The sequence below is a fragment of the Ischnura elegans genome, chromosome 1 (assembly GCF_921293095.1).
Source record: "Ischnura elegans chromosome 1, ioIscEleg1.1, whole genome shotgun sequence".
NCBI lineage: Eukaryota > Metazoa > Arthropoda > Insecta > Odonata > Coenagrionidae > Ischnura > Ischnura elegans.
The window spans coordinates 24,539,564-25,083,380 of record NC_060246.1 but is presented as its reverse complement, the minus strand read 5'-3'; the positions used below and the strand labels follow the sequence as shown (position 1 = coordinate 25,083,380).

General features: G+C 38.5%; 15 protein-coding genes, 1 long non-coding RNA gene and 1 pseudogene across 33 annotated transcripts; 6 read left to right on the top strand and 11 right to left on the bottom strand.

Moving 5' to 3' along the window:
• Positions 1-33,872: 33,872 nt before the first annotated feature.
• On the bottom strand, positions 33,873-43,208 carry LOC124161008 (hornerin-like). Its single transcript, XM_046540740.1, has 4 exons — positions 42,918-43,208; positions 40,992-41,158; positions 35,661-36,217; positions 33,873-34,835 (listed from the first exon to the last, which is right to left on the bottom strand). The coding sequence occupies exons 1-4, from the start codon at positions 43,206-43,208 to the stop codon at positions 33,997-33,999; spliced, it is 1,854 nt and encodes a 617-aa protein (XP_046396696.1). The 3' UTR covers positions 33,873-33,996.
• Positions 43,209-54,223: 11,015 nt separating this feature from the next.
• On the bottom strand, positions 54,224-54,284 carry LOC124173802 (annotated as a pseudogene).
• Positions 54,285-54,951: 667 nt separating this feature from the next.
• On the top strand, positions 54,952-62,950 carry LOC124157506 (YLP motif-containing protein 1-like). The gene is made up of 3 exons (XM_046532257.1): positions 54,952-55,168; positions 59,910-59,977; positions 61,535-62,950. Exons 1-3 carry the CDS (start codon positions 55,034-55,036, stop codon positions 62,655-62,657), a joined length of 1,326 nt encoding a protein of 441 aa, XP_046388213.1. The 5' UTR covers positions 54,952-55,033; the 3' UTR covers positions 62,658-62,950.
• Positions 62,951-91,033: 28,083 nt separating this feature from the next.
• Positions 91,034-95,066, top strand: LOC124174036. Its single transcript, XR_006868845.1, has 2 exons — positions 91,034-94,503; positions 94,711-95,066. It is a non-coding gene; the product is annotated as an uncharacterized LOC124174036 (long non-coding RNA).
• Positions 95,067-195,692: 100,626 nt separating this feature from the next.
• LOC124157500 (ubiquitin-related modifier 1) lies at positions 195,693-201,340 on the bottom strand. Its single transcript, XM_046532242.1, has 5 exons — positions 201,119-201,340; positions 200,927-200,997; positions 200,765-200,846; positions 197,796-197,844; positions 195,693-196,120 (listed from the first exon to the last, which is right to left on the bottom strand). Exons 1-5 carry the CDS (start codon positions 201,166-201,168, stop codon positions 196,052-196,054), a joined length of 321 nt encoding a protein of 106 aa, XP_046388198.1. The 5' UTR covers positions 201,169-201,340; the 3' UTR covers positions 195,693-196,051.
• Positions 201,341-204,064: 2,724 nt separating this feature from the next.
• LOC124157485 (ribonuclease H1-like) lies at positions 204,065-214,493 on the bottom strand. Of its 2 annotated transcripts, XM_046532232.1 has the most exons (6): positions 214,302-214,493; positions 213,566-213,679; positions 213,331-213,479; positions 210,534-210,625; positions 206,321-206,493; positions 204,065-204,346 (listed from the first exon to the last, which is right to left on the bottom strand). In XM_046532232.1, exons 2-6 carry the CDS (start codon positions 213,677-213,679, stop codon positions 204,254-204,256), a joined length of 621 nt encoding a protein of 206 aa, XP_046388188.1. In that variant the 5' UTR covers positions 214,302-214,493; the 3' UTR covers positions 204,065-204,253. The 2 variants fall into 2 exon arrangements, with proteins under 2 accessions (XP_046388188.1, XP_046388180.1); XM_046532224.1 differs by lacking the exon at positions 214,302-214,493 and having other exon boundaries at positions 213,566-214,163.
• Positions 214,494-216,309: 1,816 nt separating this feature from the next.
• On the bottom strand, positions 216,310-232,804 carry LOC124157461 (phosphatidylserine lipase ABHD16A). The gene is made up of 13 exons (XM_046532194.1): positions 232,713-232,804; positions 232,486-232,542; positions 229,697-229,936; positions 229,534-229,604; positions 226,621-226,784; positions 226,094-226,211; positions 222,379-222,514; positions 221,886-222,050; positions 221,229-221,413; positions 218,603-218,736; positions 216,875-217,020; positions 216,693-216,797; positions 216,310-216,605 (listed from the first exon to the last, which is right to left on the bottom strand). The coding sequence occupies exons 1-13, from the start codon at positions 232,788-232,790 to the stop codon at positions 216,591-216,593; spliced, it is 1,614 nt and encodes a 537-aa protein (XP_046388150.1). The 5' UTR covers positions 232,791-232,804; the 3' UTR covers positions 216,310-216,590.
• On the top strand, positions 232,797-242,661 carry LOC124157467 (RNA polymerase II subunit B1 CTD phosphatase Rpap2). 2 transcript variants are annotated; one of them, XM_046532213.1, is made up of 8 exons: positions 232,797-232,883; positions 233,044-233,319; positions 233,675-233,789; positions 235,168-235,332; positions 235,438-235,565; positions 235,648-236,448; positions 236,697-236,846; positions 242,486-242,661. In XM_046532213.1, exons 2-8 carry the CDS (start codon positions 233,306-233,308, stop codon positions 242,646-242,648), a joined length of 1,536 nt encoding a protein of 511 aa, XP_046388169.1. In that variant the 5' UTR covers positions 232,797-232,883; positions 233,044-233,305; the 3' UTR covers positions 242,649-242,661. The 2 variants fall into 2 exon arrangements, with proteins under 2 accessions (XP_046388169.1, XP_046388162.1); XM_046532206.1 differs by having other exon boundaries at positions 232,866-232,957.
• Positions 242,662-247,044: 4,383 nt separating this feature from the next.
• On the bottom strand, positions 247,045-273,913 carry LOC124157453 (hamartin). 3 transcript variants are annotated; one of them, XM_046532159.1, is made up of 17 exons: positions 273,280-273,913; positions 273,085-273,202; positions 272,877-273,012; positions 272,344-272,456; positions 268,181-268,367; positions 266,481-266,554; positions 265,501-265,646; positions 264,674-264,891; positions 264,466-264,555; positions 262,834-263,628; positions 258,445-259,342; positions 256,952-257,112; positions 256,743-256,868; positions 254,641-254,742; positions 253,030-253,267; positions 251,405-251,562; positions 247,045-248,605 (listed from the first exon to the last, which is right to left on the bottom strand). In XM_046532159.1, exons 1-17 carry the CDS (start codon positions 273,371-273,373, stop codon positions 248,165-248,167), a joined length of 4,095 nt encoding a protein of 1,364 aa, XP_046388115.1. In that variant the 5' UTR covers positions 273,374-273,913; the 3' UTR covers positions 247,045-248,164. The 3 variants fall into 3 exon arrangements, with proteins under 3 accessions (XP_046388115.1, XP_046388125.1, XP_046388134.1); XM_046532169.1 differs by having other exon boundaries at positions 265,507-265,646; XM_046532178.1 differs by lacking the exon at positions 264,466-264,555.
• Positions 273,914-275,265: 1,352 nt separating this feature from the next.
• Positions 275,266-287,694, bottom strand: LOC124157425. 4 transcript variants are annotated; one of them, XM_046532139.1, is made up of 7 exons: positions 287,292-287,689; positions 286,875-287,204; positions 282,596-283,127; positions 279,481-279,592; positions 276,543-276,624; positions 276,308-276,465; positions 275,266-276,199 (listed from the first exon to the last, which is right to left on the bottom strand). In XM_046532139.1, the coding sequence occupies exons 1-6, from the start codon at positions 287,334-287,336 to the stop codon at positions 276,349-276,351; spliced, it is 1,218 nt and encodes a 405-aa protein (XP_046388095.1). In that variant the 5' UTR covers positions 287,337-287,689; the 3' UTR covers positions 275,266-276,199; positions 276,308-276,348. The 4 variants fall into 4 exon arrangements, with proteins under 4 accessions (XP_046388095.1, XP_046388082.1, XP_046388089.1 ...); XM_046532126.1 differs by having other exon boundaries at positions 286,875-287,508; positions 287,584-287,675; XM_046532133.1 differs by having other exon boundaries at positions 286,881-287,689.
• A 164-nt stretch (positions 287,695-287,858) lies between these two features.
• Positions 287,859-382,985, top strand: LOC124157368 (calpain-C). The gene is made up of 18 exons (XM_046532042.1): positions 287,859-288,198; positions 288,936-289,082; positions 303,550-303,619; positions 369,248-369,512; positions 371,004-371,193; positions 372,173-372,247; positions 372,540-372,709; positions 373,340-373,512; positions 374,567-374,661; positions 374,949-375,062; positions 375,149-375,267; positions 376,270-376,315; positions 376,401-376,527; positions 377,367-377,425; positions 379,550-379,697; positions 381,762-381,878; positions 381,972-382,030; positions 382,667-382,985. The coding sequence occupies exons 2-18, from the start codon at positions 288,945-288,947 to the stop codon at positions 382,691-382,693; spliced, it is 1,992 nt and encodes a 663-aa protein (XP_046387998.1). The 5' UTR covers positions 287,859-288,198; positions 288,936-288,944; the 3' UTR covers positions 382,694-382,985.
• A 92-nt stretch (positions 382,986-383,077) lies between these two features.
• LOC124157412 (RAB6-interacting golgin) lies at positions 383,078-399,388 on the bottom strand. Of its 3 annotated transcripts, XR_006864592.1 has the most exons (8): positions 399,198-399,388; positions 399,011-399,090; positions 395,415-395,704; positions 395,195-395,335; positions 394,912-395,116; positions 394,037-394,225; positions 384,148-384,482; positions 383,078-384,058 (listed from the first exon to the last, which is right to left on the bottom strand). XR_006864592.1 is itself a non-coding variant. In XM_046532109.1 (6 exons), the coding sequence occupies exons 1-5, from the start codon at positions 399,280-399,282 to the stop codon at positions 394,933-394,935; spliced, it is 780 nt and encodes a 259-aa protein (XP_046388065.1). In that variant the 5' UTR covers positions 399,283-399,388; the 3' UTR covers positions 393,838-394,225; positions 394,912-394,932. The 3 variants fall into 3 exon arrangements, 1 of the variants encoding a protein (XP_046388065.1); XR_006864590.1 differs by having other exon boundaries at positions 383,078-384,482; XM_046532109.1 differs by lacking the exons at positions 383,078-384,058; positions 384,148-384,482 and having other exon boundaries at positions 393,838-394,225.
• Positions 399,389-399,446: 58 nt separating this feature from the next.
• Positions 399,447-405,707, top strand: LOC124157400 (E3 ubiquitin-protein ligase CCNB1IP1-like). Of its 2 annotated transcripts, none has more exons than XM_046532096.1 (5): positions 399,447-399,965; positions 400,247-400,424; positions 400,529-400,620; positions 405,247-405,421; positions 405,503-405,707. In XM_046532096.1, the coding sequence occupies exons 1-5, from the start codon at positions 399,744-399,746 to the stop codon at positions 405,583-405,585; spliced, it is 750 nt and encodes a 249-aa protein (XP_046388052.1). In that variant the 5' UTR covers positions 399,447-399,743; the 3' UTR covers positions 405,586-405,707. The 2 variants fall into 2 exon arrangements, with proteins under 2 accessions (XP_046388052.1, XP_046388043.1); XM_046532087.1 differs by having other exon boundaries at positions 399,600-399,965; positions 400,247-400,457.
• Positions 405,148-426,858, bottom strand: LOC124157377 (ubiquinone biosynthesis protein COQ4 homolog, mitochondrial-like). 4 transcript variants are annotated; one of them, XM_046532068.1, is made up of 7 exons: positions 426,648-426,858; positions 426,298-426,519; positions 424,173-424,269; positions 422,538-422,640; positions 417,883-418,012; positions 414,606-414,699; positions 405,148-405,409 (listed from the first exon to the last, which is right to left on the bottom strand). In XM_046532068.1, the coding sequence occupies exons 1-7, from the start codon at positions 426,724-426,726 to the stop codon at positions 405,406-405,408; spliced, it is 729 nt and encodes a 242-aa protein (XP_046388024.1). In that variant the 5' UTR covers positions 426,727-426,858; the 3' UTR covers positions 405,148-405,405. The 4 variants fall into 4 exon arrangements, with proteins under 4 accessions (XP_046388024.1, XP_046388030.1, XP_046388009.1 ...); XM_046532074.1 differs by lacking the exon at positions 405,148-405,409 and adding an exon at positions 405,644-405,803 and having other exon boundaries at positions 426,298-426,545; XM_046532053.1 differs by lacking the exon at positions 405,148-405,409 and adding an exon at positions 405,644-405,803.
• Positions 426,859-428,723: 1,865 nt separating this feature from the next.
• On the bottom strand, positions 428,724-447,446 carry LOC124157354 (ubiquinone biosynthesis protein COQ4 homolog, mitochondrial-like). The gene is made up of 7 exons (XM_046532018.1): positions 447,347-447,446; positions 446,961-447,191; positions 445,621-445,717; positions 443,572-443,674; positions 442,281-442,410; positions 431,419-431,512; positions 428,724-428,921 (listed from the first exon to the last, which is right to left on the bottom strand). Exons 1-7 carry the CDS (start codon positions 447,375-447,377, stop codon positions 428,762-428,764), a joined length of 846 nt encoding a protein of 281 aa, XP_046387974.1. The 5' UTR covers positions 447,378-447,446; the 3' UTR covers positions 428,724-428,761.
• A 40-nt stretch (positions 447,447-447,486) lies between these two features.
• On the top strand, positions 447,487-476,922 carry LOC124157346 (G-protein-signaling modulator 2). 2 transcript variants are annotated; one of them, XM_046532004.1, is made up of 13 exons: positions 447,487-447,789; positions 447,972-448,201; positions 448,287-448,422; positions 448,506-448,648; positions 449,168-449,291; positions 449,400-449,515; positions 450,735-450,901; positions 451,009-451,106; positions 451,447-451,656; positions 458,109-458,207; positions 463,283-463,583; positions 465,442-465,734; positions 474,811-476,922. In XM_046532004.1, exons 1-13 carry the CDS (start codon positions 447,748-447,750, stop codon positions 475,147-475,149), a joined length of 2,298 nt encoding a protein of 765 aa, XP_046387960.1. In that variant the 5' UTR covers positions 447,487-447,747; the 3' UTR covers positions 475,150-476,922. The 2 variants fall into 2 exon arrangements, with proteins under 2 accessions (XP_046387960.1, XP_046387951.1); XM_046531995.1 differs by having other exon boundaries at positions 451,447-451,695.
• Positions 476,923-494,778: 17,856 nt separating this feature from the next.
• LOC124157323 (peptide transporter family 1-like) lies at positions 494,779-543,512 on the bottom strand. 4 transcript variants are annotated; one of them, XM_046531965.1, is made up of 17 exons: positions 543,453-543,512; positions 517,821-517,974; positions 516,577-516,638; positions 504,875-504,953; positions 503,532-503,673; positions 503,348-503,434; positions 502,935-503,209; positions 501,862-501,944; positions 501,593-501,760; positions 499,686-499,934; positions 498,894-499,151; positions 498,447-498,550; positions 498,219-498,347; positions 496,586-496,691; positions 496,380-496,508; positions 496,187-496,294; positions 494,779-495,601 (listed from the first exon to the last, which is right to left on the bottom strand). In XM_046531965.1, the coding sequence occupies exons 2-17, from the start codon at positions 517,909-517,911 to the stop codon at positions 495,395-495,397; spliced, it is 2,277 nt and encodes a 758-aa protein (XP_046387921.1). In that variant the 5' UTR covers positions 517,912-517,974; positions 543,453-543,512; the 3' UTR covers positions 494,779-495,394. The 4 variants fall into 4 exon arrangements, with proteins under 4 accessions (XP_046387921.1, XP_046387914.1, XP_046387938.1 ...); XM_046531958.1 differs by lacking the exon at positions 543,453-543,512 and adding an exon at positions 518,478-518,647; XM_046531982.1 differs by lacking the exons at positions 516,577-516,638; positions 543,453-543,512 and having other exon boundaries at positions 517,821-517,908.
• Positions 543,513-543,817: the final 305 nt, after the last annotated feature.

Genomic DNA, 543,817 nt, shown 5'->3' with positions numbered 1-543,817 from the left:
GCTCGAGGACAGGTGAAGGTCACAAATTTGATGATATAGCGCTGGTCCCGAAAACACCAAATGGAGGGGAGGTGGAACGACGCCCCTCCCGTAATTCCTGGCAAAATTTAAATAATAGTGACGGGGTCATTCACTCAAACCCTCAATCGCAATTACATTAGATTATTCGGCATTTAGGTAGAAGGATGTGCTGCAACAAAAATTTCTGAGATTAAGTGTTGAATAAAAGTAATAGATTTTACTCACGGTATATTTTTTGCAATTGATAAGAAAATGTTTAATTGAATGTCTCTCCTACATATCATGTGAAAGTTTACTCTTCCTTGTAGATTTAGTTTTCATAAAATATTTACTACTGTTTGTTTATTTTTTACTGTTTACTTCTTACTTTTGAAAAAAAAGTCTTCCTCATAAGCCATTCTTTTCAAACATGAATAAAACATTCAAAAGGTGCCACCCATCTTTGATGAGTTGTGACGTCGTTAAAGTTCTCGTTCATTAAGTCGTTCAAAGTGATTCAATCTTTGATGCAAAGAATCGCTCATTAGAATGCTTGTGACAACGAGCCTTGTGTGACGGATGCGCGAGGCCGAGAAGTAGCGGAGAAGCGGTGTACCGCTCGGCAAGAGCCAGTGACGCCATGAACTTTTCAGCCCGACAATGTTTCGCCGTGAATAGATCGTGAAGCAGGCGACGGATGAAACAACTGAAAACCGCTGGGCTCCTTGTCTTTCAAACTCTATCACATTCGACAGTAATATTTAAAAATTGTGAAGGAGCCCTTCCCTGAAAAAAATTTAAAGAGGAAATAATAGAAAAATCCTGGAAATCGTGCTGGAAACAACTGCAATTTATGAAATACTTTGAATAACAGTAATTTAGGATAAAATGTCGACTTTCTATCAAGCCGTTAGGTACTCCAACATGCAGGTTCGTCGCGCGCCTGACCACCTCATTTCCTTTCATTATTTAATTTTCCTTTTCCGATACAGAGGGTCACGTCACCGAAACCACATATAGATATGTATAAGATAATAATGGAACAGATACGCACCTGCTCATCAAATGACAGTAAAATAATTACATTTATTGAAAAATCTTTCATTTAAGACTATTGAAATTATTTTAGCAGATAATTAGTAGTGAGCCCGGCACGTTGGATTAGTGGATGTTCCGGATTACTGCAAGACTTGATTGCAGGGATTGCGCTGTATTAATATCGCTCGAAAATGCAAATTTTTACTTCACCCGATCAACAAACAATGCTTGCAGAAAATCGGAGAATATCTAAAAAGTCACTTGTCTAAGCGGACCCACTATCGCCGGGAGGAGTTACATACAACCAAGGGGCCGCTGAAAGCCTTGAACAAAAAAAATCATAATCTGATCCAGCGCCGAAAAGAGGCGGTGAGTATGCAATATCTCTCAGCGGAGCAAAGGTTTCGTAGCATCTGGAAGCCAAGGAAAGCAAGAAACACACGAAGCGGATACACGAATCGTTAGGGCGTTGAAAATTGATCTGGCGCGTTGACTAATTACATTAGAGAGCCATCCATTTTTACATCTTCCCAAGAATTACCTTAACTCAACGATGGACTAACAGACATTTTAATATAGTTTTTTTTTTCTTTTTTTATCAATTCATTCAACCCGGAAGAAAGAGAGTTATACACTGCTATATTTTCGAATGTATAACTCCCTTGTGTCGACAACGTGTAATAAAGACGTGAAATTCAATTATTACATTACATCCAATTATCCAATCCAACATTACAAACATTAAATCCAATTCCTATTTATTCCTTGTCTAAACCCAGAAGGATGAATCTGCCATTCACTAGTTCCCTCGCACCCCCTGACTCCCCACCCACTCCAAACGCTTCGCCCCACTTTAACGCCAAACCCTGAGAACACGCACCTATCTTCCACCTAGATTTGCTTCAGTAGTTCAATGTTTCTCAGCCACCAAATGCTTTACCTTCATCACTCACCAGGGTCGCCTTTTTTACGAGAGAAATCCTGAGAACTCGCCGTAAGCTGCTTGAAATGAAAGAAAAAGCTCCATCTCCGGGAATTCCTGACAACAGCGTCTGGATACGCGTTGACATGGGACCCTTTTTGCGAGACAAGGGGAGGCGAGACGATGGTCCGAGATAACCTCTAGCTAGCCCCGACGGCGGCGCGGGGCAACAGGGGGGGCGGCGGCCCCTTTGGACGTGAGTCCAGTGGAGGACCTTCATTCTGTTGGAGAGAGCCTGGGAGACACGAACGAGCGTCCCGTCCCGTGGGAAGAGAATCAAGCCGCGTCGATATCCTACAGAGCCAAGGTACGTGACCCAACTCTTAAGCGAGAGGTTCATTCATCCACCGCTTTCACAATAATCCACTCCAAGTACATATCCAGCGGGAGTCAGCGTATTTGATACCTCTTCCAAGTAAGGTTTATTGAAGGTTATTCAACGCGCAATGTCTAAAGGTAATGACAGAATATCTATAAGCCACTTATCAAAAGACCGAATCACTTGAGCATTTTTTCCGTTCCTCAGAGTGACAGCTCCAGCGATAGTTTTCAGGGACCGAAAGAGTAATCGCTCGAATCGTCATTTCCTAAATCACACGGCCATTCCCAACGTCCCTTTTTCCATCACTTATCCCGTCACTTTCCGTACTTAACGTACAACGTATAACGTAATACGTGATACGTATAATATAACGTATAACGTACAACGTCTTTCCATTAAAAACCTGGCGTCGCGTTGCAATCGCTGTTAGAGACCGTGAATTCTGATTAGCTGAAATACGAATACCATCGATAGTTTCAGCGACGGAAAAAGGGCCGTGCCGAGTGATGAAAAGAGGGATGGAATATTTCCGCCATCGGCGATAAAAATATCGTGCCATTCAGGCTTAAGCAGACGCATTGTTGTGGAGAGGTATTGCATACAGCCAAGGAGACGTCGAAAGTCGTGAAACCTCCCCCAAAAATCGTCCTTTATCCACCCCTGCGCCGAAAAGAGGTGATCTCCTAGGAATTACTGAAGGGCATGCAATACATTTCAACGAAATAGAGGGTCGGTAACATCTCGCAATTTTGAAGACCGCCCAAAATAATCCGAGGAATTTCACGCCTATCCTCACATCAACACTACGTAATGGGGTAAGGGATGCTCAAATCCATGTTAGAGGGAAGAATGTTAGTTTATCGAGGAGGAAGGGAATGATGTGATGTAATAAATTATGTGAAGTCATCTTGAGATCTCCACCGGTTTAAACTGTTGTATATCACCAACGTTTCAACGTACGACTCGTCCACCGTCAAAATGGTGAGTGAATATGTTTGACTGAAAAAATCGCTGAGATGTAACTACAAAAAGTCACAGTAATCAGGTTACTCCTGATCGGCCGGAAATATCTTGGTAATTGGGATGAAAAGGAAGAGTTCTATCATTTTTTATTTTGTTTAAAATGGGATTCCACACATTGATAAGTTTTTATCCTCGACTGTTGTTTGTTTCCCGTTTCTATGCGCTCGTTTTGTATTCCGATTTGGAGTATTGTTATTAAGCCTCAGTGGCGCAGCGAGGGGGGAGGTTTAGGGCGATAAAACTCCCCCCCCCCCAGAGCTCAGGGAAATTTTAAGTTTAATCCATTTTACTTAATTGGATTGATATTACTAATAGAATAGTGTAAGGATTAATAAAATATCCCTCAGAAAGACGTAAAATTCACCATTTTGAACCATTTATCTTGAAATTCCGATATTTATTATTATTAATCTCGCACCTACCGCGTATCCTTGTGGGTATTCCATACCCCCACACATTCCGGTATTAGTTGCACCTAAACCCCCCCCCTCCCATCCTTAATTCCCAGCTGCTCCCACCTGATCTCAATGGCTTCCTAAGCAAGCCTGTCCCCGAAGTTGTTGGAATTGCGGATTAATTTGGCGCTATCCCATTTTATCTTGTGGTCCTTAGTAATGCTATGTTTAGCCACAGCAGACTTGTAGGGCTCTCCAAGTCTGAAATTTCTTCGATGCTCCTTATGCCTAGTGGCTATCGTTCCACCAGTCTCCCCCACGTAAATTTGGCCACGTTCACCGGATATCCAATAGACGCCAGGGGTCATGACCATGAGGCCTCCGGAACCTTTTTACAAATGGGAGGAAAGGTAATCGTCCATGCAGTTTAGGAGGGGAGGCAATCCGCGGTGATTCTAACAATGCTCGCTGTAAATCTGCCTTAATCGGTAACAATTCTCCAGGTAAACCTATCTTAACTAGTAACAATGCTCCTGGTAAACCTGCTTTAACGGGTAACTATGTTATTTGTAAACCTAATGAATCATCATTATTATAATCTATTTTGGAAATGCAGTCTGAAACCGGACAGGCGGAACCAATGGCTTCGGACCATTACCAGAGGCTTTTTTGCTGCAGCAATTGAATTATATCCGGACCTTCCAATTCAATTCTCGCGGATTTTGTAAATGAAAAGCTTTTGAACGTCAAGCTAATTAAAAAAATCAACCTGTGAAAATTACAACTAGATTTAATCACATGACATTCTCTTCATTAAAATCCATAGCTACCCAACATTAACGTAATAAGTCTGCTATATCGAGTCGAAATTAAATTTGTGAAAAGATAGAGAGTTCGGCCCTTCAAATAATTATGGTGGCGATGGACATCTTTGAATGATAAGTTTTTACCATGACTGAATGAGGTGTGAATGAATGAATGAGTGATGATGTTTCCATTGTGGGGTCTCAATAAGGCGAATGAGGACTGATTGTGAGCGCCATGAAGTGTAACAGCTATTAATAGCCAGGGTTCGCAGCTTTTCTTGAGCCGATTTCTGCTCATTGTTTTTGCAGGTGTCCGTACTACTGTCCGTGATGGCTGGTTTCCCCGCCGCACCCCTGCTCCTCCTGGTCGGGTGCAGCACCCTCTTCGCGCCGTCGCCTGCGCTCCTGCCGCCCGCGCAGCCGCGCAACTGGTTCCTCCGGACGCCGGCGGCGGCGCCACCGGCGCCACCCCTTCCCAAGAGGTCCACCGTGTTCGTGACGGCCACGCGCGTGCTCACCGAAGTGCACCTCTCGTCGTGCATCGTGCCCTCGGACCCGCTGCCCGCGTGCCCCAACGACGACGAGCCGACAGACGGCGCCGCGACGCCGCCCTTCCGCCTCGAGTCCGTGGCCGCCTCGACGGCGGCGGGCAGACTGCACACAGACTATCAATATCGGTACCGAACCCAGTCACCATTTTTCTTTTTCACTGTTTGAAAATTAGAGAGCCACTTTTTCCGTTTTACTATCCATTGTGACGGCAAAATATCCAGGGGCGGATTCAGCAAATAATATGGGGGGAGCAGGGGTGCAGCTAGGAATTAAGGCTAGGGGGGATTTAGGTGCAACTAATACCGGGGTGTGTGGGGGTATGGAATACCCTCCAGGATAAGCGATAGTTGCGAGATTAATAAATTGTGGAATTTTAAGATAAATGGTTCAAAATGTTGAGTTTACGACTTTCTGCGGGATATGTTATTAATCCTTACACTATTCTGCACTATCTAATATCAATCCAATTAAGTAAAATGGATTAAACTTAAAAATTTCTCTGTGCTCCTGGGGGGGGGGGTTTATCCCCCAAAACCCCCCCTCGCTGCGCCACTGGGTGGGAGGGTCATGAGTTAGATTCGGAGAGTACGGGATACCCGCAGGGAGATACTGGGATTTTACAGTAGGGGGTGATACGCTCTACGCTAAATACAACTCAAACTTCTCTCACGTTTGGGACTTGCATTTGCATATACACTCCCTTTACTCCTTTACAAGGATACTACATCTATAAAACTAATAAAAATTAAAATGTTTGCTAACATTTGGGCTGGGGAGGGTCGAGAACCCTGTGGCCCCCCTATAAATCCGCCCCTTATCACATCATTGTGGGATCTTTAAATATCGATAATTACTTACACCGCTCATAAAACATGAAAAAGTTTACGAAAAATCTTAGTTGTCAATCAAAAACGTTAAGCGAGTCGTGGCTATCTGACGCCTGTCGCGCGTAGCCATGCCCCGGCTATCTGTTAAAAAAACTAACGTGACTTTCGTCGAATGCGTATTTTTAATTTTTCCTCGTTTGTTTATTCAAAACACTTCATTAAAACCCTGTATGAATATTTCGACGTAGATATTTTTGTGAACGCTAGTTTTTCTCCATTACAAGTAAAAAATCGCGTTAAATTAGCGTCAGGCATTTTGTAACGTATGGACACCCACAATCAGTTCGACATCTCTCAAACAAATTTAAAATAAAAAAATATCATATTACTATATTTTACCGTTTTTATTCCATGGAAATATTTCAATAGCTTCCGAAGGAACTTGATTTTTCTAAGATCCACTAGAAAAATGCAGTTCCTTAAAAAGGTTTGTCAAAGTTTGCAGGTCTATACTAACCTTATATGGTAACTGACATCCGTCTCATTGATTGTCAGCCAATTTGAAATATATTTGCAAATTTTAGGTTCCCATCTCGAAAAACGTTATTTTATACGTAATTTTGCCCACTTTTTCAGCCGTTCTCAGCATTTTTTTCAGCGTTGAAAAAATTTCTATTTACCATGATAGCTACGCTGATTGCCATGCAATCACTTTCTTTTTCATCCCTACCGGCAACCAATCAACACATTTCATACCTCTCGGTTCTAAGAATTTTCATAGCTTCGCTATATTTTCTTCTCGCAAGGTAAACATTGGGAATGAGTGTGTTGTATTTAAATAATTCGAGCTAGCTTCCAGGCAACGACGAATTTTGCATGGCAATTGGCATCATTTTTATCGATTGCCAACCATTTTTGATTATTTTTGCAAAGTTACAGGTTCCCACTTCGAATAACGTCATTTCATGATTTCATCCACTTTTGTTTTTCGATTCCAGTCCACTGTGAATCGCCCACCTCTCGAACCGTTGGCCTGAACTCTTGCTTCAACTCTTTTCTTCGTAGGGCTCCGAGCGCGGAGAGGCAGCAGCTAGACCCGAGGGAGGACGGATCGCGGATGAGGGCGGGGGGGCGCACCTTTTCCGGCCTCCAGAACATGTTCATGAAGATCCTGCAGCCCGCCTCCTCGGGGGCCACGCCCCCACTTCCCAGGAGTCCTCCCGCGGCGGCCGCAGAGGCCGGCCCGGTGACGCGCACCGTCTTCGTGACCCGGAGGACGGGCCCTAACGTGCCCACCACCACATCCACCGTCTCCTTCACCCTCTCCGGCTGCGTCCCCTCGCGAATGCCATTCCCCCTCGAACCATGCGACGCCCTGCAGAACGACCGACCGGAGCAGCTGCGACTGAGTCCCACGGCGACCACGGCGGAGGCTCCAGCCACGACAGCGGTCCCCGATCGCCCTGCCGACGAGGAGATGATGCTGAACGGGCCCGGAAGCGATTTCACGGGGCCCCTCCAGGGCAGTGAGGAGGAGTCCGGATCTGGTGCCCACGGAGAGTGACGCCCCACTCTTGTTTCTACGCTTAATAAGACTGGACAATTGAAGACATGAGTACAAGAACCTTCGAGTAAGGATTGGTAGAGGCGGGTTAGTGGCACCCTCTTCAGTAAACACGTGTACCTACCTTACGTACGAATCACGTGACATGGGGAAATTACAAATCAAAGAGCCCGAGAGGAAAAATTAAACGCAAATCAAAATGAAATTCAACAATTATTAAAATATTATTATAACTTTACTCTCCAATAAAAGGTCACTGAGCTTCCCATGAATGATTTTCTTAGCACCAAAAAACACGGCAATGGTGCATCATAACTCTAATAGTATGCAAGTCACGTGAGACAATACCACGTTACCAATGAGACGCTCGAGGTATGTTGGGACCAGAGTAGTGACGTCACCCGCCACTTATTAATCCTTACTCTTACAAAAGAACTATGAAATAACCAAAGGTGAAGTTTCCGTAAAAATGAGAAATAAATAATGATTTTTGCACTCAGAGAGTAGAACGTAAGTCTTTTCTCGAAGATTGGTCGTAATTTTTAAAAAAATAAATAATAATGAAATATTTCCAAGTAGGCTTCCGCGGAGATTATGATGATATCTAGTAATTTTTCCGGGTATTCTTCCGCGTTTATCCATTTGTAGGACAATATTTCGCCAACGCTCCAGTTGGCGAAATATTGTCCTACAAATGGATAAACGCGGAAGAATACCCGGAAAAATCACCAGGTATCACAATAATGAAATATACCTTTCTTTAGCCAATGTTTCGGTTTTCTTTGCAACCATCATAAGGGCATCATATTTATTTTCCTCCCCAGAATACCCTAAGAACTGGTCAGGCCACAGATAAAATATTTATAAATTTTACTCAAGCGTTGGAAGAGAAATAGTAGAAGACTTGAATTTGCAATTTGCAATCGAAAAAAATCGGCCGGGTTCGCTGATGAGCAGAATATCCACCAGAAGTTGTAGCTCAGCAGTGAAGCCGGTCGTATGGACTATATCACCACGCCGTTATCCACTTTTGGTCAATCTACTATCCCTGATATTTTAAGAGGTTTCACCCAGACAGGTTAGAAACTGTTCTATTCATGCGAGTTTGAACAAATCTGTTAAAAAAATTACAAACTCACCTAGGATTTGTGGCTCGGAAATATTCATGCAATTAATCCTAGATTGAATTTTCTGGCCTTAGAATTTATGCATATTAAAGGAGAAACAAAAAAACACTAGATTTATACTTTCACTAGCTGCATTGGTTAAAATTGTCACATTTTGAGAGTGAATAATATTGCGCAGAGGTGAAAAGCAATTTTCAAAGGAGTAAACTTTTTATAAATGCTCAAGTATTTCATATTATCCCATAGCTACCAAAAAATAGCATAGTTTTAGCTTTTACGCAATTTAAGATGGCTCCACAAATGCCATTTCCTTTCTGAAATCATTGCTATTAATGCGAAAGTTTCATTACAATAACTAAGACGCTTTGTTTAAGAGTCCACTTTGCATGCAAATTTTTCTTCGAATAGCAGTTCATCCAAAACTGTAAAGTATAACGTAGTAGCTTGAATGGAGATTCATTTGGGCATCGAAGAAGGGAAATTCACGTAAAAATTCTATTGGAGGCTGAACTTGTCCTTATCTTTTTCTATTCAAGGAATGAACATTATTGTGTTCGCGATATAAAGATCATGAGAGTATATTTTTAATGATGGGTCTGTTTTTGCACGTCAGTGAGTGCTGACGATTGCCAAAAAAGAGATGCCTCATCACTCCCTCCTCATAAAATCTCGACTGTCTCCAATTGAGCCTGTAAGCACCTTTTCCTCTCTGCAAGGGCCTTTTCTCGCTACTCTTTGTGTCTTAATGGTGTGCATATATTCATAGATAGAATGGATTTTAGGTAGAAACTTCCTGCCTAAGATCAAAATCAGCTCATGGTGCCCAGAAATGTAAGAAACTGAAAAAGTGTACCCGAAAACTGGCATGAGAAACCTTAGAGTAAGAAAAATAATTCCATAACTCATTATTAACTTTGTGGTATTCCATTATCACTTTTATTGGATTTTTCACTGTTACTGATACCACTACTTTTTTACATAACGCGACCCGGATTTCGATGAGATATCATCATCTTCAGGCGTACATTATAATGTATTTATCTTATTAATGTTACCTAGTTAGCGAACGGAGGAAGAAAAAATTAAATTAATTATTTTTATTTTTGAAAGCCAGAACAGCACTCTGATAAACGAATATCCCATCCAATAACCCATCCTTTTCCCCTATTCTGGCGTCCGTTTTAAACTTCATCTCTTCCTCCGTTAGGTAACTAGGAAACAAAAAAAGTAAATACCTACATCTAAATTTACGCCTGAAGATGATGATAACTCATAGAAACCCGGGTCGCGTTATGTAAAAAGTACTGTTATAAGTATTACTAAAATATAAAAAAAAACTTAAGAGTAAGGACTGGTAGAGGGCTGTTAGGCGGCATTCTCTTCGGTAAACACATCATATCTACGTACGGGTCATATGCATCACGTGACTTGGGAAATTTAAACATCAATGAGGGCGGGAGGAAACATTAGACACGTATCAAAATTAAATACAATAAATGATTTTTTAAATCTTTACTCACCGGTGGAAGGTCATTGAGCATCCATTGAATGAATTTTTCTTGGTACCCAAAATGTACAGCAATTGTGTATCATTCGCTAATCGTATGCAAGGCACGTGAATCAATACCACGTAACCATTTAGACGCTCGAGGTATGCTAGGATCAAAGTAACGACATCACCCGTCCTCTACTAATATTTAGTACAAGGGAGAAACTAACCGATCATTGATGGCAACGCGTTTGGAATAACGCTAGATTGGATATTTAGGCAGTGATTACCTAACAGAACTAATTTGTGTACTCAGCAACATTAAAAAGACCAGTGGCACCTATCTTATCTGCTTAAGTAGAACTTAGGCGTAAAATAAAAAAATAGATTAAGGATTGTCACCTACCACCTAGTACCATGAGCCTCGGTATAATTGCCATGAGAATTAAAGAACCTGGATAGCGTAGTGGTCTGCGCAGTGGCCCGGAAAGCCAAAGGTCCGTGGTTCGATTCCCGGTCCAGGGGAATTTTTTCTCATGGCAATTCTTATATATTTCACCGCCGTTCACGCGGCAGGTTTAGAAATATTTCACATACCGCTTTGCGCGGCTTTAGCGCAGGTTTGAGGCTCTCATCCGGTTGTGGCTTCTTGGAAGTCCTTTCTCCCTCGCGTTGCCATCCTTGATGGACCGCGAGGGCCTACCACCTAGTACCATGAGCCTCGGTATAATTGCCATGAGAATTAAAGAACCTGGATAGCGTAGTGGTCTGCGCAGTGGCCCGGAAAGCCCGTGGTTCGATTCCCGGTTCAGGGGAATTTTTTCTCATGGCAATTCTTATATAGATTAAGGATATTTAAGTGATAATAATTCATTTTATGAATCATAAAGATGCAGAATACTGTCCAAAGAAATATAGAATTAGGTAAGTAAAATATAAATTTACTTATTTTTGAGATAACGTCATTTTAAAAACATTTTAAAGGAATCATTTGACAGTGAATTGGTGTTTAGGATGTTTCGTGTTGGTAAAGAGCAACATAAATTTTCAAGTGAGAATTTTACGTCCTCTCATTTCTTGGGCCCTTAACTTTTTGTGCGTCGTAAGCGTGTATTTTTACCGCGCATAGGAAAGTCGTAATTATTAGAGTGCATGTAAATTACTTACTTTTTTAAATATTCACAAAGGAAATAATTAACGTTTAGAAAAAATTAAGATAGAAGAGCTAATTTTTTATGTATTTTTATTCGTTACTCAACGCTTCTATGGGTAAATTAAAGGCAATAATAAAGTTAAACAAATAATATCTTGCATAATGTGAGGTCCTTACCACCGGTTCATTACCGAAAATTTTATAGCAGAGAGAATGCTCTATGCGTAGGAAGAATGATTTTTTCAAATAAAAATTAAGCTATTAATAAAAAATTAAAAATTTTCAATCGGCTTAGATTATTTAAATTTCAATTAACGAAGCATTAACCTATCACGGATCAAGAGATTTCCAGCATACTGCGTTTAAAGCTATCAAGCGTTCGAAATTTACAATGCTTCACCATATGCATTTTATAGTTATTAATAATGAGATACTGGCACCAATTTGAGCAAATGAAGTAAATAAAAATTTTTTGATGAAGAAATAAATGGATCACTCAAATATTGAAAAGGTCATTGATTATATAGATACTACTACTAATTTGTAGGGCCTATGATATTACTAATAAACAGGTGAATACCTAAAAAAGAGAAATATTCTGATTATCTCAAGCCAAAATGAAGGTAGTTGAGCGAAAATAAATAATTATGAGACAAGATTTTTTGGATTGGAAAAATTCTTTCTATGGAGAACTTGTACCGATTTACGAATTAATTCAGATAAAGTTTTTATAAATCAAAATGCACCAAGAGAAGTAAATAGGTAATAAAAATAAAACAAAAATATACTTCGAAACTGGGTTCAGAAAAAAAGAATTGGCAAGCTAAAAGAAATGGTTGACAATAAAAGTAAATAAATGGACGTAACTCAGGTAAATAATGATAACAAAATTTATAATTCAAATAAATAAATAAAATACATTGATAAATAGACATAAAAACATACTGCACTAAACATGCGAACTTTCACGTTAGTTTATATTTATAAAAATTAAAAATCAGATAGTAGCATAGCAGGTAGTAGTAAATGAAGTAAATATGTCTTTGTCCCCTCTCAGTGAAGGTCCTAGTGAATAAGAGTTATCTTTTACAATAAGGGATGAATCATAACTATGACCTCTCATTTACTATCGTCTAAAGTATGAACATGTAAGTATTGAATAAAGTTCACCATATTCTGTTCATGTTCTTCTAACTTCACAAGTAAGTAAATAAATAGGCAGTAGATGGGCATCTAATGCGGTAGAACAACCAAAGACATAAAAAATCCGAGGAATCTTGTGACATTGAGTGGATTATGTACATATTGAAATAATGCTTAAAGGCAATTCTTGACAAAATAAAATTTACTGAAATCCGGGTTTCACTGGTAATACCTCATTGTAATAACCCGACGAAACCCTAGTTACCTGAAAATGATATAAAACCCGGGTATAGGTATATTGTACGGCGTGAAAAAATGCTCGTTAAGTTTTATTTTAATGAGCTAAAAATAATTTACTAGTCAGTTTGACCAGAAGAGAGAGATAGAGAGAGCAAATTACTCGATAAGTTGGGTGCACGTATGAAGGATTGGCATAGCCTAAATGAGCCTCAACCTTGACGTGAGCGACAGAAAACAAACTCTTCAACCGGTCCACTCCATCTCATGCTCTTCCTCCACTTCGTTGGCGTCTTCCTCTGCGCCCGCGTAATGCAGCGTCTTCCCGCCGCCCGTCGATAGCAGCTGCGCCACCCAGAGTAGCGGCGGCGTCCGACCGCTCAGACCGCCAGCCGGGGCTGGAGTCTCGGCCGAAGGCTCCACGTCCTCTGGGTCATCTCCATCCTTCTCCCGGTAGTGAGCCTCGTACGGCGGGTTCGGTATCGGGTAAGGTCCGGACCCGGGCTGCGCGGCGAGGTCTGGGTGGAGGCCGTAGAAGAGTCCCGCGTAAGGCGCTTCGTCCGCCAGCAACCCCGGATGGCTCGTCGGCGCGTACGGATGGGCGTCGCAGTGCTCCATCATCGACGCGTCCGGGAGGCAGTTCTGCGCCACCAGCGTCGCCCTCACGTTGTGGTTCACCCTGGTCACCACCTTGGTGAGCACTTTGGTCCTCGTCAGCAGCTCCGTCACCAGGTGGTGGTGGTGGTGCGGACCCAGGTAGGGTTCCCCATGGTGCTGGACGATGTGGCCTCCGCCCCAGGGGCCGTCCCAAGGGCGTCCGCCGCCCCACCAGCCCGCACCGCCGACGTTGCCGACGATGCCGTTGGCCAGGTTTCCGAGGCCGAGCAGGTTGGAGGGGTGCATGGGGTGGGAGGGATGGGCGGGGTGCAGCGGGTGCAGGGGCTTTTCTCCCGTGAGGCCCATGAGAGGGCTCTTCATCGGATCCTTCTTATTCTTGTGGATGTGGTGGTGCACGTGGTGGTGCTTCTGACCGAACAGGCTCCATCCCATGGGCTTCATCCTCATAGGCAGCATCCGATCCTCCTGCTCATCCGATGGCAGCTCCTCTTCTTTCTGGTCGTCCACTCCGCTTTTAGTTTCCTCCTTCATCGCCCTCGCTCCCTTTGAACGAGAATCCCTGGGGACAAAAAAGTCACTACGTTGTTTCACTTAGAAATATCAGCCAGTCGGATAAATGTTCACGTTGACTGTGGAATTAGGATTTCATGAATATCGGGAATTATATGCGGCACAATGTGGTGAAATTTATTAATACTAGTTAAATAAGACATTGCAATATTTCTACTGAATTTATTTCCGAACAACGTGCTTCGTTGTTATGGCACCATTGACATAACTAATTGAGAAATTGTTGTTGTGGCAACGAAACGCGTCTGGCGAAAATAAATCCAATGGAAATAATTAAACGTCTTATTTAACATATACAAGAATTATAACAATTTATTTTCGTCTTACTTTCTGCAATATCTTCTGTGAAAATTGTTGTAGCCTATTTAAATAAACTATATTAGTAATGCTTCATCAAGCTAATACCTGAAAGGGTAAACCAAAGACAGTTCACGTAAAATATCTCTGCTTAATTGATTAATGTTATTAACGAATATACGTCATGCATACACGTCATTTGTAAGTTATAAATGAACTGAAACAAAATATTTTCACTAGAAAATCAGTTGCGAATGCATAGAAGTAGGCAGAAAACGCATTAAAAACTGATGGAAAGTACTTGAATATGAGTGTAAACGATTTTTAACAAGTTGCAATACTTTTTATAAAATCAATTGGACGAGAGGTTAAATTTAAATCAGCTGTAGTTCTAGCATTTAAAAATAGAAAATCAGCAAGGTAGTTTGGGAAGAAAACTTATTGAATCTCAGTTCGAAATAAGTACGAAAATTATTATTCGGATGACATTTAGGGCGAAATTTATTTAATATAAGTTTATTGCATTCCTATCAATTTATAAGACCTTCAAAACAGTTAAACCTATGTTCAAGAGAGGATTTTTTCCCTCAATTATCGACCCCTATTTAACAATGAGTATTTATTGAAATCCTCGCGTTCCATGAAATTATAATTCAGATACAACCTCTTTGAAAAAAATGTATAAACCTGTATAAAATTTGTATGCATTCTTATACATTGTCATGACAATTGTATAAGAATGTATACAAATTTTATACAGGTTTAAACAATTTTTATAGGGGAATAAAATATTTTCTAAGAGTTTAATTCTTGTTTTCATATTTGTTTAGATGAGTCGAGCTCCAGGAAAAATATTTTTCGAGTTGAAACTAGATTGCAGGGGCTAGCACCCCACAGTCGGCATTCGAAACCCATAAAAATTTCATGCGGTGTGAACTTAGTCACTATAGAGGGTGGGAGTGCGTATTAAGGGTGTTATACTTACATCTATTATGTTAAACATATATTTATACAAATATCCTTTGAAAATATTGCGGTTAACATCGTCACGATGTCCTTGAACATGCTGACCGTTAGCATGAAAAGGCGGCCAACTCAGGACACTCGATAATAAATTAAATAGGATTTTAGTACAATAGCATCTTTGACTACCTTGTAGAAGGTGCATTCATTGTTATGGTTTGAGGTGGGCGAAAACAATTAACATGTACTCAGAGCCGTGCTTTACTTCTTTAAACATGTACCTATGTTTTAGAACCCACTAAAAAGTTGTTCGACGCAATTTTTAAAATGAAAATAACTTAACATTCATGATATGCTAATATTATTCTCACGCTCTATAACTCGCATACCAGCCTTTGAAACCTAGCCATAAGCGATAAACGAAAATTTCCCGCAAGCCAAATTTAGCCGACCCAAACACTGCTTCCTTGAGGGGTTGACGTTTAGACTTGTCCAAAGTACGAGTAACTAGACTTTTCTGAACGAGTAAAGTAGCCAAACACAACGGAAGAGACTGATTGGGACAAAAAATGAGGTTAAAAATAGTATTTAATCGACTACGTGAATGAAGCGACGAATGTAAACAAATTTTCTCGACCATAATTAGTCCTCCTGTGCTCAAATAGAATATCCCAGAAAGATGTTATAGCGGTCTTGGGCACTTTCACCTCTCACAATGCGGAACCCAAATTGGCCTACTACCGGAGAGAATGCCATCGGCTATGCACAACCCACTTGAATATGTTTGTTCCTTGTCAGTCTCTTCGGAACTGGTAATAACTGGATAGAGAGGAAGTCGAGCCGTGTTGCTAGGGGGAAGGAAACGAACCCAGTGAGAACATGCAAGGGATTCCGCAGCAAATACCTAGGCAGGAAAAGTTATGATATGCCTATGAGATCTCATGAAGAAAAAAATGAATCTCCAATGAAAGAAGCTCCTCATCAATTATGTTGGTCTGGGCATAGACAAGAGAAAATGCTGATAACAAGAGTAATATAGATATTACAAATGCATTGGTGCTACACGGTTACTTCCAGAATTCTTGCTCAAAGAAAAAAATACCTATATTTGCGGTAATTGGTAAGTGAAGAGCGTGGTAGCCTTGTGAGTAGAGCGCTTGGAGACTGGACGAGGGGCCCATATGTCCACTATGTTTATATTAAAATTAAGATTTTATTCAAAATTTAACTGTGCCTCAGGTAGGTATATACAGGTACATAAATGCCAGGAAGCAGAATAAGATTCCATCTGAACTATATCTTAGTGAAGCAGAGGTTTAACCAGACAGGACTAAAAATGCTACCGTAGAGGGGATGGGCGGAGATAATTATTGATCACAATCTAGTGATGAATAAATGCCATCCGGCGTTAAAGAAATCAATGAAATTTGTGAAGAACTTGAGGACATTTGAGAAATATATAAGGACCTAAAAATAATCAATGTGTCTTTCAGGAGTAGACATCAAGATAGGATTATTTTTAAATTGTATAGTTAATTACTTAAAGTCACTTTGAATACGATGACACGGTATATTTAAAAGTGGCAAGAGTTTCTGCTCTAATTGAATATGCTCCAGCAATTCCATGACAAATTCTTCTCCGGCGAACCGCTTTTTCCATTAAAGAATTCTTCATATCCGTCATTTAATTCCTGCGTCGCTTTAACTCTACCAGTAATTCCTAGAAGTTGAAATGCTTTTCCGTTCTTACTTAATATTAGCGCAATTGATGTGATATCAAAAATGTTTTTAGACTCCTGGATTATTTCATTTTTTCCATGTTCTGTGAGTTTGAGCGCTGGCGTTAATGAATTAAATGAAAGTGAGGAGCTTCTATTGTCGTATTGAATTAAATCAATCGATACCTTATTTTTCAGGAAATATAATGTTACTAGAATTTATTAAGTAATAATAATATTATTCCCTAGTCCTAGTAAGGGAGCGTGATAACCTAGTAGGTCGGTCATTTGGCTGCTGATTGAGGGGTCAAATACCTGGTGAAGCCGTCGAACACCCCCAAACAAAACCCTCGGAGTGTGAAGAGGCTCATGGAAAGGAATACCCCTTCGGGTAAATTAGGGAGAGATGCCGCACATTTTGTAAAATGGCTATATTTTTTCTTATTTTACTTTTTCGATTAAACTAAGTAGTAAATATGGTGACTAGTCTTGTTTCTGATATACACACAAAAACGTTAACCAGATCGTTCTTCTCTTAGCTGTAACAATTATTTTTGTAAAACATTACCTCACGGCGTCTATTCCGTAGGTTGCGGGTGACATTCCGCACCTATAAGGGTAATATGCCGCATGTTATTAAAACCGACTAAAACTGATTTATGTATTCTGCAGCTCCATTAAAAAAAGAAAATAATTGTAGCATTATTGAAGTTTTGAGGAAAATGAAATATGCAAAGACTTTTGATACATTTTTACTATTTTTCTAATTAATAGTGAATGTCTACGATTTTAATGCAACTGAAAGCAGGTTGTAAAACTAGAGTTATGTTTATATCATTATATTATAAACATACACATAAGAAATTCAACTAACATGGGCTATATTTATCCAATTTTTATTGAAAATTGCAAGTTCAACCGAAGAAGTTCAGAGACTTAATTTAGGAGTTGTTTTTAGAATTCGAAAATACCAATGGGAAAATAAATTAAGGCAATTAATTTAAATTAAATCTTGCTTAATACAATATTTGCTGTTGCCTACGAACTTAGCATAGTAATTTTCAAAATGTGCGTACAAATAATTAAACACTACACATCACAAAAACAATTTTTAGTTTTAGAGTATGTTTGAATCTAAAACAGTTACTTATAAAGTTGCTGAAAACGTGTCGTACTTCATTTTAAATCATGTATCGTATCTTGCGGCGTACATCCCGCATGAGAGAAATGTACCATGTGTACCTAAGTTCAGTGCGGCGTCTCTTCCTTTCTCTGCGGGTGAGACGCCGCACCTCGCGGCTCTAAGGCTTTGAGGCCAATATGGGGTAACGAGATTGAAAAAATTCCGAGCAGAATTTACTGTTGCGGCAAACCTCAAAACAATCGTAATATGGCAGTAGTTCAACGTCCGATACGAATTTAGTGCAAGGCGAGGAAAGATTTTGGAGGTAAAATACCAGACCCTCGGTATTTGTGCATTTAAAATCTGTAAAACCAATGAAAAACAAGCTGGACATCCTCACTTATTCTCTAGCATCTACTCCGTCTCTGCGTTGGGCATTTGCCCGCAATCTGTCACGAAACACCGAAACCAAGGGGGGGTGCGTAGTCTATTCCGAATGCGGCGTCTCCCCCCAATTTACCCTACCTAAACTGTGTAAAATACACACGTCTGTGGCTTGGTTCGAGGTGAGCTCGACCCTCACCTATCCAAACCAATGTTAGGGTAGAATCACCGAGTGAAATCCATTTTATTAGAGTCATTTAATTTCTTCACTTACGCCGCAACACTGAAATGTTCAAGTGTTCCATATTCATATAAGGGAATTCATGATGGTTGAGAAAGTCAACTTACCCGAGTTCCTCTCCTTCGCCTCGGAAGGCGTGGTGGGTGAAGACAGAGTGCTCAAGGTGCGGCCCGCCGTCGGCGGGTTCACCTCCCGTGGGGCAAGTGGGCAGGGACGGCACGGCCGCAGTGACGCACATCGGAATCGTGTGTTTGGTGCTCGTCACCTGCGATTGGCGACAAAAAAAAACAGAAGAGATTCGAGTGAATAAGCAGGCTGACTTATGGTGGTCGAAACAATAAACAACCACCTCAAGTCATCACGATTCCTAACAGACATACCGACATCACCTTAAAGGACCGTTTTTATCGCACGTCCAGGGGCGTTCCCAAAAGAAAAAGTAAATCTGTCATTATATATCAGGGTAACGGCTGGTGATCTGTGATTTAATTCAAAACACAAATTCATCGACAAGGACGAAAGCGGTGTATATAAGCTGTGTTGTAACACTTCTTATTGAATTTATGTATATATTGGTCGATCTGGACGAGCAACAAAATAAAAATTAGCTCGCAATATGTGTATGCTCACCTCTGAGAATGATATATAGTGTATAAACCTGAGTATGACCATTAAAAAAACTGTTGAGCATACAATATTAGTGAATTTGTGATTATACTTCCCGAGAGTCGTCTTTGACTATCCAAAAATAATTAGATGAATTGAATTACTACACAAACGTAATGCACATTATATGACCTTTTAAGGCCAAAATATGCTGAATATTAAGTTTCAATTCCCATTTCGGATTTACTGGGACCGTATGACGACGAAGGAGATTTTTCCCATGGAAAACGTTATAGTAAAGATCGTTATGGCACGTATTGGGGTAAATTAGCTTACCAAAACGACATAAAACTCGACAGATGCTTTAGAGAGAGTATTCATGTCCATTTACATGTAGGAAGGAGCTAGCAAGTTTATGACATGATTTAGATGTGGATAACTATAAAAAATGATCCTTAGTTAAATGTAATCCAAAAAGTTTTTTACAGTTCATTTATAATTAACTTAAGGCATATGCATGGTAAACGCTATTAACCACTTTAGTTATTTGGAAAATCAAAAATTAATCGGGGATTAGCCATAACTAATAAAACAATGTAAATCTAAGTACTCCCATGAAATCGAGTGTAATTGTAAGCATACATAGATGAAAAATGGAAATATTAAAATAAAAATGCATAAATTGCGACTATTATTTCTTTTTTTACTCAGAATTGCGCTTAGTTATTACCGATAGGTCGATTAAAATATATGAGATATGAGGAAATACTTCTCTTCCTTATTAGTGGGCATACGTTGGAGTTGAATGAGACATTTAAGAACAAAGTGCAATAGCAATTAAGGAATAAAGTCAGCATCTAAAATTAAGAGTTCAGGTACTCATTAGCAATAATAAAGAGTGAATGACACTTAGCGATATTGTCAGATATTCTTTGCACCCTGATGACAACGACCTCAGCTCAAACACCTATATTCCATCACCCAGTGTAAAGTCGAGAGCACTTCATATTAAATGTAAATGTGTAAACCTGAAAATATAATAATCAGGGTTGCTAGTGGAAAGTAAGAACCAGGTGCTCTAATGCAAAAACTACAATATTAAAAATGAAACCAAGGCCGGCGCTTGGAAGGGTAATAGGCAATCCTTCCCGTTTCGATTAAATTACGAGAAATCTAGAAATAATTAACGTGCAGCATACAATTAGGCTTCAAGCAAATTTGTTTTCATTGATGGGGATCAGAGGGAAGTAAGAGTTGTTAATGACCATTAATACTGCCTTCTGAAACGCGAGATAGAGAATATAATAGAGGCACTCAGGAGTACAGAGAACAATATAAATACGTAGAATGGCAATGCCTACGTTCCAGCGTCAGTCAGCCGGCAACATTCAAAATAATCAAAATCAGCAATGACATCATTTATTAATTTAATTTAGATTAGTGAATTTAGAGAACGTAAAAATGCTTCGTGCCGGGTGTCCTGCAGGTGTAAAACTGAGGATCAAATATTGAAAGATTCGGTAGAATACTATAATCCATTCTATCATTCAATGTTCAAATAATGAATTTTGGATTGAACCAGTCACAACATGAAACCATCAAAATAAATAAAAAATAGATACTTTATGTTGAGATGAGACCGGAAATATAAAAAAATTTGCCAAGTTTTGAGTTATTTGTAACTCATTACCAATTTTTTAGTCTTCCTTCCATTGATAAAAATGCAATTTATTATTGAAATAAAATACAAGTGCATCTTTCCACAGTTATTTTAACGCATCGTACGCATTAAAATAATTATGGAGATGTGATATTGTATTTCATTTTACTATGTCGCCCTTCCACTACACCTTGCCTGATCAGTCGAATTTATATGCAATTAATTTTAACATCCGTTCTCCGGGAAAAGTAGGATATAAAACCTCGGCTTTCATTTGTAAAAATTACATATTCTTCTGAGCAAAGGTATGCTGATTTTTTTGTGATCTCAAGTAAGATATGGCAAGAAGCCGAATGTCAACAAACTCGAATACAATGATAACATTGTAGAACGAAGGAACACAGGTGTCCCGAAGTTGAGGCAGAGAACAGATTTATTTATTTATTTATTTCACACACCACCGAAAACAGCACTGCTCGGCCTTTAAATCGGGGTTGATAACATTTTAACAATCACAGATGGGAATTGGAGGGCGAAAATAGAGGACCAAAAGCAGATAATAATGGAGCAAATATTTTTCAGACTGATATCAAGAATATATTTCAAGAAGACAATGGTAACCCTTATTGGCCTATTTATCTCGCGCGATTCACTATTCAACCTAGCTAGTATCAAAGACCTTCACGTATTTCTCTGCACTTCGAGCGCCGTATGTAGGAAGAAACTCGCGTTATAAAGGCATACTAAACTTTCGCTATCTCTTAAAGTTTTCCCTAACTCTACGTTGATACTTAACGAATTTTAAAGTAGCACCGAGCAGAACAATACCGCGTGAATCTTTGGTAATTTTAGTTTATGTAATTAATTGCTTATGGACGTGCGGAAGCCCATACCATTCTGCCTGTTATGTTTATGATGGAATCTCTATTGAATATAATTCGCACCAATAGCAATTCATGATTTTGCCAAAATGAGCATTGCAATATTTAATAATTAATGAAAAATTTCGCAAGTAAACAAATATTCACTGTCCCTAATTTATAATTGCTATGCTTACACGTAGAATAATATTTTCACCTTAAACTTTTTAATAATTGACGGATTGGGTTTAAGATTTTCAAGGATTTCTTCGATGAATAACCAATACTTATACCACTTATATTTTTAAATAAAGAGACCCGGGTTTAGATGTATAATCATTATTATCAGGTGCAAATTATTATCTAGTTATCTTATTATTGTAAACTTAGTTACGTAACGGAATAAGGGATGAAATTTGAAACGGATGCCAGAATAGGGGAAAAAGATGGGTGAATGTATTATATGGGTATACATTTGTGACAGTGTTGCCCTGATTATTAAAAATAGTGGATAAGGAATAGTTATTCGTACAAGAAACCATTAATCGGAATAGTACCAACCTGAATGTAATGGGTCATGGTGGCGTAAATGGTGATGACGGGATGGTGATGATGCCCTGGGTGGTGGTGATGGTGCATGGGGTTTAAAAGGGGGTGGTGCTCGGCGGGTGCGGCAACCTCTGCTCCCCCCTCCTCCACCTTCCCCTCCTCCACATCCGCCCCCTCCCGGCCCTCCTCCTCATCACCCTCCTCCACCTCTTCATCCCTTCTCCAGGGTAATTCCTCCGTCTCCGCAGACTCGCCTTCGTCGACTTCCGCTTCCGACAGGATCTCCGCCTTCGCGGCGTCGGAGGAGCGCCAGGGGCCAAGGGCCGCCCGGAACAGGTCTCGGAGGCTGACCGCGTCCGCAGGGGTGGCCAACGCGCACACCATGGCCAGCAGGGTCAGCGGTAGGAGCAAGGGAGGGCCGTGGTTGGAGCCCCGGGATCGGATGGCCAATAGTCGCATGATCGACGGTGGGAAGGCTGAACTGGTTGGAGGAAGCGGAGGACAATGAGTGCATTACGAGGAGAGAGCTTGAAATTGGGGGCACACCACAAATGGAAACGAAGAGGGATGATCATAGCCAGTCATGGGAAAAGTATTTTAAATGAGTAATCTGGCTCCATTATAATTATACCCTAAAATTTGTAATTAATAACAATTTTTTGTTCAAAGATTTTCGCGGCGTTGTTCAGATAATCTCTTCATTTTCTTCGGGTCGTCACCGCGTTCGTTAGGTTTTGTTGACAATAGTTTCGCTGACGTTGCAGTCAGCTTCTACAGGTCGATGGTGACAAGCAGCGAAATTTTGTTCAAGAACAAGCCAACAGACGCAGTGAGAACGCGAAAAAAATGCAGACATCATTAATTACAATCATAAATTACTCTTTGAAAAAGTAATCAGTAGGATCATAATTACGATTAGAATTACAATTAATTTCGCTCCTGCCCATGATGCGTTTGCTGCCAATATTTTCGCAAACAGCAAACATGCCAACCAGCATTTAAATTATTACTTCATGCCATTTCATATAATAATGACTAAAAATTTTTGATTTAGTTACTTTTGACGTAGATCAATATATTCTGCAAAAAATTTACTCCTGTGGATGAGGTTGATGTTGCTAGAAATGGCCTTCGATCAGCGCGTGCGAAATTCAATTTTTCACTTTTAATTACTAAAAAGTGACGATTATTCAAATAAAGCGATTACTGGCAGGAGTAGATCAGAAGTAAAAACTACTTTTTTTAAAGTATCGATAACATGTGAAAATTACCAAAGATATATTGATCAACAGTAATTCTATTACTTTTACTTCGTAACGTCATATCACCTATCACAAGTTGCCGAAGGAACTGGGTAGGGGGATAGAGGGACTTCTTGATGAGGAAAATTTTAATCTTAGGATTACAATACTATGAGTGGATGAATCAGATGATTGCAGCCGGGATATTTCAAGATCGCAAGAAAAGAATATGAAGAAAAGAGGGGTATAGCTGGGACTAATCTTCTTCATAAAAATAAAATTTCGACATAACATTCTATTTCCAGACTAAGTAGAGAATTTTTTATATATAATAACAATTGATTAACTTCAAAAGTTTATATGAGTAATAGTTGCTACAATTAACGCAAGAACAAGTTGAATCTACATTTTTCACATGGCACGTCTGACGTGGTGACAATTATCTGCAAGTCCGATAATACTCAAAATTATTTATAATAGTCGCAGCAAGAAATTTTGGCAAACTTAAAATGACTGGAATACAGTAAAGGTTACCCAAATGGAGCATAGAAAATGCAAAAAGGGGACGTAATTAGTTACACAATACTGCCCGGAAAAAATTATTAGTCGACAAAATATATGGTCAATTAATTTATCTTAATAGCGTATGAATTAGGCCCACGATCTTTTTCTCGGAAAAAATAGAATATACTTATAATCAAAATGGAATAATAATTTAACATTAGAATAATTTATTATCCTAATTTTTACATTTATGAATTATCGTGAAAAATCGTTTGAAATCATCCATTTCCATTCATTCTTGATAAAAATTCAGCACTCTACGGATCTCCGTACAGTTTTACATGTTTGGATACTAGGAATGTCAGATGCGGGGACGGGATGGCCAGCGGTCGCCCGCCGGGCCTCTTACCTTTTCCGTCTTGAGAACGAGCCCGCCTTAGTCCAATTGCTCCGCCTGCTCTCTCCGCCAAGACTAACGAACGAGAAAGCGACACTGCTCGTATATATGAAGGGGACAATAAGGATGGACACATTAACGGTCAGAATGCGTGGGACTAATTGGCTTTTTCTGTATAAACAAACAATAAACAATTCCTCCCGCGTTACTGTCTCGTTTTGATCTGAATTTCCCTCGCTTCCCACGGACCGATGAAATGTGACCCATTTCGAAACTATGTCAGCGATGCAAGATGGACCAATTGGAAGAAAAAGAAATTCTCAAACAATAAAAATAACTTGAAATGCAGAACCTAAAGTTGATGCCGGAAGTTGTCGCAAATGAGCGATAAATCATAATAGAATCTATTTTATGAAGAGATCGTCGAGAATACATACGTAGAACGAATATCTTACATATCGTATTGATAAAATCTTAATGCACTTTGCAGAGAAAAACTGCCACTCAAACTCGATAGAGTTTATCAATATATCAGGAAACCTAACGACAATGCATCACTTCAGGACATATCCATGTAAAAACACGACCTTAAGAGAATACACTTGGTCCGTAAGAGCGACCCACAGATGAAATATATTAAACAACGTACTACATATAAGACAATTGTAAGCAAGGGTATGAAAATACATTTAAAATAGCTAATAATTCCTGTTTTTTTTCTTTTTTATCTACAAGGTTTTTGCTTTTAAAAATCCTTAGGAGTAATCTCTGGTAACCTTTTCCACAAGAAGTTTCCCTCGGTAGTCTATACGTTCAACGAGAGAGCACGTAAATCAGATTGAGTCAATGGGCCCTCAGTTCCTAAATCAGGTTCTTGCGTTCTGAACACTATTGAACACTTCTGAACACTATTTTCTTCCTCTTCATCAAAGCAATCATCCACCATCTCTATCCTTCACCAAAACAGTAGTCGATGGAAAAGTTTCGGAGATATCTATCGCAAAGAATCCTCATCAACCAATCCTTTTGAACTTGAATACTCTTTGTCATCCGATATGCAAATCGCATTAACATCAAGGATCAGCAATGCAAAAAGTTATGAGGTGAATTGGGAAGGTGATTTTTCCATACATACCTCTTTTAAGTGTACGATGAAGACACGCTGCAGATAAAGACACGTGTGAATGCTCGAAAAAGATCGGAGGAAATGAATCAAGACGGAATTGATTCCTCTTAAAAGAGGTAAAATTGTCGGCGGATAACAGTAAATTCCGCGCGTGCTGGGAAAGCCCACACCATCAGAGAATGCGAAAGGGTAAGTGGCTAATTCAGGGTGTGCGAATAGAGCTGTAGTATTCGGTGTGGGGGAATGGGCGGGCCAGGAATATTAAGATTCGCCAATGAGGTGGATGGAAGGCCACGGGCGAGGGAAGAATCGAGTTATATAACAGGTTGTGTAAGCGACGCCCGAGGAGGTATCTGGGAAAGTGCTGGAATAAATTCACCAGGGCACGTGCCTTGGGAGCAAAAGGATGGTGCTTTCACCCAGGGAGGGCAGAAGCAAAATTTGAGCACTTTCACAGTGCACTCCAAGCGCGGATTTGAAGGAAGGCTTGCTAGAAATTCACATGGCGCTCCCACCGCTAAGAGACAATTAGCCATGAAAAATCCCTCCTTAAAATTCTTGTAATTTTTAGGCAATTATAAGCAACCGCGTGAAAATACATTTTTTAAATGTAAGACTTATTCATTTTTCTTATATCCGGAGTTTATCCGATGGCGATACTTTCCGGACGATGCATATTCCACACCTCTGTTTTTCGAACGATATGAGGGTTCCGACCTTTCTTTCGACATATATTCTGTATAATGATGCAGATGGGTACAACATATAACCAATACCTACATATATTGGGCACTCGCAATAACTAATATCATGGATTAGGGTAGTTTCCTTCATCAAAGAAAACGAAATGCATTGATTGCTATTCGTTACCCACCATTAGGGTTTTCATAATATACATATTATTTGGTTTTAAAAATCCCAGTTTGAACGAATGGCAATGATCAATTTTAACGTCATTTGAAAAAGGCCAGATTGACGCCCATGCGATTCCACTCCACGTGACGTCACAGGGACCTAGTTTCTACACGAGAGGATAGGAATTTTACATCGTCTGAGATTACCAATGCATGCATGAGCTACAGAGCTCAGGGAAATATCTCTTTATAATCACCTATTAAAATTGTCTAAAGTCGGAAAGTTTCTTTCGTTTGATAAGGTAGTAATAATCCATATTTAAGCCAAGCGCTACCTGCTAGCAGGGTACTCAGCAACCTGCTAGCTGCCTGCGTCGTAACAGCGCTCAAGCCTCGCCTCAAGGTCACCTCACAGGGCGGCAGCGGGAACCAGAAATACGTGGTACGGACTTTTCCCATCATTCCTACTTAGCCGTCGCGTTTTCGCGCGCTTGAAAAATTCACCTTTCGTTTAATCGCGAAAAATAGATATCGTAATTCGAAAATCTAAGAGCGTGAAATGCGTACTCCAGGAATAATAATCTTTCGATTTAGGCAAAAAAAAAGAATAGGAAACCACCCTATTGGGCACGTGAATTCCAGAGCCGCAGCCAGAAAAAAAAATTCGGAAGGAATTTATTTATTTATTTTCATCGCCCCGAAAACAGCTCATTTAAGGCCTTCTGCATCGGGGGAAATGACATGAAACAACCACTATCACACACAACCATGCCCTGGGTAGGGGTAACCTAACCAGGCGGGACTCGTATCCGCAACCTTCGGTTTGGGAAGCGAAGGCTTTACCCCGCCGCCACCGCGGCAGACAAAGTACACTTAAGACCGTATCTCCAAAGCATTTCGATGGGAAGTTGGATTTCCCAGATTCCTCCTCTGGCTATAGCCTCGATAAATTCTCTTTCACACTCCAACAATCTTAATAAGAATTCCATATTTCGACACTACACGGCTGGATGATGATGGTAGCGTATCATTTGGTCTGAATTGGGTCAATATAAAAATAAGGACGTAGCTATTTGTAATGACGGAAATTGGTGGGGTTGCTGATCTGGGACAGTAGTTATACTTGGGACACCAGCTTCAAACCGTTACAAAATTGAATCAACAACTGAGGGAAATTCCGGAATCTAATTATTGCTTGTTAAAAAAAAAAAAACCCCTACACCCAGTTCACAAATACAACACATAAAAAAACATTTCTTGGTCCACCGTTAACACACACATCTGCCATCTTCGAGGGTCGCTGGCGTCAGGATATCTGGTGGCTCACATGTCTTCAAAGTAGCCACTGGTACCTGCCACATAGTATTGAATATTTAATTTTTTTTCTTAGTTAGCCACAGAGCACACAGTTTATAAAAGGTTACAAACAATTTACCAGTAAAATAGCATGGATTTCACTCATAACTATAATGATAATAACAAACTAACTGGCATGGCCTATAGCTTGCAATAGGTAAGCTTTATTTACAAGTTAAGCCTCCTTGGGGATTACTTTGATTAATATTTTATGATTATAATAATGCTCGAAATAAACTAAATAAGGATAAAATTCTCTGGATTTTAATTTGATTAATTCCATTGTGAAATGGTTGAGTTTCTTAAAAAATTGTTAATATTCTATTGATATTTCTACTAATCTTTTTATGAAAATTGATAAAGGTGGTGTGCATGGAAGACACAAAATAGGAATACCTATAATAATAAGTGAAAAAGAGAATCAGAAATATTTTCAGAATAATGAAAGGTATTAACTTTATACTGATTATTCAGTATTTCTTTTCTTAAGTCTTCAATGCATGCTACCTTCATCAATGTGAATATATGGAATAGTACAAAGCTAATCATTTCTTCTGTTTCTGTTTACAGTGAGTGTCATGCTGCGTATAAAAACTTGTTTGCTCGTCAAAATCTTTTCAAACTCTGCTAAATCCTCAAATTAATAATTAAAATAAATTTAAGTAATCACTTTCAGTAAATATTCACTTTAGTTATGATATTTATCTCTTCTAACATGTATTTTGTACACTTTTTTCTCGTATTATAATAGCTGTTATTATGTGTCTCTTAGGTTGTCTACCTCCACACTTCGTTTCTTAACATAGTATGCCATGTTGTAAGTTTATGTCCTTAAAAATATGATGACTTCCAAGATAAAAAGGGAGCAGAGAAACTGAAAATATTACTCATTTTAATGTCAAATGGAATCGAGCAAAACTTCATAAATTGCAAGAATAACGAGTCATGCCTTAATAAAATCATCTGTATGGGCATGATAGCTTAGTGGGTTGCTCGCTGCTAACTTGGTTGCTCTGCTGATCCAGGGTTCAAATCCTGGGTAAAACCTTCGGGCACTCGAAAACTCCTCGATGTGCAATATGGTCCAGAGAAAGGAACTGGTCCCCCTACCACGAAAGCGATGAAGTCACACGCCTGCGACCTAGTCCGGAGTGAACTCTACCCTCATCTAACTAATCAAATCTTCGGGTTGACTCACTGAGTGACTGAGAAGCATTTAATATCTTATAAACTAAAAATTAATTTCCCGATTTCGGCGGCGATTGGGAAAAATACTCGCCCGCCAAAAAGAAGATCGCAGATTCGAGTCCCGTCTGGGTAATTGGTAACCATCCAGGGCATCAGTATTTGTGTTGTGCATTGTTAGTGCTGGGACCTCCCACTTAAAGGCCGCTATATGATGATTACGGATGACAGGAATATTACAAAAGAGAATCCTCAAGTCGGCCTCTAAATGCATTGTCACACATCGAACATTTAAATGGGTTTGTCAAAGTCGACACTCGTATCGCTGACGGACAAATTGATCCGTTTTTCATGGGGAAATAAGGTATATTTAGAGGTATTAACCGAAATTTATAATCAAGATTATATAATCTATCAAATTCATCACTAATCTCTATAGCAAAATGTAGGAAAAAATTGGATCGCATTGCACTCATCACCGCGCCGCGGACATTTTAGAAAACCGATTAAAGTGCAACCGAAGCGGCAACAGAAACAGCCTTCAAGGGGATGGAATTGGGCCTCCTCTATGCAATCCATATGACGGAGAAATCGGACATTTTAAAAAAAATACAATAGTTCTTTGAAAGAGTATATTTGCCAGAATTTTGCGGTGGAGTACTCCGAGCGTGCGGTTGTGTTCAATTCCGCCGCTGGAAGAGAGAGAGAGGATGCTATAGAAGTGATACGGCAGACGTGAGGCGCGGAATGAACACGCTCTTCCAGCCCTTCTCCCTAGCGTCGGAACCAACGTTGGAGCGCGGGAAATCCGTGTCCGGGAGGTTAAAGCCATCTTATTAGGGGGCGCAAAAGAGAGAGGGAATAAAATGTTACCTCTGGATTTTCAACACGAAACGCGTGTGTAGCATAAAATAATTTTGTTAATTTCACGTATTTAATCTCACGCGACCGATTTCGTCGTGATGTAGATACCGGAAATACCAACCCTTAATAAATTTAACCGATTAAGAGGTGATGTACTGGAAATTTGAAATATTAAAGTAAAATATCATTGCAATTTCACAAAATTATTTTAATGCGTACGACGCGTTTTCGGGTCACAGATCCATCATCTGGTGTACCGCATCGGCTACGAAATTGATGGTAGTTGAGGGAACAAAATTTAGGGAATAGAAATGAGGGCAGTGTAATTAATAACGTTATTCCTACCCCGTCCATATAAAAAATAATAAATTCAAAGTTTCAAAAGGCAAAAAGGAATTCCAATTTTCTCCGCTCTTATATTAATACTGATTTTTTATATTACGTATCTTCCATTATTAGCCAATTAGTAGCCAAGTCGGCCAATAGTACATTGAGCAGTCACCTTATTCCAAAGTAATAAGTATTTTCTATGGCCGTTTACGGCTCATGTAGTATGTGTATATGCTACAATTGTAGCAAATACACTTACGCACGTGATCCTTTATTACTTTTTAAAAATAATTCTGCGTAGGGTCAATATTTGTTAAGTTGAGTGACCTAAGTAAATGAAACCAATAGTTGATATTTCCATGTGCATGTTGAATTTTTTCCTCTAAACAAAGTATTTTTAATCAATAGTATTTGGGTATTTATAGTGTTATGGAAAAGTTTCTGCCTGTTTCTTACCTGCAGCTACCTTCGAAGAAGTTGATTGGCAATTAAATATCTTATTTTCTGTCTAAGGCCCTACCGACTGCACTAATGCCTGCACTGCAAAAATTTACTCTTTTCAAATATACTGCAGCATAAAATATTAGGAAAACTAATTTTACATTATTTTCTTACCTTTTAATGCACTTCAAACAAACTATTCAGCATTATAAACTAAATAATGGCATTATTTTTAATAATGAAGAATTTATTTACTACTTAATTCATGAAAGAACTATTCTCTGCTCACTTTCCTTAAAATATTTTTCCTATGGTGTCATCGTATTTAGTGACTCAATTATAAAGTTATCACAGTGAAATTTACAATTTCGATATTTTTCTATTGACCACAAAGATGAAAACAGTCAATAATTAGATTTAAAATGGATCAGAAATATTACTTCCAAAATTTTCACACTAAAATAATGCTTTAAAGGCATTACTCATAATTGCAAGCTAATGCAGTTCTTCAATACCTTTTCCGTTCCGCGGTACTTCTTTATCGCAAATTTAGGAATTTCTATGCATCTATTTGCATATTTTTGGAATTTTGTCTGACACTCAAAAGGATTAACGGCGGAAAATTTTTGCCAGTGTTTTTGCCTGACGCAAAATTTTCGATTTCCTTTTTCCGCAGGTTATTTTAAAAAAATATTCGTAGCGTATTTGATCAGATCCATCTCTTTCCCCTGTACAACCTTCTCTCAGTACTAGCGCTCCATCAACCCTTGCACAGTAAATTTCAGGGTAACCTGTGGGTGAATTTTTCTTTTTTAAAGAAAAACGAAATCTAGCAGATTGCCTTTTCGACTCTACGATATTATGACGATGATGATATTATGATAATGGTGAGTTAATAGGGGTGTTATTAAGTCCTCCCATAACTTGAATTTAGAGCAAAAATTCGCACTTTCAAAAAATGGAATTCGCTTTGGGTTAGCCATATTTATGCCCTAATGAACTAAAAAATTGTTAAAAAAGTTTTCCACTTTTTTCTTTATTATTAAGAACTGGCGTGGGTACGCGTTGATATGTAGCATGTTCTAATAAACGAACAAATCCCTTATCAGTGGTTAATAAATCCATATGGAGGCATGTGAATGACCTCAGAATTCCCTTCATTAATTTGTTTATCGGTTGTCAAATGCACAAAAACATATTCCGCTTCTGTGATTACTATTCAAAGACTCTAGCGCTAAAAAGATAGAAATCTAGAGATTTTGGCCTAATGAAAGTAATTATTCAGAAAATTATAGTCCGATGTATAATATATATGGTATGTTACATAACCTACATTTGAACTGGAAAAACCGAGGATCCTCCTTCCCAACTTCGTTTCATTCGTTTTAGCGATTTTTGAGTGATTTAATAACAGAATTACAAACATACAGACAAACGCCACTCAATTTTTACAAAATAGCATAGATTCCAGCTGGGTGCTTCGATTTACTGAATAATTCAATGCCATTTTAATAAAATATTTCTGCCATGTTACATTTGCATTTCCAAAAAGTTTAAATATTTAAATTTTTGGTACCAGGAGTTGCAATTATAAGTAGCAAACCAGGACTAAAGCTGTGCTCAATTTATGTTTTCATTGCTATTTGGTTCATAACAACCATTAGCTTGAAGGGTGGCGTTGGTTTTTACAACTTACAGGCATTGGGCAACGGGGCCTTGAGCGAGCAAGGGGATCAAGAGGGTCAAACCTCCCTGGAATTTTGTCTCAGGTAGAGCCGCTCATCAAGTGCCCCCACAAATACATCCCCCCTAAAATTAAGCCCTGCACACATCTTACCCCTAAAATATTTCCTCTCCACGGCCTCGGTTGCCAAGCACAGGCTCAAATGCACGACAATGTATTCCACATTAATGGTTACTATTCAAAGATTATACATTGATAAAATAGAAGAATCAGAAGTGATATTGACCATATAAATCAGAAAATTTTAGTCATAGAAGCAAACTGAATGAAAGAATAAGAAATTTCGGTTGATAACTTCAGCGCTATCAATTTTATGTTTGACTAATACTTTTTATGTATAAAAAAATAATACATGATGTCATGTTTAAAAAAGGACGTTTTCATAGCAAGAGACAATATAAGAATTAAAATTAGACAAGTATTTATAAGGAAAGCTGAGGACTTAAATGCCTAGAGGAAACGGTGCAATTCGGATGGGTTAGCTGAAAGATAAGCTTGGGTAATACTCGAAGACTAAGCGAAATTGCAAGTCTGCCTCTCGTTGGAGAAAGAGTGGAGACGAACAATGGTGAAGCTATGCAAGAGTCATGAGGAGGAAGATGAAAATTAGTCGAATAGAATTCATAGTAGCCGTAGAAGATCAGAAAAGTTATGGTTGAGCAACACTCAGGCAAGAACCTCAGAAACAGAACAAACTGAGGAAACGGAAGAAGACAATTTACGTTGACATAGGTATAATAATATGAGCATAGTTCACGAATGGAGTCGCTGATTTGATGGTGTTACAATATATGAAACAAAGTGGAATAATTGAAAAAGATAAAGGAAAGGAAATTTACCTATTAGAATAACCTGCCAATTGCAACAGTGCCATAATCGACGGCAAATAGACCAAAAGATTACAGATTTATCTCCAGAGGCTATTACAGGGTGGATGAAAGTCACATACGATTTAAATAGCTATTCGAAGTTGCGAGGCAAATGTGAGGAAAATCTACTCAGAGTATCTATTTATCTCACGATTGTGTTCCTGCATTCTTAGAAACGAACATTATGATGTAATATCAGTTAATATCTGAACTCTTCAGAGTAAAATATCAAGATTATAAAAAGCTGGAGAAAAGAGAAACATCGGAACAAGGAATGTAGTTAACTTAGGATATCTTATCGAGTTCTTTGCATCCTTATTAAATTGTGCAGCGTTTTTTCATATTGTGTTTGACTAACACTTTTTACTTAGGCAAAAATTAGTATCTAATGCCATGTATTAAAAAGCAAGGACGTATTTACAACAAGAAAATACATAAGAATTAAAATTAGACAGGTATTTACGAAGACATCTGAGGAATTAAATTAAAAATTGATTTCACTCTTTTTTTAAAATTAATTGAGTTTTTCGAGATTAGAGCAAACTTCGTACGCGCACAACATATAATATTAATCATTCAACACCAAGGTATAAATTGAAGATAACTAAGTTAAAGAGATTTGCGTGAAATATAAACTTAGAACAAAATTAATTCAATAGAACTTCAAGAAACTTGAAATCTTTAAGGAGAGGAAAAAATGAAAACCCTTACTACTTTACAGTAGAAAATTATTTTATTATTAAATAAAAGACTCAGAGCTTCGATAAATAAAAATGAATATGTAAGGCATTGTACAATAAATTAGCGAATAAATATTTTATGACGCCCAATAAACTCGCTACTCGGAGGCCTCAGCATCTTCCTCCGCTTTCTGCTCCTCTGGTGCGGCTTCGCCGTCCCTGAGATGGTGCTGTGGGTGGCCGGGTGGGAAGAGCGGGTGCACAGGCGCGTGGTCTCCGGCGCCGTCCTGGTCGCTGATGATCTGTACTTCCGTGCCGACGGGCGTAACTTCCCCAGACACGGGGTGCTTCACGTACGATGGCTTCACCACGACCACCTGCACGTGGGATCCGCTACCGTCATGGCCTCCGTGGCCTCCACCCACTCCTCCATGGGAACCCACGATGCCACCGCTGCCGTGGTGACCCACGACAAGGCCGCTTCCATGGGAACCTACGATGCCGCCGCTGCCATGGTGACCCACGACAACGCCGCTTCCATGAGAACCTACGATGCCGCCGCTGCCATGGTGACCCACAACAACGCCGCTTCCATGGGAACCCGCGATGCCGCCGCTTCCATGGTGACCCACAACGCCGCTTCCGTGGGGTCCGCCGCCAACAAGATAGCCGTAGGCGCCGTGAGCCGCTCCAGCGTGAGGGCCGGCTCCTCCGTAGCCGACGTAGGGCCATGCGTATGGGGCTCCGATGCCGCCGTGGTAGCCACCGCCGACAAGGTATCCGTAAGAACCGCCGCCAATGCCATGAGCGCCGCCGCCTACTCCTCCGTGAACACCAGCGCCGTGAGTACCATGGCCATTGTTACCATGGGCACCGCCGCCATTGTTACCATGGCCAACTCCGCCATTGCTACCATGGGCAACCCCGCCATTGTTACCATGAGCACCGCTGTGAACTCCTCCATGGGCACCGCTACCGACAACTCCATGGGCACCACCTAGGAAGAGAGATGGGTATGTTAACATAATTTTCAATTGGAGTAAATTATCATGGTCATTGATATGCGACAATTGTGGAATTTTCAATTACTTTTGTTTTTAAGTTAGTGGTAGGAAAGGCACGGCTATACACTAATAAGAGGAAATTAATTATTTTAAAATTACATCTAACACTGTAATGACTGAGAGGAAAAGGGAAAATATGCACGGAACGTGAATATTGCCTTTTGTAACGTGCTCAACATGCTCGTGATGTGACAGTTGAACTATTTTGAAATGAGAAAAATATTCTCATTCATGATAATGTGAATTACTAGATGAAATGACATCCATTAATGAGCCAAATAGCCTTAATTTTATAATTATCCATGTAAATAATATATTTGAGGCTATATTTAATCTTGAATAGGTATATCATTCCTGAATAATACACTTCACTGCAAATTTTGAAAACTATCACGTCAATTTACATATGTATATTTCCTTCTTTCGGTGTAAGTACCGAGGTATTTTTCATTGAGTGGACATTCATCACTCCTCGTTCCTCTTCTCCGTAATTCTTCCCTCTCTGAAATAATAACTGCCCTTTCATCATTATTATTGTTTAAGCTAACGATTGCAAGTTTTATATTCAATGCAAAGGCCAAATCGGCTGAGGTAATGTCTGTTTTTTCCCCGGCGAATAATGGCATTATTTGTATATCTGAATTCCTGAGGAAGACGGTGGAATTGGTCATTGAAACGTCGGAAGGAGATGAGGAGGGCCTTAAGACCCGAGAACTCAGCTGTTTGTGGATAATTAATTAAACAAATAAATGTCCTACCTGGGGCGCTTCCTCCGTGGGGTCCACCGGGGGCGCCGCCGTGAGCACCGTAGGCATCAGCGCCGTGGTGTGAAGCAGCAGCCGAGACCCACCAGGGAACGGGGGAGCCGTGTGGAGAGGCGGCACCCAGAGGGTTATGCACGGATACGTAGTGCGCTGCGGGGGCGTGCGGGACGTAGGGCGGGGGCGGGGGCGGCAAGGGAGCGTGGGGGGCGGGGCAGAAGGGGATGTTGGTGTCGGTGGGCACGCAGTTGTGGGCGACGAGCACTGCCGTGACGCGGTGGTCGACAACCTCGGACACTTTGGTGACGTATAGAGTTTTGGTGATGGTCTCGGTGGTGTGGCCGAAGGGGTGGGCGGGTAGGGGTGGGAGGGTGGGGAGAGGGGGGAGGGTTGGGAGGGGTGGGAGCGTGGGCAAGAAGGGTGGGTGGCGGGCGAAGAGGTTCTCGATGTGACGAGGGTCCGCGCTCTCTTCCGAAGACTCGATGAGCAGCATATCGCCGTCCCTGGTGGCGGACGCCTCCTCCTCCGCACTCTCCTCCTCACCCTTGGCCTCACTGCGTAATGGAATAAAGAATAGGATACTGAAGAATGGTCGCGAAAAAGAGCGCCTTTCAATAGCACGAGTATAGCCTGTCATAAACCGTAAACCGTAAACCTTAATTAGTATAATAAGGTCGTCATTATTACAAGTGAGTTTGGGACTACCTAGTCCTTTCTTACAATTTACATGTTTTTCAATCACATACATTAATGTCCTGAATTGTGGGAAAATGAAGGAGGATTCGAACCCGCGACCTCTAGGTTGACAGTCGGGGGACGTTACTCTGGCGCCACTGAGGCCGGCCGGTATCGTAGAGGCAAAACAAGGGACAGTATTCATACCGAAATCAGCGAAGTCTATAGAAAAAGCAAATAAGAGTACTTCTGACGAGACGTGAGCCAGGCTCCTCCATTAATTAAGGTCGATATTAAATACACTCAGAAATCATTTAAGTAAAATTAATATTGATATATAATGTTGCAATTCAATCTTAATTCCTATGCGAAGTAATAAAATCCCAACATACTTAAGGAAACTAAGTCTGGAAAAAGCAAATAAATGACGCCAAGTGATGGTAATTCTTGCAAGACGTGAGCCAGGTCCCTCCATTAATTAAGGTCAATATTGAACGCACTTGGAAACCTTCAAAGGTAAATAAAATTTTAAATTATGTAAGTTGTAGCGTATGATTCGAATTCCTATGTGAAATAATAAACTCCTAGCAAGAGAAAATCAAGAAAGCATTATCTTAAGAATCTGAGAACAACACTACTGCTGAGAGAACACTTAAGTTCCTATTTTTGTGTTTCGAGAAATATGTCCTTATCATAAAGTTATAAGAGAAAGATGGTTCGTCCTTCCCCAACTCTACTTAGTGCCAAGATAAGATAGAGATAGTTTAGAGGCGAGAATAATCATAATTTGTGCCTCAATAAGCGCGAGTCAATGCTATGATTGGCCGTTTAGGGAAAAGATTATGGACAACTTTAATACTAAAATTACAGAATTCGAGCAAAAGCAAATTAATAAAGCCGACTGATGGAACTTCTGACAAGATGCGAGCCTGACAGCGTCCCTAAAATAATAAAGTTTGATTTTAAATACATCGACATCATCTAACAGATCTAGAGAGAATTTGAAACAATACCTTTACAACTATAGGTATTCTCACAATTCAAGGAACTTGAGATAAAAGCCTGTGATGGGGAGAACGATTTAGCAGCTATAGGAATATAAGGATAAAAGGCGGAGACAATTCCTCTCCCTGGGACTCCCTTACTACTCCCTCACTACAAAGGAGAGAAAGCGATACCAATGAATGTTTGCGCTTAACGAGGGCCGTTTAATAGCTCAAGCTGAGTATGAGTTTTAAACTCTCCATAGTAGCAGAATACTGATAATAACTATACAAAAGGCATCGAAGTAAGAGTAGAATAAAAAATAAAGTCGATTATAGACACTTATAGCAAGACGTGAGCTTGGCGTCCCGTCAATTCAGTGACTAATCAGTCCGCATAAAGTGCAGGGGAAAATATTACTAAAATAAAAATGAAAAAATATGGTAAATTGGTGGATTAAAACAACGTTTTTTCTTGTGAGAAGTAATCGATTTTCAACGTCTAACAATCAAGAAAGCATTAACAAAAGGTTTTAAGAGATAAAACTGAATTCGGGAGATAATATCAGCAGCAAGTAAAGTATATCGACAAAAATATGCAGGCTATAAAGGATATTTGAGGATAACATTTACCACCGTATTAGGCGCTCACTAGTGGGATAAATAAAAAATAAATTATCTTCATCTAAGGTGTTGAAATATAAATCGTACTCCGATAATAAGCTTATACTAATCGGTACAGAACAATATATATCATAAAAAGGAAAGAAGAAAAGAAGTTAGATATTGGCAAGGGATGACGTACTATAAATTAGGAAAGAGGGTAATCTGTTGAGGCACAGAACTGAAGGAAAGACATGTCCCGAGACATTGTGGGATGTCCTGGAGGATGTTAAAATGAAATTAAAGACGCTCACGGAAAATAGCGAGAATAATCCTTATAGTAACAAACATCCAGCAAGGCGACCGGTCAAACTTCTGACTCGGATCACAATCACAAAGACTGAGAATAACACTGAGTCTCGAATGAGTGTGAAACCTCCAACATCCAGAGAGTTAATTTAGGATAAACTACACTGCTAAATACTGGGCGGAACTTCGTCATAGCGTTTCCTTTTTTGTTTGCGGCTGCTGTCCCAACACTCCCTGCCGCGCCTATTGAGGCGGCTCGCGGGGAAGTATGTAAATGTAGAGGATGAGTTAATATTTTGAAAATGCAACATAGCATGAGGGAAATAATAATTAAGCGCACAGTGGAGGAACAAAGAAAGTGGAAAAGTATTGGAATTGGGAATTTACTGTTGAAATTGTGAGACAAGTGTTGATAGTAATTGATTAGCGGAAACCAAAACCCATATGCAATGGAAAGGAGAGAAAATACGTGATCAATTCAGAAGAATTGCACCCCTCAGCTATTCATATCCATTCCTCTAAAAATAATGCTAAATCATATTGATAATTATTCAAATAACTCAATGGAGAACATCACACTGGATTTACAAAGGGCAGCAATAAATCACACATTCTCAAAAAGAGAAAAAGGTCACAAATAATAGAGGCATTAAAAAGAGGTTTCACGTGATTTTGATTGATTTCGACAAAGCTTAAAGCGGACTAAATAGAGATTATGGACAAATACGGGGACAAGGTATGGAGTCAGTTTTTTTTCCCAATTTGACTTTATATACTCCAGCTAAAAACGTTAGGAAAAGTGGCAGAGATGGATCCTTATAATTAAACTGAAAAAGTGGCAGAGATGAGCCATAGAATTGAACTATGAAACAAAACTGATATTTTACCTTTCGAAAACTGAGCAGTGAAATTTGCAGTAAGTTTAGAAGGCGCAATAACTTTGAGGAAAGTGCATATGAATCAAAACAAAATCGATTGGTACTAATAAAAGCAACAAATTTATGCTTGTCTCTAGGCAGAAAAATGTAAATGCATGTCCTCACATTAGATGGTTTTAAATAATTAATAGTGATTTTATCAAATGACCCAACAGAAATGCCAGGAATGTGAAAATCCGTTATCTAACTCCTAACTCCTAGAAATTATGGGAGGTAAATGATATTGCGACAAAACATTTTTACAAACTTAATGGAAAATATGCCCTGATCGAGAAAAGTATTATGCGCTGGCAAAATGTAATCAATCGTTATCCTGAATTGATTGAAAATAATGCAGTGTAACGACATAGTCGTCATTCAAATGTTTTATAGATGTTGGAAATTGCAAATCATTTTGTAAAGCATAACGGAACAGTTTAGCCACATCAACCTTGGTACCTTAAATTGGAACACACTATGGTTTTTTACACTATTAAACCCTTAATAAAAGATGAAGTAATTTAACTTGCTGACACGAGGGAGAGCAGTTATTGTTAGCATTCAAGCGTTATGTAGGGGAATTTCCACATTCTACTTTTGAAGAATTATGAGCAGTTTTACAAGCTTAAAGACGTTGCTCTGGAGTAGGTTTCACTTTTAATTCACAATTACTGTTTTTTAAGGCCTTGAAATTAGTTGCAAAGGTTTGAAACTAGTCGAAGGGAAGTACTTTAAAATTACAGTCTCATTATTTGCATCTCTTTGACCTCGTAAGGATGTTAGAACTTGAAATAATTTCATCTGCCCGTTACATTTGACACAAAAAGTAGATACATAAGGTTTTTATATGAGTCTGCAGACAGGAATATTCAGCGTGTAAAGCAGATTGCGTTCCTTCATTTTCCCTTGTTAGAGCGTATTCTCTGGAGTTCTATTCTAGTTCTATGAACCGGTGCGGAGATTGGAAAACTTGGTCGCGATATTCAGGAGAATTTAGGAAATTTTTAAATATATGTTTTATACCGCTCCCCATTTTAAACGCACCACACGCATATAGCATCGAAAATATATGAATGAAACTTTAAAATTTTCATAAGCATGTTTAACTAATCAACTATATTTTACGTAGGCATTCAAATTGGATGACAAAAAATGAATTCTATAAATTTTTTCTCCATTCTGAATATTAAGCTTTAGCCGACGTAAAGACTTCGCTAAATGAAATAGATACCTCATTAAAGTCATAAATGGACTTCACATCCTAAAATCTCCCTTTACTTTACTATGGAACCAAAGTATGGATAAAAATAAAGAGGGCTGAGAAAAACTAATGGAAACATGGAACTAGATATTACGTAGAGTGTAATGGGACAATTGAGAAGAAGAACAATTGGGAAAAATCTCTACTGAGACATTAAAAATCTATCTTGGTATACAGAAGGAAATGAAGTCCAATTGAAGTAAGACCAAAGAAATAGTCGACCAATAACGGATGAGTAACAAGATGGAACCACATAGAACGGATAGTCCATATCAAATACTACCGGCCTTTTATGATTGTGTTAATGCAACTAAACCTAGGATCCTGATGGCACTAAGAGTAATTACAGCGCAAAAATCACTGAGCGATACGGGCGACCTGGTAATTGAGACAGGAAAGCAATATGATAAAACTTTCCGAAATTAAAACGAAGCGAATTTTCCGAAATGGAGTTCCTGACCTTTACGAAGGACCTTAACGGCTTCCACAATTATAACAAAATTTGAGTATCATCAGAGAAAAATCCTCCGGCTGAGAGAGAATCAAACAAATGTAATTCTAGTCGCAGTGCGGGACTCACCCAGTTTCCTTCAGGTTGTCCTTGTCCGACTTGACGTGGTGGTGAACGGGTTGGGGGTGGCCGTAATGGTGGCCGTAGCCGTGGCCAGAGGCCTGAGGCGGCAGGCAAGGCGGCTTCACTCCGTACACGGTCATGCACACTGGGTGCTTCGTCTTGGTGGCCGTGATCTGACAAGAAGAATCACAATCATATCAGGCAAATTCATGCATGCCCGCGCTTGAAAAGAGTCGATCCAGCACAAATACACAGCTAGTAGCAAAGACACCCTCGATACCTTGAACTAATTTTGCCCCGGAAGGAATAGTGACGATCTCACCCAAGACGAAGGTTTAAGAAGGCCCAGATTTCTGAGTGGACCACAAAGACTAGTAAATGGGTACATTTGGGAGAAAAAATATTAAATTCTAAGTTCCTATGAAAATTTAAAAAAATCAAGCTTCACTTATGGGCAGCAATCGCAGCAGGAGCATTGGTACAACTTTTTTTGGCAAAATATTGTTAACTTCGTACTAAATGAATATTTTTGACTTGGATTTGAAACAGACCACAGAGAAAGATCACCTAGTCTTTATTTTATTAAAACAAATATGTATTTCCTCCCGAAATATTAGTACAATAAATGCGGAAACTAACGATTTTAAATAATTTTGTGGTCGAATATGATGTATTTGCTAAAAAAAATTATGCAGTCCCTTTAGAGTGCAAAACACGTACTATTCATCACGTTCCTTCCTTGTTTTTAAAATAGATTATTCACGCATTACTACAAAACACTAAATATTGTAACAATCCGAATGTTCAAAAGTACTTGAAAAATGCAAAAAATGAGTCTAGTTAATTTATCCAATATATCTATCACCTAAGCATATCATCAAACGGAAGATTGAAAACTTACAGTAAAAGAAATCGATAATCGCATTAGCGTTGAAAGAAGAGAAATTACCTCCACAGGATACAACCCCTTTCAATTATACATAATTAGTTGAAAGGGTACAATTTTTCATTCCGGCCGCTGGAACGGCGATGAAATTAACGTGCATTCCCATGAGAAAAAATTCCCCCAGAAAAGGTATCGAAAGACGAACCATTGACTTTCCGGGTCGCTGCGAGAACCACTACGCTAGCTGCTTTCTGATTTCCCACGCCGATTGTACCGAGGCTCATGGTACAAGATGTGAATTATATGATGGTACTAGAGAGATTTCTCCCTCGCGTAGCCTAGTCAAGGATGGACCATGAGCCTCAGTACAACTGCCTAGGTCAATCAGGAAGTTAGTTAGCGTAGTAGTCCATAGAGGGGCCTAGAAAGTCAAAGCCTGGTTTGATTCCCAGTCTAGGGGAGTTCTTCTCTCATGGCAATTTATTGTGAATTTTACCGCCGTTCACGCGGCACTTAAATAGAAGTAGAGAGATCATGCCCCTTCTCTCCATAAATGATGGATAATAGAGTAATTCATTGACAAAAAAACATTTTTACCCATACCACCGTCTAGGAGTGAATAAAACGGTTTAAGTGAGATTAAAAAACTTATTGTATACCTGAACTTGAAATGATATAGGAAAAAGGGAGGACAAATGCTCCATTCTGCTCTTCTAGAAGCAGGAAAATCTATGTCTATTGATAACTAGAGATTCCTACTTTAATTAATACGGATTAAAATTGAATCAGTACACGAGTAAAATGAAGCACCTGGATTTCAAATCCGCATTTGCCAATGAATGAAATATTGCAACTAGTGAATCAATTTCATGAACCAATCGCCGAACATTTATCGCCCAACTTCCGGGAAAATAAAGCACAGTTCGGGCCCTTTCAACGAATTATGCAGTTGACTAGGCTGCACCCTGATGTTCGTTGGCGATTGTATTCTGAAGTATTTTGCCACAAGTTCGAAAAATTCTCCACAGGTAAATAATTGGGCTCACCTCGACGAATACTGTCTTTGTCTTGTGCACGACGTGGTTGCCATGGTGGTGCTGTCTGTTCTCCGCATCGCTGTCCTCAGCGACCTCCTTGACAGTCTCCTGTATTTCGTTGGGCTCTGCGGGTCCCTCGACGTCGTAAGCCCGCTCAGCGGCGGTGGGCGAAGGGCCCTCCGTCTCCCGGGAGAGCCCGCTGAAGCCCAAGAGGCCCTTGAGGCTGATGGAGGCGGCTGACGTGGCCAGCAGCGATAGGAGCAGCAGAGCGCTGACGGGCGCAGCCGGACGCAGCCACATGGTTCGTCTGACTATGTTCTGCAGACGTCAAATTACAATTTCCTGCAATTACATTTCGTTCAACCATGTCAAAATTGTTGTGCATTGTAAGTGCAAGTGCAAGTACGAGAATATCTCTTTACACTCACAAATCCAACGCTTCAAGCGATATGGATAAGGTAGGGTGGATCTTACCCCTGACTTTACCTTAAATATAGGTTTAAAATTAGTAAAAGTATACAATTTAATAGCAAAAAAGTAAAAAATAAACAAAATACTTGCATTTTCGATATTATTTAAGTTTTAGCATGAAAAAAGGAATTAAAAATAATTGTCAAGCATAAAGTATAGAAAATGAAAATTATCATTATGCTACTGAACTTCGGTCACAGATACTATTGAAAGGGGGCCCAAATCTCGGATAAATTTTTGCGTATTGAGCTTAAAGATAAAAATAAAATGGGAAAATGAAGAGCTCAATCATGAGCCAAATAATCATAGTTCAAGCCAAAAACAAGTGAGCGGAGATGATGATTTGATTGAATAAGATTAAACGTAACCGGATCCACAAAAACATGAAAAATTTTAAATCCTGGTATTTAGTAGCGAGCTTTTTTACTTCAACCAACCATCAACGAAGGAACAGTAGAAGAGCAAATGAATAAATGAGTAAAACTGTACCCCACCACTTTTGACTCCCAAGAAGAGAAAAGGATCACAAATTCACTGAAGCACTGAGTTACACTGCGAGGGCTACTACACGCAAAATCCGGCACGATGTTCCTTCACTGGCCTATCTAGGTGGCTCACATCGCCGGTACTAAGTAGCTGAGAGAGAGAGAGAGCACCCAATTGCTGATGGATATTCCGTCTGCACAACAAGAAATGCACTCACCTCTTCTTATCGTGTGCCTGCAGTACCTTCCCTCGTCCTCTCTCGTTCGAAACTGTGGTTCTCGAAGGGCCCGCTCACTTATTTAAAATATACCAGTCACCCCAAACTGGACAGTTTACTATATTTAACTCATTCGCGTGCACATTGTGACGTTTTGGGGAGGGGGGGGGTTAAGGGGTGGGTGAATGAATGCATTCTGGGACCATCTCGTGGGATATTGAAGGGGTTGGTCGGTGCGTGGAATGCGAGGTTGTTTCAGAAGGTGAGAGGCGTCCATTAGATTGACCCGTTAGAGTAGCGGGGCGGGGGATGAGTGGCGCCATGGTTCTCTTTTCTTTTCGGCATCCCATTCGCCGAAGAGAGTTGAGGAGGGCGAAAATCAACAAACCCATACCCGAAAGGAAGGATGCCGTTACAAATCTATATCCGACTGGGGATCAAACCGTGTTGGACTTCTGAGGAAAGGTTGTTCACAGAAGTTTACAGTAAATCCGTCGCACGGCAACCAATATTTCAATTATATCGGGGATAAAAGCATGTGGACACCGTCTCAAGCATTCCCAAAGCAGCCTAAAAGGCGGTTACATTTTTGAAAAATCAATTGCGAGCAACTCTGTAGGCAGAATGAAATGATTCAGTCATGATGCAGTTCATTAGAATACACAATAATTTAGAAGTATCAAAATAGCAATTGAAAGTAATCAGATTTGAGTGTAGGCCAAAAGATGATTTTCCTCCGGATTAATTTTCATCGTTACCATGCGAATTCGACGAAAAAAGATTAAATTAGAATTATTCCTTCAATCACGACACTTTCCCTGTCTTAGAACTCTAACTTTTGGAAAACATGCTGAATCATCAAAAGATATCTACTAAAAAGAAATTTTATGATAAATTTTTTCATAAAGGTAAAGTATTTACAAACAGTTTCATGTGGTCGTTGGGTGAAATAAATATTACTGCACTTATTTTCAACTAAAGTGATGTAATTCCACAGATGGAATGAAAATTAAGTTGCTATCAGCTTACCAACATCAGCATTCCATTATAACGCTAATTTCGATTGTCGAAATATTAGCAAATCTTCGAAGGAAGTCGATAAGGAAGGCCCACTGAAACTTTCCAGCTAATAAGGACACTAATTTTTAAATAAGAACGAAAGCGTGGCAGGAGAATATTTTCAGTTATCAAAAGAATAATAATTGATGCATCCGAGAACACATCGATGAGGAGAGCTATGCAAATCGGATACGAAAAGAACCTATCTCGATGGATGGGTGGAATGCCTGATAACTTTCCCAACAGCTTGGAGTAAGGCAATGCACACTTCTATCACCAGACTTTACAGCGCCATTTAACCATGGTTTTTACCATCAATAGCTTATTTTTTTGATTTGGTATATTATTTAACTACGACAGAACGGTTCTCCGTTGTTCTAAACTCAATCTATATCAACTTCCTCCATGGTTTAAATAAAATACTAGCAAATTTTGAATTCATTATTTTATATCGCATGGGTAATAGAAAAAATAAATAATCAAACATATTTTTTGGAAGGGTAACTTGACATCATCCTAATTGTAACGCTTGATATTTAATTATTGATATTGATGTTGTTAGGCAGTTGTTTATGGAAGGAGAGAGGGGATTGTAGAGGAGAAAGAATTAAAGAGAATTGACACCAAAAGAAACTGTATCTTTAAGGTAATTAAGAGGATTTGGAACAGAACAAACATTTGGCGTCACAATATCTTCTATTTTTTTGGCATGTGATGGATCAGGGAATAATTGAATCATGGAGGATGATCAAACAAGCGTTGATATCTTTTGATATTTCATTGATTCTATAAGCATCGTTCTACCACTTTCTCAACACTGCATGCTGGACGCGCGATGGTTAACGTGTACTGCCATTCCCTTCGACGGACACTCCTCAACGTCACACCTGGCGCCAGAGACAGCCTCTAATTGCAAGTTCCACTGCCACCGGGCGAGGTCTTCCTCTGTCCTAGCGAAGGGTCGACCAATGTATGAAAGACATCGAAAAAACCACGTAGCATGTTCCCCGCTACGTGAATTGCTCGATGTCATTCACTTTGCATTGAATAAATCTAATTTCGCGGCGTTATTATGAATGTAAAAAAATACAAGGGAGTTGGCGATCGCCTGAAAATGGTGGTTTTTAATCAATGAATAAATAAAACATTAAATAATAGTAATAAAATAAAAAATTACAAAACACGTCACTTCACGAATAGTCAACGTCAAAATTGACATTGTACAGCATATTATCCGCGAAGACGGCATATGATTTAAAATATTATGGATTCCTTAATAGGGAAAAGTAAGTAAAGAAACCAATCAATTGCAAATTGCGTTGATTCAATTAAGATCCAATTCGATCGACAAAATTGTAAAAATCGCCAAGAGGAATATAGTTACATACAAAAACTGACCACACTATAGTGACTTTTTTGTTTGCCATTTTTAGTTTTCATTAGAATATGTTTAAATATAACCGAATATCTTAGTTAGCTACAGTGTTTGCGAAATGAATATCTGAATATTTTTTATCAATATGAAAAAATCATCGAAAGATATTATATGGTTGGCCATCACTGGCAATGCTCTTTAAATAAACTGAAAAGAGTAGCTCTTCGCGATTCATTCCCTAATAACCGCTGAAAAGATGGCGACTACCAAAGAATAGTTTGAGTATGATCATGCAGCAGGTAAGTGCATAAAATCTTAGAGATTACCCAGACACTCGTTCACGCACTGCCACTCCTCATTATCTACCGATTTGATCGATAGATTTTTCTTCCTCATAGGAAAATCTACTAAAATTGGTAGCATATTAATTGCGTATTGCTTGGTTTCGCTGATGGTAGGACCTGCCCGCCTTTGTGACGGTGCAGGATTCCTCGTCCCCTCCCCTTCTTCCCCGTCCTACCCCTGGAGGCGTCGTCGGGCTCTCATCGCGGCGGCGCCTCCTTTCCTTGTTCCTTCCCGTCCTTCCCCTTCTGGTGGCAGAGGAGAAAAGCTGATCGCTTATAGTCCCTGCTCCAGGAGTGTATCCTGCGAACCCGACCCAAGGGTTTCGTTCCTATTGCCACTCCTCATTTTCATCGCTGAACCTCCGCACACCTCTTGTTCGAAGCGCAACGAAGAAAATTATTTTTTCTCCAAAAAACACAAATATTTAAAAATATTTCAACCATCACGTTTGCATGTGAATTTGACTCATTGACAATATTTTTCTCATACGACTAATTTTTTATGGCCCAACAATGGCACGGGAACAAAGATAATGGGTTGGCTAATTTGACGATTAAAAAACAATCAATTACAATGAAACAAGGACGAGTTGAAATAAAAACTATTGGCCTTCTGCGTCGGACAAAAAGTAAGGCATTGGTCAGATTCTAGATGAGATGAAGAGGAGAAAGAGAGTTTGGATGGAGCGGAGACGGGATGTTGAAAACAGTGTTGCAGGGTATAATGCGGGGTAAACGAGGGAGAAGAACATACCCAAGAAGGGTTCTTGAATATATGAATATATTTTTATCAATATGAAAGCATCATCGAAAGATATTAGATGGTTGGCCATCACTGGCAATACTCTTCAAATAAACTTATGAGAATAGGATTTTTGTAGATGGAATTAATGATAGGAGGTTTCACTCTGAATTGAAGAGGGAAGTCCATGAAGGGAATGGACACTGTCAGAGTGCTTCTCAAGTACTCTAAGCAAACATACCTTAATCGATGGAATGCATTCAGTTATTCGACCCGAAGGTTGGTTTGGGTATTCTAGGGTAGAGATCGACCCTAACTAAGCCACAGACGCGTGAATATCACTGATTCAGGGTAGACAGGCCAGTTCCTTTCCATAGGGTAGGTACCTTGAATTGGGGTGTCCGAAGGATTCACCCAGGATTTGAACTCGGGACCTTGCACTCAGTGGCCATGCGCTGCTCTACCCACTACTGTCTGTAAAAAAAGACACCCGAATTTGAGGAGCTCTTTCGTTTAAACAAAGCAATCAATTTCATCAATCAATTTTTAAACAAAAATCATACGGATGAGAGGTTATTTCTACGTTGGATCATTTAATTTAAAAAATCTTCGGCTTTATAATATTGCCTTACTTCATTTTTTCTACTAAAAAAAAGTACGCGTTTTGCGGAAATTTGGGCGTTTGGTATTCCCGTAGTTTTCGTTCCAATAACTTGAAATTTTGATACAAGGAGGCCAGTTTGCACAAAAATATGTTCGTACCTCTAAAATTGCTGTATTTATTGTAAACAACGCAAACCTCTGCTGACTTTGAAACCAATCCATCAATTGAAAATTGATTGGTACTATTGTATGCTGTACGATGAATGCAATGCTGGTACTTATAATATATACATTAAATATCACTAATAAGGTCAATATTTCTTATTATTTATCTAATTGTTTCTTTATAGTATCCGTTTTGAAAAAATGGGTACTTCAAAGACTTTTTAAAGTCAATGATCCAACGAAGAAATTAAATCTCCTTTGTCTGCTTCTTGGTGCTTTGTAATTGATTGCTTCATTTAGACCAGTGTTTCCCAAACTTTTTCGAGCAACCGTCCCCATAGATCCATAAACCTATACTCAGCGCCTCCTAATCGGTAACTTTGAAATAATAATTAGAATCATAGACTAAATAACCAAATGAGAATATTTTAATAGTTAAATTAAAAGCAATGAATAATCGAATAGGGGGATCGGGTTGTGTGGTTGCTAGAGTGTTGGCTTCCCACCCGGTGGGCCCGGGTTCAAATCCCGGCTGCGGCAGAGAATTTTCAGAGACTGCCCGATCTCTGCTTGAGTGTTGTGTGGAGGACATTTCAAGCGCAACACTCCGTCCGTCGGATGGGACGTTAAGCCGTGGTCCCCTTGGCGCCTTTCGTTAAGAGCAGGCTAATTCCGACGCCAGGTTTCTCTCCACCCTTCCTTACCTACCCATCCCTCATGGCGCAAATGACCTCAGCTGTCGGTCGCCTCCTCCAAATACCATACCGATAATCGAATATTTGTTTAGAATGCAATATGTGTATAGTTTTCATAGCACATTTATGCAAAAATGCTTAGTACACAATAATATGAACTTAAGTAGTAATATACTTTTAAGATAGAAATAAATTGCCCCCCTGCCGCCTCCTTGGCTCTTTCCGCCACTACAGAATAGAACACCGCCCCTCAGGGGGCAGTGGCGCACACTTTGGGAACCACTGATTTAGACGATAGAGCTTCTCAAACTCCGGTGTCTTACTTTTTTATCAGACATTTGGCTACCACGTTCCCCAATCCGCAGAAAACTTAGAAAAAAATCGCGTAGTCCCCGTTCGTACCCTCCCTTTTATAATTTACAGTCGCAGCCGTCTCAAAGACACGACGTCTAAGTTTCATTCATAGTAACGGGTAAATAGTCCAATGTAGTGACAGTCGCAGGTTGGCGAATTCGCGGAGCACGTCACGAGCAGACGCTTTCGCCCACGCGTGCACCTACCGCCGCCGCTCGCCCCCTCTTGAGGGTGGGGGGGAGGGAATTCAGCGGGGAAGATGCACTTGAGATTAGCGGCGACCCGCTAAACGGCCTCGGGCGTGACCGCCGCTTTTCGGCCGACAGACCGCGGAGGGATGATTGCGAACGGTCATCACGGGCGATGGAAATCGACACGATCTGACACCAATGGCTTATTGCATTCCAACGTCAAAGCAAATGTGTGGAACCATTGTGGCGCTATCTTTGTGCTCAGGGCCAGCTATGCCGGCCTCAGAAGTGAAGTCCTCTTGTGTCAATTCGAAAGTTGCTGGTTCTAGTTCCACCTGGATAGGTCTACCTTGCCCAGTGCGTGGCTTTACATTGTTAATAGATTAATCATCTGATGCAAAAGACCGTAATGTGCTGTTCTCGGGTCTGTTTAAATAAAATTTATTAAGTGCGAAAACTCCTCAGGAATACACACAAAGAATGAACTCGTATTAGATAATTAATGTAATTGGCTATCACACCTGACCGGCAATCGGGAGATCCGGGTTCGAATCCCGGCTAAGCCAAATATTTTTTATGGCTAACTTCAACCTTGGTGTATATAAATTGGAACCAGCGCGCGTGACTGCGTACAAAGTAAGTCGTTTCATGCGGTGTTTCCTTTAGAATACTTTCATAAATGAAAACGAGACGAGCCAGGAAAAAAAACACAGAAAGAACTTTGGAAAGCCACTAGAACTCCAGCACCTCCCACTTCCAACGCGTAGCCAACAGAACGAAATCGGAACCCAACGTCAGCTATGACGTCACGCACCCGTTTCCTAAAATGACGCAGTAAATATGCGTTTGAAACTAAGGCGTGCCTTTGATTCGACTCAGATCAATAAATACATATCGCTCGTCTGAAGGAGAAGGATATTTATGGAACAATTTTGGTTATACATGCGATGCGTGGGTTAAAATTTCTGCAGATAAACCTTACCATTTCTCCACTCCGCGGACTTTTTGCAAGATTTTCCTTGAAAACTTGCAAGACTTTCCTCGAAAAACCATTTTTCTTGACCGGAAAGTGAACCCGGATCCCCCGCATTCGCGCAAGGATCACTTGACCTACAAAGACAACATCCCCCTTGCGGGCGATTCCGTAAAGACACACACCGCTGGCTTCCCCGCGGCTATTTCCTTGAATAATGAATAAATGAACTCTACCGAGAAAGTATCACATGCCTATTGTTCATTTTTATTATCCGCACATCTAACCCAGGCTAGGAGGGTGCAAATATTTGGAGGCGCTGTTTCCGAGTTTTTAGCGCAGTCAAAGTTCCGCCATCTTGATTTGACAATTTTTGGACTTCTCCGATTGATATTTTGTGGTGGCTAAGTTTTATGCTGAAAATTAACTACATTAAGTGAAAAATGCTACCGTAGTCATTAGTATTTCGCTGGTGATTGTCATCGGACTTTCTTCGGCATTCGCGATACTCATATTAATGTATAAACTCTGTGTCTGTTAGCCACTTCACTAGTGGGGATATCATTGAAAATATACTTTATTCCTCTTACTGTTAGATTTCCGTTAGCTATAATAAATCCCATACGAGTATAAGTGCAGGTAAATGACTAGTTTACTCTAGTAAAATTTTATTTTCAGCTGAGCTGGTTGTAGAACGTAACCGTGGTGATAGTAATTTTTCCCTGGGAAAAGATATTTGAGTCATAACTTCGCGAAGACTACCAATAAAGTAAGAAAAAAAGTTAACAATGTGCGTTTCATAGTTTATTTTAACGTATTAACGAGATATGACCAAATATTTCACCAATTAGTACGCATTGACCCTTATATATGGGATTGCCAATGTTTTGGTCACAGTGAGCGTGGCTTGTCCTACCCAAGCACCCCCATTCTCGCTCCACGCTCGGAACCAGGGGTGATCCCTCCATATATTTACAACCTCCTTGAACCAAGCACATGCCTTAGTGGTCGAATTTTTCTCCAGATAGTTTTCAGCCCTTTAGCCGTTAAAAAATCATAACCTTGACACTACCTGACCTAAATATAACGGATAACTTCAGGCTTTACTTTGTGAAACCTCTCCATATTGGACATAAAGAAATAAAACTTTGTGAGGTTCACTATTATTTAATTATGGGTACGACCCGGGTTTCGTAACTTGTAACGGACGATGGAACCAAGTAACGAAACCCGGGTCGTACCCATAATTAAATAATAGCAAACATTACGATGTTTTATTTCTTTATTTCCAGTACCTGACCTAAAATGCCTATGCGTCTTAAGTAATATAATCCCGCTCATGGCATTGTAAAATACTCTATTCTATTTTCCTCTGAATCTAGAAATTTCATTTCGCTCTGCAAACGATCAAATGAATCAAGCTGTCAAGGCTTTCGAATCACACAAACAAATGCCCGAAGACATTCCGTAATGGAACTACTTTCGACTCAGTAACGGTGATATTTCCATCCAGAGGGAATTGTAAAGCGAAGTATCAATTTTTCATAGAATAAATTCAGAGAATTTAAACTATATCTGGAGTCTAAATAGCTGGCAAAGCTACCCCGTTCTTTGCCTTGATAATCTCTTAATCTCATTTCGCAAAATAAAAGCTCTTTAACTTTCGAGAGAATTAGAATGAAGAATTAGTTGCAAGGATATTTGCGATGCAAATTGCGCTTGTTAAAGCTCGCGTGGAACGCCGGCGAATCGGCGGATGGGGGGGGGGGGGGAAATTAATAGTATTTTACATTCAGGGCTCGTCGTCGGCTCGGGAGAAGAAAGACACGCGGACGGAATTCGCGCGGAACTTTTATCTCGCGACTGAAATCGCTTCCTCGCTTAAGGATGCTCGCTTTGTTCTCCCGTCGACTCCGTTTCCATCCCCCACAATCCTCGCTGGTCCCACAAATTCTCTCACACAATGCAGGAAGGATCAACGCATTGAGCACCCCGCATCACCGCCTTGGATGGGATGCTGTGATCTTTTCTTCCCCGGTGAACTCTCTCGTCTTGGAGCGAATTTCACACCGTGGAACTTTTGCCTTAGACACTGCAATCCGATTTAGGATTTCAAACCCCTTCTTTCTTAAGATCAATATCTCTTAACAATATATCAAACGTGCGTACAAAATTTGGATAAAATAAAATTCACCACCTCAGTGGCGTAACTAGACATAAACTTTGGGGGGATGGGGGAGTCTGGGGGGGCGACCCTCCCCCCCCCCTGGCAACAAGGTGTCCGGAAATTTTTTTTTTAAATTACATACCTGGAAATACATTATATATCATTTTTTCGCTTAAAATCTAAATTGAAGCAGATGCAGTTATTACATGTCAAAACTAGACAATAGTTTTAAATATTTTTTATATTTCTCTGAGTCTTTAGGGGGGGGGGGATCTATTCCCCTCATCCCCCCATAGTTACGCCATTGCACCAACTCATTCTTAACTGTGTGGTATTCCATTATAAGATTTCTTGGATAGTTAAATTTTGCTTAAGTAGTGGCATAGGTAAAAGTTAACTATTCAAGAATAAAATATTAATTTTTAATGTGTTTTATATTCTACAATTTGTGGTTTTGATTAACCACAACGAATTTTACCATTACTGGCATCATCAGGTGCACTATATTTTGTTGACATTAATCAGTTAGTGTTGTCACTGTTACCTAAATTCAGTAAAATACTGATTTTTAAATCTATAATCTTCAATTTTAAATCCATGACATTTAATATATAAAAATATTGGTAAATGAATATCAAGAAGCATATTAAAATTATATAATCAAAATAAATACATGATTTATATGATTATAAACTTATGATTGAAAAAGTTACATATAACGAATATAAGTCAATGAGTGGTGGTGTATGACAGGCCAACGTTAATTTATTCATAACATTTCTGAGAGTAGTGGGAAATCCTTATCCTTTCTTTCCCTAATCCATTTAGGATCAAGGATTTTTCTTGGAACTATTTTGTGTCAATAAAGACAAAAAGACTTGCTCTACCAATCAAAGACCTTACGTGAATTTTAATATATAATATCGTGACCTCACGTGAATATCAATAGGTAATCCTCAAAAATTAAGTTCATCGAAAAGATACGCAGTGGACGAGTCAAAAATATCATGTTTACAGTCCAATTTCTACCTGAAAGAAACCATCACTACCGATTTTTCATCATTTCAAGCAAAATTTCTGATTATTTCTAGACTTTTTCTCCACACATTTCACAACTTCACATAATAACCAAGTCTAACGGGCGCGATTGTACAGATGTGGTATAGATTAATTGCCGCATATAGAGTGGTGAAATGCCTTCTTTAAGCCCATTAATGCACAAAACAAAAGTTTGACGGTTTAAAATGACTTAACTGATATTGATGTGAGCTGAGGCTGATGATGCGGTGTGCAACCCGGAAACTTTGGCGAGTTAACTGATTTCATTCCACGTTATTACTCATTCGGAGATTAGGGCATTACCCACCGATCCGCGATTAGTTAACTGATATTGATGGAGGCATCCGCGGAATGGTGCTGTAGGAGCAGCTTGGTCTCCGGGTGGTCCTCCGCGTCGATTCATCTTCGTGGGAAAAAAATGCAGAACGCTTCACGATTTTGCGTGTCATCCTTACACAGGGGCCATGCCAATCTAATGAATATACAAATTCGAGAAGCGTTCCACATTTGTGTCACAAAGGTTTTTAAAAATTTATATATTTTACCATCGTGAAGCGTTCCACACTTGTGTCACGAGGATTTATTTATTTTATTTATTTATTTATTTCACCTCAAAAGATGGCACAAAGGCAATTACACCGGGTGTTCTCAATAAATTAGTAAAAGCTTAAAGATAACGCAATAAGTAAAAAACAAACAGAAAACAAAATGTTTGAAAATAAGAAGGGGGTTGTTGGCTGGACAGTGGTGAATTGTTCAGGTGGCATTCAAGGGAGGATTTTAATACAGTGGTGGAGGAGAAGAGGTACTGGGAAGGAATTTTTGTAGCCAGGGAGTTAAACAAGGAGGGGATTCGGTAGAAAAGAGAGCGTTGAGAGATGGAAAGACGGAAGTGTGTAGCAGAGAGTTATTACGTAAAAGATGAATCGACGCGAAGGACAACCCGGAAACCCAGATGAGTTAACTGATTTCACTCCACATCATCAGTCATTCGGAGGTTAGGGTATTACCCACCGATCTGGAACTCCCCAAATGAACAAGCAAGCCAAACCAATTATCAAGCAACCTCACCCCCTCGGCCCTCGGAGCAGCCGGCAGCTCCCACTCCTCCCTCCTCCCCACTTCTGCACCCAGCGCCCGCGGCGTCGGCGGAGGAGGCAGGGCAGAGCGTGGACAGCCTCAGGCCGCGGAGGATCTTAGCGAGGGGCGCGAACACCCTCTCCGATGGGCAGCGGAATGTGCAAGGAACTGTGGCCCCGGGCGGGCAAGGGCAGCGTGGGGCCGCCCCGGCCCACGACCTTCCCCGCGACTAAGACCACGCTGCAGGGCATAGCAGTCGCCAGGAATAACAACAAGCAGGTCAGAGAGACGAACTGAGAAGCGGATGATGCTTTCGCGAAATGAAATCGCTGCGTGCAATTGTCCAGGCACGTCCTAGGGAGGAGAGGGGGGGGGGGTTGTGGTTGTATTCTATATTTCCGAATTCGGGCCGAACTCCGGATGACGTCACGGACTTAGCCAAATAAGGGCATTGCTTGAAAGTTCGATGAGTGACCATCTACGTTGCTATGGCTGAAATGGCTCACTTTCGTGGGAACGTTTCTTTCTTTCGGGTCATCGTTGTTGCCTAAATCATTCTCCTTGAGCAATGAATGACTTATTGAACCATTCATTCGAAGATCTAGTAGCTCTCCGAAAGTTTTCGTTCGGAAATACTGAATGACCCCTTTATAGGCATTGGGTCCACCTTGGCATACATTTCATTTACATTTAAATGGAGGGTAAGTGATGGGATATTCGATTAGTGTCATCCGCTCGAGCAGGAAAATATACTGACCTTCCTTCCAGTAATGGATTAAGGCGATGAAGTGATTGAAGTAGACGCGCTTCAAGCGATGCAAAGAACCCGAGAAAAACTTAATTTACATCTTAAAATGTTGCGAAATATTTCACCGATAAACAGTTCCGAGTGAACATAGCAAATGATCCAATCCTCAGTAAGTTAATATTTTCTTACACAAAATATCACTTTTACCCACCAACAAATGTGTGAATTCCCGCCATCATCACCAGCTCACCCGATTACTGCTGTCGTAACCATATTGGATTATACTACTAAATTTGTCTTCCGTAGGACTTTACATACATATTTTTACGCCAACTATACGAATGAAATTCTCTTTTTTCGACTCTTCTCGTCCAGTTGATCGACGTCATCCAGCGATAAAACCACATTCCCACGTATCTCCATAGTTTTATCCACCTCGTAATTCATCTAAATGGTCCATCATGGCTGCCATATAAAAGCAAGCTCAACAAAATTATATTCAAATGAATTTTCACTTTCGTCCAAGTTTTTTTCCAGCAACACACAATGGTTTTTACTTTTAATCCTTCCGATACTTATCACACAAACTCATTACACTCCTAGATTCATTTTTAACGTCAATACTAATTCTCAATGTAGATTCTTTCTTTCTCGCGGACATCACGATTTTGACATTTCTTTTTTTAGATGCATCTCGACCGATTTCGCGTAAAAAATTATGGCGATTAAAATAAAAATCGACACTAAGTGAGTAAAATTTCGAAGGACGAACAATTTTCAAAGGAAATTCACTTCATCAACGAGAAAAATGTTTGCAAATCTACAATAATCATTTATAGGGACCATTTTTATACTTCAATGCCTTCCATCATACATTTTCTTTGACACAGCTTCTTTCTCTTAAGTTCTGATTGAAACCAAGGATTACATCCTGAATAATTAGAAAGTTCTCTCACTTCTTACTTCCCGCTACTTGAGCTTCTATGCTTTCAGTCACGGGTGACATAACTGATGAAAAACTAGGGTGTAACCTCTCTCAATTTTTGAATTCAAAAGGAAAATAAATGTAGTATTTGATCTTATTCCGTCGTTGTCTGGCATTCATCCTCATTGAAGCGCACTATTCCGGAAGAAAGTATCAGATTTCAAAATATTTCATCTTTGGACAGCCGATTTACTAACGTGGAATTGTTCTCTTGCATCCCCAACGACCATATCGATACCCTAGCCCCACCACTCTTCATTGTAACTCATCATAGAGTTTTAATTTGAGCACCACATTGCCGAATGTGGGTCCATATGAATATGAAGCTAACTTAGCGTCAATGATATTCAAAATAATGTATTCGGATGTCTACGGCGATACTGCATGGCAATAAAACATGGCAGAGTGAAAAGGGACAATAATCAATATACAATCATTTAAAAAATCAGCTTTAATTCTGACCCGAGTTCCATTTATTTGTTCATTATCGCTTATGATAGGTTCGTTACGTAAGAGTTTAAAGAAAAGGATGGTGAGGATTTATCTGGAGTGTAGGGCTCTACGGTGCGGAAACATAGACACTTAGGATTGCGGGCAAGAAAAGTCTGGAGGCGTTCGGATGTGGGTATGGAGAAGGAGAAGTGGACGGAGAGGACGAGGAACGACGAAGTGCTGGACGTGGTGGGTGAGGAGAGGCAGCTTATAAGTGAAATAAGAGTCAGAAGGTTTGAATGGAGGGGGAGAGTGGGGAAAGGATGTTGAAAACAATCTTAGAGGGTAGAATGTTAGGTAAACGGGGGAGAGGAAGGAAGATAATAGGATTTTTGGATGGAATGAAAGGGAGTAGACATTATTGTGATTTTAAGTCCATGAAGGGAGGGAAGACTCCCAGAATGCTTTATACACACTCCTTATCAGTGGAACGCTTTAATAATGAATTAAAATCACTGCGATACAAAAAATATTCTCTAAACTATGAAATGAAATATACTTCTTGAAAAATATTTGAAGAATCACCGCGATGTTTCATAAATGACAAGAACACTACTTCTATGCAGGCAGAAATCATGTATAAGTCAGGTAATTCGAATTATTATGAGATACTGTGATGTCGTTAGAGAGTCTCGGGAAGAAAATAATTCCTCGAATGTAAGGGAAGACGAAATTTTCAAGGATCAAAATGCAGTAACTCTCATCCTCATCTCTGCGTACTTTTTTAATGTAAATATAGACAATTCATTTTTCTAGTAGCACCTCTAGCCCCATTTGTGGCATTGCTACTGAAGCACATCTCCATGATATTTAGCGTATCAGAGTATTCGATGTATATGAATGTAATGGAATTATACATATGGATAGAAGAGGACCACTCAGGATCAAATAGAAAGTTTTTTTGGCTATTCACTCCCATTTACCAATGGCTGTTTCTCTGCCCAGTTTTATTCCCACAAAAATACATTAAAAGTTTATAATATAGGTTTAAACGAAAAAATACATCTTGGCTTCTTAAATAACAGGGATTTTCATGTATGTCAACTGACAGCAGTATAAGAAACGTTGGTTCAAATATATCGCTGACTCAGTGCCTCAACCCGAAGGCTGGTTTGGATAGGTGAGCGTAGATTTCACCCCTAACTAGGCCAAAAAGGTGAAATTTTCTCAAATTTAAGATAGAGTAGGTAGGTTTCCCCACATCAATTCTCACATTGATAGTTTTTGTTAGGGGTTTTAATTTGTTCGAAGGCTTCACTAGAGACCCCTTAGTCAGCAGCCAAGCGCTCTACCCACTAAGCTACCACGCTCCCCCGATGCAATGAAAAAAATGAGAAAATATCACTTCAAAGCAAATTTCGTGTATTTTGAAAATTTTAACTGGACAAAATTTTAATAACGGTATTTAATCAATTTATCTGAACTCAAAAAAGGCGGATATTATCTACAACCCAAAACTGAAGTAAGGTATCAATTTCCCGCCAACTTTGCCACCACCCATTGAACTTGTTCCCATCAGAAAGGTGTGTATCACGACCATCCAGGAATAACCGCGAGGAAAAAGTAAGCACGAGAAGAACGTATGATTAACACCCGTGGGACGTGTCATTGATGGCGAATCGAGGACGCTTACTGCGCTGAAGTAATCGTATTCCACAAGGTACGACACAACCATTGGCGAGCGAGTCTATGACTAAGTTAAGCGGCACCGTACTTTAAACTGGTACTGCAATCATGCTTTGTGTGTTTATATTCTGACTGAAAAATCTAACACGCAGAAGGTTTTGACAGGGAATGGGTAGTGGCCATGTGATAGAACAATGCTTAATATGGGAAGGCTTATACTACAAGGGTTGACAATATAACCTCAGAAAACTAAATAATAGGAAAATGAGAAATGAGTTGATCACCATTAGTATTGATAGTAAAGTATTACATTTCATAGAGCCCTCTATTCCGTTCAGTAAGCATAATATTTGCACATGCTACCTCACTTCTCTCAATTACTTTGGACTCACGATCGAGCGAATTTTCCTTTTTAGGTCGGTGAGGTGAATTTTCATGCCTTTCTGCAAATAATTACCAGGCATAATTCCTATAGCCTACATGGAGAGCTTTTAAGATGCCATTAAAAAACTGTATGCTTCAACTATGGGAACGAATTGAAGGTTAAAATCTCCAATTATCATGTGGTATATTTTCGTGAGGTGAATGGGATATCTATGAAGTATGAAGAGAACCACTGTACAACGGAGGGTTTTCGTGTACCTCGATGAGTTAATGTAAGAAGCGCGGGTTTATACAAGTAAGTAAAGGGGAATGATAATGCTGGATTATTTTTAACGGTAATGTATTGATTATGTCCATGAATGAACTGGTTTTTCGCAAATCTCTCGTCGAACGATGCAATAATTGTCAAACACTAAAAAGATTTTTTGAACACGGCTGAATGGTGCAAGACACTGAGGCGCACATAGTTTGAGCATCTCATTGGAGGCATGCGCAAATTTTTATAAAGAATAACAAAGTAATAGCTAAGTATATAAAAACAATTCATTCAGTAGTTAAGACTTAGAGCCATTCACGTTCTTGAATGCCAGCCGCTTATTTTCTCACTTTTATATTTACCAAGGCATTAGCATTTTCGTAAATTAAATTCTAGGTATAAATTCATCATTGAATCTCCGACGTAAATCAATCAAAATTTGAAAAAAACTTACCAATTGCACAATTTTTATGAGAATATTGCATTGTACAACAAATAAATGGACTTACGCTAATTCTTTTCCTTCAAGGCTATTCATAATTTCCCGCAAATTGCACCGGAGCCAACCGTTTTGAAAATCAACAATCACACCGCAAGGTAAGCCACAGTAAATTAATCAATTGGGGAAATACTGTGTTTACGTTAGATACTACGCAGACGAATTCATTGACTTTAAGATTAATGTAAACTATGAAAAAAAAGCCAAAAAAATTGGATTATTCACGATATCAGGCGGAATTTTTTTCAGAAAGCTCTTTATGTTGCGTTTTAAATTCCATTGAAAGGGCATAGCCGGATAAAGAGGGTGAAAAGTCCCCCCTCCGGGATTTTTCCCGTACTTAGGGTATGCGATTTGGGATCAAATAGGACAAACCTCCCCACATTTCCAGCCCACTAGAGGAACACCAGGGCCGGCTAGATCGAAAATACGATTTTCACTCTTTTTATAATATCTCGGTCAAGAAGGCATATTTTTTAATGCGGTTTGCGGCATTTGAAACCTTATTTAAAGGAGCAGATTTCCAATTGTTTTCAAGAACTTTGAGCGAGACAAGAAGATATGGCGTTGATTTGAAATTTCTAACGCATGTTTTTATAAAATATGTTTGAGAGGACCAAAAAGAAAAAACGTTTTCTGGAGGTGTTTTTTAATACCTTTCGGCTGGCATATTGAAAAAATAATTTTTAGGTGGTGGAACATCGCGAAAAATGCGATTAAAAATTTGCGATTTTGGCCATTTGGCTCTATGCTCTGGCCCTCCATAACACCCCTTTTCATTTATTATATTATTCCACCGATGAAGATGCCCACACAGGGACAGAATTGAATGAATACTGGTGCCAAAAATGGCTTCAGGGCCTCCAAAAACTGCTGGAATTTAAAAATATAGATTAAGAAAATGAGCTCGATTTGAGTTTTCCCCGAGTTGTATCTACGCACAAGTGCTACTTCATGTGTGGATATACCGCCACAAATTATCTCCATCCTGTTCCCGTAGAAGCTAGATTGCAGGTGAGAGGAGGTTGATCATTCCTTTCAAAAATGTGGTCAGTAAAGATTATCTATATGATAAGGTGTTTTCACCTATAAAATTACCAATTCCGCATCTATTGCATAAGTATTTCCTTGCATTTTTCTAAAATTCGTCTTTTTTTGGACAAATTCGCAGATTTATCTAACCGTAGTTTGACGGCGAAACGTAGTGACTTTCATTTTTCAGAGAACTGATTGTCCGCAAACTTTTACTGGTTTTCATGGGACCAAGTAACTGAGTAACGTCGACGAGAAATTCGGATGTTTGGTGTGCCTAGCTAAAATTTAAAAAGGAGTTGTGTAAAATAAGTGCGGTATCGTCCCAATATATGAACATTTAATTTTTTTCTTTAAAACTTTCTTTCATAACTCTGAAAATTTACTTTATAAGGGTATGCAACTGGAAAGAACACTTTCTGGCTTCCCTCGGGCGAATAAAAAGAGACGTTGTCTTTTTATTTAAATTTTTATTTATGTCTTCAGGGTAGTTGTTAATAAAATTATGCTTCCTTAAAATGCACTTGTTTGGGGTTGGTGAGAGGAATTAGGTTCACTCCTCTCCAACCCACACAAATCCTCTTTATCTCCATGAAACCCTCCTCATCCTACGCGTGGCACAGCGCGGCGACCCCTCCGGAGGCCTCGCCGCCGCCTTCTCCGACGCCGCCCCAGAGGCCCCCGAGGCGCCGCCGCCCACAGCGGAAGGCGGCGCCCCCCGCTCTGCCCCCGCCGCCCAGGGTGCACTCGGCCCTCTCGCTGCCCCTCGCCGGCATCCCCCTGCCGCTCCCCGAGGGCTCCCCGCAGCGGAAGCACGAGATCCACAGGTACCTCCGCCGCTGCCACTCTTACGGCGCCGTGCCCGCGCTCATCGAGGAGATGGTGGCTCGCCTTCCCTCGCCCTCCTCCACCTCCACCTCGGCCGCCTCCTCGCCGGCCCTGCCCCCAAAGCGCCTTCCCCCGGCCTCCTCCGCCACGCCTCCGCCATCGCCATCCTCCACGCCCCCGCACTCCCCGCGCCGCGCCCCACGCTTCTTCATCGGCGCCCGCTCCGCCTCCTCCTCCTCCAACGCGCAGGACACTCCAGAGTCTCCAGGAGGCCTCTACCTCCGGAGCCTCTCCCCCACCGGCCCCGACGCCCCCTGGGGGCAGGTCCTCGGGCGGAGGGAAGCCGAGCACCACTACCGAGTCGGCCTCAGGAGGGCCAAATCCCAGGGGGCGGTGGGCGGCGGGAAGGCGCGGAACCGTGGTCAGACCGTAGCGCCCCTCACGGAGCACGTGATCGAGATGATGCCGACGGCGCCGTCTGGGCCTCCGGTGCTGGCCAGGGCGCTCTCCTCGCCGGCCATCAGGGAGGGGGAGCCGGGAACTGGGGAGGCCAAAGAGCGGGCGAGGAGCTTGGTGGACGGCCTGCCGGTGTCGGGCGGTGAGGAGGAGCTGAAGGCGGCCCTGGAGAGGGGCCTGAGGGTCAATCGGGCAGTGTCGGTGGACGACGGGAGTCGGCCGAGGGAGGAGGAAGACAGCGATTGGCTGGAGGACACGCCGTCGCTGGGGGAGCTGGAGGATGCGCTGGCGCATATGCTGGAGGAGGAGGAGTGGGTGCTGGAGCTGGAGCGGAAGGCGGTGGAGATGAGGGGGGGAGAAGGGGATGGAGCTAGCCCCGTGAGGGGAGAGGATGAGCAGGAAACCATGAAGAGAGTGAACACGTTCATGGCGCTGAGCGCACTCTCCAGGGGAGACGAATGAAGGGCAATGTGGAGGAGGCATCGAGCGGTGTGCCAGATCAGAGGGGGGCCACACCGAAGAGTGCGGCCTCAGTCGCTTTGACGGGCCATGGGGACTCTGAAGAGCCAATTTCTAAGGGAGCCACCTTGTGCCTGGCAAAAAGCAAGAGATGAAAAGGTAATGAATGGATCAAGACATTGGAAATTCTGTATATTTTCTCACTTAAAACGCTGGGATGCTTGGAATTATGTAAAGTCTTGATTAATTTTGTGTTAATTAAAATTATTATATTTTCAGAAGATTATATTTAAAAACGAGTGCATTATTTATTGCCTTTAAAATAAATTAAATTATTGTGGCTATGAATTATATTTAGAACATGTATAGGAGCGAATACGACACTGTGCTACCTCTGAAAAAACTGAACGAAATGGATTTCAATAATATATTGAATGAATTCATACGCTAAAAATAAGTATATTTTGGAATAAGAAAATCTACATTAATATTCAAAACTGCTCTATTCGTGAATAATTCAATCAGTTTAGAAGTACAAATGGCAGAAGATATTTTGTCCAATATCATAGCAATATTACAGAAATTATTAAGAATAAAGTATTATAACTGGGAAAATATAGCTCCATACTAACTCAGCTTCCGTATTTTGCTGGATACAACTATATAAGTTTTAAATAATAGATCCTTGGGAGTGAGTACGATAAGGCGATAAAAAAGAATATAATTCTGAAGTCAGAGACACAAAGAGATTAAGTTTCATACTAAAATTTCTTTCTCTCTGTTAACTATAATATGGATTAATGATTGTTTATCAATGCTATAGGGTGACCTTTAAGATCAAAGAAAAGAAATTTCATATTGTATAATGTATACTGCTCTGAAACAATTAAATATTACTTAAACTAAACATTCAATTTCAGAGATACAAACATTTTAATCTTTTGGGTTTTGAAGAAATACTAACGAGCACTCACAAGAATAAAATGTTTTGACAGCAGCACAACAAAATATTTAGTATCAGTAATACAAAAAATATAAGTTTTAGCGTTTAAAGAAATCATAACGAACGAAAATGGTAACAAATTTAAAATCTGGTCTTCAAATATCATTATAATCTTTCTTTAAAGGATAGAAAGAATTGTGATGATTTGATGTTTATCCGTAGGGAATTCCAGAATCTAGAAGCGGTAAGTCGGAAAGAGTTGAAATGTATATTGGTGCGTGCTGGATGACTTTGGTGGAGAGCAGAAAGAGATCAGGCGGATATTGCGTTAACTCTCTAGCGGGGGATGGAAATTTCGCACAGGTATGCAGGAGTCTGGTTTTGCAACATGGAGACAAGAAATGATCCCGGGAGGCAGTGGCGTAACTAGGAATATGCTTTGGGAATATCCTTTGAGAGGAGTCAGTGGGGGCTACCCCCAGGAAATATTTGGAAAATAGCATGCCTGAAAATGCATTTTAAATCATTTTGGTTCTTAAAAATTAGCTTTAAGAAGATGCTGTTATTATACATCAAATCCAGGCAAGATTTTCAAATATTTTTTTTTATTTCTTTAATCTTTGGGGGGAGGATACATCCCCTCATCCTCCCCATTGTTATGCCACTGCCAGGAAGTAATTACTGCGGCATTGTAGAGATGATCGATTCCAATCAATGTAAAACTTAGACAAATGTCCATCTTTACGATAGCCAAAAATGAATCTTACGCAGGGCTAATTACAAACTCTTTCCATGTAGACGAAGTAAATTACTATAAACTAATATACAGCAATCAATAACAATGCTGGGTACCGTTTGGATAAATACGAGGCCTCACTGGGGTGTAATGGGAATTTCATATCCTCCTTTAATAATTATACTTGTGTATGGAAAATTACAAAGTTCATTTGGAAACCAGGGAAGAGTTAACTTCACTGAGACCTTGATCAATGGAACAGAGTCGACCGAACTCAATCAAAATGGTGGACCTACGGCCACACGAATCTCCATTGTAAAGACTGTCACGCGATTATTTTTTTTTTTTTTTTTTTTTTTTTTTTTTCGACCCTGAAAGTGATAGCTCGAGGGATAGCTTTTCAGGGACCAAAATAATGATCGCTCGAACCATGATTTTCTGAATCACACATCCATTCCCATCGTCCTCTTTTTTCATCGCCTATTCCCTCACTTTCCGAATTTACAACAAAATTCAATTAAAGCCAAGCGAGGAGTTACAATCGCTGTTAGCGGCGCGGCCGTGCGTTCTGATTGGCTGAATGACAAGTACCAGCGATGGTTTAAAGGACGAAAGGAAAAAAGGACGTGCCCAATGATGGAAAAAGGGGTGTGATTCTATTCCTGGAGCTATCGCGGAAAGTGATTGTGCGAAACGGTCATTTTTCGCCATCATTAGAACGATCGCTGGAACTATCCCTCCAACGATCGTGCGATTCAGGGTCAAGGAGGCCATTTAGATCCGGCCAAACAAAAATAAATTTTTATCGAGATATAAGTTATAGATATGGTTTTAAATTTGTCGGCTTGAGCTACAATTGGTATCGTACAATTGAATGGAGGCCGAAACCTTCCTCAGAGTCGCGCAACTCACTTCAATTACACATTATAACCTTTATACTTACTCTAACTTATCAATTCGAGGAATCCAAATGAAAAAAAAACGTTAGAACACCTCCTTTTCATCCAAATTTCCAAGATTTTCCGGCCAATGAAGACTAATGCCCTGTACATACGACCTCGGTTAGTATCTTGGTAATAAGTAACGTGCACTCACACGACCGTGGTGACCCAATGCGACGCTCGTGTGTCGAAGTGTCCTAGTTTCCCAGAACACTTCGACACTTCTAATCATATCGCTCGTTCGGTCCGCAAAAAATGACCGTGTGATTCAGGCTCAACTTGAAATTCCAGAATAACGATTTTAAACATATGTTTTGCATTTAATATTAGAGGGCATTACATTGAAGGCATTGAAATTATTCTGCAAGCCACGACTGTATACTTATTGGCAAAGGGGAAGCAAGACATTCTCCACCCTCGTCGGTCGGTCGGATGCTGTTCCTGCCCTCAGGGATGGCGCGTGGAACACCTCAACTTCCCGAGGATATGCTACGAGGCGACGGACGGGGGATGGGTACGGGGGGCCGCAGGGGGTTTCGGGAGTGAGTGGGAAGATGGAGGGGTGGGCCAAGTATAGGGTTTCGGGGAGGGTCGGGGTTCGGGCGGGGGGCTGCCATCTGCGGAGATTGGCCGTCTGAGTTTTACGACCCTTGAAAATCGGAAAACGTGATCGACCAAGACAGCGGACCGAAGCCCGGAGATTTAAAACGAGGTCGGACGATTCAAACGCGAAGTCTTCCTCTTTCATCTGCCACGCCTCACGTCAAGCGAGACAATTTACTGAGACTTCATGGGGGTGTTTCAGAGTCTCCCTTTCCGAGCGGATCGGGAGACTTGACGCGGATTCTGCGTCACTTACTATCGGCCAGGCAATCCGTGCGTTTCAGACTGGCTTCCTATCGACTCAAGGCCGGCTTTCCTATCGGATAGAAGTCGAGTGGGCTAGAGGTGCCGGAAACTCATTCCCGTGGCGAGTGGAGATATGTTATATTGCTGTTTTTTATTAAGTATTTGGCTATAATAAAATCATACCACTTTATTTCATGAGTGCTGATATATGCGGATATTCTGATAGAGTAATATAAGTGCAAGTGACTTTAATTCTCGTGCAAATTAGGCGATAAATAGGCAGACTGTATCATTGACGGTACAAGTTCGTTTGCGTTGTTATTTGGACGAGTAATTTGGCAAAAAGAACGTGAAACAAGTTGGAATGCATGGCGTAACGACTTACAAATATGCAGGTAGCATAATGCATTGAATACGTGTCCGTGGGTTAGGAAGTATAACAATTTGTATAGTTTGAAATGATTGTGTGTGTGACTTGACATCGTAGTCACATCGAAATTAGACGTGGTTATGTACCTAATTCAGCTGATTACGTGGTACATGGTTTCAGTACATTCCATGTACATTCTAAATATTCATTTTAATATGAAATACTAGTTCAAGCATAACGGGAATAGCCACGATAACAACTATACCGAAGCTCCCTCATACCATCCTTCTATTTATAAGTTACAAATTTCAGCCTTTTTGAAACAATTGACGGTGGCGCAGCGGGTTAAGGCAGTATGCAGCGAGGTAAATAGGTTCGATTCCCTTTTGCAGCGAATATTTTTTTCTTTGTGGAATTATCGCTCACTGAAATATAATTTAGAAGATGTATTTCAAGTTGCATCAGTAGCAACAATTTGTCATTTTCGTACCAAATAAAATGGTGTTATAGAAATAACCGAGACCGTGCAAAACAGATAACAAACTAACAAAATTATTTTGCGTTATTTTAACGTACATAACTCGAGCCATTACTATTAATGTACACTATTCAACCTAATGTAATCGCTATATTTTCTTCCAGCGTACCTCCACTTTCACGGAAAATTTTAAGACGTTTACGGCATATCATGAAGGCCATAACATTATTTATGATGGTCAATATTCATATTTAATTGAGATACTGAATGAAAATATGACAATTTGGTTAAACAATTGAGTAAGTAAACCATATGTTGTTGGAAAAAATTATGGATTTCGTGACTGCCTGTAATTTAGTTCTTAAGAACAATCAACTATGCTCTCACGAGAATGACAGAACAAACTCGTTCAAATTTTCCTTCATTCCCGTAATTTGCTCAAAACGACAGGGTATTACGTTAAAAAAACTACATACGAACAATTCTAAAATAATTTTACCCGGCAACAACGTCAATTATGTGACAATGTATCAATTAGCACTTATTTATGCCCGTACCACGGTCTTAGAATATGCCCGTACATACCTTTCGCCTCCCTTGTCAAGTATCAAATCTTGCGGGAGGTTATTTTCGCTGCTCACTTGTCACTTGAAAATTGTGACGTTTTCTCGTTTCCCGGAGGAGGATGACTGTTGACGTCATACCAAAAGCGGAACGCTTTCCGATAGTATGTGTGAAACGCACGGAAGACGAGCGTAGGATAGGTTCCCGATCGACTCGGAATGAATCCGTTTCCGACGCCGCCAATCCTACGAGACTCTGAAACACCCCCCCCATATCCACCACAATTCATCGAAGAATATGGGAATTTAAAATAAGGAGCATCAATCCTTCATTTCTGCACAATTTCAGTTCAAAATGACGATTTCAACTTCCATGAAAATTCAAAGCTTTCTTAAAGGTATTTTTATACAAGAATTGCCATGAGAAAAAAATCCCCCTGGACCGGGAATCGAACCACAAACCTTTGACTTTCCGGGCCACTGCGCAGACCACTACGTTATCCAGATTCCTTAATTTTCATGGCAATTATACCTAGCCTCATGGTACTAGGTGTTAGGTCCTCGCGGTCCATCAAGGATGGCAACGCGAGGGAGAAAGGACTTCCAAGAAGCCACAACCGGTTGAGAGCCTCAAACCTGCGCTAAAGCCGCGCAAAGCGGTATGTGTAATACTTCTAAACCTGCCGCGTGTACGGCGGTGAAATATACAGATACAAACGCGGCAGGTTTAGAAATATTAAACGTATTTTTTATTTTTATTCAAGCAATTTTTAAACGAAGTGACATCCATTACATTACAATTATCTTCGAAAACAAAATTATTGTTTATAATAATACCTGATTTATTCTGCATTGGCTGTAATTCGTGGCTCTAGTAACAATTTATGACCCTAATAACATTCTACTCAAGCGATAACCTATTCAACAGCAATTATTATGTTTATAAATCCCAACCATTTAATCGCACAGCTCAAAATATTCACTTATGCTTTTCAAACCTAATTCTTAATCTAGCAAGCCCCAGTGAGAAAAAGTGTCTTTGGCGTTTTTGGCCTAAATCAACAGCGTAAAATCGTCGGAAAATAGATAACTTAAGCATTGATCTACTCAGACAGAAAGGTTTTCCTTTAATTCTTTATCGGCCAATGTATCTCGTACTGTACACCATTCAACCTGGGTAGCATAAGAGATCTCCACGTACTTTTTTGCACTTCGGCGAAGTACCTCGGAATAAACACGTATTATAAAGGCGTGTTAAACTACCGAAATTTCTTTAAGTTTTCCCGAACTACGTTGATGCTTTATGAATTTCAACATCGCAGCCAGCAGATCATTGCATCAGAAATCATTGGTAAGTGATGTAATAATTTATATTGTTTTACAATTGGTAAGTATGGACATACGGAAGATCATACCATGAAAATAAAATAAAAGATGTACTATCCTTTACGTTATTTTTACTATGTTTAGATATAAAAGAATATTTTCACCTTAAAATTTGAATCGCTTAACGATTATGGGTTAAAAAACAAAACAAATATCCCTAGGACGACTGATGGAATACAATTTTAAAGCTAAAGCAAAGAATTGAGATTGAAAATAGTCAGAAAATAATTGAAGGTGCTCTCTCATCCATCAATCTGCTTTCGGATGGTGCTGGCGCTGAGGTAGAGTAAGTTTCGTGAGCTACAACTTAGTGAAAAGGCAGCGCCGGGATGATTAGCACTTGATCTCAGAAATTATCGCTGAAAGTTGCTAACGAAAGAAATCGGGGACTGTATAACGAGATGTACAAATTCGCAATACCCCAGAAAGAGGAGAAACTGCGATGTTTATAAGAGGCGTCGACTCTCACTATAAGAAGCAAACTTTTATTCCAGGCATATAATTCACTTCAAATTGGTGGGGAACAGCGTGCCAAGATTGTGCCATCAGTGAGGGACCATAAATGTTATGAATATCAATGCTGCTGCAATGGTGCTGGATATAAAGACAGCTCCATTCATTTTTGATTCAGACTAATTTCTCACGTTCAATGCAAATCGTACATTGTATGCAATGATCCGCATTGTAACGTTTTAATTTCTCGTAAACTTCAAAAATATGGTTAATACACTTTATAAACATTTTCTATCTATTCTCTCAGCGAAAAACTCGGGAGCAAAGACACACACTCGCACGCCACAACTCTCATTACAATACTCCCCATTCTCTCTTCCACGCCGTCAACAACAATTACCGTCCATTATCACTTGACTCATTGTTTTCCTCCAATTAATTGTTACATTAACATTTAACTCAGCATTAATTGTTACAGCATCAGTAATCAATAACCAATTCTGAGCCAAAATCGAATCCGTAAATAAAGCAAGGCTAAAAACCTAATAGGAATTGAGTATAGTACGCAATATCTATGAGATTTGATATTATGATTTACAGTTGCCCAGTGTCCAGAGCAAAGGGTGATTAAAAATTACCACATTATTCATCTCACTTGCTTATTTATGCCTATCTCGCTCGTTTTGACGTCTCAGAGTATTGTATTACTGACAAATTGATGGTGTCATGATAAAATTTTTAAACGGAAAAATAAAAATAAATTGGGAGCTATGCATAGTACCCTACGAGCCACCTCTAGAGTGTTTGGCGGGGTGTGACAAATCACCTATATGCAGAAGATACATCACATGGTTATCAAAAATATGTATACGATAACAGAAAAGCAGGCAATCGTGAAGGACATGTGAGTTCCCACCAAATATGCATTGTTGCATGCAACACCAGACTGTGATGCGAATACAATCGCATATAGAGCTAAAATCAGCCTACTGTTAGTTTTAAAATAAATTCATCAATACTTAATAGATTCAAGCAAGGGGTATCAGGGTCTATTTTCGCTATTCTACGAAGATTAAAATATTTATTACTGGCGTATTGAGTATCGGGTATTTTTTATATCCCCCGAGTAAATTTAAGGAATCAATAGTCTTCGACAAACGAATGTCGGCTTCTTATGATACCAAGTTCATTAGTATAATTTAAGTACGAGTCAATATTGTAGTGCAAATATACTAACATACAAAGCTAAAATCAGCTAGCTGTTTTCAATCAATATCCGTGCATAGTTAGAATCAAGCAATGACTATCGCAGTTTGTTGTTGCTATTCTAGGTAGATTTAAAATATTTACCGTTGGGTATTTTTTACATCCCTGGAGTAAATTCAAGCAATCTATAGTATTTGGCACACGAATATCGGCTTATTATGATACTGAGTGCACAGGTATATTTTAAGTATTGTCGTCTTGAGGACGAATTAATCTGCTGCCATAATTATTCAACCATACCAACAATTTTTCTTTTGCAATTAGAACTGGAAAATGTCTTTATCTACAGGAACTTTATAAGTTACGGAATGCATCGCCAACCACGGATTGCTTGATATTTACTTCAGTTATAAAAACCGAGGTTGGTTATAGAACTCGGCGGTCTCATGAAATCAAATTTATTCCCGTTGAGTTTTATTTATCAAGGAAAACATGAATTACGAGGATGCAATGAAAGAATTCCACGCAAATACTATGATTATGAGTATTTATCTCCGCATTGACTTTACATGGTGATGTGAAGGAGATGATTTCATTCGGAGCAATAAAATATAGACCTTCGCTAGAGAAATTTAATGAGAATAATTGCGGGCAATTTCTGAGTTGGATTGTTCTTAATTCTTCAGTAAAACTTAAAATAAAAAGGCACTATGAACACAATATTTCTAATATTTTCATTTATTAAACGCGAGCGTATTCTCCTAGAGTTGCTTCTTGTATGAGTATGTGTAGATTGATTAGATTAGATTAGATAGATTAGATAATTAGTAATGGACCACTTCGCTTAGCAGCATAATCTAAGCAATTATTCCCACATATGGTAGAAAATAAGTCTAGTATAGTATAGGAAAAGTAAGGCACTTTTTAAGTTAGTAAGTAGGTACTAAAGTAATATTTTCAATGGCCTAACTTAAATAAATAATGATAATAGAAGTTGCGAATATCACAATGATGGATTCTGTGATGAAGCCATTTTTTAACCCATATGTGACACTACATATGTGAAATCCTCGAAATCTAGATCCATGAAACCTAGGTATGAAGAACATCTAGGTGCAACTGGAAGAAAACTTTTCGCCTTTCCGCAGTGCACATATTGTCAGACCCTAGCCACGCAATTAATTTTTAACGATTGTAAGATCATCGCCAGAGTGAAGAAGTATTTCCCTCGGCTTTTAAGGGAAACTATCGAAATAGCGAAAAGTTCAGGAAACTTTGAAAGAGAAGACGGGTGCAGCTAATTTAAAAAATTTCAACGAGTCTTCCTAAAATCGAGTTCGATTTCCCGACCGACCATTTGAGCGCGCACCTAACTAATACCACGGAAAGAAATTGTCTCCATTTCATTCAGGTCCTGACCACGCCAGCTGGAAAGGCAGACCAAACTGTTGCCTCTCCAAAAATGAATCAACGCTACCAAAATCCGAAGAGAACGCGGTCATGCATTAATATTATTTATAGAAACGGCGCGATGTGTGAGGTTATCCCCTTCAAAATCAAACTGTCGCAAATTAGATCTTCCGGACTTTCTCCCGCTTTCCCTCGCCATTTACGAATGTGTTGCACACGTTCTCGAGCGTTTCTTCGGGTCGATTTGAAGATGTGCAAATTTGGCCTCCGTATATGGGTCACGTCAGGTCAGGGACCGGGGATCTATTTTGGCCCGCTTAGAGCTAGGCTCATTCCGTGGAGAATCATCTTGTCTTTCTTGTTCCTTGTGTTTTTTTTACTATCACTCAGATGGGAGAAAAACGAAATACATGAAAATGTCGACCACGGAAGACAGAAGATGGACTCAAAACGTTACATTTGGGCAGTACAACTTTGAAAATGTAAAGTATTTCAGCTACCTCGGTACTAATTAAAACTGTAAGAACTCAATGACAAAAGAGATCAACAAGAGGATAATGGCTGAAAATAAGGCTTACTTTGCTAATATTAAGCTCCTGAAGTCAACTCTTCTATCTAAGGAGATGATATTCAAGATCTATAAGACACTTATCAGACCGGACGTGACATATGGAGCAGAAACGTGGAGCATCTCTGCTGGAAACGAGCAAGCTCTGCGGATATTTGAACGGAAGGTTTGAAGAAAATATTATCCGAGGCGAGGACATAGTGAGATTTGTGAAGACCCAACGGCTAGCTTGGCTAGGTCATGTAAAAAGAATGAGTGAAGAAAGGATGCCTAAGAAGATTCTACATGGAAATATGGATGGAAAGGCTTATTTTATGAAAAGATGAGAGGCATGATAAGTACAACAGCTGGCTAAGTATTAAAAATTAATATCACAGTGCAAAAAAGTCCAACGAAACAGTTAAATTAATAGATTTTAAGTTTTAAAATATATTAATAATATACATGTGATATACTACTTGAAATTAAATTTTAATTTTATTAAATGGTATTTTTTAAATTTCACTTGATAGTCTTTACGTGTATTTCCATGGAAACTCAAAAATTTGAGATTATTTAAGCGTGGTGAAATCTTAGGAAAATGAGAATAAATAACTTAAAGAAGGATAGGTATTCAGGGTTTCTCTTTCTTCGATTTATACATTCCTTTTGCTAACGTGTGCCTTTTTGAAAAGCTGGCAGCTACTACACGACTATCGATCACCGTGTACGACACAACAACCAGGGAATGGAACAGTTGGAATACCCTCACAGAGAGACGAGGTCCTTCCCCTCGCCTCAAAGGTTACAGAAAGCGTGCACTAATTTTAATGTTTAACTATAGACCTGAGATCAGCGATTCATGGGATATTGGTCCTTCCCCTCTCGTAATGGGTTACGGTATGGTCTATGGAGGAAGTGACCGACAGCTGAGGTCATTTGTGCCATGAGAGAGGGAAGGGTGGAGAGAAACCTGGCGTCGGCATTAGCCTGATCTTAACGAATAGCGCCTAGTGGACCACGGCTTAACGTCCCATCCGACGGACGGAGTGTTGCGCTTGAAATGTCCTCCGCACACCATTCAAGTACGGATAGGGTAGTATCTGAAAATTCTCTACCACTGCCGAGTTTTAAACCCGTGTCCACGGGGTGGGAAGCTCTCTAGCCACTATACTCACCTTATCCCTTGGTTTCAGTATGCGCGCACAAATTTCATAGAAGGAAGCCCCAAGATCAGCGATTCGGCGATCTTTTCCTAAGGCTACGATGTCGTCTGCAAAATCCTTCTCATCATTTACTAATTCTGAATGCCTCGAAGTACGATTAAAAACCATAAGGACCATTCGAATTTCCACCGAAGAAAACCATTAAAGTGAGACTCGGGGAGATTCACCGTATCAGGAATTCGAAGTAAAAGTACATACTCAATACAAACGCGGAGGGGGTTCACACACTTTCAAAGTTAGTGACCCGAGAAAAAGATAGGCTTCAGTGCACAATCTTCTTAGGATGCATACAGTTCGTCAAGTCAAGAATTCATAGTGCATAAATGATAACTAAGCTAATTCCCTCTAGAAGGAACTACATATTCTCCGTCAAAATATATAGTTCCTTCAATTAAGCTGGTTCTGCGGTGTAAATCCATTAATTCTCCACGAATAAAACTCATATACTGTAAATGATTCTCGAATTTCAAATACAAATTCCCGGTGCCTGAAAAACTGCACCCGCCAGAGCGGAAATGCACCCCATTAAACATTACAGACGTCATCCAAGAGGAGCAGATGCCGTTGTAAATATGCCGTATGCACTCAATTAAGGTAGTGAAAATTACAATTGTACATGGTACTCTCCCGAATGAGATGGATGGTAAGATTCTCCCTCAGCTGAAAGTCGACACGAATGAAATGAATAAAGAATTCGATTTCTTATTAAGTATTTTTTAACTCCCTAACATGAAGATTTGGAGTATTCTGATACCATAGAAATCGTCAGGTATTAGGAGAAAGTGGAATAAAATGCAATTTAAAGAAAAATTTTGCCCTCATAAATTTCAAATATTTTAATTAATGCCGTTAAAAGAGGGAACTTATAGGTAGCCAAAATAAAATAATAGAAAAAATACTCGTTACTTTCGTAAAAAAAATGTATACACTATGATCCATGTGGATCGCACAATTGCGATGGATTTATTGCAATGAGACATAACTTCATTCCTTGGTGCAAAAATCGATGAGATTTTCAGAACTCATCGCAAGTCGAAAAAAATCATGAATTTCAACATCAAAATGTCCCCTTAACACTAAAGCCATTAATAGCCTAAAGAATGAATTTATCCACATAAAATGAAGCCGTATCGCCGAAAGCAACTGCAGAGCCGCAAAAAGACAATTAAATAGGAGCCATGCTCGGCGATGACCTCAATATTCCGAATTTCATCCCCTGGTCGTTATTTCCGCTTTATCTCGACGAAAAAAAAGAGAGGCGAAGGAAATAAAACCACAATAATATGAATGTCCCCGAATAGTGGAACGAGTTATTCAAATTCAGGCGGATTCATCCGCGCCACAGCATTTTTCCAGGGGACCGGGGGCATCATGGTAGGACGTTGCGTGTGGCTGATTTATTTCCGTCATTCTAGGCTTGTAATGCGAGTTTTCACGTCCGGATGCATTATATATGTAATAATTATACTTGCGAATTCGTGTAAATAATAGCACCCGTATTGCAAATAACTTCATTGTGAGAAATTCGTGATCACTGGCCAGAAAGATAGTTGAAATTTACAGTAACGTTGCGCTATTACGCACGTGATCTCTTTCAATAAAGGAAGCGGAATTACGCCTTTGCTTGCCAGGTACGCGGGATCGCATCCCGCCTGGATAAGTTACAACTACCCAAGGCATGGATGGATATGGGTGATTATCCAGCTTTTTCAACTTAATAAAGGAGTATATAATTCTAATTTTGCTATTTAAATGAAGAGGAAATAAAAATTTACTGATATAATATTTGTCAAGCAGAAGGATCACAGTCTCTTAAAGAAATATTGAACAAGACGAGAGTATTGAATAAATACTTATACATATTGAAATACAGATTAAACGTACACAAATATATTTTACACATATAAAATATTAAAATATCAATTTACTATATAAAATCCATTTATGTTCACCTTGGATACTTGTTTAGAGTTGCTAAGGGCCGTTTCTAAGTGCTCTTATAAAAGCGTTTCATATAAATAGCCAGGGCAAAGCTGTAGAAGCACATTAAAAGAATATACAGTGAACTGTAAGTTTTTCAATTTATATAATAACCTTAGCTAAGATAAATGGCAATATTTTAACCAAAAATACAAAATATTCCCATTATTCATACTCAATTACGGTTAACCATAATGTCCAATGGTGAAGAGTGTATAAAACTACCACCAGAATATATCGATTCATTCAACTGCCTCCACATCTAATCCGATAAAATTTATGGCTAACGCAGTTTTTACAGTAACGAGTCTGGTGCGCTGTGGGGGGTTGTTGAGAAATTTACGACGAAAAAGTCATTCCCCCGACGCGGTGGTATCATTGCGCCATTTATGTTTTCTTCCAATGTGGACTTTGCGGTGGCTTAAATTCCGGGATTAGGTTCCGATTCCCAGGGAAGGAGTTTGATTTTAATCGCGAGTTTTTTTCTGGGCATATTGGCTACCAACGATTAAAAGTGATAATTGCTCTGACTTCAATTAGTGTAAAAACGCAGCGTGCCTTTAATGGCTTTTTGTATTTGATACCCTCTCCACCAGTACAGAGAATTCATGGCAGAACCAAATTATTGGTAACTAGGTGAACATCTTGTCCCTTAAATATTCGAGAAAATTCGGGTTTCTCGATTAAAAGCCGTTCGGCCGAGATCAAAGTGACTGGTTTCGAGGCTAAAGTCGGACGAATAAATTCTTTCACAGCGACCGGTGCAGAATTTCCTTGAAGCAAAGCGAGCGTAATATCCGACTAGCATATTGATCAGCATATTTACTGAAGATAATTTATTTTCAAGGGATGTATATGAGCGTTCTTCCTCGTTAAAATTTCGTCTGCATATTCAACATACTAATCGACTTTACGGTCTTTCAATCATGATATCCTTTCTGCATGCTTTTTGAAATCATATTCTCAAGGCTCAAAAATGTACCTACATAATACTCCACGAGCCATGTCTAGGGTGTTTGGGAGGGGATGGCCATTGGCCAATCATTAGTACGCAGCATGCAAGAGGATCCCCACATGCACACCACACGGTTATAAATATATTACGCATAAAAACAAAAAAAAATACGAGCACATCCATGCTAAGGAATAACTTGCCAACGGTTAGTAAATAGTAAATCCATGCAAGGTTAGAATAAAGAAATGGATAACCGCGAAGAGTGCATAAAATATGTTGATATGGTTCTTATGAACTTAAAGACTAAATGACCAAAGACAATAACTCAAGAGTGGAGTTTATTAACAACAGTATTCGAGAAATAGTTTACCTATGACCTGCAATAAATTTTAAATTGTTTTAAATTTTACTTCTAGGACTCTCCAGCGATTTTATCTTTGATAAAGAATAACAGGTGTAACACAAGAGACACGTAAGTACATCAATTGAAAGACGATTTAAGCTAAATAGCCTCATGAAAATACATACACGGACTTCCTTCTAAATAAATATTCCTGAATCCAAAACTGGGCTTGGGCTGTTTAAGATTGTGCGTGAAAATGTTTGTGTCCGAATAAAAATACCAAATCGTTGCTCTTAAAAGTAATTAAAATCCGGTGAAGTATTGAATCTACTGGGGCGTTCCAATTGTTAAAGTGCTTCGTATGCAAGAATAGAATTAGATAATGAAATTTAGCATTATTGGGTTGGTAGGTAAAGGTCTATCGATATTTTCAAACAAGAATTTTGGCAATAACATTTGAATTCGTGCAGAAAATACGTGGAAAAAGCAATAAAATGAGAGACAAGAATAGGGTGATATTCATCACGCGGAGAAAATAGGGAGGATAAAACCACAAATATGACAACTGATGCACCTACTTGGGAAGATAAAAGGAAATTCTTGGATTCAATGCTACCGGAGATAAGAAGTATACGACCAAAGATACCCTGTAGCAGAAAAGCTGGCTGAACCTCATAAATCAATGTCACCACGATGCAGCTTTCTCGAAACTATACTGAAAAAGGGTATTTAGTATCTAAGCCAAAAACAGATATTTAGGGTTGTGAACCAGTACGATAATCCCTAATAATAAGTAGTAAAATACTTAGAATAAATCTTTCAACAAGCAACTATTTCCACTCACCGCAAAATTTTGACCATGGTGTTGCACATGCTGCCACAATTTTATCACAATTAATGATTAAAATCGATTTACCAAGCTCATTCTTCAATTCGAAACGAAATATTGTTTTTTTTACTGAATACGCAATTTGATTTCTTCTGCCCCATAAAAACGGTATCTACGCAATGTCCTTTGTTGGACAAAGATACCAACATAAGGAAAGTACAGTAAAAATTTAAATATGGTAACTACGCAACCGTCATAAAAATGGTAACAACGCAATGTCCTTTGTTGGACAAAGATACCAACATAAGGAAAGTACAGTAAGCATTTAAATACTCAAGCAATTCACGCGAATTATGGTATCTGTGTAGGTGTTATCACTACGGGTAATTTTTTGTTGATTCATTTGAAACAGTGACTCCGGAATCCACACATTCTTACAAATAGGTTAATAAATCATTACTAACACTGTCATAGCTTTAAATTAGGAGGTTAATAGGTCATGACCGATTTCATTCCAAACGCGTTGAATGAATTAATAACTTGAGTCGTGTTTGCCGCAATAAATTGATAAGAAAAGGTTAAAAATTATCTAATGAGGGGGCAGGTTGGTATTTATTGTACTCCCACTACTACAATTGGTATTTAGAGTACTCCATTCTTACCGCTAAACTCAATTTTAAAATTCAATTCAGTGTCAGGCCTAACATGATGGAACTTCTTCATGATAGTTTAGATAGATAGTTCAGAAAGGAAAGGTATATATATACACTACGAGCATATATTACTACGCAAGCCGTCTTAGGCTTGCGTAGTAATATATAGGTAGGATCCACAATTATTTATTGACGCGACCGATTTCTATACAAAGTATCAGGCTTGATTGTGATAATTTGTATCGGAATCGGTCGCACCAATAAGTAATTTTGAAACCTGTGACTGCCTTACCTTTCTGAAGTATCAGTTTTAAAATTCAGAAGTATCTACGAAAATTTCATCTTCATCGTCAAAAGTCAATAATCCTAAGATAGAGTTGACGCAGCTGCCCGTTCCGCTCTCCTATCCGCTAGCCTTTTCATTACGACGTTACTTCTTCTCTTTTACTCCCTTAATAAAATGTCCTGTGTAGCTCATTCGAGGCAGTCTCTTGCCCTTCTTCCCTTCCACCTGTCCTACGATTTTTTTCATCGGACCACCATGCCTCTTCATTTGGACAACTAAGGTTTCCCATCTTCTCTTTAAGGTTTTTAGATGATAGGAAAATCTTGGTCCCCGATTCAGTACTTTTCTCGCCGTGCTGGAGGTTAAATCGAATTTGGAGTTGCTCGCACCGTCGCACGTCAATAGTATGCAAATGCCCGCGCCCCGCCGGTAGACTCTCTAACCTTGCTGCGCTCCCAAAAATCCCATCCTCTAACCACCAATTCACATACGCTTAATTCCAATAACTTTATAAGTCTATTCCTGTTTTTTAAATGCTTTCACTATCATTAAGTAAAAGATATAATGAAAACTTCGATTCTGATTTTTTTTCGTCCAAATGTGAAATATATATATTTACAACTTATTATTTGGACAGAATTACATCTTTAACTTAAAAGATCCTCATAGGATTCGATTTCGCTAACACAGTGCGCTAACGATTACACATTTTCAATCCTCTCCCCATCTCTCTCTCGCTCGCAAGATCCTTCTCGTTAATCCTTGTAAATTGTCAATCGTTATTTTAATCCTATAGCTTCTTCCCAACTCTTTTCATGTAAGAAACTGCGTTTACCACTTGGCATTTCAATACCTATCCTTTGTCCATTGGAAAGTGGACTCCTTATTCTCTGCGTGAGAAAGTTTTTCGTGAATTGCAATGAAAAAAAAAATTCCTCTGGACCGGGAATTGAATAGGTTACACTTTCCTGGCCAATGCGCATGTCACTACCCTATCCAGGTTTCTGATTTCCCAAATAAATTGTACTGGAAGTACTGAATGTTAGTACTGAAACTGAAAGTACTAGATGTTAGGCCCTGGCGGACCATCCATGATGGCAATACGATGGAGAAAGGACTTCCATGAAGCCGCAACCTTTAGAGAGTCTCAAACTTGCAGTAAAGCTGTGCATCGCACCAGGGGCGCAGGTAGGAATCAAGGCTAGGGGGGGTTTAGGGTAACTAATACTTACGGGTGTGGGGGTATTGCATACCCACCAGGGTAAGTAGGAGTTGCGGGGGCTCTTCTTCAGAAAAATTTTAAGAATAATGGCTCAAAATGGCGAGTTTTACGGCTTTCCGAGGGATATTTGATTAATCATAAGACTTTTATATAAGTAATACTGATCCGAATAAGTAAAATGGATTAAAATTAAAACTTTCTTTGAGCTCTGGGGGGGGGCGGTTATCCTCGAAACACCCCCCCCCCCCTCGCTGCGCCACTCCATCGCACTAATGTATAATATTTGAATCCGGCCGCGAGAGAACGGTGGTGAATTGCCACGAGAAAAAATTCCCATGGACAAGGGATCGAATCACGGACCAGGGAAGATGGTAAATATTACAGGAATTAGAGAAATTTACAGACATCGAGTAAAATACTCACTCAACCAGTGATTCCACCCAAATATGACTTACAGGAATTTGAATAACAAATATCAGCGTAGATGGTTCCAGTTCCTTTCCCTGGAAAAACCTCCAACTGAAAGGATTAATTTTTTGGTGTCCCCAAAGGATTTAAACCCGAGAAACGTTGGTCGAAACCCAATCACTACCGTTTACCCCCTAATGGAATGTTAATAAATACGAATGCCAAACGCCATTTTACTTTTCACTTCAGTGTTTGATTAGTCTTTCTATAAGCTAGCTCCAATACCTGAGAACGCGATTGACAAGTCATTTCCTACCCAGGGCTCAGTTTTTAGATGCAAAATATTTCAGAAAAATGTAGATACCTGATTAAATACCTATAAAAATAATAATAAATACGCAGAACTTGCTGTTGAAATTTAAGATATGATGAGAATGCTGAGGTTATATCCACAACAGGAATCATACCGAATGAGACATTTTAACAACTGAAAAAACTCTACCTAGATGGTAATCTGCCAAATTTACAAAACTCCATTCTCCTGGACACCTGCCATATTGTGCGACACTTCCTCTCCATAGAATAATGACAAAAGAACACAAGTGAACCAGACTTGGTCCGTTTTCTTTTGAAAAACTTCGCGAAACACAAGACGTAAAATAATTATAACTACAATACTACTACTACTAATAATAATTCACCATATTACAAATACCTACTACCACCTCCACCGCTAGAAACAAGTACACATTCTCTACTGGATACCCACAGACAAAACCATATATTACAATAGATATGATAAATAGTTTATCCACAAATCAGAACATAGAGCAAATATAATTGATGTAGCACTGCCACTGACTCACAAAGTTGAGTCCACGGAAAGAGAGAAAATCCAAAAATATTTTGATTTGGCCGATGAAATAAAAAAATATTTGGAAATGGAATTAATATTATTCATTCGATTTCCAAAGTACTCACCCATTAACAATCTCGGCGGAGGGAGCGTTATGAAAAAAGTTCATAAAAGAAATTGAAAACCAGGGAATTCAATAACACCTAACTAACCTTGGGTTAAAAACTGTTTTACTACAGACTTGCCAGATTGTGAGATTCCTGGGCCATTTAAGATCGGAAAATGTAGGATAAGGTGAATTCACTTCCTTAACATCCGACTCTAATCCTAATTTACGTGTAGGACAAGGAGATATTTCCAGTTGGTATAAACTAGCTGAGAGAGTGCACTCATGCAAAAATGCATGCAAAAATTAGAAGTTAACAATAATTTATTCACAACTATTAATAACCGATTTCAAAATTTACATAACATTAAAAAGATGATTAATATAAGTAACACTCAAAAGTAATGTTGAAGAAGAACCACATAAAAAAATCGTAAATAAATAATTTATTACCAAATGAGTGTACAGATTAAGGAAGAGTCTTGGTGGTAAAATCGGACACTGACTTGCCCCTACCATTGCACGTCGATAGTATGCAAATAGGAGGTAGCATTCATAGGCGTGGCCAGGGCTGTCAGGGGGGGCAAGCACCATGCATATTTTGTCCCTTTCCAGCTGGTTATGAATGAAATGCTACCACTGAGTTCGATTTTTGAGGCGATTTAGGACTACCATTAACCCACGGCTCCTCCCTACCGTCGCGGTACCCCGTTACGATCAAGTGATAATGACAAGTTTTGTGGGCATACACAATGTTTTTTTTACAGAATATGAGGTCTTTTAAACCGTTAATGCGTGGTCTGTTATAATGTTTAGAATAGGATAAAGGACAATATTTTTCGTGCGGAACTAAAAAAAGTTGGACTTTTCATAACTTCTAATTGAAGCATGAATCAATAACTGAAGGTAAGAAATATATGGATTGTAGATTATTTTTTCGTAAATGCTAATACAAGAACCAATTTTATACACCCCTCGTAATTTTAAACATTAGCGTTCAATAACATTTATTGAAATTGAGATCATGATCTGAAAGAAACAACTTCCTCTAAAATTCTGGTGCTTCTGATGAATTTATAACGTAACCAAGCCAAAACAAAAAATGACCGAACTACCGGAAAGAATAAGCCGGATTAAAATTTCCATCTGAAATATGAAACCCCCTGAATTAATCAATGAGGATACGTGAAATTACAGTAAAATGAAAGACGGCTAGTTTTCCAGCATTATAAATTTATTACGTAATCAAATGCTTGTATTAGTTTCGTCATTGAGATTTATTTCATGGTAAACTAATCTTTGCCAGTTACCAATTTTTTCCTCGTATAAAATAAACGGACTACTCAGAGATTTACTTGGTAATCTTCTCAATCGGTTTGTAAAATAAATGAACGAGGTAAAATGCAGAGGTGAGCTTCGTAGCGGATTTTCAATTTGCCGATTACATTACTCCGTCTACGCGCGGGAAAACTCACAATAAACTTTAAATATTTATATCCTGTTACGCCGAAACTGATTCATTTTTACTCTTTCGAAACCGTTTTGCGGACAAATTTCGCCGAGTTATCACGCAAGAGAGTAAAATCCATTCATTCGTGGAAATAGAAGTCAAATCGAGTTACGACTGTTCACAGCGCCTCGTATGTTGCAATGAGTAACGCGGAAACATTCTACGGCATGACCCGCTTGCATTAAAATGGATTCCACGAACCACCATTTATAATTCTCTCCTGCTACTTTCTCTCGCTGCAGTCCGAAACAAAGAAACGTTCAAATCAAATGTGCGGTAGCTTTTCATGAATTTCCACGTGCCTACTCAATGGAGGAAAAATAATATTCCGACACGGCTTATGAAAATTGGTTCATTAAGCTTAGCACCGAAGATATGGGCCCCTGAAGAGCGTATCAAAGTAAGCAAAAGCATATTACTGGGCTTATATCAAGCACGTACAATCCACGAAGCGAGAACGGCAGATTTGAAATGGTTTCCATGGAAAAAAATAAACGAAAGGGTAAAACTGACAAAAGGAAACATGGAGGGTAAAAACGGAACAGTTGTCGGTCCTATGAAAGAAGACGCTGAGTTAACAAAATGGTTTAAAACAAGGTGAGCGGAGCAATGGAAGCAGAACTAATTCCCAGGGGGGTGTTGGAGGGCGAGAGTAAGGATGGCTGGCGGGGATATGAAAGGGTGCAGTGGACGTTTGAGGGGGATGGGGAGGGGGTGGGATTCTCAGCTTCGGAATATTTAGCCGTGGGAGTGAGGAGACGTGTGGAGGGGGGGGGGGGAGGGCAGGGAGGGGATTTGAAGAGGGGAGGGGGATTCCTGCGGGAAAGGGGAGGGCGTGTCACGCCCTAGGTAGGAAGACTGCGGCCCTCGACGAACTTGTTACGGCGGCACTCGAAACTACTGCCTGCCTCGTCGATTCACTCGCCTGCAATGATGGAATTACGCAACGCTATGTGAAATACCAAAGGCTACTATTCTCGCTAAGAGAACCTCCAACGGAAAAAAACGTTTCAATTCACTAATTCGCACGGTTTGCTTTTAAATTTTTTAATAACTTCGCTTTGGTGATATTGACTTTTTAAACCTCTCCAATACAATAAGATGGCTGTTCACGGATGCCTCAATCTTGTTGCTAAGGCTACGCTAGACAACAGTTACCAATTTGGCTATTACTTCCTGATTTTAAGGATTTGTGAAATACCAAAGGCACTATTCTCGCTAAGAGAACCTTAAACAAGCAAACTTTTTGAACTCATCAACGTTCACATGGTTTGCTTTCTAAAATATTAACGACTTCGTTAAGGTGATAGTGAATTTTCAAGCCTTTCCAATACGATAAGACGGTAGTTCACAGATGACTCAACCTTGTTGCTAAGGCTACGCAAGACAACAGTTATCAATTTTGCTATTGTTTCCTGAAGTAATCATCGAGACTCGAGACGAAGCACGAGAATTAGCAAGAAAAGGTGTGAATTGAGGTATGAGTTAGAGGCTAAAATTTCCTAAATACCCTAATTACTCTATTTTTCTAATTTCTTGTGTATAACAATAGTTCGTTGTAAGGGGAAAAATGATGCTATTCATTTTTGCGATCTTGCAAAAAATATATCCTTCTGCGTCAGGTTCGAAATGCCCGAGAGCAGATATTTGGTCCTAATTTGGCAGTGAAATTATTAAATTGCCTTCCTTACTAAGGTCAACGGTTGTCCCAACTATATTAGGATTCCATATTTTTCACTACGCCAGACTAGGCAGAGAGACGTGAATACGGTAGATAAGTATATGGTTTAAAATGCTCTTCAACCTCTACCCAGGTCAGCGCCTCAGAAACATCGCTTATAGTTCAGTTTAAACCACTATCTATCTCATTTAATCGAAACAGCTTCGAATCGTATCCATCTTCGAAACCGGTATCAATCTCATTTAATCGATAGTCCATCTAGTTATCTTGCTTGTAATACTACTCAGTTAGACATATTCCATTCGAATGCTTTCATTAAATTTAGTTTTGATGAAATTTTTCATTATAATTTTTATTTTGAATTTTGAATTATGTCGACAAATATTCTCTATGAATGAAAACCATGGAAAATGTGTTTGACATTTTAAAAATCAGGTAATTCAACTTATTCTCAAGTATTATGAACACTGAGAATCTTTGGCTAACATAGAGTTAAGAAAGCGATTGCGTCTCAAATGTAAACGCTAACCACACATTATTTAGTCCATGAACGGTTTAATGAGTACCATGATGTTGTATATGGGCATTTTAAGCCTGGACAGTGTTCAAAGGCAAACCGTAATGTATAACATTTTGTAAAGAAATAGATAGAAAAGTGAACAAATTTAAATCGTAAAAAAGAGTCTTGGAGAAGCCTTTAGGATTCTGCTTCTAAGTTATAAATATATTTTCCACTCATTACGTGTCCACAAATATTCATTCACTGTAAGTATAGCAATCCTAAGATCAGTATCCAGTGGGCCGCCATGTCTTCATATTTAAAGCCATTTTATACGTACGTATTACTAACATTGAATAAAAGTAGTAAGACTTTCCATGCACTATTTAAGAGGTATTCTAGCAGTCGCCCTTCGTCCTTCATGGAATCCCCACTTAAATTCACAATAGTAGCTACTCCGTTTCATTCCATCCAAAAATCCTTTTATCTTCCTTCCTCTCCCTCTTTTACCCAATATTCTTTCCTCCAATAGAGTTTTCAAGATCCTCTCCCCGCTGTGTACTCGCTCCATCCAAACCTTTTGTCTCCACCGTATCTCAACTAGAAGCTGCCTCTCCTCACCCACCATGTCCAGCACTTCGTCGCTCCTCCTCATCTTCGTCCACTTCACCTTCTCCCATCGTCTACATGCCTACGTATCGAACGCCTCCAGTATTTTCTGGTTCTCCCCGCTAAATGTTACTGCACCGTAATGCGCTAACCTCCCAATCCGACTCTTCACTTGCCTATTCTTTAAACTCTTACATAAGGATTCTCTCATAAGATCCTTCCTGTTCAGTACATTTATTTGTTTCATTAAATTTATGGATGATTTTCATCACGTTTTGATGATCATAGCACAACGAATAATTTTATAATCCTGTATGTGATGCATGGTTGGCACACGCATGATGAATTAGTAAACGTGCATTGCAACAAAAAATCAACGATCGCTCAAAATTGCGTATATTTGATTAATTTTTAAATGTAACTAGAAAAATAACCGCAGAGAAAACAACGACATGCCAATTCTGAAAAACATTACTGATATTATTTAAAAAAATTTCGGCGGTGAATAAATGTGATATTACTTCCATAAGTTTTCTCAAAACAAAAATTACATCAAGAAATTCAACTTTAGCGTGAATATTGCGAACACTATAAAAACTATGGCTCACAAAATTCGATTCGGAAGCTCTTGTATGCTCTGGGCCATGATGAACTATTAGTCTAGTGTAGGTACTTTTTCTGCAACGATGCAGGGACCAGGAGATATCTCTACTAGGCATGATGCATTAAATAAGCTAAAAAACTAAATGTTGTACAATAACAAGCTCTTGACTGGTAATAGCTTAGTTTTCCACTGAATGTTCATAATACAATCATGCGTATATTTTCGAGTGCAGATTCCGAAAAAAATGAGGAATCCAAAGTAGTGCATAATGATTCATCATTAACGCGAACAATAAAAAATTATCAATTTATTTAAGACTTATTTTTATTTTTTTGGTCTTAAATAAATTGAGTGAAAAAGTACCATAGCTTTTTATTGTTTACAGTGGATTTTCACAAAATTAAGCCTGAAACAATCGAGTTTATTAATGCTGAATCTCCTCCTGACAAAGACATAAAGCAGGTTAAGGGGTGCGCGTGAATAATGGAATTGATTATTTCCCCCTAATATCACCGAAGGTGATTACCGTTAAATCCCTTTGGAAAAATAAGAAAACAAAAAATCAAGATAGTCAGAACTAATGATAAAGAAAGAACAGAGAACTTCCACAGTGGACGAGATCAGTTAGATTTACAAAAGAGGGCAACTGCTAACCATGGTGAAGTAACTCGGTAAAATACCAAAAAACACGCAAGACAATATGCCACTCAACAACAGGATACATATGGAAGAATAAAAAATGGCATTCACATTAAAACGCCGTCACTTCTAGAGGAGAAGAACGGTCAAAGTTTATCACAGTCCGAAATGATGATGAAAGGGAAAGGCATTCACGACTCGTCCCTAAAGAGATGGTCGCCGCGGAGATTGGGACCGAGCCCACCGCCCAAGACGACGTCCCGCCCCCTCCCCCCTCCCCGTAGAATTACTCTCGCATGCACCTCCAGCCACCGCCGACGGCAATATTGTTAAGATCGTAACAGTTTGTGACGAGAGGACGGGATGGAAAGGGACATTGGCGGCACTTCCGGTAGTAAATCAGCGGGGGGAGGATTTGGAAGGGTGGGATTGTCTCGTGGGAGAGGGAAGGGGTGGAGGAGGACGGGGAGAGGAGGCGTCTGGAAAAAAGAGAGAGAGGAGGAGGAGGGTCGTAAAACGGGGAGTGGGGGAGGCGCCGTTCGAGGGAGAAGGGGGCGCCACCGCCTCCCCTCTCCTTTACGGCGCGAAGGGAGGAGGGTGGGTGGTCGAGATTGAGGAGGCGCCGTGGAGGGGTGGGTTCCTCTCCTCACAGGAGATGAGGTGATTGAGGGGAGGTAGGCGAGAAATTTTGGGGGTGGTGGTGTAGTGCGGGTGGAGGCGCGAGGTGGGAGGAGGACAATGCGATGCTCGGGGTCGTTTGGGGCGAGATGCACGCAGAGCTCCACCGCTTCCACCCCCCCCCCACTATCTCGCTTAAACCCGCCGCACTTCCACCCCACCACGCCCCCCGGCAAACCAAATCGGGTCTCCTAACCCCCCACCCCCACGAGAGGAGAGTATGTGTGTGAGGAAGGGATTGAGGCTGGCGATGCGAAGGAACAGAGATCACGTTGCTGTGGACCCCGTCGGTTGAAATCACTGGAAATGCAAATTTGGAGACGGAAGGATATAGAGTTACTGTGGTGGCTTCCCGCTCAATGGGCCCGCGTTCAAACTCCGGCCGAATAGGAAATTTTTCTTAGAGGATACCATGATATCATAAGTACCAGCACGGGGGCTAAATGAAGGAGATTCCAAAGTACAGACTTCCCCCGTCGGATGGGACACCATGCAGTGGTCACCTTGGTGTCTTTCGTAATGATTTGGCTAACTCTGACGCCGGGTTTCCCTTCGCATTTCCCCTTATTAATTTCCCTTACGGCGCAAGTGACCTCAGCTATCAGTCGCCTCCTAAAAAGAACAATAGCAATAAAAAAATAAAGGCTGTTAAGTACACGAAAAAAAAGAAACAGGAAACAAGGAACTGGATGAATTAAAGGGGATTCCCTGAGAAAAGACGGTCCCACAACGCAAATGCCGCGCGCCACCCTTCCGTGCGATCCGATTGCTTCGGTGGCCACTTCCGAGTACACGGGACTCACACAATCTCCCACGCAACCCTCCGTGACCCCCAAATCGGCGCCCGAAATATCGCGGAGGGCGCCAATCGCGAATGTCATCTGATATGGACCCAGCATCCGCCAAAGCGCTCAAAGGAAGAGAGCGCTCGCTGCCTATCTGAAATTAGGGTCAGCATCCGATACGCGGTAGGGAAAAAGGAAGCGGTGTGTCGATTGACGGAATTAGGAACCTCCGACACAAACGGACGAAATTGAGGTTGCAGTGGAGGGTGGAGGGGAGGAGGAGGAGGAGCATCATCCTTCCACCATACCCCCCTTCGGGCCATTTGGTGGAGGGAGGAGGTAATAGAAGAGGGGGATGCTGGGAAGGAAGATATGCGCGTGCCCCGTGTCGCCGCGAGGGCGCGCCAAGGAGAAGAAGGCAGTGGCCGTGCAAAGGAAGACGGGAGAGGTACGGAGAGCAGAGAGAGAGAGAGAGAGAGACGAGCAACGGAAGAAAGGGAGAGTGGAGAGGAGACAAAAGACGGTCGGCGAGCGACTCTCTCTCTCTCTCTGTGTCCCGTCCCACACTCCACACATGGACTTGCGCGCGCTCTCTCGCGGCGAGAGAGAGGCGCGGAAACAGAAGAGTGCCGCGAGGCGATAGGGCGCGAGCGGCAGTCTCGCGTGCACCACGGAGGACGGAACGCACGCCTCTCTCCCCGTGCGCGATATCGCGTGCGACGTCGCGTGTTCCCTTCGGAGTGAAGAGCAGGAGTCGCGACCGCGAGGGAGCGGCGGGAGCCGTTGGCAGTGCGCGGGAGTGCAACGCTGAGAGTGTAAACAGTGACGGGCGAAGACAGTGTTGGTTCGCGCGCCAAGGTGACTCCTGAATTGTGTGCAAGGGAGTGTCTGGGATGAGGGCGGAAGAGAATCTTGAGGTGTTGAGAGCAGGGCGACGGACGGTGAGGGGATCTCTCTCTCTCTCTCGGTGGAGGGCGCGTGCACTGAAGAAGGCGTGGCGCTCCTCTGTGCAGCCACGCGTGACGCTGCGAGAGGGGGGGTGGGGTGATACATTTCATTAGCCTGCTGCCGTCGCGGCGACACGCGTGACACTGGTCCGTCAAGTCACGCGTGTGCGGGACGGAGGGAGCGGGCGCCGCCGCTCCTCGTGCGCGGCACGGAGTCCAAGAGAGGACCGCGCCCCTTTTTCCGCCCCCCCTCTCCCCTTCCCCTCTTCTCACGCTCCCTCCCCTCCACGATGCAAACAAATCGATATTAACACGGCGGTGGCGGAGGGGAAGTAGTGGGGGGGAGTAGTGGGAGGGGTACCCGGAAGGAGGAGGGGGGGCACATTGGCACACGCGGCCAGTTATAAAGGGTGGAGCGGGGGTCTCCCACTCTCATGGTGAATTTTTCTTTTCCATATGTTGCATACGGCTGTGAAATTTACAGTAACTGGTATCGTCGGTCGATATTTATTTTTTATATATATGTATCCTAGACATGTATCCTCCATTGCTCACTATTTTTCTTGACAGCGGAAAGAAAAAAATTCTACACATTGCAAAATCATCCATACCAAACGATATAAATCCAATAGCAAAGCTTCCAGCTTAACTTTTTTTGCGTTTTTGAGGACACGGATTAAGTCTGAGGGAATGTGTTCTTAACATAACCTCGAGAGAGAACTCAATTATTTTTTTTACAAATTAACTTCAAAAAGAAGACTATACTTATAAGGGTAAATTTATAAATCATACGTAAAGCCGTGCGTTTTCACCCCACCCCTCCTACATCTGTGAGGGGCGCCGTATTGCAACACACTCAGTCACAGTCACGGTGGAAGGGGGATTCACGTGGCGCGCGTGAAAATGTTCCGCCCTCGTGGGAGGGGGGAGTAGTTGGGATGCTGCTCAGGCGGTGGTGGAGAGATGTAGGGGTGGGGGGGCGGTGGTTCCCCCTGGCGATGGAGGGGGTCGAAAGCGAAAGTGTGGGTGGGTGGGCGAGAAAGGGGTGTGGCGAGGAACGAGGGGTGGGTGGGAGGGCAGGGAGTGGAAGGGTAGTTGGGAATTGGGCAAGACGGGCATGGATTCGCAAAAAAAAGAAAGAAAGAAGGGGCAAAAGGACGGCGGATCCCCCACGCATTGAGTAGACATACGTATCGTGGAATTCCATCCGCCTGATTATCTGGACGTGTTCAGTTAACGCCGAAATCGCGCGCTATGTGTGTTTAAACCAGGGGGATATGTGCCCACACTAATGTGAGGCCTCCTTTTCAACCTCCCCTTTGCTCGGAATAATGCCGAATCTTATTAAACGGTCCCTGCGTCAAAAGTTAGTGGATATTAGCTATGCAGTAGACGCTTCATTTAGATTCTGGCGACGGATATGATTTCAAAATTTACTCTAAATGATAATTTTAATATATTTAACAGCGTCAGTCTTCGTTTCGTGGAATTTATTCATATTCACAAATATACATTCGTTCTTTTCCACTGAGCTAATGATGCCCCTTTAAACTATCTGATGATAGATATATCTGATAATGCTACTACTTAGCTGCGAAGCATGTAAAACTATTTAAGTTCAGAGAAAAAGTATTAGTATGTTTGTAAGAATATAATATGGAGTATTTTTTAGGTATTTAATTTTAAAATACTCTCTCGAGTTTGATTTATGATTAAATTTCCATTAACGCGTCCGCTATAGGAAATATGTATCCACTATACGGTCCAAAATGCGGATTTAAGGTGGTAGCTTTGCTATAGGATTTCTAACGCGATGTCGATTTTTTGGCGATGAATACAAATTTGTATCTTTCCCTGCAAATGAATACCGTAAGCAATGGATGTCTTATTTATAGGATATTTTTAGACTTATTTTCAACCAGCAAATAACTAACAAATTCACAGCCATATGAAACATGTGGCTGAAAAATTCACCTATCAAAAAAAAGAGAGAATATTTGCTTTAATGTAAACGCCGAATAAAAAATAAGCCACCGAGTAATAATCAATTAAACAATATTTCAAGTAAATCAATCCGTGATTCAATTTGCGTGAGAGTTCACAAGACTTTCGAGTGAGATCAAATGAAATATTTTCAAATGATTACAAATGATATATATAATGAAGTGTAGGAAATAAGTCGCGAGCGAAATTTTCGCAATTAGGCGCAAAACGAAAACAAAGTATGGAAATTAGCTTCCCGTCATCGGAATGTTAGGTTCATCCATCAATAGGTATTTATAGCCAGAATAATGATTGGCCAAAATGTATTAAAATCGCATGTAATATTGGATACACAAAAAAATATACGCAGAATCATGTGACAGCGACAGACGAAAAAAATATTAAAGAGGGGCAACACATTGAAATATTTCCTATCCACAAATCTTCTATTTTATAAAAACAGGCCGCTCATAGTTGAAGTTAACTATTAAATATTAGTAAGAGTAAGCTATTAAAAAAGGAGCACAGAAAAGACAGCCGTTAATTGAGTCGCAGAAATGAAGAAAAGCAAGAGTTCTCAGGTTCAATTGCAGAAAATACGAGTACGCACGTACATACGTACAGTTATCTGACAAAGCGGAATGAGGTTTCAGATCAGACTAGCACAAGCACAAAGGTGGTGGCGGATGAAATACAGTGACTTTGAGAATAGACTCGGGCACTTGCAGGCACAGGGCACTTTGAGAATAGACTCGGAGAGTGTTATCTCGACTAATGAACTAGTCGGTGAAGACGTGGAAAGTGACTCTACTGAGACTACTATTTCAAGGAGTTGCCTAATATCGCATACCACACGAGTATAATAAATCACTTACAGAGAGCCTTTACAGGATGAGCATCTGATATCGAGGTTTGAGAGTGAAAATTATTAATGTAGTTACGATCAATAATGTTTTTACTGATGTATAGGATGCCTATAATAATTATTAATGTATTTCATAAAGGCATTTTTGCTTTATTTTTTTTTTAATTCATCAGTAAAGAAATTATCAGATGGAAGGTACATATTTCTTTAATTCAAAGATACCATATGGCATATGAAAATCCTGCAGTAAGGCTTATACGTTTGACAGAATGGCCAGATTATGCAATTTGACTAGTGCATTAGTCTAAATTAGGAAAGAAAAAAATTTATTTCCACGAGGTCATAATCAAATTAAATTACAAAAGACAAGCGCATTTTTCTCAATTTTGCATTCAGCTTACTTCATTCAGTTCTTGCTGCTTATACAATCGATACCCGGACGTATTTTTTTCTCTGATGAATTTTCACTCTCTCGAGTGAGTTTTTTGAACAAACAATGATTGGTAAAATTAGGTAAACTAATTATAATCCTGTCTTGAATAAGAAATTAATTAAAATAAAGAAATTATCTGAGAGTAAATCTTGGGTTGTATTCGGAAATCTCAATGATTTTACATGGTTCTTATGGAAAAATATCGTTATTAATGCATGGATTTGAAGAATAATTGAACTTTAATACTGTATTGATGTTCTTTTTAATTTCGCGCCAGCAATAAGATATCAAGCAAATTGAATGATCACATTCATCAAAGTCAAAAAATAAATATTGTGATTTTTATACTATTTACGAGATATAAATTTTTTCTATAACTTTACAACTTGGCAGGATTTATATCTTGATTGGCTTTTATTTCCAATAATTTTACTTTTTTGGGCTAGAATAGCATAAACCCTGAATTGAAATCTGCTTAAGGAAAATGGAAACTTTCACTCCTTTTTACAGTAGATACTTTTGATATTTAGTTTTCATGATGATAACCTTGAACAAAGCTTTCAATAAAACTTTTTTAGTTCTGATAAGTTATGCTTCTCGCCCGAAAGATGTTTCTTCTGTCGATCTATCTGATGCCAAATATTCTCAACGATTAATTACGGCATTTAAATATGGTTTTACTATTTAGTTAGTTATGAACACTTTTTTGAGTAAAAAAGTCGAAGTACATCAACATCGCCTAGATTAATTGTTGAACCGATCTTATCAAGGAAGCAGAATTTGAATCGGAAAGGTCCCGTTTCGAGATGTACCTACTGCTCACTTTATTATTAAAGTTGGTGGGATATTATAAAATCAGTACTTGAATCCATTTATAAGTAATATTTGCATGTGCTGGCTTCAACTACGCCAGTCGATTCGAGTGGAAAATACCGAAAGAGTAGAGTAGAGGAAAATAGAGAATGTAACAACGGTTTCTACTGGCGGCAACTCAGTCAAGAGATTAAACTTTTTGAGGGAATATTTTTACTTTTATTTAATTTTTACTTTTTGATCTACCGAGGGAATATTTTTAGTGGCCACAGAGGAGAGAAAGAACCCGGGTATTCCGCGTGGTAGCCCCGCCTACATGCCTCCTACAACTTCCGCCCCCAAAACGGTACGGGTGCTAATCGCGACAACACTGACCCCCCCCCTCCCACACCACTGCACCCACAAAGGGGGTGGCTCGCCCCCACCCCTTCTCTCTTCCCTCGCTTACACGACCGGGATGAGGCTTTCGATTTTCCGCGGTCAATTAATCGCGGCGACCCCGCATCGCGAGCGCCCCCGCCTTCCGCCCAATGTGTGAGTGTGGGAGGCCCCCCCCCCCCTTACGGCGTGCATCAGACGCGAGTGTGGTGGGTAGGAGGACAAAAGGGATCGATGCGAGAGGCTCGCAGCCACACAGAGACAGAGAGAGAGAGAGGGAGAGAAGCCACGTGGACTGCTGCTTAAGACGACCGCCGCGACGGAAGACGATCTGCTGATCAGGTTGGAGGAAGCCAAATCAATCTCTCCATTTACACCACCACCACCACCACCCTCTCCAGTAGACACTTGCATGCGGGATCGGTAGACAAGAAGCATCGGACTGAAATCCAAGGGGGTTGGGGGAGGTGGGGGGCACGCCCCCGTGGATCCGGAAACGTGTGCGGTTTGGTGGGGTCGAAGAGAACACGGCCCACGTCTCCCGTGTTCCCGAGGGGTAGAGAGAGAGAGAGAGGGAGGAGGAGCAGTCGGCCGCCGCTTGAGTTTGCCGCCGACCGCCGAATCACGGCCGCCCGGCGTTTCCGGATCCGCGCGGTAGCGTCCCCCATAACTCCCGCCGGTAAATTTTGGATTTCGGGACACTCTTGGTATAGGAGTTTATATTTTTACAATCATATATATTAATGCATAAATATACATACTATTCATAGTTCCATCGCACTGTGAATGAACTTGGCTAATGTGAATAATTTTGTGATTTTTTGCATCCACTGATTCCTTTTTCCATTTCAACAAATGATTTTTTTCTTTCGTTCTCTTTTGATAGCCTGGATTTTACTCATTTTGCACTGAGGTTGGGAGTAGAATTTTTTCTTCGGTTTTAATCTTCACACGTTTCTGAGCAAAGGTGCAACGGCAAGTTTTGATGCTAAAGAAAACTGCAGAAGGCACGTCCTGATCTTCTGAATCTGCTTTGCTGAAATATTTTGGGCACTATGAGGTGGCCAGCAAGTAAGGCGAATGGATTTAAATGGTCACTAGGCACAGAATGCAAAGGCAATTTGGACTTGGACCATTGAAGTCGCATGGCTTCGATATTAGAGGCACATTTTATTTTGTTTTGGAGTGGCATGTAAAACCGCATGTAAGCATTTTCTTAGTTTAATTAAATAATTTTATAAATGTTGCATTTGATTTCATTACTGTCAATATTTTCTTCCCACCCTTAAAGTTGGTATGGATCAAGAAAATTATTACGGTTTACTGTTTCCTTATGGGCTGATTATTTAAAACATTACGGTATATTTTTTATTACAGATTTCAACTATTTTTACTGTGTGCTACCAATCTCAAAGGTGATTAGATAAGGTGATACTATGCTCTTTTTTACTTTTAAGATACATTTAGGCAACTCTAAAAATCTGGAGCTAAACTGCGATTTTTAGACCTAAAACAGAAATGATGACTTACAGTAAAACTATTCACCCTTTAAATTCTATTCTGTAATAGTTTCAGAGGAATTCTAATGTCATTTGAGATATATTATCAGATAGGGTCAGGAGAAAAATACGTGAATCTGTCACTCATGTTTCCCTTGACGATCACTCTTAAGCTTGGCATATATTTTTGACAGTTGCCAAATACCCAATCGTGGTAGAATACTCTGCATGTAGTAGCATAGTACTGGCCAGATTGTGTAGTTCACTCTCAAATTGAATTAGAAAGGGTCATGATAATTTAACCAAAATGTTCCTAACATTCAGGTCTAAACTAAATGTACTCAAAAGTCAAAAATCTAAGGTAGGATTAGATGGATTAAATTTTGCACACATCCAATTTTATATCATTTTGAAGATACTGTAACGCTGATATATTCCTTGAGCAAAGCACTAGTATTCCTCTTCATTTTTATCACAATATAAAGAGAGCGTTTATTGTTCACCAACATTAGTTATCCAAGGAAATGGACTCAAAAATTAAATATATTAGGGTTTAATGACCGCAAAAAAGTTCCTTGCTGGAAAATAACATGCCATAACAATAATCGTTTTCTAATAAGTAAAATAATGAATGTAATGGAAATGTTATATGGCCTTTGTATTCCGTTTTTTACCAGTGGTGCGTGTAACAACCGTACTCTTCATAATTGAAAGTTATTAGAAAAATCAAAAATGAGGGACAACTCTAACATTTTAGAAATAGTCAAGCAGCAAAAGGCGGTGACCACAAAATTTATCGGACATCATCATCGATTGGCACCGCGTCAGCTTTCGATAAGGTTTTTTCACGATGGACTCAGGGTTATTTTCCCTAATCAATGATCTTTCACAGTCCGTACAAAACCTAGGGTGATAGTTTTCACAACAGAAAAACTTAGGTTAAAAAAACAGGAGGGAACTAATTTTACGAGTCCGTCCAATTATGTTTTGGTCAGTTTGAATTCGAGGCAAAGTCTTTGACTTTCTATCCTCGGATAGATGAAATTCACATCTAACCACTATTTATAACCTAAATTAATAGCCGAAAAATATGTGAACGCGTACTTTTTATAGAAATGAGATGTAATAAAAATTTTAAAAGGTTTTAGAAATATATACTATAGACTTACAATAAATAAAATTGCAAAGGTAAAGAAATTTCTTATAATTATAGGCTTGATTAATATCTAATTTGAAAGTTTCATTCTACATCAAAGATAAACTAGGTGGAAGAAGAAGAAAAAAATGCACTAACTCATTATTAACTTTGTGGGATTCCATTATAATATTTCTAGGATATTACACTGTTACCTATACCACTGCATTTTTACATAAGGTGACCCGGGTTTCTATAATTTATCTCATCGAAACCCGGGTCGCCTCGTGTAAAAAAGCAATGGTATAAATAATAGTGTAACATCAAAAAAAAAAAAAAACCAGAAGAAAAAGAAGTGAAACTATAGGGTTGGTTAATTTACTTGCCTAGAATTATCTTCCTATATTACAAGAATAGTGTCTTTAAACTGAGGTAAGTAGCGTGCGGTAATTGTAAAGGGTGAGTATTTGATGACAGCACGTACCCTATTTATAAAAAAAGCAAAGCACGTGAATTCCAGGAGCCGCGTAAGAATCTTAACATCAGAGTTGATATCCGCTGGTTAAAATTATTTTTTCAAAAATGAAGTATGCACACCTCGAAGAAGAAAGTGTAAAACAGAACATGGTTATTGACAACAAGGCAGTAGTTCTAGGGAATACATTTTGGAGGTTCACTTGGAAGGGATAAAATTGAGACCGCATCTCCAAAATATTCGGGTTGGGATTTGCGCCCCCGAGACTCCAACGGCTGATTCGGTCTTCGTTGAATTTCGACCCATAATTTCACAAACGGAAATCCAGTATGCCCAATAATTTATATACATGTACTTATTTTCTCAAACCCAATTACTTTAACCTCTACCGTTTCCAGGCATGGAACCCACGTAATATTTGGATATTGCTATTTAAGGAAAACTGCGGAAGAAATATAGACCACAGTAAAATATATAGAAAATGTGGATTGGAGCCTTCCGTTTGTTTACATCAATTATTATTTAAAAATTAGTTGTTTCCGGTGCGTCGTAGTCGAGATATCCTTTCAAAATTGGGGTGTTTAACATAGTGACGTCTGTAACTTCCTACGCCTCTTTCCGTGATATGGCTAAGAACTATAGCGATTCATAACTGATCAGTTAAAAGTAAGAAATTGGGTAAGAAAATGGATTATAAACATTGCTGCGAAGTATCTTTTTCACATGGCTATAGCAGGCATAGAGCATTCATCTTTTATCCAAATCTCCAAACTTCAACTTTTTGAAGGTTTACCAGCCTCTGAATAAACGGCAATTTTCATTGTATAAACTGTTAACTTAAATTTTCATCCAAGATGTATTGCTTGTTAATTTGTTAACAGTAAAACTTAGGCTGAGGTACTCAGGTATATGATTCCAATACGTTAAGATAACTATCGGCTTTATTTTATTGTTCCCAACCAATCCATAAAAATCTCTTAATTTTTCTTATCGAAAATTCAGAGGGGAAGGTAATAATGATCCGCTCTTACCCTAGTCATTAATACGTACTTGATATTGGAGAATGAATTTGAACATGAGCTTCAAGGAAAAATATTCGGCATTCAGCCAATAACTCATAATTTAAAAATATGAAGTATCATGGTCACAATCCTCTAGGATAGCTTGTGACGGCAAAAAAATCCCTCGAAGGAAATACAGGGCAAAGGAAGACTCCGTTGATCCTTTCAAAATTGGGGTGTTTAACATAGTGACGTCTGTAACTTCCTACGCCTCTTTCCGTGATATGGCTAAGAACTATAGCGATTCATAACTGATCAGTTAAAAGTAAGAAATTAGTTAAGAAAATGGATTATAAAACGGAAAAATTTATGTTTTATTTTTTTTAACTCTATAAAGTTCGGCTTTGCACGATATGTGGAGAACGAAATAGCTACTATTTCACTATGTTTCGGGTGCAGCATAACTACCAAAACTTCGTGAAATTAATTGAAATATGAGAGAATAAATCAGTCATAACCTAATTAATGTCAATTTTTCAACCTGTCCCATGATTTAGACCAATGAATTTCCATCACGTTCGCAATTCACTACCGAAGTTTTCGTAGAGAGAAGTTTGTCAGAATTCACATGAAAGTAGCCAAGCTCCTCCGTGCATGGAGCCGACCCTAACTCGTCCACTCCTATTCTGTGCAGACATCCTACTACATACTACAGCGGACCGACGCGAGTCGAGGAGTTGGAGAATTCCTACGTCCGCCCAGGTGGTGAATGGGAGAAAATCAGGTCAAGCCAATTAGTTGGGGGCATCTCATCTTTTAAGCAGAACACGCTGCGGCGCAAACGCACGCAGAGCTTTTCGCAGCACGGAAGCCGTGATACGGGGAAAAGAATAGCACGTCTCACTCGTGCAACGTGGCAATTAGATGTATCCTGAAAGTGCCGCAACACCAACTAACCGTATGTCCTGCGTGGAGGTCTACCACACGGCGTGTCAGGAATTTTTGAGGTCTCGCGGCCACCCGCCATGCAGTCCAGGATAAGAGCACGCTTCCAGCATCACGAAGGATATCGATCCCGAGAAAATTGGATTACAGCCAGTTGCTGGAAAGAAATCTCTTGGTAAATTCCTTGTACAGATGGTGCATAGCCGACGACATGTCCACAAAATCCTGGTAATAAACAACACTGCATTCGGATGCATGGCATATCTTCTTCGCATTGGATAGGGTGTAATGTTAAATAAAATTAATTTTTAGACCACAACTACAGGTCATGCTAAAAAAATATATGTATATATAGCGTACCATAGACATAAAAAGTATAAAATAATTTTAAAATTAGCCAATGCTTGTTGCCAATGTTGATATTAGTAGTCGGGATTTCTGAGTCTGCAACGAACAAAAGGTGCGTTAATAATTTTATGCCAGACTGGACCTAAACTGTTCACGTATTCCGATTTTGAGAAATAATTTAAAATTTTGTTGGAATAGATGAAATTTAGCAGCTCATTAAATGCGGTCAACTGAAGGTTACACATCAGTGCTCGAATCTAAAGGCCAATATAATCCAAATATCATGGAAATGTAACTCTGACTTTCTCCACCGAACCGTATAGTAATGCAATTGGCTTCCTGGTACAGTTGTTGTCAAAACAGCAAACACAGAGTTAATGTTAAATAACTTTTCCCTACATGAATTAAACAGATCGCCTTCATACACTGTGACACAAACTTATTACTTGAAAAAAACTCACTTAAATATCTCTCACATAGTTCAAATTTATTTTATAAAGAATATTTAATACGACCTTTCCATTCACAGTATTACTTACTTTCTCGAGCAAGGCATATTTATTTCATTCTCAACTTCATAGTTATCGTATAATTAGTAACCAAGCAAAACGTCTTCACTACATGAGTATCCATTTCATATTCTTCAATGATCCATTCTTCCAAGTTACACTCTGATACTGTCTGAACTGACTCATAACATTTTTTGTGACTATGATCCACAGGAAGTCAGAGAAAAATATTACATTACATTTTATTGGCTTATTTCAATCAGCTCGAAACTGGAACCTGAACCACATTTCCACGATAGCGAAATTTAATAAATTCTTACGTAATATGGGTGGCAATTATAGCTGATAGGTGGAAAGAAGGAAATCCTGTGCGAATATTTGGCGCATACCTGATATTATTAAATTTCCTTCTATAATTTCATAAAATTGATTTCAATTTTTAGTAAATTTGTATTTCATTTCCTAAATTTCACCAGCGATTTAATTACCATCATTTGAAATCCAAAATAACTCCCCATATGCTTCACTAAAAGCAGCCAGTGGTGTAAGTTATAATAGAATTATTTTCGTTTACCTATCATTATTATTGCATAATTTCTGCTTCTGTGTAACATTAATAAAAACCGGTCATATAATTCCTGAAGTGTTCATATAATTCCTAAGAAATATGTAATAAGTATTCACTAAATGCTGACGTCTCGATAATTTTCAAGTTCTTTTTATCACTGGATGTCACTGTTCAGTGCATACGTCTCTAACAGAGCACATTTATCATCTCATACGTAATAAAGATACATGCATTATTGCAATAATTGATATGCAATGTAAGACGCAAATCAGCTGTAATTTTCCCACTTCATACCTCAGTACGGTCAAAATTCAGTAGGTCTAAATTTCTAAAGTCACCAAATTTCCACGGTTGTTATTTTGAAAATTGTTACCATGTCGATTGAGAAATAGAGCCAGTAAATTTATGGACTGACATGATATAGGAAAACATTTTTCTTGAATAATCTCTCTTTATTTTCTACGATTACCCTCATTTGACATTTCATCGAAGCTTGCCTGTTTTCCACGGAAAGATAATTCATACTATTCCTTGACTCTAATACACCAATTCAAAAATTTTACGATTTATTACGATGATTTGATTTCATTTCGCCATCTTCGCGTCCTTCGGAAAGCTTGGGAATCTCCCAAATGCTATTGTAAAAGTTCATTCGTATACGATCGGATTTATTAAGACAACATGAAAGTCCGGCTTGTAATGAAATGGAACAAGCATTGAATAACGATGTAAACTTAACCAAATGTTTGTGCACCGATAATTTTTTAATCCAATACACTTCCGTGAAAAAATACCCTAGATAAATTATCCATAACTCTCCGATCTATGTAGTATGGTCTTACTTCCGGATACAACAAAAGTATTTTGCTTGTATGCTATCACAATTAAAATCTTAATGGGTATTCAATTACCGATAGTTATATTTTATTTTACAGAGACTCTTGGTAAAAGAAGCCAATACCTGTTACAAAATTCGCTTCTTTTGTCACCGTCGTATGTATGCATTCTATTTCAACGAAAGCAGCCAGCTTCTTGCTCATCTACCTTTGTCGCTTGCGCGGTAAGAAGTTTTTAACGTGACAGAGAAGGAACCACAATCGCCTTTTATGATGTGGCATAACAAGGCACCCTTTGCTGTTCAATGGATAAGGCTCCTTTTCACACATAAAAATAAATATTTTACACCGACGTGGCAGATCCCAGAAAAAATGGCCCAATTTTCCTCCAGCACGTTGATTAATTGCTTCCTGTTTTCGTGTTACACCAGAGTGTTTTCCTGCTCTTTTTTAAAATTGATGTTCTCCGTCGTTTATCTCAGTGCGCTCCCTTGTTTTTCTCGCCCGTATTGAAAACATGACAGTGATTTTTACGGAGACGGGAATATCGATATTTTCTGTGAAAGTAATTACGAAGAGCATGGAGCATAGAGTTTCTCAGTCGAAAGTTGTTGGATATAAAATAACGTATTCAAAAATTAATACCAGCTAAATTTTGGCCGTGTTGAGATACTAAGTAAGAAAATAATTGCTATTTTTTTCTCTTTCATCCGTGGTAGATGTTTCATTTTATTTAAACCATTTAAAATTAATAATAATATTTATATATATAGGTTATAACCTAATTTACAAAATTAAATTGAATGAAATTACAAGAAAATCACAACCTCAAAAAGTTACAAGATTGCATAACAAATAAAATTGACATACTTTGGAAGATTATTATTTTTTATAATAATAAAATAATGTTTTTATATACCTGTCAGAAAGCTCATGAATTAGTAAGGTATCGTTTTCATAGTATATTAACAGCAAATTTGTAAGCTTAAATGTATCAAAAGAATGAGAAAAAATACTGGTATACATTTTTAACGCGAATGTCTATTGAATACGTTCAATGACATGAATGTGTGGAATAACGTGTGTGGTATGCTTTAACAAAATTACCGCATGTATCTTTATTACGCATGATATAGTAAATGTGCTCATGCCGGAGGCGGGTGCGTTGAACAGTGACATGGACGAATAAAAAGAGCTTGAAAATTATCGGGACGTCAGAATTTGGTGAATACAGGTTACAAATTTTAATGGGACTTATATGAAACCTTTATTAATTATACGAACGGTTTCTCGAATGATTCAGTGAAGCAGATGGAACAAAATGATGATAGGTTAATGAAAATAATTCTATTATTACGAACACCAATGACTACAGCTGCCAAAGCACAGGAGCATATTAAGGGTTATTTTGGCTTACAACCGATGTTAATAAAATAATAAATACAATCTGGGGTATAAAATACACATTAACTACGAGGTGAAATGAATTACACAGTCACAACTAGTAAAGACAATGATAACATGTTAGATAATCATAATTAGAGAAAAATCTGGTGCAATCAACATGACCGTGCAAACAAGAGTGCGACTGTAGTATTCAGGCCTAAAGAAAATTTTCCGTAGAATAGGGTAGTCAGACAATTTCGTAGGGAAAGGCATCTGGAAATGTACGCCAGTCAGGGAAAAATTAATTTCCAGTCCATTCAGGCGAATCCGCGATATTATTGGCATTTATCCTAACTGATGAGTCGGCTAAAGTCCATTTTTTACACCCACGACATTGGTCGAGTCGAATGTTTACCAAAAGAAAAATATCAAATTGAATTTATTCGCCTTTTAAATTACGGAAATTTTTTTAAATATAAAACTTTGAATTCAATCTCCTTTTCTGGCACATGTGAATATATAGCGTAGAATGAAATTAGCGAAGATACTCCCTTAACGAATGATTTGAAAAATATTGAAAATGATTAGAAATATTCCTAGTTCTACTCCCAACTCATAAGATTCAGTAAAAAGCGTTCCTTAAATCACCAACAAATATCGTTGATCCATGATTTATGGCTTATTTTGAAGCTTATACTTTGCGTAGGACATAACATGTGTTTAAGTTTCACTAAATTCCATTTCCTGTTATTGTTTAATTGAAATGTTTAAAACAGTGTTGGCTACTTTATCAAATACGCTATAGTATTACTGGGCCACAATTTAATTTAATAATCATATATCAATTACAATCACGTATCAATTTACAGATTCCATTATAAACTATCAACGCTGCCAATGGATGCTATATATACATTATTAACAATATGCTTTTGACGAACCTTATGCTTTATTTAAGATTAAGATCAGGCAAGCAGCTACTGTGACTTAATTATCAAGTAAAATCATGCCATAATGGTTAATTAAGATATTATGCTTTGTTTTTCAACTACGATATGTTATTTAAACAAATTGTTGAAAAATCGTGAAAAGTAATACCTGAATAAAAAACTTCCATGTTTGATAGGGGATTTGAGTTTTTCCGTTACATTAATCAAGGAAAATTGGCTTTATCACCACATTTTCTGATTCAATCTTCATAGTAATAAAATATTTCCTACGTTTTTAAGGTATAGTAAGCATATAAATGCGTCGTGTAGTTTATTTTTCCCTATTTACTATTTATTATTTAGTATTCAGTATAGAATAACGCTAGAATAACCAACAGACTAACTTTCTTTGTTGGTAAACATTGGATCTTGTTTACTTCCGAGAGGAATCCATCGTTCCGAATATGGTCCAAGAAAGTGACAGGGAAAGTTTTCGCATTTTTTTAGAGATTTATAACCAGAAATTCAAGAGTTTTCCGGCGCATAACTGCATCTGCCGCACAACTTGAGCGGTCAGAAGGTAAAGAACCATGTCTCGACGACTTCAGAATCTGGCTCCCCTACAAAGAGGCAACGACGCGAGAGGAAAAAGAAACAGCGTCGTTCAGAGAAAAAAGAAGGTAAAACACCCAGGAGATTCTTAAACTATCATATATTTTTCAAAATTGGGGGTATTAGCGAGCGGGCCTTATGAAATATAAAAAAAAGTCATTTAAATAGTTATCTTCTCTACAGATTGTGAGGGAAAGACATGGTTTTCTTATTCACGGGATAGTGAAACCATGAAACTGAATCGTAAAACACATTTTTTATAGTAGCCATAAAAACGTTTTTCTTTTATACATGATTACTGTTTATGTTGAAAAGTAAAGTAAGGATACGTACCATGTGGAAAATTCGGTGATTGCACATTTAATTAATAATTTTCCCGGCATTTTGAGCCGAAATGAGCTGCATGTTCTCGGAACAAACGAGATTCAACTCCAACCACAGCCCTCACTTGCTAATGACAAAAAAGTAAGCACGCAGAGAAGTCCACGTTTTTCATTAACCATGACTCTTAAAGTATGACAAACTTTACACCAGTTATTATCATAACCAGAAGAAAAACTTTTGGAATTTTCATGAAAATGTTGTTGAGTTGGCTTCCCGGTGGATACTCCTTTTACACATAAGACCAAATACAATACTTATAACACTGCACATCACCGGATATTTTTCACTAGCCCTGAGGGTATGTACAGATATGGAGCCCTGGAACAATCATTCGATGAAGTAGCCACGGTCTGGTTCAGCCTGGCCGCCAGGCCGGAGTCGGTGCGCCGCGAGGCAGACGCTGCACCGGTGGAGCCATCCATCGTGCAATGCGGCGCAAATGGGACGGCGACCAGTCGGGAAGGGGGTTGTGGGGAGTAAAAAAGGGGGAGGGGTGGAGGCCCTAATCCGCCTCCGCCCACTAGCGCCGGTCCTTCCGTGCGTCGTAATTCCCTCACATAATATGCCCCAGTCACATTACACGCACGATCCCTCGACACGTCGATTGTCCCGGAAAGCAGCGATGGGGTGCCGGGCATCGGGAGATTAGGATGGATGGGCCAAGTGCCTTCAGAGGAGTCGAAACGGAGAAAGCCCACCGCCCGCATTCGCACTCACACACAAAAGCATTTCGAAATGGATACGTAGGTCGCTTTCTTTGAAATACGGCAAAGCCTGGAACACAAGATCATTATTTCCGTCCCTTTTGTGGGATTCCTACGACTTTAACGATTGCGTGAAAATGGTCGTTTGAAAAAATAATTTTTAGTAATGCACCCGGTGGTATAAAACACAAAGGAAAGGTGGGAGATTCGTCAAAAACGGCAACGGGCTACAAAAAGCGTTACACAGATGTTAAACGAATTAGTCTGGGAGCCGCCAGAGGTTTGGAGGCTGCGTGCTAGTCTTATTGTTAGATAGCTTGAGTGATTAAGAATAAATATCTTTCAGAGCGCCATGGAGAACACCATGCAAGAACCTCACTTTATTTCCTCGTCCGACAGAAAAGATAAATTAAGAGAGATATTTTGTCGAACGGAGAGGAATGGGAAGTCGTATTTCCGGCGGACAAAAAAGAACTTTAATAAATGGTTGGCGGAACTTCGTACGCGCATTTCTTTTAGTTAACGGCTGATGTTCTAAAATCGACATTACACGCCTATTGAGGCGGTCTGCGGGGTAGCGTGTAGATGAAGGCTTTTCTAAGATTTGAACTTGAAATTATTCGATCAGCCAAGCTAACTACACCATTCGACCAAGACCAAGCATGCCGACATCAAATGCCAAACGAGAGCCACCTGTCGTCGGAAGAGCCAATTGATGAAAAGCTTAGAGAATGGAAATGAGCCACAAATTTGGCACCCTTACCCAAATAAATTTAAAAAAGACACGAGATCGCTCTGCCTTTTCATGCTCCACAACCCTTCCTCAAATAAATATGATAAATTAGGGAAGTGACACAATCGAGATGCCACAAGTTGAACGTATCTCCTGGAGTGAGGGAAAACTTTCTACGACCCCCCAATTCAAAAAGTAAAAAGAATGCAGGAAAGCGTCAATAGAACAACCGAAGTCAATTTCATAAAGTCATGAGAGTTTCTGGGAAAAGTTTAGGCGGCCGGTGCCATCCGCTTGATCATTCTGTCCCCCATATGAAGAACAACCGGATCCACGCACGAGCACTACCATTTTGTTACTGACTCCATTATATCTCTTACATGATAGGCTGTGACCATTAGTTAAAGAGGTTGTAAGAGCACCACGCGCAATTTATTTCTCCAAACGATACACATTCATCTCAGTTAATAAAAATCTTCACGGCTAAAATTTTTAGTACGAAGTAGTACGAAGGAACTCCTATCATCACAAACAACGTATCATTTCTCATTTGATACTTACTTTTTGGGACTTACATTACGTTTCTGATTGTGATTATTTTACAAAAATGGCATGCATAATCAATTAATATTCTTTTCGATGAAACTATATTTTACATTATTCTTATGATTTTCAAATAAAATTCCAAATTCTACGACTAGTACTCGAACAAAATCAATTCGCTGGATTACAAATTTCATTTTGCATTGCTGATTTTATTTTGACTGATTTTTCATCGAATTTTATTTACTTCAAAGAGCCCGACTTATCATTTATGGCAAGAATTCCGCATTTCCTTAATTGAAAACTTGATATGTTTAAGTAGTTCAAACTAGGTTGACCTACGCCAACCCTTTGATTAGGTACTTAAGCATTGTGACACAGTACTTAAAAATGACAAGAAGAAAGACTATGGAACAGCTTAGTTAAATTTGTCTGCGCATACAGATCTAGATAACATTCTTACCGAACGCTGCATAAGATTTTTCATATTAAAAAGCCAATTGCAATTACATATCTCACTTTTATTCACTAAATTCTGTTGAATAATGAAGGAATGGTATAGAGTGTATATTCCCACAGTTATAAGATTGTTAGGGAATCGTCCACAATACCACTGCAGTACCACTGAAGAATGTTCGCCTTTCGTTATTTGAATAATATGCATCAATTGATGATTTTTTTATGCCCTCTGGATCATAGAAAATTTAAATGATTTCATTTACAATGCCATAGGGAAAATAATTTCAATTTCATTCGTTCTCTCACACAAGGAACAAGTCTGCCCAACTGAGCATTCAAACATTTACACTATCTTAACTCAACATATCGAATTTCTAATTAGATTTAATTATGGCGGATTAATTTCATGTGCAGGCATAGAAAACAAAAGGTCAATTATTACTTAAGGTACCATCTCAATAAAACGTAGGGCGAAAATGTCATCAAAATCAGAAACTTAAATCGGGGGCACGATATCTTTTAAGCCAATTTTCATGATTATCTTAGAGTAAACACAAAGCGCTCTCGCCGAGGTGTTTCCATGGCAACTTCTCGATGCTTTGCTTAAATATTTGAGCAAGTCTCCACACGAACGGAGCGAGCTACCCCGGGAACAATCAAAGGTCGACTTACATTCAAAGTTTTCATCTCGGCATCATTATCTCTAAAGGCTTCAACCTCGCGCATCATATTTTCTCTTAGTAATATGAACGCAAACAGCTGCACAAGAATATGAAACACTATCCTTAAGGGAGCGATAAGTATTCACTTTGCTTTTTTCAATATCCGTAGGAGAGAAAAACGGGAACATCCCGGCAAAGCTGGAACTGCTATTAAACCCGAGAGGATAGCATTTCTGGAGATGAGGAAATATTCTCAGCGGAGAGAACTTTCTTGATACCTCAGCATTAACAGTGAGAATTTCATTTTGAATTTACATTAATATAAGGAGTATGAAACCTTCAGTAAGTGAAAGAAATTTCATGCCTGCCCCTTTTAAAGCGTTAGGCTTAAAACTTTTGTACGAAAGAAAAGATAAATTATCAGAAAAAATGATTTAAGGATTTTACTGCACATAGCGATGCTTATAAAACGAAACAAAGCAGGCTTAAACTTAAAACACTAATAATTTCCGTTCTACGGTCAAATGCATTTCTGAGAAAAGAAAGTAAGATCGTGTAAAGATGTTATAAATGTTTGAATATTCAGTTGAACGGACTAGTGATTGTCTTTCATCTTGTTTTTTTTTAAGGGAAGTGTCACACTTCTTAAGTACCCGTTAAATGAGTTGGCGTAGGAAGATCTAGTTGGAACTTCTTCGACGTTTTAAGTTTCTTATTACAAAAAGGCGAAATTCTTGTTACGAGTGTAAATTCGGGATGTTTGAAGTAAATGAATGATGAGGAAAAATGGGTCGAAATGCAATCAGCGATTCGGCATACAATTTGAAATCCAGCGAATTAATTTCGCCCTAATACCAGCAGTAGGAAGATAAAATTGGATGGACCCTGTGAGTAATAAGAGAGTGCTAGAAAGAGTGGGAGAAAAGTGAAGGCTTCTAAAAAACTTAAGAAGAAGACGGGACAACTTAGTTGGACACATTATGAGACATGATGGCCTGATGAAGACAATCGTAGAGGGACCGGTGGAAGGGAAGAAGGATAAGGGATAGTCCCGAATTAGTTACATGGGACAGGTTATAAAGGATGTAAAAGAGAAGTAATACGTCGCTATGAAAAGGCTAGCGGATAGGAGGGAAGAATGGAGAGCTGCGACAAACCAATGTTTGGATTGTTGACTTATGATGATGACTCCTAGTATAATTTGGTATTAATGTAACTTTTCTTTGAAATGCATGAGAATAGAACAATGCAAAATATAGTTTTTTTTGGAGAAAATTCATTTATAGAAGAAAAGACTTAAGTATTTTACTACACTACCAACAAGGTACAGCAGGCCAAACTTGCTTGCCAAATAGTGAAAATTCTAATAATTTTCCATTACACTTGCACAGTGAAGAGCATTTACGAAGTATTTTATGCTGATAAACGAAATTTTATCATTGATTTTTCAATATATTTTACGAATTCAGCGATGTTAATTGCATAAAATTTAATTATGCAATAACAAAGCTTAATTTCGATGGTTGAATGACCAAGTTTTAATTAAAAAATTTCTATTATAATTATCAAAATACTGCAATTAATAATTCTTGAAGCTGTGGAGCTATAGAATCCGTAAAAATATTGCCCAAGCAGAATTTTAATTCGTAATAAATTTTAACAAATTTTGGCCTTTGAAACGGAATTGGACGTATTGAAAATATGTTTCTCGATGAAAATGAAGCTTAAGCTTTGTACTTTTCAGCTATTACTGAAGTTGATAATATTTCAACGAAATAAAAATCCATTAATTCCACATTTAGTATTCATATTTATTCCATTTTTAATCGCAGAATTCATTTTAAAATTTGCGCGAAAAAATCAAGATGAAAATGTTATGAGAACTTTTTTATTCACATTGTTTGGGTAGCTTACCGAGTGTATTGCATTAATCATACGAGAAAACCCTAAGCTTCAAGCGAACATCTATCTAATTATGCAATATTTTCTAAAATTTCATCTTTGATAAAATAATACTTTGCTGAATCATCCGGAATTATTACCCACGGCTTTTGCTACCCTACTCTAAGCCCAAATAGGGTTATCCAATTATCCTACATTTCCGCCCGGAGCTTAATTATACACTTTTTTAATTACTTACATTTAAAATAAACCAATCCATTCCAAAAGTTGTGGAGCATGCCATTCCCAATGTCTATTGACTTACGTTAAGTTTTCTGACACGAACGAGTATATATTTGAAGTAATATATTTTATTTTATGCAGTTTTTGATAAAGGATACATTATTGCCAACTTAAAAAAGATAGTATAATTAAGTAACAAAGAAAGACGCTCGAGTTTCTTTCTGCGCTCTGCTTTCGGTGTAACTAATTTTTTAGGAAAAAAATCAGTTAACAACTTCAACAGGATATAAATAGATCATAGTGTAAGCCTGATGATGATAATAACTCGTTGAAACCCGGGTCGCGCTACGTAAAAAAGAAGTGGTATTAGTAATAGTGTAATATTCAAGAAATCTTATAATGGAATACCACAAAGTTAATAATGAGTTGGTGAATTTTTTTCATCCATAATTATATTTTAATACCCTACACTAAGCCCAAAGAGGATGATCCACTTATCTACATTTTCGCCCGGAGATTAATTATACAATATTGTTTCCAATGACGTCAACGCCTTTTTCGGCATGACCCAGTCTGACATTTTACTAAGAGGAAGATGGATTGGTAGTGTAATTAGTGGCATACTTTACCGCCTATCGGGAGATATTGGCTCGTATTCCGGCAAAGCCAAATTGTTTTTAGAACGTTTTTATAAACGTGGCTTCGCCGATATTGATGATTTTGTTTTTTTATTGATGATTGAAATCATTTTTGTCATGGCTAACTTCACCCTTGTTGCATATAACTTTGCACCCGTGCACACGACTGCGCACAAAGCTACTTGTTTCATGGAGTGCTATGGAAAACTTCCAGTCTGACATTTTACTCAGAAGAAGATGGCTTGGTAGCGTAATTAGTGGCATACTTTGGCTCTTTTCTCGACTTATATCTTCGACATAATTCTTCTTCTATCATGAATTCTATTATTTTCCCTCCCCAGCTCACTCCTGTAATATAAATCAACCATATTAACCACCCTATTGCAGTAAAGCTAACGCATAAATAAATTTTTAGCTTTTTCAAATATAATACTGACGATTCAGTCGCATATCAGTGATCAAAAAGCAAACTTTTTTATTCGAACGAAGTTGACACATCAAAATCTATCAGTAAATAAAGCAAATTCGCCTTTTCAAGTTATATTTAAATTCATATAAATCTAAATACAAAACAAAAAAAACCTGGTCAGAGTTTAATGCCGTAATTTTACAGCAAAGTGCTCCGCCTGAATGCATCACTCTGATATTCGTTGCCCGTCACCACTAAATGAGATGCACGTGTTTATTGGGCCTCCGGCACCAGTTCCAGTTGAGTGATACCACATATTTAGCGACATACATTACCTACCGTTGACTATTACCATTGATACCATTCCCACATCCATCACTAGGGAAATTACTGCAATTCATTGTACATGCGAATATCATAAAGTACCTCGATTTTCTCAGTAAATTTAAATACGTAATCATGCATTTTCTATAATACATCGCTATAAGTTATTACCAATGTGATATCTAGTTTGTCATTTAAAGAAAAACATCAATCATACCGAATTAATGACTAAAACTTATTGTTACGATAAAAAATTATATTTATTTCTCATATCCCTTTTCAGGGTTGAAAATAGTAAAAAGAAAAATTATATTATATTAAAAATTACATGCATTCACATAAGGAACTCAGAGACGCAAAGTATACGGATGGTGTACCTTTCCCCGAGAGTAACTCACTTTTTTGAAGTAGATGAAAGTTGTATTCCTTAATGGATTTAAACCTCTCAATTCATGTGGCTGGTATTTGTAAATAGTGCGAAATTTGAATTTAAGCCGTTTATTTCAGCTGTTTAGGGAGCCAAATATTAAAATTTTACAGCGCTTGAGATAATGTTTGGAAGAAAATAGTGAATAACAGCTTTTGAAAAATGAAATGATAGAGGCCTCCCGTAAAGATCTTATTCAAAAAAGTTCAAAAACATATCTGATGACAATTTTAAGGCATTCACATCACCATTAGACAAATTTCCGACAGAGAGACTATGCCTTAGGAGCATAGTAGGCATATAGTACGGAATAACTCTAAGGAATTTATTTTCACAGCACTACTGAATGTGGAGAAGAAAAAAAAAGAACAGCGAAAGATATTAACGTATGGACATAATTTTCATTTTAATACGTTAAGTCATTCGAAAAACTAGCCCAAATATCAAACACCTAACACAAACATTTCATTTTGGACTTAATTTGTAAATTGGCGCCAACCACAAACTTCTGATCTATCCAAATAGGAAAAATAGAACACGAGGTGCCAGGGTGATCGTCTTTAAGGCAACTCCTAAAAAATCAATAAAATGAAAAAATTCTCGAACGGAATTACGAGCTGTTGAGGATCTTTCCGGTGTCTTGGTTTGCTAACACATAGGGGTCGCCCCCGAACGTTTTTAAGTGATCTGAAAACAGCGGATGTAGTCGTGAAATAAACCTGGTCCGCCAAATCGGGGAAAAGGAAAGAAGAGAAGAAACTCGAACACTCCAATTCGAATCTCATACCAATGTTAGCAGCAATTTTAATTAGGTATACACCGCTCTCTCGTTGAGAGTACCGTCAAATTACCTTGAGCACGCTTACAAACGCTCATAAAAAAACTGCAATGAAAATACCTCCTTTGATACAGTTTTTTCATCTTCCTTCCCCATGGTGGCCATGATTTTTTCATGTCAAATCCATGAATTGATCTGAGATATTAAAAAAAACTAATCAATTTTCATTAAATCAAGCTCCACCAATAAAGGTTGAAATGAAATAATTAAATCATAGAAATTTTTTTTTCGAAGTTCAAATTATGACAAGTAACACTTTGAGTGACACAACACCCCTTTATTTCTCAAGTACAATCTCGGAATAATGCATTTAAGATAACTGATGAGTCATTATGTCAAACATTCCCAACTAAAGTTAGATCACACGATCATTGACACCACAGAAATAAAATTAGTTGGCCCTCTTTCCCGTACATACAGAATATGAAATTAGAGGTCTCTCTTTCCCGGACACACAAGAAAATTAATGCTTATAAAGGAGCAATGGAAACTTGGGGGTTAGCTATAAAAAAATAAGGATTAAAATGGTAATAGAAGAACCACTACGGGATCGCGGTGAATTTAAATCCCATACAAAAACGGAAAGCCTGAAAATATTTTAGAGATTATACTTCATTGCAACAGTGATTAGGAAATAATGAATTGCGTTAAATGAACCTTGATCCTTTAGAAGACTGAAAATGGAGGGTACTAATTGCCCTTTAGCTTCTCAGATCTCTTGTAGCTCCCTTTGATAAAAACTACAAACGTCACAGAGGGCGGACAAAGAGGAGGGAGAAATAAAATCAAATGAGAAGTCAAGAGGCCGAAAAATGAAATCACACATGCGAAGAGCTTCACAATGAATTTAAATTGCGAGGTAGCATTTCACAAACGCTTCTGAAAGTACACAGGAATTTAATTTACCTCTGGTTTCATAAGACGAATCGAGTTAACTCGCAAAAATACAGGAAGATTTTTCAGAGACTACTTTCATATTTTTTCGCGCAGGAAAAAATTGATTTTACCAAATTCCAAAATATTCTCTTTACTAATTTAAAAATTTTCTTTTATTGTAGCATTAATATGAAATCTACCATATTACTACTTCTAATAATACATTTTTTGTCCCAAGTTAGGTATAATAGTCAAATGCTTACTTGCATTCTTCATATTTTACGCTAAAAAATATCGGAGATGCTAAAAATAAATATTTTATTCTTTATCGGTGACGACTATGAAAGCTTTTTAAAGTTACCTACAGGAAATGTTACCCTTTTCCCCAAATACAGCTGAGACAGTAAGCTGCAGGCGTGGAATTATTACTCACTTATATTACCAAGAAAGCGTGTAACTTGAAATAATTATTTGAAAATTTTGGCACTCTTACATTTTTACCACTAATACACACTCCTACAAAGATTACCATGGAAACTCGCCAATTTCTCCATTGATAGTATTCGAGTGCCCAATTTTGTTGTACGATTTCGAGTGATAATTATGGTAACTATATAATTTAAATGTCTACATAATGAATCAGCCCTGCCAACCATCTTTTGAAGGCTCATTAACACGGAATTAATAAGCAAAAGAGCATTAGATCATGACAAACTGCAGAGAAAAATGCGCTCCAGTGCCAAAACTATATACGCAAGAGGTTTTAAGGTGCGCTAACATGAAACATTTTCCACTCACTATCCCAGTGTCGAGAATCAGTAATTCACCCCATCCATGGGGTCATAACTACAATACTCACTATAATCAGACCGGACATTTATCAACAGGAGAAGCAGACACAATCTATGGGATAAAACTGCGCTCCCATAACCTGGCCTCACTAAATCCATCAGAAGATTTGCTGCATTGACAAAATACTAATTCCAGTCGTCCTCCATCCACGCATTGCGTGCGAAAACATAGGTGTTTGAATGGTGCCCGTAAATTCACGCTGGATACTTAAAATTTGAAACACATTCTACAACATCATTTTTTTCAATATCTAACCTCGGTCCGGTCCGAATAAACGGGTACAGTGCAGGCTAAAATCGAAAATGGATGGCTAGCACCTCAAAAATGGTTTCCTGATTACATCAGTTAAAACTTTCAGCAGTCGTGTTGCATTTTATGGGTAATTTTTCATTAAATATACATGACTTAAAAGTTGAACAAGCTTCTCAAAAATCGTTCGAATTGAATTTTATAACTGAATTAACCATATTCAAGGTAATTCTACGTTTTTTCGAAGTCATTCCGTGCAGTTGAATCATATAGATTGTTATTGAACGGTTCTTTTTCTCACCAAAACTTCTCCACCCGATACCATAAAATCCCCGGCAAAGCACTGCTGTATGTGTGCCTAGCGGGCTGAAGTACGAAGTCGACAGCGAAGAGTTTCTCCCTCAGCATCCTCAGCGGCATATCGGGAGCGAAGAATGAAACTCCACCCACTGGGACCCAGGCGCGATCAGGGGTGAATGCAACGAAAGCACAGAAAACGTAAACGTAAACCAGCCCGTGAGCCAATGCGACGGCTCGCCGAGGGGCGAAATACGATTCTGGGAGGACGAGATTGTCTTTGATGACTTTTACTTGATGAATTTGACGTTGAGTAGGTATTATTATCGTATAGCACCTAAAATATATCATAATTTATTGTTTGGAGAAAATGTGGTTGTTGTCAAGAAGATGGAAGGCAGCACCATTTTCAAACTTCTGAATAGGTATTTTTAACGAGATAATACGGTGAGCTACGATTTAGAGAGAGAAACAGAGAACAAATCGATTTGACCGAAGTTTTAGGCCTTCATGATTGATATAATAGATACCTAAATGATGATAAATTGCAAATAAAATATATTTATATAATTTTTCGTCCCTTAAAAAATATAATCGGAAGCAGAAAATTATTCTGATTTGTGAATGAAAAACTTTGCTGTTTCTACAATTTGGAACTTTATTTTCCTTTCGATACACTGTATCATTGTTGTATCAAATTGTTGTATCATCAAATTGTAGAAACAGCAAAGTTTTTCATTCACAAATCAGTAAGATGGATTTCTACAACGTGAAGGCCTCTACTATTCAGTGCATCAGAAAATTATTAACATTAGTTGAGTTACGAAACTGTCTCCAATTCTCCCTAGTCTCCCACAAAAATTTTCAAGTTCTATGGACCCTTGCCTCGCTCTTAATTTAAAAAAAAGCTGCGCTTAGGGTCGCCTCAATGATTTCGGCCGCGCAATGTATACTAATAGTAAGTTCCCCACTCGGTGTCACGGACGACCGGGTGTTTATTACGGGGAAGATATGCTCTGGCAACGAGATTCCAGATAAGTCCATTTTTGCTACATTTCTAGGCAGTGGTGGAGTGTTTTAAGTGTGGCCGGCAGACACAGTAATCCGTGTGAAAGAGTTCATCCGTGGAATTACAGTGGAGTCCATTTAATCCGAATTAAGCGAACCCTGAACCGAAACCTGTTTGCATTAATTACTTGATTTTTTGGATTACCCGATATAGTAGTAAATACCTGGTTTGAAACGGGAGAATGAATCATATGCAGTGCGGAGTGCCAGGGGCGCAGCTAAGAACGAAGACTAGGGGGGGTTTAGGCGCAACTAAAACCTGGGGGTACGGTGGGTATTGCATACCCTCCAGGGTAAGCAGGAGTTGCAGGGGGCCCCCCTCCAGAAATTTTTTTAAGGATAATGGTTCAAAATGGCGAGTTTTACGGCTTTCTTAGGGATATTTAATTAATCCTAACACTATGCTATAAGTAATACTGATACAATTGATTAAAATGGATTAAACGTAAAAATTTCTCTGAGATCTGGGGGGGGTTTTATCCCCCAAAACCCCCCCTAGCTGCGCCACTGCGGAGTGTAACGTAACAGAAGAAGACTGTAATTGCCCTGCCCTTCTCTCGACGAACCACACTTCTGACTCATCGGTGCGCCTGACTCGTTCGGCAGTGGTCACCAGTGGCGAATCCAGACAGGGGCATAGCCTCCCCCTGGGGTATCTAATTTACTCTACATAAATCGGTAATTTTTTTCGGGCTCCCACTACTTCCTCTCCACACATTTGATTAGAAGGAATGGCATTGTGAAGGTAGCACTGGAGGGAACGATGGAAGGGATCAGGAGAAGGGGAGGAGAAGGCTGATGTTTATTGACAACTTAAAAATAGGAAATATAGAGACTTCAAAGAAATGGCCAGAGACAGGAAAGAATGGAATCTGTTGGCGCTAGGGACCTGTCGACGGATAGAACACCACAAGATGATGATGACTCTCCACACCTCCCACCTAAACTCCTCCCTCACCCCTTGTCAGACCCCTTGTGGCCCTATTCAGGATCCGCCACAGGTCGTCACTCCCATTTAGTTTGTATTTCTGTTGTTACAGTGCGCAAAAATTTTCGTCTTGGAGCTGTCTGAATTAAACGTGTTTGGATTATCGGCATTCCACTGTATTTTGAAAGTTAGCCCCGAAAAAATCATTAATCACCTTGGAAATAAAGAAATCAATCAAATAAAGTCACCTGACAATGTAACCAAGTTACGAAACCCGGGTCGTGCCCATAATTAAATCATAGTGAACCTTACAAAGTTTTATTTCTTTATTTCCAATATGGAGAGGTTTCACGAAGTAAAGCCTGAAGTTATCAGCAATATTAATCACGTATTAAAAATCCATCCCATTTCAGAATTTACAAGCGTCATTATAATTTACATGCATCGGTAGCCTTCTTGTATCACCCACGTCCCCTTCTGCAATCATTAATTCAATCATTCTGCGTCAATGTCGCCGCAAGGGGGGGAATATGCTTAAACAGATGGGAGGAATGTCGCCCCGCACTCTTGCTAACCTCGTTGGTATGCGCGTCCCGTTAACTTCCCCCGGGCGACGCAAGACGTTAGCCTCTCCCTCTTTCCCCTTGGGATTCCCCGCTCTCTTTCCAAGACGAGCCCAAGGGCCGCTAATAGACCGCTACGGTCTTTCACCACACTCGATTCGCTTCCAGTAAATTCCCGCCGTAAACTGGGGCGGACGCCGCCACCGCCGCGGCGCGCCGCCCCTGGCTCGATATACCCACCCGGAGGGCGACGGCGATGGAGGCTCGCGATGAAAAGTCGGAAACGCCCGCTCAGCTGGAGGGCAACAAAAGACAGTCGCAGGCGAGATGTACACGATCTCAGCCACCGTCGCGAATATTTAAAAAAAAAGGGATATCTTCAAGTCGGTGGGTGTTGTCGCCCACCTCGTATTTAAATCGGTTTACAAAAGTCGCCGCTAGCGTCGCTGACGGGCAAACCGACTCGAATTTTGCGGAGAAATAAGCAATAATCACGGCTACTCACCTGAATAAATATTTTCTTGATTATGGATTTCTATCAAATTCGTAGCTTTTCAACGTTATTCCTCGCAATTGCAAATTACAAATTGCAAATTATTCGGAAAAAGTTGATCGTAATGCAATAATCGCCGCGCTGCGGCAATTTTTGGGAACCTATTAAAAAGCGACCAAAGAGGCAACAGAACTCAACCTTCAATAGATAAGAATGGTGCCTCCTTTGTGTAGTCCGCTTGGCCATCGTAATTAAAGTAAGATCGTATCCTCAGTTAGCACTAGCAAAGTACGATCGTCGAATGGCCATACGATATGTAAAGTCGCTAAATTGAGTCACCATTGTCTTTTGATAACGTTGACCACAAAAAGGTGACACAGTTCTGATACGTTTCTCGAAAAATTTATACAAATAGTAAAAACCGTCAAAGTGTACCAACGTCCTAAGCAAAACATAACCAATGGCGTAGCCACAGCAACCTGTGTAAAAGCCAACTTGGATTTTTTGCTCCGTAACAAAATTTTCTCACGATTAGGAGGTTTTTTGCCTTTTGCTACGAGAAATGTTCCGAATCCAGATGAAATAAAAATCACTGTAATATTTTGAGATGGACATTTTCAAAGACAACCACCCACACGATATATCAATGAAGTTACAAGCGTCATTAACCCTGCATAAACGAAGAAGAGAAAATGGAGTATAAATAAAGATCAGAGAATTTGTGCGTAAAAATCAATTTTCCTGGAAAAATGTTAAACAGTCGCATAAAAGCTTCAATTTTTCTCGAAATTTTCTCAAAAGACCACACTAAATTAGCCAACCTAACTCATGAAATTTCCATCCAAAGCATCGCCGACCTTTCCTTGTCTTCAAACTAAGAGCCTAACCAAACTTATCCTTGGTCAGATATTTATCAATGGATTTATCTAGGCCATCCAACTCAGCACTGGCCATAAATGGCGGATAAAACCCGAAATAATCACAGCTATATATAGTCTAGTTATCGAGTTGCCTGTTTTCAGAAAGTTGGCGAAGAAATATTTTTCTGTGCCCAAATTAAATTAACAAAAACAACAAAGTATGCATAATGAAATTGTCTTAACATATTATCCTAAAAAATTCTGCAAAGCCTATTCCAATCAATAATATGAGCAAGAAATAATCACGATTTAAGTCCTTTTGCATTCGCATTTGTCTAATTTAGAAGGCTAGTATTAACATGACATATTCTAGCAGTCGCGAAGAATTATTCAAAGAAACTAAAGAAATGAGACTCTTACGTGCACTTAGATTCCATTTATACAGCTAAAAATTGCCTTGGTTTGTATCAACACCCTAATTTTTTCCATCAAGTCCGGTTTTAAAAGATAAGCTTTGACCGTGTAAAACGCCTCGACATTGTTCCCTTATCTGAAGAATAAACGCTGCCGTTATCGTTTTCGGCCTATATTTCGAAATAAATAAATGTTAGTAATGGTAGCAATGCAACAGTTTGCCGACTCTTTTTAGTGTCACGAAACCTTAAAATTAGTCGGCCGATTCACAAAATACGGTTGAAAAGTGCGTTTCACTATCATTGCAAAATGAGCTAACCCTAAGCATTCTTCACCATCAGTTTTGTTGAGGTTATTTCCAATCCTAGCGAAGCATGTCAATCAGATGGGATAATAGCATGCATTACAAGATTGAATACAGAGACACCCAGCCACCAAAAATTAACATATCATAAATATGTTTAGAATTATTTAAATTTTCAATAGTAATTAGCAGTTTTAATTTTCCAATCGATTTTGCCAAATAATATTCATAAGATCAATTTTCCTGAAGATAATAATAATAATTTTTTACTTCATTTCATTATTTTACGTAATAATGCATAGACTAGAACAAGCAACAGCTATAGAACAAGCAACAGCTATAGAACAAGCAACAGCTAATAGAAAGAAATGAGGCACCCCAGAAGAGAACTCTTTTGGTGGAATTGCCATCCGATGCATACGGCAGAACAGGAAAATAAAAATATCTAAGCATCCAGGCAAGTTTATGCAAAGATATTTTAGTGCATGCAAATGTGTTCATAATTATAAAAACATCAAAATCAGTTCACAATAACAACAAAGTGGAAATCATTATAACAAAAAATTGTATGGGTACTTACATTACTTATTAAATCAGCCCCTAGCTATGAAATATGATGAATTTTCTTTACCTTTTCCGAATTCTTTGAATTAATTGAAATTTCGGGTCTAACATAATTGTTAACAGTAATTCTATTACTTTTACTTCGCTGCATAACATCACTGCTTGAACTGAGCAAATAGGGGCCTTAATAGCGAGATAAATTCGACTCTTCAACCTCCTTTTTCGCCTATTACACAACCTTTTTCATTACCAATAGGAGAAAATATCTAATGGTCATAATAAAGATATATTATTTAGATTAATGGATAAATTTTTTCAACAAAATTGACCGCATCTACTTCATTTCGTACGATATTTTGAATGATTAGTGTCTTCGAGGCAGTTTGTATTCACCGTATTGAGAAGCTATTAAGGAAAATCAGTGACCTCAATGAGCTATTTCAAAATATTTCCCGTGAAATACTCAGCTATGCGATTCCGAGACACGGGGCCTAATGGCTTCTATCCTAACGGGCCGATAGCGACCCTTCCCTCACTCCCCTTCTGTCTCCGTGGTATACGGGAGTATCGGGAGGGGTTCGAAAGGTTTGGCCTACATTCGCGGCCACATTTGAGCATCGCGATAGAAATATTTTATGCATCGCGACACCAATCCACCCTCTAGCTGGTGGCTGTTCAATGTTGCACGCCGCGGCCGAAAAAAAAGATATCCCGTGAAAGAACGGTGCGTCGACTTTTGAAAAATTGAGAGCTAGATTCGATGCTGGGGAAAAATGTTGATAAAAATATCCTACGATGAGGAGTTCTGAATCATGAGCGGCTTTGCCGGATTCTCACTGGATATTTCTTTCAATTTTATACAGAAAATCTCGTCAAGTATTTTTTTAAATCTATGTGGTTAATGCAAACCATAAGTTTTGCGTCTGAAAATGCATATTTGGCCGTCACGCAGAGCCTCTTGGGACTACACGAAGCTGCCTCAATCTCGGTGCCTGCCAGTCATCTATTTTATTAGAACATACGAGGATGGTTTTTTTCAACGTCTAATAGCTCATCAAGAACACCATACATGCGACAGGCGGGCACTGAGCAGGTAGGGCAATTGCGCGTCCTCCGCACCACACGCTCAAGTCATTTCTGACCGTAAGTTGTTAGTTTAAGGTTAGAGGCAATCTTATTAACTACACTGCCTCAATTGATTCTCCAGCCAAGAGTGCACTGCGGAGAGACAGCTAGAAAACTCGCCGAATGGCTTCAGCATAGATATGCCTTGACCTTAATGCCGATAAAAGAGAATTTTTCTTTAATGCAAAGTAACTAGAGTGTGAGACAGTGTGAAACATTACGCCCATTCCCATTCAAAACAAAAGAAGAGGAAAGCTGACTTCTAGAAGTGTTCTGATCCATGTCAACGCCCGTCATCTCCGTGCTGATGCAGCCCAACTGCTCCTTGAGCAATTTCAATAGGACATTTTCCATCACCCGCCGTGCAATGCCAACCTAGTGCCGGGGGACTTCCATCTTTAAGCTGAAATGAAGATGTGGCTAGATGGCAAGCAGTTTCAAACGGGCGATGAGCCTAATGAAAAAAACATAATTCATTGGAAGTCATTGGCGGCAACATTCCATGAAGAAGCTATAGCAAAGCTTGACCACAGGCACGACCAAATCCTCAATCGCCGATGCGATTATTTCGGAAGGGCACCACAAGTGTATTCAACATTTAGCAATGAAATAATTTTAATCAATCCCTTCGTCTTCTGATCATGACCCATCGGAGGTTGAAAAATCGGCCCTCGTATTTATTTACACCTGAAGTGTCTGAAACAAACAAAAATATTCATTATTACATGATTTATTGTCATAAAATAATAATTAAAATATTCTTTTGAATTTTGGTATCTACTCCCTGTTTGAAAAAATATTGACAGCAATTGCATCATGTACACGAGAAAATTTACAGTAGGTAATTGTTATCGTAACTGTACTCTTACTGATATATAATAATCCGAATGATTAATTTTTTAAAGACTAATTTGAAAATATACATATATGCATGCATAGAAGAAATTCGAAATTCTAGTATTATGCTGAGAATTTTAGGTAAATTCTTACAATATAACTACTAAGTATGATTGAAACCTTAAATAATTTCCGCAGGACTAGTTCTTTATTAGTAGGTAGCTTTACTTACGGGAGCATATCTTGGGACGTCACGCAATATAACGTACATTGCTAAATAAAGTTGTCTTGCATGGAATTCGTAAAATATATAAAAATTAAACCTATCGTTTTTGTCATAAAAGCACAGTTGAAAGTAAAATTAATAAAAATCTGTGGTGTACTGGGTACATGTCAAATAAAAAAAACGTTGTTACTACGAAGTTAACCTTGTTTCAGTTAACATTTTAAACTTACCGCGTAAACGGTCATTTTGTCGAAAACTAGGCGCCTCACGTCGCACCGAGGAGATTTAGCAACCATTGCCCCTCGAGAGCGAAGCTTGAGGTGGGCGAATGTGCATGCAGCGTCAAAGGCGAAAACGTGATATAAAGGCCTGGCGGACACCCGGCTGGAGGCAGCATCACGCCTCTCCCAAGAGGTTGCCCGCGACGCGACGGCCAGATATGCGGTATCGGTCGCTATATGCTTGCGGCTTCAACCCCGTGGGACAGGCAACGCGTCGACATGCCTGATTCTCATAATGGACGTGACGCACGGTGCGTCGGACACCAAACCGCATGGCGCCTGCTCATGGCATAAGGCCAGCCTCTTGCGGCTTTGCGTACAGCGACGTTCAGCCCAGCATCCATCCTTCGAGAAACATCATCGTTGAACATTACACCTAGATTTTGCTCTAAAGACAAATCCAAAGGAGCTAGGAGTCGTCCAGTGTATGTATTGTGGGATTTCGGATTTTTGTGTGGATCCTAATTCGCACTCGTCCGGCCACACCTTGAATATGCAGCGAGCATATGAGATCTGGTAAAGAAAGAACAATGCTAAGGAAATTGTGAAATTCGTCAATCACTACTACGAGTGAACTGAAAGACATTGAGAAACTAACATTGAGAAACGCTTAATTTCTCCTCATCGTCGTTTTCCTCAGTGAGACCATCGCACAGTGGTCTGAAATCGAAAAAAGCTGGACAAAAGTCCAAAATGACGTTTTTTGAGATAGAGACTTCAAACTTGGCTTAAATACGTATAAATGATTACCAACTATAGATGTATGTGCCATTTTACATCAATACGATCCGTTACTGAGATACAGTGGCCCAAACATGACCAACTTTTTAAAAACACGCGCGGTCTCGTTTTTCTTCAGAAACCTTTAAATTTAAGCAGGTGGTGTTGCATTGGCATGATTTTTATGGAATAAAAAACGCAATATTCCAATGAATTGATGTTTTTCCTATACTTTCCATGAATTTTGAAGATTTTGGTTCTCATGTGACTGGTTTTACAACGCAAAATGGCGGACCCGTTTTTCACGTGAAATTTGACATAAAGTAGACATTATCTTTCGTTTACGAAATATATAACTCAGGAAATTCACATCACGGTGTAAAGTAGAGATTTCTTAACAATACTAAGCAGAAATCTTGGAAAAAAATCTGCGACGAAGGTAATGAGAGCGATTTTTCGATCGCGAGTCAAGGCTGAGCTACACGCCGCGGGACCCTGAGGCTCGGTAACCGAGGTCGATGTTTCAAGTTTTTTGAAACTTTATTCTTGAAAATCGTCATTTTAAGCACATAACCTAGTCATTAATGACCTAAAACACTATATTGATGACATTAGCAAGGATTTTGGATCGACCGAATTGACCATTTAACGCGTTACTCGAGTGGAAATGCTTGGGATTGGATATTTGTCGGAACCATTCCACGTATAAGAAACATGCTTCGGGTATTGAAGTTGGGTTAAAAGATTGAGTTGGCATGCTAAAGAGAGAGAAAAACAAAATGTTTTCCCGAAATGCAACTACCGTTACCCTTTTCCATTTCCAACCTCGCCGTGGTGGGTCGCGCGTTTTATGACGACGCAGGTATTTAACAGATTCTTCCTCAAGGGTTTTTCCCTTTTCTCTACAAAAATACGTTTCAACGGATGGTGTAAAGAAGTGAATCAGACGTTAATAACAGTCGTTTGAAAAGGTCTTCATTCGTGGCCTCTCTGGAGTGCTTTCTGTTGAATCTCGGGCAGAATTTACGCATGTCCTTATTATGGGCTTCTAATGCCTCTTCAGATAATTGTCCCGTAGGAAGAGTCAACTCTTTTGTAAAATTACTTATATGCGGAAGCACCTTATGTACCATGGATGTTATGTAATACCATAGAGTAAGTATATATAGGTACTTCTTCGTAAGTATATATAATACCAGGGATACATCTTAGTGAATAACTCCGCAGTTCTCTGGCAGTAGTCCGAGAAAGCTGTATAATTTAGAGTTATACCACTTGATATTGCCCTCAGAATGATGGAAAAATGTTTGATTAGGTCAACATTGATACCTGTAATTATGAAGAATTAATTTTCTTCTGATGGTACATTACACTTTCCTATGAAAACATATAATTTAGATGAAGTATTTAACCATTTCATATGCAAACATGCGTGAATGTTATATTTGCTTTACAGTGCATGGTGTACATATCCTATTGCAGTCTACATTTACTCAATATCCCTTCAAATCAGCGGCCAAATCTGGGGAATCGAAGAAACGCCTTGCGGTGTTGCCGTCATTCGTGTTCTCTGATACAGACAGTGGAATATCAACAATAAACCCTCATCCTTCCTCTAAAAGCATTCTGAAATCTAACTTTTCTCTCTATAAGGAGTGTTTTCAGATATCCTCGGGCATGTAAAGAATGTTGGCCGTAATTAGAAGGCATTTTCATCATTGAACTGGATTCCAGCTTTGTTGTATTCTTTCTTACCAACAATTTTTTTAATTATCCTGTACTATATGTGTAGCACACATTACAAAAATCGGATGTAGCAATTTGAGGTTGATAATCCAAAAGAATATTTTGTCACACCTACAAGTCGGTTCTATATTGCCTTCAAATCATTCATCTCCATAGCTGTTGATCCGAATATGTAGCAATAAAATCTTTTACTGTTCCAGCAATATTGTCTCCACATTTTTTCGTAATAACACCAGAATCTCAACTTAAGTAATTCACGGACACCTTCAAGAGCAGACTCGTAGCTCTCAACATTTAATCTCCGCTACAAAAAATCCAACAAGTGTATTTTTTATCCTGATGTCATTCCCTTCGTTTCTAATAATTCTTTATGAAACTCAAAACGAGTAACATAGTTAGAATCCATTAGTACGTCAAAAAGCACTCGAAACCCTGCGAGGTGAATTGAAAATTAGAAATATATGTTTGAGAACACGCATCATAATTGTCATGGTTACTGAGAGGCAAACATAGTAAGAATTCATAAGTAATTAAAAGATTCATTGAAAATGTACTAAAACAAAACTCATCTTTGAAATGGAAGGAATAAAAAACTCACCTTACAAAATTCAGGCTGGAAAATCACTGCGCCGTCAAACTCCGTGAAAAGATAGATAATCAGCAAATCCCGAAACATATCAATAGGCAAAACGAACTTGACTATCGAACTACTGAACGACACGACATTAGGAGAACTAACACGGCACTTCTTCGCACTGATACTGAAGGTTGAAACGTATTTTTGTAGAGAAAAGGGAAAAACCCTTGAGGAAGAATCTGTTAAATACCTGCGTCGTCATAAAACGCGCGACCCACCACGGCGAGGTTGGAAATGGAAAAGGGTAACGGTAGTTGCATTTCGGGAAAACATTTTGTTTTTCTCTCTCTTTAGCATGCCAACTCAATCTTTTAACCCAACTTCAATACCCGAAGCATGTTTCTTATACGTGGAATGGTTCCGACAAATATCCAATCCCAAGCATTTCCACTCGAGTAACGCGTTAAATGGTCAATTCGGTCGATCCAAAATCCTTGCTAATGTCATCAATATAGTGTTTTAGGTCATTAATGACTAGGTTATGTGCTTAAAATGACGATTTTCAAGAATAAAGTTTCAAAAAACTTGAAACATCGACCTCGGTTACCGAGCCTCAGGGTCCCGCGGCGTGTAGCTCAGCCTTGACTCGCGATCGAAAAATCGCTCTCATTACCTTCGTCGCAGATTTTTTTCCAAGATTTCTGCTTAGTATTGTTAAGAAATCTCTACTTTACACCGTGATGTGAATTTCCTGAGTTATATATTTCGTAAACGAAAGATAATGTCTACTTTATGTCAAATTTCACGTGAAAAACGGGTCCGCCATTTTGCGTTGTAAAACCAGTCACATGAGAACCAAAATCTTCAAAATTCATGGAAAGTATAGGAAAAACATCAATTCATTGGAATATTGCGTTTTTTATTCCATAAAAATCATGCCAATGCAACACCACCTGCTTAAATTTAAAGGTTTCTGAAGAAAAACGAGACCGCGCGTGTTTTTAAAAAGTTGGTCATGTTTGGGCCACTGTATCTCAGTAACGGATCGTATTGATGTAAAATGGCACATACATCTATAGTTGGTAATCATTTATACGTATTTAAGCCAAGTTTGAAGTCTCTATCTCAAAAAACGTCATTTTGGACTTTTGTCCAGCTTTTTTCGATTTCAGACCACTGTGCATCGCCTCGTTAGTGTTTTCCATGACGCTTTACAAGTTGAAACATTACGATGGAGTTCTAAAATGAAGTTAACAATGAACCAACGGAATAGATAAATGTGCACCAATGCAATGGAGAGTGCACTAGAGTGGTTCAAAAAACGATATATATTGAATGAAAAAGTGCACTACATACGGAAAATTCTTTGTACTGTGACGTGCAAATACGATACTTATGAACTCGATAGACATTAAGGAAAAACATAACAGATGATGGAGAAAAATATATAAGGCTCGTTGCAATCTAATCTAGTAACAAACTTTATCACTAATGAGTCAACCATTTTTAAAAATTAATTCACCGACGCTAGTGCCGCTAGTGGTGATTTGATAGACGCTAGTCGCCAATTGCATTGCATTTTACACGTATATAAGACACGGACACATTAGAGTCTCGGAGGGTACGCGCTAGACTTTGATTGCCAGATCTATAGAGAGACATAGATGACATCAAATTAGAACCTCCCTATATTTCCAGATGAAACAGAAACCATGAATTAAGAGAGATATTTTACCGGACGGATACGTAAAGTAATTAGTTTTCCTCCGAGAAATTGAAGGACTTAAGTAAATGCTAGGCGGTTTCTGTATGCCCATTTCCTATTTATTAGTGAACGGCTGTTCTCCTAACTCCACCCGCCACATACCTATTATGGCGGCTTGCGAGGTAGTTTGCAGAAGTTTCTAACTATACTTTTTGCAGTGTTTACTCACTTTATGTAATACTTTATCAATTCAAATGTAGTTAACTGTAGCTCATTTTATTTCGTAAAGTCGTTAAGTTATAATATCAAGTATGAATGGAGTGTTACAGTGGATCGTGCTCTCAACGTTTTTTCTATTTGAATTGAATAATTTAGAGACAGTCAGACTCGTAGAAATTTATTTTATATTTTTAGTCCCTCAGAAAAACTTTGCTCTTATATAAAAATTTATTTACATAATGTAACCTACGTACCATGCGCTCGTTTAACTTGAAAGTGGAAATATTGCTTATATCTAATCTAGCCAACTGAAAAGTAAACGATCGTTGAGTAAAAAATGGCAGACAAAAATTGTAAGACCCGCCATAGTGATATGAGTGCTAAAACCAGATAATATCCAAAAGTGAAGTTTCGACCAAAATCAGAAAAAAATAATGTTTCTTGATATAGAGAATGGAACGTAGGTTTTCAACAATTTCCGCTGAACTTATTTGGAACTTATTGTTGAAAATAACATTGCATTCTGATGAAAGGGAGTAGGGGCTTCATATGTTTGTGAAAATCTCATCTTTTTTAAATAGGTCATTAATAGGGTCTTTCACACAGGTTTATTTATTTGTTAAAGTGGCTATGAATGAATAAATAATTCAATGAGATCATTAAAATTTTGCAAAAAAAAACAATGCATAGCTAGTTCCTGCGTATATCCGCTTTCAGTCCTTTCAAATACATAATGCCATTTACAATGGAGAGAAATATATATATTACAATTGGAAAAGCGCTATAGTGATAAGAGAAATAACGCAGGAAAGGAATCGTGCCACGGAGCTCATGTCGAAATCTAGTGCACCCTAACTAAACTTTCACGATGAACAGCGATAATGAAGCATCACCTTTAGGCATAGGGTGGCGAGATTGCGCTTAAATTTAACACATATCCTTGCAGATATCAAACGCTGAAAATGAACACCATTAAAACACAGGAATGAGGCTAATTACAGCACACCGAAAAGAGATCGCCAGTACGACTTGTGAAGTATCCATCCGGACAACATTACACCATCAGCTGAAGTTGATAGAAAATCAAAGTGCCATGCAGAGGTTCTTCAGATACAGTACAGCCGGAACAGAATCCCTAAAAGGCTGCTAAAATCGAAAAAAAGAAGCTACTCTGTTTGTAAAGCCTGCATCACACGACCATTTCTACCGTCCCTTCCAAAGGGATAGCTCCAGCAATCACTCCAATGATGGCGGAAAAATAGCTTTCGGGTAATGATTCCCCGTGATGTTCGGGGATGGTAATTATATCCCTTTTTCCGTCACTCGGCACGTCCCTTTTCCCACCCCTGAAACCATCGCTGAAATCGTCTTTCGGCCAATCATAACGCACGGTTGCAAACAGAGATTGTAACGCTCCTTGCATATTATACGTTTTCGCCCGTGCGGGAATAAACCGCACGGATTTAAATCGTGGCCAGTTGATTTTCATACTGTACGATTTTGACCGAGCAAAAAGATTTACTGGAGACAAAGCCCGCATGACTGAAACCGTCTGGTGTGAAGTAGTGCATTTGGTATCGTACATCACTGGACAGAAAGATGATGATGCGGTAGCCATGTGGCCTAAGTGGCACTGGACGGTTGCAATGCGTGCGTAAAAATCGATCCCGTGTTTTAATCGTACAATATAAAAGGTCTCCTTAACTTCTTTCGTGCACTAATAGGAAAAGGCCAGTGCAGTTTTTTTTCCTGCTCGGACGAAAACGTGTAATGTGCAAGGAGCGTAACGCCACTCTTCGCTTTTAATGGAACGACAGTTGTAAAGAGGGAAGGTGAAGGAATATGCGATGGAAAAAGGAACGGTGGACATGACCGTGTGATTCAGAGAATGATGGGTCGAGCGATCACACTTATGGTCCCTGAATACCTATCGCCGGAGGAACGGAGACAAAAAAAAACAATAGGATAGTTTCTTTCATCAAAGAAAACGAAAGGCATTGATTGTGAGTCGTTACCCACCATTAGTGTATTCATAATATACAAATTATTTGGTTTTAGAAATCCCAGTTTAGACGAATGGCAATAGTCAATTTTAACCGCATTTGAAAATCCAGATTGGCGCCCATGCGATTCCACTCCACGTGACGTCACAGGGACCTAGTTTCTATACGAGTAGATAGGAGTTTTATATCATCTGAGATTACCAATGCATGCATGAGGCACAGAGCTCAGGGAAGCATGTCTTCATAATCACCTATGAAAACTGCCTAAGGTTGGAAAGTTTTCTTCGTTTGATAGGGTAATAATAATCCTTATTTAAGCCAAGCCCTACCTGCTAGCAGCCTGCATCGTAACACCGCTTAAAGCCTCGCCTTAAGGTCTACTCAAACGGCGAAATCGGGAACCAGAATGACGTCACACGGGGTTCTCCCAGCATTCATACTTAGCCGTCGCGTTTTTTCGCGCTTGAAAATTTTCACTTTTCATTTAATCGCGAAAAATAGATGTCGTCATTTTAAAATCTAAAATCGTGAAATGCGTGCTCTAGGAATAAGAATATTTCGATTTAGGCAATAAAAAAATAATAGGAAACCATCCTATTCTGCATTAAAATCAACTGATTTGGGCGTTACTTGGTGGAACGATGAAATGTTCATGGTGAAACAAAACCCAGTACTGCTCCACAAACTTTTTATTATTAACTGTCAACTAGTTTCCACGTTTATACCTGTGCTTATACTAGTTCTTAAATGTTAGTTTGGACAATGACGGTATAAACGTCGAAACTAGTTGACAGCTAATAATAAAAAGTTTGTGGAACAGTACTTGGTTTTGTTTCACCGTGAAAACAATTCTACGTTTGAAGGCGGGAATTTGCTGATATTTATATTTTAAAAAATGCGGAAAACTTTACGAGAATAAGAGATGTATAAAATAATCTTTTCCAATATTAATCATGGCAATCCCTCATAAATTTTGATAAAATCCCACGCTTGAGCCGACGTACCACACCATTCCCTTACCCATCGCTAGCGGTTGGTGCGTAAGAAGAATATTTATTGGCTTCGACGTCTAATGACAAAATTCCACGCAAAACTCAATATGATATTAATTAATTGGATGACAATAACCGTTACTAACACCAGATAGTTCATAACGGAAGTTAATTTTGGTATTGAAAAAACATTAATTTTTTCCATTAAATTCTTGCCTTAAATATCCATGACTTCATCAGGTTTCTCATTTTTGTTGAATTAAATTCAGTTAATTAAAATTAACTCTTGTTACAAAATCATTTTACAAAATCAAATCGACCCACAAAATGCTATGTTAAAAATCAATAATATCACCAAGCCAGCCCAATGTACAAACGGAAACATGTTGCAGCATCGTCTGGAGGGACCCAGGGACAAAGAAACCTTTCCAGAATAGCCATAAAACACTTTCCGACCGGTCGCAACCCTTCAATTTTAAATAGATAAGTCTGTTTTTTTTTACCGATAAATCTTCCCCAAACGTGGCCAGAATATCGCAATTGAAGAAAACGACGCCGATTCCTAAACGCAGTTCGATCATTACTCAGGCGCACAGGGCATCCGCAGATTGCAATGGTTTTTTGGGAGCTCTCCAAGCGGATAAATGCCAAGGTAAACTAGTGAACGCAAAACATCAACGTGCCAAACATTCGCAGAGTACCAAAACCAAAGTGATTAAGCGTAGTAAGAGCATCGTTTGGCGAAATTTTAAATAACGCATATGAGGCAAACCTCGTATTCGTTAAGCCTGAATTGCATGATCATTCCATCTCTCTGCGTGATAGCTCTAGCTTTAGGTTTTCAGGAGCCAAAATGATGATCCAATAATGTTCTTAATCACACGGTCATTCCCACCGTCCATTTTTCCATCGCCTACTCCGTCACTTTCTGTGCTTACTGTACACCCGCACGTAATTTCATACACCTAAAAGCCAAGCATGGAAGCATGGTGTTACGATCGTTGTCAGCGTTTGTGCTGGAAGACGGTACCAGCGATGGTTTCAGCGACGGACGTACCTAATGGTGGAAAAAGGGATAGGTTTTCCATCCCTGGAGCCAATGCGGTAAATGATTGCGCGAAACTGTCATTTTTCCATTATTGATCCATGTAGCGATCGCTGGAGCTAGAGGAAGAAAGGAAAATATGATCAAGTGATTAATGCTTTGGCAAACAAAATGCGATATCTTGCCAACCGTAATAAATATAAGCTCGGGAGCATAATTTGTAGGGATTCTTTACGCATTATAAGATTTAAAATTCTATGAAAACAATAAATATATATATATGTATTGAAGCCTCGGAAACTAACTTAATGAAGGTGCATGAGGAAAATTCATGCCAGTAATGTATCTACCGTGTTTGTAATCTTTGAAGTCTTTGAATCCAAGAAATTCTCCTTAAAATGCCATCTGAACAATTCAATTCTGTCTAGTCTATAATGCCTTCTTCTTATGTTAAAAAATTTTGTTTTCTGTTAGTTTTATTTAGTTATTGCGTTACCTTTTAGCTATTTTTCATTTGCGTAAACAGCCAATGCAAAAGCCGTTGTGCCTTTTTTGGCGGTGAAATAAATAATTACAAGTAAAAAACATAATATCAAGAATATTTGTCGGGTTTGAAGTCTACTCCCTTGTTTTGTAACACTCTAGGATATTAGTTTGCCGAAAAAACTGTTGTATCTAGGAATGTGTCGCTTGAAAAAAGAGGATCAAAATATCTCCTTGCGTGCAAAATATTGATGCGGAGAAGAATTGAGAATTGGTAATGTGCGGAAGGTAGAACAAATGCGAAATATTTGACGTGGCGTGCGAGCCGAAGAAATTGTCGGATTAAGCTAGAGGAGAGAGAATGAGGTTCCAAGGAATACGAAGTCGCATAAATCTGCAAAATAAGGAGTAACTGAGTACATATAACTCAGTTGGCAGTAACGATTAATTTTCAGGTATTATTATTAATTTGTAATCGTAACATATGAAAAAATGTAACTATTCTACTCAAATTTCTTAAATTAATCGTTTCTTTCCCATTAAGACTGCTCTGACAGGGATATGGCAAGAACTCTGAGTCAACTGACGTATTCATAAGCATATAAGTCTGGCAGAGAACCAACCAAAAGCAATGTGCTAAACTTGTATTTATAGGATACATTAAACTAATTCTCTTGCATGAATCTCGTGTGAATATTAAATGTGGTCGAAGTTAACGCATTAAAGTCATTCTGTAAAATTTTCACCTCTTATCGTAAGTTCGAATCGAAAGTTACCTTCTCCTAACCGAACCAACCATCGCATCGGTTTGAAGCATTGATAGAGTGGTAGTTTTCACAGCTGCCGCTTACTTGGTCGGTAAATGTGCTTAAAGACAACCCAAATGTCAATGGTATTGGCGGAGTACCTTTGAAATGAAATGCTAATAATTAGGTCCATGAATTGGGTCAAAAGTCTCGTTTGCAATGAGAATGAATGATTGTAAATGATAGATAGATTTAATAAAAGATGTTTTTGCAGTTGGAGTACCTGGCATCCTGGCAATTTGAATTTCTTTCCTAACGGAAGCTCTTTCTTTACAGAGTGGCAATTGGAATGTCATCACAAACGAAAATTATTAAGCAATCTCATAATACTTGTCGTAAGTAAGAATTACATTCAATGATGATAATGAATCTTTCGCAGCAATTTCGAAGGAAAAAGTGCCAGACGCTGTACCATGCCTTAAAATCCCGAAAAATCTCATTATATGACTTCACTGATCAAATTTATGGTTCTTCTCTTCCTGTGTATTTTTGTCACAAAAATATTTTTGGTATTTGATGTTCATTTTCTTCTGTTCACAGCGGCTGAATGCATGCGGTAATAATAGGTTAATATATTAATCGTCGAATGGTTAATTTTAATAGCACCAGAACGAATATGGTTATCCTTTTTAGTCAAATTCCATTATTCGTAAATACGGTTATCTAGTTACGAATTCCCTTAAACATCCATGTGGCCACAAATATGCGCGATAATTCCATATTTGGAAGTAATTCGTTCAGTGTCCTAATTTTGATATCATTGTCGTGATTGCTTTAACCTAATTTTAAAATGTTATTTATCTAGATAATGAATGCTATGAATGGTATGGATAGGAAAGTTGTTTTTCGATCTCAGGGCGTGTTTATGTTTTTCGGCTGGCTCATTTGACCCATTTTTCGCAGAGTAAAATTTATTATTATGGTTTCAAAGAGGACTTCAGATGACGATATTTACTGGACTGGAGAGGTGACTTTAGCGATGGCACTGCATCCTATGGGCCTCGATTTACATCTCCGATAGCCTGAGACTTGAAGTTGGTATTCCTGTCTTCATTCATTCTTCGGTGATATATGAGGGCAATCACAAATGATGGGATGTTGAGTGGCTATTTTAGATGGTACAGTTAAGGATTCTGGAGGAAATTCTCACAGAGAGTTACTCTAATTTCTCCGTTGTTACAAGAAAGCAAATGATTCAAGCTATTGGTTGCTTCCTCCAACTAACCAGCCGAAACCAAATTATTTAAACAAACAATAAAAAAATCTCAATTTTTCCTCCTTTTCTTTATAGGTCTTTTATAGGAAATTTTGCAATGTCTACTTTAACTAATAAATAAGAATCTTTAAAAATGAAAAACAAAGAAACATACGGCTTTTACGTCGACGATAATCCCCGTGCTCAAAAATAAAAAATCTGAAAAGCATTCAGCATTTCGGAATTCTTTTTTCCTTCAGACAAATTTCATTATAGAAAGCTTCTTTTGAAGCAGAAATATTTATGAGATTGTAAATTTATGAGTATGGGAAATATCGTTTCCCGCGAAATACTGATTCAAAGAGATGAAAATCTGAATGTAAAGTTAACACTTATTTACTATGTTTTGGTACTCCATCCATCCTTAATGCTAACTACGCAGGTAATGACAAGGAAGAGAATAAAAAGTCGAGTAATAAACTGTCAGTATGTTAGATAAAAAAATCAAGGAAAAGGAAATTCCCATGAGACTTATTGGCAGAAAGCTATAACTGAAGAGAGAATTGGCAAATAAATGGATAAAGGAGAAATCGGAGACATGAAATATGTAGTTGAATCATTAGAGATCACGGTGAATATATAACAAATGAGGCTGAAAAAACCATACAGCATTGTAATCACAACCATGTAGGTGGACCAAGCATGAATATTATGTTCCCAAAGGATACGACAATCGATAAATCATGAATGTTCATATGAATATGGTTTGTAAAGGAAAATTAATAATGGAACTAGCGATTTTTATTTACTGACTGTTTTATCTGTTAGCTGTTCAGCCATTCCAAGAAAAATTAGTCTAGGTGCCTAAAAAATATGTTGAAATAATAGTGCTCGTTTTATCTTGTATTACTTGAAAAGACGTTAATATTTTAACATTCAAGCAAAATGAATATATTTATATTCTTTGATTGATTTTTTATGCCTTGGAAGATGATGCCTCCATCAAGTCTAAGACATAAATGTATCGTCAAATTTGATAATTATTAAATAAGTAAACTACTGTTTATCAGCACTGCTGATAAAGTTTTTACCACGTTTTGTACTTATTCATTTTGGTACAATTTTGCTACCATTGGATAATAAAAGCTCTGACTTAACTGTCCTACTACGAAGATACTCTCGCGATAAAGATTCATCATTGAAAAAGTGGCATTCAGCGGTTTTTCCACGATAAAATTAACAATAGCTTCTCCTCGTAGTTGAAGCTACGATACCCGCACGGAATCTGGCATGAATGTGATATCCATCTGCCACACTGTTTCGGTGGGCAGCATTGGTGGGGCTATATGTCTGAATGAGGAGTTGAGGAAGTTATTAATCTCAGACTTGACGACGGCAGACAAGGGATTCAATTCACGAAAAATTGTAATTATTTGATATAACATACATGTATGACCATGGCATCATTGTTCTCCCTAAATTGAAAAGTATTCTTAAAGGTCTTCCTCTCTCCACTCAATAGGGTGGTTTCCTATTTTTCAATTTCCTAAATCGAAAGATTATTACTCCTAGAGTACGCATTTCACGATTTTAGATTTTTAAATGAGGACATCTATTTTTCGCGATTAAATGAAAAGTGAAAATTTTCAAGCGCGCGAAAACGCGACAGCTAACTAAGTATGAATGCTCGAAAAAGCCCGTGTGACGTCATTCTGGTTCCGGCTTCCGCCGTGTGAGGCCTCATTGGTGCGAGACTATGAGCGCCGCTACGATGCAGGCTGCTAGCAGGTAGCGCTTGGCTTAAACAGAGAATAATAATACCCTATCAATACCCTTGACCTTGGCGAATGATTTTTTCTCTGTGGAATTTTCGCACAATTGTTCATTGCGGGTGACTCCCGTAAAGTTATCACCGTGGCTAGTCCCGGTATACTTAAAATTCAATTTTAATAGGTTATTATTAAGAGATGTTTCCATGAGCTCTGTTCCTCATGCATGCATTGGTAATATCAGACGATGTAAAACTCCTATCTGCTCGTATAGCATCGAGGTCCCTGTGACGTAACGTGGAGTGACGTCGCATGGCCGCCAATGTGTACTGGGATTACTAAAACAAATGATTTGTATATTATGAATACACTAATGGTGGGTAATGAATCGCAATCAATGCTTTTCCTTTTCTTTGATGAAGGAAACTACCCTATTCTACTGTCATATTAATTTAATACGCCTACGTATTTCTTCTCTTCCACATCCCACTTTAACTGTTCCATATATTGTATTCGCGATCCTCCTTTTCCGTTCTTGCTATCTACATGCTCCTCGACGATTGTCGTCATCAGGCCGTCATGTCTCTAGATATGGCCAATAAGATTGTTTCGTCTTCTCATCAAGGTTTCACGAGGCTTTTCTTCTCTAATACTCTTCTTAGGACTTCCTTACTCGGTCGATTCATTTGATCCTCATCATATTCTTCTGCATCATTCTGAAAGCCTCTACCCTTCATTTTTCCATTGCTTTCATTGTCAATGCCTCACTTCCGTAGAGAAGCATACTCCAGATGCAAGCTCTGATACATCGTTTCCTTCTTTGATGTCTCAATTCAATTTCCCGCTGAGCATAGAATTTCTTTCATAATTAATCGTAGTGGGCGTAACTTGGTGGAAATCCATAATCGCAGGAAAAGAAGGATCAACAACTTTGCTGTTTCCACGTAGTAATTTATTGACACCGACCATGGTTTTGTTACAGAGTAACATTATCAAGGTGCTTATCAAGGTCAATAAATTACTATGTGGAAACGGCAAAGTTGTTGATCCTTCTATTCCTGAGAATTTCTTTTGGTGGAATGCTTTCTTCACCTGGGCTATTCTGCTGATATTGTCTTTCTTGCTTCTCCCACAGTTAGTAATCCTGCCTCCCAAATAACAGAATTCACCTCTTACTTCCATCACACATCACGTCATCCAATTTTATGTTTCCTTCCTTTAATGTTAGTCTTGATTTCTTCTCTTCTACTGCATACGACTCTATAAGTTTTCTTTCTTAAAGGTTTCATTTTGTAAATGTGCACAGTGTGTCTACTTCTAACCAACTAGCTGTATATTAAGTGTCGATATTACTTCTACCCCTATAAAAATTCCTATTTCCAGCGCAATTACCAAAATTTCTCTACGTCGCACAGTGGGCTGAAATCGAAAAAAGCTGGAAAAAACCTCAAAAACGATTTTTTTGTGTGCGGAATTTGAAACTTTGCGCAGTCGATCTCAATACATTAGTGCATTTTTTTATGCAAACCGTTTTTCATAGGTTACTTTTTTGAACAAATTCCTTGGCCTCAAAGTTGAACAAATTTCGCTAAAATTGCCAGCATTGAATTTTTTTTCGAAATTCAGCATGCTTTAACTAATAAAAGTAACCTATGAAAAACTGTTTGCGTCAAAAAATGCACTAATTTATTGAGAAAAATTGTGCAAAGTTTCAAATTCAAAAAAATCCTTTTTGAGGTATTGTCCAGCTTTTTTCGATTTCAGCCCACTTTGCGTCGTGTCGTCCTGAAAGCCTTTTTCCTAAAACCAAGGCATCCACACATTTTTAAGTAAGGACGCTAAGGGTCATTGATGGATGGAAGCAGGATAAGGGTTCTTGGATAGATTGGAGAGAAGCCACGTAAGGGTTGTGATAGGAGAATGGAATTGAAGACTGCAAGTGACAAGAGCAATTTGGGAGGGCTATTTTCATATGAACTACTTCTAATAGGCATATAAATAGATCCATAATAAGACGCAATCTATTAAAAAATGAGGATCAGTTTTTTTATCAACGATTAGAATCCTAAGAATGTACAAATCGACGAACAAATGAATGATTGTACATATAAAATATAGAAGCAGATTAGCTGATTACATTGTAAATTAGAGAGATAACGGGCAAAAGAATTTACTATGAGGATCCGCTAGTGCTAGATTTCTTTCGACTTGTAAGCGGCAATACGCCGAGGATTTTGAATTGGTGTTTGTATGTTGAAAAATTAGTATCAAAACCGGTCACATCAATAAACAATTGTTGAACCGACCATTGCCTCTCCTTTCTGAAGTGTGATGAAGGTGTTTCAACATGCTCCGACAGACACACAGTGCCATCTGCTATCAATAGCTATAATACTTCCATTGCTGAATGATTTTTAAATATTTTTTTTCAGCCACTGCAGGGGATATAGCAAACTCATTTAATTAAAATTAGAGTAACTAGGCCAAAATCTCACATCAATTGAGATTGCACATGATTCCTCAATTCTGTGAAGTTCAGATATCCCAATGAAAAAGACAGATTTTTATACTCCGAACACACAATAGATTTAAAACCAGGAGGAAGGTACAACTGATGATTGAAATGAGCTTTGATGAGAAATAAGCTCACAACTGATGATTGAAAAGTCTTCACAGCTCGGCGTGGCGTTGACGTCCCTGTTCGCGAGCAAATCGACCGATCCCGTCTTCGAGAATTGATGACGTCTGGTCGCCAGCGCTCTGCGTCGTCGTAGAAAAATTCGCTCGTGTCGGATTTTTTCTGCGTGGAGCCGGCAATACGCAATATCAAATTTCGTATACTACTTCAAGTTTGGGCCCACATTTTAAACACCTTTATGTTTAACCTCCTTGGTTTTTGTTACATTTCTATCCTTTGTGGTCGGCCGTTTACCAATAAAATCAATAGTTTTCTGTATGACTAAGTAAAAATGCTCCATATTGACATTTTTGTTTTTGTTTCACATGTATAATTTTAAATAACAGGTTTCATAGCGGTGCGACAATCTCTGGTACAGATACAGGAAATACACTATATTAAGATAAATCCGTCTAGTGGTACTTAGAATTTTTTAAATATTAAATACAATTGGTGAATGGGGAAGAAGGTTAGAGACCAAAAGTGATGAAAGGTTAAATAAAAGAAAAGGAATTTGTTGGGATATATCAATTTTAATAAGATAACCATATTTTTACCGGCAGATAGTATACCAGCATATCACAGGAACTCATTAAAACATTCAGTCAGCCATGCTAAGGATAGGGTTGAACCCTCACCCTCCTCCTCCACCTGGACAATGGTATGACTCAGGGACGCATCATATCAATCTTGCTTTCCTTTTCTCGGGGAATTTACCTTCTCCCTGGACATCAAAATCGGTGACATTCGAATTTGATCGAATGGCCAATTTTTGTCGGATCCTAATGAAAATAAATTATCATTGTTATATCATCCTCATTCCTTTCAACAAGAAAGAAATAAAATGAAAAGAAATGATTCCTTAAGGAAAACAAATCATCGTTTTCGTATCAACCTCATCTCATTCAGCAAGAAAGAAATTAGAAGAAAAATGAGTAGTCGAAGTAAGCAGTGAAATAGCATCGAAGAGAAACGTAGCCTTTAGATTATCAGGAATCGAAAATCAGCATAATGATCCAAGGCCTACCATAAATATCAAAGTTCAGATGAAGGCTTAAAATTAAACGGAAGCGTTTTCAAAAATTGCATTCAATTTTTTAAAGGCCTACTCTCCAAGATTCAATATTAACTAAAAGCGTTAAAAAGAGAAGAAAAAACGTTTTAATTAAATTGATGGTTCACTTATACTTACATTTATAAGGGAATCGTACACCGTTTACAACGGCTACCGTAACAGGCCACAACAGACAATAAAATTAACAAGCGGTTCAGCGACATGACGGAAAGTTAGATTAAATATTCACTTTCGGGTACCTTCAGAGGAAAATAAATTATCTCGAGCTGAGAAAATATATAATTTTTTAGCAATCACTTTGGAACGACGAGGAAATAGTGTCCTTTACACAGCAAGCACCGGCCCAACCCAAAGCCAACCCACCCCGGCGTAATCCGACCCGTCCGCATTAAAATGCCGACATCCATTCGCTCGGATTTTATATAATTTAGAAGGACGAATTATTTTCAAATAAAAAATGTCTTATCACTTAGCTACTAATTTATTCGACCGTCTGTTTTCATAAGGCATGTACACCGACATAAACTGTAGAATGCATGGACTCCAGGATAAAAAATAACTTCCAATGCGTTTCAGGTTCCTTGGATTCCATTATGTCATAACTCCTTCAGATTGAACCTGCAATAATTGAATTGTCTGAGTACTGTCTGTTTCTCTGGTGAAGGTAACATTGAGCTTTCCGATTTATTCAGTCAAGTAAGAAAGAAGCATAAAAACAACAATGAACATGTTATTTATAGAAACAGCTGAAGCATCAAATTGAACTATTAACATTTTATATAATTTAGAAGGACGAATTATTATCAAATGAAAAATGTCATATCACTTCGTTAATAATTGATTTGACCGTCTGTTTTCATAAGTCATGTACACCGAAGAAAACGATGCACTACCATTCCCTCACTAAGATAAATTTGTACCATTTACAGGGTGTTCCAGAAAACGTCTGAAATACTTCATGAAGCGGTAGGGGAAGACAATTTTTTGTCCATATACATGGAGTAGCAACTCCTTAGTTACTGAGCCATGGCAACGCAAACATTTTCAGGATGCACTTCGCAGTTATCGTGAAAACGGTTTTTCTTGGGTATCCAGTCGTTTCGACATTTTACTTAAAACTCTTGATTTTTAAGGACATTAACTAATTATGATTGGACTAAAATGTGCTATTATAATTGCTAGAAACAATTAATCTCGAAATGGTCGAGACTGCGCAATCGTATTGTCGATAATCGCCAAAAGCTCTAGTTTATTAAAGCTCAAAGATTAATTGTTTTACACAATTAAAATCGCACCGTTTTCATGGTAACTGCAAAGTGTATAAAAAAAATGTTTACGTTGCCATGGCTCAGTAACTAAGGAGTTGCGACCCCATGTTTATAGGGGAAAAAATGCGCAAAACTTTCTCCCTACCACCTCCTCAAGTATTGGAGATTCTTCCTGAAACACCCTATATTGTGTATTTTCTTCAAGTCGCACAAAATGTCGTGAAAAAGGTCGTCAAGTGAAAAAAAATTATTTGTGGAAAATTGCCAGTAGATTTTATTTGTCAATATGTTATAATTCCTTCAGATGAAAACTTCCAATAACTGAATTGTCTGAGTACTGTCTCTCTGGTGAAGGTAACAACGCTGGGACTTTCGCAATTTGTCTGAAAATTACCTACCATCCAATTTAAACTATAAATTCGTACTTCACCACGCCATTGGCTTAAACTTCACAAATGTGTCACTAGAATGATTTTCTGTTGTTCGAAATTTATGCATGAGGAAACTCTCGAAAGATTTCAAGATAGGCTCCTGATGATGTTCTTTCCCGATATTAAAACAGTTAGAGCATCATAGCAACCGCTGAAAAAAACGTAAAAATACAATCACATTCTAAATTAAAGCAAAATGATTGTTTAACAGTGATTACTCAAACAAATTTTAAGAGTTAAAATTCTTACCCAAGTGCAGATCAAATTCCTATCGGGAAATGTAGTTTCTACACTGCAATTTTAACGCATTCCTCCGAATTAGTTATGACTAAGGGAACTCCATGATACATTATTCGTGGCTATAACATGAACCTCAAATCCCTAGTTGTGTCAGATACTTTACACAGCCTGAACGCCAATTTAGCCATTTCCTCGACGACAAACCTCAAATTTGGAGACTATTCAACTCGGTTGCACGTCACGGACGCAGTTTCCAGGGCAGCAGCTTGGAAAACACCCGGAGGTGACGTCGCAAATGACTCTCCCATCTCCCCCTCTTCCGTTTCAAACGCCTCCGTGCTTGGAGCCCGCTCACTTCCCAGCCCAGTCCTCGCGGAGAGCGAATGAGCACTTGCGCACCAGGCCCCCACACTGCACTCAATTGAGTGTAACCACAACTACAGTCGTAACTTCGTTTAGTAGTTGCTTATTAAAATAACCAGAAAGTTATGTACAGAAGGATAATCCGAAATATCCACTCGAGAGAGATTTTGGGCACAAACTTTCTCTTCTTCTAAACATAAATTCTCTTGTCACACTAATTTGTTCATATAGATGGTAAAGAGTTAGAAATACAAACAGAGAAAGAGAAAATTTTCAAACCATTTTATGCACTAAAAAGTCCTTTGGTTCTTAGATAACTTCCTATTATTGAAGCATAAATTATTTCTCTCCTCGCATAATGAGTCTCGCTAAGTCATTATGTATGCTACCGTCATTGATTCCACCAAATAAAGTCGATTCATTTTTGCAATTAGGATTCAGCCGTTTAAACTAAATTGCCAGCGATGACCGAGAAGCGATGATGATATGTTAAAACATGGTGGCCATCGTTGGTAATCTAGTTATATTTCACATGCCGAAAAATTATTTTATGAGGTTTTCCGATTACAAAGTAAGCCACAAGTTATTCCGCACATGAACTGGCAACTTGCTGCTTACAGGATTATAGTGTCGATTCCAATGTATATACATGCTGAGAAGAAATGAAACTTTCATCGTTTATGGAGGTAAATTTCTGGGGGGGGTGTTAATATTCTAATTCGTTGTATGTGAAGCCATTTACTTAGAGACTCTGTCAGGGTCATGGAAATTTTATTTTATTCTTTTTATTTCGAGAGAAAAAAAGTTGTTTTTGTAAAAATTTATTTATGCGCCATAATGTTAGTATTAATTTTTTTGTTCAATAAATTTTAATGCAAACAGATTTGTTGAAATTTTTTTAGAATTCTTCTTCCTTTCAATGTTCACAGCGTCGCCACCCGATTTTGATGGCCATTTTTGTTTAACTAAACCCCATACATAACTTTTGATATCTGAATAAAAATCTAGATACAGCTCAAATAATGAAGAAAGTGCTATAATATTGCGTTGACATCTAGGTGTTAATTATCCCGAAAATTTCAGTCTGATGCAGAATCAGAAAGTTAGTTAGAATTGAGTTTCAAGATTTGACAGGGAAAACAAGACAAACAAACAAAAAAGGGAGCTAAGAAAAACGTTGTAAAAAACCTCCCATAATTTTTATCGGGAGCGCGGTTCTACGCGAACGAATACGATGCATCAAAGCGTGCACTTCAGCTCCTCCGGCGTTGTAAAAAAAAACCGCCGTCATTGTAACTTGTGGAAGTAATGGCCGAGAGTTTGCGACGGAAACCAAACGCTGGGTCGTCCCATCATTCCTTCGCCACATCCGCACACTTGGCCCCCATCTACGTCGACCAGCTGACTGCGCTCGCTCAAACAGCGCCATGAATCCGTGTGCAGCGTTTCGAGTCAACCCCGTGCTCTTTCCTTCCTCCCCGGCCTCGTCAGATGGCGACACATTCGCGAGTGGAAAATTGTCGAGCTGGTTCTCACATCTGCTCATCTAGTAATAGGGTAGTATCCTTCAACAAAGAAAACGAAAGGCATTGATTGCGATTCGTTACCCAACATTAGTCTATTCATAATATACAAATCATTTTGCTTTAGAAATCCCAGTTTAGACGAATGCTAATGGCCAATTTTGACCTCATTTGAAAAAGGCCAGATTGACGGCCATGCGAAGCCACTCGACGGGACGTCACAGGGACAGATACTATACGAGTAGTCAGGAGTTTTATTACCAATGCATGCATGTGGCACAGAGCTCAGGGAAACATCTCTTAATAAACACCTATTAAAATTGCCTATGGTCGGAAAGTTTCCTTCGTTTGATAAGGTATTAATAATCCTTATTTTAGCCAAGCGCTACCTGCTAACAGGGTACTCTGCTACCTGCTTGCAGCTTGCATCGTAGCGGCGCTCATAGCCTCGCACCAAAGTGGCCTCACATGGCGGCAGCCGGATCCAGAATGACGTCACATGGGCTTTTCCGAGCATTCATACCACAGAGCAGGGGTTCCCAAACTGGGGGGCGTGGAGAAAGTCCAGGGGGGGCGTGACACCCAAATGAAATAAATAAAAAAATTACAAAAATAATTTCCTCAGATCTTTGAAATAAATTCTTTCTAAGTTTTCATAATTGTAATCTTTCCATTCTGCGTTTCCCGCATTCAACAGTGAACAAAATAATCTACCTACTCACTGCATCAAGTAGGCACATACTTGTACGAGTACAAGTACTTGTGCAAGTAGGAGTTGGTATGTACGGCACCGTGGAAAGAGGGTATTGCAAAATGGAAAGCTGATATGTGTAGCGGGGGGGCGTGGTACAAAAAAGTTTGGGAACCCCTGCCATAGAGGTTCATACTTAGCCGCCGCGTTTTCGTGCGCTTGAAAATGTTCACTTTTCATTTAATCGCGAAAAATAGATATCGTCATTTAAAAATCTAAAAGCGTGAAATACGTACGCCAGGAGTAATAATCTTTCAATTTAGGCAATTTAAAAAATAGGAAACCACCCTATTATATGCATTGTCATAGTAACCGATTCTTTCCATCGTCCTGATAACTTTCACAGGATATTTCCCATTTCCATATTTTTTGCAAATACAATAACAAAAATAATTAACCACTTAAACGATGATTCCCCTAGGACAGGGGTCAGCAACCTTTTGAGACGAAAGAGCTAAACAATTATGCAACCAGCATAGCAAAAAGTTGCGCATAAACATTTTGACAATGCTTTAATTTTACTACAGTGCAAATTAATTAGTATAGGGAAGCAAAATCCTCTCTCCTTCCTACACTGATGGTTTTTAGTGTGTGCAATATTTTTTTGAGTTTTGAAAATAAAATACTATAATTATTACTTTTGCGCAAGGATCTGGAAGGCTGCAACTTGACTTCTAAAGAGCCGCAATAGACTCACGAGTCGTAGGTTGACGACTCCTACTCTAGGTGAATCGGAGAGAAATTGTTGGGAAACGGATAGCCTAGGATAGCAAGAAAAAGTTTCCAATAGTAGTTTGAAAACTGAAACAAATTATCTCCAGCTAACTTTATAGTCTTTATCCTGAAAATCAATTTAAGCAGCAATAGTTGCTTTTGAGGATATCCGGTGAATATCAGGTAATTAATACGACTGGCACAGCCATGCAAGCTACTTCTGCGAACCAAATGTTCGTGGACAAATATATGGCCACATGATCTCCGGCCATCAATAATAATAATAATATTTATTTGACTTATAAAAAAATACACTGTAATGGTCATCGTCAGGAAGAATAAATAACACAACAAGTAATTAAAATTTGATTACAGAGGTGTCACCAAGAACAAATTCCTCCAATGAGTAAAATGCTCTTGACAAAAGCCAGTGGTAAATAATCATTTTAAATCTTTGTAGGCTAACAAGCCTGGCCTCATTAGGTAACATATTAAAATACTTTAGCTTTAATACGTTGAAAGATTTCATACTCTTTGATAGTCTACAGTGGGGGACTACTAAATTGTCCTTTCTCCGAGTCCAGTGATGGTGAACATTGACCCCTGTTACCAGAGAGCTCAGGTTTTCCTTGACCTCACATACACACTTATAAATATAGTGACCATAAAGGGTCATATATCCAGTTTAATAAAAAGTGGTTTACAATGCTCCAATCAGTTTGCACCTGAAATAATCCTAATAGCCCTTTTTTGCATAATGAAAACATCTTTTGATTTTGATGCATGACCCCATAATTCAATGCCATAGGTAAGATGACAATGGAAAAAGCAAAATAAAATTGGCGCTGGCGGTCAATGGGTAAATGGGTCAGAAAGGTTATTAAAAAGTTAAAGAAGTCAAATTGTAAAGATATTTACGGCTTTTTTCTATCAATGCTATGAATCCGCGAATAACAATCATAGAGTGACATTGATTAAAATGCCAACCAATTTGATGGCGAATAAAAGAGAGGGTAGAAGCGAATTGAACTGGAAGTATTTTCTATCGCGGTCAAAATCCCGATGAGTAGGGCGAGAAAGCCAACCGTAAACTGGGATTTGCAAAAATTATTCTCGGTAAATGTCATAAAAAGGTGAAAGATATATGCTTCCTGAGTTCAGTGAGGCCTAAATATCTAACTGGCCTCAATTCAACGCCGTTTCTGCCAGCGAATGGGACGCTTATGAAGTAGGACTGATTGCTGAAATCAATGGAGTAGAGCTCAGGGCGAGCAGATTCAATACGATAAAAAGCACATCGTGACCACTATATTAGGCGAGTTATGATGTTAATCATGGTGGCGGTGGGGTAAAGTCCTCGCCTGCCAAACCGTAGGTTGTGGGTTCGAATCCCGCCTGGGTAGGTGATCCCTATCCAGGGCATGGATGTTTGTGTTGTACTTTGATAATATTGGAAACCCACGTTGTAAAAGGCCGTTATGTGCTGTTTACGGGGGAAGTGATAAATAAATAAATTACCGAATAGAGGAGAAAAACATAGGAGAAATTTATTCAGTAAATTCGGAAAATATTTTATTTCTCAGACGACGTTAAACATATCTTTCGTTTACCTTCGTACTCAGGTAGACGTGATCAAGAGAAGAATATAAAGGAAATGGACTGCAAAGCAGAGAGATTTAAAATGTCATTCTTTACACGCACTATTAAATATAGCAACGGTGTATCGATGTCACCTCCAAGTGGTAGCATTACTCGCTATGGCAACTCATTGTTTTATTATGTGTCCTTAATGTCTTCCTCCAAGGGAACTAGTGAGAAGGGAACTAGGAAGACAATTAGTGTATTTGTCATACTCCTCTCTAACTCCATCCTCAGTTTTCCCAAGCTCCGTGACTGTACACCCTCCCTCCTTCCCCCGCCTTCCCGCCACCCACCCCCTCCTACCTTTCCTATTTAAGCGTAGCGCACTTGATGTACTTGATGCACGCACTTATTTTTGTACCTGATGATGCTGAAAAGCGAAACCGGTAGTATTAATAAATGTAAAATTGTGGAAATTGCTCCTGCTTTTTCATTTTCATTATGCCACGTTTCCACTCCATCTCGCCTGAAACCTCAGACTATAAAATTAGCACGGTTAAAATGTGAAATTTAGAAGTAAATTCCGGAAAAGACGCTAAGGAATAACTAATAAGGAACTAATAATAAAAGACGCTAAAATATAGGAAGCCACTCAACTCAATTTCAATTTAGTGCGTGCGGCACTTAACTGTTAGTTCTTCAGAATAATGATAGATGGCGTCCAAGCTAATTATTTTTCTATAAACGCCCCAAAACTTGAAGCTAATTTTTAGTGAAATTCTTATTTTAAAATATTGCTCTTTATTTCCTACGGCCCGGCCTTAAGACTAATTTCCACGCACAATTATTGCCATTGTTTTTAGCAGCGACCCGTATAACCACCAGGATACATGCGTTAGTACAAGATATTGCATGCGACCTAATTTGTTAGAAACTCACCGCTACACTTAACATTACAATCACAGCAAAAGGATAACATTTTATTCCCAAAATATTTCAACATTCACCAGGATAATCCCAGTATGAGGAAGGTAAATAAAGAGTATTCGAAATACTCGTATAATCCACGTGATATCAAAATGTATGAATTGTGAATACATCAAAGGCTCCAAATCAAACGTAAAACTACATTATTTCTCTAAAAGAAATCATAGCCACCATTCGGCAATGCGAATTACTCAGTAATAATAGTGATATTTTTGGCTGTAGAAATGGTAATAAATTTTTTGGCTTCTGCTATATTGGAATATTGGAATCAAAAAAATTGATGAGGTCCGAATCTTTCTCCAAAGTCGCACAACCCACTTCAAGCGCACAGTATTCCTCTTTTAGCCCTTTTTGAAACCAATCCACTGTTTTCACGCCTCGCTTTGATTCCGCCGAAAATCAATGTTACTAGACATCTGAAACATCTCACTCCCTGACATAAACGGAAATAGAAAATGTGTCCGTAAGTGAGAGGTGTCCGTAATTTGGAGGTGACACATATAAAACTTCATTTTTGCGGTTAATTTTACCACGCAAATATTATACTCTACGAATTTTAGGCTACGTCTACATATTCAACAGATTTTTCAAGGGAAAGTGATCCTGAGACAGACAAATAATAATTGAATCATTAGTAGCCTGTCTCAGGTTTGCTGGGTTGAATGCTATCCTCCACTAGCGTAATAGCTAATAATGTTATTTTCTCTGGCGTTCGTTAAGAACAGCACCCAATTTGCTTCTTCTGCTCCTCTACAGCTGCGTACCAATAATAAGCAATCCGTAGTTCGAAGGGGAATTGAATACTGTCCTTAAGTCAGAGGTGTCTGTGAACAGATGTTTCACTGTACTTAAGCCTGAATCACATGAACATTTTTTGTCTCTCGGAACGATAGCTCCATCGATTGGTTTTCAAGGACCAAAAGAGTGATCACTGCTTGTAGTAATCTTCTATCTATCTCTTCCTATCTTTTTCTGAATAACACGTTCATTCCCACCGTCCATTTTTCCATCGCCTTTTTCCGATACCTTCCGTATTCCAGTTGCCATGCATCTTGACATGATTACTAATTAATCATGTCAAGTTGCATGGTTCTATTACCATTAATAAAGTCCTAATATAGCTGCCCCTATCCTATTAGTGAAATTAACTTGTTAAACAATAGCCTTGTTAGTTCAATTAGAGTTTCAACATTTGGTCTTGTATTTTTAATTTCTTTAGAGATTCATATTCGCTGTTTTTATATCCGTTCTCTCCACATGATAGAATCTTCTCTACTTTATACACAATGGATACTGGTTATTAACTTCAACATTACTTCTGTTTTTTACATCGAGTGCCTCTTTTTCTATTGACTTTGAATGTAAATTATTTTTATGATTTAATGTAAATTATCTTGAGTATTGTAAATGCATTAACAATTTCTGCGGTGCCAAAGAAGCATTTTTAATAACTTGGATAATTAATTAGCATTCTAATGTTTGCTCTTTTTTATTCTCATATTTTTAGATTACCATTTTTCATGGGGAATTATTTTAGTGTTTTTTAACCTTTGTCATAAAACTTTCATTGAATGGGAAGTTTTATTGGTAAATTCATTCAACAAGTTGTCAACAAATACTTATTATAGGAATTGTATTACCTATTTCCTCTATGCTTCCCTTCTGCCCTTCAGCATATGTGATGTGAAATTTTTGGGAAATCGTTCAAAAAGAAAACCACGCCATTCACACCTGGAGAAAATCTTCCATCGTCCAGCACTGAATCGCTGGCCAATCGAGTTGAGTCGAAGGCGTCTCCCCTCACCCGGTGGGAGGCCCACACAAGGGAAAGACTATCTGAGGGCGCATTTGTTTGCCATGACAGATGAAGGTGGGAGTGCGACCACCAGTGACGAGAGAGAGCGTCTCCCCTGGGTGCGGGCCCAAATCCCAGCGGGTCCATCACACCCTCAATCACCTTCATCTCCTCGGCCCCTCACTCCCCTCCCATCCCCTTCCGCCGCTCCAACTGCTTCCTTTCAAATGCCTCTCATGAAGAGGGAGCATTGATTCCCATCGAACGTCTTCGGGAGCATGAGAAAGCAGCTGAGTCCGGAAAAAAACCATAGGAGCTCACGAACGCAGAGTTTCTCCACAAATTTCAAATCACAGAAATCATCCCGGTGAAGTTTTCTCGGGATTTCCACAGGGTTAAGGAACTCAAGGGACAGACTTGCCAAACCAGATGAAGTCATAAATATTTCAAGTATTTCATTGAAAATTCAATTTTTTTCGATTTCTACGTTAACTTCCATTATTCAGGTTTAGGTTACGGTTAATGTCACCCCATAAATTCGGTAGAAAGTAGCTGCCATTACGATTTATCTGTAGAATTTTGCTTTAAGGTGTTGCAGTCAATAAGCAATCTTAAGACGCACAAACCGTCTGCGATGGGTCGGGGAATGATATGGTATATCATCTTACAGCGTAGGCTTTTATCAAAACATAATTGAGAGTTTAGAATCATAAATATTAGAAAAGGTTCTTGGCATTATTTTAGATCTTTGTTATTCTCATAAAGTTTTTTCCTCCGATTTTTTTAGAAAGATAAATACCGTAAAAGCGTTCTATACTATAAGTATTGCTTTTAATGCTATTCTTTACAAAAACGTGTACTCAGATTGAGCCTGAATCACACGATCATATATTGCTGCGCTAATATCATTTCACACCACCAACGAATATATTACCGGTGCAAGGTGCCCTTGGGAAAGAAGGGATTGAGTCTCATATCCAATATGTTTGAAACACACACGTCTGCGGCATTCACCGGGTTGAAATAATAAAAAAAAACATTAAGTAATTTCCTTTCTGGCTAATCGAAAACCATTGTTCTTCCTACTGCACCATTAATTAAACCATGGCCTCAGTCGTACAAAATATGTAGAACTTTAGCTAATGCGAAGTACTGCATGAAACAAGTTACTTTGTACGCCTTCACGCGCACATGCGAAACCTAATTTACATCAAGAATAAAAATCGTCATGAAATAATCGCATAGCTTAGCCGGTATTCGAACCCGGATCTCCCATTTACTGATCAGGTACGCTACCAGTTACCCCACCGAGCCATCTTTATTTCTCCGACAGTAGCTTACTAAGCAAGAACTCCGTCTCCTAAGTCTCAGTGTGGACTTGGGACGACAACACCTTGTTCGGTGAACCCAGTCTGAGATTCACCTTGAAGATGGCTTGGTAGTGTAACTGGTAGCATACCTGACTAGGGTTCGAATCCCGGCTAAGTCAGATGATTTGAATTAAGTTCGAACGTCATCTTTGGTGTGTATTTACTAAACAAATTAATGTCATATCAACAACTCAGAAATCATGTTAAGGTTGACAGACCTTGCATCTACACCTTACGAGAACTATGCATCTAAAGCCGGAATCTCACGATCATTTTTTTCGTCGCGAAAGTGATCACTATCGAGATCACTTTTCCCGTCGCGAAAAGCAATCGCTCTAGTGATCATTTTTCTGAATCACACGGTCACTCCCGCCGTCGCTTTTCGCATCATTTCCAATATCACAGCTCGTTGTCATAGGACCCACTTCACGATAAATAGCGTGTTTGTTTATCTATGCCATTCCCACAATTTATTGTCAAACGTTGCGCTGCAATCGCTCCATAGGGGAATGCGTTCCGATTGGCTGATATGGGGTTTTAGTGACGGTTTTAGCGATGGAAAAAGCGATGGGACGAGTGATGAAAAATAGCGATGGGAATCCTCATCGCGATCGCGGAAAACAATTGCCGCCGACGATCATTTTGCGCAGTGATCGCCATAGTGATCACTTTCGTGACGAAAAAAAATGATCGTGTGATTCAGGCTTAACATTTATTCCATCAACTCCTCATCCAATTGAATCATTCACTGGTAAAACATGAAAATTATACGAAACAAAACTTGGGAAAATAATCTTCATGGTCAATTCCGATCAACTCCCTTCGACTCATTTTGAGGTCACTTTAACCTTCAGTTATTTGTTGGACTTCGATTTGACTTTGCTGGACATTGATGTGATGGACTTATAAAAGGCTTTTTTTTTACGCGGATTGGAATGCAATGCTCGCAGTTCTGAAAGAATCTAATGACCGCAGAATTATCCACAATTTATATAAAACACCAAGTACCTGTGATTAAATCTATGACCAGCTGCGACGTAGCAAAAATAAGGAAAGGGAAGAGACTAGGGTGTGCTTTGTCCCCGGTAATATTCAATGAGTTCATTGATAAAGCTATCTACGAAATTAAATTGAAAGCGCCGGGAGTGCAGATCCAAGGTATTACATTAGTACCTATACTGCTATTTGTTGATGAGAGAGCAGTCATGGTTGAGTCAGTGACCTGGAGAAAATTATATTAACTATGGGTGACATAATGACAAGATGTAAGCAGAGAATCAATGCTATGAAAACTGAAGTATTGTTCTGCAATAGAAGAGAAGAGGCAAGGATCAAGTTGAAACAAGGAAACTATAAACATGAGGAGGTGAAGGAGTTCTGCCATTTGGGTAGCCGAATGACCAACGATAAACGAAACAAGATGGAAACAGTCAGTAGAATAACCCAAGCGACGATAACATTCTATAAAAAAAGGAAGACCTACATAAATACAAGTGCTGAAGTGAGGAAGCAAATAATTAGGACTTACATTTGGAGCATGCTTCTAAATGGTAGTGAGACATGCACGGTGACAGTAGCATAGAAATTCGCTTGGTTGTCGCTTTCAAAATTTGGTATTATACAAGAATCCTCGGGTAGAAAACGGAAGTTCATTCTTCTACACCATGAGGCACGATAATCTAATGTAAATTATCGTTTAACGATAGGTGTTAGGGGCGGACGGAAGAGGTAGGTTACGAAGGAGATACAAAGAGCAGGTGATGAAAGCTGCGTCAAACCAACCGTAGGTTTGTTGATGACTGAGTCTAGTAAACCATATCTGAAAGTTAGAATGTTATCAATCAAATTATCTAGAGCATAATTAGGGACATGTTTGCATGATACATGAGTCAAGTTGGGTGTATGAGCGAGTTAAAAAATGTATCGCGTCATCAAATGTATTTTCCGAAATACAGGAACGCACAGTCATGCAGAAGCACTCAAGCAACGATCATATACCCTCACTCAAGTATAAATATTGACCACGGTCATGGCAACAGCATTGTTGAATGTCTAATATGGTAATTCTTTTATTACGGAGGTAATTCTTTTGTTGTCTATATTACTTGAATAGTTCATTACTCGGCAGTTATTTATTTGTGCTCTTATGTTGTTCGAAGTGTGTTAAAAGACAAAGAAGATTTCTTGAAAAGCATCATTCATTGATGACGAGGAAAATATCGGACCTCGAAACGTTGGACACTTGCACCCAGCGGGAAACTTGAGAAAACCTTTTTCGGTCTTTTCACCGGGAAAGCACCAGATCTTTCTTAGTATCGTGAGTACTATTATATCGGTTGGAGTGATTTCCAATTTACTAGAATTATGACCATTAATTTTGACGCTCATTTCTAATAATTTATTCCCAGTATTATTCCCATGCGTATCTCTTGCGTTTACTGTTGAAAGTGTTTCATTGATTCATGAATGATAATATTTCCACAATACCTATAAAAGCGATCAAAGGGTTGAAGATATTTCACGCTAATGAGGAATCATTTCTTTTGCTCCAAGTACTCTAACTTAATTGATTCTCATGGTTTAGTATGCGATTGACTCTCGTTAGCCATACGGAGGGGGATCGGGTTGGTATGGTGGTTTGAATGCTGATTTTACACCTAGTGGGTCCGGGTTCAGATCCGCAGGTGGTGGAGATATTTTAGAGATTTCCCATTCCCTGCATGAGTGCTTTGTGAAGGTCACTTCAAATACATCACTCCGACCATCGAATGAAACGTCAGGCTGTGCCCTTTTGAGAAGACCAATGCCGACTCCTAGAATTCACCCATACATTCTTCTCCTTTTTCCTCATGGCGTAAATGACCTCAGCCACGACCACCGAGAGACAAGGCCTGAGCGCTGATGCCTTCTAATTGTCTGACGTCACGAGCCGTAGGTTATCAACCACGCCTTCCGACAATGCTTGCAGTTGTTTATATTTATAAGCCATTGCGGTGAAAATGGTGATTGGGTTGTTGAACGCTGAGTTATTTGGAGTTTTAAAGCTTTTGCGATGGTTTTGTGGGCTACAGTATTGAATATAAGTGTTCAAGAAATGGTGTATATACTAGTGTTGTCTGCCTCTGTGCAGAGGAAAATATACGGAGGAAACGAAGTGTGCGTTATCAAATTTCCTAGGGACGAAGATACGAAGAGGAAATGGATATTTACCATTCCAAGAAAAGACTTCCGGCCGATGAAATATTCCAAGGTGAGTTACTATCTTTTTCTTTCTATTTGGACGGCGTGATTATTCAGGGAAATGTTAGTATAATGTAAATGTTGATCGTCATTAAAAGTGAATTAAAAAGATATTTGATAAAAGCATTGACCGGTAGACGAATTGTTATTGGTTTCTTGAAACAATTCTACTCTCGAGTGTATTTGCAGGTTGATTTCAATATTATTTGCGTTATCGCTTGAATAATTAATGGTTTTAATTATTTCATATACTATATAGTACTTAAATATCTTTGAAATTCTCGTATATCAACGCTAAATAGAATACGGCGCTTATCCTCGTGTTCTAAGGTGTTGTTATTAAGAATAACTTGATTTTTTGAGGGTGATATGAATAGTTTTTGTAATTAGTAAATTGTGGAAACATGTGTAACACTCGGGATGAAGAAATGGGATACCTACTTGTGTAATAAATATCACCCATGCCTACGGTGGCATTTTACATTGTATGTTTACGTATGCATAAGGTGGTATTACTGTTTTAGAAAAGAAGATTTTTTGCATTAAGTAGTTCTTACATAGGTAATATGTAGGTACTAACTAATCGTATTAATCTGAGAACGATTGTGCAGAGAGCGAAATCTTAAAGTCTTCGAGAGTATTAAATGAATGATTCTTCAGTAGTTAATAAATCATGGAAACATGTGAAACGCTCGGGATGAATAAATAGGCTACCTACAAGCGAGATAAATATGGTCCATGTCTAAGTTGGCATTTTAGATCAAATATAGTTAATCTAACTGCCATTGTGTGCACAGCAAATTATTTAAGTCTTGTTTACTACACCCTTATCAGACGAAGGTATTCTTCACTTGAAATACAGTTGATTTTCCGTCTACCAAATAAAATTATCTCTATTTTTAAGGTGTGTATCCGGCATTTTCTGTTTGAAGATGTGCTTCATTAAAGCTCCTACTTCGATGAGAAGTCAGGAAAACTGCTGGCTGTACCATTTAACAGCCCAAAACTGAGGGATGGTGCCATGCCAAGGATCTTCCCTGATTGCCCTGGGTACCTTACCACTTCAGAGCAGACCAGGGATGCGCCATCAATGAGGGAACAGCGTCTTGAAAGTGCTACTGTGGAAGCTGCTTTAGCTGAGAGTTTGAAAACTCAGGAAGCATATAAGGCTTAGAAAAAGCTAGACTCTTTCGGCAACGTAAATTCTCTGGTGAAGATGAATAAGCATTCAGCATTTTGGGATGTGGTCGTGAAGCCGTGTGCTATAATATTAAAGCATTTGGAAGAGTGTGCACCACCTCTTATTACTTACTCCTTAATAGTATACATTCATAATAATATCAAAGTATACCACTGAAAAAGGGAAATTAAAAGCAAAAGACAAATTCACTCCACTTTTTCAAGCCTCTTTCATGTATGAAAAGTACCTATGATGTGTTGGATAGAATTTAAAAACTCCACAAATAATATAAATATTTATAGCGATATTGTAGCTCTACTGGAAGAATGCAAAATTAAAGACTCCGCAAATTAATCTTTGAATAACTTTATCAAATCACAAATGTCTCTTGTTGCAGAAAAAAAGGTAAGTTGGTTCAAGAAAAGAAGGTAAGTAAGGTACATCTGTGACATATTTGTATTTGCTGCAATGTTTTGTTAATATCTCCTGAAGTTCATAAATTTGCTCGCAATTCTGGTAATTTGGTTTTCCCACATCCAGTTACTATCAAACGGCTCTCTGCTCTTCTTTTAAAGTTGGTCCAATTAATGAGCAAAATGAGCATGGGTTTCTATCTTACGTGAAGCACCGAGTATTTCATTACAGAGCCACGAGCGTTATATCACCCTTATGATGGATGAAGTTCATTTGAAACCCTTTCTTGACTACAAGGGCAGATGTATATTAGAACCTGCATATAACTCCAGCAGTTTAGCTTCTAGTGCTCATGTGTTCGCGGTTAAGGCCTCACTATATTCATTTTAAGATGTTGTCCATATTTTGCCAGTGAGTACTCATTCAGCCTGTGTTCTAAAAGATATTCTGAAGAAAGTCATCATTGGTCTCGAAAAAGTTGGTCTGGATGTGGTTTGTGTTATAAGTGAAAACAAATCCATCAACAGGAAGGCAGTATCTCTCTTCACCAATCCATCAAGGCTGAGTATAGTTTATCCACATCCTTCTCATCATTCTTGACCATTATTCTAAAGCCTTGACTCTGTCCATATGTTTAAATGTATTCGCAACAACTGGATCAATAAGAAAAACTATTATTTTCCCAACTGAATGCATTATATGCTACATTTCTGTGTTATCAGGTAGGACATGGTATATTTCCATTCAAAACAATTTCCCCAGGTACTTTAAAGCAGTAAATCCTAGTTCACCGTTTCTTAAAAGGTTAAAATTCGCCCCATTAAGTGCATAAATTGCCATGAAATTATAGTTTGCAGATAGGTCTAATCAAAACAATCCCTATGTAATTTAACAGAAGCACAATCTAGTGTTATCCTAATCTTGCGTATGTCTAAGAACAGAACTTTTTTATTTCATCATCGTTTAATGCAGCGATGCTGAAAAAATAGAAGCCCCGTGAAGGATGTAAAAATCCTATGACTTCTATGTTATAAGTACCACTGATGAGTAAATTTTTTTTCCTGAATATAAGACTTTTAATGATATTCTAGAGGTTTCGAATGCATTTGGAAGCAAGCTGTTTCTCTTCAAAGAAGATTTTTCGGCGAAGGCGTTGGTCCATTCGAAACAATTATGTTTCCCGAGGTAGGGATTTACTGTTAACATCATTTAAATGTAAGTACATATGATATTATATAAGGAAAATTGTAGCCGAAGAAATGTCTGTTCACATATCGTTTGGTTTTCTTACGCATTCCCCACCAATCGGCGCTATCAATGGCAGTCTTCGCTAATCCCTCCGTCCGCCTACGACTCGTGACGTCACGATGGAGCACTCAGGCCTTGTCTCTCGGTGGTCGTGCCTCAGCCGTCAACCGTCTCCTCCAAATACCAAATCATGAATCGTACTGAGATCATCAAACTTTTTTACTTCTTTCATTACCCTGAACCTAACTGCTCTCCCTTTCTTGGATGATTTTAATGAAAATCAATTTCGAAGTTTCCATTTCCCATCTGTGCTATAGTTCTAACCAGTCAAGAGCAATTTTCAAGGTAGTAGCGACTGAAGATAATGCACCTCTTCTTACTCTCCTTCCAATTAACGTTGGGAAACGGCCGGGAATAAAGATTGCTTTGGGATGTGTCTCTATTTCCCGATGAATGAATGCCAATAATTAAATTTTTTCTACATTATCTTTCCCAAGGAACTTAATTTGTCCAACTTGAATAATTAATCGCTCAAAGTTATCCGTAGAAGTATTCGTTTAAAATCTAATTACATAAGATTCTACAAGCTAGATTGAAAGGATAGTAATTTCATGGAATGCCGCCTTCGTAAATGAAAATATCTGTGATATGCCACACAATATTTTCCTTTGACCGGCGTACATGCTATGTGCACATTAGCATAAGAGCCATACTTTTCAATTCACCTCAGGGGATTATGATCACAAAGTATTGAATAAGGTCACATGGGGAAATGACTTGAAAAATCATAAAGTTAATTCATTCATCATTGAGATTTCATTCCATAGAGATGCCTACTTTCCATTAGCTTCATAATGATTTTCCGAAGTGTTTAACAGTAACATACAATACCCTATAAGCCACTTTGGACTTTCTATATAAACATAACTATATTTTCTGTAGGCTCTTCTTCTATTAATACTCCATTAGCCAATGCTTTCCAATCATCATTTCCTCGATTCTCCGATGGCTAACGATATCCAGAAAGTAGAAACACATGCAATGGGAAGAATATCATATTGCAATCAAAATTTTCAGTCATTTATAACAATGCATACTGTGGAAATACAAACAAAATATGAACTCATAAAATGCATGCTGGTCGATTACGAAAGAAAGTTAGAATTTATAACGAATGCTATTTGAGCAATACTTAGGGAGGGATGTTTATTTTTAATTTCAGGCGAAGAATTCCGGCTCGAGCGATTCCAAGCTGTGATTGTCCAAACGCAATTCTTGTGCGCTTGCTATTCAAGAATTGTGTGTGGACATCAACGCTTGTAACGCTGAAGCGACCGCCATTTCCGCGGACGGAGAATCGAGAGGAGCACATAAGGATGTGACGGCAGGCCAGAGGGACGGCACGGCACCCGCCGAGGGCAGGATGCTGGGCAGGAGGAGTGGAGCGGCACCCCATAGGGCGACATCCTCACTGACAGCACTTACCTTGGAGGCCGTCCACAACCTTGGTGAATATGCGTCGAGATGGAAGAGCTGAATTCGGTATGATTTTTTTATTTAGCCCATAATTTTAATGGATTTAGAGCGCAGGGCTTTACGGTGCGGAAATATGGGCACTTAATAAGGAAAACGAGAAAAGGCAGTAGGCCTCCGAGATGTGGATATGTGGAGAAAAAATAAAGAAGGTGAAGTGGATGAGGAACGACGAAGTGCTGGATATGGTGGGTAAGGCTTTTAGATGAGATACGGAAGGTTTGGGTGGAGCAAATACTGAACGAGGAGGGGGTTTTGAAAACAGTCTCATAGGGTAGAATGCTTGGTAAACGTTGGAGAGGAAGAAAGAGAATAGGATTTTTAGATTGAATGCAATCTATCCCTCATAATGCACAGTAATGATGTTCAGTAATAAATGTGCTATAAATATTCTACACCGCAAGGGGTACTTCGCAAGTAAGTGTGTTATGGACTATACTCTTTATAACATACGTGAACGACATTAATAGATACGTAACCAGCTCTATTCGCATGTTTACTGATTATTGCGTAATTTATTCCGAAATCGGGAATGTAGAGGATAGTGAAAGTTTACAAAGTAACCTAAAAAATTTGGAGAGATGGGCAATCGATAATAGAATGGTCATTCATGCGGATATAGCAAACTTGATTAGATTTAAGAAAAGTAGAAATAGCATATTAAACGATTACTGTATTACTGGGAAAATAACCTACCTATTTGGGATCTAACGGAAGCAAATATTTGCAAATATGAGAGCCCCTTGAAAAAGCTACACCAGTACTAAATATTTCGTTTATAAAACCTTTGTTTGGCCTATTTTAGAATATGGAGGATCATTTTGGGATCCTGCGTGGGACAGGACATAATTTAACTATGAAAAGTTCAAAGTTTAGCAGTCAAATTCGTGACTGGGATTTTCAAAAGGAAGGCCAGTATAACAAGATGAAGAACATACTGCGATGGGAATCTCTTGAATAAAGGAGAAAAAAGCGCGGTTGAAGACATTTTCAAATCTTATTATGGTGATCCGGCATGGATAGATATCACAAATAGACTTAAATAGCCGTACTATAAGCCAAGAAATAATCACAAGCACGAAATAGGCCCTCCGAAACAGCTTTCATATTCTGTGAAATGTTCTTTACTGCATCGGAGGATTGGGAATTGGAACGGTTTACCCACGGGGACCTTCGTGGGCTGACTAATGGTAGATTTTGAACCCTTCCCGCGTAACCTAGAGACCTTCACGAGAATGTTAAATTATATTGAATTTTGACGGTCTTTCTCATTTTTGTATGTTGACTATGTTTAGGGTAGAGTTTATATTGTATCACTGCTTATGTGTTTCTCCGTGTATTTGTTTATTTTTCATTGCGAAGTCAATTTTTAACTTGGGGTAAAACCAATCTATGTTACCGCTCGACCAAATGATCGACTTGTAACTTTATTTTTAATAATAATATGTACATCTATAATTCTAACTCTCTGTATTACTGCATGATCTGTACACTTACACATGTTTATAGTAGGGTTGGGTGGCATTTTGGTTGTTCATATTCTCAATGGCTTATACATTTATTTATATATAAAGCATTCAAATACCATAGTCAAAAATATCTGTTCGATATTTTTGACCCGAAATAGTCAAGGAAATAGGTATCAATATATTAAAAACCGATATATACGGCCCGATATTCGATATCGATATTTTTACTCGCCGAAAGATATACATGCAACATTAGCATTGCGCGGTGTGCGCTCTTCCACGCTCTCCTGTAGCGCCATTGGTAATACACACATGTGTGCCTTCTATGACTGCGTATCGTGAGCAAAAGAGCGAGCGAGAGATTCTGGATCCGTTTTACCCCCGCAGAGTTTGTGCGCGGTGTGCCTGTGCAAGTTTAGACTTCACAACCACATCCCACCCCTCTGATTAAGGGACGGGAGAGCAAACCTCATATATTCATGTTTGCCGGCACGGCGAAAGGAAATTCCACTACCCCTCATCAAGTTTCATTTCCAAGTTCAAAGCAATACTCTTGCGAGGCACTCTTCGTCAGAACCTTGATTTCATCCCATGGGTCCAGAGTGTGTCTTTCTACGGGGTTGGAGAGGAGGATTCTCACCTTCGAGGATGCGCAAGAATATCTTTCATACTCAAACTTCTAGAATTTAAAGTGAATGCTGACCGCTTATGGATCTTGAATAAATCTGAATACAATTATCACAAACTGGGGTCAATACATAATACAGGGTTTTCAGTTAATTCTACTTTATTTAAATACTGATTATTTGTTGATGATTCCTTGTCTGTAGAGTAGTGAAGTCGAGACAGGTATTCCACACATGTTTTATCGGCACCCCTAGGGAGATTATATGTATTTTTTCATTTCCGAATCCAGATGTAGCGACAGATTCGCACAAAGATGATTTTTTGCACAATTTTTGGGTGATTCAATCACTATCTGTTCACGTTTTACCCAGTCTTTCTTCATTACATGGGCAACGAACAGCAACTATTTCAAATGTTTCCACTGGTTCGTACAATTTCCAATCAAGCCAAAAACACTTGCACTTCAAGAGGTGGACGATATTACTACAGCGAAGGATTTCTAGCAATGGCAGAAGGCAGCTGAGGAATTTTCTTTTTCGATCGCAGCGCAGCAGCACGGCCAAATTGGCTCCTCAGACTCAGACAACAAGCTGCTTTTCATTATTGCGGCTAATTTACCGTCTATCGATCCGTAATGCGACTATTTGTAGACGAACGCAATGTCCGTCGAAGTGCGGGTCTGCGGACCGGAATAGATGTTGTCGCAAGGAACGTTAGACCTCCACACGTAAATCGCCGGCGATAAGTTGGAAAAGCTCAAGAAATTCCAATATCCACGGACAGTGTTACGCTCTCACCCCACTAAACGCGGAAAGGGCCAATGGTAAACGGTGCGCGGATCGTTCGGCACCCGGAATCATATAGACTGCGGGGTGAAAATGTGTCGAGAAATGGATGTGCACTCCGGGACTCAAACTCCCGCCGCTGTTCTCACTCACTTTTACAAAAAGCAAGACCAAAATGAAACTATCTACTACTTGTCGCATTCAGAAGTGGCGAAAAATTTTAATATCCTTAACTTCATTGTTATTTATTACATTACAAATTTTTAACTCCATTATTCAGCTTGTGCATATTGAATTAGTACATAAATACTACGAACACATATTTTTCAACATATATTCCATCCAAGGCAGTGTCATTTACGGTTAAAACTTTCTTCATTTACTTCGTCTTACGATCGATCCTTAATTCTTTTTCATAAATACACCATTTTGGCGCGATGCTATGAGCTTGGTTGCATATGCTTGCCGGATTGATGCCGGCGGAGCGGAAGTTTGGCATCACTGTTCTCCATAAGTCACGCACTGTCAACTAAATGTGGAACATATTATATGAAAACCATTAACTTGAATAGGTGAAGGAGTTCTGCTACTTGGGTGTCAAAGAGACAAACGATGGACTAATTGTAAGCAAGGAGTAATAGGGTAGTTTCCTTCATCAAAGATAACGAAAGGCATTGTTTGCGATTCGTTACCCACTTATTCGTGTATTCATAATATACAAATTATTTGGTTTTAGAAATCCCAGTTAAGCCGAATGTTAATGGTCAATTTTAACATCATTTGAAAAAGGCCAGATTGACGGCCATGCGAAGCCACTCAACATGACGTCACAGGGACTTAGATGCTATACGAGTAGTCAGGAGTTTTACATCGCCTGAGATTACCAATCTATGCATGAGGCACAGATCTCAGGGAAAAATATCTTATTAATCACCTATTAAAATTGTCTATGGTCGGAAAGTTTCCTTCGTTTGATAGAGTATTAATAATCCTTTTTTAAGCCAAGCGCTACCGGCTAGCAGGGTACTCTACGCTGCCGCCATGCTCGACAGCAAGCAGCCTGCATCGTAGCGGTGTTCATAGTCTCGCATCCAGGTTAAACAGCAGCTGCCAGACGTCACACGGGCTTTTCCCAGCATTCATACTTAGCCGTCGCGTTTTCGCCCACTTGAAAATTTTCATTCTTCATTTAATCGCGAAAAATAGATATTGTCATTTACAAATCTGAAAGCGTGAAATACGTACTTCCGGAGTAATACTCTTTCGATTTAGGCAATAACAAAATATTAGGAAACCACCCTACTGGAAGTAGAGCAGCCCAAACGGAGAGTGTTCCTCTACTTTCTATTCTACTTTCTAAAGGGCATTTCTCAAAGAGGGCATTTAATTTCTTCTTGCTGCTGAAAATATAAGCGTTGAAGTTGATTTGAAATCAATTTATGATTAATTACATTTTGATGACGCTCCTTTTATAGCACTGAGGTATGGACGATTACAGCAGCGGAGAAATAAAGGTTGGGAATCGAAATGTGGTTTTAAATCAGAACGAAGGAGATCTAACGGATAGATTGTGTTAGTAATGCGGATGTTCTAAGAAGGATAGGAGAGAAGTCATTGAAACTCTTGAGTAGACGACGGGATAATAAAGGCGGCCAAATTATGAGTCACAAGGGTCTAATGAGAATCTTCGTTAAAGTACATGCAGAAGGGAGGATGGGCAGAGGTATCGTCACGGACGAGATACATAGAACAGGCGATGAAGGACGTATGCATGGGCGTACCCAGCGGGGGGAGGGAGGTGGCAGCTGCCCCCCCCCCCCAAAATCAACATTAAATTTATTTCAAAACTAAATTTTTGAACAAATTTTCTTTAGATCCAAGAAATGTGATATAAGTATTAAACATGCAATCAAAATAAAAATATTTTCCGAGCAAATAATTTCAAAAACCAATAAAGCGCTGTTATAATTTTCTCGAAATTTTAGTTTCATAACCTTTCCTGTGGTACGAAATGAAAGACCATGGCTTGTCCCCTTCCTGTTTTGATCCTGGGTACGCCCTTGGACGTATGGCAGACGAATAAAGCAGAAGTTAAAAGGTAAAAAGATAAAGTTGCTCAGAAAAGTTATAATACTATGTATATGGAGAATTACACAGGTCAACAGTGGTTTTGGTGCCGGAGATTTTAAAGCTGATTTAAAGTATAATTGGGATGCTGAATCCAAATATGATATTAGTTTTTTCCTATCAGCTCTACTTTTCAAGATAAAGATATGTTGTTACTTACGTAACAAAATGTTCAATATGATAATATGGGATAATTACATAAATGATAAAACCCACATAATATAAAGACTTGATTAATTTATAGGAATGTTATAACCCCTACAATAACAATAGTTTTACAATACGATTGAATACAAATAGTAACATTTTTTTCTGAAATAAAACACTTTAAAGAAAAAAAGACGTAAAAACGTCACTCAACACTTCGGAAGCTTCTTTCGCGCAATTTTCTTGCGTGCACTTTGTTAAAACAGACTCGTTTTAAGCACCAGCAGTAATCTGCCATCATATCGTTATCCCATCTTCCTTGGTAGCGATCTTCCATTGTTTTGATTTCCTGGTGAAGTCTTTCACCTTGTTTTTCACTTGTGTCGCCTAAATTTTCAGGAAAACAGTCTTAGTGACTGTGTAGGTAGTGAACTTTTATGCTCATATTACATCCAAGTGATAAAAAGTTAGTGAGCATATTGTTTACCTACTCGAGATAATTCTTTCCTTTGTGATTTCCCAGAAATTTTTTTATTACAAATGAAAGCCAACTGTTTTTTTTTTTCAATGCCATTCATTGACTTGATAAAAGCAGGATCCTTTGTAAGTTGTCTGATTTGTGGCCCATCAAGAATACCAGCTTTAAGTTTTTCTATACTTATCTGCGGCAATTTTATTCTTATGTAGCCGAAGCATGGTCCATCCTTGTCAAGAGCCTTTACAAATTGCTTCATTAGGCCTAGTTTAACATGAAGGGGTGGTAAGGTGATTTTCCTACGTTCAACTAAAGACTCAGCAATTATGTTTTTACCCAACAATTAAGTTTTCTCTCTTTGACCACTCCTTCTTAATCCAGTGGTTTGTCTGTCCCTGCTAGCACAGAGGCACAAGAAACAAGGATATTTTGTGTTGCTAAATTGCTGCCCAAGAAGAAAGTTCACCATTTTTAAATCTACACGAATCACCTAGCGATGTCCCTGGCATTTTATCTTCCAACACTATTGTATCATATTCTTCTTTAATTTCTGTTGAATGGGCGATTGGTATTGAGCCAAACTTGTTAATATTGTGAAGAACACATTTTAAACTACGCTTAGGGCTATCAATGACCTAACGCGAATCACTAGCTTCATATTTCGGTATTCCCATTCCTTTCAGAAGACCTCTAACGTCTAAACAAAATGTAAGATTGTCTTCTTGAGCAAAGAAGGGTAGCAGATCCTTTTCCCTTGTGCGATAAAAATTAATTTTTGTACCTTGTTCCATTAAATTCTTTTCATGCATCCTAGAAGCTAGTAGTTCAGATGCTTCCTTCGATAAGTTCAATTCTCTAACAAGGTCACTTAGTTCATCTTGATCAAATAGTGGAGGATTTGCTGATACTACCTCGTAGTCATTGTCACTGTCGTCAATAGAACCAGGAATATGTTCACATAGCTCATATCCTCACATACAACAGGTAATGTCTGAAATATTAGGATCGGGATTTCTTCTGAATTGGGTGCCGGACGTCTAGCTGAAGGCAAGTCTGGACATTTCCACTTGTGGCGATTGTTTTGATTAATTCCCGAAACATTTACCATGCAAAAATAACAGTCATCAATATGGTTTGTAGGTTCTCTCCAAACCATTGTCACACCAAACTTTAAACATTTCCTTTTTCCTGTAGTCCACTACCGCTGATGTTCTGTACATGTTTTACACATAACATGTGGTTCCCACTTTTTACCTTGGTCACCAAGCTGAACACCAAAATATCCCAGGTATGCACGTTTCACAAAGTCTGTAATGTTTTCCTATTTTATTTTAAAGTATATTCCCCACAAATGTAACAAAACTCATCACAATGGTTTACACAGCTTCTTCGAATTGAGCTCATTTTTAGAGGTTGCTTTACAAAAACTTTGAGAATTTGAACATTTGTTTTCGGAAATCCCCTTACTCATTACTTACTGCCGCCTCTTCATTTTCAAAGACACGCTCTCTTTTTACCCTATCCCCCCTTTTTTACTCTTCTCCACTTTTCTGTGATTCTTTCCACGTGTCGTTATTCTACAGCTATGACTAGGGTCCTTTTCCACCGTGGGTTTCCCACTTCCCTTAGTTGTATCTTTTCCCTCTGTCTCCACTCTGTACGCCTGTCTCTCCCTTCTTCAAACACGCCAAATCCTCCCCAACCCCTTTCTCTAAGGTATAAAGGTGATTTTCCAAGTAAATACTGCAGAGTGGTTATGAATTAGTTTATTTATAGATTGATTTAAATTTGAAAAATATTTTCTGAAATATAAAAAAATATTTAAAAGAATCTAATCATAAAATGCACCGTATCTAAAAAAGTAGAGCTGTTACATAAAAACGGATATCATATTTGGATTCAGCACCACACATATTGTTAATATCAGTTCAAAAATTCCCGGCACCAAAAAAAATAATTTTTTTTGTTAGCCTGTGTTAAAATCGTATGATTATCAGTTTTTTAATCACCAAACGCGTTCCATTGCATAGTTTTGGTTGGTGTAGGTTTCGAAGCATCACGACCACCGAGCCAACCTTCAGCTGTACGGGTCTACATGGTCCGGGTCTAAATCATAGCCCGGGTCAAAATCATAGTCCGAGTCTACGTTTTTCAGTCTTAGTCAGGGTCTAAATCATAGTCCGAGCTGAAAACTTAGTCCGGGTCTAAATCTTAGTTCAGGTCTAATTCTTAGTCTGGGTCTAAATTCTATTCCGATTTTAAATCTATTTCCACATGTAAATTTTTGTCTGGTTCTAAAATCTTGGACAATGTCTAAAATCTTAGTTCGATTCTCAATTTTGGTCTGAGTATTTATCTCATACCGAGTCTAATTGTTACACCTATTGTATGTATAAATCTTATTCCATGATTATACCTTAGTTAAATTTTAAGTCTTATTCTACATTTACTTCATATTCAGATGTCATTTTCAGAACTAGTCCTAGTATTAGTCCTTGTTTATTTTTTATAAGTAGACTTATGTTTTATTTTCAACTGATCTAAATTTTAAAATAACATTAGGTATTTATTTAGTATAGATCTAAGTTTACTGCTAACCCGTGTCAAAATTTCAGGGCAGGTGGTCCTAGTTCAAACCCGAGCTGAGACGTCATCCAGAGCCGTCCTGTACGACTTACAAGGAGACGTCGCGTCGCGAGAACGATGTTCCAGATATGAATGTCGTTGCTATTTTCTGAAACTATACAGGTAATGAAGAAAAAATCTTTCTTCTCCCCTCGGGTCCGGTTTTGAATGATTTTCGCGAGTAAATATCTGTTGCATTATGATTTCCCTTGAATTCACTCACACTTGTCTTCATCTAGTTCCGTAGTCGAGTAGCTTAGGGCGCACACCATGTGGCTTTCACCACGGTTTCGGATTCAGGTGGCGTGAAATATTTTTCTTTCCTATAACTTTAAAAGTCACTGTTACAACCCATCCCATTCATTTACGTCAGTTGTATGAGTATTTTCAGCGGTAGAAAAATGTAACTATTAATTGTTAAGCAGTGTACAAAATATTTTACCCCAAAAAATCTTGCAATTTTTTTAGTTGGGTTGAGTTGGATAGGGTCGGGTTGGGTTTGGTCAATGCTGGCATTTTTTGCTACATTTGCTGCCATGTAGTTTGCTTGGAAAAGTAATCTATGAAAAACAATTTGGATCAAAACATGAACTAATATATTGACAACCACTGTCCTGCTTCATTTTCCATAATCAAGCAAAAGTTTTTTTGAGGTTTATTCCAGCTTTTTCCGATTTCAGCCCACTGAATTAGGAAGTCATAGTCGTTAACAATTAATGTTGTGACGAAACTTGCTATTATTATAGCATATCAATTTTATTATCTCACTCGAAATATATGAAAAATAACACATTACTCAGCGAACAGAAGTGGAAAAATTTATCGGGAAAATTAATCAATGACCACGGTTGGTCTTGGTGTTAACAACAACTTGGTGTAGCTATGCAATATAAACATTATCAACTAAGCAGATCATGGAGGTACAATCATATTTACCAATTACAATTAGATTTTCAAATGCAAAATCTCCCTTATCTAACCTTAATTTATTGCTTATTGAACAGCATAGAAGGCAAACTATTTTGTTCTGTCAAACCTTTTCTCAAGCAAGAGTAAAACGATATGAGGCAAGAGAACGTATAATACGTCGTCATTTTGGTGAGAAAAAAGTGAGCAGAATCCTCTCCGAGTAGTGCAAAAAATATCAATGCACAGAGCAACATCGTAATGAGAGTATGCTCCCATCAGGCTCTTCAATGAATGAGATTTTTAAAAAATACAGTCAAACCTCCTTCAAAGTGCACCTCCAAATGGCGGACACCTCCCATTAACGAAGAGTCTGAAAGAATTTTCCGGTCCCCGCAGCAGAACATTGAACCTTATGGAACTAACACCTCAAGATAGCGGACAAACCTAATGACGGAAGCGGACACCAGAAGATGCACATTTTTGCTCCGATAACCTCAATAACGGAAACACTACGTGTTACCCCTAGAAATTTTTTCCTTATTTTATCCTCCAAACGAGAAATATCATTTTATGAAAGCTAACATCTTGGAAAGAACTACCTAGGCAAAAAAGACCGATCAAATTGGACGTACCTCCTTGTTGGTCTACTGGTTATTGGCCGCCACGCCACGCCGAAATTTCCTTTTTTTGATGTTTCACTGTTCCCAGACAACTGGCTGTCTACAGTGCGATTCGATAATTTTCATTTCTGGTTGAAATTAGTCAGATAAAGTCATAGTGTGGCAGATATGTATTTTCAGGGGAGGGGATATGGTGGGGGACTAGGGCATATTTTGGAGTTTTGTGCTTTTCATTTTTATCGGGGGAGTAGTTCCAAAGATGTTTCAATCAAAATGTTTACCGTCACCGCCAGAGATTTTTCCAGCTTGGGAAGTTGTGATTTTAAGTCGGTAAGTATCGGAATGATTTTTAGATCTTTCCTTATGTCTTTATTATTACGGATAACTTATTAGGTGCTCCCACTATTCTTCTCATTATCTTGTTCTCCGTGGTTTGTTGGCCCTTTGTTGTTTTCGCCACGCATACCTTAATGTGGGTGTTGTGAAATAGAGTTCTGCTCTGAATGTCGAGGGGAGACGGTTAAATAGGATTAAAAGGGAATTTTTATGAACATATGGTTTTGATAATGGGGATACCAATATTCACTAAATGGACAACGATTATTCATATTTTCATCCGGTATATTGGAGCTAAAAGTGTATCGCTCCTATATCAGAAATTCTTCACTTACTGTCTTCGTCAAAATGATTTGCCGCTGTACTTTACAAATTTATATGGGCTTCAGTGAATGCAAAAATAATGAATAATGCGTCATTCTAAAGATAATTTTGTTCTAAATTCTGATTTACTTTTTGTTTTATGATAAATTCTAAAATGTATACACACCAGAGCAATAAATGACTCCGCGCACCATAAAATTAGCCGTTTCGTCAACTTCATGAAATTTGTAACTCATCCTAGGGAAAACTACTACGTCTACAACATTCATCCTCGACAATAAGTTGCGAACATTAATGACGATTGATAAAATGCTTTTTGCGTATTTTTAGAAAGCATATTTTGTTGTAAAATAATGAAAATATTGAAACATTATCTAGTCCTACAGTTAACCCCGAAATAAAAAATAAAATTGATAGAAAATCTTCTTAATTTATTTTCAATTTTATATGATCCATAATTTCGGGGTAAACTGTAAGACTAGATAATGTTTAAACATTTTTGTTATTGTATGACAAAACATTAGTTCTAAAAATACGCAAAAACCATTTTATTAATCTTCATTAATGTTTGCAACTTATTGTAGAGGATGAATGATGTAGACGTAGTAGTTTTCCTCAGGTTGAGTTACAAGGTTCATGAAGTTGACAAAATGGCTAATTTTATGTTGCGCAGAGTAATTTATTGCACTCGCGTGTCTACATTTTTTAATTTTTCATAAAACAAAAAAATTATGAATTAAGAATAAAATTTCCTTTAAAATGACGTATGATTTATTATTATGGCATTCACTGAACTCCAGATATAAATTTGCAAAATACAGCGGCACATCATTTTAAAGCCGACAGTAGTCCGGGTCTAAATCATAGCCCGGGTCAAAATCATAGTCCGAGTCTACGTTTTAGCTTGAGTTTAAGTCTTAGTCAGGGTCTAAATCTTAGTCTGAGCTGAAAACTTAGTCCGGGTCTAAATCTTAGTTCAGGTCTAATTCTCAGTCTGGGTCTAAATTCTATTCCGGTTTTAAATCTATGTCCACATGTAAATTTTTGTCTGGTTCTAAAATCTTGGACAATGTCTAAAATCTTAGTTCGATTCTCAATTTTGGTTTAGGTATTTATCTCATACCGAGTCTAATTGTTACACTAATTGTAAGTATAAATATTAGTCCATGATTATACCTTAGTTAAATATTTGTCCATGATTATACCTTAGTTAAAGTTTAAGTCTTATTCTACATTTACTTCATATTCAGATGTCATTTTCAGAACTAGTCCAAGTATTAGTCCTTGTTTATTTTTTATAAGTAGACTTATGTTTTTTTTTTCAACTGATCTAAATTTTAAAATAACATTAGGTATTTATTTAGTATAGATCTAAGTTTACTGCTAACCCGTGTCAAAATTTCAGTGCAGGCGGTCCTAGTTCAAACCCGAACTGAGACGTCATCCAGAACCGTCCAGTACGATTTACAAGGAGACGTCGCGAGAACGATGTTCCAGATCTGAATGTCGTTGCTGTTTTCTGAAACTATACAGGTAATGAAGAAAAAATCTTTCTTCTCCCCTCGGGTCCGGTTTTGAATGATTTTCGCGAGTAAATATCTGTTGCATTATGATTTCCCTTGAATTCACTCACACTTGTCTTCATCTAGTTCCGTAGTCGAGTAGCTTAGGGCGCACACCTTAGGGCTTTCACCACGGTTTCGGGTCCGGGTGGCGCCAAAAAATTTTTCTTTCCTATAACTTTAGAAGTCACTGTTACAGCCCTTCCCCATTCATTTAAGTCAGTTGCATGAGTATTTTCAACGGTAGAAAAATGTAACTATTAATTGTAAAGCAGTGTACAAAATATTTTACCCCAAAAAATGTTGCAATTTTTTTAAAGTTGGGTTGAGTTGGATCGGGTCGGGTTGGGTTTGGTCAATGCTGGCATTTTTTGCGAAATTTGAGGAGGCCATGTAGTTTGCTTGGAAAAGTAATCTATGAAAAACAATTTGAATCAAAACATGCACTAATATATTGACAACCACTTTCCTGCTTCATTTTCCATAATCAAACAAAAGTTTTTTTGAGGTTTATTCCAGCTTTTTCCGATTTCAGCCCACTGATTTAGTGATGATATAGTCGTTAATAATTAATGTTGAGACGAAACTTGCCATTATTATAGCCGATCAATTTTATTATCTCACTCGAAATATATGAAAAATAATACATTACTCAACGAACAGAAGTGGGAAAATTTATCGGGAAAATTAATCAATGACCACGGTTGTTGAAACAACTTGGTGTAGCTATGCAATATAAATATCATCAACTAAGTATATAATGGAGGTACAATCATATTTAAATTTCAATAGTCACCTAAAATTTGTCTTATTTTTACGATTAAGTCGAAATATGGTTGCTATTAACTTAAGCATAACAATTACTAATGAAATGAATAGCATTCCCTAATCCAACTTGAGCTACTTCAACAGCTTTGTAAGCCTGAACTATTTCGTATTAGTATAATAATGGCGTAATTATCACATTTATGTACAAGTCATAGCGATGCTTGCTAAAAGAACGAAGAAGTTAGCGACAAACTGCACCCTTCATACGTTCTCCTACGGTCACACGGTCTATGAAAAATAGTACATTACGCAGCGAACAGAAGTGGAAAAATTTATCGGGAACATTAATTAATAACCACGGTTATTGAAACAACTTGGTGTAGCTATGCAATATAAATATCATCAACTAAGTAGATCATGGAGGTACAATCATATTTACCAATTACCAATTACAATTAGATTTTCAAATGCAAAATTTCCCTTATCTAACATTAATTTGATGCTTATTGAACAGCATAGAAGGCAAACTATTTTGTTCTCTCAAACGTTTTCTCAAGCAAGAGTAAAACGATGTGAGGCAAGAGAACATATAATACGTCGTCATTTTGGGGAGACAAAAGTGAGCAGAATCCTTTCCGAGTAGTGCAAAAAATACCAATGCACAGAGCAACAGCGTAATGAGAGTATGCTCCCATCAGGCTCTTTGATGAATGAAATTTTTTTAAATACAGTCAAACCTCCCTCAAAGTGCACCTCCAAATAGCGGACATCTCCCTTTAACGGAGAGTCTGAAAGAATTTTCCAGTCCCCGAAGCAAAATATTGAACATTATGGAACTAACACCTATAAATAGCGGACACACCTAATGACGGAAGCGGACACCAGAAGATGCACATTTTTGCTCCGATAACCTCAATAACGGACACACTACGTGTTACCCCTTGAAATTTTTTCCTTATTTTATCCTCCGAACGATAAATATCATTTTATGAAAGCCAACTGCTTGGAAAGAACTACCTAGGCAAAAAAGACCGATCAAATTGGAGGTACCTCCTTGTTGGTCTACTGCTTATTGGCCGCCACGCCACGCCGAAATTTCCTTTTTTTGATGTTTCACTATTCCCAGCCAACTGGCTGTCTACTGTGCGATTCGATAATTTTCATTTTTGGTTGAAATTATTCAGATAAAGTCACAGTGTGGCAGATAGGTATTTAAGGGGAGGGGATGTGGTGGGGGACTAGGGCATATTTTGGAGTTTTGTGCTTTTCATTTTTATCGGGGGAGTAGTTCCAAAGATGTTTCAATCAAAATGTTTACCGTCACCGCCAGAGATTTTTCCAGCTTGGGAAGTTGTGATTTTAAGTCGGTAAGTATCGGAATGATTTTTAGATCTTTCCTTATGTCTTTATTATTACGGATAACTTATTAGGTGCTCCCACTATTCTTCTCATTATCTTGTTCTCCGTGGTTTGTTGGCCCTTTGTTGTTTTCGCCACGTAAACCTTAATGTGGGTGTTGTGAAATAGAGTTCTGCTCTGAATGTCGAGGGGAGACGGTTAAATAGGATTAAAAGGGAATTTTTATGAACATATGGTTTTGATAATGGGGATACCAATATTCACTAAATGGACAACAATTATTCATATTTTCATCCGGTATATTGGAGCTAAAAGTGTATCGCTCCTATATCAGAAATTCTTCACTTACTGTCGGCGTCAAAATGTTTTGCCGCTGTACTTTACAAATTTATATCTGGGCTTCAGTGAATGCAAAAATAATGAATAATGCGTCACTCTAAAGATAATTTTATTCTAAATTCTGATTTACTTTTTGTTTTATGATAAATTCTAAAATGTATACACACCAGTCAGTGACGTCACAGAAAAATTAGCAGAGCTGGAATGCACTTTCCTTAACTTTTTTTAGAAGTGAAATATTACCCTGTGTTTCTTTATCACAAGTTATTATTTTCATTTTATTACAACATTATTTGTTTTGGCTAAGGATATAAATATAATATTAGAAATTTTGAGTCAACAAAATTGATCAAAGTGTTTTTTAACTATTATGTCTTTTGTCAACCAGTGCCGGAAGGGCGTTTCGGCACCATGACACCACTGAAAACAATAAAAGAGCAATAAATGACTCCGCGCACCTTAAAATTAGTCGTTTCGTCAACTTCATGAAATTTGTAACTCAACCTATGGGAAACTACTTTGTCTATAGCGTTCATCTTCCGAAATAAGTTGTCAACATCAATGCAGATTAATAAAATGTCTTTTTCGTATTTTTAGAGCGCATATTTTGTTGTTAATTAACGAAAATGTTTAAACATTACCCAGTCTCACAGTTTACCCGAGAAGAAAAAAATAAAACTTTTAGGAACAATTTTTAATTCATTTTTGATTTTTCTATGATCCATTACTTATAAAAATATGGATATTTGTGAATGTTAATAAAACACATCGACGCATGTTGCCAAATGGGGCCGCGCCGGGCCAATGCCACTTCCCGGGAAGTAAGGCTGTCATACCGGGGAGGCGTGCAAGTCCGATGAGACTGCTCCGACCGCAGGTCAGGGAAATAAATTGTACTCCACCTATTTATTTAGAATTTAGAGTATGACCTTCTGAATTAAATTTATAATAAAACCGTGCTTCGAGCAGTAAAAATGATCAATCTCTTATTGACGAATTCATGAAACTTTATCACTCTACCTTACAATGATAATTCACCAAACGTTATCTATTAGTCTTCAATTGAAACAAGCAAGTATTTTTCACAGCGTAATAAATCACTGCTACTTCCTAACACCGCGGAGATTGAAACGTGACATGGGAACACAGCCATTAAAAATGCATGAATATGAAACTAATGAACAATTTAGATCTTGACTTGACCTGATAACCAATGAAAATAAATTAAGTAAATTTTTTACGTTGCAATAATTTAAACCCCCTATCAATCATCATCGCTGCGTCTGCATCTGCTGCTGCTTTCGTCTCCCAAGGCACCAAACGGATAATTGATTCCACTAATTGCTTCGCCAAACGGTCCTTAATCAAACAATAGTCTTCTATATGGTTAGCGCCGCACCAAGTTTCATCGCAATGATACACCATCCAGGATGACGCTCGCAATTTTTTATTGGTTCGTAGGAAATACATTCATTGATCTACCACTCGCGGATTTTCCAATTGCACAGGCTTATTTTTTAATTTTCGGAATGAGAACCCCAGCCTTTTTTTTTAGCCATCTCAGGATTTTACTGGGGCTTACATCAGGAAAATCCTCTCTATCCGCCTTCAACCCATCCAGTGCTTTGGAGTAAAGAGGGCAGCTATACTGGAAGAAGAAGGACAAATTAAGTGATAAGCACGTAAAACCATTTATGATTGATTTGCTAAATTATTGATTTATTGAACGTCGCTATGCTACCTGAAGCTCGAAGGATAATGTTTCAGTCGCAGTTCACTCGAATGTTCTCCTTGAGTTTCGCGCGAAACGCATCATTCGTTCACTTCGGCGAATTTTCATAATGTCCGTATATAATTTATGCTACATATAAATCACGCATTTTCGATAGAAGAATTACAAATAAATTAAAAATTGTTTCTATAAGTTTTGTTTTTTCTTTCGGGGTAAACTGTAGGGCTAGATAATGCTTAAGCATTTTCGTTAATTAACAACAAAATATGCGTTCTAAAAATACGCAAAAGACATTTTATTAATTTACAATGATGTTGACAACTTATTGTAGAAGATAAACGCTGTTGCTGTAGTAGTTTCCCCTATGTTGAGTTACGTAGTTCATGAAGTTGACAAAACGGCTAATTTTAAGGTGCTCGGAGTCATCTATTACACTGGCGTGTAGGGGAGACCGGGGCATGTTTTCGCATGGAGCACGTTTTCGAATTGACTTTACCTCCTAAACTATCCGCTATAGCGCATCACCAATCATACTCGAATGATGCGCCTATGCATCGACGGCTGTTTTGTAAGTTTCAAGGACAGGGACGCAAGTGTTGTGGAGGAGTGTCACCTTTTTTACTCATGTAACTTTTTCTGCCCTACTTTAAACTAAAAACAAACATATACCGTTTCAGTTGTGCCTTGTTTTAATAATATATTTCGATTGAGCATTAACTGCTGTGTCTAAGGATATAGGTATTGGACAAAGAATTATTTATTATCACCATTTTAAGTTGGTTTAAAGTAAAATAATGGCGACGGGGCAGGTTTTCGAATACGATGCGGGGCAAGTTTTCGCCATCGAAAACGCGCCCTTTGAATCATTTGGTGTTTACTGACAGCGACCTCATGCCAAGTTATTTCACGGATAGGCTTGACCCAACTGGGATCAATGTTGAAAACTGTTCCACTGAATCTAATTTGGATCAGTTAGCTGAAAACATCCCTACAACTACTGCTGCTTCTTGTACATCGCCAGAGGATGTCAGGCCGTTCGAAAAAGATCGACCCAGAAAGAAAACCAGGTAATGGTGAAAAAAAAGGAATTCGGCTATTTAAGAATCAGTTAACAATGGAACAGGAACAAGCTGAACAGAAAAGGCAAAAGCTACAGCAAGGAAAAAAGAAACAGAAAAAGGTGAACAAAGAGACAATGAAGAACGATGGAAAAATGGCAAAATCAGTAAATAAAAATCTATTTCAAAACCATTCCAGTGATGAAGATGAGACCGACTGTACGTGCATTTACTGCTTGGAAAAATGTAGCAATTCCAAATCTAGCGAGCGGTGGGTCAAATGCACTCGCTGCAAAAGATGGGCACACGATTCTTGCATCAAAGGGAATCATTATTTTTTGTTTGCCTTAACTGTGAGAGCGACAATGATTATGAGTTTTGCTGAACTTTCTTAATGCATTTGTGTTAAATATACAGCTAACTCCTGATATATGTGTTCTTATTTTCTATTTAGTTATATTTTAGTCTATGCGAAAACTTGCCCCAGTATAACTTATTGCTATGCGAAAACATGCCCCGGCCACAGGGCACGTTTTCGTACGTGACTTACATTTACTTCTTTATATTTTTACTAACAAGTACATATATTTCATATGTTACAATAAATTCTAATTGTAGGTGATATACTAGTAATTGTTATGGCACGCCTTTGGTAATTGTAAATATGCAGGGGAACAAAATAAAAAATAAATTTAAAAAATGCGAAAACCTGCCCCGGTCTCCCCTATACATTATCGAATTTTTCACAAAAAAGTAAATAAGAATTAAGAATAAAATATCTTTAGAATGACGTAAGTACTATTGATTATTTTATCATAAGCCTCGATATAAATTTGCAAAGTACAGCGGCACATCATTTTTACGCCAAAAGTAATACTAGCATGCCCACTTCTCTACGCACAAGGCCATACTAGCAGTGCGTCAAACATTGTCCCTTACACTCTGCAGGAATCAATGCCGAATACGCAGTGCAAGTAATTCTTCACAGGCGTCTCTCGCCTAAAATTTGGAGTTTACGCCGAGTATGAAAATTAGGTGCAAACCTTGAGCGCAAATTTTCGTTAAGCAAGAAATACGGATCCCCACCGCAAAATACCTCTTTCTCCAAGCTTTTGCCATGGAGAGGTCGAGCATGTATCTTAAGAGCGTTTACGGCCGTGACAGTTATTGCATCGACTCGACTCGACTAAGGGGGGGGCGGGGGTACGGCGGCACCGTCCGTTTAGGGGATGAAGAAGGGTTAGGGGAGAGAGAGGGTGGACCAGAGAGCAGCAGCCGCAGCCTGCGCGCCGCCATACCCCCTCTAAAAAAATAGGGTGGTTGGAGGGGTGAGTTGGGCGGCGAGCCATGCGACGGGGTGTAGCCCGCCTCCCCTCCCCCATTTCCTCCCCGTGGAATCGACGAGGGAACCACGGCAAAGCGCGACCCCCCCCCCCCTTGTAACCTCCCCAACTACCACCCCTTGGGGCTTGGACTTGGCGAGTCGCAACGGCAGTAAAACCAAAGGTACTACGCTTCCGAAAGCATGGGCTCCGTTTTCATGATCTTTTCTCATCGTCTACGCCTTCTTTTTTTATCCAAAAATAATTTCGGAGTGTGCAAAAAAAACCATGGAGTACTCTAGCGATGGATTTAGAAATAAAAATTTTCACCTGAGGTTTATTTTGCGACGGAAAAGTACGGGCGTCTACGTGAGCAAACTGCCCTAATACATTATTTAGAGAATATAATTCGATCGGTTCTCCAGAGAGCATTCAACTTTCAATACTTTTATCTTTCGATTCAGATGTTAGGTACCATATTTAGAAATTCTATTCCCACATCTGATCATGCGATAAGCCTTCCATACAAATTCATATTCAACATTTTTGGAATTACGGGATTCAATTTGAGAATATTTAATAGCACATGTGCTGTCTTTACCTAGCATTACATGTATGTTCCTTCATGGGGGGACTCTACCAATTCTATTGAAGATTGATTATTTTTGACACCCATACATACAATAGACCTCAAATTTGACCTCGCACCAACTACCATCAATTTTCCGCTGCTTTGACAAGGAAAATAGCAAAAAATTGGATATACATTAGCAAAACATTGGGCCATCAAGGGCCTGGAAAAAATTAATAACTTCAATACAGCCCCCCTCCATTAATGGACTTCCCTCTTCAATTCACAATACGGCCTTCCAGGGGCGTAACTATGGGGGGATGGGGGGTATAGATCCCCCCCCCAAAGCCTCAGAGAAATGAAAATAATATTCGAAACTATTGTCTAGTTTTGACTTATAGTAAATTTTAACGTAATCTTTTAATGAAACCTAAATTTTAAGTGCTACAATTATGTGAAATGTATTTGCAGGCATGTCATTTTTCCTAAATTTTCCTAAAAGGGTGGTGGGTGGGTGGGAGGTCGCCTTTCCCATCCCCTCTCATCCCCCCCAAAGCAATTTCCTAGTTAAGCCACTGCGGCCTTCTATCTAAAAATCCTATTCTCTTCCTTCCTCTCCCTCGTTTACCCACCATTCTCACCCCAAACACTGCATCTTACAGTAAAATATTCTCAATAAATAAGAAATCAAAGTATCACTACCGCGTCGCATCCAGGGGTGCGCTGCTCCTCCTGGAGTTTCTTCTTTCCAACCTAGATAGAGTAGTTTTTTTTCAAGAGTTTTACGTCTCACTCCAGAGTTCTGCTTTGCAGAGGCGAGCTTCAAAAATGGAAAAATAACCTGCATCGTCCCTCGTAAAATTCGTGCTCGGTAAGTGCCATCTTTATGCATTCGCGAACCGAAGGCTCCCGCGGCATGTTTTGATGGCTAATGCTCCTATCGCAGTGGGTCGTTGAAATTTTTCAAGTGCAAGGAGAAACCATTTTATCGCACTCCCTTCAACCTGGTGTCTGAAATTCCCCTACTACAACAAGGGAGCACTGATAGTTTCAGCAGTCGTATTAATTACTGTTAATACGATTTATCTACTCTGTTAGCCTTTCATTCCGCGTTAATGCTCCCTGCACCTTATTTACTCTATTTATTTTAAAGTTTGAACCCTTCCGACTTCCGCTCCCAATACTCGTGCGATCGCGTACTTTCCTTTAGCCAGGATCACACAATCGTTTTTTCTGCCACTTCAAAGTGATAGCTCCAATGATGCAGAAAAATGACCGTTTCCCGCAATCATTTTCAGCGATGGCTTCAGGGATGGAAATCCCATCCCTTTTTCCATAACTCGGCACGTCCCTTTTTCCGTCGATGTAACCACCCCTGGTACCGTCTTTCAGCCGAACCGAACGAATGGCCGTTAACAGCGTTTGCAACGCCACTCTCGGCTTTTAATTGTATGGCAATTGTAAATACGAAAAGTAACGAAATAATGACTTGTACCGCAGGTGTTAAGTCCTTGCTGATCTGTGTAATTAACAATGTTTTCAACATTTTTTTCGATTTCTTGCGATGTGACAAGGATCCTCAAAATTTGTACACGCAATAAGTTTCTGAAGGTACGTAAGTTATCTTTTAAAAATCGACTTTTGCAATTTTCCTAAATGAAAGAATAGATGCACATACATACAAAGTAGTATTTGCTAAAAAATTTGCCTTTCCTAAAGTTTATTTCCTTTTTCGCGATTTTGTTATTTTTGTCGATTGCGATAGAATTCGACAAATGATGAGGCCCATATGTTTCCCTTTTTTCGATCCGTCGCGAAGCGTCGTCTACTTTTCGCAGCGAAATGTCGTCGGGTCTTTCGCTGACAAGTTCATGACGTCACTGACTCTTGCCTTCTCGAGCTCACCGCTTCTCCGCTTCTTCACGGCCTAGCCCATCCATCTCACGTGGTTCTTTGTCACTAGCACTCTAATGAGCGATTTTTACCGTCGATGATAGGGTCTCTCAGAACGACTTAATTAATCAGAACTAATGAAGTCACTAACACATGAAAAGCTCACGGCAACTTTAGTTTTTTTCCGTATGATCTTAGGTCTGTATTATCTATCCCGGCGTATCAGTTACAGAAAAGTTTCTCGGGTTTTCCACCGGTTGATGTCGTCCATGTCTCCCGACGTTTCGATCCGCGACTTGCTGATCATCCTCAGGGGATCTTCCGATCGAGTCGCGGATCGAAACGTCGGGAGACATGGACAACATCAACCGGTGGAAAACCCGAGAAACTTATCTTAGTTTTTTCATTCTCGAGTTGTGACGAAATTGCTGAATGAAGAAGACTTTTTTCGACTTTTCCTTGCCTTTCCCGTCTTTCCCTTCCTTCTACCGAAATCTCTTTTTAAATTGCGATTTCGGGTCAGAATGAACGACCCCATTGGCAGTCTTTCTGAGATATATGACCTGTCTAAGGCCCTCTACTTTAATCACCATTACGAGGTTTCGTAGTTCATTGGAATGAATGTCATTAATGCAGTATCTTGTTTTGAAACCGACAGATGATTTACGGGGGAAAAAGCTTTAAGAATGCAAGAGATGGATCCGAAGTTAAGGGTAAGGGGCAATGCCACCGCGAGCGGGGGAGTCTAGGGGTTCAAATCCCCGAAATGCTTGGGACAGCGTTCAATGTCTTAAACACACCCCCTCCATCTGTGCACCCTAAAATGTAACCCCTCCCCAGATGGACAATACTTGAAAAATATTTCGGCCTATGGCCTTGGTAAGGCAGGTCCAGAGGACAGAGCGGATTCTATATTCCTTGTCAGAAAGGTATTCGCAAGGCAGACAAAACTGTCTTTACTGCTGGACTGGAGAGAAGAAGGACAAATGGCTGAAGAATTACTCAGCAAAAGTCAAGGCTAGGCGGTTTAAAAATAGACGATTCTGCCATTTTATCGAACAGTGAATTAATTCAAATAGCTTCCATTATTTTTCATTAATTTTGAGAAACTTTGTCAATAACGTCCAAACATTAAACTTATTACAAAATTAATAATTTCGAGATAATTTTACTTATTAATAGGGTGGTTTCCTACTATTTTTTATAGCCTAAATCGAAAGATTATTATTCCTGGAGAACGTATTTCACGCATTTAGATTTTTAAATGACGATATCTATTTTTCGCGATTAAATTAAAAGGTGAAAATGTTCAAGCGCGCGAAAACGCGACGGCCAAATATGAATGCCGGGAAAACTCCGTGTGACGTCGTTCTGGTTCGCGCTGCCGCAAGTGAGGTGACCTTGGGGCGAGGCTTTGAGCGCTGATACGACGCAGGATGCTAGCAGGTATCATATTACCCTGCTAGCTGGTAGCGCTTGGCTTAAATAAGGGTTATTAATACCTTATCAAACGAAGAAAACTTTCCGACCTTAGACAGTTTTAATAGGTGATTATTAAGGTATGTTTCCCTGAACTCTGTGCCTCATGCATGCATTGGTAATCTCAGACGATGTATAACTCCTATCTATTCGTATAGAAACTAGGTCCCTGTGACGTCACGTGGAGTGGCATCGCATGGGCGCCAATCTGGCCTTTTTCAAATGATGATAAAATTGACCCTTGCCATTCGTCTAAACCGGTATTTCTAAAACCAAATAATTTGTATATTATGAATACCTTAATGGTGGGTAACGAATCGCAATCAATGCCTTTCGTTTTCTTTGATGAAGGAAACTACCCTATTCTCATTCCCACACCATTCCCACGTAAAAATAATCATATAAATTATTTCTACCTCAGGAAAAGACATTTACATACTCAATTCAGCTTCAATGCTAGTTTTAAAACTAAACGCTTTCTTTTTACGATAAATACGTCAACTTCGGGCGAATATTCGAGATGCATAAATAAGATGCATGAGACATAACCAAATATAAATAGGCAATATATCCACACCTATCCCAACCAGCCTTCGCATTGAGTCTTTGAGAGGGCGATTCGTCCTTGATCTTGGAATCTCCCGTGTACCAATTCAATGCATTCAGTATCTTGGACATAAGGTTTTGCCACGGGAGCCTTGAGAAAATCTGCTCTTATATGAAAGCACCTAAAGCAGTTTCTACTGCAGCAAAATTCTTCCCGAAGTATCATTCAGATAAGTTCTTACGCACAATCCACAAAAATCACACGATTAAATCTTATAACAAAAACGATAATATGTGATGAGGTTAACCCGGAGATTAAATTTGAAGCTGAATAAACTTGTCCCTAGTTTACTTATTAACTAGGCCGGGCAAACGAATTTGTAAATCTGATTTTATCACGTTGCCTTCCAAGGCATTAAATCAGTGTACTTTGATAGAAGAGATTAAGTAATATCTCGACCGAGGATGAGGCTAATCCGAACGAAACTAAGGGTGGGTAATTTATTTCGTTTAAATTATCACACACGACGAAATTATGGCACTGGGAATTTTAAAAAGTTGCCCCGTGCCTGCAAAATACAGAAGTCAGTACATTTGCGCGAGGTAACCTCTTATATAAATCATAGCGATAAGAGCTCGGATTGGAAAATGCCCAGTCCTACTGAAAATGAGGTAAACCCGATGATTTGCATACTCGATTGCATGGAGACCAAATGCCGCTGGCCGAAAGACGCATTCGTTTTGCAAGCAGCTCCGCCCAACGGCGAAAGACAAAGAATCCAGGACAAACCTCGTATCCATTATCGCTTAATCAAACTGCTCCAACCTTCCTTCCCTTTCAGTGTTGTAGTTTCCTCCGGGAAACTACAACACTGGATAAATAACGTCCTTGAAAATATTATACTTGCCATACTTATTATGATCATAAAGCTCGATAACCCTACTCAAAAATCAAACCTTTCCCAATATTTTAAAATGGCAAATTTTAGAACCAATGTAAATTTTCCGATTGATAATGACCATTTTTTATACCAGTCCATCATATATTTTCATTTATGGGTATTCAGTAAGAGTTATTTTCATGAGGAATTAAAATTTTCCATAATGAAACGATGAAATGGAAGTTAAATCGTAGATGGCATTGATATGACTCCTATAAATAAATCATAACCAGAAATATGTAGTGTATTAATATTTAGTCGGCATAATTGAAAATAAGACGGTTTTTATTTTAAAAAGACAAATTCTTACGATAGAAAGAGAGAAAAGGCACAGCTACAGCTATCAAGTAAGGACCGAATCCACCATATTCACAGTATTCAAGCATAAAAAATACGGGGTCAACTAAGGCAGTGGCGCAGCGAGGGGAGGGTTTTGGAGGATAAAACTCCCCCTGAGCTCAGAGAAATTTTTAAGTTTAACCCATTTTACTTAATTGGATTGATATTACTAATAGAATAGTGCAAGTATGAATAAAATATCCCTCAGAAAGCCGTAAAACTCACCATTTTGAACCATTTATCTCTAAAATTCCGCAATTTATTAATTTCGCACCTACCGATTATCCTGGCGGGTATACCATACCCCCACACAACCCGGTGTCAAGTGCACCTAAACCACCCATAGATCTTTCATATAGGTAGATGGCGCATGACGTCACGCAAGCGTGGTCAACATAAGCGTGGTCGTGTATCACGTGACTCGGGTCAGCGTTATGGTGAATACGCGTAGTGCCTTCGGTTGCGATGAGAGATTCCTGAAAGGAATTTGTGTTTCTTTTCACTGCAAAGTTTGTCCCTGTTAAAATTAAAGCCGTGTTAGCCATGGATATATTTATTACTGAGTAAAGATACGTGTAATGCAATGCATGCGCTATTTAATAAGAAAATAAAAGCATTTACTGTCTGTAAAAAAAAGCAAGATACTCGAGTTTGAGGAGCTCTAGCGTCTAAACGAAGCAATCGATTTCAATGCAATAAAAAGCATACGAAAGCAAATTTAGTTCTACGTTATATTATGTACTTTAAAAATTCTTCGGCTAAGTAGTATTTCCTGTACTTAATTTTTTCTCAAAAAAGTACCCGTTTTTTGCGCGTAAAATCAAGTTGCCCAACTTTGAGCGCTTGGCATTCCCGTAGTTTTCGTTCCTATAACTTGCAATTTTGATATAAAGAAGCAACATCTATTACTAGCAGTTTGCCGAAAACAAATTGTTTATACCACAAAAATTAACGGAGTTGTTGTAAACAACGCAAACCTCTGCTAACTTCGAAACCAGTGAGTCAATTGAAAATTGATTGGTACTGTTGTCTTCCGTAGAATGTTAGTAATGTATATACGTAGATAATACACGTTAAATGTCAGCAGTATATTCAATATCTTTTTATTTTTGTTTTTAGCTCTTGTCGTCTTCTCCCTGCCTGACGAGGATGCCCTAAACAAAGCACCAGAAAAGAGAAAGTCTATCGAAGTCATACGCGCGTACGCGCATAGAAACGTCTAGATAAATAATAAGTGATATTGAAGTTATTATTGATATTTAATATACATTTCATATGTGCTTGCATTACTAACATTCTACGAAAGACAACAGTACCAATCAATTTTCAATTGACTCACTGGTTTCGAAGTTAGCAGAGGTTTGCGTTGTTTACAACAACTCCGTTAATTTTTGTGGTATGAACAATTTGTTTTCGGCAAACTGCTAGCAATAGATGTGGCTTCTTTATATCAAAATATCAAGTTGTAGGAACGAAAACTACGGGAATGCCAAGCGCTCAAAGTTGGGCAACTTGATTTTACGCGCAAAAAACGGGTACTTTTTTGAGAAAAAATTAAGTACAGGAAATACTACTTAGCCGAAGAATTTTTAAAGTACATAATATAACGTAGAACTAAATTCTCTTTCGTATGCTTTTTATTGTATTGAAATCGATTGCTTCGTTTAGACGCTAGAGCTCTTCAAACTCGAGTATTTTGCTTTTTTTTACAGACAGTAGGGTAGCTCAGGCATCCGGCAAGTTACGGAACAAGTATATTTTCCTTGTATTGACGATGGAAGTATTCACAGCTACTACTTCCCTATTTCTACATTTAAGGGACCATATTCTGGAGCAAGATTTTGAATAAAATCAAACAAATAACTTAGCTCGTGAAATAATATTCGAACAACTAATTAATCAATCAAGATTGAGAGCAAGTAAGATTTATTTTCAATCTATTTCCAACTCACTCGGCTACCTGAACAAAATGTATTTTACGGAATCAGTATGGCTTCCAATTCCATGCGTGTAACTGTAAAGACTATTTTTAGGCTACATTATTATACCTATTATTACATTATGCCTATTTGAGTGTGAGCTGAGGCTGGGCCCTCAATCTGTTCTTCAGGTTTCTCTTGTTTTCTATTGCCTTATGCCAACTGGATCTCGTTTAGACTGTATGGTTTATAATTAATATTATGTTATTTCTAAACCCTTTTTTTCTTGTAGATTCTGTTTGATGGATGCTCTCTATCCTCATTTTGGAATTCTATGAAATTGATACATGGGGGAACACGGGGCGGAACGAGGTAAGCGGTTTTTTTTAACGCGAAAAAAGGTGCTGCGCAAGCGGGAATAACTATATCTAGCCCAGATTGGTGTTGCTTATATTTTAAAAACAACAATTTTGACTAGTTATATTTACTCCTGCTTTATTTCGCAATTAAAAATCGCTTACCCCGTTCCGCCCCGCCACCCTGTTGCGCACCGGGTTCCCCTATGTTCTACCAAATATGTGGACATACACACTGTGGTCATTTAAAATGTAAAATTTATAGTCTTCTTTGATGGAGTGAAAATTGAGCTTCACTTTTGTATTCAAACCTTGTTTTCCATTGTCGGCAAAACATCTTTATTATCTGCGATGTTTTCATCACACCTCCAGCGGACGTATATTGTTAAAGGTTTCTTTAATAAACAAGGTTTTATTACTAGTACATGTTGAAGGATATTTAATCATTTTATGCGAACTGAATTACGTACGAGAGATGTTCACGTATAAAATTTCTTAAAATCAATGCTGGCTGCAACACTGCGACTATTGTGGGTACTTTTGTTAATTAACATTCTGAGGAATCTTAAATTATATTTTCATCAATTTGCCCCGAGCAACGAGAGATAATTACCAGATAGGAGGAATAATCAGCTGGTTAAAGCTCTAATGTTCTTCTCTGGCTTTGAAAGTCATGCAACATTGGAAGTGTCTTTCCTTTAACGATGACGTTCTATTAATGGCGTATTATTGAAAAAAAGATAGTACCTATCATTTGTGAAAGATTACTTATTAATGTACTGGATTGGTGGTTGAAATTCATAGCCTATGGTTGTGTATACATTTTTCTCAAACCATGTAATCTACCTTTGTGTTATTGCTAACTTTATTTACGAAAAAAACGGAGCCTTTGGATGCAGGTGTTCCTCTGTAAAGGACACAAACGAAACCAAACATGTGTTCCTGAAGGCTGCTTCAGTTGCGCATAATTGGGGAAACTAATTCAGTTTTACTATAGTTCTTCCTAAAACTGAATTAAAATGAACTCTATTTTGCTATAAGGTTCACATATAATACAGCAAAACGTAAATAAAAATAAATATCAAAATAGACACGTACTTCTTTAGTGCTGTAAGTAAAAGTAACATGTTTTTTACCCGAGCGGGAACGATATTCACAACAGAGAATTCAAACGCCGCCATTAATTTTGACCCGAACCACGTGACTCCGAGAACGAAAGGGGGGCGGTATGTTGGCTACGCGCTCCGGCCGTAAGGGGCTAAGGGAAAGCGCCATCTACTGTATAAAAGATCTATGAAACCACCCTAGCTTTAATTCCTAGCTGCGCCCCTGAACTAAGGTAATCGTGAATTCTAACAAACTAAACATCTATCCGACGTTACACCACTAAAAAATGTACTCATGCTACGGAATGAATTTAAAGCGTGCATAACCACACTTGGACCCATTAGTGATTAGTTGGAGGAATAGAAACCCCTGAGTAAAGGCCATTTTACACGGCACACGGAATTGCGCAATCTAACGTACGTGCGAAGACGCAATCAAAATTGCGTCGTGTAAAGCGGTGAATTGCTAGAACACATGCGAGAATGCGTGGATGCGAGACGTCAAAATAGCCCGTTCTAATTTCGTTCATGCATTCGCGCAATTCCATGCCATTTTAGAAATTAATGCAGCCCTAAACTGCGCAATTCCGTGCCCCGTGTAAAACGGCCTTAAGAAATTAATGGATTCGAAGTTACACCAACAAAGATATTTTCATAGGCTACGAAATCAACCTTGAGAGTACGAAACCATGCGTGGTACCATTAGTGATTAGTTGAACGGTAAGAAATTAAGGACCGCCAGCAAGATTGAGGCCGATGAGTGAAAGGCAGGCTATTTGAGGTACGAATTGAAAATAGAACGGTCAAGGGCCCTGTTCGCTCAAATGTGTTAATCGCGAGAGAATGTGAATACGGGACACTCGAAAGAGAAAATTTTGGCCAGCTGGGGCCAATTATGACGAGTTGTACCGAGGGAAGCCAATGAATACAATATTTAGGAGCATAAACCACCAAGGGCGGTTCCAGGATTTTTCTGGGATTTACAAGGGTCTGAAAGGCAAATAGTCTTTTCATATTTGAGATTAAAAACAACATACAACAACTACTGTACGAAATTTTCTCTATATTTTAATATGAAAGTTATTAATTTGAAATTAAATTACTGGTGTTTTGTAATAAAAAAATCGAATGTGATGATAACCGAATTAAAAATCTTTTCTATTTTTTAAGCGCCTGGGGGGCACGTGCTCCGTGCCAAGTGTACAATTACATACATTCTTTATAAAGAATGATTTGACCACATTTTGTCACGGCATTAATCTATTAAATTTTGATTCACACACCCTGGCAGTTGATTAATCCAATGTTAACCATAAAAAATAATATTTAATATAGCAGGGGCATTCATAAGTCACAACCAATATAAACAGTTCGCAAACTAATACAAACAAGTCGCAAGCTAATAGCTTGTTTTGAAAACAATTTTCATTGGCGATCAAGAGATGGGTTTTTTCACAAAGCTATAATTTCACAAATATTACTTTAAAAGATGTAACTTGGCACTACGCAGAGCCCAAAATTACAATTCACGATAATTTTTTTAATTGAATATTTCTTTTTGATCAAATCAAGATCTTTTAAATATCGATCTAACTCAAAAGCAAACTTTCAGCAAAGTTTACCACGCCATGAACCACTAACGTTCGAATACACACTATATTAGCAAATTAGTCGTAAAAATACCGCTCGATTCCACAAACTCCAAGTAAATAGTAAGTTTAATGCCGACCGTTCTTCGTTTCCAGCAAAGATACGACAAACCTTTAGACAGCCCATTACAGTTTTTAAAAACGGAATTACTCTATCCCTACGGCAACAACCTTATCTCTACATTAACGCTGGTACTACCCGAAGAATATAGAAATTGAATTGTCATTATCAATAACAATCGCTCGTCCAAGAGTCTCCAGTCTACACCACATAGATCGGTCTAGATGAAAGGTATGCCACACACGGTTATAACGTTTAATACATTGGTGAGTAAGACCTAAGAAACCTTTCCAAGAGTTTCACATCGAAAACTAATAGGACGATGAATTGAATTTTTTATTTTATTCCACCTGGCCCAGATGAAGCTACAATCAGCCCTCTTCTTCTTTTGTGAGAGCGCCTTGGAAATTTTTGGCCGCGAGAATACTACGATGAAAATTTTCTTCATCACATCACTGGTCAACAATCCTAGGATTGGTTTGACGCAGCTCTCCACTCAGTTCTCCTATCAGCTAATCTTTTCACTCCTACGTATTTCTTCTCTTTCACATCTCTCTTTACTTGTTCCATATATTTTGTTCGAGGTCTTCCTTTTCCATTCTTGCCTTCCACCTGTCCTTCGACGATTGTCTTCATCAGGCCATCATGTCTCAAGATGTGGCCTATAAGGTTGTTCCGTCTTCTTATTAAGGTTTTCATGAGGCTTCTCTTCTCTCCTACCCTTCTCAGGACTTCCTCGTTACTAACTCGGTCGATCCATTTGATTTTCATCATTCTTCTGTAGCACCACATTTCAAAGGCCTCTATCCTTGCTTTCTCCGCTGCGGTCATTGTCCATGCCTCACTTCCGTATAGGAGCATACTCCAGATGTAGGTTCTTATAAATTGTTTCTTTACTTCTATATTTAAGTTTCCCGCTGTAAGCAGGTGTCTCTTTTTGTGGAATGCTCTCTTCGCCTGGGCTATTCTGCTGATAATTTCTTTCTTGCTTCTCCCGTCACTAGTTATCTTGCTTCCCAAATAACAGAATTCATCCACCTCTATCAGTTTTTGCCTCCCTATTTTAATGTTGGTCTTGACTTCTTCTCTTCTGCTGCATACTAAGATCTTGGATTTCTTCGTGCTTATTTTCAGTTGATATCTACTCATTACCCTACCCATATTAACCAGAATATTTTTCAAATCCTTCTCTGTTTCTGCTATAACGGCTATGTCATCGGCAAATCTTAGCATGCTATTTTTTTCTCCATGGATATTCACTCCCAATTCCTTTTCTTTGATTTCATTAATGGCTTTTTCAATGTAAACGTGTAAGAGACCTCAGGACCTGCAAAAATTTTCTTATGAAACGTTATATTTGAGCTACTCATAATTTAATAGAACCGTACGCTTATATATAATTATTATACAAGTTATCAAGTAATCGCTACCGATGGCCAGTGCGTTTTATACCACTCTATTCAATATCCTAGCCCATCGTTCAAAGAAACACTTGGATCGGAATGCTTTTTACTCACCTTTTGTCTGGTTATTTATTCACCAGAATACAATAATGCATTGATGTTTTAAATAGAAGATGATTTTCCCATAAAATAAGCCGTGCGGATACATATAATCGTTTACGTTTCTCGAACTCTACCATAGGAATACTGAAGGAAGCCATGAACTTATTTGTAGTTCCCTTGTAATAATTGCAAACAATTCCTCCTTAAATACTACCTCCCAATACCTTTAAAATGAATATTTGAAATAAATTTGAACTGTCACATAAAATGAGGCATGCGACAAGACGCAGAAGTAAAACTTTTATTTGACTCACCCAAAGGCTAGAGTTCTGAATTGAGCAATTACACGCGGGACGTGCTATTGCACAATTATGAACTGCATTATTTTCTCATCTGGCGCACAATTGCGAGATTGCATGAGCTATATTAGAACAGGCTATTTTGCCATCTCGCCCTCATGCATTCTCGCACACGCTGTAGCAATTCGCCGCTTTAAAACGACACATGATTTGAAATGCGCTATCGCACGTACGTCAGCCCCCTTATGCCCCTTGGAAGCTCATTTACCGCGATTCGCGTAGGCCTTGTAGAAACGGGGCAGGAAGTGGTCCGGCCAACACATCTCATGTAGATGCAGTGGCGGATACAGATGGGGGGCGCAGGGGGCGCGCGTCCCCCCCCTTGCGGGTCCGCCCGTATTGCCGAACATTGCAAAACCACAATTGTAAATTTTTTATATCATAAGATGGCATTGTATTTTACATGTTTATAATCACTTTAAATAAAATTTTCATATACTTTGCCTTTGACTTGATCATCTTTTATTACGATAAAAGTAAAGACAACTCAAGATATGTTGCGCCCCCCCCTTGAGTTTTTTCTGTATCCGCCACTGTGTAGATGGCGCGTGTATCAAAAAGGGGCATGCACTATTATTTTTTATACCAGTACGCCGAAGAATTGGAGGATAGAAATGCTTTGAGTTCAAGGTCATACTCTGGATTAGGCACTCGAAATTTGCGTAAGCCTGGCAGTGGTCTATTCATTTAACGAAAGGTTTTCAGTTATCAAAGGTTCTCGATTGCACAAATTAGGGGGGGGGGAGGTGTGGAGGCATTTTTCCACGGGCCCTCAGATGGGTCACTAATTGGTTAATTATTAATTGAAATAATTAAACACTCTTTAAAAGTGCTTTATTCTTTTATGTTGTTGTGTCATTTGTATTTTAATAGTCAAAGCAGTGGTGGAGAAAATACTATTACACTGGACCCAAAATGCTTCAGATGGCCCTGATAGATCAAGGAAACACCCGGGAGTGGATAAACCTCAATATATTTTAAATGGAACGGTAAATTTCACATGTAATTACAGGTGAAAGGCAGGGGCGCGCCTGGGCGGTCTGGGTTGATTGGGGGCCATCGGCTAGGACGCATAATGGGGGAGAACCCTTACAGGGGCATATGGGGTTCTCCCCCGGAAAATTTTATGAAATAGGGTAGTTTCCTTCATCAAAGAAAACGAAAGGCATTGATTGAGATTCTTTACCCACCATTAGTGTGTTCATAATTTAGTAATTATTTGGTTTTAGAAATACCGGTCTAGACGAATGGCAATGGTCAATTTTTATCCTCATTTGAAAAAGGCCAGATTGGCGCCCATGCGATGCCACTCCACGTGACGTCACAGGGAGCTAGTTTCTATACGAGTAGATAGGAGTTATACATCGTCTGAGATTACCAATTCATGCATGAGGCACAGAGTTCAGGGAAACATATCTTAATAATCACCTATTAAAACTGTCTAAGGTCGGAAAGTTTTCTTCGTTTGATAAGGTATTAATACCCCTTCTTTAAGCCAAGCGCTACCAGCTAGCAGGGTACTATGTTACCTGCTAGCATCCTGCGTCGTATCAGCGCTCAAAGCCTCGCCCCAAGGTCACCTCACTTGCGGCAGCGGGAACCAGAACGACGTCACACGGAGTTTTCCCGGCATTCATACTTGGCCGTCGCGTTTTCGCGCGCATGAAAATTTTCACTTTTCATTTAATCGCGAAAAATGGATATCGTCATTTAAAAATCTAAATGCGTGAAACACATACTCAAGGAGTAATACTCTTTCGATTTAGGCAATAAAAAAATAGTAGGAAACCATCCTATTGGAGGCCAGGAAATAGATTTTGACGCTGTTTGGCTCTTAAAAAAACTAAATATAAGTTAATAAAAAAGCAGTTTCATAAGAAAAAAAAACTATGAAAAGTGAGAATTTCACAGCTGATAAAATATAATAATGTATTATGATTCTATTATCTATTATTTAGTAAATTTGCTCCTTGAAACCTCGCTAAAATCTAAAAAAAAAAACCTCTAAAAGTACCTTTCCGAATAAGCCTTAAAAAAAAAACTTTGAGAAAAAACCTTGGGTTCTCTTTTATCTTCTAACACTTTTATATCATTTATTTTTATATATTCTTATTATAATGAGTTTGCATACAGTGTAAAACAACTGATGAAAATGTAGAATTTCATAACAGCAAAGAAAATTTGATGAAAGCAATCCGAGTCTTTTTTATTAATTCTTTCATACACCTACGCTTCACGGTAGATGCGAGCGCTGTCGGGGCCCCCTAAGCTCGGGGCCCTCAGGGATCGCAGACCAGCCGACCTGGCCATACCGAGCCTGGTGACAGGTGATAATAATTTAATGATTATGACCACACGCTCCCGAAATAATTTCAGAATTCGCCCCGATGATTGGTTGATGCTTTCGAAATGAGATATTTGGACTGAAGACAAGCCACAAACATATTTTGTGAGATTTGTGAGAAATGCCATAAGTCAAAGAAGACATGACGGACACGTAACGGGCAAATTTTACAATACATGAATGCGAGGTTAAACGCAGAATGATACAGCCGCAACTTTGACTTGAAAAGCGAAGCAAATTAGTCAGAATAGCAGTCCAGAGGCCTCAATTGAAACATTGCGATAAATTCAATTTCAATTAAAACCGGCTCTTTGCAGGTGCATAAAAAATTAAGAAGGTAGATGCACATGTATATCCAATTTAAAGATGCATGCATTGTGATTTTTGTAATTCGAACTGATATTGTGCAATATCCTGCCAAATTCAATGCCAACGGAACCATCGTGCTTTAATAAATATTTAAGGTCGATTTATGAGTGGTTAATGACTTTTGATACTGATGAAACTTTATTGTAAACGGTCTATTGAAAACACGGAAAATAATCGGTCAAAAAATCTTTGCTTTGTGCCCTGCTCTAGTTTCAAGGTTCAGGGGAACCCTACCACAAATTCTAGATGAGTACCCTTAAGAGTGAATCCGGAGTTATGCCTCCGGAAACCCTGATTCAAAGATCCTCGAAGTGCAAGGTGACCCAGCCAAAGTAACAGCCCTCCCCATTCCCTGAATTTGTGATGTTCTCACATCCGTGGCTTAGTCAGGTATGAGCTCTACCATCACCTTATTAAACCAACCTTCGGGTTAGATCACTGAGTGATTGTGCACCCCTTAATCAGTGACGTAGCCATGGGGAGGGTTACAAACCCCCCTTGAGTTGAGGGGCACCAAAGACAAGTAAGATGGCCTAAATACAAAAGTACTTCGTTTTAATAAATATTCGTATAAAATTGCTATTTTTTTAGTACTAAAAATCACGTTTCCAACATCAAAAATCCACTCTGGAGATTTTGTTCTGACAACAGTTGTCATCTGTGGTAGGGAACTGTGCGAGAATGATGCTAATTTAACATGAAAAATAACTACATATATGCTGCAATAACTACACCTGTTGAAGCAGATTTTGGGAGCGCCCTGTGGTGACACAAAGCTGTTATCCTGATTCTAAATTGCCTACCTGCACAAGAATCAAAACGTGTTTTGTAAGATTATTTTCGCTGAGTGAGAGCTAGAGGTGGGTTAACAGTGTATTTTCATCCCGTTCGGTAAAAACAACAGTTATAAACATCTTTCTTGACAAAATGTCAGGGTATATTATGTATACGACATATTTTTCATATTATTTCCTCTCCTGTTTAGCCCCTGGTGCATGAACGAACAATGGAGGTTGAACTATTTTAATATATATAACTATGGCACCATGTATATTAATTTCCCTTTTAAGTTTTCCAGTACTCAGTGCCCGCAGTGCGAAAGAAAGATATTCCTGTTGCTCTAAATAGATTATGTGATTCAAATTCATGGTTTGTACATGTACCATAGAAGGTACTGTTTTTCTACGATTCTCCAAAAAGATAATTTTTCAAAGTAAATAATTATTCATTACTTCCTGACATGCAATATTCAAGCTTAAACCCTTAAAACTGTGTTGCGAATGCTGGTTGAAACGCTAAATATTAGTCAAGAGGTGTCTTTAAAAATATCTTGATATTATATAATAGTGCTGAGGTCATATTAGACCATTATTTAATCGAAACATAATTTTGGCTTAATTTTATTCTCTCCAAGAAGTAAAACAAGCTTTTCCATCAATCAATCAATCAAAGCCTGTTTAACCAATAGGGTGGTTTCCTATTATTTTTTTATTGCCTAAATCGAAAGATTATTACTCCTGGAGTATGTATTTCACGCTTTTAGATTTTTAGCGCTTGGCTTAAATAAGGATTACTATAATACCTTATCAAACGAAGAAAACTTTCCGACCTTAGCCAGTTTTAATAGGTGATTATTAAGACATGTTTCCCTGAGCTCTGTGCCTCATGCATGCATTGATAATCTTAGACGATGTAAAACTCCTATCTACTCGTATAGAAACTAGGTCCCTATGACGTCACGTGGAGTGGCATCGCATGGGCGCCAATCTGGCCTTTTTCAAATGAGGATAAAATTGACCATTGCCATTCGTCTAAACCAGTATTTCTAAAACCAAATAATTTGTTTATTATGAATACACTAATGGTAGGTAACGAATCGCAACCAATGCCTTTCGTTTTCTTTGATGAAGGAAACTATCCTATTCCTGTAAGCTCGGGTGCAGATTATCCATTCCTCTGTGGATTTATACGTGGATATCAGCACATCATAAGCACAACTCCATTTAATACAATGAACTTCACAGCAAGAATTTAATTCAGAGTTCACAACAGCGAGTGTCATCGTCAGTTCTTAACAATGTTTCAATTAATTTTTTACCTCATCAAACACATTAATTTAAGTTACACTTTTAATTCCTTTTTCATGCGGGTCCACCAGAAACTTCAACAAGTTCATCTTCATCACAAAACCCTTCCACTAGCACCTCTGGTTATTGAGATGTGACTTTCCTAGGGAGGAGTCTTTAGAGAATGCTGTTATCCTTTATGCATGGGACAAACTGCATGCAAGGTATAATTTTTTTTGGCTGAGTTTCAAGGTTATTTGCCATTCATGAGTAGTAAATGGACTCTTCGAAGGCGGGTTTGAGTGTCCTCACCAGAGATGGGTCAAAAAGAACCAAACTACCTAAAAAAAATGTTCAATGGAATGAACCAGTTCAAACATGAACAGTTCTCCAAAACTTTCCGTTCACTTTTAGTATCTCTAGTACCTCTCTCGTGACGTGTAACCCGGTATGTTAATGTGCCCACCAAGAGGTATTTTGGACTGCAGCTCTTAATAACTACGATTCTGAATTAATAAATACATGTAAGTAATTAGTTAAACATATGAAAACCTCCTCAACATTCCTTCATAACATGTGATTGTCAAGTTAATTGTAAGAGAGGACAATGTTGTCCTAAATTCGCTTGGGAAATAAAGACGAAATTATTATTATTATTATTATTATAACCATATCTCAGATGAATGAGTAAATGAATTTAAAATGAACCATAAGACACTTTAACTTTCAAATACCAATTTTCAGAGGTAGATCAGTGATCAACTGAAAGAGCGAGTGATTTGGTTCACAGTTACTTATGCGCTTGGCCATTGTGAAAATAAATTGATTTTACTTGTAGCAAAAACTATTTCAACCATGTTTAAGAGAACACAGAATAGATCATTCACACAAGGAACATTGACTCCACCGGGGGTGGAGAGCTAGTATCTAGCAGCAAAAGTATGTGGTGTGGGTCTTACTTTGGCAGCACTCCATTGCGGGGTGGAACAGATTGCATGGGATTATATCTCTTAAATGCTAACTCAGATGTCAAAAAATCTTTTTTTAATTAGGTTGAGATCCAAAAAATCTTTCTTAACACATTTGTTTTTGAAGAATGCTCACAGGCTTTCCCGGCATATAGAATTGTGGAAAGTTACTTGGGATTTCCACCGGGTAAGGTCCTCCAACTCAATCTCGGCCGACGTTTCGATGAACGAGTTGTCCATCGTCATTGTGGCATCTATTGCCCTGATGACGATGAACAACTCGTTCATCGAAATGTTGGCCGAGATTGAGTTGGAGAACCTGACCCGGTGGAAATCCCGAGTAACTTTCCACATTTGTTTGTTTTGAATGAGTTCTAATTGAGTTCCAAAAAATCCAATTTTGGGTCGTTAGTACTTGTACTTTGGTGTACACTCAGCCAAAATAGGCTGGAAATCTAGGAAGCACCCAATGTTCATTTGAAAAACATTGTAATCCCCACCAAAAAGATTAAAATCAGCATTAGTAACAGTAGCTTAACAACTCTATGACATCTTCAGGTTCAATGCACTGTCATGGGATTATCACAATATAGAGCTACATTTTTACCATTTTTGAAAATATGAAAATACCTCAAGGTTTAGGAAAAGGTACCTTAAGTCCACTTTTAAAAGACACATTTGTTATCAGCCCAAATCACAAAAACCGTAAATTAATACAAAGTCCAAAAGTGATGCATATCCGAAGCATACAGTCCTTTATTCAATCACTTCTTCAAATTGAAGAGGCAAGTATCACAAAATTATGAACCAATCACAATTTGTGACCCAGACAAAATTAACAAACAACATCTAGCCAAATCTGAATGCTCAAAACAAAAAATATTGTCCTTGTATAATCGACAGTCACACTTCAATAACAATAGTAAAACGCAGGTATGTTCAAAACTCACACAAATAAACTGGTAAGTATGCAGTTTCTTCTTTCAAATGACTATTTTCATTCCTAAACCTTAAAAGGAAGGATATTGTCCAGGCGAGCATCAAATGAAAATTATGAGCAGGCAGTAAAACCCTCCTTTTGATAATGGCATGAATCACTATCCTCCATGCAAGGTTGAAATGAACAGAACGTTGTCACCATCCTGCAGTTCATAGTCCAATTGACCCTTAAAAAATAAGACATTATTATTTCAGAGCAGTACGTACTTTAAATAATGCATTTCAGAAGGAATTCAAACACATTTGCACACACATATAAAGTATAAGCAAAAGAATGAAGAGTTTGACCTGGAGAAGAACTGAAACGCATCAGCAGTACACATAAACTATGAATGAGAACAGAAAACATATTAATTTATGACCTAATGGAAAGGATAGTATGTATTACAGAAGAGGACTCTGTTAATGGTTCATACACACACAAGTATACCATGCTTATCACATATTGAACACATGTATTCAGAGAGCATTACATCCACTGCAATGGTCCTTGCAGCAAATTTCACTTCTACTGCACGGAACATCACAAAAGCCTTCAAGCCATATGATGAAAAACTAAGGCCATAAATTGAGGTTTACTCTCTACATTCACATACTTTGTAAGTGTCTTTACTGAAAGTGGATTCAAAACTGATACCCAGCTTCAAAATCAATGATATGATCCTTCACTTTCATATGCTGTACAAGACAGTAAATATGCAAAATGGGGCAGAAAAAGAGTGAAAAAAATCTCTTAATACATCCCCAAATTCAGATTATTGCAGTTTGACATAATAAAATAAGATTGTCCGATGAAAAGCCAAAGCTATCCAAAACTTCTCACAACAAGTATATACATACATATTTTACTAAGATCTTGCTGATATTTCTGATGAAAATAAAATTCCCTCGGATAAACCAATTTTTCAGAGAGCTGGACAGCCTGAATTTTTGGCTTAGTTAACTTCCAGCACTAGATGTACTGCAGATAAATAACACAGTCGAAACCTACCAGAGAAACGATTAAGTTTACTTTGACTTCTTGAAATGAGAGTTCAATGGAATCCAAAAAATAAGATGGTACGTGGGTGTAAACATAAAGTTGAGCTTTGCTGCAGAGTAAATTTCTTTCCATGGTTACACAAAACATTAACCCTTTTAGCGCCAACCTACTTTGCCTGGTATGCGGAAGAATGCCAGGGCTTTTTTGGAAAATTTGCAGGTTTGCACTTAAAAATTTATATAAAGCCTAATAATACATATGATTTTTTTTTCATTTGCTCTCAATACTTATGGGTATGTTAAAGCATGGCAGATACACAAAAATACATATTAACAACACCTACATGAAGCACAAAAAATGAAAGGCATGAGAGTAAAAAAACACCTGCGATAGATCAGCCCTTGGCGCTCTTTGAATATGTATATATACTCCCGGGACTATAAGCTGTGCGAGAGCATGTGCGTGAATAAATGAAAAAGAATGGAATTTGTAAAAATGCTAGATCCATATTACATTATGTTCCATTTTCTGTTAATGCATTCGGTCAAGTTGGGCAGTTAGATTGTGAATTTCCATAGTCATTAAAGCAAACATGCATTCACTAATTGACTAGCACACGTTAATGTATCTGCTGGCTTTCACATGCTTATGAATAAATAAATATGATGCATGACCATGGAGTAGAAAATATTTTTTTACACAGCTTAGTTTAGAACATTTTGGATTACTTTAACACAGAAAAACTACTTTATTAAAAAGCACAATGAAACAAATTACATTTTCCTCTCAAATAAGATCAAATACAACAGATACAAATATATTAGGTTCACACTCTGTGAACCTTGATAAAAACTACTTACAAGGAGTTCCCAGTCCGTGTCATTCACGAGAACAAGTATTCCAGGTCTCCTACATTTGAAAATAAATACACGTTTGAGAAACTTATACACATACACAACTCAGAGAGAGGCAGAGAGAATGGACTGCAAAATTAAAATGGTGAATGAATCTACACTGTTGACCAGATTACTGTCAAAAATGCATTGAAATAGGAGTCTTCATGCATTAAATGTAAAAGATCGTAATGTGTCCAAAACCCTTTCCACGATTATACAGGAAATATACGGTGTGCTGCACAAGAAACTACATCACAGGTTTTTAAACTCATTACTGAAAGCAAAACACAACCAGTCACAACTGCACTATTTGTGTTGCTCTTAGTTTCATTGTTGTTTAATTTGAGGTGTGCTGTCCGGGCTATATTGGCACCTTGGAAAACGTTAATAAGGGGAGAGTGGGAGTGGAGAAAATGAGCCCTATGTCTGTCATTGAGAGTCATATCTGGCCAAAATGTCAAGGTCTGAGGTACCCATACTGCGATCCTCGAGAAAATATTCAATTTTTTTTACGAGGATGGGATGAAACCATGACAAGTAATGGTAATCTGGAAAAAAATTCTCAAGGAAAAGGTTTGTTACCAATTAAGACAGTAAAGCGAGAGTGAAGCTCAGCGGAAGTGAGCACCCAAAGGAAAGAGGTCTGCACGAGGTCTCTCTTCTGAGAGGATCTTATTTAGACATCCTGTGTCCCAAGTGGAGTCATTTTGTCCATTTGTTTATTTGCAGAAATCTATAGGCAATAATGTGCAAGGTATTTGTACAAGCAGTTTAGATCTGAGTAAGTCTGATGAATTTGATTAGAAGCTAAAATATCCACAATGTTTTCAGAAGACAAGAGTAAGGCCATCACAAGGTTTAAAGCAAGGTTAGTCCTGAAGAATGATGCAGTCTTAGTATTAGGCAAGAGTGATAGTATTCCTCCAACGTTGAAAACATAATGAGGGAGTAGGGGGAAGCTAAGAAGCTGACCCCAGTCTCCAATTGGGCACCACCTATTTGGTTTGTACTGAAAACATGAAAACGTCAGGAATGTAGTTGACTTTATAAGAACAGTCAATCCAAATCTGAGGATTGATCTATATTCCCATCCCAGGGTAAAAGACATTTTCAGTATGCCCTAACAATGTAGATTTTTCACAATTTTGGACTTTTCAGAAGCATACTTGCAGTTGAAAGTTGCAGAGGAATCTATGGAGTTGTTGATTATCATAACTTCATGGGGTCTTTTACGCCTCAATAGATAAATTTTTGGGATTGCAAGTACTGTCCCTCAATTTCAACAAGTCATGGATGTAATTTTATCAGACATCCCCAAGGTAGGAAAGTATATTTTATGCTCCAAAAACCAATTTATGCATCGGAAGAGTTTTTTTTGCTTTGCAAGGAGGGTCCTCTGTAAGGCAAGGTCTGCATAATACAACTGTACTATTTTATGTTTATATAATGTGATATGAAGGTATTGTATGATAAGGGCAGAGGCCCTTTATTGTAAAAAAAAAAAATTTTTTTCTTTTCTTCTTTTTGATATGCTGTAATTCTGTAAATTTAATTTGATTCAATTTGACGAAACTATGCAAATGTTCTTGCCTAAAGTGAATAAAAATTATTATTATTATTATTATATTGATGATATTGCAATCGGAGGAGAAGAATTGGAAAACTGTCACAAGCACACTAATGAAGTATTGAGCAGGCTTGAAAAGCAGAGTGTACAAGTTAACTATGAAAAATTTTAGTTTTACAAGACATCAGTCCCCAATTTAGGGCATGCCATTGATGATCAAGGAGTCTAACCTATGCCTGAAAAAGTACAGGCCATCGCAAAGGCCAGATCCCCCACAAATGCCATAGAACTGGCTGCTTATTTGGGTTAGCTAAGTTTTCATGGAGATTTTATCCCAAATGTGAGTCAGAAATTGAAGTATCTTAATAAGCAACCCAACATTGCCATGGGAGATGAAGCTGCTTTTGCAGAGACGATAAAAAAATGGGAGGCTTGTTTTCAAAGGAGTACATACTGGTAATTGGACCAGAACTTGTTGATTCATTATGATAAGACTAAGCCAATAATTTTGTACATGGATGCATCTCCATATGGCGTACGAAGAGTTTTTTGTCATCTGGAAAACATGTACTAGAGAAAAGCCAGTCCTGTATCATTCCATGTCTTTGTCCCCAGTCAGCAAAAATACTCTCAGTCGATGAGAGAGAAATTTGCAGAAAAAGTGCATATTTACTTGTATGGAAAAAATTCAAAGTAGTGACAAATATTAACCATGGAAAAACCGTATCTCTCCCCATAAACGTTTGCCTGTTTTCGCAGTTGGACTTGTAGTTTTCACATTTAAGTGGTATGTTTTTCCACATGATTTTTGATATTTTAATTTAGCTTTAATCTGAAAATTTTAACAACTTGGTATTCTTTTTTATAGGGGAGCATATGCACCACTTTTGTAGCATTTAGTTTCATAGTCGCTTTGTCTTGCATGCGCTTTCCCGGCCAGTCCTATCCGCCTATTCTTGGAAAACAGTGATAAAGAGAGCATGACCATGGAGAAATGGAGTCCTGTGTACAGGCGAGAAATACAGTGTGGGGCAGAATTGACTCCCTGCGGACTCATGGCTAAAGAAATATTCTTGTGCAAGCATACGAAAGATCGATACTCGACTACACAAACGCACAACAATCGCCCACCGAATCAACCCGCTCATTTATAATCCCTAATACTACTAGATAAGCGGATTCAAAATTGCTCTCCATTCTCAAATCAAGGAGCCCATTCTTCCCCACCTATTACGGGTAAGATAGTGTTTCAAAATTTAACATAATTGTATATCCAAGTCAATATGAGGAATTAATATGATAAAACTGCACTCATACGCTTAAATCACCATATAATTATGACAAATAAGCAAAAAAAAAAACTTACACTGTATCTTTCTGCATAAATAACTCTAGCCTCTCTTTCAGCAGGTTATCTTTAATCCACTGCAACAGTTTACGAATTGTCCCTATTAGGAGAAAAAGTTAACTTGTTATCATAATGAACTGCAGAGAACAACACAAAACATTTTGGTAAAAAATTACTGACATTTTTCCGCCGAAATAGGCAAGACGACATCATGCGTCTTTTTCTTGTCGAACAAGAGCTCAGCACCCCCACTGAAGACAAAATTGAAATAACTTTAACTTCGGACGAACACTCATTTAAAAAATACCAGGCAGATAAATTCATTAGACAATATAAGGTACAGAAAGACCTTATTAGTGACATCCAACCAACCTAAATTCGACGAGCAACTTTAAAGTCTGGGATTCACCAGATGATCCCATATTTAGCACCGATATTAACTTGAGAAGGCACTGAAGTAACAAAGCTGAATGCGTCACAAAATTATACAACTGCGACACAGCATTACACAGAGTCTTCAAAAGAATGAACAAATTAATAACACCACCATGAGCTGTTATGAACACAGACGATTTCCCACCATCACTCGCTCAATCCAAAGAATCGATTATAACGTATATCGATTACTCGCCCGATTGATTCGATTCCATTCGATTACAAATAGCGCTAAATTTGACTTCAGTCTGACTGGGTTCCCACGATTCATTTGAGACCTATTCTAGGAAAGAATGTTAATTCTAGTTTTTCATCCAAAACCTTTCCGTAATGACTACTTATTGCATTAGTTAAGGGTGTGAATTTTATAAAACCTATAACGTATAAGACCAAATAACCTGGTGAGTGCTGTTGATAACAGCTAGTGAGACTGCATAAGGGAATGATGAAAGCGTTAAAAGCATTTTTTCATCAAATGGATGAAGGGAAATCGGAGAGGAAAAAGTACTTCAGAGTTGCTTATCTAGAAGTGAGAGCAATGGTGAATTAGGTATTAAAGAGTCCCACTATTTCAGGGGAGTTTTACTTTATTTTCGTTCTTCATTTCAATTCTTTTACCATGAATTTTGCATACACGGTGATGCTATTGAACAATTCCATGAACGGGTAGCATTTTTCAGCTAAGTTTACACTGAAATATTAAGATATCCTAAGCAATCGACATGTACCCAAACAACAAACAAACTCAAAAACCATAATAAGATTTCACTATCATCAGTAGATTGAATTTATTATTAATTTAGGGAGCACATCAGCCAATTATGCTTGAAAATAATGCTCTTTCAGCGGTCTCCATGACATCTACGCCAATTATATTGCCTTTCATTGAGTCATAGCACTACTAACAACAGGAAAGACAAGCATAGATGGAAACAATTACAATTACAACACATTACAATCACAGATGCAACTCGTTGTACTAGTTTCCTTGTAATGAATCTGAACTGACCAATATTGTTAACAAATTGCCCATTAAAAATAGCCATGGATTAGATGGTTTCCATGGGAGAGTTGTAAAAAGATCTGTCTTTGTTATCAAGGATCAAGTTCTATTCCTCATTAATGAATCTTTAAGGCTGGGAGTTTTCCCGGACTCTCTTAAGACTGCCAAAGTTGTTCCTCTCTACAAAGGCAAAGGAAGCAAACAGGACATGAATTCATACCGTTCCATTTCCCTGTTAAACCAGCTCGCCATCAGTAAAATTTTTGAAAAGGTCCTTTACAACCGTCTGGTATCATACCTTGAGTCATTCAGTCTCTTGTCCCCTTCTCAGAATGGGTTCAGGAAATCTAAATCCACATCCATAGCCACCTATATGAAGTAGTGACCCATATACTCTCAAATCTGGACAAAAGAACGGAGACTGGGTCTTTTCTTTGACTTTTCTAAAGCCTTTGATCTTGTCAATCACCAACTACTCCTGCTGAAACTGGGTTATTATGGTATATGAGGTACTCCTTATAAGTGGATTGAATCGTATCTGAGTGGACGCCACCAACATGTTGTATTATACAAAAATGGCACTCAGTTTATCTCTCCTGGTAAAGAAGTCCTACTTGGTGTGCCACAGGGCTCTGTCTTGGGCCCTGTTCTATTTTTGCTGTATGTAAATGATCTACCAGTAGGTACTCTTAAATCTGTCACAGGTGTCAAACCTATACTCTACGCTGACGATACTAATGTTATGACGATTTGAATGAGAGGAGAGCTGCATCATACCATTCAGGGTTGCTGACCAGTGATGATGATGATGTGTCTAATTGCTGTGCTGAGGCAGAAACCATGATATTTTGGACACAATACCACACAAGTCATATTGCACAAAATTGCCAGTGAGGGACAAATAGCAGGTCATGATTGTGTAAGCATGTGGCACAACAATGCCTGATTGCCATTTGCGATGATTAGAAACCAGAAACATTAAGTTCTTGTAAAGGAAACTAGGGTGTAATCATGATATTGTCAATAAAGCAGCCACAGGTAAATGGTCCTTAGAAAAAAAGAGCTTAAATTTACAAATATATTTTGTTGCTAATTTGCCCTGGCCAAGTCAGTGCTATTCAATCTCTCTTTCCTCCACAGTGAAATCTCGACTGCTCCAATGCAGTGCCAAGGAGTTCAGTGAGACCTCTCACCCAACCCCAGACTGTCTGCAACTTACTTCTCCCAGGAAATAGAGAAAATAGATCCCTGGAAAACTTTACACCATGGAAGTAATAAAATAAAAAATTGTTACTTGCAGTGCAATTGTTATGGAATTCTTTTGACATACACAATCCATTCCCCATACGTTTACGACACAGGAATATGAAGTTTCCATCCCTCATTAAGTGTAATAAGGCAATACATCTTTAACATGGAATATTTGAAAAAAATGCACAGTGGTGGCAGCTGAAGATATGAACAGCAATGGATCAGGTATAATGAAAGCACTATTCAAGAGTTAAACCGTGGTCTATTTGAGTAAGCTTTTAAGACAGTCAGTAACCAGTGCCCATAGTGCAATGATGTGAACATTTTCGTTAGTTGAAACTGGCTCATCACTTTGGATTCAATACTTTTCATACCAATTGTATATTACAGGTCAATATCGAGGATGCCGTATCTCAACTACTCGCCAGGAGCTTGTCTTATCTCCACCAAGTTACAGACTTATCTCAGAAAAAATGCAAGGGAGAAAACAATACATTCATATAAAGGCCTTTCAGCTTACAGGCTAGGGCCCATATGATCACAGGACTGTACAGAAACTTGAAGCATACATGATTATAAGTACACACATGGGTAAAATGACATCAAAATCTTAATTAAAACAAACGAAATTAAAGAGAAAAATTTATTTCCCTTTTCAAATCTTAACATCTTGGGATGAACAGCACTTCAAAAGGGAAGAGTAACAATATAACAGTAAGTTCAACAAAAAAAGTCTCAAAATTCTGTTTTTCACATAAATAAAGATTATCTGCAAGAAAAATGTATCAAACAAAGTTCATCCTTGAGTAAATAAATGCTTAAAAAATCCTACGAGGAGGGCATTTGGAAGCGCCAGTGCGAGCAAGAGCACCTGCTTGGTCATGTCCATAATTACCGGGCTGTACAAGAGCCTGGAACAAAGGCAAGTGATCATTAGAAAAATCATTTTTCACTCAGAATATTCACTCTTTTTCATAAAAAATAGTCCAACAAATTGCTGGAAATTTTGAATCCACCTTGACAAGGAAAAAGCGGGTGCTCAGTGATTAAACAATGCAAACCAAAGGGTACAGAAGGTGAACTGATCCTAATCATGGATAAGTCCACCATACCATACTTGTAAGGCCCTAAATATTACAAAAGTTGCATTTGCAAGCTTGCCTAGGCAGCTTGCACTCGAGAGCTGTGCACTCCAATAAATTTCACCACACGACCATAAAGTTACTAGGCTTGTGCATAAAGACTAGGCTTGTGCATTTTACTAACTGCCATGAAATCACCCATACAGGCTTTGCAAAGTATGTTTACAGTATAACTAAAAATGAGACATTCTGGATGATTAACAGATGTGCAAAGGCTAAAATACTGTCGTAAAAAACTTTAAGAGTACATCACTACTGTCACAAAGGATTTCATCAGGAAAAGATTTTTCAGAAGCAATATTTGGTGTCGCCATTTCCCCGATAATGTTTTTTTAATGCCCAACAAAAAAACAATACTATAATCTGAAGGCCAACCAACGCCATAAGTTGTACCTGGTCACAATGGACTGATTGTGAGTGATGGAAGGGAGCCAAAGTACTATCCCACAATGGACGTAAGCTATAATACGTAAGCTGTAGGAAAAATGGTTAAGTTCCATGATCCCATTAGCTTATAAATACCCCATCAGAGCGCATCCAAAGAACAACTGGTATCAGTGCAGTGTTTCACCAAACCAAAAGAGGGTGGTAGGTGGTGTCATTTACCAGAGCCACATACCGTATTTCTCCGAATATAGTCCCCCCCTTTACTTTTACCACAGGCATTTTTGGAAAAAAAAAGGGGGGACTATATTCAGACATATACGGTATACATATAAGGGAAAATAACTAGACACAAGGTAAGGCATAGATAAAGAAAATAATCAGATATTGAAGTGAAAATTACGTAAAAGTTTATGTGGGTAAATATTGCATTTAATATTATTGAGAACAGGACCTTCATCTTGAATAATACCCATGAATAATAAAAAATTCAAGTTCTTGAGTAGGTAACAATGGCAATTCTTACACTCAAGTCTCCTGATCGGGTTAAAAATATTTAAAATCAGGTGAACAGGAATAGAGAGAGAGAGCATAACAGGATGGAAATGAGAGACCAGGAAAAATAAATTTGGAAAGAAGCAGCATACGAAAAAGCAAGATGACAACACAAGTCTCGCTTGACAGGTATGATATTAGAACTCAACCATCTCCATCTAGTATTTGATAATGATTTTCCATCCAACATCTTACATCTTCCATTAGAGATAAACTTGAAATATATCACAATAACTCAGGAAATCATTCCACACCAATACACGAAAATGCAACCAAAAGTAGATTTTGCCTGCACTTCAGATTGAAGTATTGGGGGCACTATCGCCTGGGGATTTCATTATTAAGTCAGCTCACCTATTTCTATTAATGAAACAGAGAAAATACTTCCAGCAACAGTTTATGAAGAACATCAGTATTGTATTAATGTCCAACAATTCTGTAATGATAACTGCCTCAATCACGGGATTATCTATACTACTGTTAGCTAAACAAACATTTAGGGGGACTGATTGCTACTCAATTACTCAAAAACTACTGAAGTAGCGATTTTTAGGGAATTTTGAGCACTAATAACTGAATTGCACTGTATAATGAAAAAAAAATTTACACCAACAGGTACCAAAGACATGGTTAGACCATAGTCATGGTTATCAACAAGACAGAATGCTGGTAAAACTCAATTGATTTATTTCAGAAAAAAAGTGAAAAATGAACAAGCAACACCAAGCAGCATAATGCACAGTGAATAAATTAATACGAAGCAAACATTGATTAACACTATAAGAGAATAACTTGTGTACTCACAAACTGAACATGCAAGAGCTTTCTCGCTTTGTCAAGAAGAATAAACTCCTTTTTATTCTTGACTGGCTCATCAAAAAGTGTCTTCCAGCCATTTGTTTGCCATTTCTGAATCCATTTGGTGATAGCCGACACAAGGAAATCTGAGTCTGAGCATAAGGTTAGTTGTTTGATACCTAAAAGTAGAATATGATAAAATGTGCCTTAGTAATGTGAATAAAATATCAAAATCAATTGTAAAATTAATAAGAACCTAAAAATGAACACAAAATGCAAGAAAAAATTCCCCATCCATTCACTTTCCTTAAAACTAATATGATAAAAAAATAATCATTTTCTTGCAGTGTAGTGAAATTAGTACATATTTTATTGGGAATTATTATATGATTTTTTTTCTCAATTTTTACAGATCAAATAATATGAAAGAAATTTTGTACTACGTAGGTATTTCCTTCTTTTGTGATTACTGAAGGTAATAGGGATCAGGCTCTGGGTTCTGTTTTAGTGTCCCTCGATCTTCCTTTCCAACAATTGGTTGACACTAATACTTAAGGAAAGATTTTTATTCTAATTTATTTTCAAATATTGTGACTAGGAAATAGCATGAGTTCCCACAGAAGTAACAGTCAAACATGGTCGGGGGGATGAGTTTTGCACTTTGAGAATGGGGCACAACAACAGACCCATTTCACCTATTTCCCGATGATAAAAGGACTTCAGGAACTAAGTGCTGGGGACATAAAAGGGGGCAGAGCAAGTTGGCGCAGAGTCCATGGAAAAACAGATTGGGTAGCCGCAGAGAGAGTATTGGAGGAGGGAGAAAGGAGACAGGAGTACCGGAGGAGAGAGAAAGGATACAGGAGTAGCCCGATCAAAAGGCTATCAACTTTTACTCTTATGCTGAGTGCATTAAATATTTTAAAACAACAACTATCCTTGATGCAAATGTGAGAATTATTAATTTCATTCTACTGATCTATGTACTGTAATGGTTCAGACACCATTACGAGGTGCCATTCAATTCGGCGCATTCATTTCCCTACCCGCTCCATTCCACTAAGCTTTCCCCCCTCCCCCCCCCCCCCCCCCCCCCAGACCACGGCCCATGGAGGAAAGTGTGTATGCGAAAGTGGGGATGAATGTCGGTTATGTAAGATTATGAGTGCTGTGTGAGTGTGTTTGGGAGGACAGGAACTCGGGTTTTTCCCGTGAATAACGTGTTCCTACTCCCTTTCTTGTGCGTTACCCCACCCCAAGATGGGGATTATAAAAAGGTTGTGCGCGTGGAAGAAAAGAACAATTTTGAAGTGAGTGTCGGGCGAAGCCCATGCCCGAATTTGGGTGCGACACGGCAGAGAAGACGAGGGGCCTACCAAACCACGCAACTGATTGGTTCCAATGGAACACGGTCTGAAATAAGAGACCCCCCCTGTCCGAAGGATCAAGGACCAGCTTAAGAGGACGCATTTCCTCTGTTCCGGATGCAGCTTCCTCCAACAAGGGAGAAAGAGGAGTGTGCAGTAAAGGGAACGAGAGTTTGCTGGATCCAACCTGGTCTAACCACAGACAACGGTCAAGTAAGATCGCAACTATCCCCCCCGAAAGCCCCCTCTTCTCTTCTGCCCAGTTTCAAGACAGACAGTCATGAGACGCATCAGTCACTAAGTGAAAGTGAAATTAATCACCTAAGTAAAAAAACACTCATTGGGATGGACTTTCATTTACCACCCCTATCAAGAAATAATTAAAAAAGTGTATCATTATTTACGTGCTCACAACCGAACTATATTTTGTTGTTATCATTTGCTATTTCAATAATTTCATCTTGAAAATCAAGCTATAAAGTTGTGTTTTTTATCATTGATGTGTCATAAATTGTTTTCACCAACTCATACATCACTAGTTTATAAGAGGGTTTCTTTTTTGTTTTGTTACATGCAGTTTTATTGTTTGAATTATATTTTGTTCCGCTGAAAGTGTTAAGTGTTTTTGTTTTAACTCCTTCACGGGTCATCTTAAGAAAAAATATCCCTCACCATTCCTTTCGCCCCGGTCATTTTTCTTTCCATGAATGCGTTGTGGAAGAGTGCATAAGTGTCCGAACGTTACCCATCAGGTCGAATAGGGAACCCTTTAAGAAGAGGAAGAAGGAAACATTAAGACGTAGGATGGATTTCAGCTTAATAATTTCTGAAGATAGATTCTTCGGGTCACTCAGCCGGATCGAACGTTCAATTAACCCTGCTCAATTAAACGCTGTGATGACCCCTCTAATTGGACGTTCGATCCGGATGAGTGACCCGAAGAATCTATCTTCAGAAATTATTAAGCTGAAATCCATCCTACGTCTTAATGGCTACGACAACGGAGCTATATCCTGCAATTTTAAAAAGATTATCAACAAGGACAACAGGAACAATTCCCAAGACGCAGAAGACATCATTAACCAAAAGAAAGCCTTCCTCCCCTACGTGAAAGGAACAATGGATAAGATCGGTAACATCCTCCGGAAATTTGACATTAAAGCCATTTTTAAACCACACGCCCAAGTACGACACCTCCCAGGAAATGCCAGGGATAGGACGCCACTTCAAATGGAAGGAGTATACGAAATCCCCTGCCGATCGTGCGAGAAGAAATAACATCGGAGAAACGGGACGAACAGTCAAAACTCGGATAGAAGAACACAAGCGAGCCATTCGACTGGATTACCCTTCAAAGTCAGCCGTAGCGGAGCACAAAGCCATCGGACATGCGATCGACTTCGAAAAATCAAGAGTCATCGCGAGGATAATACATTTTAAAACCAGACTCATCCACGAGGCCATAGAAATAAAGAAAAACAAGAACAACTACAATAGAGATACCGGATTAAGAATCAGCAATACTTGGAACCCAGTCATCCGCAGCATTTCGTTACCTTCCCCCTCCAGTCCTTACTCCTCACACCCTCCGCCCACCCCTCCCACCTGAAATATGTATATAAAAAAAGGCAGCAAAAACCAATCCCAACATTATTCCCTTGAAAAAGTGACCAGCAGTCGGTCGCGAAACGTCGGGGCAATCTCCACTACGACACGCGGCGTACACTCGAATGTGAGTTATTTTTAATTATTATTAAACATTATATGCATATGGTACACGAATGAATTTACAGAGTTCATGGTTCCAAGACACCAGAGCATGACAACCGCATAAATGACTGATGCAGTGTGGGATGAGCAAAACTTCTGTCCCAATCCACATAAGTCATTATCACTGAAAGTTATAAACTCATAATTTTTACGTCAACAGACTTCTATAAATCCACTCGAAGGATCCAAATATAAAAGTTAAAGCAAAAAGAAAAACACTTTGGATGGGTGAATAAGTTTAAAGGCCTCTACACATGAGGCAGGTACTTGCACAATCTGATGTGTGTACAAAGGCTCAGTCAAAATTGCATCATGTAAAGCGGTGAATTACTATAACACATGCGAGGGTGCGTGGACGTGAGATGGCAAAATAGCCCGTTCTATTGTCTGTTCACTTTATGTCTGCGGGTGAGCTTTCGCGAGAGCCCGGACAATCTCGGATGGCTTCGCTGATAGGGGAGGGGTAGTACCGAGAGAGAGGACGAGCGAACGTAACGTTGCCAAATGTACATAGCCGCCATACTTTGTCACTGAAAACGTGCGAGTCATAGGTGGCCACAGATATATTGGCCGAGACAATATACCTACTCATTTGGAAGGCATTGGGGATAATCCTATCACAGAAGCCCATGAAATTGTAAGCTACCGGGCTAAATGAGGCCCCATTGGTGAAAGGCACACTTAGTAAAATACAAGAAGAACGCGTGAGGTTTGGCAACACTGCTCCACGAGCAGGTTAACGATGTTCACTCGGCGGAGGTCTGAGAGCGACTCACTAAGGCCACACCTACTGTTTGCTGAGTGGCGAAGGCAAAGTCACGCGTCGAGAAACTTTCCCTCCCCTCGTCTCCACTTGCTTTGGCCACACCAGCTCACCCGCAGAGATAAAATGAACAGAGTATAATTTTGTTCATGCATTCGTGCAATGCCCCATCATTTTAGAAATTAATGCAGTTCTAAGCTACGCAATTCCGTGCCCCCTGTAAAATGGCCTTAAAAATCAGTGACAGGGAATGTGTCAAGTGGAAACTTTAATAACTTTATCACAATTTGAAGCAAAAAAAATGGCATAGTCACCTTACCTGCACTATGTGCTGTTTCAATGGCTGCTGTTGCTGCTTCTATCTCTGCCGAGTTAATAGTGATTCTTCCTTTAGCAGGTGCAGAAATATTTCTGCAGAGTAATCACAATATGCCATTCATGTCATCTTACATTTAATGGATACAGAGTTGGCAAAACATTTTATTGGCAATAATTGAAATTTCTACCATTAATTGATGAAATTTACGAACAATTCTTATATTCTATTCCTAAATATTAATGAAGAATATAAGGGAAAGGTTTGCCAAAAAAACCACTAATAATTAACCATTTAATGAGTTTCATCACCTCAATCATCCCAAAAGAAATTCCTTTTTTAAAAAGTTGAGTTAGTCCTATTTAAAGTATTCAAAATAATGTGAATAATTTTAAGCCATTTCTCTATCGAACAAGTTATTGATAAAACCATTGGAAACTGGCCTAACCAGCACAAGAACTCCGTACAAACAGTAATAACTGCACTTGTTACAACTAAATAAACATTAAAACTACAAAGTTTTTCAATGAGAGGTTAATTCTTCTTTGGAATTTTCCAGTCAACTGAGCATCGTTTCAAGCATTTATTGTTGCCTCAGAGCATTGCTTCCTTAGGCCCACCATACATGTTCAGTTTGGCCTCAAGGCCTGGACTGTTCAGTCCTGGACTGAAGGCAGAACTGACAGTGTGTGGCAATTCCATGAGGCGGATCGTTGGCCGGACAGCCCGATGGGAATCCAATGAGGTCTGGCCTCAAGGCCAAGCGACCTTGAGGCCGGACCTCATTGTTTTCCCATCCGGCCACCGTCCAGCCGACAATCCACCTCAAGGTATCGCCACACACTGTCAGTTCTGCCTTCAGTCCAGGACTGAACAGTCCTGAGCTTGAGGCCAAACTGAACGTGTATGGTGGGCCTGAGGCTCCGGCCAAACTGTGCAGTTCTGGCCTCAAGGCCCGGCCTGGACGGAACGTGTATGTTAGGCCTTAGTACTTGCCAGGGAAGTCACGAGGGAGACCCAGGGCAATGATATGTCACAGCATTTAGGGAGGGGCACATGGCCGCATTGGATGCTAAAATATTTTAACTTCTCAAGAACGGTTCCTTGGATGTAAAAATGAGGTGAAATTTGGGCCTAAACCTATGTAACTTTTAGCCTTAGAAATGGTGCCTCTCGGTCCATTTGAGAAAATGAATGGTTATTACATTTTGTGCTCTTGAGTGACCTCTACATGTTAAAGAATGAACCTGATTATTTTTAGTACATTCATTACACTCCTTACTGCACATTTAAGAGATTGAATCAATGATCCCAGAAAAAAAATTAAAAAATAAGCCACACCTTAGAGAACACTATAATAGCTAGGTACTGCATGAAAAAACTCTTATAGCAATGCATTCACTGAGCAAGAGTAAAAGATGATGATGCTCATTATTTTCTCGCAGTTTCTATTGCCCTATTGGAAATATTCCAGTGAAAATTATTCAATGGAAACGTTCAATTGAAAAGTGACAAAATTTGTTGTTCGATTGTTGTTGTTTCGATTGAATTTTTGTTGAAAAATTCAATCGAAATTTGTCACTTTTCAATTGAACGGTTCAATATAGGATATACTCAAAATCTAAATTTCACAATATTCATGGTTAAATAAAAAACACAGTACTGTTCCACAACCTTATAATTTAGCATGGTATAATATATAATTATAAGGTTGTGGAACAGTACTGTGTTTTTTATTTAACCATGAATATCTCATCGTTCCACCAAGTAACGCCTAAATCTGTTGATTATATTTTAAATTTCACAAATCCCGAATTCTGAATGAATAATATATGTCAATAGAAATTAAAGTTGAAATATTTTTAGAAGCAGTGTAATAATAAAAACTTTAATTGGGCTTTTCCACATCTTCCATTGCAATTGAATATTTGAGAATTCTATTGAATATTTGAAAATTTAATTGAATCTCATCTTCGAATTCAATTGAATTTCCTAATATTCAATAGAATATTTGTATTTTCAATTTAAAATTTGAAAATCCAATTGAATTTTTGGATATTCAATTGAATACAAGGAAATTCAATAGAAAATTGGCATATTCAATTGAATTCAATTGGAATTTTCAATTTAATCAGCTGATTTATTTCCAATAGGGTGACAATGAACTTTTCCTCTCATTGTTTTTGGAGGACGGTACAATGTGGTAGAATGGTAGGATTTTGGAGGAAGATTCACTCCTCAGCTCCTCCCGGTAACGAACATGCGAAAAGTGGCCCATAAATATTGTTAGTAAAGCATTACAGCACGTAGGTGCAATGTACCAAACAGATAAAATGGGATAGCACAACAATCTGCTGTTCCAGCAACTTCTGAAACAGGTTTGCTGAGGAGTTTAGATCCAGCTTCACATAATGAAAGATGCCAAGGGGACCATAACTTAACGTCCCAACAGATGGACAGAGTGCTGCAAAGTGATTTGCTACTAGTAAAACCAAATGGTGCCACGTCCTGTAAATTTTGTGCATAGAGAAAGGGGCTAAATGAAGATTGCATAAGATGATCATTTGTGGTAAAAGACACTTTTTGCAGGTTAAGTAACAGAAAAAAACTCTCTACAATGTAAGCAAGCCATAAAAATTGTAGGGAGATACATTCTAGTGAAGTTGATTGCCACAGTGCTGTACGGTAACCATGGGCAATGACAAGTTAAACATCCTCCGAGCTTAAGGGGTTTAATTGTGAATGCCAAAACCCAATACAAGTCTACTACAATAATACCTGAGAAGCTCTATACACTCACAAATTATTGCCAGTTCCAAACCATACACCAATGCCAGCTTGAGATCCCCTTCGACCGTTAATCCGAGCCCCATGAATGTATACTAATATGGATCCATCTGGCTCCACAGTGAATTTGTTTGGTGTACTTTCCCAGCTTTCCAATCTAGCCTAAAGAAATTATTAATAGGAAAGATAGCAATCCAAGCATAGCTCTGACAAGTACAATACTCATGAAATATGCACATGCTACTAACCTTCTTAAGAGGGATAGCATCAGATTTCACATCCAAGACTCTCTTTTGCGATTCCGGAGGTGGTACAGGGGCATTTACCAAATCTGAAAACGGCACTTTCGTCCCCTCAAGCATCTTGGATGATGTTTGAGGGGACGAAATGCATTCCTCTTTTATCAAATTAAGTTCAAGCATAATTTTACTATGTGACTCCTTTATATGGTTCTCTAATTTTTGCAACCGATCTAATAGACTAACTTTAGAACTAGCACTAGTGTTGGGTTTCACATGGGAAATTCTTATCTTCTTTGGGTTATAACTATCGGATGAATTCATACTGCGGCAGATCTGTTCCTTGTCCGAAAATCAAGAGTGATCACGAGAATGCCACGCAACGGTGGTATATAATGGAAGAACAAATACGCATTTGGCCCCATTTGATTCCTTTACGTGGCAACTGCTAACGGTGTCAACCCATGAAAATGAACACCTCTAAGCTTAAGCTTGAATAGCAACTATATGCCCGCATTTAAGACTAGGTTAATTAGATTTTGCAATATTAGTATCGTACCTAAAACAAAACGTGGCACCTGTAATCATTACGCGCATTCACTACGACGACAGTACAAATAGACATTCGAAATACCACAATACAACATACCTATATATTGCTATCAGTTTTATAATTTGAAATTTTTAAGACTGAAAGCAGAGGAAAAACCAACATCCATCAAACATGTAATTCATAGAACCTTACCTGCCGATTCTCAGTAGGACAAGAATCACTCCTTCAAACTTGATTGATAACCATTAAGAGCACTTGTGTTACATGCTTTTGTGTCCCAATTTAACCTGTTAACACATTTTGAATTCGTGCGTAACGCCAAGCGCGAGTCCAAGACCTTTCAAAAACTTAGAAGTCATGTAATATTAATAAATATGCGAACGATGATAACTGTATCAAAATAAATAGAGCGTCGTACCGTTGTCATTTGTTTCTTGCATGACAGAAAAGGAGGGTTGTTGTAAATATTTATATTTACATCCTCCTTGATGATAGAACTTCACGTTGGCTCACGTCAAATTATTGTCACCATAAAATATTTTGTGGAATTATATCAGCCGATAAAATGAACCACAATTGCTTTACATTTCAAATTAATGGATCGAGCAAGTTACTCGACTAACACAGAATCGCTTTCACGACTACATAACGCTAAATAATTAAAATGCTTATATGTTAGCAAAATATTCCATGCTGTTGTTCTTGATACGTTGTCATTCTATGCTGTTATTTACGTTGATAATTAAATTATCGGTTATGAAGACAGTCTCGACTTGTCAGTAAAAAATTAAGGAAAAAAAACTTATATTTTTAAATGTGCAAAATCATGAGAATCAAATTCTTATGCATAGGATATGCGATACAGAGAGCCCTCATTGAGTGTTCCCTATTTTTTGCTATGATCGCAGAATTACATCGTTCAGGCACTCTATGCTGGTATTGAATCCTCAGAAGAAAATTTCAACATTTCTTTTCATCGAAGTCTTATTATCTTAATTGATTAATTACTTTTGGAATATTATGAAAAAATGTAGCATATTTTTTGGTCCGTAGGCTGCAGCTTGGCAGAACTATTCTTCAATGTTTTGGGAGGTTTTCCGGGTTATAACCCCTCGACCACGGAAGCGGAAACAGAAAAAACCTCAAGAGGGGGAGGCGCAAAAGATATCTCGAGCAATCTTTACTTTTGTAGTAATGACAAATAAATAAGTCGAACGCAAAGTCAATGAAAGTTTTATTTAAAATGATAATACGCGTACACTAGACATAATGCCAATTGACGATATAAAAAAATTCCATTTGTGGTTCTGCAATGGTAGGCAATGCTGGCAGCCCCACAATGGGGGGGGGGGGGGTGCGTGCCCCATATGTATCCGCCACTGCTCCTCCCCCCTTGAGCCTTAAAAAGAGGCGCCAAAAACGAGTAAGACGGCCTCAAAAAATAACTTATAATTATTACTCGCACAAAATAACTGTTTTTGAGTCCTAAAAATCATGTTCACAACATTAAAATTCCCAAAATTTTCTAGGGGAGGACCCCCATTTACCCCAGTGTTTTCTTTGCACCCCTTGTATCCAAGTGCGAGACAATCGTTCAAGCATATTTCTGTCGTCTCGTCACCACATTCGCCGAATGCAAGGTTCCCAACCCATAAGTTTGGGTTATCAGTCATCGAGGACATATGGGGCCAGCATCTCCTCGACCAGACTGAAACATCTAAATATTATGGACAGATGGTCCTTGTCTCACTGCCGATAATGAGTTTCTCACATTCTAGGCTCAGATCGGATCAAGCCACCCCCTCCTCTTCCTCCCCTGGTCACTAGGCCCAGATGAACGAGGAATATGGGCAGTCTACAGGTAGACACGAGAGTGGGGTGTTTCTGCCTGCCTCAGTTTCATTTAAAAACCATCACCAACCTCTGTCAATTCAACTTCTTTGAGATCTGATTCGCGTGAATTGCAATTCTTTGGTGTCCTAATCCCAATCTGAGAGACGCTGCCACTTGAGTCTCCCTTCTGTATTGCGGCGATCAAAACAAATGGACCAGTCACTAACTAAGGAGGGGATGCTGAAAACTGTGTTAGAGGGAAGGATTTTGGTTAACTGGGGAAGGGGAATGAAGAGGATAAGTCATTCATCATGAACTATGAAAGCCTTAATACACAATTGGGGAAATCTAAAATAAAACATGGGTATTTCCATGGAAAATTTTCCATTTATTAAATAATAATAAAATTCAGCACATAAATTTGAGTACAAAGCACATAATACCAAAAGTGTCAACAGCAACCACACAACAAAAAGAAAACAATCAGTTCAGATCAATTTGCTTCATCCACATCCCACAGTCTTTCAGTGTTGACTTAGCCATTGATGTGGTATGCAAATGAAGGTACACTTTGAAATCATTCAGCGCCTTCATTACATAAATTTCATGCATTACATCCACAAATATATGCCTATAACAATACTATGCCTATGACATGTCAACCTGAAAAGTGAAATTGATTCTTAAGCAGAGGAAAAGCAAACAGTCACTTGTAGTTAACACAAAAAAAAAAACAATCTAAACACATACCTTCAAATACTCTATGTCAGGTAATACTTCCCACGGGAGTCTGAATAAATTAGCTGGTAAGGGAGTGCAGTGAGAGGATTTGAAATTTGACATATACTTGTTAGCCTAAAATAAAAAAAAGATGGGGTAATGACAGGAATCCAAAGAAATTGAGCATCTTACTATAAATTTTCATGACTCACCAGAAAAAGACTCAGTGAAATTTTCATTTCTGAGTTGTAGTTTTCACCAATGAGCATTGGATAAGAGTTGGAATGGTCATTCACATATGAGATCAGTGAAGCAGTGCATAAATCTTCACTCACGTTGTACTTGTTCCATAAGGATGCTAAAAATATGGATGGGAAAAAAACACACCTAAGAAACAAAGAACATGGAATGCATAGATCATAAGCAATAACCTATACTGAATCCTAGCACCCAATAGCACAAGTCGACCAAGCACTACAAAGCATTCTCTAACAGGAGTTGATCACATGACTTTGCTGCTGTGGAATTAAGGGAATGCTTAACAAAAATAAAAAGTGGAAAAATAACCATAATCTACTAACTTGTCTCTTGAGAGTTTTTACTGCCCATATCAATAAAAATGAGCAAAAACTCATAAATAGATTTGCAAACTTTAGATGGGCCATGAGAAAAACAAACTTGTACTGGAGATGGAAGGGAAGAGAGGCTATTGATGGATCGGAAAGGATGCTGAAAACTGTTTAAGAGGGAAGGATGTTGGTTAAGCAGGGAATTTTTGGTGTTCCCCCACAGCTGAAATCTCATAATCATATTATTAATAATAAATAGTTTTATTCTGATAACTCGGTTCACTAATGATAGTGACCCGAGGAGTTTGTAAGTCTCACATAAACAAAGACAACTTACAAGGAAATGATGGAAAATTAAGGCGGGATCTTAGGTGTAAAACCAACTAAGTATGATTGAAATGCAATGATGTAAACATTCATAATTTTAATGTTCAGCACAATTTCTATTAAAAGAAAATCATATCATATTACTCAGGAATAGATTCAATCTACAATCTATCAAAATTCAAGACACCCATTTACAAGCAAATAACATTAGTTCTTAGGTTTCAGTAAAGCAGACGATGTCTCGGCAAGTTTTAGAAACAAATGTTATAAGAATTTCCACTAGATAAGTACAAACATGATTGAAATCAGAGATGGGTAAAGTAAAAAAAAAAATGGAATTAGGATCAATTATAGTTACTTTTAAAAATTTGTAGTCAGTTACAAGTATCGTTTGCAATTTCAAATACGAACTAGTTACAGTTACAAGTATCGTTACAGCTATTGATCAGATTTTTTTCACGAGGCCTGTATTTACTCCACAATCAGGAGGGTTTTCTTTAACCACGAAGATACTTTTGCAGAAAGGAGGAGAACTGACAAACTTGCTACCATACAAGCTTTTAGCAATTTGAGCGCCATTGTAGAAACTCATGTGTACTTAGTGAGCCACTATGTGAAAATAGATGACATGCTACCAGGTGTAGTATTCGTGCATTATTATTAATAAAAAATAGAGCGATACCTCCAGAGTTCATGCCTCGGAAATATTCTTAGTACACTCATTCATACAGCACAAGCTTTTGGAACTATGTATGTGCCCCAGTAGAGTATATGCCATAAAGTAACAATAACTTTCAGAAAGCGATGAGTTGACAGTTACAAGTAAAAAGAAAATGAAAGGTAACCATTCCAGTTACTCTGCTACAGTTACTGAGTCCCCAACTCTCATTGAAATGTTGGGTGGTAATTCAAGAATATAAAAAAATCAGGCAAATATATCCATCAGGCAAACTTCTGAGAAAGCTATTAGTACTTTATAAAACATGTAAAATATACAAGTAAATAAGGTAATACCTGAAATACACAAATACTTAAATAACTTACAGTAACGTTCTGAGTCCATCCTAAGCCATTCATGAATAACAGGCAAGGATTCATCATCAACAATCAATGGATACCGGTACTTCAACAATTTCAAAAGCAAATTGTTCCCTCGGTTGGACGATGAATCTGATTTACTAATGAATAAATAAAAGGAAACATATAATGATTACTCATGATTATATTTTCCCACAATTTCTGAAAACAACCGTCACACACAATCACATCAATTTTTTTCACAAATCATGAAAACATTATGATTAACATTGAAAATAATTGTTTGAATGTTACTCATTATCAGAAAAAATTATAGTGAAAATTTTCTAATGAAAATAAATGAATGCTAGAGGGTTGAGAAAGGGCTGAGACAAAGGCAATCTTATTCCTCCGTGAAATAGCACATGTATGAAAGATGAACATAAATTAAAGGAGAATGAGGGAATTGAAGAGCTTCATCGTTCACAATCAGATATTACCACCAAATTAAGCGAGCGATTTTCCAGGGATTATGAGCACTAGTTAATTGGACCTTTCATTGTACTATGTTTGATATACCAAAGAATCTATGCAGTGCATTGTAAAATATTAGCATATAGTATAACTACAGTAGACTCTCGTTATTACGAAGTTCACGGGACCGAAAAATCGGAGGTTCGTAATGACGAAGTTCGTAAGAACGTTTCTTTTAGGAATCGTCGAAAGCAATAGTGTATTATAATACGCGGAAAGAAATATAAACAGGAAAATGCGTTTCAGTTTTTCAACAGAAGACTGCGCCATGACGCATTCGAGGGTTGATATCTTCCCGAATACATGAACTCCGATATTCAAACTCGATGCGTCCCAAGACCTTGTTCCTTGGTTGATAAAATTACAGTCCGGCCACCGAGAGTTGTCCAATTACAGACCAAATGGTCTAGGTCTGGGGAGGGGGCAAGGCTGCCATGTAAGAAAGGGAAACGCTTACAAAGTGTTCCGTGAAGAAAAGATCCGGAAGGGACGACGAGCGTCAAGGACCTAGAGGAATAATCACTTGTTCTGTGATTCGAAGAATGGGCTTATTTTGGTGGATCAGGCTTATTTCGGTGTTCGTTTATGCATTTGACAACGTTGTATGACTAGGCGAGGGTGTGAGGTGCGTTTGGGGGACAGCGGTTGGCTTTAAACCCTGCTGGCGCAGGATTATCCGCCCATCCTATTGTGCCGTAATCGGACAACCCTCGCCAGCCGGACTATGTAATTTATCGCAGAGTAAGGTTATCCTGCGGGATGCAACACTGCATTACACGTATGCGCTTACTCAAGCTTGTGGCGAACTGATCTAGCGGGGCCTGCGATGCATTCGGAGCCGAAAAAATAGCTCCCCGCAGTGACGAAGAACGGGCGAAACGTTGAACAGTTCCTAAATTCACTCCATTTTCATTGATACCTTATTCAGATCATGATCACAGTGAGTTTCCCAGCGCCACACCGTGTAGTATCGGCCAAATCGAAAGGCGCCAAATTTGAAATTTGAAAATTTTGAATGCTCGTATCTCTGAAAATTCGTAAATCGAATGTGCATAGGAAGAGGTCTGACTGTACATCCTATATACGAACGGTTATGAGTAGGGCACCCTGACTACACAGGAATGAAGCTAGTTATATGATTTTGCGTGTAAACTGAATAAAGAACCATAATTGACGCTCTTAGGCACAGTAAACGAGAATAACTTAAACGTGGCGCAATTATTGAAACTTAAGTGTAGTGAATATCCACCTAAATACCGTGACTTGTGCGTGCAACTTCGTAATAAAGTTCGTATTGTAACTGCCGGGACCGGGACATAGGTTCGTAATTTCGTAAAAACGAAAATTTCGTAATAACGTTTCTTTTACTATTGCTTGGATAGGCCCTTTCGACGGGACCAACGATTTGCCTTGTAATAACGAGAACTTCGTAACAACGTTGTTCGTATTAACGAGAGTCTACTGTAATAACTTCAGGCTTTACTTTGTGAAACCTCTCCATACTGGAAGTAAGGAAATAAAACTTTGTAAGGTTCACTGTTATTTAATTATGGGCACGACCCGGGTTTCGTAACTTGGTTACATCGCCAGGTGCTCTAGGTCACTTGTGTACTTAGTGTATAAATTTGTGATGCATGCAAGATCAGTCACCTGATGATGTAACCAAGTTACGAAACCCGGGTCGTGCCCATAATTAAATAACAGTGAACCTTACAAAGTTTTATTTCCTTATTAGCATATAGGTTCACATTTTTCCCTGTTCATTTAATCCATGATTCATTGCTTATTGGTGCAATAATAGATTATTTTTATCAGATAGATTGGATTCCTCATATAAAATTATTCTCACATGAGGACATTTTGTACATAACCGAATAGCAAAATGATTAAATAATAATTTTTATTTTTTCACTCTTCCATGATCTATGATAAAAATCTGTTATGACATGGAATTAAAAATGCGTTATTTCCAAACTCAGCACAAAAAATCCTTTAACTATTTACATTCATTCATTTTAAAACAAAAACAGGAATAGAGCAACTCTCAGCCAGGAGTTATCAGCTTAACAACTAATACTAAGAGAGATACAGGAAAATTAGCCAATAGACATAAACTTACTCTGTGCATATAATTTCATCTTCAGTTCTCCTGATTAAATGAATCGGCCCAGGATATTTTGACAGTTGTTCATAAATATTCAAGTTTATGTAGTTCCTTATAGTCATTCTTACCAATGGCCCCCATGATTTAGGCATTATCGGCAATGCCAGAGGCAATATATCATCAAACGTTGCATCAAGTATCTGTAAAATAAATCAAAGGTTACAAGCACTTCTCAATTGCAATTATGTACATATCAAAGAATTATGACAAAGCTCTGAAAAAATATTTTTCTTAGCAGAATATTGAAACAATTTCAACAACTGCCAGAGCTGAATTTAATTATGGTAATCAGTTTCTTGTTAATAGCTAAACATTATTAAAATATAGCAAAGTCTTTCGTTTTATATCAGCTACATTTCATTAAGTAATATACAATAAGTAAGTTAGTACTATACAGATTGATTACTTAAAAAATGACTGAAAAACTGACAACACATTAATATAATAACCTTATTATTTCAAAATTGATTCCTTTTCCACTTCCTTTTTTGTCTATTGCCTTTTCAAAAAAACTATGATAGTGTAAAATAATTATATTGGGAAAAGAAACAAAAAAATAGTTTGTTTGAAGCTTTACATGCCTCACTGACAAGTACCAATCATTAAACTCACCACTCCTTTGATCTCTGGATAATTCATAGCTGCCCAACTTGCAGAATACCCTCCAATGCTCCATCCAAAAAGCACAATATTTTCTGCACGAAATTTGAGGTTGTTGATAGCAAATTGAATTACAGCATCAATTCCCTTCGTTTCTTGATCTGGGAAAGGAACACCCTGAAACAAGGATGGCATTTTAGTAGATACCTTGAATATAATTAACATTGCCAAATCTTCCATAAACAGCCAAACGTCATCATTGATAGAGTTTTTCTCAGCTACGCTTCCTTTGAGTATCATGCCATTACGTGTAAGTATTCACATTCCTACGACATTTGTGAAAAATCCATAACATTTGCAGTAATGACATTCTTGGCACAAAGTTTTTCATAAAGATCATGGTATATGTATCCCCAGAGATTTGAAAATCACACATGGATGGAGTGTTTATGAATTATAGGGAGTTCAAAGTGTGATAACAATAATTTTAAGTATTAACTCTCACCGTGCTTCCACCAAATCCAGGATGATTCCAACCAAAAACAGAATATCCAGCTTCAATAGGGGTGACCATGATACCAATTTCATAAAATCCAGCATTTCCCTCACAGCATATAACCAAGGTATTGCCATGAAGATGCCTAAAAGTAAGGATGAAAAATAATGCCAACTTAGAATGGTACACAATTGAGTGTTTTCAATGTCATCTTCAGTTAACTTCTTATTAATAACGGTGTTCACCGTCACAAAAACCCGAGAAACCTTAGAAGGTTTGTTGGGTTTTTACATCTGGTTAGGTTTTCCATCTCTCCTTCCAACATTTCGACAAGCTACATGCTCATTGTCTCCAGGGATTCAAGAGTCCAAGTGAGTCCGTACACAATTTCTGGTTTATATACATATTACTGGGTTTGGGCAATACATATCTTCTCTCTGAGTCTCCTGCTTGGTTGGGTGTCGCCTCTGACTTTCAGGAGATGTTCTACTGATGTTGTATCTAGTGCCTCTGTTCATAGTACATATTGCCACGTAGCTGAATCTGGATGCTTCTTTTACTATTTGATCCCAGTACCTGTGAGATCTACAAAGAAGTTTCGTGTCCTCAAGTGGATCGCATGATTCTCATAGTACTGTGGGAACATCCCCTGAAAGTCAGAGGTGACAGACGACCAATCGGGAGACACTGAGAGAAGATGTTCACTCAAACCTGCATGTAAAAAAAGTATATAAACCAGCAATTGTGAAAGGAATACCACTTGTATTCCTGAAGATGACGAGCACGCCACTCAAACGAATGTAAGAAGAGATGGAAAACCAATGTGAAACATGAGAGATCTTCACTAGCATTGTTCGCTGGGAAAGCATTACATATTATGTACCCTAATTAATAATGTTTAAGAGACCTAAAATTATTTACTTTGTAAATCAGCGTGCCCTTAGAAATAGCATAACATGCATTAGTCATCAGGCACGCATAAGAATATGCACTATCACCTAACGTGGGTATGATTTTCAAATCTAGTCCTGAGCAATGAGGCCTGAAGAGGTATCTCTACTTATAAATTGCTAATTAGTGTTATCAAATAATGAAACCATTGTATCCACTACATAAGATTGTAAATTGAAAAATCAAATACAACCATTATATCCATCACTCATCATCCATATAAGTACCCATCATAATTACTGTCACAAATCAAAACTTTGTAAAATTCAATCTTATTATTTCAAAATTGATTCCTGTTCCACTTCCTTTTTTGTCTACTGCCTTTTCAATAAAAACTATGATAGTGTAAAATAATTATATTGAGAAAAGAAACAAAAAGAATATTTTGTTTGAAACCTTCAAGTTCCTTTTGTTTCACAAATCAATACCCAACTATGTATGCATGGACATTAAAAATTCTTGAAAGAGCGACTTGAGATATCATGTTGAATAAGAGTTCATATTTGAGCAAATCATCTTGACTAGAACATTAACAATTAGTCATTTATAACCAGAAATCAACCTTAAAGCCACTATTATGACCTTGTCAAATCAACTGCAGGAAATATGCATATAGTTCAATCACTTTGAGAGTTCGAATTGAACAAAAAAAACTCAAAAAATTACATTAAATAGAAGTTGGACATTTACAGCAATTATTACCGTATAAGCGTATGTAAGAGGTGCACCTTTTTTCCCAGAAATTGCAGCCGAAAATGGGGGTGCACCTTTTACACAAACTTCGTATTTCCCCACCTCCCCTTCACCAGTCGCAAGTCCAAGGGGAACTGAGTGGCCTTGGTTTTCAGCGTGAGTCAGTCATCTGTAACCTTAGATCAAAAACATGTGGCAGGCAGGGGAGTTTCTCCCTTAGACGTATTTTAAAACTGCTCCGGTATGCTTTTCTTGCTCATTAGCATCGTGCCGTCACGTTGGTACCTCAGAGGTGAACATGGAAAAGATCGCGCAGGGTTTTTCGCTCCTGAGGACACGCTAAATTCACTACCATGAGTGGGCATCCCGCACCATTTATATTGCAAATAGTAATCGCAAATCAAACGTAGAGAAACACGTAGCTTTGAAGGACAATACCTGGTTAATAGTCAACATCTGTCTTGCCGAGTAATTTCCATTACTTTAAGGACCTGATTTTTCAAAAATCATCTTCATGCGCTATTATGAGGATTATTGCAACTGAAAATTATATTTGCGTCAAAACCTGCGGTTTAAAAAATTCGTAATGTAAGAAATTGGAAATGCTTATAAGTGAAGAGCACTGAAGGAAAGGTCGAGGGGAAGGAGCGCACTCCCTCCGTCTTTCAAGCTACGAGCGGAGGAGCAAGGGAAAATCAGGTCCAATCTTGCATGTGACATAGTTGCCTTCAAAGTGAAGGGGCGAAGGCGCAGCAATGTGATATACGCAGTTTGCATTGCTTGAAGTTTCCAGTCCGTCTTGTCTTATTTGAATGCACTCATGCTATGCTTAAAAAACTTAAATACTGTCAGATATGCGTCGCGTTAAGTCTCATTCTTGTTTGAACCTCGTGCGTGTCATAGAATCACACCATTGCCGAAAGCTATCGAGATATCTTCAAGCTCGGTAGGTGACTCATCCTAGCATTTGGCCTCCAGAAACTGGGAGAATTGAAGCTGGTAGACTGAAAAAGGTCAGTTAGTGAGACGGGGTAGGGATGAAACACATTTCCATTGTTTCCGTGAAATTTGATATTTTTCTTTGAGGCAAGTGATTTATGGTCTCAAGTATATAGGCAAGTGATGTGGGGTCTCGGAAAGGAAAAAATGGCCGAGGCATTGGCTGATGGAGGGCCGAGTGTGGTTCTGTGAAATCTATGACGTGATTATTATCCTACGGCACTGAGACTCCCCCGATTGTTGTCCAATCTCTTGGGAAGATTCACACTATGTGCCGGTCGTGTTTTGCCTTAAAATTTTCCACGGCTGCAATTTTGTTGCAATACTCCTATGAGAGCGTTTAAACAAAATTTTTCGTGAGTTGGACAAGCATCGTAGAGCAACGGCTTATGCAAAGAGAGGATCGGGACTCTTTCTACTCATTCTAATGGGATGTTGCAGTCACAAAAGCATTGATTTAAAATTTTGGATTCAGATTCTATTTCTTCCACGAATTTGGATCCGAAGTATAATGTGAAGGGCATTAACCGTGGATATTTGGATCCGAGGTTTCCGATCCAACTATACCTAGTAAGCATCATAAGTTAAGGCTACAAATGAATACCTTCTTATCTCCGAGCAGCATACGTATCGTGTAAATTTAGCTGAAAAAATGCTGCGTAAATTTTTAGTGTTGAAAGAGGAAAATTTGATAACTGTCAAAAGGTCAGGCATACGTCTGCAACACCGCACAATAGGTTAAAAAAATGCCGCAAAATTTTTTTTCTTTAGCTATGATGCTCAAAATAAGGGTGCATCTCTTACATGTGCTTATACGGTACTTCACAGGGAGGCATATAATTTAAAAAAATAAAATCTGTTGCATATCTCCTCTACCACTACATAGCCTTGTTAGGAAAATAGGTGAAATGTAGCTGAGATTCAAGAATATCTGGACTTTTTTAGAACACTCATGTTGTTAGGCAAAACCTAGTCAACAAGTTCAGATGGAAAAATGTAAGAAAGAGAAATATAAGAGACAAGGTCTGGGGACTGAGAATAAGGAAATATGCAAGGATAACCGAAACCATGGAATACATACTTCCCCCTCTGATCCACAAACATAGTATCTATGTTATTGCCATCTCTGGTCTGCAGCTTATACCTCACAGCATCGTTTTCTTCCACCAACTTCGACCTCCCTTGTAACAATGGCTCAACTGGAAATATGAAATTAAAACAGTGATTAAATATAAATAAATCTCTTTATAGAAAATACTCTTTAGACTCTTAACTAATAACTTAAATAGACTCTTATGAGTAATCCTAAGTTAACTCATCAGGTCATAATAAGAGAATAGATAAGTAACAAAGAATGATGAAATTGAAATTATGAATGAAAATACATCCATTGGCTAATAAATACAACAAAACCTATGGCAATAGATCAAAAAACTTAACTTGGTTTCCAAGTAGTAGTTATGATGAACTTTCCTTCCTAACACAACGAAATGACTTTTGAACTAAGTCCTTCTTTCTTTAGAGGGAAATAAGGACAAAAACCTTCAATTCAATGCAATGGATGTACATATTATTGTATAGAAGAAAAGAGAGCAACTCAGATCTTACATAAAAACATTTGCAGAATTGATGAAGAACCAGGATAGGCAAGCTTAATGCCAAACGTGTGAGCCACAACATAACATATCAACTGCAAGGGCAGTGATACAATCCTGTCAAATGTAGATCTTGTCTGCTGCTGCTCCACACATAAGCGATGCAAGGTTTCTTCACTGAGATAGGGAAAAAATAGAAGGGAAACTTTTAGCAATATATTCATGAGTAATAAAGTTATCAAAACTACTTCAAGTGCATTAACTCAACCCATTTAAAGATGATTACACTGTAATTTTATCCATTTCAGATCAGATTCATAAATCAAACAAAGGGAATAAATGTAGGCACAAGAGAAGATCATAGTTTGCTATAGTTGAGCTGCTTTAATCGGCTGAACTCTCCACTCTGATCAGGTTTCTATCATGTTCATTTTTTGCTGAGATAACAGCTTCACATAATTTCAAATTAGCAAGAGCATGTAATAAATACATCCTCTTGAAAGCACTTGATAGAGGTCTCTAAGAAAGAACAATTTTTTGCAGTTTCTCGCCCAGATTTTCTATAATTGTCCCACAAAATCATGCTTCTTATCTCATCAAAATTCGTTTTTTTTTACAATCATACATTTATTGGTGATTCTTACTAAATCTGAACACAGCCTTAGAACTCTCCAATATTTTGTATAGAATGAAATTTGTCACCAGCAATTTTTTTGATGCAAAGGTGCAGTTGCTTTTTACCAGTGTTGTTGAGTAAAGCCTATTATCTCGGATATTTTTATCAAAACATAATCCTTACATGGAAAACCGGACAGTCACGAATTATAGGAACCAATTTGCCCTCAGCCTGCTTTCAAAGACCCATTCAAAGAGATAAAGTCATGAGATACTTTATAGGATTAGGATTTCAAGCAAAGTCAAGCAACTCATAACATGAAATTTGATTATCAATGATGAGTGTTTTGTGCATTGAAATTATTCACAACTTAAGGATACAATAATATTTTTTTCAGAAGAAATCCCTAAGATTAATGCTACTTGCTGGCATAACTTTTTACGAAAAACTCTTTGCTGTCACCTTCCTACACGGATTCGAGTCCTGAGGCTTAAGACTATGAAACAACCCCGGGAACCATCCTGGCACTTTGAGAGAAGGGTTATATTTTCATGGAGTAATAATGGTCAAGGATATGAATAAAAACATGATAAATACGTTCATAGTTACCCATCATCTATATGATACCATTATCTGCTAAGAGCTTTCAACATTCGATTCAATTACTATATCATAAAGCCAGGAGTAGAAATGAAACAAAACGCTTTAGAACTGGGAGGGTACCCTGGCACATATATTTAAAAAATGGTGCGATTTTAGAATTCGTGGACTAAAAACGTGTGACTTGGTGAGAAAATAATTACAAAAAATCCCCAAGTTCGTGCGACAATGGATGCCTGTGTCCCTTGCTTGTCATGATTACTCACTCTAGGTCCACTCTGTCAGCATGTAAGGGGACAGAGTGAAGATCCACAGGACTGAGGAGTGCCGCCAAAATCAAGCAAGGTGGCATGGAGGTGGGGACATGTAGCTGGTGCCTTTAAGGCAGCCTTCCGTCACAAAGGAATCAAGGTATGACAAAATGGTTGAAAATTTTGTCCAAAGGGATTTTAAAATATCATTTTTACCTTCGAAAACATTTTATCCGGGTCAAAACCTCAACATTCAAAATAACTGTGCCTTTAGCCACCTCAGGCATAGCTATTCGTCATTGCATGAACCTGGGGATTTTTCATAATTTTTTTCTCACCAATTCGCACATTTAGAGAGCACAAATTCTTAAATCGGACTATTTCTTAAATATAAGCACCAGCCTACCTTGAGGGTGGCTATTTTGAAGAAATAAAGCTTTCAATACTATTGGATTATGAGGAAACAGGCTTACTTAATGCTCCCTGGAATGCACAGTTTCTAGGTCAGAAGATAGCAAACCTTAAAACATTTTCCAAAGTATTTTGCCAACGTAAATGTGTAGATCCTAAAGTGCTGGTCACTTGCTTGGATCTACTGTTGGTAAAAAAAAGTGATTGCTGTCCATTAAAGGAGGTGGCCATAGAAAAGAGGTGGAATTTATAATATGTACTAAAAAGGGAATACGTTCAGTTCCAGGGAAAAGTCGCCATCAAGGGTGATAGAAGTTGGGGCAGTCTAAGCTGTAATGACCAATGTGCAGGGACACTCATTAGCAAGAGATGCACAATCAGGGGCGCAGCTAGGAATTAAGGCTGGGGGGGAGGGGTTTAGGTGCAACTAATACCTGGGTGTGTGGGGGTATACTATACCCACCAGGATAATCGGTAGGTGCGAGATTAATGAATTGCGTACTTTTAAAGATAAATGGCTCAAAATGGTGAGTTTTACGGCTTTCTGAGGGATATTTTATTCATCCTTACACTATTTCTTTTAGCAATATCAATCCAATTAAGTAAAATGGATTAAAATTAAAAATTTCTCTGAGCTCTGGGGGGGGGGGGGGGGTCCTCCAAACCTCCCCCCTCGCTGCGCCATGGTGCACAATTATACTGAGCCTTCTGAACGTGGAATAGTTTACTTTTTACTGCAGTTGCTAAAGGAAATCCATTTTTAAAGGTCAGCTTCCTGGAGACCTTTAAATATTCACATCCCATGAAGAAATAAAAAGGCAAGCACCCAGTTCTACGAATGATAATCAGGTAGACTAATTTGGGGCTAAAATTAACAAAAGAACCTCAATTACCTGGAATTTTCAGGGGAAGAATGACACCAAACCCATTAATTTAAATGATTCAATAATAGTAATCTTAATAAAATATCAAAATCAGCTCATAACATGTATCTTCATTACTAAGAAAATTGACTAGAGTACAAAAAATTACTAATTTCCTTATTTACCTCTGAATGTCACTCCATTTGAATTCTACCGGCCATGCAGAGAAATCAAAGTCATACTTAGCAAGTGCTTTCTGAAATGCGAATCGCAATTGATCATGTTAAAAAAATCTTAATTCCAAAATGGAGAAATATCAACAAAATAGCCAAGGAAATAACATATCACCTTAGTGTCTTTGTTCAAGTCTCTCCTGGCTGCTTGCAGTGCAGTCAGGAATGTAATATACATAGGGTTTTGGGATCTTGCTAATCCCCTCATACAATAGGAGGCAGCAATTATAACTCCAACACCAGTCAATACTTTTACCATACTAATTACTCCATCAATGAGTAAGTACCCTCTTCTATACAAAAATGTAGCAATAAACGGTGACGTATACAGACTGATTCCCCACATCAATGATATCTGGAAAAAAAAAATAAAAAAAGAGAACTTGATAGTTACACCAATATGAATAATGAAAGGACTGATTGCTGTAATTTAAATCAGTCTATATTTTCCCAAAATATCAGGTCTATGCAACACTTCTCAATAAGTACAAAAAATGAGCACATGTAATACTGAAATTATGATTCATTAGCACACGCTATGACACTAAAAAATTTTCTGGGAGAGAAAATATTGCAACCGAGCAATGAAAATGAAATGTTATGCTTACATGAAAAATGAATCTCAACATCTTTATGATAGCAAATGATTATCGGCCTAACACATAGCACACATGTATTAAAAGGTTAAATAGCTGACTAAACTAGCTTAAGCTGATGATTCAGGTATACCAACCTAAATATGAATAATGTGTCTTATGAAAATGAAATTTTATTTATTTCCTTTTTCAGTGATTCTTTGTAAATACATTGATCAAAAAGATACACCATACCCACACTGGGGTAGGATTTCACAATTTTATATCTCAATAGCTCACTGACTATAATTTAATTTGCTTTTACGAATCATGATTTTTTTAAAACTTGAGCTTTCTGCTGAGTATTAGACAATAAGTTAATAGCTTGCTTGCCTTTCTTTACATTAGGTCGAAAATATATGTACTTAGATACTTATTATGAATATTTCTTACAATTTTCAGAACCAAAAGAATATATATAAGTAAATGTTAATGTAAATATGCGCTACAACATACTGTGAAATAAAAATGGTGGTGTTTTTACTGCCACTATGAGTATTTCAGGTTTTACTTTTTCCTGTCTCTGTGAGGTGGATTTTTGATGTATACTGTAAGATCAGGCAACTCTTCAGGATGACTTAAACAAACTAATGAATTGGGTATCGAGAAACGGGATGGAAATAAATGCAAATATGTTAACTTCAGTAACAGAAGAAAATGCGGAAACATAAATTATGAATTTTCGGGTAATTTAACTCCAAAATCAAACAGCTTTAATTATTTAGGAGTCCATTTATCTAAGAATTTAGGATGGGGTTTAAACCTCGAACACACGATCAAAAAATCGTTTACAATATTGCACTGCGTGATAAGAAACTTCAGAGGAAGCACCAAGGCCACCAAAGAAATGGCCTATACAACCCTAGTACAACCAACATTAGAGTATGCAACTCTTGTTTGGGACCCAAATTTAAAAGGAGAGGTGAAGAAATTGGAGAAGGTGCAGAGAAAAGCTGATAGGTATGTATTAGGAAAGCACGAGAAAACGGAAAGAGTTTCAGATATGCTCAGAGTTCTGAGATGGGAAAGTTTACAAGAGAGGAGGAAAAGAAGCAGGCTATGTGGCATGTTTAGAATAATAAGTGGGGAAAAAGCATGGAAAGAGTTTGGAAAGGACATTACAAAACCTTGCTTTGTTGGAAAAAATTATCACCAGTTCAAGATAAAGTGTCGATCACAAAGGACAAATGCAAAGCAGTTCTTCTTCTTGAATAGGACCACAAGGGATTGGAACGACCCACCAGCAAAACTATATGAGCCCTTTCTGAAAATTTTACATACTATTTTTAAAAAGCGGTTGAAGAGGTAGGGGCCAAGGGTTTCTTAAAATGCTTTCTATTGTCTCTGCATCATATGTTCATGTTACCACCAGGCCAATGGCCTACTTGTAACAATTTAATAATAATAAGTGTATCCATACATCCACGATTTCTCGCCAGAAGAACTCAAGAATACTTATAAAGAAAGTGCAGCGCACATAATCAAGACATTTATTTTCACAAAGGACATACTGAGTTACAACAATTAAATAACATAAGTATGTACAAGATACACAGACACTGTAGGAGATCATACTATTTTTCACATTAATTTATTCATTATTATAAATCACAACAAGCAAGGAAATCACCTAAAAACAAGGCACCACAAATACTGCAATTGACTTAATCTCGAAAAAAAACGCTTAAACAATTCAAAGGTAATCCCGAACTTGTCAACCTAATACCACAGACGTCCATCTATATAACACCCTAACAGATGTACATAGGGTGCTAGCATCACTTTCTTGACGAGAGAATTGCAGAAATAGTGAGACATATTCTTGCTGGGCTCTTTATAAGTTCACAAATCAATGTGTTCAAAGACTGGAGACGTTCTTACCAAAGTCACCCATTTCAGCTGTTAACTGATTCAACTACAGAAAAAGTCGCAATTTATGGAGAACAAACACAAAAAATTTCACGATATACCACCAGATGAAAACGAAATAGGATCCTAGATGTATAACCAAGGGAAAAGTTGAGTGTGAAGTTGACACCATTTTAAATAGTATCTACGCAGTGTTGCAAATTTAGTATTGTTAGGTTTATATGACCTGCGATGGTCAAAAAAGTTTCATAATAGTTTTTAGATAAGTAAAAGTAATGATAAAATAACAAATAGGTTTTAATGGGCTACAAAAGGCTTATTATAAAGACATACTATCGTAAGACTTTCTAAAAACAGGAAGGGGTTCACACCACTACAACAGAAATAACTTAATACTCACAGACTCAATTACTCGATCACCCCATTTTTCAAGATGACTAGGCTCATACGACATACCCTAAGACCAAGAAAGATTCATAAAACATATTAGTAAAATCGATAAAAGAGCAAACGAGGGGAGAGGGAAGCGAAATATCAAAATGACAGTCCGAAATAGGATATTTGCTTCTGGACAAATTAGCACACATGAAACAGTGTAAACTATTGCGTTTATATTAAAGTACAAACCTGTAACCTTCCATCGCCATACATTCTATACAGTTTAGGACTAAACATACACTGCCAGATCAACCTGAGGGAAGCCATCTTTCCCTGATATGAACAATTGAGTTATGAAATTCCCAGACCACAACAAAAAAAGAAAGAAATATGGAATGCGCATTAAGGACGTAAACACAGGTGACTACCAATATTTGTTATTTCCTACTTCATGGTGAATGAGTGTGGTGGAAACTGACGTAAAGCTTCTTCATGTGTGTTATCTAGTCAGGGGAAATTTCGGAAGGTAGTTTGAAAAAATTGCAAGCATGTATTCATTAATAATTTTGACCTAATTTAGGTGGCAGATCTGTGTGCTGCATTCCGAAAACATTGGGAAGGCAATGAGTTTCTTAGTTAGGCACTGGGATTCAATTCAAAGCTAGAAAATTATAGGACAAGTTTTTGTTGCCTTATAAATTGTATATAATAGAATATACTGTGACTTTAAGACGGGAAGTAACTACTTGTGTCCAGAAGTAATGAATTCCCAATGAACACTTCCGAATTCAACTATACTGACTGATTCAAACTCAGTGGCATTCGCTCACAATAGAAGAAACATGAGCTATACTAGGTAAGTCACTGGTGGCTTTAATTGTTTTAAGTGTGGTGAAGATAAATGTTTAACTTTTGAATTGGTGTGTACCACTTCCAGAATTTGAATTTATACCCCAAGTCAATGGAGTTACCATTTAGTTACTTCTAACTTGAACCCATATTTATCATAATATCTCCATTATTGCTTGCGTAATGCGTTGAATTCACTTTGTGGCCTTCGCATTCTCGAATGTCGCAACTTCATAGCTTGTGTGTGAAAACTCACCTGTACAATTTAGTTTTCTAATAAAAATTCAAACCCATCCTCTTTCTTATAATGCTAATGAGTCTTGACTAAACGTAATGTAATTATCAATTGCATTTCTATATAGGAAGGAAGCGCTGGTAATTACTGAGCAGAAGAAGAGGGAATGTAATACTAAAGCCTTAAGAATAGTCGAAAGCATGCTAGAAGATTGCGTGCAGCCAGACTGGTTCCTAGAAAATGTGAGTACGATATGGATGGTCATCCACGAGCGTAGTGACATTGCTATTGAGGCCAATAATATGGAAATTATCATAATCCTTTTTCACTTAGTGAGCATAGACAAACCAATTCATGTGCAGTAAGTAATCACCAGCTCTCCTCAAAATAACCAAACCACACACTCCACGTTGATTTTAATTTCCTACAAGGCAGTGAAATCAATGGGGAATATGTGGCTCATATGAGGGGAATATGAGGAACGGCCTTTTTATGTTTCAGCTTGCCACTGATATCAAATCTGTTTGGAGTTAATGATTGTTTTTGGGCATTTATTCATTCTTGATGCAACAAATTCATATTTTAGGGGCTGAGGGTGCATAATCAAAATCTGCCAGTATAGCCATCTTGTGGCCTTAAGACAGCATAACAAGAATGCCCAGAATCCTCTTTCATTGTGGAAGGATGCCAGAAAAATGATTAAATTAACATAAATGGCCTTCTAGGCTTTTCCAAATGTAGGTAAAAATGGTACATATTGTCTGTTGCAAAACTGAGAGGGGACAATTAGGCTTCCATATTGGCTCATATTGATAGTATGAATATTTTTTTGGTTGTGTATGAAGCCAACATAAGTTATTATTTGTAGTATACCTTTAATAAGGACCACACCTAGGACATGCCTAGATGGCAGAGCCAAGCTTTATTCCTTTAAAACATATGACACTCATGATGTACACTTTAACAACTACACGGCATCCCTTCCGAGTACATAAAGCAGCTGATTAATAGAGTGGCATAGATGGTCTCTCAAAATTGCATTTAGAGAGAGAGGGGAGAGAGATTAAAGAATGCACACCAGAATAATAGATTCAGTAATGAAATGTAAAGTTCCTGTGTTCAGCTGCAAATTTTAACACAAGAATCGCAAAATATAACACCTCTTTACATCATAATGGAGGGGACCAAAAAAAAACAGCTAACCATTGGCCAACTCAGAGCCTTTTCTGCATTGGTGTATGTATGTAATTTAATGTTTTTAGAAAAGTGAATTCATTGACCAACACCTAGGAAATGAACCTGCGTGAAAGAGAGGCTAAGGAGATGGCATTGCCCAGTGGCACTCACTTCTAGTAGGAATGAATATAATAGTCACTAACTGGCCCAAAGCAGTAGATCAGTGATCAGAATTTCAGACACAATGAGTTGGACCCTGAATGTCTGAAAGCATATTACATTATCATGAAGTATGTTTTATTTGCTACTGTAGTCAGAGTTCTCATTGATTAAAAGTAAATATGCCCTTAATAAGTTTAATTATCTTGAGATTAAAAACACTCGAGTGATAATTTGCATTTTATAGTTGTGCCGGAATTATGATTGCTTGCAAATTTATTTCAGCTCCAGTACATATCCCAGTCTCATTTCCAAGATGTCATCGAAGAAAGGGCAATTTCAAAACAATGTGGCTATCCTCTATGTTGCCAACCATTAGGAAAAATTCCAAGCCAACAGTTCCATATATCTGTTAAAACAAACAAAGTTTATGACATAACGGAGAGAAAGGTGAGTGAAGTTGTTGTTTTGTTTTACTAATACATAATCCTTTTCAATATTTTTCAAATAGTGTATTAATGTTTGGTTTTTCAACAAATTTGTCTTCATAAATAGCACTTCTGCAGCAACAATTGTTATAAAGCTTCATCATTTCTCAAAGAACAGCTTCTTACAAGCCCTGTTTGGCTGCGAGAAAGTGAAACTATTCCTACTTTCAAGTTACTTCCACCAAGATCACCTGGGTAAATATTGTTCAGTGTTTTTAGATTTCCATAAATAACTAGTTTTTAAGTATTAATTTTACATTATTTCTATTCTTTTTAGAGGACACTTGGGAAAGGAAGTCGAATTTGACTACAAAGTTATTACTACAGTTGAATCCAATACAGATGAGCAAGACAATAAGGCGTTTCCAGCTCCAAATTCCTGTGATGACCAGACTATTCCTTCTGTGACAGTGGGAAGTGATGAAGAAATGGGTCCTAACCCACAAAAAGTGGATTTAAATGAAAATAGTGAATTAGGAGCAAAAAGCGAAGACTTGAGCAAAAAGCCTCAGACAGTTGAAAAGTCTGAGCAACAGGGTAATCCAAAAGATCTTCATGATAAAGCTTTGAAAAAGAAGGTTAAGACTACGAAAAATAAGGAGAAACCATTGAATCCTAATTTTGTCGGAAGAATAGAGCAGTGCTTTAGTGAATGGTTTACCCTGGACTCCTTGATATTTATATATGGAAGTGAAAGGGCAAAATCAATAATGAAAGATAAAGTAGATGGCTTTAAAAGTTACAGCCAACATGGGCAGTTTACCATGGACCCTGTGATGGAAAAAAGGTATTCTGCTTTGTGTAAGAAACTAAATTTATTGGATATGGAGGATAATTTAGAGAGTGATGAAGTCATCAGAAAGGACAGTAAGCCTTTACCTAACATTGAACAGCTGAGAGAAGATGCAAGGAAAATGGAAATAAAAGTGAGAGAGTTCTACAGAGGAAACACAGTTATCAAATTCAAAGATGAATGCAAAAGTGATGAAGTTATCGACAGTTCAGGAATTCCTTTGGTTGATTTACATGCACAAAATGCTCTACGCAGAAGAATAATTCTTGATCGTCTGCGGCATGTGTAAGTGTCAGAAGTCAAGATCAATTATTTTTTAATTTTACCACATAATCTTAAATGGTAGCTCATTTATGTTTGGTTGCTTAAAAATTAAAATCAAGCCTTTAAATTTCCTTTTTGATTTGAAATGGATTATGCTATTGATAATGTGGCATCTCAATCAAGCTCTTAATGGTTCAGAATATTCATTACATATAATTCAAATTAAAATCATGTGCCACTCATTTGTCATGCTTGTTCAATACTTTCAGATTGCCAGATTTGCTGAGAACTTTGGGGATGACTTCAATGGATGTCAGTGAGGATGTGCGTGGTTTGTTTATGACATTTTCCTTAAAGGCCGATAACATCATGTTCAAACCAGCTGAATGGAACCTCATTGGCCTAATCATCTTAAAAATGTAAGATTCATGGAATTTTTGTTTTTAGCTTTAATATTTTCCTTCTTGTGTTAGTATCCTTTGCCACCTTCCAAAACCCCTAGTATCATGCTCACCCTGTCTATGTCTTACTTATGATTTCTCCGCAAGTCCTCTATACCAGATAGTCGACTTGCCCTACATCTCAGTCACTGATTGTCACCCATATTTTAGCTTTACACCTTACCCTACTTATCAGGCTCATCAACAGGGTTCCCACTCAACCGTTAAAACCGTGAATTTCGTCTACCATGAAAAAACTTGGAAATAGCTGTGAATTTCATCTTAAAACCTTAAAAATCTCTCAAACTTGATTGTAGAACTACGATTGACTCATCACAAGAAAACTTGATACGTCGATCATGTTTCAAGGTCACTGTCCACGCATTTATCTGCACACGTATATTCGAAGTGCAATAGGGTGGTTTCCTTCATCAAAGAAAACGAAAGGCATTGATTGCGATTCGTTACCCACCATTACTGTATTCATAATATACAAATTATTTCGTTTTAGAAATACCGGTTTAAACGAATGGCAATGGTCCATTTTTATCCTCATTTGAAAAGGGCCAGATTGGCGCCCATGCGATGCCACTCCACGTGACGTCACAGGGACCTAGTTTCTATAGGAGAAGATAGGAGTTATACATCGTCCGAGATTACCAATGCATGCATGAGGCGCAGAGCTCAGGGAAACATGTCTTAATAATCACCTATTAAAACTGGCTAAGGTCGGAAAGTTTTCTTCGTTTGATAAGGTATTAATAAACCTTTTTTAAGCCAAGCGCTACCAGGCAGCAAGGTACTCAGCTATCCGCTGGCATCCTGCGTCCTATCAGCGCTCAGAGCCTCGATCAAGGTCACCTCACAAGACGGGAGGGGGAACCAGAAATACGTCACACGGAGAGATTTCCTTACCCGTCGCGTTTTCGCGCGCTTGAAAATTTTCACTTTTCATTTAATCGCGAAAAATAGATATCGTCATTTAAAAATCTAAAAGCGTGAAGTACGTACTCCAGGAGAAATAATCTTTCGATTTAGGCAATAAAAAAATAATAGGAAACCACCCTATTATTGGTCCGCGTGCCATGACGACACATTGATCTAGAGCGTGTGATTGGAAGACGGGTAAACTAAGTGCTCATTAACTCTGGTGAAAAATCTGACACTTCCCTATCACCCTGCTCCCTCCATTTTCCCACTCTCAACCTTTAGCTGGACCTGAATTTTGCTATGGATGGGTGACATCAGGAGAGAGAGAGAGAGCACTTCCATTGCTACGTTTGCATTCACGGTGCCTGTTGCAGTTGATAAATTTTTAGTTAACTTGCGGCCAGTGATTGTTACGTCATCAATATTTCTGCCTAAAATGGCTTATCAACAGACCGTGAATTTGGCGACATTTAGACCGTGAAAACCTTGAAAAACAGTGACGGCGCTAGCAGGTGCGGGGCTAGGGGCGAACCTTCAGTGCGGGGCCCTTCACTTAAAATATTAAACTCTATACCCCATCTACAAACTCGAGCATTTTGAATCCCTACCACTCTCTGGCTAAGTATGTGTTCCCCTCCCAAATTTAGACTTCGTAATTACGCCGTTATGATACCATCACGCAGTTGAGTTCAAAATAGTATAATACAAATTAAATTTATAATTATATTTATTCATAAAATTACAACGTAAAATAAACATAAAAAGCGCTCTTTTTACTTTAAATTACTGCATTATTATTCCTTTTTCATAATATTATTTTTTGTCTTGCACGGACTTAACAATACAGTAATAGTTGAAATTGCGTTTTCAAACTATCGTATATTTTAATTTTTTTTCACGAACGCGGGGCCCCCCAAAGCGCGGGGCACGGGGCAGTCGCCCCGCCCTAAGGGCAGCTCTGTTGAAAAAAAAACGTGAATTTTATAATTTAGTTAGAGTGGGAACCCTGATCAATAGCTTGTACTATTTTTAACGCGATACTTATGATTTTCACGTGCATATATCTCAGGGTGTCCAACGACCGGGAAAATCAGGAATTGTGGGTGAATTTTTAGTCCCTGGTGTAATGCATGAATTATTCATGAACTTTTGCTCAAACAGAGAATTTCAAAACCTTTTATTTCAAATTCATTTCACATAAAATTTTGATTGTACAATACCCATTTTCTGGCCTGTGTGTCATGTTTGTCATGCGTTTGTTGTAACTTTAAATGCAGTAGCTTAGCAGAATTTTTACAGTCACATCAAAGGAATGTCAGACAAGGCAACATAATCAAAATGTCTTGCACTCTTGACTCAAGTAAGATTCAAAAACACGAAGAATAGAATGCCAGGTGACATCAACATCTAGGTACAAGGCTGAAGCAGCTTCTTCGCTAGCATTGAATAAATTTGAATGTGAATTACAATGTATGTTAACTAACCTATTCCTTGTTCTTGAAAATACATAAATGTAATATTATTTAAAAGTTTTGAATTTTTGTGTGCTTTAAAAGTCTTATTTATCACAGTAATTATGTAATATTAACCTGGAATTTTGAAAATTTGTGCATAAATAGGGAAGTGCACTAACTTTTTTTTATTGCTGAATTTGAAAGTTTAGCCTAAAAAAGAAACATTAGTATAATCACTTTTATTTCCTGCAACTGGGGTATGCACTTTAAAACGTTTTGAAAGTCGGAAAATTTCATGTTGCGCTGAAACACAGTGCCTCCATCTTGATTGAGATGTGACGTCACAAGGCAGTAGTCACCAGTGGAGTATCGCTGTATTCCGTCGCCTTCTTTAGCGCGGCGACAGTTTCCGGGAATCGGTGGAGTTTCCTTCCTAAAAATGTCGTCTAGTACCGAAAACATGAATTCAAAATAGAATTATAATTTTTTTTTGATACAAATTTCATCTCGACGTCGAAACAAAAGCCTGGAGAAGATATTCATTCCTGTGCCTTAAGCACAAGCTATACGGAATAAATGGTTCAAGGCTGCTCCTGACTTTTACCTATCGATGATATTCTGTTTTGAAGATCATTTGAAGGTGTTGTAAGATCAAATTGATATTTATATTATAATAATTTACTTAATAGGTACCTCAGTCACATCAGAAAGTGTGTTGAGTCAAAATATAGCATCTTCCGCGTAGACCTACGTAATTTGTAAACTGAAAGTAGTTTGGTTAAAGAATTATGGCGCGACTGTTATTTTACACGACCGGGCAAAATGCGTACTTTGCCCATGATATGTGCATATATGATAACAAACGATTTTTGTTAAAGTTAATCTTTATTTGTTGAAATTAGTACATTTATAAGTGATAAAGATATAAAGGTACACGGCAGGTCGCGCGGCGTAATTTGTACTCCACTGGTGACGGGTTCATCTTGCTGATCTAAAAAATTAACTACAATACCTCCAACATTGAAAACTCGCGATATAGGCAGTCAAAGTACATTGTAGGAATACACGAGACCATTCTAACCCAGAATGCACGTACAATGTTGAAACCCTTGGTTTTCAAAGATTGACGTATTTTATACGCCAGCGCGCCCGGTCCAGGGTTATCAACTTTCATTTCATCCTATTTGTTAATTGAAATTATATTTCGGAATGGTTATTTTAGCACTGCTACTGAGGTTAACTGGTAGGTACTGAGTACAAGGTACTGAGGTAGGTACTGAGTAAGTAAACTCCCTTTGGAGTAATGTGAATTACAATTGTTCGAGATATATGGCATTTTATATTCGCTTTGTGTTCTTATTAATTATGTCTGTACGCATATTGTTGCTTGCCGCGAGCATTTAATGGTATGTGCTCTTGCAAGAGTGGTTTTCATTTTTAATGTGGAAGTTGGTCAGTATAAGCAAAGAAAAAATTAACATTTTAGCGCACACCAACGCTTGTAGTCATCATATCTCTGCGTTTGTAATGACACTGCTAAAATACCTAAACGCCATTATGATGATACAAAAATTGACTCATGTCAATGATTGCTGCAATTATAATTAATGATAAACTTGACGCCGTATGATCACAATGAAGAGAACAAAAAATAATGCCATAATGTAGTCTTGAACCCTGGTCCTTAGGGTGGGAATCTTTCGTTCGTACACGCTACAACTACCCCAACCGACCCATTGAGTAACGGAGGATATTTTGAATTTATATATATGACTTGTGAAAAGTAACGCATGAAAATTAATTAATTACAGCCTAACTAAGGCCCTAATTGAAAAAGATGGAGCAAGGCACGTGGTCTCCCCTTGTTAGCCTTAACGTCTCGCATTTCTATGGAGCGTTGAACCTGTCCTCCTTTTTCAAAAATTCATTGACCATAAATACATCAAAGTTTGGTATACCATTTATAAATCGTTGGAATTTTCCTTCTCCCAACCAAGATTATCTTTTCTTGAACCCATCCTGGACAGCGAACCATTGCAACAACCAGCCAGCACGGAAATAAGACTAACATCCCATGATTCTAGTTGCGAAGGGCGAACGTTCCGGCCGGCGTGAATACATACGCAACGAATAAGTCTTGCAGCAAACGTCTGAAATAGGTTTATTAGTTTGACTCGGTTCTTACAAAAAAAGTTTTGGCATTATGAACGGCATTGTGCCAAAATATACCCAGCGAAAAATAAATACCATCATCTATTTATTAAAGATTCAATGTGCTATTCGTACTACTCTTTCCAAACTTGAAGTTGACACGTAAATGAATATTAATATATTACGCAATGATGAAGTCATTTACTCAAAAGAGAAGCAGCCACATATATATTCTGAAGATATTTTATGACAGCAAAAAACGGATACCCTCAAATTCAGTAATTTTTCTATGCAATAACAGTGGTAGAACTAAACGGCGTAGAAGCTGCCTTCTGCTACTGCCTTGTGACGTCACGGCCAATATTCAACATGGACACCCGTTTTGGCGGCCTTTGAATTTTTCCATATTTCGGACGGTCATCTCGAATCAAGTATTCACTATTAGGATTTAAACTGTGGTTTTACGACATTATGTTATTCTGAACTCTAATTTAAAAAATGTGTTTGGCGCATTTGAAACACTAGTGTACTTCCCTATTTCTCTACTTTGATTGGCTAGATTACTTGACACCTTTCTGTATCTACCTACCTGCTAGCTGGTAACTCTGCTACCTGCTAGCAGCCTGCTTCATAGCTGCACTCAAAGCCTCGCCCCATTGTCACCTCACGCGGTGGCAGTGGGAACCAGAAATACGTCACATGGGCTTTTCCCAGCATTTATACTGAGCCGTCACATTTTCGTGCACTTGAAAATTTTCACTTTTCATTTAATCATGAAAAATAGATATCGTAGTTTATAAAATCTAAGAGCGTGAAATGCGTACTTCAGGAATAATGATCTTTTGATTTAGGCAATAAAAAAATGATAGGAAATCGCCCTATTATTTAACCTACTGTATTTATTGACTAAGCATTTTTAGAACGTGTTATCTCTTGGAAATATGTGTGTATGCCTAAAAATTTTTCTGGAAATATATTTTTTATACATAAAAGGCATATTTAGGAATGAATCTAATCTCGTCATGCCTTTATGTGATTATGTCAAGCTACAGACTGGAATCTGACTGTTATTTTTTCTTTCAGGCTGTCTTTCAGGAATGCAAAAGTTAAAACTTTGATGGAGACAAAACTGGCACAAAAATATTGTTCAATGATGCTAATGGCTTTCCAGCTGGATTATGGGTACTTGGATCGATTGCTTGTATCATTATGTGAGGCAGACTCTTTAATGAATGTAACTCAATAAAGTGTGGTTGTGATCAGCGTCTTTCCTTACTTATATTTGTAATGATGCCACAGTAGAAACCAGTTAACACTAAAATGAATAGGGTTGGCTTGCATTTTTCCGTGGCATTCTGGCAATCCTCAACAACCAATGCAGCAAAATCCGGGAAGCAGAGAGATCCACAGAACTAAAATTTAAGACTCAAAATAATGGTCAGCAGAAGTTGCACAAGTAGTTCGTCCCTTCCACTTACAATGATCATTGATTGCTGTTACTTGATTTAGCCTTAAAAAGGTATGCAGAAAAACAGGGTGACAATATTTTGTGGTCAGTGAGAAAGATATATGTATGTACCAGCAAAAAAATTGGCATGACCCAAAACAACACATACGGCAGAAAATTCCGAACTAAAGGAGGGTTACATTTCAATGAAATTCCAGAATCTCTTCAATAGTACTGCAACAAAGTAAAGCTAAGAGCCTATGACCATCTTTGATTCATTTCAAATCCTGCTTTCCTCTTGCAAGCTAACTTAATCTCGGACACAATAAAAAATCATTTCTGTATTGCAGAATTTTCTTCACCTGCTGAGGAATGGTGGGATTTTTGCATAACAAAGGTACTGAATCAATTTGGGAAATTTTTTGGTGGAATATAGCACAATCTTCATGACCCGACCTTGCAGTAATCCATCACTCCCAGTAATTCATAAATTAGCATCGCAGACTGGCGACCTCTTAACGGTTAAACTAATTTCATCAATCATAAATGAAAGATTCTGTCCTTACGCTCTTCTTCAAAGTCAACATTTAATTCCTAAATTCGTGTCGTAAATAGTATTTTGGCAAATTGCTTTCTTCCCCATACATTTTCAACAATTCCGTGTTTTCGATGTCCTGGCCGAGTCATGGTTGTATGAGTCGCATTACTGAGATTTTACTGTAATATTGTAAAATTACTGGGAATACCGTATTTCTCCGAATATAGTCCACCCCCCCCCCCCCCCTAATTTTGAGGCTTCAGTTTCGGAAAAAGTTAAAAAAATGTGTTTGAATATAGTCCCTCCCTTTACTTTAACACAAGCATTTTTGGAAAAAAGGGGGGGACTATATTCAGACATACACGGTAATTGAGACAGCTTTGAAATTCAACAGTTTTCATATCAAGATATTTAAATCTTACTCTTCAGTACATGTATTTATTTATACGGTAGAAGCTCCTTTCAATGAGTACAGCATATGGCAGGAGTTGCATTATGAGTTATTGGCAGTGCTTGCCACATGGCCTAATTAATATGTAAAGTAATATGGATATAGCAGAGGCAGGAAGTTCCTACCATGGTATAACAGACTGTATCATGAGGCATGTGCCTTCAGAGCTGTGTATCACTAGTTAACTTGAAATAAAACGGAGGTGGAAATATAGCTTCCAAAACAGCTGTAGATGTGTACTTTGCCATCCACTACATGTTTAAGTGTCGCATGTAAAATACACATGACCACACTAATTAAATCTCTAGGAACAACTCACGCGAATGAAAGCAAGTCCCAGCTGTGGTGCTCACTTAATTATCGCATCACTTGGACATGAATTTAATTTTCCATTTCTAATTTCTCCTGTGTTAATACATTTCATGTTGCATAACTCCACTGAGTTAATGTAAAATAAACATGGATGCAGGGAGGTTATTCAGTCATCAAACATTAGTAGCCTTCCCAGGCATATTTTTTGTGAGGCCCAAGTTTACAAGTTCTTTTTCTTTCATCCAACTGCTTTTTGTGGAATGGGTGGAAGGAGAAGCATCTAGCCAATCGAACAACAGCAGAGAACAACATTATGGGTAAGAGAGTTGAGTTAACTTGGATTTGAGCCGGGTTTACATGGGGTAAACCTGTCAGAAAATGAAAGATCAACTAAATGTGTAGGTGACATCAATCCGTACCTCCTTTGAACCACCTATCTCTCCTGTCATTCGATTTTGTTTCTTTCCATCTTCCGTCCATTCCACTCCCATATGAATTCAGCTCATGTCATTAGAAAAGTCGTGCTTTCATATACTGATTTCAGACAGTGTTTCTGAGCCAAATTGTGTTAAGTCTTTCTCATTCTTGAAGAGGGAAAAGGAAAGTAGAGCAAGGCAAACAGATGATAGTTACTGACATTGAGAAAAGGTAACCTCCCCTATGAAAATCTCTCCAGCTTTAAGCGATTGGATCGGCGATTTGGCTGCATGGTGAGTAATGGCACAATCACACGATACTCATCTTTGCAATAACTTTACGGTTATTGTTTCAGACATCTGGGTAACGCTGCCTGTACACCCGTAGTGGTTTTTGACGAACCGCGCAGCCTTCCTTTGTATTTTATTCAGTTTGTGGATTCAGGGGCGCAGCCAGGAATTAAGGCTAGGGTGGGTTTTAGGCGCAACTAATACTGGGGGCTTGGAGGTATTGCATACCCGCCAGGGTAAGCGGGAGGTGCGGAGTAGTGATGAGCGGAACTGTGATTTTCGGATCACTTCGTTACCTGTGACTGCTACTCATCAGTAACGGTGATTCTTAACTGTGATTGCGATCAGCGAGGTGAATCACTCTTAAAAGGCGCTGCTATTCCTGCTACTTTGTCCAATTCCAAGGAATGAGCTCTCCTCAATAGGAACAAATAAACTTATAGAAAATTGTAAAATTAGGCAAATTATTTTTTTTGAGGGAATAGTTCTGATTCCGAGTTTATATTACAATAATTAAGTAAATTTGATGTGGTAAAAGAATTGATAAGGGGCAATCATTTTTTATTATTTTTATAATCAAACCATCATAATTCAAAGATTTAGCTGTATATTTCGCACAGAATGTCTTATTCATCATAAAAGATGAATAAGACATCCTTATTTTACTGTTGGTAGCATCATGGTAGCTGCCGAAGCTAACTTCACCGTATTCACAATGGCAGTGATTTAGAGCATTTGGTGATTTAGTCACCGGCAGTGATCGGCTACTTCTCTTCAATCACAGGTGGCGATATATCGCATATCACTTGGTAGCAGCCATAGCTATCTTCACCGAATCCAGTGATTGAATCACCGATCACAGTGATTTCGAATATTGAATCACCGACAGTGACTGCTACTTTTCAGTAACGGTGATTCAATCACAGTTAGCGATATATCGCTCATCACTAGTGCGGAGGCCTTCCGCCGGAAAAAAAAGATAAATGGTGATTTTTACGGCCTTAAGAGGGATATTTTATTAATCCTCACACTATTCTATAAGCAATATTAATCCAATTAAGTAAAATAGATATAACTTTAAAATTTCTGTGAGCTCTGGGGGGGTTTTATCCCCCAAAACCCCCCCCTCGCTGCACCACTGCGAGGATTGTCCTTCAGCACCAGATCCCATACACTTGCTGCATATTCAAGGTGCGGTCGGACGAGTGTGAAATATCACCTTTCTTTTACTTTCTCACTCGAAAATCTTCCCACAATGCGCTTGACAAATCCTTATTTCTTTAGGTCTATGCAGCAAATATTTCTTATATATGTTCCCCACGATAGGTTTTAGGTTATCGTAACTCCTAGGTACTTCACTTCATCTGTCGCCTTTCTCTTAATACCATTTACAGCATAAACATAGTTAAAGTTGGATGAACTCTGCAAAAAATGTACCGACATGCATTTGCTCAGATTAAGTTCGAGTCCCCACTCTTGGCTCCTCAAATAAACGTTGTTTAAATCTGATGATAGAACTTCATAGTCTCTTTTGATAAAATATATAGATGATAGAATTTCATACATGAACAATGAGGGAATATAGAGGATCCGAACCAACAAAGAACCATGAGAACTTTATAAAGACCCAGCCATAGTAGCACAGATGAAAAGTAGAACACTCTGCTGAGAAGGCCATGTAACAAAATAGAAAGAGGACACAATGATAAAAGCAGTATCAGATGGTGTACCAAGGGGAAAGCGAACTCCAGGATGGCCACGTCTTCGCTGGAAAGATCAGATTGAGAAAGACATAAGAAGAATGGATATAGATGCTGGCTGGATGCAAGACCGAGAGAGATGGCGGGGCATTGTTGTTGAGGCCAAAAACCTCTTAAGGTTATAGTGGCCAAATAGGTAAGGTAGAGTACAAACATACATTCTTTATCCTTTCAATTGAATGGCAACCTCTTCACAGAGATTTAGCAGAAGAATAATTCTTACGCTAGATCTTAAGCAAGTAGTTTTCATTGCTTGCAGCAAAAACATCTACGATAAATAAAAGGGTATGAACCTGATGAAAGTTAGTCAATAAATGGAGTCATATTCAGGCCACCAAGCAGTATTTTAACTTCATTTAGTACGTACATAATTCCTGATTTGAGAGGGAATGATGATGCCATAATGTTAGGAATGACTACAATTTCATTTCAATAACGCTTTTTTATTTTAAAATAGGACATATTTAAACATAGAGCACAACAACTTTCACTTGAAGGACAGAAGAGTTTGCTAATATGGATAAATTACCTGAATAACAACCAACAATACCTGCTGGGCTGAATATTTTTCACTCTCTGCCATACCAAACATCAATTCAGTTTCCTAAAATGCATTGATATACAATTCATAGATTATTCCAGCTGCATTACCTCAGTCCTTAAAAAAAAGAATAAAAATTTATCAATCTCAGTTTCGAATAACAACGCCAAAGGCGTCAATGCCCTCCTTCACTCAGCTAAAGCGGCAAAAAAGGAAATATTTGCAGAATTCAACGTGTATATAGCAGAATATGCGCATTTAAATCATCATAAACCAAATATTGGCAGATTTACACAACCAATGGCAACATTTATTTTCCTGTAAAAAAAATCAAAAATTGTGCCTCTCATTTTGGATAGCATCAACTCTTATAGCTATGAGGTAAGAGATGAGGCTATTACTTGAGATCAGAGGTAACATGAATCACATTAAATGAAAACAATTCCAACAATTTACGACAGTCATTAAAGTTGGCTGCAATAACCCATGACAATTAATTGTAGACAATGCCAAATTTGCTCAAAAGAAGTTATTCTCTGAAGGGTAGCAGCAAGCGTGCACGTGTAACAAGAAGCAAAAGTAACACACAAGCCAACGTCGTTCTCCTTGTGCATCCCATCCATAAAAACAATAACCTTTGTTAACAAAAAATACTTCCATTCAATTGCCAATCAATGTCCATCTTTGCCATTCGTGGCAAAGCCTTCATCATTATTAGACTCTGTTGCAATATATGTAATCCCTCGGAGATGACACAACAATGAAGTGGTCTTTGGATCCTAAAACAATATGGGCATTTAGCAGCCCATGTGCTTTCATTGAGGACATTAATCGATTCAAGTCTGTTGGGTTGGTACTTTGTAAGGTCACATGTGATGCCTCCATCACCAGGGAATCTCAAATACATGTTTACTACATAGGCATACCTTCCAGAGCTTTCTCTAATGGCACAACCACCAAAAGAGGAGACCAAAATTGTGCATTCTCTGGTCCCACAGCCTCAGCTTCAACCTTCACCATCGATCGGCTCTTCCACCTCCAGGCTACCAGCACTCTTGTGTACCCCACCGAAAGCACCATCTTCCTCCGCACAACCCTTGCCCACCTCCACCACTCCCCCCTTGGCCCTAGAACTTGCCCCTGCACCCTCCTCCTCCCCTGACTGCTCAGTCTCCCTCACACCTTCAATATCCTCGGGACCACACTCAAATGTTGGCAGACAGTCTGGCCCTAAGGAGTCGAGCAGAGGTGAGCCATGGGGACTGAAGCCCCCTCGACTGCTGCTGCCTGGCCTCTCCCCACTCGCCCCCACTGAGCCGCATAGAGACCCGCCATCCGGACCATGGAGGCCCTTTTCAGATCTACTGACTTGGTGATGTAACTCCAATAGCTGCTCTTCCAACTTCTGATTTATGGCTCTCAGTGCATTATATTTGTTCTCCACAGCCTGAAAATGAACAAAAGAGTCATTTTATCTAAGCAACAACTTTCATGATCCAATTAACCACTTGGGTTTGCAGTGACAAGATATTTCATCATGATGAAATGTTATTCTATTTGAGTTTAATTAGATATCTTGCCATATGCAGTGTACTTAGGACAGGAACAAGAAAAACTTTCTTCAAATGGATTTCATGAGGTATAAGACAATGGTAATATAGGCCAGGTCCCTCTTCCATTTGTATTTATTTCAGCATCTTCTTGAAGATAAACAAGAAAATTGTATCTAACTTCATACGCTGTTTTAAATCTTTACTACATATTTAAATCCTCCAAAATGAATAAATATGAAATCATGTATTTAATCACTGGTAGATAAGTTTTTCTGCATTGGTACAGTAAAACCTCTTTACATCGTAATGAAGGGGACCAAAATTTGGGCAATTTGATGTATGGAGGTTCACTATAGAGGTTTCAGTGATAGGCACCATTTTTCATGTCCTTTGGAAATGAAAGGCACTAATGTCTTTTAAATCGTTACATTTATGTGTTTAAACAAACATGCATGCATTAGTAAACATATTTTTACTATTTATTTTTATCAGAAAGCGAGCACTATCGTGTGACTTTTACTACGATTCGAGAGGAAACGATGTGATCTCTCTTAATTCAAGTCACTTAAAATGATTAGGATAGTTGGATACCTTTTTTCTTACTTACTGTTAGGTATGCTCTCATATGGAACAAAATGGCCACAACTAATGATTAACGTGAAAATTACGGCATATTAAAGGTGTATAAGAAAAAAATAAGGGTGAAACATTTATCGCTGAAAATGTCATTCCATGTACGTAATTGTGGCTGCATAAAGGTCTCCAGTAATTTCGGTACGATTTGCGGAGGTAGTTAGGCTGTCTCGGGGGTGTCTCCTTGGTATTGTAATTGGAGATTTTACGAGTTAAAGAGGTTCACTACAAAGAGGTTTGCCTATAAATTTACATGTAAATCTGACGGGACCGTAGGGGTGGCATGAAGTATGGAGGTTTATGATGTAAAGAGGTTCACTACATAGAGGTTTTACTGTACTATGATATGTAAGGAATATCAATGCATCAAAAATTTAAGTTTTCAAGTACGATATCCTGCCGACTCTATCAATGAATTTAGGGATCCACTTCGTATAACCTGTCATGTAACTTCACCCTAAAGGTGAAATTTCAACCCATTTCTTTAGTGAATGACTGCTATGATCACTCTACAGAACTCTAAGACTAAAGGTACAATAGAGCTTTCAGTATAAGAAGAAACCACCAAATGAGTTTCCCTCTCCATTCAGGGAAAACACCCTAAATAAAAATTTTCACTCCAGGAGGAGTTTGAGAAGTTGATGTGACCTTAAAATACTTCCCTCTGGAGAGCTCATGAAATACATTTTCCAATGAGAACACTTAACTTCAATAAAATCAACATTTAAAGGCGTCAACTATTACATTCCATTTTTGGGTGTATGTCTGCGTGCTTAACCCTTAGGTGCACGCTAAGCGGGGATTTTGCAGCATTTTTCAAAAATTCGAAATAGCGCGTTTACTGTGAATGGATCACTTGTGGTACACTTTGTTATTCTATTTCTGTACTTTTACCTCCACGAAGAACATATGTTTGCGTCACTGTGACCACCAAATATTGCGTTAGAATCTTACAAAGTGAGAACGACGTAACTTCGGGTGATTTGCCGCTAGATGGCGTTCACACGATACTAAGGAACTACTGATAAACTGTCGTTACCGTGGAAACTTGGAAGCATAATCCTTTTTGCAATACTATGTTAATATGTTGTCTCGTTTTTATTATATTTTTTGTAGGCATTTGCATCATCATTTCTTTACTATTATTATTTGTATAATTTATGTCAACCTCAAACTACATGCCGTAATTTAAAAATTTCGTCTTCATACTCAAATATGCATTACATTTATGTAAAAATGCATTACATACACTTAACTAGTGACCGAAAAATAAGTGATGCACGTTTATTATAATGTATTATGCAGTGGAGTTTTTCAAGAAATTTGCATATATGTAATTATGTGATATTTTTGTTTATAAATGAATGGGAAAAATATTTTAAGTGCTTTTATTTATAAGAAGTTACCCAAATACGTTAAAATACCCTCAAATTTGAATTTATACTTGGGAAAATCAAAAATGTAATAGTGCGGCAAAAATGCCGCTAGCGTGCACTGGCGCTAAACTTGCAGGCGTGTGCACCTAAGGGTTAATATTGAACTTGACCTTTCGTTCCTCCTGATGGGAACGTCGTCAGGCGACTGAAGATGTAAACATTTTTCTCTCGTACTGTTGGAAAACTGGTCCATTGTTATCATGGGTTTAAAAAATAAATAAAAAACCCAATTTCTAAAATGTCAACGATAAAAACGGGAGATGAGTATTGGAATATTGTTATTCAATTTTTTGAAAGGTATCTCTTCCACAGATGACTTAAATTATATCCATCATCCCTATTAAAATTTATAGCCCATTTAGAAATTCCTGCTGCCTCTCTAATTAACCATGGATAATATGCAGATGTTCTTGCAATGGCTTTGGCCTCACTCAGGAGGATCTTGTGTCCTGGCCCCTACATGAAATGATCGGCGTTAGCTGAAGTCTCCCATTGTCTTGCCTTCAGGGCAAAAAAAAAAAAATTTAAACCAAAGTCTTTTAAAACTAAAATTTAAAGGCGTCTTTAGACTGACATATGCACAGCATTATTTAACCATAGAAGGTAATTTACAATAAAATGTACCTCCAATTGCTCCTGATACTCCTCTTTGGCACACTTTAAAAGCCTCTTTTGATCTGCTATGAGCATATCTCGTCTTGTGACAATACCTTCCAGTTCTGTCACACGTGACTTGGCTGCATTCAAACTTGCTGTCTTCGAATCCATGAGCTGATGCATGTCTAAAATACAACCATAAGATTGATTGAAAATATATTACAATCACAATATATATAAATATACAACTATATATATATTATATTATTAAATAATATAATGCTTTATTCAATTTTTGAAGATATGTGTGACACATATCTGACAAGGATCCAGCATATAAAATTCTCATGATAACTTAAATGTATCAACTTCGCTGCACACACATGAAATTTATTAGAGAAACTTTAAGAACTGACTTTAGAAGCAAAGGAATTAAAGTTGGAGAACTATGAAAAATTTGACTTTTTTCCAAATCATGAAAAAGGGCTTAAAATTCTGAAATATTTACTAGAAGTATAAAAAATGGCTATTTTTGAATAGCCTAACAAGACTATACCAAAAAAAAAATCTTTAAATTTATGCATACATATTTATTTAAATATAACAGCAATAGTTAGAGATATGCTCGAGCCATTGTATATAGCAGGGGAAGCATATCATTTATTCATATTTTATAATTCTCTTCACAGCTTGCAAGAAACACATGCCAGTCAACCAAGAGCATAGCAGCTTTACACCATGACTTTTGGAACTGACCTTCAGACAATACTGAAACAATGAATTACTGCCTAAATGGTAAATGCATCCATAAATTGAATTCATTCACAATACAGTTTTGCATGAACCTAAGATGAGCTTTTTTTCCCTCCGAACTCCTGCAGAAAAAGGGCTAAAATTACATTTGCATACAAATTCTCACCTTTAATTTGCATGTTACATAATCTGAATTATGGGTACCCCAGTACACCGCCAGATGGCTTTTCAATGAAAAACCGACATTTAAAGTAGCAGCACCATAATTACAATAATTTAGTTTTACGTTTACGTTTGGAAAAAAAACTTTTTGGCCACAGGCAAAGATTTGGTAGGTGCCTCTGTTCTGGTTACCAAATTAGTCACTCGAATACTTTCACTCAATATAGACATGGCCTCCTTTAATATTTAATTATTTAAGGTAGCCAATGCATAGTACCTATCTTCGGGAAATTTAGGGAAAAACAGTGGGGATTATATAGAGAGATATACGGTTATTATTTTTTAAAGTTAAATTTTTTCCCTGCTGAAGTTCCAAATAAAGGAGGTCATCTTAGAATCATGCTTGTCTTAGATTTAAGTGAATACAGTTTTGCATTACACTTCATTATTAAAAGTATCAGAATTATTTCCTATCTTTATTGGATAATTTGGTAAATCATAGGGTGCTAACATAATATGTATAAACTTTTTTAATAAACATACAAAGTGGAAAAAATTCATTACACGTTCAGCTTATGGTAACGATAGCACCATATCAAGTGATTTTTAGTATAGGTAGAGTATAAAAAAAGTAAAAAATTATACAGAATTTTTCTGCCAATAAAAAGGGCTCAAATTTGCCCTATCAATGAAAAAAGTCCTCATATCTACACAAAAAAGCAGAAGAATTAACTTACTTTTACTTTCTTCATTAAGCGTATCCAATATCATTGACAGCTCCTCAGTTCCTCGCTTTTGAAGAGCTTGCTGAGAGAAACTGTCTCGATATCGCTGCTGCAGTTCTCCCATTAGCACCATTTCTTTCTGAAGATGTTCCAATTCCCCACGGAGCTGTTCACCAGCACTTGCTTTCTCCAGCACCTGACGAAGCTCCACTCTCACAGCAAATAAACTGGATTCCACATTTTGAAGCTCCTGAAATATATTTCACCAACCATTACAGCGCAAAGGCCTTCCTCATAGTGTCACATTCACCCCCTGCCACACGCCCACTGAGGCAGCTTGCATAGCAGTAAGTAGATGCAGATCCATGTAGATATGCAGCTCACAAACTACTAAGAACAATCTGAAGTGACTGCGCTTTTTCGGGATAGATTTACAAATTCATATTGTGAACCCCTGATTGCTAGGAAGTAAAGTTTTCTCAGGTTTCGCACCAGATCGGGTCCTCCATGTCTCCTTCCAACGCAGGGTTCCAACGCTAACTAAATTATAAAATCAACGGGCTTTTCCAGGTTGCCACAGTCTAAATTGCGTCAAATTCACTGTCTGTTGATAAGCCATTTTAGGAAGAATTATTGATCACATTACAATCACTGGCCGCAAGTTAACTTAAAATATAGCTAACGCGATAAACACCAGGAATGCAAACGTAGCAATGAAAGTGCTCTTATGACGTTGCCTATCGCTAGCAAAATTTAGAGCCGGCTAAAGGTTGTGTGTGGGAAAATGGAGGGTGACAGGGAAGGGAACAGGCGTTTGATTTCTTGCCAGGGTTAATGATCACTTTGGTTCACGGTCTCCAGATCACAGCCTTAAGGTCTGTGTGTCGTCATGGCACAAGGACCAATAATCGCACTTCGAATATACGTGTGCAGATGAATCCGTGGACAGTGCCTGCGTGTGACTGACCTTGAAATATGATTGACGTATCGATTTTTCTTTTGCTCCGTCAATCGTAGATCTACAATCAAGTTTGAGAGGTTTTATGATGAATTTCACGGCTATTTCCAGGTTTTTTCACGGTGGACGGAATTCACGGCTTATTCACGGTTGAGTGGGAACCCTGCAATGTTTCAATGAGCAACTCGCCCATCGTCATCAGGGATTCAGGAATCCAATGATTGATTAATTCATGATGACGGTGACGATGGGCGAGTTGCTCATCGAAACGTTGGAAGGAGACATAGAGGACATGACACCAGTGCAAAACCCGATAAAACTTTACTTCAATCGTTTGCCGGGAAAAAACCAAAAATTGTAACACCCTGATTACTGTGTCTAAAGATGAGGATCAGGGGGTATAAATAATAATTTGAAAAACCAGATAATCAAACCAAAGACCTTTATCTTAGAGTTCTTAATTAAGCAAAACAAAACATGTAAAAGCAGAATTACTCTGCTGATTTACAAATATCACAAAATATTAATACACGGAAAATTTATGCTGGGATAAATAACTGCCCTCTGCACAAGTTTACTATGCTAAGAAAATTTAAAACACACAAAATCAAGTATTAAAGTTTAGAGTAGCGGGAAAATAGTTTTACGCTGAAGTAATGTCATACCTTAATTACAGCTTCCTTGCTTTCCCTTTCTTGCTTCAAGTCTTGCTCAAGCTCTTCATTCTTCACCCGTAGTAATTTGTTCTCATTTTGCAGAGAATGGCACTAAAATAGAAAAAAAAACATTCATACAGTATAATTCATAATAACTACCGAAAACCAATTAATCCATTTTTCAAGACAAAAAACTGAGAGATTCATACCAAAATTATTCAGCATGTTAAAGTTATGATAGTTTGTCAAGCATCATTCAGGATTTAAAGCATTTTACATATTTTATATTATAGAAAGAAAATGTAACCATAACTAAAATTAAAAAGTTTCCATTTCCCACAGCAATTAAGGTGAGCTGGTATCTTGAGCTGAACCAACACTTTACATCATGAGTCTAACTTGAAAGTATTGCAAGTCAGAGCAGCTAATGGATTAAGGGCGTTATGGTAGCTTTAACTCCCATGCCCCAATGCACTCCACCTGTACCTGCCAATCAGCTGAAATTAAATTTAGAAGGCTATCTCCTAAAGTAAATTAATATAGGAATTAATACCTCAGCAGTTTTGTGTTTTTTATGCAGTGCATTTCTTTTGTTCCTCAGGCTTTAGTATTCCTTAGTGAGTACTTGGCCACCTTAAATGTCAGAGTAGTGATACTTGAAACTATTAGTCCCATCCATTGGCGTAAATAGGAATATGTTTTGGGGTGGGATGAGGGGGGTTAGTGGGGGCTATCCCCCAGGAAACGGTGAGTTCAGGAAAAATTTTGATAAATAACATGCCTGAAAATGCATTTCACATCATTTTGGCACTAAAATTCAACTTTAAGCAGATGCAGTTATTATATATCAAATCCAGACAAGATTTTTAAATATTTTTTTTATTTCTCTGAGGCTTTCAGGGGTGGAGGGGGGAGAGGACACATTCCCTCACCCCCCCATAGTTACGCCACATCTTGTTTCCCAGTTCATAAATTTTTGGCAACGTATTAAGTTTCGGGATCACAGGTTCCTCAGTTTTCGAAGCTAATAACTTTTTACCTTTAATTATGTTTTTACAAATTAGAAGTACAGACATTTTTGCCATTCATCACTTTCTTTGCCAGTTTCCCATTAATTTTGACATAGACAATTGTGTTCTTATTTATTTATATTCCTCACCCTGAAAACAGAACTATTAAGCCTTTACATTGGGGGCTACAACAATGGACAATGACAAACATCTATGCCCTGGATAGGGGCAACCTTAGCAGGCACAGGACTCGAACGCGCGACCTTCAGTTTAGCAAATGAGGACTGTACCTCACCACCACCAAGACGCACAAATGTGTGCCTTGGTTTGTTCTATATGACCATTCTTATCCTTGACAACAGTGGTTTTTCCTTTTTTGGATTCTCAGTAACAGCAATTTTTTAGTTTCAAACTTTGTAAAATCATCCATCCAAAGGCTTTCTACACCAAAAATGTATGCATATAGATTTGTTTTTCTAAATTTGGAGTGGGCAAGAGAATCTAATGGACTGATTTTTGTACTTGCCAATGCTCTCAATACCTGATGCTATGTCTACCACAAGGTCATGTATCAGTGGGGTTCTGTAAGGGAGGCAACTCATTCATACACCTACATTAGGGCGTATCGGAAAAATCGATTATTTTCAAATCCATCTGGCCATCAATTTTGACCTTCCCCCCCTAAATTGCATTTGAGCGAGGGTCAGGGGTTCACCTAGAGGTCTAAACATTTTCAGGCCTTATTTTTGATCGGTCCCACAACTTCTTTTCATTGGGCCAGATGGATTTGAAAAAAATCGATTTTTCCGATCCGCCGTAACCTACATCCATAGGCAGATTTAGGGGAGGTGGGGGAACGTGTCCCCTCCAGGCACTTAAAAAATAGACAATATTTTTTATACAGCCCCAATATGATTACATTCGTTTCGTGCACTTCCACATTTCAATATCAAACACCAACCAATAGCTCCAAGACCAAAGCAATATTCACAAGCAATAAAAACTTTGAAATGGATGTAAAAATTTATCTTTGATAACAACCTGGATTTGCAATCAAAGATAATATGATATGACCACAATCAATTGAATATGTTAGAATACCTTTTGGTGCTCATAGTCAATAACTTTCTGCAACTGGCTTTCCTTTTCTTTGAACTCTTTTCTGTAATTCTCCCGTTCATTGTACACATTCTCCAAGTCTTTTTGAAGCAAAGATAATTGGTCACGCTGCAAAAATAATTAATTATCAAAACCAATGCCACACAAGGACAATAGGTACTTCAAACAAAGCGTTTGATGAGCATTCTCACCAAGGCATTGTTATGCTCTTCTAAAGCGCGATTGGTCCTTGACTTTCCAAACAGTCTTCGGTTTCTTTCCCCATGGACATCTCTGCAAAGTCTCTCAAATTGAAATCTGATATGCCACAGCATTAACTGCTCTTTTAAAATTCTGTTTTCATTTTCAATGGCTACAATAATGAAAAAATTGAAAAAAATAATGGTAATAATACATAAGAATAGCATTTAAATATATGTACACCCAAAATAGCTTCACTGAGAAATAATAAGGGTAATCATTCATTACTTAAGATATTATTTCCAAATTGAAGTCAATTTTGCTTTAAGGGCACAAAATATTTTCTTGGATGATTTTATCACATTCTCTCATGAAATTCACAAGATTTTACCAATTAATGTTGATACATATTTTGAAAAGCTCACAAGGCATCAAAGTCCATAGAGCACAGGTGACTAACAGATGACCAGCAATCATGGAACTATCTTGAGCTGGGGACTGAAATTATTTTTTATAATCCTTGGGTCCATATCCTCATAAGTATAAGCTTAAACAGTTTTAAGCCTGATTTTCCAAAATTTCAAAACAGTTATTCTCACACCAATACACAGAAATAATAATTACTCGGCACATGTAAGACAAAGTGTGATCTGTATTCCTAAGAAGAATTGGTCCCATAATTGCCGTAAACTTGTGATTATTTGTGGACAGATAATTCGTACAAGAGTTTCACTCACAAAAAAATAAAATTGGATGCAAAAATTCTAGGATTGTCATATTTCAATGCAAGGATACAAAAGGCTAATAATTTCCATTAGAATTCCTTTCACAAAACGTAATTTATTTTCTTTACATGCTGACAAGGAATTTTTCAAGTTTCATTGAATGTCTGCTCCAGGATTGCAGTAGATGACGAGCTTTATCAATAAATCATCTCTTAATCAATAAATGAAAAGTTAAAAAATGTAATTTATCAATGCCATGAGGACTTGTACAAGCAAATCAATCTTGAAAATGAATGCATTATTTTTGTTAATAAGGCATGAGTGGCTTTTGTTCTGAAAAGGAAAAATATTTCAATTCGTCTCTGAGGAAATCATCTGTAGGAATTTGGCCCGTCCCCTGCATATTTTTCTTGTGTGTATGTCTTTACCATTAAAAATCAAACTAAGTGACAGAATTTACCTCACAGCTGCCATATTCTTACATGAAAAAATATGACTTTCTACATTGAGGGTTGAACAAATGTTCTTCGTTAGAGGAAAGAGAAAAATTCATTTTTAACTTTCAATGGCACGAAGATTTCAGTACTCACATTGGCAGGCCATCAAATGGATTATAATTAATTTCATTATCATAGCAACAAAATTCATTCATTAAAGTGCAATGAAAGATTCAAGATTCAAGTCCCACAGAATGCAAATTAGTTCACATCTCACTGTCACTGTGTGAAGTACAGGTTCATAAATCGGAGGTTTTAATGGGAACCAAAATGATAACTTACCTAAGTGCTTGATCTTTTGCACCTCTCTTTCTTCCTGCAACAGGGAATTGGCTAAAGTCTCCATGTATTTGTCCAAGAGGGCATAGGGATGATGAAAATGCTTGATTGTTTGGACTGATGAGGGAGTATCTATCATTCCACGGCTGTCTCCATCCATTTCCGACTGAACCACTTGGGGGAAGAGGCCCATGAAAAGATGCTCGTAAGGATGAGGGAAGTAGTTCACTTCCACCGTTTGAGTCCCCTTAGCCTTGTGCTCACCCCCTCCAACGCCAGCATCACCCCCTACTGAGCTGGCTGCATCCACAGTCGAAGATCTACTGATATCTTTCTCACCTCCATGTTCTGCCGCAGCCCAAGAAATCACGTCACTAGCAGAAGCTTTGCCATCACTCGCATTTAAACCACCTTCCCCCCCACTCCCCTTCTCCTGTGCAGAATCCTTTCCATCCTCCCCCTCCTCTTCTTCCTTGAGGGCTGTTGCCGCCACCTCCCCCAAGATTGCGGTGGGACCCTTCTCAAAGTCAGGGCAAGAATTGGCTCTCTTGACCCGCGACGGACACTCAACCACCGGAACAGAGAGCCCCATCACATCCTCATCCGACTGAACTTCCCTTGACTCACGTCTACTGCCTATTCCAGAGGGTGGTAGTGAGAAAAGTTCACCGCAGTGGCTACCATAGTGAATTTGGGATACGCGTCTTGCAAAATCCATCATAGATGCACTGTTGGGCATATGCAAGCCACCCGCCGAGCATGGAGAACCGGCATTCAATTGACACTCTTCATCTTCCAAGCCAAAAACTTCATGCTCAGAGGCATGAAGTTTTTGGCTCGGCGGGGCGTGATGATGAAATTCACGTAAAACACTGTCATAGTGCCTTGCATGAAGAGATTCCTATGGCATTCAGAAAAAAATTATAGACATTAATAACTCAAGTTAATAAGGGAAGCTACTCATATACTAACATTTAAGTCCCAGACTACTTTAAAAATATTTCTGAATTTTTGATGAGATAGTTTTGATAAAATTAAACATCTTTACGTTAGATGTAATGTAATTTAGAAAAATTGACCTTAAATAATGAAGTAAATACAATAAAAAATTTAATTTCAGCAGATAAATTGTGACTTAAATAGGTGAAAATGCCAGCAATATTTGATGAACTTTATGACAAGCATCAAACACCAGAAAGATATAGGTAAGTACCAATTTTGAAATGGCTTGGGATTGATCTAAATATCTCTGCACTAACTCACTGCTAGTATGAACAAACACAGGCAAACCAATAGCTGGGGAGTGGCAACATGAGAAGAGCTACTGAGTTAATCAAGAAGCATATTCACCATCATCAAATAAAGAAACTCATCATGCCTCAAGATTCGAAGATGCCACACACACATGGACTACCCAAAATACCGTATAAGCGTGTGTAAGAGGCGCACACGTGTAAGAGGCGCACCCCTATTTTGAGCATCGAAGCTATGAAGAAAAAATTTTTTCGGCATTTTTTTAATACTATCGCGCGGTGTTGCAGACGTATGCCTGGAATTTCGACAGTTATCGAAATTTCCTCTTTCAATACTGATTGAAAGAGGACATTTTGGTAACTGCGGCGGTAATAGCGGCATAAGAGGGAGTAGAAAAAGTTCCGATCCTCCCTTCACATACGCCGTTGCTCTACGATGCTTGTCCTATTCACGAACAATTTTGTTTAAATGCTCTCGCAGGAGTATTGCAATAGAATTGCAGACGTGGAAAAGGCAAAACACAAAAGGCACATAGCATGAACCTTCCAAAGAGCTTGGACAACAATCGGGGCAATCTCAGCACCGTAGGATAATAACCACGTCGTAGATTTAGCGGAGCCACACTCGGCCCTCCATTAGCCAATGCCTCTGCCGTTATTTTCCTTTCCGAGGAAAATATCAAGTTACAGGGGAACAATGGAAACGTGTTTCATCCCTACCCCGTCTAAGCAACTGACCTTGATCGATCTCCCAGTTTCTGGAGGCCAAATGCTAGGTGAGTCATCTACTGAGCCCGAAGATATCTCGACAGCTTTCAATAATTGTATGACACGCACGAGGTTCTAAAAAGAAAGAGACCTAACGCGACATATATCTGACATCATTTAAGTTTTTTAAGCTCTAATTGTTTGACACAAAGATTTATAGTTACAACAAGGCTACTAATATTCAAAATAGTCCAAACAGCACAATTTCGGAAGAAACAAGCGTAGCATAAGCGCATTCAAACAAGACGAGACGGACTGGAAACTTCAGGCAACGCAAACTGCGTGTATCACATTGCTGCGCCTTCGCCCCTTCGCTTTGAAGGCAACGACATCACATGCAAGATCGGACAAGTTTTTCCCTTGCTCCTTCGCTCATAGCCTCGTTACTTGAAATACGGAGGGGAGGGAGCGAGCTCCTTCCCCTCGACGTATCCCTCCGCGCTCTTCACTTATAAGCATTTCTGGTTTCTTTTATCCACAATTTAGTCCAACAATCAACACACTCGTTCGAATATTTTAAAGCGCAGGTTTTGACACCAATATAATTTTCAGTTGCAATAATCCTCATATTAGCGTCCGAAGATGATTTTTGAAAAATCAGGTCCTCGGCGTATTGGAAATTACTTGGCAAGGCAGATATTGACTATTAACCAGGTATGTCCTTCAAAACTACGCGTTTCTCTACGTTTGATAAGCGAATACTACATGCAGTATAAATGCCGCGGGATGCCCACTCGTGGCAGTAAATTTAGCGCGCCCTCCGGAGCGAAAAACCCCGCGCGATCTTTTCGATGTTCACCACTTGGGTACCGACGTGACGGCGCGATGCTTACAAAAAAGCAAACAGGAGCATTTCAAAAATACGTCACTAAGGGAGAAACTCCCCTGCCTGCCGCTTGTTTTTGACCTAGGGTTTCAGATGACTGACTCACGCTGAAAACCAAGGCCACTCAGTTCCCCTTGGACTTGCGACCGGCAAAGGGGAGGGGGGGAATATAAGAAGTTTGTGTAAGAGGCGCACCCTCATTTTCGGCTGCAACTTCTGGGAAAAAAGGTGCACCTCTTACACGTGCTTATACGGTACATAAAGAAGAAGTGCCCCTGAGACCAATGAGTGCAATAAACACCAACAAATAAATTAACTACATACATAGCCGCTATACTGCACCAGAGGTGGAAAAGGTGAAATTTTACCTCAACAATTCACATTTCCTCAGCTCCATTCAAGACATTGGATTAGGCACCAGGGAAATTTTAGCTAGTTTTGAATCCATTACAAGAACGGATGAGCTAAATAGTTTAATACAGTAAAACCTCTATGTAGTGAACCTCTTTACATCATAAACTTCCATACTTCATACCACCCCTACGGTCCCATCAGATTTGCATGTAAATTTATAGGCAAACCTCTATATAGTGAACCTCTTTATCTCATAAAACCTCCACTTATCATACCAAGGAGACACCCCTGAGACGGCCTAACTACCTCTGCAAATTGTAACGAGACAACTACAGACCATTAATGCAGCCGCGATTAGGTACATGGAATCACATTTTCAGCAATAAATGTTTCACGCTTATTTTTTTTCTTTTACACCTTTAATATTCTGTAATTTTCACGTTAACCATTAGTAGTGGCCATTTAGTTCCATACGAGAGCATACATACCGATTTATTTATGCGAACGAGTGATCATTTTCCTAAATATTTCCACCCACTGACATTTAAATTGAAATTTTCATTAATGAGTAATTAAACAATAATGTTCAACGGGTACTTCGCCTTGCATAGTAAGCATCAAAGAAATAGAAGGCCAAACACCCAGCTGCAATGCAGCACAACAGTAATGTACTCAATGTTGCAAAATTGCCACGAGAGAAAATAACTGTAGGAAGCGTGGGATATCACTGCTTACTGTTACACTTACTGCACTAAACAGCCAAGCAAGCAAGCCCTTTGCATTCCATTATTTTTCACAGTGAGTACTCGAAGTAATAAATGATTCCCTATCATCAATTTTGCAATACTGTTTCAGTCAAACTTTGTCACGCTTTCTATTTAGTAGTATTTTTACATGGTACATGTCCCCAAACTTAGCTGAGGTGACACCATATTTGTATTCTCTATCATTCCAAGACTTTCCAGGTTTTCCAGAAAAATGGTCACAACGTTACCTGATTCACTACAGTAAGTAAAACTATAGAAAAAGAATTCAAACATGCAACTAAAATTTTTCCACAAAAAAAAAAAAAAACATTCTTACAGAAAAAAAAAGTGCCAAGAATCTCAAGACTGCATGGCCGTCTATAAAAAAATGAAGATGAGAAATACAGCGTAATCCAAAGAATGAGTCTAATCCTCTAAAACTCACCTTGCCAAAGACATTAGTGTCTATGCTCAATTGGTCTCCTTCCTTCACTATCTCCAAAACTTGATCTTCTTGACTCGCATTTATTTCAGGAATGGCTCCACTGTCATTCTGCAGTCCATTCCTCTCCATTCCTTCTTTCCTCTTGGCCATGCCTCCCTCATCGGGAGAGACATGTGACCCAGCCACGGCTGCATTCAACGATCCTGAAGGGTCCTTGCTCACTGGGCTCACCAATTCGCTCTTTTGCAAGGCTGTGCTCTCCAGAGGCAACACATGAGGAGGACTCTGTCGCTGTGATTTGACCGGCTGACTGCTGAACGGTACAGGAACTGGCTGCGCCAACTTGGTAGAAATGAGCTGTTGTTGACCTTCTGGGGAAAAGGGAGCTGACACAGACTTTCCCTCGCCTGGGACGCTAGAAACTGATGAGCTGCCATCGACACCACCCACAACACTTGAGGTGCCATGCTGCAAGGGAGGAGCTGAGGACTGGCTGCTGCCTTGGAGACCCACCGACGAGGCCTCGATCTGCTCCAGCCTCACCTTCAGCATCTTCTGCGAGAAGAGGGAATCCCTGCGGTCCACCATTGTAAGTGCATTGTTGTTACCACCACTCCCGCCAGCTGCACCATCTGGGAATCGGAAGGGTGAGAGCTCCTTTTTCATCGGGGATGACGGTTGAGAGTGGGAAGGAGTTCCCCCACCTGAAGGTGGCTGCGGCCATTTTCCAATGGAATTCAGAGCCCGAGCCACACCTGAGTTCATTAGAGGCCTCACCGTTGTGGGCCTAACATCCTGATGAGAAGCAGAGGAAAATGAAAAGTTAACTGAGGGAAATTTACATACATTGATGCACAAGGGAACCACATTTCCAAACCTACGTTATGAGCCAAGACATAAAATTACTAAATCGATGCACGAAAAAATTTCAAGGCTACACAGGTAAAATAATTGCATAATGCCTTCAAAAATCAAAATGGATCATATCTAAGCGTGCTATAGATACTTTTATCCACAGAATTCCATGTTTAACTACACTATTGAATGATAGCTTGCATTGAGGAGTTTTTAGACAGTACTACTGAATGTATTGGTAACATGCTTTATCTAGCAAATAGGAAAACAAGCCCTTTAGGCTGCAAGCAAGCAAGCACTGGTCACATGAAGGAAAGATTATCAATTTGTCAGAGATGCTCGATAAGCTCAAAAGAAAGAAAAATCTTTATTCAACAAAATAATTTTCGTACAGTTGATAAATAGATGAGTGAACCATAACTTATAAATTGGCCACTCTGTCCATCATCCAACAAATCCATTAACTAAGGCATTAGCATGATCGTAAGTTAATTTGAATTACCCACTGCTCCCTATGATCACATTGTCATCACAGGAGCAGTTGCCCAATATATTCTTGAATTATGCAACTGCCTGCAATGCCATTCAATTTAATTTCAAACCTTCATCATAGGCATTGCATCGAAGTAGATCTCCTCTTCACAAATATAGATTTCATAACTAAGACCATTTACAGAAACGAAAGACAACACATTTGTACGTTCACATGGGTTCAACACAAAAAAATGTAAAAGAACAAAACTGCAACAAGAACAACCCAACGCAACTTATAAATACCTTTATTGGTGTGGTTTCTGGAGTGGCTTCAACAGCTGCTTCGGGTGGGGAGGTTCCTTCATGATGAAGTGGTGACATGATCCCGTAATTCTTAATAAAAAAAATTAATCCCACCTCTAGCATCTTATCTCAATACTGTGAACATTCAAAAGTATGAAACAGACAGAGACACACGCAACATTCATGAAGAAGCAAACTGAATACATACCAGTGAGTTTGGGGTTTGCGGAATGGAAGTGGTGGTTGAGTGAATCGATGCCGTGGTTGAATGGATGGATGTCGTCGTTGAGTCTGCAGGGGGAGGAGTGACCACTCCATACGTCACACTTGGACTCCAGAAATCGCTATCACTTAGAAGCTGACTGTACAATGAGGAGGAACTCATCAGCTGATTGGACTTCAGCTGTTGGTGAGGTGAATCCGGCCCTATAACAAAAAAAATGACTCAGTGAACTGACAACCTTTCATCAATTACAAGTCTTCATTGTTTTCAATTCACAATGATTCATCCAACAGCTCTCCTCCAAGTATGAGGGCGACTGATCAAAACACTTCCTCCAATAATGACCACCATGGTTGAGCAAAATATGTGAAATTTTCAAGTCAAAAAGTTTCTTGAATATTCTTTCTTATAAAAATTTTTGGAACTAGATGAGAATTACAATTGAACATACTTGTATCATTCCATCAGGTCATATAACACATAATAACTGAGGTTATAAACTTTATTTGAAAGAGATTGAGTATTTAGTCTGTATGGTCCCCAGTTATACTCGAATACTAATGTACCAGTCTACATAAAGTTGAAGCTGATGCACAGAGCTCTTGAAAAACTCACCAATTACATAGGAATTTTCTTGCGAAGAGTCTAAAATGGCATGAGGAATAACATAATCTAAATTAGGACACAACAAGTCTGAATTTGGGTTCTAGAAATCACAGGATTATGGCAATGATCAACTGACCATAACAAAATAGCTTTATATGAAGTACTCTATTTTAAAAATTAGAGTTATACTGTAGGGAAATACATACACTCACCGGTGGAGTATTCTAAATTACTCCTGGATCTGAATGATGTCAGGCTTTGCAATGGAATTTCTTCCCTAGATTTCTCCATGTAGTCCAAAGTTAATTTCCCACACTCAACAATAACGTCATGATGTTCCATTTTTTTCCACCTGGAGAATGAGAAATAAAACTTCAAAACAGAATGGAAAATTTATTTGCCAATGAATGGATGTGAAAACAACAGACATAATTAGTCAAGTGCACACACCATTAATACACTTTCACTACCAAAAATTTACATCCACTACTTACAAGTTATGCTAGCTTGCTATTTCCAAAGTTTATTTCTTTCCTAATCTCAATACTAGCTACAGAATAACCTACATTATTGATAGGTTAAGGAAACAAAAATGGTGGTTTGCATATTAAAAACAGAACAAACTGAGCAGGAAAACAGGAAAAAAGATATAACACATTCGCCTAAATTCTCTCATTTGCATTGGGAAGCGCAGGCTGACCATGTGAGCACCCTGCTCTGTTTACTGAGCTTAAATTTATTTCACCTCTCTCATTAACACAATTAGCTCAACCATTCACTACTGCTCTCCCATAATAGTCGCTTCCAATGATTCTTTTAGGATATTGTTCAAGAAAAGTTACATATTAACTACTAGGTGGCAAGGATCACAAAAAATATAAATATTTGAGTTCCTTTGTATGGCTTGCACTCTTAGAACAACCCATGACTTGAGATTTTTTTATGTTAGGCCAACAATCTGTCACACCATGAAGAAAATCTGCACTTAATCTCACCAATATAAGTAAGCATTATAAATTTTCAACACACTAGAACAAACCTAATTTTCCATCATGGTTTCATGCCACCCGTCAAGTTTATCACAGTATTTCCTACGTTCACATAAGCCTTTTTCTCAGCCAGGATATCCACCAATATATGTCCTTTGAAACCATCAACGCAAAAGTCAACAAATGATTTACATTACCTGCTTGTGGCTGTCTCTGCATCCTTTGATGCAGTGACCAATTGTGGATGCATCCTCACTGTATCAATCATAGGCTGAAAATGGTTGAGAAAATAATTAAGATTGACTAAATTAATACAAAACACCCGAGCAAAAATAGGATAAGGAATAGGATTAGCTTCAACTGGTGATAAAACATCAAAAATTCATTAACCCTCGAGCGAGCTCGCTGGCATATTAAGTACGCCAATCTTCGAAAACCAAGGATTTCAACATTGTACATACATTCTGGTCTAGAATGGGCTCATGTACTCTCACAATGTACTTTGACTGTCTATAGTGCAAGTTTTCAAAGCTCAAAGTATTTTAGCTAATTTATTTTTAGATCAGCAAGAGGAACCGACACCCGTGGCGAACAAAGTATGCCACGTGACCAGCCGTGTACCTTGTGCTTTGCTTTTCTTGAACGATATCATGTATTCTTACATTACATTCGTTTTGACAGTGAATAGCATGACTTTTTAAAGGACAAAGTACTGAAGCAAATTTTTTTAGACCGGGAAGAGGAACCCGACACCCGAGGCATATAAATTAAGCCATGCGACTGGCCGAGTACCACCTGTGTACCTGTATATGTATCACCTATAAATGTAGGAGATTGTGTTAATTGATAGTGTTTTGAAATTTATGACCATGGACTTAGGAATTATGTTCAATGAAAAGAAATGTAACTTGTTTCCACAGACCAGGATAAAATATTTAGGTGTCAAGATAGACACTGTTAAAATGCAATTATGTTTAACTGTATCAACTTTACAAAGGGTTCATTATATAATCTCTGTTATCACTAGGTTGAGAAAGAAGGATATGCCCAAGGCACTGGGCTTCCTCTCGTGGATTGTTTATGTATTGAACTTGCCATTATTCCTAATCAAGGATGCGGCCCAACGCTACCTTAAGTGGTGGAGGGAGCTCTGGGAGGAACAGATATTTCATGCACCCAGGCAATTTGTTAATTATAGTTTATGTGTTGATGTCTACTGTGATGCCACGCCATGGCAAGTAGCGTGGGTGGTGCCTTCTATGGACATTTGTGAAGTGTGGGTCTTACCCAAACAAACCGCCATATACAAAGCGGAGTGCATAGCAGCTGTTATGGCCGCGTGCCATGCTATTAATGTGACACCGGTAGGAACCAAGATTCAGGTGTATACGGACAATACAGCAACTATGCATACAATGAACAAGGGTAAAGGCTTGGCATTTAATAATTTATATGTAAGAACTTTGTATCTGAAGGTAATAAAGAATGCGTCACATGTGGTGACCTGGTGCTACGTGCCTACCACTCTGAACCCGGCCGACTGTCCGTCCCGGACCGTCCTGCCTCCCTATGCCAAGTCGGCGGCTCATTCGCAGGCTGCTGGCTGGGTATATAGGCGGGACGACGCCTGGAACGGGCAGTCGTTCGAAGTTAATCGGGGCGAGAGGACGTAGGTCCAGATCTCTCTAAACTTGAACTAATTTCCACAAATTAAGATAAATTTTAACAAAAATCGAGTGTTATCATATAAATGCATGTACCATGGACCAAGTACGACCGGTTGTGTAAAAATATCAGGCGCGCTCGCTCGAGGGTTAAGTATTGTAAGAGAACTTCTGATAAAACCAGAAAATGGAACAAAAATAACAGTCAAATACTCCAGATGAGAACTCTTTACCTTAATAGTATGGCTGAATATGCCAAGATTTTCACGAACCCCATATTCGACTCTTAAATAACTTAGGAAGTTGCATGGATACATGCCATACAAGCGGTGAAACAGAGCATATAAGCCAAGCTGCAAATGGAGAAGGTGTTCTTCAGGGAGTTTGTTTGGGTTGTTAGTATTCCATGCCGCCAATCGACTGAAAAAGAAGATGCACAAATTTATAAAACCTACTCCCAAACTTCCACTGAAATATGAAATTTAAAAAAAAAATATTGATAACTATATATATCAACAAGATGCAAATGAAACAATAAAACCTAAAATATAAGCAGCGATAAGGTTAAAATGAAAACGATTTTAAGAAATAAAGACTTGCTAAATTGTATCTCTGACAAAATGTTGATAAGTGTGTAATGTAATCACAAAATTTCATAAATACATATATTACTTTGATCTAACTCAATACTCTCACTTCCAACAAGAATTTTTAGGTGACTACCACCAGTGGCGCAGCGAGGGGGGGGGGTTTTGGGGGTTAAACCCCCCCCCCCCCCAGAGCTCAGAGAAATATTTTAATTGAATTCATTTTACTTAACTGGATTGATATTACTGATAGAATAGTGTAAAAGGCCGGGACACAATGAACGCTAACGTGAGACGCGAGCCGTTAACGGGAAGTGGTAAAAAGATGGCGGAAAGGAAAGCTTATGGAAGGGACACAACCACCGTTTACGGAGAGTACGTAAACACGAACTTTCATCTCTTCCCGTGTCCCGTACACGAAAAGCCAATCAGAAGTGCCCGAAAATGGGAGCCATCTGTTTACAGCGATACAGCATTGTTGGCGCCCATTGCTGAATATAGCAGTTGTTGTTGTGCAACGTGAGCTGAAGAGAAGTCAGTTAAGGTAAGCCATTACTTAATTTACGTGCATACTATCCTCGTCGATTTCGAACAATCTTCAAAACTCTTCCTGCACACAAACGAAAAGACTGAAGACCACAAACAAAACCACTGCGCGGGCATTAGTCAATTTTCTTTCCGGCCACGGGAACGTCAATTGTGACCGCACGGTGGCGTTCCCCGTCTCATGTTCTCCCGCATCCCGTCTCACGTTAGCGTTGATTGTGTCCCAGCCTTAAGGATTAATAATATATCCCTCAGAAAGCCGTAAAACTCACCATTTTGAACCGTTTATCTTAATATTACTCAATTTATTAATCTCGCACCTACCGCTTATCCTGGTGGGTATTCCGTACCTCCACACACCCCGGTATTAGTTGTACCTAAACCTCCCCCCCCCCAGCCTTAATACCTGGCTGCGCCCCTGACTACCACCCCCTTAAGCACAAGAATAATTCTTTCTCCTCGCCATCTTACTCAGAAATCAAGGTCACTCTGCCCTTCTAACGACTTGTTTATAAGGTCAGACAGATAAGGGATTCATAGAGGTGCACCTCCACTTTCAGCAGTAATTTCTGGGTACCTAAGGCGCCTTTTATAAATGCTTATATGGTATTAGTTTCCATTTACAACAGGGAAGAAAAAATAGCGATAATAAAATAATTAAGTCTTTAAATATCATTCTTTGAACACATTTCATCAGCTCGTGGAACATTAACCACTCAACTTTAATCTCAAACATTCATTGATTTATCAGCCCTCTTTATACACCTACTACATAACTGATAATTTTCTTGCAGTAACAAATCTAGTTTGGAAAAAATATAAACATCATGATGAGTCAATGGGAACATCAATCAGAAAAATGATACTTGCATCTTTTTAAATTCTCACAGCCCTATTCTGTGAGACTCCAAAATTATTTTTTGAAATGGTGAAGCCACAAAAATTATCATGGCTAAACATTTGCAAGCATTGCTATTCAAAAATTTGTCATCTGATGGGGCTCATAAGCTACAATCAAGCAATTATTGAGGCTCCAAAATAGCAGGTCCGCAAAGAAAATCTTAACTTTTAATCTTAATCTCATATCATGGTATTTCATGTGTGACCACATTTCATCAGATTCCAATTCCTCCATTTTATATTACACTTGGCCATACAGGTCTCTTTGGCAGCATGACGATTTCTCCCCACAGATCTCACACCTATGGTCTGCTCTCAAAATAACAAGTCAAGGTCAGACCAGCCCAAACCCCAAACACATGCCTCCAAATTAGAGACAGATTGGTTCCACTATTTTTTCAGTTCTGGCTTAGATTCAGTTCTTGGTTTTCAGTTTTGGTTTCTGATATGTTCTTAATTCCGAACTTAAATAGTTCTATAATCGATTGGAAGAGAAAATTTATGTCTGCTTTTGATGCTTATCTAGGGCAATATGAATTGCATACAAAGAATCGTCTATTTTGCAACATCGTGAGGCATTGGATATTATTCAAAGCTAAATTGTTAAAGTATTAGATAATCGAAAGTATTGGAAATCAAAATTATGACAGAAAAGTTACCAACAAAAATACAGCAGTCAAAATTCACAACTCATCAAAAATTGCACTGCATCCCAACGAGTTAGGAATTAATTCCACAAAAGAGGATGTATTTATTTATCAATGGCATGTAGCAATTTCGGTTTGGTTTGCCAGGTCAGCAAGGAAAATATTAATAAATGGTCAAGTCATCTCCCACACCACAACTGTTGATACTTTCATAGCCGCCATTGTAATCGCTCTACATGATTGCTCGGATCGCATTGCAATGTTTGCAGAAAATGACAAAAGAACCTTTCTTAATGATGAAAAAGCCTTTGAACCACAGCTGAAAACTGGTCACGCCATCCATTCATTGCCGTGCCCATCTGCAGGTAACACTACAACTCAGAGGGAACAACATTATGAATTGCTTGTTTCTTCCTCAACACTTTTGCAGCCCTTTAAATACTCTAAAATTCAATGTGATAACCTTTTCAGTTTCTTCTGAGTAACAGCTCGAGTAAGAGTACAACAATCATTGGCTGAAAAGAGAATTTTTCTGGTATGATTCCACTACAGGCATTTCCATCATTAAGAAAGTTTCAATTTTCTTCCACTGCAAACAATATTAGACAATTATATCAATAGTAAGGAGTGATAACTACATATGGCAGTTCAGGAAAGACGTCACTCAAACAATTCAAAGGTACATCCAGCATAGGAAATAATATGGAATTTTTTACACCTGAGTAATATAGGTAGGTGCACCAATACGAATTCCCTTTTGCCTCAAACATCTTACAAAACTAGGTGGATGATGTCAAACTTTTAACCAATGCTAACTTCAACTACTGCTAATGGATTACACATGTCTAAATAATAGCATATGCATGGGCATGTGCCTAGATGGCTGCACCACAAAGGATATCCATCCTCCCAGACCATGTGGACCTGGGAGGTACACCTCTGGTGTGCCCAAAGATTTTATAGGGGAGGGGGGGGGGAGAACGGTCATCTGCCCACTGAAGGTTCTACTGTGCACAAGACTGTGACTCGTCAAATAAAGGTAAATGTTGGATTTGCAGTGCTGGGAGGAAGGGGACCTTTGCCTCTTCCCCAATTCAGGGTTACTGCCGTACTGCTAAGGAAAATAGCCTCCCGCTTGGGAGACCCAAACACAAATTTGAACGTAAGAGAAACAAATCCTGAATCCAACCATTGCCTTTACTGCTCTAACTGCAGAAATCTCAGTGTCATCGTCACTGCTTTCTGATTCAAATTCTCCCGTTTTTGGCACAGTAACTCAAGTAGAGTTTAAAAAAATTAAATTCCGAGGAAAAACAGTTTTGAAAATTATACCTGATAAACCTTCACTCTTGGAGTACGATTCTTAATTGAACAACGACAGTCTATGAATGGTTACAAGATCAATAGAGAACTGTCAAGAGGCTCTTAGGGTGGACAACATTTTCCATAGATGAAAACAAACTTAGAAAGCCCAAAAGACAATTCATCTTCATTGCCATGTGCTTTTAGGTACAGCCTGTCACACCTAAGGTAACGCGATGATGGTGGCTTTTGAGATCAGTGCAGTGATAATATAAGCACAATAGAAGATGACCAGCACATTGCAGCTTATTCCCCCTAGTTTACATACAAATAAAAATTTCATAACATAGAGAAGAAAAATGCTGACATAACACTAAGATACATATGATACAACTGGACAGAGTATTCACTCACCTAAACACGTCAAAAATATCCTGCAGATATGGCCCAATTAGAGCGGGGATCATGGGAAGAAGCACAATTATAACTAGCAGAGCACTCATAAGCGGTAAAATATCTACCTCAGTCTGAAAAATAATGAAGGAACACGTAGTCATTAGAAAAAAGACAAAGTGGTTCTATATAATTATGGCCATTCAAGTTATTGGTAGACATTTGAAGTGAATTCTTCTTTAGCTGGTTGAGTATAAGAAAATCCAACAACAAATTCCAATGAAAATTCATTGGCTTTTATTACGACCAGCCGCACATATTAACTACTCCAAAAGTGACATTTCAAAGAGAATCCATAATTAGGAGCAAAGAAATGTATCCACCCCAACTAACTAGAGCCAAAATAAGAGATCATAATGGCCCATTGTGGCTCACAGTACTCAGAGGAAATGATCACCAAAAAACAAACTCTTAATCACTGTATACGAAACTAAAATTAACGATAAAACTCAATTAATAACAAGATAATAACTCGAAGAGACATTGAAAATTACCTTTAGCAGCTTCAATAAATCCTTCATAAGAGTATGTTGAGCAATTTTGTAGAGCCATGTAGGTTGCCTCCTAACTATATGGCCCAGTAATGTGAGGGACTGCTGCTTCTGCGAGCCTTTAAGACCCTCAGAAAGCCTGTAAAAAATAGATGTCAGTGCTAGAAACCAATAGCCGCAGCAGCAAAGTGAAAGAATGTTACCTACTTACCTGTCAAAAAGGTACTTGTCATGGGGTTCCCTGACGCCTACCAAAATTTCCACCATTCTATATGAATTGGTAGACATATAGTAGTCGAAAATACCATTCAGCAGCCATGATTCTTTGGCTGAAATAAATTCCAGAATCATCAGAAGGAACATGAACGACATGCCATTACAATAAAAAGCTAAATGAATTCCGTACTTGCATTGAAGTGCTCATGAAATTTCTTCTTTATGTCTTCAACGACTTGCGGTTGATTAGATTCTAAAAGGTTAAACAGCTCAGGAACGTCCATTGCTTCTGAATTTCGACCATTAAGCCAGGAGAATTACACCGAAAAATATTCTTTACGCGTCGTATAAACGTTAAATAACATTTTAACTTTACCAGAGGCGAGTTTCATGAAGGCGAGGCATAATCATATCCGTCCAAGGTGATCCTACAATACAGTGTCATCTCAGACTGCTAATACCTGTAAACCCTCAGCGTCTGAAACCGATATCGCGATGGAAGCGCACAACTCACACTCTCTAATGACATTTAAACTCGAAAAAACAACATGACACCCACGGTTTAATGCGAACTTATTAACAAAATGAAAATTACCGAATCGTTACAAGAAAAAAACGAGGAAGTTAACTCTCTATTAATATCAAATACGCCCACACAGAGCATCAAAAATCAATATTTACATATCAGTGGGAATTATTCATTGACTTTTCACCAATAGTTTTCAAATTAACGCTAATTTAGCTAACAAATTACAACATTATTTCCATCCACCCTCCACGGTCCACCTTCTTGGCCGCACATCTTTCACGTACGAATTGTATGGTTATCGCTGCCCCCTATCGTCTGAAATCGGAAACACATGGCGCCTCTTATACTTCTTTCAAATGGGGCTAAAAAAAGGCCAACTGCGTGTATTTCTAAATAATGCATTAATTCACTGGTTTAGTTATGAAATGATAAGTAATAAATATATGCTGAAGAATCTAATTGCTTGAGTAAACCATAAGAAAATGTATTTCAAAAGCGTATTTTAATGTCATTCATTACTTTGAAATATAACTGTGTGGTACTGTGCAGATAAAGTTCTCTTGCGACTCGTTAATAGAACTTCAGTGCGAGTGGGCTGGATATGATTTAACGAAACATTTTACTAAAAATACGACTACATGGTTTACGACTTCCCTTTAACAAAAATATTGTAAACAATAAGACAAATATGATAGCTATAGGTAATATGTATTTCTGAAAAAGCTTATATACGTTGAAGACATAATTTATGGTGTTATAAATTTAAAATGCCTTTTTCATAAATACCATCAGGACAAAATTATTATTCTCTTTTTATTCAATCACTTAATTTACCATTAAAACTGCTTTTAAATGCTGAAATACCAAATGGCGGTGAAACTATTTTGGTAGATATGCAGACAAGCAGTCTAACTTGAAAGTTTCACTTCCACACACTGATGGCTCCAAATTTCCAAGAGAAAATAGCTCCAAAAGACTATAGTCAGTTATGAAAAATCGATATTGCCAGAGTCAAGACTACTGCAGCAGACTCCCGATTACCCGGCTGCGGTTTATCCGGGTTGCGGATTATCCGTGCATGATTTTCACTTTCGCTAATTTTTTCCGCGATCTCTATGTACAAAATCGGACGAAAAATCATCGGCATTACGGCATTAATGCTAGGATACACGGGGCTTATTATTTCCCTTGGAACCCCCTTCGTAAAACGGAAGCGATCACGCACTAGCTGCATTCACGAGAACACCGATCACCGTTCCTGTTTTCCAAGGCCTCGCAGTCCGCAACCACGCTCTTTGATCACGTATACAAGTCGAGCAGCAGTTGCAATCAGGGCAACTTGTGCGAGACACGACTACTTTGCGTGGTGTCGTTTCCGACGTCAAGCAGTGGTTTTTGAAGCATTCGTGCAAACCTCTTCCCTGTATTCGTGATCACACAGCTGTGTGGTTTTCGAAACCAGGCCTTACACGGATCATTAATAATGCAAGTACAACCATGTTATCGCCGCTAAAAATATCGCTAACTGGCGGAGAAAGTTCTCGAGGAGTCTAGGAAGCACTCTTAAATAACAGAATAACGTACTGCATGAATAATAAAATATTGTTTGTTTTACGTAAATTATAAACATTACAAGACAGTGAAAGTTTAGATTATCCGTGTTTTCCTATTATTCGTGCCGTCCTTCCCCATCATTAGCCCGGATAATTGTGAGTGTACTTTATATCCATTGAGAAGACACCACAGTGTAATGTTGATTTGATATTTTTTTCAAATCAATTAACAGAAAAGGCAACAGAGATAAAGCTGGAGAGGAAGAATTTCAACTGAGATACCAATTACTTGATGAGCAGCTCTTTCAATAGGATTTGAAAATAGTTCAGATCACAAGATCCATGTTTCTTCTGGTCTGCATAGTCCTCCACGCCAACAATCGGGGCTTGACCAATCCCACCCCTTGTTAAGGCAATTTTCAATAATCACTCCAAAATAACATCAGGAGCCTTCAGAATGGGTGAAGAATAAGAGTCTGTAACATTAGCTGCCTCTAATTTTCTTTCCTAATAGAAGGCCCAAGAAAATTTCATAAATTTGGTATTAGTTTGGCTTTTTAATGATTTGTAGTGGTATGAGAATGATATTGGGCCACTTCATAGACATCTATGGGTTTTTCAGGCTTTCCTCCCTTTGTAGTTAACACTTTATGTCCAGAAAACCCCATCAATTAAATACGTACAAAATAAATGCACTGTAATGAATTGTTTCCTTCCACACAGAGGAACCCACTTTTCTTCTTTGGTTTCATGGCACTGGCTAGCCACAGTTGAGCCAAAAAGGAAATGCAATTGGTGAAATTCTTCGAAGACATTACACTGGGAGTCATGGTTTGGAGCACTCTTCTTTCTGTCAGATTTCAGTCCGGCATTGTTTTTTTCAGATTCTTATGTTATCACATTTTTTACCTCATCCCATTTACCTGTGGTAATTAGGCAGTAGCTATTTCTCACACACCTGCCAATCTGAGAAAAATCAAAACTCAAATAAAAGGAGTTTTGGTTTCCAATACACACCCGGGTCCTCCTTGTTTGGAGAAATGACAAACACAAAAAATTACTAGGTAAATTAAAAGCACAGCTCACAATGGGTTTATGAAACAGAACAATTTTATTTATAAATTATGCTGACATACCATTTGTCTACAAGATGATTTGTCCAGAGAACTAAAATCTCTCAAGATATACTTTTCAACTGAGAGGCTAAAAATAATTTTAAGTTTTCAGATTTTCTCTTCATTTTACTTGCTAAAATATCAGCTCGGTCAAGTGAGCCCATTAATTCAAGCAATCTCTGAAAAAGAGTGGATTTAATTATTTCACGCATTTTCAGGGATAATTCAAGCAATCTCACTTAAAATATTTACTTACATGCGACTTGGAATGTAACTCATCCTTGAAGTCACTTCTCACATGGTTTCCCTTGGGTGGTAAAGCGTCTTTTCCATTGCCACTTGAGGGAGACAGGAAGAAAATTAAGGCTCAACATTAAGTAATTATTTTATAAATATTGATTGATTATGAACATGGTGAATTAAAAAAAATATCATTACTTGTGAAACTATACCATTCAAGTTGCCATAAATATGAAGATGGTGGAGGGAACATGTAGGATAGAGATGATTGGGGAGCTTTGAAAGCAGGGCACAAATTTGGTGTGCACAGCATGAATGGGAAAATATGAGAGTAAAGGAGGATGGATAAAGATCTCCTGAATCTGGAAATGATAATTATTTTAGGCGGAAAAGCCTGAAAATTAAACAAAAAAATGATTTAAAATATTAAAAAGTAGTCATGTGGTTACTCAAAAACTGTTAGTAATTTCATGCCCAACTTTGAGATGCAATTCTTTTCAAAATTGGATATAAAATAGGCTTATCATCACATATCACATTGGAGCCATTCTTCGTTCACACCAAGCACCTCAGATGCACCTCTGCCGCCAAGGTGTCATCCCAGCAATGGCCTCCATCTCAAGTGACAATGTGGTTCAGTGTTGGACCGGTTGTGAAGTGAACTTCTTAGAGAGCATGTTGTGGAAGTGAGACAACATTGCCAACTTCTACATCAACCACGACTTGCTAAAGAGATCAATAAACTGCCATCGGTTGGGTTCAGTGGGTGACTTGAACTTCGAACACCTCCAGTTCAGGTACAACAGAAAGGTGTCGACCACTAAGAATGCTGCCAAAAGGTGTGAATTTTGGAAATTGACCATTGAGGGATTGTTCTTTCAAAAAGAACTGGTCTCACTGGGTAGGTACTGTAAACAAACCACCATGTCGTTTGTTACCATATATAAATTAACAATCGTATTGAGGAGGTAACAATAGTAGCGAGGGACGTGAGAGAAAACTAATGGGAGTCGTGTGTTGAGAGAGCTACGAAAAAGACATGTTTTAAAAGACCGGCAGATAAAAGTAGAGTATGCAAATGAAGTGGAGGCGCCCACAACAGAGAACCGATAGAAGAAAGGATGCGTGAATAAAAACGGTGGAGAGAGTTTAAGAGAGGGATCGCGGAGGAAGATATCCGGCAGTGAGTGGAGTTGTGGAGCATTGAACCATCCGGCAGTGTTTGAGGGGAGTCGCGGAGCAGTGAACCCGATAAGTGGAACTTAAATATTATAAATACACAAGGAAAAGGGGAAGAGTTAAAAGCCCATTGGAATAAAAAAGGGAAGTTATGCAATCTATTTGTTACAATGTCTGATTGTAAATTAGGCCCAATTAGTCTTCCTTTATGATGTTTTGAATACAAAAGTGTAAAAGTGATTTTGTGCATGTTATTTCATAATTAAGTGTGTTTCTATACCCTAAGGTAACACAAAACAAAAAAATAGAAGGTGAGTAGTGTTAAATTAATTGGTGCCCAACGTTAAATTGATTTCTTTTCTTTTATATTTGAAACCAACACGACAGCAGTTTCTGCACTTGGAATTGGGGATAAACATGTAGGTGGGTTGGGTTGTGGAATGGTGTTTATAAAAATGACACTAATTCGTACATCTAAATTACCTATATGAAATCTAAGGGAATGGATACCGAAATTTGGATGTGGGGTGGTCGAATTATGTTGGGATGGGTTGGGTTGGAGCATGGTGATTACATAAATGACTAATTTTTCCTTCTAAAAAATAATTTTGGAATCAGAATGAAATTACGAACATTTTCGTTACCCACATGACTCCTTTTTTTACTGAAAATTAGACAATTTTTTCTTCCAATTTTACATTTTTTAGTTATTTTCCCAACTCTTCCGCCAACAAAAAATATATTTTCCGGATTCAAGGCATTTCTTGGGTGTATATGTAAAATAGCGTGACATTGAATAACAGAATTACCAAGCAATCTTTTCTATCTACTGGGCTATCTTTTCATTGGACTTCAAACTTGAGAGCACATCAGAAATGTATCTCCTGAAAAGATCCTATACCCATTCTTGACGATAGGCATTAAGCATGGCAAAGAGGTTACACTAATTGTAAGTTTAACATACAGCAGACTCCCAATTACCCGGCTGCGGTTTATGCGGGTTGCAGATTATCCATGCATGATTTTCACTCTCGCTCAATTTTTTCCGCGATCTTCGTAAAAAATCGGATGCAAAATCATCGGAATTACTGCATTAATGTGAGGATACACTGGGCTTATTATTTACCTTAGAATACCCTTCGTAAAACGGAAGCAATCGCGCGCTAGCTGCATTCACCGGAGCACCGTGCTCCTGTTTTTCAAGCATCGCAGCGTGTGACCGCACTTCGTGATCACGGATACACGTCCCGCAGCAGTTGCAATCTGGGCAACTTGTGCGAGACGCGACTACGTGGCGTGGTGCCTGACAGTGTAGTTTCCGATGCCAAGCAGTGTTTTTGAAGCATTCGTGTAAAACACTTTTCTGTATCTGTGATCACACAGTCACGGATATGTGGTTTTCGAAACCAGGCCTAACATGGAGCATTAATAATACGAGTACAATCATGTTATCGCCACTAAAAAGATCGAGAACTGGGAAAGGAAGCTCTCAACGAGTCCGGGAAGCACTCTTAAATAACAGAATAACTGCATAAATAATAGTATATCGTTTGTTTTAGATAAATTAAGAACATTTCAATACATTTAAGCAAAAGTTTGGGTTATACGCGTTTTCCGGTTATTCGTGCCATCTCTCGATCCCCATCATTAGCCCGGACAATCGGGAGTGTGCTGTATTTATTAAGATTAGGGAAATATACTGCCATATTTTTTCAAGTAATTCAATCAAAATTTTGAGTTCCCGGTAGAAGTAAAGTGAATAACCCATTAATTACTCGGATACAGCATCAGCATCTGGAAGAACTTCTTCTGATTGAGCGCTACTGGATGTTCCTTCCAGTGATGATATTGAGTCACAGCTACCCAAGCTGAAGCCTTCGGATGGCTCTGGAAAAAAAATATCAGTGAAAAATTGAGCAGAAGAAGGCGCACAGCAAATACCACGGCCAAATTTGGTTTTAAAAAGAGACTTTTTGCGTGAAAACATTGAGCGTGAGGTGGAGCTTCTAGTTTGAAGTGACACCACTAGAGACCCTCACCTGGCCGAGGACCCTGGCTTGGCTGCCAGGGTATGACCAGCCAAGTGCCAGGAAGGCACAGTGCTCACTCAAATAAGCGACTGCGAGAAAAATTCACAAGAGACAACCATTCCTACAACCTTTGAAACCCAGGGAGAGCAACTGTGACTTTTGTGAGGCTGTATATCCTGGCATCTTATAAATATCGTTCACCTTTACCTAAACCTAGTACCTAAATAACAATAACAAACTTGACGCTATGCAATCAGGTTTTCGGCATGGATACAGTACGCAGACGGCACTACTAAAGATAACCGATGACATTCGACTTCATATTGATAAGCGTATGGTTACAATACTAGTTCTTTTTGATTTCAGTAAAGCATTCGATCGAGTTGATCATAATCTACTAATCCATAAGATGGTGAAGCTTGGTTTCTCTTGTTCAGCTTTAAACTGGTTCTGCTCCTACCTAGGCAATAGATTTCAAGCAGTCTTAGGACCTGAAAATAACTTATCCGCATGGGCTCCAGTATCTTTCGGAGTTCCTCAAGGATCTGTCCTGGGACCTCTGCTATTTTCTATATTTGTCAATGACATTTCAATTGCGATTAAAAATTGTAAATATATGATATATGCAGATGACCTTCAAATATACATCCATACTTCGATTAAAAACATAGCTGATAGTATTAATCTAGTGAATCATGACGTGAGAGAAATCACAAAATGGGTGGGTAAAAACCACCTCATACTGAACTGTTTGAAGACGAAAGCAATAATCATCGGTAGCTCTAGGATCCTAAACAAAATAGATTATAATCACCTTCCTCCAGTTGTAGTTGGTGACCATCAAATACCGTTCAGCGACTCTGTTCGCACTCTTGGACTAACCCTCACAAAAAATTTGTCTTGGAACCAACATGTGAACGAAATCTGTAATAAAGTCAATATCACACTGTATCAACTAAAACTGCACAAGCACTTACTTCCTATATCCACCCGAAAAATGTTAATTTCTACCCTGGTATTCCCTTCCTTTGACTATTGTAGTCTTGTTTATAATGACATGCCTAAAGAGCTGGATAAAAAGTTACAAAGGCTACTTAATTCATGTGTAAGATATGTATTCAATTTAAGAAAGGATGTTCATGTATCACAGTACAGAATCAGCCTTGGTTGGCTAAATCTTTGTAATCGAAGGAAATATCTACTCGGTGCTCTTCTTTTTAAGATTTTCAGAGAGAGAATCCCTAATTATCTCCGGGAAATCTTTATGAACAGATCAGTAACCACCCATATGTCATCTCGCAAAAATGACTATTTATGTTATCCTACTCCACGTACTAATATCTACCAGAAATCATTTCTGATAACGGGATCAAAATTCTGGAATTCTCTCCCTGAGGATCTTAGACAGAGGGGCTCCATCCATGCTTTTAAAATTAAATTGTACATGGACTTACTCAGTGGAGAGCTAAAATAAACTCCCACGAAAATACAGCCTATTATGTATCATTATTATGTATTATGTACTATATTCCGTCTGCCTATGATGTCAAATTTCAATCCTTGTTACGTGTTATTTCTTTTTTATAGGTGCGTATCAAACAACTTTACTTGACATTTTTCATGAACTTTTTGCTTTGATGAGCCATTATTTTTGTAAATTGTGTTTTTTGCTCCAAGGGTTTTTTCCCAGAGCATAATAAATATCTATTCTATTCTATTCTATTCTTTACTGAAATTAATTATTTTACGTGAGGTCTAATTATCATATCAACCACACAATACACTGCCATAGTACCCCTTCAAAGGGCAACAACCTAATTTTAAGCGGACCAAATGCTATTTTCTCATAAGGAGACATTGCAAGAGTGATGTTTGAGATCTGAACACCAATATCATTTCCTGAAATTATACAGGTAATGTACGGCTTTCTTTCCCTTAGGCCTGGGTTCGAGAGATGGTAAGATCAGTGGCGCCAACTCCATGGGGCCTGAGGGGGCCCGAGCCCCCCCAAAAGTTCGTTACAGATGTGAGAAAAAAATGTTTCAGGCTTGTCGATCTTCCCCGAAGTGTCCAGATATCGAGATTCGAGTGATCAGGGTTCTTATGTTCATCATATGACACTTCTAAAATGCTTAAAAACCTAAAATTCACTACTTATAAAATTTACCGGGGCAAGGTCCCCGGTTTGGGCCCCCCCAATATTTTTTGTAAGTCGGCACCCCTGAGTAAGATTGTAAGTAAAGATTTGACACAGCATCACTCCTCTCCAGTAGGCACTGATCAGTAATAACTAAAGGCCGTTTTACATGGGGCACGGAATTGTGCAGGTTAGAACTGCATTAATTTCTAAAATGGCGTGGAATTGCACGAACGAAATTAGAACAGGGGCTATATTGCCATCTCACGTCCATGCATTCTCGCAGGTGTTATAGCAATTCACTGCCTAACACGACGCAATTTTGACTGCGCCTCCGTACACACGTCAGATTGTGCAATTACGTGCCCCGTGTAAAACGGCCTTAATAAGCGGCATATCTGTGAGGATTTAGATGCACATCCTATGACTTATACCGTGGGTGTTGGAAGAAAATCTGATTCATAGTACATAGTAGGCCTTATTAGTATAAGGAAAGGGAGTAGACATTATTGTGACTTGTGAAGGAAGTCAAATTTGGAAGGGGAAACCAGTCAATGCAATTAGCTAAGTTTTCCACTTAAACCAATGTAACCGATAGAATACTAAAACAAATTACTTAAAAGCTCTTGCATCCACTGACTGTACTGCATATTGATGATGCAAAAGCCAATACATCAAAAGCCACTGTTTTAAGAGAGTTTGAAACAATAAGGGGATTCTTACCAGAGCACGTATCCAATCCATTTCCATCTCTGGGGTCCATATTGTTGTTAGTCTCAAACTGTATTGGCCAAACCACTGCATATCTGTAGGTAGAAGTCTTCTCCCTTGCACCATCTTTTTGCAAAGACCTATCTTTTTTTCCCTTCATAGACTCAGTTAGCAAATCACCAATTTCTGCATGTCCCCCACTATCATGGCAATATTTTTTAGAAGGGGCGACTTTCTTCAAATAAGAAATATCCAAGTTCCTATCACTTTCACTCAATGGAAAGCTTCCATCTTTTAAACTTTTCAAATTAATGTCTCTAATTGTGCCATAAATGTCTTCTAAAGCTTTTTTGGTTGCTTTCAAATTAACTTTATTCTTTTCGGGGCACTTACTGACATCATGTTCTTCATTATTCTTTAATTTACAAGTTCTTGGTCCAATTGATTGAGAAGGATTATCTTCATAATAATCAGTACCACAGCTTTTCTCTGAACCATTTTCCTTTTGAATTGATTGCATGGATTTTTCAAAACACATAGGAAGCTAAAAATAGAATATCGTCAAAATTAATAGAGTGCTCCCTTGCACAGGAATAGCATTAATAAAGCCATCACGATAAAAGTACCCTTCCACTATAGTGCCATTCACTCTTTATCACAGCCATTGCAAATTAGTTTAAATCATTGCATAGCAGGATTTATACATACTCCAATACCTGAGGGAAAAGGAAAAGTTTATCATGCATTGGCAACCTCAGGTTTAAAGTCTAATATTAAGCCTATTCTCTTCCACCATCAATGAAGGTAATACATAAATGCAGTGGCGCAGCGAGGTGGGGGTTTTGGGGGTTAAAACCCCCCCCCCCCCAGAACTTAGAGAAATTTTTACGTTTAATGCATTTTACTTAATTGGATTGATATTACTAATAGAATAGTCTAAGGATTAATAAAATATCCCTCAGAAAGCTGTAAAACTCATCATTTTTCTTAAAATTCCACAATTTATTCATCTCGCACCTACCGCTTATCTAGGTGGGTATTCCGTACCCCCACACACCCCGGTATTAGTTGCACCGAAACTCCCCCGCCCCCAGCCTTAATTCCTAGCTGTGCCCCTGCATAAATGTCTACTGACAATTACATGTAAAGTACTGGAAGCGAGGGAAATACCTAAGTTCTATGCACATCAAATTCATAAGAAACGAGAGAGGAATTTTAATGAGAAGAGGAATTTTAATGACAAGAGGAATTCAAATTCAGGTGAAATGAGGCTTAAAGGAGTTCTTTCTACGATCCAGGGCCGTAAGTGGGTGGTATATTGAGTCCTTCAAGCATACAAGTCTGTGAAGAAGTTATTGACAATTATGCTTTACTTCTTGCACTACATATCTAATACGTATCATTAATGTTATGAAAAAGCTACTAGGTCAACAAACTGTAATAGATTATAGATTTTCCCAGTGAATGATATTTGTAAATTGTTCTCAGTGTAGACACCTGTTAAGGATTTACCCAGTATGTGGCTTGAAAAAAAAATTAAAAACAACAAACCGGTTCGCAGGGAAAAAGTATCAGATGTGGAGCTCACGGAATATGCTGTGTGATAAACCTTTAGGTTAGAGAAATCATGGGATACTCAAGTAATGGATGGTTTCCACACCCACCAAGCAGATGTTCTGCCAATGCTATTATTGATCATCCCTGGATTTTTAGCTACTGTTTCATTACTACCGGGTGTATTCTAGTTGAGGGATCTCCGAGAGCTCTACCTGAGCATAGGAGAGGACTACTTTGCAGCACATTCTCAACCTTAATTAAAAGGAAAAGTTGATTTAGAAATATATGTTTGGAATTTTGATTCTTCTTGCAACACATTGTTAGCCGCCGAGAATACATTTTTTCCGGTAAGGGTGAGAAGCACGCCCCACCCTTACCGGAATTTCTTGAAAAATTGAGAAGATGGTTTCTATCATGCGACACTATAATTAGAGTTTTCATTTCACCAACTTCATAAAAAAATGTTCAAAAATAATTGATGAATATCTGAATGCCACTTTGTACGCCACGAACGTCTGTGCACATCAGACTCAGACGTATCACCACTGTGAGGAGGGGACAGCCGCAGTGGTGCAGCAAAGGGGGAGGCTTTGCGGGATCGCCCCTCCCCTCCCCCCCCAGGGCTCAGAGAAATTTTTGAGTTTAATCCATTTTACTTAATTGGATTAATATTACTTACAGAATATTGTAAAGATTGATAAAATATCCCTCCAGAAGCTGTAAAACTCACCATTAATATGAGGGAGAGCCCCTGCTCCTTCCGCTTAACCTAGTGGGTATTCCATACCCCCCAGTATAAGTTGCGCCTAAAACTCCCCTGGCCCCCCCTCTCCAGCCTTAATTCCTAGCTGCGCCCCTGCAAGGGCACCCCATTCTATCCCAGAGAAGATCGCTTTCTGTTGACACTTCGGTCATTTCATAATCGGTTTTCACAAATGTCCTCAGGGGGGCAATAACTGCATAGCTATCAAATTTTTTCCCAATATTTTGCAACGCAATAACTGCTATCATGAGGAATTTCATGGAAAAGATATAAATTTAATAGATCTCTCCATCCCAAACATACACATCAAGAGACTGACTTGAGGATGCTTTTTTGTAATAATCATGGCGAAGGGGTTAGGGATATGTAGGTAATTAACCTCACCTCTATAAATTAAACGGAAGTAAATCCGACCACGTTTATTTGGATGGTTAGTGATACAGTTTGTCTAAGTCTTAAGTCCTTCTCCCTTGCCGTTCCGTGAGCATCTCTATCTCGCGGCGCCTTGCTGGCGCTATGTTCCTCGTACCCTGGCGGCAGCGGCAGGGACCTCAGGGTCCCAGGGCAACGACCTCAGCCAGGTGGATGACCTTGGTGATGGCGCTCGAAACGAAGGGCTCCGCCACACATGGGTATTGTATACCACAAACGTGCTGAAGATAGTGTTAAACTGCCACCCAAAAATAATGATCTTAATCTGCCCCTGATGCCAGAGGCGCAGTTAGGAATTTAGGCTAGGGGAGGTTTCAGGAGCAACTGATACTGGAGGTCTGGGGGCATGGCATACCCGCCAGGATAAGTGGGAGGTGCGGAGGGCCTCCGCCAGAAAAAAATTAAGAAAAATGGTTAGTTTTACGGCCTTCTGAGGGATATTTTATTAATCCTCACACTATTCTGTAAGTAATATTACTCCAATTAAGTAAAATAGATTCACCTTAAAAATTTCAGTGAGCTTTTATCCCCCAAAACCCCCCCCCCCCCCCCCCTCCCTCGCTGTGCCACTGCCTGATGCATTCAAAAAGATAAAGATGTCACAGTCAGCAGCTACATAATGGTCACATTCATTGGGAAATTTAATTGCTTTTGTACTAGGCACATTCAGGGGCAGTGCGTATACTAGGCACTGTAGTGAATTGAGAAGTCAACAGTTTCGGCAATGTGGAGACTTATACACTGAATAAAACTGAACTGAATAATAAAATAATATGTGCATGATAAATCTAAAGTCAATGCACAACTTAGGCTCAATGGTTTTTTGACTGGTCATAAAATGTGAGACCACAATTATGGAATCTGCCAAGCCAACCACTGGGGAAAAAATTTTCAAAACGCTGGAAAACATATGAGTAATCAAGGAAAGAAAACGGCATAAATGACAGTTGGCTAACTAATACAAACCATTTTTCAAAATTTGCCAAACTGTCGGGGCTACAGGGGCGCAGCCAGGAATTAAGGCTGGGGGGGGGGTTAAGGTGCAACTAATACCGGGGTGTGTGGTGGTACGGAATACCCACAAGGATAAGCGGTAGGTGGGAGATTAATAAATTGAGGAATATTAAGATAAATGGTTCAAAATGGTGAGTTTTACGGCTTTCTGAGGGATATTTTATTAATCCTTACACTATTCTATTAGTAATATCAATCCAATTAAGTAAAATGGATTAAACATAAGCATTTCTCTGAGCTCTGGGGGGGGGGGGGGGTTTTAACCCTCAAAACCCCGTCCCTCACTGCGCCACTGCGGGGCTACACATACGTTAATTGTAGTATTGTCTTGCTTTCCTGACACAACCCTTGCTAATGAATGCACTTAAGACTAGGATCAAAGTGAAAGCCGAGAGATTAATGATAAGCAGTATTTCCACAAAAGGAAAGTTAAAGCTCATTGACTAATCAATAGCTGATGTGCTAATTAATTACAAATGAAAAACTGATCATAACTTATGAATGTACCACAACAGTAATATTTACCTTTACCTTACCACTGGATGAATGAGATTCGATGAAAGATAACACTTCTGGATCATGACAGAAATCCAGGGAATTAATGGAATTAGGTCCCAGCTCATTTCCACAGTTAGTGATAAGGGCAGAGGTACCCTTGATCATGTCATGACCAGATCTGGTGTTAGTTTCCTTATGGTGATTCTCTATAACTTCACAGTCATTTATATAACCAATCGCTCTGTATTTCATGACCTTGGAATCATCCTCCTCACATCTCTGGTTATACCCAAGCTTCATTCTATCTATGGTGTTTTCTGCTTCTGCATACTTCATTAACAAGTTCTCATAGTTTTTCTGTAGTTCACACAATAATAATTCGTTCTCATTACCATCACATTTCTCCATATGGAGTATTTTCGTGATCACTTCAACTAAACTTACATCACAGTTGACTAACCCATGATGACATTTCCTGGCCATGTACATTACGATAAAAATTCATATTACTCTAGGAGTCGCATTTACTATTAATCATTCGTGAAGGACTCACTTACTCGCATTTGCAATCACTCAATTATGACTAGAAGTAACAGGCTTCATTAAAACGTGATTGAACTCCATTACAAGCTGACATTACTCGTATTTATTTACGTATTTCCTGGGGATAAAACATTTATTTAGCTACCAAACACAAGCTGAGTGGGCAGAATTGGAATTTTAATCCGGCACAAACCAAACACAACGATTAATACTTCTTGAACTGCGTGCATTGGCTTCTGCAAAACTTCCTCGAATTTCTTGAATGGAATTCGGATGATTTGGATGCTAATGACGTCATATGTTTTTATGGACTCGAGGTGGTAATAAATAAGGTTGCTAGATGGCAGCACCATCCGTTTTCTTGTCCCGTTTAACGCCGAAGTTACTCCATTTGACGATAGATGCCGCTACAAGTCCTAATTCTCGCCACTTCTCGGAACAGGTGTAATTATTGGTGTGATTCACCTGTTGAGCTTTGAATGGAAATCATGGGAAACAGACTGTGGGGCTCAGCAGGGTTCAGTTGTGCTTTCATAGTGGCTGCGAGTGGTCGGTGTGTGTTGGTCTTCACATAAACTTGCTACAGCTGTTGAATTATTGGAGATCTTGGCACTGCCGTTGGATAATGTTGACTGTTGCATCTTGTTGAACGGATTTGTTTGTGGACAATGTAAATCTGTGTGTGCTCGTTTTGTGAAATACCAGGAATTGCCGAATTGCTTCATTTGTGTTATGGTGCCGACTCCCAATGATTAAACTTTCATTAGTGTCTGCGGGTCCATCGTCAACTTCTAAAGTGAACTACACTGTAAGTCAGCATTCTTATGCCAAGTGTTTTTAGTATTTATTCGTGTCAAATGCCTCGACGCTTAATAAGAATGATTTTCCATAATTTCCTTGTGGGAGGTGTGGAAGGACATACTGCTCATCCTGTGGTAGTTTTTTTACCATGTGCTTATTTATGACGTATTCTTTACACTTGAAGTTTTATGCTGGAAAATGGAATTCGGCACTGTGCATAGTTATCTCAATGTATTGCCCGGCTTAGCATTGGGGGCAATGACCCCGCCCCCTGTAGTGGTTTGCCTTTACCCAATTTCACATTATTAACTGAATATTTTGTATAACTCATTCATTTAATTTGGATTTCATGATGATAACATTAATTTAAACAAATGAATGTTCCTGAATGCTGTAGTCGAATATGAAAACTGGTTCTTCGTTGTATCCATGTAGTGAAAATTGTAATAATGCTAGTACGAGTTCCTGGACATCCAATATTTTATTCCACTAGCGTTAATGGCAATTTTGCCCCATATTTGTTTTATCATATTTAAGCAATTGAAGTATTGTCCTTCGTCGAATGCAGTCGAAGAAATTAACATTAGGAGCCTCAGCTTTTGTTCGCGGGTCATTTAAATTCTGAATTTCTGAGAATTTTGTCTACATGTCAGCAACTAGCGTGTGTCGGTTTCTATTGTATGACTTTCAATATTTCCTATTTTATGTTCTTGTATAATTGGACTATTCCTTTAATTTTTACAGGAATAACAAATGTCGGATTACGAGCGCATCAAGCGTTCTTGCGCGAAACGCGGGGAGCTGTGGGAGGATCCAGACTTCCCCGCCGTGCAAGCATCAGTCTTTTACCATCAGACTCCCCCATTCCAGTTTGTTTGGAAAAGGCCCAAGGCAAGTGGAGATTTGAGTTGATAATTTGTCATTTTGCTCCTGCATTGACTCTCTAAACTAGTCCTTTTTGAAGCTGGAAACGACACAAAAGAACCTATATTGTGTGGAATAGTATACCAGATTGCGGAACATTGCATTATCTCATGCTCATAGGGGCGTTTAAATAGTTGTGATTTTTTTATTAGAGGGAATAAATCCAAAACTGTCCTCTTGCCTGAATTGAATTTAGCCTGGTCCTTTAATCTGTTCATTTTCCACTGAATATTCTGTGTAACTCGTTCGTTAAATTTGGATATCGTGACAACTTTGCAATTGAATTTGCCAAACTGTTGTAGTGAGACGTGGAATCTGGTTCCACATTATATCTGTAGTGATAAAGTTAGCAATGCTGGTTAAGAGTTCCCGGGCACCATTTCAAGATTCTAGCTATGGTTATGATGATATTGTCGTATTCCCCGCTCAGTCATCAAGATAGTCACAAGGCCGTAGCGAGCAGGGGGGTCTTGCGGTTCAGGCCTAAATGCCCTCTCTTCCACTCCCCCGCAATGTTCGGAGGACAGGATTTTTTGTGTTCTCCGTCAAACCGAACCTTCGTGAAATGTCGGTCTCTCTTAAAATTTTATTCTGGTTTCGGCCTTGGATATTCGATTTCGGTTGCTCATGAGATTTTTCCGTGTAGGCAGTCCCTATCGCAAGTGTACGCGTAAAGTAATTTGCAGATAATTTTCCTTTCAAAACGACCAAATAACCTCCTATGGTATGGTGTTTTAATTGCTGAGGATAATTCTCATCGAAAGAAATCGATCTAGAGTTAAAGGAGTTCGCCCGAGTTACCATCCGATATTCAGAGATAATCCAAATCCTGACGTTGGTGGCAACCCGAGAAAACTTCGTTGACATCTTTCGCTGGGAAAACAACCTCTGCGATCTAAGAAATGGCTGGCGGGATTTTAACAGCGTCTTAAGGAGCTTGATTTTCTTTTCGAGAATAATATCGAACGGTTCAAACAAATCCTCCTTTATACTTATTGCCATTCAAAGCTTTTAAATTGTTTTATTCACTCCCCAGCATCGCTATGTGTGAGACATGGAATTATAATCTTTTCCTTTTCGTGTGGTCTCTATAATTCTCTAGTATAATTCAATAACATGTTTATGAGCTGGCTAGTGGCTATGACCTTTCATTGTCACTCTATTCAACATTCGCATTTAATTCGCAGTCAATATTTCCCCAAGTCAAGTAGATTTCTCACATTTTATTCTTTGTATTTATGACTCAGGATGTCAATAGTTCTAAAAGTGAATTTCCTTGACTTTATCTGGGACGTCAGCGATGGCTTTTGAGTAAACGGCCGTTGAAGTTTCCGACTTGTTTTCGGATGTTTTTGAGCATCAGTAATGTAATATTTATAATTAATCGTTTTCAGGCGTTTTAGTTGTTAAATCGTACCATGTATCACACTTGAAAACGATCTCTCAGTCTTGCCTTCTTAACTCATTGGTTCAGTGGCGCAGGGATTTGGGGTTTTGGGGGATAAAACCCCCCCCCCCAGAGCTCAGAGAAATTTTTAAATTTAATCCATTTTACTTATTTGGATCAATAATACTTATAGAATAGTGCTAGGATTTATCAAATACCTCTTAGAAAGCCGTAAAACTCGCCATTTTGAACCGTAATTCTTAAAATTTTTCTTGAGGAGGGCACCCGCAAATCCTGCTTACCCTGGTGGGTATGCAAAACCCCCACACCCGTAAGTATTAGTTGCGCCTAAACCCCCCCAGCCATAATTCCTAGCTGCGCCCCTGCATTGGTTTGCTTGCCAGTTGAAAATGAATAGAGCGAATTCATGTTTGTCCAGGTTTTGGAGGATTGGGTGATGGTTGTCGAGGATTAGGCGATCCTCGTTTCGATGCGAAATGCCAGAATATTTATGTGCCATAGGTTTTTAGTTAACTTTGGATGCAGACTTAGCGCATGCCTGTCCGTGGTAAATTTACAAAGTTGCTTGTTGACGTTAGTAAACAAAAATTGCGAATTTTTTTCATTGAAATTTCAGTTGGCCGTTAGACATTTTATTTCTAATCCCATGAAAATTCAATGTTTTTTCCTGGAAAGAAACTCATGGTCTCGCATTGTTTAAAAAAATGTATTTTCACATAATTTGGGTTTTCTTGCCAGAGATTATTATTATTCTTGTTCGTCTAGTCACGCACGTTGGTTGGGTTGCATAATAACCAGGAAAAAGTCCTATTTTTAAAATAGCCTGGTTCTTGTGATTACCGTTTCAATTAGCATTCTTTGAATGATTCCCGGAAATTCCCTTGCTCAGAGTATTGAAGAGTCAATTTTCTACTCAATCCACCGAAATTTGTGCTCATTGTTGCGGTGCATAGTTTTAAGGAATTTGAAGGGGGTGGTACTAAAAATGTTTCAGCACTTTCAACCGCCGAAATATAGCGTCGCATTTCACAAAATTACAAAAAAAATATATCTCTCGTTCTCTGACTTTCAAGTATCAACGTTTATTCCTTCTACGCCAAAAAAATGGCTCACGACGGTGCCACTTTAATTCATTTCCTATTTTTTTTCTTTTCTTGACCTTATTTAATATGGTATTTCCTGGAGTATAGGTCATTTAATACCTATTTTTTTCCCACCAGCATGAAATTATGTCACCTGAAGTCAAAATTTACGACATTTTTGCGCTAGCCAGAATTTCATCTCCTACTTTGTGTGTCATTTCTTGATCTACGCTAAAGAAAGGACGGACGATTCATTATGAATGCTTAGATTTAAGGAATCAGCGTCGTTTTTATAGCTGAACCGCATTTTCAAGTTGGCAAGGTTCCGTTGGTATCAAAATACCGGTATTTTCTCAAGGTATTTTTATTAAGTTGTAGTCGGTTTTACATCAATAGCAAAATTTTCATTATTGTAATCATAATATATTTGATAAATATTTGTGGTGTGTGGAGCACGGTTTAGCGACTCCCACCTTAAGATAAATATATAATTAGTGTTTTCAGTATAGTTACTGAGAAGATAATGCGTTAAGTAACGAAGGGAAATGAAAAGGTAGAGTGAATTGGCTTTACAAAATGTCTCACGAACACGTCCAATGTACACAATATCCCTATGTTGTTTTGCAGAACATGGAAAATTCACCAGAGTGACCAAACCTCAGCTCCTCAGCTGGAAAACTCGCTCACACACATGCAGTGTAAACAGTGACGTCAAAGCCAAATTAGAAGTGCCGGAACGCACTTTCATTAACTTTTTTGTGGAAGTGAAATATTACTCTGTGTTATTATTACAAATTATTATTTACATTTTATTAAATGGTTTGTTTTGGTTACGAATGCATATCTTAGAAATGTTCAGGCACAAAAATTGATAAAAATGTTATTTGACTATTATGTCTTTTGTTGACCGGATTTTGTTGACATGACACCCTTAAGTGTAAAGGAAAAATACAACCTTCTTTTTGCAATGTTTTGTTGCAGCAAGAAGGTTGCAGCTTTCTTGTGTTTCCCTTTCAGCTTGCTGAAGAGGGCTACTTGGTAACTGCAATACGTACTAAAGACTCACCTGTGTACATTCTATCATATTGACAACGCTATTCATGAGCTATTTTTTTCTCCTGGATATTTGGACCCACTTGAGCCAGTGATTAAATGTGTGAATGATTGGTTTTTGAGTGTTGGCGTGTCTGTGTCCAGTGGCGCCGACTCCATGGGGCCTGAGGGGACCCGAGCCCCCCCAAAATTCGTTATAGGTGTGAGGAAAAAATGTGTCAGGTTTGTTGATTTTTCCCCGGAGTGTCCAGATATCGAGATTCGAGTTATCAGGGTTCTTATATCGATCATATGACTCATCTGAAATGCTTAAAAACATAAAACTCACTACTTACAAAATTTCCCGGGGCAAGATCCCCGGTTTGGCCCACCCAATATTTTTTTTTAAGTCGGCATCCCTGTCTGTGTCTATATCTTGATATCCTTAACAGGGTTCCTTCAGCTCTGTTAAGAAGCACAAGTTATTTCTAAGGTGGCTTTAGTGAGGCCCACTGGGAATTCCGACTGGATTGTGTACATGTGGCTTTACTATTCGAGAGGCTGGGGCTAGGTCACGGCCGTGAAATTGTCTTTTTTTCCCGCGCATCGACACAGTCATTTTGTGATACTTGGACGAGATCATGAAAACTTCACGTCCTATTAAGTCCATATTTTCATGTTTTACATTTTAGAGGCCGTAGATCCCAGTCTCTCCCTTGATTTCAATGCGTTGAGTGTCGGAAAACCGTTTTCTATATGTCCGTGAACGAATGAGCGGACAAATAGAAATTTCTCTTCCACGATTACGTCTCCGATCATCTGTGAATTTGAATCGCATGAGTCAGTGTTCTTCGTACGCGAGGCCGTGTAGTGTTCGAGGTGAAATTCTGGTGACGTGAATGCGACGCTATGGGAGATGGGGGAGGAGTGGGTGACGCCCTCGAGACGCGTAATTCTCCGAAAGAACGCCCACGTGACCGCCTCGAACGTCCGGCGAGAGAATGCGAGCATACTAGAAATTGCATCGACTGTGAGGAGCTTTACTTTTTTTGAAAATTCTAGGGAACTTATACATTGAAATTCTACCGGTAATAATATCGAAATAAATCACTCGTATAACCTTTATGATAATGCAATTACTCCAAAGCAGGTATGCCGATTTACAAAAAATATTGGGGGCGGGGGGCTATCCGGGTATCTTTCCCCGGGAAATTTTATAAGTAGTGAGTTTAAAGTTTTTTGAGCATTTTAGATGAGTCATATGACCAACATTAGAACCCTGATAACTCGAATCTCGATATCTGGACACTCCGGGGAAAATCGACAAGCCTGACACAATTTTTCCTCACGCCCATAACGATTTTTTGAGGGGGCTGGGGCCCCCTCAGGCCCAATGGAGTCGGCGCCACAGCTCCAAAGGAATGGTTGCAGTCTACTTTCTTTTACAATTAGTCTATAATAGAGTCAAGCCCAGAACTCATGTTCATCACACAACTCTTCTTAAATTATTTTTTTTATCTTGCATTGACGGATACATAATCAAGTAGAAGAAGAATGATCGAAACGCTAATTGGATATTGAAATCCTTTAGGGACGAAAGATGCACTATTTGCATTTAATGTACATTCGCAAAGGTGCATGGAAGTTAACAAGGCACCGTATTTTTGCCTTTTGTGCTTTAAAAAAAACATTTGAATGAGTCCGTTATAATCATCTCGTTGCGCTGATTGAAAAGGAAAACCTAGACAAGAAAGGTTATAAACAGCATCTACTATAATCAAACCTCAACTGTGAAAGTAGAAAATGGATTTCAGATAATATAGAAATGAAAAGAGGTATTCCACAGGGTTGTGTTCTCTCACCGATTGGTTGACTTTTTAACGGCCAAATGAGCTAATCCAATAGTTCGACTAAACGTTCATGCTCAGATATTCCCCGCTCCCTCGTCAAAATACATGAAAATCTACTCCACCCACGAGTGATAATTTGCTGGTGCGGCCATTCCTCTCGTGCGCGGAGAATTGTGTAGATGCCATTTTACGCGTTGCAATTAAATTGAACGATAATATGAAACTATGATGGGTATGTTAGGAGTAAATCTAGAGCAACGTGCTCTCCGCAACGGTTGGGGACCCTATTTGTGGACTGAATGAACGGGGATTGATTCATAATGCGGAGCGCGGTTTCAAGTTCATCAGTGGCGCGTGCCGTATGGATGTAATGCTAACGAGCAGAGACGTGCTGCGTGATGGCAGATCGTTTTCGCCCTTCACCGCCGCGCGGCTTGGAATTGTAACTGGAGCCTCGTTGAGACTGAATGACGACCAGTTGCCGCCGGTGTTGTGATGCCCCGAGAAGTGTTTGCGGTACTAATGGAGGATAAAAAGGCCTAGGGATTGTCTAAATATGAATATAAGCAAACTTAAATACGAATGAAAATGGAAACCAGAGAAAAATGCAGAGATCAAACAATCACAGCGGAGACCTTCGTTCTAAATATAAACAAGAGCGATTATCGGCGTCTGGGCATGCAATCGGAGTTGCATTGGAAAAATGCCGTATCAAGTGATCCCTGACGGGCCTGAATGGCAAATTCCGGCGATAGCGATTGAATGTTATGTTATTATTATTGTAAATATCATTGCCATAAAATGTAATGCTCACGAGTAAGCAGGAATATCAGGATTTTCATTAAATCTATTTTTAAGCTATGTCTCCATGCTTCGGGGTTTCACCGCGTGGATTTTCTTTGCGACGACAGTTTCTCCGGTATTCCAACCGGCGTCTTCAGGTCGATGTCGGGATTCAATTTTTGGTGACCTATATTGACCAAAAATTGAATCCCGACATCGACCTGAAGACGCCGGTTGGAATACTGGAGAAACTGTCGTCGCAAAGAAAATCCACGCGATGAAACCCAGAAGCATGGAGACATCATCTAGACAACGCCGCGGAAAACTACGCATCAATATTTTTAAGCTAGTTCTTAAAGTAAAGTAAAGGAAATTAAATTTGTTGATGCGACCGCTTTCGATGCAAAGGATCATCATCCACCGATGGAAAGTATACGTTGATATAAGTCGATACAAGGCTTCACGACACTTCGTATCTAAACGGGGCGACTTTATATATTATTTTGGAACCTGCTGATGCGTTTCTTATGTGGAGGAGTTCCGTCATGCTTCGCCTGACACTATTGAATCTATTTTGACGCAATTCATTTGCAAACCTTTTTCCGCTTCCCATTATAATATAGATGTTGGGTGCGGGCGATGGGCGGACGTAAAAAGAAACACTTTCGGCTAGGGAGGCGGCTGCTTGAATATATTTTGATGAGTTCGTGGGCGTTTTAAAGTCCGCGAATCAATTGAGCTCTCTGGGCGAAGGTCGCTCGATCTCCTCCCAATACGTCACTATGATTAAAAACTTTTGGGCTATGTCGCCGCGTCAATTCTTGGGTGGCCCCAACGTTTCCCGACCGATGCTGGTCGCTTTTTCAAGGGATTGAGAAGAGATGGGAATTAATGATCTTTTATATATGTATCTGCGTCAGGTGGTGGGGGGAGGGGAGCCGGAGGTTGGGGGAGTGGGTTGCTGCTTGTTTTTTCTTACTACTGGTTGCCAAGTACGGCTAATTTTAATGCCGGTGTCTCTGTTTCTCCCAATACCTCCTGCTCTAATTTAGACGGCTTCCCTTACATACAACTGACGCATGGCATCTGTCATTTGACGCCGTTGCGTGCTCGCGAGTGGGGAGGTGGATGGGAAAATCTCTGGAAATAAAACGGAAGTCAAGCGTGCGAGATTCAAAATGAACGTATTACGGAGTAAAGTGAAGAAATTAACTAGGTGAGGAGATTAAACAAACCGATCTTTTGCTTTATGAACGTCAATGATGATGCTTTGAAGCGAAATGTTTTTTTTAAGTGCCTTAATTGATATTATATTTTATTTCTTTTGTATGTATCACGGGACCCATGGCGCAAAATATTTTCTTAGGCAGTTCGAAGATTTATAGGTTTCCGAGAAAGCTACCCTCGCTAAATAATATAATATACTAATAAAGTATCAATTACTTAACATTTAGTCATTTCAGTTCCTCTATATAATTATTTTAAAAATTTGCTCCTTTCTTGAAACCGGACAAGTTCCCTCAAATATTTGTTATATGTCTCAAATATTCAAGTATGATAATGATCAATTACTTAACATTTAGTCATTTCAGTTCCTCTATATAATTATTTTAAAAATTTGCTCCTTTCTTGAAACCGGACAAGTTCCCTCAAATATTTGTTATATGTCTCAAATATTCAAGTATGATAATGATCAGTGTGGACCGCGCTAGGGGTGTTCTAGTCAATTACCATGGTCAGTTTGTAACGGAATGGCATTGTTGGCAATCGCTGGTTCTCGACGGACCGAACTCGAGGCATTCAAAATTTCGTGTATGTTATCGTATGCCTGTATGAAAAGGCTGCATTCCACAGAACGTTACTGATGCCTTTGATCATCAAATAATCCACTGTCTTGTGATTTTCTGTCCCAACGAAGGGGAACATGAGCCAAGGGTATTCTCAAGTATTTAACTGAAAAAGAGAGGCTTCCCAACCGTTCAGTTGGTAACGGTGTGACAATTTAAGAGATATCAACGGTGGTTGGTGGGAATATGCTTCGCTAAATTTTCGGAAAAGCTCTCGTGGTCTCCTCCGTTACATCATTGTGTCCGTGTGTTGGTTGTAGTTTTTTTTCTGGCTGTGCCCTCGCGTTTTTTCGAAGGTGTGGTGTCGGCCGGCACTTCCGCGACTCTGTCACCGACCGCGCTTCCTCTCCCCCATCTGATCGACGGATCGTGACGTCTCCCGCCGCGCCTCACTGGATGCCAGATCGAGTGAGCGCTTCTCCAACGATCGTCCTATGTCTTGATTTCCTGAAGAATTACGTGGTTATATCAGACGCTCTCCTTTTGAAAATTTCGGCATTTGTGAGTTTTTTTTCCAGTAGAATCATGTCAAGAATAAAATATATCCAAGCCATGATAACGAGTTATGTGATGTAATGAAGGAAAAGTAATCGAATTACTGTTAAATATTACATTTGTCAATTTTTACTTGTAATCAGTACATTAAAAAAATAACTTTTACTTTTAATCGATTCCAAAGCTCGTGCGAGTAAAGGCCTAGTTTCACGATGCACTAACACGTTCGATTTCACAAATGATTTCGGTGGATCGGAAGGGAATATGTACGAATGCTTAAGGAAAATTAGAACAGGTTCTATTTTCTGTACTTGCGTTCGCACAGGTCGAGTGGTTATTCGTTACATTTTGGCCTTTGTTCTCGCGTTCTTACGTTTGGTTATTGACTCGTACGTTTTTATGTATCGTGTAACCAGGCCTTGATCGTTGTATTTTACGTATTATACAGAAGTGAAATTTTGAAATCAACGCGCGCTGATCGAAAGATAGTTCGAGCAGCAATGGCCTCATCCACAAGTTTATAATTGTGGCAGACTGCATTTCTTTATACCGAAATTGTCCAAATAAAATAAATAAATAATTATTTCATGCAGTCGCTTTACATTATTATTTTGATGATGGTTTGCATGCTATTACTCCCTGTTTGAAAAAATATTGGCTGCGATTGCATCACGTACTCGAACAAAATTAAAAGTAATTTCGAAACTTTTTCAAAGATTAATTTGTAATAGTAATCAATTATAAATTTTACTGATTAATGGTATTAGAGCTAGATTACATTTTTGCAATACTGGTGATAATCACAATGACTTTTAATGCCTTTGACGTTGTTTAAATGAAAAGTAAAGTTTTCATATCCAAGGTGAGTGTGATTCGATAGAAGTGTCCTTGAAATTTACCCACTCTGTATTTTCTGAAAATGTCCAGGCGACAATACGAGTTTTGCGCAAGAGGAGGGTATTCTCAAGTATTAAACAGAAAAAGAGAGGCTTCCCAACCGTTCAGTTGGTAACGGTGTGACAATTGAAGATTTATCAAGGGTGGTTTGTGGGAATATGCTTCGCTGAATTTTCGGAAAAGTTCTCGTGGTCTCCTCCGTTACATCATTGTGTCCGTGTGGAAATCAAGGCCTAATACGATCGGTCGCGCGGGTGTCATGCATCCGATCTTTCAATTGACATTTTTAAATCCTTATTTCAAGCGCACTTGGTGCGGGATCATGTGTGTTCAGTACGCTCGTCATAAAGTCTTGCTTGGGGATAAACGTAGGAAAAAATGGTGGTAAGCACTGAACTGAAAGAATAGAGGGCCAGAATATCGTTTAAAAGAGGGTTACTGACCGACAAATAAACGTTCCACATTACGAGTTTTTTGTTATGAAATAGCGAGAATACATTGACCACTTCAGGCTTCCAATAAATCCCTTAAGGCGTATTAAATTTTTTAAATACTTGACTGAGTCAGTGCTAAAAGATTTTGTTCAAAGTTCTGAAAATTTTCGCCAAATGGAGGATAGAGGGGGAGCGGTTCCGTCTTGTTTCTAGCCTCCTTCCTTACCTTTCATCACATTTCGATTTCATGGTGTTATTTTGAAAAAAAAACGGAGACCTCATGTATCGCTTCAATTCATATTGTCCGTTTCGTGTTTTTCTGTCACTTCCTCCGTATTTACCGGCGCCTACTGGCCACGGTGGGGTGATTTTCGCCACTCCACTGATCCGAGAGCGAAAAATGACGATCTTGGTGCTGGCGTTTACGAGTTGTCATTCGATCATCGATGCGACGGGTAGTTGGCGCCGCGTGACTGCCGAGATGATGATCAAAGCCGGGAACTTTTTTTTTGCTCGCTCTTCCCGGATGCTATCACTGAAGAGGCATCGCGGGCTACCAACGCGTGGCTTGTATTTGCTTGTGCATCCGTTTGTGAACTGTTTTCGGGAAAAAACGAGATTATTTATTTTAACGTGAAAAATATTTGAGTGCCGGTGTCTACTCTTTGCTGTGGTATCATTTCAGTTTTGCTGCACGAATGAAATCGGAAACTATTGGTTACCTTCTGTAGTGAACCTCGTGATTTCCTGTTAAGAAAATGGATAACTGCATGTCATATCAACCAATTGGTTTCTGGAGGCTTAATGGATCACTTCTTTTCATTTTTGGATGCAATCGTTGAGGTGATAAATAGTGGGACAGTTCCTACTTATATGCTCAAGTTCGCGTTCCATTCAGCTGAAACTCTTTTAACTACCAGCAACATCGTATATATTACTAACTACATAATAAAATGTCCAATCGAAGCAAACGGCATGAAAGCAAACGCTGTTGTCATGGTCAGCTTTTACCTTTCAAATATTATTTTCATGCAGCGATGTGCACTCTTGTATGTATTTTCTCTGGGGAAATAAGAATAATAATTTTAAGAAATCGCACTATTTGTGTACTAACCTTTCATATAGCCATATTTTTTGTTTTGGAAGAAGTTCGTGCGTATAAATGGCTATATATGCCTTAATCACGTTCCAAGTTCTATTGCAAGCGTATGACAATTCCCAATCAAGTTTTTTTTTAAATCTTTGCGCATTTTCACTTCGATAGACGCATCGCTGCGCGTAGGTGAAATATTAATTATGACTTTTCTTATTGCATTGAATTGGAAGATTTTTCTTTTCCTTTAGGTTCGAATTTCAAGAAATTAAATGTTTGTTAGAATTAAATCTACACTAGGACCATTCCATCGTTTGTGCTCATAAGGATGTTTTTTCTCGTATTTCCAATATCTTTCCTCTTATCGTGCGTTGAAAAGTAGATTCTTTCGTCTACCCTTTGATGTAAAACGTTAAATGGAAGTTATTCTGTAAATTGAGTTAGTACGTAACAGAAAATGCTCCTGTGACAGGTTTTATTTCACCTGGCGGTTATTGATTTAAAGAGTGCATCATTTACAATTTCAATTTCGAATCAAAATTAAAATGGTGTGTTCATTAGCCTATAAGAAGTATAAAAATTCTTTAGCCCAATTTCTTCTTCCTATTCCACGCCTGAATCACATTAGCTCACACTAAAGACTTTTCACCGATGACTGCATAATATACAGAAAAATGGAAAAGTAGAGCGAAATTATAATAATAGTAATCGTCCTTAACAAAGTGATTTAAACTAATTAGGAGATTGGGTGTTAAAGTAATGGAATGGACACTAATGTGCAAATTTGTATCTTTTAGCAGGAAATAAAATACAGTTCGCAGATATTATTCATTTTCAGGTACGGTCATTCTCAAAAGAGATCGGTGTAACTTCTTAGGGGTGTATGTAACAAAAGATATGGGGGGGAGCCAACTTTAAACAAGAATAGATCTGGGCAATAAGGCTTGTAAAATATTAAATAGGGTGATGAAAAATAGGAAAGGGTGGAGCAATAAAGAAAAAAGGCTAAAAGAGAAGCGTTTGAGATTAATCAGACCAATTTTAGAATACGCGTCACTAATTTGGAATCCATATGAAGTGGGAATATAAAATCAATTGACAAGGCACAACGAAAGGCATTAAGGTATGCAATCGGAAAACATAAAAAGACATAAAAATCAGTGTCACAAAAATGCTGCTATTTTTGGGATGGGAAATAGCCAAATTGTAGAACTTTTTGTGTTATGGTAAGAACAACATCCTCCCGTCTCTCAATAACCTTAGCATCTCCTTACGCAGCGGTGTTTCTTCTTCTTGTCCAAATTCTGGTTATATTGATGTATGTATCACATTCCATCAGCCTCGCCCACGCGACAACTTATTCGTTTCTTTTATTCTTTACACATTCCGTCTTAATACTCTCTCATCTCCGAACGCATTGTCGAAGTGCCGAGGTCGTTCATGGCAACATTTCATAATTTGTTTGTCTCCGTAATACTCTTGACTCAAGATGCCACTATTTTGCAATCTCAATTTTCCTCCCTCATTTGCTTTCCCAGCCGTTTGCCTCGAACTTTCTGCTCTGCTAATTTGTTTTTTATTTACTTCGCTCTTATTTGTGTCTTTCTGTTTTCTTTTACCTTCGCTTTCCTTGTTTTTGGGAATATCATGGCTCGAGTTCCCATGTTGTTGATTGTTTCATACCACATTAGTGGCAGTTCGTGTAACGACTGCGCTAACTCAAGGAGAACTCTTACCTGAAATTTTTATCCACGCCGGCTTGTCTGCGAATGTAAACGCTTTGGAATTCTATCGATTTTTTCAGTTGCACTCTTGAGCCTAATTATTTTCATGCATCACTCGACGCTATCTTACCTCCAGCCAATGATGTGGTGTTTCCGAAAATGTTTGGATTGAAAAATGCTGGAGGGGTTAATAGGTGCCTCCTTCGATTGTATCAATTTTATAGATACCAGTATAAAATTATACAATTGATACCTGTATGAATGCATTAGTTTTCCCTAGTTCATCAGTTATCTGCCAATTACCCATTCCACACCTAAATGCCCAATATACCCTGATGTATCTTAGGTTAAGCCCAAGGTGATTACTTACGGATCGTATTATCCGTAGAAAATGGTGATTCAATTGGCGTTGCTTTTTGTTTCTAGTTCCTAACATTTCGATGGCCTGGAAACTTGCTGTGCATATTCATATGGCATTAGATCGCTGTATTGTTATTTCTCTTCAACTGCCATTATTGTGGCCTTCAATTGCTTTGAGTTGTCAAAGGGTGCATAATGTGATTCCATATCCAAACCTAGGAATAATTTGCATTAATTTTATCATTTGAGGTTGTGTGTGTAATTAGTAGTTACTTGTCTCAAGGCACACTTGATCCCTCGTTGTCCCCTGGGAGATGTGTCCTGACAACACCCTATTCACCACTTATCACCTTGAACCACCTTGATGGAGGTCCTTCATAACGCCCGTAAGACGGCGCAAACTGTTCCAAATTCTTGAAAATTTCGTATTTATTGAGAAAAATACTCAGCGGCCTCTCACCCAGCTCAAGGCAAATTAAGTTGTTTGCGAATAAGTCGAGAGGTTGTGCCAAGGTCGCAGCACCTATGAGTGTACTCTGGAACTCTAAAGACGAGAAAGAAAATTATATATGTCAGCTTCGATATGAGACGCGGAGGAGACAGAAGTTATTATTGGAGCGAGTACTGAGGAGGAGGGGATGTTGAAAACCGTGTTAGAGGGTAGAATGATGAGCAAACGAGGAAGAAGTTCCCCATATTGTGAATTGAAGTGGGAAGTCCATAAAGAAAGGGGTACTGCCAGAATATTTCTTCAGTACTCCAAGGCAACCTACCTTAATCGATAGAATACTTTAATAAACTCAACATTATTTCTTTTAATGGTGAGAAACTTTTGGAATTTGTATTTCCACGCTCAGTACGTTGATTTTTGTAGGCGTGGTTCTCATTTAAATTATCGTTGGTCGATGTTAATGAAGTTTAAAGTATACCGGGACTAGCCGCGGTGATAACTTTCGCACGATGTTAATGATCTTGTGTTGGTCTTTTGGGTTTATTTAGCTGTAGTATCTCTTAATATTATCTCTGTGAAGGGCGGCTTTCGTTGTTTTTAATCAGTTACGGGGAACTCCAGCAAGTGAAGCAGTTTTCCCCGATTGGACGACTCATCCACCTATCATGTTCATTTATATGACATGACAACCCATAAATGTGGTTGGTAATAAAGATTATTAAATACAAGAATGGTGGAGTATAATAACCAAGGACATTCCTATATAGGACTTTTAGAAGCCCTATAGTGAAACGCAGGTTTCTTAGATTTGTCTTCCCCGTTTACTCTCTAAATTGTCTCTCTTGATCTAATAAATTTTATTTTGTTTTTGATCAAATGTTCATCTATTGTCATCCGCTTATTTCCACGCTGATGCGATGAAGTTGATGTTGAAGTTTGTGGTGTGTAATGGATTTTTAAACGATTCTCACCCCGCAGGAGCTGTGCAGCCACCCAGTCTTCGTTCACGATGCCCCCGCGCAGTTCGACATCGTCCCCGGCAAAATGGGTGAGTCCCCCTCCCACATCCCATCCCCCAACTCCCGCGCTTCACTGCTCCCGGAGACTTCAACGCTCGCATAGGAGCGTACTCATACGCACAGTGCTGGCGCTGCGTGATCCAACTCTGGCAACCATGTCAACCTCTGCGTGACGCTCAACTCATCTTACCATTACCTTAAGTTCTGTTTATTACTCGCGGAAAAAATTTTATTGTTCAGACTCCTCGAATGTCTCCAGAATTCTCTCATCGTTCAGCACTCTTCATGTATTTATCATATTTCGCCACTTCGTATTATCGGTTGGACTTATCGCTCAAGTCATTGCACTTGCTTATTTTGTATTCATCTCTCAATACGTTGGAATTATTATCGCAAATTTATTAAGAGTATTTTAGGTACAGGAAACGTCTGTACTAACAAATTAGAATGATTACCCAAGTTTCAGCAATTAATTGATATTTTCATGGCTGGTAGCTCTTTTTCTCCTATTGGCACAAAACATAATGCGATTTTAAAAAAATCAATGTTAAGTTATAGATCGCTCGTATGCTATGCCTTTTGAACATTGTTTATGTTACTGTTAAATCATAAAGCTTTGGGAAGGATTGAAAATTATTGTTTGGTAATTATTGTGTGATCGTTCGCCGACATTTTTTGGCATCAATGGTTCATCAACGTCTTCATTTCGTGGCTACCGAGAAAAATTATGAGAAAAATGACCCTCGAGTAATCTTAAGGCCTGTTTACATGGTACATTAACACGTACGGGTTAATGTCTAAATGTACGAACGCGAGAATAAACGCCAAACTGCACCGTGTAACCATCCAACTTGTGCGAATGCATGCACAGAAAATAGAATCTGTTCTAATTTGGTTCATGCATTCGTGCATGTTCCGTTCCGGTCCACAAAAATCATTCACGCAAACGTATACATTAACTCGTGCGTGTTAATGTATCGTGTAAACAGGCCTTTAGAAACTTTTAAGATTGGTTAAGTTAAAATGCACTTCCCTTGAATACACTTTTCTGGTTTTAATATTGAGTAGGCATGTTGGAAGGGCATTTAAGTGCTTTCGAGATGAGTTTAAAGTGTTTCTGCTTCTCGCGTTGTTTATCTCTCGTCGTCGCTGCGCGAGTCGGCCTCCCCCTCATTTCTTCCGCCCCCGACTCACCATTCCTCCTCCGCTCCCTCATCTGGGGTAAGGGCACGACAGGGCCGCCTCCTCGTCGACTACCGCGCCGCGTGCGACCTCGTGAAGTCGGAAGTGGAGAGCCAGCAGATTGTGGCGAAGGGGGTCTGCTTGTCGCGTTTGCTCAGCCTAGGTCGTTCGTCTTAAGTCTTAGGAAGATTCTCCCCGACCATCATCGTTTTTCTGCGGCACATTTTATAGTAAGAGACTGTTTTATATAGTTCCAACTCGAATAGTTACTGATGATGATTAGTCATCTTGACCTCTGTATAATTAAGTAGCAAATATGTTACTTGAGGTTTGCATAGAAAATATTACATTTCGCCAATGTGTCGAACATGTAAATGTTCTTTGTCAGGATTTTAATGCATCAATATGATATTGAATAAGATGCGGACAGTCAACATGATTGATATTTCATTAACAGAATTACATAGTGTAATACTTTAGCATTAAATGAGAACAATTTGGGCTATGAAAAATTCACGTGCCTTAATTGAAATATTCTAAAGTTATTTGTTATATCTCCAAATAGTTCCTTAAGTTTCATGGAATTATACCCAGCCACGTTTGTTCGTTACTGGCCTTCGTTTCGAAGAGAATTGCATCTATTTACCTTAAACGATAATTTTTGACGCGCCAGGTGTAAAAATTAGCACTTCGTAAGGGGATATTAAAAAAGATTCCTCTGGCAAAACATTATCCTCAGGCGTAAGACAATCATCCGAAATAGATGTATGCATTTTTTTAGTCTGTCTGCTCTGCCATTAAAAATATCTTCCGAAACTTTGAAAGTCGTGATAGGCATTTCTCTTTCCCACATGAATTCCCTCTCTCTTGTTTCCAAATCATTCTTGTATCTAGGGAATATTATTTATCGTCATCTATCTGTTAACGGCTTGTTTTCCTGCAGTTTGTGCATAATTCGCTAACTACAACATCATATCGTTCGTTGAGAAAACGATGTGTTCGACAGCGATCGTTTAGTCGGTTCGGTGAGCTTTTTCTCCGAAATCTCGGGAGACTTGCGGGCGTGGGAAGGTCTGGTCCGGCGATTCCACGGAGTAAGCGGGCGGACGGAGAAAGGTCAATCGTCTCCGAATGAAATAGTCCCCGCTATATTTCATGATTTTCCCTCGCCCGCTCCAGCGGACCTGTTTATTTACGACTCTCTTCCCTGGTGTGGGTAAAGACGTCTGTTGTTCATTTCCGAGAGCTTTCAGCTTAGAAAGTGAATCGCTTTAGGTTAGACAAAACAAGGTCAAACCTACAAACCGGTCGTATCGTTCGCCGGCGCCCCACAACCCGCGATTTCCAGTCCATGTCGAAAACCAGGTTATGGCGGCGCTACCCAGGAATCCATTTCGAAGGGGTCAATCGGTTTGGTGCACTAATTTAAATTGATAATTTTTCGTCGAAATAGTTTCTCTTGGACACAATGGACGGCCTGTTTGGTTGAATATTCTCCCGACGTGATGTTTTTTTTTAAATAAAATTCATCTTCTACTCTAAGCACGTTGTCTCATTCGGCTAGTATGGCTTGAAATTCACATAGATTCAATACGAACTATATAAATTTTATGAGGTCCAGAAATGCTTCCATTTTCCATTCCTAATGGGTTCAGTTGGACAATACAAAAGTTTCTGTACAATATTGTGATGCAGTAATTGCATTTGATTGGAGTCTTAATCATGACTGTTTTAGCATAAGTGTTAGTACTCTGGTAGTCAGTGTACTTTTTCTAGCGATGGGTTTTCAGTTTCCTCTGGAGTATTTTTCTACGCTTAACGTTAATTACGAGAATCGTTTTATATGCAGCTCATTCTAAGTTAGTTTCTAATGATTTCTATATTCTATCTAAGAAACTATTCCCTCGAATATACTGAGAAACCTCTTAATCTAATCTTATTTAATTTCCGCGCTTGCTTTTAACTACTGTATTCAATTTGTTCGTAATTTTCGTGTTACCCATTCAATTTTTATTTCAATAGGTAAAAAATTGTGACAAATTTCATGATTAATAAGGATGCGACTCGATTTCATTATTTACCAATTGCTTACAGTGGTCCTCTGAGATCTTAGTCGTGGTGGTGATGGGGAGTGGCAAAAATTGTTGCTAAGATGCAATATGAATCTCATGCTTTAGTAATAACATGACGAAATGATTGTTTCCTAAACATACTGCTCTGCGATTCGTGTCTCTTGGGTTTTGTTAAACGCAGTGGTGGAGGCGTTGATTTGCGATGTAACTCAATTATTGAACTCGACTCGGTATTGTGTCTGAAGAAGTTTTTATTTCCCGACCGTTCGCTGGCGCTGGTCTCCGCGGTGTCGTTCCTATGGTGACTCCCCTCCTCTTCTCCCAAAGAGTGGAGGGGCGGCATGTTGGAATATAATAGGCCCCTCCCCGAACGGATTCCTGAACGAAACGGGGCCTCCCCGTGCCACAATTGACCGGCTGCATTCTTCACCGAGGAGGCCCTAAAGGCTCGCATAAGCCTGAATAACGCGATCATTTTTTCCCGTCATTTTCGAGCTATAGGGACAGCGATCGCTCCAATAATTCGATAGCTCCGATCGGAATGCCGTCACTTTATCCGTTGCTTTTCTATGCTAATCCGATTGGATTTTGGTGTATGAAAGGATAAAATTTGTTTTGTTCACTAATGTATTTGAAAAACCATCACCCGCATTTCATAACATAGTTTCATTTCGGCCGCTCCTTCCACCTCTACCCCTTAACCCTCAACTCACCCCACTCTTTCCCGACAGGTAGACGTCCTTACTCTCGCACCCGACTTGATCTAAAAGGAGCTCCAAGATCGATCAATGCACCTGACGATGTAACTATGTTATGGAACCCGAGTCGTGTTTTTTCAATTGTATTTGTGAACCTAACTAAGTTTAATCTATCATTTTTATAATGGATGGTTGCACACAGTTAACCCTGTAATTGTAAGTTAAAATTGAATTTTATCGAGAAAGGTTGCGATTATTTGTATAATTATATCGTTTCAACTCATATTTAATGTCACTGAAGGCATATTTTATCCTCAAGAATGCTGAGTACATGATTACTCGTAGTATGTCGGTTGATCCCCTTAATAGATACGATGCCAGAGGACAAAATGTTTCATTGCATTGTTTAACGTCTCGCAGTCACTTTTAATGGTCTTCCGAATCAAATTTTTTGCCGCAACCAAGTATTTTTAGTTAATTATTAATCGATTCGTTTGGATTTCAACTGTCTAGCCTTCCATTTGCTCTCTAACCGTTCATTATTTTCATTAGTATTATTAGTTTATTTTTTACTGGAAAGTAATTGATTCAAGTGGATATTAATTTTGTATTCGGAATCGGTTTAAAAACACGGGCATCACTCAGCCATGCACTTCTACTGTTAGGTGGCAAGGACGACCATTATAATGGCCCAGAAACGGGTATTATCTACCACATCAGCCCCTATAAGAGCTAACGGTGTTCTTTCAAAAAATTTGAATAGGCCCAACAGTGGAGCAACTGCCCCATAATTCTGGATGATGGGGGGAATGGTTTCTATGATGGAGGGAATTCTGAAACATTTTTATCGATGCTCTCAGTTCAGGAGGCGAAAATAAAAAATCGTTTGGTCGGGACATTTTTCAGATCAACGTGAATGCATCGTACTTAAATGATCAAAGAAGTTACTTTAGTGTACCAATGAAAATCGACGTTCCTCGTCACATGTTCACAACAATCGATTGTCACCGACGGAAGTTTTTCCATGACGACGATATTTAAGATTACGATTACATATTAAATATTACAGAGTAATCGTTTACTCAGTATTCTTCGGTGAAATTGAATAAATATGCGTTGAAACGATATAAACATTTATAAATAATCGCATCCTTTCTCTATTAAGCTCAGCCAGATTATGATAGGAAACTTCGGCGGAGTGGTATGAATGACTTGATTTTCCTGGGTTCTCTTCCGTGTGCGTTAATCTGCGATGACGACACACGGACATATTGCGACCTACGGATGACTGAGAACTACATATTAGGCACAATTGTTACTGTTAATCGTTACAGTTCCCAATACCGCTGACTTAATGAGTCCTCGATACAATTAGTTCCCGTTGCGTTTTTCCGCGTTGTAGGTGAGATAATAGCCTCAAAGTCTGGCCCATTTTCGGGGAGAATGTTGATGATCGAATGTGGGTGGGTAGTCTTTCTCTGACACACCAATGTTCTCCAAGCGTGAGTTATTTCACCGTCGTGTCGGTGACGTCCATTTCTCTTGGTGTGCTTGTGCTGTATCGGGCCTCGTTGCTCATTTGTTATGGTTCTCTGATGATTGCCTCAATGCGCATCGAAGAGAATGGTTGACGTAGTTTCTTCCTCTGTCTCGTGGCTTCTTACCACATTCCGACCCGAATATAGCGCTTCCTTCTGCGTTTACGCTCAACTTGTTTGGTAATCGTCTTTATTACGTCTCTTTATACTCTATTGACTACAATTCAATAAATAAAGCAAAATAATATCACAAATCTCGTGAATGCGAAATCGCATCACTAATGCGACCAACATACCCGAATGAACCCATTTACCTAACACGACTAGTACCTAGTTCCCTTCTCATTGCATTATAATCGTTTCGACACAAGATGCGAATAAATTTTTTTTGGAATGGTCGCGATATTTCAGATCAATCTAAGCGTTTTCTATGTTTTATTAATTTAATAGTCTGTTCGCGAAATCGAATGAAATAGGCAAGGTTCGTCCGAGGAAAATTGAGGGAAACCTCAGTGAATTATCATCATGGGAGAAGCTTTTCGGCATGGGAGAAGTGGACAACTCCTACATGGAAACGTTGGCCGAGATGGAGTTGGAAAACCTGACCCGGTGGAATTCCGGAATAACCTTCCACGATTCGATACGCCGGGAAAGCCTGCGATCATTCTTCATATATGGATTTATTAGAATTTTTTCTGTTGACGAATTTTCCATTCATTTTAAATTTTGATTGGAATATTGAATATTAAAAAAGCCCGCACATATCGACGATGCCTATGCTTCGACGCAGTCTGCTATTAGTGATGCGACAAAAAATTTTGGGCTGCGACGACTACTCCGTAGTTATTAAAAGGTAATCTAGGGGACTCTGATCCCGCGTGTCCATTCCATGCCTACAATTTTTTCGTGTTAGATTTTCTGAAAACCCCGTTGAGTAAGGTATGGCATATCCGCCAAGTGTCTCGAAAAGAAGCAACCTCTTCTCCGTGAAGAAAATGACCTAAACCCCCGTCGCAGGGATTTCTTCTGATTCATAGTCTTACGTTCACCAAGTTTCTTCAGGTTGCTTTTGTCATAAATTGTCCGCACGGTGCAGAACACATCCAAGCTGGAATTCGAGTAAAAGTGTATTTGGGGAAGGTGGAGGAATGAGTGACACGTGTGGTGTCTTTTTTTGTGCCACCATGCTTCTGAGCGAAAGTCGGCTCTCGCCGTGTCTCATAAAAAGGCGCGCGGCCCCCAAGTGTGTGACTCGAGAGGCACCCCCGGTCGAAAACGGATGCAGATGCGTAGTGCCAGCTTAGGTATATCTATTACGCACGTCCGCTGCGCCCCATCTGTGCTTAATCGTATCAGTTCCTCGCTTGCTGAAGCGACGAAGGAGTGAACTGGAGAAAAGTCAGCAACAGTCGACAATCCGGAGATTGGGTTGGAACAGCTCTCCACTCTGCGCTCCTGTCGGCCGATCTTTTAAAAATTCATAGTTGAAAAAAAATCAAAGTGCTGTTCCACAAATAATTTTCTTTGTTTTTGATTTGTTCTATTCTGGATATTACTTCGTTCAATCTATCAACGCCGTGTTTAGTCGATTAGATACATATAACACTTTACCAGTTCTTTGTATAATATCCTTCTTCATCTGATCCATGCGCCTTATCCTATGTATATTGTCTCTCCTTTGCCATTCTTCCATTCCACTTGTTCATCGACGATTATTTTCTATCTGTAGTTTCGTGAAATGGCCAATGAAGTTGCCCCGTCCTCATTTAAAGCCTTAAAAAAGACTGTTCACCTCTTTAACTCTCCTTAAAATTTCCATATAGCTCAAAATGCATATACGGTCTATGCATTTCATCTTCATCATAAGGGCTCTCATATTAGTGCATTTCTTAATGAAATTCGGATCGCTTTGCCCGTTAGCGACGCGAATGGCGACTTCTGTAAACCGATTTGAGTGCGCGATGGGTGACAACAAATCCAAGCGCCCGGCATGGGGGTACTCTTTCCTAATATTCGCGCTACTGATTGTGTCGGCCTACTTTTCGCGAATGAACCGTACCAACTCAATCGCCTGCATCGTGGGATGTAATGGTCTGACGACGACAATAAAAAATGGGCAAATGCACGCACAGAAAAGACTGGCCTTTGGTGAGATATTTTGATCAAGTAATTTTACGTGTGAAGGATAAGTAATATTTAAGAATGAAAAGATTGCCTGGTAGGAGGTGAAGTGGATAGGTGCTTCGAACTCATCGTAGGAATTTTGTTTTTAATTAATCGCAGCTATTAAATGAATCGGTGTTAACCTTTCCCGAGTGTACTGCTGCGTTGAATGAACTTTTAATTGTCAATATTTCTTGTCTTCCTGCTGGGGAACCTCGTCAAGAGACTGAATTAGATTTGCCCTTTCTATCTGGACTGACCGTTGGACCGTCCCGGCCATAAAAATGAAAATCTATGTATAAAAATCGAATTTATTAAAACAGAAACGTGTCAATACTAGGATATCTGACTGATGGTAGCCACGCGCCTAGTCAATTTTGGACCTTTCGATGGCAGTGGTGATTTTGTTTTTGCAAGTAATCCGCTGTAGTAGCCAAACTCCATTGAAATGTGTTCTCCCCCTCCGGCGTGAAGTGATTCACGGAGACCGGTCCATTCCATTGCGGAATCCATCGTTTGATTCAACGGGAAATAAGTTTGCGTTCCTCCAGTAATTGCCTCAAGGTTGTTAGCTTTGGAGCGAAGGGAATCGGATCGGCCCATTCAGGTGGTCGCATTCCTGCTGCCGCCGTCAATCCAGGCGTGCTGCTCCGAGATATACGGGCCGGAAAACTATACCTTCCCACTTTAATTAGACGGCCTAGTGCGTTTAGTGCGCTTCCAAAATGTGTGGTTATGACAGAATTCGATAAAGTTTATATTTTATCTTTTGTCTCACGCCTTGTTTTACGTGCCAATTCAATTTCATTTCAAATATGTTTACGTTGTAGAAAGCACAGTTCGTTGTCTCTGGCGTGACCTGGAATCGACTTAACATAATGAAGCGTAAAAAAAACTTTGTAATTCCACATAAATATACTGAAATACTTAGATTTCGACATAGCACGTCATTATCTGGTGATATTTTTGATATACTGACATTAATATGTGATATGATGACATATTTATTTACAATATTATATTATTATAGAAAGTATACGTATTATTTAAGATGGAATTTTATGCAATAATTACCGGAACACAAAATTTTCGTCGTTTCCGAGAGTATTCATATCGCAGAGGTCGAGAAACATATCAGTTATAAATAATCTCATGGCTTGCCTAATGGCCCCGTCCCTTTCATTTTAAACATCAGTGCGTGTGGTTGTATGTTAGGGGAAAAATAATTTGACTTATGGTTAATGAAACAATTTGATTGACGTGTTTCTTATAACGACGTACCAATGTATTTGATAAAATGGTATAAAACGCTTCATGAGCCACCGGCAGCGATTACTTGATAAAAACGATAGTAATTAAAAAGAAATTCACCATATTAGCCAAATATAGGGAACTAGATGAACGTTGAATGAGAAAATCTTCATAAAGACATGCATAAAAAAGGGCTATTACTTTAAACAGTTGACAATTGAAATTCGCATGTTCTAGCCTGTATATTTCGGGGCTACGATCCAGGGGTCCCCTGGTGGCAAGAGAATCTAAAGAGGGAAAGGGGAGCGGGATGAGAGAGATTAAAACATGAATCGCAAATATATTTTCCGTCCCTCAGAATGAGAGCTCCAGTGATAGGTTTTCAGGGACAAGAAGGGCGATAGCTCGATCCATCATTTTCTGAATATCAAGGTCATTCCCACCGTCCCCTTTCCCATCGCTAATTCCGTCACTTGCCGTATTTACAATTGTCCTTCAATTTGAAGCAAAGCGTGGTGTTAATATCGTTGTTTGCTGATCGATTGGCTGAGAGACATTGCTAGTGACGGAAAGAGGGACGTGCCGTGTGATGGGAAAAGGGATTAGGTTTCCATCCCTGGAGCCATCGCGGATAATGATTTCTTGAAACGGTCATTTTTCCTCCATCATCGGAGCGATCGCTCGAAAGGGACGGAAAAAAATGATGGTGTGATTCAGGCTTAAGTGGAAAATTTTAATGGGCCAATTTTCGGCTGCTGTGTGTTGGGGAAGAGGCCAGCTGGGGAAGTCTTGTTTGCATTCGTGCGACCCAAATTCCTTAGCTGCCGCGCCCCTCGAGCGTCTTCTGTTATCCCTTTGCATTTTACCGCCGCGCTGTAGCCTCCGGTGTGGCGGCACTCTCTCCTTCCCGTGGTCCACTCTGCCCCACTTCGATGGCGGGCACCTTTTTTTTTCGCGTCACTTAATTTTTCCATTTCGCTTGCTTTCGCTGTCCGAAGAGATTAGATTCGAGAAAATGGCGTGACGAGTTCCTTTTCCGCATACAATCTATGATTTTTTTTCGATGCTTTGTTTAGACTCTTCTTCTCATCTTGGTGGCATGGAAACGTAAGGAGATGGATGAGCTGCGCTTTTCGTCGCTCAAGATAGGAAACCCGAGGCGAGGTTCCAGCAAAAAAAATCTCCCGAGTTTTCCGACATCTTTGCTTAATCTGATTTTTTTTAATCAATCAATTGATTTTTTATTTAAGTTACAATGATGGCGGTAAAGTTCGCAGTTGACTATTGGTGTGTATATTTCTATAAAAACCATTATGAAATGGCTGTGAGTTGCTTTTTTGCATTCCTAACAGTATTCTCTTTTGCGATTAGTTGGTTTGTAACAATTTCGGGATATCAGATATTTTCCTCATTTTGTTACGGAAGGCCAATATTCCCTTGTATCACAACTTGACGACTGTTTTAATTGTGAATATTAATTCGGAAAAGAAATTATCCAGTGAAATTTATTTTTATTTATGTTTTTCCCGTATGCATGTTGCATGTTGTTTTTTGTTTCTTCAATAAGCAAAGAAATTCCAATAATTTGTAATATTTTATCTACTCGAACCATTTTTTTCTTTTTTCACTATCCGTTGCAATGTTTCATTGTTTTACTTACCATGACACGTTTCAGAAACTTTACTTTCACAGTTTTCCGTGCTTCGATTTTTTTAGTTTTAGAATGAAGTGCTCTTTATTATTAATTTTTCTCTTTTGAGTTAAAGTGGAGTTTTCCCTATATAATGGAGTGTTGAATTAAGCTGTAATTTTTCCTTGAATCATTGCGTTGATGGTTATGAAATAATGCTCTGACAATATCTTAAAAGTAGGCAATGTAAGTTGATCGGCCAAGAATTTCATGCATTGACCGCAACGGATGTCGAAGAATTCATTGCCATGCCGTATTCACGCATTGACGTCTGTAGTTTTATATTGTCGCCTCTCCATTGTCTATACGACAGCAACATAGAAGAATTAGTAGATCCTAGAACCATTTCCACCATATATAATTAAAAATTTTGATGAAGATAAAATTGCGAGCTGGAGAACTTTCGAGTGTATGTGGACAAAATAAGATGACTTGGAGAATGTGATTATTGGTCCTTACGCTATGGCTGGTGCTGCTAATAAATCTTATGGTAGCTAAGAAAAATTAGCGGGAAGTATTACAGAGCTATTTTTTAATGGTGTCCTAGAACTAGTGAAATCTCGGAAGTTGGTTTCTGATGGAGACGATTGTGTTTGGGGTGGCGAGATGGCATGTGGATGATTTTAGTTTCTTTTCGATGAGCAGATATCCTTCCAATTTCGGTCATAGTTTGATTTCGCAATCACATGGTTTTAGTGTGGCGTGTGACGAAATGGTAGGACAATTAACGTGAAACGAGATCAATCTCCCGAGAAACATTCTGTGTCGAAATTCTTCCGCTCGCCAATGCCGCTACGCTGCCCTCAGCTGGCTTTGTATTCCGTGCTTAATTAGGGATAAGGGGTATCGGGTTGGTTTGCTGGCTAGAGTAATGTCTTCTCACCTTAAAGATCTAGGTTCTAATCCCAGAGATCTTCCGAAGACTACCCTATTCCTTCTAGAGTGCTTTGGGGAGAACACTTCCAGTATATCACTCCGTCCATCGGATGGCGAGTTAAGCCGTGGTCTCCTTGGTGTGTTTCGTTTTGAGAAGGTTATTGCCGACTCCGGGTTTCTCTTCTCCCTTTCTTCCCCCATGGCACAAATAACCCTAATCCCCTTTTCCATATACCATACCACTCCGGTGTTGGTACGTTTTTCTGCGATTAAAATACTACATTTCTTTGACTTCCTTACTTCTTTTTTATTATCACCTTTTTTTGTTAAAATATTTCTAATTTTAAACCCATTTTGATGTAGTATATTAACAGATTTCTGTTTCGGCGATGGGGCGTTTCGAATAATTATAGAATTTTCCTTCTTTTAGAATAGTATAGAAAATGTTGGTGTTGGGTACCTACTTTTGCAGGTTTGCAGGCATTTTGGGCACCTACTTTTGAGTTCGCTGCTTAAATTTTGAGCTTAGGGAATCGTGTCAGGAAGACGATCGAAGACTTCATTTTGCTAGGCGGATTGAAGAATAATCGTGGCGGTAGCATTATTTTGAAAGTCGATTTTCTCTCTCTTTTTCCCCCAAAAATTTTTAGAATGGCCAATCACGGTCCGACGCGAGGTCGTTAATCGGCAAAAGTGAAGAATTTTGATCACGAGTGAGGATTTCGGCTTCCAAGACGACGACGACGTCGACGTCGACGCGCGCCCATCAAGTCTGACTCTATCATAGTGACTCGTGATTATGGGCAATCAGCGTGGCATGCGCCCCCTTCCGCACAGAATGCGAGACCCACTTTCATCGAGTGAGAGAGAACGGCCCACATTTTTTTTTACAGTTCCCTGCGTCAACAGCGAGCGAAACGTTTATGAACGCTCCCTTTCAAGGCTCGGCCGCGTGATAACAGGTTTTTAAGACGGAGTGGCAGAATTAAAAGCGCCTGCGAGATTTCACGGCTGCCCTAAGGCAAGAGCGACGATACGCTCCCTCGTGGGTGTGTACGGATTTTTTGCAGAATAGAATATAATACCCCTAATATATACTCAATGATGGTAAAAGTATAGAAAAAATGTAAACGGACTCGGTAAAAATTACACACTCAAATTTTAACCCTTAGAGTGTCGGGGAGCACTATCCCGCTCCTCCTATCTCTCGCGAAAAGTGCCAGGAGCGCTTTCGCACTCCTCATGCAATGTCACTCTTAGATGCTGATAATTCAGTAATCATACAATTGTCAATATTCATTTTATTTTAACATTAACTTTTTCCTTCAAATTATAAAAATTAACACATATTACCAAAAATTCGTCAAATAATGAAATAAAAAGGTGAAACCACATATATTAAAGATTTCCTAAAGTTTTTGAACATACACCTTTACTTGTTTTTGAGACCTAATTTTTTTCCGTACGTACTACAAAATCAGCAAAAATGCCTTGGCACTTTTGGCATAGTACCTAGACAATCGGTTGTCACTCAAGGGGTTAATTAAGTACAAGTAAAAATTACACTTTGCTAAAGCAATCAGTATGATTATAACTTCGATTTCAATCCCTTTTAATTTTGGTTTTGCGCATGATGCAATCGCTGTAAATATTTTCTCAAACAGGGTGTACTAACATATTACCAGCATTTTAATTATTATATACCGCAATTGCATAAAATGATAATCAAAATGTTTGATGTAGGCATAAATAAATGTTGTATCAAAAATTTACACCGGTGTTTGAGGTTAATGTAGCTGGAACTGCCTTTCGATATCAGCGCACGAGGAATTCAAATTTTCACTTTGATCAATAAAATGTAATGATTACTCGCACGAGCTTTGAAGTAGATTATAAGTTAAAATTTATCTTTTTCAGGATGTACTCGTTAAAGGTTATCCAATTACATTTACTTATTTACTTCGCATTAATGAATATATCTAACAGTAGATGCGCTTTTGACCGGGGAATCTTAGCAGTGGTCCTTCCTCCATGTGACGCTCTTCATAATTTCTATTATTTAAAGTTATAGGTATTACGTCCAGTTAAAAATCAACTAATAAGAAAACTAAGATATGACTATGGACCAAAAGAGAGGGGGCTAAGATAAAAAATAACCTGGGTAAGCATAAACTTGAAGAGGTGAAAGAGTTCTCTTTCCTGGGAAGCCGAATAACCAACGATGGACGAAGCAATAAAGAAATAGTAAAATAGCGCAGGAGAAGAGGGCTTTCTACAAAAAGAAGAATCTTCTTACTGCTGCGCATACAAGCATAGTAGTAAGGAAACAATTCATCAGATGCTACATATGGAGTAGGTATGTTTCTCTATGGAAGCGAGGCTTGGACGTTGACAGCAGCAGAGAAGTCAAGAGTGGAAGCATTCGCAATGTGGTGCTACCGAAGAATGATGAAGATAAAATATATCGACAATGTAAGTAACGAGGAAGTGCTAAGAAGAGTCGGAGAAAAGTCTTTTAAAAACTTTAAGCAGAAGACAGAACAACTTAGTTGGCCAAATTATGAGACATGATGGCAAGATGAAAACAATAGTGGAAGGTCAGGTGGAAGGAAAGAAGGGCAAGGGACGTCCCCGAATCAGTTACAGAGGACAGGTTATGAAGGATGTATAAGAGAAGAAATAAGTAGCTAAGAAAAGACTAGCGGATTGTAGAGAGGAACGGAGAGCTGCGTCAAACCAATCTTAGGATTGTTGACTAATGATGGCGATGATGATGATGGATTACGTCTATGATCTCTGTATTAATACAATAATTATTTTTGTCTCTTACATTTTTTCGATGATTATGTGTAGATAGTTTGAGAAGTATGTAAGTTCTTTGAAGGGTAGGAGAAAAGCGACGTGTCCCGAGTAGAAGACAAGGTCGTGATCAATCTTCGGATTGATGTCTGTTGGTAATGATGATCGTTTGACAACTCTTAATTTTTTATTCGATGTCCCTTGTGGCTTTGATATGAAACTAGTAGTACGACTATGAATACAAATTGAAATTCGTGACAAAAATAAACTCTTTCTCAACGTGACCTGCAAGTATCATCTCTGCATCTCAAGAAAAAAGTATTCGTTGCAAACTGATATTTTCGTGGAAATTTTTAGCACCCACCAATACATACTCTCGTGGGGGTACCTTCACTCTTGCGTTAGCTCGTTGGCCATTGTTTTTTAAAAGTCGTGACCCGGAATTTCTCGCTGTACTCGGCGCCGTTTTAATCAATTTTCCCCCCAAATCGATTGTCTGCGGCAGCGCGCCGAACAAGGTTCACTCTCCCTGAGGTGGCATTTCTCGAGAACTGAGGCGTCGTATGAGATCCGCCACCGTATTGCAGTTTGCCTCAATAATGAAGAGTTATATTCAATTTCGCTCATATGCTGTAAAGAAAGCTTACGGGAGGGTAAAGTTCGTCACGTACGGTGTCATGAAATTCGCGTAAGATGCGTGAGCTTAGACTCGCTTAACTCAGAAACCCTCTGTTTGTACTTGAGCTGCCTTGTTTAACTGTTGTACACCCTTGCCTCGTAAAAATGAATTACCATTGTTTGAGAGGAAAGTAACGTGATTGTTTGCGTCTCATCATTATGTTTTTTTTATAAATAAGCGTAATCTTTTCTTGATATTTGATTTTTTTGTAGTAGAGCTGCAGTAAAAAAAAATTGTATTCAGTACAGTTTATTTTTCTTTTGTTTCCTTTTAGAAAATACTCTCCGTAACTTCAAGTGCGTCCACTAAAATGCGTTATCTTAGTCACTAGCTGATCCTAGAAGAATCTTGATAAGAAATTCAAGGTTTCGTTAAGAGCTGTCCCCGGTTATGAATCTGGAAAGAAATTCTTCACCTTCATCCCTATGGTTTGCTAACGAGCCGTGGAAAGCCGCTGCGATCATACCCTTTACTCTGGTGGATATACTTGCTCGACTGCTGTTTATTTTTTTTATCATTCGGCATGGAAGCGAAAGCCGGTCAATTAACCGGACGCTCTCGCGTCTCTCTGGCCGTCAGTTGGTCTCCACCTCCGCTCCTCCCTCCCTCACTCACAATATTTGTGTAAGCGAAGCGGTCGACTGGAGAGCACAGTTGTCGAAAGATTATGCCAACGCTGAAACCACGCCGCGTTCGAAAATGAAAACGATATTATTATGGAAACTTGGAAACTTAATACTATCAACTGTTTCTGGCTCGTATCTTTGTAATTTCAGAGTTGTTACTTTAGAAGAAATGAAGTTCTGTGTTTGATTGAACCCGAACGCTTTTGACGCTACTGCGTCATTATTTACTCAAATAAAAACTCAAATTTTTATACCATGGTCAAAAAATTCTTCTTTCGCTAGGGTACGCGCGAGAATGAGTTGTGCGTGTACTATTGATTATAAAAGCGGTCGGGTTCAATCGATGAATTAAGTGGAGAATTGATTCAATTTTCCCAGCGTGACAATCGAGGGAATATTAGTAAAGTGAAGCCTTTTTTTTCATTTTCAACTCAAGGTTCGATATCACTCCTATTTGCCCGTAATTCGATGGAAATAAGTTTTACATTAGAAATAAGCAAGCACCGCTACAATTTAAGCAATGCTATTGAGGATTTCAAAGCAATCGTAGAAGGGCAGGTGGAAGGGAAGTAGGACAAGAGAAGGCCCGGAATGGGACAGATTATAAATGACGTAAACTAGTAGAAAAACGCCACTATGAAAAGGCTAGCAGATAGCAGAGAGGAAAGAAGAGCTGCGTCAAACCAATCTTAAGATTGTTGACAAATGATGATGATTGAGAATCAGGAAATCAGTGGTATTCCTTATCAAGTAAAGTTTGTGTTGGTATTTCACGTGGTGTTTTATTTTCTGTCATGGCTCCAATGTGCTGAAGCTAAAAATTGCACTTTCCTAGTATTTCCACTCCGTCTAAGTCCGTACCCTTCCCCCGCTCTTAAGTAGAGTGAGTATGTATATCTTGGAGAGTGCAGTGGAGTCGGTTATTCGTTCGCGGCGGGCATTCTTTTAGTGGGATTCACGAGTGGGGTGAAAGTGCTGTTGAGGCAGCGAATTTTTTGAGATGAGGATTGGTTGAAAGAACCTCCGCTTTATTAAATCAATTTTTTTACGTGTTCAATTGTTGGGGAAACTTTCCAAAATAGAGGAAAGAGAAAAAGGGGTTTGTTTGTTCGGGAGAAATTAAAAGCGAGCACGTTTTGTATCCTACCTCAATGCCTTTGAGTGCGAGAGAGGAATGAATGATTGCCTTGCTCCGACATGTCGAGAGTCTCGAAGGATGAGGAAGATGGACCGACGCGAAGAATGTGGCGGATGGGCCGCGGCGATCGTGTAGGTATTAATGGTGGAGGTGAAAGCGAAGAGACCGCAAAGTGGAATTTTATTTGGTTTTCTTTCTGCAAAGGCACCGTGTGTTGAGTGCCCATTGAATTCATTAGCGAGGGATGTCTCTCCGAAAGCTGTGCTACTCTTCCAGCGCTCGTGTTTTGCTCTCGAGAAAAATCAGAATAGTTTCAGATATTTTTCATCCCTTGAAACAGGCTTCGGAGCTTTAAGAATCATCGTCTTCATAAATATATCTCTTCGATTTCTCTGAGAAAGCGTCGATAGTATTGATTCTGTGTGTGAAACTAAAACTTATACACTTTCTTATATTGTAAACTCTATTTATGGAATTTCCATCGGAAAGAAATTACTTTGAATAGTAAATGGATGAAAGTCTTTTTTTTTGACAAGAAGTACGCTCAATGTTGATTTTAAAGAAGAAAGTGGGTGTGAAAGCAAAATGGGGCGTGAGCTGAACAATTGTATCTGCGCAATTGGGCCCCAGTCCAGAGAGCGATTCTGAAAAAATACTTGGCGACATTGTTGGCGATATAGCAGGAATTTGTTCCCCGGTTCCAGGAAATCGCGCTGGGAATATCAAGTATTGGAATGTTCACCAAGTTCACTTTTCTTAGTAAACTTCACCACGCGTAAGGTTTCACCACGACCAGGACCTTGTTACCAGCACACCTTCATAAGAGGCATGGAGGGTGTAGTTAAAGAGTGTCTAGCCGCTACCTAGGAGATGAGTATCGCTGCATCACGGTTTCCCATCTCGGTTTGCCATTTCGTCACTTGACCTTGGCCATGGTGCATATTAATCTGAATATTTCCAACGTGAGATTGAATTTGCTTTGCCATTACGAGAAATTATTCAATATTTACGTTGAAGTTGAGCAAAAACAGAATTAAATCGTAAAATATGTTTAAAAAAAATGAATTATATGTTTTTCGGAAGTTTTCCACCACTTACTTACGCAGTTTCGACCCAAAAAAATGAAGGTGTATCGTAATAACTGAAAATGTTTATCCTTTATTGTTGAACGCAAGCAGCATTCATATTTACATTGGCGAATAAAAAGCAAAATCGTACTTACAGATATTAGGAGATATTTCACTGATTTTTTCGGGGCGTTAGGGGCTAAATATTTAGTATGCATTAGTTTATTCTGTATCCTGAGCTTACACTGTAAGTTCAGTGTTGGATAAGATGTTCACGCATAAATAAGGGGACGTATCGATGTTGTAACTTATTGAGCGTCACGCTTTCCATCGAGGTAGTCATCATCACTGGTCAACAATCCTAAGATTGGTTCGACGCAGTTCTCCACTCAATTATCCTTAATTATCTTAAAGTAATCTTTTCACACTTTCGTATTTCTCTCCTTTTTTACCTATTTCTTACATTTTATTCGAGGCCTTCCTTTTCCGTTCTTGCCATCTACTTGTCCCTCGACGATTTTCTTCACCAACCCACCAAGTCTCAAGATTCTGCCGATAAGGTAGTTCTGTCTTCTCATCAAGGCTGTCATGAGGCTTCTCTTTTCTCCTACTATTTGTAGGACTTCCTCATTACTCACTCGGTCGATCCATTTTATCCTCATCATTCTTCTGTAGCACTCCATTTCAAAAGCCTCCACCCTGATGTATCCGCTGATGTCAATGTCCAAGCCTCACTTCCGTGGAGTTGCGTACTCCAAATATAAAGTTCTGATAAACTGTTTCCTTACTTCTGTTTTAATTTCCCGCTGTATATAGGTATTTCTTTTGGTGGAAAGCTCTCTCTGCCTGGACTATTCTGCTGACAATTACTGTCTTGGTTGTAGAGAGTGCTCCGTTAAAGAATGGAAGGAATTTAGGGAAGGAGGGGCGAACTGTGTCATGAATAGGCGCCGTTATCTCTTTCACGAAACCTTATTAACTGTTTCAATCGATTTGAAGATCTGCTCGATGACAATGGCATATCAATGATTTGGTTCTACCATTCTTTATGGGATACTAGGGGGATTTGCTGAAGGCTGTTTAATAAAATTTTACACTCTAGGAAGTATAAACATTCTTAGGGTATTCTTTAGATATCCACCTGCGCCTTAGAAGCGTTCATAATCTGACGTTGAAAGCTAAAATACGCGCGATGACACCATTTTAAAGTAACTGACAATACTATTCACTGAATTCTGATTTTCCGCAGATGACGGTGTACATGTCCGACGGATACAGGAAAAAGTTCACTTCTAGTACGACTCCTTCTCAAGGTCGAGTGCGTTTTGTATCTCGGAAAGCGATGCGCGAAGGGTAAAAGTAAACTGGAATTATTCAACTAAGTACGACCATTGATAATACAGAAATACACCCCAAGAAAAAAAACAAAACAATGCGCAATGAAATAAAACTGAGCTATTCAAACATTTATAAGAACAGAGGTACGTTTAGTGTAAAATAAACTGAAAAGAAACATCAGTAACGTATGTTATTTTAATGGAGTTCAATTTTAATGATCCTATTAACGACGGAAAATTTTCAAACTTCTCAAAAAATCTTTCATTGCGGCAAGATATAACTTCCGTTGTCTGTGCGGCAGTGGGCATAGGGCATAAAAACGTTTACGGCACTTTTCCATCAAATGTATCATGTTTTGAACTTTTTAAGTAATCATCGAAAGACATAGATCTTAAAGCTATGAAGCATGTTTGATATTGCGCCGAATCAATGGAAAATGGCGGCCTCGGTGGCGGCGGGGTAAAGTCTTCGCCTGCCAAACATGAGGTCGCAGGTTCGAATCCCGCCTGGGTAAGTTCCCCTTATCCAGGGCATGGTTGTTCCTGTACGTTTCATTGTTGAATTTGTTGAATACCCCGATTTAAATTGGCCGATGAGAGCTGTATTCGGAGGTTTTGGAACAAAATAAAAAAAATAAAAAAATAAATCATGTGATTCGTGTTTTTTTCTGTGCGCATTTACCTTACATTAAACCTTTAACCTAACGTAAAGTATGTTGTTAAAAGTGGGATCGCTTAGAAAATATAAATATCGTGCTACAAGAGGATCAGTTTCATTTAATGTTCTTTTACACTATTTTCCCGCCATAGGTCGTACAAGAGGATCCTGCTGAATATGGCATTTTCGGCATCAAGAGTCTTTGGCGACAGTTTCTATTCATAACATTTTTAATTCCAGCATTCCATTCCTCTTATATCGTCCTCTTCATGAAAATCCTTCCTGTAGAATTGTAACTGAGGCTTCATCCGCATTTGATGCGCTTTATATGAATTAAGACGCGTCGTGTGGAGAAGTGGCCGGCGTGCGTCGTACCCGGTGCCATGATTAACTCGCTCAACTGCTTCATCCAGCCGGAATCAGCATCGAATGGAGTCAGCACAGTGTTTTTTCTTATTTAGTCCTTGAGAGATATTTTTTCTATTCAATTCACCAGCTGTAAGCTCGTGCTAGATAGCTTCCTATTCCTCGTGTCTGTCGTTAGCGTGAAATTAAGTCTCGGCTTGTTGGCAACCCGCCATTTTCTTTGCGCCCTGTTTACCTCTCCGTGTCTAACTCGTAACAGTCTGTTTCCTCTGGGGACTGTAATCGGTCACCGAAACTGTCTAGCTTTTCCTCCTCTGCTTTTCTGCACGAAGTGCCAGGCGACCCATTGTGGTAACCACGATATTCGCGTTTTCACCATCATTTTTATTTAGTAATTCGAACATTATTTCGCTGTGGGTTGTTCACGGTGCAAGATTCACGGATCAGGAGGATCGCTCGGTCTCCCGCCGTTTAAGTCTCCCCGAATGTTTTCGCATTAGGTGCTCTTACATTGTGGCTCACTCACGTTTTCGTGAGCACGCCGAGTGTGCGCTTGCTATTGCCTTACCTGTGAGTCTAGTGGCTCACCCCAACCAGACAGTTTACAGAAGTTATGAATTTTTGGTGCTTATCTTTGCGTTGGTGGTGTTAAATGTTGTTTGTGTGATATATGAAAGTTTGAAAATAACTATTTGAAAATGAACTATAAAAAATTCGAATAAAATATAGTGGCAATTAAAAAATTGAAGATAAATTCATTCTGGTATTCAGAAAATTGAGTAATTGTTTTTTTTTCTTCCCTAAATCTTTTTTATGATATTTCAAAATTTCCCAAACTGGTGTATTCGTTCTACCTTACACCATGCATTGATTTCAGAACTATGTTCCTCGTTGGAGGACGGAAGGCAAGATATGCTCCAGTGATGAATTATTTTTCTTCCTAAATGTTTCATTTTTGCTGAAACTTTATTTCTCATCCAGTATGTGCGTTTCAAATCAATAGGACTGTAGTTGGGGCTACCTTTGGAATGCCTATATTGCAGGCGCATAGCTAGATATTTCTGGATGGGCTAAATCAAAAATGTAAGTCAACCCTCCCCTTTGATTGCTGGATGTGAGCAAATTTTACTGGCTCACAGACCACTTTATTAATTGATTATTCGAAAAACTTTTGAAATATCTAATTATAAACAGAACATGTCTATTCTCAATGATATTGCACTAATTAGCGTTGTGTTCATTCCGTCGCACGCATTATTTTTTGTAATGTTGAAAAAAAATTGTTGGTGATAATTAAGAATTACGGTCCTACGGAAATAACTTATCGAAAGAAACTATACAAACGAAGCTATCGTAATTGATCGCACCCACAAATGTTCATCCAAACTGAGTCAAAATACAAAATGTAAGACGGCGGATCGCCCATGTAAGAATATGAAAATGTCTTACAAGAGGCCACTCTGGGTTTTATTTTTCTTATAAATTGTCACGGTAATTTTCGTAATGAACCCCAATTATTTCACTCTACTTATAATTGTTCGCTTTACGCCACTAACCGCAACTTCGGGTCGAAATTATTTGAGGTTTCTTTATGTTGTGAGGTAAGATTTTCGTTAATTTTGTGGTTTGACATTCCGGAATGTGTTACTTTATTCCTCCGCTAAGGAGGCTCATCCTTATGTTTGTTTCTCATTGCTTCGGTTGAACACGCAACCATTTGTAAATGTTTTCATTCCTCGCCTGATGGACGCCTTGCGTTACACGCTCTGTCGACCACGTGAGCTGGGGTTTTCCGTTAGATGTATGATTCTGCTTCAAGACCTTAAGCGGTCTTTTTATATTTATGTATGACTATATTTCATTCATTAACATAATTCGTGAAATAAAATATGAATCGGCTATAATAGAATGAAGTTAGACAGCCCAGAAGAGCACTCCTTTGGTGGGATTGTCATCCGATACACACGGCAGCACAGATAAATAAAAATATCTAAGCATCCAGTCAAGTTAATGCACGGATAAATGATCATAATTTCAAAAATATCAAAATCAGTGCACAAATACAACAAAATAGAAATCATTATTACCAAAAAATTATGGGTGATTAAAATGCCTATTGATATATTAAGTTTCTCGATTAGGCGACAGAAATATACCACAAACAAAACTATTTGAGCATCGAGGGAATATTTTCACAAGTGTTCATTATTGAAAAAAATATCTAGATCAGTCCACAACAACAACAAATAGAAATCATCATAACAAAAGATATGGATAACTAAAATGCTTATTCGTATAAATTTTTTTGAATAGTTGACAGTAAAATACCTCAGACAAACAAAATATCTGGGCATAAAGAGGTAAGTTTATGCACAGAAAAGTGTTAATTATCGCATAAAATATTAAATTCAGTTAATAATACCCACGATACAGAAATCATTATAGCAAAAACTTTGATGGATAATCAATTTGCTTATTCACCCTTATGCTATTACTGATTCTGAAGTTCATACTAACTGATGCTGTCGTGCTACTTAAGTCGTGGGTCCCGCCTCCTTCCCGCTGGTGGACCTGCTCGTCTCTCTCTCTCTTTTTCTCCCTCAGCTGTTCTTGTTCCGTTCTCCCATCCCTCCCTTCCTTCCTGTCGGACGTCCATCCCCCCTCGTCTTCGCCGCTGCCGCCTTCGTTTGAATCGCCTTCTTCCTCGCCGAGCACCGCCGCTTCCGCGTTCGCACGCCCCGTCCACCGCAGCCGCCGCCGCCGCCGTCTCGGTGACCCACTCTCTTCGGCGCTTCATTCCATTCGAGGACGACTCCGAAGCGGGGAAAATGGAAATGGCAGGCGTGCATGCAAAGAGGGAGAACGAAGGAGACGCGCCTCTTTCAATATATGAGCCATCAACGCATTCCGTCTCTGCACCTCTATGCCCCGATGCATTCCGGTTTCTCACGTGTGCGGGGCCTTTCAGTGCCGGTGTGTGTCATTGCGATTTATATCTCATGTGGTTTCATTACCATTTATATTGATAGTTTCATGTATGTGTGTTCGTTGTTACGGTTTCTTTGAATTATCGATGCACACAAGCCTCAGCCACTTGGCGCTATTAGACAAATATGAAGAAAAAAGACGAATCGCCCCTTATTTTTATGAAGGAGGTTTTCAAATATATATATTCAGATTTTCTAACCGTCTAATGATGCCAATAACAAAGCTGACCTCTCACTAATTATAATTTAGCGGAATATGTACTGATTCGTCCTTTTTCAATATTTCTACCCGGACGTTGTGGCCCGAGTTCCAGAGAGTAAAGTTTCAGATAACCATTGGGGTAAAAACCTCTTTTAATAAAAATTATTTTACTTTAGACCTCAATGTCAGTTTTTCAATCACAAGGTTGCTCGTGTATACCTACATACCAGTTCATCCTCCATCTTTGAAGGGTTTTCTGCATTTCAGGCGGTTACATTTATATGGCACCACTACCTAGTTCAGATTCAATACTAGGTGTTCATTTTTGAACTTGAATGGTCGAGTAATTATGAGGAAATATGTCGGTTTGAAGTTCAAAGGCAAGATTCAGGGGAATGTTTGAGCAGCCACTCAGAATAATATCTATCTTTATGGTGGTTTAATTTTAGCGTACCTAAGCATATGGACTGTCTTAAATTTTTATAAGCGAGAATGATATCATGGAACACCCCACCGGGGAGCTGCCGTGAAGCGAGTGCCATTCTTCCTCTATAGATTCTCAAACGACGGCTTACGATTCCGTATCACTATTTAAGTTTTAAGATGAATCAGATCGATTTTGTTCCTGAAGAATATCCCTCGATAGTGACTCTTTTTTGCATAAACATCCTCCTCCGAGTCCTAAAAACGAATCGTTGGGATATAATTGTACTCTAATTTTCCAGGGAAAGGGTGTACATCATGCATCCCTCAAATTTTATAAATGAAACCTTAACTTTCCTGATATGCATTAGTCAGAAAAATAAAAACCATACCACCCTCCGAAAATCCCAACTCAGGGCGAGCCCGGAAATTAATTTCGGCGGTGTACTATGACTCCCATCGTAAGCCGTGGCGCAGCGAGGGGGGTTTTGGGGGATGAACTCTGAGAAATTGTTTATTGAAAAGTTTAATCCTTTTTACTTAATTGGATTGATATTACTTATAGAATAGTGTAAGGACAAATAAAACTTCCTTCAGAGAGCCATAAAACTCACCATTTTGAACCATTTATCATAAAATTCCACAATTTATTAATCTTGCACCTCCCGCTTACCCTGGCAGGCATTTCATACCCCCAGGTCTCTAGTATTAGTTGCACCTAAAACCCCCAAGACTTAATTCCTAGCTGCGCCCCTGACCGTAAGTAACCCCGAAGGCTTGTTTCTCAGTTTTTCTAGGTTAAGTTTTCTTGGTTATATATTTTTTTCTTGGTTTGTTTCTCGTACAAATCTCAGCGACTTCTCCGTTCTTTTGTTTTGTTTTATTTGTGTAAAATTTTTAAAATTTTAGATAACGCAAAGCAACAATTTAAATCTACGCCATTTTCAAGTATAAAAGCCCCTCACCCCTAATTATTCCGATTATTTTTAAACTTGTAATAAATATTACAATGAGGAATCATGTTTTACCAATTATAAAAACGATGACACTTTTTGACTCTAACGAATTTTCCCTTGGAGGTGCCGGTCGAAATCGAGCACTGCCCTGTACTCGGCATTCTCCTGCGAATGAATTCATTGCTTGTGTAGGTGTTGACGCAACGAATTGCCGCCCGAGGCAGGTTCCGGCGTGGTGAACGCGGATGCACTCGGTGACAGGAGCCGACGAGCCTCCTCTTGGATCGGCATGCCGATCAATTGAACGAAGGCGTGTGTAGCTTGGAATGAGGTGTTGTGAGTACGGGTGCTCGGCGGAGGAGGAGGTCGGCGACCTAGGGCACTGGAGGCGGGGGCAAGACGGGGAGAGGGGGAGGGGAAAGGTATTTGGGTGCGCTCCCAACCCTCCGAAGAATCTCGAGGGATGCGAGTGGCCGGGAGGAGGGTCGAGGGGGAGTTCCCTCTGAGGGGTGGGGGAGTGTCCGGCGGGGAAATTTTTCTCTGATGATGGAAGTTTTGAAGCGACTGCCCAAATTGTCCTCCACCCCTGCTGTCCATCTCATACGTTCCCCTAATTGCTTTACTCATCCCTTGGCAAAACACTCTCTGGATTTTCCCAATTTCAATCGTCGAAAAATCTATAGCTGGAATTTTATCTTCTGCACCCTCAAAGGTGATCTCAAATCCAGAAAATTATTTCCTTCCGTTACTCTTGGCCTGAAACTCAGTGCAGTCCTACTGTGATTCGATTTCCCGTGTTTCATTTTTTCGGATACCTTGTTTCGCCTGGATTTCAGTTAACAGTTAAGTTACATCCATCTCTCGGTAAATTTCACCTCTAGTAATTTCGTAGTCTGCCTCTTTTGCCCAAAACTACTTCACCCCTTATGTGAGAGTAAGAAGCAATTTATTTAAAATGTTTTTCCGTCTTTTCCCAGTAATTTTTTGCCTTTTGCTATGAATTGTAGGTTTTAAATATTTTATGATCATTTTAAATGACCATATTTTTTTATCTGTTTTGATAATTATAAGCAACTGTAATTTCTCTCAATCTGGGTGAAATAAGGAGAGCCCTCAGTGTGGTGTATTGCACTCTGCTCGCAAGGGAATGACGTTATGCATTGGTCTCCTCACCCTGCTCTCTGCCTGCTGCGGGCTTCTCTCATCCGAGCAACCCCCTATAATGATGAATTTCTTCCCGGTCTATACGACGATTCGTGCGGAACGAACTTGGAAAAATGACGAGAGACACGCTTTGAGGTGGAGAGGGTGACCTGGAAAAAATGTTCCTCACACTGCACTGTAATAAGAGCATCTACATACTACCCCGCGAGTCGTCTCAATAGGCGTGTAGCGGGGGCTTTGAGGACACCAGTCGTTGTCAAATAAAAAGGAAATGTACGTGCCAAGTTTCACCTAGCATTTATTGAAATCCTTTATTGCTCGGATGAAAAACGAATTGCCATACCTATTCGTTCGGCAAAATATCTCTCTTAATTTATCGTTTCTTTCGAACCTGGAAAAATGGTGGGGTTCTCATAAATGTTCTCATACAGCTTTGAAAGATATCTATTATCAATTGCTCAAGCAATCCAAGCCTAGCGCGCAGCCTCCGAGTCTCTAACAGCTTCTAGGCTAATTCTTTAACATCTGTGTATCGCTCACTGTGCGCCCGTAGCCTTGTGTTACCAAGTTATAAGAAGTTGTACAAATATGCAACAATTTGTGACGAATTTGTCGCTAGTATCTTCTTTAATAGAACATCGTATGATATATAATGCCATACAACTTCCTGTGGTGCGAAGATTGACGGTTCCCACTTATTATGACCTCGACGTCGATAGGTATCTGTCACATGACGTCCACTGCGTTTAAATGAAATTCCTTTATCAAAAATGGATATTAAGTGTATTTTTGATCTTAAAAAGCCGAAAAAATGGCTGTTAACAAACACAGGCTAACGTTGGAAAAAGTTTCTATTGCTCCGCATAATTCTGTCCCAAAGCTAGCCAGCAAAACAAAATAATATTTGAAGAGGGCATCTGCTGACAAGCCGCTTTGGCCTATCGGGAGTTAAATGGTACTTATTTTCTGCTTTTACTTCCGAACTGGTTTTATTGTATTGAAGGAATTGTATTTAGGCCGTTAGCCAACGTGGGGTGAACTGTGGTAAAGAGTATTTTAAATTACTTTTACCTTTCTTATAAACGCTCGCTCACATTGTAAAAATTTTCAATTGTTCAATATAATTGTACAAATAAAGTTCTGTCCAAAAGCTAGCAAGCGAAGCAAAATAATATTTGAAGTTGGAATTAGCCGACGAGTCGCTTGGGCCCAGCGGGGCCGAGATGTCTATTAGGTATTTTCTGCATTTACTTCCGAACCGGTTTTATTGTATTGAGGCCGTTAGCCAACATGGAGTAAACTGTGGTAAAGACTAAAGAGTATTTTTAATTACTCCGACTCTACCTTTCTAATAAACGCTCGCTCACTGAGGACAACAAAGTGTTGAATGGCCGTATTTCTCTTGCATGGATTTTTCGGATCTTCGTTCGAAACCGAAGTTAGATGAATCCTTGGATACACGCCTCCGTGTTTTTTTTTTAAGTTTGCTCCATTTCATTTTGTGTTCGAACAATAATCAGCATTTATATACACTCCAATTCGTTAAAAATGGTTTTGGTTTGCCAATAGATTTTGGAAAATTAAATAATTACTTCCATCACCATCAAGAGTCGTAAATCCTAAGATTGGTTTGACGCAGCTCACCACTCATTTCCATCTATCAGCTAATCTTTTAGCACCTTCATAATTCTCCTGCTTTGTATCCCTTAACATCACCTGCTCAATATATCTCTTCCGTGGCCTCCCTCCGACGTTATTCCCTTCCACTTGTCCTTCAACAATAATTTTCCTTATTCCATCTTGCCTCATTATGTGGGCGAATACATTGTCTCGTCTTCTACCCAAGGTTTTTAAAAAACTTCCCTCCTCCTCATCGTAGAGCTTACGCATCACTCACATAATCTATCCACTTGATCTTCATCATTCTTCTCCAGCACCACATTTCTCAAGCTTCCAACCGTGATTTTGTTAGTTTCTTTAACGCGGAGTTGTAGAAGACACTGGTTTGGTGTAAGTGTAAAATGTGACTTCAACTCTAGACACTTCATTTAATTAACATCACATCAGAAGAGTATTGTTACTCAGAGTAAACATAAACACATTTGGTCGCTAGCCAACGAACATCTGAAAATTACAATAACAACAGATTTCTCCGCTGTCATGAAGAAGCGTTATTCGAACGTAAATCCTAATAAATCAGTTCTACTTCAACTTTAATGTATATATTTTCAGTTGTGAGAAAAATCCTCTTTTTGAAGAATCTCCTTTTCGCTTCGGCTATTCTACTGACTTATTCCTTCCTACTTCGTCTATAGTTAGACACTCGGTTACCCAAGTAACAGAGCTCCTTCACCTCCCCAATTTTATGGTGTCGTAGTTTCAGGTTAGTCTTCGTCTCTTCTGCTCTAGCCATATGAAAGCTTCATGGACGTGATTAATTCATCAAGTCGGTGGGAGGTCCATTGCAATGCCTCTATAACGGCAAGTAAGATGGCCATTAACGCCTATCAGGAGTAAATCTGACTTTTGACCTGGATATTGTTTTTTTGATGCCTAAACTATATTTTTAGTTGGATGAATCCTCGCCTTTGAAACACGTGTAAAGCTAGAAATTATAAACTATTCAAGAAATATTTTATATCAATGATCGATTTAATTATTCGTCAATTTTTTGTTATATTTATTTCTACTCTGCTGTTATTTTGCACTGATTTTGATAATTAACACTTTTCTGTGCATAAACTTGCCTTGATTCAGAGATATTTTTGTTTGTCTCCGCTGCTATATGTATCGGATGGCAACCCCATCGAGTGCTCTCCTGGGGTGCCGAATTCCATTCTAATATAGCCGATGCATATTGTATGCTATGATTTATGTTAATGAATGAAATGAAGTCAAATAGAAAGATAAAAAAATAGAGCTTAAGTTGGATGCGTCTTGCGCAGAAGTCACAACCTGAGGCAAGACTATGGGCTGGACTCCAATTTTAGAACGGTAGATGGAAAGAATTAGCAAGCAAAATACTTGAACGTGGATTTTTTTGGAAACTCAGTAACCTCCTTCTTCTTCGATTCTAATTTCGTATTATAGCTGATGCTTACTGTATGCTATGAACTATGTCAATGGATGAAATAAAGTCATACATATTTTATAAGTTCTACAGATTTAAGATATAATTCGACTTATTTAAATAAAAGATAATAAACTTTTCCACAATAAGATATGAAGTGAAACACTTTGCACTTTCCACATAAAAATTTATTAAACTGTAGTCGGCATGTTTCGTCTTGACAATGCTGCAGTGCAGCGAAACATGTACTCTAGTTTAATAAATTTTTATGTGGAAAGTGCAAAGTGTTTCACTTCATATCTCAGAATGGATCTCCACAAATTATCTGCCTCATCCATCCAATTTTCCACAATATTTTAATACGTACGACGCGTTTCGGGTTACAGAGCCATCATGTGGTACAAGACCAGACCATCTTTTACTGGAATATACATATTTTATATCAATATGCTTTGATGGAGGTTGCTCTCGAGACTTGGTCGACTGAGCGCGGCAATGAAAGCGTCACCAAAAACGCTGTCTCATTCATTTCCCTTCTTCCTTTCGATCCGGACACGCCCTACGGACAAATCAAGGGGGGAGGCCGCAGGCTCGAGGAATTTCCATCGCAGTGGAGCGAGCCGTGATATGTACCGTTTAAAAGAGCGAGTCTTGCCCCTCTCCTCCCACCTCAAACCATTTCTCTCTGGTATTCTAGCCCGGAATAGTAAATCTGGATGAATTTCATTTGCTCCACAGAAGGATGAAAATGCATCCATCTCTTTCTTGGTCCTCGGGCTCTAACGGAAAAAAAATCATGTCGCTGTACCGTTGCGGTGCTCCTCGAAACTCAATGGTTGCCTTTAGGCGGGAATCGTTAGGTTTGATTCTTTGGATTTTCCATCGTGTTTTCAGGAGTGATGTTTTCCCCCTTGATCTAGGTGTTCATCTGGTGGTCTGGCCGTGTTCGTTCCCGTCCGTCATAGCTTGAGGGAAATAGCCGTAGATGTGTTCTCCATTCCCGCGAGCGGTGTTGCATATCAACCGAGAGGTGAAGGCTAAAGAGGGATAATATTTTAAACTTGTTCCCGTCGCCCTCACCTAGGTACGGCAAATGATATTAAATAGACACCGGTGCCAAGCTGAGGACGTGATGTTGCGGGGAGGAGGTAAATGACTTGCTTCAATTTAGCATCCCGAGAATGTAGGTTAGTCCGATCCCGTTCCTATTCATTTTAAGAGATGAAAACATGGTCAAGTGTTACGCTATCTGTGTGTGTTGCTAGAGAATACGTTTTGAGATCATGGAATACTCTTTGTTTTCATCGTGTTCGTATGACCTCATTTATTCATTTGGTAGAATATACAAACTCACCATGGATCCGTGCATCGGGAAATCGCTCAAAATATTTATTTGTCTTAACCGAATCTCTTTGTTACCTCATAAAAACATAATTGCCATTTCATAAGCTTTTCTCTGCATTTTTTCAATATGCCCTCTTCCAGTCCCGATGTAACACGCTTCCAAGGCTCGTACAAAACCAAGTGTGATGCACTGTATTGATGCTTTCGGCGTTGCAGTGTTATTATATTTGTTTTTTATTTTCCCAGGGGGCGTTGAACATTTGTCTTTTCATGGGAGTAGGTAGTTGTATGTGCCGTGTTCACTCGTAGCTGATTTCCAAATACTGTATATTTCACATAAAAATGAATACGGAATCATGATACAAATATCCATTCCATTCGTAGTTGAGACTTAAGGTGGGGACTCGCTTGTGGTCATGCAAAATTTTCGGTGGAGGTGAGGAGTCGTCTTCTATGATCTCTGTGACTGTAACTTGGCGTTGAGATGGTCACGCGGAGAGTTACATCTACATACTACCCTACTAGCCACCTCAATGGACGTGTGGCGGGGGATGTTAGGACAGCAGCCGCTTACAAATGAAAGGGAAATGCGCTTACGAAGTTCTGCCTAGCATTCAAAGAAGACTTTTATTGTTCGGGGGAGAAACAAATCCCTATGCCTATATGTTCGGCAAAACATCTCTCTTAATTTATCGTTCCTGTCGGACTTGGATATAAAGTGAGGTTCTAGCATAATGTGCTCCGTGTCCCTCTGAAAGATACGTATTCTTAATTGCTCAAGTAGTGTAAGCACAGCGCTTAGCCTCCGAATTTCAAGCGGCTCCCAGCCTAATTCATTCAGCAGCCGTTGTAACGCTTTCTGTACACCCATAGTAGTTTTTGACGAATCGCACGGCTTTCCTTGAAATAAATTACGAGGAATACATGCGATGTATAATTATTTGAACATGTGAATTTTAGTGAATTAAAAAAAACCATGTAAATGTAAGAAATAGGTTGCTGAAATCATTATTGTAGCTTTCAAGAAATAAGTAGCTTTACGTATGCCCTGTAAATGATCCCACAAGTTGTTATTCAGCTGTATTCCATGTCATCTAAATTTACACACTTGAATTTAAATGGCATGGAATAATACATTGAAATGGCATTACTTTTTTATGTGATATGTCATTATTTTATAATGAAAAATCGTAATTTTAAAAATTTGAATTATGTATGCATACATTCAATTGTAAAGTAATTTTTTAATATATTCGTTAATTTTGAAATGCTAGTCCCTCGGCAGTGACGTAGTGAGAGGGAGGTCCACGGGGTTTTAACCCCCCCCCCCCCCCCAAATATAAGAACAAAATTACTTTGCTTCATCATTAAAGAAAACAAAATGTTAAAAATTAATGAACCCATGAAATATTTCCATGAAAAATGAAGTTTTTTCGATTATGAAACTGTTAAAATTAGTTTAAAACCCTCTATTTACAATTAGTACCATTTTACCACAAATTTTCCCCCAAACTCCCGGAACGAAATTCCCGGCTACGCCATTGCCTCTCGGTGGCGGCGGGGGAAGGTCCTCGCCTGTCAAACAAGAGGTCGCTGGTTTGAGTTCCGCCTGATTAGGTTGCACCTATCCACGGCGTGGTTATTCTTGCTACAGCAATAGTTACGCTAAAAAAAAATTGAAAAAAGGCCCATATGTGCTGTTTTCGGTGGTACGGCAATAAATAAATAAAATAAATAGGGATGGTCGTATCGGATACCACGGAACCAGATATCCGCGGATATTGCCCTTCATCGGATACATCGGATCCAAAGTCACGGAAGACATCGGATCTGGATCCGATATTTTGAATAATAGCTTCAGTGAATGCCACGCGCAAGGGTGGAAAGAGTTGCGATTCTATCTTCGAATGCGCCGTCGCGTGCGATTCTTGTCCTACTCATGAACCGTTTTGCTTGAAAGCTCTCGCAGAGATTACGTAGGAGAATTTCAGCCGTGGAAAATAAAAAAGGCAAAATACGACTGGCACATAGTGTGACTCTTCCCTAGAGATTGAACAATCATCGGGGGAATCTCAGCGACAGGAATTCGAAAATGCATTTGGATCCGAAAATATCCGATCCGAATGATCCGGCTCCGAAAATCAAGGATCCGATCCGAATCCGGATCCGATAAAAATCCTGGATCCGTCCTTCCCTAAAAATAAATGAATGAATATTTAGAAAAATTCATGTGAATTGCATTTCTTCTTACGGTTACCAATTTGAATCGGAGTGTTTTCAATGGGGGGGCATAGTTGAAGCTGGGATTGTGTGATCGACATGTGCCTCATTCGAAAACATGGGCGCTAGGGTTGTAGTGGATGCGAGCCACGACTGCACCTTTTATTCGTGTCGACGACGACGGCGAAAACACGCCGACTCCTCCAACTTGACCCGTAGTGACCCCACGAGTGAGGACCTTGCTGAGGAGGAGGAGGCGGGGGAGGAGGGATTGGAGTCGTGTGAGGGTCATGACCTAGACCGCCGTGCCACTTGGGGAGGTGGGGGGGGGGGTAGGCGACTTCCATCCCGCACTCACGGAAACAGGAGGGGGCATCGATGGGGAGGGGGAGGGGGGAGATCGATAGTGGAGTGAGTCACGAAGAGTGGAAATTTCTCTTCCATTAATACCCCCGCGAAACGTGCCAAGAGAGAGAGAGAGAGAGAGAGGTAGATAAAAAGAGGGGTGGACGGTCACGGATTAGTCTCTGCGAGAAATATATCTCCTGATGAGGAGGCTCGAGAAATATTTTCGGATGAAAAAGTAAAAGAGAAGTAAAATTCACCAAGTCGTTATTAACTTTGTGGTATTCCAATACAAGTTTTCTTGGATATTTCACTATTACTTCTACCAATACTTTTAAAAAGATTAGACCCGGGTTTCGTTGAGTAATCATCATCTTCAGGCGAAAATCATGATGCCACCATAATTTACGCCTGAAGATGATGGTAACTCATCGAAACACGGGTCGCGTTATGTAAGTAGTGGTATAAGTAATAGTGAAATATCCAAGAAAACTTAAAAGAGAGGTGTTATTTCGCATCTGTCCAGCCACACCTTGAACATGCAAAAATGCATAATCTGTGAACTTAATAAAATACTTAAGAAAGATGCGCGATTCGTCAAAAACTGCTGCGGGCTCACAGTAAGCGTTACACAGGTGTTAACGAATTAGACTGACACTTGCCGCTTTAGACTCTGAGAATACACGCTGAGATTGCTTGGGCAATTAAGAATAGATATTTTCAGAGCGACGCAAATAACATCACATTCGAACCTCTCCATATTTGTATGACCGACAGAAACGATAAGTTAAGAGAGATATTTTGCCGAACTTATGGGTATGGGAATTCGTTTTTTCGCCAAACCATAAAGGACTTTCATAAAGGACAGCGAAAGGAAGGAAGGAAGCGTATTTCCTTTCTATGTTTTAACGACTGGTGTCCGAGTAGTTTTGAGTAACAGCCAGACAGACGGAGTTACAGTGAGCATCAATTTTTTTGTATTTTGTTCATTATTTATCTTGTCCTAATTCAGCGATTAGCGGTACTTAAATCTGGCCTGCAACAATGGTGGTGATCTTATTTTAACTGTAACGATTTCAAGCTTCTGAGGATTTGGATAAGTTGTTGGTTTTCCCGTCCAAAGTTTCACTTCGGAGAATTTCTACCGAATAGTTAAGCAGAGTTCTTATGTTCGGTTAAGTATCCCTTATACTTGGTTTGATGTTTTTTGTCATTTTTTATTTCCTGATTTACACGTCATTATGATTAAAAACTTTTGGGCTATGTCGCCGCGTCAATTCTTTGGGTGGTCCCAACGTTTTCCGACCGATGCTGGTCGCTTTTTCAAGGGATTATGAAGAGATGAGAATTTAAAATCTTAAATAGGTATCTTGTCAGTTGGGGGGGGGGGGAGGAGGGGAGCAGGAGGTTGGAGGAGTGGTTGCTGCTTGTTTTTTCTCACTACGGGTTGCCAAGTGCGGCTAATTTTAATGCCGGTATCCCTGTTAAAATTGTTCTTTTCTTCTTTGGATATTTCAATAGCTTCTCGGACGAGTCTCTGTTTAAAACCTTTAACTTTTGCAAGGATTTTTGGCTTCCTTGAGGTCTATTGTGTGGCCAAGCGCTGCGTGTTCGGCTACCACGGACTTGGTTGATTGTCCCAGTCGAATCGCTCTTGCGTGCTCTTCAAGCCGTGTTTTGACTGACCTGCCTGTTTCGCGGATATAATTCTTCCCGCAGGAAGAACTATATCGGCGAACTATTTGGCGAACAGTTTGGTGAATTTGTGTTTAGTCTGCTACAGACTAGTGTCGGCTTCCAAAGGGTACCAAAATAATTTGAACTTTGTGTTTCTCGTCTTGTGTAATGGGCATAATTAAGCTTTTGTGATGACGCTTGGGGAATCAGTCAAGAGGTTTAACATTTACAAGCAGGCGCTACGTAACAGAGGGCCTCTAGTTTTGCATATCCAGTTTCACCCACGCCCACTTGTGTTGATTAAACAATTGTGCGTGGGAACGGCGTTGCGATGGGAACCTATTTTATGCTAATTTAAGGGAGGATTCCTAACATGCGACATGCGCAAGGATTGCGAGACTAGTGGAAGATTTCGAAACTCTCTCTTAAAATAATTGCGTTTCATTATAAACGAGTAGCTTGCCATATGCAAACTTGTTGGCACACAGCGTGAGAATTCTTTTTTAATTTGGCGTATTCCTGCGGAATGAGTGGAAATTATTCATGTTTGTTTTCAGTATTTTGCTATATTTTTCTTTATTATCGGATCGCCATTTGCTTATTCCGAAAGTCAAGCTTAATATTTTAAAATATAATTATAAATATTTACGCAAAGGACTTCATAACGAAAAGGACCTCTTATAGGTCTTTATCGTATTGTTCTTGTAAAGTTACATTTTTGGAGAAAAGTGCCTGAAGAGAAATTTCATTTGGTCATCAATTCATCAGAAATTTGTTTTAAAATATAGGCAAATATTGGTAATTATTTTTGCATAGACTAACTTTTTCCGGTGGTGAGCAGCGAATGATCTTACGATTATGTGCTTTTTGGTACACGCATTCGTTGTTACGTGTGTATTTCAGACTTTAGCCTTCTCATTTATTTATATAGGTTTTATTACGTGATTTTTGTACAACTAGTTATGATTTAACTTCTTGCCCTTATATAAGAAGAATACATAAAAGAGTTTTGGAGTTTAGCCTACAGGAATATAGTTGAGTTTGCCTCATAATCTCTAAAATAATAATCGTGTTTTCATTCTTTTCTTAAGCCTCTTACGTGTAAATCGTAAACAACAATCGCCATGGCTTTTAGTGGTTGGTGAATAATCAATCCCAGTTTTTCAGTTAATCGCCCTGCGCTCCTCTTTTATTTTCAACCGTTGCATGTTCGGGTTCCCACGGTGACAGTGTTTACGTATGATGGTTGATACCGCGATTCTGTTGACTTGCGTTTCTCTCGTTCCGTGGATGATGAGGCAAAGCACTTCCCCCACCCCTTCTTATCGTCCCTCACTCTTGTTGCTCTCCGCAGCGACTTGACCCTCTTCCCCTCCCCCTCCCTTGTCCTCCTCGCCCCGTTGCCCACTTACCCATTTCCATCCTTCGAAGACGCCGCCCGACCGCCTTTTGTTCGCCTGCATTTCGAATCGACTCCGTCGGCCGCTGCGAAGGTGGAGACGGCCAAGCCGTAGCCTCCGAAATGCCCAGGCCTGATCACCACCACCTTCCCCGCTTTCAATCAGGCGGCCTATCTGAAGCGCGGGATATGCGCTTTCAATGGTATTCTTATGCCATTGTTCGATAATTTTTAACTGTTACTTCTTGTAGTACGTCTCAATTAATTTACCAATTCCATTTAATTTAAAATATGTATGCTTTAGATTAAGTATTAGCATTATAATATCATTTAATACGGAATTTAATGCAATAATTAGCAGAAAAAATAAAAATTTGCGTCGCGCCGACAGTAGTCATATAACTGAGTTAACATGAACTATTATAAATATTCTCACGGCTAATTTTATGGGCCACTTCCACATCAGTTCAAACATCACAGCATTATTGTATCCTGATGGAAAAATTATTGGACAAATGGTAAATGGGAACTTTTCGATTTACGTGTTTCTTTGATCAATGTGCTAATAAACTGGATAAAATAGAATGAAACGCTTCGTGAACCATCATTAGCGATTTATTGATAGGTATGATTATTATTTTACAGAAATTTGTAATATTAACCAAATATTATCAGCACAAAAAACGTTACATAACAAAATATTCATACTATCCCCGTAAGAACGTACACAGACACAGGCCTTCTAATTTCAAACAGATGAAAATCGAAATTCGGATGCTCTAGCCTGCACATTTCGGAGGCTACGGCCACGCAATCAATTCTCCTTCCGAAAGAAACAAAAGGAAGTGAGGGGATCCATCGCCATGGTGCGCAGAAACACCCCCTTTCCGCCTCACCCGCATTCTTGATAGCCCACTCCCTTATAGATTCCCCCCTCCCACCCACAACACCCTTCGCCTCAATCAGGAGGTTAGGCACTCGTCCTCCGCGGAACACTTGCCGCCCGTCTGGATGCTTCTCTCCCTGCCTTTGCGTATATATATGCCTCCCTCTTTCGCCGCATCTCCGGCCGGATTTCTAACCTCATTTGTTTATTCCGTCGGAATCGTCGGAATTCACGAGTGATGCCGAACCCTTTTTCCTGAGAATCCCTCCCGTGACGTGCGTGATGCCCCTGATGTTTCGTACGCCTCGTGACGCGTGCTTTTCACGAGATGCAAGTGAAGCGAAGGAAACACGCAGGAAAGATTCATATGAGCACCTTGGTGATGACCTCACCCGCGAAATTCCGCACCTCGGCAGATGGATGGCATGAGACAAGGAGAAAGCGATCAAGCTGGGAGAGATACGCTGGATTCAAAAAAATTACTTGGAGATAATACCATTTCTAGGGTATCTTCTCAATTCCGTTGTATAATATTTTGTAATGTATGCTATTGTGGGTCAATGTCATGGAATTTAGAGTCCGAAAAGTCCGGAATACATGTAATAATTTAATAACAAAATATTTAATTACCTGCTCTAATTTGTTTGTTAATTATCTAATTAGTTTGCTCTGAGTCACAGGAAATTATCGGTATCTCATCCCATTATTTTTCTTGGGGATGGCTTTTGTAATCTCGCGAATCCACTGGCGAAAGAAGCGAAACATCTGACGGGCTCAGGCATGGAAATCCCCACCCCTTTAGCTGCATTGGTGTTCCCAGGGCGACGTGACGTGTTTTGTCGTGAGAAGCGCGCGGTTCGAGCGGAAAGAACACGCGTCACGGCTGCTACTGGGAACGGCGAGGTCGTTTAGCCCTCGCTTGGGTATGGTGTTAATTGGGGGCTGTGATTTTTGCCATGTAATTGTTTTGAATATCCATCATTTCCCACGATCCGCAGCATCGGCTTCCGAAGAAGGAAGTGTTTTCTATTTTGCCCGAACAATAACCTGTTTAAGTATTCGTCGCATGTATTTTCATTAGTTTCGCAGGGAAAAGTGTTTTTTCTTAATTTAATCCATAATTCAATAGAGGAGGTGTTTTCTATACATTTCATGTCTGCCCGTGGCATTAGAAAGTCTTCGAAAAGTTTCTCACACGTTTGCCTACTCTCAGCATAACCGCCATGGAACTCTCTAATTCTGATATTAAACTAGTTTTGATGCTTTGCTATTTCCATTTCAAAGGTTAAACGAATCAAAAGCCATCATTGCCTTGTTCTATAAATGGGAAGTTTGTTCTTGAAAACGCGTGCAGGCTGTAAAAAGCTTGCTTAATCTCTCGTCCTGAGACAGTTTATTTTCCATTCTTGGACAATAAAGTGAAAAGTTCAGAATTTTATAAATGAGCGGCTTGAATTATGGATGGAATGAAAGCGCTACATGTGACGTTGGAGTGAAAAGGCGTTCAAATTTAATTCTAATTGATGGCCTGAATGGAAAAATTTTCCGAGAAATTTATGGCATGTCTTTACTAAACGAGTGTTTCATCAGGTTCTCATTTCAAAAAACGTAAGCCTCTGCAATATCAATGAACGCGTATAATCTTAAGTAGAAAAAGTCTTCGGGTTTTGATTGATGGAGAATTGGGGGGTGTAAAAAAACCTTGCCGAATGGAAGAAGAAAGAGTAAGGGAGGGAAGAGGGAGGGGAAAGAGAAATAGGATTTGCAGACAAAATGAAAGAGGGTGGACCTTATGTGGATTGAAGAGTGAAGTCTATAATTGGAGGGGAAACTGCCACATAAATTCACAAATTCTCCGTGAAAACCGACGTTAACCGGTATAATACTAAAATAATGATTATTATTAACTGTTAATTGTGCATGCTGTCATTACAAGGGGAAAAGAAAATATTTTGCACTTATTTCTCGTTATGTGACAACCCGCGCACTAACATAGGTGAAAAGACAGTTTAGTAGGCGGTGTTGTTATGGTATAATGAAATATATAGTGATTTTCGTGTTCAAAAGCTTCTTTACTTCAAAAAAGAAGTATTTCATGCAGAGCTGAATTCTTATGTTCTCTACATCCTAGATTCAACCTGTAGTGCGAGCCTCTAACGAGGTAAATGGCAGAGTTTGACGTCTTCCATCTTTGAAGTCTTCCATCAAAGTTTTGGCTCCTGGATGCATGCTTATCAAATATTTGCTTTAATCTGGCCCTGGTTAAGCGATATTTCAGATTTATCAATAATAATTTCATCTTGATTAGTTATATATTCGAATATGATAGTGAAATTTAGCCCTTGTATCTATGAATAGAGGTGTTAGATAAAAGTATATTTTCGGCATGTATTTTTTTGCATCAGAGGGAGTTAAATTGGTTACCTCTAGCCTAGTTTGGCCGAAATAAACAATTGGATGAATATGAAGGTCATTGTAAACTGTACTGCGTATAAATTTGTTGATATGATCGGGAAACTTACGTTAAAACCATTAAACCAGGTACCAAGGAAACAATATCCAATATCATCCTCTCCCGTTTATCTTTCCCGAACTTTCCCAAGCCACCACATTAACTAACAGTTTAACTAAAATCATCCGTCATTCAACGTGTGATTGATTTGATGCCCTTCTCCACGCAGTTAACTAATTGCCTCATCTTGTCACACTTAAGCTATTCTTTATTTCCAAATGCTTCATCACTTGTTCGATTTATTTTACTCGAGGGCCTTCTATGTATTGCCATCCACTTCTCTCTCGACGATTTTGTTCATCAGGTCATCATTTCCCATGATGTGGGCAATGAAGTTTTCCCTTAGAGCCATGCAAATTTTATCGGTAAAAATCGTGCATTTTCAGTATTATTTGGTGTCATATCCAATTTTCTTCGTAATTCTTGATTTACGATCTGGATTGTAGTAAAGTTATGCCTCTATGTGGATTTTCCTAGCATAGAGAATCGAGCACTATCTTATACGAGCTCGTAGTAGCATACTTTACAAGTTAACTTAAATGTTAGGCAGCTATCAAACCCCGTTAGAGTGTTTCTTGAAAATGAACTTTGACTTTTTAGGGAAAAGACTGCTACTTTTTTCCTGTCATAAACAACAGCTGTCTCCAACTGTCCCTGTCACACAAAATTCGATCGTGACGAGAATTTTTTTTAGTAAGCACAAAGGGTCTACTTACACGCACGCTTTCTTTTATCGTAGGGAAAGAAAAAGCCATCCAAAATGTACACAACATTGGTCCAAATGTGCCTTTTTGGTTTCTCTCCATAAACCTTCCCATCCCTAGCTCCCTCGTTCTCATTATCTTTTCGAAGTAGCGTGCCGAAATTCATGCGCTAGCGTTTCAAGGAAATACTCCCGCTGATAATGGAGGGCTAACGGTAGGTAGATCGTATTTCATAGACCAATCGAAAAAAATGTGCTATTACTGCGTAAGACGTGTCAGTTCGTGGTAAAAATTGCTTGTGAATGGTGGCGATTAGTGATGAAGTTAGTACCACTCCCGCATAGTACATCGGTGCGTGGACCTAAAATGAGTTGTGTGGAATTTAAAATCATCCCATTCGTTAATGCCAACCCAAATACGAATCTTTGGCTGCAAAAACCTCTCAAAGGTACTAAAAAACCACAGAGAAAAATCATTCGCCTCGACCAGTATTCGAACCCGGATTCCTCGACTTCCTGTCGAGTGCTTCAGCCATTTAAGCTACCGAGGCGTCATTCCTATATGTGGATATTTGTGGACACAAAAGGAATAGGTGTTACGTAGTCCGATTGTGTCCACAGTCTTTGCTTCGATAAAACTCGGGTATTGAGAGATTTCCGTGTCTTATATGTTTGACTTACGTATTTTTCCGCGAGAAGTAATTATCTGAATATTTATTATAATAGTATTATTTTCTGAAAATATCCATTATGAATGAATTAAACGTCTAAGTCTAATTTCATTGAAATTAATATTCATGGTTTGGTTTTAAAAGTGTGCGGTGACCATGTAAAGATAAAGGATATCGTTCCATGCGTGATTGTGATTTTTCAGTCAGTGAAAGTCAGTGAAATTGGTCAAGTTCGCATGTAATTTTTCCTAGTAATTTTAAAATGTGTGTTACACGAAGATTTTTTACTATTTAAGTTTCTATTTAGTTGGTATGGTCTAGTGGACAGACGAACCTTTTTGATATATTTTTCGTTATGTGAAGAGCAAGCCATTCCCACTGATTAATTGACCTTAATTGCATAAATCAGCGATTGTTAAGTTGGCTGAAAAGTAGTTTCACCCCATTCTACGCGCCAGAAAAGTCGTGGCGATAATACGAATATGTGGAATTAGCTATGAAATTTTATTTATCCATCTTTAAATATTCATTAGCTCCCCTAAAGTAAGATTTCATTTCGTAACAAATGTTTCTCTTATGAAATAACTTTCGAAACGAATTTCTATTTTCACATTATCGTAATTTTAGAGAGAAACTCCACGAGGTATACATACTCTTGGGGCATCTTTGTGAATAAGCGTAACAATTCCTTCATTCACCAGTGTAAAATTAAAAAAGCTCGCTCATTTGGCTAGGTAACCAGTACTGAGCTATGGAATGCGTATGGCCCGACCCTTTAGTGACGCCATGACCCTTCGCAGGAGAGCTCAGACACATGGAAGGAACCGGATGGAGGCTATGTCCGCGCATAATAGTGGGTGGCGGTGTGAGATGAATGCCGATTACTGTGCGCCCGTGATCGCTCTTAGCTTCACCGGAAAGGGAGCACGTGACTCCGGAGACTTCTACGCCTGCATAGCAACTACGCCCATGTCCGGAGACTGCAACGGATGCATCAAACGATGGAAGTTGCTCGGTAGACGCATTTACGTCCTTCCGAGGGTCCTGCGTCCAAAATATAACCATTTCTGGTTCACCTAAGTTCGGAAAATCTAATTTCTTACAATGCCTTGTGTGTTTTGCAATATTTTTCATCAAATGCCCTAAACGAGGCGCTGGTTCATCATTGCTTTCTTATTTCGCAAACCAAGTTCCGTTTGTTATTTTAAGAACTTGAGCATTTCGCCTAGTTGCCATACGTCCTTATTACGCTCGAGGCTCCTTTTCATTTTTCATTTATCGAAGGAACTTCGCGGTCGAACTGGAGGCAATCGACTGTCACATTCCCGTTCAAAGAAGTGAAAGCACAGAGCGTGGTGCGAGGGTGATGACAGAATGGTGTGCCCTCTAGAGTTTTTCGCTGTGGTCGATGCATATAAAAGCGAGAGTCGAGTGCTTTGAATTTAATTTCCGCTCGCCGCGTTGAAATTGCGTGTAATTCACCGCTTTTCCACAGAGCGTCATGGGTGACTTGTTTTTTAGGCTTGACACGTGAAAGCATTTTGTGCTCTACATTTCCCAATACTTGGTTTGTTTCTTGAGTCGACAGATCGGGTTTATCTGAGTATTACTCGCACCTTTCGCCCTCTAAACTCGACATATCCCCAACTTCGCGTGTAAATTAACGCCGTTGTTTTCATGTCAAACTCTTAAGTGTGAATCGAAAAAGGTAGATAAGTAGTTAATTGAGGTACATATGTCCAATACCAATAATAGCCATTGATTTTCGTGTGGTGTTCACTTTATGAAGAAGAATAAATAGTAAAAGATCATTTTTAACATTTTTGAGTAATTCAAACATTTAATGTGCAAATTTCCTCGTGAAGTTTCTTCTTAGTATTTAAGAAGGCGGGAAAATAAATTTTTAAAGGTTAAAATGTCTAATTATTTTGCATTTAAAAGGTTTATATTTTCAACAATAGCAGGAAACGCAGAGTAAGTACTCCTTCGGATTTTAGTTTCTGAGTAAAATTGTTTTAAAAATAATCGCTATTGATCTGCATGGGTTGGAGAGCACGAGTAAGAAAAATTAAAAATGGAAATATTTGTTTCAAAGGTTTATTGAATTTTTTTTTTTTTTTAAGGATAAAAATCTTGACTTGGAACTTTTTTTATTTACCGTCATTACCTAACATTGCAGTAGACCTTATCGTTCACCATTTGAAACAACTTGGGAAAACTCTAGGGATAAAACTCAAATTATTGCAAGGAAGGAAGGAAGTCTGCTAAGGAATTAGTGATTAGATCATTTTAATTCTTGCTATTCATGCCGGTATTAGCGATAGGTATTTGTCAGCTTGTACTCTGTCGTAACGAAGTGTGAAACGAAAAATGCAAGTAGTAGTCAGTTGACATGTGTCAGAGAAATAATTGCTATTGATTTTCGTGTTGTGATAGTTTTACGAGGCAGAATTAATAATACAAAAATATTTTTAAAAGATTTTTGAGGTATGCATTCATCTAATGTGCTTCATCCTTCACTTCTTCGTGAAGTACATCTCTATTTAAGGCGGCGGGAGCCTAAAATTTGGACAATTTTTGAGTAATCAGCTCTAAAAATTCCTAATTTACTTTGCCGATGATGTACGGAATATTCATATCATCGTTTTCCTTCATTCCTACCCTATCTCGTGGTTCCAGTGCCAACTTGTAGCTTCATATTCCCAGTGTTTAAAACAGATGAAAAATCGAAATGCAGATATTCCGGCCTGTACATCTCGGAGGCTACGTACTAAACCATAGGACAGGCCTTCGCGCTGTTTTCGGAGTTAAATGAATAAATAAATGTGTACTTTCTCGTAAAAATCAAGTGTTAATCGACCAGATCATTTGGGGAGTTGCCGAGTTTAAGTTACAGTTACCAGTAACTATTATATTTCAGGTATTTTTTTATTGGTAACAGTAACAGAAGCAGGTGAAATGTAGTGGAATGACATCCTGTAATTATTAAAAGAAAATAGAGATAGCACTTTTCCACAGGTTTATTTAAAGTACGGCGCGTTTCAACCGTTAGGTCATTATCAAGTACATTACCATTGTACTTGGTAATGACCTAACGGTTGAAACGCGCCGTACTTTAATTAATCCTATGGAAAAGTGCCATCTCTATTTTCTTTTAATACTTATTGGTTACCGTCGCAAAATATGTACATATTAATTATTATCTACCTACAGCTTTCTAAGAGGAATCTTAACTTTCCCATTATGACTATAGCGTCTGGCGTATGCCATGAACGTTGTGTGAACGGAGGTATTCTACGCGCAGAGTACAAAGTAACTCTGGCAGAGAACTAAGTAAAAGCATATGTTTAAAACCTGGAAACCTACGACATATCCTCCTGCGTCAATCACGTAGGCAGTTCTCTAAAGGCTTTACGAAAAGTAACCGTTACTAGTTACTTTTTGAAATTGTAACTCGCTGTGATAACTGATAACAATTTTTTTAAAGTAGCTGTAACCGATTCCTCTAACTTTTCTTTAATACTCTACCAATCTCCGTCATCGGTTAATCCTCACGCCAGTGACCAGACGTCTTGGTCTGTGATATTTCGTGTGCTCCGAGTGTCGACTCCGCTCTCTCGACTGTCTCTCTCCTCAGGCGAGTCTCTCCGTCCGATGTGGACCCAAGAGCCCTTCGCCCCCGCACCTCTCTCTCGCTCTCTCCGGCGTCCTTTGGCCGTCTCCTCCAAGGTCGCCGCTCCGTCGGGCGTGCTTTGCGCAGGTCGTGGGCTGACTCTCCTGGATGGCGGCGGAAGAGAGGCGGGGTGCTGCCCGCGTCACCAAACGGAGATCGGCGTGAACTATAAAGCTGTGTTAAAGGCGTTTAAAGGTCTCAATTCTCTGCATATACGGCCGTATCAGCCAAGGTTGCTACCTCCATGTGCGTTAATAGCAACATGCATGCTCACGTTATTATACTCACGTCTCGTTCGGCTCATGAAATTTTTCTATATTGTCGCTAAATTGTTATGTCCATGGAAATACCTATTCGAATACCGAGTAATATATTCCAATCGGTGTTTCTTTGGAAAATGAAAAGGTTTTCTGTCGATCTGGAAAGCGATGATCGTCGAAAGGAAATGGAACAAGAGTACTTTAATGCGTTATGAAAAACTTTTTCATCACAAACGTTTTATTTTAGTCGTGCCAAGGTGCCGAGTCAGTATTTCTGTTGATAGGCGGCATGTTATAAAGAGGGGGTTAACCATGAATGATGTAATTTCAAGCTGAATGGCTTCCAGGATTGTGCTGATGGAGAACCAGTGACATGAAGTGATGAAACAGAGTTTTTATGCAGAATCCGATGTTATCAATTTACAGTTGTGTACTCTTAAAATGTGGCAACCGATTTGTTGCAAAAATTTCTTATATATGTCCTATCGTTACGAAATATGAAAATGGTTCATTTTGTGTGGACTTCAATGCAGCGGCGAACAACCGTGACGATGACTCATTCAGCGTCAGAGAGACCCATGTATTGGAGCGATCACGATTTCCCCGGACCATTACTCCAAAGAATGCGATTGTGAAACCCACATCCTTCAGGGGCAGACATTTAAGAATAAAGAACTACTCTTTAAGTGTCTTTGAGTTCTCGTGAACCTATCCTGTCTCACGTACAGTGATGGGTCGGTCACGAACGACAGAAATGTGGTGCGATGGAGATCTTCTTAATGATCGATCGATTAAGGGCATCACTCTGCTGAATGATACAATTATTTTGGCCGTTTGTGATCCAAGTCGTTCGCTATCGATCATTCGCGACCAAAGTCGGTCATCGGTCACTCACAATCGATGTCAGTCGTCGGTCGTTCATGATCTATAAAAGAATTTCGAGGCACTCACATTCGAAATCGGTCGCTCTCGAATGAAATTCTTCATAAAAATATGAACGAAGAACCTGAGGTGAGGATAAACAGCAAGCATAACAAAATCAATAAACTTCAGAGCAAATATCGTATCGAATACTGAAGCTTCATACAGCATCTGCGCAATTCCAACTTACATTCATACCAACAAGCATTCATATCTTAACATTCTATGCATGGGAAGGGATGCTCGTAAAATAAAACCCATACAACAAGGAAATACATTGCAACATCACGGATTCGTACAAGTGTTAAAGGTTTATCCAGCAATTATATTTTAATGAAGCAGAAAGTGTATTAAGTCGATTTAAATGTCTTTCTTATTTTACTCCGTCTTAGATTTGCGGTAAAGGAATTCCATCATTTTGTGGATTTGACTCGGATGGAGTGATGATAATTGATGGTTCCATGTAAGGGGCAATATCGTTGATGCACTTTTTGCGTCAATAATTCGAGAAGGTGCTTGGTCTAAAAACATGTTCGTAAGATATTTAGATTCGGATACAACCTAATGTGAGAAATTAAATGCTTAAATACTTGGAATACGGTAATTACCATGGAAAACAGAAAAAAAAGTGAATTAGTGTCTTCGCATTAGATTCAACAATGATCCTGATACCTCTCCTTAATTTCTTGGTTATCACCTAATCAATCAAATGTCAAATCAAAATATTAAATCATTATAACCTAATGAAATAATTATCATTTAATCCAGTTTTACATTTGAGCTGCACAAGTTAATGTTGTGCAGTTCTTTATTTGATCTAAATTCATTTAATGTTTTCATTTATTCCTTTTGAAAATGCATATCTTCAAATTTGTGATGACTTTGGGTGCAATGAGGCACTCAGACGCAAATCAGACTTAAACAACGTCCCAAATTGAGGTGTGAAGTCATAGGAAGCGGAAAGGCTCGGTAGAGAATGTGTAAAAAAAACAGTTGCTTAGACAACCATATGACTTTGTCGCCTAGTGACTGAGAGAATTTGATGCATTAAGAGTGGGAGGGGCAGTTGGATGGAGCGATCGGGTGGGGGAGTAATTCTCCTTAGGAGAATATCTTTTTCAACCGTGGTGCCTGGTGCAAAAGCCGAAACTCTCCCTTTCGTACTCTTAATCTTAGATTAATGTGCCGAAAGCTGTTGTTGCAATTTTGCTTTGGCACCGACGCACATTGACCTGAAATCGAAAAAGGATGGCCAAAAATCAAGATCTCGACTTTTTCATTTCGCACCGTGTATAGTAAATCAGCATTTTAAAACGTCCAGGCCATGTAAAACTAAAATATTTTCAAAATTATTTGTTTAATTTTCATAGCTCGCCAAAAATCAATAAAAATCTATAATGAAATATTGAGTACGCGATTTTTACGAAATATTTCATTGTTTGCACCCCAAGCTATGGAATGTAATTCATAGCTCGGAATTTTTAAGCATAGTTGTTGATAGTACTATTCTTTTAGTTAATTAAGAGCGAAATTTTGTTATAGTCAATGGGATGGAAGTAGTTACCGCTGAAAGTAGTGAATTGTCATTGGCCTCCTAAACAATGTTGTGGACTACATCATTCATAAATTAATTTCATTGCATCTTTGACAAAGACAAATCGCAAAATTTTCGTTAATTTTGCGGTAGTTAAGACTACAGCAATTTTTGGCCGACTTTTCTGGATTTCAGCCCACTGGGCGACGTGATGTCACCGTTGTTTTCGGCGAACGAAAGTCCTCGTGTTTGTAGTTGGCGGGCGAGGGAGGGTTGGATGGGGGGTGAGACAGGCGCCTTCGGGGGCGTAGAACCGGCTCCTCCCCATTTGCGTGGGTGGTTCGTGGGAGGGGGCGGGTGAGTTGGGGTGGAGGAGACGGTTCCTGCCCCCGATGATATGGGGAGAACCCGTTTTCGCGGGGGGCGACGAGCGATCGTCGGCGACCCTGCTGCCGTGGGGAAATCTCTCGTGGAAACGCGGCGCCAATTCCGAAAGGAAGCCTACTTTCTTCGAAGATACCGTTTTTCTTCCGCGTTTTTAATTGTGAAATTAAAGTTTATTTTTTCTTAATTGAGTCACCTGTGAAAAATCTAGCTCTTCTATGGAATATCTTCGTTTTCGGCAAATATTTGGTCATAATAATTTCTGCTTTCTTGCAGTTGTTTTTCATTTTCAATTTTTAAGGGTAGGATAATCACCTGTGAAAAAACTAGCTCTTCTATGGAATGTATTCGTTTTTGACAAATATTTTAGTTACAATTATTTCCGCTTTCTTGGAATTGTTTTTCATTTTCATTTTTTGAGGGTAGGATAATGATATACTGAACGTCAATGGTGTTCTTCAGCGAAAGTGTAACAAGAAAAATATATACATTTTAATAAGAGTAAAGTAATTAAAATACGTGCTAGCAGCTGCAAGAGCTGCGTTTTTGGACATTGCGATGGGTTAGTTCAATATAGATCGCGCAGCAGTTGGGTCTCCCCTGGTGGGTAAATTTTAGAGTATTAGGGTAAGTTAGATAGGATAGGTTAGGGTAGAACTGGACACTGATTGGGTGCTGGCATATCTTTTGTTAGACTACCAAGACGAGAAACTGTTGAAATGATTCCTTGCGATGACAAATGACGCCATAGAACGCTGTTAAGTCCTTAGCGCTAAATGCTTTTCGGGAAACATCCATGATTGATTCAACGCTGAAGAAAAAAATCGGTTATTCAGGAATGGTTTTCGAATGGAATGCATTTTACCGTGGAAAAGCCGTGAAAATTTTGAAATCATTGAGCCCTTGCATGTACTCTATGAACCAATTGATCTCAGCAACGTGAACTGAAAGAAAGAGACTTTGAGCATGCCTTTTTTTGTCATCCGGTGTCGGTTGGATGAAACGCGAGGAGCGTCTTCCGGCGCACCTTTTTGTCCTTCCGGCTGAGGAGCCGGCGTCATTTACCGACGCTTAGACGGCGTTGATGACCAAATTAAGATCTTGAAGAAAGGCTGGTGAGAATTTCTTCCGTAGTCCCTTATCTAATGGCTCTGGAACTGCCTCATTTTGGAAGTTATTGAGAAAGTTTTCTTCTCGATTTTTTTGTGTCGCTTGGTGTGTAACCAATTGGAACGACGACGGAAATAGCGACAATGAAAACCGCTCTACGGCTCCTCGGCCTCGCTTTTTTTTGTCGTTTCGACGGGAAACCCATCGGCCCCATAGTTGGCCGAAGGTTGCGTGGATTTAGTTTTTTTAATTTATGTTCCATGGGGGTTGGTGAATTCCAGTAGATTCCACTCTTTGGAGAAATCATATAGCCCACAAATCGCTGTAATAATAGTGAATAAAACTTCTCGTTAGCATCTTTGCCGTCTGGAACTCATTTCGTTCCCTTATTTATTTATTGATCTCGTCTAAAAACGTGGTTTCTGTTCGAAATATTGTGGTGTCATTTGGGTGTGATTAGTATTGGCTAGAGCAGCGCCGGATCCAGGATAGGGACAAGTGGGGCTAGGTGGGGAACCAATGGAGGTAACCTCCCAGCAGTAGTGGAGGTTCGAACAAAATCACCATTTTATCTAGTGTAAATTGGATACCAAAAGGGGGAAAATTGGTGGCTAATTGCTTCCTTGCACATCTCTGGATCGGCCACTAGACTATTGGTGTGTGCGCTGATAGTAAAAATTTGAAGGTAGCGGCACGATGTCCATGCATATATTTTTACGCTGATGGTTTGCTATGCCATGATACTTATCTATGGCACGATTTGATCGCTCACGATTTCGCGCTCAAGTTTGAGTTTCTCGCTCAAGTTTGAGTTTCAAGAATTTCGAAAAAACTAAGGTTACATATCGAGAGTAAGTATGATTCTGCCAAAAGTCGCGCTGTCAGGCTCTAACTATGAGGTGTTTTTTATCCGGTTATTTACCTTTTTTTCAATAATTTATAAGTCGATGTTAATGGGCCCTTAGCACCTATAAAAGGTGAAAATTTCGTGTTTTTGTCGAGGATAAATTTCGATTCTTGGAGTGGCTTTAGATGATCTGAGCATTTTTTTTAGAGCTTTTCCCCCTCTACACAGGAGTATCTTCCTTTGGTGCCCCTTTCGGCCAAGTCTATATTTTGGACTCGTAACTGGGAACCTAATCTAGGCTTTAAAATACTTCACCTTTCTACAGTTTCTTCACAGAGGAAAATTAGGGTTGCTCAGGTGCCGAGAAGGCCCTTGATTTTCTCAAATCATCACTTATAAGAAAGATAATTATCTTTCTTATGTACACCTTAAACTTTAAGTAGTCGCGTGAGATAAATTTACGCAACTACTCGCGTCGGGTCATGTTGGCCCAGAATTTTATCTTACTCTTTTATTTTATCTATTTATTATTTAATAACTTTGAAGCAATGATAGTCACATAATGGGAAATAAATGTGGATTTTAGTAATAAGAAACTGAACTATTTAGAGCATTATATATTTTTTTATCTAAGATTCATTGGTCTAACACGTACATAGTATAATAGATAATTTGCAAGTACTATCTTCGTATATCAAATTTATCTGTATACCGCTGGCGTCGAGTCATATTTTTCAAGACACAAACACTCATGTCGGGTCAAAAAGCTGAACTATGTTACATGATGCATATATCCGGACAAAAATAGCATGGAAAGAAAGAGATAAGTACGTCATGAGATTAAATCGGACGCAAGTTGCTAAAATATTTAACTCAATGTAAGTTTTATTCATTAAAAAGAACCTCTCGGGTCATATATACCCAACGCGACTACATAAGGGTTAAAACATTGCAATTCAAATATTGGTAAGCCCAAAAAGTTCGATAATGCCCATGTAAATCGAAGCAAAAGTTTTTCCATACACCAGGTTCTTCACAGTTATTTCTGACGCGAAATGAAATTCCAAGCGCTGAGAAATGTTCCCAGCCAGAGATGTTCCCATAGCACCCTGAGGTCGTCAGTTTCACTGTTTTTTATCCGTGAGAACAATGCTCTCACTTTCTTTGTTCTGCTACGCGGAGAGTCCAAAATATTCTCTCCAAATTCTCCCTCTGGTAAATATTTGGCACTTGGTCTCATTTTTAGTATCACTATTTGAAATAAGTCCGTCGGAATTTTACATAGTGCTCATTAGCGATGGACATCATTTATTAAGGTTAATAGCTATTTGTAAAATTGTATACACCAAACTATAGTTTGGTGTATACAATTTTGGCGAATATTGAGGACTTTAGGGACTCGGAGGCTGCGCACTAGGCTTAGATTGCTTGAGAAATTGAGTATATATATATTTCCGAGCGACACTGATTGAGAGAACATCATGTTAGAACTCTACCGTATTTGCAGCTCCGACGTAAGAGATAAATTTGCAGAGATATTTTGCCGAACGGACAGTTACGCGAATTCGTTTTTCCCCCGCACGATAATAAGACTATGATAAAACCAAGGCCTAATTTGGTTTGAGCTTTTCCTTTTTATGCGCAAACGGTTGTTGTCCTAACTCCCCCCGCCACCTGCCTATTGAGGCGGTTTGATGGGTAGTTTGTAGAGTTAGACGATTTAATGTATCTTTATCCTCAAGAGGATGATCTTTTCGTATAATTTTGTCACGTTAGTAGATTTCCTATGATCATGTTGATATTATATTTCCATAATCTTTCCGATATTAAAACTATGATGATTTCCAAGGTGAACATAATTTAAATTGTAAGACGTGTACCTCTGAATTTAATGCATTTCCATAATTTTAATATTCTAATTTCCGCAAATTTCCAACGTTCCTACGATTCCAATTTTTTTTATTTTTGGAACGAATCAAGTATAGCATTAAAGCGTTTCACCAATATTTGTGGTTTTCTGTTCAAAACATCTTGCGAGAACGCATTCCACATGGAAATTGCTTTAGCCACAGGACGAATGGCTTGTCGCCGCCGCACATAACGGTTGCCATTTAGGCCCCGAGCTAAAACACTATGCATCGTCTCTTTCCCGTGTTCGTGGATGCGTAGCCGAGACCAACTTGCTGCAGTTAATCAGTTTCAGAATCTTGTTGACCGCGTTTTTCTCGCCGCTTAGGATCGCGCAGAGCGTCCTTCTCCGTCTAGGCCTGTATGCTTTTCAGTGATATTCATCTATTTCATTGGGACAAGATGTCATATTAATCACCATCAAAATATTTCTTGGTCTCAGAGAAAACGTGTACGTTTGTGGAAATACGACATAGTTTCAATTACCCTGGTATTACTACTGAAATCGGAGTTCATGTTTATGTCGCTTTCTCAAATAGCACTTCTTGGTAGCGACCCGAGTAACATCGCATGGAACGTTTTCGCTGTTTATTTATGTCAATTTTTTTATCTAAGCATTTAGGGATCACAATAAGATTTTCTGTTCATATGATGGAAAAATTTCCATTTACTTTCCTCCACTCAATATATAAGATGTGAAAGATCTCAATCGTATTCGAAGATTGAGGTCTTTCACTGCTATTTCTTGTTCGTTTGGTGGAATTTCATAGGCAAACGGTCCGAGTTTATTTTTATGTCTTTAGTGTCAATTTTTAATATCTCTGCTAGCCGAAGCTATTTATGTGCCCTCGAAAAATTGTGATGCCCCTAATTGCATGTTATTAGTAAAAAAAATAGGCTATTAAGATACGTTAATGATCATTTAAAGGAAAAAATATTAGGTCATGTTTGATAACTTGGTCTCTGTTTATGTGGAGTTATTGGTAGGCAATTGAGGCCAAAACAGTTGTTTCGGAACGGTTTAATATGAGCTAGTTGCCCATGAATTACTCCTCCGCAGAGAGCGGAAAGAGAAAGTATTCATCTTGCACGGAAGAAACTCACACCTCATCGGATAAGTTCCCGTCAGCCTTGCCGCGATCGTGGGCTGAACTAATGCTTTGATGGTTCTGGCCGTGGCTCATCATCCCCGCTCGCTTCTCTCCGCGATCGATTGCTGGAAGCCCTCAGCCGTGAATCGATTTTGACCTCGTTTAAATTGCCCGAGAAATTGACCCCACCTCATCCCCCCCTCTTTCCTCTCAATTTTCTTCTTGTTCCCACGCATTATTTTTTTATGAGCGGCTTCTTTTTTTGAGACGCCTCGAGAAAGTCTTGGCCCAGACTCCCGCGAAAAAGTTGAACGACTTTTCAATGCCGCGGCCAAAAATTGCATATTCGTTCGATTGACCCTTCTGAAATTTATGACCCAATGGCTTTGCCCAGATTTTACCACCCCCTCATTGTAGAATAAAATAGCGGCAGCTAGCTGCTGATAGATCGATCTAAAAATATCTACGTCGGTGCAAGAATAAAAAAAACTTGTTGAAGTTGAAATAGCCAGCATATTTTGAAGGTTAGCTCTTAAATGTTCATATATTTTGGCCTTTAAATACAGGTTTACGTCTCAAGTATCTGTTGTGATTCCATTAGCCATTCAAATAATTACTTCTGTGATACCTCATTGTAATGCCAGTCGTATTTTTTGTGGGAAAACGCGGATGCATTTTTGGAATTACGACTCTGTATGTGACCAGCAATCTTTGCCGCATCATCTTACCATGGCCTTACATTGCTTCACTGTGAAGAATACCATTTTATGTGTTTACTATTGGCATTGTTTTCTCGGGAAAGGAGTGATAATTTTCTTCAGCGCGTACTTGCTGAGGAGAACGAGGATTGTGAAGTGACCGTCCGTATAAGTCCTGGTCATTGCGCCCATACTCATCAAAACGAATTGGCGAGAGTGCGCAAGAGTGATTTCATTTGTTTTCCGCCTCGGTGGGGCGAAGGGCTTGGGCAACGCATGGCGAGGAGGCGTGCAGAGAGACAATGGCTCGGCGAGGGGGAGGTCCAAGTGAGGTGAGCCAACTACCGGTCGCCCTATGGGGGCAGTTCGGATGCAGACTTTCCTCTGGGAGCTGCTGCTACCATAACATTTGCCACTCGTTTCACATTGCGCCGTGTTACACTGCTTTGTACACCTTTATGCTGGGGTCTTATTCACGCTATGGGATCCCTCTTCGTTTTTTCAAGTCAATATTTATCTCCCTTCTCTCGACACCGCCAATGCAGGCTCGCAAGCGGAGAGAGGAATTTTTGGGGCTTCAGCCCTAACCGCCGGATTTTTTTTCCTTTGTGGCGACTACCCTAATGAGTAGTTGAGGAAGGCTTCCAAGATGTGAATGTTTGTAATGAGCCACTTCAGACCAGAATATGCAACAACGCCGGTGATATTTCCGACTAAACAGGGGTCGAAAACGTGTAGCCAGGGAGGATTTGGACCCCACCCCCAAAAAATGTTTCCTTTGTGGCGACTACCCGCGATACATCTGCTGAGGAGACCACTAGTACAAGGGCATCTATCCTCTGTCACTCCATTTCTTGATATAAAGTTATATTTCATAATATCTGCCAATAACCAACGATGAATAGGATGGTTTCCTATTATTATTTTATTTTATTAATAATGTGTATATTATGAATACACTAATGGTGGGTAACGAATCGCAATCAATGCCTTTCGTTTTCTTTGATGAAGGAAACTACCCTATTCAATTTTCAGCGCTAAGCAGACGAAATATATAGCTGATTTAGTGAAATATATGGTTTTCCGATGCATACGAATTGACAAATCATTATACTGTGGGAAACTCGCATACCAAAAAAGCCTCCCGTGGTAATTGTCTTGCTACGTGCCTACACTTATGGCCACTCATCACTTCACATTTCTGCATTTCTATCGTCGTCTGGCACATGAGTTATGTCTTTACTCCTAATTACTCTCTTTTTTTATTCGAACATACCAGATTCTTTTCGCCCAGTATGACGAAACTACTACTTTACATTACAGCACAGTAATGCCACATAAGAGGGACCTACGCAATCCTTAGGTCTCCATTCTGTGGTAATGCTATATATGTTTGCCGACGACATTGTTCTACTTACGATTTTATATCCTTTGGTTGCGCTAAACAACGTGTGCAACAAGATTTCTATGCCCTGCAGTGTTGGTGTCACGGTAATAAAATAGTAATAACTAACAAAAAAATGTCACAATGCAATTTCGAAACAGTATGGAATTGAGGAAATCTCTTTGCTTACCTTTCCACTCCCAATTATGCTCGCATGTAAATTAAGGCGAGTATGTAAAGAAGTGCTGTCATTTATATTAATTTTTTATTAAATAACGTAATGAAATCGCCGTAACTATTTGGGAGTAATATTAGACGAGATGTACTAATGATTATTAGAAGATTTTTACATTTTTGTAATATTTCAATTCTGCCGCGTTAACAGCGAGCAACTGGGAATCGAACCGCGGGCCTATGGATTTCCAGGGTACCCGGTTTAGAGGAATTTTTTTTCATGTCAAATAATGTCATCATAGTTCAAAATTTTCTATTTCTCGGCATATGCTTGTATTTTCCTCAGTGTTTTGATATAATTTTGTTAGGTATCGATTATTCCCTAAAATATCTGATGGAAATGAAATAATTGAGGGATATTTGTGTTTCGCAAATTTATTTGTGGGATACCCCTATTACTAGTAGTCAACCTATTAATATTTACCTCCTGCGTGGCTTTGTAGAGAATATATTTTGTGAGGAATGTGAATGTCTTGGTGATTCGTGTTTAACATGGCACCCCTTGTGTACCGAACGCCTTCGACCTGATGTAGACGTTTGACGTCGGATCACAGGCCGTAGCACACGTCTGTTCCTGCGCCTCAAATAGCCCCTGACGGACCAGCAACCCACATTACGAATTATACTATATCCGTATTTACTCTTCTCTTGCCTTTCGTTTATTTCTCAAAACGGTTTATTTCGGCTAGCCGAAATATCCGTCTAAGATGCCCTGAGAGCATATTTAAATTGTGATGTTAAATTGTGTTGATACGCGAATCGTGTCCTTTTTTACGGTTTGCAACATTTTCCAGAATGAAAAACCACGGTGAGGACCACATATCCCATTACCCCGTGCCAACAGTGTGTTAGTTTTTTTTCCTTTCGTTTATTTCTCAAAACGGTTTATTTCGGCTAGCCGAAATTTACATCAAAGACGCCCTGAGAATATACTTAAATCGTGATGTTAAATTGTGTTGATACGCGAATCGTGTCCTTTTTTACGGTTTGCAACATTTTCCAGAATGAAAATCCACGGTGAGGACAACGTATCCCATTACCCCGTGCCAACAGTGTGTTAGTTTTTTTTTTTCAAATTTCGCATCTTTCGGGAGCATGCGATCGTGCGACCACCGCGGACCTGACGCGAATACGGTCGATTCCTTCGTGGAAAAAAACTGAAAGGGGAAATAGCCGCAAAAAGAGATATGGTGGTTCTTCCGGGTTCCTGCGGTGGAGTGGATGGTCCTGGGAGAATCCGGAGATTAAAGTAACGTGAACCAACATTGTCTGCTAGTCGACCAGCAATTTTCGCAAGATCAGTTATTGTGTTGCATTTCTATCGAGGATATTCGTCTCAGGTCGTTCTCTCGTCGTTACACTTGAAACTGCGAAATAGCGATTGTGAGTGGCGAAAATATTAGTGCAATTTTGAACATGGTGGTCGTAAGCAATTGATCTTTCATCAGAAATTTCTCTCCAATTTCGATTTAACTTTCCGAGGTTTTGTCCACGTGTCGTAAAGTGTATGTAGAGAGATGCTTACGCCGCCATATCTTACTCTAGCTTCCACTAGTCGTGCATCTATTTATCTCTATAATTTATTGTAATTACGAGCAGTCAAATTTGTAAAAACTCGGGTTAATTCAAAGAAAATATCACTCACGCAGTGATTTAACCGGAAGGTTGGTGTAGATAGGTGGTGGTCGAGCTCACCTCGAACTAGGCCACAGAATGATAAATATCACGCATTCTAGGTAGAGAGGAAGGCAGTTCATTTCCCTGAGCCACCTCGTCCTTCGAGGAATTTTTTAGATAGTGTCCGAAGGCTTCACACGAGATTTAAAACCAGTAGCTAAGCGCTCTACTCACGAGGCTACCACGCTTCCTATAAAAAATATATCCTTGTTAGAAATCAAAATAAAAAGGGTTCATTTTTAACGTGTCATGCCGTATTTACGCATTGACAATCGAACTGATGATGGCATTGTCGTCGGATTATGGGTCGTCGTAGCAATGAATGAATGAAGATTAAGAACTAGAGTCGAGTATACATTTTCATTAATTCATTAAAAAAACATTGGATGTCGAATTACAGGTCGTGATCGTAATTAGTGAATGAAGAATAACTGATTACACGTTATATTTTTTTTAATCGTGGTGATCGCATCGAATTTAAAATCTGTTACGTGAATCGGATAGACCGACACCAACTGTGGAACTTCAGCTGTCGGGATAAATGGTTCACCGCTGTCGAGGGAGGAAAAAACGTATCGGGCGCCCATTTTTCCATTCTTGCCATTCACGGATGCGTGTCTCTTTTGCAGCCATAATTTCGCGGCATTGCGGCAGAATATCCGTTACCGTGCGGCTCCAGAAGCTCACCGCATCCCAATCATTTTTTTGGTCCCTAGGCAATCGAAGATGAGTGATCACGATTCAATAATTTTTGATGGAATATTTCGTAATTCCGATATTTTCACATTGGGTGTAAAAAAATACCCAAGCTAATGGCTTTGAGAACCGATTTCGATTCTGGCAAAATCGGCCTGGCGCTTTGCTGTGCGTTGCTTGCATTTCGAAGCGTAAAAATGTTTTTGGCGCCCTTCCCCCTCCTTTGGTCGTCATTCAACGCCTTTAAGTGTGCTGTCGAGATAGCGGTGCAGAGTATTAGCTGTCCCAGGTTTGACGAGGAAAAACTGAGTAATTGTAAATAAGATAATGGAGAGATAAGGCAAAAAAAGCACTACAGACAAAGTGGATGTTTTTTGAAGAAATGAAATATAAAAACGGTATGGATTTGGGATTCGGATACTCCACGACTATCTAAAAAATATCAGTGGAGACAAATTATGACGATCTAACTCAATTATTCAGAAAAAATAGACTTATATCACCCTTTTCACCTTAATTGTGATAAGTCATGGGTGGGTCGGTAATACAGTTTATGTTTTTACCCCATTAATTTTACTTCTAATGTATTATTTTTGTTCGCTTTTCGATATGCGCGCAACAGCCATTCCGAAGGCACCGCAGCGTATACGTCACTCCTGCTGGCTCCGTTGCCTGGCTTTCATCGTGCCGTGAAGTAGACCCCAGCCTAAGGAACCCGACACCACCCGAAGAAGGTGTTTTTACAATTATAGTGTACCCGACCAGTATCGTTGGTGAAACTCTTTGATTCAATCTTTCTTCTCGGTCTATTTGTTACTAATGACACTCACCATTGATTTTCTAAAATTACATCAAACTTTTGATATAATGTTTGAAAATCGTTAGTGTAATCCCCGTCGTAAACTCCTTGAATCCGGAAGCTGCCTCATTGAAATATTTAGTGTGGAATAGGAATACCCTATGCGATAATAATAATAAATATTAATATTGATTAAGGGTTATTTATAATATTGATTAAAAGTGATTAACGTTTAATATAGCTGTTTACTCAATTTTCGAGTTTGTCGATCTAATTACTCGCTGAAATTTACTTTTGAAGGTGGACATTGCTGTACCCATATTTAATATGTCGGTATAATTATCTTTAAACAAACCGTGGGTCCCTGCTCTATTTTTCAGGTTTGGTGCAGAGGAAATTGAATATTTATTAACGATATTGGTTGTCTTAATTACATATTTTATGCTGCTATGTTCTCTCAAGAAAAAAGTATGAAGAAATGAGATGATTGCTCGTTGTGCGTAATTTGATCCTAATCCTATTGCCGCAGAAAGGTTCTGCGTATGTTAAGTGCTATAAACAATAATCCTCCTCAAGGGCTATTGATAGGGAATGCCTTTTTCTGACACGCTTACTTAGGATATAATCATATTAAAACTGACACAAAATCTGCCATAATGTGTATGTGTAGCGATGTACTACGCAACAGTTATCGGGCAATAAAGACACAACTTGCTTTTTGTAAAGAACAAAGATGCTCTTTCTTTTACTTCAAATGAGAAACTAATAATCAACAATATAATATATTGATACAAAGCATCAATATGAACAAGCAGCTAGCAACATAGTAACCAGACATGAGAGGGACGCGGGATTATAAAAACCAACAGTCTGCAGCTATTCCAAGCATGTAATGTGTGAAGAAATAATATTGTTCGTGTAATATTTCCATAGGAATGCCTTATTTTTTAAATAATCATACACTAGTGTGATGCATTAATTTATGTAAATAGCTGTTGAGAACGCCTGAGAGATACTATTCCCCCCTCACCAATCTTGTTCCAAATGCAGTCCGCGTATGACACTTGTTTTTGGGTTTCCTCAATAGCATAGAGGCCGCTTTGCGGTGAAACGCAAATATGGAAAATGAGTTCAATTTGTAGCTACACTCGAATACCTCCGCGGCAGACATATTGGTGTGTTTTCATTACTGGCTCCGAAAAGTGAGACAAAGTTATTTCCTGCTCGCGGTAGAATGCGCATTTTAGCAGTCATTAAGCGATTGCCCGAATTCTTTCTTGACCATTCCCGGAAAGCTTGAGGGATTACGTCACTTGGTCACAGCTGTAAGCACGCTCTTCTTCCAACTTTCATCCTTCCCGCGCCAAAATGAGGCAGTGAAGCATCGCAGTGGCGCAAGGGATGACCCTTTCACTCATGGTGGCCACTTTCCACTCCTTTTGTTCATGGCTCGCGAACGGAGCCTGTCTTCAGGGTTCCCTATGACATTCAGTATTCTCTTACTTGATATACTCCTCCTCTGATTGGCAATCCATCTCTTGCGAATTAATTGTCTTGGACTTACTATAGAGGTTATGTGTTTGCGAGGTAATTTTGTACAGCGTCCTATGAATGCATATTTTCTTCCTAGTCCTTTCCTATTCCTGCTGCTCGAAAACCAACTCAGAGACCATTATGTAAAATACATAGTCATTCGTCTATCCATTCCTTTTTTCTTGATGAAATAATCATACTTCTGCCCCTGTTGTCATCTTGAGACTTCGTAGTTGAAGGTAAGGTGTTTCAGTGGGAATCTTCAACACTTCAGGAGGTGGTAGGGGGGACAGGCAGATTTTTTTTGTCCTATATACTCGCTAGTGATGGGTCGATCATGAACGATTCGATCAAAAAGATTGAATCACTAGGTGAATCAAATGACTCATGATTCATTTCGTTAAACAAGTCGATCATCAATCATCAATCACTCCGACTTCCGGTTTCATATCAATCATCTCGGTTTCCGGTTTGTCTCAAAATTTGGAACGATAGATGCTTGATCTCTTTTCCTCAGGGCAGAAATAGTTGTGAGAAAATTAAATACTATGTTATGAAGAACTGAATACTTGTGTAATCTTTTTCTTAAATGTTTTCCAGCAGTTATCATCATTAATTACACCAATGCACGTAAAAGGAAAATATTAAGATGACTCCTGTAGGAGCTGAACGTTAAGAAGTAGAAGTTAAAGCTGGTTACATTTTATTGTGCCGTTCATAAAATTATCCTGCAGATCAGATTTATGCATAGTGTGTGGTGTATTTTGTGTTATATTTTCATCAACTATAGTAAGAAATTATTTTATTAGTGTTAAGAAACTGTGGCAGTTTTGCCCTCCCAAATATTTTCATGACACTACTTCCTTCATTTTTGAAATCTAATTTACTCATCTAGGAATTCACAATCAAAATAGTATATGAAATGATAATATTGATAGCAATCAGCGTTACCAATGCTCTTCGCAGATGAGGCAGTATTTATTCGATTATTCAAAGTGATTTATTACATCCATTGATTGAGTCTTTTCGATCTTGATTCCTTTTGAGTCTTTTCGATCATGATTCCTTTTGAGTCTTTTCAATCATGACTCCTTTGAGTCTTTTCGATCTTGATTCCTTTGAGTCTTTTCGATCTTGATTCATTTGAGTCTTTTCGATCATAGTGATTGAATCAATTGATTGAATCACTTATGTGACTCGAGTCAAAATGATTGAATCACTAAAATGATCGACTTTGCCCATCACTATTACTCGCAACTCCTTATTTACTGAGCTATGGCAACGCAAATATTTTTTGGGTGCATTTTGCTGTTACCATGAAAACGGTTTCTCTTGGGTAACCAGCCTTTTCCGAATTTTATTTAATTGGTACTGTATATTTTTAAGGGCATTAAGAAATTAAGTTTGGACGAAAATGTGCGATAAAAATTGTCTGAGACAAGTAGTTTCAAAATGGGTGAGATAGCGCAATCGTATTGTTGATGTTCGCTTAAAGCTCTCATTTAATCGACTTCATCTTTATTTACCTGTGAAATTAGGAGTACGCAGTCTTCTCTTTCATGTAAAAAGGTGAGCAAGGATAGTATTACCATCGCTGTTAGTGGCCGTGTGATCTGATTGGCTGTAATACGGTACCAGCTATCAATGTCTCCATTCTTCCGGTGCTACCGCGTCGGTTGTCGGTTAAAGACAACAGAATACAAGAGCACCGAAGAGCCATGAAGAATGGGCAATGTCAGCCGTCGGCCGTATCAGAACATGCCTGTACCCCGGGACATGACATTAAAGTTGACGAAGCGAAGATATATTAAAAGAAGGCAGATATTATCCCAGACTTTTCCGAGAATCAATTGAGATAGCCCGGACGGACACTTTTAATAGGGACGATGGCCATGGGCGCAGCTAGGAATTAAGGCTGGGGAAGGTTTAGGTGCAACTAATACCGGGATGTGTGGGGGTAAGGTATACCCACCAGGATAAGCGGTAGGTGCGAGGTTAATAAATTACCGAATTTTAAGATTCTAAAGGTTCTAAATGGTGAGTTTTACAGCTTTCTGAGGGATATTTCTTTAATCCTTTCACTACTCTATTAACGATATCAATCCAATTAAGATAAATGGATTAATATTAAAAATTTCTCTGAGCTCTGGGGGGGGGTTTTATCCCCCCCCCTCGCTGCGCCACTGACGATGGCTACCACTTGGATGCCAATTGGAGGAGACTAATTAAACGGGCCAAAATAGAGAACAGCAGCCACAACTGAGCCCGTATATAATGAGGACGAGAATCGTGGACCGGCATCTTTGACCTGTAGACGCTGGCAGCAGTGCCAGCGAAACTAGTCTTAAGGCCGTTTTACACGGTACACGGAATTGCGCAGGTTAGAGCTGCATTAATTTCTAAAATGGCGTAGAATTGCGCGAATGCATGAACGAAATTAGAACGGGCTATTTTGCCGTCTCGCATCCACGCATTCTCGCATGTGTTCTAGCAATTCGCCGCTTTACACGACGCAATTTTGATTGCGCCTTCACACGTACGTCAGACTGCGCAATTCCGTGTACCGTGTAAAACGGCCATAAAACCAACAACCGACGCGGTAGCGCCGGAAGAATGGAGACATTAGAACTTCGACACCGCGGTAACCTAAGTAGTCCCTCGGTACCAGCTGTGATTTCAGCGACGGGAAAAGGGGCGTACCGAATGATCAAAAAAAGGCTTGGGATTTCCATCCCTAGAGCAATCGCGGAAAATGATCGCCATCATTGGAGCTATCGCTCGAAAGGGGCGGAAAAAATGATCGTGTGATTCAGTCTTCATCTATAGCTGCAGAAAGGGTTAAACTCGGCTAGGTTGGTGCTCATTATTTTATGGTTAAATACCATCGGATGGAGGCGATACTTAGGACTGTCCGGGGGGGACAGAAGTATTTCCGTCCCTGGTGTTTACAAGGAGATTTGCTCAGAAGTCATCCCACCAAAAAAATACAATCTTGGCTTCGTTGTAGGTGGGGAAATAGCAAACAGCCGAAATGAGAATGTTACCCCCGGTATTCAATTGGGTCTACCCTTGGTATTCCTGGGTGAATCAATATAAGATAAATGAAAATTATAATAATATTTATTCATTTCACGGCTGCAAGCCCTTTTACAATGCCTCAATTGAAATTTATCACATTTTCTCTCTCGGATCTCGTGAACTCTTTAACATGATGAAAATTGGCGCTCGCACCACCCTTTTTCTTACTCGATTGACCTTTTCTCAAGCCCTCCAGACCGTCGTAGGTCCCTCGAGGAATTGCTTTCAGTGCCATTTGATTTGCTAAGAGGAAGCACATATATAATGTCACGTATCAACTCCACGGCGCGGCGGCGGTGGGCGTGACAATCACTTCCGCCGCGTCGGCTTCCTCGTTTCGCCACGTCTATTATTACCGCCACCCGTAAATGCTGCTCCAACCTTAAATTTTGGGCTTAGTGGAGCGTAAACAATTTGGCAATTCAGAATTATGTGCGAAATAAATAAGTTTCGTTTTACTTATTTGTGTGATATATTTTTTAAAGTTAATTTCATTTTTTTAAAATTAATGTTGTGTTCCCTTGTCCAGGGTAAATTCCCTACGTAGATTCCCAAAAATACTTATCGTTGAATTTAGGAGTAAATTCGACGAAATTATCGATGAATGACGGCCATTTTCATAGCCATAGGTTTAGCATTTTCATTAGTTTTATTGTTCAAAGAAAATTTTTTTCTCTGGTATTCAAGGGAGGAATGTACTCTTTCCTACCGGCCACTGCCGCCGCCACAGGGGTGTAGAATTGGTGAGACAGCTATTTGGAGCACTGATAATAATAATGTTAAGGCTGATTGCATTTTACCTGCCTATAATGTGCGTTTGGAACGACCTCGGAGAATTTTTTTTCAGAGTCTCAATGGAATATTGAATTCATTCGCTGTGTTTCTAGGAGACAGTGGCAGTCAAGGGAGGGGGTCAGGGAGTGTGACTGCTTCCCTCAAGTCCTGATCAATTAGGAAATCGGCTATTATTTTTGTGGCTTTAAAAATTAAGTTTTTTCCTCCCCTTTACAATGTAGGCAAAATACTAATCCATAAATTTGTATTCAATGATCTGAGGAAACTCCTCGCAAAGCCCCGTTTCGTTGAGGGGCATAGCATGCATTACAGGGTCCCCTAAAAGTAGGCTACCCCCTCCTCAAACTACGACCTTAAAATCCTTTCTTGCCTCGTAGATTCCCCAAAGTATTTATCATTGAAATGCTACTCTTTGCGTTTTTGATTTTGAATCTCTTTTAGTCAATTACTGATATAAAGTGGAAGAGTTTCGATCCTTGTTTACATCTACGTACTAACCCGCAAACCGCCTCCGTAGATGTGTGGCGGACGATGTTAGGACACCAGCCGTTGACGAAAGGAAATTATCCAGCAAAGTTACTCCTAGTATCTAATAATGTCCTATATTTTTAGAGGGAAAAACGATTTCCCATACCTATCCGTTCGGCAAAATATCTCCTTTAATTTATCGTTTATGTGGGTCCTGGAAATATAATGGGGTTCTAATGTGATGTTCTCCGTGTCGCTCGGAAAGAAATCTATTCTTATTTGCTCAAGCCATATAAGCCAAGCGCGAAGTTTATTAGTTGCTTGTTAGTAATTAGCGGCCGCTCATGTTTTTACGCTCTCTTTCGAGCATCGCACCGTTCACATAGCCTATAATGACTGCCGCTAAGCTTGACGTGTAACGTCTGTCCAATGACTCGTTCATTCTGCAGGACTGCAGCATTCTGCCGATTGGATGTCCTCTAAAAGTATTCATCAATGATTGTGCAAAGTTTTAGGGAAAGTTATTTTTAGTGTTGAATGGTGGATAGCTTTTGTAGAAAAATTCCATCGTCCGGGACGTCTGCCGTGACGTTTCGTATGTGAAGCGAAAGTAGGTGAGAGCGAGAATCTGGACTGCTTAACAATACGTGTGGGCTTTGGTGGCGTAATTCGCCCGCTCGTTGGCACATCGTCATTCCACATTGAGTACTGTTCAGTATTATTACGTCATTTTTGTGTATCATAATCACTCGTATTTTTCTTGGCCACCTCCGGTTAAACTTCAAACTTTTTTTACGGGAGTTTCCTTTTTTTCTGCAATCCCAAGGAAAATTAACCGAAGAAATGCAGTCCTCGGAAATGTGACGTTGATAACCGTCCGTTATTATGTAATCAACACGGCACATGTGTGGTTAGTCACCGAATATCTCGTGTCTGGTTATATTGTTGAGACAGGGTCATATTGCTGAGGCAGGGCCTAGGGATGGAGTTTGGGGGTAGTTTGTTCCAGGTCTCTACTTAAAAAAAAAAAAAAAACCCTTAAAGCTCCTAAAAATCGTACTCAGCTAATTTTTGTGGTGGGGTAGGATTGGGGAAATAGAAAATTATCTCCAGGCCCTTAAATGTCTATAGAGCGGTCCTGTTTTGAGGAGACTGCAGGCCACAGGATTTTTATCGTTTTCTTAGGATAGAATAGCCTACGATTTCTCACGCCAAATACAAGTCCAACTCAGGTAGAATGCTGAACTCAAAGCAGTGGTGAATTCTGGACCAAATCTTTGGGTAGGGGGAGCTTCTTCATGCCTGATTACAGGGGTGTTGCGGAGTTATAGTATTCCCTTCATGTAGATTATGCTTTTATTTCTGGAGAAGGAGAGAGGATTGTCTTGGCTTGAGTCCCGCCAATGACTTGAACTGCTCTCTGTATTTTATTGCTTATGCTTTCGAGGGAATTTCCCCTGAAGAAATATCTGCCCAAGTTGACATTCAAACTCAAGTCTTGAGAATTTAAATCAGTGATCAAGTTATTATATACATTCATGCATTCCACGGTAGGAATTTCCCTCACCACTCCTTAATTTATTTGTACCATACATATTTTTGTGTTTTATTTCCACCTATTAAATATGCAGGAAATGCCTTTTTTGACATATACAAGGTTTAGTTATAATTAAATAAATGAGTACTATTATGAAAATCATATAAGATTTGTATAATTATGATTTCCCCTTATTATAAACAAATGATTATAAAAATATTGTTGTCATAATTTGAATGATGGATTTGGAGGAATCATTTTGGGTTTCATGGCCTCAAAAATATTTTGACGTAGCTTCCAAGGCTGACTTCTCTGTTTCTTTCATTTTCAGGAGACCGGTGGCTGGTGTCATGCCTAGGTGTCCTCTACCTCAGCAAGGGCCTTTTCTACAGGGTTGTACCTGCAGATCAGTCCTTTGAAGATTCAGAAGGGGGCAGCTATTGTGGAGTCTTCCGTTTCAGACTTTGGTGGTGCGGAGAGTGGACGGAGGTGTTGGTAGATGATAGGCTTCCTACCATTCATGGACGCCTGGCCTTCTTGCAGGCACATCTGTCTGATCAATTCTGGCCTGGTCTTCTTGAGAAGGCATATGCCAAGTGAGTAACTGAGTTGTAAAAAGAGTTAGTCTTCCAATGTAAGACAAATTGAGTCAATTCCCTTGCTTATTTGACAGGAACAACATTGTTGCAGTTAAGGCTTAAACCTACAACACTATATTTCTTTGTACGACCCCAATGATCCCATGCTTTTTGCCGTGTGGGCATGATCTCTCTTTTTTATGCTTGGTGCATTTCAAATAAATCACATATTATGGTGAAGCCCCTAAAAATTCATTCCTCATGCAGAGAGAAAGCTGTGACAATTTTTCTACATTCCCTCTCTAGTTTTGGTAAATATTTGTCTTGTTCAAACTCATTGGTTTAATTTAGTAATGTGCCTTTGTCAGAAGTGGAATGGATTGAAAAGTATGTGAAAAATAGATGGAGGGAATGCGAGGGGATGGAGTGAGGAAGGAAAAGAAGTCAGGAAAAGAGTAAGTCATGAAATCATGTACGTGTTTGTAATTCACCAAGATTTAAAACCTTTGAAAATGCCTTCATCAGTGGGCATGAATCTCTTCACCTGATTCCAAATATCTTTTTGTGTGTGAAGTGGTACGGGGCTAAAGCAGGTGGGGTTGGGTGCCCTGTGTGCAAGCCCAAACTCTGTCAGTGGGTTCTGCAGATGATAAAGGGGCTCTACCAAGAAAGAAACGTGGAGCAAACTTGGTATTGCTGCAAATGTGTACTATTATCAATTGTTTTAAGGAAAAGCTTGAACCATGGGAAGCTTTGGTCTGAAGCAGAAACAATGTATAAGGGTCCTTATTTGGAGAGGAGTGAGGGAAACTGCCTCTCAGTGGCCCAGGAAAAGGTCAGCTCCCTGCTGAAACTGGCCCCCAAGGGCCTGAAAGATATATGTACCTTCCCAATTGTTGCATATGGAAAAACGGCAAGTGGGTATGGTATGGTATTTGGAGGAGGCGACCGACAGCTGAGGTCATTTGCGCCATGAGGGAAGGGTGTGGAAGGAAGGGTGGAGAGAAACCCGGCATCAGCATTAGCCTGCTCTTAACGAAAGGCGCCAAGGGGACCAGGGCTTAACGTCCCATCTGACGGACGGAGTGTTGCGCTTGAAATGTCCTCCACACAACACTCAAGCAGGGATCGGGCAGTCTCTGAAAATTCTCTGCCACTGCTGGAATTTGAACCCGATCCCGCCGGGTGGGAAGCCAACACTCTAGCCACCACACCAACCCGATCCCCACGGCAAATGGGGCAATGGGAAATGCTAGGTTTGGCAAAACAGCTATTAGACTCACGAAGTTAATCTGATGGAAGTCGGAGAGAAACTGAGTATCCAATGCTCTGGACCATGCCTGTTGTAATGTAATTGGTTGTGGGAAAGCCAGATGCCAGGAATCTTTCCATCTGCTCACTCCTACTTTTTTTAGCCCCACCCATCACCTGCAAAGATATTTTGATCCAGGTATAGTCATGTGTGGAATTATTCTCCTATATGTGAGATTCATCATTTTTATATTTCAGGCTGCATGGATCCTATGAGGCACTAAAATACGGAACTATGCTAGATGGATTAGCAGATCTGACTGGCGGAATAACAGAGAGTGTAGCCATTCGGAGGGATCCTACAACATGTGGCCGTCTTCTTGGAAAACTACTTGAAATGACATCTATTATAACCTGTGCTGTGCATCCTGCTTCACAATCCCAAACAGTATGTTTCAGTTTATTTGGTACCTTTTTATGTCTTTATGAAATATAAGTTTTGAGTGTCATAAAGGAGAAAAGCATATCACAACACTCTATTGGTTTGCTCCAGTTGGCCCTTAATTTCAGGCAGTTATGACCGAAGAAGCTTAGTAGCAATTGTAGCAATACTATTCTTCTTGGATACTTGGCTGATGTTATCATCCTTTATTGGACACAAAAACACTGCAGTGCACAGTCTTCATCGTGCACATGTACAAAATTAGGAATAAAGATATACATATACTTTAAAACAAAGGAATAGAGATGTATCACATTAATATAAGTAACATTTTTCATATGCATAGGATTCATCAATAGAATAAAATTCATCAATGATCCATATCCAAATTGAGATACACATACCTTATATGTTGTCCTCTTGGTACATATTTATAGTTTTCTTGGTCACTTTTTATGCATTCTTGCTGCAGAAAAAGCTGAATAAAAATTTCCTGTGAGCAAAAAAATCTATGCATGCATATATATTTAAAATTATGTGTTGTTGAATGAAAATATAAGCACCAAGATTTTTTTTTTACTTTGTATTGAATTTTTTAATAGTGCATATCTTTAAAAAGTATGTTGGGTAGCATGTCATGGTTATCTGTGGTTACTCCTGCAGCATATTTCAATCCTGCTTTGTGAACTTCAGTGAAATTCACTTTTATTGCTATGAGAGAAAATTTCCATGGACCAAGAAATGATCTTCAGATCTTTAGCCCACTGATACCCGGTGATAGTTTTGATATCCAGCTTCCTTAATTTCCTTGGTATTTAACCAAGATTAATGGTGTCAGGCCCTTATGGTCATCCAAGATGATGAGGCAAAGGAATTTGGGCTTTCAAGAAACCACTACTAACTTTAAATGTACCATATTAATGCATGCTAATGGCTTTGTTATGTTCTATTTCTCTCAATCGTGGTGGCTTTTTTATTTTTACAGTTGCGAAATCAAGTTGAAAAACTAGCCAATGGAATCCAGTTGGGCACAAACTACAGGCTCTATGCTGTGGAGAGGGTGAGTTTATTTTCTCTTCTTTGTGGTTTCGTATGTGTTTTCTATGAAGAAATTATTTGATTGAAATGGTTTGCTCTAATTTATGGCAGGGATTTCAATTTTTTTTTTACTTTGAAAAATCACTCATATGCTTTGGAATTTTTTATAACTCATGGCAAATTTTTATTACTAATGAATACCTACACATTACAATTTGTTCTCGATGGACTTGCTAAAGTGAATATTTAAAATTCCCTCTGAAACGTCTGCTTGTTAAATCTAATGGTTGCTTCTTCACTTATCTATTTAATAGGTTGAGTCCTTTGGAGGAGAGCCAGTTCAGCTAGTACGCTTACGGAACCCCATTGGCAGTGGGTCTGAGTATGTTGGTGCTTGGTCTAGGGGCTCACCTGATTGGGATGAAGTCCCTGGGCGAGAAAAGGATCGCCTGGCAATCAGACACATGACTGATTCTGAATTCTGGTAATTTTTTTGGGCTTGAATGAAATGAATTTAGTTATTTTAAAGATATTAACTAATAGACTGGGTCCACACCCCTATTCACTTTAAAATTTGGGAATGTCCAATTCCTTTTAAGGATTCAATATTATTAACAATGATTTCTCTGTTAGTACTAAGTAAATTTTTTGTTTTTCTCATGTTTTTGGAATTAATGAATATATTTAAAATGTTTGAAAAATGGGTGTGTGTAAGTTTTACCGTAGCTTCCGATTAATGTATTTGAACCACATGAAGACCGCCCTATCCAGGGTCTAGTGGTTGTGTGGGAGTGAAGAGGTTTTTTCCTATCTCCTGCACTCCTCGAAAATTTTGGTAGGCATCTCCAAATGAACCCTATCCTACATTCAGAGGAATATTTCCTGTTTTCTTCCCTGTGCTATGAAAATGCTTAAATTTAAGGGAATAGCTGTAAACCACCATTAAAAAAGAAATGAAGTTGAAATCTAGTTATGCATAGGATCTCTTTTTATTAGATTAAACATCCGTGCTTTTTTAAATTGTTTTATATTTGAAAAAAAACTTATTATTCTAAAGATTTATTTTTTAAATTTTAAATAATTAGTTATTTATAATATTTTTTTCCTCTCCAAGGATGTCGTACTCAGATTTTGTGAAAACATTCACCCATTTGGAAGCTGTGCATTTGGACAGTGATACCAGTCGAGATGAACCATCTTTACATCACAAGAGTACGTGGCAGATGAGGATATATCAGGGTTGTTGGCAAAGAGGAGTATCAGCTGGAGGATGCAGAAATAATGTTGGTGAGTATCTGTGTAACTCTCAATTTTTTTTCTTTAGTTTTTTTCAATTTGAAAAATTAAGACTCTTTATATTGGCTCAGTCACCATTTTTTTTGTTCTTTATTGTGATAGAGTTTCAATTGTAAAGAGAACCATGTATCACCATAAGAACCATGTATGTTTTTTTAATCAGTTTCTTAAGCTATTTGATGCAAAAACTCAATGGCCTTAACCATTTTACTAATAACTTGGTTACGTCACAAGCTACTTTTGGGTGGCCCAATTTTTCTCGGCTTCTCCTTAGACTCACCAAAGTGAACTAGCCCATTTTCCTCAGGACTCATCCAAAGTACTAAGCCCTTAATGCTTGCAAAATTCCTGAGGAAATGGTTCAATCGCAATTAATTGAAGAATAAGGTGGCAGTTACAAAACCCCGTGAGTGCCCTTTCTTGGCTTCGACTATTGTTCCATTAATGACGAGGTGTCAGTGATTTTTCCAATTGCATAGAATTCTTCACGCTGTACATATATAGGGTTGGATGCCAAGCTGGTGACTGATTGAAATCTTTTAATTATAAATAAATTAAGGAGGTGTAGCATGCAATGTTTAGGAAAATTAGCATTCAGCTTACTGTAAGCCAGGATACCAAAGAATTTTAATTTATCATTACACAATCCTGTGACTATTGGAAAAATTTTATTTTTACTTGAAAGGTACTTTATGAAATACAGACAAAAGCAGCATGTACACATTCAATTGCAACTTCTGTAACTGTAGTTACATTCACCAAATTGGATTGAAATTTTATAATAGATTTAAGGGACATATTAACTGCTTCCACCCATAATTCATAAAACTTTTTTATTTTACGTTGATCCTGACTCATGGTGAAAATAGAATTTTCAGTTTTATTGGCTTTTATTTTTTTCTAGATCAAATGTGAAATCTCAGTTAAAATTATTTTCTCCACAAGGAGTGTTGGTATTCCTTGTAGTGATTAACTCTAAAGCATTATGTATGGCTATACTATGCGTGCACATTAAATTTTCTGCTTCTGATTTTTATCGTTATAGACACTTTTCACATAAATCCACAACTGCAGCTCATTTTAAGTGAAATGGAAGAAGTAATTGTCTCTCTAAATCAGCACAGTATCATGGAACCCAAGGTATGGAGCCAATCTTCCTTGTATTTTTTTTAAATTTCTCGTTCAGTTATGTGTTTGATACACCTAGAATGTAATCAGATTATCTCTGTAACACATTTTTTCCTTTATTTAATTGTCATTTATGAATATTGAACTTCTTATAAGGACTGTGATCATAATGATATTCACTGCTCACAGACTAATCGGTGCAATTAGGTACATACTTATGAGTGAAGGTATACCTTTGAAACTCAATTTATTATTTCATTTCATAACTTCTTTCATTATTCAATGTTTCATTTTTTCAGGTAATTGGATTCACTGTGTACTCATTGCCAAAGAATAACAATGAAAATATTGGAAAAACATTTTTCAAAAAGAACAAATCTCTAGTTAACTCGCAATACACCAATAGCAGACAGGTAATTGCTGAAATTCTTAGAATGGTCAAATTATGGTTATGAGCCCTGCTTTCTTGCATGCACTCAAAAAAACATATCCTCTTTAGGTGAGCCATCGATGTCAATTGGAGCAAGGAGGCTGCCTAATCCTGCCAACGACATTTGATCCTGGACAAGAGTCTGGCTTTACCCTTCGTGTGTTTTCCAGCAAGCCGTTGAAATTGAAGTGAGGATCACCATCACATTAATCTCTTGTGTCTTAATATTTTAAGTGTAGAACAGCAGTTCCCAGCCTTTTTTTTTCCTCCCAAACTCCTCTATATGTACATGCAGTACACTCCCGATTATCCGGACTAATGATGGGGAGACACAGCACGAATAATCAGAAAACATGGATAACCCAAACTTTCACTTAAATATCTTGTAATGTTCATAATAATTTACATAAAACAAACAATATATTATCATTTATGCAGTTATTCTGTTATTTAAGAGTGCTTCCCGGACTCATTGAGAGCTTTTTTTGCGAGTTCGCGATCTTTTTAGCGGCGATAACATGTTTTTACTCGTATTATTAATGCGCCATGTAAGGCCTGGTTTCGAAAATCACTCATCTGTGGCTGTGTGATCACGGTTTGCATGAATTCTTCAAAACCACTGCTTGATGTCAGAAACTAGATTGTCAGGCACACTTGCCATGTAGTCCCGTCTCGCACAAGTTGCCTGGGTTATTACTGCTGCGGGACTTGTATCTGTGATCAAGGAGCACGGTCACGCACTGCGAGGCTTAGAAAACAGTAACACGGTGCTCCCGTGAATGCAGCAAGCACGTGATCACTTCCGTCTTATATAGGCGATTCTAACTGAAATAATACGCTTGGTTTATCCTAGCATTAATGCAGTAATTCTGGTGATTTGATTCCGATTTTATTTCTTTTACAAAGATAGTGGAAAAAATTGATCGAGAGTGAAAATCATGCACGGATTATCCGCAACCCGGATAAACCGCAGTCGGCTAATAGGGAGTCTGCTGTATGTTACTAATATTGTACCCTTGTATCTATATTTTGTTAAAATGTTAAATGTTATATAAGAGCCTATTTCACTCTTCATTGATCTTTCTAACTGACCATGCATTTTGTCATCACCTCTTATTTTTTTTGGTACAGTAATTCTATTTTCTTGACGTGACTGAAATATCTACTCATGATAAAATGGTCCTTTACAGATTACTGGATACCCAGCCAACTCTTGTCAAATCTGCAATAATGAAGGTAGGAGTGAATTCTTAGATTTTTGCTCTTAATGTCACCTAACTTATTATTTTAAATAATTTTGACAAACTTTCTCTTTCTGTAGGCTCCAGCAACCTTGGACGGTAAAAGCTTTGGACAGTATGAAGCAGTATTTTTGCAGCTTGCTGATGAGCATCGTACAGTCAATGCTTTTGAGCTTCAGGAATTACTTGATGCATGTCTTCCCAATGGTAATTTCAGAATGCTCAGCTCACATTTTTTCATGTGTTATCCTCATCATTGGAAGGGGGCATATGCTTTGTTTTCATCCATGCATTTTATGGTCTTTCATAGACATGCCTACCCAAGATGTGTACTTAACTCATGCTGTGGTGAAAATGTATAATGTATTATCTATTCATTACATTATTGGAGGTAGAGACCTCAACTGCTCTTCTAAATATTAAAAAAAAGTGCAGAAAATTTAAATTGGCTCAATTTTAATATTATCTCCGAGATAAATTTACATAAATTTTATCAACTTCAATTAATGAACAGTTTAGAGGACCTAGTTCAACTGAAACTTGAGATGACATGACATGGCTTCAAAAGGGCTGGAAGACATACATTTTACTTTGACCTTATTTATGTATTCATCTGATAAAAGTCTCTGTTTCTTATTTGTGTCATTTGTATTTCTCTAAACCTGGTGATTTTTTAAATTAGTAATGTCGTACAGTATTCTGGCTCCTTTAATGGCTGCCAAGCAAGAGGTTGGAAAACACTCATCTCAACTACTCATGATGTAGGGTTGGATGACTTTTCTCAAACACTTTTTGGGCTTGCGAAAAGAGTAAGGCAGAAAGTAGGCTCATCTAAATCAAAATGCTGCTCTACCACTCACTGGGAGGTTAGATCGTATGGTGATGTAGTTGGGGAGATTTTAGGTGCCATGGTTTATTGTGGGATCTACCATCAACTTACAATAGATGGACGACAAAGGAATGTATTGATGGGATAAAGATTTTTTTTAAATTGAAAGTTTAGGTGTTAAAATTCATTTAACCAATATGTGTAATTTTTATTCCAGATTACATCAAGAGCTGTGCCTGCATAGAAGTTTGCCGACAAGTGGTACTAGCAATGGATGTATCCTTTATTTGAATCATGTGAATAAGCTAACTTTAATGTAATTTATCAATTCCTTCATAGGAAGGTTTTTAGATTGTTAAAGCAATCCAATATGTATATGCTAGACATAGTACATATTACATAATCACTAATCAGTCATGAAACATCACAGTGAAGTAGAAGTCCATCGATGCAAAATAGTCTCATCCTCAGGTCCAGTAGACCATGGTCAGAGGTGGATGGTTATTTTGGGAGGAAGGCAGGGTTTTGCCTTGGTGGTATGCAGTATCTCTCATAAGGGAAGTCCCGCAAGTGTCACCACCAGATCTTGTTCAAATTTTGCTAGGTGATAGTGAAGGGATAGCAACGAGATGTAGTTTTTGTTTCAGCTGCCAACGCTCAATACTTTTCGAGAGACAAGCAACAGAAGGAACAGGAAAATGCCTAAATTTGTGCAAGCCGCTGCGCAACAGTAGACCCTTATACTCCGTTGCTAGGACTAAGAGCTCTGACTGTGTATTTTTTCTGTGGGTTGCATACATTTAGGTGTTTTCCCTGTACTTTCCTTCACTAATATTTCGAAAAGTATTGAGCGTTTGCGGCTGAAACAAAAACTACACCACATGGGTATCCATTTACTATCACCAGGCAAAATTTGAATGAGATCTAGAGTTGACACTGGAGGAACTTCGCTTGTAATTGATATTACGTCCGAATTCAGATATGCATATGGAAATGGCTTTTACATATTCATAAATTTCTTTAAGCATTACTTTTAAGCTTTTGACATGAAAACTTTCGAAAAATGAAATGAGGTATATTTCAAATTTTGCTGCAACCCCCCTCTTTAATTTACCGCTGACCGTGGTTGCCTCCTTGGCACCCACTGTAGGGTGACCAGCATTCTGGCAGCCTGTGAAAGAGGGTGTTGGGGGTTGCATTGATGTCCATCATTTGACTTTGGGGACCAAGAGTACACTTGATGAAAAGAAAAGGTCATGGCAATTGGGATATTTTAGAATTTTTTGTCAAATACAGCTGTATGCATTCAGACTTACCTCTCTGTCTCAAGCACGTTTTACTTAAACAACGGTCTTCTGAATTTCATGATTAGATTTATTTATTTAATTATATATCCTGGAGACATTACATGCATGCATAGGACAGGTCAAGATAAGAGAAAAAAAAGTAATCACCCACAAAGGCACAGCAGTTCAACATTACGAAAAGTACTCATCCACAGTATAAAAACACTTTGTCATAAGAAACTTCCTCAGCTGGTATTTGAAAGTAGACAATTTTTCAATGTTTTTTAAATGCCTAGGAAGGGCATCGTACATTTTGATGCACATCACTCTTGGACCTAAAGAAGAGACCTTAAAATTTTGCTGTACAACATGTAGATCTGATGTCTGTCTAATATTGTGTTTATGATAAGACTCATTTTTACTAAACAAAGATAAATTTTCCCAAGTAAAAACCAAAGTACAATAAATATAGATTGATGGCACAGTAAGCAAGTCTAATTTTATAAAGAGAGGTTGGCAATGGCTCCTGAATTGGGCATTACACATGGATCTTACTATCTTCTTTTGGATAATAAAAATTTTATCTAACAAGGATGATGAACCCCAAATAATTATACCATATGATATATGAGAATAAAAATAAGCATAACATACACTTTTGAGCACTTCAACACTAAGTGAGTGTTTAACAATAGACAATAAATAGTAGGCAGAGTTTAGTTTTTTTTACATATGTTCTCAATGTGATAGGACCAATTCAAAAGTGGGTCAATATGGACACCGAGAAATTTAATATACTCTCTCAGTTGAAGATCTGTATTAATGCAAGAATGCAATTTGTGAAGACCTCGTGATGAAGAGGAAAAGAACAGAGTCTGAGTTTTATCCTTGTAGATTATGATCTGTTGAGTGAAGGCAACTTAAATTGAATAACTATGTCATAGCTAATTAACTAAAAATAACTAAGGTTAACAATTTCGGAAGTAATTAGTACTGAAAACAAAATGTGGTGAATCATTATGTATTCTAAGTTTAATATGTAGTAAAATAGTAGACATGAAAACCTTTCAAATTTAATTTTTCAATCAATGTGCTGACTTTAACAAATTGTTAGATATCTGGATCAGGTCGTCTAAAATTTTCAGATTTTAAAGATCTAATGTGCAGCTTAAAATACTGGCAAACGGCTTTTAAGAATCACACGAGAGAAAAAACAGGAATATTAAAAGCTGAAAGGTTAAGAGATGCCCTTCTTGAAATTGGTGAGTAAAGAGATTTTGTGTTTTCTTAGTGGTAAAATATGTAAAGATTGTGTATGGTGTAATTACAAAAGACTAATTGATATTAAAAATTACATTGACTTATTTATGAATGGCATCAAGTTTTCCAAGGAAAAATTCTGAAATCCATTCTAGTTAATGGAGTTTAAGTAAAAATTATATTACGGTAATGACGAATGTGATCAAGATCAGTAGAATTCCATTATATGACTGTACCCACATAAGTTTAAAAAAATAATATATTGTCATATTGAAAGCAAACTGTAATTATAATCTCGTTCTGATTAAGAATTAAGTGTTTCATTGAGGTGGGCAGTTGATAATGTCTTCTTATGGAGGAAATAGTTTCAAAGGCAATTGATATTATTTATCTATGACGTAAATTGTTTCGAAGCAAAACTTATCTTCTCTATTGTAAACAATATTAAAAGTATAGAAAAAATCAGATTAAATTATAGGTGAAACAAAGCTTCACAGATTTTTTGGTGAGCATTCACTGAAAAACTGGTGGGGGAATCATGTGGGTAACGCAAACAAACTGTTTGCCCAGTAAGAGTGTGATACTAAAGAAGTGACCAGAAGTTTACTGCCCAAGCTAAGAGATTTGAAGTATAGAGCTGGAAGTTGTCATGGCAACTGGCAAATTTCCCACCTTGTACACTCATTTCTTCTCCAAAGCTATGCATATTGTTGCAGCCTAAGGCCCCTTGAACACACACCGATTTTGGAAGGACGGTAAAATATCGTCCGTCCACATTCCAATAGTGAACAATGGGAGAGCATTGGAGCTTGCACACACACCGACCTCGAGCCAGCACCGGCAAAATGCCGATTAGCTGCCGGCCATTGTCACTGTGGATCGCCGGCGCTGGCCATACAGTGGCGTACGTGGACAAATGGGAGCTTGCACACACACCGGATTGTTACCGCCCGACCGGCCGTTCTCCTCTAGTTCTCGCTGTGCTTTCTCACTTTCCAGATCTATCGGCACAACAATAAAGTGATCATTCGGCCGGCAAAATTCCGGCGTGTATGCAAGCACCGCTTCACCAGACGATAGCACAGCTTCAAAATATCAGACGATATTTTACCGTCCGTCCAAAATCAGTGTGTGTGCAAGGGGCCATAGCCAACCCTTCATCTAGTCCACATGACATGAAGGTTGCCATTTGATGAATGCATCAGCTCTATTAACCCTTAACCAGTGACGTGCGGTCTGAGAGACCGCTGCATTTCTAAAATTATGAATATTTTCAAAATTAAGATTTCAAAATATCTATAATTCTCGTTAGCTTCATATTTTTGCATAACAAGGACATCCCACTCTTAAAATTTAACGTTCCTTTTATTAATTTCTGTAAATTTGCAATTGAACTCGATTAGCGGTCTGTGAGACCGCACGTCACTTACTAAGAATGCATCAAGAAAAGGAATAAGCAGGATAAATTTCATGGCTACTTACTACTTTGCCTTCCAACTTTAACATTTAAGGCCTTTTTTGAATCTGGCGAAATATTGATACATAAATATAATAATTTTAACTCAAGTGTTTTTGGCGTCAGTTTTTTGATCCTGCTTCAAATCACAATTTTTATGACAAATTGGTTCATATTGGGAGTGTAAAAATTTTAATATAAGTTTTAAAATAGGTAAGCATTCAGAGAAAAATTAAACAAAACAATAAAAATGGCATAGCAATATTTTATGAATTTTTGATTTATCGCGGTCTCCCGGACCGCACGTCACTGGTAGTGTAACAAATATTTCACGTCACTGGTTAAGGGTTAACAGGAATATTGATAGCAATTTATTCTCAGATATTTCAACAGTTTGATTTAAAATTACTGTAAATTCTTGAATTTCCAAATACATATATGCATGGATTGCTTTTCAAGTAAAAAATAAAGGTGAAACAGCTCAATACTCACTTCACCTGACGAGCCACCCCTGGTTCTAGCGATATTCATCCAGTTCTTTCTCAATAGTTTCTCATTTCATAAACCATATACGGAGCGGATTATAATAGTCTTTCTATTTCATTCTTAGGTTTCCAACTCAGCACAGATGTACTTTCTATTTTAATACTAAGGTATATGAGGAAAGACGGCACTCTTCGCTTTGGTGACTTTGTATCCGTCATCCTTCATCTGAGTGTGGCTTTTAGTAAGTTGTATATTTCATGTTACTTATTGTCAGAGATTTTCACAGTACAAAATTTCCTTTTCAATTAATTTTATTGTTTTGTCGCTTTTCCAGATATATTTGACTCTAAAGATCCTTTGCAGAATGGCAGTGTCAAGCTTACATTATCAGAAGTAAGTGAAAATTGTTCATTTTTGAAGATACTTACTATTTATGAAATATGAACCTTAACTCAGTGGAAATGCTACCTTACTTGATGTTACTACATAAATAGCTCAATGATCTAATGCATTTGCCAATTTTGGAAGCTGCATTGGCGTGTGATGTAGACAAGGAAATGTTAATCCCATGAAATTTTTAATGTTACTATCAATCAGTGGCGTAACTATGTGGGGGATGAGGGTATGGATTCCCCCCCCCCCCCCCAAAGCCTCAGAGGAAAAAATTATTTAAATATTGTCTATTTTTAACATACAATGACTGCATCTCAGTAAAGCTAACATTTTGATGACAAAATGATGTGAATTGCATTTCTAAGCATGTCCTTTTAAAAAAATTTCCCAGACCACCGTTGCCTGGGGGAGGGGATCGCCACCCCAGGCCATCCCCCCCCCCCCCCCCCCCCCCCCGAAGTATATTCCATATAGTTACGCCACTGCTATCAATTGAAATTGTTTGACGGAATATGGAAAATCAAGCACAAAAAATAATCTGGAGAAAGAAATTTTCCACGATTAAAACATTTTTAAATGAAGAAGAGAGTTGATTTTTTTCATTTCACTAATTAAATTTTTGAATTACTATTTCAGTGGCTGAAATCATCTCTTAGTTGCTGAAGGAACTGCATCGTTATGGTGAAAACACAACTAATGAAAAAAGTAAGCTGCTCAAATACTCATCAATCAGAAAGTGACTTCTTCCATGTTTGTTGATTTTGTTGTACAGTGAGAATGATTGCTTAAGTGATAATTGAACTGGGGTTATGTGCGTGTGTGTTTGAGTTCCTGAGATATTTCTCAGCATCAACTGAGGTTTGTATATATTTACTTGAATCATGCCTTAAGGCTGAAAACCAATTTTGTATAAATTTGTTGTATAAATAAAAGGATATATCTATTATTATGAAAATTTATGCATTTTTGGCTACCTTGATGCATTGATTTACACATTTTCCCCCACTCATCTACGTCATGATGTCATACTTTGAACGAGCTGGAGTACATTTCACTTCTCCAGACTATCACAGTGTGTGGTGTGATAACAGAGAGCACATTTACTAATATCCACTTGCTGCTGGGGTCTGATATCCCAATACACTGACGTAATTCTTGAGGGTGATGTGACTGAGAATATCCCAAGTGAACTTCAGTAAAATGTTTATTACGTGCATGATGATCCATTAATTTATGCGGGAGAAAACATTTTTACCTAAATTTCCATTATGCATGGAAATGTTTTAAAGGCTTTCAAGTCTGGCAGCCATTAGGCTCCAAAATGACTGGAGAGCAGCACATTTACTAATATCTACTTGCTGCTGGGGTCTTATATGCCAATACATTGTCGTAATTCTTGGGTGCGTGGAGGCAAGTGTCTTGAAAGCTTCAAAGAATACCCAAATGAATCAGAGAAGGTTGATTGGGCAAGAGAAATGAACTGCGGTTGCATCAAGGCACGTGAATTAGTATTGCCAGTGGCGAATCCATTTAAGAGTAAAATAGCCCTTATTGTAATTTTACAGTTTTATTTGACCCAGGTAATCACATGACTAATTTTTGGGGGTCATTGGGCTGAAATAGATACTTTGATTCCTTAAGTTTTGCCCCAGGAGAACTAGGGTGTGAGTGTGGCCAGAAAAGAGAAAGTTGCATTTAACTCCAGCCACCATGAGATTGCGAAAGAGGTATACAAAACATGAGGTAAAAAAGATAGGCCACAATACTATCGACATATGCTTCAATCGGTACTATGGGAAAAGAAGCAAATAAGAAATAAAAAAGAGGGTAAACAACTTACTTTGAAACAGTCTTCCCTCCTTTACTACTTCTGATGCTCTCAGTTTTTCTTTGCAGTCAGTGTTCTCCCACCTCTATGATTTGTTTTTCATCATTCCACCTCATGCATCATAGGGATTAAATTTTTTGGTATTCTGAGGTGCTCCGGATGAAAAATGAACCCCTGTTCTTCATTCCTTAAAATGCCATCTGAAGTTCCAGCAATGAAAGCAATTACAGTGCATATTGAAATCAGCACAAATTCACTGAAGTCATTCTTTTGAGACCCATTATGATACCTTAATTAAACATTCATGAAAGATATGAAGTAAAGCTCTTCTAGTTCCATTGTGAATTTGTGAGCTGCATTTAGTTCTTCATTGAATTTTTCAAGATTGTCCTCCAATGAGGCCAGATGACGAAAGTGCCTTAGGAGTAGAGGAGCCAACGCAGAGGTAATGTTACCATGAACAGGGCCAGGACTTGAATTGTATTCATTTTCCTCTTTTCCCCAGGAGCAGTCCAAATTTCTTATTAAATGGTGATATTTTGAATGACTGTTGAACTAAAGAGGATTTCATTGGCTACAGACTGAAAATGTCAACCATAGTTCAATAGTTGACATTTGCCACATCTGTAATCAAAACATGGGAATAGACAAAGGGACAATCACATTAATAAAGTAGGATTAACAGTGTGCAATAGTACATAAAATTTATTTCAGTAAAATATAAAATATTTCAACATTATACAGATTTATCAAAGTAAAATCATAAATTTGTATTCAAACAGTAGAATGTGCTTTGAATACTGATTGTATTTCACATGCGTACACATTTTTCTGAAACATTTCCTTCAGCCATCTCAAAATTCTCAATTGGCCAAAAGACAATAATACTCGATAAGAGAGAGAAGAGCTAGATGTTTATAGTACCTATTGGGTTTTTATGAGGTGTATAGTCATATTGAAAAGGAATTAATAAATAATTTTGCTGAGCAATAATTGGTTTTTAATGAGCTATCCACTAACAATTATCCCAAGGATATTTTAAACCGCAAACAGAAACACTAGAGAGTCTAAGCAACAGCAGTGGCAAGATTTAGGGGGGCTACCCCTTAATTCCAGGAAAAATATAAAAGATCGTAAACATTAAGGTAGCTCTCTAATGCAAGTATTATATTCACCAGCTCGACAAACAATGTTTACAGGTAATTGGAGGGCCTAAGTGGTATGCAATGCCACCTTCAGAAATAGACCAATATCCTGGTGAAAACCCAAGTTTGCTTAGATGCTCAGTTAGATCCTCAGCATCAGATAACAAAGAATTATGTTTGTGTATGACCTGAATCACCCAATCATTGTTTCCATCCCTTTCAAGCCATAGCTCCAAGGATCACTTTCAGTAATGCCTTCAGAAATAGTGCTTCCTTTTCTGTCCCTGGAAACATTCAACCGAAGAGGACTACAGAAAGGAGGTTCCTTCCAGTCCAAGAGAAGGTTGATTTCTGTTTCAGCATCAGTTGCTTTTTATTCAGTAATCAAAATATTTTGCCGAATACTATTTTATACGAATAGCACTGAAAAGTTAGACATTTGATAGGTCAGACTACAATGAATATAAATTTTGGTAAAGAGCTCAAATTAGAGGTTATTTCATTGTAAAATTCAGATTGCTCTGCCTGCTAACAATGCAAGAGGCGACTTTTGTAAACCCATTTAAATCATGATGTGCGACAACACATCCATTGGCTAACTTGAGGATCCTCTTTTGTAATATTGGTGATTCAATCAATCTGAGCCCAGAAAATCATATTAGGCTTGCAGTAGAAGGGAAGCTGTTAACAATGGGGTAGTTGGCATAAATCATGAAAATAACCATGTGATCCAGAATATTATCCCTCTAACCAAATACATATGTTCATGGTGCCCAAAAAGCCATTCTTGGAGCAATACCTTCAAGGGCAGAGGAAAAAGGAGTGTGATTCAGGATTACGATACAACAACTTGACACAAAAATATAAAACTTATTCATTTTCTAACTCGAGCATGATGGTAAAATTTTATCATCTAAAAAATATAATTATTACCATTTGAAAAATGGCCATATAATATCACTATCTTTTAGTTTTTATAGATAAATAACAATAAAAATTCATAAAATATTATTGCACATAGGTACATAACGGCTGAGTTTCAATGGCTGGATTAATCAATAGTGCCATATTTCTCTAAATGAAAAGAACTACTAATTACAATTAAGCTCCAGACTCTCAATGACAAATCTTCATTTGACGAAAGATTTAACATTTCCTTGCCCTAACCTCCACATTCATAGGTCTAAATTTTCCCTGATCAAAAAATAGCATCATCAGCACCGGGGGAACAATACAGACAACGTATGCTCTTTAACATTGAAAGTCTTGGTAAACATGATAGTGTACTGAAGTATTAAAAATATAAGGCTAATTTTTTAAAATTTTAGGGATTTTAAAAGAAATTATGAGCAGTTTTTTCATAAATTAAACCTTACTTGTAGGGGTGAGGTCTTCCAAGATCCTTGGCTTTCGCAAATAATATTTTTCGTACCAAATTTTGGAGGTGAAACTTTTTCAACAGCTTCTACAAAACTGAAGGAAAATACTATAAGAATGTATTTCAAAAAACAGCAAACTCCTGATTGTTTGGGCTAATGATGGGGAGCACAAATAATCGGAAAACACGAATAATACAAACTTTCACTTTAATTTCATGTAATTTACGTAAATAAAAAAATGTACCAATATTAATGCTCACTGTACGTTATTTTAGATAGCTTTTTTTTCCAACCTCGATCTTTTTAGCGGCGATAACGTGAATGCACTCTTATTCCTACTGCTCCACATAATACCTGGTTACCGAAAACCATGCATCCTTAACTGCAAGATTACGGATCCTGAAAAGAGATTCGCGCTGTGATTTTGCACTGATGCTGAAAATCCACTGCCAGACGTCGGGAACTACACCGTCTCCGTGTAAACTTAAGCACGGATAATCCGTAACACGGATAAACCACAGCCGGATAATCAGGGGTCGGCTGTATTTGCTTTATAGTGATGAGATCTATTTTAGCCCAACACTTCCGCTTACTTGACATTTTATAATGCCAGAATTTGAACTACCCATCTGATTCTCCGATCCTCCCACATTCCAGACCAAATCACATGTCACGAGGTCATTACATATTAATATCTATATGAGAGGTTAAAACTCTGTAAAAATGGCAAAATTTTGATGAATCAATAACAATAATAGCAATGACTCCAATCTCATGAAGTCAGAAGTTATGTGATCAACAAAATGTATGAAATGCATAATACCTCATGGCACTACAAGCACTGGCCATTAGTGATGCTTGTTTGCGAATCTAATGATTTTTAGCATCAATCGTCCAAATATCTAAAGATAAATTGAGGGATTTATCTGAAATTAAGAACTAGATGTAAAAGTCCCAAAATTTTGAACAAAAACAAAATTGCTTTGCAGCTAATGCAGTACAACAATATGCTTAATCACATGCAAATTATATAAACTCATCATCACGATACTTTCCATGAACAAAAGAAAATAGGACTTACTTCAACTATGCTTTCTTTTCTTAAAGATTGCTCTCATCTAAAATATCAGTACTGCAACCAGTGTTTAAGGGATGCCTATAAGAGTGATGTTGAAGTTAAAAAGAAATGTGGGTGCAAAAAAATTAAATAAAATATTTTATGATGAAAATCCATTTGTACTTGTTTGAGACATATTTAATTATTATAGAATAATTCCAGAAATTTGAAATGCATTGTTCATATAAAAAAATGGGGTGTCAAGATTATTTGCTGAAAATTAAAAATTTTAATTGATTCTCTACCTTAATAACATCCATTCAAGGGTTGAAGGACCTAATGCATTGTTTTGCAAGATTCTGAATTAGTTATTTCCTGATGCTAATCACCTTCTGAAATGCTGGAAATTAATGTCACATGTTATTTACAACGGAAAAAAATGAGATTTTTAAGTGTTGAAAAAATGAGCTGATTTTCAGTGGAAAGAGGTTTAAAGCTCAAATATGAGTCCAAAGATTCAAGGATCCTAGACCATATAAAATATGTATCAGCCAAGAATGAAATATCGTGTTCGGATAATACACAAATCTTCCCACTAGTGATACAATATTTGCTGTAAGTACTCACTATGGTATTGTCAGTATTTCTCCACTAATACCGTATAAGCTTGTGTAAGAGGCGCACACGTTTAAGAGGCGCACCCCTATTTTGAGGATCGAAGCTATAAAGAAAAAAAATTTTGCGACTTTTTTTGTTCTATCGTGCGGTGTTGCAGACGTATGCCTGGAATTTCGACAGTTATCGAAATGTCCTCTTTCAGTACTATTTGAAAGAGGAAATTTTGATAACTGCGGCGACATAAGAGGGAGTAGAAAGAGTTCCGATCCTCTCTTTGCATACGCCATCGCTCTACATTGCTTGTTCTACTCACGAACAATTTTGTTTAAAAGCTCTCGCAGGAGTATTGCAATAGAATTGCAGCCGTGGAAAATTTTAAGGCAAAACACGACAGGCAAATGGCATGAGCTTTCCCAAGAGATTGAACAACAATCGGGGCAATCTCAGCGCCGTAGGATAATAACCACGTCGTAGATTTAAGGCCCCTTGCACACACACCGATTTTGGACGGCCGGTAAAATATCGGCCGTCCACATTCCAATGGTGAACAATGGGAGAGCATTGGAGCTTGCACACGTACCGACCACACGCCGGCACCGGTAAAATGCCGTTTAGCTGCCGGCTATTGTCACTGTGGATCGCCGGCGCCGGCTCAAAAATTTAGCAACGTATCGTTTGACCGGTATAAATCCGGCGTGTGTGCAAGCATCGCTTTGTCGGTAAAATATCGGCCAATATTTTACCGGCTGTCCAAAATCGGTGTGTGTGCAAGGGGCCTAACGGAACTACACTCGGCTCTCCATCAGCTAATGCCTCTGCCGTTTATTTCTTTTCCGAGACTCCACAGGAAAATATCAAGTTACAGGGGAACAGAGGAAACGTGTTTCATCCCTACCCCATTCCACCAACTGACCTTTTTCGGTCTACCAGGTTCAATTCCCCGAGTTTCTGGAGGTCAAATGCTACGTGAGTCACCTTCTGAGCTCGAAGATATCTCGATATCTTTCAGCAATTGTATGACACGCACGAGGTTCTAAAAAGAATTAGACCTAACGCGACGTATATCTTACAGCATTTAAGTTTTTTGAGCTCTAATTGATTGACACAAAGATTTATAGCTAAAATAAGGCTATTATTATTCAACATAGTCCAAACAGCACAATTTCGGAAGAAACAAGCGTAGCATTAGCGCATTCAAACAAGACGAGACGGACTGGAAACTCAGGCAACGCAAACTGCGTATATCACATTGCTGCGCCTTCGCCCCTTCGCTTTAAAGGCAACGACGTCACATGCAAGATCGGACGTGTTCTTCCCTTTCTCCTTCGCTCGTAGCTTTAAATACGGAGGGGAGGGAGCCCTCTTCCCCTCGATCTCTCCTTCAGCGCTCTTCACTTATAAGCATTTCCGATTTCTTCTATCCACTGTTAAGTCCAACAATGAGCACACTCGTTCGAATTTTTTCAACCGCAGGTTTTGACACCAATATTACTATATGCAGTATAAATGCCGCGGGATGCCCACTCGCGGCAATAAATTTAGCGCGCGCTACGGAGCGAATCACCCCGCGCGATCTTTTCAATGTTCACCTCTGAGGTACCGACGTGACGGCGCGATGCTTGCAAAAAATTCAAACAGGAGCATTTTAAAAATACGTCACTAAGGGAGAAACTCCCCTGCCTGCCGCTTGATTTTGACCCAGGGTTTCAGATGACTGACTCACGCTGAAAACCAAGGCCACTCAGTTCCCCTTGAACTTGCAACCGGTGAAGGGGAGGGGGGGAAGATAAGAAGTTTGTGTAAGAGGCGCACCCCCATTTTCGGCTGCAATATCTGGGAAAAAAGGTGCGCCTCTTACACGAGCTTATACGGTATTCAACATATTACGTACATACGGTATGTACAAGCAATAGAGATAAGTATAGAGTTAATATATGTTATACTTCCCCAATGAAAACTACACTGAGGATCCTAAGATTATTCATTGCACAGTCAAGATAATATAATTTTAGAGTTGATGCATTCAAGTGTAGGGGCTCGGACATTTGGTTACAGACCAAAATGTTCCAAGTTCAAATCAAATTAAAATGGAGTCAATCACTCCAAAATCACAGTTCATTAAAAGAATTTGGTAGACAGAAGGGAAAGATAAGATGAAAATCTTCCTCATTCAGCCCTAATCTCAACAAATGAACACAAAAGATGCAGTCCATATTTCATGAGTTGATGGCATCATGAGAGATCTAATTCATTTACGCGAATGGGGTAACCTTTTCTCAGAGAGATGGAATCGCATACAACATTGTAGACAACAATGCACTATGTGAAGCCCATCTACAAGGACATGGAATAGTTCAGAAGTGGAGAACAGCTCCACATGAGCTCAGGACATCATCAACTTAACTATGAACGGGTTATAGCTGTCCATTTTTAGCTGCAAATTGGATTAAGAAATAGGCGACCAATAAAAAAAAACTTTTTTTTCGATTTCCAACAAAATATAAGAAAGTAAACAAAATTTCGTAGATGAACATAAACCATGACATTCCCAAACAAAAATCCTCACAACGATAGGAACTGGCCTGCCGGCCTACCTTCCCTAAATTCAAAAGTCAGAGGCACTCTACCCTCACAAATCCAAACAAAACTTTAAGCTGAAGCACGGAAAGAGTGACTTAACACTGACACCCAAAAAATCTGCTATGAAATCCAAAATTTAAGAAAGTACATAATTAAATATGAGTACTAGTACTTTTCCTAAGTGTTTGAAGAGGACTGAATTTGGACAAATGTTTACCGAGCATAAATTAAAATACAAGGGATGAAACACTAAAGTGGCATTTGAGCACGAATCTCAGCGATTTATGATGGTAGTTAATACCATTGATTGTCGTAAGAAAAAATCTAGCAGGCATTGATACAAACCATACACCTTCACCTTTCTTGGCCACTATATAGATCACTACACTATCCACAATCATTGATTCCCATGGCAATTTTAAGAAAGGCTATCACACAATATATTGTATCCCTGCAGTGCGTTGAGGAATGCAAGGGAGAGATGGCTTCAAGAAAGCTAGACCTAAAGACTTGCTTGGCTGTACACGCATAATTTATGAATCTGCCAAATAGATGGTATTAAAATCCACGTATGTATATCATAATTGGTAAAAAGAAATCATCAGGACAAGCTATATGGTGAATGATAAAGCTCCAAACAAAAGCAAGAACTAACAATACTGGATAGTACAGAGGTCTACACATGGATCTGGAAAACACTGAAAATCATTTATTCGATTCCTAATATGTATCAGCCAATTTTTTTTTCAATAAACCTGCATTAAATGATAAACCTGAATTCCACTGCCAATCATATCAATCAATATGATCCAATAATGTTGAAGAAATAAATTACTTGTAAAGCACTTATCACTCCTTGCTCAAAAAAGGCACTTAGGATTTCTTCAAATCACATTAATATTTTGAAAATTCTTTCAAATGTATAAATATGTCAATGTGTTGACAATATTAGGCCAGTAACTACACAACAGATGCTCACACCTAGCACATGGTACTGCACACTTGTACAAATTGGAGCATCACTAATCCTCATCATTAGCATATTCAAATCAGTATCATATCATGTGACCAAAATGAATGCCATATTTTTTTAAACAAGTTTTTGGCTTGTTTATCTCACAAAGTAACTGAGATTTTATCTCCTTCCTCCTATTCATAAAGAGTTCTTTTCAAACACAATTTACTTTCTTAAGAATTATACTCTCATCACGAGGAAAAATGTTCAAGATTCTCACAAATTATAAACTGACCTCAAAGAATGGTTTGACAAGCATAGGTAGGATAAGCTGCCAAATCACAACTGTGAAAGAAAAATTCCCTAACTTTAACTATCCCCTAGTGCAAATCTTTCATAAGTTCACCTTGAAAATTTTTTCAGCACGCCTTTGCTTAATTTTCTTTTAACATGTTGACTGAGGACAACATTGCATGTTAAACTCAAAACATTATCTCTTCTAGCCAATAACTCATTTATAATTCTATAAGCATGGGTAATTGACCAAATAAATTATCAAAATATAAAATACACCCATGTCTCGTATAGCGCAAGGGATGCGTTCCTTGGGGTCTTTGCGCTATACGAATTTGCGTTATATGAGAGCGTTTTAACATTGGGAAGATAGGGATGCGTTCCTGGTAGCATAGGTCTTGGGTATTGAATTTCCTCTAAAACATATATGTTGCCATAAATAGCCTCAGAAAACATTATTTATATAAATGTTTATAGTTTAAAACATCTTTAAAGATAGTATGCACGCATTTGAAGACTTTTATTCACGTTAAAAAATATTCTTACGAGCTTTTGAAATTCCCTCCTGTCGTGCGGGTGGGCTAACATCTGCTATCTCAGGGGTTCGTAATGCATTGCCGGCAGTTGACGATTTTTCAAACCAGTCTAAAAACAACTATTGTGTCACCCAGGCCCTTTTGTCGCTCATCGAAATGACAGGCAAATGCTACTCTGAATGCCATTTCATAGCTAGCGGAGTTTATGAATGACAAATCATTTTAATTTGAAGTCCTCCTAGTCATTAGCAGCTACGTGAAACAGTCTATAAATGCCTTGAAACCTGACCCAGGTTTTTCTTCCCTGAAAATGAATGAACGAGAATGCATTCTTTTCCAAAAGAATATCGTCTTGTCAACATTAAAAACTAGTTGAGGGGGAAAGGAGCCACTTTCAATCACAGCTTGGAGTTCATCAGAAAAATGTTGTGGTGACTGCGCTATCAACACTTGCAGATTCACCTGATATCGCTGCACTGAAAATACCTGCTTGCCGTTTAAATTCTGGAACCAACCGGAGCTTTCACTAAATGTCTCGGAGCGATTACCACTCTCGTCTTTTTGTACTGATTCACTATGAACTTTCCGTATGTGTAGACCGCTTGGTTGAAGTTGGTGCGGCTGAGGTCACCGATGTTTTAACTTCGTCTTTATTCAGAATAAGGCATCGTGCGTTTAAACTTCCGCGCAATATCGCTTTGACGTTCTCCATTTTCAAAGCAATTGACCTATATCAATTTCGCTTCTAGGTTTATGGTTTTTCTTAATAAATTCTTGATTTTTCTACCCGCGTTCCTATTTTTTGTCATTTTCTCTTGGTTTTTACTCTGCATGGCTCTATCGAAATCACCTTCTACTGCTGAACTGTATTCTTGAGACGCAGAGGGCCTACGACTGCGGGGAGGGAACGAAGCTATTGTGTTTGAGACTCAATTGCGGACCCTTTTATGTGTTGATGCTATTCATACGCAACTCGGCCACCGCTGCATTTCTCCCCCGTGAATACCGATGACCTTGAAGGTTTTAGCGTAGACCCTCTACCTGGAAGTCAATCGCCCGATAACCTATGACGGCAAAAATTACGTCTCAACCAGTATTGCTTAAAAAAACTCATTTCCACTAGCCCCACGCTTAATTTATGATCTAAATTAACTCATTCTGTAAAGGAGACGAGATAAATTACTTCGGTAGGCCGACTATCTGGACCCAATGACGAGTAATGCTTTTGGCCATTGCACAGCAATAGATTTCGATTAATACATAAACAAATTAGAAGATTTGAAGCAAGCAATACTATTAATATGCGTAAAATGATAGCAATTTCGTGTGTACTTAGCGCAAGGTCACGTTTTATCACGAGAGCGTTTAAGATTTGTGATTAGGCTACACTGCGTTGCAATGTTTCCCCAAGGAACGAATTTGCGCTGTATCGAAATTGCGCTAATCGAAATTGCGCTATACGAGACATGGGTGTACAATAGGTCCGGAATAAATTCTCATCACACTGCATATCAGTCAGCAATTATGAATATGCTAAACCAGCTAATTAGCATATTTGATACAATATTGATTAAACATCAACACAGATTAATTTCTCAATGAGAAATTTAGTACCTCAATCTTCAGCATCTTGATTTTTTTGGGACATAATACACTCCAAATGTACACTCCCCATACACAGGTCAGTATAAAAATTAAAATCTGAATATCCATAGCACCATTGTGGATCAAGTTTGTGCGTACATATTTCATTCCAGAGACAGCAACACACTTGTCTTTGGCACTGCTTCCATGTAAACAAATCTGTAAGAACAAAAAGAGTTTATTACAGATGCAGAATATGTGGCACATAACTGGGATTAAATTTTTTAATAACGTTCATTTAAATATCTTAACATATACACCTCCATACTGCCTCATGTTTGCCCTACTATGCAGAGTGGCCACAGTCTCCATTATAAAGCACAAACTATGGCCAAATTGACCTACAAAGCCCAATTTCAAAAAGTTCTGTGCTGTAATGCCTAAACGAATGCCTCAGAATTCATGCTGATAGCTCATTGACAAATGCAGTAATGGAGATACATCAGGAAGGTGATAAGTTGTCATAAAATAAACACTGTCATTCTTGCTTTCTATTAGCTATGCATCCAATGGGAATGCCCAATCTTAAGTATCATAAATGATGCTTTGGGTCACACAACAGAGAAACTTCAAGAATTTTTTTTTATAAGTCAATACTATGTTTCCCGTCAAAACAATGAATTTTTTCTGATGTTTAGCAATTACGAAGGTTCATTCACTGGGGATGGTTTTTTGGCATTCATTATGTATGGGAAGATCCCAGAAATGGTGCGATGACTCTGCAATATTGAGTTTTTTTTTAAATTTCAAGTTAGGTAAGTTTGCTGCCCTAAAATTTCACTGTATCCATACTATTCATGAAGTTCAAGGACTTATTAAAAACCAATTGATGAATAAAAACTTACAGGATGAAGTTCAATTAACCCTTATGTGTCTGAAGCAGCAATTTGTAATTTCTCCATTAATTCAGATAACTTTTGAGCTTTCCTCAGTTCATTTTGCTCAATTATAGTACACAAGTGAGCTGTTAAGAGCTCCTTTTTCTCCAGTTTGCCAGTTAATACTAATTTTGCATCTAGGTATTCCTTTTCTGCTTTGTCAAATCGTTTCCTGTGAAGTAATGAGAAATTTAGATGTTAAAAAATTAGCATTTGTGGTACCAAAAAAAATAGTGAAACTTATACTGACTGTGCAACTGTGTACTCCAAACTTGCTGCTTCTATCTGGTCTCGTAGGATGGAAACGTCATTACTGAGCAAATTATCTAACTTTTGGAGTTCCTCTTGGATTTTGTGTAATCTATTGGCCTCTGCATGAGTTCTCTTCTTCCTAATTTGAAGTAACTAATTTAACTAATGTAATTCATCAGAAAGGAATATAATGGTAAATAATAAAATGATTACCATACCTTTCAGCAAGAGCTTGGGCAAGTAATTCTTTCTTTTTCCGATTTTGTTCTTCCATCATCTTTTGTCGAAAGTGAAACTCCGAAAGACTCTCATTTTTTACTTTAGCCTCATTCCGCAGCACTTCATACGCTACATCATTCTTTATTTTTAGGCACACAGTGCTCACGTTTGGAGACTCTTCTTTTTCTTCATGTTTTACTAAGGAGGCCTCTACGATATCCAAAGATGATTTGTCATCAGCAACACTTTCTTTAGAAGATGCATTGGTATCACACACCATTTGATTGGCCTGATGAAAAGAATTCCAATAAATCACACAGGATATATATTTCGAATAAAATTGAGCACGAGTTCATCAAATTAGGCATTGGAGCAAGCTTGATAAAAATAGAACTACCAGATTTCAGATCAGACAAACGGCACTACTAAATCCTGAAAGTTAGGCAAAAAACACAACTATCACTGAATGAATACAGTAGACCCTCGTTAAACAATAAAAATGCTTTAAGGGAGACAGATAGTTAAGTGAATTCCTTACAGACAAGGAATCTGTTTGAAGAGCATTAGCAAATAGAAACAAATGCTGCTACATAGGCAGATTCAGTGCCCCCCCCCCCCCCCTGACGATTGATAAATAGACAAGATTTTTAAAACGGTTATCATTAACCTTTTCGTTACGAATGACGAAAAGATGCGGCAGGGCGTTTCTTGACCCACGAGACGATAGCCACAAATTTTCGTCGGAGATCTTTCTCCACAAGCGAACGAATGCCAAAAATATACGTTTACTTGCTCTCCCCCTTTTATGAAGGTCGCAAAGTCTTAGTTTTGGGACCCAACAAAGTGGGACTTGGGCCGTACCCTCAAAATCTGGGAGCAGGTACCCAGACCCTTCGTCTTATATTACCCCTCTTGGTGGTGAGGGACTGCAGTTGTTCAATTGTTCATTCTTAAATAAATAAAAGATCGTAGCACTTTTCCACAAGATTTTTTAATGCATACAACGTGTTTCGGCTCACTGAGCCATCATCTGGTACAAGACACTGCAAAACATTTGAAAATCTCATTTATACCCTTGAGAAAGGGGGAGGTTGGGGAGGATTTGACATCTTTGAAGAAGGGGGTGAAAACAGGCGTACAGAGTAGAGACAGTGGTAAAAGATACAACAACGGGATGTGGAGAACCCACGTTGGAAGGAGGACTCTAGTCATAACTGTAAAAATTGTTCATTAAGTCAGTTTTTGAAATAAATATTTGTTCTTTTCTCAAGAAATATAAACTATGATTGAATTCCCTGTCTTTTGAGCAGCGTTTACAATTTTTAAATGAAACTCTAGGATATATAGTATCTTATATCCCGATTTCAATATAAACATCAACATGGAAATTGTTGCTGCATTAAATGCATTAATATTGATGGTAGAGGTTTGTTCAAAATATAACAATTCTTAGAATAAAACAAGGTATTCACTTCAAAGTCTGCAATTTATGTGCAAGCAACATTTATCCATACAGCTAATTCATATAAACAAAGCGTGATTGACAGCGAACAAATGCCACTGGTAGGGTTATTAACCCCGAAAGGAGGGAGCCCAACTACCCTCGGAGTCCGAGATAATGTGGAGTCCCCGCAAGGAAGGGTCGAAAAAGGTTGGAGCTGAGGGTGTGTGATTATCTGCAAGACCCTTCTTAATGAATGTCCTGCAAAAATGCTCTGTAAGGAGAGGACGGAAAAGTCTCTTCGGGCTCAGTCCAGCAGTCATGCTAAGGAGAGAACTCCACCGTCTCGAAAAGGTTATGATCGTTTTGTTTTGTGTGTTATGGAGCCTTTATAATTTAATTTCATTTTACTAACTTTCATATTATAGAGAATATTTCGTATAGTAGTTGTTTTTAATCTGAAAAATGAGAAGACCGTATGCCTGTCAGGCCCTTGTGCCCCCCAAAAAAAATCCTGGATCCGCTCCTGTGCTGCTATGTCAAAAAAATCAGCAAAATTTGAAATCTTAAAAAGTGTGTGCAAAATCAGCTCAGATCGTATGCAGAATCCGGTTGAATTCTATTGATTCCTCCTTATTCATTTTCCTCAAAAAATACCAATAACATACAAGAAAACAGAGTTATCAATGCTTCCATAAAATAATTTTTGCTAAGTTTATGTACTTGAACCTATCATCCGGAAGGTCAACTCAATAAGTCAATAGTGATCGTGATAATAAAAAAAATGATTTGGGAAGAAATAAACAAAGCAACTAAGGAGAAAACTAGAGACGCTCATGATGAAGTAATGGTGAGGGGAGACGGAAAAGATACATCGATCAAGTTGGATGCCAGACCCACTGTTATAGCTATTTGAAAACAGCTGTAACAGCAGGTAGGTCAGAGAAAGTGGTGTACAGTAGCACAAGTGGGTAAGTTGCATACCAGAATAACAACAATATTTTGTGAGTAGCAATTGGAGGTGAGAAAGTTCATTATTTAAAATTTGAGGTTGGAAGCTGTTTATTCAGAATCATTGATTAGCATCAAAACTTCAATAATGCAATTGGAGCATTACAGGGTTCCTCGCATTAGTCATATAGGCCTCGGAGACAGGCTGCTCCACCGGTAAGCACCAAATCAAAAAATAATTAAATTAAATGCTAAAATCAAAACTATAATTAAGAACCAGTCAGCAAACAATGCACATCTTGAAACTATTTTGTAAACAGAATATTGAAAAACAATGCCAATATTCTCGGTAAAAACTTACTTAAAATCAGGGGTTATAGGCCCAAAAAATTGTCATAGCGATGGTTTAAATATGAGAAAACACGTCTAACACAGCTAGGGCATATTAAGAACATAAGGACTGATTTGTAGACAATTTCAACCAGCCCTGCTAAAAATGTCAACTGGCTTCAGTAGGATATGTTTTACTGTCTCCTACTGTAGTGGATTGCTCTTTAGTGTATATTAATATCATCAGAGCAATAGCTTAGTTGACTTCTAATTGTTTCTACACAAATTGCACTTAACTCACATTACTGTTTCAGTGGACCTACAGTATTCTAATATATCCCGATAGTTTACTACTAAAATTCATACAATTGCACACTGGTTTCGACAGACTTAATCAAATATCAACTGAAAACAGTAGAGGGCTGTCGGGTCAAAGATGTCTACACAGTATGTGTGATGATGTGATACTGTGAATAGTAGAAATAATAAGGATTACAGTACATCAACTGAAAAACAGTAGGCTGCTTCAAAATTCATTCTGATCTACTGAAAACAGTATGTGAAATATTTAGCAGGGAACTCAATTAGCTGAAAATACATAAAACGCGGGGGTTAAACAGAATAAAAGTCAATCCAAAACAATTAGCAGTTTCATCATTTTTCGTGTTAATGCCAACAACATAATTAGGTTCGGTAGGGTAACGAGAATAGCTTACTGTAGAACTAATCACAAAAAAATCTCAACTACTTACAAGAAATTTTACACACATGCAGGAACCAAAATTTAAAAATTTGACGTGAAATCTCTACCAAACTCACTGACATCCTTGAGAGCATGCAAATCAAGAATTAAAATATGATACTGAATCTAACCTGACTGTTGTTCTGTTTGGCTATTTTCGCGGCTTCCTTCATGTTCTTCTGATTGAAATTTTCGACACTGTGCTGTGAAACTAAAATTGAATTGTGCTTGTCAATACCTTGGGCGATTAAGCTAAAAACATTAATATTTCAAATAAAAACACGTAAATTACGGTAAAAAATGAGATAAAAGCTATACCGAAGGCAGCTGAAGATTTAGATTTATTCTTTCCGCACATGGACTTCAAATCCTCATCCGTGAAACCTTCCCATTTCCCCTGCATGTTTCTTCCAAACAAATGTTGAAATAATAAATAAAATTTCTGACCAAGAGGATTCGTGTTTCTGGCAATAAATATTACGCATTATGCTTTTTCACTTCTTTGTTGTTTACCCCCCATGAAATAACAAGTGAAACACTGCTAGGGAATTTGAAGTGAGTTAGGACTGATTTATAGACAATTTCAAGCCTGGTAAAAACGTCTACTGGTTTCAGTGGGATATTTTGTTCTGTCTCCTAAAGTAATCTCAACGACTCATAGCAAAGAACTCCATTAATTCAATATTCGTGGTTCATGCGCTCCGCATCCTGGCGTTCGCATGTTTGAGCGAAAAATCACACCTCGCCAACTGCGGTATTTACGAATATCGTCTTTACGTTCATTCCTTTGTATCCCTCGGACAGTGCGGTCGATTTCCGTATTCTATCTCATCATCTTATAGAATTCACCAACGCTGATACGGAATGGCAGACGCTGATCTCATCTGCAATTTCAAAAAATGCAGAAAGATATTAAATTCGTCTATATGGGTGACAAGTTGCTCTCATGCTTTCTGCGAAGAAGACGGTTCACGCGAGTTTTCTCGTGATCCTGAAAATAATACTTGCCCAGCATGTAGCACACCACTGACTGCAAAATATGATGTTGTGAAGACTAACTTAAATCCTACAGAGCAATTTAAATCGGTAACCATTGTACTAATTAGCCTTATTTATGCGAACCGTGTCATATAATACACTATCGCCTTAACTACTACGCAAGTGTTCAAAATACTTAAGAAACCTACGAAACCTGAAAAAATAGTGCAGATTTCCTCTGAGATATTGTTGTTGAGGGTACTTAGTTTTGGTACCACTATGGAGGGTTTATAGAGATAAATTGGTTATGAACATTTATTTGATAACTGCTTATTATCAACTAATCAACTGTCTTTTATTTTGAATGGCACTCATTTTCTTGATATCAGATGGTCCTAGCAGGCTTACGCCCAGAAACAATACATGACATTGCCACTCGAGCTATTTCCTTCTGGTGCTACCAGGTACACCAGGAGAGAATTTATCAAGAAAATTCTGCTGCAAAGATAAGAGAGAGACAGCATCAATTGGAAGAATTTTATGAATCAGCTCTTGCTCAATTGAAAAGTGAGGTCACAGGATTGAAGAGGCAATTGGAATGTAAATGTCTTTTCAGCAAAATAATATTTAATCTAAGGTATTACCCATATTATGATAGGTTTGCATTTCAGGTACAAAGAAGGAGCTTGAAAATCAGACTCGGCGTGCAGAAGAAACTGCTGAACAATTGCGAGAAAAGATTCAGCAATATCAGAAACTGCAAGTATGTTATACATTTATTACCCTTTTACCAGGAGGTTGCACCATACTAAAATGATGCACATATCGATCGCTAAGTTCTAACAACACAAGTCTCAAATTTTGGCCAGTTTGAGACAAGTATCATAAACAAAGTGTGATCACATTAAAGAAATAAAATTCAAGCAAAAAACAACTCTTCCTTTGCAAATGTATGCTTTTTTTTCAGTTTTATGAATTTTTGGTTTTTAATTTCAGTGTTCACATAAAAATATAAATAATTTCTTTTGCTCTCCTGAAAAGTTGTTATTTTTGAGATACGTGTTGTTAGAACTTGGCCATCGATATGATGCATACATATATGCAAATGAGCAAGCCTCATATGCATGCCAGAATGCTTCTGAAATGAAGCTTGCGATTCCAATGATTGATTGAATGATCTCAGTCAAAACATAACCTTGAATCCAGAATACAAGATATATGGGACTTCATACAGCATCCCAGCCCTTACAATGAAATTGCACTAACTCATCATGAATGCAAAATGCAGTATATGAATCAGTTAGTTCCAGCATGAAATTAATCATAGAGGTTTTAATCCTACAATTGGTAACACCTGGGTAACAATAGGCAGTATGAATGCATTAAACATCTGAAAGTTGGCATTACACCCCACTAAAAAATATAAAAGAATATGGAAAGCATAACAAGGAAAGGGACAGAGTTATTGATAGAGTTGCATCCAGCAGAAAAGGAGGTAAAAAATAGAAATGAGTAATGAGAAAGAGAATGGGATACAAAAAAGAGAAAAGGGAGACAAAAAGTGAAACAGATGAGAATCAAAAATGGGAGACAAGAAAGAAAAAGAGGATCCGAAGGTGCAAGCAAGTATAAGAGTAGGAGTGCAGACAAAAGGCATGTAAGGAAAGCAGAGATATTTTGAACTTAGAACTTGGCTTTGCAAAGGGAGATCCAGAAGCTAGCAAGGACATCCACACTACCAGGTCAAATAAGTGCCAAAGGAATTGAGAAATTTCACACAAAATTTAAGAATGAACCCCAATTTTTGTCAACTTATCCAGCAATATCTGTTTATGAATATATTTACGAAATGCTTAACAATGAGCCCTGTCATTAAACGCATATATAATTTCTTTATATGACGGGGATTTCATCTCAAATTAGGCAGAGGGGTGTCAGGTGACCATGACCGATTTTTCTGAAAGTTATATAGGTGAAAGCTGTATCCTTATGATGAATAATGATCACTTTATCTCAGCTCAGAACTTAACCGTTAAAAATTTATAACCCTTTGAACATTGCTGAGTCAGGCATCAAAATGAAAGATCACATAAATGCTGATTACTAATGAGCTATGGTCCACATAGCAGTGTTATTGTTTTATTTACGAGAAGATGCATTTATGCACATTCTGAAATAACTTTCAAGTAATTTGAAGTAATAATAAACAAATAGGACATGTTTAACCAATAATAATTAATAAATTACTTAATAATTTATTAATTAAAAAAGGCCACCTTTTATTTACTTTAAAATTTCTCAGTGGGTAGATTAACCTTTTCCCTACTCTACACGTATATATAAGTGTGGACGTTTCCTGACCCGGGAGACGACGGGCGTATATGTACGTGTGAGATTTTCCCAGCCAGGAGAACGAAAGCCGTATACATACGTTTTCTAGCTCTCTCCCTTTTAGGACGGTCTTGGGTATACGTCGTCTTTGTCTCGGGACCCAATGCTTCGGGGTTTAGGATAAACCCTCGGAATCCAGGAGCAGGTGCCTGGACTCTTCGTCTTTTATAACCCCTCTCAGCGGTAAGGGACAGCGGTCATACAATTGTTTATAGTCAATTTTCGAAATAAACATTTGCTCATTTCTCAAGAAATATAAACTAAGAATTGAATTGTTTGTCTTTTGAGCAGCGTTTACAATTTTTAAACGAAATTATATGATAAATATTAACTTATATCTCGATTCCAGTGTAATTATCATATTACGATTGATAATGCTTACCCGAAATTGTTTTTAAATATTTTTTTGCGTTATCACTCGCAGAATGAGAACGTCAAACGTCTGAACCCAAGAACGACTGAGACAGAAGTGAAGGGAAACTTTATAATCAAAAATAATTGTGGGTATGTGAACGAGAATGAACTTTACCCATTCTGAGAAATACGTTTCTATACTGATGGGTAGAATTCCAGAGAAGGTCTTCATGAGTTATTTCAGCCCATGGTGGAGCGTATTTTCCAAACAAAATGAGGGATTTAAAAAATTCAGAGAAAAAACAATTATACTGATGGATGCAATTCCAGAGAAGCTCCACAGGTGTTCTGAATGCCCATGTGGAGCGTACTTTCCAAGGGATACCAAGGTTACCCTGTGACAGACAAAGAGCTTTTCTTGCGAGGATTTTTTTACCTCGAATTCCGGAAAAATAGTTAATGAGATTTTTGGAAGGGTTTGAATTCGATAAGAAAAATTTTAGGAGCATATATTTGGCATTGAAATGGGGAGAATATTTAAGATATAAGTATATGTAAACTTAAAATGCATTAAATCCGTTAAAATTGACCTTAGAACTTCGTTTAAAATTTGACAATGCTCAGAAAAAAATGAGGAATTCAATTCAAAGTCTGCAATTTACATGCAAGCAACAATTATCCATTTGATAAATACATATAAGCAATCCATAAGTTGACCGCGAACCAATGCCGCAGGTATGGTCGTAAACCCGGGAAGGAGGGAGCACATCAACCCTCGGAGTCTGAGATAATGCAGCGTCCCTGCTGCGAGGGGGCGAAAAAGGTTGGAGCTTAGAGGGTGTAATAATCCGCTAGACCCTTCTTAACAGATGCCCTCCAAAAATGCTCCGTACCACGAGAAAGAAGAGTCTCTTGGGGCTCAGTACAGCAGTCATGCTAAGACGAAAACTTCGCCGTCTCGAAAGGGTTAAATGTTGTGCTATCAATAAAAAAGTAGTATTTTTATACTTTTTGTTTTAAGGCATGTCAAAGTTAGGCATGTTTTTGACCCAATGCACTCCTCTTGTACATCACAATTGCATACATCCGCGGGGGAAAATGAAGAGTCATTCATTCAAAAAAGTTAATTTCAACCATGACCTCTTCAAACTTTGATTATAATTTCAGGAGCAGTTCCCTCAGTAGATTCACCTTGAAATGTGCTTTCAAAAAATTAAAAATTCTTTGATTTTCCAGGAATTAAAATTTTCAAATTTTGGAATACATAATTGATTGTTTTATAAAATTGCTACAATTCAATTTCTGAAAGACCAAGGTCAGAAATACAGACTGTCCCAAGGGTCGTGTGTCATTTTTGACCTGTAATTTTAGTAACTTTCCATTGAGCAATGTTCATGAAAATTGGCACACTTATGGGGAAAGGTCCTAAGTTTTGTTGAGTGTAGGCAAAATTTTACAATTTTGACCTTTTGACCTCACAATTTGGGTCCAAACCAAAATTTTGAATTTGCCTTATGGGGTTTCAATGTTAAAAAAAATCGAGATAGAAAAATGTCTGAATTTCATTGACCAAGATGTCAATTCCTAGGGTTTCGGACCCGAGAAACCCGAAAATAACATTTTTATTGACGAAAATTCAACCGTTGACCCAGTAAGGTCACCGAGATTTCCGAGGTCATAAGGGTGACAAAAAGAATGACATACCAACAAAGGTGTCGATCCATGGGTTTTATAGGGTGCCCAAGTCATTAGTATTGTCCAAATACCCGTATTTTTCACTAATTGACCTCCAAGGGTCAAAGTGGGGGTCAAAGGTCATAGAGTTAAACGTCGGGCCATCATGACAACCAACGTGTCAAACCATAGGTTTTGAAGTGTGCCAAAGTCGGTTAGGCAGTTCATAGGTCCGTATTGTTGGTTTTGTATATGATTTATTTTTAAAGGTATTGGACAACCTTTTATTTCATGCATGATTTTTCTTTTAATAAAACCTTTTGAATTTTTTTAACATGTATTAAAAAATGTTGGAATTGATACATCTTTTAGATAAAATTGCAATACATATTTTCTCACTAAATTTAGGGTGGGAACACAATAGGATTTAAAGTTGAAGCAATACTTGCAAAGCAATTTATTGAAATGTTCCTCTAAAAACCATCAACAAAGCTTTATTCTCTCTGAGGGATTAATAATAACATATTTTCATTGAGGTACTGCGTTACTTTTACATCAATACATGTCCACCCTTATAATTTTATAATAATAATATATTTATTGAACGGGTTAATAGAAAAACCCTTTATATTGATGTACATTGATTACAAGTGTTTCAAGTAAAAAATACCCATCAAGAGTATAAAGGAACAGTTCAAAATTATCATGTCAATAGTAACAACTAAAATAAGAAAAAAAAACACAACACAACATGTAAAAAATTTGTGGACAAACAAAAAGACAATAACAACTTATAATGGTTTTAGTTTAATATCCAAACATATACATATGACATTCTTTATCTTGGGGTACTGATTTTTTGATAGCTTAGGAAGTTGGCCACAGCTAAGAAACTATATTTTGATAAGCTACCTAAATGATTAATTAAAGTAAAAATTAAATGAATTTACAATTATTTACAACCTTCCAGGGAGTATGTAGTAGTTTGAGGAGAACAGCACTGGCTTCATCATTGAGTGAACGCCAGAGAGGTGGAGTCAATCAGCCAAATGCCAAAGAATTTGTATTGGGACCAAAAACTTTATCAGAAGCAATTGAGGCACCAAATGCAGCACAGAGGCAAACAGCACTATCTAATAATCAAGGTAAGATTGATTAAAAAAGGACAATAATTTTCAAAATTTAAGAGAGACAAATTTTTCTATAGTAACTTTTTTATACCATAGGATTTAATTTCCAGCCAGTAACTCCAGGGTCAGCTGGAGGAAATGGCCGTAGACCCACTCCCATATGGGGTCAAAGAAAATAATAAGTGTCTTTAAGCAGTAATTTGTATGAAAAAATAAACAAGAAAAGCATACAATAAATCATTTTGGCTCTTCACAAGGTGTTATATTTAATTCTTTCAACAAATCTTCCAATTTCTGGTCCCATCTTTTTTCAAAATACACATTCATCAGGAATCTAGCTTCAAACCCAGTTTGAACCGCCCATGGCAAGTAATAATTCAAGTATTTTTTACGTGCTCTGAAATGAATCAATTCTGTCATGTGATTATTTAAAATAAAATTATAAAATAAAATTAAGTTCACAAAAATATAAGGATCACCTGATCTTGATCCATATCATTAAAATACAGAATCATATTGAAGAATTCTCTACAGAGTAAAAACCCTGCTATGTTTAAGTCCAAAATAATTTCATAAATAAAAAATTCTCAAATTTAGATTTACATAAGCAACTAACTACCTTTACTTTGACGTGTATGTTTTAATGTAATAGAAAACCCTTAATAACTCGTTAGTCGTAAATTAGTCGTCATGGAAAAGAACCAATAATGGGGAGTTGTTTATGTTTGTTTTATGAGGGAACACGGAAATTTATGTAATCTTTTGTACAAAGGAAAAGAGGAGGAATAAATAAGTTGAAGAAAAGAAGTAAGTAGTGATAAGCTGGTTAATTCTATCGCTACAAGAACCTTAATTGGCGACCGTGACAGGACAGAAGCGCAAGGAGTTGGCGCTCGGAGAAGAAATAGAATCATGAAGATTGCTGAAATGAAGATCGCCCAGCTGAGGACGGCGCTGGCCCAGCGGGGACTTCTTACGACGGGAAATAAAGGAGATCTGGAAATGCGGCTTCGGCAGGATCTCATTGAATCCGGAGAAGATCACGAGAACTACGAGGTAGGACAAGAAGTAAGTGTAATGTTCATGAAATTAACGGAACAAATGAAGGTTCAATCCGGAAACATTAAATTACAAATCGAAGAAATGAAATCAGATTTAAAAGAAGATGTTAAATTTCAAATTGAATCGCAATCCAAAATAATACAATCAAGGATTGAAGAACTAAGTGAAAAATTTAGTGCTAGATTTGAAAATCTGGATGAGAGGATTACCGATATTAATCAGAGAGTTGCTAACTTAGAAATTAATGAACTTAACCTTTACACCGACCTTGAAAAGAAAACATCGCGATTAGATGGCTTACAACAAGATGTATCTGAAAGATTATCAAAATTAGAGAATGAAGTCTTAAAAATGGTGATTTCCGAAGCAAATATTCCATCAGCTACTTCGGTAGGGCTGCTGCCCGTTGATCCTAAAGTAATTAGGGAAAGCCTACCAGAGTATCGCGGTAGATTAGAAGAAGACCCGAAGGTATTTTTGATCAATTCCGATTCCTTACTTAAACGGACGAATCTGCCGGAAAATATTTATGTGCATTTGGTGGCACAACAACTGAAGGGACCAGCGGCAACATGGTGGAATAACATAAAGGGCCTGGGCCTGAATTGGAATGATTTTGGTAAGGAATTATGCCTCAGATTCGATTCTGATGGCGTAAGGTCTGCTGTTAATAGGAAATTCTTAACCGAAACGCAGCCTACTGGCATGAGGGCTGGCGCATTCATAATACAGAAATACCAACTTTTTAAAAGATTGAATCCTCAAAAGGACAGTGGTACTGCTTTACCCAACATTATTGAATTACTCAATGATAAAATGAGACCGTTAGTGAGAGTGGCTAATCCGGAGACATTTGATGAATTAAGGGAAGTCATTAGGAAACTAGAGGAGGATTACACGAAGATTAAGACTTCAACAGAAGAAAACGCTACTCCTCGAGAGACTGGATCTCAGAGGAGATGTTTTGGTTGTGGGAAAACTGGTCATATACGAGACAATTGCCCGGAAAACTACTAAGGGGCCATTCTGTCCTGGTGGAAGATGTCCCTGGATTCAACGTCACAAAGCCCCAGGTTCCAAGAAGTACAAAAATTAAACACTGGATCACTAAGAATACAATTGGACAGATTGGGATTGACCAGGACAGTTCCCGACCAGCCATAACGATCTGCATCAAAAATAAAACTTATAAAGCTATTTTAGATTCCCAAGCAAGTAACACATTTATCTCGCATAGAATCTTGCCGGCCTCGGTGGCGGCGGGGTAACGTCTTCGCCTGCCAAACAAGAGGTCGCGGGTTCGAGTCCCGCCTGGGTAGGTTACCCCGGTCCAGGGCATGGTTGTTTGTGTACGTTTACTGTTACATACGTTGAACACCCCGGTGTAAAATGGCCAATGAGAGCTGTATCCGGTGGTTTTAGAATAAAATAAAAATAAAAATAAAATAAAATAAAAATAAATAATGAACGATTTTGATGACATTGAAATTTCTCCTGGCAACAGAGTTATGGGTGCCGCAAATGATGTACTTTACATAGTACAAGGCCGAACATTCCTTAGAGCAAAGTGTTCCAATATAGACATTGATATTCCTGCATTAATTATTAAGGATTTGATCAGCGATGTGATCCTTGGCCATGACTTCTTAACTAAATATGGAGCTGTTTTAGATTATAATACTAATGAGATATTCTTAGGGAAAGGTACCAGGACTAGACTAGCTTGGAGAAACGGAAATTTTTCTAAAAGTACAAACGATTGTGGAATCAATCTGGATGAGTTGAAAGTTGGTCCATTAGCACCCGAACAGAAACAAGTATTGATGAATATTTTAAACCAGTTTCCAGAGGTCATCACAGAGAGCATTGGTTATACTTCCACCGTAAAAAATGCAATTATTTGCAAGAGTAATGAACCCATTAAACAGAGACCATATCCCATGAATCCTGACAAGAGAGCATTTATATACAAGAAAATACAGGAAATGGAGAGCAAAGGATTAATTGAACCATCAAGTTCTCATTGGGTTTCGCCGGTTGTGCTGCCAAAGAAGAGAAACGGGGATTACAGGCTTTGTGTTGACTTTAGAAAGCTTAATTTTCAGACTGTGAGTGATGCCTATCCCATGCCTGATTTGAAGGACTTGTTGAAGAAAGTTAGTGGTGCTAAGATATTCAGTACTCTCGACTTAAATTCAGGGTTTTGGCAGGTGGAGATGGAAGAAGGCTTAAGAGAAATGACTGCCTTTGCTACTCCTCGTGGTCTCTACCAATTCCGGGTCATGCCATTTGGATTGAAAAATGCTCCCGCCACTTTTATGAGGTTAATGGATGAAGTACTCTCTGGATATATAGGTGATTTTTGTCAAGTTTACCTTGATGACATTCTTGTCTATAGTAGAAATGGATTTGAAGAACATCTGATGCATTTATCTAAAGTACTGGAAAGACTGAAGATTCATGGACTAACTTGCCAGTTGAAGAAATGCCACTTTGTTAACCCCAAGGTGGAATACCTCGGACATGTTTTAACTCCTGAAGGTTTAGAAAGGCAACCAGAAAAGAATAAGGCCATTGAGGAATACAATCAACCAAAAACTAAGAAGCAAGTCCGTCAGTTTTTGGGACTTTGCGGTTGGTACAGTAGTTTTGTACCTCATTTTGAAGTAAAAGCTGCTCCACTGACTGATTTACTCAATAAGACAGCTCCCTTCAAATGGACTGAACGTGAACAAAGAGCCTTTGAACAAATCAAGGAAAGCATTTGTAATGCTCCAAGGTTGGCACACCCAGACCCCCGCAGGAAATTAAATCTACAGACCGATGCTAGCAATCTTGGACTTGGAGCTGTACTATTTCAAGAGACTGAACAAGGTGAGAGGAGGGTTATCGAGTATGCTAGCCGGAAGATGTCACCAACGGAGAGGAATTACTGCACAGCTGAGAAGGAGGCTTTAGCAGTGGTCTGGGCTGTTGGGAAATTTCGAGGCTATCTTGAAGGGAGGAAATTTCAACTCTACACTGACAACTCATCTCTTAAATGGCTAAATGAAGTGGCTGGAACAAAATCGAAATTAATGCGTTGGTCATTGATACTAGCGGACTTTGACATCTCTTTGTCTCTTTTTGCCATTAGACAGCGAGTCAACCGCGTCACTGGCTACACTCCGGCAGAGTTATTCTTGGGAAGACCGATTCGATGCACTGGCGACTGGGGAATCGAAGCTGTTGAAGATGAAGAGGATATCCCCTATATGGCTTGGGTTGAGAATCATCAGGGAAAAGTTCACCAGATGTACAAAGAAGCAACCATACGCTCTAAAAAGGAAGCTGAAACAGTAGACCAGGTTACTGAAGAAGACTTGCAGCCGGGACAGCTAGTACTGTGGAGGAACCACCAACCTAGCAACAAGCTTCAGGGGTACCATGCTGGTTTAGCTCCAAAATGGATCGGACCTTTCCAGGTGGAAAATAAACTGGGAAATGGAGTCTATTTGATAGGGACAGACCCTCCATCCAAGGTTCACTGATCAGAACTGAAGTTAATACCCCGACAACTACGGAGGGAAGATGGAGTTCCTGAAGAGGTCCAACAAACAATACCTACAGTCACGGCGACGGTCGAACCTAGGTATAACTTAAGGCCTAGGGTTGGCCATTAGTTATTGAGGGTTTTGGGGGGGATGATTGACGTGTATGTTTTAATGTAATAGAAAACCCTTAATAATTCGTTAGTCGTAAATTAGTCGTCATGGAAAAGAACCAATAATGGGGAGTTGTTTATGTTTGTTTTATGAGGGAACACGGAAATTTATGTAATCTTTTGTACGAAGGAAAAGAGGAGGAATAAATAAGTTGAAGAAAAGAAGTAAGTAGTGATAAGCTGGTTAATTCTATCGCTACAAGTACGTTAACTTTTAAATAGAAAAAAATATCTGGGGTATTTTTATTGATCACCATCATTAGTCAACAATCCTAAAATAGGTTGGATGAAGTTCTCCATTCCCCTTTCCTTTCCGCTAGACTTTTCATACTGACATATTTCTTCTCCTTTAAATTCTTTATACCTGTCCTATGAAACTCATTCGGGGCTGTCCCATGCCCTTCCTCCCTTCCACATGTCCTCATAATGTGGCCAACTAAGTGGCCTTCTCCTTAAGGGTTTTACAAGAATTCTCTTTACTCCCACTCTTCTCAGCCCTTCCTCATTACTTACTCGGTCGATCCATTTTAGCTTCACCATTCTTTGGTAGCACCACATTTCGAATGCTTCCATTTTTGACTTCTCTGCTGCTTTTAACATCCAAGCCTCTTTCAATAGAGAAACATGCTCCATATGTAGCATTTCATGAATTTTTTTCCTTGCTTTTATGCATGTATTCTCAGCTATAAGAATATTCTTTTTTTTGTACTAAGCCCTCTCCGCCTGCGCTATTCTAGCATTTCTTTCTTTCTTTGTTAGTCATTGGTAATTCAGCTTCCTAGGCAATCTTTCACCCCTTCAAGCTTTTGTTTTCCCAGCTGTATGCTTGTCCTAGTTCCCCATCTTTTGCTGCATACTACATAATATCTTAATCTTTCTTTGGTTGATTTTCGGCTGATATCTGGCCATTGTCCTTTCCATATTTGTCAAAGTCTTCTTTAAATCATCTCCGTCTCGGCTATAACTACTACCATGTCCACAAATCACAGCATATTAATTCTTTCTCTGTGGTTATTTTTATTGATATAATACATATTTCACATCTTTACAAGACGATAAGTTTTAAGTTTGCCATTATTCCCATCCCTTGCATTTTAATGGATTATAATCCACCATTCGATAATTATCTTCATCATCATGTGGTTTCTCATAATATGAGCAATTATGCTCCTTCATTATCTTCTCAAGAAATTACGAGTACATACTTGTCATCATCATCAATGTTCAACAATCCCAAGATTGGTTTGATGCAGCACTCCATTCCATTTTCCTGTCACCTAATCTTTTCACACCAACATACTTTAACAACTCTTAACAACATACATAACAACTCTTTCAAATCCTAGGAATACTTCAGTTGCTTTAAGCTTAGCCGTAAGGAGAATAATTTGGTATATTTTTTCTGATTTTTCTTAGGACTTCCTTATTACTTACCTCGTCAAAACATTTGACCTTCATCATTCTTTAGTAGCACTACATAGTGGATACTTCACTTTTAACTTCTCTGCTGCTGTCCCTATCTATGCCTCATTTCTAAAGAGAAACATGTTAGAGTTATCATGAATTTTTTCTTTTCTTCTACACTTGGATAATCAAGTTGCAAGTAAATATTTCGTTTTGTGGAATTTCCTCTTCAACCGGGCTATTCTACTAGGTACTTCCTTTTTGCTCCATCTAACCTTGTTACCCAGCTTCCGAGGAAATATTTATTGCCGTCTTCAAGTTTGTTTCCCTATTTGGACACTGTCTTGTCCTCATCACTCCTGCTGCATACACTGAAATCATCTCATTGGTTTCCAGATGTCTGACCATTTTCCCTTCCATCTTCTAAAAACTTTTCTCTGCAATGATAACAAATCCTAGCATGACAGTTTTTTTCCTCATAGATATTCACTTTTAACATCTTCTAGTTGACTTCATTGATGGTTTGTAAACACTAAAAATTAGGGGCAACAGGGCACAACTTCGTCTCAGGGGCAGTGCAAGCACTTGTCTCAATTATTTTCTTATTACTGCTCATTTAAAACTTTATCCAGATTTTATAACAGCCATGAACTTTGTTTTTCTGTAAAGATACATAATTCTCTGATCATTATAGATCACTCTGATTTCTCACAGAATCCAAAGCATTGCATTACAATCAACGCAGAGATTGATCTTTTCCAAATCCATATGCACAATAAAAATCTATTTTCTCTTTTCCATTCTATTCTCTATGACTTTGAACATGAGTAATATAACGGCTCATATTGCTTCTCTTGTGCCCCTGCTTTTCCCGACTCCAAATATGTCTTCATGAAGAAACTTTTCTGCTTTTATTTCTATTTTCCTTCAGCTGAGCCAAATTTATATATGTATATTATAAACCTTTGATGCATGTGATTTCAACCTTATGGTCCTAAAATCTTTTATGTTCTCCACTTCCTTCTTTTATAGAGCAGGAGAGTATAAAAAATGGTTCCATTCTAGAAGTCCCTTGGCATCAAGGATAGATTAAGGTTGTATTTTTTTAATTGCATTACTTACAATGGTGTCTTGATGTATGCAATACCTCTCAACAATAATGAAGCTTTAGCTTCTTTCATTTTCATCTTAGATAGCTTTGTTAATGCTTTCTCTCCCAAATTCTAATTAGGTCTCCAGGAAAATTATCAATAACAGATGCCTTATCTATCACAAGGGCCTGTTTAATGCTGCATTGAATTATGACCAAAAGATTAAGACTTAAAGATTATTAAGCACCTCTGTATTCTTTTACATTTCTGAAGTAGTACTCACTTTGCGGCTCACATCATTCCTTATTCTTTTGCAACATAGATTTTCTCCTTAATTTTTTACATTCTTGAATATACTTTCCTTAAAGGGGTCTAAGACTACTTCTGTAATTCATGCCGTTTTAGGCAACTTTTAAGTCCCATCTACAGGGCTGCCTTCCTACATATCTTCCACCAATTTTTCACTTAGATTCTCTCCGACTCTGCGACTCTGTCCAAAGGTGGATTCCTATTATTTTTTTATTGCCTAAATCGAAAGATTATTACTCCTGTAGCATGCATTTCACGCGTTCAGATTTTTAAATGACGATATCTATTTTTCGCGATCAATTGAAAAGTGAAATTTTTCAAGCACGCGAAAATGCGACGGGTAAGTATGAATGATGGGAAAAGCCCGTCCGACGTCATTCTGGATCCTGCTTTCACCGTATGAGGTGACCTTAGGGCGAGGATATTGTGCATCGCTGCGATGCTGGCTGCTAGCAGGTAGCAGAGTACCCTGCTAGCAGGTAGCGCTTGGCTTAAATAAGGATTATTAATACCTTATCAAACAAAGGAAAATTTCCGACCATTAGCAGTTTTAATAGGTGATTATTAAGACATGTTTCCCTGAGCACTGTGCCTCATGCATGCATTGGCAATCTCAGACGATGTAAAACTCCTATCTACTCATATAGAAACTAGGTCCCTGTGACGTCACGTGGAGTGGCATCGCATGGGCGCCAATCTGGCCTTTTTCAAATGCAGTTGAAATTGACCATTGCCATTCGTCTAAACAGGGGATTCTAAAACAAAATAATTTGTATATGTATTGTGAATACACTAATGGTGGGTAACGAATCGCAATCAATGCCTTTCGTTTTCTGAAGGAAACTACCCTATTTTACTAATCCCCATCAATTCTCATTCCTTTCCACACCCATTGCTAACATCCCAGACACTCATTGGCTGACCTGAGGACGCCAACATGCTGTGTTGGTTTCATGTACAGGATTGGGTTTATTGCAGCAAAAAAAATTTTCTTGCCACGCATGACAAATATACATCGAGGAGGCTTATCAATTTTAAGCTACATAAGTGTGTTAAGCGATGTGCATTGTGAACAATGATTTAATAAGTTATATGCAAATTATTCTTCTACCTGGATTGGAATTTTCTGCTCCGTACGTTTCAAAATTTCAATCAGGCTTAGCCATACAAATTGAACTTCGAAATGCCATAAGCAATAAAAATGCTACCCTAGTGAAAGGCTGAAGAATGTACTTAACATGTTAATTTTTCGAGGAATGAAAAAAAATTATGTCTCCTTAGCTTGACATTGGGACACCCTGACAGTTTCTGACACCATAACTAAAGACATACTTTCATCAAATAGCTTTCATGCGACTAATAAAGGGTGGACCTACTATGTAGTAAGATATGAGCTCTACTTTCATAACACTTGTGTTGTAGGCATTATTTTATAAGAGCCAAAACAAATATCAGGGGCTCTAGGGACTAATGATGGTAACCTTCTCAGAAAGAGAATCAAAAAAGAGAACCACAGCTTTTATAAGTAAGTGAAATATTACTGAGAAACCAAACAGTTATACATAATAATACAGCTCAGAGAGAGAGAGTTAAAAAACATAAACGTAAAAAGGGCATTTGGTGTACTTACTTTGGAGATAATTGCAAAGGGCCACAAACAGCTGCCAGCAAGCATACTGGCAATCCAGTTTGAATACCTTCAACCCATTTTACAACCACTTCCCCTGCAAATAAATAATATTGGTAAGTAAAGATGTTCTTGTTCATTCAAATAATGCCAAATGGATACTGAAAATTAAGTTTAACTGACCTAAACATTCATTTACTTCTTGAAAATTATATAATTTGCAATCTTTTATAAAATAAAAAAAATCATTAGCCAAATATTGCTACCTTAGTGACATTCATACAATAGAATACGAATCAATAAATTGTGAACTAAATTTCTCTTGATGTCCTTATTCTGCATTAATTACGACTTCTGTTCACCAGTAATTAGGTTTCACCAAAATCCAAAAAGTAGGCATGCATATATAGCTAAGAAAAACTTGAGCACTATAGGAGTTCTCACTCATTCCGATAATTATACCACAGGCAATATTTGTAACCTCTGATACAGGCATACGGTAAAACCTCTATGCAACGAACCCCCATACAGCAAAATTTTAAGGAAATCTCCCTATTTCGAAGTCATTGGCCTGGTTCCAGACCTGTCCAATGGACAAAGCACGCAAAAAAAACCTCCAGTAACAAACCTCTCTCCAACTACAAAAACTCCACGTAACAAAGTCTGTGGTTGGGCCCGAAACAAAGACCTTGCCCCTATAAAATGAATTATTGAGAAAAAAGGTAGTATTTTGCATTTACAAGTAACCTTTTCCATCGATATTTATGTAATAAGCAGGAAGTAGAACTGTAATGGAGGGTACTGCATCTTAACCATTCCGCTCAGAGCTTCGAAAAGTTCACATCTAAGATCTACAGAACGGAGTGTGAGGAGGAAACTTGAAGCTCTGGCTAGGTGAATGTCACAGTCAACTCAGACGAACCCCCTCGTAAGAAGTGTGCAAGGGAAGCCTAAGCTCAGCTCCGCATGGCTCCGTCTGTTGCTCCGCTCTGCATTACAGGATGTGTGGCAAAAACGCATGGATTATTACCTGGCATACTCAAGGATGGTACTGCGTTTTATCATAGAAGAACAGGTGAGTCAGAGTACTGGTCGTTTTCAGCTTCTCTGAAGGCATCATCATCTGCAATCGCCACTGTGACCTCATTGTCAGTGCATAGCCAACTGCTACATTTTTATTCGTGCTAACTAACTCGCTCACTTAACTTCCATCGTCGTTTATGGATGTGTAGTACATACATACCAGTCACACACACAGATATTTACTGGTATTTCAATGGGATTCCAACGATGCGTTTTAATTCGTGAGCTAAACCCATTAGTGCATAAAGTGTTTTTTGTCAAATATTTATATAAACAGTTATTTTTCTGGCTATTAAGGTTCATTTTAACTAATTTAAGCAATTTTTAAATTTTTACAATCAATAGTTTAAATAATACAGCCCGTCCGATATATCAGACGTCATGCACAAGGGTCAGTCGTTTGGGTTGCTGCAGTGCATTCCTATAGAAGTTTTGCTAAAATTATTTAATAAATGCGTACAATAATCATGACAGTGATTTAATGTTAAAAGATGATACCTAAAGAGCATATAAACTAGAAACATTATATACTTTGACACTTTTACATGTAATTCGTAGGAAAATTTTGGATGAAGGCCAACGCTGCATTTATTACAAAAGGATTTTGCTCTCCCTTTACAGTCTACTCTTCGTCTTTAGGTAACAATAAATTGTGGCCAGAGGTTTAGGCAATCAAATCTAACAGAATTAATGGGAACATGAGTTTGATTTCCTTGGATAGATGGTTTTCAAACATTTTTAGCATACTCAAGGCAAGTGACCTTCGATATTTCAAAAGAGACTTTTTTCTGTTCAGTCATGTTTCGATAAAGAAGCCACGCATTTTGGACAGCAGCATCTAAAAAATTGGGTAACTTGAGCCACCACCATTTATTTTATTTTATTCTGGACCTATATGAAGCAATAAACTGGTCCATTTGATCAAACCAATCCCTAGGCAATGAGATGAGAAAACTGTTGGCTAGGCTACAGAATTCTTGCTTTTCTTCTCTCTTGACCATCTTTTTGTAGCAACGACGGAAAATTTTTCATAGTTTGTTGTGATAGTAACGACACAATAATCTTTTCACCTGACAAGTAGAGCATTATCATAACTTTTAAAGCAATAGGCACTTCTTTCTTCCTTCTTCATCATTAACTTTATCTAGAGAGGACAATTTTCCACTCTATTCCCCAGTTTGTACCACTTGCACAGATATTTTTAGAAGCAAGGTGCCCAATGAGTTTCACCAAAGTGAATTAATCTTTTGGTACATTAGCAGCATTTAAAAGGAGTACAACAACATCTTCACTTACAAGTACACCTAATTGCCGAGGTTTGTGGGCATCTTTACCGGAGTACACTTGAAATGTTAGCACTGGTACATAAGGCCCAATTTTTTTAAGCCAAATGAATTGACTTTCTCTAATACATTGGTTTGCATAATGCTTCCGATAATAGGGTATCATGCTCTCAACAATCGCTTAATTTTCTTCCAGGCCGCCAAAAAATTGGCAGGCAGTTTCAAACATCGTCAAAAATAGTGATTTTGTACAGACGGTCACTTCCTTCACTTTTTGAGCTGTCATTCAAGAGTAAATGTCGTAATATAGTTTCAAATCGGTTACAGCAAATGCTTTCCGGTAAATGCATGGGCATATGACACTCTTTGGACCAATACACACGTTTATTAGGATACTAGCCGGCCACCCGGTGTTGCTCGTGAAGGATAGTACCCAGAGACGGGAAAACTTAAATCTTGGAATTCATGGTCATATTGATCTCTCAATGGGAAAATATGAAAGAACGTATGAAGAATTCCAGATTTGTTGGAATTCACCGTTAAAAGGCGTGGCGATAGCCTCGTTATTTTAAGGTAAATAATAAAAAATTGTTTATCATCGCTGTAGGAAAGGTTTTTTTTTAGGTGAATAGAGCAAGATCGAGGAAATGACTCCACTTGCAGCCTAAAGCACACGAAACAAGTGGATGCCCCATGCGATGACGCAATCCGCATATAACGTCTATACAATGAAACCCTATACATACAGTGAAGTTTTTCTGGTCTCAAATTCGTTTTATAGAGGTGGCATACTATACTAGACATACCATGCCACCCGTGCACCATTAATATGAGCCGACAAAAAATAAAATATTACAACTTCATGAGTTGAAAAATAAAATTAACAATATAATGCATGCTATAAATATATTTACCTAGGATATTAGTAGGTACATTTAGGATGACATGAATGAGATCATGAATTTCCCGAAACCTCTGCATAACATAAGCCAGTTCTGGGTCTTCGATAAATTGAACAATAGGTCGCTTGTCAGGAGATATTTTCTTCATGAAAATAAAAGAATTCAATGGGTGAATTTTTATGAACAACCACAGGCTATCCGGCAGTAAATCTTGAAGGAGTCATCTTCAGATCAGTTTTCTTTCAAAGACTGCCATGCAGTGAACTGCTATGTATTGTGTTCACCGTCTAACTTTATCCTTGGGGCTGAGGCACTATGGTGGGATTTGTGGGCATGCTCATGTTTCACAATAAGGCCATAATATAACAGCACCATCACATTCTCAGAATTCGAGAAATGCTGGCTTAAGTCCAAGGCCTATGATAATGCTTTTCCGTAAGTTGAATTTGCATTATAATAATAATAATAATAATATTTATTTGCCCAAAGGATACTATATGTCATGATACAATCATAAAACAAGTATATAGGGCACGTCAAAATTAACAAATTCACATAAGAAAATGTTACATTTCAGATTGAAGATATTCTTTTATACTATAAAAACACTTCTCTATTAAGTAAGCTAAGACACTCTTTTTAAAAACATCAATATTTTCTATACTTTTAATATATACAGGTAGGTTATTATACAATTTTGTACACATGAGCTCAGGCCCTCTAGATACCAGAGCTAGGTTCGATTGTTTGACATGAACGTCATTGCATCTCCTGGTTTCATAGGAATGTATCCTATTATTCATAGTAAAACAACCTTTATACCTTTTTACATATATGACACTCTGATATATATATACGCAAGGTACAGTGAGTAATTTAAGGCTTTTAAAAAAAGGGCGACAATGAGCTCGACACTTTAGTTTGCACATACTTCTCACAAATTTCTTTTGTATAACAAACACATCATGAAGTTGGGGCGAAGATCCCCATATTATAATTCCATATGAAATTCTTGAGTAGAATAATCCATAGTAAAGGGTTTTCAGAACATACTGGCTTACACTATGCTTTAATACAGATATAAGATAAAACACTGTATTCAGTTTTTTACATAGGTGCTCTATATGTGCATCCCACTTCATATTTCTATCCACATAAATTCCTAGAAACTTTACACATTCCATATCATTAAGATAATTATTTTTACATTGCAGTAGATCATTGTCCTTTGGGCTGTGCCCAGCAGAAAACAATACATATATGATACCCTATATAATATACTCATACATATATGATACCCAAAATAAAAAAAAAGCTAGGCAAGGTTACTTTAAATATCATAAATGTATTTTCAGAAATGTTTACTGGTTCCCAAAATTACAGTTGCCTTCCTAATGTTAAAGGGTTTGAAATAATAGTAAATTCTTAAATTGATTCAATTTTTTTTTTCAATTTTTCAACACCATCAAAAGTTCCTTTGATCTGGACTCCCATTTAAATCCACATGAAGTTAGGAAATTCCATGAAAAAATATTTGATTGGGGACAATGATGAGCTACCAGGCAGGGGTGCAGCTAAGAATTAAGGCTAGGGGGGGGGGGTTTTAGGCGCAACTAATACTTTGGGGTGTGGGGTGTTGCATACTCACCAGGGTAAGTGGGAGTTGCGGGGGCACTCCTCCAGAAAATTTTAAGATTAATGGTTCACAATGACTAGTTTTACTGCTTTATGGGAGATATTTGATTAATCCTAACACTATTCTATAATTGATACTAATCCATTAAGTAAAATGGATTAAACTTAAAAATTTCTCTGACAAGAACATTAACGGAGTGTAACGCCCACTTTTGCTTCAAACTTTGCACATTTGTAGATTAATGCAAAAAAATGAAATGTGTGAAATTTCCCGTGCCCTCGTGACCTGTGAGTCGAGATATCAGCGATCAAAGATGCCCGATTCGTCAATTCGCCGCCCGTCAGGGGGAAGGCATGCCGGCAATTGGCCCACTCCTCGCCGGGGCCTCGACCCAGCCGGTGAGCGGCCAGCGATGCGATGCGAGCTATATTTCGTCTACGGCATCTTTCTGCCCGTAAATGCGCAAAGAAAACGAGATATGGGGCATGTTTCTTTCAAACTTTTAAGGGGAAACCCAAAATAAGCAATACAAGAGCAGAGACAGTGCTGGAGATAACCGTATGCTTCTGAACAAACCAAAAGATGAAGTAGAACTGACAAAACTCCCAATTCCTCGCTGTTTTCCGTCTCTACTGGTGTTTATATTTTGTTCGAGGAGACGGGAAATGTTTGGGTGATTTTATTGGGCCGGGGCGTGAGACTCCGCCGTAGACGAAATATAGCTCGCATCGCATCGCTGGCCGCTCACCGGCTGGGTCGAGGCCCCGGCGAGGAGTGGGCCAATTGCCGGCATGCCTTCCCCCTGACGGGCGGCGAATTGACGAATCGGGCATCTTTGATCGCTGATATCTCGACTCACAGGTCACGAGGGCACGGGAAATTTCACACATTTCATTTTTTTGCATTAATCTACAAATGTGCAAAGTTTGAAGCAAAAGTGGGCGTTACACTCCGTTAATGTTCCTTGTGAGCTCTGGAGGGGTTTTATCCCCCAAAACCCCCCCTCGCTGCGCCACTGCTACCAGGTATACCATTTTTCTGAACTGATGGCGGCTGACCTTGAGCGCACTTGAAACCCACCCACTCTTCTAGCCAATCACAGGAGAGCGATAGTAGAAAGTGTGTAGGAGCCCGCAGTCTCTCTCTGAACTCCGTGCAGTGCAGATCGCTCTCCAGCTAGCAGTGATGCCAAATCGAATAGCTCAGCGTTCGTCCGAGAATCTTCTGCCGCCTCTGAAAGTACCGTTATTCTAAAGGCTAGCAACACCGGTCGGCCGGATGGAGGGGAGCGGAGCGGAAAAGGGAAGGGGATGGAGGGGAAGGGAGAGGTGGATGGGGCAGCGCTGCTGATTGGCTACTTGCTATTTTCCACCCAGCCGCCATCAGTTCAGAAAAATGGCATAGTACCTTTTAGATCCAATGTATAGGACTGGAATTGAAAACATTTTCTGACAATTTAGTCATTGAGTGATCTGACCCAGGGGTTCCGATAAAGATGCCAGATAGAAACTTCCCATTGCCATCAAAAGAATCTGACAAGTCAAATTATGCTTTTCTAGATCAAGTTGGAAGCTAACAAGTTATACCAGGGTGGAACCAGTGAATGACGAAAGTGTTGGAAAATATTACTAATTTTGATAAGAAACATCAAGTTATGTGGTTACCTCTATTAATCAAATAATCCAGTTCACTTTGGTCATTCAAATAACCTAGGCACTTTCAAACCTAATGTACTTATTTGTTAATGTCCCCAGAATGCAAAGAGTGTACACAAATGTATGAATGCATCAGGAGCCTAATTGGTTAAAGCATTTCAGCAAAATCAAAAGTTCCTGCTTCAAGCGTTTCGTTCATACCAATGTTTACTCTAAACATTACTCATGGGGAACAGGACTGATCAGAGTGAAAATAATTAAAATAGAAATAATTATAGCCTCTTGATCTAGATTTTTTTTCACTCAATTAGGAAAAATTTAATACAGAGTGACAAACTCAATTTAATAATGTACTATCATTTCAAACCCTTTAAAATTAGGAAGGCAACTGCTATTTTGAGAACCAGTAAACATTTCTGAAAATACATTTTTGATATTTTATAAAGTAACCTTACCTAGCTTTTTATTTTGGCCTCACATTGAGTGCCACTAAGCAACTTAACTTAATAATAGCAAATGCAGAGGAGGATAAAGAAGTTTTACATCTAGTAACTAGTGTGAGAGCAACACTTCTACTTTTAATACATAAAGGTGGGATCACCCTTGCATAAGGTTAATTTAGAAATTTTATTCTGGATGTGGTATCCCGACCGTACAGCATAGGAGGGGAGGGGGAATATGCAGACCTACTGAAAGACTTTTCACAATTGAATTTCTGCACATGCTTGAGAAAACTAAAGAAATTATAAACAGAGTTTAAAAAATAGTAGTATATATTGAAAGGAGAATTGAGAGGCTATAGCAAAGCAGACTTCCATATTACCACAAAATGTTAGCAAATTCATGATTTTCATCAACAAAAAAGACTTGAATAATTAAGAGATATAAATGAATGCTACCACCAGAAATGAACACTTATATTGCCCCCAATGGTAGAAATCCATGGGGAAATATTTATTTGAAACTTGAAAAGGATTTAAATCTGGATCTCCCAATACATACGTGGTCAGGTTTGCTACTATCAACACCATCAAGCCACAATTATCCTAAGCAACTTTCAGACATGATTTAACAAATTTAACCAATTTGGTTCAGACAATGAAGACTTGAAGTTGTAACTGGTAGCATACCTGACCAGAAATCAGGAGATTCAAATTCAGAAATCAGTTTAAGTGAAAAGATTTTTGGGGTGAATTTCTCTCTTTGGTGTTTATATCATGACACCAGTGTGCATTTCTACTTTCAAAGTCACTTTTTTTACAGCACTTTAAACATATGAATAATCCTTCATAATATAACATTAACATAATCCTTATACCAAAACCACAATACATATAACCCAACTAAAAAAAAAAAATATGGACATGCCCACTCACGTGTGACTGAAGAAAATCCAGGTAAACTTTCCCAAGAGTTCCTGATGGCATTCTACTCAATGCTTCAAAATCTGTGGTGCTCGTATTGATTCGTGGCTGATCCCTAAGCATTTCAGGAATATCAAGGTGACATCAATAATTAATTATTCCAAATAAAAAGCTCAAAATAAATTATGATAAAGGATTCAAAACTAAAGATTTTTAAACAATACATAATTTCATGTACTGGAGGAGCAATGGTTGAATAAATGATAGCACATCTTAATTTTAAAAGCTGGAGAAAAGATACCAAAACAAGAAAAGTAGCAACAAGACACAGAGCTGAAATACCCTTTTTAATGGCAGGGTTCAATGTTTGCAAGCATCTACAGACAGTAAGAAGGACTGTGTGTAGACCATAAGATTTCTCTAACTCCTGCAGCCTGACTTCAAATTCATACTATAAACATTCTCAAAATGTCAACACCTACTCAGTATCATAGTTGCACAAAAATATTTTTTAACAGACTTCACAAACGATTTAATGCACTACTTATGTGTTACTTCCATAAATACAAGGCTGACACTAATATCTATTTCGACTATCTTTGTGACTGGCCTTTCATGCAAGCCCAGAATGTTTTGAACGGCCACGCAGAAGGAGGTGGGACCTCTGAGACTAGGGATGTGGGATGGGGAGAGAGAGAGAGAAGCATGAGTTGCCATGTTTTCTCAAACGACTTTGTTAGAGAATGGAAATGAAATAATGTCTCAAAAACCCTCTTTTCATCAGCCACCATTTGGCTGATTAGAAAGGGTGGTAACCTGGCTACCTCCTCATGCTGAGAGATTAACCTCTCCCCCTCCCTTTCACTTCCTACTCGGACCCCAAATTTTGACCATTTTCAAGGGCCAATGCGGAGAGAAATGGGTGAGTGCTACGCTCTGGGCTCGAAAAATGGACATTTGAAACCATCAGAGTTTCGCTGGATGTTAAAGGAAAAAGTCACACCTGGTAATTTTCACGCGTGTTTTTATTTCCTGACCGGTTTCAGCACTTTATACAATTTTCGAGGGACCTAACAAATACAATTTTGGGAGGACCTTATACAGTGTAACAGAAAGAAAGAGGAGTTGGTGGGGTGCGCGGGGTTTGAGTTCAAATTTTGAGAAGTGTGACTCTTTTATTTAACATAATGTTCGTTGGTCAAATTAATCAAGTCAACAAATGAAATTTAAAAAGTCAAGAATTCCTCGACAAATTATCTTCAAAACAAGTAAGAAATAATAAATAATAAAAGAGTAAGGAATGTGGAGGAATGATGGTGAAGGAACAGAGAAAGGAATAATGGAAATAGGTAAAAGCAGGTGAAAGGTTAGGAAAAGAAATTGGGAAAGATCACCACAGCACAGCAAGTGAATGAAGGCAACGGGTAATTGGTAGCACAGCTAACTTACTCACAAAGCATATATGTACCATGGAAGTCTGACAGTGACTGAATTTCCCAGAGGCTAGGCTCCGCCTATCGCATTTTGGTTGATTTTCAGTAAGTCACTTGCCCTCTGCCCTCACCCCCCAAAAAACTTGGCCTGCCCATCCATAGCAAAGACATTTGAAATAGATATTAGGTGATATTAGGCGATATTCCAGATTACCTCAAGATTTGTAAACCTTCATCATCATTCAGCATTTCCTCGTACATCTTTTTCCGTGCTTTATTCCCAGTCACTTCCCCTAGTACAGCCATCATATCTGGAATTTTAAATGAAAACATGAGAGGGAAGATCTCCTAAACATTTTTCTTCTTTAAAATTAAAACATTGCAACTGATTTTTATCACGCAGATTGCATTAAAGGTACATAATTCAGGGCTTTATGTACCACTAAGTATGAACTATCCTCAAATCTCATCAATAGTCAGTAATTTCCGGTCAGTTCAGACTTCAAGTTCAACTGATGAGAGCACGTTGATACAAAACTGAAGAAAGCATGTGCCTCCTTGTGGTTGAGTAAAAAGGCCCTGGGTATGACTTTGGGCCTTCATAATAGAGTAAATAGTTGCCTCTTTAATGCAATGGTGAAACCATGTTTCTTTCACAGTTTCTTTCATGTGATGAAAGAAGACCCAACAGACCAATGTCATGAATACCCTCTATCACCAACAATGATTGAGTAGTGTGGGTATCAGAGGTGCAACAAAAACAACTCCAATTTAAGGGGTAGAAACCAACCTGAACTTGGCTCTGAAGTGAAAGTTGAAATTCAAGCAAGGGTGGCATTAATTTGACTGACAATGAGAATTCCAACTTCTTCAAGCGTCTGCTGTTGTATCTCTGTCCTAGCTTGGACAGAGATACAACAGCATCTTTCAACATAGGTAATTGTAGACAAACCTCAGAGATGAGCCTCATCCTTGAGATGGGATCTGACTCCATGATTGCTACATTCAATTCTACCTCATTTTTTTCAAAACTCGTTTAAAAACGGAAAACTGGGCAAAGAAGAAAGGAAAGCACGGTCTGGTATTTACAGTCACTCCTCCTCTATGGAGCATATCAATCTCTCTAAAAGAGATACGCTGCAGTTTTCTTGGTGGATGCTTTTTCCATAATGACATGTGCATATGCTGTTGAGGAGTAAGGGCTTTACAACAGACTAATCCACAGAGGCACAGATAGTCAGGAAGCTCTTAAAAGCCCTAGCATCACCTCGGTGCAAATCTAGGTCTGCACCTTAATGTTGCAAAGGCACTCAATAATTTAGACAGTAGATGATAATTAGAACTGAATGGTCCTGATATATCAATATGAACTTGTGGATTGATGAAAGTATTTCATAGTCTGATGTACAATAATGAGAGAGAAGTTATCAGCAAGTTATGAGGTGCCTTATGTACATATTTTATTAGCAAATCCCTTAGTTTTACAGCATTTATTAAGTAACTATAGGTAGCAATGATGGATAAAATATATCAATCAATGGAAGCATGAAAGTTAAATAATATTAGACAATTTATGATTCTGAGCGGTAATCGTAGAGCAATACATAACTACCATAAAACTACTTTGAATGATCCTCAGCCATTACAAAGGTGAATCATTTTGAGCATCTAAAAGAGGATGAACGAGTGAGCTTCTTCGCCCTTCAATTCCATGTTTTCAGCGTGCTACCCTCGGTACTACCCATACGCCATGCGCTGCATGCACTAGAGCAGCGGTTCCCAAACTGGGGGTCGCGGGCCGTTCGGAAAGGGGTCGCGAGATGTGCGAATAATAAAGTGAACTATGTACTTAAACTTAGACAACCATTTTTAGGGGGTCGCGGCTAAAACGCATGGGCTAAAATGGGTCGCAGAAAGAAAAAGTTTGGGAACCGCTGCACTAGAGCAATTAAATACGCGACCGCGTGCGTAAACATAAGAATGCGACGTCTGCTAAAAACATTAAAGAGGGAAAGGGGACTCCTATTCTACCCATGGTTTCGCTAAAGTCGTGATACTATCAATGATGACCGGCCATATTGCGCTTCTCTAAAACCTCAGTACCTTTCGCTCACAATTAACAAGATATGATTAAGAAAATTTGAAATTAAAAGTAAATTTGATATTATAATATAAGCTTCGATGTGTTAGAATGGAATGCGATTCTATAGGATCAATCCTTCTTCCATACGGGTATTATATTCACCTATCAACGAGCAATGGGAATTACTTTATTGAACTACACCTTAAGATATGCTTCTAGAATGTAAAATTGGACATGAATCAAGATAACAACTTACCGGGTCGCTTAGTTGTATGAAGCAAAGACATATATGCAGACCCACCAGTGAGTAAAATCTTCTGAAATAAACTTGCTTGAAAGTAACGTAGAGCATATACACTCTCCTTTTCACTCTTAGAATAATTATTCTTCATTCCTCCTGTACTTTCAGAATTCGGCGTAAATCCATCTAGAAACCGGTAGGATAGTTTGGAGAAACCAAATAAACTCGCTCGCAGTACTGGTTATTCCATGAAAACAAAGAAACTTAGGAAATAAAAATATTTTGGGTCAAAATTCAAAACTTAGGATATGATTCTGCGACGCCACAAGACTGAAAAAACAAAAAAGTTATCAGAGAGTAGTTACATGCTTTCGTGGACCTGAACTGGAAGGCCGTTAATGAAGGGGCTGAGATAATCTTGGTCACAGTGAGTTTTGAAAACATTTTTTGCGATAAACGGCGGATTTGGCTCTCAGTTCAACGAAAATCGTTCACAGCATCCATCAACTTGCAACCATTCGCAATTACATAGTTGTTTTGAACCGCTTTGAAGTGACGCGCCTAAGATTTTTCTTTTTTTCTATTTCCCCGCCCCCACCATTTCTCTTTTGCGGGAATTTAAACGAACGTAAAGAGAAGTGAAAGTATTTCGGTATTTCCACCTTTAGAAAGAGTATTTATGAGTAAAAAGATGGATGGGCGAGTCTGCCGAGTCGCGGCATCGATTCGAAACAGGATTTCGATTACTTCCAGTTCTCTAGCCAGTGACGCGCATCATGGCCCACAACGGCGAAATTACATAGTCATTGACCATGGTCACTGCAGTGAAAGGGAACTACCTAGGTAATCGAAAATATTTTGAAGCGATTTATTATCTTTTTCCATATTTTTTCTTGATAAAGATAAATAATATAAATGTATTTCATGTCCTCACCCTCATAAGTATATGTTAATTATAATGATTCACGATATGGTGTATGAAATAAGATAAAATTAGAATTGAAGATTAATGCAGAGTTTATTATAGAAAAATATTACTTTTCCTCAGTGTTTACATTAATACAAATTTAAATTAAAATAAATCCCTCCTAACCACTATGTAGCAGCTTCTTATTGTCACTCAAATCATTTCTTGAAGTGGTTTTTTCAGACACTCGGTACTTGCCTGAGCATGCAAGCATGTCGTTGCTTGGAGATTCAAGAGCCAGATCAACCTGAGGACGGCTTGATGACTTTTGACTAAACTTTTCCATTCACGGAGGATCAGGTTACAGCCCCATGTACGTAGCAGTCCGCTACCAAGCCAAGTGAGAGCTCAAGAGCACTCACTCCTTCTAAATACACCCAAATGAAAATTTTTAATCCAGGAGGGATCAGAAATTGGTTCTAAGATTGGCAAAGTACAGTAAAGTTCAAAACAGTGGATTTGATGTTCACCCACTTCAAGTAGGAGAAGAGTCTTCAGAAATAAGTTTTATCAATATAACAAATACTATTCAGGGAAACCTCGCCTTTCCCGGAAAGATTGGATATGCTTTCTTTGGAAGCCACGAAGAAAATTGAATTGCCTTGGACAAGCTAGTCTAATTTGGATCAATCCTGATGGTGTATCCTGTCAGTAGCTAATACAGAAAAAACTCAAGGGGGGGGAGCAAAAATTATCTTGAGCTATATCTTTACTTTTGTAATTATGGCAAATAATTATGCCACATGTCAAATTTAAGATAGTTTTATTTGAAGTGATAATAGGCATATACAAGAGAATGCCACCTTATGATATAAAAAATCTACAATTGTGGTTCTGCAATGTTAGGGACGCAATGCAAGGGAGGGGGGAGCACATGCCCCCTTACAGTGGCGTAACTTTGGGGAGGGGTTAGATCCTCCCCAAAGCCTTGGAGACATAAAAACAATATTTTACACTTTTGTCTAGTTTTGACTGGTAATAACTGCATCTGCTTAAAGTTAAATTTTAGTGTCAAAATGATGTAAAATATATTTCCAGACACGTCATTTTTCAAAAATTTTCCTGGATTTTTAAAATGTTACTTGGGAGGGGGGTTGCCACCCCAGGCATATTCCTAGGTATGCCACTGCCCCCATATGTTTCCTGCAGTGGCCATAAAAGCTTGAGTCATAACACAGATGCATTACATTGCAAGGGGGTTATAAAAGGACTCAAGTGAGCATATTATGAGATGAAAGGCAAAGATAACAACCAAAAATAATGACTTAAGATACTAATACAGCAATAAGAAGCTGCTTGCCTTTGTAGAGATTCGAAAGACTGTAGGGCATGGAGACTATTTACTTCATATAAGCTAAATCACCAGGCACTGTTGGCAACATCTGACTCAAATGATTAACATACTTCCACTTCTGTTAAGCAAAACAACCACAAACTGAAGAAATAAAAAACAAGATTGTGACTATTTACATTTTATTAAAAAAATTAACAAAAAACTAAAAACAATAAATATTATTTAGGCACAACCAGAGGTTTTATATTTAATTCATTTAAAATCTCTTCTACAGGCTGTTCCCACCTCTTTTCAAAATAAACCGTCATCAGAAATTTGGCTTCATATCCTGTTCGTACAGCCCACGGCAAATGGTATTTAACATACTTTTTCCGCTGCCTGTAAATGAAAACTTTCAATCAATCGAGTGTCACAAGGATTCATATTTACTTACATTAAGAGTAAAATATGTTCACATGCAATCGTCACAAAATTCTACTTTACTCAATCACAGATCCACAGTGGATTAAAAAAACAAATAAAAGACCTCTTCCAAGAATTGGTGACTTAACAAAAATTGACTACATCCAAGATACACAGGTAAAAACGATGAAATAAATACTATTATGTACTCTAGTTATGCAATATTTGCACAATTTCCATGCATGACTAGTGATAGATGTAAATAGATCTTTGATAACCATTACACAATCTCCGTAACTTATTTTCTTGCAGTTTTGGGAGTCTCTCTCTCTTCTTCTCCCTTCCTTCCATTACACAAGGATAAAACTAGAGATGGGTCTAATAGCAGATTTCTCGAACTCGAATATCGAATTCGAATATTAAATCATTTCTCGAATATTCGAATACCTTGAATTTGGAATACCTCAATACTAGAGTTGCGCAAGGCATATTAAAGGTACATTTCTTCTTCTATTTCCCTTGATGAATGCATAAATAAAAAGGTCTCCAGTGGAACCTCGGTCTATCGTTTTTCAAGGGGATGGACGAAAAAAACGATGAATGCGGGAATGTTTGACAAGGTTGCCAATGCAACAGGAAACTCAGGATTTTGGCGAGTAATTGTGATTTCCTTTAAAGGAATTTAAAGGAATAGGAATTTAGCTGATTAATGGAATATTTTATTTTATGGTAACAATTTGGGCATATACCTAGTTGATTCAAGTATCATCTCTTTCAAATATCCTAAGGGGACACACCACCATGCAAAAAAATGATTGCATGCGGCCGCGACATTTACACTGCTAAATGGATTTCTATCTAATGTATACATTCTTATCAACCAAACGCCATTTCAGCGGCACGCCCACCTGATACTCGGCTTCTTCCAACTTCTTATTTTCAACAGGTAGCTCGCTTTACCCCCAATTCCTACTATCAAGTGCTAGCAGACAATCCCGAGGCGTTTTTCAAAATACACACGCTTCGCCACTGGATTTTCGTCAACTATTTTCAGTCCATCTTTGGAAGTTCTCACGAGATAGAAGACGAATTCGAATCGCTATCAGGGAGAAACCAAATATCTTGAGAAAATACCCCTTCGTCTGTGACTGAGACAATAGAGATTTATAGCACTACTCATAAATTGTAACTTGATATATGTTTTCGGAAAAAAATACCGCATCAACTTCCGAGAAGCTCAGCTGTGAAGATATCAAGTTTCACCAGAATGGTAAGTCTCCGTTGCATTTTGACATTTATTTTCTTGTGTAAATTACGTGCACATTACTAATATTTCAATCCAATAAAGGTGTAATATCAATTGCCGAAAGTCATTTTTAGACACCTTTTGGGCTAGTAGATGACTCATGCAGCGGTAGACCTCCTTAAATGGGGAACTTCGAAGCAGATAGGCAGAAAAGGTCAGTGGGGGAGAAAGAGGGAAGGGTGAAACACAATTCTATTATTCTCCGGTAACTTGATATTTTCTTTTGCAGCTTTTGATTTATGGTCTTCGTAATACGAACCCTGCGCGAGCTGGGGCCTTTGCTTGATTTCGGAGAGGAGGAAAGCATCATGAGAGGAGAGGCCGAGGGCTGATGGATGGAGGGGGTAGCGGAATTTGGGAATTGTGCCACATAGTTACTATCCCACAGCACTGAGGTTCTCCTGGTGGGGGAAACCGGGTATTTTCGGATTTTATCACCTGATCATTTTCGGTTCCCCACGTCAAACTATTTTTACCGCCCTATTCTGTGAATTTGATGTAGTTCGTCAACTTGCCTAAAACGGCACTGCATGCACTAAACGATAAGAGTTCTCTACATTTTTCCAAGTCAACTACCAACGACGTGCGTACGACAGTGTATTACGCGAAATTCAAAGTATTCGAGATGGTACCTTTAACATAATTATTCGAGTTCTCGAATATCGAATATGTACTTAGTAGTATTCGAGTATTCGCAGATACTATTCGCACATCTCTAGATAAAACTATAAACATTCTGATGGGGATGTGGGATTTGATAAGCACTTTGATGATTTAGTGACTGAGTGGCCACATTGAGGTTATGAAATGGATATGAGCAACAGGAAGGATGTTCAAATATCAAAAATATACCAACTTGGAAGGGGATGAAGAAATATCACTACCTAATCAACTTTTAAAGCTTTTGAGGGTTCTTTATTTTCCACTTTATCCATAACAGTGGTCACCCTGAATCTAGAAATAATGAATAATAATAATAATGAATCCTAATGTAACATCTTATTAGTTCCACAGGAACTTATTGTAGCTTCACAGGGATGATTTCATAATTAGTTAACACAGTTCACAATACCTGTATGTTCATTATTTTATGTAGTTTCTGACCAACAAATCAACAGCATAAACATCAGTTATAAGAGTCATCACATACATAGGCTCATAACTTACTTGGCACTAAGTTGAAGAGGACCAAACAATGCTCCTGCAACACACATAGGTAGTCCTGTTTGAATGCCTTCCACCCATTTAACGGTCACTTCACCTGCAATACATCATATAATATGAAAGAGTTCACCACATAATTATTTTCAAAAACCTTGTAAAGCTAGAAAAATAATTTTGAAACAGATGTGGTTTTTGGTTTGAGTTGTGATACAAAACTAAAATAAACAAATATGTACCATAATTTGATTTGTAACTTCAAAAACTAACTTCTTCAATTCACAAATAATGATCATAGTACCAAGTTGGGGCAATATAGGAATATCATAATGTGTCTAATTCAGTTATAAGATGTGGAAAGTCACCAGCATAGTAGTATCACTTGAAGAAATGATAAAAATAAGAAAATGTGCATTGTGGAGGTACAAACAGTACAGACTGTGTACAGTTCACAATAATATAGGTTGAAATTTCCCAAGGTCTGCACCATCATTTGCAAAAGTTATACAACATATTGAGAGGTGCCAATAGGAGGGAACACTCAAAATTAAAAATTGGTTTTCGTTATTTAAAACCAAAAAGATATGAATGAAAAACACACACGCAAAATTTTAGTGCTCAAATTCGATTTTTGACCGAAATAAGTAGCTTTGAAAGTCTGCTAGGAGCTTCGGCCACGCCCACGGCACGAAATGTATTTCTATTGGCTGATGCGGCGTGACGTGTGAATCTCATGAATGTCGTGACAGTAATGCTTGAAGAAGCCGTAAACACACTGCGTTCGTGGAAATAGTGGCCAAACGTTTATCGTCATGGCCAAACACAATGTTAATTTTGTTCTGGCAGATACCAGAAGTGTATTGACATTATTAACAGGGACTCTGGACAATTTTTTGTCTCAAAAAGAATCATTTCATTGAAATGAAACTTCTTAAGATGAAATGTTAACACTTTTGAAAGAGACAGTAATCACGGCAATTATCGTGGATGTTTTAATTTGTGGACTTACCATCATAAAATCCTTTACTTATTACTGGTTTTTAGTTTCCGGATGTAAATTGTGAAATAAATGAACAAATGAGCTACAGCTCTAGCTGTTTTCTTGCCCTCTGAAGGGAGGAAATTCAGGGTTCTCTCAGTTTCTTTTAGGATTAGTATTCAAATTTCGTTGGAACAGCATTTTTTAAAGCAGAGGTCTCGCTTTGGCCCACCTATGTTCCTGATAAATGTTCAAGTCAGTTTTGTGCTACGAAAAATGGTAAGAGTAACTCAGAGAAGGGGATTTTACATGAAAATATCCGTAAGTTCACTTATATTCATCAGAGTTACTGGTACAGTCACTTTCAAAAGTTTTAGGACAAAGTTTGTGGCAGCACTTCTGCTTCTCAAGGAAATTTAGTATCCTATACTCCTTTTGAAGTTATCTGCTGCACTCTGCTGGTATTCCGCTTGCGATTATATACATGCACACAAAGGGACAAATTATTTTATACTGCAAATTTATCATTCCGCTTCTATTTATGTAGGGTGTAATGATTATTTCGTGAGCATTTACAGCATACTTGCACCGGTTTTTACCCTTGGTGGTTAAAGTAATCATTATATGAATTTTGAGAAGTAACGGGTCGCCGTGGCGGTGGCCTAGTGAGCAACACTTTGAGCTCGGGTAGTGAAGATTGAGGGGTCGGGACTTTCTCTCATAATTTTTCCAGCTTCTTTTCCTAGTTATTAACAGCTTTTTTATAATCGTAATTTCGCTGTTTTTGATATTATGCTTTTATTATTGCCGATGCAAATTTTTTAAATTAAGAGAAAAATGGTGGATAAAATCCTGGCGTTAGCATTAACGTATAGTTTGAAATCAGGCGAAAGGAGTCACACAATTGAATTTATTATTTGTCAATTATTCTTTTTCTATTAATGGCAGTTCAAACTATTTGCTAGTATTCATTCAGTAAGTATTTGCCTCCGGTTTCTCTGTTTTGTTGTAAGATTTGCAAAGTTATCCTTTTTTATTATTTACTATTTGTTCTTCTATTTATAGACATGGCGGCACCGGGAGTCAAATGTGCTTATTTCTCTTTTATTGAGAGTAATTTAATATTGTAGTGTTCCTGGAGTACAAATTTGAGTTTATCATGTATTAGTTTGTACTATTTGACACATCACCAGGTTAGCGTCGAAGACCCTTTCCATTGCAGTGGTTGGCTTTTAATGCACAAGATAGAAACAAAGAGTGAAAACCAGGGCAAATATTCAGTAAATGCACACGAAATAATCATTATATCCAACATAAATTGAAGCAGAATGATATATTTGCAATTAAAAAGTAAAATTTCCCGTTGAGTGCGAATATATTTAAGCACATACGAAATTTTTGAGATTTGTGGTCAAAGACAACAAAAGGAGTAATGGAAAATAAATCTCTTTGAGAAGCAGAAGAGATTTACATTAAAATGGCCCTCACACATTCTATAACAGCCTATTTCTGAAGGAATATGTAGTCTCCGTGCAGCATAGCACCACCGCCTTCCCCGGTCTGGTTCATTTGGCACCACAAAAAATACTTTTCTGGCGTTTAACGAGAGGTAAATTCACATCTCGGCACACAAAAATATACATGAGGTTTCCTCCCACTCATTTAAAATTCTCCGTTTTATCTAGTATTTACTAATACTCGAAATAACGTATACGACAATGCACTCCTTATGCAAGCAATGCAGATGAGGTTCACACGTCATCAGCATGGCGTCGCCCGAGAAATACGTTTTTGGCGCGGAATTCAAGTTGAAACTTCAAACTGCTCTAGGGGCGAAATTATTCTGCGCTCAATGGTAAAATTTGGTGAGAGCCTTTCTTACACCCATTGCTTTATAAATCAAACAAAATATTTGGTAGTGTAACCCCTTCTATTATGCTCCATAGATGATTTCTGGAAAATACAGAATTTGACCAATCAGTATCTGAGTATGAATCTTCATGGTTCATGTCGGCTACATAATGTCTCACCACACACGGATCATTATGATATGGGAGCAAACCAAGTTCATTGTGATAAAAGAAATTGCAAACCCTTATCATAGCAAATACAATTTGTCCCTACCTTTAAGGTTCATGGAGCTTAAAAAGACTTAAATTTTTATGACAATAACATTCCCAATCATAATAACGAAGGGTCATTCCACGTCAAATCACCCAGAAATTTTCAAAATGACACCCACCGACTCGGATTTTAATGAAATTTTTATCACTAGCTACTATCACCTATCTAATGACCCATGTAAAATATTTCCTCTCTCACTCTCATAGTTTGCAAGATATGAGGAGTCAAAGTTTGAGATGTTTGCTCAGAAGTGGCGCTAGTGTGAGTCAAATTCCAGAGTGCAGGGCACATCGTAAAAATTCATAACTCAGAAACCACATAATATATTTGAATGAAATTTTGACCCCTTGTCTATCCAAGTGCACAGCTTCCATAGTAATGTCTTTTATTCCCCTTGCATTGTTATGTTAGCCAAAATGATGTCAACAGTTGTTAATTAACCGATTTTTTTAGCTCAAAAACATTACTTCATATTTTCAGAATTATCACCAAAAGGCAGAGCAGTTAACTCATCCAATTTTTTTTTAAATTGAAGGTTAATATGTGCTCCAATATACTGTGAAATAAAAATGGTGGTGTTTTGACTGCCACTATGAGTATTTCAGGTTTTACTTTTTTTTCTGCCCCCGTGAGAGGGATTTTGGACACGTACTGTAAGACAATAAGTATAAGTGTATCCATACCTTCATGAGGATATATTTGAAATATTAGTCAGTAAATCTAAGACCAAACATGTAGTCTAGTGAATGTGGCTCTTGTTCATGTAATTATTTTTAGAACAGTACTTGGCTTGTGGCAGCTAGGGGAAAAGAGTCCAAATGGCTCAGAAATGTGAAATGATGCTTTTTCCTGGAATTTACCCATTTTTTCAAGTGTTTAGTATAGGGACAAATTGGTATCAACATACATTAGACTCTTACTGTGCATTAAGAGGATAAATGGAAATACTAATTTAAATAATATTATTTAAATAATACACTTCAATGTGTTTAAGGCATCTCCCGAACATCTCTGGAGGCTCTCTCGGGCAACTAAACGCTTTACAATACCACCAATTCCATCACATGGGGATTTTACATGGCTTGTAGCAAAGAATGTCCATGATGCCATTAAAGAGAAATCCTGGTAATGCTTGCAAAGATTGAGAAATTTTTTGCAGTTCTTGTACCGTCCTGCACAACCATCACTAAAGTAACTCAATTTTTTGACTAAAGTAAAATTTTCCTTCACAAAGCAAAATATTATTCTTTGGGTTTCATAAACAAAGGCTACATCATGCTCCAAATCATCTGACAAGATGCATAAACTGAAAATAATAAGCTGTTTAGTCAGGTGATCTCGAGTATAAATCACAACAGGGTGTACCGTACAACTATCACTTGTCCAGTGATACCCTTGTGCCTCATCTTTGATAGCATATGAGTAGTTCTCATTGAAGTCAAGGAGAACAACTTAATCAACAAGTTAATAAATAACAAGTTAATCGGTACTCATCAAATGTCGCAAGGAAGTTCACTAGTTGAGATCTGTCACGGGAAACACACTGACTATATGAAACTTCATCTCCGGGGTCACATTCTTCAAACGTTTTCAGCAGTAAGCTTTTCAACTTTTCACGTGAAGGACACTGAGAGCAATGTCGCAGTATACAGTCCCTATTTTTTCTAGAGCACACTAAATAACCAATTAGGTCCTGGCTTGTTTCCTCTATATTACAGGCATTAAGCAGTAAGTTGACATTTTAATGAATTGTGCAAACACACACTGAATGCGTTCCAGGAGATCCTGCTACCACAAACCATTTTGGACCTAGGTTGCAGAATTTAGAAAAGCCAATTTTAATTCTGGGAAAGTCAAATTTAAAAGTGGAATACAATTCCTTCAAGTTAGCAAGTAATAATTTCTTCTGAACATGTACATTTTTGGAGATACTAATGGAATCTTTCTTTCCAGGCATCATTCTGGAGTACTCATCACTTTTATAGAAAGTCCTAACTAATTGTAATGTTTTATATTTGCCTTCCCTTTTCTCAATTCAGGTGCAGCCATTGTCTCTGAAAAGTTCTCTTGCTTGGCGGGCAGTGTACTCACTCACATGAAACTCTTCCATTACTTTCTTCCTGCTCCATGAAGTTGGTACCAATGATAACAGATGTACCTTTCCTTGATGAGTACTTGATGTGTCAACTTTTTGTTTGATTAAGTCAATGAGCACATCCATATCATGAACTTTCTGAAGTAGTTCTTTTGGCAGTTTTGGGTCATCTTTTTCTGGAGATAATTCTTTATCAAGAACTCTTTTAACTTTCCTTTTAAAATTACTGCATGCTGACTCTACTTTCCTTTTAGCATAGGTTGACCTTCTGTGAGATGATATGCCATGAAATTTTAAAGGTGACTCCTCTCTATCTTGCAGCGTTCTGTTAAGTAGCTCAGTTGATTTTTCTTGGGATACTGTTGTTTCAAAATTCATAATACTATCATTGCTGTCACTATCTACTTCTTCAACATCAGAAAGCTCATTTCCAAACCTGGAGTGTTTCTGTACTTCCTCCCTACATGGCTGGAATATTTTCATTCCTGGCACTAATTTCCGAAGAGTTGGGATTTTACAGGCCTTTTCTGCAAATTCAAGACTTACATTTCTCAGTGATTTTGATATTTTCTTCTTGTGGCTCTTAAAAGGATCAAGACAATATATTTGGTAGGTTTCATACTTTTTCAAATAGTATATTCTGTGATGTTCGCAGACATTGGATAAGAATTCCCCAGGTACACCACTTCTGAGAGATAACAGCTGTTTTTCAAGTATACTCATGATCTCAATTTTGTTCAGTTGCACCACTGGTGTGTAGGTTTTTTTGAGGCAATCAGATGCAGTTACTTTTCGATGCTGCACAGTTAAAAAATTTGCTCATTTTGAAGCATAGTGGAGACACCAACCTTTTTTAATGTTGAAGTTCACAATGAGCAGCTTCGCCTAACTCATTGCACACCCAATTAATGTACAGGTAAAAATACACGGACCGTACACACAGAATAAACTTGGACACCCATGGAGCATCTTCACACAAGAAGATTTGGCAGAAGACTAAAAGTGGTACCCTAGAATCTATTTTGATTTATCATGCCCTCACTGTGATACATTGTAACATTTTATTCTTCCTAATGTAGAGGTTGCACTTAATTCTCTTATTCCTTAGGGAGATGGAATAACACTGAAAAGTGAGGCTGAATAGGTGGGATTGTATTACCTTCTCAAGTTTGTCATGTAATACAATCATATGTGAGGCAGGGGAGAAAACAATGTGGCACATAATGTCAGCATTATCTCTCCCAGTGAAATAGAAATTTAATACTCCAGTTGCCATCAAGGAATGTGGATACTGATGACAACCTGCTGCATATCTATAAGTAATACCATTTGCTCTGCCAGCTCTTCCATCACCAAGGGTTTGGAAGACCGTACTTCTTCTGTGAAAGTGAGGCTAACTTTGTACAACTCCAGTTCAGCGGGACTCATTTAATCACTTTTTCACAGATCTTAACAAACTTGAACATTGCATGTGCTTATGATGACCACTGGTATTTTAGATTAGTGATTTCTAAACACGAGGAAGAACATGATGTGAAAGTGAAATTTATGCACCCATATGGAAAATCCCCATGTGATGGAATTGGTGGTATTGTAAAGCGTTTAGTTGCCCGAGAGAGCCTTCAGAGATGTTCGGGAGATGCCTTAAACACATTGAAGTGTATTATTTAAATAATATTATTTAAATTAGTATTTCCATTTATCCTCTTAATGCACAGTAAGAGTCTAATGTATGTTGATACCAATTTGTCCCTATACTAAACACTTGAAAAAATGGGTAAATTCCAGGAAAAAGCATCATTTCACATTTCTGAGCCATTTGGACTCTTTTCCCCTAGCTGCCACAAGCCAAGTACTGTTCTAAAAATAATTACATGAACAAGAGCCACATTCACTAGACTACATGTTTGGTCTTAGATTTACTGACTAATATTTCAAATATATCCTCATGAAGGTATGGATACACTTATACTTATTGTCTTACAGTACGTGTCCAAAATCCCTCTCACGGGGGCAGAAAAAAAAGTAAAACCTGAAATACTCATAGTGGCAGTCAAAACACCACCATTTTTATTTCACAGTATATTGGAGCACATATTAACCTTCAATTTAAAAAAAAATTGGATGAGTTAACTGCTCTGCCTTTTGGTGATAATTCTGAAAATATGAAGTAATGTTTTTGAGCTAAAAAAATCGGTTAATTAACAACTGTTGACATCATTTTGGCTAACATAACAATGCAAGGGGAATAAAAGACATTACTATGGAAGCTGTGCACTTGGATAGACAAGGGGTCAAAATTTCATTCAAATATATTATGTGGTTTCTGAGTTATGAATTTTTACGATGTGCCCTGCACTCTGGAATTTGACTCACACTAGCGCCACTTCTGAGCAAACATCTCAAACTTTGACTCCTCATATCTTGCAAACTATGAGAGTGAGAGAGGAAATATTTTACATGGGTCATTAGATAGGTGATAGTAGCTAGTGATAAAAATTTCATTAAAATCCGAGTCGGTGGGTGCCATGCCTGGGTGAACTGACATGGAATGACCCAAGAAGTCATCTCGTAATTTGTTGCATTAAGTAAATTATTAAATCTCTTATTAAAATTAGTTTATTATTTGGACAAGACATTGAAGGAAAACAAACACCGAAATGACAAGGATGTGTTAGCAAAGGAGGCATTATGAATAGGATAGAGTAGTCGAAAGCGGTCTTCTGTAAGAGCATAAAGAAAAAATACTAGCCAAAGGGCCAAAGGTCTGATCTAGAGTAGAGTGCTTTACAAAGCGGAAACCTAGATGCTGAGGAAAGAAGATGAAAATGGACTTTATTCCCTTCTGTTTAATTCAAGAACCCCATTCACTTCCTTGCCCTACCTTATTTGAAAACCCTTTTCAACCCTTATTCAGTCTTTCTTTATTTTTAGGCCATTGCTTTTGAAGAAAATACTTGCAGAATTCAGCCATATAGAAATCAGCTGCTTCCTCTACTTTACATGGTGCATTGGATGCTCACAGGCCAAAGTAAGGATCAGCTGATAGGTCTTGCACTTCTTCCTGCCCTATGTCTCCATTGCAACCTACCTGGCCAGAGTCAGGAGGGCAATTTACTAGAGGTACAAATTTCAGGCTGTGAGTGATTTGCACAAACTTAAGTCCAAACAGGACCAATTTTAGCTCTATGTTTTGCATGTGAAAGTATGGATAAAGCAACCCCAAGAAGTCCCTGACACAATATAAGCTCAGTATGTATAGTAAGGTACATATATTCTTTAGAGCGGTGCATAACTAGTTATCTTGAAAGTAATTGAGTGTACCCATTTACCAGTGACAGCAAATTCAGTACAGACTCTGAAAACAGGTATACAATGTTCATAGCGACAGTCACTATGGTCGGTGTAGCTTCAAGGAGAAGAAGAGTCTGAGTACAAGGCTGCGTGTTTTTGATTGGGGGGGGAGAGAGGTCAGTGTCATGAGCTCACTGAGGCCCAGAATTCAACTGAGTGTTTTTTAAAAGTTTGCAGCTAAAAATGACAACTTGATCATCAAAAACATAACTCAGTCAAATAGACACCAATTGACGATGTTGAATTACTATTATTATTATTATTGTACAAGTTACAAGTTGGCTATTTGCCAGGTGGTAACAGTTTATACAAAAAATAAAAAGAAAAACAAAAGTATTGCAAATGAGAAATACATTACCAAAATGAAACTAGAAAAGTGAATATTTAAAATTCAGTGATATTAATTTTCCAATATTAATCCTCTACACCTCTTCTTGAAAATCCTTACGTTATGTCCTGTTGAATTATTTATGTGATTATTATTGCCTATAACTCCACAAATATTATATTTTATGGGTTCACTCACTGTCAGATATTTATATCATAAAATGCATGGTATGTTAGGGCTGTCAAGTCTCTAAAATTGTAAATACTACAGTTCATTCCACCCAAATTAGACCAGGTGTTTAATGATACAGGGGTAAATAAATTAATACTTGAGGGTGAGCGGCGACTATCAGGCATAATGCATGTAAAGATGTATCACAGAACATTATGTAGTCATGTGCCACTGCTGTGGTTCCATTATTAGCGACTGCCTCACAGAAACAATAATCGTGCCAGACCATGGTGATTAACATAAATTGTTATTTCATAGTCCAATGTTTGAAAGGAACTCATCTGTCCAGTTTTCCCTAAAGAGCCCCCCCCCGCATTGGTTATTGTAATTCTGTTTGCACTCCCTCATTTTTTTCTTCTAACTCTTTTAATTGCTTTAATCCAGCTCCAAAGTTTGCAACTTGAAATTTTTGAGGATCATACAGATGCAATGGTGTGGGTACCAGGTACACCAGCCAATCCAAACTCAGGAAGCCAACAATGGCTTATTAGATGAAACCAATATTTCAATTAGGATTTCTTTCTTTATTGGCTTCATAGGAATACCTGAAATGACAATGAATTAAACTTTTTTCCATTACTATGCGCTCATTTCCCTCTCTTAACCCTTTCGCTGATGTTCAATCTCCGAAAACCTTCTCCTCACATGCGGCGAAAAGGTTAAAATTCGTTTTTTGGGCCCATGGAGCAGGTACCTCCGGAATGGGTGTGGTACACCCTCCGAAGGGTCGCTAATCCGCGACCCTATCCTCGACAAGCTCACCCACGCAGGACCGTCTCCTCGACCCTACCAGTGGGGGCCTACCTCCCGAAAACTGACCGCTCTGACTGCATTTTGAATATCAATCAATCAATCCGATCATCAAAAAATGATTGTTTTCATCGCACTCCTGCCAATCAGACAATCAAGTACGTCTTTGAACCGTGTTTCTGCGATGAAAAATAATGATTTATTCAACTTTGTTAAAAACGCGGCTGCGGACAACCGCAAAATGGCCATTTCAGCAAAGTTAACAAAATCGTTATTTTTCATCACAGAAACACGATTCAAAGATGTGCTTGATTGCTTGATTGGCAGGAGTGCGGTGAAAACAATCATTTTTTGATGATCGGATTGATTGATTGATATTCAAATTGCAGTCAGAGCGGTCAATTTTCGGGAGGTAGGCCCCCCGCTGTTAGGGTCAACGAGATGGTCCTGCGTGGGTGAGCTGGTCGAGGATTACGGGTCCCGGATTAGGAACCTTTCCGAGTGCTTCGGCGAAAGTGGTGACCGCATGGAAGGGACGAAGAAAAAGTACGTCCACAGCAGTCTGCCGTGCGGACGTACTAGGTACGTCCACAGCAGTGAAAGGGTTAATGTACTAACCCTTCACAACATAATCATAGCCTTAAAGCTTCTGAAGGTATATCTTCTTGAATTCTGACCTACATAGAAGTGACCTTTTGAAGAGATGATCTCTAATCAGTGGCTATTTTGGAGTTCTGGAGTTTTATTCCGGAGTAGAATGAATCGTATTGGAATGATTTTGTTTTACCCTATAGCCTACTTTCATATGGCTGCCAGGCACAACTGTAAATTGAACAAAAGTGGTGCCCCTCAATTTGTCGCTTGCTTTTTGCAAATGATAGCACATAAATAACCTTCATAATAATAGTACATAAATACTTTTCCCAAGCAGAACTTATGATATTAAAAATAATAAAATGTTCAAATAAACCACAACCTAGAATATGACAGTGTTTAGTAGTCCTTACCCAACATGTTAATTGGCATACCCAGAAGGGCATGGACAAGGTCATGCACCTCCCGGTATCTCTGCATGACATAAGCCAAATCTGGGTCATCCACAAACTGAACTGGGCGCCGGGAGTCGGGCGTTATCTTCTGTAATATCAGGGGTACCAATACAATACATGAGGGCTTACGTATTAATCTTTATGAGACAGTGAGAAAATACTATAAGTACAGCAAAAATAAATATCTACATAGTTATGCATCATGAGACCCATTTCATTCAATTATTGGGGTCCTTACAAAAAATGCAAGATAGAACACCAAACTCACTTACACGGTGAGACATCAAGAGATGATACTTTTAATATCCCACAATATGGGTAATCATGATTACTGGTAGCAACAAATTAAGTTGAATAAGAAGGGGCATGGCTTGATGAAATATCATGACTTGATGAGGCCACCAGCAGAGCAGAAATGAGCAGCACATTGAAAAATATAGAGGGGCAAAATATTGACGTTCTACTCAGATTGTAAAAAAGTTGAGCAATTTTCCTTGCAGTTACTGGTTGCCTCATCAAAATTACTTCCACATGACGACCATCACGATTTATGAAGAACTTTTTCAAACGTTTTGAATCATTCATAACCACGTATTTAAGCCTAAATTTTATGAATTCGATGGGATTTTTCTCATTACTTGACCCTTTACTCAAAAATTCATCATTTTTGTTGATGCCAATGCATGTGCGGAAAAAAGTATGCGTTGCAGTTGCCAGGGAACTGATCCATTAACTGAAAATATCATTTATCCGGATTGTCTGGGCCTAAGCATTCCAAATTTATAATCTTCGATGTATTTCAATCAACAACTTCCATTATTCCTCATATGGCCGCAGAACTTGAATGCTATTCCCTTCCTTCCTTTTTCATTTGTTCTCTTGAATCCCTTCCTTCATTGTATCTTTCAGTTCATATTTTTTGTCTTTTTTTATTTCTTAAAGAATTCCTAACCAATTCAAAAATATTACATAGCACCAAATGATTCTATCCCTCTCTGAGATTTCCTGAAAAATTATATACACAGATCTATATTTGAATTGAGCCAGTAGTATATAACCAATTACATACCAGTATACTTATGGTCCTCACAACATCATAATTTAGCATTTCACAGCTGAAATTTTATAGCTTCATTAAGCTTTTTCTTTCCTCAGTATTTGACTGCAAAATGAAAGTCTGATCTTCAACTAGATATACTAAGAATCTTCACACTTAAGAAGACAGAAAATAGCAGCGTAATACACTTACGTGCACATTGAGAAATTCGGTGTAAACTCTTCCTAGGCTTCCAATGGGCATTTTACTTAATCGGTCCAAATCTACAGTTCTAGAGTTGATTCGAGGTTGATCCCTAAAATAATAAAATGAAATATCAAGCAAGAAATTCTTCTTTGCCATTATAATAAGTCAAATAATGTCTAACATTAGAATATAATTGTCACCCTTCAAAGTGATTTAAAATACTTTTGAATTGCATAGTGAACAAAGTGTACAGCATGATGAATTTTTTTGAAATGAACTCTTCACAGCCTTCCCATTCCTGTTCCACATAAAATGTATAACCCTTGCTGCAAACAAAGCTTAATCTTACGGTGCATTAAACTTAACTTTCCTGCATCCATTTTTAACTATTCCTTCACCATTTAGCCTTCTCTACACTACAAAGGGAAGCCCTATGAAAAGGAGGTCACCTCGTGTCAGTAATCATATCAACAGCATCATTGGTAATCACTGTGACTGACAATGTTTCTCAGCCTAGGGTTCCCACTCTAACTAAATTATAAAATCACAGTTTTTTCCAGGTTTTCACGGTCTAAATATTGTCAAATTCAAGGTCTGTTGACTGCCATTAAAGGCAGAAATATTGATGAGGTAACAATCACCGGCCGTTAACTAAAAATTTATCAAACGCAACAGACGCCGTGAATGGAAATGCAGCAATGAAAGTGCTCTCTTTCATGAAGTCACCGATCGATATCCAAATTCATGTTCGGCTAAATGTTGAGTGGGAAAATGGAGGGAGCAGGTTGGTAGGGAAGTGAAGAAGTGTCTGATTTTTTGCCAGGGTTAATGAACACTTTGTTTACTGGTATTCCAATCACAGGCTCAAGATAAATGTGCCGTCATGGCACACAGACCAATAATTGTACTTTCAATGTACGTGCGGAGATACATAAATGCTTGGACAGTGTCTGCCCGTGACTGACCTTGAAACATGATCAACACATCAATTTTTCTTTTGATCTGTCAATCGAAGTTCTAAAATAAATTGTGAGAGATTTTTGAGGTTTTGTGATGAAATTCACGGCTTTTTCCAGGTTTTTTCATGGTAGAGGAAATTCACGGCTTATTCACAGTTTTAAGGTTTTCACGGTTGAGTGGGAACCCTGTCAGCCTGACACATTCATTTCCCCTAATGTCACCTCTCTAGCAAGTAGCAGAGAAAGGTTTACCTCCTGAGGCCACTCAAATGTTGGTGATAAATAGACATTTCAGTTCAGTGCAGGGAAACTTCAAATGGTTTGATGATACCATCATAATAAAAATATACTTGATGACAATGAAATTTAGATAATCAACCTCTTCAGTTTCCTCAGAAGCCTTTTCATTGGATGCTTAAAAAGTCATTAAGGCAAACAGGGGCGCAGCTAAGAATTACGGCTAGGGAGGATTTTAAACGCAACTAATACTTACAGGTGTGGGGGTATTGCATACCCACCAGGGTAAGCAGGAGTTGCGGGGGCCCTCCTCCAGAATAATTTTAACAATAAAGGTTCAAAATGGCGATTTTTATGGCTTTCTGAGGGATATTTGATTAATCCTTACACTATTCTACAAGTAATACTGATCCAAATAAGTAAAATGGATTAAACTTAAAAATTTCTCTGAGCTCTGGGGTGGGTTTAATCCCCCAAATCCCCCCCCCCCTTGCTGCGCCACTAATGGCAAATTTCCCAATCAAAAGAAACTTTTAGTAACACTGCCATGTAGACTCCTGCTTAGAGGTTATGGCCCCTCAATTTGAAAAACTAAGGGGAAGAGTGTGTCATGTATTCAACAAACTACAATGTAGGAAGTTTAAAAAATTGCTATGGTATTTGGGCTAGCTATTCCTACATAGGAATAAACAAAATTGTTTGAAAACACTTTGCAAGTATGTACTTACCCATTTGCAAATAAGTTTGTCCTATGATAGTCTAGTTTGTTTTATTAAGATGAGTATTTTTAAATTAAGATGAGTATTGTTTCTGTATTTTTTTTCTGACAAGTGTAAAATTGTAGAAAATCGTGCATTACCTAAGAATTTGAGACCCTTCCTCATCATTCTTCATTTTCTCATGGATGGACTCAAGTGCACCACGCCCTGTAGTTTCCCCAAGGACTGCAATCATATCTGAAAAAAAATTATTTAAATTCACTGATCAAGTAAACGATGGAAAATATGAATAACTGCAAGGTATAATATATAGATATCATTGTATTTACCCACTCAACGCAAGGAAAGAGACATATCCGTTTCCTACACAAAATATGGGTACGAAGCTTATGTATCGTAAGCTATTGAGTGACTATTTATTTATTCACTGACTTCTACAAATTAGTACCAGATGATGACGTGCCACGTCGGTCTAGGTCATTCACTAAATAATTATATGGAATTACAAAGTTTTCTTTACTTTTCATTATCTATGGTACGACATCTGTCCTGCGTGAATGAAATGCTTGCTGACAAAATTCATTGATGGTTTTAACAACAGCTAAACAACTCACAACGAATTTTGCTGCAAATTGAAACAAATTTGACAATCTCAAGCGACTTGCTGGTGAAGATGCGAAGCATGGTAAGCAATTTTTTTTCTTGTGACGGAGAGAAAAAAATGCTAATGACAAGAGCTAAATGAACAATCTATGTATGGTAGCTGACCATGCTATACGTTATGCCACCACTAAAGATGAGGGAAGAAGTAGTAGCTACCCACTTTCATTGTAATCATATAACCAAAACTCAAATGCTATGTCCATTAAAACAAACTACTTCATTCAAGGTCCACACAATCACATTTATTAATTTTATTCTTTGCTGATGTACATTGATAACTAATTTGTGATAATGAAGCTTTCTTTTTGGCATATCAATAGCATCCATCACCATTCGTATGAAAAAAAAGTTTCTTACCTATGACCGTGGCTTAAATCCATCCGTTTACAAATGATAATGGTTGGCAAATTATCGTCTTAAATGAAATTTCTCCTCGAAGTGCAGAAGCACCAAAAATAGAATCATAATCCTCAAAGATATACATCTTCATGAATTCTCTGATATGATGCAATAATGGCAATATCAGGGGAGGGTCTGAAATTTAGGCCTCTATTCTGCCATTACTCTGGACGTTTGTCAACGTGGCCGTAGAAAACCCGCCAGAAAAAGCTTTGCTGCTTACTAATAAGCAGCTTTTTTATCTTTTCCTTCCAGCGTACCTCAATTACTTCCAATGTACTAGCTGTATACCAATTATGAATCCATAAAATAACTCTTGGATAAGCCTAACACACCGACCACATCGTCATTTCCATTTTTAAATACTGACATACATTGACCTCAGAGGTCAAACATGAAATACACTTGTGTCACTCACCAGGTCGTGTAGATGCATGCTTTAAACACATGTAAGCCGATCCTGCAGTGAGTAAAAACTTTTGAAAAACATTAGTAGGTATGTGACTGGTTGGAAGGTCTCTGATGGCATCAACATCAGAAGCATTCTCACTAGCTTTGAGATTCACCAAAGATGTCATAAAACTTCGTCCTCGCGTGACAACTGGTAATTTTGGCAATAATACAAAGCCCCGATTGAGTACATGTCCACCTAAAAATCAACAAACGGGTATGTTTAAAGACATGCGTTCTAAATAGAATGTTGATTATACAGTAACAATTAAACTTGGATCATAAAAAAATCTAAAAATTACGATGTCCAACGGTCACGTAATGACAACCACAGTGAAATCAGTCAGTACTCACGAAAACATAATATTTTCAGGCTGACCGCCATTGCAAAATGTCGTATGGTGTCTCCCGAATTGCGAGATCCAGCGAATCCAGCGAGATCGGAGCGGTTGACATCACCCCTCACCCCCTTGCTGCCCCCACCCAATTGGTGATTATTCAGGGTTGTTTTGTTTATCTTGAAAGTGGGTTCCCTCGATGTTAGCCGTTGTAAGTAAAATTAAATGCTGCTCTTATGCTGAGGCCATCGAAATATTACTCTGTTTAATGTATTTGAAGTTTGGATATCAAAATTCGCAAGCTTAGTGCACCAACTGAATTCGACCGCAAGGATTCGTATGATGGTCGGCTACCAACAGCAGCCGTTGCTCTCCTGTTCAGTATAAAGAATGCAGGGTTGATTCTCTAGTGCAATAATGTCGTCTGTTAGTACTGATAAACTTTCCTGCGGGATGGGGGTAAGTTATCTCCTGGATGAACATCATTGCAAATTATGGGTTTTGTTGTAATTTCATTGACATGATTTGGTTGATACACGTATTTGTTTTTGTTTATTAACGAGATTCAATCATTCTTTGAGTAAGTTTGCACTATTTGGGAGATCACAGTTTGTTTATATGTTAACATTTTCTCTTAACAGAGTGGAGTTGACGGCAGTGCCTGCCTTGAATTGGCGTTAGAAGGAGAACGTTTGTGTAAAGCTGGCGATTGTAGGGCTGGCGTAGCGTATTTTGAAGCAGCTATATCCGCGGGCACTGATGATCTAAGAACTCTAAGTGCAATTTATAGCCAACTTGGAAATGCATACTTTTATCTCGGAGATTATGTGAAAGCAATGCAGTACCACAAGCATGACCTTACGTTAGCTCGGTGAGAGATTTTTTCCCACTTAATTAATGATTTTTCCTTTTAATTTTTTGTAGTATATGGTATTAATGCTCCGATTGCCTCGCAGGACAATGGGGGATAAACTGGGCGAAGCTAAAGCAAGTGGCAATCTCGGCAATACCCTTAAGGTAATGGGAAAATTCGACGAAGCAATGATATGCTGCAAAAGACATTTGGAAATTTCTCAAGATCTAAACGACAAGGTATAAGAAATTCATTGCTTTATGGTCGTTCGTATATTGCTTCTTCATTAGACGTGTTGTTCAGTCATGTCTCTTTACTTCAGGTTGGTGAGGGTAGAGCTCTCTACAACCTTGGGAATGTTTATCATGCCAAAGGGAAGCATATAGGAAGACTGGGTCAGCAAGATCCTGGTGAATTTCCGGAAGAAGTACGATCTTGTCTTCAGCAAGCAGTTTATTATTATGAGTAAGATACTAACTGTAAATTACCGCTTGAATCACTTAATGTATTTACTGGCCGCTCCATTTTCCTATGATGGTAACCGCGGTTAATAATAATAATAATAATAACCTTTATTGTCCAGAGACCATATACATGGTATAGGATTCGTCAAATTTACAATATAATATGTACAAAAATATTTTTACAATTAAGATTATCTTTATTAAATGCTTACACAAAATGATTTATAATAAAAAAGTCATTTCAAGTCCAATGAAAGTCATTTCGCCATGCCTTGAAAATACTCTTCGGTTGAATAGTACAATTTATTATGTAACATTTTTTTAACTCTATTTTTGAAACTGTTAATGTTATTTATGACTTTTATCTCCTTGGGCAATTTATTATACATTCGCAGACCTATAGCTTTAGGCCCTTGAATGGTTGCTTTGATGCGTTGCTACCTTTGTTTCGATATTTTGATTATACGGCTGGAAATTGCTTACGTTGATGGTGCATTTATTTGTGTGTATTTCTTTACAGGGAGAATTTGCGTTTAATGAGGGAATTAGGAGATACAGCTGCCCAGGGTCGTGCTTGTGGTAATTTAGGCAACACTCATTATTTGCTGGGTAACTTCAGCCAGTCTATTAGTTATCATGATGAGGTATATTTTCATTTTTGATGTCTCTCAAGAAATAATTTTTAAGTGATTTAAATTTGTTTCTGTTTAATGATTGTCTATTTGAATAATATTTTTCTGATTGTGTTTCAGAGATTGAAAATTGCTCGAGAATTTGGCGACAAGGCTGCTGAGCGCAGGGCACATAGCAACTTGGGGAATGCTAACATATTTCTGGGAGAGTTTGAAAATGCTGCTGAGCACTATAAGTAAGGATTTTTTAAATTTTAATTATTAGATATTAGTGCAAGAACTCTCATTTAAGTGTATCCCTTTCATGGTCTTCGTAAGTTTACTCCTCTTGAAACATTACAGATGTGGGCTTAAATTGATGGAATGAATTAAATGTGGAGATAACATGTACATTCACCTACTTTTTTTGAGGCTGATTTCTAGTTTTTAATTTTATTCCCAAACCACCTAATACCGCTCTTACGGGCCATTTTATATCAGGGTATTCAACAAATTTAACAATTAAACGTGCGCAAACAACCATGCCCTCGATAGGGAAATCTCACCCATGCGGGACGTCATGTGTGGCAGTCGAGGACTTTACCCCGCTGCCGCCAAGGCTAGATATGTGAAAGGGTCTTTTTTCTTGAGCATCTTGTGAGCGGTGAATGTTATTGAAGTATCAATAAGAGTGTGTCTTATTTTAGGATATTTATAACTAATGGCAAATTTTTAAAAATTAATAATGAGCCATACCTTGGAAAACATTTTAAAAACTGCTGTGAATGCAAAATAAGTTATGAGTGAGCACACTATGTGCCAATTTTTACTAAAATGTGAGATGGTCGGGGAGAAAATGATCATTTTCCTGCTTATTGCAGTAGAGTGGTTACAATTTATTTAATTTTTAGGCTGCTTGGGATCAATAGACCACACATTGTTTTGCGATAATTTTCTGGCTTTGGTAGAAAGCCAAATTAAGTCATTTATGGTTCTGTATTTTCTATGAACATATTGCCCCTGAGTAGTGAATGGGTTCCTGGAAATGTTCATTGGTAGGATTTGTGAGAGCCTCCAGCAACTTGGTGTTGCTGCATCTGTTCCTGATGCCTCTACTAGATTCGTGTGGTACAAGTGAAACAAATTTTTCATTCCATTCAAATCATTCATTGCCTGATTTTGTGACCTGTAATGTCCGCGAAAGCTCTTGTGACAAAGCACAATATTCTGCTGCCCCCAAAAGCCATTGACACCAAGTGAAACAAAATTAGACTTTTTCAACCTTTATCTTATCTTCTTTGCCAATAGTCATTTTTGATCTAATCAATATCCTGCCTACTAATATTAATGATTTCCACTTTCATTAATTATAATTATCTGGTGAATTATTCGAATGGGGTGTGATTTCAAGCGTGAATATTGATATAATAAGTTGTGCCATATCTCATCTATGTGATTCCTGCTAATTTGTTTCAGGAGAACACTAGTACTTGCACAGGACTTGGGAGATCGTGCAGTTGAAGCTCAAGCTTGTTATAGTCTTGGAAATACATACACCTTACTTCGGGACTATCCAACAGCTGTAGATTATCACTTGCGACACTTAAGAATTGCTCAAGAACTAATGGATCGAGTTGGAGAAGGTTATTATTTTGTCTTATCTGTGAAGTAAATCTTTGTTTAGATGTATATTTCTATCAGTTTTCTGACAATATTTTGCTTGATATTCATCTGATTTTCAATTTTTTAGGACGGGCCTGTTGGAGTTTAGGGAATGCTAACTCAGCCATGGGGAATCACGAAAAAGCTCTTTATTTTGCTTCCAAGCATTTGGAGATATCCAAAGAGGTAAGCTTTTAAATTGAGTATTATCATCAAAATCCAAAATAATGTTTAAAATTGAGTTGATTTCATTTTACCTGCTAAAGAGAATTTTTATACTATCTCATATAATTAGGAAAGCTATTGATTTTATTCTATTAGTGTTTTTCTAAGAGTTTAGAGGCACCCAGCATTAGCATAAATGATACCAACGCATATAGCTGTACCTATACCACTCATTCTGTTGTACAAGTGGAAATATACGAGATAAGTTCATCCTGCGGTCTTTTATTTTTCTAGCTTGTTTTGATAATATGTAAAGTGTATGATTTGTGCTCCCAGTTTTTAATTTTTTTTAAAAACGCAGATCGGTGATCAAATGGGTCAAGCTACTGCTCAAATGAATGTTGGCGATCTTCGAAAAGTACTGGGTCTTCCTGCGGGAGCTGGGGCATTGGATTGTTCGGCTTTGCCTGGTGATTCCAGTGTGGACCATGGAGATGGCAGTGGAAGTGCTACGACAGAACCTGCTGCTGGGCACTCGCCATCCTCCTCCTCCGCAGACTGGAGGAACAGGGTGAGGAGAAAGAGCATGGAACAACTGGATTTGATTAAGGTCTGGTAGCTATTTAGCAATCCATCATCCCTCCCCTGGTGCCCAATCTCAGTCCCGTGCCATATCATCTCGTTTCCAGATATTACCCAAGCGAAATGGTAATCTGAACGTTTTGTGATTTTGCATGGATAGAAAAAAATCAGCTTGTTGTCTTGCCCAAATGTAAATAGCTTTCATTTTATTCATTTTTACATAAATAACTTGAACTGTATAAAATCAACTTATAGATTATTTGGAATACTGTCATGAAAATGCTGTACCTTTCCAAATCGGTCTTATAAAAATTATTTGAATTGGATAAATTCAAATGATAGATTATCTGGGGTGTTGCCATGAAAATACTATCATCATGATAATTGAACAATCCTAAGATTAGTTTGACACAGCTCTCCATTCTGCTCAGATCCACCATCCGTAACCCAGTGGATGCACTTGGTGGTTTGAAGCTCAGCTGCAAAGAAAATACGGCATCATTTTTAATATAGTCTAAGGGTTTTGTAGTTGAGGGAAGTCATTATGAGTACAGATTATTTTGGAATGCTTTGGGTTTTACCTAACATTAATACACTGGAATTAATGAGGGTAAACATTTTCTTTGCTGTGAATACCAGCATAGTGGAAGGCTTGGAAATTCAAATTCTTTAGTCAGTTAAGCTACCGATGCATGATTTGCCTCTGTGGAAATTTGTGGACTACATCGGACAGTCCAGACCATATTGTCCAGTATAGCCCACAAGTATCCACAGAGATGAGTGATGCCTCGGTATCTTAACTAGCTAAAGCACTCGACCAGAAATGAGGGGCTCTGGGTTTGATTCCCAGTCAAGGCGAATGATTTTTTCTTTATGGAATTTTCACACAATTTGTGCAGTGGGAATGACTCTGTAAAGTTACCACCGTGGATATTCCCAGTATACTTAAATTGGAGTAACAAACTTATTTGAGTGTCCTTGAACTGGGGTTATAATCTTGATTGAGCCATGTCGTTCCTTTGGGTAAAAAAATAATTAGACTCTCTGTTTTTATTTTATTTCTGTTTTCACTGTGAATAATGGATGAGTGCTTATTAGATGGTGCAGCAAAATTCTGATTCACATCGCAGACAATAACCTTATTTTCAATCATCATTTTCATCTCGTTGAAATCACTTTTGAGTTGTAGACTTTTCCAATTTGTTAGTATTGGGGCCCTCGTCAATGCTACATTCATCTCTGTGTTCTGTTTTTCTCATTGCTAGTCAATTTTTTTGTATCATGGCTTAGTGTTTTTTGTTTAATGCTAGCATAAATTTTAATTTCTTGTATGTACTTAAAAGTCTTTTCTGATTTTGCTGTAATATTTTCTATACCTTAATGACTTTTGATCCTTGTTGAAATACTATAGAAAATTATATAATGTAGAAAAAGGTTTTGCATTGGATAAGCTGATTGTTTTTTTGGTATTTCGAGTCTGGTTTAGTATGTTTCTGACCATTTGTGTCAGTAGCACTTATGAACAAAATCTAGAGTGTACGTAATATCGAAGCAGCTATTTCACACACTTCAGTTTACGATGCAAAATATTTTAGTACTTGAATATTCAAATGCCTTAGTGGTTGCCTATTGGGCCATTCTAGTGTCTGTACGCATCTAGAATAACATGCATGACTGTTGTCCACCAATCTTGTCTACATAGGTTTGTTGAAATCTTTGCAAAATGTCATTCTCACCACACCTTAACAACAAACAATGAATGTAGAGTGATCTTAGCACTTGAGCAATTAACTTATTTTTAACTTTGCCCTTGACCGTGCCAATCTTGAGTGAGGGGGATTTTATTTCTGGGATCAGAGCTTGCTGAAAAGAAAAGGTGCCCTGTTTAGCAGAGAAATGGAACTTAACCCTTAAACAGCGGAGTTTTTTTTCGGAGTTTTATTTTGCTTTTCAGTTAAAAACTGCTTAATTACCTCCCAAGGATTCAGATAAAACTGCTTAATTACCTCCCAAGGATTCAGATAAACACTTAGTTTTAAAATTCTGTCGATTCGTTCTTGCTAGAGGGGGTGTGCCCATATGGGCACGCTAGCCGTCCCGGCCACCGGTCTGCATTCTGCAGAAGAATCGCTTGAACCATCATAATTCTTTTTTTTACTGCGTGATACGCCATATATTTTCGCATTTACCTATAATACTTCTTTTATTTGGCCATTTGAAGTAATTTCAAATCATTATACTATATTTTTTCGGTTTAAACATTTTTTGGCTGTCCAAAGAATTTAACAGTATAAGACTCAGATTTGAAAACAGTTATTGAATAAAAAAACACGTTATCGATGAGTTTATTTATAAAGTCCTATATTGCTGGTAGAGTTTTTGAATACTATATATTGGGTTTTCAGTTGCCGAGTATGATAGTTAAAATTTCATTGAAGGCAAAGACCTGGGCACTTAGCCTGAGTCTGAGCGCACGCGGGAAGAATATTCTTCATAAGAACATCGGCATCTAATGAAACGGGACAAATTGGTTATCCCTGCCATCATACCTTATGTCATCAGACTTTCTATGATTAGTTGCACTTGATAGGGAATATTAAATATGACCACCAGGTCTGGGAAAGGTACATCTTCGTTACAAAAACACTTGTGCAATCTCTCGCCTAAAGGTTTACTACGGTATATTTGAACCAGAATTTTCCATATAGATCCAGGCATTTACGATGACGGCATCAAGGAAATAGCTTCATGTGGGCCATCACCATTTTTTCCTCTGATAACATTCCTGTACCTGTTGATATTTTGATCCGTGAGATCAGTTCCGCCTATCTAAACATTGCAGCTAGAGACCACTGCTGGCTGCCTAACTTGTACCATTTTTGAGGTAACACGCAGGAATCTCGTGACCTATTTGAGTGGGTGTACACATTGGCAAGGTGACTTGACAGTCACTACCGAAAAGTCATTCTATCTAACAACAACAATATTCCCTTTTTTCTCCCGTGCGAAAGCATGGGAGCAGCGGGGCTGCTTAGCTAGCTGATTTTTCGACCTTAGAGTATCCTTTTTCTCAGAACTGTTCCAGTACCCTCACATCCTTGAGATTTTAACTGACTTATAAGACGAAAGCTAGTAAACCAATTGTCAAAATAAATGGAAAAGATTTATTGCTTGCTCTAGTAAATTGTCCAACATGATAAGCTAATACGAAGAGCATTTACCTACAAATTTATAGTAGTTATTTTTTTCTTCGGCACTCAGTCCCTGCTATATGCTGAATTCCACCAAGTAATCTTGAGGAGCATTCAAGCACTATATTTTAAAGCCGAAACTTATAGTTTCACCCCGTATGAACTGTTTGCAGCCATGATTGCCAAAATATTTTATCATGGATTCATCATGTTTTAGCTTTCTCATCCTTAACCCTTCCACCATGCCCTTGATTGTTGGGTATGTATAACAGTGGTAGAAAATAGCGCTATCATTCTTCATACTAGATAGTTGAGCGAAGTATAATGCAAGCACCATGAATAAAAGTGTTGAATAGTACAAAATGAATTTTTTGTATTAAAAATTAATGGAAATATGCAATACAAAAAATACAGAAAAAATATCGAAGTCGTTAAAATCCAGTGACATAAGAAAAAAATGAAAGATTGACAGCAACTTAGCGTTTTATATCGAAATTATTTGATAACAGACCCAATAATGACGTTTGTAGCGAAGGTCACCAGCCAAAAAAGACACCCCCGGCTACCGGCTAGCGTGCCCATATGGGATCACCCAAGAATAAATTCAAATTCCTTGTTTCATACGAAAGATATCACAATGCTGGCAAAAGAAACTGAAGTTGACAATATTCATTATGAGGATAAGATTAAATACTTAGCCAAGTATAAAAAATAAAAAGGAAAAAAATCGCATTTACTGAAGACACCAGGGAAGACTTATAAAAAATATTGGGGGGGCCCATACCGCGGGTCTTGCCTCGGGAAATTTTCTAAATTTTAGATGAAAAATAGTGAGTTTTAAAGTTTTTTTAAAGCCTTTTCGAGGGGTCATATGATCAATATTAGAACCCCGAAAACTCGACTCTCTATAACTCGTCACTTCGGGAAACTCTACAAGCATGACACATTTTTTATGTCATTCTTCCATTCTTATAAAATTAGTCATTCTTCCATTTAAATCAACCGGGAGGCAGCTTACATCCCTCTTGGCCCGCCAGTTTGTACCCGAAGGTTCACGCACCGGGAAAAGTTCAAAGTGTGTCACAGCCCCGAAACACTATCACGATTCACACCACTTTTTTCAGTTAACCTGTTTAATACCGTAATAATTATTTGTTTTATATCATCACTGAATTTATTTTAAAAGGTAACTATCGTCAAACAAGGAAAATAAAAAATACCAACATATTTTTGTGATTTTACAAAGCATAACATAACTTAATTAATTTCTTGAATTATTGGGGGGGCTCCGCCCCCCCAAACGAATTATTGAGGGGGCTCGAGCCCCCTCAGGCCCCATGGAGTCGGCGCCTATGGAAGACACTTCGCCATTTTTCCTCTTTTGCCACCTCGAACAGAGTGAGTAAGAATACATATCATACCACAGTCAACTACTGCTATAAATGCTGGCTGTAAGCACACGAACCGAATAAAGTGATACATTGTAATCATTTTTGGCGAAAACAGCATGCTCTATAATGTTTGGGTCGGAATTTATACGAAATTTTTCAGACCAATGCAGCTGTGCCCATATGGGCACGCTAGCCGTTCAAGGGTTAAGGTAGAAGGATTACCTCTGAGGGATTGTTACTGATCATTGGGAAAAATCATGAGAATTGAAATAGGTCAGAGAATCGTGTGCATGGCTGCAGGGAAATTTTTGTCATGGTGTGCCAATCAAAAGAATGTTCTTGCTGTCGGCTGGCATGCATCAAAGTGTTAAATGTTGTCTATTTACATGGCTAAAATATGACCAAAAAGCCTTGCTCCTTTGCAGATTTAATAATATCAATTTAGTGGTTTCTGGCGATACTAAGTTACTCATTTTGGATGAAAAAATTAACTTTGTTTTTCCACAGAATATTTTTATTAGTGCACTGCCATGGTTTCGTTGCTCCGGGTCATCCTCAGATTACATTGGTCCATCATCTTCCAAACCTGACATATAAACTAGAGGGAGTTGGGGGGGGAACTGTAGAGGTTGGGAGGGTGGAAGGGGATGGGTTGGGTCTTCCTCAGGTATTAAAAGCCGAGAGAATGTTGAAGGATGGGGAGGTAGGTGGGGCACTGATGCACTCAATCTGGCTAACTGTTGTAAAAGGTGGGGAAAAGAGGGAGAGGTAGGGGAGAGAGGGAAGAATACAATAGGACACATTGACTTAGGATAAAATTTTCCATGTTCAATTGCATCAGCAAAGGTGAAGGTGGGTAACAGCTGTAGAATAGGGAGAGGGGGGAAAGGGGAAACTAGTAATGTGTGAAGGTATGGGGTCAACGAAAGAGGGAGAGGCTGAGGAGTGGAGAGCAGTCTAAGAAATTGTCGTAACTATTTACAAAGATTCAGGAAGTTTTAACTTTTCCATGGTAGTGTACCAATAAAATATTCTCGGGAAAAACAGTTTAATTTTTTCTTAAAAAAATCAATTTAATAATTTGAAAGAAAAGGCTGAAACGTTTGCTTTATTGTGCAAGTTTGTTTGTGCATCAACGTTGCCAAGGGTCAGTCATTAAAGTTGTATAATTGATGTCTTATTTTGCACGTTCGGTACATATTAGAGTATTTTTTTTACAGCGTATGTATGATTTATGCTATGCTAGTGGATGATGTAGGTATCTTATTTGTTTTAAACAATTTCACTGCTTTGAGTTTGTTTGTAAAATGCCGTACACAATTTGCACTCACGCACTGCAATGTCTGTGAGTGAATGCCTGCATTCATGTTTTAATTGCTGTTTACCTTGGTGTCTGCAAAACTTGAGAACTGCTGTCAGTTCGGTTATCAGTTGATGGTGACTTTATTGAATATTTGTAAGATATTGTTTTACAAAATTTGGTCATGAAAGTGGGTGAAAAAAATGTCTGTAAAAGTGTGTTTTCTGTGAAGGAAGAATATTAAAGTATGCAATGAAATTCATTAGTACAAAAATAGACTGAAAGAAAATTATGCTCAAATTGTGCATCATCAGTTGCTCATGGAGTATGAAGCCTCAGTGGTTGAGGTGTTGAAGTGAAGAGTTGTGGTGTCATCTGATGGTGAAATTTTGTTTGTAGACATCACAAATATTTTGCATGTTTGTATATATGCCTCCTATTATCTTATGCCAGTTGAAGATTGCCTATGTAAATAGCCTGTTTATGAAATATAGGCTTTAGAATGTTTAAATAACTTTATATACTGATGTGGTTAATTGTATTAATTTTGGAATTTCAGCTCACTCCTGATGGTAAGCAGAGTGGTGCTGGTGCAGCGAGTGCAATGCAAGCAGCCTCTTCCGGCTCTCTTCCCCCACCCTCTCCGGCTGATGGCAAAGTAAGCAGGCCATTTTCTTCCTTTAGAAAATCATATTCTGCTGGTATTAAAATTTGTGTCCCTGACTATAGTGTACGTATCAGAGGAACAGTATTGTGGACTTGAAAGGACTGCAAAAATCTGTAAATTTTAACTTAACTATGGTTAAATTTTTTGCAAAAATTTCTAAGAGGCCAAAATATATGTAATGGAATGCAGTTATACCGTATAAGTGCGTGTAAGAGGCGCACCTTTTTTCCCAGACATTGCAGCCGAAAATGGGGGTGCGCCTCTTACACAAACTTCTTATCTTCCCCCCTCCCCTTCCCCGGTCGCAAGTCCAAGGGGAACTGAGTGGCCTTGGTTTTCAGCGTGAGTCAGTCATCTGAAACCCTGGGTCAAAATCAAGCGGCAGGCAGGGGAGTTTTTCCCTTAATGACGTATTTTTAAAATGCTCCTGTTTGAATTTTTTTGCAAGCATCGTGCCGTCACGTCGGTATCCCAGAGGCTATTGAATCGGGATCGGGAGGGTCGGTATTGAAAAGCTCGCGCAGGGTGATTCACTCCGGAGCGCGCGCTAAATTTATTGCCACGAGTTGGCATCCCGCGGCATTTATACTGCATATAGTAATATTGGTGTCAAAACCTGCGGTTTAAAAAATTCGAACGAGTGTGCTCATTGTCGGACTTAATGGTGGATAAAAGAAATCGGAAATGCTTATAAGTGAAAAGCGCTGAAGGAGAGGTCGAGGGGAAGGAGCGCGCTCCCTCCCCTCCGTATTTTAAGCTACGAGGCTATGAGCGAAGGAGCAAGGGAAGAACACGTCCAATCTTGCATGTGACGTCGTTGCTTTAAAAGCGAAGGGGCGAAGGCGCAGCAATGTGATATACAAATGTGTTTGCGTTGCCTGAAGTTTCCAGTCCGTCTCGTCTTGTTTGAATGCGCTAATGCTACGCTTGTTTCTTCCGAAATTGTGCTGTTTGGACTATGTTGAATATTAGTAGCCTTGTTTTAGCTATAGATCTTTGTGTCAATCAATTATTGCTCAAAAAACTTAAATGCTGTCAGATATGCGTCGCGTTAGGTCTAATTCTTTTTAGAACCTCTTGCGTGTCATACAATTGCTGAAAGATATCGAGATATCTTCGAGCTCAGAAGGTGAAGGTGACCTAGCATTTGACCCCCAGAAACTCGGAGAATTGAACCTGGTAGACCGAAAAAGGTCAGTTGGTGAAATGGGGTAGGGATGAAACACGTTTTCATTGTTCCCCTGTAACTTGATATTTTCCTGTGGAGTCTCGGAAAGGAAAAAAACGTAGAGGCATTGGCTGATGGAGAGCCGAGAGTTGTTCCGTTAGGCCCCTTGCACACGCACCGATTTTGGACGGCCGGTAAAATATATATTTTATATACAGTAAAACCCCTTATTTACACTTTTCTAGGGACCCAAGAAAAAAAGTGTAAATTGCGGGAAAATGCAAATTGTGGGAAATAGAGAATTTTCACTTTTATTCACATACTGGCTTTGGAAATGTTAATTTTTTAATTGTTCACTAAGCATTATTCCATAACATTGCTTCCCTCTGAAGCACAGCTGGCAACAAAAATTAAAAAATAATCCTGTTTTGTCTGCATTAAAAACATCTTTTGGGCCCTAACCTTCCAGAAGTATAATATATTCAGATTCTTTCCACTGAGTTGCTGTCTCTAAGTTAACATCTTTGCTTTCACCACTCACCATCTTGTATACAAGACTGTACCTATTTTTGAATCTATCCAACCAACCATTATAGATGCCGTGGAATCTTCGATTCCTAATCTTCTGGGGAAATACTTTTTCTCAAGGGCCTTTGGGCCTGCTTACACGATACATTAATGTCTGCTTGCATGAATGATTTTTGTGGACCGGAATGGGACAGGAAATTTACGAATGTAGGCAGGGGCAGATCCAGGATTTTTCTTTCTGGGAGGGGCACAGACGGTCTGACAGGCAAAAGATCTTGTCTTAATTGAGATTAAAAACAAGATATAACATATAACAATGACTTTACTAAATTCTCTTTATTTTTATATCAAAGTTATTCTTATTGAATTAAATGATTGAGCCTCCTTGAGTAAAACTCAAAATGATGCGAACGCGATGCAAAAAGCGAACGTAATGATGACCATCAGGGACGAATCCAGGATTTCTTTCTGGGGGGCACAAGCAAGGCCATATCCAGGATTTTGTTCTGGAGGGGGGCACAATGATACCACGTTATACAAAACGAACGCAGTGATAACTGGACCGTATTAAAAATCTTGCATATTTTTTAAGTGTTTGGGGGGGCCCATGTCCCCCTATAGATCCTCCTGTGATAACCATATTCAAATTTTGTCTATTTTTTAAGCATCTGGGTGGGGCACATCCCCTAAATACGATTATGAATGCATGAACCAAATTTGAACAGGTTCTATTTTCTGGTCATGCATACACACAAGTTGGGTGAATACACGGTGCATTTTCATGTTCATAATTTAGACATTAACTTGTACGGGTTAATACATGTACTATGTAAACAGGCCTTTAGATGACACCATTTGCAGGAACATTTGATGATCTTGCACCTAAAAACTACTCTTTTAGAATTCGTTCTATTTATTCTTACCTAGAATTCTTCACATATATTCTCTTTTTTGATAAATGTCCGCACTCATGGTTTGCATATTTTACAATGGCATCGCGATTTTTCACCACGAATTTGTTTGAATCGATGCGGGTTCCGGTGTGGGAATCAACTAGCTCTAAAATTTTCATTATCTCGTCAATTAAAAATGTCCGTTTTTCACCTTGAATTTCCATTTTCAAGCAGGATAAATTCTATTTCCCGTACTAATTGAGGATAACTTGCCAACACACGAGTGTCTGAACTACTCCTCGGCGATCAAGTGCGTAGTACAAACGGTCGTGCGACTTCATAATTTTTTAAAGTTACAGTTGTTTGCGATACGCTGCTATGTGAATGGGATAATTCAAGTTTAAATAAGTTTTTTTTAAGATTTAATTAACCCATCTACGCTACGCAACTGTTGAATGAAGTCAGCGCAAATGATGACAAGTTTTATAGTTCCGGCATTTATCACGTCTCAGCACGTCTGGTTTTCTTTCAAACCCTCGTATCAAATTATAGGCTACATGATTATTGTCAACATTTCTTCAGGAGTTCTTGCATTATAATTATTACATAGCTCGATTGCTCAAAACACCTACTTTCATATCGTGAATCTTTCCGCCGCTGACAGAAAACGAGATGACGTAGTTCAACTTTCCGACGTTAGTGGCGTTCTGTCCCGCCACATTCAAATTCTTCCCGAAAATAGTTCTCATTGCGTCTCTTTCTCTTGGATTTTTAAATAAAAATGCGCGAAAGGAAGCCAAAAGATAGTTTTCAAGGGCTGATATGCACGATTTATTGTTTTAGTAGGCAAATAATTTTTTTTAGCCGGCACGTCGTGATGCACATGGCGGGAAAACGAAAAAAACACGGCGTAAATACAGGGTTCTATTTACATTGGAGAGATAGGAAATATGACGGGACCCAGAAAAAAACTTGCAATTTGCGGGAAAACGTAAATTCCGATAACGCAAATACGGGGTTCTACTGTATTTCGCTGATATTTTACCGGCGAAGCGATGCTTGCACACACGCCGGATTTTTACCGGTCAAACGATAAGTTGCTATGTTTTTGAGCCGGCGCAGGCGATCCACTATGACAATGGCCGGCAGCTAAGCGGCATTTTGCCGGTGCCGGCGTGTGGTCGGTACGTGTGCAAGCTCCAATGCTCTCCCATTGTTCACTATTGGAATATGGACGGCCGATATTTTACCGGCCGTCCAAAATCGGTGTGTGTGCAAGGGGCCTTAAATCTACGACGTGGTTATTATCCTACGGCGCTGAGATTGCCCCGATTGTTGTCCAAGCTCTTGGGAAGGTTCATGCTATGTGCCTGTCGTGTTTTGCCTTAAAATTTTCCGCGGTTGCAATTCTATTGCAAAACTCCTGCGAGAGCTTTTAAACAAAATTGTTCGTGAGTAGGACAAGCAACGTAGAGCGATGGCGTATGCGAAGAGAGGAACGGAACTCTTTCTACTCCATCTTATGCCGCCGCAGTTATCAAAATTTCCACTTTCAAATAGTACTGAAAGAGGACATTTCGATAGCTGTGGAAATTCCTGGCATACGCCTGCAACACCGCACTATAGGATAAAAAAAATGTCGCAATATTTTTTCTTTATAGCTTCGATCCTCAAAATAGGGGTGCGCCTCTTACACAAGCTTATACGGTATTTTATTTATAAAGTCCCGCCTCTTTGAACTATGAGCTTCCTGTGGTAACTCATCCATTTCAGACTCTTTAGCACCCCTAGTGGCCGTAGGTCACACCACAGGGAAGATTGTGATTGTGTGTGTAGTTTCTGATGTCACGCAGAAGTTTTGAAGCATTTGTGCGAACCACTTTTCTAAATCTGTGATCTCGCAGCCATGGGTGCATGGTTTCTGCAAACCATGTACTACATGGAGCCACTGGAATACGAGTATAATTACATTATCGCCGTAGGGGTAGTATTTCGTATCACAAAAGACATACTCCATTTCAGATTGATGCATTAGATGAAATTTTTTTAATGGGTCATTATGTATATTTTAGAATTGTGGTCAAATATCTTAATAAGTTGGTGCTGTTTCAAAAGAAAAAGGGCGTTGAAATGTCATTTGTTGGGGTGTCTGTTAATCCTAAAAATATAAAGAAATGGTATGATTTTTGTCTGATTTTCTTTCAATCCCTCAAGAAAAATTCTTAAAACATTGGATCAAAAGTGACATTGGAAGAAAATTGCTTGATCTGATTCTAACATAGGCCATAATAAGGCTTGTGGAATGTACTTTAGCTGCTATACAATGATCTTGGGGGCCCTATGTCGGGGGCCGTAGGTCATAGTTTTACTTGCATACAATGGTAATGAAGATAGGTTGTAATGAATGATGTGGTAGTATCATGCTAGAGTGGCCTTCATGCCTAAATAATATTAATTTTATTTTTTTTGTTTCATAGGCGAGCTCAGGACAGCATTTGGATGATGAAGAATCATTTTTTGAACTGCTGTCAAGGTTTCAGTCTAAGAGAATGGATGATCAACGCTGCTCTCTTAATGTGGTGGCTGAAAACAACAAAGAGAACAATGTGCATTTGGCTCAATCTTCAAATCTTGTTAAGAACAACTTTGCCCTGAGCAATAACAATAATGTTGCCAATCTTGCTGGAGGGGACAGGGTTCTTAATAATAGCACTGCCCATAAGACCACACTGAACAATGCTAATGGAAACAACAAAGGACCAGTAATAACAAGTAATGGTAAGGTTTTTAGTTCTATCATTTTCTTGGCAATTGAGTCTTGCCACCAATTTGGTGAATTAAATCACAATTCTGACAATCCTGGAATTGAAAAGTGCTGAAAAATTCATCGGAGGAGAAATGAGCAATCTATGGGCTTTATTTTCTCCAAAATTGCCTGCAACTGTAGCATTAACAACCAAAATAGCCTGAATTTCTGCAATTAATATGTAGTATTATTTAGAGGGAAATGACTTAACCTGTAGACTGCTGGAACGCTTATATGCGTTTTGTACGCTGACTGCGGAAAATAGTTTTTAAACACTTGACCATTGCTCGAATACCTTCTCCAGTTTACCAAAATTTTTCTTGCTACCAGGGTAGAGTGCAAGTGCATTTTTTAACACTGTCGGGATCCCTATTGCAGCTTAACTCTACCTGACCATCCCTAAAATAAAAAACATTTAAAAATGTTCCCGCAGCTTAAGGGTTAAAGCTGATGCATGGGACAATACCATTTATGTCATCTAAATGTTTTTTTTAACAATTTTTAGCTGCTGTTTTAACTCTCCCTATTTGTTATATTTTAATTTGAGCTGTATTTATACTGAAAGTGAGGTATTTGTGTTACAGCTTTCTTATGTTATTCTTAATTTATATTTCAACTCTTAGACATGAAAGGTACTGATATATTGGCTGTCAGTTTTTGATTTAAAATGCTCTAGGTGCCAATGTATCGGCTCTGTGTTTAATTCTGTGTAAAAATGTTAATTTATTATATTTTGAGTTAGTTTCACTTTTACAACTCTGATTATACAAATGTTCATCACTTCTGACGAAGTGGAATTTCTTCTATTGTATTTCTATATGAACAAGATAATTTTTTTGTATTGAATTCTAAATTCAACAATGCCTGACGTGTTCTTGAATTGGGCTTGAGCCTTTTGGGATTGAAAACAGAAATTGCTGTGAGAGCAAATGGGTTAAGGAAAAGCATAAACCACTATTATATATGTGTAGCCATTGGGTGAATTGATGTAGAATGAAGAATGTCCTACCGGTTCAGATTTCATTACAATGCATACTCAAGCCCATTCGTGCAATTATGTAAGTTCACGAGGTGTGATAATTCATGGTGCTACGAGGTGAGTGGGACAATGAGCAATTTTACTTTTGAGTTCATTTTATGGAGTGGGCAGCGCTCATGATTTTGGTTACTCATAAAGTTAGAAACTTGTTGAAGGACGGCATGTTGAATAGCCTGAACCAAAGTGGAAATGTTTTCTATAAAGAACAAAAATTGCTCCATAGCATTAATTTTTTATGATAGCCGTGGAAATGTACTGGAAGTAGAATTCGAATCTTCTTCATTTTTAATATAACAAATTGTGGCTGGTACAGAAAAATAATTAACTGCATCTTGCAAAGTAATGTTACTTTGCTAGATCACATATCACTGGGCCCTATGTAATTATGCTCACTAGGACGGAGATTATGAACCATCTGGAAACAAGCTCGATTCAAGAGGTTTTTCAAGCATATCAATCTCGAAATCGAGTGGGAGTAAAGCAATACTTTTATGTCACTCAAATCTTGAAAAGTCGAAACTCGCATATCCCTATTACAAAGTTCACCCGGTCTGCTTGAAATAATTTCTAATAGTAATGGAGGAAAGAGCTGTTGTTGCTGACACGTTCTTAGTCACTGAAGGATGTGAAAGCCCTTATCCTAGGTTTGTTTTATGGGTAATTATAAAATTGAATAGTGGTGTTCTCATGTCCATCTGGAACATTGTGTTAAAAATCCCAGATGAGGTAGGGTTTCATTTACTTTCTGTTAATGTTTAGTGTCCTCTCATTAACTCTTGTCTGTTTTTTAGATTTATCTGTTGGGAATAGTGGAGGAGAAGCAGCAAGCAGGTTGCAGGATGACCTCCTGGATCTCATTGCTGGCATGCAGAGCAAACGTATGGATGAGCAGCGTGTAGCACTGCCACATCTTCCAGGGCTGCATCCTCCTCGAACCTCTGTCCACAACGCGTCTTCCTCTGTGCATACCCACCCAGCCTTGCAGCACCTCACCAGCAATAATACGTTGGCGTGCAACCCAAGTGATGTCCCAACCACCTCTCCGCCTGATGACTCCTTCTTTGAAATGCTCATGCGTTGCCAGGTGAGCTAATGTGGTGGCATTGGAGGCATTCATTTTAGTTGAAATGATGTTTCTTCAATGAAGGTGCACAATATATGTTGTAATTCCTGAATTACAGTTGAAGCATCGTGCTAAGGCCTTTTCACACAATGCATTAACACGTACAAGTTAATGTCTGTTTGCATGAATGATTTTTGTGGACCGGAACGGAACATGTACGAATTCATTAGCCTAATTAGAACAGGTTCTATTTTCTGTGCATGCATTCGCACAAGTTGGGTGGTTACATCAGGGGTGCCGACTTACAAAAGATATTGGGGGGGCCCAAGCTGGGGATGTTGTCCCAGGAGATTTTTTAAGTATTGACTTTTTAGTTTTTTAAGCATTTTAGATGAGTCATATGATCAGCATTAGAACCCTGATGACTCGAATCTCGATATCTGGACACTCCGAGGAAAATGACAATCCTGGCACATTTTTTCTTCACACGCATAACCAATTTTTGAGGGGGCTTGGGCCCCCTCAGGCCCCATGGAGTCGGTGCCACTGGGTTACATGGTGCATTTTGGTGTGTATTCTCGCATTCATACATTTATATATTAACCCATACGTGTTAATGTACCGTGTAAACAGGCCTTAATGAGTGCTCTCCATGCTAATTATATTGAGGACTCATTACGTTCAAAGGTGAATGATGAAAACCCTCAACTCCTATCATCATCCTTGCTTTGTCATTCTTTGAATTCCATGCTATTTGATCGGATGGAAAGTGCTAAAAGTCTTATTTATTCATTCATTTATTAGAACATTATATTTGCATTTACTGAGTCAGCTTGCAGTTACTTGCAATTGGATGCCATGTCAAACAAAGTAGAAAAGAAAATAATACAAGTAACAAACTATGTACAGTCGGATTCAAAAGTATTGCAACAAATGGAGCGGCGCCACTTTCGCCGCAGTTTGGAAATCGAATTTCGGCATTTTCTATTGTACCGTGGGAGGGAAATTTGAACAGCATTCCCACCTCCCGTAATATTTTTATAACAACATCGTTAAAGGGAAATGTATGCAGGATATGTGCAATGTTTAATACCAAATAATTTATGCAGCTTCTGCTAGGTAATACACCTACGTCCAGAACATCAATTTACCTTCTCTCGTAAGTTGGCCGATCCGTCAAAGTATATTGTTCTACAATTAACGCTGAAGCTTTTCGATCAGCGATAACGAACATAACATACATATAAAATATCCGCCGCCATATCACAGTAAATATTGCCAGTGAGTGTTTAAAATCATCTTGATTTAGTGACACTAGAAGAGCGGTTCATTCCTTGCCTGACAAAGCTCGCAATGAATCCACATTGAAGTTAATGTGTGAGTTGGACTAGTGGTTAAGGAGAAGACTTATCAAGGCAGCAGTCCCAAGTCGGCAGTTCGAATCTCTGCGAATCATTTTTTTTCGGTTACATAGTATAGCAGTAACATTTTTTTCCACTTGAACTCATATTAACTTAATTAAACACTGCTGTCGTTTTAAAATTTTGAATAGAGAAAATTCTCTTTTTGCTTTCCGCGGATATAATATACGTTTTTACCGAAATATCAGTGCACCAATAATATGGAAAATATTTACATCAGGTAAACCGCTCCATCAAGTCCTTTTTCGTATTACCCGAATATTCTATCGTTTTCAATAATATGTAGACACTTAGGAGACCCGCTTAATTGATGGGGCCGGGTCGGAGTAAACTTGGAAGGTTGGCACATGTAGCAACCTGCATTCGTTGCCTTCGCGGCGAGCCGACGAGGACGGACACGGACGCGACTGAGCAACTCAACCGGGAGTCAAACTCCAGGAGTAAGTGTCCAATCGAAATTAAGATAAGCGGATGGAATGTATTGAGGTAATTCGCGTCCCCACAGACGTTGTGCTGTCTGTGTGTTTTCTTTCGGTCTCCGTGACGAAGTTTTTCCTATCTTTGGATTCATCTTTGGACTCACCGTTTACCTCTCATTAGTACGTGGCTCCGTGGTCGAGTGGGTCTATACTGATTGCTGTAATTTCGTTAAAATTCTTGCGAAGGATCGAGTCGGACGTAATCATAATTTTTTTTCCATTTTTATAAGATGTATTCTTAATATGAACATAATCTATGCAGGTGACTCGAAAAAAATTCAGTAGTGAATTTTTTAAACGATTAAAGCCATCTAACTAAATGTATCCTCCGAAGTAGGCCACATTGCGAAAATCCTTGCATCACATGAAGTAAACTTAGGAGAAGTAATTCCCAGTAAATAACGATAATTCCAAAGGTCCTACTCCACAGATAGCGATTAAGTCTAAATTAATTAGAAATTTCAGAGTGATACACTCATTTATACACATTAGCGAACAAAAGAACCAACCAAAAGGCAAAAAATATGACATTAACTTTGTCGCAATTTATTGTCATAGCGTTATAAACAAGAGTGCTAAAATGGAGTAAATATTTCAGGACGTAGACATGGTCATAGGAACAGAGAATTAACTTACGAAGGATATAAGCGACAGCGAAGTTTTCCCTCCAGTATATAACATCTACAATTGCGATCGACGCGATGGAATAGGTGGTGGAGTTTTCTAGTAGTTAAAATACACAGCGCCTTAACTTATATTAAATTAGATATTTTTTGTGGTCAATTAATCAACGAAATAATATTATTTCCAATTCGGAAATCAAGTATCTGAATTTACTTTTTCAATCCCACGTCTATAATTTTGGATTTTTACATTCTAAACCCTAAATCAATGAATATATAAATATCCGAAATCTTAGTAAACGCTCTAATAAATCACTCACTTGCACAAGTAGTTGACAAGCTCGCTAGAGGAAATGAAAATTAGATCATTAATCAGCGAGCCGTCCTAAGTTGATAAAACAGATCGATTTCATAGACGGTATATGTGATCACAGGGTAAAATTTTTAGCCTTAAAAATTGGAACAGAGTCATCTGTAAAACCAAAACGGAATAGGTATTTAATTTCGGGCATTTTAAGGGGTAAACGAAAAGGCAACAAATGATGTAAAGTATCTAGTAGTTACGATGTCTTCGAACCTATTGCTGAGAACACACAAAAAAATTTTTTTTAAGAGCCCTGAAGAAGTCAGCATTCGTCAAGCGTAATAAGAGAACATTTTCGGACGATAAATGAAAAGAGAGGTTCTATTACGCAATCGTCCGACCATATCTTAAATATGCAACGAGGATATGGAATGCGGTGTAGGAAGACTTAATTGTTTAACTTAATAAAACACAAAGAAAAGCTGTGAGATTAGTCAAAAACTACCACGGGTGTTCAGGAAGCTTTACATATATGTTTAGCGCAGTAGGTAAGCAGCTGCACGAGACCCGGAGACTAAGAGCGAAGCTTATATTGCTTGAGCAAATGAGAATGGATATCTTTAACAGTGACACGGAGAACATGATATTAGAAGGCCACTACATTTCTGGGTCCGACAGAAACATCAAATTAAGAGAGGTATTTTGCCGAACGGATAGGTGTGAGAATTCGTTTTTCACCCGCGCGGTAAAGGCATTTTTATATGGAAGCGGCTGGTGTTCCAATACTTCCCGCCGTTCGCCTATTAAGGCGGCTTGATGGGTATTAATAGCAATAATAGGAGGTGTATTAAAATTATGAAGATATACTGTTAACATAATACGCTAATGGCCAAAATTGATGCATCCATATCTTCAAACTTATTAATAATGCTCACCCGTGATTAGATCTGATGCATTTAGGTGGGAGAAATGAGCAGGCTGTGGTGTTTCTCTTAAGTTGCCAGGAATGAAATCCGAAGGCAAGGGCAATAGATTTCCCAATAAATATCTATATTTCGGTATGATAACTTAAAAGTTCTTTAAAAGTTGAAAAATGGATAATATTCATTCGGTATTATATGAAAAGTACTTATAGTCGTAGGATATTTAAGTGAAAGAGTTCAAATACTAATTTTTTTCTACCTGTCACTAATATCAAATTAGAGTCATTAATTTAATACCTTTATTCGTCGAAAAATTCATTGCTGATTTTTTCTTTAGCCACCTGCATAGATTATGTTGATATTAAGAATACATCTTATAAAAATGGAAAAAAATTATGATTACGTCCGACTCGATCCTTCGCAAGAATTTTAATGAAATTACAGCACTCAGTATAGACCCACTCGGCCACGGAGCGACGTAGTAAGGAGAGGTAAACGGTGAGTCCGAATATGAATCCAAAGATAGGAAAAACCTCGCCACGGAGACCGAAAGAAAACACACAGACAGCACAACGCCTGTGGGGACGCGAATTACCTCAATACATTTCATCCGCTAATCTGAATTTCGATTGGGCACTTGCTCTTGGAGTTTGACTCCAGGTTCAGTTGCTCAGTCGCGTCCGTGTCCGTCCTCGCCGGCTCGCCGCGAAGGCAACGAATGCAGGTTGCTACATGTGCCAACCTTCCAAGTTTACTCCGACCCGGTCCCATCAATTAAGCGGGTCTCCTAAGTGTCTACATATTATTGAAAACGATAGAATATTCGGGTAATACGAAAAAGGACTTGATGGAGCGGTTTACCTGATGTAAATATTTTCCATATTATTGGTGCACTGATATTTCGGTAAAAACGTATATTATATCCGCGGAAAGCAAAAAGAGAATTTTCTCTATTCAAAATTTTAAAACGACAGCAGTGTTTAATTAAGTTAATATGAGTTCAAGTGGAAAAAAATGTTACTGCTATACTATGTAACCGAAAAAAAATGATCCGCAGAGATACGAACTGCCGACTTGGGACTGCTGCCTTGGTAAGTCTTCTCCTTAACCACTAGTCCAACTCACACATTAACTTCACTGTGGATTCATTGCGAGCTTTGTCAGGCAAGGAATGAACAGCTCTTCTAGTGTCACTAAATCAAGCTGATTTTAAACACTCACTGGCAATATTTACTGTGATATGGCGGCGGATATTTTATATGTATGTTATGTTCGCTATCGCTGGTCGAAAAGCTTCAGCGTTAATTGTAGAACAATATACTCCGACGGATCGGCCAACTTACGAGAGAAGGTAAATTGACGTTCTGAACGTAGATGTATTATCTAGCAGAAGCTGCATAAATTATTTGGTATTAAACATTGCACATATCCTGCATACATTTCCCTTTAACGATGTTGTTATAAAAATATTACGGGAGGTGGGAATGCTGTTCAAATTTCCCTCCCACTGGTACAATAGAAAATGCCGAAACTCGATTTCCAAACTGCGGCGAAAGTGGCGCCGCTCCATTTGTTGCAATACTTTTGAATCCGACTGTACATTGTATTAGCAAACATAGGTCACAATTCTTTAATATAACCCATAATTCTTAGCATCACAATAATATTACTATCCATCTATCTGATAGGCATTCTATGCCAGATATATTGTTTAAAAAAATCCTTTATCGAATTATTGCTCTTATTTTTAAATATTTTATTAATTTTTATCTTTATATTTTTTTAGAGTATGCCATCAAAGTTTTTAATTCTTAACCTGATCTCATTGTCAAATTTTATACTTATATACAGGCTTTCCGTTTCTTTTGCACACAATGCATTCCTGAAAACATGTAGGAAAGTCGAACCATTGAGTTCCATATTAAGTAGGGGTTATGTTCCAACCTTAATTTTTACACAATTTTATTTTTAGTTATGTTTTATAATAAATTAATCAAATTCTTCACATTATGTAATTTCTTTTGAAAATGCACAGGAAATGTAAATAATGATTTTTAAAAACAAGAATTCCGTTGGGTAGGGTTGAAACTTCCTCTCCAAATTTAAGTTGACATTCCTCTTATAATATATTAATAATATAAATAATTAATACTATAAATAATTAGACATATCAAGAAGCATAACAAAATGCAATTGTTGAACCTTCACTCTTGATGCCTTTAAATTTTTGCATCAAAATTCCTCGACAGGTGACTTCTCCTCACAGCATATCTCATGATTGCGTATTTTTCACAAGTTATTAAAAAAAGACGAAATACATATGGAATTCGGATGATATTTCTTGCACCTATTGTTGCTGAATGTGTAAATGTCGTACATGAATTAAACAGCGCTCAAATTGAAAAACACAATTCGAATGGAGCACCTTCATTTATTAATTTAATTGAAAGCTGTTTAATGGTGTCTGGTCAACTTTTTTGAAAAATCTCTCCAATGAAGGCTGAAATACAGCTTTCTTCTTCTCTTGTTAAAGGAGCCTATAGCAGGCAGTGTCTCTCAAAAAAATCACCTCGATTGAAGTCAGCACTGCCCTTGATTGTATACGTTCATATTGTCTGCATATACTGCCACATGAAACAGATGAATGTTGGGATGCGCAGTAAACATTAGGTGAATTTCAAAAAATTCCTTACAGACAAATGTTTGGAAGTCCGAATTGATGTACAAAAGTCGAGTCATAGGTGTCATGACACCTTTACAACTTGACATTTTTTGCATAAAATCGTTTCAGGTTGATTTTGAGGGAATTCGATATATCCATAATAAAAGAACACTAGTGGTAATTTCCATCCTTTTAATTCAAAAACTAAACAACCTACAGTGCAACCTCGATAAAGCGACACCTCACGGTGCACCAATAAACACTCGCTATAGCGAATTGTCGCTTTACCGGAGGTGGAGCAAATAATAGCCAATATACCTGTTGCAAACAGTTACACATAAACACGAGTGGTGCGGTGACAGATAAATTTCTATCCGATAAACGTAAGCATAAATCCAGACGAAAGGCGATTTTTTTGACATCACTAAATTTCCTTACTCAAACAACGACTAACTATTCAAACAATTTATAAGCGCCGCACTGAATAAAAATCATGCAAAGAATAATTTTGTCAATCATTATACCAATGCACAACCGACGAAGCCATTTTTCTATGCACTTAATTAGTGCATTTACGTAATCATTCTATTATTTTGGTATTTTCCACTGAAAATTCAAAAATTAACTGATGAAACTGTATCAAGGTTATTTAATGCCTCAAATGTTTCCATTGGTGTATGTTTATTGTTCCTGCACGTTAAGCGGCATTGAAGTGAAATAACGTAGTGCGTTTGTTTCTGCAGTCGAAAATGGTGGAAGGTTGTATATCATTCCTGCCTTGGAAGACTTTTTCTATCAGATAATGTAATATCTTCATTATCTAAGGTAAAAAGTTTGCTAAGCTTGAAAAAACATGTGATTAAAATTGCCGTTGTTAAAAAAAGTTCCCTTTTGAGTGTTACGCTCGCGACGTATTTGAAATAATACACCGAGTTTACCACGGCACTGCAAACGAGAGTCAGTTGTTCTGTGAGTTCTTCCTGCGGCCACCAGGGGATACTCGGCTACACACGTGCCGGAAGAAAGTGCCAGTACGACTCCGACCATTGACGCGAATAGTTCACCCTTGTGAATCCGCAACGGAGAATAAATACGTCCATCCAAACAATTCACGCTGAGTATCATTGCATCGTACATCCTACATCATCGCTAAGGCGCACTACCTACCTTTAGAGGCATCATTGCAAGAAATACCTCGTACTGCAAGGGTTTTGTCGGGGAGTAGGATGTAAAAAAGTTCCGTTTCGTCTATGTTATATCACGCGGGGAATACTTCTTAAGATACTTATGATCGGAGTCCTTTCTTCCACGACTTCGGGTTTACACCGCAGGCATCACCAGCAATTATGAGGGGAGATAACGCTTTGGTGCTTTGCATTAGTTTAATCAACCTTCCGCACTCTTGAAATTCTCGATTCGCAATCTATCCCTGAAATACTCCACTATCGGTTTAGGCGTAGCCCCTTTCTCAGAAGCTCGCGCAGAGTGGAGTGGGCAAAACCACCCGAACAAAGCTCCTTATAACTCTACATAGTCTACATTCCTTGGGTGCTTTTGTTTTTTTTTTTTTTTTAATTGTGAAGAGGGAATAGGAAGAAAATTAATTTCGACACTCTCATATTACTCCTTTATTTTTATTTTCTCGCTTAGACGTGTTTGGTGTTTTTTTAGCCATGGTGTCTGCCATCAAATGCTTTCTATTCACGCAACTCACGGACGAGCGGGTATGCTGCAGACTAATTTCTGCCGCCCGAGGAACAAAAGGAGAATGCTAATGCCGCAATATTTTCACCAAAATTAACTACTTATTTATCGAACGACAGTTTACCACATAAATTTGAGACTGAGCACTCCATTTACTTCATTTCTAACAGATCGCAAGCAATTACAGAGATTAAGGAGTCTTGATGTAAGTTTTTCCGGTGGTGAAACCCTCGCTATGGCGAGAGCCAACACCATTAGGGCCTCGTTAAAACGACTTTTTTTTACATGCTTATTATAGGGTCAATTGACGGGGCATCGGCTATCTCTCGTAATAGTGGGAGTCTCGCTATAGCCAGTACTCGCTTTGACGAGGTTCCACTGTACTATGGTTTCAACACATTGTGTCATTTTCAAGGTAGAAATTGCCAATAGCCTGGATGGACTTTGTAATGATGTTTTATTATGTACTGACTCTCCTTTGTTAAAGTTAAGCATCCCCATGACATCTAAATCATGACCTTCACTCACGCCCCACCTGTTGTATGTTTTCTGTTTTTGGCCTTCATTCATTTGTTCACCCAATCTGTTTCCCTCCCACTCCCCTCACGCCGATTCCCTATGACCCCACTGCCTACCTTGGCCTGGGTATAAATACTGAGAGAGTGCTGGTTGTATCACCTTGAAAATGAAACAATGTATTGAAACCGTGGTCAGTTGTTGAGTTCTGAATTAAAAGTGTGGAAATTACCATTTGTGTTCCTTTATCATGGATGCATCCAACTTCCACAAAATCGAGCCTGAAACGATTTTATACTAAAGGTGTCAATTTGGAATGTACGAAAGTGCGAATTATACGAAAGTTGAGTGTACGAAAGTCGAGGACCTCCTGTAGTTCACAGCATATGAGCATGAGCTTGTAGCATGTTTGATTTTCCTGCGTAATGCATCTCCATTGATGATTTCCCTTTAAATGTGATCCAGAGCACAAGGTTGGAGGATCAACGTAGCACATTACCTGCCAATGGGGAGGAGGCCTCGCCTCCCCTGGCTGCTCCTTCAAGGGGACCAACGGTGCCTGATGAAGACTTCTTCTCCCTGATCATGCGCTTGCAATCTGGGCGCATGGAGGACCAAAGAGCTGCCGTTCCACTGCTACCGAACTCAGTGCAGAGTTCTTCTGCCTCCGGAGGTCGCCAGGGAGAAGATTCAAGATTTAAAGGACTCCCGTCTTCCAACAGTCAACAGTCTTCACAACAGGGGAATGGCGGGAAGGGGGGTGGAGGGGGTGGGTCGTACTCAAGGAAAGAGAAGAAGAAGTGATGAAAGAGGACGCGAGAGGGCGAGGGGGAGAGAAGGGTGGAGTGAGTGTGGGTGAACAGAGGAGGGGAACATCCATTCCTGGAGAAAGGGTAAGGAGGAGGACGAGTGTGAGTTGAAGTCAAACGGGTTGTATCCTCCTAATACTCCTGTATATAAATAACTTCTTCCATGTGGTGACCAAAAACCCGTTTGGTTCATTTAGCTTGCAGTTTCCTCTGAAATAAGTGATGGTCATGATACATTGTTGGTGTTTTCATACCAGTGACCACGTGAGCCAATAGTTATTCATTGTATTGGCCAAGTATTGAAACCACAGTAATAATGTTTGGAGGAGTAGTTGAGTTTGCCCAAAATATTGAATTGAAAATGAGTGCCAAATGAGATTGTCTCCAGTAATGAAGTGTGTGGTTTGCCTTAGTTGGTAATTTTCCTGCCAAAATGGTCTAATTATTTTTTATATAAGAAGTGGAGACTTAATTTCCCTGTATATTAGGAATATTTAATCTATTTTTAAATTACTAACTCCTTCTTAAATCAATCTTTTCTGTATCCTGAGTGTAATCCAGGTCCCTTAAAGCAGGCTGTAGCTTATCTTTCTGCTAGGGTTGATGCTAAGACAAAAGCTTTTTGGCATTTTAGTTACACATTACGTGTCTTATATAGGTATCTTTCTGCATCCCTCATTTTTTTGCGACAATGTTGAGCTGTCACTTGATTTTCTGCTTTGGAGTATTAGCCCTTTTCAATTTTCTTTTCTCAAGTGGGGAGAAGAATAAGTCCCAAAACATTTCTCTACAGCAATGAGAATTTTCATTTGAATATGTTGTGTATTCCATACTGATTACAGCATATCTAATTGTGAAATGTGTGTCAATGAATGCTATGAATCTTCTTGAAAAGGCTTCCTTGGATTCACAAAAATTTCTCCAGTAAGTAAAAAAAATAATTGAGTAATTTGATGAATATTTTGTTTAAAATAGGTTCTAGTTTATGAATTCCTTGTCTCCATATAAATCATTGCTTTACTAATACGAGATAAAAATAGAGCCCTACAGTGTGTGCATTGAAAGTAGTTGGAATAACTCTGATAGTATCTCTGTCTTTATTTTTAATAAAAAATGACCCTAAAACCTGTTACAAACTCTATGATAAGTGTTCTTATGATCCATGAATTAATCTCCCATGGTCATTCATTACCTCCTTATACCATGTAGTTTTTTAATTTATTTGAGAATATTTCATAGCGTTGTGTGACTATTTGAAGCCCACCTTCCAGTCAACTGTGACTCTGACATTGTTTTACTGTTTCCTTGAAGTTGTGCAACCAATCTTTTAGCTAGCTCATGCATTTATAGCTACATATTGAGTCATGCCAAGTTAATTGACTGGCTAGTTTTTCAGATATATTTTAAGTATATTATTACAAGTATCGTAATTATGTGTACTAATTGCAGTTAATCTGTCATTTGACAGATTTTTAATGTTTGAAGTAGATTTCTTCTGTGTGGAGGAAGTAATTGATTTCAAACCGTCCAAATATAATTCCATAATTATGGTTTACATTGTATGTTTTGCTTGCTTTCTATAGTTGTCTGTGACACTGTGTGTCAATCTGGTTTTGCTCGTGCATTTATCTGTTCCAATTTTTTATCGAATTGTGAATTGTGCATTTTATTTGCATTTTAAAGATTGCAAGCATTCCTGGATTATTGTATATATTCAGTTGAATAACTGTATAAGTTTTTAACTGACTAAATATTTTCTTGCACTCTTCATGTGGATTATTTTATATCCTCTGTTCACTCATTTTGAGATGAAAAAGAAATGAAATTTTATAAATATGTATAGAAATGATAAAGAATCATTTCGTAGGTAATATTTGATTATATCCAGTTATAAATCTGTGGCGTTATCACTTATTTAAACGTATTTTGTGTTTTATGATTATAGTTTTCAGTTTTTCGGAAGACATGAACCAGTTTGGAAAAAATGATAGTCACAGCATCTGCGGTTGTTGGACTTATATTTGATAATTATCTGCCTATGGGGCTTTGAATGGGTATTCAGATTAATACATTTTTGTGAAGTTGATAGCAAAATACTTTTTGCCTCAAAGTCAATTTTTGTTTAAACTTACTTCTTTTTTAAATGTAAGCATTCAAAAGCGCTCAAAGTTGATATGAAAAAAATATTTATTTTACTCTGATGCCATCTTGAATGATGTCGAGGCATGCAAAATTCCCAGTTATGCTTATAATAAACTCTGATAAATGTCAGTGATCATGATCGTGGACGTAGTTAAGATTAATTTTTCAGCATCTGTGGCAAATACATGATGTTAAGGAATTCATTTTAGTGCTTTATGTAAGTTGTTCCCCCATGTAGCAATACAGGGGATTTCATCAAATATGTATTTTTTTTAGAGATGTGCGAATAGTATCCGCGAATACTCGAATACCTCGAATATTAGAAAGTATTCGATATTCGAGGTTTCGAATAGTTATGCGAAAAGTACCGCCTCGAATACCTCGAATACTTTGAATTTCGCGTCATACACTGTCGCACGCACGTTGTTGGTAGTTGACTCAGAAAAATGTAGAGAACTGTAGTCATTTAGTGCTCGCAGCGCCGTTTTACGCAAGTTGGCAAATTACATCAAATTCGTGGATTTTAGCGGTGAAAAGAGTTCGACGAGGGGAACCGAAAATGGTCGGGTGAAAAAATCCGAAAATCCCCGATTCCCCTCACCAGAAGAACCTCAGTGCCGTGGGATAGCAACCTTAGGGCATTTCCCACGATCCGCTATCCCCCTCCATTCAGCACTCGCCTCAACCACTCTGACGCTTTCCTCTTCTCCGAAATCAAACAAAAGGTCCCAGCTCGCGCAGGGATCGCATTACGAAGACCCCTGCTTCGAAAAAAATATCAAGTTACGAGAACAATAAAAACGTGTTTCACGCCCTCCCCCCTTTTCTCACCCACTGACCTTTTTCTGGCTACCTGCTTCGAAGTTCCCCATTTCTGGAGGTCAACTGCTGTGTGAGTACCGTGGGATACTTACATTAGCGTATTTCCCAAGATCCAGTATCCCTCTCCATTCAGCACTAGCCCCCCCCTCTGAGGCTTTCCTCTTCTTCGAAATAAAAAAAAGGTCACAGCTCGCGCAGGGATCATATTACGAAGACCTTAGCTTCGAAAAAATACCAAGTTACACGAGAACAATAGAAACGTTTCGGGCCCTCCCTTTTCTCCCCCACTGACCTTTTTTTCCTAACAGCTTCGAAGTTCCCCATTTCTGTGGAGGTCAACCGCTGCATGAGTCATCTATTAGCACAAAAGGTGTCTAAGAATGACTTTCGTCAATTGATGTTACACCTTTATTGAATTGAAATATTAGTAATGTGCGCGTAATTTCAAAAAGAATAAGACCAAACACGACGTATTTCTGAGTTTATTTAAGCATTTTACGCAAAGAAATAAATATCAAAATACGACGGAGACTTAGCATTCTGGCGAAACTCGATATGAGCAGAAGAGCTTCTCGGAAGTTGATGCGGTATTTTTTTCCGAAAACATATATCAAGTTACAATTTATGAGTGGTGCTATAAATCTTTATTGTTACAGTCCCAGACAAAGGGATATTTTCTCAGAATATTTGGTTTCTCCCTGATAGCAATTCCAATTCATCTTCTTATCTCGTGAGAACTCCCAAAGATGGACTGAAAATAATAGAAGAAAATCCGGTGGAAAAGAGCTTGTATTTTGCAAAATGCCTCAGATTGTCAGCTAGCACTTGGAAGCAGGAGTGGGGGTAAAGCGGCGTTAGTTGAATTAATTATATGCCCAATTGTTTCCATAAAATTAAAATATTCATTAATGAGCTAAATTCCTGTTCGAATCATTTAAAGGAAATCAAAATTACTCCCCAAAATCTTATGTTGCCTGCTGCATAGGCAACCGAGTCAAACATTCCAGCATTTATCATTTAGTATTCGAGGTATTCGAAATTCGAGGTATTCGAATATTCGAGCAATGATTTAATATTCGAATTCGATATTCGAATTCGAGAAATCTGCTATTCGACCCATCTCTAATTTTTTTCGATCCCACGAAATGTGGTAATGTGCATGGGGCATTGTGGAGTAAGAAGCACTCGAAAAGACATTCTGTCTTCGGAATCGATCATCTGGATGCTTGAAGACCACTTTAATGCAAGTTAAAATTCCCATTGTTTGTTGTTCGTGACTAGAGTTTACGTATTACTTATTCCCTTTAATTACTTAACTCTTACAGCTTGTATTGACATGGATTTTGGTGATAATAGTAAGCTTTAGCTTTCAATTATCACATATTATGTTTTTGCTTAATTCCATTGCCATAAACTTCTCAGCCGTCCCTGAAACAACCAAAATAAGGAAGCACCCTAGCATCTAAGTTGTGGAGTTCATATATAAGGTCGTATTCAAATTCTGAGATAATATCACCCAGCCATCTTCCCTCCCCGAGTTTCAGCTTGCACATAGTCACTGCAGAGTGTTGCTGTTGTTGAACCTTCATTAGAATCCTTTGGTCAGCTCTTATTAATTACTGCTTGTAAGTAATGTGCACAATTTGGCTTTATTCAGCTCTAGGAAAAATACCGTATAAGCACGTGTAAGAGGTGCACACGTGTAAGAGATGCACCCCTATTTTGAGCATCGGAACTAAAGAAAAAAAATTTGCCACATTTTTTTATCCTATCACTCGGTGTTGCAGACGTATGCCTGGACTTCAGACAATTATCAAATTTTCCTCTTTCAACACTAAACATTTACGCGGGATTTTTTCAACTAAATTTACACGATACGTATGGCGCTCTGAGATAAGAAGGTATTCATTTGTAGCCTTAACCTTATGATGCTTACTAGGTATAGTCGGATCGGATGCCTCAATTCCAAATATCCTTGGTTAATACTAGAGATGTGCGAATAGTATCCGCGAATACTCGAATACCTCGAATACCAGAAAGTATTCGATATTCGAGATCTCGAATAGTTATGCCAAAGGTACCGTCTCGAATACCTCGAATACTTTGAATTTCGCGTCATACGCTTTCGCTCGCACGTCATTGGTAGTTGACTCAGAAAAATGAGAACTCTAGTCGTTTAGTGCATGCAGCGCCGTTTTAGGCAAGCTGGCAAACTATATCAAATTCGCGGTTTAGAGTGGTGAAAAGAGTTCGACATGGGGAACCGAAATTGATAGGGTGAAAAAATCCGAGAATCCCAGGTGTCCCCCGTCAGGAGTAACTCAGTGCCGTGGGATAGCAACATAGGCGCAATTCCCACGATCCGCCATTCCCTCCATTCAGCATTCATCCCACCCAATCTGACGATTTACTCTTCTCCGAAATCAAACAAAATATCCCACCTCGTGCAGGGATCGTATTACGAAGACTTTAGCTTTGAAAAAATATAAAGTTACCGGAAAATAACAGAATCGCGTTTCACCCTTCACTCTTTCTCCCCCACTGACCATTTTCCCGCATCCATCTTTTGATAAAAATAAGACGAGGATTTTACCACGTGTCCTTTGTGGCTAATAACGACAGGCACTTATTTTGAATCCTCCCCAGGAGATGAAACTACCACAGGGAGGAACTCAGTGCCGTGGGATAGTGACATTGGCGCATTTCCCACGATCTGCTATCCCCCTCCCTTCAGCATTCGCCTCACCCACTCTGACGATTTCCTCTTCTCCGATATCAAACAAAAGATCCGACCTCGCGCAGTGATCGTATTACGAAGATCTTAGCTTCGAAAAAATATCAAGTTACGCGAGAAAAATAAAAACGTGTCTCTCACCCACCCCCTTTTCTCACCCGCTGACCCTTTTCTACCAAGCTGCTTCGAATTTCCCCCTTTCTGGAGGTCAACTGCTGCATGAGTCATCTACTAGCCCGAAAGGTGTCTAACAATGACTTTCGGCAATTAATATTACACTTTTATTGGATTGAAATATTAGTAATATGCGCGTAATTTAAGAAAGAATAAGACCAAACACGACATATTTATGACTTTATTTAAGCATTTTACGCCGGAAAATAAATGCCGGAAAGACGAAGAAATACGACGGGGGCTTAGCATTTTGGCGTAATGCTCAAATGGGTGCTTTCCTATTATTTTTTTATTGCCTAAATCGAAATATTAATACTCCTGGAGTACGTATTTAACGCTTTTAGATTTTTATTCGACGATATCTATTTTTCGCGATTAAATTAAAAGTGAAAATTTTCAAGCGCACGAAAACGCGACGCGTTAGTGGGAACGATGGGGAAAAGTCCGTGTGACGCATTTCTGGTTCCCCCTCCCGCCTCGTGAGGTGACCTTGGGCGAGGCTCAGAGCGCTCATACCTTACCAAAGCTTACCTTATCAAACGAAGAAAACTTACCGACCTTAGCCAGTTTTAATAAGTGATTACTAAGACATGTTTCCCTGAGCTCTGTGCCTCATGTATGCATTAGTAACCTCAGACGAAGTAAAACTCCTATCCTCTCGTGTAGAAACTAGGTCCCTGTGATGTCAAGTGGAGTGGCATCACATGGGTGCCTAAGTGGCCTTTTTCTAATGAGGATAAAATTGACCATTGCCATTGGTCTAGACCGGTATTTCTAGCACCAAATAATTTGTATATTATGAATACACCAATGGTAGGTAACGAATCACAATCAATGCCTTTCGTTTTCTTAAATGAAGGAAACTACCCTATTGTTTACATTAAATTAAAATATTCCATTAATCAGCTAAATTCCTGTTTGAATCCTTTAAAGGCAGTCACAATTACTCGCCAAAATCTTGGGTTTCCTGCTGCATAGGCGACATAGTCAAACATTCTCACATTCATAGTTAAGTATTCGAGGTATTCGAAATTCGAGGTATTCGAATATTCGAGCAATGATTTGATATTCGAATTCGATATTCGAATTCGAGAAATCTACTATTCGACCCATCCCTAGTTAATACCCTTCACCTTATACTTCGGATCCAAATTCGTGGAAGAAATAGAATCTGAATCCAAAATTTTAAATCAATGCTTTTGTGAATGCAACGTCCCATTAGAATGAGTAGAAAGAGTCCCGATCCTCTCTTCGCATAAGCCGTTGCTCTACGATGCTTGTCCTACTCACGAATAATCTTGTTTAAATGCTCTCGTTGGAGTATTGCAATAGAATTGCAGCCGTGGAAAATTTTAAGGCAAAACATGACAGGCACATAGTGTAAATCTTCCCAAGAGATTGGACAACAATAGGGGGAATCTCAGCACCGCAGGATAATAACTACCCTGTAGATTTCACGGAACCACACTTGGTCCTCCATCAGCCAAGGCCTCTGCCTTTTTTTTCCTTTCCGAGACCCCACAGTCCATAAATCACTTGCCTCAAAGGAAAATATCAAGTTACACGGGAACAATGGAAACGTTTCATCCCTACCCTGTCTCACTAGCTGACCTTTTTCTGTGTACCAGCTTCAATTTTCCCAGTTTCTGGAGGCCAAATGCTAGGATGAGTCACCTACTGAGCTCGAAGATATCTCGATAGCTTTCAGCAATTGTGTGATTGTATAACACGCACGAGGTTCAAAAAAGAATGAGACTTATCGCGACGCATATCTGACAGTATTTAAGTTTTTTAAGCGTAGTATGAGTACATTCAAACAAGACAAGACAGACTGGAAACTTCAAGCAACGCAAACTGCATATATCACATTGCTGCGCCTTCGCCCCTTCGCTTTGTAGACAACTATGTCACATGCAAGATTGGACGTGATCTTCCCTTGCTCATTCGCTCGTACCTTGAAAGGTGGAGGGAGCGCGCTCCTTCCCCTCTACCTCTCCTTCAGCACTCTTCACTTAGAAGCATTTCCGATTTCTTATATTCGCCAGTTATTCCAGCAATGTACACTCTCGTTCGAATTTTTCAAACTGCAGGTTTTGACAAAGATACAGTATACTCTCGTTATTACGAAGTTCACGGGACCGAAAAACTGGAGGTTCGTAATAACGAAGTTCGTATGAACGTTTCTTTTAGGAATCGTCGAAAAAAACCGTATGTGATAAACGCGATTAAATTACGCGGAAATATATATAAACAGGGAAAGTCGTTTCAGTTTCGGCATGCGGCATGACGTAGTCGAGGGGTGATATCCTCCCGAGTACATTAAGTCCGATTTACGAACTAGATGCGTTCCAAGACCCTGTTCCCAAGTTGATAAACTTACGGTCCGGCCGCCGAGAGTTGTCCGATGACAGGCAGAATAGTCTAGGTCGGGGCAGCGTTGCCAGGTAAGAAAGTGAAACGTCTATGAAGGGCTCCGTGAAAAAAGGAGATGGAAAGAACGACGAGCGTGATGGACCCAGTGGAAGAATCACTTGTTTTGTGGATTCGAAGAGAGGACATGTTTTAGTGGATCAGGCTTATTTCGCTGCTCTTTATGCATTTGACAACGTTGTATGACTTGGCTATGGTGTGAGGTGCGTTTGGGGGAAGCGATTGGCTGCAAACCGTGCTGGCGAAGGGTTATCCGCACCTCCTATTGTGCCGTCATCGAACAACTCTCGCTGGCCGGACTGTATGCAAGGCATCGAGGAGTACGGTTATCCTGCAGAATGCAACACTTCATAACAATTGTGCGCTAACACACGATTGTGACGAACTGATCTAGCTGGGCGTGCAACGCAGCCGGAGCCGAAAAAAATCGCTCTCCGCGGCAAGGAACGACGGGCGAATCGCTGAACATTCCCTAACTTCACACCGGATTCAATGATACTTTGTTCAGATTATGTCCAGAGTACGATTTTCTCTACGCCGCACCGCGTAGCAACGGTCAAATTAAAAGGCGCCAAATTCGAAATTTGAAATTTTTGAATGCTGGCATCTCTGAGAGTTCGTAAATCGAATGTGCGTAGGAAGAGAACTAACTTTACATCAAATTTACGAGCTATGAGTCTGTCACCATGATTCCCCAGGAATGAAGCTTATTATTTGACGTTGCGCGTATGGTGACGAAAGAACCATAAATGACGGTCTTGGTCACAGTACACGAGGAGAACTTAAACATGGCGTGATTATTAAAACATAGCGTAGTGAAAATACATCTAAATGCCATAGGTTATGCGTGGAACTTCGTAATAAAGTTCATTTTGTGTCCGCCGGGACCGGGACTGAGATTCGTAATTTCGTAAAAACAAAAATTTCGTAATAACGTTTCTTATCCTATAGCTTGGATAGGCCTTTTCGTCGGGACCAACGATTTTCTTCGTAAAAACGAGAACTTCGTAATAACGTTGTTCGTATTAACGAGAGTCTACTGTATAATTTTGAATTCCAATAATGCCCATAATAGCACCTGAAGATGATTTTTGAAAATCAGGTCCTTAGCGTAATGGAAATTACTCGGCAAGACAGTTGTTGACTATTAACCAGGTGTTGTCCTTCAAAACTAAGCGTTTTTCTACGTTTGATTTGCGATTACTATTTGCAGTATAAATGCCGTGGGTTGCCCACTCGTGGCAGTAAATTTAGCACGCCCTCCAGAGAGAAAAACCCCGCGCGATCTTTTCCATGTTCACCTCTGAGGTACCGAAGTGATGGCGCGATGCTTAAAGAGCAAGAAAAGCATGCTGGAGCAGTTTTAAAATACGTCTCAGGGAGAAACTCCCCTGCCTGCCACATGTTTTTGACCAAAGGTTTCAGATGACTGACTCACGTTGAAAACCAAGGCCACTCCAAGTTCCCCTTGGACTTGCAACCGGTGAAGGGGAGGGGGGGGGGGGGAAGACAAGAAGTTTGTGTAAGAGGTGTACCCTCATTTTCGGCTGCAATTTCTGGGAAAAAAGGTGCACCTGTTACACGTACTTATACGGTAGTGTTCAAGTTAGAGCGACAATTAATTATGATTATTTTGATGTAATTGTAAGGTTATTCAAAAATGAATTCTCTATTTGATTGTAGATTCCTAGGTTGTGTTTCAAGTTATGTGATTGTACCCTTAAATATCAATGCATTGCCATGTCATTCATATCTCTGAAGTGCACAGTTGCACTGGTGCTTCTGTTTTAAGTTTTAAGATTTTTGTGGAATTTCGCTTCATTTTAGCATTCTTATTCAACCACCTTTAACTCTCTTTAATTATTATGATGAACTTCTCTACGTCTTATTCTATCAACAGTGCTTCATATCGTGTCTCACCCAAGTCTCATCAAGAATGCTTGATTTTCAATGTCTTAATGGGATATATTAACCAAGTGATGATGGGAAGAGTAGAGGAGTAGGAATCATTCATATTGTTGCCGGAGAGAAGTTTTTTTTAAGTCTTCGACTGATGTAGCATGTACCTAGTAGCAACAGGAGAGAATATTAGGCAAGAGTCTGTGATTTATGAACAAATTTTCAAGCAATAAACGTTTATTTAAAGGGCATGTTTCATTATTCAGTTCATTGGAAATGAATATTTCACCCAATAAATAAATAATTCTGGGGAGGCATTATTTAAATTTAGTTCATCAAATGAAGCAACTGGTATTCTAAAACTCAAAAAACTTGTTTTTGTCCTCTATGAATTAATGAAATTAATAGTGTTTGAAACACTCTACCATTAAAGCATCACATCCTAGTTGAGAGCAAGGACTATGACTGAGGTTATGTTCTTGTTGTTTATCCTTTACTTTGATCCTCAGTATGCACTATCAAAAATATGCTGAAATTGGGTTTATCTCCTCGATATGACCATTACCATAGATCCTAAATAAAAGGAAGCATCTAAATTAAAATACTGTTGTGTGTTCATTATCATTTTTCATTTACACTAGCGGTCAAAGTTTTTCCATCACCTATGCTCAAAACTAGATCTTTATTTCAATGTACAAACACATAGTAAAAACTAAATAGACCAACAAAATATATATTTCCTCTCTTTTATCATTAATTACTGTACAGTATGGTTTATATTTTAGCCTCTTTGAAGTATCCACCCCTGCCCCCAGAGCAGCTACAAAACTCTTGGCATTCTGGAAATTAGATTTTGCAGTGTTTGTGCAGATATTGCAGTCCAACAGCTCCGTAAGTTATTCCCTAGCTCTTCAATATTAGATTATCTCAGCTTTTGGAACTCTCTGACAAGTTAATCCTATAACAATTCAATAGGATTTAAGTCTGGTGACTGGCTTGACCAAATCATATTTTTCTGTTCCCCACATTTCTCTTTTCTATTGGCATGCCCTCTACATAATTAGGAAGAATGTTTGGGGTCATTGTCCTGCTGCAGAACAAATCCATGACCAATAAGCGTCTTGCCAGATGGAACTGCATTGTTGATCAGTATCCTTTGATATCCTTCCTTCTTTAATGTTCCATTAATTCGCACTAGATCACGGACTTTATCACCCTCAAAACATCCCCACACCATAACCGAACCTCCACCATGCTTCACCACAGGTGTCACACCCTGAATCTTCCACATTCTCAACAAAGTCGACGAACAAACATTCACTGGTGATACGATGGCTTCCAAATACTTGAAACTTTGATTCATCCATGAATAACACCTTGGATCATTGCTGTGTGCTCCAGTTTTTATGCTGCTGTGCCCATTGCAATCTTATCACCATATTTTGTGTTGCTAAAAAAAGTTTTTTTTGGCTGCCACGTACCCCTTTAAGCCCTTGTTCGTAAAAATGGCGTTGCACTGTTGAGACAGAGATTGGAGCTGCTCGCATATTATTGACTTCCTCACGAATGTTAGGTGCCGTACGAGTCCTCCGACGTTTACTCTGTACACATATTAACTGATCTTCCCTGTCTTCCAGATAGTGAAACACTTGCATTTTCACCTGTTCGCTAGAAACGTTTCAATGTATACACCACTGTAGTTACTGCTATGCCAACTTTTGTTGCTATTGTCTTACTAGAATAGCTTTCATGATACAGAGCCACAATTTACAGCACATTTTTCAGTTACAATCTCCTGCTTCAATCCCATTTGGAGGTACATAATATGGTATGTCCCTGAGCAGATACACAAAAACGCCGCTAGCTACACGCAGCGTACTGAATACTAATGTGAACTGCTTGCTAGACATACAGCTGAAGGAATTAGGCCTATTCGAGTGGACACATTTTGGGGAATGACACGTCAGTGTTGTTGTGGTTATTCATCAGCAACCCTCCATGCAGAGAACCGGTCAGATACACGACAAGAGTCACTCCGTCTTTACATGTCCGTGCTTGATCAATTATAGAATAGGGCTATGATAGATTTTTTAAACCTAAATCTCTGTTTTAACTACAAATCCATAGTTGTGATAGGTGATCGAAAACTTTTGACCGGTTGTGTACTCTTAAGTAACTTTGACCATGTGTGCCACGGAGGTAGGCTGATAATTTTTCAATAGTAGAAAATATTGTGGGATACATTGCTAGTTATGATTTAATTACCCTATGTAGATTGACTTAATTATTCATTAGTAATATCTTGGCCAGTGGCGTCTGGTGGTTATATATCCAGGGTGTGCATTAGAGAAGATATACGATGATGATAAAGGGCATGAAGTTCAAGTGAATGCTGCTAAATGGCACTGAATGCATTGATTGACTAGGACCCTGAGCGCAGGTAGTGTAGCTGCCACCTACACTACCTGCGAGCTATTCACCAAATATGCGCGTGCGCACTCGCATCGTTTGGAGTCTGCTCCCAACACCCATTTGAACATGGCATGCCCCCGCTTACCTCGTCCCACCCGAGCACCCTCAAGCGATCGCATAAACCGAAAATGCGCCCGGCACGATGCCATTGGATCGCACATCTGTAGAGCGCTGAATTCGCCAAGGAGCTGTAGCATTTGGAGCTTCATATTTCATCCATATGTAGACAGGATTTTTATCTATCTCGTGGAATAGGAATAGTTTTCTTATATAATTCATTCATCTTTGGGTGTGCATTTGCTAACATGTACGTGCTGCCACTGATCTTGGCTATCAAAATCTGTCTTTTCCTGCCTAAAGAAATATGCCTTTCAATAGAGACAAACTTTTCAAACCCAGATATTAGTTGCTATTAATGGTATAATAAGGACCAAAGAATTGCAAAAAATTTAAACATTAATGGTCTTTTCAGTGGTAAACACAATGGGCAATTGAAGTCGATTCATATTTTGAGATTAGTCCATTTCTAGGTTCTGATTTTCCATTCAATTTAAATTTCATGGGTTAAATGTCATCCTTAGAATTTTTCAAGTACCACACAAGATCATTATTTATGTAATCATGCATTTAAGTAAATGTATGAGATATGAATCCAATGTTCTCAGTCATCTTATTGAGTCACTAGAAATGCCTATGGGGAAGGAAGAGAGAACATATTCTCGTAGAATCTATAAGGCCATAATAATCATTTTATGAAAATTTATCGTTTGTTTATGCCAAACATGGACAAAAGACAGAGTTGCTATGTGTCCATTAGGTATGTATATGGATTAACTCTTAACAGGCATTTAGGTTGAAACCTTGAAACGTTATTTTATTCATTGGTGGGTATCCTTTGTGGTAAAATAATAAGATTTCTGCAAAAGTCTTCACACCAAATTATAACTACCAAATTCTTTATACTGGAAAGTCTCTCAAAACTATAAAATATGATTTGCTATTCAATAAAAATGGTCGTACCAATGGTTACACAAAATCGATCATTCGCTGTATAGCTGTATGAGAGGCAAGTTCAGTGTTGGACCTCTGTAAAATGTCTTGCCCAAACTGCCATTGTGATATGAGGGGAAACAGTGAAGATCCTGTTGAAATAGAAATTTGTGTGATTTTTCTTTTGTTAGTATAACTGAATGATCATTTGGAACTATGTATTTCTGACTTCTGCTCAAATGGAAGGGTATTGAATGAACTATGTATTATCATGATTTTCTTCATCACACCTAATGTATTGTCAGAATAAAATATATTTTTAATATTAGGTTGTAAAAACATAGGTGTGAAATAAAACGAATGCAATATGCAGTAGAATAGAAATAGAACCACAGCCACAAAAATGACATGAAAACTAAACTCATGCGACGAAGACATTTATCTCTAAAGCCATCACTAGAAGTGGGTGCAGGTGGAGCATAGCAGGGACCCTTGAGAAGAGAGTTAACGAGGTGATAGAAGGCAAATGACCAATGGATGCTCCAGAGATGACTTTTCTAGCATAGTGTGATAGTGGAGTGTCTGGGCGAGGGAAGAAATGTGGAGTGGCATCGTCATTGAATCAGATTCTCCGTAATGGTGAATCTGTTGTTTTAATTTGGCCTTTTTACAATTTTTCTTCAACAAGAAATTGAGCTGCAAGCATTTTACCTGTATGAACTTCATTGCATATTATGGCCTTTTAAAAATCCTTTTTGTTTACATTTTGGCGTACATTAGTCATTGGCTAATCCATGGATGACCTTCATTCGTTTATTTTTTTTTAGTACCTGAACTCCCAGTGAAATTTTTTCTCTTAAAAAAAGGTCTCCCTTTGATTTTCAGCACCTCATATTTTATGGGATGATTGCATAGAATATAATTAATTGATGAGAAACTCTAGAACAAGTAGAAAAGATGCTAATCAGTCACTAATTTAGTCAATACTCCAGTAAAATGTTTCATCTGAACCAAGGATATAATTTTGAGAAAAACCTTAAGAGGTCATGACCAGGCTCTTTATCGAAAGAACTGCTGCTCAGTGCTGATATTTCGAAATTCATAGTGGACCCATTATACCATGGTATGTTATCTGTATTTGCCGTTGCATGGGCTTCCTATTCTCCATAAATTTTATGCTTGGAGGTCAAAGTTAATGAATTCCTTATTTAAGGTGTGATTATGGAACCATTCATGCAAGTGACTGTTTGTGAAGTGAAGCTTGCTCTAATTCATTTGTTAGTGATTCATTCTGGGCAGTAATGTTGGGAGTTATTAATATTTAAATTTTATTTATGATTGATGCCTACCTTTTTTACATTGCTTCAAGTGATAAAACCTAGTGCTAATTAAAACATAGGTACTTGACCATAAAATAGTAAATTTTGTTGAAATCTACCTATTCAAATGTTATCTTGAGTTATCATTTCAAGTTGTCTTTTTTATACTTATAACTGTGGCTGTCTTAGTGAAAATAATTCTGGTTCAAGGAGTGATTCAGTGGAATATGGATGCCCTAAAATGCCCTCAGTACCGTTTTTAATAATTATTGTGGAATTCAAGGTCAAATAATTGACTTAAGTGAAAGGTCTTGATTGGCAAATATTCAACAATTTTTATTTATTTCGTACTTAAATTATATTTCCTGCCCATAATTTTAATGATAGACCAGTTATTTCATGTGACATCTCCAAATAACATGGTACATATATTGTAAAACAGAGTTCTTCCTTACTAACTTGCTAAAAAATATTAGGTTTATATGTTATGCTTTGTTGATTCCATTATTGCATTTTTGTTTTTCTGTAGTGATGTTTAGAATTGGATTGATTTCTTAGCTATTGTTTGCTATGTATACCAAGGATTTAGTGAGTTACCTGTCAAATAAAGAGTTAAATTCATTTTATAACATAGGTTTATGATTTTTTCATTTTTGTAAATGGTGAAAAATCCAGCTTTTTAATTGGAACTTCGTCATTTATTACCTCATTATAGTTTTTTTTATATGTATACCCATATAGAGTGAAATGTTAAATCAACCAGTCAGTGCCAAATAGCATGATCGCTCTGGTATGATGCTTGACATAGATGTATGTTTGGGTTGTTTAAATATACTGTATGATGCCAGTTTTGCAGTAAATCTATGAGAGCCTATATTTTATGGGCTTTCAATGTATAAGCTGTGCATTTATTGATGAAATGCCACCATTAGTTGTATTGAAAAATTCCATTTCAGCTATCAATTCCAACTCTTTATTATCAGCATGGCTTCAGAAACACCAGGATTTTCCCAGGCCTTAAAAGATGCCTCGGAGGACTACCTTTGATAGGAGTGTCTTCTGTTAATATCAATGCCCCATTATAGGTTTGTCTTATATTTTTTCATCTTAAATACATATCATTGTCCCATCATAGGTGTGTATTCTGTATTTTCCTTTTAAATGTCATTTCCCCATCGTAGGTGTCTGAAGCAAAGCATCTGGTCATCTCTGGCTCTGGCAATGGCTGTCAAAATTAAAAATACTAAGAAGGCTTAAGTCAGAAAATGATTTACAGTTAGGATGCAACTGCAGCTGCTCCCATTTTTGCCGAAGACACAACATAAAAAGGTTGAAAACTAGTCATGGGTTGGCTCATTTTGGAGAATCTCAGTTATTGGCAATGGCACCCACCCTCGCCTATCCCCTCCTCTGAAGATGGCTATGGCATTTTGGTGGTCTAGTTATTACTGAGGCCAACAAGTCCATACTCATTCAGCTTCCTTTAGTCATGCTCGGCAGCTCTCGATAGGAGAGCAAAGCTTGACTGCTCTATGCCACATAGACAGTTACACACTTGCTAACTAGTAGTGAGGTGACACCTGATGGCAAATCGAAGAATGCCGTCGACTCTGCACAGTGCAGAGGTACAGGCATGACAGCACTTGTGGGTCTGTAAAGTACATACTGGACCACAGCTTATCACTCCACACTCCACTTAGCTGTGTTAGGGCATGGTATCAAGTAACTTTTGAATAACCCTTGGGTTGACATCCCACAAACGAAAAGCAATAGTTGCCATATCTGCCCCTCTTGGGTGGACTAATTGCCTTGGTGTCAAATTAAAGTTATCTTGTGAAAGGAGATGCCCATTTTCAAGTTTTCTTTGGCATGGTATCTGCTAAGCAGTAAAAATCTAATACTTAACATAGCCTTGATTATGATTGTCCCCAGTTTGTTCCTCTTCCATGAATATCAATTCTGCTGTATTTCAGTCGCAAATATTTTTTTCTCAAATACCTCTTGTTTTACACAAATCATTTCTTGTTTTAAACCTCTTGTTTTGCGCTTGCTCCTACAAATACACTGCATGGGCTGATATGATTCATGATGATCAGAATTGACTACTGTAGACTCCCGATTATCCGACTGCGGTTTATCCTGGTTGCGGATTATCCGTGCATGATTTTTTACTCTCGCTTAATTTTTTCCGCAGTCTTTATTTTTGAAAATAAAATTGGACGCAAAATCATCGGAATTACTGTATTAATGCAAGGATACATCGGGCTTATTATTTCCGTTAGAATCCCCTTCGTAAAACGGAAGCGATCGCGCTCTAATTGCATTCACCAGAGTACCGTGTTTCTGTTTTCCAAGCCTCGCAGTGCGTGACCGCGCTCCGTGATCACAGACACACCAGACATTAAAGTGAAGGTTTGGATTATCCACGTTTTCCGATTATTCGTGCCGTCTCTCCCCCATCATAAGTCCGGATAATCGGGTGCGTGCTGTGCATCATACTTCTATAGGAAAAAATCTGTCTATTTGCCTTCCCAATTTAAATAGAATGCAAAAGGATTTCACTGTTAAAACATAATTTCTACATTCCCAGAAATCATTGACACTCTGGTTGGCACTTTAGCTTTAGACCCTAGCTACAAAATTGACTAAAAACTTCATGAGAGGTGAAGTCAGGAATCCCACTATGTTTATAACACAATTTTATCTTGTATGTCAGTTTCCTGATGCCTGAATGGATGTTTGTTTACCACTTGTACTTTTGCTTCTTGCTAATCCAAGTGTTCTATTTATTAGTACGCAAAGTGCTGGGGCAGACTGGTTACCGGGGGGCATGGAAGCAATGTAGTCAAAGGACCCCTAGGGGCAATAATGGGTATTAAATGGCAATGGACATGGAGTTAAAATGTGAAAACTGATTCAAAAAGGTGTGAGATGGGGCCTCCATCCTCGATGTATCGTAATAAAAATGACGTGAGGGCATCGGTAAGTGCGAGGAGAAAAATGAAGGGGTCCACCATTGCAGGGGTCTTGCATGTTCTTTCATTTCATTTTTTATGTTCACATACTTGCAGAGTCCTTGGAAAGCGGAAAGTGCTTAAAGATTCCAAGGCTTCCCGAGGCTGTGCTCTGGGGTCTTGCAGGGCCCCCAACATTTCCGTGATGCTTTTTAAGTGTTGTTTTAACCATGCAGGTCAAATTTCATGAAGAAAGGGAACTCTGGAAACAGGTTACCCACCATGCATATGATGACTTAGCTTGAACATTGTCCTTCACCACTGATAGGTGCATCTTCTGTATTTTCTTCTTAAATATCACTGCCCCTTCTTCGTGCGCTAGAACATGACTCTTCATAGGAATTCTAATTAATGTTGGCTGTCCGTTCCCCTTCAGTTTTTCACCTTATCAGTCTGTTGGAAACCCATTTGTCATGGACAATCAAATATTTATGTTTCATTTTCACTTTATGCTACAACGAGCCCTTATGTCTCACTGTTGGAATTTGGTTGTGTTGACGACTACTGCAGAACTAGAGAAATAAAAATAGCTCTTATAAGGCATGTACTATTCCAAGCTGTGCAACTCTGAGGGGTATTTCAGTTTTGTATGGCAGAAAAGCCAATAAAATTCTCTCTAATAATGTACATTTTAGTCCAATACCTATCTTCAGGGGCCCTGGACCTATAATTCTAAAATAAAATTCAAAGGAGGATACTGCAGATTTTCAGTAATGCACTCTTTTATGCCCCATGTCACCCTCTTTTTTCAGAAATATAGTACATATTTTACCACTCTCCTATTTGTACATGTATGCCATAATTTTTTGTGCTAAAAAGAAAATTACTAATTATTTAACCAATGGTGATTGTCATTGTGCAAGAAGCACTACCAGCCTCCACCAAACATAAATAAGAACTAAAAACTCATGTCATGCTAGTTGGTACGTGGGCCTATTATTTTTTACTAAGCTTCCTTCCAAAGTTAATGAGGGTAAAGACTATGCCCCTCCTCAAATGCAAGCTTTGTAAGTTTCTTTTGAAAAATGTTTTTACTCTGTTGATGAATTTCTTCATTTATAGCATAATTTTAATTTATACTGCATTTGTACCTCTTTGTTTGGTTTCCTGTATTTGGAATAAAAAATTCCTGTATGGATAAAAATTATTTTTATCTAGAACAGTAGAATGGGCAATATTCTTTTAGTGCATTTAAATTAACTGCAGTAGGTATTCATGCGGATTCTACATTAGTGTATATAATGTTTTTAGTAGTTATTATATTATTATGTATGCATATATTAATATATTAATTGCATTTTCAAGAAAAAAATTTAACTTTAATTACACCCCTGCGCTGAATGAGCTGCGACTTTTACAAAGCCTAAAGTATTGAGTGTATATAATTATACACCTTGTTTTATGGGATGCTTTTAATTACAGGGCTGAATTGAGTTGGTTATCCAATAACAGCCCTTCACTTGCCTGAGGCATTTAAAATATTATTGCTTACAAATATGTATTTACAATAAAGTAAATTCCAGCCTTTCACCATGCTATAGTCACACCAAATAGATCTGAGTGTAATTGTTGATTCCTTTTTGGCTAATTCAAGGTGGCAGTTGGAAGGAAAAATGATATGACAGTGATTGCATAAAATAATTTATTGTTCTGATGACTGAATAGAAGACTCCACTCATAGAGGGATGAATACAGTTCAGCTGACTTCTTTCAGCAAATTTTATTAATGCAAGGAAAATGGTGGGATATCACTTTATAAAAATTGGTCAAAAAGAAACTTGGTAAATTGTTGCTTATGATCAAAGCGCTAACTCATGTAGTGATCATTGTTCCTTATCGCCAAAATAATCAATAAATTATTAATTGAAGATCATTTTGTCAAACTTACACTTTAAGTACATGCATCTTGAAAGGCTTCCAATGCACCAGTGGCGGAGCTAAATGGTCTCACCATGTATGCTTCTCACCACTTGTAAGGGATTATGAACTCCATAAATAAGTACATTCACTTTTCCTCAATACAAATCAATACTATTCATCACCAAGGAAAAAAAATGAAGTGTTCAACATGATTTTCAGCAGCCATTTCTCTCTGGCTTGTTATTTCAGTTTCAATCACCACCTGGGCCTTTCCTCAAGTTAATTTCTTCTTATGGAATCGCATGGCTTTTATGCCTCACTTATAATACTTTTGAAACTGTAACGGCTCTCTGTTCCAGCACCTTTTCCATCTCTGAAGCACTATCATAATGCTCCTTCCGTGGGACTTTCATAGGCATCATTTACGTTTCCATTGGCCTCTTCCTCTTTTCTTGATCTTCGTGTTTCTGGCAACTCCACCTCCGACTCATCATCTTTCTGTACTTCGACATACTGATAGTTTCTGGCCATGAAGAGGAAGACGAACATCACAGCCAGTAAAAGGCCAGCAAATAGGAAAAATTCAGCAGTCTGAAATTGTGACCAAAACGTATGTTAGAATCATTTTAAGCGTTTTCTCTCAATATTTAAGCTCGAAGTATAGACAAATTTGGCAGGTGAATTTTGACATTCGTATTTTAGAAATCAATAAAAAAATAATGTAGGGGTAGTTTTTCCTGTGGGTAAGGATGGTGTATTTGTGGCCTAGGTAAGGGATAGAACCCAAAAGCGTCTAGCTACTGGTATGTAATTAGCATTGCAAAAATGAAGCTTTTCCAGTGCAACATAAAGATCGTTATGATCAAGTTTTTTTTAGTTTTGATATGTTTCTCTTAGAACCTTTGATTTACCAGTACTATGTCTGTAGTGAATCTGCCTAATTCTGAGAAATTTTCTATTTTTGAGCTTTAATTATCAACAATAATTAATTTTTTTCAATATTTTAGTTCAGTTTGGAATTGGTTGCATTTGAAAATAATATTTAGATGATATGTTTTGAAGTATTATCATAATAATTTGGGATGTGTGGATACTGTGCAGCAAAGCTCACTGATGTTTTATCAATGGACACTAATGCATTCAATGGAAATAAATACATAAATAACTAGTTCTTACTTGGCTTTTTACAAATTGAGCTTCTGCAATGATAACAACAATGAGGTTTCCAAAAGCCACTGTGAGGAGCCACATAGCTTGCATCAAGGACTTCATACTAGCTGGAGCCTGCAAATAAAATGTTTTGATTGTAACAAATACTACCGAGGAATTTCCATGGTCATTGCTCTCTTTCAGAAAGGAAGTTGCTTACTTGAGTAAAGGAAAATTGAAGGCCTGTAATGGAAAACATAACCTCTCCTGCTGTCATCACAATATATTGTGGCATTTGCCACAACATGTGAATTGAATTAGGTGGGGTTATCTCAATTAACTGGCTTTCCTGTCGAGAGAATAATTTAGAATGAATTAGGAATGTGAATGGAAATTTCATAAAATTCGCTGTTTTTTCTTACTTACAAATTCTCCATCAGCCTTTTGAATCACTAAGACAGTATAAACACCTCCTGGCTCAAGGTTGAGTTCTATAATTGTTGTCTCTGCTTTACCATATTGAAGTTTGTAGCTGTATGAAATAATAGAAAATTACAGGAACTTGTTAGCATTTAAAATGGCAATTCTCAGCCAAGTGAATTTTAAAGGCATTATGGCATGTATGTATTTAAAAGTGCACTTGCGTTTTCCATAAAACAAAATTTGGAAAATTTCTGCCTAGCTGTGAATCCAAAACTGCTGTTGGTTGGATTAATGAATCAAAATCATGAAAAAATTACTTATTAGAGAAGAAAAGCTGGTTTTCTGAGTATGAGCTGCGGTGGGATCCACATTTTTTCAATCGCATGTCTTGTCTGTTAGATTTCATGTACACATCATCACTAGTATCTGCAGCTATTACTTAAAATTATTCTTTGTTTTTTAAACACTTGTATATGTATTTTCTCTTTTCTTGGACAATTTGCAACAATCAGGGTTTCATGGTGCATGAATGATTAGCATGAAGTATATGAGTGATAAGCTTGAAAGTATATACAGTGCTAGCTGAGATGAACTAAATGACAAATTCAAGACTAATCAGTATTTCAGCCCATCAACCAATGTACACCCATCAATATGTAAGATCAGTATTGCCCACATTGTAATTTTTGTTTTCCAATCTTAAGATGTTTATCTCTTAAAAACGCTTCACCTATCTTTCCTTTTGTAGGTCTTTCATAGACCATTGTTTTACTATGCTGAGGTTGACTTCCTGCTGGGCAGGGGGAAAGAAGTCCTTAGGGATCGATGATGCTCTGAGTGAGGCCTTTCTGGTGTCACATATGACCTGCCTTACTCATGATTATTAGTTTCTTAGATGAACAATGGTTATTGAAGTTTAGAACATAAGCCAGCTATATACATTTCATTATTACATTGTTGTTCAATTATTTAATCTTGAATCAAATGCAATTTTTCACTTTTTTTGGGAAACAGGAAAATTCCACTTCATTCAACAATTGATGAAACCGCTCCACTACATCATCTAGAGTACCTTATTGATTATGTAGTTCTAGTTTCCACTGGGTACTCAAGGAAGTTAGTTTTTGTAGAATGTCGAGAGGTAGATTGAATATAAAAATATATATTTGTGTATGTTCACCTTTTTAGCCAGTTCCACTCTCAAGAAATTAGTGTGTATATATGCTGAGATATAAGTATGTATGTTAAATTATGATTGATGATTGGTTTCCAGGTTAAATCCGCGTTAACTCATTTTTGGTGAATGATGCAGTTTTGGGTGCTTTCCAGGTCCCATCTTCGGGTCTGAAGACAGGAGCTGGAGCGTGCCCGAAACTGTCATCCATCACAAATAAGTTGACATGGAATTAACCTGAAAACCGATTGTCAATTTAATCACTGCGGAAGCCTCCTTAATAATTTAATACTAAACTATGTATAGTGAAAAAAATCATGGAAAATGATGATCGTGTTCACCTACTTTAAATGCTGTTTAGCTTTCCCCTGATCTAAGTAGTGCAATTGGTTCAGGTAACTGGTATAAATTTAAAGCGAAGAAATCAGAATTTAATGGTTGAAATGGCAACAATTTACTTACCTCACGCCTGGGCTTATCGTTGTGTATTCTGTTGCATTTACTTTTCCTGAAATTTCCAAGGATTTTATATTCCCTTGTTCGGACTTCAAAGTAAATTCCCCAGAATTTGTTATTAAATTGGAGATAACCCTGCAAGGACAAGTTTTTCATTATAAATTCATATTCTCTCCTCTCAGTACGATCTACTCAGAAAAAAAACATCAATTTACTAGAATGTTTGGCAGAGACCTAAGTTTTGGAAATCCATCATGAGACCTCTCAACATTATCTGGAGCAAATGGCCCTTCTAAACTAAGCGTGTTGTTTTTACTTGTGATGAGATATGATAGTGCCTGGAAAGAGTCCAAAGAACAGATAAGTGCTTTACATTGTCATAGTATAAAGTAAATGAATTAATATTTGCATACAATATATTTGAGGCAGTGCATATTAAGCATTTCAAGTTTTAAAGATTAATTTTGCAGATTTCTTGGACTGGATTTCAACAAAAATTGTATACAATAGTTGCTACATTTTGAAGTAGCATATGTGCTTTGATGCATTTGGTGTAAAATGACAAAGAATGAATTGAATCTAAGTAACTGATTGCTGAATAGTTATTTCTATCAAAAATATTGGATAATATTTTACAATAATTAATAAACTGAAAAGAGAAATAATTAATTTTTTACTCACCATTCCTCCTGGAATACTCAACTCCTTTTGTAATTTGTTCTCTTGGCCATTTAGGCATGTACTGTCTGCAATTAAACTTAGCTTTATCTCTGGATTTTCACTCAAATTAATTTCCTGAACAGTCCAAGACTGAAGTGAAGGTATGTTTATCTCTCCATTTAAGTCCTTTATACTTGCATTTAGAGCAATGGGACACTGTAGACTGTTGAATATCCTTAACTGCCCTTGATCAGGTGTGGGCACTATTGGATTGGTAGCCTGAGGGGATGAAAAACTTTATTAGCTGAAAAAAGGGTCAGGGTTATTGGGAAAATTGGTATAATAATTATAATGTTCATGAGTTTCTCCATGCAAAAATGCATATTCTGAAAAAAAAATGACAATACTTCATGTGTCGTTATTGAGATAAATATCAAAAAATTAATAATGCATTTGTGATGAGAACATAAAGATTAAATTCAACAGTGGAAGATAATAACTTCAGAATGTTATTAAGCACTTTCTAGCTACTTCAATACTTCATATACATACTTTATATTACCTGGGTTTACCTTAGAGATAGAAAGATTATTCATTAATCTGCCAGTATGTTTCTTTGAATCCTTTTCATATTTGGTTTAGGGATGTTTTTATTCTGAATGGAACATGCTTATTTAATTGCTTATCAATGACTTTAAGTGGATTAGATTTATTTTTGGGCGATTTTTAACTTTGTAAGTATAATAACTCTTGTTGCATGCAGGATAATAGTTGGCAATAAAATTTACATACATATTTCAATTTATGTCATACCTGTAGCTGGTTTTCTACAATGCCAGATAGCACAAAAGCCAAAGCAGCTAAGCATCCCCCAAAGAATATTCTTGGAATTGATTTCTGGAGGAAGTTGCACTTTGCACATAGAGGGTAGAGAATGGACTCAAATATTGGAATAAAAAAAAGGATCAGCAATGGGTTGACAACCTGCATTTGATCAGGTTTTAAAGTGAAAGAGCCAATTCTCCCATTCATGCGTGCGGACTGGAATGTCCATCTTGAGCCCTGAAAAAATGAATTCGGTATACATTAATGATAAAGAGAGATATATTTAAGGATGGTAAATGGATAATAGATATTTTTTGCATGCCCGTGGAGATTAAAGATGTATTGATGACAAGTGCAGTTGGAATTAGGCTCCAAGATTAATCTATTACAGCATTCATGCAGTATAAATAGCGCATATTCCTCTATGAATAAAAAAGATTTTTCCTCAGAGTGTGAAGCTTAATTTTGTGAACCTTCTAGTGCCAACTATAAAAATATCAATCACACTAATCAAAAGAGGTCTCAAAGTCTGCTGCTACAGAAATATTAGGAGGGTCAATTTGATTGTCTCTGGTAGTTGCCTAATTTATATTTTTCATTAGTTTAGGTAACGAAAGGGTGGCTTCACCAGAGATGCTGAATTTTTGAGAAAATGAAACTCATACTGTAGATCCTACAATTTGGCATTTCATATGGTTGTCTTGATTAATTGCAGCATAATTTTTAAGGTATTCTTGGAATTTGTGTAATCTATTTTCATGGGTAATGGAATGTAGGATCTTCATTGCAAAGTTAATAATATGTACTGTAGAATGGTGATAGAGATTTTCTGATTCAGAAACATTCGCATACTGTGGTTTTTTTAAAAAAAGTGTGCCATTTTATTCCTGAAGATTTACCTCTTCATATGCCCTTGCACTTGGTAAAATCTTTGAGCTATGGGTTATTTTCTATATGAGTAACTACTGAGTGACTAGTGAAGTACATCAGTTAATAATGAATTCTTCTTGATTGTTTTTTCATGTGAGATTTTTAAACATCCAAGCACAATTAATTCATTGGTATCATTTGTGCTGAAAATGCTGAGCCCTGCTTTTACATTTACATTCTTTCTGTACATTTTGTTATTAATCCAAGAGCATGCTTTAGCCACTAGTTAAGTCTTATGTCGCTAAATTGAGACAAATTCCTTACAAGGGCGTAGCCAGGATCATAACTGGATGGGGGGGGGGGGGGGGGGTGGCAAGTCATGGCCTAGGGGGGCAAGCCAAGTTGTGACGTACATTTTAGCATGGAAAACCTGAATGTATCCAACATTTTAAGAAAATTATAACAGCGCTTTATTAGATGTATTCAACGGTGTTGGGCAAGATGTTGTGGAACATAATGATACAATGGTAAATGAAGAGCAAACTTAGTACCTGATGATAGCGAAGTAAGGTCGCTGAAACGCGTCGTACCAAATAAAATTACTGTGGACATGCACTAAGTTTGCTCTTCATTTACCATTGTAGTGCTTTATTAGTTTATGAGATTATTTCCTTTAAAAAAATAGTTTTATTTTAGTTACATATCTTATACTCATATATATAATTTTTTGTGGGTTTAAGGAATATTTGCTCAATACTTTCGTTTCAATTCAGTACTGATTTGACTTAAAGACTTTTGCGATTTTTGCTTCTAGAGGGGGTGCAACTGCCCCTCGCTGGATACGCAGGTAGGAAGTTTCCATTTCTCCAACATGTTCTTGGGCACACATGTTTTTGAAATTTTTTTTGGCTTCATTGGAAATATTAAGGAGGTTGTTCTTATGATATTGGTCATTCATATAATTTGCTGATATTTTAAAGAGGAGAATTCTGAATTTTACTCTTCCTAATGATAATGAAGCTTACCTGCTGGTCAAAGAGAGCCCAGAAGACTGGAAGAGGGAGGAGTAGCCAGGCAACTTTCAGCGCACCTTTGATGTCTTCAATTACTGTGCTGTCATATTTATCAGAAGCGTGGTCCAGCCAATGGTCCTTTTTGACTCCTTTATTAGATATTTTTTGACCAATAGCATGCTGTAAAGGTTTTAAACTGCTTCATAAATTTTCTTTCTATAGTTGATTTGAAACTCAAAATTTCTTTGAACTAGAATCCTTCATTCAAATGGTATACTTACTTTTATGACTGAAAAAGTCTGGAGTACTATGTTTCCATCAGGCTTCCTTATGCGATAAGAGGTCTTTCCGCATACAAAGACAACTATAGTAGATGAAAAAGTTATAATTTTACTCTAATTGTTAAATTTGTAAAATATATACATTATTAGCATTACGGCAGTATTTCATGATAAATCACACAGTGCTTGGCTACTCTAATTTATTAATCAGCATGGAAGCTGTTCTCTATCTCTCAATCAGATTTAAAATGAATTATACTTAATTTTTTTTTCATGTTTATTATGGCAACCCTCAGAACTCTTAGAAAGTGACTCCCACATCAAGTAATCTGTATTTCTGCTTTTGTGTGAGGATGGTTGGTAAAGAAAACAGAGGGAAGGAGAGGTGAATAAAAGGGACCAAAAAGTTTATGCTCTGTGGCCAGTGTATTCTGGAGGAAAATGAAGAGTATTATTGTGGCTGCTGTAGTATGTCAACCTTGACATTTGGTGAGTCTAAAAGGATAAGAGATTTTTATTTTGGAGCTAGAAATATACATGCATAAATCTTTTCATAAATTCTATATGTGCAGTGTGGGACATAATTTTGTATGTACTTTGCATCCACACGCTTCATTTTGTATGCCTTTTGTGGTTTTTTTCTGCAGACATTATTTGGATCAAATATTAAACTTTGGTGTAGGCGAAACCCAGTGTGGCCAATGATAGTTTATTGTGTGGACTATACAAATTAATTTTATTTTACATCCTAGAATTCCACCAATTATGCCTCAAACTGTTCAATTTAGTCTATGTATATGTATGGGAGCATGTCTGTGCTGAACACATGTTAGTAGGATCACTTAGAAAAGCAAAACAATAGGCTCATTACAAAGAAACTGATTCAGAATTTTGGATAGAAATCTAGGCTTCATATTGACCATTAATAAGTTGACCTTTTACACATTACAGCCCAGGAGCGTGCTGCTGGGACAGAACTTGGCATGATTTTTAAAATGTAATTTAAATATTGCTACTTAAAAAATATTGCTTTTAATCACCTCTTTATCCCATTAATTTAAGGTTGTACTCACCTACTGACAAAATCATCAATAGAGCTGGTATTCCAAATGCCAGAGGGTAGCATGTCGATTTACCTAAGCACTGAATATCTTGCCGTAAAACAGGAGTCACAAATGTTGTTATCAAACTACCAGCATTAATTGCAAAGTAGAACAGTGAGAAAAACTGCTTTTGCTGTTTTTCTTGCTCTGGTAAGGTGAACTGTTCACCTCCAAATGCTGCCACACAAGGCTTAATACCTCCAGTTCCAGCTGCAATCATGACTAGTGCAATCATAGTGACTGGTCTGTGAAGGAATAAAAAAATTTTCATTGAAAGGTGGCATTCATAAATATATTATCTGTTGCATTTTGGGTGATTGAACATTTCATTTGAGCATAAGCTTAGGTTAGTGAAAGGTAATATTCTTTTTCTGGAAACTTACATTGCAGCACCTTCCAAAACTGGAGCAGATCCCACAGAAATTACTATATTTCCTATTGCATATAAAATGGATATGTAGAAGATTGTTCTGGAAATTAAAAAAAAAACATTTTAAATGATGACAGCACAGATAACATGTGGCAATATGTACGAAAAGTATGAATGAAAATATCAATTTCACCTACCTAAATTTTCCTAAAAAACTGTCTGCTATCATAGCTCCAAAAATTGGAGTGAAATAGCAGAGCATAACAAAAGTGTGGAAAATAACGGTAGCAGTGTCATCTGTGAAAAGTAGTACATCTCGCAGATATAGTGATAAAATTGCTGAAAAAGATAAAGGAAAATTTGTAGTTAATCATTCAGTAGCTGTGGCAGACTATAATATTTGATTATGATTAATATTTATCAGTTTCTGAAACCAAACAGTTAAGGTTACATTAAATATGTATTATAAGAAACAGACTCATTAAGCTATGTCCGAATATTAAGATAATTTAGGATGACATCGTGAATTCATATACTATGGGCAGGGAGAGAGCAGTATGTATGGAACAGGGTCGGGTATCTTTTGATAGGAGAGGCAACATAAAATAATTAAAATATGCACTGCATCTATGGAAATGAACATATTCCTCATGGAATGCAGTATTAGGTATTTTCAACTTTATTTTCTGGTAAAAAAAAATCAAGTCTGAACGGTAATTTCATTTAGGGTGTATTGAAAATATCAAAGCACACTACTATCCATCTGAAGATAATACTTGCACATTGATATGGATGATTGCAATCAAAGCATTTCATGAAAAATTACCGTAATGTAAAATTTTATTTTTCGCTCCAGTATGTCTGGCCTTGAAAAATCTTTTCCTCCCCACATATTCTCCATCCTTCCTTTCAAAATGTGCAACTTCAAGCTACTCACAGGATATCGCAGCGTTCATACCAGTCAGGGAAATAAAAATCTGGACTGTAAGTCATGGAAATTAGGTTATGGTCAGGGAAAAACTGCAGCAGCACAACAGAAAGATGAACATTGTATTCGAACACATGGATTGTTGCTTCATTTGAGGGGCAAGATCAGTGTTTTGTTGCCATTTTGGGGAGACAACATCTGGGTGCTGCTTTACTTTATTTTCACTACTGCTACTACTTAATGTATTTCTGTGTGTATTTTACTGCAATAAAAAATGAAATCCCCACATCTACAACTGCTCTGATATTGATGTTAAGTCAGAAAAATTATAAGGATCCATAATTGAAATCAGAGTAAAGTCAGGGAAATCCACAATGGGAAGTTGGTATGAACCCCTATATTCTTGGGCTGTTTTAAGGTACTTCCAAAGTGAAAAATAATAAAAGTAATCTCAGGCTGGACAGGTGTTAATGTAAAAAAAATTCTAGTAAGCATTATTCTAGCTGTATAAACTCTGAAATTACTACCACTACTACATAGGTGCCACTATGAGTAAAAACTTATATTATCAGAAATGCTATGCTAAATAACTTATTTTACATTGCTACTTACTTCTCATGCCATAAAAAGAAAATCTTTCACAAAATTCATTGAGGACAATGAAGAATACTGATTTTGGATACATGATTTCCTGAAAAAAAAATAATATCTGTGATCAAACTTCAATTTGTAAAAACGAGTATGCACTAATCATTATTTTATTTTTTATTTGGTTCTAAATACTTTGTAGTATGTGTTAGGCTGAGTTTTTTTCCAGTACATGTACTACCAAGCCAATTGAAATCAAGGCTGGGCTTGAGGTCATGGCATCAAATATCTGCCATATCCTCAGTACCCTTTTTGCATTCTTGGAGACTGCTTTTTTAATCAATAATTGTTTATTTGTTCAATGATTTTGATATTTTTTATTACCCTTCCATGCTTCACAAAATAAGTGCTTATTGAGTAGGTTCAAGACAGTGATGGCTGGATGTGAACTCATCCTCTTGTGTGTTACTTAATAATGTGTAATGGAATTCTGGTGAAAACCAGGAAAACTCTTATGTAGCCTAGGGATAGGGTCCTTGAAACGTTATGTATTTCCACTGCATGAAATAAATATGAAATGGGAAATTCTGAGTTCTATTCCCAAAGGTGTAGTTAATTACTTGCAGCTTTACTTAATTACTTGTAGAAATGCTTTCGAATATATCCTGAGTATGCCGCAACCACCATTACTCTACCTGAAAAATTGCTCGTTAGCTAATAAAGTATTTTTATTTGTATTTAAAATGGAAAATAAGTTTTTTAATTGGCTCTTATTTACCACTGCAACGAGAGTCCTAAAGTTAAAAAAAAACAAAGGGCCACAACTGGAAATTATAACAATGGTGGTGGTTTAGAATATTTGCTGGCTTTCCTTTTTTTACCTTTCCATTTAACTCTCGAAATTTCTAAGTTATTTTGATAAATTCGAAAAAGTTATACCAACTTTCTTCCATGGTTATGCCATGCAAGTAGAGGTTAGCCTATTTTCCCTACGTGAAAGTTGTGAATCAATTAACATCATATCTTCAGGCCAGCTTTAGTGTCCATGTCATCGGTGCTCCTCATGGGGTTCGGATGGGTTAGTGAATTAGTTGTGAATATTTTTAGGATAATTATACTAATTTGCTCATCTGTTACATTCAGAAGCTGTAACAATCACTGTGCTGTAAATGGGTATTTTTTGTAATTGTTGAAGGGGAGTTTTTTTTCGCAATATTCAACGTCAAAAATCTTTCCTTTGGTTTGATGACTCGTTAAAAAATGCCATGCTACACACTAATGAAAGCTTCAGTGCCCTATTGAAAAAAATTTTAAATACTGAATGTATTTATTTGTTACGTATATAAGTATTAAAAAATAAAATTACAGACATTAATTTATTCGGGGACATACTGAAATACCCATGAGCTTTAGTTTTCGGCGCTGTATTTCCCGTGTCCGGAAACGTAAATAAACAGGAAAAAATTTATTTGCGGTTAATCGTGAAACTTAAGACTCAAAAATGCATCTCATAGCCTGAGTAAAAATCCTTTCTCCATATTTTCGGCATCTGTGGTGTTTCACGTCAATATTTTTCTGGTCGGGTATTTTCGTTAGTAATGCCACCAACTGGTACTTAATACGCATTAGTAACTATATAACATGATTTGACGAGACAAAAAATTAAAATTATTATTTTAAAAACATTATTTAACACCTTTTTTCCTGGCTCTATTTAAACGTCATCGGCATTGCATCAATCGGAATTGTTGATAGAATACATCGGAAATTTTTCATGGTAATTGAGGCAGTAGCGAGCCAGGATTTTGAAATGGGGGGAGGGATTCACTTGACATTCGGGGGCCCTTCCGGGGTGTATGGAAAACACCCCGGGGCAAAGAGATCTGGGGATTTTTGTCGCTGAAAACTTGATTTTTAAGACTCGTAAATAGTAATTTTGTATGATTATTTATTAAAATAAAGTATTTTTTTATTCATTACTCCATTAGGCTGTATTACTCGTTTTTGGCGTCTCTTTTAAAGGCTCAAGGGAATGAGAGGATTGTAACCAGGAACCCCCCATGCTTAGGCCACTGATTTGAGGCCTTTAGGAAGTACGGGGACGGGATAAGGGTCCAAGCACCCCGAAAATTTCAGATTCCATTGTCTATGGAGAACCCTCTCCAGATGGATTTGCAAAACCCAAGCAAACAACCCTTCCTTCCGTCTGCTCCTCTTCCCGAAACTTGTTTCTGGCGACGGCCTTAAAGGTATCACACAATGCTTTCATTCTATGTCCATATTTCATCTGAGCCTTCTTTCGTATAAAATTCTGTCTGTTGGAGTCCATGAATAACCTAAAAGGCTCTAATTAAATATTTTGCATCGGGATACATCTCATTTGCTCCCACATTTGGCATGCATGTTTAACGCATTTGTCATCAATAAATGTTTTAAAATAATTATTTTAATTTTTTGTCTCGTCAAACCATGTTATATAATTATTAACGCGTATTAAGTACCATTTGGTGGCATTACTAACGAAAATACCCGACCAGAAAAATATTGACGTGAAACACCACAGATGCCAAAAATATGGAGAAATGATTTTTACTCAGGCTATGAGATGCATTTTTGAGTCTTAAGTTTCACGATTAACCGCAAATAAAATTTTTTCTTGTTTATTTAAGTTTCCGGACACGGGAAATACAGTGCCGAAAACTGAAGCTCATGGGTAGGTTTTCATCTTTCCTCATTTCCTGTTTATCATTATTTTCTTACCATTTATAATTCATTGCTAATGCTTCCGCGTCCATCCACCACTTATGAGCCATCGTTTGATCACCTCATCACTGATTTTGTAAGTTGTAGGTGTACGTTGTTTATTTTCCAAATAGTTTAGTTTCCAAATATGGATTTTTTTGAAAAGCCGAGACCATCAGCTACTAGCTTGAATACAGTTTTTCATTTGCCCTTACTTCCCTCCAAATAAATGCATTGGAGGACTGAAAAAATACGTATTTTTCGCTCTTAAAAACGGCTTAGCAGGAAGGCACAGAATGCTTTTAGCTTTAAAAATCTTCGTCCAGCTGATAGAAAGTTGAAACTTTTTGCTGAGAATGGGATAATGGCCTTGGAGCGGAGAAAACAGTGATTCATAGATTCGTGTAATAACTTCGTATGACTCATTTTAAAGATAACATCGCACAGTGCCTGCAAGACATTCTTGGGGCATATATAGCTTTTCTGAGTAGAGGACGAACCTAGGGGGCTCGGAGTGAATGCAGTAGCAATGTAAAGTTCATACGTAACCGTAAAAAATTTTGCGGGGGTGGGGGGAAGGGACACCCGAAAAAATCTTCGCCCCGAATCCTTAGCTCCGCCACTGTTCTTGGTTCATGATTACTAAGTACACGCTGGTGCAATAGTGCACCAATGATTTGAGGCTAAAGGTTGCTGGGATAGAGCCTTTCTGCAAATGCAGCGAATGATGGCTATTCAATAGATTAAGATAATGATATACTCGTTGAAAAATTTGTCTTTTTGCCAAACATTATTACGAACCGCAGAAGTGATTGAATAAATTTTAACAGCCATTACAAGCTGGTCTGACGGTTATATTTATTCAAACTCGAACTGCTTGCATGCATGTAAGATGGGCAAAAGATTAACCAATCGATATGCTAAGCAGTCCACCCTCGCGCTAGTGGCTCAGATTCTTTGTCACCTCCGATGCGTTAATTCTCGAATGCTATCTCTACAGGCGTCAGCCAGCTCCTTATTCCTAATCCTTTGACACTTCTGGGATTCCGGCGAAGAAATACGCTACTGATAATGACTGAAAATGAAAAAAACGAAACTTGGCCCTGCGTAATTCCTTTAACTCATCTATTGAATTTATATCTCAAGTCACTTCAATCCTATTTCTTATTTGATTGGTTTCTGAGATGAGAAACGTGAGGTGGGGGCACAATGGCCTCTGTCAATATATTTAAAATTGTTGATTGTAATACTGTTTGAGTAATAAAATTACTCGTGATTTTCCGTATCTTGATTCGTCGCCTACCTCTCCAGCTATTCGCGATGAAAAATCGAAAGACTGTAACCCTTTCGCAGATAAGTTGATGGCGTCACGAGCTCATGCGGAGTGTGCCATCTTTCTCGCTATTGCTCGGCCTTGATCAAGGGCCTCACGTAGTTCGTCGCTCTTTGCACTCTAATGAGATATTCCTTCCCGCGATTGAAGGTTCTCTGTCAACCAATCAATGAATCAGAATGACATCACCTACTCATGAAAAGTAGGAGTCAACTGTCACGTTTTATCACTTTAAAATTACGAGAGAACGGCTGAGTAGGAAAGTTTTTTGATTCGTCGTAAATTATCTCCCCGTTCCATCTCCTGAATTCCATGAATGAATGATGATTTCCGATCTGAGCGAATGACCCAATAACTATTTGATTGCCCCCCCCCCCATAATTTTCCTCCGCCCGGTGCTAAAATATTCTCCGTCGCCACAGCTCGGAACTCCGTCACATTCCAGTTTTAATGTTCTTCATTTGGGGACGCAAAGAGCAATGGCGCCACCGTGGTTAGCTAGAAGGGGATTCTGCGATCAGGAGCGGATTCAGCATCATATTTGGGAGATCATGACCTGGGTTCGTGGAGTATGGAATATCCCCGTAGGGAGGGAGGGGAGTCATTACCGTAGGGATTGCTACTCTCTACGATAAACACGGCTCAAAATTCTTTCATATTTGGGACTTACAGCCATAAGTTTTCACGTACTATCCCTTTTAAAAGATACAAAAACTATTATACAAAAAAAAATTAAAACTTTCTGATAAAATTTGGGGAGGGTTCATGACCCTTGTCACCTCCAAACTAAGAATCCTCTGATTGACTTAATTAAGTGAGTTGTCTGAGTTTGGGATTTTTGTGAACGCGGGGAAGGGGCAATCTGAAAGTCGGCTTCGATACAGAAGTCAAGTGGCTTAGCCACGTTAGGGGTGGGGAGGTGCGGAGCCCTTCCGCCGGAAAAAATTAAGATAAATGGTTCAAAATGGTTATTTTTTTCGGGTTACTGGTTAATGGTTTTTCGGGTTACAACCCCTTGAGCCGTTAAAAGAGGCGCCAAAAACGAGTAAGATGGGCCTAATAAATAAAATATACTTTATTTTCATTAATACCTACTCATACAAAATTACTGTTTTTTGAGTCATAAAAATCACGTACACACAACAAAAAATCCCTTTACCCTGGCGTGTTTCCCATACAGTAGCGCAGCGAGGGGGGTTTTGGGGGATAACCCCCCAGAGCTCACAGAAATTTTTAAGGTAAATCTATTTTACTTAATTGGTTTGATATCGCTTATAGAATAGTGTGAGGATTAATAAAATATCCCTCAGAAGGCCGTAAAAATAACCATTTTGAACCATTTATCTTAATTTTTTCCGGCGGAAGGGCTCCGCACCTCCCGCTTACCCTGGCGGGTATGCAATACCCCCAAGCTCCCCAGTATTAGTTGCGCCTGAAACCCCTCCCTAGCCTTAATTCCTGGCTGCGCCCCTGTTCCCACAAACGCCTGAAGGGCCCCGAAATCTCCGGCAAACCCCCCATTTCAAAATCCTGTCTATGCCACTCTTGACGCCTCCTCTTTACATCACTTACTGAAGGTTCCCAAGTTAATTACTCCAAACGGACCGAGTATTGTGATTGAAATACACTATACTTGACATCCAGAAAGGGATTGATTTGAAGCTGGTTTGGCGAGTAAAATAACGCATGAGCCATTATGCATCATATGCTACGGTATTTTTCAACACTATGTCCTTCCTTCGATGAATTAAATATGTAATTTCTTTAGGTTCAGACTGTGATTTGCGCTACCTTCCAGCAACGCGATTTAAAATTTTCGTTAAAGGATGTATTTGATTAGGGATTAAGGAAAATTTAAAGGCCAAGAAAATTACTCGTGAGAGCACAATCGGCTGTCAAACAAGCGCTACGTTACTGCAAAAAAGGAAAAACATATTTCCTTGGAAAACTCATACATTTTAATGGCGCGATTAACTGATTCAATGCCGTTTGAAATGCATTCCATGTAACTCCTAGCTTTCGCTTTCTCTGTTAATGTGTGCTGTTAACTTGATGGATATCAAGCGCTACCCTGCGGAACTTTGTAATCGATTCAAATTGGAAATACACAATAAAAAATGTATAAGTCTTATAAAAAATAAATAAAAGGCACATCTGCTATAATATAAAGGCACATCTGCTAAAAATGGTATTAATGAGATAAAATTTTAATGTACATTCAACGATATGAAACTATTGCGGAGCAAGCTGAAAAAAATCGGATATCACAAAGAAAAGTGTATAGATCGATTCAAGTCTCTGCTGTTGTCGCTACAATGAATAACACCCCGTCACCGCAAGGACCCATTACGGAGTGCTCTCATTAAGAAGCCAGACATTTTTAAACGTTTCGCGCCCTGTCCCCCGCTTCTCGTGCCCCGACTGGGGCTTAAGAATGGTTATGGACAGGTGTTTGCTCTCACCCCGAATTTAAGGTTACCCTTCGCGCGCTAGGACCTCGCGGGCGCGTTCCGAAATTTCCTGCAAACACTGACTGTGCTGCCGAATATCGGAATGGAAAGCGGTACTGTTACTGTGGAGACGCTGCAATTTCGGAACGGTGTACAGCAGTCGCTCTGGGGATTATTCGCCAGGAATTTTGTACTTACTTATAACGAAAAAACAATAAGACCATCACTTTTGAAGTAAAAAATGAATAGAATTCAATATTCACGAAAAGTATATAATGTAACATACCTTCATCACGCAATGGCCCAAAGAAAAGTCACCGAAGTTACTGTTGAGCATGAATTTATTGGAACGTAAAGGATGAACGAAAACACGGATGAAGCTTAATGAATTGGCGATGATTTAAAATAATATATTTATGTATCGTAAGTATGATGTTAGCACAAGAAAAGGGGGGGAATATATAAATGCAAATGAAGGGAGCAATCGTGTATTACACTCTAGTATTCAGAGATGATAAATAACGTAGGCAGGCAGCTAGACTAACGAGACAACGTAAAATAGGAAACGAAGAGGGGACGAGGGCTTTGATGTGTTGAAGCGTTGAGTTGAGTGGTCTAGGGAGGTTCGAAATGACACGATTCTCGTTGCGGTCCCATGACGGTGGCTTTTTCTAATTTTAATATATTCTAATCGAAGTTAGATAATTTAAAAATAATACCCAAAATCTATGCGCTAGACCTGAGATATTATTCTATTACAAGTTGCAATCTAATGTAGTGAATTTGACATTTCAATCCATATTACAGAGTCATAACAAGTCAGTCACATAAAAACACATTATACAGATGCTGGATACTTATAATTACTTTTTTGGGCATCTGTCTCATCTTTTAATCATAGAAATTCTTGAGAATAAAGTTCGAAATCATTTTATTACGGAGGCTTATCATTATCAAAATTAAATCGAAAAAATCGAAATCATTTTGTTTTAAATCCGATCAAATATGTAACGTGGAGCAAGAGTTATCATTAACTCATCATAGTGTGTAAACCCTACAAAAAATAAGAACACTATGAGCTGTATTCCGTCTATTTTGTTTGTTAATTTTTATTCGCTTTCACTTTCATCATAAAGGTTAATGAAATTTTTTTCTAGGAGAAATATTTTTGAAATGCGCTGAATCAGTGGCGTAGCCAGGAATTTCGTTCGGTGGGGGGGGGGGTCCAAAAGCAGGGGGTAGGGGAATTTTAGAAGAACAGAGTACTGAGTAATGGGCTTTTAACTAATTTTAACACTTTTCATAATTGAAAAAACTTGATTTGTTAAAGAAATATTCCGTAAATTCATGATTTTTTAATATTTTGTTTTCTTTTATGAAGGAAAATAATTGTGTTCTACTCTTTCTGGGGATGGGGGGAGGGGGGTCTGGACCCCCCGTCCCCTCTGGCTACGCCACTGCGCTGAATGAATTGGTGGAAATAATATTTTTCGCCATTATTCTTCGCCTCGCCTTACCCCGATCTTCTGTGGAGCGGAAACTTTCTGCGAGGGACGCAGTTTCTCATTAAGCAAGAATATCATAGTTTGACTGAGAAATCCGAAGGGAAAAAATGGAAAAGATATTCCTTCACTAAAATCGTCATAAAATAATGCAGATTGTGACAGGCGACCGTGACACAGTGAGAAAAGAAAAGCACAGTAAAACACATCTCTGTGCTGCGATAGAAAGTAACATATGTAATAAGACAATTGTTCGCATCTTCTACTACTGGCAACTTTCGCTAAATAAACAGCATAATACATTTTGAATGAGTTAATTATGTTTTCTTCAGAGTTTTGGTGTTAATATAATGAATTTTTCCATAAAGATAAGTCATGATAAGTAGAAATAGAAGCTTGTTCATGAGGATAATGAGGCGTGTTATTCTCGGGCCGGGAAAAATATACTCTTGAGGACACAATCAGCTATTACACAAGCAGTTCTTTACTATAAAAGAGAAAGAAATATTTCCTTCGAAAACCCCTCTACATTTGGATGGCTCGACTACCAATACGATAATCCAAAGCCAACAATGTAATCCATGAAACTTCTGACTTTCACCTTCTATGACAATGTGTACTGTTAACTTGATAGGGTAGGTATCAAGCGCTACCCTTCGGAACTTCGTAAACGACTCACATTAGAAATAAATATTCATATTCGTGCGTTAAATGACAGTATTTTATCCTTTATAATCACCCTTGCTAATTAAGGTCACTACTTTTTTTATTTCCACTTGAATTTATTTCACAATTTGTTCAATCATTGTAAACATTTTCTTTTTCTCTTTCATCTGGGTGATTTAATAATTTGTTCACAGAATAAGAATACAGCAGTATAATATACGATAGAAAGTCAAATATTCTGTGCACGAATTGAAGCCGGCATCCAATTAGCCTTCGTTGGATGGCTTAGATAATTGGAGAGCAGACTGAAGGCTGTTCCAAAATTCTATTCGTCGCAAAAAATCCATTTACTTGCTGGACAGAAAAGCGTGTCAGGAAATGTTTCCGAGAAGGAATATTTCGGAATGGGCCGGCGTAAAATTGGGGCGATTCGCACTCATTACATCCGATGGATTCCGCCGACGATTCTTGTGTGCCTTCAGTTAAACCAGATGCTTTCGTTTTATAGGCACACGCGCCGTCTGCAACCCAGAAAGCTCGCAAGAATTTTGCTCCTCCTTTCTTCCCACCAATCACGGAGTGTGTCCTCCCCCTCCCAGCGGCCCGCATCTGAGTTTGGCAAATCCCTGACCTACATGTATTACATAGGCCCTGTCCACTGCCCCCGTTATCAGTTTCGAACTGAACTGAAAGGGTAAAAAAAAGTTGCTCCTCCACTTTGAGACTAATTTGGCATGATATTTTTGAGACCGAGATATGATAATTTCAACATTGTCCTTTGACCCTGTGCTTTTATTAGCCACGGTGACTCAATGTACCAGGAAATGATAGCCATAACGAGTCGATAATTTATGAACTTCTGGGCCCTAATTTGGTGGTAATGACTTATTATTTTTTCACTTTTGGACCTTAAATATGTCTACAAATAGTAATGATTACCACAGGAGTATAACATGCGATGACCGGTGCAATGCTAAATAAACAATCATCATAATAAATGTTTACTTTAATGGGATTACGCATAATTACTTTTTATTGCGTCATTCTAAATTTTCTATTTATAAGTAAATACTATATCTTCGCGTCCAGAGTCAAAGCCTTTTATACTTTTACGTGCAATTTTTTTCCTTGAAGAGTAAATGTTAGAATTCCTTGTTCGGAATGACTCTCGCTAAACGTGTATCTTTTCCTGATGGAGAAATCTTCTTCACCGTCTCCATTCTCGGAACATGTAAGGTATTTTTTCAGCGGGAGGCTAAACGCTTTTCACGAGTTTGCTAAGAAATTTACTTTTCCCAGTAACGCCCAACTCGGGCGATTACGAGAAATGAAAACAAATCCGGTGCGCCGATTGATATGGGTGAGGGTGTAGGCACTTCTCGGTTCATTGGCGGAATGTAGCGTGCGTGATTCTCTCCATAAACCCGGATGCCACACTGGGCACACTAAACTCCACGAAGATAGTCGCTCTTCACTGTAGCACATGGTTCAAAACTCAGGCTAGTGCGGCGTGAGGAATCACTGTGACACTGCGGGAAATTATCTAGCCAAGGTCAAATCGTAAGCACAACAAACGGCCGCGTTTAAGCCAGTCATAAAATGCACGCAGTCACACGAGTTTTGTCCTGACCCACTTACCTTCTTCTCCTGCGGGGTTGTCACCGCCACCAGGTCTTTCATTTTGGAGCTCTCGGGCTGGCTATCGTTCCTTTGATGAACTCTCGTTATTCCGCTTCGTGTGTAACGGATGCAATCACGGTGTCGGACACTACGACATTCTCAACTGCAGCCGCTGAGGGGGTCTTCGCGAGGAATCCACAAGGCGCGTTTCCGTCAGAAAGATTCAACCAGGCAGGCGAGCAGTCAACATAAACTACAACAACAACAACAACAGCAACCCACTGCGACCACCGTCCACGAGCGACTGATCATTTCGCTACGTATTTCCTCAGTGTTCCTTCGCCTCCTCTCCCCTCCACTCTCTCTTCTCCCCTCTCTTCTCACTCCCCCCCTCTCTCCCTGTCACTATCCTTCCACCGTGAGCGCTCAACCCTTCCCCATTCGGCTGTCGAAGATAGCGGGTTACCGGTTACTTAGTGGCCTCTCTAGTGAACTGCCACGACTGTTCTCTCAAGCTACCTTCCGTCATCACGAATCATTCTCGGGACGGAAAAGCAAACGAAAGTCAATGCTAAAGGTTGAATAAGACATTTCAATGTTTCCACTGAATTTATTTTCGCGCGATGCGTTGCGCTGATAGAACGAAATTTTTAAATGCATCGTGTGCAGCCAAGTTCTTACTGAAATATGTTGTGCTGCTGAAGGAGAGGAGGTAAGAGGAAGGATGGGGTGAGGGAGTCGGGAAGTGGGAATGGAATATTGAGAGTGTGGGAGAAAGGGTCTCAAGAGAAGGACCTTTCTCCCCCCCTTCTCTCCCTTGATCCTAAAAAACGACCCTTCCACAACCTTCAATATTCCATGCCCACTTCCCGACACCCAACCCCATTCTTTCTCTCCTTTAGCAGTAGGGTATATTTCAGGAGGAACTTGACTGCATATGATGCACTTGAATGTCGTTGTTACAACGAAACGTGTCCTGCGAAAATAAATGCAGTGGAATATTGTTATGTCTAATTCAACAAATATTAATGACTTCCACCACATCGTGCGACATATCATGCAAAATAAAATTTCAATGCGTTTTTTGTTGCGGTATCCCTTCTTCGTACGTAATGGGAATTGTTTTCACCGAGGATGTTTTTTTACGTTAACAGTTCAAAATTTCCCGTTCTCTGTATCTTCTCACTCTTTTTCTCATTCCTTTTTATAGTTAGGTTAGAGAGGGAAAGGAAGAGATACGGAATATCGCTAATTTCCTCTTTGGTGACTTCATAAGGTCTTTCTGCGCATTGCCAGCTTTGTTATTCTTTTTTTGTTTAGCAATTTGTGTTTTTTATAGGTTTTGTTGAAGCAACTGTCTAAATTGGGTTAGCATTCACTCGCGGAGGAAAAGGATAAACAAATACCACTTACATCTTTGAGTGAATCATCCGGATGGCGTTGCCCTCTATCTTCATTGCCTAGTAATCTGGTGGCTGTAAGAAAAAGTAATTTATGTTTTCATAAACGTGGTGCGTATGATATCCAACTGACCGCAGCCATAAAAGGAGAGCGAAATGGTCGTGAAGATTACACGATTTCTTGATTGCAGTCTTGGAGAAGACGAATGAATTCAGAAGAGATTTCAACGGGCAACAGCCATTCTAAAACACTGCGTTTTTACTCGGGGATAAATTTTCGAAGTCTGTTGGAGCCGTTTCACGGATTGTAAGAGGAGGTATTCGTGATAGAATACGAATGACCAGAGCATTAAGTAAACATTCTGTAAAAGCTCAGGCCGTGTTTTGAAATCGGTCACTAAGAGGCATTATTTTATCGGCCTTTCGAACGCCGGAAGTGGATGTTAGAGTGCTGATTCACTCAGGGACGGAAAATCAACAGAATATAAATACGCCAAGTCGTTGGAGGGTCATCAAATCATTGATTACGATCTTTTAAAATTTTTGCAAAATCATCTATTTTTATTTTTATTTATAACCATGCCTCTAAAAGCTCTTGCTTTTACATTACTTGTCCTTGATGGGGAGACGAGCGATAAAATACTGTGGCTACCCCAACGTATTGGCGAGCATGCCTTCGGCATGGCTCACAACAGATCTGACGGCCAAATCAAGGAATGAGTCCGACTTGGCGAGGGACGTGTGGATTCAATGAATTTGCCATCGCGTTGACTGTGACCTCTTCGCTCTTGGGATATGATTTGGAAACGGGCTCGTCCAAACAAACATTCCAATTTCAAGATATAGGTCAATCCAAAGAGTTTTGCAAAGGCTCTTGCCCTCATTTGACACCACTTTTAAAAGCCGTCAGGAGCACAATGAGCGAAACGAGGCCCCTGGATCAGTCCTTAGCTTTCAAATGAAGCAGATCATTGTGCAAGGCCTTTGCTGATGTCTCGTTTTGGGGTCGGATGACGTAAATAAACACGCGAATTTGGTTTTTAAAGGGGTGGGAATGGTTTGTTTTCACTGGTGGTGTGCCTTAAAGTATTCATCGATTGGTATTATAGATCCAGCATCGAAAAGATTCTCATCTCCTCTCGTGATTTTTTGAATGATAACTGTGCATGATTATTTCTTGTATTTATAATTTCTATTGACTTCTATTTTTAAAGGATTTTAATTGAATGTAGTGTATAGAACTGCTGCTGTACTTACTCTCTCCAACTATGCCATTGCGCTGGCTACTGCTGCTCGAATCACTCCAATCCGCCCAGAACAAGAAAGCTTTGATGAATCGGGAAGACATTGGACCGAACTTCTTTTTCTTCTGGCCTCTTCAGCATATTATCTCTCGGAGTTCGAGGACTTTCTGAAAGTAATGGTTAGGTGGCAATCATAGTAAAATGGACGTGATCATAAACGTTTTTCTAAGTCAATTTAGTTCATTAATAAAAGAAAATATCAATTTTGGCACCTCCTAATAACTATTTGGCATGTCTGCATTATTTGCTACAGATGATAAACACTATGGAATAATTTTTGGTTATTTATCTGTCTTATAGCATAAAATTTTAAGATTCGTACGAAAGTTTTCTTGTATATTTTATATGGTGTGACCCATGCTAAAAATATCACAGTATGTATTTTATATGATACCAAGATAGCCCTGTATTTGTGTTAAGTATTCCCATTCTCCGAAGTATTCTCCTCTTTTCATATCTGCCTTTACGTCATTAACCTAATTTATACATATTTATAAATTTACGATAATATAATATCTCTTTGCTTACAGCTCAAATCAAGAATGACGATTTTTTCCTATTTATTGCCAACGTGAGATTACAACGCTTATAAAATAAATATCATAGCTACCTGGTTTTCATTTGATCCCTCTAAGAATCCACACCATTCAGTTTTTCATGAGCGTATGCTATTAGGTGATATTGGTGATTGGTTTTAACGATTTTGAACTGGAATTGACTGTGATTGGAGTCGTACAAATTGATGCTGAAGATGTTGATAGGTGTTTATGTGTTTATGTTAAGCTCCGCAATACGTTGCTAAGAAGGCATGACTACAAATGACTAGACGAAGGTCATAAATCACTGAAGTCGAGGTGTTGTCATTTTCAGTCATGCTAGCTCACGCATTAATTACTCTCATTTATAGAAAATGTGAACTCTGATGATGATTTTTGTTTCAATTAATTTTCATTTACGAATCCACCAACTATACTCTAGTAAAAACTCATTCATCTAGAAGAACATCCGATCATTACTATTTATTACCTTATTAGCTATGAAACTGGGAGTTTCCGTTAGTGGGAATTAATAAAGCCTCGTGGATATGAAACATTTTCGTGAACACCGTACTTGTATCGGCGTGTATGATTGAATTTTCGTGGACACTTAAGAAGGAAGACGAGAGGATACTAGAGGCGTCCGAGATCTGGGTCTGGAGAAGTTGAAGCGGACGGAGAGGAGGAGGAACGGCGAAGTGCTCGATGAGGAGAGGCAACTTCTAGATGAGATATGGAGGAGGCAGAAGGTATAAATGGAGCGAGTACAGAGCGGTGAGGGGATATTGAAAACAATGTTAGAGGGTAGAATGCTGGGTAAACGAGGGAGAGGAAGTTAGAGATTAAATTTTTTAGGTAGAATGAAGGGAGTAGGTCCTCAGGTAGGATTGAAGAGGGAAGTCCATATCCCGAGAGGAGACTGCCAGAATATTCCTTAAATATTCCACGGAAAGCTACCTTAATCGGTAGAATACTTTAATAATGAGATGATAATATGATATAAATTGCGATGAAGCTTTTTCTGCCGAATGTATTAGTATTTTTTCTTCCCGATGACCATTTACGTCTGCGAGGATAAATGTCTTCGAGCACGGATGCGAGCACAGTTCGCGCATCCACCGGAGAATGGGGAGACCCTTTCCCTTTTACAGCTTTGCTTTCTCGCTGAAACGACGGTACCACGGAAATCACTCAGCTTAAGTTTCACCGGGACGTGTTTTTGGAACCCTACTTCAGATTTTTATTCGGACCCTTTCCCATCTTTATCCCAGCCCCCCACCCATATTGAGAACGCGTTGTCTATTTTGTGGTGCCCAAAAGGTTAATAAAAAATTAGCCAATCCCATGAGTTTCGAGAAACGTGAATGAAAATTCGGGGACCTCTTGTAGTACTTAATTTAAAAATTATTTAAGGAAGTGTAAGGTAACGTATTAACGCATTCTCTCTTGTGCTGTGTAGAATGAGTGTGAGATGATTTTAAGGGAGAAGTGTTTAGAAAAGCATCGTATTTTTCAAGATCGAGACTTGCATGTATATTTTGTGGTTAAAGGGTGCAAAATAACGGCGGGTGTAACGAGACAAATCTGTAATTTACCAATCCATAATTTCACTGCATTCTTATCAGACACAAAAATTACTACATTTAATATCTTGGCATGGAATATTTTTTATTGTATTCGCAAAATTTCATTTGAATCCCATGAAAAGGTCGACAAAAACGTTTTGCCTACAAAGTTCATCTCCCTTATTGGTTCTGGTGCTTATAAAATGTTACCAAAAGGAGTACCTAACTAAAATGAGGCACAAATATGGCATAAATGAGATCGGATGCAACTATACACAAGCATTGAAGGGAAATCGTAGGTTTTTTTAGCGGAAAATGTCGATGAATTTCTATCGTGAAGTTATGGAACGTCCAATCTGGTTATGATGGTGCATAGTCATCATTCTGTCCGACTCTCGAGAGATTTGTTTTTAGAAAATGACCGCGGAATACCTAGCGTTCAATCTTTACGGAATCACACGAAATACTGGGAAATAATCGCATGCCTTAACCCATACATTTACGACGGTCTTTCTGATCCTCGCTGTTTGCTTTTAGGGAAACATTTTTCTTGGGAACTTCTCATTCTTGCCTGACTTACGGCCTTTAATAAAATTTCTAACATCATGCCGGTTAAACGTTATTCCGAAAATAATCTTGAGTAGACGCGCCAAAGTGAACCTCGATTGTGAATGAGGGATATGAAAAGTGAATGAGGGCCTAGAAACGGGAAAAATCGATTTTTAGCCGGCCGTCGGAAGTATTTTGGAAAATTATCGAACGCTGAAGGATGACAAGCATTATTCGAGCTGCGGATGTGGAGACGGGCGGGGAGTAGTAAAAAACAAACGAGTTGGTCGAAACGCCATTGGTTTCGGGGGGCGGAGGATTTTCGGTCTCCCGTTTCTTCCGTGCGGGCTGAGGGTATGGCGATGGAGAGGGCTAGGGAGGCGACGCGTCGGCCGATTGATGGGGTTTCAGTGTCGGCACGTGTGATGCGGAGAGGCAAAAGCGCACCCGAAGAGCTTCCGCAGGATTCAGGTGGAAAAAGTCCCTTTAAGAACAGAATACAGCGCAGGGCGGGGAGATTCGAGAAGAGTTGTTGCCAAAAATTGGGCAGCGTCTTACTTGATATGAACGCAGCTGAGTGAGCTCAGTGGCCGTTATATTTTCAGAATTTTTGAATGTAAATCGCTTGTTTTCTTAGCTGATAATGGGGATGAATTTCTATCTCGAAGTTATGAAATGTCCAATCCAATCGTCTCCAATATGTTAGCTGAGTTAGGATGGAGTTACGATGACAACCTTTACAGGAGCGTGGAGCAAAGTATGAGCTAAATTTACTTAAGTTAGCAAATTTTGAAGGAGATTTTTTTCTCACACGACGTGAAACATTTCCTTCGTTTACGGTCGTACTATGGCAGCCGTGATCACGAGAAGAAAGTAAAGGGAAAAAAAACTCATAAACGGAGATATTTAAAATGTCATTCTTTCCTCGTGTCATTAAGGATATTAATGGTGTCTCGATAAAAAAAAATTAATGGCGTTACTCGCTAGGGCGACTCTTAGCATGTTTTTATTTTTCCATTGTTCTAACATTGAATGGATTTACTGTAGGAATTACTAACCCTCGGAAAGTTTTGACTTAGCATGAATGTGGACGTGTTTTTTTGCTATTATGCGAAATGTTATCACGACCGTGTGGTGAGCGTGTGTGGATCCTCTTTCTTGCAGCATACCAGCGATCGGTCACCCTCTTATTAAATTGAACTTTCAATTCATCAGCATTTTCTCAATCATCGAGTGAGTTCCTTTGTGATGGATGGGCTGGAATCGCGCTAACATAGTGGCTGAATATAATACATCTTATCGCAATAAGGGCTAGTAATGTTAATTTAAAAAGTTTAATTCTAGCAGTTACATCTTGCAAATACATATATATCCTCCCGCCTCTACATTACTCGCCATTGGCACTCCAACTCTCTCCTCTCCCTTCATTGGTTTCGTGATTTATGTGTGACCTCTGGGTCAGAGGTGTCGGCTAGTTAGAGTTTTGCATTTTACGCAGATGGCAGAGTGGTTGGTGAAGATTTATCATAAGCAATGTTGTCTCTTTAATTTCTTATGCTCCTCCGAAGGCCTTCATGAGTGTGACCTGATTATGCAACGTACGGGAAATTTGTTGTGAGAGAGAACGTATCACCTCGTTTGCTGTAGATTTCTTTCGACTCGATCGGTGGGCGTGTGTATGTGAGTGCGTGGATTATGTAGGAGGTGGGGGTTGGCTGTCCTGTTGGTTTGCTAAGTCCCGTAAGCCGGCACCGATGGGATTAAGCAGGTCACCATAGAGCCACCGGATTGGAGTTTTGTGGCTTCGCTGCCCACTCACACGTGACTACTTTCACTCTCCAATGATGAGAACTGAGTCGAACTTTTATTTCAATGAGACTCGTTTTTGAAAGCCTTTGGCTCAGAGCTGACAATTCAGACTCAATAGTCTCATGCTGCTACTCACTCTCCCTTAGCGTGCTCAACTAAGGCGAAGGCATGGTGGAAATGATTGGGAATATTTTATAGGCGATTCTACACTCCTATATACCTTAGGTTGTGGGGTCATCGTGAGAATAGACAGAGAATTCATGTGTTTCCTTCATCATTGCATCCCCTGAATTTGACATTAGTTTTTACTCGGACATTGGCTTCACGATTAGTATTGTTATTCTTGTACAAGACCAATGTTTTCACAGCCTCCGAAAATAGCCAATGGGACCTTTAACTTCAGTGTATTTAACAATCAATACGCGTCTGGTGGATATAGTAATATCCCTAGTACCGAAAAAGCATTCAGTTAGGTAGGGGAGGCCTTCAATCTTCGTATCCCTACCATCTTCATCGAGGATCGATTGTTTAATACGTTCCTAATACAGGAAACTTCGTATTTGTGCGCTCATTTAATGAGTTAAATGTTTATCGACTTTTCATCCAACCAACATTGGCTTACTTTAATTAGACTTGAAGAAGATACTAGTAAAACTTGGATAATTGGATTATTTTAAATGCGCACATCCTTGGTTTTATCGAGCAATCCTCTTTTTCAGTAAAATATCGCGGTTTTGATCACCATAACCATTAATGTTGAATGTTTAATTTATTTTTCATTATTTTATTTATCTTCATCGCTCCATAAACTGCGCATTAAAGGCCTTTACAGAGGGGTAATGTAACAAATAACAGCGTACGGCGATCATAAACACCCATAACCTGGAGAGGGACAACCTACCCAAGCGGGAATTGGACCCGCAACCTTGATTAATGATGAATATTTCGCAAGTTTGGTTTTCTTCCATCGGAGAAAATGTAAAGGTCAAAGAACGTTTCGAACTAACAAATACGCATAGCTTTTCCTGTGGAAACGAACTTATACCGTAGGCACTGATATATTCATAAAACCTAGTTTCTTGTCCACGCTAAATGATTCGCAATGCCACTCTCCCTTAGTGCTGCTCTTTATTCAAAGTGTATTCGATATGCACTTTTATCTGCATCGCACCAAACTATACTGCACTAATTAATTATGAATTAAGTACCTATGATGATCTATCGCAGCGAAGTCGTCAAGAGGGTGCATCCTATCTATATACAGCCCTTGAGGTAACTGACTCACTGATGGATACAAATTCCCGACCACTTCCAGATGTGCTGGAGAGCTGTAATTTGGCACGCGTGCGGGGAACCCGAAATGATCCGGAGGAAAAATCCGAAAACCGGAAGTTTCCCCCACGTGTCGTCGCTAGGACGACAAAATGGCCGAAATCGGGCTTTTTCCGGGTACCGTCTTTTGGTTTTTATTTTACTGCGCGCTAATTATGCGTGACACACGGGTCGTTAATGCTTTTTTTGAAAGCTTATGAACGTATGCACGTAATAAAGTAAATTAATTAGTTTCCGTTTGCGAAAATTGCAGCCAAAATGGCGTCCAAAAATTGATTTTTCGAATAAAATTTCATAACTTCCGCTCCATTCGAGTTAATTTAAGGTGTAGGGTAACGAAAATGATTATTATATATTCTTATAACATTGTCTACGAAATATAGGCAACAATTTTCTTTCGTCGTCCTTGGTTACTCAGAAAAAAAATAAAATATTTCGAAAATCACCGAAAATTACGATTTCCAAAAGATTAACACAAGATTTTGTCAACTTTAACCTTACCGATTTCTTTCAAACTTTGTAGTTACATACAACTTTGCATTGTCTTTCAGAAAACATGAATTTTTAATAAATGATTCAACGCATTTAACCGCGAAAAAATAAAAATGGCGGGCGCTACTCACTTTTTTCGGGGACTGGTTTGCTTTTTATTGTATTACTCTCGAAATATGGATGTCATAGGGCTCACTTCTGTTAGATATGAAAGTAAATGAATGTGACCATATAGTATCGTCATCTTTAAACCCCCCGAAACCGCCTAAAAAATTAAAATTTGCACATAAGTAGCCTTTTCGGGTACTTTACGTCACGATTCCGCCGCTTTCCCAAGAATTACCACTCATCGCTACGGAATTAATGTCGACGATTGATGACCCCTGGCAGTACAAAGCTATAACTCCCCGGTAAACCCACATACACCCCCCAAAAAATAAAAAATTTCATAAAAGTCTCCTATTTGGGAACTTCTAGTAAACAATACGCCGCACTACCCGTACACTCTGAGCTCTAGATCCGGAATATCTGATGAGGGCGGGCCACCGCAAACCATACGGGAAAATATACCAGAAACTTCCGGAGGAAAAATCCGAAAACTAGAAGTTTCCGCCACGTGTCGTGGCTAGGACGACAAAATGGCCGAAATCGCGCCTTTTCCGGGGACGGTATTTCCGTTTTTATTTTACTGCGCGTGAACGGTGTGTGCCACGCGGATAGTTTATGTACGTTTTGAAAGCTGATGAATGTAGTCACGTAATTATGCAATGGATTTAGATAATTTTAAAGTAAATTGCTGCACAAATGGCGTCCGAAAATGCTTTTTCGAAACAAATTTCATAACTCCCTCTCCCATCGTCGTAATTGCAGGTGTAGGATACTGAAAATGATTATTATATATGCTCATAAAATCGTCTACGATATATAGGTAAGAATTTTCTTTCGGCGTCCATGGTTTTCCAGAAAAAATAAAAACGTTCCCAAAATCACCGAAAATTACGATTTTCAAAAGATTGACACAAGATTTCTTCAATGTTTTCCCGACCGATGTCTTTCAAACTCCACAATTACATACATCTATGCATATGGTTTCCGAAAATATAAGAACTTAATATGTGTTGCAGTCGATATAACTGCGGAAAAATAAAAATGGCGGACAATACTAATTTTTTCCGGGAAGAGGTTTACTTTTTATTGTACTACTATCGAAATATGGATGTCATACGGGCAACTTCTCTTATACATGATAGTAAATGCATGTGACCATATGATAAGGCCATATTTAAGCCCCCTGAAAACCCTAAAAAATTAAAATTTGAATGTAAGTAGCCTTTTTGGGTACTTTTCATCACAATTCCACCGCTTTTCTAGCCTTACCACTCATCGCTACGGAATTGATGTGGACAATAAATGACCCCTGGTAGTAAAAACCTATAAACCCCCGGTAAACCCACCTACAACCCCCAAAAAATAAAATTTTGTATATAAGTCTACTTTTTCGGTATTTTTCGTGACTTTACACCGCTGGTTCTTACCCCAGCGACTCATCCCTACGGAATTCAAGTGAACGGATGGTGACCGCCAGGAGTACACACATATAAACCCCCGGTATCCCCCTGAAATCCCCCCAAATGTAAAATGTGCCATTAAGTCTCCTATTTGGGAACTTCTCGCAAACATTACGCCGCACTACCCGTCCCCTCTGAGCTTTAGATCCGGAATATTTGATGAGGGCGGGCCACCGTAAATAAAACGGGAAAATATATCAGAAAACCACCGATCACCTCCTAGGAAGCTCGCCGAAAAAAAATTAAAAAAATGTTAAATGCGCTTTTCCGAGTAGTTTTCGTCACAATTTACTCTACTACTGTCTGGTGCCTCTACTGCTTATTAAAACCCCCGATAACCCCGTGAAACCTCCCAGAAAATTTTTCTAATAAATCGCCTATCCGGGTAAAACAATCGTCAGAATACTGCCACTGTTCCAGACCCCTAGGACTTATCCGCACGGAATTTATGAGAACGATTTGTGACCACTGGTTTTCACACGTATAAAACCCCCGGTATTCCGTTGGAACCCCCGCAAAAAAATGAAAACTTGCCATTAAGTCTTCTTTTATGGGTACTTGTCGCCACTATTACGCCGCATTGCACTACCCTTTAAAATCATCGCCACATGATCACTGTGGACGATTGATGACCGCATGTATAACACATGAAAACCCCCGAATCCCCCTGGGCATCCTCTCGGTGGAGAGGACCATTTATGAGGACTACGTGCAGCAGCCGCGGGGGGTTCTTCATCCGCAAGGCGGCGAAGCCGCCCCACAACGAGGAACGGTGAAGTCGTTCCGAGGAGTAACTGGCGTAGGCGAGGGGGAGCTTCAGTAACCCTTGGGCGGCGAAGCCGCCCTGACGTTAAAGCGGCGCAGCCGCTGTGGGCTCCCTCCGCCTCTGGGCGGCGAAGCCGCCCCTTAAACGAATGACGGTGAAACAGTTCCAAAATGCCCTTGCCCTCTGGGCGGCTTTGCCGACCCCTGACAAGGAACGGCGAAGCCGTTCCGAGTATAAAGCGGGGTAGCCCCGGGGGGGCACACTCAACCCCTGGGCAGCGAAGCCGCCTCTCAACGAGGAACGGCGTAGCCGTTCCGAGGCATGAGTGGAGCGCTTCCCTACCCCCTGGCCGGCGAAGCCGGCCACTAGCTGAGGTGAGATTATGCGAACTAAAATTCTTCGAAGAATCACAAATCTAGACGGCGAAGCCGGACCCGGGGTTTTTAAGGGGCGGAGCCCCTTAACGAGCGCGCGCAGCGCAGCGAGTTCTGCTGCCTATAAAACCTTTTGGGAAACGACATATCTGGTAAAGAGAATGGCTTGTATCCTTGATTTCCAAATTATGGACGTATTATTAACCTATCAGGTAATATCGAGGGATAATATTCCAATCAATTTTAAATCATTAGCACTTTTTACCACTTCATGATGGTACTCTTTATCGAGATGCACTTGAAAATGTACGTAAGAAAATTCCAGCGACAAAAATATTTAATGCGCCCGGTTTCTCTTTTTTACAGCTTATTTTTAGGCACAATACTAAAAAAGTGAAGTAGACTGATGCTGCTTTAATATTTCCATAATTGAAAGTTACTTATAAACATATATTTTCAAGTGCAGTCAATCGCCGCTTCCGCAACACCTTGCCTTAAGTCTGAAATTATGCTATAGAGGCTAGGTTAAATTATTGTCCAAGAATTTACTCCGCCATAAGAACTGAGAAACAATTTTCTCCAGTTCACTGGTCACCTCTGTGACATTTATCCATCCGGTATCCGTATGCTTACGTGCCGAAGTTGAGGTATATGAGTGCAGTGGCGCAGCGAGGGGGGGAGGTTTGGGGGATAAACCCCCCCCCCCCCCCAAGAGCTAAGATAAATTTTTAAGTTTAATCCATTTTACTTAATTGGATTGATATTACTAATAGAATAGTCTAAGGATTATTAAAATATTCTCAGAAAGCCGTAAAACTCACCATTAATCTTATGATACCTCAATTTATTACCTAACCTTACATCTACCGCTTATCCTGGTGGGTATGCCATACCCCCATACACCCCGGTATTAGTTGCACCTAAACCCCCCCCCCAGCCTTAATTTCTAGCTGCGCCCCTGTTTGAGTGAGCAAGGGAGGAAGTGAGACCGGAGCAGCTATTTGCTTTGCGAGAGCCGCTAAATTGGGCCAGAAAGGTGAGCGCGCCATAATGGCAGGTGGTACCTTCGTCGCGCAGGCGATAAAGAGAAGAGTGGGATCGGGAGCGTGGAAATGGAAGTCGAGAGATGTCTTCGGAAATATGCGTCGGTGTGCCTCTGTTTGTGTGGCAGCTGTTTTCAGAGGGAACGAATATTAGTGAACTGTCCGTTCAAAGTCTAGCTGTCGCTCATCTTTCCAAATTTTCCAAACCTGCAAATGAAGTCAAGTTTAGAATTCAATGGTAATCTTCGCAATTGCGCAATGCGTTATTTATTTTAAGGGTAAAAAGGAATTTAGTGGGACCGTATCCCATCGGGCGGGGTGAGCTGAGGAGCGTGGATGGGAGCCTTTCCTTTCTACATGGTTCAACTCTTCCGAGCGTAACAATTGGAGACTTAACGATGGACGGGCCCTGAAGATTAGGAAGGCTTCTCAACTCTCCCATGAGGCCTCCACAAATTCATTTCAGCCATGTTAAGTTCTAGGAAGACGTGGAAACAAACGTTGCTTCGTAAAAAGAAACTCCGAGGAACCATTTACATTTTCACATGATTTTGGAAATTCTCCTTATGCGAGGATATTCCAGATGTGAATGCAGCGCCACAATTGGATTGTGAGAAGGAAGATACGAATTTTGTGTGAATTTAATCAGATCCTTACGTGAAAGGTTTGGTTCCATGCTCGCGTTCAGTGTAAAGGCATAGTGGCGTATTGAAAAACACACTATTCGATTTTCCATATTTTATTTGACTCCATATTTGAGCATGTAAGATCGATTTTATAGAGAACTAGCTGACCCGACAGACTTCGTCCTGTCAAAAAAATTTGTAATGTGGCAGTGTTTTGTTCCTACCTTTTTTATATTCTTTGCAAAAAATTATCCTGAACAGAACCGTCACCCTGGTAATAATTCGGTGTGAATTAAAAATAATTAAATAAAACACTATAAGCATTTAAAAGTAAGTAATTTTAATCATTTAAATCATAATTATTAACAAAAAAATCAGTTCTATTTTCATTGTAGTGCTTTGTGATAAACGATGTTTTTTGTTTGATTACCTGGCGCATAGACAAACAAATCTGATGGTTTTCCAATACGGGAACAGGCAACATACAATTGACCATGTGAGAAACATGGGTTTTCCAAATTAATACCACAAACACTTAATGATTGCCCCTGGGACTTGTTTATGGTCATAGCAAAAGCAAGCCGCACTGGAAACTGTAGTCGTTTAAACTCAAATGGCACATCAGTCGGAATCATTGGGATGCGCGGTATGAGAACATCTTCTCCTTTTTATTTTATTTTTTTATTTTAAAGAAATATAACCACATACAGCATATGCCATTTTATAGTGGCCAGGTAACAATACATAAATTAGAGGACGAAGACGCAATATAACATGTAGAAAACAATATTTATATTTACAAAAACAAAAGGACAACAAGAAACTGCAGTGACAGACTACTTCGGTGACAGATAGGATAGGGAGAGGCTTATGAAGGATTTCAATGGAAGTGCAAAGGGGTCGATGTGTGGAGGGAGTGAGTTCAACACAGAAGTAATGCGGTAGAAAAACGAACGTTTAGTGAGTGAAAGTCTAGGAATGGGCATGTGGATTAGGGGATGAGAACGGGTAGGGCGGGGTGGAACTTTAAAATTGATAAAAGAGAGCAATGCTGGGCAGTCGATGGTGGAATTGAGAATCTTATAAATAAGTTTTAAATCTTATACTTTCCTTTCAATATAGTTGCTTCTATCACGTTGTTTAGTAGTTTTTTTTATCGCTAACCGTGTGCCGTTGCAAAGGCGCGGTTGGTTGATATTTCGCAACATTATAATTACCGATCCAACCTTTAATTGAAGATTGTGAGGTGGCAATCCTGGCAAATCCAGCGAGTTTAAAAATTCCGGTGGATAGTTAACTACATCGTCTTGGTTAGTTGCCGAATCAACTGATTTATATATCCTCGATTCGCCTGTAATTTGTTCTTGAATTTTGAAATTTAATTCATTTACATCAATGTTTTTGGCTGCCAATATAGCTCGTTCGCTTAACCAATCATGGTTTCTGTAATTTTGAGCAACATCTGGAAATACCTTCTGAATGAGTTCTTCTTTTGATTGAGTTAAATGACAAAAACTTTGAGGAAAGTTAATGCATCCAGTCAACATGTCAATAGGAAAATTGCCATTACCAATGTCAATGAGTTGTTTAGAGAATATGTTTCCAGATTGGTCATTTTGCAACTCAACACGCATATTCTTGCTTAAATGAAGTACTTTGACATATTTCCACAAATTGGATGACTTTAGACATGCGTTGAGTTCATCAGCTGGCGTTGATCGTGGAATCACTGGCAATGTTTGACGAAAATCTCCTGCTAATAAAATCATTGCACCACCAAATCGGTTCTGATTGCTCCGTAGATCTTTTAAGGTTCTGTCTAAAGCCTCCAAAAATTTTTTATGTGCCATCGTGCATTCATCCCAAATGATCAATTGACATTGCTGCAAAACCTTTGCCATTGCAGAGTTTTTCGAAATGTTGCAGGTTGGAGTTTCATTGCTTTGAATATTTAATGGCAATTTTAGTGCTGAATGGGCTGTTCGACCACCTTCAAGCAAAGTTGCTGCGATTCCCGACGAAGCGAGTGCAAGTGCAATTTTATTTTGTGAGCGAATTGTTGCTAATATTAATGAAATCAAAAAAGTTTTTCCTGTACCACCAGGTGCATCTAAGAAGTAAATCCCCCCAGTTTCATCATTAGTTACTTTCATAAGAGTATCAAATACATACCTCTGTTGTTCATTCAACAGTGGAAGATTTGTTTGAATTAATTCTTCAGTGTTGAGATCATACAGTTTTTCTCGGTGCAACTCTTGGTTAAAAGATTCATGCATTGGACGATTGGGCGCGGCCAAGCCTAATTGAATTAATAGTTTGTTTGACATCATCAAGCACATGTCTTCAATTGAAATCAATGCTTCGTTGTAAATTTCTTCACTGATTTGCATATTTGGTCCGCGATCACTTTTTTTTAGTTTCGGAACGCGACATTAAATCCTCCAACGACGCATTCTGTGCTCCAACGCCCACACGCACACTGTTTTGATAGATATGATTGAATTTGAACTTTGTATAGCGGTAAGAAAGTGCAAATTTACTTTTTGACGTTAGGAACACACCTACATTTCTTAGATAACAGTGAGTGCTTGTAATTTAATATGAACTTTATATAATACCAATAAAGCTCAAATTGATTCTACATTTTAGTTAGAGAACGTTTGTATGTGAAAAAGAAAAGGGCTGTTTTTAGGGTTTTCCCGGCAATTATTCGATTTTTTTCTCGCCGTAAGAACCATCCTTGGACTTCAACGAACATTTTAAAAAAAGAATTGGCCAAATTGGTCCAGGCGTTGTTGAGTTATGCGCTTACCAACACATTTTGCGATTCATTTTTATATATAAGATAGAAGGAAGCTGGAGATGATTTCCATTATAGCGACAACTTCAAGTGCTGATCGAATTGCCTATTTTTATTGCTAATCCCAAAGGGAACCAATTTACCAGCAGATTTAATAATGTTCACAAATTATGACAGCTTTGTAACTAAATATTATTAGGAAAACGAATTCCTTAAAACGCATTGTAATGAAGGAGGTGGAAAAGTCAAGAGTATGACGCAGTTTGACTGCTCTCCCCGGGGTTAGTGACGGTCTTTCGAAATTTCAAATTTGCATTTATATTTTTTGCCAGTATATGTCGTACTTTCTCACTCAGTGATTATATCTTTCTCACTCAGTTATATAAGGGTTGATAAGGCTAGGTGAGGGTAGAGATCACCAAAGGAATAGGCATATTTATACCGCAAATTCAAGGTAGGGGCCATTTCCTGTCCCTAGGTCAGCTCGTACTTAAAAGATTTTTGTTTGGGGTGTTGGGGTGTTTAAATGCTGTATTCAGATTCTACACGATGTGGTCTACAAAATACATTACTAATTTTGTATTTTCGTTTATCAGAGTGGGTAATGGTACAGATTAACTTCGTATGAAATACAATCAATCATTTGAAAAAGTAGAAAATTTTCTCTTGGTTCATTCACAATTCATTTTTCAAAGATTGTTCAAAAACAAACAACAATTCATTAAATATATCCTTTCAAATGTATAATTCAGTTCTATTAGATGAATAATTTCTAATAACTATCGCGGAAGTAATCTTAAATTCCTATGGGTTTTTAAATTAATTGTGTAAAAAAATGTGAAATAACAATAAAAGTATTGCAAGTACATAAAAATAGTAAAATATCCAGAATTTGCGAATAAAAAACTATGAAAATAAATCATTGAATCTAATATATGCGTAATAATAAGAGCGTTATTAATTTTGGCCAGCTATTTTTCGATGTGGGACCACTGTGCGTCGTGACAACAAGCCTAAAACCGGAACTACAGGAATTGATGCAGTGGCTGGTGCTTGAGGTATCGCCCGGGCTTTGTATCCCACGTCAAAATGCCTCGTGAGATCGCTGTCAGTAGGTCATCAGCATCTATCTACAGCGTAGGTTCCCGCGGCGATGTTCGTGGTGAATGAAAGATTCCGGGTTCTCCAGGCGCGTTTGCTGTTTGCGAGTGACAGCAGTTTTGATAGCCATCCGGCTTTCGTTTTCAGGTCGAAGGTGAGAAGCCTTGATTTTTCGCCTCCTTTCGTAAACAGGGACCATTGACTACCTAATCAGCAACGTGTGAAAGAGAGTGCTGAGCAATCAGTTATCAGCGGAAGGACGTCCAGTACCGTAAACGGCGCCGAAGAATAAAGACATCTCCTTCCACACTTCTTCTCCTCTCTCTTCCCAACTAGTAAGAACGATAACGAGTCCAAAGTGAATCAGTGGAAGACATTCCTAATTACTTGTTAGTTATCTATTTATTTAATCATATTATTTATTGGATGATGCATATTATTTGTTAAACATTCAAATTCTATATATCGTGGTTATCAACATAGTATTGCTGGAATGTTGATGTTCTGTATAGTTTATTATACCGTGGTGGCCTCACGGTGATTTCACTGGTTCCCCGCCGTCCTTAGGGTGAATGCCGGGCCATTTCCACTCCCTTGCCAGTGTTTAATCCCAGTAAAGCTGAAGAGGCGCTAGCCTAAAACAATTCAGCGAATTTTTTATAATTCATTCTTGTTAAAGTGTCATATACTTATGTATTTGTTCCTTACTCACAGACTACACCATTGTCGAACTTAAAGATTTCTCACCTTCGACCTGAATACGAAAGCAGGATTGCTTTCGGTAACTGTTGTCACCCACGAATGAAAAACGTGGCTGTAGAACCCGGACTCTTGCATTCACTGCTTGCATTCAAATTCACTTATCCAATTAGATATTCGGGCAAATATTCCGCTCAATCACTATTTGTTGCGCCGAAGGCGCGATTATTTTGTCCCGGCGAACCATATTCACCCTAACCAGCCAGTTCACATAACAATAATTATTTTGTGCCAATGAATGTGTTGTGTGGTGTTTGGGTGAACAGAAACTTAAATCTATTACATTTTTTTTGGCATGAGCATTTTTATTTGTGATTATTACTATTTTTTTCCATTTTATGCTTTTTATTATTATTTTTTTGTTAGTTTTTTTTTAGTTTTCACCTACGCTCGTGCTTATAATGGGCGAGTTGGGTTCAACGATGGCATATTCTGAATGTTTTTTGCACGAGTGTTACAAAAGAGAGAGGATCCTCAAATCGGCCTCTAAATGTGCTGTCGCCCACCGCACATTTAATTAAATGGATTTACAAAAGTCGCCACTCGTGTCGCTGACGGACAAATTGATCCGAGTTTCGCGGAGAAATAAGGGATAATCACGGGTATTATCCGATATTAATATACAAAATGACACGTGATATATCAAATTTATTACTTTTCAATGTTATTCCTCGCAATGACAAACATTATATTGCAGATTACAGGAAAAAGGTGGATCGCATTGAACTCATCACCGCGCCGCGGACGTTTTTGAAAACCGATTGTAATGCGACAGAAGTGGCAACAGAAATCAGACTTTTTAAGAGCATGGGATCTGGCCTCTTCTATGCATTCTCCTTGGTTTGCTGCGTGGGTACGCTACGAGTGCGCTTTGGCTTTGGGGGGGGGGGGGTGGTCCCCTTCTTGAGAGAGTGCTCCACACTCCCGTCGCCCGACTTCGCATAACATGCACTTGTTTCCTCCTCGCCTTCGCGCGCGATTGGCCGCCAAGGTTTCTGCTTTTTTCCTCGGCGATTGGTCATTGGACTGGGGACTTCCCGGCGGAGATTTCTCTTCCCTCTTACCTGGAACGGCGAAACTCGGCTGATATCCCTAGCACTTTTTTTTATAGGTCACGACTACATTCAACCATCAGCCCTCGGGTAGCATTATATCCGGCCATCGATCGATCTTTGATTTTCACGCTGCGATGGAACCCACGGACACTTAGCTTGAATAGTTGTTGCCATTTAGCGAAGAATTTCTTTTGAAACATTGCGGATTATTCGCGGCGTTGCTCTGTTCCAATCGCATCCGATAGACCTCGTCATGTGCCCGATTCATATCCTTGCCATTTTTTTCGCATCAAATGATATATTGCTGATTATAAATGTTATAAAATCCATCCTATTTTATTAATTTGCATTATTTGGTAAATATTTATCGGGATGTCAGTTGATAGGATGCTTTAGTTAGAATCGAATAGCAATGGACTTGTTTTGCAACTTGCCCTGTTGATGCAGTGACCGTTGCACAATTACAGTTTGAGTCGCGATATTCCATAACTTTTGTATTGAGACGAAATATTGCCCGCGAAAGCACTATTGTTCATTAGTTTGAGAAACTAACCACGGTTTCGAAAACATAACACAAATATCACTCGGAAGGACAAGAGTTTCCTGGGCGTTGGGGCGGTGGCCTGAGCTTTTTGCACTCATTACATTTGAGTTAAAAAAAAGCAAGACAGAATACTTGGATGTTGGGGTAGTGATGAAATACCAACACAAGAGAGCGAGCGCCTCAAAAGAGTAACCACAGCATAGTACTGAGGAGTGATATTGAAGAAAAACGGAAGTTGTGACCAAGACGTCAACAGCAGGATTACTAAGGGGAGAACTACCATAAATGCTCTTCATTCTATTTTATGTGACCGACATATTAGCATAAAAACGAATGTAAGAATGTATAAAAATATGGTAGAAAATGTGATTACATATGGAGCAGAGGTATGGGACATTAATAACAAAACAAATATAGATTGACGACTGGGAGAGAATAAGTGAGGAGTAGCAGAAAGGGCAGACTTGATGAAGCTATGAATGATAAAATAATGAAGATCATGGAATAGGGTAGTTTCCTTCATCAAAGAAAACGAAAGGCATTGATTGCGATTCGTTACCTACCATAAGTGTACTCATGATATACAATTTATTTGGTTTTAGAAATCCCAGTTTAGACGAATATTAATGGTCAATTTTAACCTCATTTGAAAAAGGCCAGATTAGCGCCCTTGCGATTCCACTCGACGTGACGTCACAGGGACCTAAATGCTATACGAGTAGATAGGAATTTACATCGTCTGAGATTGCCAATGCATGCGTGAGGCACAGACTTCAGGAAAAAATCTCTTAATAATCACCTATTAAAGCTGCCTATGGTCGGAAAGTTTCCTTCGTTTGATAAGGTATTAATAATCCTTATTTAAGCCAAGCGCTGCCTACTAGCAGGGTACTCTGCTACCTGCTACATCGAGCCCCATCGAGAGGCCCACCGTTTCATGGTGTTGCAATTTGTAATGTAATAATAGGAAAGGCGTTCCAAGCTACATTAAAAACGACAACGGATAAAGTGTTTTTATCAGTAGCGTTAAACATTTATCAGCGTCATTGTTGACGACTACATGTTAACCAAAAAACAACCCAGCTTCACTTTGATTCCCCTCGTACAGGTTTTTTTTCTGTTTTTCCGATTTTGTGAGATTGACCACTTAATTGGCGGAAGTCTCATGCTTGGTGGGTGGCCCTGGGTTGGTCCCACATAGCAAAAAATATCTTCTAGATGTCTACAAAATATATAGAACGTCTAGAAAATATCTTGTAATATCTAAATGCCCGTATTTCTGATATCCACAAGATATATTGAGAAGATATTTTCTGGGCATTCATATTCAATTCGCATCCCCTGGGAAAATTCAGGATAAATGACTCAAATATAATATGTTTCGGTATAACAAGAGTTATTTTCAACTGAAAGCCTGCTGGTGGAGCAGGAGGTGATGGTAGGGTGTCTCTTGGAGATTATTTTTTATTTTTTTTATTTTATTCCCAAACCTCCGAATACAGCTCTCATAGGCCATTTTAAATCGGGGTATTCAACAAATTCAACAATGAAACGTACACGAACAACCATGCCCTGGATAAGGGGAACTTACCCAGGCGGGACTCGAACCCGCGACCTCATGTATGGCAGGCGAGGACTTCACCCCGCCGCCACCGAGGCCGGCTTCCTCAATATTGGAACCTCCCTGGCTTTCGCTTCTTTTTAATAGGGGCTTCCTCCTCCAATTCCAAATTTTAAGTTCCCAAAGCAGCTTACCATTTAAGTTTAGATTTTTCAAAGGAGTCTGCAGCGTTATCAATGAATGGCGATTCAATGGCTTGCATTATAGGTCTTGAAAAATTTTTCATGCAAGTTTTTGCCAACGTATTTAAACACCTTCATCAGGGCAATGAATGAATGAATGAGTGCATAACTGTAATACATAAAAGGCTATGGCAATATTTGTTACGATAGTAAAAAAATTAGTTGTAAATTAATTATAAAAAGAAGAGACCATAATTTTGACATACCTCTCATTTCACTGCACAGCTGAGACAGCACATAGTTATCTATTAAATTGATTAATTAAGTAATAATTTTGGCTTAAATTGTCGATGTCTGCTCTTTCATCTAAAATATTTTTGTTTTTGAATATGCATCATTTCTTTAAATAATCTTTTTGTTAAATTACTTTCAGTGTCTAAAATTCCTGTATTTTATAAGGCTAAGGAGTAGCCATACTAACATAGAATTCTAGGCATCTAGTAGATATTTGCAAAATACACCATCGTAAATTTAAACCGCTTTTATAAACGTTTGCCAGAAGAGTTGCCTCTGCTTTTTTAGTGCACGTGCGTACAATGACTTTATATATCCATCCACCAAAAAGCATAGCAATTACACTTTTTTTTCAAGATTCGGGTGTTTTTTGGCTAATTTATTTGGACATATACAACAAGAATTTCAGCTCAAAAAAGATAATTCTAGACATCTTGTAGAAATTTAAAATATCTAAGACATTGAAGGCATTTTCTAGACATCTAGTGGATATTAAAGGTATCAAAGACATTGTAGACATGCTCTAGATGTGTAGAAGATATTTTGTGCTATGTGGGGTGGGTGGCCCAGGACCCTCCTTGAATCCAGCCCTGCTGCACTTTGTTTTATAGAAAGAATGAGCAAGCTATGATAATTTACGTAGGATCGAGGAAGCTCATGTCGTATCGAGTATTATCGCTAAAGAAATCCTAGCTAGCCGCTGCATTTTGCAAATGCAGTTGAAGTATAGTTAATATGCAGTATTATGCAGTTTCAAATATGTCAGTTGAAGTTCTACCACTCGTTTTGAGTGGTAAGAACTAGTCATCCTAGAAAAGAATAGCCATCATAGAAATAAAAGTGCATCTCTATATATTTAACTTAGATTATTCTACCTGTTCGTTTAATACAAGCAGTTCTCGTTTATAAATGCACTGCGTCATGCGTGTTGCGTGAAGTTTCACTCGGCGCATTCACATATTGCACCATTTTTAGCAATCTTCCTCTTCTAATAGCGTGTTGAAATTTGGCACGTGAGGTTCGAAATAACGAAAGTATATTGTGTCGCTGGAAGTTGTCGCAGTTCACATCTGCCGCTCAATTTTCTCTCGCGTTGTGGAAATGAAGATATTCGATAAATTCTTACTTCCGTGCTATGTGGAACGATTTCAGTCTGAGAAACTGTAAACTAAAAGTGCAGTATAACAGTCACAGTTAGACAATATTGCACATGATATCAACGGTGGTAATGGAAATGTTAGAAAAAAACAATTATTCGCAGACAGAATGTGTTGAAATAAGTATACATATATTATTGGAATGCTTTCGTATGGCATAAATTTTTAAGTTTCCAAAACTACCGTAAAAATATGAATGCATGTTTAGAGTCACTAGGTTTATACGCCTAGACCACGGACCTCCTCTGAGTTCGGATCGATTTATTAACCTGATTTTTCATAAGGCAGAATATCTACATCGAAAGGAATCGCATCTATATCTCTAATTAATGGAACTTACTGTTTTGAGAATATGAAACATGGCATGGCGTGGCAAAGGAAATTGGAATATCGAGAATCCATCCGAGCTAACTCAAGGTATAGGGAGGGATTTTGAGTATCGTGGGGATCTGCCGAGGATATCAAAGGACATCGGTATAATCTTCTTCGTACTCAAAATTTAAGATCGTAGCCGAAGTAATTTTCAATATCCCGAAAATTAACAGTTTGAGGGGCCTTCTCGAAGGTATTTGATGATTCTTCACTTCACTTTATTTGATGATTGTAAGTAAGAGCACAGAGAAGAATGTGAAAGCTGTTATTTATCCCTGATTAAAGTCAAGTTTAATTCGTGGTTTCTTCAAAAATGTGCTCTCATGCAAGTTGGGATGCGTTTGGAGGAAAACTTAGCTGCTTTCACGACACGCGGCACTTCGGACACACTTCACGGTGGCTCGCTACCGAAATGCCTCCTTTCGGATCATGCGTTTCATCTTATTATTCCGGTTTCAGATCATAATGGTCTGAAGCCACCTTGAGTCCTCAAGATCCCTTTGAAGCCAGACCTGCAAGGTTCTGGCCTCGTTCTTTCTTTGTCGTTCCTAGAGTTTCAGCGTGTTGTCCATATTCATTATCATGGAAATTTCTTATTACCTGCTCACTGTAAACGCAATTTGCTGCTCTTGATCTATTTCAAATAAATGAATTACAAAGTATAAACCCACACGAAGGAATTATATTAAGTAAAACATCTGATAAAAAATGCTTTACAGTGGTGCTTTTGCCCGAGAGGGGTTTTATTTAAGGTTTTGATCAATTATTTTAATTACTGTATTTTTTTAATTTTTAGACAAGCAATAAAATATTTTACGCCAAAATTTATAATTATATACATTTGACATTTATGCGAGAAAATGCATTAAAAGCTGCGAGTAAATGAGATTAGGAGCGGGAAACCCAAAAATGCATTTTTGACTGAAACTTAAAAAAAAAAAAAAAAAAAAAAAACGAAAGTGCAAATTTTTCTCTCTCATATCTTTCAAAAAGACAGATATTATGTTACAATGCATTAAATAATTCTATCCGACAAAACCCGACACATTAAGAAAGAAAATATTGTCTTTCAGTAGTAAGAATTTTTCAACTTGGGTCGGATGTACTCAGTTTTTAAAGCTATACAAATCAGAGATAGTAATTATTTTTCACATTTAGTCGATGAAAAACTTTAAAGTATGCTTTAAACTAGAGGGGAATTTGTTATGCTGATCCGACCGTATTTTATGCTGCAGCGTAACGATGACAAACCGCCAAACAATCGGGTCTTGTTGCGCGAAAATTTAAATCGACCATGATTTTCCTAACTTCAAATTGCTATATTAATTTCAAGTTCCGATAACTATCTAACAATAAAGCAGAAATTATTTTGAGTTTCCGAAAAAAGTAAAATTTAAAATTTAGACTCTTGTCCATATTTTAAGGCAGTTCAATCCTATTTGCGCCATGCCTATTGGGAAACTAGTATTCATAAGTTTAGTCGATAAAATTCATCATGAACATAGATATTAATCTTAAATGTGATTCATGCTTGGTGGTGATATTGTCTTATCTCTTCAAGTTATGATAGATCGTTCACAGGATGGAATAGAATAGCAACAAATTTAGACAGCCAATCGATATTTTAACACCTCGCATCTCTGGGGAAGGAAGCATTATCGAATATAATATCATGTGTGCATTTAATTGCTTGTCCTCGCTGCTTATATGCTGGTTTTAGTGCGGAATTACTGTAACTATATCGGACAATCCATGACAATGCGTGTTTGGTCAGGTTAATCATTAGAAGCTAACACATTTCGGCGCATTCATCGATTCTGCCTTAGCAAATGCTAAAACCATGATTATTACATAATTTCTCAAATCAGTAGTAGACGCAGTTTACGATTATGAGTAAATTTCTATGCTCTTCCATTTAATTATTCATTTATATTTCGTAAATAATCCAGTATTAAATAAATAAATGTTAAAGTATATCATTTTAAAAATACCCTGCTCACTCAGAGCCTTCATTTGGAGCCTTAATAAAGCCCATTTCAGCCTTAATAAAAAGGAGTTATGTAACTATAAAATATACTAGCTGACCCGGCGAACTTCGTAACGCCTAACAATCAATGAACTTACAGTTTAGTTACACCATTTATAAATCAAGAGCGGCTGTATCGTTTTTAATCATGTTTAATTTATTATAATAAAATAAGGATACAAATTCAATAAAACTACGTAAATGAGTATGAAAATTGTTCGTCAGAAAGACATTTTCTTTATTGAATCTACATAGGGTGGATCGGAGCACGTTTACGCGAATTTTTTTCAATGAATTTTGTTACATTTTAGCTTAAGAGATTTTGGGCATTGTGGTTTCAAAAAGCAGTTAATGAAATAAAAATTATACGGATTCAGTTGTTGGCTATTTGTGTTATTAACTGTAAAAAAATGTTTTTAAGTCCAAGTCCGTTGCGTAAACTTGGCCCGTTCACGGGGCAGGCTAACACAACGCCAGACCGAAGCTTGACTGATGCTCAAAATCGTGTGAGATGCCCCTATGAAGCAACATTCGTATCAAATGACTTTAGGCGCGCCAGGTATAGTATCTCTGTTTGGAAGAAATGCACTGCGTAAAGATGCTGCATGCGTAAACGCACCACGGTGTGCCCTACACATTCGAGTTTAATGTCTTGCGTCAAGCACCTTCTGATAAACTATAGTTTTTGTTTTGTTATCAGGCGCAGGATAAAGCGGATGAAGCTAAATATATATAGCGAAGTGAAGCAGTGACGCAGCGAGGGGGTTTTTGGGTGTTAAAACCCCCCCTTACCTAAGCGAGTTTTCTATACCCTACAGACCCGTAGTATTTGCTGTCCCTTAAAACCCCCTATCCTTATTTCCTAGCTGCGCTCTTGAAGTGAAGGAAGAAATACAGCGGATGGTTTACCGACTCGTTAACATACCACGTTTAATTGATCATGAGAAAATCATGGGTTTTCATTAGCACGTGAGCACCAACATCACAAAAACTGAAAGACTGACCATGCGATTTGTTAATCGTTATCACGAGTGCAACACGAATTGGAAATTGAATACGTTTAGCTCAAAAGGGCATATAAGTTGGGATCATGGAATCTTCGGAATGAGAACTTCCTCATCTTCGAGTTTTCCTTTGAGTAAAGTCGCGTGAATCACATTCATTATCAATTTTTTAAAATCACCAAACGCATTCCGTTGGATAGTTATGGTTGGGGTATGTTTCGAAAGATTATTAACACAGAGCCTACCTTTAGCTGTAAATCGTGGTAAGCCAGGTACGTCCAAGGACTTTAAATATTCAGATAGATAGTTAGTGACTTCGTCTTCGCCTCGACAGGAACACGGACATTACCGTTTGTCAACAATTGCTTGGAGATTTGTTTACAAACACGGTAGTTAAGAGTCAACTCGAGCTGGGCTTACAATTAGCTCTAATTTAATTATTTTTTTTTAAATCACGAGATGTGGGTCATTGTAAATATTATTAGTTAGCAAAATTTATCATAATTTAATAAATGACATAACCAACAAAGAAAGAAATCCAAGCAACCAAATTGTAAATAAATAAAAACAACATCAGACTTAAAGGTAAATTTTGAATATGTATTTCCATGTATTTTAATGTATAACAACTGTAAAATTGCCTGTATTTAACAAATTTTGTATCATAAATTATCATTTTTATAGCCCTGAGGATGGACAAATAAAATGTTCGAAACGTTGGCAAAGTTTGGAAAAAATTAAATAATATTTACAATGACCCACATCTCGTGATTTAAAAAAAAATAATTATATATATAATAAGGGGTCGTGAAGCATATAGTTTGAATTAGCTCTAATTAAATTTTTTAAATGCAATTTCAAAATTTTGAATATATTTAGTAATTAAAATGTTATATTGCTACAAAATTCAGTTATTAAATTGGTAAAAACAAAACAAATAATTTAATTAGTAGTTTTGACCGACTTATCAATTGTTGTTGCGTTACTAACTCCTAAAAACATGTCACTAAGAAAGAGATGAATTTTTTTTGTGAAATTATCCTTTTTTTAATGGCCTATATGTTAACCCCGCCTGAGACGAATCCAAAGAACCAAATCTCATTGAAATCGGTGCAGCCGTTCTCGAGTTATAAGTGTTCTAACTAACACGATTTTCGACTTTCTTTTATATATATAGATTTTGACCATTTTAATTTTGAAAAATCGCGATAAATTCATCAAATATTCCAAATTCGTGTAATGAATGCCAAGTATTGTGAAAAATTTGACTCGTTACTAATTTTTTAAGTCTTATCTAAGGAAGAGAAATGAGAACTTAATTTTTTTACTTAAAAACAGAAATTAGTGATCCCTGGGCGTAACAGGAAGTTACTCTTTGTTGGACTCCGTTTCCATGAGATGCATATCCACCTCTCTCTGCTATTTTTTTTTCTTCCCCGACAGGGTTATGAAAATGATTATCTAAGTGAAACGTATTATTATGGACTAAATCATGAAAAACTTCTTCTTATGATTCTGTCGATGGACAAGCTCATGTTGGCCGAGATTATTTCCCATCAAATTAAGGGACTCGTCGTTTAATCCCTTCAAAAGCCCTGGTGGTTCTAGCAAGGTGTCTTATCGAAAATGTTGATTGGCTTACATGGACTGCCATATCCCGAGTGGAACCCGCAAAGAGTAAACCTCTTTGCCGTTCATCCATCAACTCCTCTAAGGAAAAGTAACGTTCGAAAAAGGTGGTGTGTGTTAAGAATGCATAATTGCCAAGGAAACAAAAATAAACAACCGTAATAACTGCCGTTTTTTTATTTCACCACCTGTGTGGAAGAACTGGGAAAAGACGCTTTGATCCATACTCGTTTTAAATACCAACGGAAAATTCTATCGGCGATAATTTTAAAGAGAAGGAATATGTCATAAGAGAAGTTAATGTCGTGAGTGCAGCTTAGCCGTCGAGTAAAAGACGTGCGAATACATGAATGCTGGATGAATGAGAGAATAATTGATTGGCTCTACCTGAGGATTTGCATGATTCACTTTCAGATTACAATAGAATGTCTGCTGTCTTACCTTGGGGGGCTGTTCACTCTCTCGCAGAGGGACGTCACGCGATGAGCATGTCTCAGCCGCGGCCCTCGTGACTCTCTTGTTACGTGTTTGGTGGTGCTCACTGTCCGGCGCTGACTCCTTTGTTCCCCTCCTTCCCCCGCCCAATGGTCAAGTATTACGTAAGGCACTTTAAGTCTTTCACGGCAACCCCTCCCCAATTATAAGACAGCGCAAGATTCCTTGAGTCCCTGTTCACCGAATGTTGAGTGTAATATAATTTGTATCTTTGGATTCCTGTGGGAAAGGGTTTTTCATACTTATGGAGAAAACGTATCTAAATTTATTTTATACCATAGCTCATACGATGACTCGATTTTTCATCGTCG

What these genes read in the sequence shown, in the direction of transcription:
- LOC124161008 (XM_046540740.1), bottom strand. Translation starts at nt 43,208, where the DNA reads ATGTGGCTGCGTCCGGCTGCGCCCGTCAGCGCTCTGCTGCTCCTATCG. An exon ending in CAAAGACAGTATTCGTCGAG is followed by an intron (nt 41,159 to 42,917) that starts GTGAGCCCAATT and finishes TCTTCTTGTCAG; the next exon opens with ATCACGGCCACCAAGACGAA. An exon ending in GACAACCTGAAGGAAACTGG is followed by an intron (nt 36,218 to 40,991) that starts GTGAGTCCCGCA and finishes TCCATTACGCAG; the next exon opens with TGAGGCCAAGGGTGAGGAGG.
- LOC124157506 (XM_046532257.1), top strand. Translation starts at nt 55,034, where the DNA reads ATGGGCAGCGGAATGTGCAAGGAACTGTGGCCCCGGGCGGGCAAGGGC. An exon ending in CCAGGAATAACAACAAGCAG is followed by an intron (nt 55,169 to 59,909) that starts GTCAGAGAGACG and finishes TTTTCCTTCAAG; the next exon opens with GCTATTCATAATTTCCCGCA. An exon ending in ATCAACAATCACACCGCAAG is followed by an intron (nt 59,978 to 61,534) that starts GTAAGCCACAGT and finishes CGCGTGGCACAG; the next exon opens with CGCGGCGACCCCTCCGGAGG.
- LOC124157500 (XM_046532242.1), bottom strand. Translation starts at nt 201,168, where the DNA reads ATGGGATCATCTGGTGAATCCCAGACTTTAAAGTTGCTCGTCGAATTT. An exon ending in AAGTTGCTCGTCGAATTTAG is followed by an intron (nt 200,998 to 201,118) that starts GTTGGTTGGATG and finishes TTTTGTCTTCAG; the next exon opens with TGGGGGTGCTGAGCTCTTGT. An exon ending in ACACGGACTGGGAACTCCTT is followed by an intron (nt 196,121 to 197,795) that starts GTAAGTAGTTTT and finishes TTATTTTTTAAG; the next exon opens with GGTCAATTGGACTATGAACT.
- LOC124157485 (XM_046532224.1), bottom strand. Translation starts at nt 213,880, where the DNA reads ATGAATTCATCCGATAGTTATAACCCAAAGAAGATAAGAATTTCCCAT. An exon ending in TGAAACAGCACATAGTGCAG is followed by an intron (nt 206,494 to 210,533) that starts GTAAGGTGACTA and finishes TTCTACTTTTAG; the next exon opens with GTATCAAACAACTAACCTTA. An exon ending in AGCTCTTGCATGTTCAGTTT is followed by an intron (nt 204,347 to 206,320) that starts GTGAGTACACAA and finishes CCTTTGTTCCAG; the next exon opens with GCTCTTGTACAGCCCGGTAA.
- LOC124157461 (XM_046532194.1), bottom strand. Translation starts at nt 232,790, where the DNA reads ATGGCTTCCCTCAGGTTGATCTGGCAGTGTATGTTTAGTCCTAAACTG. An exon ending in ATGGCGATGGAAGGTTACAG is followed by an intron (nt 232,543 to 232,712) that starts GTTTGTACTTTA and finishes TCTTGGTCTTAG; the next exon opens with GGTATGTCGTATGAGCCTAG. An exon ending in GATGGACTCAGAACGTTACT is followed by an intron (nt 217,021 to 218,602) that starts GTAAGTTATTTA and finishes CCATATTTTTAG; the next exon opens with CATCCTTATGGAACAAGTAC.
- LOC124157467 (XM_046532213.1), top strand. An exon ending in CAGACTGGTTCCTAGAAAAT is followed by an intron (nt 233,790 to 235,167) that starts GTGAGTACGATA and finishes AATTTATTTCAG; the next exon opens with CTCCAGTACATATCCCAGTC. An exon ending in ATGACATAACGGAGAGAAAG is followed by an intron (nt 235,333 to 235,437) that starts GTGAGTGAAGTT and finishes CTTCATAAATAG; the next exon opens with CACTTCTGCAGCAACAATTG.
- LOC124157453 (XM_046532159.1), bottom strand. Translation starts at nt 273,373, where the DNA reads ATGGACGTTCCTGAGCTGTTTAACCTTTTAGAATCTAATCAACCGCAA. An exon ending in GACAAGTACCTTTTTGACAG is followed by an intron (nt 273,013 to 273,084) that starts GTAAGTAGGTAA and finishes TATTTTTTACAG; the next exon opens with GCTTTCTGAGGGTCTTAAAG. An exon ending in GCAAAAGATCAAGCACTTAG is followed by an intron (nt 257,113 to 258,444) that starts GTAAGTTATCAT and finishes TCATTATTGTAG; the next exon opens with CCATTGAAAATGAAAACAGA.
- LOC124157425 (XM_046532126.1), bottom strand. Translation starts at nt 287,336, where the DNA reads ATGTACATGGCCAGGAAATGTCATCATGGGTTAGTCAACTGTGATGTA. An exon ending in GATGCTGATGCTGTATCCGA is followed by an intron (nt 276,625 to 279,480) that starts GTAATTAATGGG and finishes GTCTCCCTCAAG; the next exon opens with TGGCAATGGAAAAGACGCTT. An exon ending in AGTTACATTCCAAGTCGCAT is followed by an intron (nt 276,466 to 276,542) that starts GTAAGTAAATAT and finishes ACTCTTTTTCAG; the next exon opens with AGATTGCTTGAATTAATGGG.
- LOC124157368 (XM_046532042.1), top strand. Translation starts at nt 288,945, where the DNA reads ATGTCGGATTACGAGCGCATCAAGCGTTCTTGCGCGAAACGCGGGGAG. An exon ending in CATCGTCCCCGGCAAAATGG is followed by an intron (nt 303,620 to 369,247) that starts GTGAGTCCCCCT and finishes TTTCATTTTCAG; the next exon opens with GAGACCGGTGGCTGGTGTCA. An exon ending in ATGACTGATTCTGAATTCTG is followed by an intron (nt 372,710 to 373,339) that starts GTAATTTTTTTG and finishes TTCCTCTCCAAG; the next exon opens with GATGTCGTACTCAGATTTTG.
- LOC124157412 (XM_046532109.1), bottom strand. Translation starts at nt 399,282, where the DNA reads ATGCAGGGGAAATGGGAAGGTTTCACGGATGAGGATTTGAAGTCCATG. An exon ending in TAAATCTTCAGCTGCCTTCG is followed by an intron (nt 399,091 to 399,197) that starts GTATAGCTTTTA and finishes ATTCAATTTTAG; the next exon opens with TTTCACAGCACAGTGTCGAA. An exon ending in CCAAACAGAACAACAGTCAG is followed by an intron (nt 395,705 to 399,010) that starts GTTAGATTCAGT and finishes TCTTTTCATCAG; the next exon opens with GCCAATCAAATGGTGTGTGA.
- LOC124157400 (XM_046532087.1), top strand. Translation starts at nt 399,744, where the DNA reads ATGGCAGACGCTGATCTCATCTGCAATTTCAAAAAATGCAGAAAGATA. An exon ending in ATTGAAGAGGCAATTGGAAT is followed by an intron (nt 400,458 to 400,528) that starts GTAAATGTCTTT and finishes TTTGCATTTCAG; the next exon opens with GTACAAAGAAGGAGCTTGAA. An exon ending in AGCAATATCAGAAACTGCAA is followed by an intron (nt 400,621 to 405,246) that starts GTATGTTATACA and finishes ACAACCTTCCAG; the next exon opens with GGAGTATGTAGTAGTTTGAG.
- LOC124157377 (XM_046532053.1), bottom strand. Translation starts at nt 426,726, where the DNA reads ATGTTTTCAAAACTCACTGTGACCAAGATTATCTCAGCCCCTTCATTA. An exon ending in GAAGGTTTACAAATCTTGAG is followed by an intron (nt 422,641 to 424,172) that starts GTAATCTGGAAT and finishes TGAAATGCTTAG; the next exon opens with GGATCAGCCACGAATCAATA. An exon ending in TGGATTTTCTTCAGTCACAC is followed by an intron (nt 418,013 to 422,537) that starts GTGAGTGGGCAT and finishes ATTTTCATGAAG; the next exon opens with AAAATATCTCCTGACAAGCG.
- LOC124157354 (XM_046532018.1), bottom strand. Translation starts at nt 447,377, where the DNA reads ATGGCGGTCAGCCTGAAAATATTATGTTTTC. An exon ending in GAAGGGTCTCAAATTCTTAG is followed by an intron (nt 443,675 to 445,620) that starts GTAATGCACGAT and finishes TTATTATTTTAG; the next exon opens with GGATCAACCTCGAATCAACT. An exon ending in CCTCTTCAACTTAGTGCCAA is followed by an intron (nt 428,922 to 431,418) that starts GTAAGTTATGAG and finishes TTTCATTTACAG; the next exon opens with GCAGCGGAAAAAGTATGTTA.
- LOC124157346 (XM_046531995.1), top strand. Translation starts at nt 447,748, where the DNA reads ATGTCGTCTGTTAGTACTGATAAACTTTCCTGCGGGATGGGG. An exon ending in CATGACCTTACGTTAGCTCG is followed by an intron (nt 448,202 to 448,286) that starts GTGAGAGATTTT and finishes ATTGCCTCGCAG; the next exon opens with GACAATGGGGGATAAACTGG. An exon ending in AATGCTGCTGAGCACTATAA is followed by an intron (nt 449,516 to 450,734) that starts GTAAGGATTTTT and finishes AATTTGTTTCAG; the next exon opens with GAGAACACTAGTACTTGCAC.
- LOC124157323 (XM_046531965.1), bottom strand. Translation starts at nt 517,911, where the DNA reads ATGTCTTCCCGATTCATCAAAGCTTTCTTGTTCTGGGCGGATTGGAGT. An exon ending in ATTGATGATTTTGTCAGTAG is followed by an intron (nt 501,945 to 502,934) that starts GTGAGTACAACC and finishes CATCTACTATAG; the next exon opens with TTGTCTTTGTATGCGGAAAG. An exon ending in GGGCTCTCTTTGACCAGCAG is followed by an intron (nt 499,935 to 501,592) that starts GTAAGCTTCATT and finishes TCATTTTTTCAG; the next exon opens with GGCTCAAGATGGACATTCCA.